At 41.0% G+C, this 505,356-nt stretch overlaps 2 protein-coding genes, 1 non-coding gene and 1 pseudogene across 13 annotated transcripts; 1 reads left to right on the forward strand and 3 right to left on the reverse strand.

Annotated features, from left to right (window-relative positions):
• Positions 1-55,974: 55,974 nt before the first annotated feature.
• On the reverse strand, positions 55,975-71,555 carry PRDM14 (PR/SET domain 14). Its single transcript, XM_030859820.1, has 7 exons — positions 70,856-71,555; positions 70,243-70,296; positions 69,993-70,150; positions 68,539-68,809; positions 63,753-63,955; positions 58,575-58,676; positions 55,975-56,202 (listed from the first exon to the last, which is right to left on the reverse strand). The coding sequence occupies exons 1-7, from the start codon at positions 71,553-71,555 to the stop codon at positions 55,975-55,977; spliced, it is 1,716 nt and encodes a 571-aa protein (XP_030715680.1).
• A 44,907-nt stretch (positions 71,556-116,462) lies between these two features.
• NCOA2 (nuclear receptor coactivator 2) lies at positions 116,463-388,784 on the reverse strand. Of its 11 annotated transcripts, none has more exons than XM_060287025.1 (24): positions 388,001-388,482; positions 288,351-288,407; positions 260,858-260,953; positions 211,567-211,671; positions 209,042-209,214; positions 177,565-177,668; positions 173,337-173,514; positions 170,565-170,753; positions 168,111-168,212; positions 167,677-167,820; positions 163,870-164,017; positions 160,765-162,034; positions 153,322-153,532; positions 150,798-151,004; positions 147,895-148,110; positions 144,800-144,929; positions 135,386-135,551; positions 131,273-131,551; positions 130,308-130,385; positions 128,720-128,954; positions 126,688-126,865; positions 125,906-126,104; positions 124,066-124,155; positions 116,463-120,331 (listed from the first exon to the last, which is right to left on the reverse strand). In XM_060287025.1, the coding sequence occupies exons 4-24, from the start codon at positions 211,650-211,652 to the stop codon at positions 120,320-120,322; spliced, it is 4,395 nt and encodes a 1,464-aa protein (XP_060143008.1). In that variant the 5' UTR covers positions 211,653-211,671; positions 260,858-260,953; positions 288,351-288,407; positions 388,001-388,482; the 3' UTR covers positions 116,463-120,319. The 11 variants fall into 11 exon arrangements, with proteins under 11 accessions (XP_060143008.1, XP_030715451.1, XP_060143009.1 ...); XM_030859591.2 differs by lacking the exon at positions 388,001-388,482 and adding an exon at positions 387,635-387,744; XM_060287026.1 differs by lacking the exons at positions 260,858-260,953; positions 388,001-388,482 and adding an exon at positions 388,766-388,784.
• On the forward strand, positions 136,468-141,312 carry LOC115855050 (vacuolar protein sorting-associated protein 29 pseudogene; annotated as a pseudogene).
• Positions 388,785-398,166: 9,382 nt separating the features above from the next.
• Positions 398,167-398,270, reverse strand: LOC115855082 (U6 spliceosomal RNA). Its single transcript, XR_004040274.1, has one exon. It is a non-coding gene; the product is annotated as a U6 spliceosomal RNA (small nuclear RNA).
• Between the last annotated feature and the right edge of the window lie 107,086 nt (positions 398,271-505,356).

The following is a 505,356-nucleotide window of genomic DNA, read 5'->3' on the forward strand; positions in this document are numbered from 1 at the left end:
AGAAACTGGTACCAAGCTTTACTTTTCCTCTGCTCGGTCTCCCCCAGGACCCTGCAGCTGGAAGAGCGTGGAAATGGAATGTTCTGGTTTTGAACTTTTGTATGACATGCAACACACACAGCAGAGGTAGACAAAGACTCATAACCGGAATCATCCCCTTCCCACAAGATAGACTATAGAGGTTCAATGTTAAGTAATAGAAGGTTCTTAGGAACAAACCAGATCTTCCGGGGGGAGGGGGTGGGCTGTATCTCAGATCACAAGTCTTGGGTCCCTGAAGCAGTATCGCCATCAGATGATGTCCTCGTGGCTAAGAATGTAGATTTTGCACACCTAGCGTAACCACATATTACAGAACTCTGTATCACAGAAGGTCAGAATACGTTAAGTAGGTGTTGAGTTGTTGCCCAGCCTCGCTTACCCATAGACAAGCAAACCAGATATTCTAGGAGACAGAATATGATTCACATAATTCCTTTTCCTCTCCCTGTCCTTTGGCCAGCCACCATATTACTGGGGACGTGATACTCTGCTAGACAATCTCTACTCTAATTGAAATTACCCAAAGACAACAGTGTGATGAAGTGGTTTGAGCATAGAAGCTGCAAAGAGAGATCCATTTTCCAATCCAACTAGGAGGTTAATGATTATATGTCACTTTGGAAAATCATCACCTCTTTGCTGAAATGAAAACTAAATCCAAACGCATGTTGCTTTGTGTTGGGTCAGACCCTCTAACCTTTAGGGGGAGAGGTCAAGGCCTCCTTCCCACCCTTATAAAGGAGCTCTGAGAAAGGACAAAATAGTGTCTCCAAGATGCATAATTTAGAAACATTACTAGATCTTTCTGTGGGAGGAAAAACAGAGCTCAAAAGCCCCTGCATCCAGCAACAAGCGTAGGCAAGAGGGACTCCGGGGCCCCTCTGGCTTGTGGGGCCTGGGAGGACGCCGCTGGGGTCCAGGTTAAAGGAAGCAAACCCAGAGTAGGTAGATTCCAGCTGGCTCTTTCCTGCGCCTTAGGACGAGAGGAAGAAAGAAATTCTGAGATTCTCGTAATATCCTCCTCAGCTTGTCAACAGGAGAGATGTGATAGGAATTTGGGGCAACCTTGTAGGAGGAATAAAAATACATATATATTTGCCTGCATGGCCCCTCTACCCCAGGAAACAAGCAACTCAGTAGGGGGTGGGAAGGGACTTATGGAAACATGTCTTCCAAAATGATGGGCATTCTGGAAGCAGGCGGCACTGTGAGAGAGTGAAGAGCAGAAGCCTGGAGTCAGGTGAGCTGGGTTTCCATCTTGGCTCAGCCTTGGATCACCTGTATGACCTTGAGCCTCAGCTCCCACCTCTGTTAAATGGGGCTAAGAATAGAACCCACCTCAGAGGGGTGAGACTGGAAAGGTCTGAAGCACATAAAGAGATTATCGGGGCTTCCCTGGTGGCGCAGTGGTTAAGAATCTGCCTGCCAATGCAGGGGACACGGGTTCGAGCCCTGGTCTGGGAAGATCCCACATGCTGCGGAGCAACTAAGCCCGTGCACCACAGCTACTGAGCCCGTGTGCCACAACTAGTGAAGCCAGCGTGCCACAACTACTGAAGCCTGCGCACCTATAGACCGTGTTACGCATCGAGAGAAGCCATCGCAATGAGAAGACCGCGTGCAGCCACGAAGACCCAACTCAGCCAAAAATAAATAAATAAAATAAATAAATGTGTTTTAAAAAAAGAGAGAGATTATCGGGAGTGAGTGCAAAATAAGCGCTCCATAAATATTAGCCATTGTGATGATAACAAAGCTTGTCAAGCTAAGGTTAGAACACACTGATTTGGCGGCAGCATAATCAGAGCCCTTAATTCATATTATAAACACCCACATGGAGCCTCAGAAAGGTGAGCGATAGAAGACCAACTCCCTCAGGCAGCCCCCAGAGAGAATATCTCATAATGGAGGCCGCTTCTGGGTAAGTTTCATTATTAATCACATCAATTTCTACCCCTACCCCCAGCAGCAGGAGCAGCTCAGAACCTGGAAACAACTAAATACTGAGTGGTGACAATAGAAAAGTGGAAAATTTGTACAAAATCCCTGACCTCGTGGTGCTTCTGTTCTGGTGCAGGGAGAGAGACAACAAATAAATAAACCAATACAAGTCAGATATAATGGTGTAAAGTATCATGAAGAAAAACAGAGCGAGGGAAGGGAATAGAGGGTGCTGGGGGTGGGACTTTGGATGTAGAGGGCGAGAAGGTCTTCTCAGAGGAGATGGCATCTGAGCAGAGAACTGACTGAAGGGAGGAGCAAACTGGGCATATGCAAAAGGAGCATGACACAGAAGAGCATGTGCAAAGGTCCTGAGGCAGAGCCTTGGTAGTCAGTGCTTGGGCAGGCCTGATGGCAGGAGACAGGCAGTTGGGGGCTTGATTAAAAAGGCAACTCACCACCACACATCTCCACTGGGTGCTCCTTTTTCTTTTTTCATAGTGTTCATCCCCTTCTAACAAGCTACAGGTTAGTGATGTAGTGTGTTTATTTTGTACTACCTCCCCTTGCCAGAATGCAAGCTCCCACAGCACAGGGATCTCGTCTGTTCATTTCATTGTTCCATCCCAAGCATCTAAAACTGGCCCTGCACAGAGCATAGAACACACAATTACTTGGTGAATGAAGGAATGACATGCTGGCCAAGATGAAGATGGAGTTTGTTCTAAGGACAATGGGACTTTGGGTAGATTTTGAGCAGGAAAACGACATGATCAAATTTACGTTTTGATTGCTTTAGCTACTGTGAGAAAAAAGACTAATATTGAATAGATGGTTGAATGGTTGGATAGATAATTGAATGAATCCCAGGATCCGTAGCTCCTGCTTTTGCAGGGGAGGATTTTTCAGATGCAGTTCAAGCGGGACGCTGCTCTGCTAACGTTGGAGTTGAGCATTATCCTCGCTACATCCTGCCCCTTCCCTGTGGTTCTGAGGGACGCGGGGAGAGAACAGAGCAGAGAACTGCAGTGCAGTGCAGCGGGGAGACCCTCCCAGGAAGGCGCAGGGGGCTTCCAAAAGCTAGCAAGCCTCAACCCTTCAGAGCTCTGAGCAAGCACAGAGAGACTATATCTATGGCTGGTGTTGGCGCAAATCTCGGGAAGCTGCAGAGGGGGAGCGGGAAAAGCGCCAGGGCAGCCAAAGGGAGCCGGGCTCAACCGACAGAGACATTTGCTTCCTGAGACACGCCCCACTGAGGGTACCGCCAGCTTCCTCGTGAGGAATTGGAGGTTAAAGCCAGAGCCATGCTGTAAGGTATCTGTAGTAAAGAAACTCATGTTTAAGCCAATGGTTTCAGAAATCACAGGTCTCAACTATGTGGCCCAGTCATTCTCAATTAACCTCTTTGATGTGACGGTGTAAGGTCCTGAACTAAAGAATTTCTTCAGGTGTTGATAAAGTTAACAATACCATGGGGTGAAGAGTACTGAAAATTTCTGTCGTCTGATGTCCAGAGTAGAGCGCCCCCTACAGGATGGCCCCTCAAGACCATCTGGGGGTGCCACCTTGTCCCACACACGTTCCTTTCTATGTCAGATTATTTTTACTGAACAACTTTACTGACTTACAGTGTGTGTGATAGAGCAAAGCCTCTGTGTATATCCCATATGAGGCCAGATTCACTGTTTTCCACATTTAATTTTCAAGTGCACAGAATGACTGTTCACCTCGTCCCATATCAACATTTGCTCTAATCAGATGAGCAATTCATCTGCAGGAAGACGAGGCATCCATGCTCACTTATACAGGGAAGAGCTGGTAAAGTTTTCCCTCTTAGAACTCCACCCAGAGTCTTTCTTTTCCTCCTCGCTTTTGGTTTCCTCTTGTGGCTTCTATAATCCTATACAAGTGATATTTTACATTTCCTAAAACCTTTCAAAAGCTTGAAGTTTGGAAGATTAGACAGTATCGTCTTTCTCCTTTGGAAGAAGAAATTGCCGTCTTGTCCGTTTACCTAAATCATTTTATGGGCCATTAACTGAATAGATAATGTTTCTCAGCAAAGGCTGAAGGGTAATTTACCACTTTCAACTTGACAACCACCCGTGATCACAAGAGAGCAATACAGAGAGAGGTGACGCGGAGCTTTTATGAAGAGCACAGACCTGGTTGGAATTGGAAAGCTGCACGTGTTAGTCTCTTTTTCTGCACTTACACAGGAGATGAATGAGATGACTACCAATTTCTTCACTGTAATGAATCTCTGTTTTAATTGGAAATTCTGAATATCAAAAAGTCTGCCAATATGATGCTTTGGTTTCAGAAAACCAGAGGATATGTTTTGTTCTTTGTGATTCAAGAAATGGCTGGATGCAAGGCCAAAGATCTCATCCCAAATACCCACCCCTTGTGCCCTTGACTGTCGCCATCTTTCTGTTAGAGGCACGGGGGGGGGGGGGGGGGGGGCGGGGGGGGGCATTGAACTGCTTTGCTAGCCAGGGTCAGAACAGAGCTTAAGTCTCTCGGAAAACAGCTCTGCAGTGATTAGATAACTAGAATCAGAGAAGTGATAGTGCCTTTCCTTTTTTTTCTTTTTAATTGAAGTATAGTTAATTTACAATGTTGTGTTAGTCTCAGGTATACAGCAAAGTGATTCAGTTAGGTAGGTAGGTAGATAGATATACTTTTTCAGATTCTTTTTCATTATGGTTATTACAAGGTACTGAATATAGTTCCCTGTGCTATACAGTAGGTCCTTGTTTATCTATGACTTTCCTTTGAAAAGATGTCAAACAAACAGAAAAAAAGGAGTTTCTGTCAAAATGCTGAGTTCTTGGGACAAAGTACAGCTCCATATCAAGTCACCCTGCAGCACCGCTTCCCCCCAGCCCCCATAACCTCTGACAGTCTGACAAGACCATGCTTCACTGCACCAAACGAGTCACTAAGGGCAGAGGGCTTCAACCACCACTGGCAAGGTCAGTTTCTTCCATCACAGGAGAACCAGCATAGCCCTTTTTTGTTTAACTGCGGTAAAATATACGTAACTTAAAATTTATTAATTTAGCCTTTTTTTTTTTTTTGGCTGCACCACACAGCACGCGGGATCTTAGTTCCCTGATCAGGGATCAAACTCGTGTCCCCTGCAGTGGAAGCACAGAGTCCTAACCACTGGACCACCAGGGAAGTCCCATTTTAACCATTTTTAAGTGTACATTTCAGGGACACTAAGTACATTCCCGTTGCTGTGCAACTATCCCCACCATCCATTGCCAGAACTTTTCCATCTTCCCAAATTCAAACTCTGTACCCATTAAACACTGCCTCCCCATTCTCCCACCCCCCACCCCTGGCAGCCAACATTCCACTTGTGTCTCAAAGAATCTGTCTAATCTAGGGAACTCATATGAGAGGAATCATACACAATATTTTTCCTTTTGTGACTAGCTTATTTCACTTAGCATGATGTCTCCAAGGTTCATCCATGTTGTAGCACATGTCAGAATTGCCTTCCTTTTGAAGGTGACTAATACTCCATTGAATGCATAGACCACCTTTTGTTTATTCATTCATTCATCAGTGGACATTTGGGTTATTTCTGCCTTCAGCTACTGTGAATAAGGCTGCTATGAGCATGGGTGTACAAATATCTGAGTCCTATTTTCACTTCTTTTGGGTGTATACCCAGACGTGGAATTACTGCATCATATAGTAATTCTGTTTAATTTTTTGAGGAGCCCCCAGACTGTTTTCCAGAGCAGCTGCACAATTTTATGTTCCCATCAGCAATAACATCCCCTTGTTGCCGATTCATCAATCTATCACCAACGTCTTTGGCTCCAAATATCACCATTTTTCAATTCCACCTTGTTATCTGTCATGTTAGAGTTCAAGGACACAGAGATAAGAAATGGCCCTGTAAATGGACTTGTGAAATTTTCCCCACAGGAGGGTATGCTCAGCAATCAGCACATTGTTGGCTCAGGTGATGAGAAGATTTTAGTCTCGTGTTATACAAGCTCAGAAGGAAGAGGAATCCTTCAGGTTGCAGCATAAAGCCTGTGGGACACCCATTCTCTCCACCCAACTTCATCTCCTTCAAGATGTTGGCAAGGGTGCTGATACAAAGTCATGAACGGAGCTCCCCAGAATAAAGTAGGGGGTGGAGAGCTTTACTGGAAGAGGGAATGAGATGATGCAGGACCTGAACTAGCCTGAGACGCTTCCCTTCCCACCAGGGAAGTGAGCACTTCTCATCAGAGCCTGGGGCGGGGTCTTGGGGAAAGTTCCTATCAATGCTTAAAGAATGAGGATTAAAGATGGTTCTTTAAGGTTTGATATCCAGGGCAAAAGCCCCAGCCAGACTTTAAGAATTTACACTTGCTTCAACTGATCTGTGTTTTTTCTTAGGAATTTTAAACCCGGTGGTAGAGACTGAGGATAAAACCCATTAGATTCTGTATATATGCGTTAATATATGATATTTGTTTTTCTCCTTCTGACTTACTTCACTCTGTATGACAGTCTCTAGGTCCATCCATGTCTCTACAAATGACCCAATTTCGTTCCTTTTTATGGCTGAGTAATATTCCATTGTATACAATGGAATACATTATTTATACAATGGATAAAGGAGATGTACCACATCTTCTTTATCCATTCATCTGTTGATGGACACTTAGGTTACTTCCATGTCCAGGCTATTGTAAATACAGCTGCAATGAACATTGTGGTACCTGACTCTTTTTGAATTATGGTTTTCTCTGGGTATATGCCCAGTAGTGGGATTTCTGGGTCGTATGGTAGTTCTATTTTTAGTTTTTTAAGGAACCTCCATACTGTTCTCCATAGTGGCTGTATCAGTTTACATTCCCAACAACAGTGCAAGAGGGTTCCCTTTTCTCCACACCCTCTCCAGCATTTACTGTTTGTAGATTTTCTGATGGTGCCCATTCTAACTGCTGTGAGGTGATACCTCATTGTAATTTTGATTTGCATTTCTCTAATAATTAGTGATGTATATTAATATGTGTTGGTTACGTATATTAACGCATATATGTGGAATCTAGAAAAATGTCACAGATGAACCGGTTTGCAAGGCAGAAATAGAGACACAGATGTCAAGAACAAACATATGGACTCCAAACGTGGGAAAGTTGGGGGGTGTGGTGGGATGAACTGGGAGATTGGGATTGACATGTATACACTAATATGTATAAAACAGATAACTAATAAGAACCTGCTGTATATAAAATAAATTAAAAAAGGAGAACTTTTCAAAATTGAAAAAAAATACAATTTAAAGCCTTAACATAAAAAAAGAAATGTATATTACTATCATGTCTGTTGTATTACTATTAGTTTCTTGCACAGTCTTAGAAGTAAAAACAAAAAAATCTAAAATAAAAACCCATTAGAGAAGGGAGAGTCTTGAAGGCTGATAAGGGTTGAGTTGTGTCATCTAAAAAGATATCTCAAAGTACTAACCTTCCCTCACCTGTGAACCTTATTTGGAAATAGTCTTTGTAGATGTAATCAAGTTAAGATAAGGTCATTAGAGCAGTCCCTAATCCATTGGAGGGGAGCTGGTCATGTGAAGATAGGCGCAAAGAAGGAAATTACACTAAGGAAAGCCTTTCCCTAGAGGTTTCAGAGAGAGCATATCTCTGCCGACATCTCGATTTCAGACTCGTGGGCTCCACAACTCTGAGAGAATAAATTTCTGCTGTTTTAAGCCACTTAGATTGTGGGACTTCGTTCTAGCAGCCCTAGGAAACTAACACAGAGCCCAATACCTAGAAACCACACCCTACACACACGTTCACATCACTATTGTTTCCGTACTTATTATGAGAGCTGTTGGGTTACGGAGGCTTTTTGAGGAAATGATCTCCTGTCATAATTTCAGATTTCCCTAAGTGTTTATGGACTTTAAAATCATAACCTGAGTTGATGAATTTGTCTCCTGCTGGAAGGTTTTCTTGGTGGTACGTAGACATTCCTTTTCTTTTTACTGTTAACATTTTAGTTTATTTTTTTATTATTTTTAATTATATAAAAAATAATTTAGGGCTTCCCTGGCGGCGCAGTGGTTGAGAGTCCGCCTGCCGATGCAGGGGACACGGGTTCGTGCCCCGGTCTGGGAAGATCCCACATGCCGCGGAGCGGCTGGGCCCGTGAGCCATGGCCACTGAGCCTGCCCGTCCGGAGCCTGTGCTCCGCAACGGGAGAGGCCACAACAGTGAGAGGCCCGCGTACCGCAAAAAAAAAGTCAGGGAAAGAGTCAAACGCAGAAGCTTCTTGCCTGGCCAGGCATCATTAATCAGTAAAAAACATTCAGATTGGGATTTGCATGACAGAAATTTCTGCATCCTTCTTCAATTTACAGACCTACGAGTTGTTGGATGTCACTTCCTGTAACTTACATTTTTATTTTAATAATCTTAAAATTAAAATATTAGCAAGAAAAAATGTTAACGAGTGTTTTGACTGGGTCATGATCCTACCATATTAAAAAAAAAAAAAAACCCTTAGGAGTACAGGAAGAGGATATTAGTCAGTAGTCTTAAAAAAAAATAGTCTAAGAGGATAATTAAGGAGCTCATGAAAGGTAGGATACATAACATAGAATTGAAAGAAGGTTCTTAATTGTTAAGTGCTGTCCAGCTAATATATTTCCTTTTGGATGAATATTGGGGAAATATTTGAGAAGTGAGACAAGACAGACATTTTAGATGTTGGCTAATAACTTTTATGCATTCTTGATAAAAATGCTATAATATTGCACAGCACTTCTCATGCTGTCTGCCAAGTGACTCATTTTTTTTTTTTTAATGAGGGTGGGGTGAGCACCCTCTGTCCAAACTCTTTGTTTCAGGAATGGCTCCCTCCAAGTTGATGCAGGGACCTAACCTTGACCTGGTCATGGCTGGTTAGCCCCGTTGGGAACCTGGCTCAAATTGTGGCAGTTAATCCTCTTCTCCTTGGGAACCCCTGTGCACTGTTGGTGGGCCTGTAAATTGGTACGGCCACTATAAAAAACATATGAAGTTCCCCCCCCAAATTAAATATAGAACTACCACATGATTCAGCAGTAACCTAAAGGGCTACCAGCAGATGAATGGATAAAGAAAATGTGATGTACATATAATGGAATACTATTCAGCCATAAAAAAGAAGGAAATCCTATTATTTGTGACAACATGGATGGAACTTGAGAGCATTATGCTAAGTGAGATAAGTCAGACAGAGAAAGACAAATACTGCGTGATCTCCCTTATATTAGACTCTAAAAACAAAACAAAAATTTCATAGAAAAAGAGATCATATTTGTGGCTACCAGAGGCAGGGGATGGGGAGTGGGGAGTTGGATAAAGGAGGTCAAAAGGTACAAACTTCCAGTTATAAGATAAATACTGGGGATGCAATACACGGCATGGTGACTATAGTTAACACTGCTGCATTTAAAAGTTGTTAAGAGAATAGATCCTAAAAATTCTCTTCACAAGGAAAAAATCTTTGGTACGCAGGCCTCTCCCGTTGCGGAGCACAGGCTCCGGATGCGCAGGCTCAGCGGCCATGGCTCACGTGCCCAGCCGCTCCGCGGCATGTGGGATCTCCTCGGACCGGGGCACGAACCCGCGTCCGCTGCATCGGCAGGCGGACTCTCAACCACTGCGCCACCAGGGAAGCCCGTGTGTAGTCTTAAATACAGCCAATAGAGCCAAAAGCCATAGGACTGGCTCTCTCTTCTACTTCTTCCCTTCCTATGACTTATACCTTTTATTAATTCAAGAACATTATTTGAGAAACATTTATTGAATGGCTCCATGTACAAGACTTCCATAGTGTGATTAAAAACTAATGACATCATTGATATTTGGCGATAAAATGTGAGAATTTCAAGAAAACATTCTCATTCACTTGAAAGAAAACCATTTCAAAGGTTTAAAAAAATCATAAAATATAAAATATGCATTACATATTACTTACTATTATATATGCTATATGTTGTGTGTGTAGATAAATATTAGATAGATATAAAATCTTCTTCAATTACCTTTTTAAAAAAATAACACTGTTTGAAGTGAAAGGACTCATTTATCTTTGCTTTCAGCCCATGTAAATATTTAAATAATACAGTATTAACATTTTTGTGCTGCTTCCCATTAGCTTGTAGATTGAGCCGTACTCTGCCTGCCTCTCTACCTTCCTGGGGGCAGTTCTTTAACTTCAAGAACAGTGATTTAAAAAAAAAAAAAAAAAAAGGAAAAACAAGATAATCTATCCTTACTTACAAGCATAACAGAGTGTATTTAACTTTACCACATATGATAGAGGTATATATGCTGTAAAATTCGGGAAAGGAACTTTCTAGTAAACTGATGATTTGTGGGAAAAAAATAACATGAGTATGGAAAATCCAGTGTTCCAATCTGGAGCTGTTTCTGGTAACAGCTTCATGGTAGAAAGAATCTAATCAATGTCATTCATATGCACCAGACTTCCCCGGACTGTTTGGCAAGCACAGAGTAATAGTTATTACCTCCTCTCTGCCCCTGATGGGAAGTTAACTCCCAAAGCTCTCGTTCTCTATCCCATCACCTGGGGTAAAATAAAGCAGTATCAGACAGTGTTTATGAATTAAGTTAGTTCCATGTAATAACTTTTCTCCAAATCTTGGCCAGTTTTCTAATTCTCAATTCATGTTTCTCCAAGTTTTACAATAGTAGTTTTGAAAAACACAGTTTAGAATTGTTTTCTGTATGGTCTACTAAATAGATCAGTCTAAGTTCAATGTACTGTTTGTTCTAGAATCAACAAGTCATAAGGATGCCCATAGCCATGGTTAGACATCTTTGTCTTATGATTGCATCTTACTGGTCACCAGGAGAAAGGACAGAATATAAGTATTAATAAATTTATTAATTTATGACATTTGTTGAGGACTTTCTACATGCTAATATGTTGGTTAAGGATATATAACAATAATAACAATACCATCATTATCTCATTTTAATCTTCATAGCAATCTTATGAAGCAGATGTTATCTCCATTTTACAGAAGAGAAAATTGAGCCAACTTTTGCCTAAAGTCACAGAGTTAATAAACCCACTGTGTCTCTGCCCAAAACCATGTTTTCTCCACTTTGCTCCAATGCCTTCTTGGTTTTAAGAAGTTCAAACTAATAGAAAACTAAGGAAACTGTGGATAAAAATACAATGGGATAAGTACATAGCAAGGGAGTTGCACAGTGCTTTGGGTACCACACAGAAGGGTTAGATTTTTACACTGAACATGGAGAGTGGAGAGAAGCCAGCAGGACATACAAAATTCGTCTTCAGGGAAATGAATTCTCCAAGTCAGTGGGACCAGGAGATAAAGGAGTGTATAATATTACAACCTGTGGAAATGACATGAGCATATACACAGAAGCTTGCAGTAGCCCAGATCATTCCATAAACCTCAAATCAGTGAGTTCACCTGGGGTGACGGATACTCAGCATTGAAGGTGGGCAGTGGGTAGAGACCAGACCATAAAGAGTCCTGTAAGCCTCAGGAAAGAGGGTGCAATGTATTCTGAGAGCAGCGGGGGATCTGGAAGGAAAACTGAAAGCAAAGGAGACTTGATCAGAGTGTTTCTTGGAAAATCATTCATGAGACTCTGAATTAAGGGAATGACCATTAGATGGACGAGGGAAAGTTTGAGAGATAGTTTGTAGTTGGAGTGGAGTAGGACCTGGAGACCAATTGGATGTGGAGGACAAAGGAAAAAGGAGTCCAGGGTCCTGGGTGACTCCCAAGTTTCTGGTGATGCCATTAAGTGATAACAGAAAATCCAGGAAAGACAGTTAGTTAGGAAAGGAGTTCAATTTGAGATATAAAAAGTATGTATTTGGAAGTAACAGGTTTGGGTTTTAGGAAAAAGACCTGGCCAGAACTACAGAATCACCAGTGGTAGTAGAAGGCACAGAAGGAGAAATTCACTCAAAAATGGCATACAGGGACTTCCCTGGTGGTGCAGTGGTTAAGAATCCACCTGCCAATGCAGAGGACATGGGTTTGAGCCCCGGTCCGGGAAGATCCCACATGCTGCACAGCGGCTGGGCCCGTGAGTCATGGCCGCTGAGCCTGTGCGTCCGGAGCCTGTGCTCTGCAACGGGAGAGGCCACAGCAGTGAGAGGCCCGCGTACCGCAAAAAAAAAAAAAAAAAAGACATAAGTAGAGGGAATTCCCTGGTGGTCCAGTGGTTAGGACTTGGAGCTTTCACTACCATGGACCCCAGGTTCAATCCTTGGTTGGGGAACTAAGATCCTGCAAGCCACATGGCATGGTCAAAAAAAAAAAAATGATGTAAGTAGAAAGAAGACTTCTTGAAATTTTCTCTTGTAAATTTAGGATATTATTTGATGTTTATCTTGCCTCTTTATATAAAGTAACAAAAAAGGTAAATGTTGACTGACTAGACTATATCTGGCATACTGTAATTATACTCAGGAGACAAAAAATGGTGGATAGTATTAACATTATTAGAAGAATAAATTATCTAAATGTTTCACTTAACTCAGTTTATTTGCTCGCAGTCAAATCTACAAATGGTACAATTCTGTGTTTCACGGGGCTATTTTTTTAACTTAGATTTACCCTCACTTTTTTAAATTGAGGTTTTTTTTAGTTGATGTACAATACCATATATTTCAGGTGTCCCACGTTGTGATCCACAGTTTTTAAAGGTTATACTCCATTTATAGTTATTGTAAAATATTGGTTATATTGCCTGTGTTGTACAATGTAGCCTTATAGCTTTTTTTATTTTATACAAAGAAGTTTGTACCTTTTAATTCCCTAGCCCTGTCTTGCCCCTCTCCCTTCCCTTTCCCCGCTGGTAATCACTAGTTCTCTACGTCTGTGAATCTGTTTCTTCTTTTGTTATATCCACTAGCTTGTTTCACAGTGCTATTTTAACTAAAGAATATATTGCAAAAAATATATATATATATATAGCAACTCGTAATAAATAAACATTTACAAACCCACATAATTTCTATTTTTTTCCTCAGTTGCTTTACTACTTGAATGACTACTAATGTAGCTTAAAGATTTTTTAATTGCTTCTTTTTCTTGCATATTTATTTGCATTCCTAAATTTACTTAACAAAAGGTTTTCTTATTTGCATAGATCAATCTTGAATGCAAAGCCTATAGAATATACTTGCAAGCAGACAATAGCTCTGCAGGGTTAAGGTATTAGAGCGTGACTACCTTTGATTGTTTAAAAGATGGGCTAAGTGCTTCTTTTTAACCTAAATAGAGACCCCACGAGCACAAAGAACCAAAGTCAGTCATGGGTCCCTGCAACACCTTTACACAATTAAATGAAAAACTCTGAAAACTCCTAAAAGGCTTTTAAAACTTGCCAAAAAAAGGAAAAAAAAATCATCTGTGTCACTCATTGCTACTAACCTCATTGCAACCACTGCAATTATTTTAACACACACTAATTAGATTTATTAGGTCATGGTGTTTGGGCTGGGTCTTTGCTAAAAGGAGCACGCAGTCCAATCTGTAGATTATTAACGAAGAGGGTCTATATGCCATAAAGTCCATTCTGACCTTTTTATTTTTTCATGAGACATTCATCAATGAATGGATTAATAGGACCACAAAGGAAAAGTGAAGCGTTTGTGCACCATAATTCATCCTCTAAAAGAATGATTAACTGACAGATTCTATTGAATGCCAAAACCTAACATCAAATTTTATTCTTCAACTGATGCAGCTTAGGAAAGTAGTTATAAAATAAACATTTTTATAAGTCCACAGAGAGAAAGCCTGGGAAAGCATGCCAGGTACTCGAGTCAGTGGTTATGATTCCCAATAAATTCTCCAGGAAATTTAGTGAACTTAGTCTTTTATTCATAATCTACCCTAGTTTTCTGGTTAAAATGGAAATGCTAGGGACCTCCCTGGTGGTCCAGTTGTTGGGACTCCTCACTCCCAATGCAGGGGGCGTGGGTTCCGTCCCTGGTCAGGGAGCTAAGATCCCACATGCCACACGGTGCAACCAAAAGGAAAAAAAAATTAAAATAAATAAAGTTAAAATGGGAATGCTAGTGCTTAGTGGATTAAAAAAATATTGGGGGGGGAAATATTTCACACATACTTTTGTAATATTTGAGTTTTATATGATGAGCGCACAGTACTTTTGTAATTATACAAAACAAGAATTTTTAAAATTAAAAAAATTTTGGACAAAATGTTGACCTTCACCATTTTTTTCAAGAAAGAAAATGGAATGCATGCAGGATGCAGGCTCTATTTCAAAGCATCTAGTCTACGAAATTTGTAGTTACTATTTACCCCTTTCAAAATTTCTCTGAAGTACACCTTCCCAGGTATCTGATTATTCAACAGCTCCCCTCCATGTTACTCCAAATGTAGTGCCAGACAGAAGCATCCTTTCTGATTTTTTTTTCCTGCACAACATACAAAGCTGAATCTTACACTCTCTTCCCTCCTCAATGGATAAAAACCAAGTCTGTAAAACTTGAAAGAAGGCATAAAGGAGAAGCAGTTTTGAAAATAGAAGTTTGATTTGATTATATTCTTTTTTCTTTAATTCTGATTGCCTTTGTCTACTTACTTGTGAGTTTAATTTACATCTAATTTCCTGTTTGACTATTCACTATATTTGCACCATATTTACACAAAGGCTTTAGAAAGTATGGAAAACATCGTTCAATGTGTGCCGTAGATTAAGATGAAACTACAATACTTATTTTCCCGGTTCTGCAATGAATTTGAAAGTTTCTGCCTGAAGATAAGATCCTGAAAAGAACACTTGTCTTTTCCTTTCGGTTAAACTTTTCTCTTCATGTTACATCTGCACACTTTACACCGTGAAAAAATAACTAACATTTTCACGAACGCTCCTTCCTTTCTCAGACCCGCCAACCTGAGTTGTGCGGTCTAACCTTGCTCGTGAGTCTGTGGAAACAAATGGAAATGTTTATCTATAAACTCGTACTAGGTTCCCACCCATTCTCATGCTGACGGTTATATGCCAAGAAGCCAGACATAGAAAGTAGCGTCATCGTCATAATACACTGAAACTATAGGATTCCATAAATAAATTGCTGATAAATGTTAGTAACCAGTTTTTTTCACTCTGCATTTCTCTCTGATGTTTTTTTAGTTGCTCGCACGCACACACACGCACACACACACTACTATACTAGAGTAAATTAGCTTTTTGTCCCTTGCCAGAAGGAAGCTAAGACGCTAAGAGGTAATGAGTTTTATTAACTCTCAGAATGTCTGCAAAGTAGCCCAGCATCAAAGGATCGGATCCCTTTTTAGTCACTCCCCAAAGACCTACTTACAGGAGCAAGCGCATCGGTGCCTAATTGATCAGCAAAATGCCGGCTGAGGCATCTGCTTCCAGTCGCTCGCTGTTCCTGTACCATCTCCACCGCCTGTAACGAACTTACCGAGACACACACTGCGCTGTACAGGAATCAACGAGACCTGTTCCCCAAGTGTGCGGCAAGCTCATTTGTCTGGAACTGGGATAGTTTTTTTCCATGTTACAATCGTTGTGAGGTTCTTTGGCTGGGACACGAAAACTCCCTAAGTCATTCTGACACTTTGTGATGAAAAAAATAATTGAAAGCAAAAGTGAAATTAAACAAAGCTTTGCAAACCTAGACTAAGAAATTGGTTTATTTTTCGCTAACTCCGGGGCTTGAGAGAAGCAGAATTAGAGACTTCCCGTGGCCTCAGGTCTGCAAGGTGTGCGTGTGGGCTCTGTTTGCTTCCTAGTGAGTGACCTCCAGTTAGTACGTTTAAGGAGGAGCCTGGTTCCCCTCTTTGGCACAGGTGTGCCCTATCCTTAGCCTATCAATCGAGACAAGTAATCCCTTCACCTGTAGTGAACACACTTTCAAAAGGAGCCCCTAGACTAGAATCAGAGTTTGTCAGGGTGGGGTTCCTAGACCTGCAGCTTCTCGGATCTGGTTAGAAATGCAGATGATCAGGCCACACCGCAGATTTTCTGAAACTGGAACTCTGGCGGCGGGGGAGCCCGACCATCTGTGCTTTAGCAAACCCTCCGAGCGATTCTGAGGCAGGCTCAAGTTTGATAAGCACTGGATTCGCTTTGTGTTTCCCGAACTATCGTGGTAATTAAAAAAACAAATCATCCGGGACCTTCATTAAAACTAAGCATTTCTGGAACCCTTCCCTGCAGATTCATTCCGTGGAGCTGCTCTGGGGCCCGAGAATTTATTTTAACCAGCAGCCAGGGTGCCTCTTCTCCTCCTAGGGCTCAGTCCAAGGGAAGCCCTGGATTGAGCTCTGTCTCTAAGACTACCTTCCAGGCCTGGCTTTTTCTTTGTTGCTTTTTTTTTGCGGTACGCGGGCCTCTCACTGTTGTGGCCTCTCCCGTTGCGGAGCACAGGCTCCGGACGCGCAGGCTCAGCGGCCATGGCTCACGGGCCCAGCCGCTCCGCGGCATGTGGGATCTTCCTGGACCGGAGCATGAACCCGCGTCCCCTGCATCGGCAGGCGGACCCTCAACTACTGCGCCACCAGGGAAGCCCCCTTTGTTGCTTTTGAATAGAGCAGTATTTTGAAATAGGGACAGAGAACAAAAGAGAGGTGAAAGGGTGAGGATCAGAGTCTGAAATGGAGGATGAGGTCTGAGGGAGGTGAGGAGATTGTGTTTCCATCAGTGAGGAAACCCTTGCCAGGGGAAGAATGTCCAGCTGGGTGAAGGTCCCTGTGTGAGGGTCCCTGTGTGAGGAACTAAAGGAAACATGGAAATCAGACTTTGGTTAGACTTTAGCTATGCAGTTAAATGTCTTCCAGGCAAGAAGGAGACAAGGAAAGTAGTGTGTAATTGACCATTCGCCTCAGTAGGACATTCTTAAATCAGGGTCCATAATTTAGGGGATGGGGGGCACGCAGCGTTGACATTTCAGTTGTACTTTCGCTCTGCGTGTCTACATTAGACTGTTTGCCACATGGACACTGGGAACGGTGCCAATGAGCACAGGCGAAAAAGCCAGCCCTGGGAATTCCCTGGTTGTCCAATGGTTAGGACTCAGCGCTTCCACTCTGGGGGCACGGGTTCCATCCCTGGTCACAGAACTGAGATTTCACAAGCCTCGCGACCAAAAGAAATAAAAAAGAAATCTAGCCCTGAAGCACCCCACCAGCCCTCTGCTGACAGTTACACCTCTCAAATTTCTTTCAGTAGCTTTTTAGACTTGAATCCCTTAAATATGAAAGAATTAAGTCTTATTTATCTCAAGAATTCTGCTCCTTCATAAATCAGTTTAGGGCATGGACAGGACCTAGGGCTGATGCCCAAGTAGCAGAATGCCTATATTTCAGGTGGTTTAAGGGAGCCCTTAGGGCTGTCTTGTTTGTTTAAATTGGATAGGGAACCAGGTTAGAGGGTATGAAGATAAATAATAAATGAGTGACAGCTCAAGACCACACTTAGGCTAAGGTTAATAAGCCTCAATCCCAGTGGGTAAAGAATCTCCCTTTGGAAGGAGTCACTACGTAAATGTATATCACTGATGTACTTGTTGGTATTTCTTTCATTAAAAAAAATTTTTTTCTAGGGGGGAGGGACAAATTAGGGGTATTGGATTAACAGATAAAAAATACTGTATATAAAATAGATAAGCAACAATATAGCACAGGGAATTATACCCATTATCTTGTAATAACCTATAGTAGAGTATAATCTGCAAAAATACTGAATCACTGTGCTGTATACCTGAAACTAACACAATATTGTAAATCAAATATACTTCAACAATTCTACCTTTTTTTTTTTTTTTTTGGCCACACCACTGGCGTGTGGGATCTTAGTTCCCCAACCAGGGATCAGACCTGTACCCCCTGCAGTGGAAGCGTGGAGTCTTAACCACTGGACCGCCAGGGAAGTCCCCAAATATACTTCAATAAAAATAAAATAATCAATTTAAAATTTTCTAAATCAAAATAAAATCAGAAGAGTATACTCTTGGGAGCAGTAGGTGAGCTTTTTGTCTCTTCTGTGACAGATTATCGTGTTGGATTGGCAGTTCTTTTACAGTTAAATTTATTTCTAATTTTTATTCCACACAATAAGCCAGTGTAACATAAGATAGTATGCCAGAATGTGTGTGAAGTTTTTAACCTGACTTTGCCACAAAAGTATTATGTTGACACATTCACCCTGAGCGTCCCTCCTCTGTCCTTATCCATAAACCTCTATAGCTGAAAGGGAGTGAGGAAGACTATTTAAAAGCAAATGCTGGGCTTCCCTGGTGGCGCAGTGATTGAGAGTCCGCCTGCCGATGCACGGGACACGGGTTCGTGCCCCGGTCCGGGAAGATCCCACATGCCGCGGAGCAACTAAACCTGTGCGCCACAACTACTGAGCCTGCGAGCCACAGTTACTGAAGCCCACGCACTTAGAGCCCGTGCTCCGCAACAAGAGAGGCCACCGCAATGAGACGCCTGAGCCTCACAACGAAGAGCAGCCCTCGCTCTCCGCAACTAGAGAAAGCCAGCGCACAGCAACGAAGACCCAACACAGCCAAAAAAAAAAAAAAAACTAAAATATAAAGCTTTTTCCTTTAAAAATACCTATTACATATAAAATGTAATAAGAGTAATAGTGATACATGAGTAAAAGCAAATTTAAAATTGCAAAAAAAAGTATTTTTGGTTATAATTTATAGGCACGATAAATAATAATACCTTATTAATGTGATATTTTGATCGATCATAAGATTTTTCTGGCTCACTTTTCTGAGAGTAAGTAAAGGCTGATTTCAAAATTTGTACTCTTTCAACTTCATTTTCAGTTGGTATAATTGAAAGTCACACTTGGCATATGCAAGATCACAAATAATTTTTGATAATTTTTCTTTTTAGAAGGACTCTTCTACTGATGTAACTGTTACCGGCATTGTTAAAAGTATTTTTTTAGGCTGTGGCAACATTGGGATAAACTTCTGGTAAATTATTTCCGAATATAAATTTTAGCACATGGGTAACTGATGCTTCTCATGGAAAATGTTTTCTAAAAATATTTAGCTCTTCATACAAATCATTCGGTGTAAATCTAAATTTAATTTTAAATGCAAATGTATAAATGGCATTTTAATGCTTCCCCAGACATTTCCTGTAACTCATGGAGGTTTACAAGAAACTGAAAGTGGCTTCATGATTTGTACATAATTCCAGTCGCCTGTTTCTGCATTCTGTCGCTGAATCTTCAATTATAAGAGAAAAATCGAGTTTAAAATTGTCTTCTTCGTTAATAATTGGCTCAGCTGAAGCAGCACATAAAAAGAGTGTTCTTTTCCATCAAATGTGAGTCTTTCAATTTAATTTCTATTTCTAAGGCTGCGGATATGGGTTTTGCAACTTTGCAGCAGTTTTCAAAACCAGGGATCCTAAATTCACTGAAGAACTCTAGTTACGCTTTATTGCAATGTTCTTGCGTACGCTTTTGCTCTGTAATAATTTACCGACAAAGTCTGCAGGCCAGAGAGGTACTGCAGGGATGGGCTCCGGGGACAGTAGTGCCGAGTACCCGCTCTCTCCTGCTTCTGCTGCTGCCACCACGATCACCAACGCTAATCCGGGCGAATCTGGGAGTCCCCGCCCCGCGCCCGGGACTGGCCGCAGGTTGGCGCGTGCGCACTAGGCTCCAGGTGAATCCCGCAGGGGTCATACTCTGTTGCCCGCTGGCGGGAGTCCCCGCCTTGCTGCCCGGTTTATCGCCCCATTGTACCATCGGCCGTTACTTACAAAACACAAGTTCCAAGATAAAATTATTAAGAATTTCAAGACGGCAACAGCCTCAGGGCATTAAACGAAGCGCGAGGGCCCTTCCGGGGGCGGGGTGGGGGAGGGGGGAGGAGGTCTCGCGTGCCCATAAAGGACCTTGCATCCGTGGTGTCAGCAGGACAGTATGATGCTTGCACCCAGCCTTCACTCTAGAAACATGTTTTAATGTAAGGTGGATTTCAGATGAAACCAAAGGAACTGGGTACTTGTGTCCTTAAAGGTGATGGGGATTCTGCCACTGATGAGCTGTGTGCCCTTGGGCGAGTGGTTCGACCTCTCTCCGTCATTTGTAAAAGAATATAGCATTGTACCAATGTTAATTTCTTGGCTGTCCTCTTCGTGCCTTGGCTAGGTAGATTAACATTGGGGAAAGCTGCCTGAATAGTTGATGGAAATTATCTATACAGTACTATTTTTGCAGCTCTTCTGGAAGTATAAAAGTATTTTCAGAAGCAGATGGTTTGGAAGGGAAGGAGCGCCTCCCAGCCGGTATTAGAATCAGAATGCATAGGCACTGACAAGTCTTGGCTTCTACTCGAGGTTTTGTTGTGAATAGTTGTATGTCCTTGGACACACTGCTTAACTTCTAATCCCTTAACTTCCTGGGGAAAATGTGATATTGAATAGATTCTTAAAGTCCTTTCTAGTGTTAAGATGTAAGAACAATTGAAGGGCCTCTAGAGTCTTTTACCTCCTTAGCGCTTCCTTAATTTTTTTTTTTTAATTCATGCCTCCAACCCTCCCTAGCTGTGTTTTCCTCTTATTTTTTGATCCACTCAGTATATCGTGAGCACATTTAAAGTTAGTACTTACAAATATCCAGGAGTACATTTACAGAAGAAAAGCAGTTTTTACTGTGGGAAGGAGCCCATTTCTAGCATATCAAGTTGAAAGAAAGTGATTGTCACCCAGTCATTTTCAGCTCAGCTGGTGTCGCACAGCCTTGGCGGTCCACTGAAGTCACCTGGGAATCTTTTAAAACTATCGATGCTCCACTGCCCACCCCCAGAGATTCTGATATAATAGGTCTGGGTGTGACTAGGCCAGATTCCACTTTTTATATTTGGTGCATTTGTGATCTTCATCAAAACCATGGCTCCTCTGACATTATAATCGATCCTATTGAAGCATGATTGTCTTTTCATAAAACATAAAATGCCTGTATCACATAATCCCCTCAAGTACAACTCCCCTTTGGTGCAACGTGTACATTATTGCATGGTACAAGAAATGCAATACTGTATAATTGCACCAAATGAAATTGAGGTCCTTATAGATGCTTTTGTTCATTCAATATGTGCATAAATACATTTGAGATTGTAAACTACAATGGGTTAGGGAGCTAAATTTTTTTATTACAGCTTTAATGTGATATAATTCATATACAATGCAATTCATCCATGTAAGTTGTACAAGTCAATGGTTTTTAGTATATTCACAGAGTTTCAAGGACCTAAAATTTAACCTTTGTTACACAGGAGAGCAAATGTGAAAGACCCCAAAATTTCCACTTGATCATGGTAAGCTTTTTATCATTTTTTTTCCTCTCACCAGCCCTGTTGTTCTATTAAACTTGCTTAAAGAAGGTAATCACCAGTGGTAAATTCATCTTTAATGAAAAGAAGTGTCATTAGGAGAAAAAAATGTCGGTTTTCTTTTAATGCTCATTCATCTTTCCTGAAAGGACACAGAACACTTCCGAACAGTGATGATTAGATCCAAAATTTATATGCTCTGCTTTATATGCTCTTTGATTAATCCATAGCAACCAATTACCATTGCTTACCTTTATTATTAGATTTTCCTAGCACCATTACACCCCTGACTAATGAAAATGCTAGGAGTCTTTTAAGAGCATGCACGATGTCGTTCTAGCTAATGCCGAATAGTTAACTGTCTTCAAGATTTGAAAGCAAGGTCTTATGATTTAGGGGACCCAGACTGTATATAAACGGGTCCATATAAAGCACTTAGAAGAGCATTGAGCACAAAGTAAGTATTCAGTGAGTAGGGTGATCATATCATCTAGAAACCAGGACACTTTGAGAGTGAAAGGGGGCGTGCGGTTGTATTAGCTATTATCATTATATAGCATCTGTCTACTTTGCATAATTAAGATGATAATACAAACAAATGGCTGTTCTTAATATTAATTTATAATTAAATCTTGGAAAGAAACTGCACATAGACTTTTCAAGGTTTTCCATTAGAATTAAGGTACTTATAAATAAATAAATTGTCATCTCCACTTTCGAATCACACTATACCCCCAACCAAATCCACATCGGCCACAATACATAACTGTTAAACAGCCAGAGAACATATGTGTATGAGACTGGTCAGACCATCTTGAGCCAAACGTGCAAACTAGTTGGTCTGCAGATGCCAGGCTCTTACACATTTGGATTTCTGGGACAATTAATCTGTCACTTTTTGACATGTGATCAATTTTCTAATAATTGAACTTTAAGAGGAATGGGTAGACAATGGGTCTTTGTACTCCAGCTGTAAGGAAGCGATGAAAGCAAATGAATTTTCCAGGTCATGGGAGCTTCCATTCTCAGCACTTCCAGTCATTTTAGGTAGAAATCTTCCAAAATGTGTGAGCCTCATAACAGTGGTTTCCAAGGGAGCCTGTGTCCTTCTTTTAGGAAATCTCATTTCATGACCAGAAAATCCATGGCTACTAGTCAGCCCAGTGCTTTGCACTTTCAGGGAAAACAGAACGTGAATGCTCGACTTACTCTACATGCCAAAGATGAGAGGCTTGCGGAATCACCTCCTCATGCCTCCTTGACACGGCTGCCTCTGTTCATTTACAGCCAGGGAAGGAGCTTCTGGAATCCACATCTCCACAGCTTCCTTCATTATGATTTTCTAGCTTGGAACTTTTGTCCTTTTTTCTGCTGTGACTCCTAACAGGTGCTGTCCACCTTCGCAGCATGTGTCCAAGCATCTCCAGGGTGAGGCAGCAATCTTGGTTGGCCACTTATAATTTCACCCTTTTTCCTCGCACTCAAGAAAGCATATTGGGGGACTTCCCTGGTGATCCAGTGGTTAAGGCTCTGCGTTCCCAGTTCAGGGGGCCCAGGTTCGATCCCTGGTCAGGGAACTAGATCCCGCAGGCTGCAACTGAAGATCCCATGTGCTGCAACTAAGACCTGGTGCAGCCAAATAAATGTATAAGTAAATATTAAAAAAAGAAAGAAAGCATATTGGAAAGCAAGTAAGAGAGATATTATTGTATGGATAATCTCAGATCTGCTCTGATTTTCTTTTTAAGCAAACCAACTTGGGTATGTTTGCAAACTTGGATGTGAGAAAACAAATATTTGTGAATTACAACTTAACTAAGACACTGCAGTGTGCGTCCTCAGACTCCCCTTGGTTTGACGGATCTGCAGTGAGGCCACCTTTCCCTTTCTTGCCAGAAGAGTCATTCATTATTTGTTTATTCATTTGCTGTTCTTTTATTCTTTCCACAAACACTGAATGAATGTTTATTGTGCTACATGCTGAGGAAACATGATGATCAAGACCAAAAATCCTCTGCTGCCAATGAGCTCATATCTAATGAAGGAAGTTAGATATGTCAACAAAAGAAATGGAGATGAAAGTATGGACATGGTTATAGATATAGATACTGTATCTGATGGATGGATAGATGATTGACAGCTGAGGATAACTGCTACATACAGATACATATGAGAGATCCGAAGGGCCTCTAACTCTCCTGCGGGAGAAAGGTGGTCAAGGGAAGCTGAATCTGGATGAATTGGACCACTTGGCCAGCCAGGTGAAGGCAGGCAGGCCTTCCAGGCAGCGCCATAGACATGCTCTGTAACCAGCATGCAGGCCTGGAGCAGCAGTGTTGGTAAATTAACTTATGCCTCAGTGTAGTCTGAAGATGTCAGAAAGTTGATAAATCTGGCAGGATAAGGGCTATAAACTGGATTTTTTTTTTTTTTTTTAAGAGTGAAGCTAGAAGAAAATAGAGATCTGGGAGGATTATGAGGGAAAGTGGGAGGGAGATTAGAGGTCCCCCTCCTCTGAGCCCTCTCTGCCTCACCCCGTGTTCACTTATGTACTTTTTCTCCCAGACCCCTCAGCTCCCGGAAGCAACCAGTTTAAATCTTACTAGTTTTGATCCAAAAACATGGTGATTTTTTTTTTTTTTAATTTTTTGGCTGAACCACTCGGCATGCGGGATCTTAGTTCCCCAAACAGGATCGAACCTGGGCCCCTGCAGTGGAAGCGCGGAGTCTTAACCACTGGACCTCCAGGGAAGTCCCAACATGATGATCATTGAATTCCCTAAGATTTCAGGGTTGCAAAAGTACTTCCTTTGCACAAAGGCTTCTATGTGAATGTTCCTACCAGCATTGTTCATAATAACCAAAAACTTAACTGGTGGTATATCCACACACTAGAATATTCTCCAGCAGAAAAAGAAACAAACTACTGATACTTGCAACAACATAGATGAACCTCAAAAATGTTACACTTGGGGAAAGAAGCCAGATACATATTACATGATATATGTATCTACCTATTTTTATGAAATTTCTAAAAAAGGAAAATCTATAGAGAAAGAAAGTGGATCAGAGGTCATCTGTGTCTGAGGGTAAGAGTGGGGATTGATTGAAAATGAGTAAGTGGGAACTTTTGGGGTTATGGGAATATTCTAAAACTGAATTGTGGGATTGGTTGTACAAATGTAAATTTATTAGAAATCATTTAACTATGCACTTACCACAGGTAAATTTTATAGTATGTAAATTATACCTCATTTATTTATTTATTTATTTTTTTGCGGTACGCGGGCCTCTCACTGCTGCGGCCTCTCCCGTTGCGGTGCACAGGCTCCGGACGCGCAGACTCCTCGGCCATGGCTCACGAGCCCAGCCACTCCACGGCATGTGGGATCTTCCCGGACTGGGGCACGAACCCATGTCCCCTGCATCGGCAGGCAGACTCTCAACCACTGCGCCACCAGGGAAGTCCTATACCTCATTTTTAAAATGTACTACCCACTTCCCTATTCTTTTAAGAAAATATATTGAGCATTATCGAGCCCTTGTCTTTAGGGTGGTCCGCATAAATATATTGTTTTATCAGTATAGCAGATTGGTTAGGTGATAAGCTGTTTGATCCCTAGCAAGTTACAAAATCTTCAAAGCCCTCAGTTTCCACATGTGTAAAATGAGAATAAAAGTATCCACCACATAAGACTGTTAGAAGAATTAAGAGAAAACCTGTAAAGTGCTTAGAACAGAGTTAATAAAAACTCAGCACAGTAGCTGATATGATGCTAATGATTGTCATTCCATGATTAAAATAGCAGATGGGAGAAAAGAGAGGAGGTGGGAAAGGAAAAGTGTCCAAGGTGATAAAATCATGGCAGCTTATGTTCCCTCCAATCTTAGTTTCTTTTGTTTTTTCTAATTAATTAATTTACTTTTGGCTGCGTTGGGTCTTCGTTGCTGGGCAAGGGGCTTTCTCTAGTTGCAGCGAGCGGGGCTGCTCTTGGTTGTGGTGCACGGGCTTCTCATTGCGGTGGCTTCTCTTGTTGTGCAGCACGGTCTCTAGGCGCTCAGGCTCAGTAGTTGTGGCTCACGGGCTTAGTTGCTCCGCGGCATGTGGGATCTTCCCGGACCAGGGATTGAACCCGTGTCCCCTGCATTGGCAGGCAAATTTCTAACCATGCGCCACCAGGGAAGTCCCTCACTTATTTTTTAAACTAGTTTTTTTTTTAATTATTAAAACATTCAAGCCATAAAAGTGGGTTTGTGTAAAGAAAAGTAAATCTCTCTCCACCACTCTTAGAATATTTCCCTGCACACCTAGGCATATGTGTGTATGCCTATTCATATATTTACATAAGGTGTACCAGATACGGTTCTGCACCTTCCTTTTCAAATGTAGCAATATTTCTTGGAAATATTTGATATAGCATACTTTTCCCTTTCAGACAAGCCTAATATTCCTGAGATACCATAAATTATTTAACCCTACAACACATTTTCTGTTATTTCCCATCTTTTTCAATTACAAGTAAACTAGAAATGATTATCCTCTTATATATGCTTGTCTCCATCTGGAATTGAATTTGGGGGTGAGAATGCTAGTTACCTCAACATTATTTAATGACTAAATTGTATTCTACCTCAATGATTTGAAATGTCACCTTTTCTCCTATACTGTTCTAAATTCTCAAATGAATTTTTGCTCTATTTCTGTATGCCCTGTTCTGTTCCACTGATCTATATATTCTTTTTTTTGTTTTGTTTTGTTTTTTATATATTCTTGATTCACATATTCACGTGTCAATACTAAATAAACTGTTACACTTCCTGTAGTTTTACAAAACATTTTGATATCTGTTAAGGACAGGATTCCCTTGTTCCTTTTATTTATGTATATTCAGTATTTCCAGCATGAATCTGAGGAAATTCCATTACATTGAGTAGATGAATTATTTTAGAGATACAGCTCATTCACACTTTAATGAGACAGTAAGTACTAGAGGGACTCAAGGAATCAGAGATTTGGGGTGAGGGGGGGCAGGAAAAAGAGGGAACATTCAAATGTTAATTAGCTCAATGAGCCCACACAGACACTAGAGGTCCTGAAAGAAATAGGAGAGGGTTTCAAGAGAGAAAGGGGATGACAGGAAAGAGGAGGCTTTCACTCCTTGCCCCTGAGATCTGGCTTCTGTGCTCCCCACTCCCCGCCATGCTCTTGACAAAGACACTGGATTTCCGTTTCCTAAATACAATGGGCTCTTCTCTTAGGGTCCTGGGCTAGCCCCCAACATGTAGCAGTGCTTTGCTGATACCCTCATTAAGCTGTAAGATCAGACCCAGTTTGAATGGCTGCAAACCTCAGCTCCTTTTGAGTTTAGTCCATCTCCCCAGGCCAAAAGAGTCCATCCAATCCACATGCGATGATGTCTAGATCACACACGATAATCTCTGCCTTTGCCTTCAAGCATCCTCCTCTCAATCACATCCTCTCCCTCCTCTCAGCCTCCACCCCTCACTGTCCCTATTCCTTTCCCACTTGAGTTTCAGAATGGTACAGTGAAGTATTGGGGGGAGGGCGGTGTGTGGGGACAGACTGGGGGAGACCCAGGGATTAGAATTTCCCCCAATCGCCAACATTTGCCATACAGCATAATTTCCCTGAATAAATAGCTCTCAGCAGTTTGTAAGGTCCGTGGTACAGTGTTGAGTACAATGTACAATGTTTAGAAGTGTCTGTTGAATAATCAACTACTGACTGGTTTGTTTCTCCTAAATCAAAATACCTGCAGCCGTTAATGACAGCTGTAGGTTACCCTACGGAATTCACTTCTGCAGAACTTGGCAAAGACAAAGTTTGTTATAAATAAGTATAGTTTCATTGACATTTGGTCTAGGGCAAGTAAATTACCCAATGAGGTGATTTATAAATTCATTCAACTTAACTCTCTGATAGGAAACTGAGCAATGGCGCTCTGGTCATCGGGTCTGATTTATATCAGAAAAGTGTACAAAAGAAAATGGAGGTTCTCTATCTCACTCCTGCTCTCTCCTGGTCTTCCGTTACTATATAACACGCATCCTTTTCCTTGAATTACCTTCTTCATGGCTCGAGAGCTTTGATGACTTGATTAAGCCTTGCAGGGCAGTTGCAGACCCTACCCATCTGATTAATTAGCCCAAACCTTATTAACTTCCTAATTCTGATCAATAAGGCACTGATGCTAAACTATGCAAGGGCAAACTAAGGAGGCAATTTTATTGCAAGACACAAAGTCCCTACTGGTTTTTTTAATCTATTTTTTTTTGATCTTACTTTTTAATGCCAACCAGGTTGGAATATGGTAATTCAATAGTAGTCCTATGAAAACTACCCACTCTCCAATCATAACTACTTTATTTGCTACACCAGCACTGTTTGGGGACTTTGCATTAAAAACACAGGGTCTCGGGCTTCCCTGGTGGCGCAGTGGTTGAGAGTCCGCCTGCCGATGCAGGGGACATGGGTTCGTGCCCTGGTCCGGGAAGATCCCACGTGCCGCGGAGCGGCTGGGCCCGTGAGCCATGGCCGCTGGGCCTGCGCGTCCGGAGCCTGTGCGCCGCAACAGGAGAGGCCACAACAGTGAGAGGCCCACATACCGCAAAAATATAAAAAAAGAAAAACACAGGGTCTCCATTATTCAGGATACTGGGTAAGTGTTGCTCATGGCCAGAGAAAGAATATGATGATGATAACAATGATACAGTTATTCCTTCTCTGCAGGAAAATGACAAAATATGTAGCGATAAACTCCTCTTCCCCAAACCTAAACTCAGAATGGAGTTCTCTAACAGTGAGGAAGTCTTCCAATATCCTAGACCAGCACTATTCAATAGAAATATTTTTAATTTTCTAGTAGGCACATTGAAAAAATTAAAAATTAACTAGTGAAATTAACTTTGAGGGAGTTCCCTCACGGTCCAGTGGTTAGAATTCGGTGCTTTCACTGCCAGGGCCCGGGGTTCAATCCCTGGAAATAGGCTCCCACAAGCTGCGTGGTACAGTCAAAAAAAAATTAACTTTGATAGCATATTTTTGTAACCTAATCTATCAAAAATATTATCATTGCAACATGTGACTAATATAAAATTATTAATGAAATTTTGTGCTTTCTTCCCCCCCCAGCTTTTTAAATAATTAATTAATTAATTAATGGCTGCATTGGGTCTTCGTTGCTGCGCACGGGCTTTCTCTAGTTGCGGCGAGCGAGGGCTACACTTCCTTGCCGTGCGAGGGCTTCTCGTTGCGGTGGCTTCTCTTGTTGCGGAGCACGGGCTCTAGGTGCGCGGGCTTCAGTAGTTGTGGCACGCGGGCTCAGTATCTGTGGCTCACAGGCTCTAGAGCGCAGGCTCAGTAGTTGTGGCGCACGGGTTTAGTTGCTCCACGGTATGTGGGATCCTCCCGGACCAGGGCTCGAACCCATGTCCCCTGCACTGGCAGGCGGATTCTTAACCACTGCGCCACCAGGGAAGTCCTCCCCCCCCCCAGCTTTATCGAGATATAATTGACAGATGACATTGTGTAAGTTTAAGGTGTACTGCATGATGATTTGATACATGTATATACTGTGAAATGAAAACCACAATGTGAGTTAACACCATCGTCACTTCACATAATTACCTTTGTGTGTGTGTGTGTGTGTGTATGTGTGGTGAGAACAATATTGTGTTTTCTTTTTCCACACTAAACCTTTGAAACCAAATGTGTATTTTATATTTATAGCATATCTAAAATGCAGACTAGCCACATTTCAAGTGCTTAATAGCTACTTATATAACTAATGGCTTTGAGGACCACTGCTCTAGAACTAGGACTGGTTTCAACCCATCTCCTTCAGGTTACAGAAACCTGTGCAGAAGTGACAACCCCTGTCACGAAGACAGGCTCATGACTTGGTATCAACTCTATTTCCCTCTGTCACTTTCAGAGCCTGGTCTCGTTTCAACCTTCCAATTGTCCCCAAATCACATGAAATTCTGAAGTTTAAAGAATAGACTAGATTTTACTTTGAACTTTGAAATCATTTCAGCTCTTTGCATGTGCTAAGTTGAACTACTTAGCGCGTTCGTGGTCTGTCTCTCCAGGGGCTGTTTCCACTTCCAAGGGCATGGCGACAAGCTACAGAAGCCTCTGAGAAAGGCTTTACTTGCCCAAGGCCAGAGTTTCTGGCCTCACTCCCCTGCCCCTATCTCTCCTCTACCATCTCAGGCCATCTTTCCCTTTATTGTCAGCTTAACAAGCTACTCACAAATTAAGTACAGCTTCTTATTTTTGTCTCTCTCCAGTTCTTTTCTTTGTTAAACAAAGTCAATCGATAATGCATGCACAAAGGAAACAGCTCAGACATCACAAAAAGGTGGTCAGTGAAAAAGAAAGGCCTCCTTCCCACCTGACTCCTAGCTTTCCCCAACCAGTTGCTCTCCAGGAATTTAACCCACATTAAGAATATTTAGTGTGACTTTTCAGAGATAATCTATCCCTGCTTTTGTATATATGCTCTTATACACACACATATATGTGCATTTGTATTTTTTTCATTGAAAGACAAAAACAGGCAGCAATCTTCGGCCCTACTTCATATGTATGATGTAAAACAATCAGAAATGAGTCTTATTATTCCAGAACCAGTAAATACTGTACACGACTTCCACAAAATTGCAACAACAGACTGACCTTTTAACGTTGAAAGGTGGGAAAGATAGGAAGGTGACCTGCAGCCAAGGAAAGGTAACCTGAGAATTGAGCAATGCTCAACATTTTCATTCCAGAATTCTTCTTTTTTTTAAAACTCCTCTCTGATACCACCTCCCCCTCCAGAAACCTGTCATCGAGGGTTAAGAAGGCATATAACAACGAAAATAAAATCTGATTTTAAGAATGAGAGAGATGAGTCTTTTAAAAAAGAATATAAGATTAACAGCAAAGAAGCACTTAGCTATCTCTGAACTACCAGCAAAGAAACAGGCACAGAATCCTGCTCCATGTTTCTTTCTTAAGACAGACGAATGGATAAAGAAGATGTGGCACATATATACAGTGGAGTATTATTCAGCCATAAAAAGGAATGAAATTGGGTCATTTGTAGAGACGTGGATGGACCTAGAGTCTGTCATACAGAGTGAAGTAAGTGAGAAAGAAAAATAAATATCATATATTAACGCATATATGTGGTATCTAGAAAAATGGTACAGACGGACCTATTTGCAGGGCAGGAATAGAGATGCAGACATAGAGAATGGACGTGTGGACAAGGGGGGTGGGGAGGGATGAATTGGGATATAGGGGTTGACGTATGTGTACTGCCATGTGTAAAACAGATAGCTGGTGGGAACCTGCTGTATAGAGCAGGGAGCTCAGCTCAGTGCTCTGTGGTGACCTAGAGGGGTGGGATGGGAGGCGTGGGAGGGAGGTCCAAGAGGGAGGGGATGTATGTATACATAGAGCTGATTCACTTCGTTGTACAGCAGAAACTAACACAACATTGTAAAGCAACTATACCCCAATTAAAAAAAAACAAAACTGTGACTCCTTTAAGATTGTGACTTCTATAGATACCCAAGAAACCGTGTTTCCCGCTAAAGCTGAAAAGTGGGTTCTAAAGCACAGGCCCTTCCTGCATATTCTGAAGACTGCAGAAAGAATGATGTATGTCAAAACATAATCTTCCAACTTTGAAAAGGCAACAGAAAAGTTCTTCATAAAAGACCAGTGATGCTAAGATGGGTCATTAGATTTTAATCAACAGCTATGTGTTTCCCGTGAGCCATGGCCGCTGAGCCGGCGCGTCCGGAGCCTGTGCTCCGCAACGGGAGAGGCCACAACAGTGAGAGGCCCGCGTACCGCAAAAAAAAAAAAAAAAAAAAAAGTGGACAAAAAAGAAATATCAATAAATGAAAGCTGTGCCCTGCCTTCCCTTTTTTATGAAAATAAGAACAGTGCCTGTCACCAAAGCAGGGCATGAGGACCGTCTGAGCTCCTGCAGGGGCTGGCATCTCTTGGAACATGCTCAGTCCAGCCAGGAGTTCCAGCCTGAGGTATCTGCTCCCAGCGGAGGCACAGAGCAAGAAGATACTTGAGCTCTCACCCCACTCCTGCCTCTGGCTAGGATTCCATGGAATAGATAAACTATCAATCCAGAGAACTGACTGTTCATCCAAAATCAGAGAATCCCGACTCCTTCAAGAAAGACCCAAAGTCTGACATCCACTGGGCTCCAGGGACATGTCTATTTTTGCCAAAAGGCCAGCATTTGGGGAAACAAATGAAAAAGACTAAGATCCCATCAGAAGACAGGTCACCATTTCGCCCACGTCTCCATATAGAATATATTGGGCGCCAGGCAGGGCTGGGTGCCCACTCTGTAAACGCTGATATTTCCTGTGGCCCAGCCTCAATTCTCCCTGACAGACACCTCTCCACACCTCCTCGGCAACTTCAGGCTTTCTTATGATTTTAGTTATCACCCAAATGCTGAGAGCTCCCAGATCTACAGAGCCAGCTTCAAGGCAGACCTCGATCCCCGCAAAAGCCTGAGAGCACCCCCAACCTGTCCTAACCCCTGCAACCACTTTAAACCATTACCTCAGTTAAGTCTCACATTAAACCTATGATGTGTCTATTAACCCAGTAAAGATGAAAAGACGGGAATTCCTTGGCAGTCCAGTGGTTAGGACTCCGCACCTTCACTGCAGCAGACCGGATTCCATCCCCGGTAGGGGAACTAAGATACAACAACCAAAAAAAAAACTAAAGTTTACAGAAATTGAGTAACTTGCCTGAAATCACTTTTCTAATGAGAGTGGCTAAGTCTCCATTCTAACCACTTTTCACCTCTTCCCAAAGCCCACGCTCTTCCACCTTTTCAGGTCTCCCACCACAGCTGCTACAAGCCCTTCTGCCCCCTCTGCCACCTTCCACATTCCTGGCAAGTGCGGGCATCTTGGTTTACCCTGTGTAGGTCCCGCTGAATTATGCCTTCTCCATGCCTATGTAAAGGGAACAATATTAGGGGAGACCTAACCAGTGTGTGTGTGTGTGTGTGTGTGTGTGTGTGTGTGTGTGTGTGTGTGTGTGTGTGTGTGAGTGTGTGTGTGTGTGTGTGTGTGTGTGTGTTTAGGGGCAGGGGGAGTGGCAGGAAGCCTTCCTGGAGGAAGAGGCATTTAAACTGAAAACTAAAAATAGTTCACCTGGCAAAGCACGTGGAAGGGAGAGGGAGAAGGTGTTTGTTCAGGGCATGAATGGCGCATGAAATGACCAGTGCGCTTGGATCACAAGAAAGGAGAAGAGAGTTCCATCTGAAGTTGGAAAGGCTGTCGGAGCCGGATCAGGCAGGGCTTTGTATGCACTTTAAAGCATTTGGACTTTACCTAAGGGCAATGCAGCTGAAGGGGGGTGGTGGTGATACAATTAGGTTTGTGATTTTCAAATGTCAGGCTGCTCTACAGAGAAGGGAGAACGAGCAGATGGGAGGAGGTTACAGGTTCAGAAGCTACTCCAGCAGCAGGTGAATGCTGTTTCATTGTGTGTTGGCAGTACAGGTGGACAGAGTGGGCAAGTTTAAAGGATATTTAGAAGATAGAACTGAAGGGACTGGACTGTGTGTCCGAGGGAGAGGAAGGTAGGAATAGAGGATGAGTCCTATATTTCTGACTTGGCCTCTGGGTGTGTCGGTGCTGTGCCTCGAGGTAGGGGTGCCGATTTTTGTGGGTGCTTTTAGCTCGATGTGCCTATGGGACATGCAGATGGAAAGGGCCAGTAGGTAGTCTGGACTGGAAATGGAGGTTTGCGACCCAAAGGCATAAATGTGGTTCCAAGCTAAGGGAGTGAATGAGATCTCTAGAGAAAGTGCAGACATATAGAAAAGAGAGTCCAACCCAGAACCATGGGGACCGTTCAACACTGAAAACCCCGGAAATCATCTTGTCAAGAAGCCAAGGGCAGAGAATGTTTCAAGGGGCAGGATACGAAAGTAACCAACCCACAGATAAGGACTAAAAATAGCCATGGACACAACGGCCAAGGCAATTTACAGCACTTTTGAATAGCACAGTGTTTGCATACACTAGATTCAGATGATTTAACCATCACCAAGAAACTGTCAGCTCAAAGAATTCAAGCCCCGTCATTTGCAGGACTGGAAAGCTGCAGCTTTGGAATGAGAATTTTTCCCGCAAGCAAGCGCTTTGAGTGCCTAAGGGCAATTTTATCTTGTCCTTTGTTTATCTCCAGCATTACCTCCCTGGTTTAGAATTGGCATTCGTTAAAAATGTCAGGAGGAAGATGAAAAACTTTTGGAGCAGGATAGTGGTGATGGTTACACAGCAATGTGAATATACTTACTGCCACTGAGTCATATACTTAAAAATGGTTAAGAACTACTACAAGGCTTTAGTGTCCCTGGATTTGTGTGACTTGTCATTAGAATACCATGGAAAATCCTTTATATATAATATATCCACAATTATTTAGGGTTGACTTTTTATATTCTCTCTCTCATAAAAAAGAAAGACATATAAATAATATGGCTTTAAAATATTTCTTCTAACTAAACTGAATACATAAGACTTCAGGGCAAATGTAAAAATATTAATTATCATTAAAAACATTTTGTCTCTTGACTGGAAAGAAAATGACCCCAAAAACTTAAAAACAGGGTCTGAAAAAATATTTGTAAAACTAGGTCCATGGCAGGATTATTCACAATAGCCAGAGGTGGAATCAACCCAAGAGCCCATGGATGGATGAATAGATAAGCGAAATGTGGTACCCATGTACAGTGGAATATTATTAAGCCTTAAAAGAAAGGAATTTCTGACATGTGCGATGACATTGGTGGACCTTGAGGACATTACACAAAGAGAAATAAGCCGGTTTCAAAAAGATAAATACTGTTAGATTCCTTAGAGTACTTACGAGTTGTCAAATTCATAGAGACAGAAAGTAGAAGAGTGCTTGCTAGGGGCTAGGGGGATGGGAGAAACGCAAAATTACTGTTTAATGTGTACAGAGATTCAGTTTTGCAAGAAGAAAACAGTTCTGGAGATGGATGGTGGTCCTGGGGGTACCACAGTGTGACTGTGCTGAGTGCCACTGAACTTGTACACTGAACAGTGATTAGGATACTAGATTTTATGCATATTTTACCACAATTAAATGTAATAATAGAATGGTTTAAAGAGTAAATTTTATGTTGTGTGTACTTTACCACAATAAAAAAAAAAAAGAGAGCACGCTGCTGCAGAGACTGCAAACTATGTAGTTGCTGAATTACGGCCCAAGAGGAAACACTTCTTTGATTAAAAAACAAACAAACCAAAACGAAAAACAAAACTTAAGCGTGTGTCTAGATATTTTATTTCATAACGAAAGGAGTATAACTTTTAAACTTAAGTGTGTTTGACAAGTTTTTTAAAATGTGAGGAAAGAAAGATAGCAAGCATGAGGGAAAGAAGAAAAGGTACCACTTTCGTCAACTATTAAATCATCTTAGGATGGATACACACAGGATTTAAGCTCGAGGTATACAGTGCTCCTCCTGACTCCCTTCAAGAAGGGAGTTCTCTCAGGCATGTGATCCAGGAAGGGAAGGGAAGCAGAGTTCCCATGACAGGGGGAGGTTGGCTCCATCCTCTGCATCTTGTGCTAAGGATGGCTTTTTTTCTGGGTGGTGCACACTGAGCTCTCTGCAACATTTTTGCTCCTGCCACCATGATTAAGTTGTGTCAGCTCTGGTTCCTTAGGAAACTCAGTGATGTAGATGATGCTATTATTTTCTAATCAGATCTAGACTATATCAAACTTCTGGACTACCATTTATGCCTGTTCCCTTAGGACTCTGGGAACTTTTCCAATCTTTTCTATGCTTTGGAACCATTTAAATGTGGAAATCATTGGGCTTCTCTGGTGGGGCAGTGGTTAAGAATCCACCTGACGATGCAGGGGGCACGGGTTCAAGCCCTGCTCCGGGAAGATCCCACATGCCATGGAGCAACTAAGCCCGTGCACCATAACTACTGAGCCTGCACTCTAGAGCCCGCGAGCCACAACTACTGAAGCCCGTGTGCCTAGAGCCAGAGCTCTGCAACCAGAGAAGCCACAATGAGAAGCCTGCGCACTGCAACGAAGAGTAGCCCCCGCTCACCGCAGCTAGAGAAAGCCTCGTGCAGCAACAAAGACCCAATGCAGTCAAAAATAAATAATAAAATAAACGAATAAATTTATTTAAAAAATAAAATAAATAAATAAATGTGGGAATCATCTGCTCCTGAAAGGTTACACAGACTCACATCACCTAGAAAAGCCCTGGGTCCTGATACCCTTTTAGGAAATAGATTTTTGGCAACATGATAAATTCCTTCCAAGATTATTGACCTATTCAAGCTTTCAACCCTTCCTGAAAACAATTTTGGCAATTTAGATATTCATAGTATATACTCAAAGAATATTTTTACATTCGTTGGTACATATTTTCAGATTTATTAATATTATATTTTATATCATACTGTCATATTTTTCATCTTTTTAGGACTTCTGGTTATATTACCTTTCTTACTCCTAGTGTTTTTTGTTTTTTTCTTTTCGGTACGCGGGCCTCTCCCGTTGCGGAGCACAGGCTCAGCGGCCATGGCTCACGGGCCCAGCTGCTCCGTGGCCTTGTGGGATCTTCCCGGACCGGGGCACGAACCCGTGTCCCCTGCATCGGCAGGCGGACTCTCAACCACTGCGCCACCAGGGAAGCCCTCCTAGTGGTTTTTAATTGGTATTTTCTCTTTATTTTTATCTTGATCAGACTTGACTATTTGTTGGTTTTTTCCAATAACAAGAGCATGATTTTATTTGTGTCAGCGTTTCTTTCATTTTCTTCTTCACCAATTTCTGCTTCCCCTACTTCATAATTTATAATCTATAATGCACTCTAGTTATATTAATGTAAATTTTACTAGTCTTAAGGACACACCAAGAAGATGTATCAGTCGAAACTAGAAGTTTTAATACCCATTCAACAAAAACAGACTCACAGATATGGAGAACAGGCCTGTGGTTGCCAAGGCAGGTGGGTGGTGGAGGAAAAGCCTGGGAGTTTGGGATTAGCAGATGCAAACTATTAAACATAGGATGGATAAACAACAGGGTACTACTTATAGCACAGGGAATATATTCAATATCCTGTGATAAACCATAATGGAAAAGAATATGAAAAAGTATATATGTATAACTGAGTCACTTTGCTGTACAGCAGAAATTAACACAACATTGTAAATCAACTATACTTCAATAAATTTTTTTTAAAAACTTGAAGTTTGGGACTTCCCTGGCGGTCCAGTGGTTAAGACTCTGAGCTTCTACTTCAGGAGGCACAGGTTTGATCCCTGGCTGGGGAACTAGGATCACGCATGCTGCGCATCGTGGCCAAAACCAAAAATAAAACTTTGGAATTTTATACTTATTCATATAGGTCTTTTTTTTTTTTTTTTTTTTCGTGGTATGCGGGCCTCTCACTGCTGTGGCCTCTCCCGTTGCGGAGCACAGGCTCCGGACGTGCAGGCCCAGCGGCCATGGCTCACGGGCCCAGCCGCTCCGCGGCATGTGGGATCCTCCCGGACCGGGGCACGAACCCGTGTCCCCTGCATCGGCAGGCGGACTCTCAACCACTGCGCCACCAGGGAAGCCCTATATGTCATTATTTTTCAAATAGCTAAGATGGATGTTTGGTTACACCTGCTTTTATTTATTTATAAAATACATTAACAAATAAATTTATTTATTTTATTTATTTTTTGGCTACGTTGGGTCTTCGTTGCTGCGCGTGGGCTTTTCTCTGGTTGCAGCGAGCGGGGGCCACTCTTGTGACAATATCTGAAAAAAAATGCAGTGATTTTTCCCTCTGAAGGATATGCAGCCTTCATCTTATCCAGTGTTTGGGCTTTCATCTCATCTGGTCTGGCACAAAAATTAACTTCATTTTACAGCTCATCACACCCAGCATATGCTCCAACGAATGGATTCATGTGTCCGGAGACTAGTAAAATCCCTGTCTCCCTTGGGGATTCTGCTATAGCATTTGTTCAAGGACATTAATGGATGTCCTAACCAGTTCATGTTTTCTAAAGCAATGACAACTCAAGGTCATACTCTCAAAATAAGACATGTTCAATACAATGACTGCAAAAAATTGTATGTGTGTAGCACACAGACATTCCTGGTGATGTCAATCATACATACTGCTTTTTTTTCCAATACAAAATTTCATGGGGATTCTTATTCGAAGAGGCATTTTAAAAATCAACAAATCAATCTCTAGTAAGAAGCCTTTTGCATGAGTACCCAATGTTTGCTCAGAGGCACTGCAGGGAAACCTAACTAGAAATGTGTACCAGATGATTGATGAAAAAACTGGTCAAGGTGATAAACTCTCTTAGAACTTATGCTCCAAGCACCCCAAAAGGTTTCATTATAATCTCCACCAAGTTACTTCAAATGAAAGTTCAGCAACTCTCTGTCTTTTAGGCAAAATATTTTCAATAATCTGGAGTTTCTTGTCCCGTAAAACTAAATTGCTCAGTAAGACAGAAGAATGGATGTATTTCAGTATAGGGGTTGTGATTTTTAAAAGAAAAAAGGAAAATGTCGAGAATGAAGGGACATTTCCCAAAACCAATGGGAAAGAAAAATACAATTTGGAATTTGAGAGAACGCTGCTTGGCAAATCACAGAAAGTTTTTCAAGGACATATCATAAAACCAGAACACTAAACTCCTCTTATGGAAAGGCAGGCCAGTGGATTAAGGCGATGCTGAGTATGAAAGCTACACTAACAGAAATATTGATAGATCATTTATCAGCTCTTTTACTAATACAGTAAAAATAAATACCCATCCGACTGAATTGGAAGGATGTAGATTATTTTTCCCTATTTGTAGTCTGAGCTAATAGATACGAATAGAATTTTTTTACCCAGTTTATAGACAGGCTTCTAATCAACTTAATTATCATTGTCTAGATTTCATTCAATGTCCATATTGTATATCATAAAACCATACAAGGGGCACCTGAGTGTGGATTTTTCATGTACGATTTTCACTTGCAGCAAATCAAACCAGCATGGGATTCAAAACTAAAAATAGTAACAGCAAAAAAAAATAATTAATTAATAAACTCCTACCCCCAACATCTTCTAAAAAAAAAAAGAAATGGGGGACCTGATCAACTCTACTTCAATAAAATTAAAAAATAAAAATAGTAACAAACATGTAAAAGTGAGCTTATCAAAACCAGAATTGCTCAGTCCAGTTAAACTGTCCTAGAGTTCTGAGGGTCTAAGCTCTCCCCTCCTCCTGAACAACATCGGTACCAATGCTGCCCTGCCTCTCAGACCCCTCACTGCTCCTCCCTTGGAGATGGAAGTTCCTAGTAAAATCCAGAACAGAGCTATCTTTTTTTTGGCCGCACCCTGGGCTTGCAGGATCTTAGTGTCCCGAACAGGGATCAAACCCGGGCCCCCTTCAGTGGAAGTGCAGAGTCCTAATCACTGGACAGCCAGGGCATTCCCCTGGAACAGAGCTATCTGAACAGAAGTGGGGGGAAAAAATATATATATTTTATATATATATATATATACACACACACACACACAATTTGAAAAATACAGAAATGGCAGAAATCATTATCAGACTCATGTTTTCTGTCTCTCATTAAAAGTGTAATAAAAGACAAAAGCAAAGTAATAAAAGACAAAAAAAAGGAAAGGAAGAATGGAAAAAAATAGGGATTTCCCTGGTGGCGCAGTGGTTGGGAGTCCGCCTGCCAATGCAGGGGACACGGGTTCAAGCCCTGGTCTGGGAGGATCCCACATGCCGTGGAGCAACAAAGCCCGGGTGTCACAATTACTGAGCCCGCGCTCTGGAGCCCACGAGCCACACTACCGAAACCTGCTTGCCTAGAGCACATGCCCTGCAGCAAGAGAGGTCACCGCAATGGGAAGCACACGCACCGCAACGAAGAGTAGCCCCCGCTTGCTGCAGCTAGAGAGAGCCCGCACGCAGAAACGAAGACCCAATGTAGCCAAAATTAAATAAATAAAAATAAATTAATTAAAAAAAAAAGAATGGAAAAAAATAGATCTATCAGGTAGATGCTAATAAAAAGAAAGTAGACATAGTAATAATACTATTAGACGAATTTGGAATCAAGGCTAAAAGTATTAAAAGGGACAAGAGGAATATTTTATAGTTATAAAAGGTATGATCCACCAAGAATATGTAACAGTTAGGAAACTTTATGTCCCTAATAACACAGATTCAAAATATATAAAGTAAAACCTGATAACAAGACAAACAAGTTATTGACAAACCCACAATATAGTGGGAGATTTTAACCTATCACTCAAAAATCAACAGATCAAATATATACAAAAATATAGATGCAGATGATTAAATAACACAATTTAATTAACAAACTGGAATTCATAGACATAGATTTTCTTACCCAACAAAAAAATACACATCCTTGGGCTTCCCTGGTGGCGCAGTGGTTGAGAGTCTGCCTGCCGATGTAGGGGACACGGGTTCATGCCCTGGTCTGGGAGGATCCCACATGCCTCGGAGCAGCTGGGCCCGTGGGCCATGGCCACTGGGCCTGCGCATCCGGAGCCTGTGTTCCACAACGGGAGAGGCCACAACAGTGAGAGGTCCGCGTACTGCAAAAAAAAAAAACACATCCTTTTCAGACACTCATGGAATTTTTGCAAACATTAGCCATATATTAATTAGGTCAGTAAAAAAGTTCAATGAATTCCTCAAATTAGAAGTTTACACAGGCCACATTCATTGGTTATAATGTACTGAAATTAGAAGTTAGCCAAAAGGAGCACCTGTTCCAAAAATCTCTTCCAGTATGTCTCTGGAGGTCTGAGATTTTTTTCAGTTTTCTCCTGCTCCACACATTGTCTCTGTTTCCTCCCAGTTGTTTTTTTTTTCCCCTATTTTCTTATTTTGATCTCTGTTTGGCACATTTAAGGCTTTTGCCATGTCAATGATCCTTGTTCAGAATGTAGATGTTCAGTCTGGCATTTTCTGTCCACCTGAGGGTGGGCCTGGATAGGTTGAGGGGTGAGATCTGAGGATCTGTTTCTTATCAATCTGCAACCAATTCTCCTAACTTCATCCCCATCCCGTACTCCCATTTGCGGAAGAACTTGATGTCTCTCTGAGCCATCTTGGGGCCTGTGGTGGGAATCTTGATTCTTGCCAGTTTTTTCTCTGCCTCTAGGGAGTCAGCTCTCTCAGGTCGGCTAAAACAGTTAATACCTGACCATCTGCTTTCCAGCTTCCAAAATTTTGTCACAATATCTTGTCCGCCATGATTTCTTTTCCCTTTGTCCTTATAGTTTTCTGCCTTTTTTCCCCTTTTAGTATCATCTTTAAACCAAGCAATTAGACACTCTTTCTCAATGTACATTTTTGTGCTAGTAGCATATAGAGTACTTATCTTTTTTTTTTTTTCTTCCAGATATTTGACAATAAAAGCAAAAGAAGCTTTTAGATTTTGCACACTGCTTGGCTTTTTGTTTTTGTTTTGTTTTTTCTTTTATGGTTTCCTTCAGAGTGAGTCAGTCTTTCTAGAATGATGGCCCAATGAGACTTCTTCTCTTTTCTTAAATATAGTCCTTCCACTTCTCCAAAATTCTGTTCACGATATTTGCTTTCCACAAAGCTTTCCTTTATGGGACTGCATCTTATTTCAATGCTTCTGGTCACTCTAGCTCACTAGCTGTATATTGGATGCATATTTCATGTTCATGTCACTCAAGTATATATCAGCTCATCTGATACATACTTCCCATGCCTCCCACTCCTTCACTGCGGGTGGACTGCAGACCGACCATCAGAGAGAGGTTTTCCATTTTAATTAACCCATTCAACTGTCAGTTTCCTGAAGATTTATGTTTTCTAATTTGTGGGGAAAGGTGGGAACCGGTTTCCCAGAGGAGTTGAAATCTAGGCTGAAACTTATAAGATGTGGAATTTAGCTAGGTGAAAAACACAGTGATCCAGGTAGAGGAAATTATCTGCCCATACATCTCCTCACCCCTCACAGCACTCAGAGGACACTGTCATTAATGATGGCCCAAAGAGCAGTGAGCATGAGGCAGCTTATTGCCACGTACACAATTGTTGCTGTTTTATTCCTGGTTCTCTCTTGTCCAAACAGCAGTACCCAAGTAGGTAGTTTCTATATATATATATATATATTCAGTATATAAAAATATATATTATATGCATATTCATCTATTAAGGAACCAATATAGGAAGTATAAGAGGTAGTCCCTTGCATTCAAGAAGTTTAACAGTAGTGAAGGACATGTACAGGGCAATCAGATTTAGGGAGAATGAATAACCGAGAAACTTCATAAAGTGCCAGGTTACATCAATCTTGGACTTGAGGCTTCGCCTCTACACTCCCTAAGCAGCTTGCAAAACGGCACCACAAAGATTGCCGAGGGGGGTGCGAGGGAAGGTTGCCTGCTCGCTCTGATGCCTTCCTTCAGCCCTGCCCCACCAAGAACCTCTCTCTGAGGTCTGGACCCATTCCGGCAAAAAGAAAAACATCACCAATAGAAACCAGGATCATTCGCCCTTTTCCTAGCCCAGCTACATGTTCTGGCCTTTTCCGAAGGTTGAAGCAGTGGAACCCCACGCATCGACCTTGGCCCGAGACTCACATGCCACCAGGCCTGAACCGAGAGCAAACCTCGGCCTGGGCGCTGGATAACTTCCCTGCGTTGGGCGGCCACTCTTGCCAGTTCTGCAGGGACGGAACTACAGTGCAGGCGGGATGCTGCGTCTTGCTAGCAGCGGGCACAGAGACGGTTCCCGAGTTGAGAAGGGTCAGAAACGCTGTGGAGACCCACGTGTCCAGGAGCCAATGGCTGAAACTGAGACGGAGCGACAGTCACCCCAAGACGAGGCGGATGCTACAGACCGCACAGCCCGGAGATGCCAGCACCCGCGGAGGTAGACAGAGGCACGACCACATAGCCGCCGGGAGTCCACGCCAGCCCCCGAAGCTGCTGAAAACTCAGGCTTAAAACAGGGTGGAATCCGGGAAGGAACCCCAGCCTAACGCCCGGCCGACAGCGCCCCTTCGACGATGCCCTGGCCTGGAGCCCGAGACACCCCAGTGGTGCCCTCTTTCAGCCTGGGCGGACTTCTCCCCGGGCCGGCCCTGCACCGGGATGAGCCTGGGGTCACTGTGGTGCAGACAGTCCCTACTGTTCTTTCCTTTCCTGAACTACGTCATGCGATCAATCATAGCTTAAGGAACTTTTCTTTTAGATCTGCTTGGAATTGTCCTGTTTCTTATCTTATTCGAATCGTACACTATGATTAAAAAGAAAAACGAAAACCAGCGCCCCATCTCAGTGTGCAGGTAGAGAGCCCCAAGTTAGACCTTTCGTCAGAGGGCGGGTCTCTAGCTGCCTCCTAGGTGGCTCCCCAAAGTTAGGTGAGAGCCAACCCGGCCTCCAGGGTTAGGGCGGTGAGCCGGGAGGGCTGGGGTGCAGCCTGGAGCGGGTCTAGGAGCTCCGGGAGGCCCGGGGCCGCGTGGGGAGCATGGAGCGAATCCGTGCCTCAGTTCCTCTCTGCAGGAAGGATGCACGCCGACCGCGGCCACGCTCGCTCGCCCGCCCCCTCTCTGGCCCCAGACGGCGGCTGGGCTTCCCACTCACCCGGGTGTGGAGGCTCCGGCAGCCTCGGGTGGAGGGTTGGGGAAGGAGGTCCGGCGTGGGGTTAGGGAGGGAGAGGAGAAAGGAAGGGGGAGACTGCGACTCCCCATGGCCAGCGGCCCAGAAGAGGGCCACCTGTCGTCAGGGCCATAGTCACACCCACGCAGGGGATGGGGCAGGGCCGGGCCTTGGAGGTCCCCTGCGAGGGACATCCATCCATCAATTGGGTCTGGACCCCTCCTGTGCCTCCTCCCTTCCCATCCCACACTAGATGCCTGGTCTCTTGGCCGGATCCGTCCTCCCTACAGGGGAAATCGCTGGCAGTCAAGGTGAAATCAGCGCCCCGCTTTAGCCAGGAAAGCTCTGAATAATGTCGGTAATTATTGGAGGGGGAAGGGGGGCAGCTAAAGGAAAAATCAAGAAAGTAATAACAATAGCTGCTGTTGAAGTCTCCACCACTGCAGCACACCTGGGCCCACCGAAACCTTACCATTCCTTACCTATGTTTGGTCCCTCTGCGTCTAGAAATTGATTCGAATAAAAAACAATCCGGGATGCAGGCAAGTATTTATCTACGCGGACGTTTATTTAGCACAGCTATTATTATTTTTTTTTTGCGGTACGCGGGCCTCTCACTGTTGTGGCCTCTCCCATTGCGGAGCACAGGCTCCGGACGCGCAGGTTCAGCGGCCATGGCTCACGGGCCCAGCCGCTCCGCGACATGTGGGATCTTCCCAGACCGGGGCGCGAACCCGCGTCCCCTGCATCGGCAGGCGGACTCTCAACCGCTGCGCCACCAGGGAAGCCCTAGCACAGCTATTTTTAACATTGAGACATTGGAAGCTATTTAAATGATCAACATTGATTCTAAATCATGGCACATCCTTTTTTTTAAAACTTCTTTTATTTTATTATTTTTGGTTATGTTGGGTCTTCATTGCTGCACGCGGGCTTTCTCTAGTTGTGGCGAGTGGGGGCTGCTCTTCCGTGCGGTGCGCGGGTTGCTGAGCACGGACTCTAGGTACCCGGGCTTCGGTAGTTGTGGCACGCAGGCTCTAGAGCGCAAGCTCAGTCGTTGTGGCGCACGGGCTTAGTTCCTCTGCGGTATGTGGGATCTTCCCCGACCAGGGCTCGAACCCGTGTCCCCTGCATTGGCAGGCAATTCTTAACCACTGCGCCACAGGGAAGTCCCTATGGCACATCCGTTTACTGGGATTTAATGTGCACGTTTAAAGTCATTTTTACGGAAGGATACTTTTGATTAACAGAAAACGTTCATTGCATAGTAAGTGGGGGAGGGGAGGTTTACAAAACAGTTTCTGTTTAATGAATAAGAGGTATAGACATAATCTGGATGCACAGAGACTGGAAAATGGTTGCCTCCAGGTGGCTGGATGCAAAGCATGAATTTTCCCCAAGGATAAGAGAAAAAAAAAGTTATTTCAAAAGGCAGTTTGAGGACTTCCCTGGTGGCGTAGTGGTTAAGAATCCCCCTGCCAATGCAGGGGACATGGGTTCGAGCCCCGGTCCGGGAAGATCGTATATACCACGGAGCAACTAAGCCCTTGCGCCACAACTACTGAGCCTGTGCTCTAGGGCCCGCGAGCCACAACTACTGAAACCCGCGCGCCTAGAGCCCGTGCTCCGCAACAAGAAAAGCCCCGGCAATGTGGAGCCCCCGCTCGCGGCAACTAGAGAAAGCCCCTTGCAGAGCAAGGAAGACCCAATGCAGCCAAAAATAAATAAATAATTTTTTTTTTTTTTTAATAAAGCAATTTGATTCCGCCCTTCAAACCCTCTCTCCCTTCCCCCTCGCTCGAGGTCGTCAAGTTCGGAGCAGCGGAGGGGTCTGGGGCGGCCGCAGGAAGCGAACCTGTTCCGCGCCCCCTCTTGGCGGATGCATTCCAGCGCCGCCGCAGGCAACGAACGCTTCTGGCGGGACCCGGAAGGGTGTGGGCGGCTGGCCAGGGGTCCTGGCATTTCCACTCCCCTCTCGCCGCTGGCGCCTTTCTTCAAAATGTGTTGATTTCGGGAATTGACCGGAAATTACAAGGCCAATAAAACGTCCTCCGCTTTAGAACTCTGGTTAAGCGCGAGAGCAGATTGCCCCCCCGGTCCGTCAGAGATCTCCACCGCGGTAATCTTTGGCGTTCCCCCCGCCCAGAAATCTCCCGGAGGTGATCACTGCCGGCGGGAGGGGAGCTGTGTCACGGCCTCTGCCGGCCGGGAAGGAGGGTCTCAGTGACTCAGCAGAGACCAGATCGACTCCCACTCAAGACCAGAAAACCAGGGGCAGGTGGAACCCAGGGCGGCCACTGGCTCCCTGGAGACCCAGCCGGGAGACGGGGTCCTGGCCATCTGTTCTCAGGTCCCTGGGAGCAGGGATCTATTCCTCAGAATCTGCTGTGTACCCCCCACCAAACATTAGGCACTTCTGTCTTTCCACCTCCATTGCCCCATCGGAGGCTGCTAGCCGTTTCTAGAGTTTTCCAATTCAAATGCTTACTAGCTTTGCACCCCAATTTGGCGTCTCCATACAGGGCCAAAAAAGGAAGACCTGACCATAGCAAATGTTAGGGGAGAATGTGCCTTCATTGCATGTTTGTTCATGGAAGTCTTATAGAGGATAAATTAATTCAACCTCTTCATTTTACAGATAAGGAAGCTGAAGCCCAGTGGAGTGACAAGCCAGTCCTGGAGGGCATGATAGCTTCAGTACAGAAAGACGGCCCTTCACGAATTTACGTAAGGCCAGCTAGGAGGGTTTCCTATCTAATTTCCCCCTGCCTAGTTACTAATGCCTGGAAAATTGTAGTTTCTACCCATCATGAGGAAGTACACATAAGCTCTGTACAGATACATACCTGCTATACAGAGAGTTAGGATTCTTCTGGCTTCACAGTAGGTTTATAGAAAGAATGTCAAACATCCTTTGAAAAACTTCAATTTTAATTAGCCACTCAACACTCCATTGTATCCATGGGCCACCAGTCCCGTTGCTGGACATTTATGTTATCATGTTTTTCATTGTCAAAAACAATGCTGCTAAGGGACTTCCCTGGCAGTCCAGTGGTTAAGGCTCTGTGCTTCCACTGTAGGGCGCACAGGTTCGATCCCTGTTCCGTGTGCTGAGCTGTGCGGCCAGAAGCAAAAATAAAAACAAACAACCACAACAAAAAACATGGTGCTGCTTAGAATGGATTCCTAGATCTAGAATTAGTTAAGTTAAAGACTACAGACCTTTTAAAAAAAGGCTTTTGGTGCCCAGTGCCTAATTGCCTTCTACGAGTCATGCTGGTCTATACACTGTAGGTAGCAGAATGGGGCTGCCCATTGGCTTTGATTACCAAACCAAGGTTGAGAGGTTGGCAAGGTTGAGAATTTGTTGTGAGTGCATGAAAGTGACAAGGTGTAGCAGCCTGATGGTGGCCATATGGGATCTTGCAGAAGCATCCTAGGGTAGCGCACCTTCTTTAAGCGTACCTTGAACCCATTGTGCCTGTCTTCTCTAGTACCCGGGACCATGCGTGTTGTTGACTAAATGAATGCGTTCCATATTCCTCACCCCCAGCTCCATAGGTCCCAGCTGGCCGATCTGGGCTGTCACCTTCCTGCCTGCCAGCACAAGGTGTAAGCTTCTCATGACGCTGCCTTTTCCCTCCTGTCTTCAAAGTGCTGTGCTTTCTCACTTGCTCTTTTTTCTTTTTAATTAAAAAAAAATTAATATATTTATTTTTGGCTGTGTTGGGTCGTCGTCGTGCGCGGGCTGTCTCTAGTTGTGGTGAGCAGGGGCTACTCTTTTTTGCGGTGCATGGGCTTCTCATTGTGGTGGCTTCTCTTGTTTCTGAGCACGGGCTCTAGGCGCACAGGCTTCAGTAGTTGTGGCACGTGGGCTCAGTAGTTGCGGCGCACGGGCTTAGTTGCTCCGTGGCATGTGGGATCTTCCCGGACCAGAGCTCGAACCCGTGTCCCCTGCACTGGCAGGCAGATTCTTAACCACTGTGCCACCAGGGAAGTCCCCCCACTTGCTCTTTAGTTTTGTGTCTTTGTTCTCCCCTCTCCAGGCTGTCACATACCCTGGGTGGCTACTGTCACTATTACACTTTGGTTCCATAGTAATGACAATAAAGGGAAGGCCAGAGCTCACCTTTTCATAAGTTCATTCAGTCATTTATTCATTCAATAAATATTTATTGAGCCACCTGCTATAAATACAGGGTACTATGTTGACTGGAAACAGAGAAGGAAACAATATTGATATTAATATCTAACATTTATTGAACACATACTAAATGCCATACACTACATTAAGGATAAGGTTAGGTACATGATTTTACTTAATCTTTATATAGCCCAATCAGGTAAGTACTATTATTTCCCGCATTTTACAGATAAAGGAACAGATGTCAACAGCAGCTAAAGGTCACACAACTGGTTAAATGGTGGAGTTTAGATCCAAATCTAGGTGGCCAGCACTCAAAGCTAGATGCAGAAGAGTGGGGAGGGCTCCAGGCAGAAGACGTATAATCAGTGAAGGCCCTGAGGCAGAAAGTAATTTGACTTGTTAAAAGAGACTGTCAGAAAGCTAGGGTGGCCTGAGCAGAGTTCTAAGGGGGAGTATGTTTCAGGAAGAGGCTGGAGATCTTGTAGGTTAAAGATTTTGGACTATAAATGCAAAGCTATTAAAGGGCCTCGGGCAAAGGAGTGATTTGTGTTTTGAAAAGATGCCTCTGGCTGGGAAGGAAAAGACCCGGAGGGGCAGGAATAGATGCGTGTCATCGGGTGGAGATGGTGGGCCTGAGGCTTCCGAGATGAAGTGTATGAGCTGGAGGTGAGGTGTGACCACCAGGTTCCTAGGACGGGAGGTGGTGGGACCATTCCTAAGATAGGGATCTGGTGGGTGGTCAGGCTTGTAGGAAAGATCTTTAGTTTTAGACAGGGCAAAATCAGTTTTGCCTCCAAGACCCACACAGAGACTTCCAGTAGGAATTCAGGTCAAAATGTAGGAATTGGCAGGGTGGAGGGGGCCGTTGAAGCCAGCTCTGGAGGTGCAGGACACTGTGGGGACAGAGTGTGTCGTGGGGGGAGAATGCAGGGTCCCAGCATGGACAGATGAAGTATAGGAAGGGGGCCTGTGAAGGTTCCAGAGGAAACAGGAGTGTCGAGGAAGGATCAGGAGAGGAATCCGTGCTTCAGATGCAGACTCACACCCAGTGGAGGCTGGAATGTCCACGGGGGTCAGGCTTGTAAGCTGGGACCGGAAGTAGCCTCACCTCTCTCGACTCCCCAGAATTTGTGGGCTGAGCAGCTGTCCACCTCCTGCTCCTATTTAGTTTCAGCAGAACATAATTCTGAAGTGACTTTTAGGGCTTTCTTTGTATTTTCTATCAGATATTTACATTTATGTCTCACCTAACCCCCCAAAAAGGGGGGGTATAATTAAAGGGAAGAACGCTTACATGTCACTGTATCCACTTTCCTCATTCGTATTTCTGTCTGTGCACAGATTAGCCATTAATAAGTGAATGCAACTGAACATTTAAAAACATCCCTAGGGACTTCCCCAGCGGTCCAGTGGTTAAGACTCTGCACGAGGGCGGGTGTTCGATCCCTGGTCGGGGAACTAAGATCCCACACGCTGGGCAGCGTGGCCCAAAAAATCCCCCCAAAATCCCCAAACGAACAAAAATCTCTAGAACTGCACTAACAGAAACAGTGAATCAAGTTCTCTGAGTCCTAATCTTCCCAAAACGGCAACGTGCAAATCCCAATTCTTTTCCTAGGTGCCTCCAAGTCCAGTCTCATTTGGGCACTACTTTTTCCCCAACAAAACTGTCACCAACCATTGAGTCCCTGCTGGGCAAGAAACACAGGTGCTGAGACATCCAGATTAGGTGCTCAGTAATTATTTCATGAAAGAAGGACAGGAGAGAGGAAGGGAAGAGAGGAAAAGAAGGGGGAAATTGCCATACAAGAGCTCACAGTTTGGTGGTGAAGATCTTTAAATGACTGAAGGCTATTTGGGTAAATGGTGGCAATATGCTCATTTCCTAAGAACATGGTTGAAAATGAATCTTCAGAGCACTAGCTCACATAGGCGTGTGAACATGAAATGCTTTATGTGAGATGAATACCTTTAAATAGAGTATAAAAGCAATGGGTTTGGGTTTGAAATGAAAGAAACACTTCAACCGTCCTGCACACTAGCAAAACGCTGTGTGCGCTGCATGGCAGCACACAAGCCGATTTCAGCATTAGCTGCTTTTTAGCGGGTTTATCAACCAATCATTGAGTGAGTTAGCTCTACACCCAGGGAACGCTGATGGCAGCATTAGCCGTAAAATAAATAAGCTACTACGTACAATAGCTAAATGAATAGACTTCTCCTTGGTTGTTTTATGGCCTGAGAAGCATGCAGCTTTTCATTAAAGGAATCATTTGAAAATGTGGAAACTGATACGGCCGCAGCTCAGCGCTCTCTGCCCATTGGTAATGGCCTCTGGGTCAGTAGTGGGAGCGGAGACCGATGTCCATTTGCTTTTGCACAGATCGTTATTGAATGAAACCTTTAATGGGGGAGTTTCCGATCCCACTCAGCTGAGAGCTCAGGGCTGCCTTAGAATAGTCTTTCCCTCCACCTTGAGGGCTCTTAGAGAATCAATACAGGTAATATGTCAGTTGGTGGTCAGCCGTCCTGTAAACAGAAAGGTAGAGCTGAAATGGAAGCTGACAGGTAGCCACTTAGAGAGAGGGTGTGGGGTAAACACTCTGAAAGTGAAGCTCCTCTTGGGAGTGTGCAGCCCTCCCATTACAGTCAGTGCTGGGATCAGACAGGAAGAGATTAGGAAGGAAGGCTAGCTAGCAGGGGAAAAGCCCCTCGGAGCTTAGGAAAGGCCTTCCATCATGGTGCGATTTTAGAGCCCCAGAATTCATGTGGTTTGTCCATTTGTAGCAGCCATCATCGGTCTCATTTAAAAAAAAAAAAAAAAAGTGGTAAAATACACAACAGAATTTACCATCTTAACCATTTTTGTTTGTTTGTTTTTTTGGCTGTGCAACTTGCAGGATCTAAGTTCCCTGACCAGGGAATGAACCCGTGCCCCCTGCAGTGAAAGCGCGGACTCCTAACCCCTGGACCGCCAGTGAAGCCCCCCATCTTCACCATTTTTAAGTGTACAGTTCAGTGGCATTAAGTACATTCACGTTGCTGTGCAGCCATTACCACCACCCAGCTCTAAAACTCATCTTGCAAAACTGAAACTCTGTACCCATGAAACACTAATTCCCCATTCCTCCCTCCCCCGCCCCAGGCTACCATGACTCTACTTTCTATGAATCTGACTACTCTATGTGCTTCGTATAAATGGAATCATACAATATTTGTCCTTTTGTGATTGGCTTGTTTCACTCAGCATCATGTCCTCACAGCTCACCCGTGTTGTAGCCGGTTGGGATTTCTTCCTTTTTAAGGTGGAATCTTATTCCATTGCAGGTACAGACCACATTGTTTATCCATCCATCTGTTCATGGACACGGGTTGCTTCCACATTTTGGCTATTATTGTGTGGTCTCATTTTTGACCCTGAATTCACATACTCCCTTTGTATTTCCTCTCCCTCAAATCCTGCCACTCCTTGAGAAAAAACAATGGCATACACATCCCCAGGTAACTACTGGAGGCCTTTGAGATTTGTAAGTTGACCATTGGCAACGTTCCTGGCTGGCCCTGCTCAAGGCCCTTCTCCTCGAAAACGCCCCTGGGCATCTGTGAGTCTTCAGACGCAGGACCCCCAGGCACCCAGAGCTGTGGATAGCCTAAAGGGGCCTGTATTCCAGCACTAGCCTTTCCAGGCCCTTCAAGTCCTCCCCTCTGGCCATTGGAAAAGACTGGATCGTAAGTCATGTCTGATCTTGAAACTACCCAGCCCTCGGCTGCCCCGATTTCAGGCCCTCCAGTTATAGGAATAGACCTGCCCTGGGCTTGCCCCGGGGGGCTTTGGGGCTGAAGGGATTTAATGTTTAGGGGAAACAGAGATAGCAGCTGCCTTCTAAGGAAGAACCTGGAAGAACCACCTTGGAAGACACCCTGTCCATTTTTAGTGGAAGCCAGTTTCAAAATCCAATTTAAGAGAACTGGCACCTTTAAATCAGATAACCCCGAGGACTGAAATTCACCAAGACAATGACTCAGCTTCCTTCCCTGGTTCAGGCCTTCACAGTCCTGTGGCAATCAGAGGCTGAGAAAATGTTTCCAAAGGAAAAGAGAAGAAAAATCCTTCCGTCCTCGAAATCAAGCTGTCTTCCCTCTCAATCGTCTTGCTACATCTAATTGGTTAAGAATGGGGGGAAAAATCACATATTTGGCCCTAAAATCTTACCTAGTACTTTTACTAGCATTTAATAAATAATTGATAGATGTCAAATAAAACACACCATGGGAGCAAATGGAAAAACACTTAGCGTTTTTTTTTTGCAGTACACGGGTCTCTCACCACTGTGGCCTCTCCCGTTGTGGAGCACAGGCTCTGGACGCGCAGGCTCACCGGCCCAGCCGCTCCGCGGCATGTGGGATCTTCCCGGACCAGGGCACGAACCAGTGTACCCTGCACCAGCAGGCGGACTCTCAACCACTGCGCCACCAGGGCAGCCCACACTTAGCGTTTTAAAACAGTTTGTAAAATCAAGAATCGAATTCTAATCCCTGTGGTATATTTTGATAGCAGACAGCTTTCAACAAAGTACTATGCTGCAAATAAATCCAAAACAAATCACACAAATTTATAGATAGAACGTAATGCTAAAACAATCTATCCCACTTTTTAATATATGAGGTCACAAAAAATCCTGAGATAATGTAAGATGAAAAAGAATGACAGTGAAAGAATATTTTATCCTGAGATAATCTTCTCCCTAAACATTCTTTACCCTAGTTGTAATTAGGGCTAAATATCATTTCAAAATATTATAATTCATTTTTGTTAACGTTACTTTAATCTCACAAAGCAATAAAGTTCAAGTTCTCTGCAGCAATAAAAGGAAGCATCATGTACTTTATATTCCCTGGATATACAACTTCTTAAAATAATGGAGAAAACTATTGTTTTCTATGAGATTCCCATACTTTATGTAGAGATTGTCAATGAGAGAGAAGTTTATTTCTATTTTACAGTATTTTTAACACATTTTCTTTCAAAATAATTTTGGTTATTCTATTTTGATATATGTCAACCAACAAAAAAGTGCTGTGATATATTTGAGTTAAATGTTTCTACGGAAATAATTCAATATATGAATTTGTTCTCCTGAATTTTGGATAGGGTCCTTATAACAGCTCCGTGCAATTACCGTCCCTAAGAAGTCATAAAGCATTCTGAAAATGCATAAAACTACCGTGAATGAAACACTGTAAAGGACTTCCCTGGTGGCGCAGTGGTTAAGAATCTGCCTGCCAATGCAGAGGACACGGGTTCGAGCCCTGGTCCGGGAAGATTCCACATGCCGTGGAGAGAAAACCTGTGTGCACAGCAATGAAGACCCACTGCAGCCAAAAATTAAATTAATTAATTAAAAAAAAATACTGTATAAACTGTCATGTCAATAGATAGCGTAGGACAGTATTTGTGATTTTATCTCTATATACAGTGAATGGCAATTTCTCGAAACCCCAGTCTGCCTTGTATTCTGTGGGTACAAACCACGCTATGACTTAACTGCCATAACCCTGCGAGCCTACCTACTGCAGGCCCCATAGAGGTCCCAAACATCTGTCTACTTTGATAGCTTTGTTCATTGCAACCACCAACTTCCGGAGTCCTAGAAGGACACCCCAAGGGCCCATTAAGACCTCCATCAATATCACAGATGCCACTTTACTTTCAGCCTCGTATTTTTCCAGGGTTCAGATGTCCCTTTTTGTACATTTTTTTCTATAATAAATGAACTGCTATTTATCATCAAATATAGACTCAGGTAGGGAAAAGGAATATAAGCAGAGAGATTACCTCTTGAGAAGGTCTCTAAATTCCATCGATCAGGCTCGTAGCTGTAGAAAGAGTTCCACGTTTCCAACAGTAAAATGACAACGGTGCTCTGTGGGTATCCATTATTCCTGGGAAGAGCACAGTTCTGCCCGCCATCTGCATTCTAACGGTTCCTCCTAATGAACCCACTCTGTGATTCTGCCAAGTCACCGAGCAGTTTTACCCACTGCTATGTTGCAGGGACTGCGAGGGCTGAATCACGTAAAGCAATGGTTCTCAAGCCTTAATACCATAGCTGGGTCCCACCCCCAGAATTTCAGATTTAGTAGGTATTCGGTAGGGCTAGAGAGTTTGTCTTTCGAACAAATTCCCAGGTGATGCTAATGCTGTTAGTACACAAACCACTGAAAGAAAGCATATATATCAATAATAAAACTTGAATAATTCTGTCTCCTCTTTGCCTTCATTGGCAGGTTAGGAGAAAAGAAATAGATTTATGAAGTATCATCTAGGAGGCAAGTTGTCTCATTTTACTTAATTCTCACAACACCCTACGGCATAATCATTACATTGTTATATGGATGAGCGTGGTAAACCTTAGAAATTAAACAACTTGCCCAACGTTATACAATGAGGACATGGTGCACAAATGTCAGTTCGTCCAACTCCAAAATCTACAGTCTGTTTTCCAACCATGTTTGGCTAACACAATGATATGAGCTGAAAGTTTTAATTTAATTCTTTTAATGTGGTGGTCTGTCTTTAACTGTCTTATTCCTTTTTTTTTATTCTTATTGTTCTAAGCTGATCTAAATCATCTTTAGAAATCGGTGAGATGCACGTTTTAAATAAACAGAAGAGAGCTAAAGGTAACTACTAAAGGAAGATGTTAGGAATTGACTGTATTTTCCCAAACAAAAAGTGATATTATGTAACCCGGTCAATATGACCAAAACTTCGTAGAAACAGCTCAGATTAAATAAAAACGTCCAAAGTGTTCCAGCCAGTGTGGGCATGCGTGATCCACATACTAAGGTATTATTTGGCATGCAAGCATTTTGGAATTACTGCTAGAAAAGAGGAAAAGAAATTTTTTTTACCTTCCTCTATTACCATTCTGGTTCAAAGAACAAAGTAGTTAATTTGAATTATTCAACTAGTGAAAAAAATGGCATCACACCACTTCCTGAGGTCTCGCTTTACTATCTGGTTTTAAAGTAACTTTCAAATCCATACATAGTAAGAAATGTATTTTGAACTAGCAGGCAAATAAAGGCTGCCTAACCACAGGCTGAGCCCTGATCTTTTCAAAAGACCATTGTTCTGGCTTAATTAACACGAACTAAAACAGTCCTGAAACAACAGGGCACACTCCCATTAGGATACATTACTCAGACCTAGTCATCACAGTCAGGCATTCCCCAGAGAAAAATCTGTCACTGCTTTTTCCACCTGCACTACATCTCTTTCTCAAAGGACTCTGCCGCAGCTAGGAGCCTCCCTCTGAAGGGGCATCTGTTCCATATTGAAATCTCTCCATTTGGAGAGACATGGACCACGAATAAAGGGTGAAGAAAAATCCTAGGCAGTCAATAGAACCACGGCTAGGGATGTGACCTGGTAGCTACATAGCTACGCTTGCCTACGGCGCAGTTTTATTCTGGTCCCCGATTTTCCATGTGAATATTTAAAAGTTTGTTGTTGCTTGCCCCAAAGTAGGGAAGAATGGCACAGTCAACAGAATAATGCTCTGTCCTTAGCAGGATTCATAAGTTGAGCATAACTGATTCATTAAGAGGCTGGGCTTTGGAGTCAGGACGACCTGGCTTTGACCCTTAGAGGCAAATGCTGGAACACTTCTTTCTTTCCTTCAGTAAAGTGGTAACTCAGTGGCACTATCTCATAGGGTTCATGCTCTATATAGATGTTGGCTATTGTGACCCACGTGAGATGAGTCTGCTGTCTCCCTGCACATTAGAAGAGATTCTTCTTCACAAGCTTGCATCAGCCTTGTGACAATGTATGTGGCACGTTTTTCTTTTCACTCTATATATTAGTATGGACCAGCTAATTAGAAGACCTACAAAAAATATTCCACTTGTCTCTTCATCAGGTTTAAAACTAGAGCACTATAAATACATTTATTTATTTCTTAGCCTATTGCAATTTTTAGCCTTTCTTCATTTGGTAATAATTTTTCTTCGCCAACTGTTAAAGGTCACAGATGGTAGGGTGAGTAAGTAACTTCCGTGTCCTCCAAGAAATTCTGTTTGGTGCTAAACAAACTGTTAACATTAGGCGTTTGTCATGTGATGGGGAGGGGTAGAAACTAAGGGTTTTAAAATGAATCCAAATAAAATGGGAGCCTAATTCATGTCTGAACACTTAGTTATAATACGAATGAAGCTCTGGCTTGAATGGATCTTTAAAGAATTTATTCTGTTAAGAAACATAACAGGGGACGGCCACAGACATATTACAATTGCGGGCCCGAGGCAAACAGTAGAGAAAAAGCCTCCTTTTTTTAAATCGTGAAATCAAAGACTTTGTTCCTAGTCCCTGAAATGAAATATAGTCCCTTTCAGGGCTGATGTTGAGTTTCCAGACCTTTAAGCCCTATTAACAGCCAGCTTTCATTATTTCTAGGTGAATTCAACACAACTCCATTCTTGTCAGAAATTGTGAAAGACATTTCTGTGAAAGCTGTTAAAACCACAGTCAATAAATCTGGTAAATTCTGCTACTTGGTCAGTTCCATTATTCTGTTCCTCATCTCAATCTAACTATCATTTGTTTGTAAGATACACCCATAAACAAGAAATATCAAGACAGAAATACAGAGGCACTGTCCTCATACTCTCTGAGGGCTAGCAGTTTTCATGAAACTTCATGTGGGAGTAGAAGGCTTCTTGACCTGGGAAGGTTTTTCCACAGATGTTACAGGAACAGCCGTCATCCTCCTTGTGCGAGCGTCGGACATGGCTGTCGTGGGCAGCGTGGGATGCAAAAGATTTACCACAGTACTTGCATTTGAAGGGCTTCTCCCCGGAGTGCTGCCTGATATGTGTGCGGAGTATACTAGAGGCAGTGAACCTCTGCAGAGGACAGAAAGCAGGAGAAAAAGTAAACTTCCATCAGCTGGACAACCAGTGAGAGAAAGGGGTTAAGTTCACCGTTACCGATCCTTATGTCACCCCTTAGTTCTCCATTCAGCGAACCTTGGGCTTTAATGCTATAGGGCACGCTCGGTCAACAGGTGTAGCCTTAATAAAGAAGGACACGATGGACATGTCACTGGTTAGAACAGTGGCTTTTCAATGGTTAAGATCACCTGGGGGTCTAGTCAAAAATGCAGACTGACCCGATGAGTACACCCGTTGGGGTAATAAAGAAACTGCATTTAAGCAGGTGGTCCTGGGATCACACTCCAAGATGAACTGAATTACAGAAGGAGTAGCTAATACTGGCCAATGTCTTTGCATAAATGGGTACCTTATTGGTTTCTTCTTCTTCTTCTTTTTTTTAACTTAAACTTTTTGCGGTAATCGTGATTCACGTGCAGTTATAAGAAACAACAGAGACTCTGTGTACCCTTTACCCAGTTGTCCCCAATGGTTGCATCTTACAAGTCTATAGGACAGTATCACAACCAGGATACTGACATTGACAGAGTCAAGATACAGAACGTTTCCATCACAAGGACCCTCATGTTGCCCTATGACAGCCACACATAGTTCCCTCCCACTCCTACTTTTAAACCATGGCAACCACGAATCTGTTCTCCATTTCTATAATTTTGTTATTTCAAGAATGTCACTTACAGGGAAGCATACAGTATGTGACCTTTTGGGATTGGCTGTTCTCACTCAGCATAGTTCTCCGCAGATTCACGGAGGTTGTTTCGTGTACAACAGCTCATCCTTTCTGATTGCTGAGGAGTATTTCATGGTGTGGATGAACCACAGTCTGTTTAATCACCTGCCCATTGAAAGGCATCTGTGTTATTTCCAGTTTGGGGCTTCTATGAATAAAGCTGCTATTAACATTTGTGTACAGGTTTTCGTATAAACATATAGACCTTCATTTCTCCGGGATAAGTGCCCAGGAGAGCAACTGCTGGGTTGTATGGTGGTTACAAGTTTAGTTCTTAAAAAAATGGCCAAATAGTACCATTTCAGAGTCCCAAGCACTTTGCTGTTTTTACCTGTCTTTTCTTTCCCTTATTTATAACCTTTTCCCTAATTCAATACTCTGCTCTGACCTTTGTCACTTTCAAGTATTTATTAGCGATGTAATGACTCCATTTATTGGGGGTCCATCGACATAGATACAAAACACCGGCTTTAACCAGTGACCTTGGATTTGGGGGGCTGGGCATGCATGGGGTTGGCCCACTGCTCAGTAAGGAGCACAAGGTGTAGGTGTCTAGGACACCCAGACAAGGACAGTCTCCATCAGCTTAGGTGACAGTAAGTCAGAACGCCAAACAGCTCATTGATGCCCCAAGTGCACTGAGTTCCCTCTTCGGGCACCTCGCATTCCCAGGTTGGCCAGAAGACCAAGGTGAGGATCAGAATGAGAATGCCAGAAAGAGGAGGGGTGGTGGGATATTTTGAGCCTGCTCTGGAAATCCTGCAGGAGAGCATTCACCCCTCAGGATAGATTCCTCATCCATACAAACCCAGGGCCACCCTCCTTAGGTCTGTGCTGGCTCCGTATGGCCTACTTATGTCTTAGCCCCATTTTGCTACACTGTACACACTGGACAGCCCAAATGTATCTCATCAAAAAGGAACATGAGGTGTTTTAGTATAATATTTTTAAGGCGTGGTCAGACTTTTGTTTCTAGCCCAGCCACCCCAACCACGTCTTTATCTCTTCATTTTTATCACTTATTATTCTGTATAATGAAGATTAGATGCCACTTCAGCAAAACTGCTCTAGAAATTTAGATCAGCAGCATGTAAGAGTCTGTACTTTTTTGTTTTTGTTTTTTTTTTGCGGTACGCGGGCCTCTCTCTGTTGCGGAGCACAGGCTCCGGACGCGCAGGCTCAGCGGCCATGGCTCACGGGCCCAGCCGCTCCGCGGCATGTGGGATCTTCGCGGACCGGGGCACAAACCCGTGTCCCCTGCATCGGCAGGCGGACTCTCAACCACTGCGCCACCAGGGAAGCCCAGAGTCTGCACTTTGAAAGACTGCATAATCATGTCTGCTACCATCGGGCTCCTGTAAACTTAGGGTCTATTCCATGACAAATGCCCTAGATGCCAATTTGGCAGTAGTAGGTGGCATCTGATCATTGTAAGCAAACAGGAGTATAATCTGGGGGGTGGAAATTGGGGATGGGCTGACAATGAACTAATTTACCAGGAACTCTTATAAGCTAGGGTTTATGCTGCAAGTTCTTATCCATGGACACCCAATCAGGGCTCAAGGCAGATCCCTTAAAAGAAGGTTCCATTTACCTTTGTACAATACACACAGTGGTAGGGTCTGTCTCCAGAGTGGACTCTCATGTGTTTGTTTAGGCTGGAAGATTGAGAGAAACATTTCCCACACGTAGAACACTAAAACGAAAAAGAAAAATATAGTTGAAACCACGTCTTCCCTTTAACAAGTTTATTTCACCATTATATTTATCTGGGGGGGAAGAACTAACTATTGTACTTATTCTGTGCACATCTGTAGGCAGAGGATCAAGCAGACCCAGGCTGAGGGTCTAGTTGAGACGGGAGAAAGGCATCCCGGGACTACAGGGAAGAACCTGGCAGCATGGGTTCTGGCCCAGAGCCTGCTAATGCTGTGGCTAAGGCAGTTCGTCTGAAGTCTTCGGGTTAAGTGAGCTGCTTCAGATGTGAAACGGCAGTGTATACGGAGGCCTGAATTTGTCCTGCTCTGTCAACAAGTAGCTGTGTGACCAGAACAAATCAGTTAAAACTCGGAATCTTTGTCTCCCCAATTTTCCTCATGGGCAAAAAATACCTGTCTTGCCTTCCTCACAAGGCTGTGAGTAAATTGCAAGCCCCCAGCAATTAATTCAACAAGTATTTATGGAGAACCTCTCAGCACTTTGCTAGAGACAAGGAGGAACAATCTAGTGGGGGTAGGGACGAATATGTAGACCAAAGTGGCAATACAGGTGACAGATGACTCAACACATGCACCTACAAAAAAAGGGTAATATTTTGGGGGGCCAGTGAGAGCATGTGGTACAGTCACTTGCTGTGAACAGTTCCTGTCATTTCTCTGTGTTCTTGACCCTGACGACTTCTGTCCAATCTTCTCAGGAATTCTGAACCAAGTAAAAGAAACTATTGTGTTTCTGGACCCTGTTCCCCAGGTGTCCTTATGGGCACAAACGAGAGCCTGGGTATTTTTAGATGGTGAGATTCTGGGGTGGATTTTTTTTTTTTTTTGCGGTACGCGGGCCTCTCACTGTCACGGCCTCTCCCGTTGCGGAGCACAGGCTCCGGACGCGCAGGCTCAGCGGCCGTGGCTCACGGGCCCAGCCGCTCCGCGGCATGTGGGATCTTCCCGGACCTGGGCACGAACCCGCGTCCCCCGCATCGGCAGGCGGAGCCTCAATCACTGCGCCACCAGGGAAGCCCTCTGGGGTGGATTTTAAGTCTTTTTAAATTTTTCTTTACTACCTGACGTTTTAATAACGAGCATGTATTGTCGTTACTAAAGCAAAAACAGTCAGATGTTGAAGTTCATATTGCAAAAAGAACAGATCAATTATAAAAGGGGAGCAATTAGAACATGAAACTGTTCTTGGAAATTAAAAATAAACAACAGAAAAGTATAGAATAGAAATGCTGTATGTAATAGATTCAGCTGACTGCTAAAGACTGAATACATGACATAAAAATTAAGGTTCGGGAACTCTCAGAGAATGCAGATGAAGAAAAATTAAAAGTCAAGTACAGGGAAGTAGATTCAACCTAACATTTGGCTAAAAGGAATCTCAGGAGAGAGCAAAAATCGAAGACAGATAATAGTCAAGGAAAGAACAAGAGAATTCCTTTGAGCTTATGACTTGTGCCTTCAGGTGGAAAGAATACTTTGTCTTCTACTGATTACAAAGCAGGAAGAAAAAAAAAAAAGGAAAGAAAGAAAAAAACATTCTGTTAAAATTTCAGAACTCAAAAGTTAAAGAACAATTTTCACAAAGCAGAAAACTGGTTATTTACAAAGAAACAAGAACCAGATTGGCATCAAATGGTAGAAGAAATGATTCTTTAAAAATTCTACAGAAAAGTTATTCCTATCTAAAATTCCATATCCAGCCAAACTATCAAAGACGTATGTGAGTAAAATATCCTCGAAGGACTCAGAAAATGTTTCACTGTGCACTGTTAAAAACGATTACTTGAAGACATGCCCCAGTAATATAAAAAGAGAAATCAAGAAAGAGAAAGAGTGGCATAGAAGAATCAGTGGAACTAAGGAAGGTAATGAAAGATATCCAAATATGACAGTTTACAGGCCTAAGGAGCAACTGGTTCAAATCAGAACAAATTCAAATCAGAATCTGATTTAAAAAAGCAATGAGTATAATTTCAAGAATGTAAATATTATACAAGTTATATAAGTAAGAAACTAAACTTATCACTTACAATTAAAAATCCTAGCAAAAACAAAAGCTTGCAAGGAAGTCAAAGGCAAAATACAAAGAAAGTTAAAGTCTGGCATCAATTTGAACAAGTCATGGAGAAAAGAAACAACACCTTCTGAAAAAAACAAAGCCCTCTCTCCATTGGTCAGGTGTTTCAAAAAGTTGGAGAGAACTGACATTCTGAATCTATGTATGAGCTCTTTATAGTCATTGTGATGGACTACAAGGGCTTCCTCCGATATTTTTATTTTGTTATTCATTAATTTTGCCTGACAAATCATGTGAAAAGGAGGTTGTTTAGGCTTTAAACGCTGGAAGGAGGGTAATACAAGGTTTTTCACTGTTGGTTATACACCCAACATCTTCTGATATTTTAAATCAGTAATTTTTTTCTCTTTCAGCAGCTGATCTTGTTAAAAAATCATTTATCTGAAGTTCTGTCTGTCTGTTTCACTTGAGCTTTTTTTTTTTTTTTTCTGTTCAAATTAAATCAAACGTTTTATTTGGGGCTCCTGCAGAAATTAAATATACTTTATCATCTTGAAAGTTAAGTACTCAAATTAAAGTATATGAAATAAAGAAAACTAAAAGAGAATAAAAAATGTTTAGCAGTAAAGATAAAAGAAGAAAATCTCAGTCTTCTGAACATGACGAAGGAAGGGGAAGTGCCGGGGAAACTCAGGTTGAGACGTCAGAAGAGCAGCTGGGACAGGACTCTGTCCTCAGGCTCAGGACAGAATTCTGGCTAGAGAGTTGAAACCATTTAAATGGTACTTATGGTCATGATAAAGGATCACACCATTCAGGGAGAGTTTGCAAAGAGAAATATTGTACTAAGAACTCTCAGGAACACTCAGTGTAAGAGGATGCACCCCCTTCTATAGCCTTTTAAAATCACTATCCTGGACTTCTCTGGCGGTCCAGTGGTTAAGACTCCAAGTTTCCACTGCAGGGGGCACAGGCTCTATTCCTGCTCAGGGAACTAAGATCCCGCATGCCTCGTGGACAAAATAAATTAATAAATAGTTTAAAAAATAAAATAAAATTACTATCCCTCCACTCTACCATCAGACCTCTCCTCTTTGGAAGCCCAAGACATTCACTTTACTACTACCAGCTTACACCTCTTCTCATCATTCCCGTCATCTCTGGACCTCCTGGTCTATGGTCCCCCGATTTCAAAGCCAGCAGTACTTCCTACGGCTCCTCTCCTTGAACCCCAGTCCAAGACCCACCATTGTCCTCAGTGTTTAAAATGACCCACGTAACATTCTAGTGTGTATTTCTTGACCTGACTCAGATAACCTTTTCCTGAATTCTACTTTGGTCAAAAAACCAAACAAAACCAAACAAAACAAACAAACACTAATCCTGCAGCTTCTGCTTTTAAGCAGACATCTTTTGATCTGGCTGCAGCAGTCCCAACAAATATCTTAAATGCTCCATCTCACCAACTGTAAGACCCACCACTCCTTTATCATTTATTTTTGGCTGTGTTGAGTCTTTGTCACTGCACGTGGGCTTTCTCTAGTTGCATACCGTGGAGCAACTAAGCCCGTGCGCCACAACTACTGAGCCTGCACTCTGGAGCCCGCGAGCCACGACCGCGGAGCCCGAGTGCCTAGAGACTGTGCTCTGCAACAAGAGAAGCCACCGCAGTGAGAAGACCGCGCACCGCAACGAAGAGTAGCCCCTGCTCACCACGACTACAGAAAAACCCACGTGCAGCAACAAAGACCCAACACAGCCAAAAATAAAAATAAATTAAAATATTTTTTTAAAATATTCTTACAAAAATAATACATGATAATTGTAAAAATACTCAGATTTTACAGGAGTATATGGTCCAGTGATTGTGATTTTTCCAGAAGCTTCACTGTGAACAGGAGGGGAGAGACAAGAGCAGTTTTATGATGACTACTCTGTTTTTAAATGGAGAAAATTGGGGGCTTGGAGGAGTCCTGACAGGGCAGGAGTCCAACCCGAAGCTGTCTGTACCCAAGCCTCAGACTCTTTCTCCTAATTAAGACCAGTGGTAGTCAGCACTTTCTTACACCAAGCCTGGCAGAGCCACCAGGTATCCAGAATGGTGGAAAACGACTCCCTAAATCCACCATTGCTTTTCTGCCTTACAAAATCCTTGGCATGGCATAGAGGGCATCCAACCTTTGGACTGTGCCCATGTTTCATCCTCGCCTGTAACTATCAATATGCCTGCACATTGAACCTAGAGATTATCATACTATGCGAAGTAAGTCAGAAAGAGAAAGACAAATACCATATGATATCACTTGTATATGGCATCTAAAATATGACACAAATGAACCTATCTAGGAAATAGAAACAGACTCACAGACACAGAGAACAGACTTGTGGTTGCCAAGGGGGAGGAAATGATTGGGAGTTTGGGAGGAGCAGATGCAAACTAGTATATACAGGATGGATAAATAACAAGGTCCTACTCTACAGCATGGGGAACTGTATTCAATATCCTGTGATAAACCACAATGGAAAAGAATATGAAAAAGAATGTATATAACTGAGTCACTTTGCTGTACAGCAGAAATTAACACAACATTGCACACATCATGGAAGAAGGTGTAGCTACCTAAAACCACAGGCCAGGGTCTTTCCCACCTGGAATATCTCGAACGCCCCCCACCCCAGCCAATCAACCCCATCTAAGATATAAACCAGACACTCCACTGTCCTAGATTCTTCTCACGGCCACCTGTCTACGAGGCCTTTCATAACCCACGTGTCCAGGTAGAAGGACACCCTTCCTCTGTCCCTGTCTACCATGTACCTCCATCCTCACACCCGGGTGTCATGGCATTAGTTCATGTCTGCTCTTCCACAGCACTGTCACCTCCTTCAGACACCCTGTCCCATCTTCCCACCTGGTGTCGTGTCCCAGCAACATGCACGCAGGAGGCCCTCGGTGTTCACCCAGGGGTTTGGGGAAGCAGCATGAAAGCAGAGTGCTGGAGCGAAGGGCAGGGTCACTCGCCACCCCGACTCTTACCTTGTGAGGCCGATGTTTCTCATGAACGTGAAGGACGTGGATCCGGAGCCGGTCTCTCTTCTCAAAGGACCGTTTGCATAAAGAACAGGGGAATTTCCTGTCACCCTTGTCCACACAGGGGGTGTACTTGAGATGCTTGTCTCTGTAATATTTGTAGGTAAATACTTTTCCACATCTTTCACACCTGTACCCTTCTGCAGACTCTGTCAAACACAGGGAGATAAGTCGCTCGGTCAGCTACCTTCCTTCATTCTTATTTTCTTCAAGATGATTTTTTACAACTTTTTATTACAAAAAATTTAAAACATATACCAAAATCAAAATAATGGAATAAGCCCTCATGTGCCCAGACACCAAGCTTTGACAACGACCAACTCACTTATGTGACTTCCCTCCATAAGGGATTATTTGTTTTTCATAATGGATTCTTTTTACTAATTTCTCACTTGGTTCATAAACATCTCAAACCATAATCTTTAATAGATAACGACTTTTTAAAATGCATAACCATAATGCCATTGTCATACCTAAACAGTCAACCCTTATTCCTTAATAGAAACATATATATTTATGTGCGTACACACATGCATACATGTTTTATTATTTTACAGTCAGTTGATTCAATGCAGGATTCAAAGCCTATGTGTTGTCCACAGAGGCTATGTCTCTCCAATCTCTTAATCTATAGGTTCTCTTACCTTTTGTTCCCGAAATATATGTGTTGAAGAAGCCCTTCCTCTGGCGCTGTTTACGAGCAGGTCAGTCCTACAGTTCCTGACTGGCATTCTTTACAAGGTTCACATACCAAATACCTACCGTATTTGTCCCTTTCAGATCGGCCTGAGAGCTACAAGTTCAAAGCCGTTCACCCAGGACCCTGATGGACACCCATAGCTTCTCCCCAGGCTTCACGAGTTCTGTTCCATTTGACCCCATTTACGAAGACATAGGTGCCCTTTTAGCTTATAGTCTACTTCTCTGAACTTTTAAGGAAGATTCTGGAACTAATACATAGGGTTATTGTGATGATTAATTTAACCTTAACACTTACTGACTTCTTATCAACAAGTGATACCATCACTGAGAGACAGACTGAGAAAGGTAAACCCATTTTTATAAGAGAGGTGGGGGAGAGGTTAGAGAGGGTTCAGCCGACTCTAGCAAAGGAGGTGCCAGGCTCAGGGGTGTCTATGTATTGGGGGAAGGGGAGAGGACCAGGGCCACCTACAAAAGCATCCCTGCCGAGGACACTCTGGATTCCAGAGCATAAAGTGGTTTTGACTGTGAATGCATCCCTGAAACCTCATTGTCTGGCCCCAGGGAGGCAGAGAACAGCCAGGAGTGAGTATATGCAAGAGTGTGAAGGTGGAAATCTTTTTAGTTAGCATCGGAACAGCAGGGAAGCTATCCATCGGGGGTTCTGTTAGTTGATAACTGCGTCCCAGGCATGTTTAACAGGTGGCTGAGGAAATAAATCATTTTATTAAGTAAATAACCAGGAAGGCAACCACCAACATCAGGAAGATCCATTGCCCAGTCTTGTCTATCGCTTTCATTGAGGTGCTAATACTCTCAGAATCTCCCTGCTGGGATGGTTTTTGCTCGGAGCTAGAATTTTCATTGGTTAGAAATACCTGGCCTTCCTGCTTCCTGGGGTAGGAAGAGGGGGTCTACAAGACAGGGTCAGCGATCTTTACAAATCAAAGCATGAAGGCACACCAGAATTCAGAATGAGGGCTCGGCAGTAAATCTGCATAAGAACCGCCACGTAGGCAGAAATGACGGAGCACCCTCACCCTGACTAATTAGGCTTCGGCTGCCTCCGTTTTCTGCTCAGGTCCTTGGAAATTTATCTTAACCTAATTTCGTCCTGTTTCTTTTGCTTCTTCCTGCCTCCCATCTCAGTCTTTTCAGCCAAGGGGTTTCTCGATACCAAAAATTATGCTTTCTGCCCCACTACAGACACACCGTTCAGACAGAGTTTGGTAACGACTGAGAGCTGTCTACACATTCCACACCCTCAGCCCCCAAAACACACACTTGGCAGGTTTGCAAACTCAAATAACCCGCCCACATAGGGCCCAGGCCCTTCCCTCCCACTCAAGACCTTCAAGGGGAAGGTTCCCATCAAGCCTCACCAAAAGCCTTTGAAAACAAGACCTTTCTTTTGAGAGGACAGAGGAATTTTGATTTTTCTTTCCTTTTCATCCTATCCCCAAACATTCCTATTAACAGAAAACAAATGAATTTATCCATTAGTCTTCCCAACCAATTGAGTTGTTTACAAGTTCTCTGCCACAAGTTATCCTAAATATTTACACATCATCGTTAACAGTGCCAATAAGCCTCGGATATAATTTGGTTCAGAAGTGGAGCACGGATAACTGCAGGCCCTGTTGCTTATATGATCGGGATCTCTGATGCCTGTATATTATTCCATGTTAATATATCATCATTTACTTAATTATTCTAATATTGGGCATTTAGGTTGTTCGTGACTTTTCACAAACAGGGGTGACGCTGTATTAAAAATCCTTGTGGACAAAGCTTTTCCTTTTGGACTATTTCCTGAAGATAAATTTCCAGAAAAGTATTACTGATACGTTACTGATATATCCAGGGTTATGAACATTTTAACGACTCTGATGCAGAGTGCTGAATAATTTTTCAAAAGGATAACGATTCTATTTTGCGTTATCAAGCATGTATCGTTCTCAAATCCACTTTTCACTTTTATTTCAAAAAAGCACTTGGAACATTTCTGGAAGTGACCAAAAAGTCTTGGCTTGGCGCCAAGTATGGGGCAACTGTGAGGTCCAGACTCAAGAGAATCCTGCCATCTTACCCTCAGGCGCACCCCACGCCGTCCGTCCATTTATTGGGGTAGTGAGAAGACAGTTACCGAAACAGTTCAACAGCCCCTCATTATTTGGCTTCTAGAAAGAGACTGCTCATTAGTCACCTCCGAATCCCTGGTGAACACATCCTTGCCCTTGGCTTCACTATTCCCCAAGCCTGAATTGCCTTGCCTCTCCCTGCCTAACTCATCTTTTATTTCTCCACATCCCTAAGCAGCTTTCCCCAGTTTAGCCCAGTCTTCCTCCTTCCTTCAATGCACATGGGGATCCACAGCAGCCTGGGCTTCCCTGGTGGCGCAGTGGTTGAGAATCTGCCTGCCGATGCAGGGGACATGGGTTCGAGCCCTGGGAAGATCCCACGTGCCGCGGAGCAGCTGGGCCCGTGAGCCACAACTACTGAGCCTGCCTGTGCTCCGCAGCAGGAGAGGCCACGATAGATAGTGAGAGGCCCGCGCACCGCGATGGAGAGTGGCCCCCGCTCGCCGCAACTAGAGAAAGCCCTCGCACAGAAATGAAGACCCAACACAGCCAAATAAATAAATAAATAAATTTATTAGAATTGTCTCCTGCCCTGAAGGGTCTCAGTCTAGCAGGGAGACTTGCATGCAGACCATCACTGCAGTGTGATGAATGCAATTCACATTCTCTTTTACCTGCTACTTACGACATTTGCTCTAACATAGTAAGATGGTCTTCTATCTGATTACACATATTACAGTAACTTGCATTTGTCTGGTCCCACCTATAAGATCAGTGGTTCCCAGGCCTTTGCAGATGTAAAAATCAACCGCTCAAAGAGCTTTTTCTTTTTTTTAAAGGGATTTTGCTCTTTTTTTTAATTAAAAAAATTTTATTTATTTATTTATGGCTATGTTGGCTCTTCGTTTCTGTGCAAGGGCTCTCTCTAGTTGTGACGAGCGGGGGCCACTCTTCATCGCGGTGCAAGGGCCCCTCACTATCGCGGCCTCTCTTGTTGCGGAGCACAGGCTCCAGACACGCAGGCTCAGTAATTGTGGCTCACGGGGCAGGCTGCTCCGCGGCATGTGGGATCTTCCCAGACCAGGGCTCGAACCCATGTCCCCTGCATTGGCAGGCAGATTCTCAACCACTGTGCCACCAGGGAAGCCCTCAAAGAGCTTTTTTAAAATGCAAATTCCAGAGGCTCGTTCCCAGAGAGTGGGTTGGTAGTCCTCTAGCTGCCTTCTACTAAAATGTGATAGAAATGCAGAATCTCAGGTCCCAGCCCTGAATGAGAATCTGCATCTTTCCAAGGTCCCCAGATATTCACAACCGCATTAAAATTGGAGAGCGAGAGTCTAGCTCCATGCTTCCCAAAGTTGACTGAGACCCACAATAAGAAACACATTTTATACTTGAGACCCAGTTCGCACACATCCATTTGAAACAAAAACCTTAACTTAAATGAGATTCACGTCAATATTTTCTATTCTATTTTATTCTTATTCTCTTTTTTTTTCTTCTTTAATACTGGTCTCTACCACCAAATCCCCCACCCTGCTAAGATACTGCAACCCACTACTTGAAAAACAGTGCTCTAAAGCTTAGACTTCCTGAGTTGTGTGAGCCTCAGCAGAGATGAATCAGAAGCTGGCTCACCTAAGGCAGAGGTTGCATCCATTTATTTCACTTGTATTTTATTCTCTGGGAGCGGGTGAAGGAGTAGAAGAAAAGGTATACTGGTGAAGAGGAGTAGCTGCAGCAGCTTTGGAAAGATGAGGGCATCTTCCTCCAGCTGGGTAATGCCCAGCGGGTGAGAGACGCCCTCAGTTTTGTGTTCTGAGTGTTATGTTGGGAGGGAGAAGTTCCACAAGCAAGTGGAAAGGCTGCAGGAAGGTGTTGAGTTGGAGAAAGAGCCCAGTCCTTCCACTAAGACGGCCTCACTGGGTGAGGCGAAAGCGTGCACTCACCTTCCAAGGGCCCAGACGTCTGCTTCCCGTGCTTTATGACCTGCAGGCTCATGGGAATGTCCAAAAACTTCTCATAGCAATCTCCGTACCACACAAGGAGCTCTTGGTTCTGGTAGATCTCCTTGCAGCTTTCATAAAAGATCTGCCCTTGACACTGGACTGCAACCAGGTTCTGCTCCATGGGGAAACGAGCACAGTTGACATAGGACATCCAGTTCCCTGCACCTCCTTTTCCATCAATAAAGTGGCTCAAATGACCATCTTCAAAGATCTAAATGGAATCAAACAAAGTTTGGAAATGCACATTTTTTTGGTCTGACCTAGAAAATAAATTTACTTATTAAAAATTTATAATTCAAGGGCTTCCCTGGTGGCGCAGTGGTTGAGAGTCCGCCTGCTGATGCAGGGGACGCGGGTTCGTGCCCCGGTCTGGGAGGATCCCACATGCTGCGGAGTGGCTGGGCCCGTGAGCCATGGCCGCTGAGCCTGCGCTCCGCAATGGGAGAGGCCACAGCAGTGAGAGGCCCACGTACCGCAAAAAAAAATAAAAAAATAAAAATTATAATTCAAAACTCACACTTGACCTACTGAATATATTTATTATCAATATGATTGAGTCTAAATGGATTTATTAGCTTAAAGAGACCTCTATAGGTAGTGTGACATTTTAAAAAGATTCTTACTTTTATCACTTCCTCGATTTCCAGATTTCTAGAGTGAGCATATATTAGTTTCATAAACAGAGGTAAGGGAAACAGGACGTTCCATTTAATTCCACCACTTCAAGACAACCAATTAGTGTAGTATTTTATCTCAATTTAGTTTTCATGTGTATTGATGGAGCCATAATTTAATTCTTTCTCTGCTGTGGGCAATTCTACAGTCTTCAATGTTTTGTTATTACAAACAGCCCCGTGAAGTCTGGATTTCAGATTACTTTCCTCAACTATATTCCTTGATGTAGAAATCCACGGCGAGGGGCGCTAATCTGACACGTTCTGACGCACTGCAGTCCTACCATCCTGCCTCCGACAGAGTTAAGAGCATCAGTTTTCTAAAAATCCTCTTTAGATGAACGACGTCGAAAATTTTAAATCTGGTCTTAGTCCTTTCTGGCATATTCTTAGCATCACTCTGTAATATTTAAAGTGTTTGGTTTTGTCTATACATATAACCCAATGTATTAACTCTTTAAATGTATACTCCATGGCTCATCTTCAGAGGAAAATACCTTAAGCCACCCAAAATTACACAGAATCCATGTAGAGGTGTTATCCTCAGGGACTGAACAGCTTGCCTTTCTTTCTCTTTATGTTGCAAAACAGGCAGCACAAGTCAGCAGATTACTGCCCGGAGGGGGCCCCCCCTCCCAGTCCAGGGGTCTCCCAGAGGGGCAGAGGCCAAGGTTTCCTCCCACCCACCTCCCTCCGCCAACCCGCCACAAACACATTTACCTCCCACATCAGGGAATTGTCTCCGTGTGTCCTGACTTCGCTGGTGTTGACCACTTTACCCTGAAAGGGCCCAAACCTGACTCCTTTGGCGACAGGGCTACTGCAGAACACACCAAAATGTGCCACTTCACCGAATTTCGTGTGCCCAAGGCAGAGACCTAGGAGAGACCCAGGGCAGGAAAGAAAGCCAGTGAGGAAACCGACTGCGTTTGTGCTGGAAAAGAAATCCAAGCCGAGAAGCCCTGCCTACCTTCTGGTAGCTGAAGGGAGTTGTTATCCAGAGTCCGAGGAAGAGAACCAGACCCTAGAAAAAGACAGGGTTAAATTTTTATTTTTTCGATAAAAATGTATTATGAAATGCTTTCATACGGCGCTGTCCTCCCCACTCCCTGGAGCTCACCATTATCACGAATTGGATGTTTACTTGTCCTTTCTAGGTTTCCTGCTCCTTTTACATACGCCATTTCTCACATGAGACTCAAAACGACTCTAGTCGGTTATGTTGTAATTAACCCCGTTTGCAAATTTAAGGAACTTGAGGATCAGAGATAATGCTGATTTTGAGACTCCCAGATACCTTGCACATCCCGGCAGAATCTGAGCCGGCCTGATCAGCCCGCCCCGCATGAACCGTTTCTCTTCTTACTAAAACAATCTTGGGTGTCATGCGGTTAAGCAAATAGGGTCTCGGAGGTGAGCCTGCCATTCTCAGCTCCGTCTTCTGATGGAAGCACATACGCTCCGCTGCAGGACTCGCACAGCCTCGGACCCACTTGGAAGCGCCCCTGCCCCCTCCCGTCCTCACCTGTCTTCCCGCCTCCCACCCGCACCCCCAAGTCCCGGATCATGGGGACTGCCTTTACCTGAGCTGTCTGTGGGGACCAGGAGGCCCGAAATCGCGTGGTGCAGGCGGGCTGAGTTCTGAGGGCTGGGGATGACCCCGTAGAGAACTAAGTGCAGGTCTTCCTGGGTGAAGTGGTAACGGTGAGATGCCTTCCCGACTTGGTTCGCGAGTTTGGGGCCATCCTCAGAGCCCTCTCTGGGGGAGCACGGTAACAGCTGGGAGGGCTTCGGCCTCTCAGGGAACAGCGAAGCATCCACAGGGGGCGGCGGCACGAAAATTTCAGGTCCCCAGCACTGGCCACCGTCGCTACGGCCGCCAGCGGGGCCCGCGTCTTCACTGGAGGCGCCTGTAAACTCGCGACTGCCGTTCGGGAAGTGCGGCACTTCCCTGGGGCGGTGGGGAATTGGGTACCACGACGGCAGCTTATTGTACCAGGGCAGGTCGTAGAGCGGCTCCCTCTGCAGGGCCAGGCCGGGGCTCAGCAAGGGAGGCGCCATCCGGAAGGCGAAGGGGGACAGAGACGGGGACGTGGACAGGGCCTCCAGCTGCCGGAAAGTTTGCAAACCCTCCTCCGCGGCGCTTAGGGTGTTCCCGTAGTGGCTGTAGGGCTGGAAAGGCGGGTAGTAGGCGGCCAGGCGTTGGGGGCTGCTCTGGAGCCTGTCGGGCGGGTAGCACCCCTTGTCCTGGGGTCCGGCCTCACTTGGCAGCCGCAGAGCCATCCCGGGCCACAGGGCGCGGCGGGTCTGCGGAAGAGCAAGCGCGGCCGAGTGAGGGGCGCGGGGCGCTGCGCCCGGCTCCTGCCTGCCCAGCCTCCACCGCCCGAGGCAGCCCCGGGTCGGAGGGAATCGGATAAACTTCCCACTTCGATCCCTCAAGACCTACCCGCAAACGAAACAAAAACGGCAACAAACAACCCGCCCCCAAAAAGACAAAACAAACTAAAACGAAAATCTGTCGGCATTCTGCCCGACTCCAAATTCCAGGTACGTGTCGCCTTTGCCTTCCCTCTCCAAGCACGCCTTGACCTAGCAGGTCTCGTTTCCAACACTCACTCTGTACATCCGTCCCCAACCCCGCTCCTGCCAAATCCGTTTCAAGCTCCCTCTTCCGCCCTCTCCCCGGTCCCCGACATCCTCTTTTCCGGGGGGGGGGGTCGGAGCCGCAGGGCCTTCCCACTCCCGGAGCCAGGAGCCGAGCGCAAGACCGAGCTTGGGGGCGGGCAGCAGCTTCAGGCAGTCCTGGGTCCCTAGCAGGGAGGGCAGAGACCAGGGCCCGGGTTGGGTCGCATAGGAGACGCGCTCCCCCAGCCCAGGGGCAGGTCGGGGGAGGCTGCCCCGCTGCGAAGCCCGGGTCTGACCCCGAGGACCCGGGCGGTCCGGGCTGCCAGGAGGAGTAGGCCACCGCCTTCGGCTTCCCTCCCAGCGCCGCAGCCAGCGCGGGTTCCCCACGTGGGCCGAGTCCCGCTACCTCCCGCAAGTCCCTCGGGAAACTCGTCATCCCACCTGGGGGCTTAGGGAAGCTGGGGTCGCCTCTCGGGAGCGGGCGAGGACGAGCCCCAGGCCAGGTGGGAAAGAGCAGGCTCCCGCCCCTGCGCCGCCGCCGCCCGTACCCCAAAAGGACGGCGTTTTGATGGACATAAGTTCACCAAGGCTGGGGGATGGAGCCCCTTCAGAGCCGGCGGGTCCTGAGGGCAAGATCAATGAGCCCAATAAGAAAAGCAAGCAGGGTCGTGACTCAGAAATTAAAGAACACGGGGTCAGGAGAAGAGGTCAGCCACGACGAAGGCATCTGCCCGTCTCCTCCTGAGCCCCCAAAGGCGCTCCGCTCCTGGCCTTCCCTCACCCCGAGGATCTGCGACTTGGGGTTGAAAGCCGCTTAAGGAGTAAAAGCTCCAAGAGGGCAAAACAACCTCCCAAAACGAACTGCGCCAGAGACCGCTGCCGGCGCTTCCCGACCACCCCGGCGAACGACAGGCCCGGGCCACAGCGGCGCGCCGGGCTCTGCACCCACCTTCGAGAGCGCAGCGGCGGAGCGCTCGCCACCGGGCCGCAGACGGGCGGCGCGGGCTCGGGACCGGTAGGCTTCGGGCGGGCCCGCAGGGCTGAGCCGGTTTTAAGAGGGCGGGCGGCGGGCGGCGGGCGACGAGCGGGCGGGGCGGTGGGCGACGGGCGGGCGGGGCGGTGGGCGACGGGCGGGCGGGGCCGCGGGACCAAGAGAGCGCGAGGGTGGGGAAGCGACGCGCGGCCCACGCACGTCCCCAGGCCAGTCTCCTCCCCGCCCACCGCGGCCATTGGCCGACGCGCGACTCGCCCCGCTCCCCAGGGGGTCGTGCACCGAACTCCTCACTTCTGCAAACCCTGCCCGGAACCGCGGCCGCGAGCGCGCGCCCCCCGCTTTCTGGGTCCGGCACAGTTGAGGCTCCAGGCTGGCGGTGGGGCAGCAGTTAAGCCCGGGCAAGGGTGGCCGGGGTCCCCAGACAGGCCCCTCCGCGCTCGTGAGGCCGGGACTCGCGTGCCGGGGTCGCGCTCCTGCCTCTCGGCTTCCAGTTCCCAAGAGCCGAGCCTGGTGAAGGCCGCGTCCAACCCCGAGGACCAGATAGACGTTTGTCCCTGACACCTCGTGGGAAGCCGGGCGTCGCCCCTCAGGTCCCAGGTGGGGACGCCTAGATGCGGCGGTGCCGCTCCCAAGGTTTCGGGTGGGTATTGAGACCTCTCGGGGGCTTCTACTTTTCAAGCAGCTGTCGCTGTCGGAGGACCGGCCCTTGCGCCGCCACCGAGGTCCCTTTCCCCCGGGAAGGCTCGCCACCTCGGACGCGCGGGGCTTTTCAGGCCCATACCTGGCGCTCCAAGACCGCATTTTCATTCTCTCCGGCCATTGAGGGAAAGAAAGGAGCACTTAGGCCCATTCACATTCACACAGGGAAGCATCTAGGGTGGGGGAAACCTTGGTCTTGCCCGGTGACCTTGGCCAGTTTCCTCGCTTCCTCTTTGCAAAATGGGGCGAGCACTCCCTGCGTCTGGGCGCCGCCGTGCGGGTTGAAAGGAGAGACGGAAACCCTCACGCCCGGCCTGGCCTTGGCTGGGTCGTTTCAAACGTGGAAGGAAGGAAAGGAGGCAGCATCCATCCGGCCGAGGGACGCCGCCGAAGGTCCTAAAGTCTGCGGTGGAACGGGACCTCCTCCGTGACCCACCTCGCTTTCCAGAGCAGCCGCGGCGCGGCGGGCGCCTCCTCCCTGGGCCCCGGGGACCTGACCTTGTAGCCTTCAGTGCCCGCGCGGCCGCGGGAAGGACGGAAGGCGGGCACGGGGCCTCGCGGTTTCTTCGAGGGCGCGGGGTGGGGGCGCCCGGCTGCTTCTCCCTGCCGCCGGCCGCGCCCACGTGCGGGGTCAAGTCAACGCGCCCGCCCGACGCCGTCGGGGCCGCCCGCGCCGCCCGCGTGCAGACCCGTTTCCCAGTCGCCATGAGGGTCTGAGAGGAGGGGCGGCGCGTGGTTTTCCCCACTGGGAGGGGGTGACAAGGAGCCCAGGGTTTCCTTCACCCCTTGTTCTAGATTCTCTGCCTCTACCCGAGTTCTTAGAATCTTCGCTAATAGGTGAAAAGTATCCGACGACTCTTGTCCCGAGAGCCTCTGCGGAGGATCAGGTACTTGGAAAAGCAGACTAAATTATGCTGCCGTCTTCCTTCCGGAGTCATACCCACCCCAGGACCCCTACGACCCACCTCCATTTACTGTATCTTCCTTCCTTCCTCCCAGACCTCACCCGTAGGATTTAAAGACTGATGCGCCGGCGCTTGGGTGGTCCGTGGGTGTCAGGTCCTCAGGAGGCCATCTTTTAGTGAAGTCGCTCACTGGTTGTAGATTTAATTTTGAACAGGCAACGTGAGCTTTACCGTCGAGCCTTGTTCTGCAAAGATTCTAGAGTTTAAAATTTTTTTATTTTTATTTTTTTTGCGGTACGCAGGCCTCTCACTGCTGTGGCCTCTCCCGTTGTGGAGCACAGGCTCCGGACGCGCAGGCTCAGCGGCCATGGCTCACGGGCCCAGCCGCTCCGCGGCATGTGGGATCTTCCCGGACTGGGGCACGAACCCGTGTCCCCTGCATCGGCAGGCGGACTCTCAACCACTGCGCCACCAGGGAAGCCCTAGAGTTTAAAATATTTTAAAAAATATATTTTAAATTATAGGCTTGCTTGTTTAAACTTTAGAGAAATCGATAAAGAGTGGAAATCCCTGCCCACCCCTCATCCCTAACCCTCCGGAAGTAAAGCTAACAGTTTAGCTTATTCCCTAGTTCCATTACTTTTTTGAAAAATACCTTTTTTTTTTTTTTTATCTGGCTGCGCCGGGTCTGCGACATGCAGGATCTTTTTACTTGTGGCATGTGGGCTCTAGTTCCCTCACCAGGGATCGAACGTGGGGTCCCTGCACTAGAAGCGTGGAGTCTTAACCACTGGACCACCAGGCAAGTAAGTCCCTACCAGCCTTTTAAACTGTGTTTATATATGTGTGATTTTTTAAAAAACAAAATGTGATTTTACTTTAGACTTTTATGCAACTTTTCTCACTATCCACTAGTTATTGTTACTAACAGTATATTCGTATTAACTTCATTCCCTGCAATGGCTGCATGGTGCAGAAATTAATTTTATGAGTATACCTTAGTTTTTCAGCCTCCTCTTAGAAAGGTATTTAAGTTGTTGTCAGTTTTTCAACACTTCAAGCTACTTCTGGGAACATTGTTATACAACTACTTATTTGTGCTGTGCAGAATAAATACCGAGGTGTGAAATCTCTGGATCAACGGTATCAACCTTGAACATTTTGATAGGTACTTCAAACTGCTCCTGGTTTATACCTCCATCAACAGTGAGTGCGAGTGCCCTGTGTCTCCACAGCATCACCTCATATGGAATATTGCCAACCCTTTAAAGCTGCCACCTCTCACGTGAAAAGTGGTTACCTTTTTCTAATTTCCTTTCTAGTTATTTACCCAACAAAATTCCTGAACACCTTGCTCTTGATGTGCTGGTCACTGGGAATACAGTTGTGAGCGAAGCAGCTCTGTCCAGCCCTGGTCCCCAAAGCAGTCTTATGAGGAAGATAAATATTTGTGTAAATATTTGACGGAAGTGTACCTACGTGATGGGAGCAAAGAAGAAACCATAAAGAAGCAATGAAAGGGAAGAAGAGCATGTCCTGACCTAGGCTGAGAGGACAGAAGGTGTGAAAGATCTCTAGAGATTAACTAGGTGATGAGAGCAAGTGGTGTTCCAGGTTTAGAGGAACCCTTGGTGCCAAGGCTCTGAGGCCTAGAAGGAGTGTGTCTGATTCACAGAAATGAAGGATGCTTCCTGTGGAAAAGACAGCTAGGAAAGCTGGAGAATCAGCAGAGGCCAGGTCTTGCAAAAACACCTGTGAAGATGGAAGTTTCCTTACATCATTACCTGCAAGACTTTATTGAAGGAGTACTAGGAAGTCTTTGAAGGGAATAGGAAGCTACTGCGGCCATCAGTATACTTCATCCCTAAATTATTTCAACATGCATATCACTAACTAAAGTGCAATATTTGTTTATGGTTTTTTTTAAGGTAAAATTTATATATGATGACATGCACACATCTCATGCACCATGAGTTTTGACAGTTGCATAAATCAGTGTATCTCCACCTCCTATCAAAACATAGAGAGTGTCATTCCAGAAAGTCCTCAATCCCCTTCCCAGGTGAACCCTGTATCCACCAACCTCAGAGGCAGCTGTTCTGTTTTCTTTCCCCACAGATGAGTTTTGCTTGTTCTAAACTGTCATAATCATACAGGATGTACCTTTCTTTTCTTTTTTTTTTTTTTTTGCCACACTGCGTGGCATGTGGGGATCTTAGTTCCCCAACCAGGGGTGGAACCCACACCCCCTGCAATGGAAGCACGGAGTCCTAACCACTGGACCACCAGGGAAGCCCCCAGAATGTACTATTTAGTGTACTGTTAGAGCCTTAGCTCTTTGACAGTGAAAAGGTTTTTTGTGTATTTTTTGTTTGTTTGTTTTTGGGCAAGTTAATTTATTTGATCCTCAGCTGAAGAGTTTGTATGTTTGTGGGTTTTTTTTAAACAGTTTTTAAATTTAATTTTTATTTTATATTGGAGTATAGTCGGTTTACAATGTTGTGTTAGTTTCAGCTGTACAGCAAAGTGATTCATGTATACATATATCCTTTTTCAGATTCTTTTCGCATATAGGTTATTACAGAGTATTGAGTAGAGTTCCCTGTGCTATACAGTAGGTCTGTGTTGATTATCTATTTTCTATATAGTAGTGTGTATGTTAATCACAACCTCCTAATTTATCCACCCCACTCCCACCTTTCGCCTTTGGTAACCATAGTTTGTTTTCTAAGTCTGTCTGTGTCTGATTTGTAAATAAGGTCATTTATATCATTTTTTTATATTCCACATATAAGTGACAGCATATGATACTTGTCTTTCTCTGTCTGATTTACTTCACTTAGTATGATAATCTCTAGATCCATCCATGTTGCTGCAAATGGCATTATTTCATTCTTTTTTATGGCCGAGTAATATTCCATTGTACATATTTTAACACATCTTCTTTATCCATTCATCTGTCAATGGACATTTAGGTTGCTTCCATGTCTTGGCTGTTATAAATAGTGCTGCTGTGAATATTGGGGTGACAGTGAAAAGTTTTGATGCACCCTGAAAAAAACATCTGGCCAGCAGTCATACCCCACTGTGAGGGGGTAGTGGGTAGAGGGTAATTATCTGAAGCCTATTTGGAAGACTTCAAATGGACCTTGAGGTTTTGGCTCCTGTCCACGCCCCACCTTTAATGGTTTGCTTTTGCCAGGAGTACGTCGATGGCAGGTAAGACACCTTCGGCAACAGCATCAAAATGGCAGCAGTGTATCCTTGCAGTGGTGGGGTTCTCACCTGGTATCTCAGCGAGATTCTCTCTATGGAAGGCTCTGGTGCTTCCAGAACTTCAGGGAGTATCTTTACATAATTTATATCTAGATCTCTCTCAGTACTTCTTTGATATTGGAGTATACTTTTAGCATTCTATAATGGTTTCTTTGAATCCCTCCATGGTCATGGGGTTTTGGGTTATCTTGATTGGCCAGCACTCTTCTAAGGGGCCCCTGCTTGGGGTAAATGATCGGATAGAGCATTTGTCTTGGCCACTGGATCACCCTGGACGTTACTTATTTCTTTGGTAACATTAGGGTATTTCAGAGTTCCTTGACCTTGATGGGGATCCTCACTGAAATTAGCCTCACTGTTTCTAAAGCACCCAGACATCGTAGATGACCTCAAGGCATATTTACTGCCCGTGTATACTGACTCTCTTTTCTCTCTCTGGTTAGCAGGCTCTAGTAAGGGAAATCAGTTCTGGCACCTGGGCTGTAAGGAATCATTCTAAGAGTGATTTGAGATCTGCTGTGACACAGTCAGCCTGATCATTTCCTGTTTCCGTCTGTAGATCTGATCCACCAGGAGTCACGGTGGACTGTCCAAAGGCATTTCTGGTAAGTCTTCATGGGGCGTGGATGATTCTTGCACGAATGCCAGGGAAAATACGTTTTGCCTTCTTTGGGGACGGGAGGAGCATAGCAGGGTTCAAAGAAGAGAAATACGTGTAGGAGAAAGTAATGATATTTCATGCGATGTAAGCTGGCTTAGCCAGGAATGTTGTGCATTTCTTTCTTTCTTTTTTTTTAAAATTTATTTTTATTTATTTATTTTTTTACGGCTGTGTTGGGTCTTCATTGCTGCACGTGGGCTTTCTCTAGTTGCGGCGAGCGGGGGCTACTCTTCACTGCAATGCGCGGGCTTCTCACTGCGGTGGCTTCTCCTGTTGTGGAGCACGGGCTCTAGGCGTGCGGGCTTCAGTAGTTGTGGCACGTGCGCTCAGTAGTTGTGGCTCGCGGGCTCTAGAGCGCAGGCTCAGTAGCTGTGGCGCATGGGCTTAGTTGCTCCGCGGCATGTGGGATCTTCCCGGACCGGGGCTCAAACCCCTGTTCCCTGCATTGGCAGGCCGATTCTTAACCACTGCGCCACCAGGGAAGCCCCTGTGCATTTCATTAAATAAACAAAGGTTGTACAGCTTGGGGGACCGTTAGGTTCAAAGAAGATTCTAAAACTTTTGGTCAGTTCGACTGACCAAGGATAGAGGGTTGTTGAAGAGCTAGCTGGTCTGCAAAATTTGTGTTCATGACGTGTGTTGCCAGGAAAGGGGCCTTGTCACCTAAACGTCCTAAAGATGAAGTAATTTCAGAGAAGTTGAGAACGCTCTTTTTCCACAGTGGGTCTGGGGAAGTTCTGGGTGGCCTGTAGTCAGCCAATCAGAGGGAAGAGCTTGCCTGAGAGAAATCATGCTCTAGGATAATGAGCCTGTTGCTGAAAACTGTAATTTTTTGGGACAGTATCTTTTTGTGCTTAAAGTCAGAAGGTAGGTAGAATTCATTTTAGTGCTTTTCTAATCTTTAGGTTAGCAGAAGCTCATTATCAAGAGAAACTTTGAGGTCCTGATTAAGAACTTGTGAAAAGTAAGAAACCACAGTGAATCTCTGAGGCATGATGAGGCATGTATACTGTGGGTTCTCCCAGGGACAGGTGAATAGGTATTGATTGTTTGAATTTAAGAGAACAGGCTCTAAAGAAGGCAGAATGTAGATGCACAACTGTAAAACAGATGGCCTTGGGTGGAACTGGGGGAAAGAATAGTATTGGGAATTGACACCACTGGAATGTGGGGTATAATTATCTTAAGGATAGCTCTGAGATGGTGAGTAAAGCTGTACACTCATTTATTGGTTACTTAATAGTCAGGATACGAGTATTCTAAGTACTAGTGCAAAGTGAAATGAGTCTTTTGTCTATTAGTCCTCTTACTATGGGTTTTAATTCTTCCTTTCCTTCTGGCTTCAAGGGTACTATGCAAGCCTGGGTAAAAGTTGGGATGGGGCAGTGAACCTTGATGTGCTCAGCCCCAGTAATCCTGAAAATGGTGGTAAATTTTTGGTCCAGTAGAACTCCGGTACCTCATAGAGATCTTCAAGTGGCGTCTAATTTATGTATTTGTATCTGAATTAGCGATGGTATGGTTATGAATACGGACGTCTTCAGAATTTCAAGAAAGAGAACCTTTTTAGGAAATCTTCATCCGGCAATTCCATTGCCATAAATCCGTCTCCTCTTTAAGTTTAGGCTGGGCAAGAGCATGTTTTTAGTGAAAAGACCAAGAATAACAGCAGCTGGGACATAGAGGATGCTTGAGGGCTGTTAGAGGCATCCACCTCCTGGGTTTAAGTGACTTCAAGGGGGAGGGATGGGATTACTAGCAGGGTTATTGTTGAAAGTGTAACATCTGTAACTCTAAGAAAACAGTGAGTTTGGCTCACAATAGTTCATGGTAATCCTTCTTGTGTTTTTTTTTTAAATTTTTTATTGAAGTATAGTTGATTTACAATGTTGTGTTAATTTCTGCTGTACAGCAAAGTGACTCAGTTATGCATATATATTCTTTTCCATTATCACTTATCCCAGGACACTGAATACAATTCCCTGTGCTATACAGTAGGACCTTGTTGTTTATCCCTTCTTGTGAGTTTTAAGGGAAGAATTGCAAGTTGGGAGCTCCCTTCTCCTTTGGAACCCCTCTCATTATCTGTTAGACTTTTCCTTGCCGGAAGTGGGACAGTTGGTCTTCCAGCATCCCTTTTGTTCACAGTAGCAGCAAATATCCTTTCTGGGGGGAGCCTTTTGAGGGGGAGGCACAAGGAGTATCTGCAGTCATCCAGGTGTTTAACTTGAAAAAACATTAACATGATTAGAGTCTAACTCTGTTTTCATTCTCTAGCCTTCTCCAGATATTTGGACAAATGCTATACATCTATCCCATTCTAGCCATGAAGTACCAATTCCCTAATTTCTGGCTTAAAGCTGTTATCTAAAAAATGAGGATAGGGACTTCCCTGGTGGCCCAGTAGTTAAGAATCTGACTGCCGATGCAGGGGACACGGGTTTGAGCCCTGGTCCAGGAAGATCCCACATGCCGCAGAGCAACTAAGCCCAAGTGCCACAACTACCGAAGCCCGTGTGCCTAGAGCCCACGAGCCACAACTACTGAGCCCACGAGCCACAACTACTGAGCCCGCGTGCCACAACTACTGAAGCCTGTGCGCCTAGAGCCCGTGCTCCGCAACAAGAGAAGCCACCGCAATGAGAAGCCCGCGCACCGCAACACTGATACACTGACTGATACATTGACGGAGCTCAGGAATACACAGATTGTTTCCAAGGTCCTTTCAATCAACTCTTTCAAGCCAGGGTTGAGCATCTGAAGGACCTATAAATATCAGTACATATGCTAGTTAGTGTAGGTCAGGGGGGCTGGGATTATGGCTTCCCTGTATACCAGCTTAAATTCTAAGGTTCTTCATATTAGTCATAAAAGGCTGACCATTGAATATTACATAATTAAATTTGCTGCCTCCTCCCACTTTGTCCCTTTGTTTTAAGGTGCCCCTATGATGGACAGTTTTGGTGATACTGAAAACTTCTCAAAGTGGTCACTTGGTAAATTGTATCATTTTGTAAGATATGCACAAGAATTTGAATTGTAATGAGAATATACAGAAGAAACAGGTGTTTAGCCTGCTGGAGGCGTGGGCTTGGACCGACAACCCCAGGAGAATTGATAATGATCTCTCAGATGTTTCCTTTGTGCATCTCTGACCTCAGCCCCCATCCAGAGGTTGGCTGTCTCTGACCACAGACCTAACAACTGCAGCCCCTGATGATCAAAGTTTGGGAGATTTTTTTTCTCCTAAACCAATTCTTAGGGAATAAAGATAGGTTGGAAGAATAACAGACTTCATAAGGCTTTTAGAATGATTATCCATGGCAAATTTCATCTACTGAGGGGCATCAGCTGGGCAAGACCATAAGCTGGCCAGTCCTCTGGACCTGGTGGGCTTCTGCTCATTGACTATTCTTTGCTCTTTCCCCCCTTTGGTCAATGACACATTGTAAGACAGGAAAAGCTAAGATAAGTTTAGATGAAGAATATAGTTTCACCAAGAATTTCTAGAAATATAGGTCTAGGGACTCCCCTGGTGGTCCAGTGGTTAAGACTCTGTGCTTCCAACGCAGGGGGCTCGGGTTTGATCCCTGGTCATGGAACTAAGATCCCACATGCTGCGTGGCACTGGCAGAAAAGAAAGAAAAAGAAAGAAAGAAGAAAGAAAGATAGATCGATCTAATCAGAAAACAGATTTCAGTGGGTGACATCTAATTTTCCTGAGAAAATTACGAACATCCATGAAACTGGAGCTCAGACCTAGTGTGTGACTTCTCTCTCTCTCTTGGACCAGGAACGTCAAGTGGAGAGATGCAAGATGACTCATGAGGTGCCCATATTAAGGGTCCCGGTGCATGGCAGGGGGTCACAGCTGAGTTTTCATGGACCTTCCAGATTGTGGAAAGCTCCCTCCTCAAATAAAGCATCTTGTGAGAAAACCCCACATACAATCCTGAAATAGCTTCTCATTAGGGGAAATAAGTATACAATTTTTATTTCTTGTATTTTGGGTTTGGAAGTCCCTAGGATGGGATATTAGAAGTGGAATGACTCTTTGATTGATTGATTTCTCAAGGCCACGGTTGATATAAGTGAGGTGAGGTTCTGACTGAAGAAGGAAGTGATACTCAAAGCACAAAACTTTGCACCGTTGTAATCGAGTAACTGATAGGGTTGTTGCCCTGGTTCTTATGCACCTGACGAGAGCTGGGGCTCACAATGACGGCAGTCAAAGCCATAAGTCAAAAAATTCATAGTCATACATACTTTTAATGTTTAAATAGGATAGAAAATAAACAAAATAAGAATTCTAGATAAGAATCTTGAAAAAGAACAACTACATACGCTTAACGAAGTCAGGAGGAAAGAATTCATAAAAAATAAAAACCAAACTTGATAGACTGAAAAACTAAAAATAATGCAATTGATATATAAAACGAAAAGCTTCTTCTCTGGAAAGATCATTAGCATAGACAAACCTCTGGCAAGAATGACCAAGTGGGGAGAGGAGAAAAATATACAGCAAGGGGAATGAGAAAGAAAACATAACCATAGATAAAGATAAGATTAAAATAATTATTAGAGAAGTCGATGTAGATTTTTATGTCCAGGAAAGACAGATAAAGATAGAGCACTTTCAAGCCTGATCTTACTTACATTAGTAGGGGCAAAAAATTGCAAATAAATTACACGCAGGAGTCTAGCAATTTATTAAAAATCTATCATACAGGGCTGTCCTTCTGCCCTTGAAGGAGTGACTGCCATAAAAGTTGCTTTTCTACTGTAAACAATAGAAAATAGGACAAAGCATGTAAATCAACTGTTTTGAGATGTTGGGCAACAGGCAGCATTCCTAAGAGATTCCTAAGAGAAGGGAAATTAAGGGAGCTGAGTGTTCCGATGCCTGAGTTAACTACCTTCCTGAGGGAGCTTCCATGATGCAGATCGGGTAGGGGAACCCCACATCAGGATGGGGAACCCCAAACCACGCCCGACAGTCCTGCTGAGCTGAAGATACAGAGATCGGCAAGATGGTTAGAATTTGTGAGGCCAGATACCAACAAAGAGGGAACTGCACAGAAGGAAAGTTCTGGAGACCTGCAGAGAGATCTCCTTGCCTCTGTGACTGAGTAGTGGCCTGTGCAGGTATGAGAGGAAACTATGAGGCCCGGGAAAGAACCCTAGAAAATGATAGAACAGATGATTCCAGGATTACACAGAGCTGAGAATACATCACATTCCAAGCAGCCAGAGTGGAGAGACCAGACACAGGGCATTAGCTGAGTACACAGGGCATTAGTTGAGTCCTCAGAAGACTGTCACCTGAATAGTAGGGAAAAATTAACCCTAAATTAAAGGCTGCTCTGGACCTACCCTAACAAAGCATGAAAGCAAGCCTCAAAAGCAAGTATCAGGTTTATCCTACATGACCTGACTACTTTCCAGAGCAAAGTTCAACAATCTTTAATAGAAATACAATAAAGTCTAGCGCTCGAGAACACAACATTTACAATGTTGGCACGCAGCAAAAGGTTAATAGACAGGTACATCATAATTAAACTGTTTAAACTAGTGCTAAAAAATGCAAATCTACCATAGGAAAAAAGGGGTTACTTTCAGGTGAACAAAGTTAAGAATGACAGCAGACTTTCCATCAGAATCTATGCAAACTTGAAAAACAACATAGGGATGTCTTTAAAATACTGAAAGAAAAAACTGTCAACATGAATGCCCCCAGCAAAAATATCTTTCAAAAATAAAAGTGAAATACCTTTTCAGACCAACAGAAACAGAAATAGTTTTTAATCGAAAAGACCTGCACTCCAAGAAATGTTAAAGGAAGCTTTTGAGGCAAAAGGAAAATCATGGTAGATTTAAATCCAAGTATGTCAATAATTACATCAAATGTACGTAGTTAAGACTCCAATTAAGAAGCAGAGGTTGTCAGGTTGGATTAAAAGTAACGACGACAAAATAAGATCCAACCATAAGTTTTCTATAAGAAACCCACTGTTAAGTTCTGTGAGAGGTCTGAGAATTCACCTCACTTGCAGGTTACCAAGGTAGGCTGCCGCAGTTTCTTGGTTGCTGGTTGAAGACATCAGAATCCTGGGTCAGTTTATTACTCAGAACAATAGAAACAGCCCGACTGTCAGCAATTTTGCACCAGTTCCCCAAGTCCCAATTCCACAGGGCAAAGCAAAGGGGGTCAAATGACTCCAGTGCACATGGTGGGCTGCATTACAAGCATATAGTGGATGGCACTCTTTTATTTATTTATTTTTAAATAAATTTATTTTATTTTTGGCTGCGTTGGGTCTTTGTTGCTGCGCGTGGGCTGCTTCTGGTTGCGGCGAGTGGGGGCTACTCTTCATCGCGGTGCGCAGGCTTCTCATCGTGGTGGCTTCTCCTGTTGTAGAGTGCGGGCTCTAGGTGCGTGGGCTTCAGTAGTTGTGGCATGTGGGCTCAGTAGTTGTGGCTTGCAGGCTCTAGAGCATGGGCTCAGTAGTTGTGGCGCCCGGGCTTAGTGGCTCCGCGGCATGTGGGATCTTCCTGGACCAGGGCTCGAACCCGGATTCTTAACCACTGCACCACCAGGGAAGTCCCTGAATGGCACTCTTTTCAAATGGGCAGTGATCATCCCTGCCCATTGCTCTGTGTTACAAGATGGTAAGCAAGCCTGTTCTTTGTTCGATAGAGATATTATCTCTGTCTTCCAAGATTGTTTGCCATCCAAACATACTTGAAAACATAAGCTAGAGAAGAGGGCAGTCTGGCTCATAAGATGTTCACAGGGAACAATGACACCCACTTTTCAGGAGTCTGCAGCTTCAAGTGTACGTGTGAGGTATGTCCTGGTTTCCAGAGAGGGAATAAACTGATTGAAAGAAAGAGGACGTCCAAATACTTAGGTACCTTCTTCCCAGAATTTTCTTTGCTGATTAAAGAAGTCATTAAAATTTTTTTTAGCCTTTTCTATAAAATAGAGTAAATGTGTGTTTTCATAATTTATGAATTTCATCAATTTTCTTCTTTCCTATTATTCACCTGTTCTCTTTCCTCAGTTCTTGCATCTTCTTCTCTTTTTTTTTTAATATCTTTTTGTTTTTAATGAGAACGTGTACACAATGTCTGCCACTCTGAATATGGTTAGTTCCCTTCTGCCTTCTTTTAGTCTCTAACACTGCATTTCTGGATATACTCTCCTACTGGATACAGTCTCTTAATTTGCCCTTAGTTTCTCCTTTGTCTGGAGAACTCAAGATATGTTAATTTGGGGATTTCCCTGGCGGTCCAGTGGTTAAGACTCCATGCTTCCATTGCAGGGGGGCACGGGTTTGATCCCTGGTCAGGGAACTAAAATCCCAAAGCCTCATGGTGTGGTCAAAAAAAAAAAAAATATATATATATATATATATATATGTGTGTGTGTGTTAATTTTTCTTAGAGAAAGTATATAAGAAACTAGAAATTGTAAACCATTTCTCTAGTTTTCATTAGTTTTTGGAGTTTGTTTTGTCATAATATGTAACAATTCATTACATATGCAATAGATTTCTCTTATGTACAAAATATTTACCTTCAAAGAGCAGGACTTCACCTGCTCCGTTACAGCCACAGTAGGAAGCCAGCTTTGTTTAAAACTCTGTATCAGTCTGGGACCAATCAGAAGAGAAAAACTGTACAGTAATTTGAACAGGGAAAGCTTAATATAAGGAATCATTATCTACAGGGAGTGGAGTGACTAGGGATTTGCTAGTAAGAAGTAAAGAGAAGTCTAAAGAAGGTAGGAATAGCAGATACATAATAGCAGATACAGTATTACATGATAGCATATCTAATAGGCACCCCTCACCCCATGAACTGAGAAGCAGACCCTGTTGGAAAAGGCTTAGCCATAGCTACTGAAAGGCAGACAGGTTGCTGTGCTGCCACCTGAGGAACTTGCTGGACACCCGCCCTCTGGAGCTTATTGGAAATCAGCCCTCTGGCATGCTGGGGAAACTTGTTCACAGGAGGTGTCTCACTGCAGGCACTCTGCTACAAAACCACCTGAGGGAGCTGCTGGGAGCAGCTGCTGGCCACTGAGTGTTGCCGGCTGCTGTGCACGGCAGCAGGAGGGCACTGGGGAAGCCAGGCATCTGGCGGGACCCAGGAGAGGTGGCCTCAGAACCGGAAGAGACTTTCCTCCTGCAGTGCCTCTCCAGCGCCCTCTGCTGGCAAAGCTTCAGAGCTCGCTGGCAACTTACTTAAAGGGCTCAGATTCATTTTCATTAAAGCACTCAAATAGGGTGAATTTGGGGCTGAGAGAAAATAAGTCAATGACCGGCATAAAGTCCAACAGGTAAATAAATCCAGGCCTTTTATTCTTGCAAATCTAACCTTAGTTTCCTTCTTTTTAAACTGGTCGTGGTTGTGTTATTGTAAATTTGAAATTCCTTTTTCCTTTAATAAATTTATTTATTTATTTTATTTTTGGCTGCGTTGGGTCTTCATTGCTGCGCACAGGCTTTCTCTAGTTGCGCAAGCGGGGGTTACTCTTCGTTGTGGCGCGTGGGCTCTAGAGCACAGGCTCAGTAGTTGTGGTGCACAGGCTTAGCTGCTCCGCAGCATGTGGGATCTTCCCAGACCAGGGCTCAAACCCGTGTCCCCTGCATTGACAGGCGGATTCTTAACCACTGCACCACCAGGGAATCCCCTGTGTTTTGTTTTTAAATTCCTCTTGGGTTGTTCAGACCAAACAGAAACCGAGAGAGCTTCCCTCTACCAGAGAAACCGGTGGCACGAGGGTGTCAGCCCAAGGGTGGTGGCAGGCGTGTCTCTTTGGAAAAAGCAAGTAGATAGTTGAAACCAGGAGAGGAAGAAATGGTCAGCTTCCGGGAACAAAAATAAGGGATTGAGGGGAATTCCCTGGCAGTCTAGTGGTTAGGACTCTGCGCTTTCACCGCTGAGGGGGGATTGAATACTGAAGAGCGAACGTTCACAAAGACCTGTGATCTATGATCTGGAAAGATGCTCCTGGCAGGCTACAAACAACTGCAGTAGTTCCTCTTCTGGTTGGCCGAGTCAGACAGTCGGCTTAGGGTTTGGGGCCCCCCAGTGGGAGAAGCTTTATGCTTTTCTGCACAAGGCTCATTTGTGTGCATTTCTGATTATAAAAGTAGTTCATCACCATTATAAAGTTTTACAAAGCATAGAAAAGACTTGAAGAAAAACAAGTTACTTGTAATCTTATCTGCTCTTTTTAATTGTCTATCACATTAGAAAAAATTAAGAAAAATAATACTACCCTATACTGATAAAATTATCCTTATTCTGTTCATAGTAGAATAAATTATAGTATATGCTTTCCAAAAAGAAATTTGGCAATATGTATCAGGAGCCTTTTTACTCCATTTGGAAAACCTTTGTTAAGGCAAATAATCTCAAATACAGAAATCTGTAAGCACAAAATTATTTTAGTACTACTTTTGCTACTGAAAATTTGCAAATGACTAAAGTCAATGGGATATTAAGTAGGATATTAACATTGGTAAACTCATTTTTCACTAATAGGAGAACATGCTTAATTAAAATAAGAAAAGCAGAATTCAGAGGTTTAATGAACCCACGGTGAGCCACAGCCAACGCCCTCCTCTGCAGGAGACCCTCCAGCACTAGCAGAATCATGATACCGTGTCACACCTGAAAAAAGTTAAAAAGATCAAGTGGCTTGAGCAGCCTTTTGGGGAAAATAGGAGCCAAGAAGCAGAAGGTGAACACCCTAGAGAAGTCCAAGCTGGACTCGGAGAGCTTCAAGGAGGAAGAGGGCGTTGGCGAAGAACTAGCCATCCACAGTCGAGGGAAGGAGGGGTACGTTGAAGGGAAAGCTTTTCTAGACCAAGTGGATCACAGGCAGTTTGAAATCGAGTGAGATCTCAGGCTGAGCAAAATGCAACCCTGATGTGATGAGGAACCTACAGCAGCTTAATCCTGTTTACAACGTGAGCTTTCTGTGTGTCTGTGAAATGTTTCCCGTGTTAACCATTGACCGTTTCCAGCAAGGTCTTTTTTTCTACATTGAATTTCTGTCTTTGTAAAAAAAAAAAGAAAAAAAAAAGACGTTTAATGAACTATAAACTCAGTTTTGTTTTTAAATTGCATGTGAGGGCTAGAGGAAAATATATCCAAAAAAGTAGTGACTCAAAAGTCTATCAGAAGTAACACCCACTGCTTTTCATTTCTCTTCTTTTATGAACACCGTTTTCTGTAGACATCTGGAGAGAACAGTATACCTATAAGGAAGAAAAAAAAAATCATTCCTTATCTCTCTCCATGGAGAAACTACTGTTCATATTCTGGGCTATTTCCAGAGTTTGTGTCCAATATTTATGTATTTACAGTAAAGTTCATTGGTTTCTAGCGATTTGAAAGCTTTTTTTTTCTTTTCTTTTCTTTTTGCGTCTGTTTCTTCTTGTAGATAAAATTTAGAAAATTTTAGCAAATTAAAAAATCCCATTGAAATATGAGTTGAAACTAAGCCTATAAGTTAGCTGTGAAAATCCAACATCCTCAGGTTCATCTACTTAAATCTTCTTTTTTGTTCCTCTCTTAAACATTTTTAATAAGATTACCCTTAGGAACTTTATAATTTAACAAAACTGGTATTGTGAATGGGAATGTTGTATCCAATATGTTCATCTTACTTATCAGAGGTACTGATGATTGTGATGGTCATTCTGAGCTGTCTTATGAATTCTCATCTGTTTCTGTTGATTCTGTGGGATTTTCTAGATACACAATTAAATGAACTGTGTGATGGTAACATCGTCCTCTCCTTTTCACTAGTTATGCAGCTCCCATGGTCCTCACCCGTGATCTCTCACTTTGTAAAACTGCATCAGAGATTTTGGGGTGACTCCTCATGCCCTGATGATTCTAGCAATACCCCCAAGTTTGTGCTAAGTGGCCCTGTTCCTTAACCATAGCTCTTTAGAGACCTGATCTAAGGTAGTTCAATTGTATTTTTCTCTCCGGGACATGGAATTCAAAACCTGGGACACAGCAGCTGAAGCACTGTAGTTGCAGCTCTAGAGAGAAAGTCACTGGCTCTTGCTGAGGTAGCCCCAGTGGCACTGGTTTCTTCTCCTCAACTTCTTTTTGTTTGTTTTGTTTTGTTGGTAGAAAGGAAAGTTGCTTTTTTCAAAAAAAATTTTTCATTGGAGTAGAGTTGATTTACAATGTTGTGTTAGTTTCTGCTGTACAGCAACGTGAATCAGTTATACATGTACATAGATCCACTCTTTTTTAGATTCTTTTCTCCTATAGGTCATTACGGAGGATTGAGTAGAATTCCCTGTGCTGTACAGCAGGTCCTTATTAGTTATCTGTTTTCTCCTCAACTTCCATATCCTTCTGTGAAAGCTCTTTGCTCTTTCTTTTCTTTGTGTGTGTGTCTGTGTGTTAAGCAGGAATCAGTTCCAACTGGTTGTCACCAAAAGGAGCTCTAATGCTAACGTCACCTGAAACGTGGTGGGTTTTCATGCAACATAACACGTCTCAGTTTAAATATTCCTTTTCCTCTGAGCCAAGCAGTCCGAGGCAGTTCCAGCTCCATCACCCAAACCTTGCACAGTCACAGGCTCCGCGTCCTGTTCTCTTCTCAGTGTAGCCCCGACCCTACATTCAATCCAAGCCCCACCCACCCAGATGGTTCTGCCTTCCCCAAGCTCCGGTCTGTCCCAGGGCCCCAGGCCAGGGCAGTGTAGATTTCCTCCAGTGGCCCTTGCCCTTTTAAATGTCCATTTGACTCAGGCAAGGAATCTACAAGCTTTATCCACAGGTGACACATGTAGGGCTGCCACCATTCAACATACCCACACTTCTGTGAATTCTCTTACCCTTCACGCTATGCTTTTTTTTTAAAAAATTTTTATTGAACTATAGCTGATTTACAATATTGTGTAGTTCCAAGTGTACAGCAAAGTGATTCGTGTTCACATCTTTTTCAGATTCTTTTCCATTATAGGTTATTACAGGATAGAGTTCCCTGTCCTTGTTGGTTCACGCTTGGCTCCTTGAAAGCATGTTTTTGTGAATTCCAAACTCAACAAGCGTCTGAGTTTCTTTTCAAAGTTCTCTCTGTTCTCTCTGTCCTGCCACACCCCCATTCTCCTCTAAATTCTAGCAGATCCCTGTACACCTGTGCACAATTGTCATCAACGGTCAAACTCAGTTCACATGAAGAGTTCAGGGCGAAGTTCCACTTCCATGCAACGTAAAGAAAACTGGAAAGAGTATTGCTCTCAGCCTAACAACAAGAAAAGCCTGGGTTAACTACAAACTCATCACTTGCCTTGAACCCCTCAGAGAGTTGAGTTTGCAGGGTAACCAAGTAGCCTGAAATCTAAGGAATATAGGTTCCCTTCTGGAGGAGCCCAGGAGGAAGAAATACCAAGACTTGAGCTAACCTTTTGAACTAATTGCTATAGGCTGGTGTAGGCTCGCATAAAAGAATAAGGCCCTCGGGGGCCACGGCAAGAGGCGGGGTTCAGGTTCACCGCACCTGCAGGCTCTTCTCCGTGGATCTCCACTGGGCTCTCTGAGAACGCCTTTCTCAGGGTGCAGACCTGGAGGAGGGAAGCGGCTGGCGTTGTAGAAAAGACGTGACACCCGGCCCGCATCTTCTCCCAGGCAGACAAACACAGAAAGGGAGAGGCCAGCGAACACTTTAGCCCCCATGGCTCAGGCGAAGACCCACCGGGGCTGGTGGAAGGGTCAGAGAAAACCATTTTGTCCTGTGAGAGAGTCAGGAAACAGTCCCAGACCCGGGCCATTAGCAGTTTCCAGCTGCTGGGGAAAGGGCAGGAATCTTTCCCCCAGGAGACCTGCCAAAGAAATAAGGCAAAGTTCAACTGCGACGGGGAGGCAGGGAAGGATCACTGAGAAGGGCCCATCTCCAAGGCCCAGGGACACAGGGCTTTGCCTAAGACTGAGCCTGGACCAAGGCGACGGCCCCCATCCTCCTTTCCAGCAAGCTAGCAAGCGCCACGTATCAAGAACAATCCGCCCACCACTGCAGGAGGGTAAGAGCGTGGGCAACAAGGTCTGTTGAAGCCTGAGGGGGCCAGCCCTGCTCTGAGCGCTGGCTCACCACGGGAGTCATTTGAAGTCTGTGGTCCACTGCTAGTAACCATAGACACACCACCACCCAAACCCAACTACACTCCTCGCTAGGCTGATTCAACCCCCTACACGAATGGCCTGACAGAAGAAGAGTTATAGCCACTTCCGGTATCAATACAGGTTTCCCCACTTTTTGCTTTATGCCACCTTGCTTTTACAAATATCAGCTCCATGAGTACCTGTTTTTGCTAACCGAAAGAAATCTGAAGAGTATTTTCGCTTTTATGAAAAAACCTGAAACGGGAAAATAGCGTCCAGCATTTGTTTTGCTGTTGTAGAGGCAGCACACACCCCGAGCAACGACAGTGGCGCCGCCAAGCTCCTTCCCCGGGAGCTGCGCTCAGCAGCGTCTCGGCATGCAGCCGCCGTGGCTTTGAACTGTGTCTGTAAGCATCTGGGCTTTTCTGGATTTATTCGTGCGTCCCTTAGCAAGATGTGTCCTGTATGGTCAGGCCACTCAGGATGGCTGTTCTCTTGCCTTCTGTCCATCCCCCGCCCGACCAATGCCTGCTTCACCTGCACCTGCTCACAGGACTGACCTTCCTACGACTTGCCCCAGGCCCAGCTGGTGATCGTTCTCATCAAAGGGGTGGTGAGGGGCGTGCCCCTCTACTGGTTTCCCTGGTAACTAATGACCTGACTCAGTTCGCCTATAACTGGTAACCTCCCCTTCCCTGCCAGGAGCGGGAGACTGAAGACTGCCGCCATGTTCTGCTCAGTCAGCCTCACGCGGTGGGGTGTCTCTCAGCGACCTTGCTTCAGACAGGTAAGCTCCCCCATTGATGTCTCTGTTGCTGACTCCGGGCTCTTTCTTTGGTCTCGAAGCTGGGCAAGCACAGGCCTTGTAGGCCTGCGGGGTGCAGCCCAACAATTGGCAAGGAGACCGAGGAAACTCCCGTGAGTGCCGAGATGTCGGGAAATGCAGGACGGGAATGGAAACTTGTGGGGGCTGTCCACTAACACGTAGGGACCCAAAGTTGCAGGGGTAATCCCGAAACTTAAGGGGAAATCCCAGGGTGGCTGTCCTTGCTGAATGGGGGCTGCCCAGAGATCTGGAGAACAATGGCCTCTATTGGCTGCACTGTTGTATCAAAGTGAGCCTTTTGTCATTGGTTAAGCTAGCTCTCTAGAAGGAATTGGTATTTCTCTTGTGCCTTTGAGATGTAAATGATCTACCTGACCTCTCTGGAACTTTTAATTTTATGTGATCTTTAAGAGTAAAGGAGAAAAAAGAGCTTTTAGGTAAACTCTATAGAAATAATTGTTTTGGGAATGTCTATATAAAATAGTCTCTCCTTGGGCTTCCCTGGTGGCGCAGTGGTTGAAAGTCTGCTTGCCGATGCAGGGAGCACGGGTTCGTGCCCGTGTTCCCACATGCCGCGGAGCGGCTGGGCCCGTGAGCCACGGCCGCTGGGCCTGCACGTCGGGAGCCTGTGCTCCCCAACGGGAGAGGCCACAACAGTGAGAGGCCCGCCTACCGCCAAAAAAAAAAAAAAAAAAAAAAAAGTCTCACCAGGGACTTACCTGGTGGCCCAGTGGTTAAAAATCCACCTGCCAATGCAGGGGACATGGGTTCAAGCTCCGGTCCGGGAAGATCCCACATGCCGCGGAGCAGCTAAACCTGTGCGCCACAACTACTGAGCCTGCGCTCTAGAGCCCGCGAGCCACAACTACTGAAGCCCGTGTGCCACAACTACTGAGCCCACATGCTGCAACTACTGAAGCCCTGCCTAGCGCCCGTGCTCTGCAACAAGAGAAGCCACCGCAATGAGAAGGTCGCACACCGCAACGAAGAGTAGCCCCCGCTCTCCTCAAATAGAGAAAACCCGCGCGCAGCAGTGAAGACCCAATGCAGCCAAATATAAATAAAAATAAGTAAACAAAATTTATTAAAAAAAGGGGGGGTGAGGGGTGTGCCCCTCTGCTGGTTTCGCTGGTAACTAATTAGCCCACCTGACGTCGATTCCCCTGTAACTGGTAATCTCCCCCCTCCGCCACAACCCCAGAGCCAAGACTGCCGCCATGTCCTATCCGCTGGCAGCTGCACACGGCGGGTGTTGCTCCAGGACCTTGCTTAAGACGTGTAAAGCTCCCCCACCCATTATACTACTGATGTCTCTGCTGCTGACTCCAGGCTCTTTCTTTGGTCTTGAAACTGGGCAAGCGCAGGCCTTGGAGGCCTGCGGGTGTAGCCCAACGTGACCTAAGGTCATTGCTTCTTCCCTGTGCCATTTCAGATTACCAAAGTTGCATAGGAATGCTCTTTCGTTTTTTTTTTTTTTTTCCGGTATGCGCGCCTCTCACTGTTGTGGTCTCTCCCGTTGCGGAGCACAGGCTCCGGACGCGCTCCGCGGCATGTGGGATCTTCCCGGACCGGGGCACGAACCCACGTCCCCTGCATCGGCAGGCGGACTCTCAACCACTGCACCACCAGGGAAGCCCCAGGAATGCTCTTTCTGATAGCTGGGGAAACCTGTGCTGTTTACCCAGACTTACACATATTGTCTGCCATTCAATCAAACCTTCTGAGGGAGCTCCCCGGTGGTCCAGTGGTTAGGACTCGGTGCTTTCACTGCCGTGGCCCGGGTTCGATCCCTGGTCAGGGAACTGAGATCCCACAAACCACGTGGTGCAGCCACAATATAAGAAAAACAAAAAATTCTGAGACACACAAAAAAGCCTTACAAAATTAAAAAGAGAATGCGCTTGCCACGTTCATTGGCTGTGCACCTGGTGCCCTATTCCTCTGCTGCAGCAACAGTAGCACATCCAGCACAGGAGCTGTGAGCGAGAAGTTAAGTCGGTTAAATCTAGGATAGGCTATGGTTGCTCTCCAGGCTGCATCACCAGGGGCCACGCTGGCGAATTACAGGGACTATGTCCTGCATCCTTTAGGTCTTTGATGGTGGTGCTCACCTGTACCATCCCTCCTCACCCCAAATCAATATTGTTTTAGATTTACTGCCTTGACTGGAAGTCGGTTTTGAAGTTTCCTCTGTGCTTTCCCTATAGTCTAGAAGCCCAACACGGGGGCTGTTCTCACCGCCAAGAATGTACATTGCTCTTGTACACTTGGGGAACTGGGGGGGGGATGCCCCCTGGGAGGTCCATGGAACCGATGGGCCCACTGTGAGTGAGACTTCAGCCAGGACTCCATTGACTACCTGGTCTCTTGGACCCTCACTTGGACAGAGGTTCAGGATGATGCTTGTTTTTGCATGTCAATGTCAGCTCAGATCCTGTGCCCATGATCCTCCAAGTGTCTGCTTCTTCCCCTTCCCCCAGCGTAGAGTCACCCAAGTTAATGACTGTAGCTCCCTTGGGGGAAGCCTGGGGAATCATCATGATAAAGATCCTGGCCATGGTGTGGCAGGGTTCTTATTCCTAACAACCTGGCCCTCTGTTCAGTCAGTGGGTTTTAGATTTGCATATTGGCTCAGGTCTGAGAACTGAGCGAGCGACCATGACTTCTTATGGAGGAGACTGCATTCAGGCTATTGCTCTCCATTCTGTCCTGTTTTGATTATAGACGTTAAGTCGATAGCTCTTAGGAGGGAAGAGTGGGTCCCCTCAGCAAGCCCAGAGATGTGGGGGCTTCAGAATCAGCAGCAACCACTAGATGTGTCTACCCACATTTCAGGGTCCCAGGTTTCCCTACCAGGGCCCTGCCTTTTGCATAACAAACCTGCCTTAATCGACCATTTGAAAACTCTAATAATAAGCTCTTTAGCCTGCCACTCAGCTGAGTCTGCTCTTCCACTGCAGGAGAGGTTCTCTGGTGCTGCCACAGCGGCTCTGTAGTCTTATTTAGTGTTAATTGCTCTTAAACGGCCCTCATCAGCCTCATTGTCCCTCTGCAGGGCAGCAATCCAACTTGGCAGTGGCCAGCCTTCTCCACGGTCTTTGTAGGCATCCTCTCACCCCCAAATCTTTTGAATGCCTTGCATCATCCCACCTGCTGTAGCCTTCCCCTTCACTGGCACGCCTTCCGAGGTCTCCACCAGTGAAATCTTCAGCAACGGAGCCACCACCTTGTGCCAAGGACTGTCTGTGTCATACTTGCTGACCAAGATGACGTCCTCTTGTACTGGCCTTGAGTGAGCCTCTCCCATGTCCTCATCTCACTGCCCACTTTCTTTTTTTTTTTTTTTTGCGGTACGCGGGCCTCTCACCATTTGTGGCCTCTCCCGTTTGCGGAGCACAGGCTCCGGACGCGCAGGCTCAGCGGCCATGGCTCACGGGCCCAGCTGCTCCGCGGTATGTGGGATCTTCCCGGACCGGGGCACGAACCCGCGTCCCCTGCATCGGCAGGCGGACTCTCAACCACTGCGCCGCCAGGGAAGCCCTCACTGCCCGCTTTCTTAGATCACTTATGTTAGTCTGCACCCTCCAAGAAGCAGTCGCCGAGATGCCATTGGATGTGCAAGCGATTTGTTAGGTGAGATGCTTGTGAGGGAAAGGAGGGAGGAATCTAGAGCAGGCCAGAGGAAGGAAGATTCCACAGAGTGCAGCAGAATTCTAAGGAAGCTTGGCAAGGCCATGTAGAGTCCTTGAGGCAAAACTGCTCATCAGACCAGTGCCATCTCCTGAGTGGGTCTGCCTTGTTACTCCTGCTGCACCCGGTCATTGGCTGGGAGCTGCCTGGGGGGAAGGGTAGCGTGGCGGCTGGGCCCTGGGCTGATCACACTCCCCCCCTGCACAGCAGATCTGAGGGGTGTGTGTTCATGGCTGCCGCAGTGTGTTTCCCATCACGGCTGGATGGAGCGTGGTGATCCTTGGCTCTGTGCTCATGTTTTAGAGAGAGGCACTAAAAGATGTTTGGAAGCTTGGTGCATGTGGGCAGGAATCCCAGTCGTGGGCTTCGCCGTAAGGTGACCTGGGAGTTTTCATGGGCAACCGGAGATGTTAGTCTCTGCGGGTCTTGCCTTTGCAGCTGCTCAGATTCCCTTGTGAAGACACTTAGGCAACCAGGCAGGAGAGTGTGTTCAGGAAGCTACTTTGGTGAACATTCTAACAATGTTAGAACATTCTGACATTCACCTAATAATATCCTGTTTTCAGTATGGTACCACCCCCTGATCCCCATTAACTTTTCTGGGGAATACACCTTAATTCTGCTGCCCAGGTTGGGAAGGTTGTTTGCTTGGAGCGGATCTGCCAGCTTCTTCACTAGGCTTCTCATGCCCACATCCAAAGCCACCTGCTCATTTCTGAGTCGCTGAGAAATTCCGCAGTGGAACTCTGTTTCCTTCTTGCCATTACTCACTTCGGCTCAGCACTCGGCTTTGTCAGGTCTACAGAACGGGTTAGCACTCTTCCATTTGCTTTCAACGGCCAAACCTTTGGTGGAGTAGTTTCTATTCCTATTATCCTTGTCCTTGTGGGTTTGTGCTTCTGTAGAAAGGCCTTTACGGTTTTAGTGGGATTCGGGAGGGACCTGAAGTGAAGTCATGGGTCCAATCCTCCATGTTTAATTGGTGTCTTCAATAGCCTATTAGCCGGCTTCCATACGGACCTTTCTCCACGCAGTAGCCAGTCTTTTAAAAACACAGATTAGATCACATTACTCCTTTGCTGAAAACTCTCCAATGTTTCTCAATACACAGAAGAAAATCTAAATTCCTTGCCTTGGCCTATAAGATCGTATATAATCCAGCCCCTGGCTTCTTCTTGGTACTCATCTCCTACCTCTCACCCCATCAGTTATCTTCTCCAGCCACACTGACTTTCTTGCTGTCCTTCAGACATCAAAGCTGGTTTCTATCTCATAACCTTTGTATTTGCTGTTTGATCTACCTGAAACATTTTTTCCCCCCAGATTCTTACAAGTCATGCTTCCTCACTTTCTGATCTCTGACCGAATGATTAAAGGGTCAATTTATCAAAAGGACATATAACTGTTAATGTATATATGTTCCTAATAACAATGTTTCAGAATACAAAAGCAAAGATGATATAATTAAATGGAGAGACAAATGTACAATCATAGTTGGAGACCTTAACACTGTTCTCTTACTGATAGAAAACTAGATAAAAAATTAGTAAGGGACTACTTACATGCTGTTCACAGGGTTTAAAGTAAAAGGATGAATAAAGATACAGCCTGCAAAACTAATCCAGCATCAACATGCTTATGTATCAGATAAAGAAAATAAGATTCCTGGCAGTAAAACAGGGCGTTATATAACCATAGCAGGGCCAGTTCATCTTGGAGAAGTGTTTATGTGCCTCATAACACTTCTGACCACCAGAAGACAAAATTGACAGAACTAAGAGGAAAAAGAAAAACTCAAAGCCATTATTGGAGACTTTGACAGGATAAGTAGATGAAACGTGTGGGATGTTGCTAACAGCAGTAAACAGAAGAACATTTATAATCTCGAAATACATGTATTAGAGAAAAAAAGGTTGAAAATTGATAAGCTGTTCATACATCCTTAAGAAGTTAGAAAAGAAAAACTTGCCAAAGTAAATGAAAAATAAACACAAGCACAAAAAAGGTTCAAATATGCAGTAAGTGGAAAAAGAGGACATCTCAAAGAATGCTGTGGATTTAAAGAGGAGGACGTTTGAAACAATTTGCCAGAGAACTCAAGGCACACGGCTTCAGTGATGAGTACTACTCAAAATTCAAAAAATACCAATCTCTCCAAATTTCTACAGACCTTCGCTTTGGAGGTCAGAGAATTTACACTCACACTAAAGTCCACGGAAGGGTTCATGGCTATAGTAAGCTTAGCGTGTTGCCAAATGGATGAATGAAAAAGTTCCGTATTGTTTTAGTTTGCATTTTATTGACCACTAGTGATGCTGAGCGTCTTTTAATATCTAGCAGCCATTTTTCACTCTCATGTGTTCATAATCTTTACTTACTGCCTATTATTTTTCTCATTTATTTTTGTAAACTTTATGTTCTTAACATTAGTTTCCCATTACACTTGCTGTGTCTTCAGTTTCTTTTTTGACAGAATATGAAATTATTATAAATTAATTCTTTTTTTTTACATCTTTATTGGAGTATAAATGCTTTACAATGGTGTGTTAGTTTCTGCTTTATAACAGAGTGAATCAGTTATACCTATGTTCCCATATCTCTTCCCTCTTGTGTCCCCCTCCTTCCCACCCTCCCTATCCCACCCCTCCAGGAGGTCACAAAGCAGTGAGCTGATCTCCCTGTGCTATGCGGCTGCTTCCCACTAGCTATCTATTTTACGTTTGGTAGTGTATATATGTCCATGCCTCTCTCTTGCTTTGTCACAGCTTACCCTTCCCCCTCCCCATATCCTCAAGTCCACTCTCCAGTAGGTCTGTGTCTTTATTCCTGTTTTACCCCTAGGTTCTTCATGACATTTTTTTTCTTAAATTCCATATATATGTGTTAGCATACGGTATTTGTCTTTCTCTTCCTTCCTTCCTTCCTTCCTTCCTTCCTTCCTCCCTCCCTCCCTCCCTCCCTCCCTTCCTCCCTCCCTCCCTCCCTCCCTCCCTCCCCCCTCCCCCCTCCCTCCCCCCTCCCTCCCCCCCCTTCCTTCCTTCCTTTCTTTCTTTCTTTCTTTTTTGCGGTACGCAGGCCTCTCACTGTTGTGGCCTCTCCCATTGCGGAGCATAGGCTCCGGACGCGCAGGGCCAGTGGCTGTGGCTCATGGGCCCAGCTGCTCCGCAGCCTGTGGGATCTTCCCGGACCGGGGCACGAACCCGTGTCCCCTGCATCGGCAGGCGGACTCTCCACCTTTGCGCCACAAGGGAAGCCCTGTCTTTCTCTTTCTCACTTACTTCACTCTGTATGACAGACTCTAGGTCTATCCACCTCATTACAAATAGCTCAATTTCGTCTCTTTTTATGGCTGAGTAATATTCCATTGTATATATGTGCCACATCTTCTTTATCCATTCATCCAACGATGGACACTTAGGTTGTTTCCACTTCCGGGCTATTGCAAATACAGCTGCAATGAACATTGCGGTACATGACTCTTTTTGAATTATGTTCTTCTCAGGGTATATGCCCAGTAGTGGGATTGCTGGGTCATATGGTAGTTCTATTTGTAGTTTCTTAAGGAACCTCCATACTGTTCTCCATAGTGGCTGTACCAATTCACATTGCCACCAGCAGTGCAAGAGTGTTCCCTTTTCTCCACACCCTCTCCAGCATTTATTGTTTCTAGATTTTTTGCTGATGGCCATTCTGACTGGTGTGAGATGATATCTCATTGTAGTTTTGATTTGTATTTCCCTAATGATTAATGATGTTGAGCATTCTTTCATGTGTTTGTTGGCAGTCTGTATATCTTCTTTGGAGAAATGTCTGTTTAGGTCTTCTGCCCATTTTTGGATTGGGTTGTTTGTTTTTTTTGTTATTGAGCTGCATGAGCTGCTTATAAATCTTGGAGATTAATCCTTTGTCGGTTGCTTCATTTGCAAATATTTTCTCCCATTCTGAGGGTTGTCTCTTGGTCTTGTTTATGGTTTCCTTTGCTGTGCAAAAGCTTTGAAGTTTCATTAGGTCCCATTTGTCTATTTTTGTTTTTATTTCCATTACTCTAGGAGGTGGGTCAGAAAGGATCTTGCTGTGATTTATGTCATAGAGTGTTCTGCCTATGTTTTCCTCTAAGAGTTTGATAGTTTCTGGCCTTACATTTAGGTCTTTAATCCATTTTGAGCTTATTTTTGTGTCTGGTGTTAGGGAGTGATCTAATCTCATACTTTTACATGTACCTGTCCAGTTTTCCCAGCACCACTTATTGAAGAGGCTGTCCTTTCTCCACTGTACTTTCCTGCCTCCTTTATCAAAGATAAAGTGACCATATGTGCGTGGGTTTATCTCTGGGCTTTCTATCCTGTTCCATTGATCTATCTTTCTGTTTTTGTGCCAGTACCATACTGTGTTGATTACTGTAGCTTTGTAGTATAGTCTGAAGCCAGGGAGCCTGATTCCTCCAGCTCCATTTTTCGTTTTCAAGATTGCTTTGGCTATTCGGGGTCTTTTGTGTTTCCATACAAATTGTAAGTTTTTGGTTCTAGTTCTGTGAAAAATGCCAGTGGTAGTTTGATAGGGATTGCATTGAACCTGTAGATTGCTTTGGGTAGTAGAGTCATTTTCACAATGTTGATTCTTCCAATCCAAGAACATGGTATATCTCTCCATCTATTTGTATCATCTTTGATTTTTTTCATCAGTGTCATATAATTTTCTGCATACAGGTCTTTTGTCTCCTTAGGTAGGTTTATTCCTAGATATTTTATTCTTTTTGTTGCAATGGTAAATGGGAGTGTTTTCTTGATTTGACTTACAGAGTTTTCATCATTAGTGGATAGGAATGCAAGAGATTTCTGTGCATTAATTTTGTATCCTGCAACTTTACCAAATTCATTGATTAGCTCTAGTAGTTTCCTGGTAGCATCTTTAGGATTCTCTATGTATAGTATCATGTCATCTGCAAACAGTGACAGCTTTACTTCTTCTTTTCCAATTTAGATTCCTTTTATTTCCTTTTCTTTTCTGATTGCTGTCGCTAAAACTTCCAAAGCTATATTGAATAAGAGTGGTGAGAGTGGGCAACCTTGTCTTGTTTCTGATCTTAGTGGAAATGCTTTCAGTTTCTCACCATTGAGGACGATGTTGGCTGTGGGTTTGTCATATATGGCCTCTATTATGTTGAGGAAAGTTCCCTCTATGCCTACTTTCTGCAGGATTTTTATCATAAATGGGTGTTGAATTTTGTCAAAAGCTTTCTCTGCATCTATTGAGATGATCATATGGTTTTTCTCCTTCAGTTTTTTAATATGGTTTATCACATTGATAGATTTGCATATATTGAAGAATCCTTGCATTCCTGGAATAAACCCCACTTGATCATGGTGTATGATCCTTTTAATGTGCTGTTGGATTCTGTTTGCTAGTATTTTGTTGAGGATTTTTGCATCTATGTTCATCAGTGATATTGGCCTGTAGTTTTCTTTCTTTATGACATCCTTGTCTAGTTTTGGTATCAAGGTGATGGTGGCCTCGTAGAAGGAGTTTGGGAGTGTTCCTCCCTCTGCTATATTTTGGAAGAGTTTGAGAAGGATAGGTGTTAGCTCTTCTCTAAATGTTTGATAGAATTCGCCTGTGAAGCCATCTGTTCCTGGGCTTTTGTTTGTTGGAAGATTTTTAATCACAGTTTCAATTTCAGTGCTTGTGATTGGTCTGTTCATATTTTCTATTTCTTCCTGATTCAGTCTTGGCAGGTTGTGCATTTCTAAGAATTTGTCCATTTCTTCCAGATTGTCCATTTTATTGGCATAGAGTTGCTTGTAGTAATCTCTCATGATCTTTTGTATTTCTGCAGTGTCAGTTGTTACCTCTCCTTTTTCATTTCTAATTCTATTGATTTGAGTCTTCTCCCTTTTTTTCTTGATGAGTCTGGCTAGTGGTTTATCTATTTTGTTTATCTTCTCAAAGAACCAGCTTTTAGTTTTATTGATCTTTGCTATTGTTTCCTTCATTTCTTTTTCATTTATTTCTGATCTGATTTTTATGATTCCTTTCCTTCTGCTAGCTTTGGGTTTTTTTTGTTCTTCTTTCTCTAATTGCTTGAGGTGCAAGGTTAGGTTGTTTATTCGAGATGTTTCCTGCTTCTTAAGGTGGGCTTGTATTGCTATAAACTTCCCCCTTAGAACTGCTTTTGCTGCATCCCATACGTTTTGGGTCGTCGTGTCTCCATTGTCATTAGTTTCTAGGTATTTTTTTATTTCCTCTTTGATTTCTTCAGTGATCAATTCGTTATTAAGTAGTGTATTGTTTAGCCTCCATGTGTTTGTATTTTTTACAGATCTTTTCCTGTAATTGATATTTAGTTTCATGGCGTTGTGGTCAGAAAAGATACTTGATACAATTTCAGTATTCCTAAATTTACCAAGGCTTGATTTGTGACCCAAGATATGATCTATCCTGGAGAATGTTCCATGAGCACTTGAGAAAAATGTGTATTCTGTTGTTTTTGGATGGAGTGTCCTATAAATATCAATTAAGTCCATCTTGTTTAATGTATCATTTAAGCTTGTGTTTCCTTATTTATTTTCATTTTGGATGATCTGTCCATGGGTGAAAGTGGGGTGTTAAAGTCCCCTACTATGAATGTGTTACTGTTGATTTCCCCTTTTCTGGCTGTTAGTATTTGCCTTATGTATTGAGGTGCTCCTATGTTGGGTGCATAAATATTTACAATTGTTATATCTTCTTCTTGGATCGATCCCTTGATCATTATGTAGTGTCCTTCTTTGTCTCTTTTAATAGTCCTTATTTTAAAGTCTATTTTGTCTGATATGAGAATTGCTACTCCAGCTTTCTTTTGGTTTCCATTTGCATGGAATATCTTTTTCCATCCCCTTACTTTCAGTCTGTATGTGTCTCTAGGTCTGAAGTGGGTTTCTTGTAGACAGCATATATAAGGGTCTTGTTTTTGTATCCATTCAGCCAATCTGTGACTTTTGGTGGGGGCATTTAGTCCATTTACATTTAAGGTTATTATCGATATGTATGTTCCTATTCCCTTTTTCAAATTGTTTTGGGTTCGTTATTATAGGTCTTTTCCTTCTCTTGTGTTTCTTGCCTAGAGAAGATCCTTTAGCATTTGTTGTAAAGCTGGTTTGGTGGTGCTGAACTCTCTCAGCTTTTGCTTGTCTGTAAAGGTTTTAATTTCTCCATCAAATCTGAATGAGATCCTTGCTGGGTAGAGTAGTCTTGGCTGCAGGTTTTTCTCCTTCATCACTTTCAGTATGTCCTTCCAGTCCCTTCTGGCTTGTAGGGTTTCTGCTGAGAGATCAGCTGTTAACCTTATGGGGATTCCCTTATGTGTTATTTGTTGTTTTTCCCTTGCTGCTTTTAATATGTTTTCTTTGTATTTAATTTTTGACAGTTTGATTAATATGTGTCTTGGCGTATTTCTCCTTGGATTTATCCTGTATGGGACTCTCTGTGCTTCCTGGACTTGATTAACTATTTCCTTTCCCATATTAGGGAAGTTTTCAACTATAATCTCTTCAAATATTTTCTCAGTCCCTTTCTTTTTCTCTTCTTCTTCTGGAACCCCTATAATTCGAATGTTGGTGCGTTTAATGTTGTCCCAGAGGTCACTGAGACTGTACTCAGTTCTTTTCATTCTTTTTTCTTTATTCTCCTCTGCAGTAGTTATTTCCACTATTTTATCTTGCAGGTCACTTATCCGTTCTTCTGCCTCAGTTATTCTGCTATTCATCTCATCTAGAGTACTTTTAATTTCATTTATTGTGTTGTTCATCATTGCTTGTTTCATCTTTATTTCTTCTAGGTCCTTGTTAACTGTTTCTTGCATTTTGTCCATTCTATTTCCAAGATTTTGGATCATCCTTACTATCATTATTCTGAACTCTTTTTCAGGTAGACTGGCTATTTCTTCTTCATTTGTTAGGTCTTGTGCATTTTTATCTTGCTCCTTTATCTGCTGTGTGTTTTTTTTGTCTTCTCATTTTGCTTATCTTCCTGTGTTTGGGGTCTCCTTTTTGCAGACTGCAGGTTTGTAGTTCCCACTGTTTCTGATGTCTGTCTCCAGTGGCTAAGGTTGGTTCAGTGGGTTGTGTAGTCTTCCTGGTGTAGGGGACTAGTGCCTGTGTTGTGGTGGATGAGGCTGGATCTTATCTCTCTAGTGGGCAGGTTCACGTCTGATGGTGTGTTTTGGGGTGTCTGTGGCCTTATTATGATTTTAGGCAGTCTCTCTGCTAATGGGTGGGGTTGTGTTCCTGTTTTGCTAGTTGTTTGGCATAGGTTGTCCAGCACTGTGGCTTGCTGGTCGTTGAGTGAAGCTGGGTGCTGGTGTTAAGATGGAGGTCTCTGGGAGATTTTCGCTGTTTGATATTATGTGGAGCTGGGAGGTCTCTTGTTCACCAGTGTCCTGAAGTTGGCTCTCCTACCTCAGAGGCAGAGCCCTGACTCCTGGCTGGAGCACCAAGAGCCTTTAATCCACATGGCTCAGAATAAAAGGGAGAAAAAGTAGAGGGAATTAGTAGAAGTATGAGGAAAGAAGGAAAGGAGGGAAGGAAGGAAGGAAGGAAGAAAGAAAGAAGCAAAGAAGGAAAGAAGGCAAGAAGGAAAGAAAGGAGGGAGGGAGGGAGGGAGGAAGGAAGGAAGGAGGGAAAGAAGGAAAAAAGACAGAAAGAAAGAAGATACAGTAAAAATAAAATAAAGTATAATAAAGTTATTGAATTAAAAAATTCTTATTTAGAGGAAAAAAAAAAAAAAAGGACGGATAGAACCTTAGGACAAATGTTGGAAGCAAAGCTATACAGACAAAATCTTCCACAGAAGCATACACATACACCCTCCCTAAAAGAGGTAAAGGAGGAAAAATCATAAATCTTGCTGTCAGAGACCACCTCTTCAATTTCGGATGATTTGTTGCCTTTTGGGAGGTCTGAGGTCTTCTGCCAGCCTTCAGTAGGTGTTCTGTAGGAGTTGTTCCACGTGTAGATGTATTTCTGGTGTATCTGTGGGAAGGAAGGTGATCTCCGTGTCTTACTCTTCCGCCATCTTCAAGGTCCCCCTGTAAAGGTTTTAATTTCTCCATCAAATCTGAATGAGATCCTTGCTGGGTAGAGTAATCTTGGTTGCAGATTTTTCTCCTTCATCACTTTAAATGTGTCCTTCCAGTCCCTTCTGGCTTTCAGAGTTTCTTCTGAAAGATCAGCTGTTAACCTTATGGGGATCCCCTTGTGTGTTATTTGTTGTTTTTCCCTTGCTGCTTTTAATATGCTTTCTTTGTATTTAATTTTTGACAGTTTGATTAATATGTGTCTTGGCATATTTCTCCTTGGATTTAACCTGTATGGGACTCTCTGTGCTTCCTGGACTTGATTAACTATTTCCTTTCCCATATTAGGGAAGTTTTCAGCTATAATCTCTTCAAATATTTTCTCAGTCCCTTTCTTTTTCTCTTCTTCTTCTGGAACCCCTATAGTTCGAATGTTGGTGTGTTTAATGTTGTCCCAGAGGTCTCCGAGACTGTCCTCAGTTCTTTTCATTCTTTTTTCTTTATTCTGCTCTGCAGTAGTTATTTCCACTATTTTGTCTTCCAGGTCACATATCCGTTCTTCTGCCGCAGTTATTCTGCTGTTGATCCCATCTAGAGTGTTTTTAATTTCATTTATTGTGTTGTTCATCGTTGTTTGTTTCATCTTTTGTTCTTCTGGGTCCTTGTTAAATGTTTCTTGCATTTTGTCTGTTCTATATCCAAGATTTTGGATCATATTTACTATCATTATTCTGAATTCTTTTTCAGGTAGACTGCCTATTTCCTCTTCATTTGTTAGGTCTGGTGGTTTTTTCTTTTTTTCACATCTTTATTGGGGTATAATTGCTTTACAGTGGTGTGTTAGTTTCTGCTTTATAACAAAGTGAATCAGTTATACATATATATATGTCTCCATATCTCTTCCCTCTTCTATCTCCCTCCCTCCAATCCTCCCTATCCCACCCCTCTAGGTGGTCACAGACCACCTAGAGCTGATCTCCCTGTGCTATGTGGCTGCTTCCCAGTAGGTATCTACCTTACGTTTGGTAGTGTGTATATGTCCATGCCTCTCTCTGGCTTTGTCACAGCTCACCCTTCCCCCTCCCCATATCCTCAAGTCCGTTCTCCAGTAGGTCTGTGTCTTTATTCCTGTCTTACCCCTAGGTTCTTCATGACATTTTTGTCCTTAAATTCCATATATATGTGTTAGCATACGGTATTTGTCTTTCTCTTTCTGACTTACTTCACTCTGTAGGACAGTCTCTAGGTCTATCCACCTCATTTCAAATAGCTCAATTTCGTTTCTTTTTATGGCTGAGTAATATTCCATTGTATATATGTGCCGCAACTTCTTTATCCATTCATCCGATGATGGCACTTAGGTTGTTTCCATCTCCAGGCTATTGTAAATAGAGCTGCAATAAACATTTTGTTACATGACTCCTTATGAATTATGGTTTTCTCAGGGTATATGCCCAGTAGTGGGATTGCTGGGTCATATGGTAGTTCTATTTGTAGTTTTTTAAGGAACCTCCATACTGTTCTCCATAGTGGCTGTACCAATTTACATTCCCACCAACAGTGCAAGAGGGTTCCCTATTCTCCACACCCTCTCTAGCATTTACTGGTTGTAGATTTTTTGATTACGGCCATTCTGATCAGTGTGAGATGATATCTCATTGTAGTTTTGATTTGCATTTGCCTAATGATTAATGATGTTGAGCATTCTTTCATGTGTTTGTTGGCAGTCTGTATATCTTCTTTGGAGAAATGTCTGTTTAGGTCTTCTGCCCATTTTTGGATTGGGTTGTTTGCTTTTTTGTTATTGAGTTGCATGAGCTGCTTGTAAATTTTGGAGAGTAATCCTTTGTCAGTTGCTTCATTTGCAAATATTTTCTCCCATTCTGAGGGTTGTCTCTTGGTCTTGTTTATGGTTTCCTTCGCTGTGCAAAAGCTTTGAAGTTTCATTAGGTCCCATTTGTCTATTTTTGTTTTTATTTCCATTACTCTAGGAGGTGGGTCAGAAAGGATCTTGCTGTGATTTATGTCATAGAGTGTTCTGCCTATGTTTTCCTCTAAGAGTTTGATAGTTTCTGGCCTTACATTTAGGTCTTTAATCCATTTTGAGCTTATTTTTGTGTCTGGTGTTAGGGAGTGATCTAATCGCATACTTTTACATGTACCTGTCCAGTTTTCCCAGCACCACTTATTGAAGAGGCTGTCCTTTCTCCACTGTACACTCCTGCCACCTTTATCAAAGATAAGGTGACCATATGTGCGTGGGTTTATCTCTGGGCTTTCTATCCTGTTCCATTGATCTATCTTTCTGTTTTTGTGCCAGTACCATACTGTCTTGATTACTGTAGCTTTGTAGTATAGTCTGAAGTCAGGGAGCCTGATGCCTCCGGCTCCGTTTTTCAGTCTCAAGATTGCTTTGGCTATTCGGTGTCTTTTGTGTTTCCATACAAATTGTGAAATTTTTTGTTCTAGTTCTGTGAAAAATGCCAGTGGTAGTTTGATAGGGATTGCATTGAACCTGTAGATTGCTTTGGGTAGTAGAGTCATTTTCACAATGTTGATTCTTCCAATCCAAGAACATGGTATATCTCTCCATCTATTTGTATCATCTTTGATTTCTTTCATCAGTGTCTTATAATTTTTTGCATATAGGTCTTTGTCTCCTTAGGTAGGTTTATTCCTAGATATTTTATTCTTTTTGTTGCAATGGTAAATGGGAGTGTTTTCTTGATTTGACTTTCAGATTTTTCATCATTAGTGTATAGGAATGCAAGAGATTTCTGTGCATTAATTTTGTGCAACTTTACCACATTCATTGATTAGTTCTAGTAGTTTTCTGGTAGGATCTTTAGGATTTTCTATATATAATATCATGTCATCTGCAAACAGTGACAGCTTTACTTCTTCTTTCCCGATTTGGATTCCTTTTATTTCTTTTTCTTCTCTGATTGCTGTGGCTAAAACTTCCAAAACTATGTTGAATAAGAGTGGTGAGAATGGGCAACCTTGTCTTGTTCCTGATCTTAGTGGAAATGCTTTCAGTTTCTCACCATTGAGGACGATGTTGGCTGTGGGTTTGTCATATATGGCCTTTATTATGTTGAGGAAAGTTCCCTCTATGCCTACTTTCTGCAGGGTTTTTTTTTTTTTTTTTTAACATCTTTATTGGGGTATAATTGCTTTACAATGGTGCGTTAGTTTCTGCTTTATAACAAAGTGAATCAGTCATACATAAACATATGTTCCCATATGTCTTCCCTCTTGCGTCTCAGTCCCTCCCACCCTCTCTATCTCACCCTTCCAGGCTGTCACAAAGCACTGAGCCAATATCCCTGTGCCATGCGGCTGCTTCCCACTAGCTATCTACCTTACTACGTTTGTTAGTGTGTATATGTCCATGACTCTCTCTCGCCCTGTCACAGCTCACCCTTCCCCCTCCCCATAACCTCAAGTCCGTTCTCTAGGAGGTCTGCGTCTGTATTCCTGCCTTACCCCTAGGTTCTTCATGACATTTTTTTTTCTTAAATTCCATATATATGTGTTAGCATACAGTATTTGTCTTTTTCTTTCTGACTTACTTCACTCTGTATGACAGACTCTAGGTCTATCCACCTCATTACAAATAGCTCAATTTCGTTTCTTTTTATGGTTGAGTAATATTCCATTGTATATATGTGCCACATCTTCTTTATCCATTCATCCGATGATGGGCACTTAGGTTGTTTCCATCTACGGGCTATTGTAAATAGAGCTGCAATGAACATTTTGGTACGTGACTCTTTTTGAATTTTGGTTTTCTCAGGGTATATGCCCAGTAGTGGGATTGCTGGGTCATATGGTAGTTCTATTTGTAGTTTTTTAAGGAACCTCCATACTGTTCTCCATAGTGGCTGAACCAATTCGCATTCCCACCAGCAGTGCAAGAGTGTTCCCTTTTCTCCACACCCTCTCCAGCATTTATTGTTTCTAGATTTTTTGATGATGGCCATTCTGACTGGTGTGAGATGATATCTCATTGTAGTTTTGATTTGCATTTCTCTAATGATTAATGATGTTGAGCATTCTTTCATGTGTTTGTTGGCAGTCTGTATATCTTCTTTGGAGAAATGTCTGTTTAGGTCTTCTGCCCATTTTTGGATTGGGTTGTTTGTTTTTTTGTTATTGAGCTGCATGAGCTGCTTGTAAATTTTGGAGAGTAATCCTTTGTCGGTTGCTTCATTTGCAAATGTTTTCTCCCATTCTGAGGGTTGTATTTTAGTCTTGTTTATGGTTTCCTTTGCTGTGCAAAAGCTTTGAAGTTTCATTAGGTCCCATTTGTTTATTTTTGTTTTTATTTCCATTACTCTAGGAGGTGGGTCAGAAAGGATCTTGCTGTGATTTATGTCATAGAGTGTTCTGCCTATGTTTTCCTCTAAGAGTTTGATAGTTTCTGGCCTTACATTTAGGTCTTTAATCCATTTTGAGCTTATTTTTGTGTCTGGTGTTAGGGAGTGATCTAATTGCATACTTTTACATGTACCTGTCCAGTTTTCCCAGCACCACTTATTGAAGAGGCTGTCCTTTCTCCACTGTACACTCCTGCCACCTTTATCAAAGATAAGGTGTCCTTATGTGTGTGGGTTTATCTCTGGGCTTTCTATCCTGTTCCATTGATCTATCTTTCTGTTTTTGTGCCAGTACCATACTGTCTTGATTACTGTAGCTTTGTAGTATAGTCTGAAGTCAGGGAGCCTGATTCCTGCAGTTCCTTTTTTCGTTCTCAAGATTGCTTTGGCTATTCGGGGTCTTTTGTGTTTCCATACAAATTGCAAAAATTTTTGTTCTAGTTCTGTGAAAAATGCCAGTGGTAGTTTGATAGGGATTGCATTGAATCTGTAGATTCCTTTGGGTAGTAGATTCATTTTCACAATGTTGATTCTTCCAATCCAAGAACATGGTGTATCTCTCCATCTATTTGTATCATCTTTAATTTCTTTCATGAGTGTCTTATAATTTTCTGCATATAGGTCTTTTGTCTCCTTAGGTAGGTTTATTCCTAGATATTTAATTCTTTTTGTTGCAATGGTAAATGGGAGTGTTTTCTTGATTTCACTTTCAGATTTTCATCATTAGTATATAGGAATGCCAGAGATTTCTGTGCATTAATTTTGTATCCTGCCACTTTACCAAATTCATTGATTAGCTCTAGTAGTTTTCTGGTAGCGTCTTTAGGATTCTCTATGTATAGGATCATGTCATCTGCAAACAGTGACAGCTTTACTTCTTCTTTTCCGATTTGGATTCCTTTTATTTCCTTTTCTTCTCTGATTGCTGTGGCTAAAACTTCCAAAACTATGTTGAATAAGAGTGGTGAGAGTGGGCAACCTTGTCTTGTTCCTGATCTTAGTGGAAATGCTTTCAGTTTCTCACCATTGAGGACGATGTTGGCTGTGGGTTTGTCATATATGGCCTTTATTATGTTGAGGAAAGTTCCCTCTATGCCTACTTTCTGTAGGGTTTTTATCATAAATGGGTGTTGAATTTTGTCAAAAGCTTTCTCTGCATCTGTTGATTTGCTTCTTCTCCCTTTTTTCTTGATGAGTCTGGCGAATGGTTTATCAATTTTGTTTATCTTCTCAAAGAACCAACTTTTAGTTTTACTGATCTTTGCTATCGTTTCCTTCATTTCTTTTTCATTTATTTCTGATCTGATGTTTATGATTTCTTTCCTTCTGCTAACTTTGGGGTTTTTTTGTTCTTCTCTCTCTAATCGCTTTAGGTGCAAGGTTAGGTTGTTTATTCGAGATGTTTTCTGTTTCTTAAGGCAGGATTGTATTGCTATAAACTTCCCTCTTAGAACTGCTTTTGTTGCATCCCATAGGTTTTGGGTCGTCGTGTCTCCATTGTCATTTGTTTCTAGGTATTTTTTTATTTCCTCTTTGATTTCTTCAGTGATCACTTCGTTATTAAGTAGTGTATTGTGTAGCCTCCACGTGTTTGTACTTTTTACAGATCTTTTCCTGTAATTGATATCTAGTCTCATAGCATTGTGGTCGGAAAAGATACTTGATACAATTTCAGTTTTCTTAAATTTACCAAGGCTTGATTTGTGACCCAAGATGTGATCTATCCTGGAGAATGTTCCATGAGCACTTGAGAAAAATGTGTATTCTGTTGTTTTTGGGTGGAATGTCCTATAAATATCAATTAAGTCCATCTTGTTTAATGTATCATTTAAAGCTTGTGTTTCCTTATTTATTTTCATTTGGGATGATCTGTCCATGGGTGAAAGTGGGCTGTTAAAGTCCCCTACTATGAATGTGTTACTGTCAATTTCCCCTTTTCTGGCTGTTTGTATTTGCCTTATGTATTGAGGTGCTCCTATGTTGGGTGCATAAATATTTACAATTGTTATATCTTCTTCTTGGATCGATCCCTTGATCATTATGTAGTGTCCTTCTTTGTCTCTTCTAATAGTCTTTATTTTAAAGTCCATTTTGTCTGATATGAGAATTGCTACTCCACCTTTCTTTTGGTTTGCACTTGCATGGAATATCTTTTTCCATCCCCTTACTTTCAGTCTGTATGTGTCTCTAGGTCTGAAGTGGGTCTCCTGTAGACCGCATATATATGGGTCTTGTTTTTGTATCCATTCAGCCAATCTGTGTCTTTTGGTGGGAGCATTTAGTCCATTTACATTGAAGGTAATTATCGATATGTATGTTCCTATTCCCATTTTCTTAATTGTTTTGGGTTCGTTATTGTAGGTCTTTTCCTTCTTTTGTGTTTCTTGCCTAGAGAAGTTCCTTCAGCATTTGTTGTAAAGCTGGTTTTGTGGTGCTGAAGTCTCTCAGCTTTTGCTTGTCTGTAAAGGTTTTAATTTCTCCATCAAATCTGACTGAGATCCTTGCTGGGTAGAGCAATCTTGGTTGCAGGTTTTTCTCCTTCATCACTTTAAATATGTCCTGCCAGTCCCTTCTGGCTTGCAGAGTTTCTGCTGAAAGATCAGCTGTTAACCTTATGGGGATTCCCTTGTGTGTTATTTTTTGTTGTTTCCTTGCTGCTTTTAATATGCTTTCTTTGTATTTAATTTTTGACAGTTTGATTAATACGCCTGGCAGTGGCGGGCGTATTTCTCCTTGGATTTATCCTGTATGGGACTCTCTGTGCTTCCTGGACTTGATTAACTATTTCCTTTCCCATATTAGGGACGTTTTCAACTATAATCTCTTCAGATATTTTCTCAGTTCCTTTCTTTTTCTCTTCTTCTTGAACCCCTATAATTCGAATGTTTGTGCGTTTAATGTTGTCCCAGAGGTCTCTGAGACTGTCCTCAGTTCTTTTCATTCTTTTTTCTTTATTCTGCTCTGCAGTAGTTATTTCCACTATTTTATCTTCCAGGTCACTTATCCATTCTTCTGCCTCAGTTATTCTTCTATTGATCCCATCTAGGGTATTTTTAATTTCATTTATTGTGTTGTTCATCATTGTTTGTTTCATCTTTAGTTCTTCTAGGTCCTTGTTAAATGTTTCTTGCATTTTGTTTATTCTATATCCAAGATTTTGGATCATATTTACTATCATTATTCTGAATTCTTTTTCAGGTACAGTGCTTATTTCCTCTTCATTTGTTAGGTCTGGTGGGTCTTTATCTTGCTCCTTCATCTGCTGTGTGTTTCTCTGTCTTCTCATTTTGCTTATCTTACTGTGTATGTGGTCTTCTTTTTGCAGGTCACAGGTTCGTAGTTCCCGTTGTTTTTGGTGTCTGTCCCCAGTGGCTAAGGGTGGTTCAGTGGGTTGTGTAGGGTTCGTGGTGGAAGGGACTAGTGCCTGTGTTCTGGTGGATGAGGCTGGGTCTTGTCTTTCTGGTGGGCAGGTCCACGTCTGGTGGTGTGTTTTGGGGTGTCTTTGGCCTTATTATGATTTTAGACAGCCTCTCTGCCAATCGGTGGGGTTGTGTTCCTGTGTTACTAGTTGTTTGGCATAGGGTGTCCAGCACTGTAGCTTGCTGGTCGTTGAGTGAAGCTGGTTGCTGGTGTTAAGATGGAGATCTCTGGGAGATTTTCACCGTTTGATATTATGTGGAGCTGGGAGGTCTCTTGTGGACCAGTGTCCTGAAGTTGGCTGTCCCACCTCAGAGACACAGCAGTGACTCCTGGCTGCAGCACCAAGATCCTTTTATCCACACGGCTCAGAATAAAAGGCAGAAAAAGTAGAAAGAATTAGTAGAAGTAGAAAGAAAGAAGGAAGGAAGGAAGGAAAGAAAGAAGGAAAGAAAAGAAAGAAAAGTGGGAGGGAGAGAGGGAGGGAGGGAGGAAGGAGGGAAGGAAGGAAAAAAGAAAGAAGATAAAGGAAAATAAAATAAAGTAAGATAAAATTTAATGAAGTTATTAACATGAAAAATAATTATTAAGAAAATATAAAACGGATGGATAGAACCATTTGCTTCCACAAATGGTGGAAGCAAAGCTATACAGACAAAATCTCACACAGAAGCATACACATACACACTCACAAAAAGAGGAAAAGGGGAAAAAATCATAAATCTTCCTCTCAGAGTCCACCTCCTTAATTTGGGATGATTCGTTGTCTATTCAGGTATTCCACAGATGCAGGTGCATCAAGTTGATTGTGGAGCTTTAATCCGCGGCTTCTGAGGCTGCTGGGACAGGTTTCCCTTTCTCTTCTTTGTTCTCACAGCTCCCAGGGGCTCAGCTTTGGATTTGGCCCCGCCTCTGCGTGTAGGTCGCCGGAGGGCGTCTCTTCGTCGCACAGACAGGACGGGGTTAAAGGGGCCACTGATTCTCGGGCTCTGGCTCACTCAAGCCAGCGGGAGGGAGGGGCACGGAGTGCGGGGCGGGCCTGCACGGCAGAGGCCGGCGTGACGTTGCACCAGCCTGAGGCGCGCCGTGCGTTCTCCCGTAGGAGTTGACCCTGGATCCTGGGACCCTGGCAGTGGCGGGCTGCACAGGCTCCCAGGAGGGGACGTGTGGAGAGTGACCTGTGCTCGCACACAGGCTTCTTGGTGGCGGCAGCAGCAGCCTTAGCGTCTCATGCCCGTCTCTGGGGTCCGCGCTTTTAGCTGCGGCTCGCGCCCGTCTCTGGAGCTCCTTTAAGCAGGGCTGTTAATCCCCTCTCCTCGCGCACCAGGAAGCAAAGAGGGAAGAAAAAGTCTCTTGCTTCTTCGGCAGGTGCAGACTTTTCCCCGGACTCCCTCCTGGCTAGCCGTGGCGCACTAACCCCTGCAGGCTGTGTTCACGCCGCCAAACCCAGTCCTCTCCCAGCGCTCCGACCAAAGCCCGAGCCTCAGCTCCCAGCCCCGCCCGCCCCGGCGGGTGAGCAGACAAGCGTCTCGGCCTGGTGAGTACCGGTCGGCCCTGATCCTCTGTGCGGGAATCTCTGTGCGGGAATCTCTCCGCTTTGCCCCCCGCACCCCTGTAGCTGTGCTCTCCTCCGCGGCTCCAAAGCTCCTCCCTCCGCCACCCGCAGTCTCCGCCCGCAAAGGGGCTTCCTAGTGTGTGGAAACCTTTCCTCTTTCACAGCTCCCTCCCACTGGTGCAAGTACCGTCCCTATTCTTTTGTCTTTGTTCTTTCTTTTTTCTTTTGCCCTACCCAGGTACGTGGGGGGTTTCTTGCCTTTTGGGAGGTCTGAGGTCTTCTGCCAGCGTTCAGTAGGTGTTCTATAGGAGTTGTCCCACGTTTAGATGTATTTCTGGTGTATCTGTGGGGAGGAAGTTGATCTCTGCGTCTTACTCTTCCGCCATCTTCCCCTCGTCTTCTAAATTTATTATTAATAATTTTTTTGTTTTGTCTTTTAAAGAATGACTTCACTTTTCCAACAATGTAACATGTATTCTTCTAATTTTATATTTCATTATGTTTATACCCTTGATCCATGTGAAGTTTGTTAATATTGTGAGGGAGTTAACTTGTTTTCTCCAAATGTGGCCAACTGTCTCAACACCGTTTTTTTTTTTAGAACAGAGACTCCTACTGATAAGAAACGGCATCTCTATCGTATATTTACCTACATACAGCGACCAGTCTCTGGGCTCTATACTGTTCTTCTGATGTATTTAGCCATTGCTATGTAAGTACTCTATAGTACTCACCAGTATGTTATAAAATGTTTTTAGAAGTCTTTTTTTTCTATAACATTTCCATTATTGTACATCTTATCTTCCAAATGCATCCTACTTTTTGGATTTGCACTGGAATTGTAATAATGCTGGGGCAGGAATTGATGTATAGTACTGGGCTTTCCTTTTCTAGGTTCATGTCATGCCTCCCCTTTTCCAGGTCTTTTGTATCTTTTCGTAAAACTTTGCAGTTTCTTCACAAACGTCTTTCACACTTCATGTTAGGTGTAATCCTACTTTATAATCATTATTGGTTATTGTAAATGGGGATTGAAAAAAATTGGTTATTAGTGTGAATGGAAGTTATTGATTTTTGTATGTCGCAGCCATCTGACTGAGCTTTTTTACTCATTACAAGAGCTGGTTGGTAGATTCATCTGGGCTTTCCCTATAGATGGTCAAATTGGCTGAAAATGTTTTACCCCTTCTATTCCACTAGTGATGCCTAAATTCTTAGAATGGGTAGTGGGCCTACTTAGTTTGTTCTGATTTTAATTCTTTTAATATCTCACCATGAAGTAAGATGTATCACAGTGGGATTGTATGCAATAACTTCAAATAACTTTGGGACATTTACTTTGCCTAGAGGTTTTACTTTTCCTTCAGGTTTTCTCATGAATGTGGGCTGAAACTTATCCTATGCAAATTTATCAAACAGCATCTACTAAGTTAATCATGTTTTTTTTACTTTGCTAATATAATTAGTAGCATAGGTTTTTCTAATCACTCATTTTGTTTCTGGTATACTTTAAAAATTGTATAGTATTGTATTTACTATAATATTTCATGTAGTTTATTACCTGGGTTTTAAGTATCATACTTGCATTGCTTATCAACTATTAACAATCTATTAAAACCATGATTATTCTAATGCAAAAAGTATAACCTTGTTAAGCCAGGCAGAAGTCCACATTATTCTCATGCATGTTTTTGGAGAAGTGGGGATGAGCAGTGGTAGCATAATTTAGGACTCACTTAGATTTGGCCTGTATTTGCCATGGAGCTGTCAGAAAACCTTAAGCAGGACAAACCCCTCTTGGCTTCAAACTGAAAATCTAGAAAATGGGTCATTGAGAGGATAAATGTTAACAGGCTGGGAACAGTGTCAACTACTGTATAAACGTTAGAAATTATTAAATTGCACGTCAGGTAATTTTATATTTAACAGCAATTATGAATGAAGATACAATATAAACACATGAAAATCTCCAAAGCCATGTAAAACCCGAAGGCATTAAAATTTATTAAATGATGCAATAACAACAGAATTCTTTATTTACAATAGCATTATTTAACATCAAATAAGCAAATAGCATCAGCAAAGCAATATTAACTTGCATAAATGTATTTAAAATTTCTCTGAATATATCTACCTTTTGCATAAACTGCTCACACTAGAAATACAAACATCAATGCAGGTGAACAAAGTGATGTTTGGAGTCAACTCCATTTTGAAAATAAATCACAACCTGAAACACTGTAAGCTTTCTCCTGAAGAACCATAGTTAATATATTGCTTAATTTTACCCTTGTATAATCTTTTCATATACACACATCTCAGATGCAACTTCATGAGGAACTGTACAAATAAAACCCACAAATGGCATAAGAAAAAAAAAAGACAGTTAAATGTTTGAAGAAATGTATCATCATCACCATTCGACAACATAAAGGTTAAGTGATGATGCACTTATTCAAAAAATTGTACACAGTTCACTATACAAATATAATACATCGGACAGCTATGTAGGAATATACAAGACTTAAAAACAGATCTAAGGCATTATGCTAGATTTTAGCATTTTGAGGTTCTTGCACATAGCTTTTACCTGTAGTAAGAAACTTAAAAGATTTCGTTTTAGTCTATAAAGAAACACCAGGGAGAAAATTCTAATTAAAATCGAAGCCACTACAGTAATTTTCTTTTGTGCAGAGAATGCTTTGCTCTTAGGCAGCATACTACCATACAAATACTAGAAAATTTTAAATTCACACCAACAATTAATGGCTTAAGTTGCATTTCAAAATTGATTGTGTATCTTTGGGTTCTGCAAGGGGATCTGTGCCACCCATTTCAGGTGTTAAGCCCATAGGAACTCCGTTTTTAAACACATTAAAAACTGCATTATATAAACTGCAAAAACATTGCTTTCAATTGTTACAGGCCGTAAGAGATACATGTGGGAGGGGGCATTTTCTTCTTCGAGTTCAACGAATTCATTGCAGGAAAACAGCTCACTTCACTTTTTCAACTTACCACATCACATGAACACGTAGATGAGTTTCACAACCAAGTTAATGTATGTATGTATGTATGTATACTTTTCACATTATGTGTTTTTCACATTTAGTAATATAAGTAAAACACTGATTATTTGTTCTATTAAACGAAAACCAAGTACTCAGTCTAACAAGTTTATTGTATACAGCATGAGAAATACTGATCATGGAGGGATTGATTTGGCTTTTGCTTCTATCATGATCAATGTGATAAGAGGATTCCTTCACTGACTTTTCTTCTCTTAATTAGGTGTAAATCCACGACCTGATCTGAGCCGTAGGAGAACTGATCATCTCTTTTCCTTCAAAACGGTAACGATCATGAATTATTCCAAATTACCAGTATCACAGGTTTGCAGATTTGTCTGAATGGGGACCGACAGTAGAACACAGTGGGCGGAGGAATAAACAAGAAAAGGTACACCGGTATTTTTGGACAGTGTTCTAGTGAAAAGGGACTTAAAACAAACAAATCCAGCTTAAACTCCATTTCTCTTCTGTGCTGTGTGAAGTTAAAGTCATTCTAATTCACGCGTTTCTAAAGATCGACTTGGAACTGGTCACGTTACACTGTGTATGACATAAGCCTTGTGGTGCCGGTGAGGACACGGAGTTCAGGGCCAACATCTGCCCGTGTTTTTCTGTCACAGTTGGGCGACCCAATGGTTCGGTTGAGAAAAGCAGAGCCTTTCAAGAGGGACGTGTGAACTGGTGGCCCCAAGAAGTGCTGTCCCTCGGCCACCTCCCTGTAGTGAGACCCCCTCAAGTGGAAAAAAGTAGCGAAATGCAAATTTTCCGAAAGTTTCTTTAGTATGGGGCCACACTTTCAGACTGCTTACCATTCATCCTTGGGCTATATCTCTTTCTATACTCCCACAATCTGTACATATAGAGAGAGACATCCGTATAAATAGGGGTAGTCTGTATATTTTTCACCCTGCCACAAATAAGGACTCAAATTTCAAGGAAAAACCTCTCTGTTCCTAAAAAGCCTGGCTAATGAGATATAAAATGGTTTGCTTTTTAGACATCAAAAAGACATCATTCTGAAATTTAGGTAAGAAAGTATGTGTATTAGGGGTTGGGGAGAAATTGCTCAAAAAAGGTCACCAGTTTCTTGGTATTACAGTTGTCTGGAACTGATGCCAATTAAGAGAAGATTGTCCCCCACCTGCTTAGTAACGCGCAGTCTTCCTAAGGTTCATTACGAAAGAATATAAACGTACAAAAATCAAGAATCGGTTTCTATAGCGGCTGCATATCACATAGATTAGATAAGTGACTTGTGAGCAGAATCACAAGGTTTAGAAAATAAAAAGTCTTAAGTCTACAAATTAGGTCTAATCGAGGCCGTGACAGCCTTTACAAAACACCTTTAGGAGACATTGCTATGAAGATATCTAATTTTAATACTGAAGTACCTCATTTTGGAGTCAATTCCACAATATGTATACCTCACAAAAATTATACAATTAAAACACTTAAGTTCTCAACTTAAATTATTGCTTGTTTACATATAAATTGGATTTTATGTACCTTACAAAACTCCGGCTTAGTCAGCACTGCTAAAAAACAAAATAAAAAACACATGGTGGAGGTGAAATCTGTCGTGATGTCTGCTGTCAATTTTAAGCACACTATTATTTTCTCCTGTTTGGTGGACCAGTGTTGCTGGGGAAGAGAATGAATATGCTTTCAAAGCAGGTGTCCAAAGTCTGATGGGTATCAAGTCCTAACTTTGCTCCTCTCCTTGCCAGTAAATGCCTTTTTCTGAAATTTAAGAGTTAGCAATTGGTAAGTGGCTGGCAAAACACGTAAGGAAACAATATAGGGCTTACCTGGTTTCTGTTGCTTTTATTTAAAAAAAAAAAAAAAAAGACATGAGAGTGGGGAGAACAGGGGAAGGCAGAGGGGAAGGGAAGAGGTGGGGCCAGATTCAAGAGGAGGTGCTGATTCAGGCTGTCTGATCGATCTAAGCGAATCTGGAAATGAAAACTATTTCTTCTTGAGTCATGATTTGGGTGAACTAGTTTGGTTTGAATCAGAAAAAAAAAAAAAAGAGGAAAAAGTACTTGTTACTGTTAACAGCCCTCCCACAGGCTCCTTTTCATCTGTTCAGTAACTGGAAACGCTTTCCAACATGGTCTTGAGAGCTTTCTACAAAGATACAACTACGATTTCTTGGTCTTCACTTCTTGGGTGTCTCTCTGTACACAGGGCGCGGTCCATGGTGTCTCCCCTGCTTTTATCCCAAATGAAGGCTTAGCTTAAAACATCTGTTGTTTGATATATATATATTTTTAAATTCTTTTCTTCCCCCCAGAAGAAATCTTACTCTTTTGGGCTGGACTGGTTAGCCAGGGAAAACAAAGCAAGAAACCAGTGTCTGGAACCAGACAGGAACAGAACGAGAGCATGGGTGTTTTCCTTAAATACATACATTTAGATACATTCAATCTGACACGGGTATGAAGTCTGCCTGTCAACATTTACTTTGCAGGAGAGATCTAAGTTGCACTAAGGTGAATGCAGTGAACAGACTGACAGTTGTCCGGACGCGAGCTGCAGCCCGTCTATCAACACAAGAGGCAGCTCCTCCTGCAGCAGCCGAGGGGACTCCACCGGGGGAGCGGGGCCCAGGCCCGTCTGCCCATCTTGCTCTGGCGGGACTGGATGGCAGGTCGGTTGGGTCAAAACAAATAGACGCAGCTCTCCAGACTGGTGAGCATCTTGAGCAAGTGAGCCCAGTCAGCTGAAGAAAGAAGCAGCCAGCTACCTTCAGCGTCAGCAGTATTTCTGCAGGAAAACAGAGAGGGCGTGGTGTCATGGCGTGGAATTTCTGTAAGATCATCATGAGGCCCATCACAAAGACATCAGACCACGTGGCCGGTTTAAATAATACCAATCACAAGGGCTGCATCCGGATGAGTTACGCTTGATTTTTTTTTAAATTAATTAATTAATTTTATTTTTTACGCTTGATTTTGATGCAGATGAGCAGATGGCATTGATCCTAACTGAACGCAGAGTGGTTCCCACAGCCGGCAGATCCTGCACGCGACTCCGAAGGCACAGGCTGCAACGGATTTCCCATCCCTCCTTCTCAGTGACTGCTGCTCTCTTACCAGTGACACCTGCCTCCGCAACAGAGATCACTGAGGTACCTGTGAGATACCCAGCTGCTGGACTGCCTGCTCTTTGACAGCGTCCAATCCAGAAGGGGTCACTGTTTTCTTCATCTCTCCTCACACCATCCAGTACAAACCCACTTCCTAAAAACGTCCCCTCTTGACTCTCCCTTACTGCCACACTCCCATGGAGAACCACAGGCTTCTCCCCAGCTTCTGCAGGCTAAATCAACTGGGGTTTTTGTCATCATCACCGTCATCGTCATTATCATCAACTCAAAGCTGATTTGAGTTAGTGTTCAATTTCCAAAACACTAGATAATAGAATTACAACTGTACTTTCTTTATACGTGTCACGTGGCTGAGCAGTAAACTTTAATATACTGAAATACATGTGTAGTAACAGTACGATTAAGTCCTTATGAAAGGAAGAATCTTTCGGTTAGATAAAATAACTGCCCTTCTCTAGGTTTTGGTAAATCCGTGGTTGTATATTCTAGCTCTGCTTAAAGCAAGATCCAATTTTAATCTCCATTCCAGGATAAATGGAACACGATTCAATGTATAATGGATCACAGTGGTTTCTAGTTCAAATAGAACCTGATCACCAATAAAAGTTCTGAGAACAGCTCTTCGCTTCACAGCAGCAGCAGGGTATGTTACAGAGGCAGGACGAACACGACGGAAGCCTCCCTGTGCGCACACCGGGAGCACGGTGACAAATGCAGAGTGATTTCCAGGTATTGTTCGTGAATTAGGAGGGATACACTGCACGTATTATTCTCTAAACTTTAGAGTCTAAAGGAAACCACCAGCGTGTCTGTGACAGACTGTTCGCTGGCTTTAACATTCAGCATAACCAATAGATGGAGAAGCCAGATTCAAGAGGGGGACTGGAAAAAAGCAGGAAGTGAGAGGTGTGTAAATGGCCCGGGCTAGACGGTGACAGAGAGACGCCTCACCACGGATCCGAAAGGCACTTGGATGGAGAGAACACCCTATGTTTACCTAAAGTTGCCTTTTGTGACCTTAGTGCTCATCTTTCCAATTCAGGTTTCTTCAGCCCCCCCCGCCGGCACCCCGACGTGTGTGAACATCTGGTTCCGCTGGCCGCCTGCCTGCATCTCTCCACCCTGTGCTGCGCCAGTCGAGCCCACCTGGCAGGGCTGGGCCCCTCCTGTGCTGCTGCTCGGGGTGGTCCCCCTCTTGGCCTCCGATATATTCCACCACTGCTAGCTGTGTGACCTGGGGTAAAGTGCCCAGTCTTCAGAGATTCAGTCTCCCTGTCTAAACATGCGGGGGAGGCCTAAATATCTACCACGGGCCCGCACGGTCCGTGGTGCATCAGAGGCCAAAAGGTGCGTTCCCTCCCCTCACTCAGGGGGCTTCCTCCATGCTGAGATGAGGCCCCCCGCCCCTGCCCGAGGGAGGACTCTACTAAGTATGCAGCTGAGTCTTCACTGCCTGTCCCAGAGTATGTTTAAGTATCTTTTCCTTCCCTTTAGGACCTACAGAGAGAGAAAGGAATGGCCCCAAAGAATGAAGTAGTATGTTCCTTTTTGGCCTGCATTTCCAGCGCTACCTGCATGAACCCTTGAAGAAGTCTCACAAGAGCCCCGGGCTGCCTTGGGAGAGGTGGGTGGTATATGGTGCAGGGCCGACAGCAGCCAGGATCGGCCCGCCGGGGTTCACCTTCTGTGCTGCAGGACCTCGGGCGAGTCAGTAAACTCTCCGAACAGTGGATCTGCCGTGCGCGCTGGGCTGCGGTTTCAGTGAGCTGCTCCAAATAAAGCTCTAAGCAGAGAATCAGGCCTGCGCTAAACGCTCAATACAGGTGGGTGGTTTCTGCACCAGACCGTGGGCCACCCACGTGCTCCGCTTTACAGAAGGCGAGTCTTTCCTTCCTGGAGGTAACGTGGTGGCAGAAGAAAGGACCTAATACAAAGGCCGCTCACTTTCTGGGGCTCTCGGAAGACAGCAGCGCAAGGCTGGGCTGCCGGCTCTGCCCGGGGAAGTGCTTCCCAGGGCCTCATCCCGCCCCCGGCTGCGCTAGGTTACCCGGCAGTGGGGGGAGGGAGGCCCGGTCTCCTCGCGCGCGGGATCCGTGGAGCGAAATGCGAGCCTGGCCGCCTACACGCACTTCTTCCCCCCAGAGAGACACCACACGCTCAGAGGGTAAGCTCCCGGCACTTCTGGGTTAGAACGGGCTGTCCCCTGTGGGAGCCTAGTGGGCGCCGATGCCATCGTTCCTCTGGGAGGTGCCGTCCGGGTTTGAAGGCCCTGCTTCTGCGCACAGGCCGCCCCTGTGTGCAGGGCCGCAGCGGAGGGCAGGGCAGGCCCCGCGGCCTTCCAGCCTCCATCGATGGCGCATTTAGAGTCTAGACCCTTGGTCAGTAATGCAATATACTCCATCTTCTGTTAGACCGACTACATCCGTACGTTAACCGTTCAGATGACGTGCACATCTGGGTTCGTACGCAAAACATCCAAGGGACTCCCCCCACCCTGCCCCCCAAAGCCTCGGCGCCACACCATGACCGTGACCGTGGTTCTTCAAACGAGACAAGCCACACACTGCGTCGTTAAAATCTGGATCAAATTTATGCTATTGGTTTTTGAACTTGAATGCTAATAATACTAACAAAATGATCCACGATCCACTGTTGTGTAGGAAATTCCACATCATCCCTACCTTTTTCTCCACTGAGAGAGGACTTCCGCTTTAGAAGAGAATTACCTGCTGCTCAGGACTGTAACTGCCCCACCTTCAGAGGGCCCGGTTCACCTGTGCCAGGTCGCTCAGGGCCCTCCTGGTCCCTCTGGCACACCTGCCGCCAGGCTCCCAACTCAGGTGGCTTCTAAGCACTGATTGTTCTACTGTTTCAAGATCTGGCTGAACACGGTAATATCACTCTTCTTCGAACAAGTGTTTAAGGTAATAAGCAAATGGTGGCCTAACTAAAATGAAATATAGAAAAACACTTAGAGTAAACTTAGACTTAATTAAGGGAGAGAGAGCAACTATAAGTTAGTTCCTCTCCATCCTTCTGAAAAGGCAGGCAGCATGATTCAGAAAAAGCAAAACTGATCAGCTTGCCCTCACACGACTAATTCCTTGCTACTTGATTTTCTGCTTGGCTATAACAGTTTCACTCCAGGGCAGAATTAGTGTTCTTAATTCACACACCACTATCAGCTCAGCTGAAATGAGCTTAGAGAAAAAATTATTCACACAAAAACCACTGTATGTCCGATAAAATGAGAAGACATTTAAAAAATATCAAAAGTATTACACAACTCTCTTCAATCTGCAGGCGGACACATCTATGCCCATTTTAGTCTACAGAACGTCACACTCACTTTACTACCGCATTCATGGCTTGCTTCTCTGCTGTCTCTTACCCGTGGTGCGTCTCCCTCCTGCTTAATCATATCCATTCCAGGCAGCTGGCTTGGGAAAAGGCTGCCTCCTCTGAGAGCAGGATCGTTAACCTGAGGGCGGCAGGACAGCACAGGGGCTTTATTCAGTGAGACATCCAGAAGCGTACGGGAAATAACCACCCATTAACCTGCTTCTTTGGTTCTAGGAGTAGAATTATGGGGAGAAAGGACTACATAAAAACGGCCACTTCCCTTATCTATTCTTCCATGCATACGTTCTGGGGGGAGTGTGAAGGAACATGAAAATAAATCCTTATAATACACTCGCTGCCTTCACAATTAAATTTTTTTTTTTTGTATACTGTAGAGAAATTCAACAGAGATGGTAATATTAGAAACATTCTTATGCCTTAACGTGTTCACTTTTTTCAGTGCAAATGAGATCAATGATTCCTGATGTCTGTTACTTTAGGCAAGTTATTGATTAGCAAGAGCAGGTGTGAATACCCCAAACGAGGCAGGATCTTGTGAATCTTTTCTAAGTGATCTATTCTTGGCATCTCTACATTTCTTTTACAAATTCCACTTCCCCTAGAAAGCAAGGCAGGAGCTGCTGGCGGTCCACTCTGGTAGAAAGTTCAGCATCTACACTACATTTTCTCCACTGAAAAGATGAAAGTCTATTTTTCTTTATGTTTAATTTATACAAATAAGCATTTGGCCACCAGAGAAGTACAATCAGTTCAACCAGAGAAGTGCAAATTACTATTTCACCCACGCATAAAGCCTTCTTATGTTGCAAAGTGCTTTTATTTTCTCATGCATCACTTTGCATTTTTATTAATAATCTTTTTACAGAATAATACACTGAGGCCTGGTAAAATTTAGTAAGTTTTCACACAGATTGTCCTTTACCAACAGCAGGACTCAGCAGACCTTTCCCCATTCTCACAGTCACGGGCTAATGGAACTTTATGCTGCTGTCAGTGACACTCGGTTGATTTGTTTAGACTTTCCATGCCTCAGTTTCTCCAAATTTGAAGTAAGATTCAGGGTCCTTGCCCCATTAACACTTTGCCTGAACTAGTGAGGTGGCAGAGTGCCCAGCATTTTGTGCCCTTTAAAAATAAGGTCTTTAATACAGTTTAAAAATTATTAACCAATATCTTTACCCATCATAGATTTCTGAATCCCAGGCTGGCTACCTACGCATCAAGTGCTTTGAGTCTCTTTGCCACCAAGTGAAGCTGGCATGTACTTAGGGATGGCAGAATCATTTCAGTATTATTCAACACAAAACAGAATTATTAAAAAAAATATACAGACCAAAAAAAAAAAAAAAAAAAAGTCATGGTATCCATATCCCAGAGATGACGAAGAGTAGTTTTTGGATACCCTGTGTCAGTCTCCTTGCACACGTGAACGATCATTTAAAGCTAACTGGATGGCAGGTAGTCTGGCCTTTGCTTTTCATCTGGTTTTATGTTTAGAAAAAAATCAGTTCTTAAAAATCCAAAAATAAAACTATTTAAAAAAATACCTTTCACCACTCCGTTTTAAGAGATTCATTTTATGTATCGCCAAATCCCTCAAATAAGAGAAAAATTCAGAAGACAAGAAAATTAAGAAATATTTTAAAAGATCTTTGAGCAGTCAGGGATCCTTTCATGTTTACTTCGTCATTATCAAGTATTTCTGTTAATCACACCAACACAAGTGATGGTAAGGTGAAAAAAACTCTTCAAAATAAATGTGGGAGTTGATGGCATACGTTAAGCACATGGAAAGACACATTTAATGCAAAAATAGACAAGAAGTTACAATCAGAAGCCCGCAGGGGGCTTCTCCTTGGGGTGCTTACCTGCTCGGGACCCATGGAGGACAGCCCTGACGTAGGCACGGAGGTCACTGAGGTCATGCTGATCTGTCCAGTCATCTGGTTCATGTTGCTCATCCCACCTGTGTTGGTCGCCATGGATACATTGATGTTCATATTGTTATTGTACATGCTGGTGTTTGCTTGCTGTCCGAAGTGTGGAGGGGACTGCTGCGAAAACATGCTAGAAACACAGTGAAAGATGAAAATGTCAGAGCCCTCGGGCAAACAGGCAGGCAGTTTTGAGCACTGGTTTCTCAAGCATTTCCTTCAGAATGAATAAATCTAGGCTGAGAGAATCCGGGTGGGACACCAGGAGGTGGTGAGGTCAGAAACAGTGGGGGAGGAAGCCCTTGGCGAAGCTGCGGGGGCCACCGCGCTCTGTCCTTTTCCCCACATTCCCGTGAAGGTCTGGAAGGACACGTCCCACTGTCATGTCTGTACCAGACAAGGCTTCTGTTTGCTTTCAAACAAACTGATAGAGGGTGGCTTCTAGGCCACTGCCTCCCACGGCGGTTTCTATCATCCACTGGTGGCGGTGCTACCTTCTCAGGGGAGCTCCTTTTACTCACAAGGAACAAACATTAAGCTAAGGTTTGGTAAATTCTGGTAACTTCTGCCCTAGGAAAAGTAGACTGGCTTACTTAGCAGTTTACTTGGTATTGCTTGCTTGAGCAAAGAAGAAAAATCCAGAAGAGAGACAGGTGGGCTATGGAAAGATTCCCTGGTGATCATTTCTATCAAAAAGACAGAGACACGCGGCATACCTGTTTGCGCCCATGCTCCCCTGTGCCCACCCGTTCATGTCCGAGGAGGCCTGGTAGGCTGGGTTCGCCTGGGACTGCTGCAGCATGGGGCTCTGCGTGTGCGCCAGCCGGGGCGACATCAGAGGGCTTTGGGGTGCGGTGGCCCCAGCAAAGCCTGGATCGGGCTGCTGACTTAATCCTTAAAAAACAGAACAGAAATCCAAAGGAGACTGTTAGTTTTATCGTTGAGACGGGGGACAGAAGAGAACATTCAAATCAAATACACAAAGAAAATTACTATCAAATACCTGATCACGTGCTGGTAAATTATATACATTTAAAAAAGATTCCAAGATGGAATAAAATGCATGAAGAAAATCTCTCCATACCTTGGTTCTCTATAGTAATTAGAGGCGTGCCTAAGAACGATATTAACCATCACGACTAGAGGTAGAGAGAGATACTATTCTCTCCCCATATCCCTTGCAAATCAAGAATGAGTCAAATGTGTATATTTCTCTTTGACCGGAAACAGTCTTTCAATGTTTATATATCACTACAACTGGATTAAGTTGGATTAAGGTTTAGCTATATATAAAAAGCCAACACACTTGAATAATTTTTTATTAAATTAACCCAAGTTATTCTATGATGAGATAGATGCGTTTTTAAAAATAAGTGACTGTGAGAATTCCATGGCGGTCCAGTGGTTGGGACTCCGCACTTTCACTGCTGAGGGCCTGGGTTCGATCCCTGGTTGGGGAACTGGGATCTCACAAGCTGTGCGACATGGCCAAAAAATAAAAAAATTTTAGAAAGTAACTACATTCATGATTAGCTTGTTGTGTATTTATGAAGGGCTCTACCAAGAAATTCTACCAAGAGATTCTTGGTAGAATCTCTACCAAGATTCTACAAGAATCTTGTATATTCTTGCGCTATACAAGATTAGCAAGAATAAGAAAAACAAATTCCATGTAAGCTTCTTGCTCAGTGCAGAGGCAAATGGTGTTTACGCTAAAAGGAGAGAAAGAACTTTTAGCAGTCTTTCCTAAATGATCAAAAAGTAAAGAGAGGAAGAGTTGGGAAACAAAGGAGCGGCTCCTTAGAAAATTTCAGGGATGACATTGAGGTAAGCCCATTTTTGCCTAGAAGATGTGTTAAACATGCATATTTTATTAATGCTTTAATGAGCTATAGAAGAAAAGCTTAAGATCACACAGGAAAAAGCTGCACATTATCTTTCTGTTTCTTTAAAGAAATAGGAGACATGAGGCTAAGCACCACAAAGACTTGGTAGTTGTTTCTAGAGAACTCTGGCGGAAGATGGGGAAAGTCATTTTGAATATTAACCTTGATGTAAGCCCTTACTTTTATCAATAATTCAACTATTAATCGAATATGACATGCACACAAATATTAATGTTTATGACATTGCACGCTTGTCTCTTAAGACTGACATTAAACAACAAATCAATACGAAGAAAATTAAGAGGTCGTCTGCTGTGGTTTCTGTGCAGCAGCCCTTAAGAATGATCAATTCGTTAAAGATCTGGTATAATATTGAGAGCCTTTATTTTTCAAAAGCTGTAAAAAGTCTGTAACATACTTACAATGATACATGTCTTTCAACATTTTCTATCTTTCAACATTTCCTATCTATCGTTTGTAGACTCAGAGGTGTTCAAGTATAAGCATATGCACAGGCACCTGTGTTTACAGACACCGACTTAAGTGCAGACATTCACACGCACTCACACGCATGATTGGCAGAGGCACTCTACGCATGCACACCTACTCCGGTCATTCTTAAAGAAAGACCTGCACTCAGAGCAAAGGTGGCACCTGAGCTGAGAGACTGGAAGGTACCCTGCTGGACCTGGGGACTCCTGACGGGCCCCAGTGGTCCTCCCAGGTTTCCTAGCACCCCCCCGGTTAGCCAGGTTCCTCTGGGAGCCATGCAAAGAGCTGCGAGAGAGGAGCTGTGACCCGGGACTGGGGGACACGGGTGAGAAAGGACTGGTGAAAGGCGGCGGCGGCGTAAGTCCCGTACCGTAGCTCGGAGGGAAGGGAAACTGCTGTGCATTTGCCTGGGGGACCCGGGGGCTGCTCATAGTTGCCGGCACACCACTAGGAGCCACCACGCTGGGCGTCATGTTCAGCCCCTGTCCTCTCATCATCAGAGCTCGCTGCTGAACTTGCTGCTGCTGATGCATTTGTCTCTGTCGAAGATGCTGGTTCAGGATTTCCCTCTGTCTCTGGGCCAGCATCTGTGCGTTAATAGGTGCCTGGAACGGGGGGCAAAACGCGGAGGAAGACATTGGGGGTGGAGACAGATCGAAAAACAACCCGTATGTTAGAAAGAGGATCACAAAGGGTACTGTCTCGTGCGAAATTATTTGGCAAACAGAAGAGAACAGTTTAGAGCTGACCAACTGGTGGCTGAGAATGTGAGCTTCTGAATTCTGTAGATGATGATTCTCAAACATTGCAATGACATGCGTTAAGTTTGATGTCAGTATCAAGAAACTTGAGACTCGCTGTGAGAGGACACAGGTAACGAGGGGAGCCCACGGTAACCCCAGTCCTGTCTGTAAGAGGACTCTGTACAAAAACCCTGAGGACGGCAGTTTAGAGTCTCATTAAGGGACATTCAAGTCTAAAGGGAAACCAAGTCACTGTGCCAAAAGGTGGCTTTGAAGCACTTCAGAAAAGGCTGAACGGAGGCAGGCGCGTAGGGAGGCCAGGAGAGGACGGGAGGGGCGCTGTCAGTAAGTGGTACCAGGCTGGTTACGGGTCCTGGCAGTATACAGTCGACCTCATTATTTGTGGATTCTGCACTGGTGAGCTTGCCTACCTGCTAACATTTATTTGTCACCCCAGAACCAATACTCACGGCACTGTCGTGATTTATGGACACGTGCAGAGCAGCAAAAAATGTGAGAAGCCCAACGTGCCCATTCCCACCTGAGGCTGAAACCAGGTGGCACTGCTTCTCGTTTCAGCTCTCGTACTGCGCACAACTGTCCTTTTTGTGGACTATTTAGCTCCACGTTTTTCACACTGTCGTGCTTTTTGTTGGTGACTCTGCTGTTTAAAATGGCTCCTGAGAAGTGCTGAAGCGCTGCCTAGGGTCCTAGATAAGCACAGGGGGCTGCGATGTGCCTTATGGGGAAAATCTGGGAGTTCGAGGAGCTTCATGCAGGCATGAGTTACAGTGCTGCTGGCTGTGAGTTCAATGTTAGTGAATCAACAGCATGTATTAAACAAGGCGTCTTCAAACAGAAACACACATTGATTCATGAAAATCTGACCGAGAGGCTCAAAGGAAACGGACCCTTTATTTCTCCTAGGAGCAACAGTTCAATATTCGCTAATTCAGTGTTTGCAGTAACTTTTCTGAACACAACCAGTGTGAATAACGATAATTGACTGTACCTGGCAATAAACATGGCAGTGATGAGGAGAGAACCACAAAAGCAACAGACCAGACAAGAAAAGCGAATGACACGACATCCACTGTGTGGATCTGGATCTATGTATGGCCTTCTGAGTTACGTTACGTGGGATATCAAGGGGGAAGAAATGACAAGAGAAGTTACGCGGATGCAGTAAAAGCTGACGGCTGGTCTGCCCCTTACCTGTGTGGGTACTCCAGGCCTCAGAGTCAGGTTCACGTTTGAAACATTGCTGATTTGATTCATGAGTGGCTGGCGATTCTAAACGCATACACATGGCAATCAATATATTTTTAATCAGAACATATTCTATTTCAAATCACCTTCCTCAAGAAATTTCCCCTCTCCCCGCCAACCCAACATCTGCTTGCTGCTGGACACTGAAACCACATGGCTTGTACCTGGATCCCCTTGTAAAGCTAGTCATCGCTGAGGTTTCCCATTGCTGATAGCTGAGAAGTTATTCTGGACAGTTTGGAAAACACACTGTTTGCAAGGGGGCAAGGGAGTGGAATGATCAGAAAAGGAGGCCAAGAGGAAGATTAGGAAAAAAGCAGAGGGAAAAAAGGGAGAGGCGATTTAAAGCCCACAACACGATTATTTACCATATGAGAGAAATCTGTCCAGGCTTGTTTCAGTGAGAACACACTTTCTTGAGCTAAACAGGTATTCCATAACGCAGCACCCTATGCCACCACTCCACTAAGAGCGATGATTCTGGCCACAAGATAGGATGAATGGCAGGAGCTATGGTTGTCCTGGGAGCTCCCTTTGGGCCAGAAACTGTGCCGGGCCCCACAGACACACACATACTGCCCGAGACTGTACAGCGACCCCATTGTACAGATGTAAACACTGAGGCTCACAGAGCTCAAGGTTAGCCCCTCAGTAAATAATAGAGCCAGGAAACCAAAGAGCTGCTCTACGCTGGAGTGGAGTTATTGCAGAAGAGAGAAAGAAGGGAAGGAGGTGAAGCAGAAAGGAGTATGGAAGTTGTAAGGTAACGTGGCAACGCTTTCACCCTCTTCGAAAGGACAGAAGGAGCTTTTAAGGCCTCCATAAGGACCCCCGGGCTCACGTCCACCTTCCCTGTGCCCCGCCCCTGCACCCCCCCCCCCCCGATCTTCCAGGCGCAGCCAGGAACGCACCTGCTGTGCTTGGAGGCGATGCTGCAGCTGAAGCCTCAGCTGGTTGGGCTGGGTCTGCGCCAGGCCCGTGGGCCTGAGGCCGGGTCTGGGCTGCACACGGAGCGTGGCGTAGCTCGGCCGCTGCCCCATGGTGTGGAAGCTTGGATCCTGCATGGCAGTGTAGCTGCCTTGGGCCATTTGTGCCTGAGATGCATACTGCTGTGGGAACACAGGGGCCTTCTGCTCCAGCAGGATGTTGGAATCCTGACTTGGGAACTGCTCTGGATCCACCGCTTGGCTCTGAGGAGAAAGCCCCCGATAACAAACAAATCAGTGAAACCACTGAAAACTGCAAAGCGAACAGAAGGCTGTTTCCTCTCACTGCCCTGTATTTGAGGCTTCTGCTATTGCACTTACTACACAAAGGGACTTCTACCTTGACTCCACTTGTCTTCCCAGAAAATGCCTCTGTTCCAGAGATCCAGTTACTTGAGGTAAGAAGCAGGGGTCAGGCTTGACTCCCCGCAGCACTTCTTCCGAGGGAAGGGAGAGATGGGCTGTGACTACGGAATGCCTCCTACTCATGCCGCCAGTTGGAAGAATGCGAACGTCCCCTAGACGCCTCAAGGGGCTTGTTTTTTTTTGCCAGCTTGCGGGATCTTAGTTCCCCAAGCAGGGGTTAAACCCGGGCCCCGGCAGGAAAGTGCAGAGTCCTAACCACTGGACCGCCAGGGAATTCCCACGTGTTAAGTGTTCTGATTTGATTAGTCACACCTGTATTAATCACTTTATAACTAGACAGCTGCCTTGGTACCTGGCTGGGCTCGGCAGTGTTGGGGTGCCACCACTATTCCCATTTTGCAGATAACAAAACTGAGACTTGTAGATGTGCAGCAAATTGCAGGAAGCCTGTCTGGCTAGTGAGGAGTGGCTTCCAGTAGAGTCTGTGATGTGGGACCTGAGCCACTCACCAGTGTGAAACACCACCTGTGTCTGACTGTTTTCTGTGGTCGTCAGAATTCCCTACACGCCCCACATTCTGCCACCATCTTATTTCCTCCTAGCCGTATCTAACATGTTCATCATCCTTGGCTTCTTAGGGCTACCCTATCTGGGTCAGAAGGAGGCGGCTGCAGAAAATCCAGAACTCCTCCAAGGGGCACACCCTCGATGCAGGTGGCCCTAAATGACTCTGCGCAGAGCAGGAAGGCGCACCTGCTTCATTCTCCTCTTCTTTCTGCCACAAACCTCCCAGCAGACAGGAGGCAAGGACGCAACAGCAAAATCATCTCTCAGGTTTGCTTTAGCCTAGTAACGGCCTAAGCTTTCCTCAAGCCAGTCTACCCATGTGAGAGCAGGGCTTGGGGCCACCCAGAATCCTGGGCTTAGGTCACGTGGACCCGTGAGAACTGGGTCCACTCCCCTGTCCGTAGTAGTTTTAAAAATGTGGATGGAGCCCGCTTGGGGGAAACCACTCACTGTTGAATTACTGCTCTAACTACATCCACAAAACTATCTCAGATCTTTAAATATTTGCCCATCTTTAACAGAGAGAAAGTTTAATATCCATTTTTAAAGAAAACACACAACTCTGATGAGTACAAATAAAGTCCACGTGTATTCTACAGTTCCCGACTCCACCTAATCACTATTTCTATAATTCAGTTTAACATGATATAAGGATGAGGGATTTGATGAGACAAAACAGAAACAACACAAATAAATGAGAAAAAAAGAGACTGAAGATATTAATGAAATGATACCACTTTTGATGAAAACAACGCTCCGAGTCACTCAGCAACCCCAAGAATCACATCTTTAAATGTCACTTAGACAAAACTCAGGGATAACAATACTGAATGCTAAATTCTCACCAGCACTAAAGGCAAAGCAAGCCAGCCACACAGGAAATACTTCAACTCCATTTTCCTTTCTTATTTCAGGTTATATCATGTAACCTCAAGTCATTTCTTTCCATTCTGCTGTTCTCAGTATGAACTATCAAGTCTTAACTCCCACTTATGTCTGCTGAACGTGGGGATTATGACAGGGCTGTTTTGAATGCTTCAGAGAGGTTTCCAATGGGTCTGTATCTCCCTTCCCACAGACCCTCACGATACATCCTATGACCATGAAGCAGAGCGAACCCTGGAAGGTATTTCTTAGCAATAAGAAATAAAGACGATTCATGCTGAGAAAAGAGGAAGACAGCAGTGAGACTCATTGTTTTTTCCAGGTGACTCTATAGGAAACCAGGATGCCTGCTTCACACAAACTGGGCTGCGTAGCCAGATTCAGAAAAGTCCTAAGTTATTTCATGAGACTGTTAGGTTATTTATTATATTGTTGCTATAAAGTACTCTTGATGTAGTTAATGACTTTATGTCACCAACTAATCACCAGGAGGGAGAAGCCCACTAAGATTGGCTAACGTCTTTACATTCCCATCGATATTAAATAGTCCCCATATGACTGTGGCTAAATCCACACAGAGGGCAAAATGATGAATGAACTGCAGCTACCTTTAAAATGACTTCTGCTGGGACTTCCCTGGTGGCGCAGTGGTTAAGAGTCCGCCAGCCAATGCAGGGAACACGGGTTCAAGCCCTGGTCCGGGAAGATCCCATATGCCACAGAGCAACTAAGCCCGTGTGCCACAGCTACTGAGCCTGCACTCTAGAGCCCACGAGCCACAACTACTGAGCCTGTGAGCCACAACTACTGAAGCCCATGCACCTAGAGCCCATGCTCCGCAACGAGAAGCCACTGCAATGAGAAGCCCGCATGCCACAACGAAGAGTAGCCCCCGCTCGCCGCAACTAGAGAAAGCCCGTGTGCAGCAACAAAGACCCAACAGCCAAAAAAAGAGATTACTGCTAACTTACGTGCAACATATTCTTTTAGCACAAGTAGCTTCCTATCACTAGCCCACAAATGTTAAGATGAAGAGTGACTGAGGATACTAGTTTTTTTGTTTTTTTTTTTTTTTGCGGTACGCAGGCCTCTCACTGCTGTGGTCTCTCCCGTTGCGGAGCACAGGCTCCGGACGCGCAGGCTCAGTGGCCATGGCTCATGGGCCCAGCCGCTCCACGGCACGCGGGATCCTCCCGGACCGGGGCACGAACCCACGTCCCCTGCATTGGCAGGCGGACCCTCAACCACTGCGCCACCAGGGAAGCCCAGGATACTAGTTTTTATTTTTTTTAATTATTATTATTATTTTTGCGGTACGCGGGCCTCTCACTGCTGCGGCCTCTCCCGTTGCGGAGCACAGGCTCCGGACGCGCAGGCTCAGCAGCCATGGCTCACGGGCCCAGCCGCCCCGCGGCACGTGGGATCTTCCCGGACCAGGGCACGAACCTGTGTCCCCTGCATTGGCAGGCGGACTCTCAACCACTGCGCCACCAGGGAAGCCCTATTTTTTTAAAAATTATTTTTTATTTTTCATCTTTATTGGAGTATTATTGCTTTACGATGTTGTTAGTTTCTGCTGTATAACAAAGTGAATCAGCTATATGCATACATATATCCCCATATCCCCTCCCTCTTGCATCTCCCTCCCTCCCTCCCTATCCCACCCCTCTAGGTGGTCACAAACCACCGAGCTGATCTCCCTGTGCTATGTGGCTGCTTCCCACTAGCTATCTATTTTACATTTGGTAGTGTATATATGTCCGTGCCACTCTCTTTGTCCCAGCTTCCCCTTCCCCCCACTGTGTCCTCGAGTCCATTCTCTACGTCTGCATCTTTATTCCTGTCCTGCCCCTAGGTTTGTCAGAACCATTTTAAGGATACTACTTTTTAGATGGAAGGTTCTGGATTGCTGGGGCAGCAATGTTCTGTTCTTGGCTTCTCTGCCCCTTGCATGTTCCTCCCTGTCAGTAGATGAGCTGGACTTGAGTTTCTGCCTTTCAGCTCAATTGACCCAAAGTACAGGTCAAACTCATTCTCAGTATTTTCCATTCTTGATGTGGGAGTAACAAGGAGTGGGGGAGACAGCACACAGAGCTGGCTTGTTAACAGGTAAGAAAGCATTCTAAAAAGCAGGCTGCAGATTACCTGCCGACCAAAGAGAACAGGTACCTCCGTGCCCACGCAAGTGCTCGGTCCCCACCAGCTTCGCCCTGTGCCCACCTGGCTGACCAGCTCGGGTATCCCCAGAGCTCTGTCGATCTCCTCCAGGCCATCGAAGTTCCGCAAGGCCAAGTACAGCTGGTCCAGGAGAGCGCCTTCGTCACTTGGAGACTCCGCTGCAGGGTGTGGACACAGCAAGTCATCTGGAGAGTTGCCAAACGGCTGCCTGTAGAGACAAACTTCATCTCAGGCCCGTGGAAAAGTTAGTTGATTAGAGAACATTTTTTTTTTCCCTTAAAGACAAAAGTAGTAAAATACTATACCAGCCAGACACAACCATCCACCCTAAATAATAGACAGACTTTATCCAGTGCCTAACGGAGATAAGCCAGACACACACCTAGGCGTCGGATGTTGTGAGCTTTGTTTTTACTGCCCCCGCTCTAAAGCTGGCAACGCTGAGGCCTGGAGAGCTTGTCAGACCCTGTGGTGGAGATCACACAGGCAGACGCTGCAAAGCCGGGATTCAACACCGACCTAGGTGACCACTACGTTCCCACAAATCCACGCTGACTCTTCAAGAGTATATGTGTTTACTTTGCACTGAAGTAGTCAAAGGAGTTTCCTGAATTTTAGCAAAAAAGGCCAGTTGATTGCAGTCTCATTTCGCATGAGGTTCTGAAGACCCATCTGAGGGACACTATGAGCATAAAAGCTCCATTAAGTTTGTTGAATCAGCTGCCGTTAGACTGCACGTGGCTGGACTGATAGGACGTTTCTCTGTCACGCATAAGTGGGACTTGTAAACATTTATTAAAATCCTCAAGGAGCGTGGTCGTTAGACTTCCTGAGTTACTCAATAAAAGTAGACCAGGAACATGCAAATTATGTTTGTTATTATATAAGGTGACTGGTGATAAAACCGTAACACTGCACTCCAAATTCTATGGTATATAAAACTCCTATAATTTAAATTAACTGACAAACTTGGGGAGTTTTAAAAAAGAGCTTCTGAGTTACTGTAATAGCAAAAGGGGAAATGATACTCTAATTTGTACTCTTAAAGTTACTATATGTTTTGGAGAAGATAAAGTTTATAGGTAAGTTCCCTCATTCTTAAGCAATGATAGATTCACCTAGGGATGAATGACCTATCTAACCGGTTTCATACGCTTTGTGCCAGTTTGGCCCAGAATCCTGAAATGCTGAGGATTAAAGCCAAAAGTCAGTTTCAAACAGTTCTAACCCAGTGCACTGGAAACACTCTATCCTCTCCATTTAGCCCATGTCACTTGTGAAGAAAATCACCCACTTAAGTGTGCCCTCGACGACCCTGCTCGCCGGCGGTCCGCGGCTCCAAGCCCACGTCCCACAGCCTGCGAGGCACTGTGAGGGGTACCATCTTGAGCCCAGCGTGTGTGCTACGCTGCCCACCCCGCTCCACCCAAGCGTTCCCGTCGCTAGGGCGCTCGCCAGCGCTGGCAGAGGCCCGTGCTCCTGGCCGGGGCTCTCTCTGTACCTGCCTCTTCTCCCACCATGGCCTCGGTTCCCGGGAAGACATCAGCCACTGGAATGGTTCCCCCATTGCCCTTCGTGCTTCCACACTCTCCCAGAGTCAACTTTTTAAACACAGTTGTGACCAGAACACTGCACACTCAGGGAGTGGGAGGAAAGAGCAGACACAGAAAAGCGGCAACAAGGAGGAGGACAGCCACAGATCTGCGTGTCAGGGAAGCAGAGAGAGGAGGGGATTCCCCCAAGAGCAATGACCCACTTTAGATGCGGTCAATTTCATGAACAAAGGAGCTCAAGTCAGCCAAGAGTGGATGCTGTCTATTTACCAAATTCTCTTAGGCCTGAGACCTCATTCCCCAAAGATGCTAGTTAATATTCTCTTCCTCTAGCTTTATTTCACAATTTTCGACTTCTGCTTCTTCAGAAGCTTTTATTCCCACACGACCACAACCCCCATCCCAGATCTCTCTGCTGATGACCGGCTAATGTGAAATCGACTCCCTTTTAACCCAAGCAAGGCTGCACGGGCTCCACGGCAAGGCAGACTGCCCAGTTTGCACCTGCCTGAAACCCAGCGTCAGAAGGAAGAGGACACTCCGTCTGGTACTCTGGAAGACAGCTCCACCCCCGGGAAGACACATCCAAAGGCTTAAAGAAAAAGAACTACTGATGCTCATTTGCATCTAAACGATTTCCCACATAATAAAATAGCCCATTTGCTTTTTCTTTTTTTAATTAAAAACGTTAAACCAATGCTTGACCCAGATTCCCACTTTGGTCAAGGCCCTCTTCAACTGGAGCTGGGACCTTCAAGACACTTTCCGGCTTACAGCCTCTCTCTGATTCTCCCGATACGATGCTGTCAGGTTCCTTCTCCTGTTACTGAGCTGACTCGCAATGTCTAAGGCCCTGGGACAGGGTGCTGGTGGTGGTGGAATTCAAGGACACACACACTTTGGTAAAGCCTAACCTTTCCCAACGTAATGCCCATGACTTCCCTGTGGGTCCCAGCCACGCTGGGCAACTGGCCTTTTTCCAGAGGATGCCGCATACCCACCATGATGCCAAGACTTCCCGTTCCACATTTCCCACCCTCTTCTCCAACTGCAATTCTGCCTTCCCATCCGGGCTCGGCATTTCTCCTTCACAGACACTCTGGACCACTCCCACTCTCCTCTCAACTCTAGTACCACTCACTGCACTATGCTGGCTTGATGTTGGCATTTATTTAGAAACCTCAACCCTAGACTGTGCCCAGTGAGGCCATCTTCAATCTCTTTGTTGGACCAGTACTTGAACTGCATAGGTTCAGCAAGCAAGTGAAAATAAAAGCTTCTTGCTCTAGCCAGGTTATCATACCTTATACTCAGAAAAATACATGTTTATACTCAGAAAAATACACTGCGCTGTGGCTTAGTATTACAAATTTGGGCATACCATGAGTTACACCACTTCCCTTAGAAACATCATAATACACTTGGCTTATAGAAAAAAATATTGACCCAGACTTCCAATCCCAACTTTATAATGGCTGCCAACATAATGAAGAAATTAGTTTCCTACATTTTGGGCAATTACAAATATAGTTACAATCTAGACGGTGGCTGACAAAAATAATAATATTAAGTCAAGGATAAAATTCAGAGGCATAAAGGGAAGAACACACAGAGGCCCCAAGTTGGCAAAATGGTAAGTAATGAACTAGCAGAAGGTAGTTAATCCATCATCAATAAAAACCTTATTTCTTGAAATCTACACTTTCATTTATTTATAGACTAGCAGGACATTAAAGATGGTAATAAGAAGGGGAATAAGATCTATTCTGAGCTCTTATTTGAGAAATCATACCATACTATCACTTTTCATGTGTGTTTTCAAAATTCTGCAAAAAAGTAGCAGCTACTACATGATGAGAAAGAATCAACCAAAGAACCTTTACCCTTAGACACACTACAAACAAGAGAAAACCAAATTACTCAGAGATTTTGAACTTAATGTGAAAGGAAGTCTTTCATGAAAGGCAGCTACTGTTCACTTTTATAAATCGAATAGAAATCATCAAAAAATCATCCATAAATTTGGGGCTATATTTTAAACAACTCTTTTACATACCAAATGAATAAAGGAAGAAAAACCACAATGAAACTACAGAAAATGGAAATTCAGCTATAAATAAATATGTGAATACATTAGAGATTAAAGGGCTAAACTACTGTCTTTCTGAAATGTGTATATAAACTAATGCTGGGTTCATAAAACAGTTAAAAACCTATTCCTAAATAGGTAGGCAGTAAAAATATAAAATATTAATGGTGATACTTATAAAGGGGATTTAAAAAAGGCACTGCTTTGCTTTTATTTCAAAAGAGAGACGTGGTTAGAACCTTTGTTATCCATCATTTCTGGATTTCTATGACAATAAGACTACCATAAAGTTGGTTATAAATTTCTTCCAAACTGAATTATTTAAAATAAAAGAAGAGGGGTAAGTGGCTGGAAAAACGGAAATAAATAACTTTAAAAGTGGTGGAAATGTTTTGCTTTGTCCACAGCGCTCTTCTACAAAGAAAACTGACAGCAACAAGAGAACAGGGCAGGGCAAGTCACAGAAACGCCCCCAGCAAACTGAACCAGCCGACTCTGTAGCTGGCCTCAGTGTGTACTCGGAATTCTTCCATTTTATTATTATTTGGTTTTTGGCTGTGCTGTGTGGCTTGCGGGATCCCAGTCCCCAACCAGGGATGGAGCCCGCAGCCCCTGCAGTGGAAGCGCGGAGCCCCAGCTGCTGGACAGCCGGGAAGGTCCTCATTTTTGCTTTAACAGAACCCTTCCTCTGCTTGGGCAACAGTGAAAATCCTAACGTTGGGCCCAGTTTTCCCTAGAAACTAATCTTTTTTTTTTTTTTTTTGCGGTGTGTGGGCTTCTCACCGTTGTGGCCTCTCCCATTGCGGAGCACAGGCTCCAGACGCGCAGGCTCAGCGGCCATGGCTCATGGGCCCAGCCGCTCCACGGCATGTGGGATCCTCCCAGACCAGGGCACGAACCTGTGTCCCCTGCATCGGCAGGCGGACTGTCAACCACTGCGCCACCAGGGAAGCCCTGAGAAACTAATCTTAGACATTTCATCCAAAACCAGCTCTCAGGTACTGGATTTAATTATTCGACTTTTTACTATGTGCAGGTTTCCATGGAAATGGGTGTGTTTTTTAACATATCCAACAAAGATATTTAGAAAACGCGCAATACTCACTGACACCACGAAATCAGACTCAAAGAGCTGGAAGGACCCCGAGAAAGCACCACCTCCAAGAACGATCACGGAGGTTATTTACGCGATGCTCTATCCCCAAGAAGAGTGCTCGGTGGTGGAGGCCACACCCCGCCCTCGGCAGCTAGGCCAGCTAAGAGCCACACTGACTGACTGCGGTTCTGGTCTGTTCTTCCACACAGAGCGCGTCGGAGGAGCAGCGGTGCTGGCATCACCTGGGGCTTGTTAGGAACGCAGAATCCTGGGCTCCACCCAGACCTGCCTTTCAATGAGATCCCAAAGGTGGTTCACAGGCACAGGGGGGTTGGAAGACACTAGTTTCCCCCGCTAGGTGAATGGAATACAGCTGGCGAGCACCCTCTCTTCCTTATCTCCCTAAAACAGTTATTAAGCAATTGCCCTAATCATCTTTTCCTTCAGTGAAATAACTAGTTCCCAACTTTTTCGCACACGTCCAATACTGCTAGACTCATATTCATCTTCTGCTATTTTTTTAAAACTTCATTGAATCCTCTGAATCCTTTACCACTCTCTTAAGATAATACAAAGGGGTGACTGAGCAGAGCCCAGTGACAGGATGCTTCCCACATTAACTATGTACTTCAATCCATCTCTGAAGGGATCCCCCTCTAAAGATGAAGACTGTTCTATCTCCAGTTGGCGTTGCTATTAGGAGACCTGCACATCCCACACCAGTGCAACAGTCTGCCAGCTAAATTTTAAAAGACTGCTGGTACCAGGAAAGATTCAGCACATTCTCTGCACTGGAAACCTTTGTACCAAAGAGAGTTATGACTATCTCAAGACTCTGGCTGGTGATGTTCATACCGTGAGAGGAGACTTCGATGCGAATCTGAATTATCCAGAACGGAAAGTTGTAACTGTTGGGCAGTTCAACATTGGTCTGATCCATGAACATGAAGTTATTCCACGGGGAGATGTGGCCAGGTTAGCCCTGCTGCAGAGGCAGTTTGATATGGATATCCTTATTTCAGGACACACACATAAATTTGAAGCACGTGAGCATGAAAATAAATTCTACATTAATCCAGGTTCTGCCACTGGAGCATATAATGCCTTGGAAACGAACATTATTCCTTCATTTGTGTTGATGGATATCCAGGCTTCTACAGTTGTCGCTTACGTGTATCAGCTAATTGGAGACGACGTGAAAGTAGAACAAATCGAATACAAAAAATCTTAAAGTGAGGCGTGTCCTGATGATTTTTCTGTTGGGCTTTTTTTCTTCTTCATTCCCCTGTTCAACTCAAGTAATTAAACATTTAAGAGCCACAAAATTGTATCACTTTTATAATATTTTGCAGTAAAATATAATCTCGTCTTCTGTTAATACAATGTTCTAAGCTTCTTGTAAACTATAAGATTATATTTAGTTTAAGTATATGATTTCTATGAAATAATGTCCACCACACAGTAAATGGGCACATGTTAAGAAAGATTTATCCTTGTAAGTGTCTTCATAGTTGATATTTGGAACTTTATTACCAAAGTAGTGCATGAGGAGAAAGAATCTAGATTTTCTTGTAGACATTCTTCGCTTCCGCAGTAATAAAGTTACTTTTCATTTATAAAAAAAAAAAAAAAGATATAGAAAGGAAAATGGGCACCACACCACAGTTCTGAGCTATGCAAAAGCATTTTATCCCAGGGTAAAAAGAGTCACTATGAAATCAGTATTTTTTTTTTTTTAAACAAGAAGCTCTGGAAATATTCTACCCTTATAAAATTTGAGAAACCCTGCTTTCATCATTTGTGAATTTGATAAAAGTATTTCATAATTTTAGACTAGAATAATCCCCAAAGGACAAAACGATCAGTCTGGAAGGTCTTCACTGAGGCTCCAACCCGAACTTTCTACATGTGAGCCTCAAGGCAGAATTCCTCCAGTTTGTTTTCTAACATGGTTACTGACCAGAAACACTGCCTCCATCATTTAAGTGCCCACACTGACTCCTGCTTAGGCTCCTAACTATTTCTCTGCCTCGGGGCTCTTTGCCCACCCAAGTGGCCAAGCAGCACCATCACATAGGCCTCAAGGTCGCCTGTGCAACGTCTGCTTCCAGTGCTTTGCTTAAAAACCATGGGATTATGCATATAACATGACTGTGATACTGTCTTTGCAGGGAATAATGGAACAAGAACCATCTTTGAGTGAAAACTTGAGCAACACCTAAGTTTTATCCTTGAGAGCTGGGGCACTGGGCCACAGCCAAGTGAAAGAGCTGAGTGGAGAGTGCTGGACTGCACTGAGGAGAGTGGTGAGCGGAGAGCCTCACCTCCAGCAGAGACCAATGCAAATTCCCTTGCATGAAAAGTGTCTTCAACTTTAACCCCCGCTGGATCATTGACAAAGATCAACTAGGAACTCCCAATGAAAGATTACCAAATTACTCAGGGAAACAGGCCACCACGAGCAAGAGTCAATCACTGGATTTAGAACCACAAGAAATCCAGATATTGGAATTATCGAATCAAGAAATTTAGAAAGTAATGATGAATGTGATGTTTAATGATACAAAGATGGAATCACAAAAATAAGCAAACAGTAAGAGACTATGAAAAATAACCAGGCAAACAGAACTTTTAGAAATGAAAAATATAATTGGTTTAAACATAGCTAAAGAGATAATTAATGAAATGAAATATAGATATGGATAAATTATCCCAAATGTAGTACAGAGAGACAGGGAGATGGAAAATACATGGGTTAAGAAATAAGGAGGGTAGAAGTTTTAAAAAATCTGATGTAGAAAGAGACGGTTAACGTATGTCTTGCCAGAATCCCAGAAAGAAAGAATAGAGAAAATGGCGGAGGGGCAGTACATAAAGAGATAATGGCTACAGTTCCAGAGCTGATGAATCCACAGATAAAATAAGCACAATATACACCAAATACCAAGCAGTATAAATAAATAAATCCACACCTAGACACACTATAGTAAGACTACTGTATAGCAATTCTAAAAATATTTCAAAAGCAATTAGAAAAGATTACCTACAAAGAAACAAAAATGATTAGACTAATAATCAGAATCAAAAAAATTCAATCAAACTTGATCATATACCACTTCCTTTTTCTAAAAACTTCTTCAACGGCTTAATGAAAAAAGGCTGAGGGACTTCCCTGGTGGTCCAGTGGTTAAGACTCTGTGCTCCCCATGCAGGGGGCCCGGGTTCCATCCCTGGTCAGGGAACTAGATCCCGCATGCTGCAACTAAGAGTTCACACACTGCAGCTAAAAAGATCCTGCGTGCCTCAGTGAAGATCTTGCACGAGGCAACAAAGATCCTGCGTGCTTCAGCTAAGACCCTGCACAGCCAAGTAAATAAATAAATATTTAAAAAAAAGAAAGAAAGAAAGAAAGAAAGAAAAAGGGCTGAAGAAGAGTTTGGTATTTAAGACTCTCTATAAATCTATTCCATTACTAATCTACTTTTCCAGCCAAATCTTTTTTGGCTGTGCCCCGTGGCATGTGGGATCTTAGTTCCCTGACCAGGGATCGAACCCATGCCCCTTGCATTGGAAGCACGGAGTCTTTCTTTTTGTGTGAATATATCAGTATAGTTTATTTCTTTTATAAGAGGGAGGAAAAAAGTCAATAGCTGTGAATTGAATTCTTGAAGAAGAATCTGTGCAAAAATGACTGTCATCATCTCAACTGCGAGCTATGGGAACACTCTGAAAAAAAATCTTTGGTTTAGTTTTCTTTCCTATTAAGCATTAAAAATTAGTAAGATTAAATATTTATTAAATCATGAAAATTTAAGGTAAATACAATATATTTTCTTAAGCTGGAAAAGGAGGATTTGTGACTTTACTTGATACAAAATGAATGTATGCAACAGTGTTTTTAAAATACAGCAAATTTAAGACCCCAATAATTTTTTTAATGATTTTGGACAGTATACACAGGTCAAAACATTTTCTTATCTGAATATATTTTAAAGGCTACTTTTTATGAAAATTTAAACATTCAGGCATTTGTTTCACTGACACATTTTTGAATTATAGCACTTTGAATGCAACAGATGAAATGTGCATTTTTGCTCCATCATTTGCTAGTTTTCCTCCGGAAGCAGGGAGTCTTAACCACTGGACCACCAGGGAAGTCCCTGGCCAAATCTTCTGATACTTTTATTTTTCTTTTAAAGTGGTAAAATATATGTAACATAAAACTAGACTATTCTCTGTTACCCTAAACATACTGTGTTGCTTCTGTGACCTCCAGGACTCTGATTATTCTGCTTTTGCCAGATGGACTGGCTTCCTGCCATCTCTGCCTCCTGACATGATACCTTTACTCAAGACTCTGAAGCTTTTTTCCCCAATCACCCCAATTGGATGATCCCTTGAAATATGTTTTGTTTCTCTTAGGGCATTTATAGTACATACTAGCTCATATTACAGTTATTAATTAGTCTACATATTTTATTTTCCAACTAAATTATAACTTCTTTAAAGGCATGTGCTAGGTCAAACTGATTTTTGGATCCCCCACCCCCCCGAATCCCTGTACTCCCAGTCCAGTAAATGATATAGTTTGAATACATGAAAACTGGTCAGGCACCAACTGTTCAAAAGGACCAGACTAACTTCTGGCCTGGGTCTGAGATAACTCACGGCGCTCATGAACTCTACTCTCCGGGACCTCCTGAGCGCTCAAGACTCACCTGTTCTGGCTGGCAAACGGTGCCTGTTCTATCGGCAGGATGCTCTCAGGCCAGGGGGCGGTCTGATTTGGAGGCGCTTGTTGTTGGCTATACTGAGGTCCCCCTATGTTCATCTCTAATTCAGATGGCCCTGAAATGGGAGAAGGAAACAATTCCAAAATCTTACAACTTGTAATAAGGGAAGTTATCCGTTTTGGTTATAGAATAGAAAGAGAAATATACAGTTTACAGAGAAAGACAGAAGCAATAATAATTAGGTGAAAATAATAAGAGAATTTTTGTTCTGAAATAGAAAAAAAGGCAAGAAATACCAAGGCTAACCACCCACTTTTTTTTTTTTTGCGCTACGTGAGCCTCTCACTGTTGTGGCCTCTCCCGTTGTGGAGCACAGGCCCCGGACGCACAGGCTCAGCGGCCATGGCTCACGGGCCCAGCCGCTCTGCGGCATGTGGGATCCTCCCCGACCGGGGCACGAACCCGTGTCCCCTGCATTGGCAGGCGGACTCTCACCCACTGCGCCACCAGGGGAGCCCTAATCACCCACTTTAAAGACTCTAGATCAGCATTTCCAAGCCCCTTGGACTCAGGAGTCTTTATATTCTTAAAGTACAGCTTTTGTGTATGTGGGTTATATCTCACTGATATTTACTATATTGGAAATTAAAACTGGAAAAAGAAAAAATGATTATTAATTCATTTAAAAGTCATCATAATAAATCCACTATGTTAACGTAAACAAGATTTTTTTCTTCCAGTCGTATTGAGATATAATTGACATACAGCACTACAGAAGTTTAAGGTGTACAGCATGATGATTTGACTTACATACATCATGAAATAATTATCACAGCAAGTTTAGTGAACATCCATTATTTCAAATAGATACAAAATTTTTTTTCCTTGTGATGAGAACTCTCAAGATCTGCTCTCTTAACAGCTTTCATATATAACACACAGCAGTGTTAGTTACATTGACCTTGTTGTAACGTTATGTACCTGGAACTTATAACTGGGAGTCAGTGCCTTTGGACCGCCTGCATCCAATTTCCCCTCTGCCCACCTCCCCTCTGGTAACCACAAATCTGATTTCTTTTTCTATGACGTTGTTTGTTTGCAACATAAACAAGATTTTTTTAGCCAACTCTACTGTACGTCCATGACAGAATCAGAGTGAAGAAGGTACGTAATATCTTAGTATTATTATGAAAATAGTTTTGGCCTGGCAGACGCCCTAAAAGGGCATCGAGGTCCTGGACATACTTTTGAGAAGTGCTGGTCTGAGTGAAGGAGGAGCAGAAAGGTGGCCCAGACAACTCAGATGTGCTCTTTCTTAGAAGTTCTCTGTAGAGGATTAAAGCTAATGCATGATATGAGCTCTTTAATGATTTTATTATCACTATCTGTAGACCTGATTTCCATTACAACAGATACTTTTCTGTTGAGTTCACGGCTTTTTCGAGCTTATTAAAAATCAGAGAAATTCAGCTACACAGTGAAGCTCACAGAGCCATATTTCAAGTTCAAAAGCCAGGTGCCATTCAGAGAAGAAACACTGAGGATAAATGAAATTTCTGGATATAAGGTATTTATAATGATTTTTAAATGAACGAATTAGCATTTTAAAAATTTCCCAGTTTATTTTTGAATGGAAATCTGGCCATTCTTAGTATTTTCATGTAAGCCTCAAATTATGTGAATTTATGTTTGGGAATCACACATTATTAATTTGAAGTACATTCTCTGTAGAAAGGCAACGTGAACGTCATCTCAGAAACAATAAGCCAAAATGCGCTGAGCAATTAACTAGAAAAGAAAACCGATGCTGGGGTAGGATGAGCGCTCTGCGTTATCGTGTCAAAACAATCCTGGTGGGCTTCCCTGGTGGCGCAGTGGTTGAGAGTCTGCCTGCCGATGCAGGGGACACAGGTTCGTGCCCCGGTCTGGGAAGATCCCACATGCCGCGGAGCGGCTGGGCCCGTGAGCCATGGCCGCTGAGCCTGCGCGTCCGGAGCCTGTGCTCCGCAACGGGAGAGGCCACAACAGTGAGAGGCCTGCGTACCGCAAAAAAAAAAAAAAAAAAAAATTTAATTAAAAAAAAAAACCAAAAACCAAAAAAAAAACAATCTTGGCATTTTTCCATTAACGATTTAGCGCTTACTCATCGTGCACCATATCCAAGTATATGAAAAAGTACGTGAACGTCAACGTATCTGAATTATGCTAATGTACGAGGTAAGAGGAAGGTTAGTATGTCAATGATTAAGAAAATCTTGAGTTGCATTACTTTTTAAAAAAAATAATGGTTTTACTGAGATATAATTCACATACCATACAATTAGCCCGTGTAAAGTGTACAATTCCGTGGGTGTTAGTGTATCTGCAGAGTTGTAGAACCAGCACAATGATCAATTTTAGGATGTTGTCATTCCCCCCAAAAGAAACCCCATGACCCTTAGGAGTCACTCCCCATTCTCCCCATAGAGGCCCAGCCCTAGGAAACCACGAATCTACTTTCCTTCTCTACAGATTTGCCTCTTCTGGACATTTCATATAAATGGTATCACACAGTGTATCAGATCATTAATTTTAATAACATGTGAACTGTATCCAAATAGAATTCTAGTGATCCCTACATTTTGTGAGATGCTCTCTAAGAGCCTGCACTTTCAGTGAGGAACTGGGAGAGTCTGGTTTAATAGTCTAGGGTAGTGGCCCAGGGATCTGCATTTTAAGGTCCTGATGACCATGCAGAGTTAGGAACCACTGGTGCACCACTGAAATACTTCTTCAGAATATCATCTGTGTAACATTTACAGTGTTACAGTGCAATTCACTCCCTGCAAAAGTTGAAGTTAGATAATTTAACGAAAATAAAACATCATAAAGGTAGTGGGTTCTCTTAGGTAACCGGAAAACCTGCAATTCTATGATCCTATACAGAGTTCCAGCAAAATCCCACTTATGACAGCTTGACGTGGGGGGATGACCTAAACCGCAAGTTAGCAGCATGTCTCGACAGGACTTATGGAGCTTGCTCCTCTCTTCTTCTAAGAAAGGATAAAAATGAAAAGCAAAGAGCACAGGAACTCCCTTACCGATATTCATGACCTGAGGCTGAAGCATCTGTCTTTGGCCAGGCTGGCTGTTGGGTCTCATGGGGATGCTGGCTGTTGGGTTCCGAATCATACCTCCTTGGATCGGCCGGTTCATGGCACTGGTGGTAGCAGCACAGGTGACTCTCACAGCAGAACTCTGAGGTGCCCATTCCCCAGATGGCAGGGTGGGCCGGGCAGCATTACTACCAATCATGCCTGCAGGCAAGCCAGAGAAAACGGAGATACAGTGACTGGAAACACAGTCAGCATGTATGAACACCAGACGACCTGACTCTGGTACGAGACGTCCATTCTCAATACACGGTTAGCCCAACAGCTCAGGCCCTCACCGGCACAGACACGGGCCCCTGGCTAAGAAATACGAGATGGCAATTACTACGAAGTTTTTCACAACACGGACTTGCCACTCTTTACAGTTCGGAAAAGCTGTTAAAATTGTTCCCATATGTACTTAGAAACAGGTGCTGTGGCATGTGGATAACCCCAACTTCCTTCCTCAGGAAGTGAATCACATTAGCTGATATACACGTCAATGCTTTACTTTCCAAAAGAGAGGTGAGGCTAAGAGGAACAAGGTAAAAACTGATAATCAATATTCGAATTAAAAACCCAAATCACAGAGAATATCCCATGAAGCCCCGGCCAGACTTTCAATCCCCAAATCCCTTTCTGAGCATTATTAATTTGTTAAGCTTCCAAGCTGACCAAAGCAGCCTCGGAAGCCGGGGGAATGACAGCATCTTTCCACTCCAGTTCTTTTTGGCCAAGGCAAGAGAGTGCCAACCACTTCAGTGGACCTGGACCACCACACTCCTGGCGATATAGGTCTAGGCTGCGTTGGGACAGATTTGTAAAAACCCTTGTATACATGAGATAGTAACAGCTATGTGACCACAGACACCAGTGAGAAGAGCACAACACTGCTGGGCAGATCACGTGTTTGCTCTCTCTGGCCTGCCCCCCGAGATGCTGGCAATGGCCAGACACGGTATCCTAATATTGATATCCTAAAGGGGAACAACCCCAAGTGAGGACCCTTCTTCTGAAGCGTTTAATAATGGATGTGTAACATGGCTTGCTTTCATTTACTTTTGTTACGATAAACACCTAAAAAATAGGGTATTATTTCAGAAATGGAGAGAACATGTATTGCGGATGGTTTTTCACTGGTGAAATGAGAATGTGCTACATTAGGATGATTTAGAGTTAAGGGTAAATAGACTGAACAAGTTAGAACAATATTATGTTAATACATATTTTAAAAATCGTTTTAAGGCTAGGTTTCAATTATACAAAGATGTGGGAGAAAAGGCATTTTCTCTTTCAAAAAATCTATTATCTAATTAACATAACAAGATTATAGAAAGCATAGAAAGCAGGAGGGAAAATAATCCATAATTCGAAATATTAATGCAGTTGTAACCAGGGTAGTCTCCTTCAGGTTTTTTTCATTTTTCTTTTTGAAACAAAGCACAGGCATTGTATGATCTTCATAGCCTGGATGTCAGTCATCTCCAGGCTGCCCAGATTTGAATATAGGTATATCCCCCAATTCCTAAAGGTTCCTCCAAGAACCCAGATCTTCTCGTATTCCAATAAGAAGCAGCCACCTTTCATAAATCATTGGCTCCTTTTCCCTTACAGAATTTTACATAAGTCAATATTTTACTTATATAAATCAATACTTTATTGTAAAAATAATGTAAAACTAATATGGCATTGTTTCTGCGAATAAATAAATTAGTGATGTAGTCAGTGCCTGGCACATATAGTAGGCACCTAATAAATACTTGCTGAATGAATAAACTATTTTAATACAACATTCTTCACATTTCCCATGAATTGCTTACCAACAACAGAAAGTTAAAAAAGAAATCCATCTTTTCAACACTTAGATTGAACTCTTATTTTCTGTTAACTATCTAAATGGCAATGTGTATACAGGGGTTACAGACTAAGCTAAAAAAACACCAAGAATTAAAAGCCAGGAATATAAGTTCTTTTTATAATATCTGTTTCTTTCAATGCCTTTGTCTCCAGCAGTAAACTGTGAGCAGTTCTCCATCAGAAAACTTAGCATCCTAAGGGTACAGGATACCACAGGGTACAGATACCATAGGGTACAGGACGTGGTGGTAATAGCAATCAATGCTGCAGCAGCGGTTCCTAGCCTGAACTGGGTGGAGGTTTGGGAGTACGGTTGCTGCTATGACGGTGACTACCACTTAGGAATATGCATGGGCAACTTGGCAGACACCTTAAGTTACAGCAGGTCAAGGGCCAAACCAGATCACAGGCAACTTCACAGATCTTTAAAAATGGAGCCCCTGGATCAGCTACTCTTAGGCCAGGCATACTACTATGTAAAGTTCGTTCTTTTTTTTTTTTTTAAGTTAGTTATTTTTAATTAATGTTTTTTTTTGGAATGAGAATTGCTATCGTTACGAGTATAAAAGGTTGGTTGAATTTTAAAACTTCATTCTGAAATTCGTCCAACACAAGTCATCAACTAACAGGAAATTCTGGGGTTATCAGCAGATTATCGCGACAAGCTAGCAACCACCAAATTATTTTACACATATCACTACAATGTCTGGAATAGTAACTGGAGTAGAAGTGAAATAAGCCTATGCCGTAGGATTAATGATTAGAACCCTTGTAAAAACAATGATCACAGAACAAAACGGTCCGCTTACTTGAATGCTTTCCGATGTTTCATGTACCATGCTCGCAGTGAAAATTTGCAGAATTTAGTTACATTCAAATGTTAGTTTCTAGCATAAAAAACTTCACTTGAAAAATTTTACTAGTTTGATGTGGATGAATACATCATTAAGTTAAATAACCCACCGATAAAGTTAACAGCACATTTGAGCCCTTACCTGTGCTACTGTTCCCTAAATTTCCTTGGTTTCCTATCATCCCTTGATTACCCATCATTCCTGGCTGAGGTATCACTGAGTAGGGACTATTGTTTCTGATTGGTGGGAAAGGTCCAGCACCAGTTGGGCTTTGCAATGTGATGTCAAGTGGTAAATTCTGGTTTGGCAATAACCTGCCCAGTTGCCCTGGTCGTGGGTTATTAAAAGCTAAGGAGAAAACAAATGAAAATTTAAGGTTAATATAGGATAATGGAATATAGCAACAGAAGTAGTGTTCAGGGAAAATGTCGTTTGTAAAATAACAAAGATATGCATGTCAGGGACCAACTGCCTACATAAAAGACAAATTCACAGACAAAAAAACATGTGGCGCGAAAACACAGACTTGCAATCTAATCAACAAGTCTCTAATTTAATTCCTGACAACCTTTCAAAACAAAAAAAAAGTAAAAGGAAAAAAAAGAACATGTCTATTATTTACCATATATTTTTCTCCCCAATATTAACTTCTAATATGCAACTGTATTTGTTAAGGAAACTACTAATATTTTTTTTCATGTATTATTTGAATTTAGCAATATTGCTTTGTCACAGCTGTGAAGCCATAAACATCTCCTGCATATAGCACCAAACCCAGATACGTGTGGTTTGGATATGAGACTATCATTTTTTAATTGGACTTTCCTAGGAATAGAATTAGGTTAAAAATGTCTACTCTCATTGGAAGTTAAAATCTTTAAATGTGTGAACTCTGGTACCTGAAGTTAGTATTGAAGCTTTAGGGCCCTGTTAAGTCTTCTAAATATAGCTTCTTTAAATTCCAGATACATTTATATTTGAAAGGATTCTTATGGTTAGTTCACAAGAGTTTATTGTGCAGTAAGTACTACACCAGTGTGCTATACTATCACACAGACAACCAGTGATTTGATAACAATGTTTCTACAAGAACAAAGATATTATAAATTACAATTCATAGAGCTAATATATTAAATAATATCAAGGACTTTATTTTCTCTGAATTATATAAACACAGTATGAAAAAGAACATTTAAAACACGTTAACGTTCTTAACAATCAATAACAGAAATAAAATATTTAGAAGAATTAGGATTTAAATGAAAATGATGTACATGCTTAAGCTGACTTCCTCAGGTTTAGGTATCTGGTTACCATTCAGTAGTCTGAATACCATCAGGAGGTACAGATAGAGGAGAAACCACGAGTTTTCATGCAGTCCTCTATTAACTCCGCTGGGTCATGAGCGTAAACCCGCTACTGTGTTTCTTACTCACTTCTCAACTCTCTGACTTTGTGATCTCTCATAGGCCATAAGCAACCCTCCATTCCCTAAGAAGTAGGCACGTTTGACAGATAACAAGCAAAAACTCTGTGTTGTTTTACCCTTTTCAGAATGATCACGAATCACTTTGAGAAAAGATCTATTAATCAAGGATATTTTGTGATTTGGTTGATGGTTGCCATTTCTGATTTGAGAACAGACGCTAAGCTTTGGGTCAAACTGTATCTGAAGAGGGACAAATCATTCTGTTCACCAATTTAACACTGAAGAGGTTCTCTGTCTTTCTACAGATCATGTCCCTAGCGCAGGAAAGATATTTTCTTCTGCTCAAAACTATCGGACAACTTTGGCTAACTATCAAGTTTGTAACCTTAAGTGTTCAAGGTGGAGAAAGACCTCATCTTAAACTTACAAAAATATAAAATAGGGAACTCCCTGGTGGTCCAGTGGTTAAGACTCTGAACTTCCACTGCAGGGGACACAGGTTCGATCCCTGGCCGGGGAACTAAGATCCCGCATGCTGCACGGTGCGGCCAAAAAAAACCAAGAACAGGGAACTGAGATCCTGCAAGCCGCACAGTGCGGCCAAATAAATTTAAAAAATTAAAAAACTAAAAGTAAGCGATAAAAAATGTCACTTATAAAAGTCTAAGGTCTTCCAGCTGTATATCATACTAATTAAACTTAAGATGCACTTAGAAAACATTTATATGATAAATTTCCATGTAAAATGGATATTTATATGAGGATTCCTAAGAGATAGGACAAGATATTTTTAATGTGTGTAGCCCTTTCATGTATGAGTATTTTGATAAAAAATTTTTAGTAGGATATTATTCCTGAAAAGTCAGCATAACTTTCTAAGTTTCTGTCTTTTAAGTATTCAGCCACATATTAAGACACAGAAAATCTATTTTAAGCTCCATTTATGAAGGCAGTAACTGAAATGAAGGGAAGTATGACAATCACCCGAAGAACTTTATCAATGCAGGTCAGTCTCGCTCCGTGTTGATTACATTAACCACAAGCGCCTGCAAAAAGGCCATGTTTACTAGAATCCACCCTGAATACTGTTTTGAAGGGCTGGGACAGTAGGTGGTGCTATCTGACCATAAAAACCTTGAAGTGACTAAGCTGTTTGCGTCAGATTTTAATAACCCCTGTTTCTGATGGTGATAACATGGGAATTTCTTGGCATAACCATCAATATCTCATACTCACTGCTCTGTGAAATTCGCAATGCTGTTTTCTGGGCTCCAACAGGTGTAACAGGGCTGCTCTCGGCTGTGAGTTGCATGAGGTCATTGATGATGGCTTGCTTGTCAACTGATCCAGCAGGGGCGCCTGGCCTCGTGTCTGGGAAAAGCTGTGGTAATTGACTATTCTGCAAATCATCCAAAATCTCCTCCAAGTTGTCCAGCTCACTGCCAGGCTGCGGTTAACAAACAGAAGGGTTTATCCAGTCCCACGCGAAGAGTGGGCGCCACAGGCCCGGTTTGCAATTACAGACCTAACCGGTATAAGGCACCAGAGCCAAACAAGAGACGCAGACACATGCGAACCTCAGGCCTAACAGTTAACTGATCATCTTTAAAAGAAATTAAATCAACAAAGGACAAATAATTTAATCTCTTGCTCCTCAGTTTCCTCATCTGTGAAAAGAGAGATGCCTCAACTAGAAAGACAGCTCTCTTCTAGCACTGTGATTCACTGGCAATTTATAAATTCCCCTTTATTTTATGCGAATAATTCAATTAATTATGAGTATGTGTATTTCTAATTAACCATGGGTGTACTATGACTTACAGTCCAGGCCTAGGTTTTGTGGTTAACTCTCCTGACGAAATAACAACAACAAAAAACTGGTGGAAAATATGATCCAAATTTACATGAAATCAGTATTTAGTCAATGGTCATTTCCTTTTAGAACTTTGTTTTTCTTTCTTTCTTTCTTTCTTTTTTTTTAAGAGCAAGGAGTGAAACGCACGAGGAGCTTGAAGTAACCATGAACAGCTCAGCCCTGTCTTTTCCATTTGAGTGGTGTTTTTTTCCTGCTTACACTTTCAGTTTCCAATGACACTGGCTTTCTCAGGCACTCACCAGCTTTGGTGACAAATGCAGGGAAGCAGAATGAAAACACAGCAGCTATTAATTTGACTTTACAGAAGCCATAAAAATATTTCTTACAGCTTTCCCCTTTATTAAAATAATTTCCTTTCAACTACCAACATTAAAATAATAAGGTACATATCACCACTATTTCACACCTAGTGCTTTTCTTCCAAGAGAGCTCAACTGAATTTATATTCGTTTAAGTAGAACCTATCTGTGTGCCAAGTATTTAAAATCAGACAGTGCCAACCACATAAGAAAATGGCTAAGTTAACTCCCAGGATTACTTTCTAGTGAAGAGAGTGGTAAGAATGATTCTTCTGATGTGCAGGTGGAAAAACACAAGTTAGCCAACTTCCCCAAAGTCACTGGATGGATTTTGAATCCATGACCATGTCACTGACCCTTTTGTCTACACTGGCAATTCAAATGAAAGCATTTACATCTGACAGGAGGTATACTTAAAGCAGAATGGCTTACAGTTTTATTCTATACACTAGAAGCTGCATTTACTAAGGTTTTTGCAATTTATGGCAAATGTAAATCTATACAGGAAGTCTTTTTACTGGACATAATTTCTCAAGTTAGGAAGGACACAATGAAGTGATATTTTATTGGATTCTTTGTTCAGAGTCAACTAGCTTAGTGAGAACTTGGAGATCCATTTTCCAGGGAATTCCTAATGCACTGTTTGAGTAATTACAAGACCATTTTCTAGTTAGTTTAGCCACCCGTTTCTAACAAAAGAGGGAGGGATCAAACTTGGGAGAGCTACATCTTAGGTAAGGGTTAGGTTCCAAAGTTAGCATCCTAAAGTATAGACAGACACAGACAAAATGATCCTTAGGACGGCTCGGGAAGGAACCTTATTGTATGTCCCCTCCACCAAGGGCAACACAGCCAGTTTTCCCTCCAGAGTGAAAGCACATTACTGCTTCTCTGGCTGAGTCCGAAATGACGAAGTTTACGCGGGGGCCATTCCGCACTGAAAAAGCCTGTAGCTACGTTTCCACATTACTGGAGCTTCAAGGGAACCAAAACCCAGTTAAGTCTCTTGAACGGTGGGCAAAACTGCTCACGTGACCTAACCATTTAATAGCTATCTCTCCTTTTCTTTTTTCTTCTTCTAAATGTGTATGGACAATTTTGGGTAGGTTAAACATGAGTAAAGTGACTCCGTTGGAAAGCTATCGTTATCATGTTTTGCTGAATACGTAAGATACAAACATCAGTGTAATAAGCACTTATCACCCTCTGAGGACAGTGCCTGGAACATAGCAATGGACACTCAGTCAACCCGATGAGTTCCCTCAACTACTTTAACCGGTAATTTAAAACATTTCCCAGAATCAACTCAATTTCTCATAGAAATTCCTATCATTTCTATAATTTCTCAGAAAAAAGCTTCATAAAGATGGATAGGGACACTTCCCTGGTGGTGCAGTGGTTAAGAATCCGCCTGCCAATGCAGGGGACACGGGTTCGAGCCCTGGTCCAGGAAGATCCCACATGCCGCGGAGCAACTAAGCCCGTGTGCCACAACTACTGAGCCTGTGCTCTAGAGCCCGCGAGCCACAACTACTGAAGCCCGTGCGCCTAGAGCTGGTGCTCCGCAACAAGAGAAGCCACTGCAATGAGAAGCCCGCGCACCGCAACAAAGAGTAGCCCCCGCTCGCCGCAACTAGAGAAAGCCCGCGCACAGCAACAAACACCCAGCGTGGCCAAAAATAAATAAATTTATTAAAAAAAAAAAGATGGATAAATATCCTTATGGTTGTATCATGAAAATAGCTACAGAGGTATTAAGAGGTTCTAATAAACTGTGAAGTTTATTGCTATCCTAGGAAACCAGGTTTCCCTACTACAGTAATGCTGCCTTGCGTAGAGTATTTTAAAATTCATTGTTTGTGAACGGGTGAGAGGGTGGGCCGTAATAAGTAATAAGCTACTTCTTTTTTTTTTTTTTTGCGCTACGTGGGCCTCTCACTGTTGTGGCCTCTCCCGCTGCAGAGCACAGGCTCTGGACGCGCAGGCTCAGCGGCCATGGCTCACGGGCCCAGCCGCTCCGCGGCATGTGGGATCCTCCCAGACCGGGGCACGAACCCGTGTCCCCTGCATCGGCAGGTGGACTCTCAACCACTGCGCCACCAGGGAAGCCCAATAAGCTACTTCTTGAGAAAGCTTTGCAGATGCCTTGAATGAGAGACGGCCCAAATAAATAGGTTCATATAAACGATAATAAAAATAAAGTATATTGTTTTCCTCAATGGATGCTCTTGTATTTGCTCCCAATCACAGACATGTGTAAAAGAAAGCTTTTACAATATAGATTAATAGTCTGGGTCCAGACTCTCACCTTTCCTTTTTACCTTTATTCTTTTCACACAAATAAAATGATACTTTAAACCATCTTGAATAGAAAAATAACCATCATAGTTTCAAAGAGTTCTAATGATAGGATTCATGATTCTTCCTTTGTGATCTACTCTTGTGTCGAATATGATGAGTTTAAAATAAGTCTAAGGTTAATCTCTCTCTATATATACATAGCTATATCAAACAATATATTTGGACGGTTTAAACCTATTTATTGATTCTTTATTTCAAATAATTACATAATTTAAAATCCATGATTTTCCTTGATTTTTATTTTTAAAAAGCATATATTAAAACTGATTTTCTAATTTTAATCTTTGCCATTTCTAAGAGCTGATCAAATTCAACTGTGTTTCAGTCTAGCTTTGACAAGTAACTAAAACACTTATTTGTCTTAAGAAAGTCATGCAGGGACTTCTTGGCGCTATATTCAGAAGGAACTGGTTCTTTGGAGACCCTTAACTATGGACACTATAGTATATGAATTCATTCAGCTTACCATCAGAAAAACGCATTATGAAAATTTCCCCACTAGAGGTAATATTGCTTTGCTTGTGTTTATTTCTTGTCAGTATTTGGAGTATGCATTTAAATTAATCTAACTGTCTCAACTTTACTTGAAATGTTCTTTTTCAAGGAGAATATCTCTACACCTTTGGCTGCCTAGGAATAAAATTTGACGACTACGGGCATTTTCTTCTGTAGTCATGTAAGTCCTGGAAGGGGTGCACTTGATCACATGAAGTTTCTGATCAAACATTTCTGCCCCCTAAGTAAGTTTTCATTCTCATCAAAAGTTCTTCTAGTTCCTATCTAGTTCCTTTCTCAGGCATGATTTCTTCACAAAACAAAAAGATTAATGCCTTCCTTGAAAACGCTTTGCCAAGATACTTTGAAGTTTTGCTTAGGCATCTCTTCGAATGCTCAAATTAGCCACATCAATTTGAAGAGTTGGTTTAAACTATTTCAGGCAGAAAATGAGTCAGAAAGATTTTTGTAAAAGTTCTACAAAATGAAAATTGGACTTGATTTCTGCATTTTTTTCTGGTTTTATGAATTTTTCATGTGTCAAATCAATTTGTTTTCTGAAGGAAATATAAAGAACACATGTATTTTAATACATGTGTTCTAATAAACTACAAAACAGTGTTTCAAAAATTTTTTTACAAACTGTTATTTCACCACATTTGCCTAACATAAAATTGCTTTAAAAAATGGCAACACAATTCTACCACAGTTGGAGGGAAATTTTCAGGACACTAAGAGTTTAAAATATGGTTTGCTTTTCTAATGGAGCCAAATAACAAGAAGAAATTCTTTATAGACTATTTCTAAACCCTCATCATAAGTGGCCCAGCAGCATTAAGAAAGAGCAAAAGAGTACCATTTAGTTAGTATCATTTACACATGCTCCATTGTGTAAACAAGTATATAACTTAAAAGTCAGTGAACATATCGGAAATTTTTCTGTCATTGTTTCCTGTTGGTTATGAAACACTGTAGAAACAAATGTTGTTTAAATACTCTACCAAGTGAAGAATGCTATTTTAGGTATAATGGCACCATCGAAGTACTTCCTGCCCTTAATAAGTTAGTGATAGGTTAAACACACACTCGGATAATGGCTCTTTTCTGAGTCAAAATAACAAGACAGTCAACTGTGCAATTCAGGCTCGCTAACAGTTTAACTTACTGAATAAAAATGTGTTGTGTTCCCCTGAAGTGAAAGAAAAACCTTTGATAAATTTGTACAGAAGTCAGTAGGAGATACAATCAACCTGTATTTGGGAAAAGTGAAGGAGTGTGGGAAGTGAAAGAATCCCTGTTTTTTTTTTCTTCTTAAAGTCAGTCATTCTAACTTTGATCTAAATTTAGGTAATGCATACTTCCTGTGGTAACCTTTCTTTTCAAGCTGCAATGTTTTTGATGTTAAAATTGCTCTGAAGCACTATTTTTTTGGTGGAGTTTTAAAATGGGAATAGATGGAGGGTAAAACCAGGAACTGGGTTTCATTAAGAAAAAAATACTGTGTGTATGGGTGAGGGTGAGTGTGAGTGTGAGTGTGTGTGTGTGTGTGTGTGTGTGTGTGTGTCCACCCAAAATGACAGGTTTGTGCTGATAACACTCTGTGCTTTAAGTTCCCAAAGTAAGATAATGTTGATCAGAAAAAACATTCTTTTAAATACCAATTAGAAACCTGCAAGTGACTCAAGGACTTTAAAAAAACAAACAGAACTTCTTCTTTGTCAGTTTCTTGTATGAAGTTAGTGTAATCACATAGGTAAATACAGAAATGCCAAACAGCGCCCTCCTTCCCTGACCCTCTAAGTCCCTAGGGCCTCAGGCCTGGGATAGAAATAAATTCTGTTTATGGAGCAGGGGACCGGCCACTTAGCCACTAAGCCAAGGGGGACCTCATGAGTCACCATCTTGCCCTCTAGCATGTGTCAAGAGACCTGAGTGACAGTATCTCTGCCTGCCACTCTGAGCTGCCACTAGCCCTGCGTATTCTAATCTAGTAAACCTCAAAAGATTAAAACATCTACAGCTGTCAATATGCTTTTACACTACACTTTATCCAAGATATTGTTATTAACTTTCCCCTGAGCCCCCGGGTCCCCCCATGCAATGATCTTACAGCATCACAGAGTGGCTGGTGTAGAGAACTCAGGACTAACACCTAAGTTTAAGGATTCATCCTCACCAAAGGTGTTTACACAATTACGCTGTTTCCCTCACGAAGGGCACAGGGAATGGTACCAGCTGTCCAGACATCAAAGTGAAAGACAGACAGGAAGCTGCGTGCTCAGGACCTGGAAGGAGGCCGGCTGTGCTTGGCCTCGGCACCCGCCCCCAGCCTGTGCTCTCCACCCCAGAGCTGCTGCTGGGTCAGCCTCCACCCGGGAGGTTCAAGGTGACGGCCAGGGGTGCTCCTCTCTCGTCTCCCCATGCACACCTTGTCCCTGAAGACAGCGACACCTAAAATGTCCACTTGTAAAACAAGTTTCAAGGCCATATCAGTGAACCATTTTCAGTAGAGAGGTCTGCGCAGCTTCTGCACTTCTTAACCCATCACGACTTACGGCGGCGCTCAGGGATGGCATGGTTCATGAAGTCCTGGATCTTTACCCCACCGGTCGTTGATTCCCCAGAAAACCCTTTATGCCAAGTCATTATTGTCAGCAATAAATCATTTTTTTTTTAAATAGGAAAATTTTAAACAGTTTGCATTTTCCCTCTGTGATGTCACTACCTCAGAGAGTCATCAAGAATGACTCTGAATATCACTTTAGCTATCCTTGATTTTCTCAGGAAATTAATTTTTCACGTAAGAACAACAGATAACGCAACCTATTATTTCAGTTTTGCACTTATATTTGATGGTTCCGCTCTACCAACATCAAGGCCAACTTTACCTCCCCTCTACTCTCCATTTCCCCTTAAATACTTTCTATGCCGATGGTCTAAGAAATTCTTTAGCGTTAAGCAGAAGTCATGATTGAGAATAAAGAGAGGTAGAATGATCTTCACTGAGTCTGAAAACCAGTCAGACTCTGCTCTTAAAAAGGGAAAGGTGAGTAAAAAATAATTAAGTCTGTCCTGACAAAGCCCACTTTTGAGGAAATGATTATCTCCAATTTAGGTATGTTCTAATAACAGGGGTCAGCAAACCCCAGCTGGCCTGCGGGCTAAATCCTGCCCACCACCTGTTTTTGTATGGCCCATGCACTAAGAATGGACTTACATTTTCTAATAATTGAAAAAAAAAATCAAAAGAAGAAGAGGATCTTGTGACACGCAAAAATTGTATAAAATTCAAATATCAGTTTGACTGAAACACAGCACGCTCGTTTGTTCCTGTGTAGTGTCTAGGGCTGTGTTTGCAAGCCAGGGGTGGAACTAAATAGCTGTGGCAGACAGTGTGTGGCCTGCAAAGCCTGAAATATCACCACTCGACCCTTTACAAGATAAAAGTCAGCTCTATAGCGACGTCACTCTTTGCTAGACAGAGTGTTTGGAACACGCGGCCTCAGTGAGAATTAACTCTGTTTCAAGGCAAGAACAAAGGAGAAGACTTATTTTTATCCAGTCACCCGAGGCCTCAGAAGGCCCCTGTGGAGAAATCCCTGATGGCTGTGGATCAGCACACTTGGGGGGACACATGACAAACCTTACCTGGTCACTGGGCTCAAAGCTCATCTCCTCCTTCTCAGTTTTCATAGTGATTAATTTCGTGTTACTGGCAGGGTCTGTCTTACTGTCCAGTCGCTCCAGTTTGGGGGTGATTTCTGGTAAACCGATATCTTTAGTATCATCCTTATCGAGCAGGTAGCGAAGCAGTGCATTCTCTTTCTTCTTGGGGCTCACTGGCTCCTGCTTAATAGTCACCTCGGACCCAGGAGCTGTGCTGCTGGCCTCCTGGTTCAGCTCTTTGCCTGTGGCTTCCGCTGTCAGCTTCGCCAAGTCCACGGGGGAACTGCTGTCCTGCAGGAGTCTGTGCAAAATCTTATGCTTCTCCTTGAGCGAGGTTCCGTGCGTCGACCCAGAGCCAGGCAAGCTGCCTGTGGAGTCCTTGTTGGTGTCCGACAGAGCGCCAGGCAAGGGCGAAGGCTCCATCTGGTCGGATTTGGTGGTTAGCAGCTGCAGGAGTTTGGTCTGCCCCTTGCCGTCATGCAGTCTGCCCTGCCCGTCAGGCCTCTCGCCGCTCCCGGCCTGGGGCAGGCCGGCCTCGCTGGCATCTTTCTGCTCCCCCGGGTGGCAGCTGCTCTCTGCTGGCCCGGCTGGACCTTCCGAGGGCTCCCCGTAAAGTCCGAAACAGTCTTTGGAGTCTAAGCTTCCCATCTTGCTGAGCGGGGGAGGATTCATATTCACCGGGGAGTTTTGCAAGTTGCCCATTTTGAGGTCCGGTGAAGCCAGCGACGACCCCAGTGAGACTCCGTGCCCCTCGCTGAGGGCCTGCAGCGCGTTGAGGGAACTGTTGGTGTAGCTATGGCTATTTCCTGTGCTGCTGCAAACTCCCACGGGGGAATGCAAGTTTCCTGCGGGGGAAAACTGACTGGGGGGGATTCGAGGGCTTCCGGCCACCCCAGGGCTCATGCGATGCCTCGGTGAGAGCATGGAGCTGGGCTGTCCTGGATTCAGGCCCGGGCTGCTTTGTGAGGGGCTGTTCATTTTGAGTGCATAGTTACTACCCTGAGGAGTGGTTGCCTGCATGCTCGACACGTGGTTCATTCCCCCGGAACCACCAAACCTGCCCATGGGCATGCCCATTTGTTCCTTCGGGCCGTTCATGGGGAAATTTATATTGCTACTTAGGGTCATGTCCTGACCTGGGTTCCCACTGCACATGGCCTGATGGGCAGGGCTGCTAGAGCTAATTGGATTCAATGGCTTCCCCATCGCTTGTCCAGTCAGATCCGGATTCATTACACACACATTCTGCTCTCTGTAGGGTGAGGAAAGAAATATAAGATAAAGGGGAAGATACTGAGCAAGTTGTTATTAATTTTCGAAAATGAGATCGCCTCATTTCTTTAAAAGAACGAACGACATGGAAGGAAAGGATAATACTTTGATGAAACAATCTGCAATTACGGGCAAGAATGAACACGCAGTGCTTTGGACCAAGAGGGGTGTTTTTCAGTCCACTCATTAAGACGTCTGTGGTTCTACAGAGGAAGTTGTGTTTAAATTTGACTACTACCATACTGAAAGCATAGTTGCTAGACAGGACATTAGCGGGCTTCCAATTACATAACATACCTTTCTCATTAAACGGTACGTTATCACGAATAACTGAGAGCTTGTACTGTCTGAAAGAAACGACCCAAACAAGTATAGCTGCCTTCAATTATCTGCCAGATTACGATTCCTAACAACAGACCCATCTGTGAGCCTGGAGCATGATGTGTGCTACTTGGCTCAAGATGAAGAGTAAACTAAGAGGGAAAAAAACTTGCCCCTAACTCTTCGAAACTTTGCAAGTTTTAGAGCCAATAAAGTTACCAAAACTGTTTAGAATTAGATTACCTGTCTAACAGATCCCCCGCCTGGGTCCCCCTGGAAGGCAAAGCAACAGCCTCTCAGCCACACGGAAGGAACTGCAGATCGTCCCGAGTCTGTGATCTCATTCCCCAACTCGCAGGCAACCCTACTCCGCTCCTGGTCTCAAAGCAGGTTTGCTGAGCTGGATGATTTTCCAAGCCCTATGAGCTTTAATTTACAGCTTGGCAGTCACTCGTGAGTTACCAAGCGTGTTCACAAATCCAAACAAAACAGGTTTCACAAATTGTCAAACACCAGCTTTCAGTCAGGGGGGTGAAATGTGGCACATCTGTAATCACTTTCAAATTGTTTCAGTTTGAGGTCGGATTTATTAACAGTTGGCAAACAGGGCTGCTTGATTTTTTTAATTCGCAATAAGAAAATAATTGAGAAATGTAACAAAAGAGAACTCCAGAGCAACTTTAGATATCTGCTGATAGCACCTCATGAAGTTTTACATAGCACACACGTAAATATTTACATAACTTGAAATACAATCATTTTCCTAAATTTGTGCTCTGAAATTATATGGTTATGACGCTTACTTTAAAATCAACATTCAAGTTTCCTTACTTTTATTTTTTATGGAAATGTTCACTACCCTTCAATTTAAAGTCTAATGTCAAAAAGTTAATTTAAACCTGAGAATAATAATCTAAAGTATTCCTTCTAAGTATATGTATATTTGAAAGTTTTAGATTTAAACACACAGGAGCAGAAGTCATTCTATATTCCTGCCCTGCATGTATCACTGCTGGGAAATGATCAATTTTCTTCTCTGATGTAACAGGCAGTCAGTCATGTCAGAGCAAAGTGAGTGCTAGTCTATGTCCTTCCAGCTGGGTGTCAAGATTCACTAGTACTGGGAATTCCCTGGCAGTCCAGTGGTTAGGACTCTACGGTCTCACTGCCGAGGGCCCAGGTTCGATCCCTGGTTGGGGAACTAAGATCCCACAAGCCACGTGGCACGGCCTAAATAAAATAAAATAAAATAAAATTCACTAATATTAAGGCTAAAATTCAAAGTGTAGCCTTACTTTGAATTTCACTATTGGGAGTTGTCTTTTAGCCAACAGTTAATGACAATTTAATTTTAACTTAATTTATATTTTACACGCCTGGGGTTGGTCAACAGAAATGTCTACCAAACCTGACAAGCTCTGGGATGACTTCCTGCTTTTGGAACCTTTCCTCCTGACTTGGGAAGGGCAGGTGGTGTCTCAGGACAAGGCTTACCTGTGCAGCATATGTAAAGATATCACAAGCTGAGGTTCGTTAGTAGTCTGAGAACGGATGAGCTTGCTCTTCGTTTGTGCAGCCACGAGAGTGCCGTCGGACAAGGAAAAACGATAGATCTGACTGAATGCCAATCCCTGTCTCAGCACTGCAGGCAAGCAAGGAAGCAGAACGCACGTTTAGAAACAAAATCAGAAGGTGAGGGCCGGACAAGACATAATGACAGTAATAAACTTCGTTAAGTGTATTATTTTCCTACCAGCAGGTTAAACAGAGTTGTAAGTAATATTTCATGACATTATACATTTTTAAAAGCACGTTTATCTTTCATTCAAAGTACCGATAAATTCAATATACTGTTTCTTCCCCCCCCCCCCGCAAATGAAGCTTGGACCCTTAAACTACGTTCTTTTAAAAATCTTCAGTATCGTGGCAAAACAGAGTGTAAACAATTTATTAGCTCAAAACAAGCTTTACAGTGATTTGTCTAAAATGTCAGGAAACAATGCAATGCATAAACATGATACCTCTACAGGGTACAATTTGCCTTTAATTTCTCTTCAAACTAATACAGTAGTAAACGTTACAGTAAAACTTATGCCATTGAATATATTCTCCGAATAGTCATCTTGAAGTTACGTACTGTTTACTCCATTATCTCACACTACTACTCCCCAATTCTGTTTCTCGGTGTGTAAGAAGTATTATTTCTGCGGTCAGGATAACAGGAAGTAAAAGATAAACAATCACAGGAATCCTTTCAGAGAAAAAAAGGCTAAATAGAAAACTGAAATAATAAAAGTACAAATCTTAGTGACATGGAATTGGTTTAATGTCTGGATGAAGAGTCAGGCGTTTCCATTTTCAAGACTAGAGCAGAAAATGTAACACTAGGTTAAAATAATTTTCCTTAGAGTTTCAGATTTATCTTTAAAACAACTGTATTTTAAAACTGTCAAATACTGCATATTAAAAAAGAACACTTCAATTCAGAAGACAAGGAGCCGTACAGTTTAGTTACCTTCGAAACCACTTTATCTAAACCACTGTAAGAAGACTACCATTTTCTACCACATAATCCTCAGCACAAACTTTGCGGGCTGACTAGTTAGTCCCAAAGCGGCCAAGCACATTCATCATTCCACAAAACTACCACGAGAGACAGAGAGAGAAAGAGAGAGAGAGAGACAGACAGACAGACAGACAGTCAGACAGAGGTAGGTGCTGACACACAATGTGGATTCAGATTTTTTGGTAAAATTTCACTTTGAGCAATTTCCCTGACGAACACCCCTGCAGTTCCAGGTATTTAGGGACATGCAGTATTTAGGTATTACTTTCTGCCACCAACTGCTGCATGATTACTCTGAAGTGGCAGTACTGGAAAGGAATTACTGTACATACACGTACCTTGCTTTGTACACTAAGTATGCCACTAAAAGGTGGCATAAATACCATTTTTATAATAGGACCCATATTTCCGATGGCTTATAATTTCAGAATTTTATCTGACCTTGGCCGTGATCCCTCAGGATTTTCCATCTCCATTTGGTCTATAGCAAACACCTCTGCTGAGTAGATTCGTGTCAGCAAGCCCCTGAACGCATGCAGGAAGCTCCTCCACGTAAACAAAGCCTTCCAGCAAATTTTTATTCAATGCAAATGATTACCGTCAATCTGACCTATTTCACACATTTGGATGAAATGTATTTTATACACTGCGGAGTTTCCTTGCAGTGGGTCCCATCTGTTTAAACCTAGCATAGTGCCTAGTATATCTGGGTAAACCCTTTTCTAAGGAATCATGAAGCCACAGGATTAAATGTGGGACATTGCTACTCAGGGCCCAAGGACACTGAACACGGCTGCTGATGGAGATTTCATATTCTTTGTTACTATTCTTTTTATTTTAAACCAGATCTAGTGAAATGGCAGGTTACTTATTGATTTCTGTCAAATGTAGCATCTTTATTTCCTCTTACTCTTTCCCACTTACAGAAAAATGCTGGAAGACACAAACTGTTGAATTATGTGCCTATTTATTTCTAAGAAATAAGGATGAAGAAGATAAACAGGATGAATAAGATGAGGGAAAAATAAGGGAATGGAGAGAGAGGTCATTTACCATGACTTGTACTTTTTCATAATCAATCTTAAAAGCATAAAGTTTAAACATACAAACACTCTTGGTAAATGCCAAGGTCATGGATGCACGTTAAACGGAAGATGACCAACTAAAACTTGATTTTCAGTAATGAGTTACAAATTTCTTCTGCAAAAATGCAGACGATTTGCCAAACTGAGTTATAAGGCACAGGGCCCCTGTCCCTCACAGGCAGCGTGGCCCCCACAGAATCCAGGCCCATAACCAAGTGCCCCTGCCAGGACATGCAGGGTCCACGAGAGGAGAGTCAGAAGACCAGAAGGATAAAGTGTCTCCCTGGGCTTCCCTGGTGGCGCAGTGGTTGAGAGTCCGCCTGCCGATGCAGGGGACACGGGTTCGTGCCCTGGTCCAGGAAGATCCCACATGCCGCGGAGCAGCTGGGCCCGTGAGCCGTGGCCGCTGAGCCTGCGCGTCCGGAGCCTGTGCTCCGCAATGGGAGAGGCCACAACAGTGAGAGGCCCGCGTACCAGGAAAAAAAAAAAAGTGTCTCCCTCCCCCATGGAGTCCTGCTAAAGAAAAGAATTTTTTCTTTGTTCTCACCAACTTAACAAAAACCCAGAATGTACTTGAGAAAAAGTGATGCTGCAGAAAGAACCATGGGAGCAGCGCGGTGGTGAAGTGATGGCCAGGACGGGCCTCAGATCCAGCTCTGGAGCTGATACTTTAAAAAAAAAAAAAAAAAAAAAATTTATTTACTTATTTGGTTGCACTGGGTCTTAGTTGTGGCAGGTGGGCTGCTTAGTTGCGGCCCATGGGCTCCTTAGTTGCAGCACACGGGCTCCTTAGTTGTGGCATGCAAACTCTTAGTTGCGGCATGCATGTGGGATCTAGTTCCCTGACCAGGGATCGAACCTGGGCCCACTGCATTGGGAGCGTAGAGTCTTAACCACTGTGCCACCAGGGAAGTCCCAGGAGCTGACACTTTCTAACCGAAGGCTTCTGAGGCCATGTCACCTGTGTCAGCTCCCCACTGACAGCACAAGAGTCAAACGCCCACTTCCTAGGTGGGCTGTGGCGATCAAGGGGCTCACAGAAAGAGGGGCAACACCAGGCAAAGGGCAGGTGCTCAAGGAGGGCTGAGTCTTGGGTTCAGTTCCAGGTGTCCTATTGACTAACTGTGCGACCTCAGACAAGTCACTTCATCTCTTTCGAGAAACATCTGGGCGGTCTTCAGTGGTCGTCATCTGGAAGGAGGGCTTGGCATCCCACTGGCGCCTCTAACAGGAATTCACCTGCTCCTGCAAATTTCCTTTCATTCTTATTTCCACAGTGTCCTTACGATTCAGATGGTATTTCTTTTGCTATTACAGGGGACCTCAGTACGTTGTTTTACACATCTAGAAGCCATAGCATCAGAGACAATGATCTCTTTCCCTTTCCTTTCATCTGTCTTTGTGAGATTATCATGCCCAGTTCGATTTCCTTCATCACACTCTTAGCCTTACAGGTTCTCCTATTCAATTTCCCTTCAGATGGCGACAATTCTGGGCAAGACGATGCCAAGTACGTATGAACCCAAAGAGTCACCAGATCCAGGTCCCCGGAGGTGGATTCAGGAATCACTGTTTCCAAGAGAGCTCTCATAAAAAAGCAGTAATTTAGCAAGATGAACTTCAAGAAAAGTACCGCGTAGAGACGGTTACCTTCATGGTGATGCCTCTTGGCATAAGACACAGACTCCCCTTCGTGCTGCGCGTGGAACTTCTGGATGCACCTCCTCACCAGGTCCTCCCAGCCCGGCTTCATGGCTGCCCGCATGGTGCTGGTGTCCAGGGACGTGATCTTGCCTAGTAAATAACAGCAAGCATTATACCTACGCACTGATCTATTCTTTACAGAAATAAGTACATCTTAAAAAGGTAAAAATTTGTTTATTTGGAATAGGTAGCACAAGTGCACGGACCAAAAGGGTAGACAGTGAAAAGAAGTGTCCCCCACCCCGCCCCCGTCTCCAGCTCCTCCACGCTTCTGCCCCAGCAGCAGCCACTACTACCAGCTTCTTCATCATTTTCTAGACCCATTCCTTGCATTTACGAACATGGAGGTATTCTAGGATTTCTCTGGCAAGAGAATTTACCTTGGAGATCTTGGCGAGTAGTGAAACTTTCTGATGAGGGAAGAACTGGTCTCTCCTTCATGGGGACTCTTCTGGCCACACAAATCAGGCAGGACTGCAAATCTTCAATCACATACATTGATGGTTATCGTATCAGGCTTTTTTAGTGTTTCAGACAAGATCAAATGCATTTCTGACAGCACAACCTCGTAGATCAATAAGGGAGAGAGCGACGAAACACTATGTACCTCCGCTCCTCCCCTGAAGTGGGAAGCAGCCGGGGGCGGATGAGCTCGGGGAGCTGAGGATAAACTGCTGAAACCACACGACACACGTGATAAAAGCACATCCACCACACTAGAGTCCACCACCTGCAACCATGTCCCCAGCGGTGGAAAAGAGTGGAAGCCTTTCTTATTAACTGGCTGATGGTAGCAGCCAGCTGAATGCATAAGGCAAGCACACAAATGATGAAAACTAAATGCTGATACTCTGTCAAGGGCCTGCTCCTCGAGCTCTAGGTTCACCAAGACACAGGAAAACTAGATATATCTGCTACCCAACCATGTCAACGCTCCTACAGTGGCAATATGCAATTTAAAATGAAGTATACAAACAGTGTCTAGACTCAGATTCGGAGAACAAATCCTAGAAAATGCAGTGTGTGCCAAGTTCAGAGTCTGGGCCATGGCTAGGTTCTCACACAGCTCTAAGCATTTGTTCCTTACCCCACTTCAACTGTTTTATGTATCTGTGTTCACTTCTGGAGAACGGGGAGGATGTGTTTTATCTTGTAGCATGCAGAGCACACTGCACGCCCTTTCAACTGCAAACATGCTGGGGAAAAGGCCGATTTAAAAAGTCTCTTCATATCTTATGCCGCTGATTTATGATTGTTCACCTTTAAATTCGGGAAAGAAGTTCTTTAAATATATCCAGTAACAGTGAGTATCACAAAAATAAATGTAATCCTTGTCCTCAACATTAATAAAAGCTGAATTTTTGAGCACTTACTATGAGACAGACACCCTTCCAGCTGCTTTACAGGCTCCTGATTCAGTTAATCCTCTTAACAACTCTATGAGGCAGGTACTAGCATTATCTCCATTTAACAGAGGAGAATCCAAAGCACGGAGTTTCAGTAACTTGCCCAACATCACACAAAACTTTGGGGAAGCCAGGATTTGAATGTGAGCGCACCATGCCTCAGAAACCCTACTCTTACGCTACACTGTGGAAACATTTGGAATCAGATTTTAAATGTACGAAGCTGTTTAAATAAATATATAGCACAAAATCATAAGTCAGCTCAGCTGCAGAATACGGCTTTAGAATATTATCACAGATGGATGTGTTAGCAACACGTACTCTGTTGCATACAGGAGAATAAAATCGCTTGACATTCCGTATCTATGTAAAAATTTCATTTTGAAAACTATGTATCATCTGTGACAGTTCTATTAACTTCCTTTCCAATAACATTTAAATTAAAAATTACTTACATATTTTTTTAAAAGAGGATTAAATATCTAGTATTGAATGCCAACCATGGTTCAGGCATGTTCACTTAAGCCTTATTACGCTGTGATACTGGAATTGTTGACTTCACTGGTTAAGGGAGTACACGGATGTTCAGAGGTCGAGAAGGCTGCCCAGAGTCAGAGCTGGCAAGCGGCTGATTTAGGGCCTGGCCTGCCTGATTACAAAGCCCACAGTGTTTCCACTGACTGATGGTTCTCGGCTCTTCCCCTTCTGCTACACACGCAGAACGCGCTCTTCAGCATTGTCCCATGTCACAGACAGTGACACTCGGCGGTGTGGAGTGGCTTGCTCGGAGGGCGTAGCGGGTGGACACTACACCAGCATCTCTTGAAAGGGAAGAGCCTATGAGCTTACAGTTTGGAACCCTTCTCCCAATCCCCACTCCCGTCTCCATCCTCTCCTATCCTGGACGCAGCGTCCGTAGACAAACCATATGAAATCCATTCATCCCTTGGAAGTATACGAAAGATGTTATTTGTACCATGTGTGTTTTTCTAGGGCGTGGCTCGGAGCTTGCTGTAGACATTCAGAGGGGCCTAGGATCCCCGAGAGGTTCAACACTAGTGGACGTGCGCCAGCAGGGTAGCTACTGGCCACATGGGGCTACTTAAATGAAAACTTAATAAAATAGACAATTTGGTCCCCAACTGCATTATTGATATTTCAAATGCTCAGTAGCCACATGTAACTAGTGGCGGCTGTGTTGGCTGTGAAGACACGTAACACTGCCATCATCACAGCAAATTCTACTGGATCGTGCTGTTTTAAAGAGTTCACAATTTTTGTGATAAATTCAATTATTAAGTAGGTGAAAAGAACCAAGAAACTGCCTCTACATTTTTCTTTGTGTGGCCTCTAATTTCAGATTATTAAGTGTGAAAGAAGTAGCACAGGAATACATGATGTAACATATCCCAGAGATGTGGCCCCTACCTTCTCCTTCTTCTTTGATGGACTTTGGTTGAGAGACAGCAAAGCACTGCATAGTTTCATATTTCTGATGTGCTTCCTGGTTTTCATGACCTTCCTCTTCTGAATCAGGTAAAGGTTTTACCAGCATCCGACAATTGAAAGTATGGCTGTTCCGCCTGGGAGGTTCGCCAGACCAAGCTCCCCCGTTCACTGAGCAAAAGGCAAAAGCAACCCGACAGTGTAAAGAAACTAGCGTCAGACTGGCTTCTGCCTAATTATCAGAACGATGTAGGAAACATATGGTTATCTTACTTTCATATAGTGCTTATACTTTTCTAAGTAATTTCAAAATCTAAAGGGGAAAAATTATTGGGTTAATTCTTGGGAATTTCAAATGTCTTTTACACACTTCTTACTCTTCACCATGACTCTTCCCCTTCAAGTGCAGGCCCTGATTACTGACCAGCCCCCTCTTACCCATCTAACCAGATCTTTCATGTTGCCCAGCACAAGCCTCCCTGCCATCACCTTCCATACCCAGTCCCACGTGGATATCTTTGCACCTGCTACCCTGTCTAAAAGGTCAGGCTGCCTCTATGTCTCCCATCCACATGTACTCCTGCTCTAAGGCTGAGATCCTTTAGGTACTTAACCAACTGCTCTAGGCATCCCACACTGCCTCTTCTTACTGACCTTTCTTTCCTAAAACTTCGCTGAAATTTTACTGTATATTCTGTACCTTGGCTGTAGTTTTTTTTTTTTTTGCTTCATGCATATTTCTTCATAAGACAGAGATGATCTTGAGGATACACTGCTAATGTCATTTATTTCTCTTCAATGAAATACTACTTCACATGTCTTCTATTTTAGTATCAATACTTAGAAACATATATATTAATTCAAGAAAAAGATGAAAGAGAAGAAAGCCCTCTTTTTTGGGGGGGGAGATGCATTAGAGAAATCAAAGAGAGAAATAAAATAATGACTGATTTTGAGAATTTAAGGGTGTTTACAGATCACCAGATCAGCTTCCTCATCTACAGGCGAGAAAACTGATGTGCAAAGAAATATTCAGCTTCTAGAAGAGCTGGAGTCAGAACCGACCCTACTTCTCACTTTGGTGCCCTTTTCTTTACTGTCGCTTGTGTTTTACCTAAAAGATATTAGAAAAAAAATAAAAATAAAAATAAAAGATATTAGGACCAGCAGGACGATGAAAGAGGGGGATCAGAAAAAAGGGCCAGTCATAAGACAAGCAAATGCACTCTCAAAAAGTCACTAGTTAGAAAACGCTTAAAAGGACACCTAGGTGAACACAATGCTAACCCCACAAGCACTGGGCTGTAGAGGCAGAAAGAAGGAAAACAAACCCTAGAGAGAAAAAGGAAATATCAGGTGAACTACAGGAGACTGTTTTACAAGGAGGAACCATAGCTAGCTTTATACAGACATTTGAGAAGTGTATTTTACCATCAGCATTCTTAAAAGCTTATTTACATAATGAAGACCACATAGAGTAATCAAAGAAAAAAGTTCTTATTAACTCAGGTTAATACGTAATTTGAAAGTATAAAAAAGTACAATATAAAGTAAGGCAAAGAGCTCTTTAGACAAGTGAATTAATAATACTGAACTAATAAGTATAGGTCTTCTGAGGAAGTCATAAAATTACTGAAGAGATTTGAAAATACTAGTTACTTGAAATAAGACATCCCATTTTCTTGTTCGTTTACTAGAGAATATAATGGAAGGACCTCACACGAGTAGTCACAGACTTCGTATTACTGTTGCAGTCACTTTGAACAAAGGGTTGTGCTATTAAAGAAAAGCTAGCCACAATGAAATGTGAAAGGACCTTTTCCTATTTACCGTGGTAACCGTGAGACCAGCTAGCATAAACAGTTTTAAGAAAAGGAACAGAAATACTTGCTAACTCAGGACTTGACCTTATTCTCTACTAAAATATGCACTTCTTTTTACCCATGGAGACGTTCTCAGCATCATCAGCTTAAGTGAGAATACAGAAAAAGAGCCACCTAGTAAGTGGGAACAGCGATGCCCCAGAGCAGCCACGGAGGGGGGCCTGTGCTGTGAATCACCTGCTTTAAAGTACGGCCCTTCGGAACCACGGACACTCTCGGATAGCATCTCCAGGTCGAGATGAGGAAGACAGGAAGGGGAAGCAGGGAGCGGTGTGGAGGGGCGGTGTGAGGGGGTGCCTTGCCACCCGCAGAGCCACTGGGGAGTCTGTGAAGCCCCAGAGCCCATTTCGGGCTCCCAGGCTGGGAGCATTCGAACCTCCACACGCCACTTGTTCCTCAGCATTTTATTTTTAGAACGTCGTATACACCCACATCATACCCTTCACCAGCAGGACTCAAAATAAACTGAATCTCAAGCTCCTCGTGACCTTCTGCGTCTTAGGTTGTCACGGAAGAAAAGGACAAAGCAGAGCCTACGGGCACTGGATTGGGCGGGAGGCGATCGGCAGCTTCTTAAAAAACAACCAAATAAATCCCATGAAAACAGTTGCCATGTGCCTACTCTCCATCCGCATGATTTTTACTTACTTGAAATATAGGGTCAAAACGATCATTCATTCAAGACCAGTATCTACAGATGTCCTTTTCTGCCTGACCTCGAAGCTTACACAGTTAACACAAGCATCTCTAAAAAATTACCCAGTTACTCTCATCCCCAGCGGACAGAATACAGTTCTGTTTTCTGCCCTCTAGCCAAGACACTGTGCATGTGGGCAGGGGCTGAGGAGAGACCCAGAAGACACTCATTTACCTATGGACTTTGGCAGCAGGTTTTTGACGAATTCAGTGTGGTCCCCAACATGCAGGATGCTATATACGCTTTTGTTCATCAGCTCTTCCTGGTTATACCTTAGGTACTGTGTCACATTCTCTGAAACAAACACAACGTTGCCTTCCAGGTTCACTACAAAGAAGAACCCATCAAGGGCCTAAGGGAAGAGGCACAAATTGTGTTAGAAAGGAGGCAGCATAAAATCACATCCGACTGCTAGGAAGGGAGTGGCCCCTTTAAGGGAGACATAATTCACGTGTGGGCAGAAGAGTGATCTCTCTTGCTCCACTCCTATCATTCAGAAACAACTAACACATTTTCTCTTGCTGAAATGAGTCCATCTTAGTAAGTGGGAGAGAGCCTACATCAGGGTTTCTTGTCACAAATTAAATGACAAACACTCACTTTGTTAATTAATCAGGAAATAACTACTGCCACGTAAAAGTATACAGGCATTTATCTGCATTTTCCAAATGAGACTGATGTACTCCGTAGGGCCGAGAACTACTTTTCTGCTAGTGATCCAATAAGGACTCATTTTTTTGTACAGTTCCTCATGGAATACAATGGGAAGGAGAGGTCATTGATAATTTTCCCTCAGTTTAAGGATAAACGCCAAGGAAAAAAATCAAAATTTTACTACCTTTAAAGCTTCCAAGGCTTAAGCGAAACGAATCGAAGGTGATCTGAGACCTTTTAAGGAACGCCAATCCTTTATTGTTTGGTGTAAATGGGGAAAGGGTCTGGGAGGTGTGTGTCTGATGTGACAAACTAGTCTTCCCGGGGACCTCAGGCTGAGATACAGCCGGCACTGCCCTGAGACTACACAGGGCCTTGAGGTTTAGGTTTCTAACAGTGAGGACTGGAAAGTTAACTAATCACGCCTGGCTCTATTACTTGTTCTCCAAGTTGTCAAGATGCAGGCTCCTAAATCACCCAGATAGCAGTAGCACTTTTCCTGTGATGGGTGCATAGCTCACTTTGCTGTCATTCCAAAACAGATTAGGGAAGGAGGTGAAGGACCTAGGATCATTTCAGGAAATAAAGAGGATAATAATAGATACAGACGCGTTTACTGAGCCTTAAACACACAGTGTCGCTTTAATATTTACAATTCTGGAAGGAATGTTTTCCCTTTTCCAATTCACAGAGGAGGAAAAAAACTGAGACTCAAAGAGGTTAAGGGATTCGCCCAAGCTCTTGCAACTAGTCAGCTGGGTTGCAAATCCAGGTGGATGTGACTCCAAAGCCCATGCTTTCAACTACCACTCAGCACAGTGTTCTCCAGTATTTACCCAGCCCATCTTCCTATCATGGTCGCCTGGGTGATGCAAAGGCCAGGAGCTCAGTGAGTTTCTCTTGGTTCCTCCTCCTTTTTCTTTTTGATCCTCACTTGTCAGAGCTGTTTCATGGATCAGGGGAGTGATCAGGACCAGAAGAGGCTTGTTGCTGATCAGGCAGTGCTTGGACCAGGACCACGTGGACCACACAGTGCATGCCAGTTTCTTCATGCTGTGTATTTACTACTATTTTCATACGAATGTTACATGGGCACACCAGTATAATGAAGTGTATGAATGGGACATAAAGCGTTTACTTTTCCTCTAGTTTGTTTTTTCCTTAAGTTATTATTTAGCAGGCTCCTATTTTGTGAGCTTTCTTTGAATATATTCCATCTTTAATTCTATTTTCATGACAAAACTAAGCGCTCTCTCAAATTAGAACTGACCATAAGGCACCAATGAAAAGCTCTTAAAAATATATATTTAAAAAAAACACCATTTGGTTTTAAGTTTTTCTTAAATGTTCAGTCAGGTTTTCCCAATGGTATAAACAATATGCAGGGCAAAGCAAGACTATGTGTGAATAGCCTTCCACGATAGGTTGGCATCAACTGTTGGAAACCTTGTGTGTGTGTGTGCGTGTGTGAGTGTGTGTATGAACCGGTGTGTGTGTGTGTGTGTGTGCGCGTGTGTGTGTGTGTAGGACAGGAAGTCAGTTGATTAGTTATATACCAAATGGACTTTTAAACTCACTGTTTAAAGACACATTCAACAGGGATTGTCATAATTATATTACCTACTGTTCACTTTTGGAAGTGCATGTAGTTTCCTGCTGCTTTGTACCATGCTAAAAAGACTGACTGTGGCATAATATAACCGAAAGATGAAATTCTTTCATCTTATAAAACTGTTTGTTTTTTTAAAGCTCACTATGATATGCTCTGATGAAAAAAGCTGACATTTGGTTTTGTTGCCTAGCAACCACTATGCCATGATGTAAGCATGAGTGTGCATCTATGCCTAGAACGGCTCAACGAGAACAAGTTTTCTCCGTTTAGATTATTACATGCAAACAGGGATAAAGATGCAAATTCAAACCTCAAGTCTCTAGATTCAAAGTGTTACCTCTCACACACTTAGCACTGAAGTCCTGCTGAACAGGTGCTTGCTCAATGCACTGAATTCTCAGAAGACTATTTTGAAACAGTGAAAATGTGGATTTATTTGATCTTACGAGATAAGGTCCACTGATATCTAGCAATCTGATTTCTGCAATTAGTGAACTTACTCTCAAAAGGCTTGAGTCATAGCCTTGTAGTTACTGCAAGCATTTCTTTTTAGAAGCCTCAAAAATCTTCCCAAGAGTTTCCACCCTACTTAATTTTCCCCCATATAAGGAATAAGCACAGATATATGGGCATTTCCTAATGGTAGAAATTTAGATTACCATCATTTCCAAATGAATTTTGTTTCTAGTTCCTTCATCTAATTCTAAATAAACAGTCCACCTAGTTAAGAGTTTTCTCATCTGCTTCTAAGAACCAAGTGGGAAGTAGCACTCTCTGGCCTTCCACTGCCTTGTGAATTCTGGAAAATCAGGTTAAGTGTGTTTTTGCTTTTTCTCTAAAAATTGTTGTTAAATGTTTTCAAGCCAGTGATAGAAGAGATATACGCAGGGCCAATGTGGGGTCATTTAAAGTCTTTTGGCCGGCAAGGTCCGACCCAAGGAATGAATTCTGTCATTTCTAAATATAAAGACCGGGTCAGACAAGCTTTACATTTCTTCTGTGTCCCCCCACCCTCCTCCGATTATATGGTAGATTTTCACAGAATTAGATTTTCTAAAAATAAAAATCATCTTATGCACCAACCGAAAAAAAAGGGGCAATTATTGGTTATCTCTGCTTTAAAAATCCTAATTTCTTATATACGTGCAGCTGCTGCAAGTTAAGTGCTTCTACAGTGGCAATGCTGCAGAGCTTCTGGCCATGTGGTAATTTTCAATCTCATCATATCATCAGCACAGTAAATTATCCTGAGAACTGACATAATTTATGTCTCAGGGCTCCTCTGCTTCTTGTTATATATTCACTGACATTTTTTCCCTGATCTTACCGTAGCCTACATCTTAAATTTTAATTCTGGAAGAGGTACAGCAAAGGACTTGGTGTTTAATACTGTACCGGTTAGTAAAATAAGAAAGCGGGACTTTACAAATTCTAGATAGTAGTCCGGTCATAAAACTTCCTAAAGTTGATAAAGAAAAGGCAGTTACGACAAACCATTACACTTACGAGTTCTGCCTATTCCTTCAATTTTCGTCTTTATGAAATCAATAAACTAGTTGAAGTAACATAAATAAAAAGCGTAAACTTCCTTTTTAAAAAAATCTTTGGCTGCACCATGGGGCATGCGGGGCCTTAGTTCCCTGACCAGGGATGGAACCTGTGCCCCCTGCAGTGGAAGCACAGAGTCTTAACCAGTGGACTGCCGGGGAAGTCCCGAGTAAACCTCCTTTTGGTCCTCAAACTTTAACCTGTATATATAGGCATATGTACATGCATATATGAAAATCTAAGAATTCTGGGAACGTTTCAAACCACAACAATATCACAGAATTTAACAGGACTTGTGAACGCGGTTTTCCAAAATGAATGCTCAACTGACAGTTAAAGTTGGTCAAATTTGTATTCTAATCCACTTGATTTAATTCTGTTTTATCAATTTGAAACATATATAAGCTGGAATTTGGAGTAAAATCTAGATACATAGTATTAATAGTAAGCTCAAGAGGTCAGCAGTACTTCAACTTTAAGAGTGAAAATTAAGTGTGGATTCTCCTTAAATTACATTCACTTGAAAATTAAATGGGATAATGGATAAACAACATTGAAAAATACAGAACCAAAATGAGGGTGCACTACCTCAAGCATCATAGGCCCTAGTGCATCCTTGTCGATGACACCCTGCCCGGTAGATGACACGTCTGACTTCTGCACTTCATCTATGTTGGCGGCTGCTGCTTTCTCTGCAACAAACACAAGTGTGAATTCAACGGCAGTGCTATTTCAAGGACAGAGTGACACAGAAACATTTTTATTGTAATGATTTCAAAAATCTCCAGTGGGATCAGAGCCAGCTATAAAAAAGTTAGAGTACATCCCCACCACCACTGCACAGGAGAAACTGCTGGAAGCCGGAGCCGGAACATTAACTTTTCCCCTCCAGAACCTGTGGCTCAGCCCCTTTCATGCTGCCGATAAAATGAGTTTAGGGGTTTCATGCCAGTCCCTGACAAGCATTTTTTTTTCTAGATTGCAAAACTGCGCTATACTGCAGCACAATTAGTGCCGCCTGCAGAGATTCCCCGAGCTGGGATGACCCGGGGCCTGTTGTTCAGGCTTCGGGAAAGAAATCAAAGATGCATTTGAAGAAGGAATAAAAACGCGTCCTGACCACTGTGGTTCTTCCCATGTGACACTCCCCTGGCTCTTGTACTGTCCCACCTCTTGTCGCCTTCACATTTAAAGTAAGCAGAAAGACTGGCCCCTGTCTGGTGGAAGGTGCTTGACGAGGTAAGGCAGAGAGAGCGGCACCCTATCAAGCACTCGGGAGAATTTCAACGGATGCCCTTCTACCTAGTCCAGAGGTGTGGACTAAAATGTCTCCCCACGAGGCCTGGGAAGACACTCCATCATGGAAAAGTCTCACGGAGGAAACAGATGCACAGTCATCAATATATATATGCAAACGGGTTATTTCAAGAACACCAAGGAAAGTTTAAGGCACAACAGATACATCCCAACAACTTGCTAGGAAATGACACAAAACAATGTGTCAGTTATTTGTCCTGAATAAATTATATCCTTGTTTACACTGCATGTTATCATTGTAATTAAATGCAAGTAAAGAAAACTGTAAATCAATTTAGTACTCAGAGTCAACTTGCTTTCATGAACTTGGTAGACTTGGCTTCCTTTTTTTTCATAACAGAAGATTTTACACAGTATTTTGAAAACCTGTAACGTTTAATTTGTACCTGGGAACCTAGAAAGTAGTTAGGAATTACATAGGCCCTCCAAATCTTGCCGCTCTCTGACGGGAAACGTCCACATGCATATTTATCAGTGGAAAAGGGAAGAAGGCCTGTGTAGTTCAAGTCTAAGCTCAGCCACTTAGTACAAGTCAGAGCACGTCATTTCAACTTTTTAAGGCCTTAGTACCTGCCTTCTCGCATCACGGCCTGTGACAGGAGTAAATGGGATGATGTGTAAAACATACTTTAAAAACCAGAAAGGAGTTTACAGATGTAACTTACTACTAGCATAGCTGTCTTTTTAAAAAAATCTTTTTTTAATTTTTAAAATTCATTTTTATTTAAAAAAAATTTTTATTTATTTATTTAGCTGCTCTAGGTCTTAGCTGCGGCATGCGGGTTCTTCGTTGTGGCATGCGGGATCTAGTTCCCTGACCAGGGATCGAACCTGGGCCCCCTGCATTGGGAGCACGAAGTCTTAACTGCTGGACCACCGGGAAGTCCCCCTATCTGTCTGTTTTTTTTTTAAATTGGAGTATAGTTGCTTTACAATGTTGTGTTAGTTTCTGCTGTACAGCAAAGTGAATCCGCTGTAAGTATACATATATCCCCTCTTTTTTGGATTTCCTTCCCTTTTAGGTCACCACAGAGCACTGAGTAGAGTTCCCTGCGCTATGCAGTACATTCTCATTAGCTATCTATTTTATGCATAGTAGTGTATATATGTCATTTATTAGCTCTCCCTTACTTAGTTCCAAATGCAGAATTTAGAAGCAGAGAGTATCTGTTTTCTCAATGACTCTGCGACGTTCCTGATTCACCTGCTTAGATCTGAAGAATTGTGACCAGCTATAAATAGAGATATAACTCGTCTGATAGCCTTTATAACTCGGCACGCGAGGATCTGTTAGGCCTCACTTCATTTCTTTCCTTGCTGCCCTCCCTAGCTCTTGACTGTAGGTCCCTTACCTTATCTGCTGGCTTGGTCTCAGCCCAGTTCCTCAGCCAGTCTTAACTGAGGCAGGCAGCACCTCAGGTTCTTCAGACAATTACTGCACATGTTCTCCCCATCCTCTCCCCCCGCCCCATCTTCCCAGAATCTTTCTCACCATCAAGTAAACGCACGTGGGGCAGACTCCCACGGCCCGACCCCCGCTGCTGCTAGTCACTCTGTAAGGCTGTAGATTTCAGTGTCTGCTCACTTTCCCACACGAGTCCGGGGACAGGACTGTCACCATCAGCTGCTGCTTCATCTACTCTTCCTCTAGTTTAACAGCCCTGCACTGTCGGGGGTCTGGGCAGGCTTCAGGCCTAAGGATCCCTGAGTTTCCTTAATACTGAATCTTAATACCCATGTAACAGATATTATAAATGTACACGGTCCTACTGCATTCTCATTTATTTACTCTTTGCGGTGTTGTGGCATTTGGGGTGTAGGAACCGTGTGCTAACACCCTGCAGTCTGAGTAATTCTCAGCCTTTCGTTGGCCTCCCAACCATTCACAGGGGCATCGCGCTCCCATCAGCATCTTCGGTGGCAGCAGTGACCCTCAAAGCGGGGTGGTGTGCCTGAGAAGACCTCCCCAGGGAAGGTCTATCAGATCTGCAGATTGAAAGGCCTTCTTCGCACAAGATTCTGCTACATCTTCTTGGAAGGTATCATTTCTCCTCCCCTCCTGCAGTGAGAACCCCAGCCCAGGAAATAGTACACTATCCCCACCAGGAGTAGCCTTGGTGTATCCTCAGTGGCCAGCACCATCCCTACGTCACGGTAGGTTTTCACTGAATATCTGGTTGCTGACTGATGAGACCAGACCCACTGCTGGCACTGACCCCCGGGAATGCAGGGGCAACTAGAATCGATGGTGGTGGGGAAAGGAACTGATTTTCCCCTTCAGGCCCACTGGCCTTCCAGGTGCAGGGGTCAGCAATATGGGGAAAGGGTCTCCTGAGGAGAACTGGGCTTAAATGATGAATCATCTAGTCTTGCCTCAGTCATTAACTTTCAAGGCATCTCATATTCTTGCAGGCTCCCAGGTCCTTCCAATCCTTCCACTGTTACAACAGGTGGTGTTATTCTTCTTAAAGAAAGGACTGGGACTTCCCTGGTGGCACAGTGTTTAAGGATCCGCCTGCCAATGCAGGGGACACGGGTTCGAGCCCTGGTCCGGGAAGATCCCACATGCCGCGGAGCAACTAAGCCCGTGCGCCACAACTACTGAGCCTGCACTCTAGAGCCCGTGAGCCACAACTACTGAAGCCTGCGTGCCTAGAGCCCATGCTCCGCAACAAAGACAAGCCACTGCAATGAGAAGCCCGCGCACCGCAACGAAGAGTAGCCTCCACTCGCTGCAACTACAGAAAGTCCGCACGCAGCAACAAAGACCCAATGCGGCCAAAAATAAATAAAATTTTTAAAAAAGAACGGACTTAATTTAGATTAAGGTGAGGCAGAGTGAGATAGGAGGCAAAAGCTAATCACAAAGGCAGCCCCATACCTATCACTGATCACCGGAAAACATTAGGCTATTTGTCATATGAGATTCTGATATCACAATAGTAATAAATTATGGTTTTCTGTGGCATCTATATTAATGCCTCATTTTATGGCAAAATAAATACAAAATAACAATGTTTGTATAACCCATTTCTGAGTCCTTTCTTAAAAAAAATTAAAGTATAGTTGATTTACAGTATTACATCACTTTCAGGTGTACAACAGTGATTCAATATTTTTATAGATTACACTCCACTTAAAGTTATTATAAAATATTGGCCATACTCCTTGAGCTATACATTACATTCTTGTGTCGTATTTATATTTCCCAAGTCTTTAAAAGACAATCAATATACTTTGTGAGATGTTGGCAGTTTGAGGATCTGATCATCATTCTGAAGACCCCAAAGTTTCCTGAATTCATTAATTAATATTTTGTGGAATTAAAAAGATTCAAACTTGGAAAACTCCATCATGCAGGTTCCTAAACACTGATAAACTTTCAGGTCAGGGTATTCTAAATATTCTAGCGATGTGTTCAGGCACTGAATTTTTGACTTTTATCGGAAAGTAAGAATGAGGGACTTCCCTGGTGGCCCAGTGGTTAGGACTCCGCGCTCCCAATGCAGGGGGTGTGGGTTTGATCCCTGGGCGGGGAAGTTCCGCATGCTGCGTGGCGCGGCCAAAAGAAAGAAAAAGAAAAAGAAAATATGAAGAATGAGATTGTATCTGCATAGCATTTTCTTTCATCTTTAGGAATCTACAGATCAGGTATAATTCAGGGCAAGGGCCTAAAATTTAATGTAAGAGATGACTTAGAGGGGATAAAACATGTGTTTGGGCTCTACTGTAAAGCCTGGACAAAAATAATTATCATCCTGAAAAACTGTAATAATAAAACATGTCCTTTTTTCCTCTTTATAACATTCAACTGAAAAATCTTCCAAAGGAGAAAAGCGGCAGCTAACGAGCAGTCACAGAGAATGCGGGGCTGGCATGGGGAAATCGCCCAGGTACACTGTCCACGTGTCTGGATGTCCTGCTGTGTGTCTCACTCATGTCTGTGGTGCAGAGGGAGTGACGGATCCTCGTGGGCTGAGAGCTTACATCCAGCTGCAGGGGCAAAGCACTGACAGCTGAGCCAAATGAGAAGTGAGGGCTGAACTGTGAGGAACTAAGTTCACAGAAGGGATAAAAAAGGCCGGACATAGCTGAAAATACTTCACATCCATGGTAGTCGAACTGGATTCTGCAGGATTTGTGAGCACATGGCAAGAGCCATGGACGTGTGGCATCCCTCCCCGAGCAAATCTCAGCCTGGCCTTTGAAACCAGTGTTATGGAATAATGGCAAAAAGACTGTCTAAACTGGAATTCTAGGAATCTGACTCAAAATGAAAACAAGAAAAATGTTTCCCAAGGTCAATCTGAAATTGTGGAACGTGCGCTGGAAAGAAAACTCCAGATGAGACCATTGATTATATTTGCAAGAGAACTTTTAAAATGTTCAATATTTATACAACACTATTCATATATTTATTAAGAGACTGGGAAATCTTCACTACTCACAGAGTAAAGAAAACAGGGTGAAGAATTTAGGGCCCTTCACGCCTATCCTCACTAAGTGTTTGTATATATGCATTTTCCTGCTAATTTGTCATCTATTATTCGATTCTGTATTAGATTTGTGCTTTGGCTATTTCTCAGTATTAGAATATCAATAATATGAAGTGATAGAAAATACCCAGAAATATGGCTTTACCAATGTAATTGGAATCTAAATTAAACTGGCCATGAATTTATATTACTTGGGTACTTTTCATGAAGTACTACCTCTGTACAATGTTCATTTGGGCTTTGAAATTAAATAGGAGGAAGAAAAGAACTCCTTTGAGATATACTGTTATGTTAACCGGACATATATTGGTATTTTGATGGAGCATTTCAAGAATGAGTATGCTATTTTTATGTCCCAGATATAAATAAGCTTAAATCCTTAGATATATTTATACTTCTGTAAGGAAGAACAGCATTACTATACTAAAACATACTATTTAATATTTTTAAATTAGGCAGTTTTCTCAGCGGTCACAAATTATATTTACTTTTCTATATTTTGCAACCATTAACCATAAAAATATATTCTGTTACAAAAATATCCTTCAGTAAACTCAACAGTTTACTGAAAGATCATCCCGGAATTTCAAATGATCAAAACCTTATGAAATCTCATTATTACAGATGGAACTCTTAAATCGAAAAAAGAGACGATAAAATTTAATTTTCAGAGCCTACAAAAAGATTTCGCCCCCATGCCCTGACTTCCATTTCTTCCTCCTGCACTTTGACCATTAAAGTTATTCTTTTTAGATAAAGAATATGACCTAAGAGAATAACAATGCAAACAGTAATTCTGTCCTTTTCTTCCTCACTTCCCAAAAGACAAAAATACCATGAAATAGCTCTGATCTTTTAAACAGCCCAGCTTTACAAATGCAAAGCTTTGACTGGAGAGACTGTCCAAGGATGCCCTGTCATCTCTCTCCTAAGGTCCCCTCCCTCCTGCTCGAGCAGTCCCATCTGGTCCCTCCCCCCATTTGCCTGCGCTCCAGAAATCCAATACCAATTAATTACATTTCCAGTTTCAAAGCAAAGAACAAACCCCAAACCCCATCTCTTCAGGGACCATGTTAAGATGAATCATACCACAAACTGGGGGAAAATCATTAATATTATATGCCATATGCTTTTCTTTATAAGTGGTTATTATTTGTGTTTTCTCTCAGAACACAGAGAAAGGCAACTAGGGAAGTGTTTAATCTCTAGATATTTAAGTGATTTAAAAATACACAGAAAAGTAAAATTTAAGTTTCCTGGTGAGAATAGAAAAACAAATCAGAAATGGCGATTCTAGCCAAAAATTTATTTATTCTTTAAAAAAGTACACTTAGGGAATTCCCTGGTGGTCCAGTGGTTAGGACTTGGCGCTCTCACTGCCGAGGGCCCCGGGTCTATCGCTGGTCAGGGAAGTAAGATCCCACAGGCTGCGAAGTATGGCCGAAAAAAAAAGTATACTTAGCTACTTTTAAAGTATAAAGTGTTTTGGGTTTTTTTTTAAAGACCTTTACATGTTCTAGAAGAACATCATTTATTGAGTTTTGGTAACTTAGTGAATCTTATAATATTAGAAGGGCTTGTCTACTTATTCGGCAGGTGACCTGAGAACATACACCCACAGGGCCTTTCTGCCCTGTGACCAGAAACAAGAGTCCTGCCTCCTCGCAGGGATGCCAGGCAGGGCTCAGGGGACAGCCATGTAATTGTTCTAATTCCAGCAGCAGCGGTGGCGACCACCAATGACTTAGAAACCTAAATGCTGTTTAATGCCTGCCCATTGGAGGGACAGGGTGATATGGCCATGATTAAAGAGGTTTATCCTCTTTCTTTTCCTTCTCTTTAAAAAAATCATCTGAAGAGGCCATGGAAAACTTGTGCAAATTAGCTTATCTTTAAAAAGTCAGAATTTGAACAAATATCAATCATTTACTCTGAAAAATACATCAACTGAAAGATAAAAAAAAAAAAGGAAGACAAGCCACAGGGTATTTACATCTATACATGGAAAAAATTTTAACACGGCCCATGTTTAGACCTCCCTGATGTGTAACAAGTAAGAGCTTAAAAGTTGTTTTGATGTTTGGTCAAGCATGAGGAGAGTTGCTTTTATGGACTAAAATGGAACCTGAGACTTTATGCGGGTTTTATAATTAATTCCACTGCTCCAAAATGAGTAAAATCACTCACCCAGATACCTATCAATTTTTCAGTAGACTGACGTCAAACACAAGTCTAATCACCTCCACAACAAATTTTAAGACTCTAGTGGGAATACATCCACAATTTCCACTTTTTCCTGCATTTAGGAGCTGGATGATTTCAGGTGAAGTGACTGTCAAACCCAGCAGCACTGGGACCCACGCAGAGCAAAGAAGTCATTGAGACGACGACAGGCAGTTTCTGGCCAAGCACTACAGATAAAATATTACAGGGAAAGTGATGCAGCATCTCAAAGGTTCTGGAAGGTAAAACCAGAGAATTATGCATCTGCACCCAACTAAAATTAGAAAAGCTGCCATCTGGCTCTGTGAAGCCAGCAGCACATTCTTATTCATTAGGAAGCATTCTGCTAACATAAAAACACAAGGCCCTTCCTGTGCTCTCCAAATGTGTTTATCTTTTCAACATTAATGCACTATATATCATCGGGCTGCTGAAATCTCCTGCCGTGCATATTAAAGACGCACAGCTGCACTTTCTTTGGGAGTGGGAGGAACCTCAGCTCCAAGGCACCTCCCTCTCTTTCTGACACTGAGCTTGGCATTACCACATCATGGTTTCCCTTCAGCACCAAGAAATGGCAAAATGAACCAATCTCAAGGCTACCTCCACCCAGCAAAATCCCCACACTCTCTGCTTCGGAGAAAGCAGTGTGCCTGGTTTCGTTTTCATCAATGGTGAGGCATGACTGCTTACACAGAACCAACCACCATGCCACAAGTTTGAAATATGCAGGCCCTACTTTGAAAATTAATGTACTGCACGGATCAAGAGAGAAAACAGCAACCAGAAAAGATTCTGGGTATAACTGGCTAGAAGATGCTTTTGTCTGTAAGAACTATCATCGACTCTGCTATTACCAATGTACCATTTTATTTAGTACCCCACTTCAATACTACCTATCAATACCCAGTGTATTGATAGGTAAAACAGACAGTGGATAATGTTTTGTAGTAAGCCATGCACGTATGTAACAATTTGTCCAGAATCTCCTTCTTGTACACAATCTAAATATGTCTATGAGGTAGGAGTTTAAATTTAAAGACAGACCATGGAAGGAAAAAAAAAAATCAGATACACAGTAAACCACATCAACAGTGAAAAGAATCTTGTTTAAATCCACGGAAATACGGCTTTGGAAGTACTGCAAGTGAATCAACCGAAAGGCGACAAGCACATGTCATTAAACCTCGGCTGTCAGGATTCATTCATTCTCCAATGTGAGCACAGTGGTCTCTGCTTGCATCTTCTCTAGCAATGGCTATTAAGAGATGAGGGCAAAATAAAATATGAGAACTGCTTATTTCAAGTTAAATCTAATTCACTGGGCGCTGCTAAGGTTTTAGGAGTTATCTGAATGAGGAAATGGAGGAATCATAATTTGCTTAGAAGGCTGAAAGTTAAGACTGAGACCACATGAAGGTAGAAAAAAAAACAATAGGTGAGAAAAATGAGAAGTGAGGTGAAGTTCGAATTCAGCACTCATTCAGAAAATTTAAGGGCAGCCTCTCAAAGGACCAAACTAAAAATGTTTCATTTCTCTCAACTACGTATGTTAACTCAAGCAATGCCAACAAAATTATACCACAGAAGCATGTAAAGTTTCCAATAAACAGGTTAAAATATGGAAATTATATGAAAAGTTGTTTCTAAAATCCTTAAGAAGACTTTGGTCTAAGTCATATAAATATTCTATCTTGCAAATCATTATTCTGTTTATCAGCACAGCAGAACTCATCTCCCAACAGTCTTCCCTTACGCCCTGGCAGTATTTATTCTCTCTCTCCCCAGATTTCAAGTATTAATAATTTCAAGTATTTTCTGACTGTTGCATCTGCACAAGACACCCTTCCACCCATTCTCTTTGAAGACCCCATCACTGTTCCAGAAGCTCCCAACAATCAAGCTAAGCCCCTTCCGCTGTTTCTGCGATGCCTGGTGCCTATCTCCCCCGACCCTGGCGCTGTGAGATGACTGATCTGTTTCCACATCTGTCCCGTTCACAGCGTTGCTGCCTTTGGCTACAGGAGAAGTCTTTTTACGCACTGTCTGGCACACACTGGGTGCTCAATCATGTCTGTGTTAACACTGAACAGTTTTATAGCTGGAGCTGAAATTCAAGATATGCACAATCTATAAAACCCACCAATGCCTCTTTAGAGGGATCTATCTGGAAGAGCTTCAGTGCACACTTAACTTAATGGAGGTCTAGTCTGATTTTTTTTTTTTTTAATTATCTTTTATTTTAGGCTGTGTTGGGTCTTTGTTGTATGCGGGCTTTCTCTAGTTGTGGCGAGCGGGGGCCACTCCTTGTTGCAGTGCATGGGCTTCTCGTTGCAGTGGCTTCTCTTGTTGCGGAGCACGGGCTGTAGAGAGCGCCAGCTTCAGTAGTTGTGGCGTAAGGGTATAGTTGCTCCGCGGCATGTGGGAATCTTCCTGGACCAGGGCTTGAACCCGTGTCCCCTGCATTGGCAGGCGGATTCTTAACGACTGCGCCACCAGGGAAGTTCCGTAGTCTGATTTTTGTAGTCAAAGTATGAAGTAGAAAAGGGATGAGAAAGAAGGTCAGACTGTAAGTGCTAAGGCCATCAGGACAATTCTCATGATGGTCAGGCCAATGGGGGCTGCATTAGGTGGGGAGAAAAGTCACTGACGCTCCTTCTACACCTGAGAGATGATGAAAAACAAAAGGGAGCAACTTTATTCATCCAGGTTATCATCTAGGAAGTTTCAACCTGCTCCATGAAGAAAGGGTAGATTGGGCATCATAGAAGTTTTTAATCAGACTCTGGGATTTTCCCAGCCATTCTTAGCTCTTAAGAAACCATAAACCAATCCAGGTAGATGTCTAAGAATCACCTATTTGCCCGGGGATCCAGGATAGAAGGGTGCTTTCATCAGATTTCTTCTTTTTTTTAAAAATTTATTATTTTTTTGGTTGCGTTGGGTCTTCATTGCTGTGCACGGGCTTTCTCTAGTTGCGGTGAGCAGGGGCTACTCTTCGTTGCGGTGCGCGGGCTTCTTATTGCGGTGGCTTCTCTTGTTGCAGAGCACAGGCTCTAGGTGCGCGGGCTTCGGTAGTTGTGGCACACGGTCTCAGTAGCTGTGGCTCACAGGATCTAGAGCGGAGGCTCAGTAGTTGTGGCGCAGGGGCTTAGTTGCTCCGCGGCATGTGGGATCTCCCCGGACCAGGGCTCGAACCCATGTCCCCTCCATTGGCAGGAGGATTCTTAACCACTGTGCCACCAGGGAAGTCCCTAAATACATCTTTAAAGTGAACCTTTAAATACTGTATGGCATGAAATCGCTCCAATTTAAGCAGGAGTGGCACTGAGTCATCAATCAGCTTTCCACAACTATTTACGGCAGCAGGCAATTAAAAAGAAGACAAGGCTCAGCTTCACGCGGAAACTGACATGCTTCACCAGGCAGCAGGCGTGCAGTAAGGGTCTTAGGAACTTCAGAACCTGCATGTTTGAAAGCCCAGCAAAAGTGTGGACAAGAGGTGACCGCAATTTGCATGATGAGGTCAAGGTGAAATGAACAAAGGCCGATATTTACAAAGACCCCTAAATTTGATATCCTGACTACCCTTTCTACAACGGAATCCTTTTCTTTCTTTCTGTATGGTCCTGTAATTCTCCAGTAAAATTTGTAAGCCAAGGGAAAAAAATTTCATGATACCTCTGGTAATTTAGTGATCCTCTTGGATTTTGTATGTTATGTACTCTCAAATACAAAGATTATTTAAAGCAGTCAAATCCACTTGCAAGAAATTTTTAAAAGCCATCTTATTTAAAGTCTTACCGGGATGGCAGTCCAGTGGTTAGGACTCAGCGCTTTTGCTGCTGTGGGCCTGGGTTCAATCCCTGGTCGGGGAGCTAAGATCCCAAAAGCCGCATGCAGCGTGCCCCGCCCCCCCAAAGAAGGAAAGTCTGATGATTTTGTTCTCTAATAAAAGTTATGGAAAAGTCTGAGCCACAACTGAAAGATATACACACAGTGAGTGCCATGGCTATCTCACGGATTAAGATATACACACAGTGAGCGCCATGGCTATCTCACGGATTAAGAAAAAAAAATATCCTCAGGAGGTTAATTATGGTCATGCATACAGGCCACAGCATATCTCAAAATTAACTATCTAATTATAAATATGAAGAAGACATAATAGTAATTAAGTTACTCCCTATCAAATTAACTGGCTTAAATTAGCTTAAAATTACAGTTTTGTTTTACATATATTAGCCGTAAGAGATAAGTTTCCCCACCATTCTACAACCCCTCAAATGACGAATTAAAATCGAGATGTATTCTTCCTATTTTCAGTTTTAATTATCCTGCTTAAGCTTTCACATGCGAGATGATTTCGTATTATGCTGTCACCAAGCCTTCAGTAGAGTTCTACCCAATGGCATTTTGTAACAGGTTTAGCGTGAACACAGATGAACAGTTTGAATTCCAGCAATCTGTGTTTGGAAATCCTGCCTGCCGGGTGATGGCGTATAGTGAGGCAGACACATGACAACTGGGCAGGTCCAGGACTGAGAGCAGAGAGCAGAGGTAGCCTTTCTTCTGTAGACTGAAAGCCTGGACTGGAAGAGGATGCTGTACTCATACCATATGTAATTCACCTGCCTCCGAATTGGCAGGGGCAAGATACTGTCTTGGATTCGCATTTTCAAAAAGTTTTTAAATTGCATCAACGGACAGCGGGTTTCCCAGAGACTAGAATGGCGGCAGTTGTTAGGTCTGTATTGCTAAGGAAAATATTTGGCTGCATGTGGGCTTTCCTGAGAGCAAGTTAGTACATGACCTCAATCTTTTCCAAGCTTATCATAATGCTGTGAGGCTGTGCTGACTCAGCAAAGCAATCCATAATCGCTTGCAAAATGCCCCTGCCTCCCAGGGATGTTATGAGGCTTAATAAGATAACGTATGTGAAGAACTCTGAGCGCCACAGAAGAAAGGCGCTAAGTAATATTATTACTCTGCATTTATAATTACAAGCAGTCTTACAAAGACAAGAATCCAATAAACCTGTTTACAAATTACAAATAAAAAATACATTGAATAATGTAATATAAATAACTGTATAACAAAGAAAAATGTGAAATCATGCATGTGTAAAAAACGGAAAGGACAGACTTCATCAGGCTAAGTCAAGTGAAAAGAAATAGAAATAGACAAGTTTCCACTAAAGGAAAATTACACCCCTTTGTGATAAAACAGAATTGAATCAGAAACTTACAAGAGGGTATTTTATTGACGTTATCTTGGGACATTGCTCGTTAATGAATTAAATTCAGTATCATTTCTATGGTTTTTCTACCAATAAATTTAAATTTTAAAAAAATCAATGTCCGTATTAACAGTAATAAAATTTCTTCAGTTATCTATGGTAACACTGAAAACATAAATTTTCACTCTCATTGGGATAAAATATGAGTACTTTACCAAATGTAAATTTCTTTCCTTTTCAAATATTACAATAATGCTGCCTTTTTTTTTGGCCAATAGCGTTTGTCTCTTAGAAGGGAAACACCAGTTTTCTATCTCTCTGGACCAGCCCAAGCAGGGCAACATGACACACGAAAATCTACTTCAACTGGGGTATTTTCAAAAGAGCAGGCCAGGCATTGCTGGGTTCTTGGGTGCCACGACTTTTACTGGACAGGATTGAGGCCTTCTTGGTCCTTGGTCCCAGGTGTCATTTCCTCCAGGAAATCTTCCTGGAATCTCAGGGGAGCCCAATTTTTACCCTCTGTTCCTCCAAAACACAAGCATAATATATATCACTTACTACACCATATGGAAATCATCTGATTTGATCTGGATCTCCTCAGAATTCCCTCGAGACTGTGGAGTCCCTGAGCCAGGGGCTGTGTTTTTCATTTCTGCATCCCCATCATCTTTGCTTGGCCCATACTGACCCATGCAGACACTCAAAAGAGTTTAGCTGATCCATACTCTGGAGAAAACAGTGGAAAGAGCCCTCAAGTGTTCTGGGCAGGTTATACGGGATCAATTCCAAGCACACAGATGGTATAAGGGATTTTACTTCCTAATTTTTATTTGTAATTTTGTTTTCAAGAAGGTAGTATTTCATGTGTTTAAGGGAAACATAAACACGATATCAGATGGTGAGGATGCAAAGATAAAAAAGATAAGCCTTGCCCTCCTGTGTGTGTGTGAGGCTCACGGCCATGGGGAAGCCGAGTGCTGAAATGGGCTGAGCACATTGTTTCTTTAAAATGTTGTGGATTTATGCAATAAAAGAAAAATGAAATTTATAAATTTGTAAGTATTAGGAGGTTTTTAATTTACTTAGCTGGAAGACTCAGCTTATTCGGAGAGTAACGTTTAGGATACAGCATTGATCCAGATGCTGAATGAAGAGAGACTCTAATTATCTAAGATTTCACTAAGAATGCTTTCATCACAGACTGAACGTGGTAAGAGCTGATTACTTAACTCAAAATAAACTTCCATCAACACACCAGGAACAATGCATACACCTCAGGATGCTAGCAGGGCCAAATTAGTTCTCCGAAGTGTAGCAGCTCAAAAGAATTTTGGGAAATAAAAATGGGGAGGTTAACGATCTGCTATATTATCCTCTCAGGATAAACCCAACTGCCAAGGAAATTAGGACTTATAGGTCTCAAAAATTCAGGCTGAGAGCATACTCCACAGGAATAAAAATAAGTTGTCCAAGTTTCCAAGTAAACCTGCTGGGTGAACTTAAAAGGGAAAACCCTACAATCACTTAACCACAAAAGTATCTCTCTGTAAGATGGGTTATGTATCTGTCCTTTCTAAGAAAAGCACGAGTCACTGAGTTAAGGAGTGAAGCTAAAATACATGAGTGTCTAGACCTCTCCTCTTCCTTATCCTAATATGCAAACCAGGAACTCAATTTTAAAACCTCAATTCCCAAAGGGGAGGATTAAGTCTAGTACATGGAAAGAACCTACGGGGCTCCTCAGATTAGTATACAGAAGAGAAGCACTACTAAGGGAGTTATCATAATCAACTACACCTATATAAATATTATAGTACTGTGACTCTGAACAAGAATACCTGGTATCAGGTCTTTACAGATCCTGACATTGGATCCATAATCTTTCAGGTTCATGATGGCCACCTCCCCCTATCCCTACACGCTGAGGGTCAATTTGGAAAAAATAAACTGTTCATAATTTGTATTTTTTTAAATATGAAAATAGTGTCATTGTGTCCTGTAGGCAACGGATGGGCGGTGAGTGTATTCTTACAATTCTGAGTAACTACTGTATTGAGAAGGTGGTTATTGAAGGTAAATCTGCTATTGCTTTGAAGCCACTAAGTAGGGACCAAAATCTCAGCTGTCCACCTGGTCAGCTAGGTAATGTCAATCGACTTCAGTACTCACCTCTCCAACAGCACAGGTGGCCTGACCCCCATTTCTCAGCACCCCACTTAGAATATTTCCTCTGAAATACTGATGAGCCATACTTCAACTCTTCATGTAACCTAAGATCCACTGTTTATCTATGTGGTCTTTGTCTCTTCCAATAGAAATTAAGAAAAGGGAAAGAAGAGAGAGAGAGGAGAGAAAGACAAACAGATACAAGCGGGATGGTATGGAGGTTCGGGGGACCTACAAGTACCTCCCATGGGATCAAAAGAGATAAATTTAGGGTTTTCTAAAGACTGAAGAGGAAATTGGGAAGAAAGACAAAGCCTGAAATAGAGCTTCATTTATATTTCAAAGAACATCTGGCGCACAATTTATTATGAGTTTTAAAGACCTCCTTGAAAGTCTGTGACTTTCCCTTTGTTACCTTCATTTTATCTGTTTCACTAGCTAAATAATTCCAGAATTGAACATTTGCTTCAAAGACAAGACATAAAAACCTGAATTTTGTGCTGCAGTAGATCAGGGGAAGAGAAAAAAAAAATCCCAGTAGAAATAAAGAGAGTGGTTAATTTAAAGAAAGACAGTGGAATGGGAGGCAGGTGAAGAGAAGGAAAGATAACCCTGGCCCAGCGTTTCTGCTTTACTCTGCCAGCTCGAGTGCCTAGCTTTCAGACTCTCACACACCCAGGCCTGACCCTCCCCATCACCACAGGCCTGCCCTTCTGGAACTCTGCTCCTCTCATAAGCTTCTTGGCCAGTGGAGGCCTGGAGGGGGAAGGGTCCAGGAGAGCCTCCCAGGGCAGAAAGGAAGGAAGAGGCAACCATGCTCCAGGCCTCTGGAAATCCAGGATCCTCCCAGGAAATACACGCATGTGTTGACTGATTAGCCTCTACAGTACCCTTCACCCTGTAATAAATATCGGGTCAGTGGTTCCCACCTTTTGGGGTAAGAGAGCTCTTTTTTAATATCAATAATGTCCATGGAGCCTTACAGGACAGTTATCTATGCTTGAAATGACATATAACAGAAAGGAAAGGTTACAATAAATTTAGTAATGCTTCTAAAAAAACCTGTACCCTATTTATCACTACACCATCACTATAAATTTAAAACACAGCTGTATATACCTCATATATTAAGAACTATTCTAGTTAGAAGCATTATTGGTTACGATAGGCTTTATGGAACTAGTCCAGGAATCTCATCACCAAAACTGTATTGTTTTGATGGAAAACATCCTCCATTCCAAACAATTAACTTACAAATAAATCTTAGGGGAAAAAATGGTTTTTAAAGTTCAAAGTTCTGTGATAATATTTATGATATTTATTAATGAGTCCCTGGATTTAGGGACTGTGTTTTGCTTCTCTTTATATCTCTGGTAACTCTCACAGTATGTGGCATATAGAGGGCATCCAGATATAATCGTGAGTTAATAAGAAATCATCATGTTTAAGTATAGTCGTGGCATGGTCCCTGGTCATTTCCAGACTACACCATTGGAATATATTTCATGTGGTGCTACTTCAAACAGACACAATAGTTAATGATGGTCCTTAATTGCCTTCTTTCTTTCTTCCCTCCACTATTCTATTCATACCTTCTTGACGCATCCGAAGAAAATCTGAATTTCATGTTGCTTTCACATTTTCTCTAAACCCTAGTTTTTGGCAATTATTTTATATAAACACTTATTAAGCATCTCATATGTGCAAGGCTTAGGGGAAGGATATAAAAATGAACAAGCTGGGAATTCCCTGGTGGTACAGTGGTTAGGACTGGGTGCTTTCACTGCTGAAGGTCTGGGCTCAGTCCCTGTTCAGGGAACTAAGATCTCTCAAGCTCTGCTGCAAGGCAAGAAAAGAGAAGAGAAGAGAAGAGAAGAAAAGGGAAGAAAAGGTAAGGGGAGGGGAGGGAAGGGAAGGGGAGGGGAGGGAAGGGGAGGGGAGGGGAGGGGAGGGAAGGAAAGAAGGAAGGAAGGAAGGAAGGAGAGAGAGAAAGAAAGAAAGAAAGAAAGAAAGAAAGAAAGAAAGAAAGAAAGAAAGAAAGAAAGAAAGAAAGAAAGAAAAAGAAAAAGAACGAACGAACAAGTTATGGTTCTTCCATCAAAGTGTTTACATGGTCACAGGGAGTTGTTTTTTTTTAAGTTTAAACTATTGTATTACATGCCAAAATGAAATATGTATTTTACCTAACAATGAAAACACCAGGGCTTCCCTGGTGGCGCAGTGGTTGAGAGTCCGCCTGCCGATGCAGGGGACACGGGTTCATGCCCTGGTCTGGGAAGATCCTACATGCCGCGGAGCAGCTGGGCCCGTGAGCCATGGCCGCTGAGCCTGCACGTTTGGAGCCTGTGCTCCGCAACGGGAGAGGCCACAGCAGTGAGAGGCCCACGTACTGCAAAAAAAAAACAAAACACCAGCTGTGCAGCTTTGAGTTAAAGAGTAATTAAGGCTTCAGGTCTGCCTAGAAGAATGGCTAGACAGGTAATAGCAGGTGACAAACCCAGAATGGTGAGACCAGATGGTGGAGGGTCTCGAACACCATGTGAAGACATTTTACTTTATTTTGTAGGCAGAAGAGGTTCACCGAAAGTTTTCGTAACAAGAGTTACACATCTAACACATTTTTAGGAAATCAATGTTGGTAGCAGTGGGGATGAACTATAGAAGGTAGAGAAGCAGAGACGAGTTAAGGTAACAAAAGATGACTTAAAATAGGGTGCTGAGAATAAAAATGGGAAATATAAGGGGTGGAGATATCACAGGACATGGTGAGGACCTGACAGAGCTGACTGGCTGGCTGCATATGGTGAAGAGGGAGAGGACGTCGATGTGACCAGGACCCAGGTTTCTAGCCTAGATGAGCACAAAACAGGTGGTGCTGCCATGGCCTGAGACTGAGCACAGGGAACCGGACACGCCATTCTGTTCAGGAGGCAGAGGAGAGACTGAGCTGTCTGGGATATGGGGCGCCCAGGGGCGATGCCTGACAGGTGGCTGGAAATCTGGATGCGGGATGAAATGGCAAGGTCTGGGGAGCGGGGACTGGGGAAGGCCCTCACTGGGCATCTGTGCAATGAGAGGCACGGAAAGGCCTGGGATCTAAAGCTGACAGGATGGAGCACAGATGTGAAAGCTGAAGGCTGGAAACCGGTAAAACTGAAGAAGGAAGGGATTTAGTTGGGGACAGAAAGAAGGTCAAGAGATAGATGAGGAAGGGAAGCCAGTGAAGGAACGCGGAGAGAGTACAGACCAGAAGTAGAAGCGTTTTGAGGACAGCTGGTCAACAGTGACACAGCGACTTAAGTGTACACTTGAAAGTGGTAAAAATTTTATGTTATGTATATTTTACCACAATAAACAATGGTTAAATTAAAATCAATTCTCAGGTTAAAGTTAATTGGTATCCAGAGTCTTTAATCAATAAGTTATTATAAGCACACTGTGAATTAGCGTTCACTGTCGCATTCTTAGTAAACAAAATAGGATTCAAGATCTGATGTGCTGATAAGATTAACTCTGGACTAAAAGCTAACTAACAACTGTAATAAGCCTCAAAACTGCAGAAGGCCAGTTTTCACTCAACTCTGCACTTGCGGGAAAGCATAAGCTGTAAGGGTCTCCGTTTCTTACCAGCAAAGTTAAGAGGAAGAACACGATCATTCTTTTCCTGGAATTATTACTTTGAAAACATTGGGCAGGGGTGACAGAAAAGATGAGAGGATTAAAAATGGACTCCTACACTTATTAGGAGAGATAAATGACTCAGTAATTAGGAAAAGGTGAACATTTTCTAAGTAGAAATGAACTAAAATATTTCAGAGTGAACAACAGTCATAAGAGGAGGAAAGAATTGGGAATTGCCTCGATCTGCCCACCCCACAACTACAGACAAACAGGTAACAAGCCGGATCTATGAAGGCCATACTTCTTCCTTGCCTGGAACCTATATAAAGAGGTTTAATGTAAAAGGCTTCAGGGAAAGAAACATTCTTTAGGGCAATGTGAGAACTGGCTAAAACGAGGGAAAATGTCTAAAAGGGAAATCTCAATGCCATTGTGTTTTTTCTCATTTTCTTACTGATTTCAGATTTGCCTCAAGAGATCTTCCTTCTTGTACCTCAGAAGCTCCTCCCCATATGCTCAGCTTTTATGGTTATGCTTGGTGCCCTAAACTATTCAGCAATATATGATACTAAGATACTTGACTATAAAGGCATTCAGCGATGTCATATGGAATTAGATACTTATTCTTTTCAAAGTGTCTCCTTGCAAAAGATACTCAACGTCGTTAATCATCAGGGAAATGTAAATCAAAACCACAATATCACCTCACACCCATTAGGGTGGCCACTAGCAAAAAACCAGAAAATAACAAGTGCTGGTAAGGATGTGGAGAAATTAGAACACTTCTGCACCGTTGGGAGGATTATAAAATGGTGCAGATACTATGGAAAACAGTATGGAGGTTCCTCAAAAAATTAAAAATAGAACCACTATATGACACAGCGACCACCCTGCTGGGTATATATATTCAAAGGTATCGAAAACAAGATCTCGAAGAGATATTTGTGTATCCACATTCACTACGGCATTATTCACAATGGCCAAGATGTGGCAGGAACCTTAATGTCCAGTGACGGATGAATGGGTAAAGAAAATGTGGTATATACATAAAATGGAATATTATTCAGCCTTTGGAAAGAAGAAAACCCTATCATATGGTATAGCATGGCTGAACCTTGAGGATACTATGCTAAGTTAAATAAGCCAACCACAAAGACATAAATACTACATGATTCCACTTATTCATGAGGTATCTAAAGTAATCAGAGTTACAGAAACAGAAAGCAGAAGGTGGCTGCCAGCAGTTGTGGGGAGGGGAAATGGCAGCTGGTCAATGGGAATAGAGTTTCCATCACACAAGACGAAAGATTTCTAAGTCTGTTGTACAACAGTGTGCACACAATTAACAATGCAACAATGTACACTTAAAAATTGTTAACAGGGTAAGATTATGTTATATACTTTTTGCCACAATTAAAACCTCATCAAACCAGAAAAAAAAAAGTCTCCTTGGAAGGACCTATTAAAATAGTTGCCTGTATAACAATTTATTACTGTATAATCCATCTCAGTCTGAAAAGTAACTGAAAGACAGTCAGTAACTGAAAGACTGAAAGTAACACAAAGACAGTCACATTTCCCTCTTCCTCATTCTACCAGTGCAACAGGTTGGAGAAACAAACAAAACCCATAAAACAAAAAAACTAAGAAAAATCTACTTTAAAGCCTAAATCAACCAGAGAATGACAATAAAAAGAAGAGTCAAATAGTGGTATTTATGCTCTATATTTTTAATCTATTCCTATATTAAAATCACTACACATAAACTTGATTGTATTCAGCCACTTTTAATCTTAAATAGTGAATTATACACAGACACACACACACACACACACACACAGAGTAAATTATAATTGGAAACTCTTGTTATCTTCTCCTTACAACACTCCAAATATTTAATTCATTTCTCAAAAATTACATCATTCTTGCACCCCAATGTTCACAGCAGCACTATTTATAATAGCCAAGACATGGAAGCAACCTAAATGTCCATTGACAGATGAATGGAAAAAGAAGATACGATACATATATACAATGGAATATTACTCAGCCATAAAAAAGAACGAAATAATGCCATATGCAGTAACATGGATGGGCCCAGAGATTATCATACTAAGTGAAGTAAGTCAGAAAGAGAAAGCCAAATATCATATGATATCACTTATATGTGGAATCTAAAAAAGTGATACAAATGAACTTATTTACAAAACAGAAATAGACTCACAGACATAGAAAACAAATTTATGGTTACCAAAGGGGAAGGGGTGGGTAAATTAGGAGTTCGGGATTAACAAATACACACTACTATATATAAAATAGATAAACAGCAAAGACCTACTGTATAGCACAGGGAGCTATATTCAATATCTTGTAATGACCTATAATGGAAAAGAATGTGAAAAAGAATGGATATATGTATCTGTATAACTGAATCACTTTGCTGTACACCTGAAACTAACACAACACTGTAAGCTATCACAACACTGTAATTTACACCTGAAACTAACACAACACTGTAATATACTTCAATTTTAAAAATTACATCATTCTTCAAACTAAGAATGAATAGATGTAAACTTTAGCTCATGGAAATTTAAACGCATATGACAAAATCTTTAGATATAAGTTGTTTCAAAACCAATATATCCAGTATCTGCACAGCACTAGTATCAAGTGTGACTATGCTTTCTATTTGTTATATATTTTAGTCGGATACAATATGTCTATTTAAAATCGTTAGGGAAAATATTCCATGTTAATTAAAGATCATAATAAAAATAATTATTAAAAAGTATAAAAAAACCTCAGCACTCCCTCCGGATTTCAAAATATACTCTAGTTGACAAGCTATGTAGATCTGTCATCCTTATCTTCTCTTAAGATAAGGAGCTAAACTTAACCAGAGTCTATGAAAGTTAAAAGTTCACCACCCAAATGTTCCTTAAGACACAAGTGCACTTTAAGGAGACAAACTAAAATACTGTAAATACTATTCGTGGGCTTCCCTGGTGGCACAGTGGTTAAGAATCCACCTGCTAATGCAAGGCATACGGGTTTGAGCCCTGGTCCGGGAAGATTCCACATGCCGCGGAGCAACTAAGCCTGTGCACCACAACTACTGAGCCCACGAGCCACAACTACTGAAGCCCGCACGCCTAGAGCCCATGCTCCTCAACAAGAGAAGCCACCGCAATAAGAAGCCCACGCACCACAATGAAGAGTAGCTCCCGCTCGCCGCAACTAGAGAAAGCCCGTGCACAGCAACAAAGACCCAACGCAGCCAAAAATAAAAAAAATAAATTTGTTTAAAAAAAAGTATAAAAAATACTATTTGTCACAAGAGAAGTTGTAGTTTATCAACCCTATATAAGAAAGAGAATGTACTCACCCAATTGTTAGAATAAAACCTTCAAGTTCTTTAATTTAGGGTGCTCTTTCCCCCCAATATAAAGCCATTATACAAGGCTAGATGAAGGCTGGCATCAGAAAAATGTGAGATATTTATTTTATATAAGACAAACACTGTGCTCAGAACTGCGGCAGGTGTGAGTGACGCGTTAGATACAATCTGCCATCAAGGAGTCTGTCATTCAACTGGGGAAGAAAAAGAAAAGCCCACAAAAAACCTCATCAGAATAAGATTAGATAGTACAAGAAATGATAGGAGATTCAAAGGACATGAGTCTATATTGTTTGGGAATTAAGAAGTTCTTCGTTTAAAAAAGCAGCATTTGAGATGGGCCTTGAATAAGGAACAGTAGGACTCTAATGGGAACAGACAGAAACAGGGAAAGGGAGGCATTCCAGAAAGGGAGGAAAGAGTACCAATGACACAAAAGAAAAAACACACAAGTCTGGGTTAGCAACAATTCGCAACAGGGTAGCAGTCTTAGGGTAGACACACTGATGAGATGGGATACAGGAACACAGCACTGGGCCAGACGGGTCAGACATGGGGTGTTGGTGAAGGGCCCTGGCCACTGGATGTTCCATCCTCATCCAGCCTGGTTGCCTTCTCACAGTACTCTATAAACCTACCCCACCCCAGTGGCCTATTAAAGGTGGGTAGTGGTCAATCAGCTGAGGGGGAAGGAGAGAGAAGCATTCCAGGCAGCAGGCACGGAGGCCAGGAAATGCATGCAGTGGACTTGCCAGCATACCCTGTAGGCGAGGGGATGTAAGTTCAGGGGGTTTGTGGGGTAGAGCAAGGGGGAGTATGGCACGACCGGGGACAGACCACAGAGGGACTTGGATGCTGCGGTGAGGTTCTTCTTTTGGACTTTATCACAGTCTCCTGGCAGTCAGTGAAGCTGGGGCAGAAGGATCAACCTGGCGTCCTTTCGGGGGGGTTCCTCGAGTATCTTCAGCCGATTCTCGCGGAGGAAAGGCCTGGTATTGCTCCCTTGTGCACAGTGGAAGACGCAGACACTCCCAAGCCCCGAGCGCACAGTGGAAGACGCAGACACTCCCAAGCCCTGAGCGCACAGTGGAAGATGCAGACACTCCCAAGCCCCGAGCGGTAGCAGAGGCAGCGGGGGCGGTGGCAGCGTACTGACTGCACCTCCCATGGACCACTCAGGGGAGGGCCGACATGGGGGGCGGGCGGGTCGCGCTCAGCCCAAGGGCCCTTATCTACGTGCCCACAGCTGCCAAATGACTGTGCTTTTAAGTCATTAGTGAAAACGCCATAAGAAACTATAAAATTTTATATTTAAAAATGTCTGTACCTTTGTGTTTGAACTTGCACACGCATGCTTCTGAGTATGTTTACCAGCCTTCTCTATCTGCCAGGCTCTCTATTGGTCTTTGCGGGTGTTACTGCCTTTTTTTTTTTTTTCCCTGTACGCTGTTGTGGCCTCTCCCGTTGTGGAGCACAGGCTCCGGACGCGCAGGCTCAGCAGCCACGGCTCACGGGCCCAGCCGCTATGCGGCATGTGGGATCCTCCCAGACCGGGGCACGAACCCGTGTCCCCTGCATCGGCAGGCGGACTCTCAACCACTGCGCCACCAGGGAAGCCCCCTTACTGCCTTTTTATCTGTCGTTTTCCCCCTTCACTTCCTCCTGCTCCTTTTAAGTCCCCTCAACAAGTTATAAAAATAAATGAAAGGCTTTTTATTTTTTTTAAACATTTTTTGATGTGGACCAATTTTAAAGTCTTTACTGAATTTGTCACAACATTGCTTCTGTTTTATGTTTTGGTTTTTTGGCTCCAAGGCACGTGGGATCTAAGCTCCCCGACCGCGGATGGAACCTGCAGCCCCTGCATTGGAAGGCGAAGTCTTAACCACTGGACCGCCAGGGAAGTCCTATGAAAGTCTTTTGAAATAAAGTATTGTTTCTTGTTACAGATGAATGAGACATTTTAGTGTTCTCATGTTTTCACTTAGTTTTTTTTTTCTTCTTCGTCTTGTTTCTTTAGTTATGTGCCTTCCACTCCCCGCCCCCAGGAATCAGCCGCATTTTAAAAAAAAAAAAAGTCTCCCCTTCCTAGTACAGGGTATCTCTAGAGTCTGGAGACCATAGTAGGCGACGTCAAGTGAACTCTGCTGGAGATAGTTAAGAGTTTCTCATTTTATATCACCTTCTCCAAATTTCAAAATTGCTTATGGTCCTGTGCTGACTGTCCCATTTGGTTCTGACCTGCCCTTTTCAGCCTCAAATCCAACCAAATGCTTCAATCCATCTTACCACATCTTATTGTAGCTGAACAGTTCGACGTTGCACACACCGGTGCCACGGAGGGCTCCTGTGCCTTTGCTCGGGTTCCTCTATTCCCTGTTGGAATGTCTCTCTCCTTCCCCCGGCCCCTACTCTCTCACCTATTAAATCTTACACTTATAGCAAGGCCCACATCAACTTTACTGTCCTCCTTGAAGCCTGTACTAACATCGGTAATTACACTTATTCCCACTGTCCCTGTGTTCCACAGCTGCCTGTGTACCAGCGGACTTCCCTCCAAATGAGTGAACGCTTCAAGGAAAAGAACCAAGTACTTACTGACTGCTGGATTCCTTCCCCCTTAGTGAAGTATGCCCTGCATATAGTATTTACTCAGTAAAAATTTTATGGAATGAATGTTTGCTCTTGAATGAAATCAATACACACAGCAGGGTGTCAGAATTTCTTTTCCTAACAGTACAAGGTGAACAAGAAAGCAAGCGATGCCTAACTTCTATTAGAGTGTGGAAGCCAGTTTAAGTCTTGAAATGAGAGCTCATGTCATAAATTGTTAAAATCCTAAAGCATTAGAGCACATTAAATTATTTAAATCCTCTTCATCTGAAAGCTGTTAAATACAAAAAAACTTCCATATACTTAGGGAAAAAAATCAAAAACCAAAAAACCCCATACCAAGGGGCTCCTAGGAGGAACGAAAGCAAAAATTCCACCCTGCTCACTTTAAGGATTTCATTAATAGTATGAGCCATTAATCCACATGAAAATATGAAAGTGAACTATATGCATACCAGTGGGAAAGTATTTTATTTTCATTAAAAACGGCAGTGTCAAGGACATATTGCTGATCACAGGTGATATTCTCAAACAAGGAAATAAAATTTGCTTTATCTCTAGATGCATGGAACCCTGTAACAGTTTCAAATCTTCAAGAATAAGCTAGGGCCGGATTCGTTCCTGTGTTGATGTAAGTAAGGATGAAATGAAAACTGCCGTGACTCTAGCCCTCTTTAGTTCTCCTTAAAGCAAGGTTCTTGAAAAATGTCACTCAGGTAACAGGGATGAGAAGGAGCCTACAGGGTGCAGCAGGGGCAACAGAGCCGGGGGAAGGGTGCAGACAGGGTCACACCAAGCACATTTTTTTTGGCCATGCCATACAGCTTGCGGGATGATCTTAGTTACCCGACTGGGGACTGAACCTGGGCCCTGGCAGTGAAAGCACCAAGTTCTAACCACTGGACCACAAGGGAACTCCCCAAGCACTACATTTCTGAGTTCTGTCTCTGAATGGATAGTTTTTTTTTTTTTTTTTTGCGGTACGCGGGCCTCTCACTGTTGTGGTCTCTCCCGCTGTGGAGCACAGGCTCCAGACGCTGCAGACTCAGCAGCCATGGCTCACGGGCCCAGCCGCTCCGCAGCATGGGGGATCTTCCCGGACCGGGGCACGATCCCATGTCCCCTGCATCGGCAGGCAGACTCTGAACCACTGCGCCACCAGAGAAGCCCTGAATGGATAGTTTTGATAGCTCTGTTTACTTATTTCTGTATTGTAATAAAAAGAATCAACATTGTCAGAATATTAACGTTTACAACCGTAACAGAGAAAACATCCGAAAACGACTTGTTTCCTTATCAATATTGAATCCTTAGCAAGAAAACCTAGATTCATTTGGATGAGGACTCCAAGTCCAGATGTCAGAAACCATGGCGAGAAGAGTAATAACTACTGTTGAGTAAGTCTTCTTACCTGCCAAGCACTAGACTAAACCCTTTATAAACACGTTGAACATAGTCTTCACACGAGCAATGTGTAGTGGACGTTATCATCCCCTTTTTACAGATTAGGAAGTAAAGGCCCAGAGATGTTGGGCAATTTAGACACTGTCCTACAGTGGTGAAGAGAGAGACTGGGTTCATCTGACTTTAAATAAACCTCATGCTCTTAATAAGCTCATTAGATTGATTAACATATTCTGCCAATTGAGTTTGGTGCTCGCACTGGTCCATTACACGGTCTACACTGCCGGCCCACTTTTACATCCGGCTGCCTGACTGTCCATTTAATTATCGTCAGCACCTTTAGAAGAATAGGATAAAAAAGAAGTTGACAGTTGAAATTTAAACTATATGGAGTGTATAAAGGGCCACCGATTTTTCTTTCTGTTTTTTTTTAAACAAACTTAGAATTCATATGTCATCCGTCTCCTCCTATTCATTCTCCAACCGATCAAGAGTTAGTACTGTCATAAATACTTGACTAGCAATCCATGACACTGACTTCAGTATGGCTGTATCTACGAGGGCACGCCTACCCTTTCCAGGGCAATGGATGACTCTGCCATCACCCTAAGATTTCATCACATGGAACATAAACAATGCCTGGAAGCATCACCCCAAAGCCTGATTTACAGATATCCTACCCCTGGAAGGGATCTGATATCGCAGCCCTTCTGCTTACTCTGCTTGGTGACAGCTATTAGTTCACACCTAGGCGTCAGCTTTGAATAATTGAATTTCCATCCCAAGAACTTCATGTATTTAACATGGGGGGAAAAAAACTGGAAGGAAAAATATAATCTTAATGGGCTCTACATTTTACTCTTATGTGCTAGAATTAGGTTGTTTCCATTGCTATTCCCTTGAATTTTAAAATAATGAGTTCATGAATTTGACGCACCTACATTTACAAGACAATCTCCTATGCCCACCAGTGGAAATGCTTAAAAACCAGCTCCTTGGGGGAAAAAATAGTAAGCACCATAATGCTGATTACAAATTTTACTAGTACAAAGTATGTGGAGTATATAATTTACAAATGATAATAAAACATACAACACTCTTTACTGTAAATTCCAGACAGCCAATTGATTCTAATAGAATGTTTGTTGATTTCTGCCAAACTCTTGTCTTGTAGCTAACTTACAATTATAGCTGATGAAAGAATATAGTTCTGACATGAATGTTGTTTGAAATTTTCATTTAAGTTAATAAGACAAAAGTGAAATAATGAAAATACATGATGAAGATATGGAACGTAGAAATTCAATTGTCAGTTTGTAAGTGACTTTTTTGCTGAAGTGGACAATATTTTTTATGTGTGCACGTAATGTCTATCGAATGTTAAAATATTAGATGTTAATTAGAGATTCGCAGTAACCACCACTACCTAGTATTTCTATCATGTAGACACAAGACACAAAAGGCCGCTAGAGCAAAGATAATAGTAAAATGCAGTACAATAATTAGGAAATGATGAGTTTTAGTCTTCCTTACCTTTGTGTTTTTAAATATAATTTAATTGTACATCTAAACAATTTTTAATAATGGCTGTGCTTATCAAGTGGCTTATAAAATTCTTGAAATTTAACAATTGGCTCTCGTTGCTTGATAACCAGTTGACTCCAGCACACCACTGCCCCACACCCTCTCTTAAAATACTTATTTTTTGATGCTATGCACAATTGTAGGGGAAATTTACATGTATGAACCAATCTGTAATCCCAATGTTCTCATACTGGCACTACAATCAAAATTAAATCATTAGAATAATCACAATGAGAAACCAGAACGATCTTTTAGGTTGCCTGATTCAACAAGAAATCCCCCCCACAAATCTAGCCTTAACAATGCGAATTTTTGAAATATACCTTTTCATTCTTATTGCTATTCACGTTCAGAAAAATAATAACGAAAGGGTGAAACCAGTTCTCCACTGACTGATAAGTACAGCCTATACTCAAATATGCTGCACTGGGCTTCCCTGGTGGTGCAGCGGTTGGGAACCCCCCTGCCATTGCAGGGGACACGGGTTCAGGCCCTGGTCCGAGAGGATCCCACATGCCGCGGAACTACTAAGCCCGTGCGTCACAGCTGCGAGCCTGTGCTCTGGAGCCCGCGAGCCACCGCAGCGAGAAGCCCGCGCACCACAACGAAGAGTAGCCCCCGTTTGCTCCAACTAGAGAAAGCCTGCGTGCAGCAACAAAGACCCAGTGCAGCCAAAAATAAATGATAATAATAATATAAAGAAAAAAAATCTTATGAAAAAATATGCTGCACTAAAGAGGCTTTAAATGAAGTGACAAATGTTTTCCAAACAATACAATTCATTTTAGATTATTATTTTAGAAAAAAGAACAAAAAGTGTTGGGGTAATAGAGGAGAGATACTACCTTAAAGAGGGCAGTAGAAATGTATTAATCATTAGAACTCCCCTCACGTTTCAGTCACTTTATGCTTCAATTTCATTTTTTAAGAGCACAGGAATCGCCATGTATTTTCCATAGGAATTTTTAAATTTAAGTTTCTAGCTAAGGAGTGTGAAACTGGACTCACTAATCCATAATTAAATCATTTGTATTTTTCATATTACTTATTATTCTTCTGTGAAATAGAAACAATATTAGTCTTCCCAGTTAGGAAAAAAGTTTATTCACTACTTATGACTATTCTTTGTAAGTTACAGACACCAGATGTTTTCCACATTTACCAGCATCACACCACATAGGAAGAAACACCCCACTTCAATATCAAAAAGCTGGTGTTATGGTCGAATTGCAGACTCTGTGTGCACTTGGTCTGCTACTACAAGGTGCACGGCCGTGTGATGCTCTTGGAGAGCCAGTGTCTACCAAACACAGGTCTCAGAAAGTGCTACAGACAAGGGAGGTTTAACCATTTAGATAGCTGGTACCCCCCCTCCAAAACCCCATCCTTTAGGCCATTTAAAAATATCCATCATTCCCTGCCTTAGTTCCCAAGCCTACGGAAACGCGAGGAGCAGCTGATGACCGAGCGGACTCGAGTGAAAGAGCCCATCCTGCCTGGCTGAGCTGCCTGAGCTTTGGACGCTGGCGGGTTCCTTTCACAGGAGCCTGCTTTCCTGACTGTGTAGCCTTTAGTTGCACCTCACGCAATCCAGCTTAACTCTTCAGGACAGTTAGGATTTTATTCCGCCTGATACCTGCGACTGCAATACAAATTAAGTTTGGATGACGCTGTTAAGATGATGGTTGGATTCTATTTACACCGACTGACAGTTGGGTGGGTGGACACACACAAAGGGAGAAGGAAGGGTTCCGATCCGACCTATGTGTTGCTCTTGAACCTTAGCTGGCTGCCAGCTGCTGAGAGAAATCAAGGTGGCCGCACAGAGCTGTTGGTGGATGTGGAGTCCTCTGGCCCCAGAAAAAAATGTGACTTTCTTCAAATGACCCTGTAGGGGAGCATATTATTCATAACCATTTCCCCACCTTTTGGAATTTCCCCTGCTTTCCATCTGCAGGAAGAGCTCACTGTATGAAGATCTGAGCATAGGTGAAGAAAAAAGGTGCCTTCCTACTGAATGTGGGAAAGATATTTACTGAATACGTACTAAACGCTTACTGTGATGAGTACTTGCTGGGAGCATTTATGTAGCTCCTAATTTCTTCAACAACCGTGCAACCTAGGTGTTGTGAATGCTAAATTCTATGTGAGGAAACTGAGTCGCAGAGAGAGAAAATAATTTGTCCAGGTTCAAAAAGTCTGTAAGAGACAGAACCAGGATTCATACCTAGCCTCCACCCGATTTGATTCTAAGGTCCCTGTTCTCTCTTTTTAAAAAACAATTTATTAAACAAGCAATACTCTTAAAATATTAGATTGGTCGAGAAGTTAAAAGTATACTTGTACTTTCATTTGGGTTTTAACTTCTGCTTCCCTTTTCAAAACACGTTACTTTTCAACTTAATGGAAACAATATTGTAAGAGGGAGATGTGACAGGGTTTTTATTGTCGCTGCTTCTTGGGTGGTCGTGGTATGGCGGCCTTGATTACACCCACAGAGAAAGTACGGCAGAGTCCCAGCGTGACACATCTTAACGTGTTTTATGGTTTGAAGGGCGGAATAACCAAGGTTTTGCAAAACTGTAAAACCCTGTGCAAGATCTTGATAGTAAAATACATACACATATAACTGTTTTCAAGTGTGAAAGTTCTACCTAACGTGGGATGTTCACAAAATCGAATCATTCAAAATCTGTAGAAAGGGGCAACAAGAAGCTTAATGATTTCTCCACTGCAACGATACCAGCACCTAGAAATGCAGCAACTTCAAAGCACTGTAACCTTGAATCAGTTATTTCTCCTAAAAATTTTAGGAATATGATTTTATCCATTTGCTGATACCAAATTGAGATTAAACTGAATTGTTGATAACTAGTGAATCTCAAAAGGAACAGGAAAGAGATGAAGGCGACTGAGGCATGCAACTGAGTAGAAAGTCCATGAAAGCTGAATGTTACGATGATATAATTTTGATGGAGAAACCAGGAAATACTAACTTTCAGAGCGGGCTGGTGTTACAAACTGCATGGTAGATGCTATGTGTATACGTTTCAGTTCTTAGAAGACAGAACTACACTTGCAAAGTTTTGGGTGCACATAGCTATAGAGACAAAGACATTATTTTTCTAAAATCTGCCTCTTTTAAATGTTATATAAAAGGCAGAGAAAAAAACGATATGAACTCTAAGAGGATGCATTCAAAAACAGATTACAGGAGATTATTATCTCCTGAAGGAAAGCAGTGTATAAAGACTTCAGGAGCATATACTGGCCCTGGGCACCAAGACGCTGTTCGTACCTGCCTAATACAGATTTTTTTTGGCACTACAAAGTCCAATGTGATTTTTAGAACATTATTTTAAAAAATTTTTTTTCTGTAGGCAAAAATATCAAAGAAGAGAGGCAGAAAATGATCTCAGGAAAAAAAAAAAAGAAAGAAAGAAAAGAAAACCCCAGGAAGAAAGCTGTCATGTTCTGTGTTTCAACTTCACAAAAGAATTCTATCTAGAGGTTGAGCCTTTCCAATCTATCTCTTGTCACTCAGGATATGAAACTCTAATTTAGTGGCGTGGCCAGTTGAGGCTCACACTTCAATATACTGACGAGCTGAAGCAGGAGGTGCTTCACTCCCTTACTTCTGGTTTCCATCCTCGGTTGGCTCCTTACCTGCAAACTACGACAGTCACTTGCTGTGTAAGCTGTTAACAATTCTAAGGCAGGGGAGGAGAATCAGTGGACACCTGAGTTTCACTAGATGAAAAGTTACATCACCCTGCCTCACCTCGGCCCCCTCCGTCTCCAGGGAATTGTTGAATTTTATATAAAGCCTATTTATAAACCACTGCAAGTGATACCTGCATTCATCTTGCCCTGTGACATCACCTTCTCATCAATAATTTAAACCTAAGAAATGGATTAAAGGGACTCTGAAGGGACTTCTCACACATGGAAAAAGAGAAACCAACTAAACTCTCCAAAATATTCATTCACTCCTCTTACCTTGTTCTTTGATCTGACGAATTTGCTTCACAGTTTCTTTTAAGATTGCACATTTGTCAGGTTTGAAGTTAAAGTTGTCTATATCGTTAAAATTAGCAAAAATCAGCTCTGCAAGTTCTTCAATATATTTATTTTCCTGTTCACGATTACGTTTCTCAGTGCTCCTCTTGGGGCTATTACGAAAAAGATAAGCATGTTAACCAAGTTCTAAAATAAAGAGAGCAAACAAAAGTTACTTATAGAAACATGGAATACTTTGGTGGAAAAAAACCCTCAAATCTGCCCTAAATGTTGCATGTTTTTTTTTCTGAAATCAAACCTACCCCAGTTGGTGATTACATATTTACCTGTGTGATCATTTGTTCAATGTGTTTCATGTCTCCCACTGGACTTGTAAGCTTCACAAGGACAAGGACAGGATGATTTGCTCACCACTGTGCTTAACGCAACGCTTGGTAACAAAGAGGTATCAAATTCATTGTTCAATAAGTAAAGAAGAGTTTTAGAAACATAAGGGAGCTCACGCTTATAAAAATTTATTTAAGATTAATAAAAGAAGGGAAGTTAATCTAGTTAAAATAGGAATAAATAAACTTCAATGATTTTTGATAAAGCACAGCAAAATGATGAAAATAAATTTTTATGATTTCATAGACTTCTTTAGGATGTTCATAATCAAACCCAACGGCCTTTTAAGATAACGTTAAAAACCACAGTACAGCTAGAAACAAAAGCGAAACTGGCCCAGGGTCTTTGTTAACTGTCCAAGCTGAATGACATGCAAAACGTAAACAAATGGTCCAAGTTCGACTTGAGTTTGAGAACGTTAATGGAAGGGAGGGAAAAAATAAAAACTGGCAAGATCTCCTCATCTGAATTTGAGGAAATAGCAAACTCAAAAGTTCCCTTTGGTAATTACAGCATACAATTTTTTTCTCAAGTACGGTAGAGTCCACTGGATGACATTCAAACAATACAATAAATAAGAAAAGCAAGTTGTTTAATGCAGCAGCTCTCTGTATTCTTAATATATAATTATTTGTATGTAATGCCAATTTATAAAATCTTGTAATGTGTAGTAGACATTCATATGTTTGCCTCTAAATATTAGCTTTATTCTCATGTACTAATAAACCTAAGATAGAACACAATCTCTCCACTTTATAGTGGTTGCACGAGTTGTCCAAGATCACCTAGTGAGTGACTGGTAGAGCAGCGACCAGAATTGGTTTTGCTAAGCCTCATCTTCACTCCTGGCTTCCACCCTATTAATTCCAGGGAAAGGGAGACAATGGCTGCCATGCGCAGAAGAGCTAAGTTCCCATTCTGAACCTCTCTACCCCCTTCACCTCCCTCCATCACCCCTGCCCCCCCAAAGATGCCAACGAAATGACACATGGGTGGGAAGGAGGGGCTGTGCTCCAAGGCCCGGGGGAGGCAGGCGCTGTGCTCACCCCAAGAACCAGCAGAGCACTGGTGAGAGAACAGCCTCCATGAACCAGCTGGCCTCCTCAGCCAGGAATGCCGGGCCCTGAAGGCGGTTTGACAGACAGAAGGCTGAGGCTGGCCAGGAAGGCCCAGAGAACTACAGGCCACACACAGGAGATGGGGGCTGCGGTGTAGACGGTGGACTTTTTTTTTTTTTTTTTTTTTTTGCAGTACGGAAAATTCCTAGGAATGGAACTGATAGTTCAAAAGAAGATATGTATTTATAATTTTAACAGATACTGCTAAATTACCCTGCATGGAGGTTGTAACAACTCATACTTCCACCCATAATATATGATATGCAACTTGTTTTAAAATTATTTGTTTTATTCACTGAAGACCCACAGTCTTTATCACCAATTCAAAAGCAAGGGGATTCAACATTTCATTTCTTGCTCTTAAATATAAAAAAAAAGAAAGAGAGGGCTTCCCTGGTGGCGCAGTGGTTGAGAGTCCGCCTGCCGATGCAGGGGACACGGGTTCGTGCCCCGGTCCGGGAAGATCCCACATGCCGCGGAGCGGCTGGACCTGTGAGCCATGGCTGCTGAGCCTGCACGCCCGGAGCCTGTGCTCCGCACCGGGAGAGGCCACAACAGTGAGAGGCCCGTGTACCGCAAAAAAAAAAGAAAAAAAAAGAAAGAAAGAAAGAATAAAAGCCAGTATAAATATAACAGCAAACTTTTTTACTATGGGTTATCTTGTCATTATGACATTCTGAAAGCAAACAGGAGTAAAAATGTGAAAAGTTCAAGATTATATAGAATAAACTGGTTTTAAGAGTTAAAGTACACAGGGGACCCAGAAGTATGTAGCTTTCCTCTTCTTGTAAAGAATAATAAAATCTGTAACCGATTAGCATATCTAAAATGTAAATAATACATAACTAAATAATACATAACTGTCCAAAGGCTTGACAGTTAGGGAGAAAAACTAAAGAGCATCTGAATCAGGTGTGAAATCAGTGTGATAAAATATCAAAGGCTCATGCATGTGGCTTTCATGGGCAATACTGGTTGTGTTCTCAGTGAGAATCTAACCTGGGTCCAAGTTGGTCAGGACATTCCTTACGCTTTCTTGTCTCTGCCCTGGATGGGTCAGAGGTATTTTCTCCCATCCCACTCATCTTGAACACATATCAGCAACTGAAACAGAAAACAAGGAGAAAACAAGTGAAGAAAGCTGATGATCAATTTACCAACAATAAAAAAAAGCTATGGCTTTAATCAGAAATTTGACAGCAGCAATTAACACACTGTTTTGACTTATGTGCATGTATAATTCCCAATGAAAAGGCATGTATAGTTTTTTTTTGTAACTGTGCTTAAGTTAAGCAAATGTAAAGGTAAACAATTAAAAAACAAACAAGCCTACCTCAATGGGCCCACTCTTTGAACAGGAGTTGTATTTCAGCAGCACCCTGAACTATACGCAATCTGCTAGTCTTGCGTCTCTGCTGCCAGCCTCCAGTTTCAGGAGTGCTCTTGCACTGTGTGGGAACTACAGGTGCCATAAGGGGCTCCTCCCAGACTCTGTTTGGGGTTGGCCAATGTCAAGTCTGTGCTGCAATCACTCACCCATGAAGAACAGCCCCGGGAAGAGGCAGTGCCTCGCCACAAAGCTGAATGTTTCCAAATCCGACCAGGGCGCTCTGACACCCCTGTCCTGGCGAGCAATGTCCCTCAAACAGAGGATCTTCCTGCCTCCCTGGCATCTCCCTGGGGTCTCCTCCTGCATCAGCTGCTCACTGCTCCCTCCTCAGGGCCCTCTCTCCTGGCAGCTCCCTCCCTGAGCAGTGGCTTTCTCTCACATCCTGCCACCCCTGACCCTCCCTCCCTCCCTCAGCTGATTCTAGCTGCAGTCTCCCAAGGTCTTAAGATGTACTCAAAAGATCAGAAACATTACTGACCCTAATGGAAGAGGCCAATTACTGGCCCCTGCTCTCTGAGCTCCTTTCCCTAAGAAAATAAAAGGACATATAATAAGAGAATCAGTGTGTTCACATTGGTCACGATGAGCGCCATCAAAATAACATTTAAATATGCAAATAACAAGAGTGACAGAGGTTTAAGTTCCAAAAGAACTAAGCAAAGGGACTAGAAAAGATTTTGAGGAAGTGGAAGACGGTGTTACTTAAGGTGCTTAATAACTGCTCAGCAAAAGAAAAGCAACAGCCCCAAAGGTTTAAGTCAGCATTTACAAGTCTCTCCTAGAGTTCTAATTCTATGCCATTTCCCCGTCTTCTGTCCCCCAGGCTTCAAAAACTACCTTCGCCCTCCTTCTTTTCCTGCAGTGGCTTTTCATCCTTTCCAGACTGGAAAAATCAGAGGGACGTGCCTTATCAGTAGAAGGTCAAGAACTTATAGAAGATGCCATAGAGTAACAGGTTCATCGAGAGCAAGGACAAAGAGGAAGGTGGGCTAAGAGAGCACCGCCCAGTTCCAATGGTGGCAGCACAGCCCGGCCGCTCCCCAGGCTGGGATCTGGGCGCTCAGGTTCACTACACTCATTTTTTCTGGCCTCAACTCTGATCCAGGTGGGGAAGAGGAGTTAAACGTTTTTTTGAGGAATCCTGTGTAAGGAGGATGAAGAGACACTGTATCAGTTGAGGGAGGTGGCGCCAATTACATTCTATTCAAGAGGTCACATCAGGAGGGGACAACTCTGCAAGGTAGTGCCAGAGCTTCCTGCTGCTGGGAGCAATGTAACTCGTCCCAAGGTCCTGTGCTGTACTCACAAGTCTGGGCTGATAGGTATAAACTGTATCTCGTTACTGTGCATTTAGCATTTACGCTGCACCAAGCGATTTACAGATATAATTTAATCAGCAAAGACAGACCATGAGAAGCAAGAGAGCAAAGAAGCCAGGACACATCCAAGCTCCACCAGTTGGTTCGCTGTGGGACCTTAAGAAGAAGTTAGCTCTCGTGCCTCGATTACCTCTTCTGTAAAATGGGGATAATCATTAGCATCTATAGCACAAGGCTGTTGAGTGGATCAGCAAAGGGCAGAAGTGGGATTGACACACAGGCTTACACACTCTTAACCACTGAGTTATGGCAAGGGATCGCCTCATCAAAACAGCCATTCTTCCTCTAATCATGGAATCACAGGTCAGATGGGAGAAGCAAGATCCGGACTGCCTGGCCCCCATGCTCGGCTCCTTCCCCCCCACCTAAATATCATTTGTTCATTCAAAGACTGCCTGCCCGCCACTGTGCGTCAGGCTCAGCGTGTAAGGACCGTGAGAAGGGATGTCTCTCTCTGGAAGAAAACAAGGTGAGAGAGAGAAATTTATGTAGGAAAAACTCCAACAAGGAAAAACAGGTGAGATCCAAGAAGGAACGCGAGTGAGCTCTCAACAAACAACCTAGGGGATTTTCACCCTGGAAGCAGCTTTCTATAAATCAAAAAAATTTAAGTAGATTTTTATCATCAAAATATAGCCCCTGAAATGTAACAAAATACCCTATGTAGTAGGTATATGTGATAAGTCTGTAGATAAAAATGGCCACCCCCCCACACCAAAAGTATTAAAAAGTATAGTATTGAATACTATCAGAAAGCTCAGAAAGCTTCTCAACAGACAAGTAAAATAAGTGACTGTTTTCCTTGAAGTCGTATATACTCAGTTTGGGGTTTAACATTAGCATCAGCATCACCTACTTTTATTTTTCCCAAAACATATATCTAATAATTGTAACTCTGCATGAAGGGACAGCGCTGATGCATTTCAACAAGGGACTGGATGGAAGTGAGGCGTGAAGGCAGGAGCGCCCGGGTTCTGGTCCAAGCACACTAAAACCATTTGAGCAGACTCTTTATGTTTTACTTGTATCTACCCAAGTCTGGTTCACAAACCACTCCATTTGTAGCTTTAAAACTCATTATTGGGCTTCCCTGGTGGCGCAGTGGTTAAGAATCCCCCTGCCAATGCAGGGGACTCGGGTTTGAGCCCTGGTCCAGGAAGATCCCACATGCCGCAGAGCAACTAAGCCCGTGTGCCACAACTACTGAGCCTGCGCTGTAGAGCCCGCGTGCCACAACTACTGAAGCCCGTGCGCCTAGAGCCTGTGCTCCGCAACAAGAGAGGCCACCGCAATGAGAAGCCCGCACACCGCAACAAAGAGTAGCCCCCGCTCGCCACAACTAGAGAAAGCCCGCGCAGCAACGAAGACCCAACGCGGCCAAAAATAAAATAAATAAATATTTTAAAAAAATCATTATTTTCTGCTTGAACTAAGTTATTTAAACGCCAACTTTCCCCTTTTATTTTTATGTGATGGTACCTTAAACACACTTCCTCAAAACCTAAAAATTTCAGCTTTTCAAAAATTCCTGCTTGTTCGTCTGTGCCTGCCCCATACGTCCTCTTTTCTGAGCAACTTGCCTAGGCTATGGATGCCAGGACACACTGCCAACCAAACTTTAAACCACCAAAGGGAAGAAAAAGGACTGGGCGTGGGGGGGGGGGGTCTGCAGTCACTGGCCAAGTTGGGGACAGGCGGATGCCCTCTGCCAGCCGCAGCCATCAGGCTGGGGATGCCCTGTCTGAATCACTGCTCATCTCCCAGGGAAAAAAAGGACAGACTCTCAGACGGAGAAAAAAAGGAAAAAGTGAATTTAGTGCTGGAGCAGGGAGAGGAGGAGGCTGGGGAAGGTGGTGACAGGCAGTGGACGGCTCCTGGCGCCTCCCTCCTGCCTGCCACGGGGCCAGAAGTAGATGTGATGTTACAGCAGACGTGTGGATTTAAGCCCTGCTCCTCAGTGGATGAACCAAACAAATGACAGGAACCTCATCAGTGAGGTTCTCAAAGAGAAGAACGGAGGGGCTCTAACCTAGACTGCTCTAACTGATGTTCTTAACGCCCTGTGGGGGCTCGGCTGGCAGCAAGTGTTAGTATTTCACGCCCGAGCATGCGTGCGCGCGCGCTAGGGGAGTCAATTTTTTTCCCACCCAAGTAACACATAAAAACCAGTGACAGATAGATCTATGGCTTCCAGGGTGCATGTACACATAGAAAAATCATCGAAAATAAAATAAACTGGGGGGAGGGATAGACTAGGAGATTGGGATGGACATATACACACTACTATATATAAAATAGATAACTAATAAGGACCTGCTGTATAGCACAAGGAACTCTACTCAATCCTCTGTAATGACCTATATGGGAAAAGAATCTAAAAAAGAGTGAATATAGGTATATGTATAACTGATTCACTCTGCTGTATACCTGAAACTAACACAACATTGTAAATCAACTATACTCCAATAAAAATTAATTAAAAAAAAACTGTATAGATAGATGAGTTTTAATGGATTTTTGTAGATCAAAGTTACATATTAATTTGCAGTGAAAAGGAAGGAGATGGAGAATACAGAAGGGCAGCATTGAAGGTTTAGACATTTTATTTTGTGAGCAGGGCTAAACTAATAGTTTCTTAAAAGGTCTGCATGTTTTCAACATTCACATGAAATTAACGTTCTGGAGCATTTCACTCTGAATTCTGAAGAGTTCAATGTAAATCACAAAAACTGAAAATGACACAAGTAAACTCCTGGGTCATATGTGATGGGAAATGACAGTCATAGAGAACAAGCCAGTTTCTATCAGATGCTGGGTGGAGCGCGGAGTGTGTGTGAAAGGACAAGACTGGAAAAGAAGTTCCAATTTGTCCATTCTTGTTATCTAGAACCAAACAATAGCTCTGCTTTCACTGTGACAGCACATCTTCCCTCACATCCTCTGATATCAACTTGTACGAACTAGACAGTTAGAGGAAAGATTTACAGCCACAAGAACTGATGTTTGATTTTCTTAAATTAGCAATATTCTGGGCGGGTACATGTGTGTATAATGCCAGTTAAATCCTTAGCATAATGACAGAAAGCAAAACAAAATGTTAACCCTGAATACAGCTAAAAAATGCACTCTTCTTGCATGAAATTCACCGATGTAGCCTACAAGGTAACAAAGCTGTTGCTCACAATACAGCCTCATGCCATTAAAATTAGTTAATCATCCAGAATTTATGTAAATGATAATGTACATTTTATCGTTTATCAGTATTGGCCATCTTCCAAACAAGGCCTGTAAGGCTGTCAGATTTTTTATATGCTGAACAAATTCAGTTAAAGAAGAAATAAGGATAATGCTGTTGCTGAACTCCAAACATAATAAGTGATCAAACATCAGATCTCTATTGCCAGTTTCAAGAAATATTTTTAAAAAGTCAGGCCTGCTCTGAAATTCCTCACCTCACTTTGAGATGAAATTTATAATGAAATGACATACAAAGCTGTTGGAACAACTTTTCTTATCAACACCTATGTGAGGAGGAGCTGCCTGATAAATCATCCAGCTCTTGATATGAGACCAGAAATGCCTCTATACTTTCTAAGGCCTTCCAGGCTCTTCCAGAACTCTCTTTACAAGAGACAGATGACACTGTTGTGTACTCTGTGGTCTGATTCTTCACAAACTTTGCAAGACTAAGAAATACTCAAGTAATATTAAAAGTGTACATACATCTTCACTTAAGCACTTTTCCATTTCTATTCTATTAAATTGATTATGAAAGGATAATCTTTTAGGGTCCTCCATCGCTCAGAAGTCCACCTCAAAAGTTAGATGCATGCATTATTTCTTTATCACAAGTAAAAACATCTGTTCATTCTAAACTGTAAACAATTTCTCCCTCAGAATATACTGTGTTCCAGGAGGATCCCTTTATGTTACAGAGGCAAAATTTCTGGGTCAGACTCTGATAAGCCTAAAAACACACAGTATCTACTTTTAAAATATACACAACGTGCTTTTAGGATGTAGATGCCCGAGAAAGGTAGAAAATAGGGAGTGGGCCAATCCTTGGACGTCAGTTAGAGGATACAGCAGTGAAGACAAGGGAGGGGAAAAACCACTTTCTAAACAGTGTCAACTAAACAAAACTACCCAAAGCAAACAATATTTTGGCAAGACCCCAACTCTTGGCAAGAGTTAAAAAAACTTTCCATGTAGTAAGTATACAGATTGTATGCAAGGACGTATCGTTGATTCATCCAAACAAGCAAACAAAGAGCATCACACATACAAACACAACGTAAGCAGAACTTTGAAGATTTACTGAATGCAGGGATGAGAGCACACAGAAAAAAAAAACTCTTTCTTCCCACTGGCAAGACAAGTAATGCATTAATACAGTGATAGAAGAGGCTATTCAATATTTCAAAAGTAAATTTTTGTTAGTAAAACCATATATCATTTTCCCCGAAGTGTTACTTTTTACTGGATCATAGGAACACTTTTAACTTCATCTTTACATGATATTATTTTGTTCCTTGCTTTTCATACGATAAAATTTTAGTTTACCCCACACATTACAGTGTGTATTTTCATAAAACTGCACATTAATTCATAGAGTGACAAGAGTTAAGTTGCAAAGTTTTAGGAGATTCCCTTCATACAAATCCAGAATAAAGGGCATCTTATCGGAAACAAATTCTCAGTTAAACTTCACTACTTTTGAGCAACTTACTGTACACGTGGTTTTTTAAATTAACTTCAGTAAGTCAAACACATACTATTATTAGGAGATGATTTTTCCAAAATAAAACACTAACAGTTTCCAGTTGGATACAGGATTTCAGAAAATACCACAGACTACAACTGCATCTCTTCTTCTCCAAGTAAAATGGCTTCAACACCTACCTTCTCTTATGCTGTTTCTCACTCCACGGGAACATAATAACTGCGTAGAGACAAATGTTTAAGCTAAAAATTCCTTCCTTTTCAATATGCCCCACTCTCAGATTTACTTTTGTATAATAGCCTTAAAGTGGTATATTAGACAGTAACTAGAAGACATATTCCATTTTCTGACTGAAAGCCAATAATCCTCATGAATTTTTTAGCTAAAAGACACTTCAAGATGCCATTGGGAAGACTGTAATAAACACATTAGGCTGCAAATGGGCGGCAGCCACTCTTTAACACATGCTGCAATAATCAAATAAATGGCTAAATTCATTTTCGCTGGTTACACAAATATTTTGCTGTAACATTTCCATAATCTCCATCTCTCGTAAAGAAGGAAAAATCCTCTCTGAAAGTCTTATCTTAGCAAAATTCGGTGCAGGATATGTCAGTAGCAGAGAGCTGTTCTAAACTATCATTACCAACGGGCGGGGGGTGGGGGAGGAAACGTCTAGTCTGACATCAGTGGCATAAGATGGTTTCCACTTTCTGAATTCTCACAGGCTAAGTTCCTTAATATAGCCAGTCACTGGGCTGCTTCTACACCCAACGACGTCAGCCGGTGCTAATCCAGCCAGGAATAGCAAGACTAGGTTTTAACAAGGCCTCAGATGAGGAAACACCAGGGGAAGAACTGCATTCCTTGCATAATGTAAGCACTTCTCGCCCCTTCAAGCAGGGTGTACTTAGTCCCTATTAAATATCTGGAAAACCATTTTTCACCAAAGGCTTGGCATTCTGGAAAGAAGTCATCCAACTAAGAACCACAATGTAGTGCTTGTGTTAGAGTTTCATAAACTTCTCCAGATTAAAACTCAATTCTCTGTCTTAATTCTGAAACCCATTTTAAACTTGAGATTTCAAAAAAGCCTTCCTAATTTATGAGAAAAACTTACAGAAATGTCCAGGGCAAGACAGTCTATACCTATGTAAAAAGTATTTTTGATTATTCCAGTTGTAAAAAGTTTTTAAGTAAATAAATGAGAATCTTCTCCCACAGTATAATATGTTGTTTGCTGTTTTTTTGCTAACACTTATTACTTATTAAGCGTTAAGCACTTTTCTTGTTTAAAAACCTACATTTTAATGTTTTTTATATATGTGCATGTACACATACACACCCTCTCTCTCTCTCTCTCTCTCACACACACACACACACACACACACACACGCACGCACACCCTCACCCTTTACAGATTATCTAACCTCTCTGACCTGTTTCCATAAGTAATTTGCTCAAATTGCTCAGATAATAACTGACAGGTCAGGAGTCACGCTCGAGTGTAATCATAACGGCTATCATTTACTGAGTGCTTACCATCTTGGCAGGTATTCTCTAGGTACTTTACCCATAGGTAGACCTTTAGTTCCCATAACCATCTATGATCATCACCAATTTACAGATGAGGAAGCTGAGGTACAGAAGAGCTACAGTAACCTGACTGAGGCCACATCGTTAGGAAGTTTTAGAGCTCATAAGTGAATCCAAACACCTCCTCAATTCTTAACCACTGCAACGTGAGCACTGAGGCTCCTATTCTTTAATTACTTTCACTGAAGTGAGAAATGTAAACTTATGTAAATTATAGAAAGCAGCATATTTTAACTTAATTTGATAAACACTGAATATGTAATTTAAAAGTACTTTTTGCCAAAAATACAGTAGTTTCATTGTAAAATTCAAAATACTATAAAAAATGCCTAGCATCATTCATCTATCCATTCAATAAATAATTAATGCACCAGGCACTGTTGTAGACATGGATAGAGCCAGGAACAAAACAGACAAAGCCCCTGTCCTGCTGAAGCTCATGTTCTATTGCAGAAAGGAAATCCTGCCTCAGCTCATAAGCAATTATTCCCCGAAGAAAAATGAAACATTACCATTATTACTGAATTTATTATGAAGTTACTGAAGTAATAAAACCAGCTAGGAATTTTCTCTGGCACACCAAGAATGCTGAGTTTCATTCAAAATAGTAAAAGCCTTCTTTTTCCTACAGAATCAGAAGTAGTAACTGGTTAATTTTAAAAGGCAGTCATCAAGAGCAATTACAGAAAATGATACCTACTAGTTAAATCATTTCGTTTTAACTTTAAACATCACATATTTGAGTATCGGTCTCCATTGGGGTTTCATATTGTCTTTCTCACATAAATCAAACCTATCATTAAGGCACTGTCTACTATTTCCAAGTTTTGTTTATTTAAAATAGAGCTAGGGGCTTCCCTGGTGGCGCAGTGGTTAAGAATCCGCCTGCCAATGCAGGCGACACAGGTTCAAGCCCTGGTCTGGGAAGATCCCACATGCCGCGAACCAACTAAGCCTGCGAGCCACAACTACTGAAGCCCGTGTGCCTAGAGCCCATGCTCCACAACAAAGAGAAGCCACCACAATGCAGAGTAGCCCCCGTCTGCTGCAACTAGAGAAAGCCCGCGCGCAGCAACGAAGACCCAACACAGCCAAAAATAATAAATAAATAAATAAAAATAATAATAAAATAAAATAGAGCTAGAACTCACAGACACTTAGAGTTCTTATAAGTGCTTATGAGGTATAGATTTTCATTATTTTTTCCCAGTCTTTTACAGATGTGTTGCGTATACCTATTTCGAAGCAATTTTGGTCCATCTGACTGAGTTTTTCAAACCATTCATCTTAGTTTTTATAGAAACGTATGTACCTTTTCACACTCACAATCAGTTACATAATATTTAATAAAATTATGTGATTACAACAACAAGCACAACTAGCATAAACCAGTCTGGACAAGAAGCCGGCTCTTGGTAGGCATGCAACGTTCCTGCTGTGCAGAAGTGTGGGGTGTTCTGCATTGCCCACCAGCCTGGGGCACTTGGAGCCTAGCATTCTTGTGATTTACAGAGGGAAATGCAGATCATGTGGTCAGTTCCCACCTTTCAGCCCCAATGAAAGTTGATTATGAAAATGAGAATTTATGCAAAGCTAACCTGAAAGCATAGATCATGAAATCCTTCAATAAGTTTAACTGAATATGTATTACATGCCATGCATGGTTCTAGGAATTGGGGGATACGGCAATGAACGAAACAGACCAAGTCTTTTGTCCATAAGAGAAACAGTGAAACAAATAAAATTTACCATATCAGGTAGTGATCAGAGCTATATAAAAAAATATATATGTAGGGCTAGGATAGTACAACGTGTCAACAGATGGGGGTGAGGAGTGCCATTTTACCTGGGTGGTCAGGAAAGTTCTCTCTTGATAGAGTGACACCTTTCTAACAGAACTCTAAGATCCATAATAGAATTTCTTTATTATGCAACCATTAAAACAAAATTCAGGAAAAGTCGTACAATGCAATGGCTAAGAGCACATCCTCTGGTGTCAACTCAGGTTTGGAATGCCCAGAATACCACATATTAGTTGTGCTAATTATGCTAATTAACCCCATTGGACCTAAGTTTCCTCATTTCTAAAACTGTAGAAATACTAATACATACTTTTATAAGTTTGTTGAGAGCATGAAATGTAAGCGCATAGAACAATGATTGGCATCTAGTAAGGGCTTATTTAATAAATGTAAGATATTATAGGTTGAATTTAATACCATGTAAATGCTTATGAAACAATCTAAGCTGATGGTGAATTACAGTTAAAGAGAAAAATTAATTTATAGAAAAAAATTAGAATTCACCAATGTATTAGCAGTTAAATTGTTTCAACAAGCACTGTGGGTATAATTTAATGTTTGCATTTTCCAAGTTTCCTTTCATTAACACATCAGATTTTACTAAGTTTACCAAAAGGCAGAAAGGAGGAAAGGGAGAGGGAGGCAGGGAGGGAGGGAAGGAGACCCGGCCGTGCCACTGGAAGAAAACAAAAACAACAAGCAAACCAGAGATTCTTTTAAATAACCAGGCTCTCCAGGATGCAAATTAAAACATACAAATTGTTAACATGCTTATTTTCAGGAAGCATATTACATTAAATGAGGTAAAGCTACTCTATGCTAAGTGGCACGAAAAATGCCTAAAGTGAATGAAATAAGAAATTGGACCGCCTTTTACAGGTAAGTATTTGCAATGAAATTTAAAGTATAAATTATTTCCTCTTACCAATCAAAGGATATTCTGTAACAGTATTCTATAACTACTGAAACTCTATTACAACCAAATTATATTTTCTCCAAATCTACCCCAAGTTCTTCTAAATAAGAAAGATGGAGGCTCTTGGTCATTCTGGACTCATTACTGTATCCTAATCTTAACTTTTGTAACTTTCTCATATTTTTCTCTCCCACAGATGCGACTCTTCTAAAGCAAGAACAATGTCCAAATCACAAGAACCTTCCAGCAAAGGTTACTCAAATCGCACTTCCTCAGGAAAATCTTCTCTTTCAAGTTCAGCTGAAAAGCCATCTTCTTTATGCAGGCCTCATGGATTCCACTAGGAAGAATTAGAGGTTCCCTTCTACTTGTTCCCTGGCCCATAGGACATGCGATTAAGATAACGCTTCTTTCTTCTGCATCCTCAGTTGCCTCCTTCCCAGTGAGGGTCCAGGGCATTCTCCTGATGGGCCAGGCAGGCCCACACTGCTGTCCCCCATGCCAGGTTCTGGGCGCCAGAGATGCCACGGAAGACACTCTCTTTCCTTTTCTCATTCACACTCATTTCACTCCAAGCTTTCCTAGCGTTCTCCAAGCATTCTTTGTCTCCAGTCAAACAGAACACAAAGCAGGGGCAAAACTTTTAAGCATGTCCCAGGGACAACGTTTAGGACCCAAATGAAATGTCTGTGGTTAGAGAAGAAAAAAGGATCACAGTTATACAGCTCCTTGGGGCAGTTTAAATTATGTCTCGCATATAAGAAGTCTTTTTCTGGAATACTTTTTTATGCTCTTTCCCTGTTCTCTTCCACAGAAGTGGAAAGTGAGCAAGGAGGAAAACCCTGGTTTGGTGGGAGGACCTCCGATTCATTTTTTCACCATACAAATTCTGGCAAACTTTCTTTTCGTCAGATCGTTACAATAACTCCAAACAGTATTTGCTATGAGGCAATGGTTGCCATCAAAAATAGAAAAAAGGCAGCTCTGGATCAACAGGTCCCCCTTCCCCCAATCCAATTTGTTTTTATAAAAATAAGCCACATTAGGCATTTTTATTTGCAAATAACACACACCTACAGAATGATTTACTGAGAATTACTAGAATTTAGAAAGTTATTTACAAGAATTCATTATTTGAAAAAAATTTAAAAATTATCTTGGCACCTGAACTTATAAGCCGAAACACTTACTTTAACCATTTTCTTCACTCTCAAACACTGGATTTTAGTAATTATCGAAACTAACCATACTTGAGTTTAGGAGAGATTTGTACTTCAGCTTAAGTTTCAAACTTGGAACACATAAACAGCTCTCAGTAGAAGTGCAATCATATTGTTAGTTGCGATTGTACAACGGAGCCCAATTCTCTGACCTCAGGATCGGGGCGTGGAAAATTAGGGAGCCCTCTCGATTTGCCAGACTTTGTAAGAGCAGAGCTGTCCTGGAGAGCTGTCAATGGAGGGCTTTCTCCTTCCCGCTCCAGATGCAGAGTTATTGCATTTTGGGAAACTAAAGTTATAACTGGACTCAAGAACTGAGCTTCTTCTAATCACCCTTTGGGTAGTTAATACAAATTTAAACCCAAATGAGCTTAAAGGGCGTTAAAAATAATAATTTAATGGACTAGATCAGGGTGGTCTCAAACAGGCATTGAAAAGATTAAAACAACTTCCTCCTATTGGAGAATGTGTCCTTCTGTACCTTTTTTTTTTCAATTAGTCCTAAAAATGTGTTTGCACTGAGAGAGTGAAGAATCATTGTTTTTGTAAAACCTACAGCTATGGATAAAGATCTATAAGGCTGCTGCACCTTATTTAACCATAACTGGCAAGTTAATAAGCATGAAATGAAAACTTTAAAGAAATTAAGGTAATTGCTTGACACCTCAGATACAGGTAACTATTATATTCCTTTTGCTTGGTATCGGGGGAAAAAAGAGAACTCATTAAGCTGAAACTCAAACCCTGGCTCCAGTTAGGATAAATGATGTAGAAAAAACTAAGCTCTCAGAGAAATCACAACACATTATATATGTATGTTCATAACACAGGCATATGACTTCTTTAGTTTGGTGTTTTAAGGCAATGTTGTGAAATCCAGAGTAATGACTATTACTCAGGGCAAAAACATATTTGGGCCCCGGACAATTAAATTTTATATAAGGTTAAGTTTCTAATTAATAAAGATCTCTTCTTGGTATTAAAAATATAACCTAAATTATAGGATTTTAATTTAAAAATCTATTTGCATTTCTTTCCTTCTGATGTTCAACTGCGCTGATAACTGAGTAGCTGCCGAGAGCAAACTACTGGGCTCTCTGGACACTGTGATACAATCACGGAGTAAGAAACAGAACTTAATCTCAAGAAATCAAAGATTTAGGAAGAAGAAACAAGCATGTAGTAAACTAACGCGGGATCCGGCACACATGAAAAACACGAAGTGCTCGCGAAGAGAAATCACTTCTTGTCGTGGGGAGCCTCGGCGAAGGTCTGACGAATGGGCCGAGTTGGGTTTTGAGGAAGGAGTACTACATTTCAAAGGGAAGCTGGGGTGGTGGTGAGGGTGTCCCAGGACCCTAGGGTGCCAAAGCGGTGCGCTTAATAGAGAGCACGGTCGGGCCAGAGATGCTGGGTGACCACACGGCCATGTGACTCGACAGCTGGGGGGCTCTGGGTCTTTCCATCCTCACCCAATCTCTTCTCCCCCCAGGATGCTGTCAGGCCCTGGTTATGGTGCTGGCTGCACCCTACCTCCCCCAGTGCCACCCGGGAGCTGTGGGAAACGCACCCTCCGGCTCCACCCAGCCGGCCTGAAGGACGCACCCTGGCGGCGGGCGGGGTCTAACAAGCCCGGACGCTGAGGCCTGCTGAGCTTCGCCAACCACTGCCATCAGCTGCAGGGAGAAAGTTTCTTGTCCCATCGGTGACCTGAAATCTGACTAACTCATAGTATTAATAATCTGCTCTGACAAAAAAGGAAAGGGAGAGGTAAGGCAGAGTACATTTTATTCACTGAATTCACGTTTTCACCACGTATTTACTAAGCATCTACTTTGGAGCGTCAGAATATAGAAAACCCTAAATGCTAGAATAAGTAGCAGTCCCTGTTGACTTACTAAACCACAGGCACAGTGGAAAGGTCTCAGCCAGAGGTGGTCAGACCACAGTTAGGGCAGCGGTACCCACCACATGTTTGGAAGCGTAGGGAGGAGGGGCTGAAGGCTTGCTAACAGGATACTGCAAATGGCCACATATGGTACAAGTGCATTTATAGGAAACATCCAGAATAAGCAAATCCACAGAAACAGAAAGCAGATTAGTGGTTGCCAGGGGCTAAGGGGAAAGGCAGAGGGGGAGTGACTGCTAACGAGCACAGGGTTTCTTTTCGGGTTGATGAAAATGTTCTGAAACTAGATAGTGGTGATGGCTGCACAACTGGTGAATAAACTAAAAACCACCGAACCGGACACTTTCAAAGGGTGAATTTTACGTTACATGAATTGTATCTCAATAAAGCGGCTTTTATTAAAAACAAAAAACCAGAAAACGACAACAACAAGCCCCACGAGCTATCAGGCCTGATACTGATGACCTGCAGAGTTGTGGAACAGGTAAATGGATGGTTTACAGATATTTAGGAAACAAACTGGCGACTATTACGAGCAAGAATGACTTCTCTAATGATTCACCCCACGTGAATTGTCCTCCTTTCTGCTAAAGAGATAAGAACTTTGTTTTCAAAGTTTTATTATTTTTTCTTAATAAAAGTAATGCATGCTCGTAGTAGAAAATTTAGAATATAAAATGCTAAAGAATATATTGCGTGTATTCCTACCACACAGAGAATAACCATTAAATTAAAAAAATTTCTGCTCAGCATTGGGAGTTTTGGACTGACATGTACACACTGCTCTATTTAAAAAGGATAACCAACAAGGAACTACTGTATAGCACAGGGAACTCTGCTCAATATTCTGTAATAACCTATATAGGAGAAGAATTTGAAAAAGAATAGATACATGTATATGTATAACTAAATCACTTTGCTGTACACCTGAAACACAACACTGTTAAGCAACTATGCTCCAATATAAAATAAAAATTTTTAAAAAATGTACTGTGTCTGTGTGTGTGTGCCACAAACTGCATGTACAATTTTATAGATGCCCTTACTACTTCTAAGATTTTTCCATGGTATTAAATATGTCTTTATAAACATAATTTTTAATGGCTCTATGATATTCCGTCATATGAAAGTACCATAATATATTTAAACATTTTCTATAATCATTTAGTTTGCTTCCATTTTTTACCACCATAAATAACACTGTGATGAATATCTTTTATATAAGTACTGATCCACATATCTGATTAATTAATAATCAATAGTCAATACAATAGAGTCTCAGAAATGTAATTACCAGATCAAACGGTGTGACCATATTTACAGCTATTATATTTACTGTCAAATTATTTTCCAAAAAGGCTGTACTAATTTCTAATCACCTCAGCAGGGTATGTGAGGTCCCATCGTACCAGAATTCACAATAACAATGAATATTATGATTTTTAAAAATGCTTTGCAAATTTGAAGACTATGGCACGACATTATTTTCTAATTTAAACTGATTACTAATAATTGAGTATTTTTCAAATGTTTTATAAGCATTTCATGTTTACTTTAATGAAAGAATGTGGAGTCAGGGGTCTGGCACAGACACAGCATGTTCAGGTTGGTGAGACATCTGGGTTACTGCTAGTGTAGAGATGAAAGCAGATGTGGCTCATAGTGAATCACCTGAGAAACTTTTTAAAAACATGGCTTTCCAGGCTCCACCCCAGACCAACGAAATTAGAACCCCCCTGCAGAACGACCCCAGGTGACCAGCTGAAGCCTGTCCAGCGCCCACTGGAAGGGAAGAGCAGCACTTAGAACTACTGGGCTGGGAGACAATGGTGAGTTAGTCTAGGCCGGTGAAATAACATTCCGGGTGTTAGTTAACTGGTTATTACAAACAAAGAGAGGTTCTCCAGTCTAGTTGATTCTTTTAATCAATGACTCGAAAAAAAAATAATAACCTGTTTATCAGATAGGCAGGTGACACAAAGCATACCTATCATGTTTGATAATACGAGTACTTTTCTGAAAATCTTAACATTAGCAGACTAGAATAGAAAGTCCGAACCAGCGCAATGACATTATTTACTCAATATCTTTGTATTATTAAAACAATGTGAACACCTACAAAAACACAATTTAAAAAAAGGAAAGGAAAATCCCTCACAATCTTCCTATTTTAATGTGTTCAGTATTTGAATTGGGGCAGAGATGAAACTTCTCTCACATTTGGTCACCATCTAAATAGTTTTCTTTTTCTGTCTTGTGTTTCTTCCCAAATACAACCCATAGCAGTTCTACTCCATCCTACCGGTCCTTCCTGTGCCTCTCAAGTCTTACTCTGTAGTAAGAAATTCGCCCACATCCTTAACCCAGTAACAGTATAAGGAGGCTTTCTGGTACCTCCTGACAGGCCCTCCCCACAGTCCATTCCCATAGACGCTGCCTGTCCTCTCATCACGCTCGTCCCAGGAACAGGAGGGTGCGGCATCCCCTCTGCCTTCCTCAGAGCTGCCACTAGGCCGCTGCTCAATTACAAGGGTGGCCTTGAATCAAAATCTCCGCTCCTTGGAAACCCATGTCTTAAAGCACCCTCTATCCATGATCCGGCTTGAGATGTACCCGTGTGCCACTTAATCTTCCACCTTTACTGAAGATGTCGGTATTTGATTAGTTCTTCGTCTCTAGGCCACATCTGGTCGCCACCCGGAGTGATCTCACAATCTCTGTGAAATCCTCACAGGCCCTCCTGTCTCACCTCCAACAGAGGTCACCTCCACTGCACTTCGGCCACTGCCCCTACGATCACTCCTGAACCTTGCTGTCACCCAGAACTGGGGGCCCCCCCACAGCTTCCTAGCATGCTAGCTTTCTTACTGTCTTCCTCCTTGGTAACCGGTCTTCATGCATCAAGCACTCTAGTCCCTTGCCCTTCTGCTCATCGCATGTCCCTCCCTACCTCGCTGGATTCACCACCGTCAGGTGGGTCTCACGCATCTCTTCTCACAGAGTTCCCTCCGCAAAACTTAATCCCAAGATTCCTCCACTCCTATAAGTAGGAACCCGAGCCCCGACAGAGAAAATCCCACAGCTAAGGGCGGAACGGCCCCTCAGACGTTTCAAGGTTTCTCAACTTGCCTTAGACTCATAGGCCTGCCCGCCCATCCTTTTATTTGTTCTCCAGTCAGCTCCTATTTACCCCAACAATTATTTCCAGCTTTTACCACTTGGGCAAATGGCCGATCAACCTGATTTTATGCGACTTCCCTTCTTTTCACTTGCACAGAAATCCACTGCTCTCTTTAACATCACTCCTGGCTTCTCAGAGGATGTGTGATCCCTCCTCTTGTAAACACTAACTGCTCCAACCCCACTTCCTATTTCCCTCCCCATCTTCTCTGAGACTTTGCTACAAAGCTTCTCTTTAGCAACCGTTCACCCTTTTTCTTTCTACTTTAACCTATAAGCACACTCGGTCATTTCCATCCCTTGAGTGTGAATCTTTCTCCAGCAGCCATCCAGTCTCACATCTTTCCTTCACATCCGGACCTGCCCAAAGACTACAGGCCTGTGCTCCCTTACCCCAAACACTAGGGAGCCACAGAATTTAGAATCCAGAGAGATAGACATATTTTAATTTTAGAAAGAGAAAACGTGGCATACGCCATATTTCATAATAACCCCACAGGGCCCTGTGAGTGCATTCTGTAATCAAATTCAATATTATTTCTGCAGTGAAATGTATGAATATTCACACTAGGTGGGACAAATGAAGATTATAAGCCATTCCATATCCATTCAGGTCAGGTTTTACCGCTAAATGAGTTATAAAAACCTTTCCAGTTCCAGAGTTTGTTGAATTCTGAGATTCAGATAAGGGAATATAGGCCTGTGGTTTATGCCTATTCCCTTCCACTCACTTCATGATCCCAAACAATTACATTTCCTCCCCCCTCGTTCCACTGACTCTGCCTCCCCCGTCTTCCATGACATTTGCATACCAAGCCTACATAAATTCTGGCATCCCGTGCTATGTGACTTAGCCTTTCCACTGTGTCTGTCACTGTCACGTCCCCCCAGGGATTCCTTCCGGTATATCTCTGTTCTGAGCCTTCCATGACACCACCCTGTATAGGGCCTCCCCTTAAACTGCATAATTCTTCTTCCATCTCTTTCATGGTACCTTCCTCTTTGGAGTTCTCCAGGCCTCCTCCTCAGCCCAGCCCTCTCCTCGGTTCTCTTCCTTTTTTTAAAATTATTTTTAACAGCTTTAGTGAGGTATAAGTCAGAAGCCATACAATTCACTCTTTTAACACATCCATTTCAGCGGTTTTAATCTAATCACAGGATTGTGCAACCATCACCATATCTAATTCCACAACATTTCATCACCCCAACAGGAAACCCCATGCTCATTATGCAATGCTTCCTCATTCCCTCCTCTCTCCCACCCTGAACTACTAACACCCTCTGACTTTATGTATGTGCCTAATCTGGACATGTCATATAAATGGAAACATATAACATGTGGCCTTTTGTTTCTCACTTATTTCAATTAGCATAATGTTTTCAAGGTTCCGCAATATTGTAGCATGTATGAGTACTTTATTCCTTTCTATAGCCAAATATTGCAATGTACATAGGATATACCACATTTTATTTATCTACTCATCAGCGGATGGACATCTGGGCTGTTTCTACTTTTTGGCTCTTAGGAATGAATAATGCTGCTATGGACATCTGTGTACAAGTGTACAGATATGCTTTAGTTTTTTTGGATATAAATCTAGAAATGGAATTGGTGAGTCTATAGTACCTTTACATTTAATTTTTTGATGAACTGCCAGACTGCTTTCCAAAGTGAATATACCATTTTATTTTCCCACCAGCAATGTCCGAGGGTTCCGATTTCTCCATATCTTCATCAACACTTATTTTTTTAAAAAAATTACAGCCATCCTACCGGGCATGAAATGGTGTCTCGTTGGCTTGATCTGCATTTCCCTAGTAACTATGTTGAGCATCTTTTCAAGTGCTTTTTTGGCCGCTGCATATCTTCTCTGGAGAAATGTCTATTCAAATCTCTGTCTATATTAAATTAGACTCTGCAGTGATTCTTAGCACCACTTTGGAGTTATGAATGGCTTTGAGAATCTGACCAAAGCCAAAAAGTAAAGCTACATAGATAACAAAATAAGGCATACAATTCTCCTAAGATGTCACTAACCCACAGTGAGACCACTTATGGACCTTCCAGATTAAGCAGCCTTGCTGTATATCATAGGTTCTCAACCCTGGTGCATATCTGAAAACCACCTGGGGAGCTTTTAAAAAACACCACATAACCACATGATTCAGCACGTCCACATCTAGGTATATACTGAAAAGAACTGAAAGCAGGGACTTCAGCAGATATACGGACACAGCAGCATTATTCACAATAGCCAAAAGGTGGAGACAACCCATATGTCCATCAATACATGAATGAACCAAATGTGTATATACATACAACAGAATATTATTCAGCCTTAAACAGCCTTAAACAGCCTTAAACAGGAATGAAATACTGATACATGCTACAACACGGATAAACCTTGAAAACGTGAGGCTAAGTGAAAGAAGTCAGACCCAAAAGGCCATATATTATGATTCTACTCATGTGAGGAACCCAGAATAGCCAATTTCATAGAAACAGAAAGTAGAATTGTGGTTACCAGGGCCTTGTGGGAAGAGGGGTGAGTACTTATTGTTTAATAGGTTGAGAGTTTCTGTTTAGGATGATGAAAAAGTTCTGGAGATGCACAGCAGTGACAGATGCACAACAATGTGAAGGGGTACTTAATGCCACTTAACTGTACATTTAAAACGGTAAATTTTATGTTAGGTATATTTTACCACAATTATAAAAAAACACGTTTGTGTACACACACACAAACACACACACATGACCAGGACACCATCGGTATTTTGCTTAAAAGCTCTCCAAGTAATGCAAATGTTCAAAAAGGCTTAAGAACTGCGGCTTCATGCTCTCCTTGGTGGTATCACCTATTCCCAAGGTTTCCCAAATCTTTCTTTCCAGGCTTCACCTCTCAAAGCTTCTACCTCAAAAATCCAGCTAGGTTTCAATGCACAGAGTTGAGCGCATCCATTCCTCCTTCTCATCCCCTAACTGCCCCACCTGAAAGAGCGCCACCCACTGAACATCATCCTTAAACTCCTATATTCTCGCCATAAAATCATCAATGTGACTCTGCCTCTTAAGTATTCTCAAGCCTCCCTCCTTGTCTTTAAGATAACCATTACTGCTTCTAGCTCGGGCCTTCACCTTACTTGGAAAATCTAACGTAAGCTTCCTTACCTCCAGATAATTAATTTCCTGGCTCAAAATCTTTAGTAGACTCCACTCCCTCTGAGATGAAGTCTCTGCTGCCTCAAATGTTACAGATGATGCCTTATGATCTAGCCCTTGCCTATTTCTCCAGGGCCATCTCCTGCTGATTCTGCTTGCCCTGGTGATGTATAAACTGCATGGGGTTCCTTACCTGCCACACACTAGTTCTCACCTCTTTTCTTGTGCTTGCTACACATGGAACAAAAAACAGATTTCCCCCCTTTTGGCTAATTCCCACTCATCTTTCAAAACCTAGCTCAGATGACCTTCTCCCCAAGATTAAATTCCCTTCCTCTATCTTTTAATAGCCTATATAACTACCATTAACCACATATATCTTAATTATGTCTTTTTCCTTAGCAAATTTTAAGCTCTGTGAGGGGTAGAAACTAAGTAGGTTTCATCTTTTTATATTAGGCCCTTACCAGAATGCCTGCCACACAGTACTTAATTCATGTTCATGGAATAAATTGCTTTACAAACTACTATAGAGTTTGAAGCTATTTCATCAAAATAGGAAACATCATTTACTATGCTATATCTGTATTTTATTTGATCTTCACAAAAACCCTATGAAGTCATTATTATTATGATTCCCTGAAGTACAGAAACATCAAATAACATGTCCAAGGTCAAACACCACCAGCAGGTGGTAGAAGTGAGACTCCAGAGCCTGAGCCCTGCCTCTTCCCCTCCCCTGGCAGAGATACGGCTCTTCTTACCTGTGTAGGTCTCATCTTCTCAAGGAGATATTTCCTGCCTTCCAGGATTTTTCTCTATAATTTTTAAAGTTATAATCTTAACATACAGTTTTATATCTTTTAAAAATTAAAAAAGTTTTAGCATGTTACTATGTGGTCTTCATAACCAGCATGACTACTCATGAAGACAAAGGTAGATTCTTACAATGAGGTTGAAACAAACAAAAAAACTGTATGAAGTTCTAAACAGGGGAAGCTAAGATGATGGCCACTTAGGTGATAATAGCCACAGGGGATTTTAGCTGATTGCCAGCTTAATATGAATCAAGCAAACGACAGGATGCTAAAAAATAAAGAGATGTACTCTTAGAAATGCAAAAACAAAAGAAAAATTAGAAATCTGCAATTTGAATAGACACATGAAATTCCATGTTGCTCCGGAAGATAAGAGATAATAGGTGCCTGGGGAATTTAGTCAATGAACAGACACTAACCAAGAACTTGTTTAAATAAGCAGGGATATGTATGTATGGGTGTGTGTGTGTGTGTGTGTGTGTGTGTGTGTGTGTGTGTGTTTACATGTGTGTGTACATGGATAAACTACTTGGGGAGATGAAACATACACAGGTACGAAAACACACTACGTGTGTTGAAGGGATATTTCACAGAGAAGAAGTATCTTAGGCATTTGGTAATTATTAAGTGTTGGACACTACATTATTTTATTTAATTCTTAGAGCTCTACAAAGCAGATACTGTCCCCTGTTTTACAGAGGAAAAAACAGATTCAAAGAAGTTAACTGACTTGTCCAAAGTCTCAAAGCTTACACGTTATACCACTAGGTTTCAAACCAAGCTCTGATTGCTCTTTCTACAATCCTTAACTTTCTAATAAAAACCATTAAATAAGGACCTCAAAATACATAACAGGAGAGTTGTTGATGATAGTACAAGGAAACGGTCTAGTTAAAACGTTAGAAAAAAATGAACATATCATCCTTGAAGTCTGTGGAATGTCCATCCCTGGAGACCTTCAAGCTGTAACATCAAGGGAGGGATAGACAGTTGACACCAGAATTGCCAGGTAAGATCGACATCCCCACATGCAGTTAACCTCCCAATATGAACAGAGGAACCAAAAGCCATGACCTTACAATGCTATGATATGAAAGCACCTGATTTTTCGTTCTCTCCTCTCAGCGTCATCAAGGAAGGATAAGCTTTCCCTTTCCCTGAATTTCCTTTCAAGTCCTTATGTCACTGTCACATGCTTATTTGTGCATCATTTCCAGCCCTCAGACTGGTCCCACAACCTCCAGGTTCTGACTGTGACCAACAGTGAATACACTGCATCACTCACCTGAAGCACAAAATTATACTGAACTCAGGTGGCTTAGACGTTTAGGACTGTACCAGGACCCCAGAAGCTCAATGGCGTCCCCGCTTACCTCCATACCCGCAGCCCAGACCCTCTACACCAGTGAAACAACTGTTTTTAGTGTCTGGCGATAACTGGATTGATTTCTCTGCCTTTGGAACATTCGGCTCACAGTAACCCTTTGTACAAGAAACAACTTCCCACTTACATCTGTTACCTTGTCTTTCCCCCTTCTTAATCCTAGGTGTCCTGATAACATTTCCAAGCAACTACATTAGAAAATTATGCTCCAGAATCTAATTCCAACTGTCTTGAGGTTACCTGGCACTTGAAATAATCTGGAGGTGACAGGAGATCAAACCAGGGAGGACAGAAGAGGCCTCTGGAATGGGCCATTATAGAAACTCTATTTCAACCCTGGCAGAGGTAGCTGTACATAACTCCACAATGGTTAGCTCTGCTAAACATGTATCCTGGCTTATTATCTAAATGAAAGACTAAACTCGACAAACCACCAAGTGGAAAAGTCAGGGAACTTAAACTGGTCTTCTGCTTTTAAAGGTGAAAAACACAAAAACACAAGAAGTCCCACAGATCTTCTTGGTAAATGCCACGTAGTTCCAGACTCCACTGCAATCCGTTCTGAACCCGACCATCCATGCCCACAGCCCTTCCTAAGGACCCTCAATGGGCTGTTACGAGGAAGCTTTCACCCAGCTCCTGACACTGAAGACTCCATAGCAATGCTCCCCTGACACCTGATCTAGGCACCCAATGGACAGGCTGCCCAGCGGTCTACTGGGGCGGCTCGGCACAGAAGTTCTATCCAGACACAGACAGAGGTGATGGCCTGAGTCCAGTAGATTCTCAGAGTCTGTGGAATATGTGAGAGAGAGCTGTTCTGTGCGCAGAGAGCGAAGGCGAAAAGACACAGAGGAAGAAACCACAAGAGGATAAAGGACAAGGAGCAATGAACGAGCCAATGAGGAAGCAGAGAAAAGGTGTGCCCTGAGCGTGAGGGGTCTGCTGAGCTCGGGAGACAGAAGCAGCTGGTGCAGACAGAGCGCACCTTGGCCACCGCAGTCCACACGCACAGTGGCACTGCACCTTTCCTCCCAGTAAGTCAGAGCACATGCTCCCCTAGCCTAGATTTCAATGCTTAGGCTATCAAACAGACACGGAAGCTTTCAATGTGGGTAAATTTGTGGCCCACGAGCTATAACTCCACCCCTTCCCAACAAAGGCAGACGTCCCAAGGACAACACCAGACCTATTGAACTCTATCCCCTCACTCGGCCCTGAAGTCATGGAAAGCCTGGCTCAGCTCTTGCTCTCATCATTTCCTAGCTGTGCAACATTGGGAAAGGTACTTAACCTTTCTGAGCTTCAGTTTCCATGTCTGTAAAATTCAGAAATAATATTCACTTCACAGGTTTGTATGAAAATTAAATGAGATCGAGGATAAAAGTACATAGCTTGATATATATAGGCTTAATTCAGGCATGAGTAATAGAGCTGTTGGCCAAAAGTTCAGCGTTAATGAATCAACAATACATATATTAAATACGGTGTCTTTAAGCAGAAACCTACTCAAAATAAGGCTATGTACTGATCCAAGAGCTAAAATGTCATGACCAGAGACTCGCAGGAATCTAACTCTGTATCTCCCCTAGAAGCAGTGGCTCGGTATTTGCTAACTCAGTGTCTGCCGTGACTTTATGGAACATAACGCCTGCAAATAACAAGGATCAGCTGTAGTTCATCAAAGGTAGACCATGGGAGTAGGGGAGAATCTGGGGGGCAGGCAGCTAGAAGGGTAGAGCCAGGTCATGAAAGGGCCTTTTATGTCCTACCAAGGGGTGTGGACTTTATACCGCTTCTAATCTGATTACTGATTAGAAGACTGTGGGCCTGGGAAAGGTCTACAGCTCCCTGCTCCTGAGTGGACCCCTGGTGTCTGGCACAGATGTCTCATCTACAAGAAAGACTGCTACCCAATGCCTTACACATGTTGTCCTCTTGGCTCAGAGCCGTAGACAACAGAAGATACTGGGAACCACCAACCGTCTAGTGGCCACGGTGAATGTCAAAAGAAACAGGTGAAATCAAATTCAGTAATGTATTTTAACACATCATACTCAATATAGTTATCTTTTCAACGTGTAATCAATATTCTAAAAATTATTAATGAGCTATTTTATTTTTTCTTTGGGGAGGGGGGCACTCCGTCTTCAAAGTCGGAGTGTATTTTGCACTCAATTCAGATAGGCCACATTTCCAATAGTCAAAAGCAACTCGTGACTTGTGGCTCCTATGCTGGACAGTGAAGGCCTAGGATACCCTATACATCCTCCAGCGCCTGCTAGTCATCTTCTGTTCTCTTTACTTTCTCTGCCAAGTGTCCCCTGATCAATCCTCTCCACACCCCAGGGACAGTCAGTTACTCTTCTCCTGTACTAGTGAAGCACCTGACAAAATTTTACAATAAACAGTTGTTAAATAAACAGGAGGATTTAAGTGCAGGAATGAAATTGGCTATCTTTCCATTTTAAAAATAAACCAACCCGTAGGAGGATCCATCAAGGGAGACCAAAGATAGATGATAACGCTACAACCATACTTAACCTTCCCACTCATTAGCAAAAATCCAGTTATCAAAATTTCGTGAGGTGACTTTTTCCCACCGTGAATACTGACGAGAAAGAGTGACATCACCTAGGAAAAAATACGCTTGTTCACTACTAAAGCCTGAAGAAGTAGAAGGGATCCCTATGTGAAATATCATGTAGACGGGAACTCCTCTCTAGGGAATTTGCGTGGGTGTAAAATGACTTACAACAAATCTGAAAGCAGTGGCTGATGTTCCAGGGGTGTTCCCAGTGTCTGAAAACAAGAACCTTAATTTGGATTCTCTGTGGTTTGTATACCTGAATGCTCCATCATAGCAATGCCGTGAGTAAAGGACCTTGAAAACAGCAAGGTTTCCATTGGCCAAGAAAAAGGAGAAGTAGCTAAGTAAGAAAATATGCAACATGCATCCTTCAGATCCCACGACTTCAGAACTTCTCCCCACCCCGTGAATCTCCCGCTAACTCAGAGTCCACTCCTTGTACCAATCTCCGCTACCGCATAATAATGCGCTCGCCCCGCTCACCTTTCCCTAAAGCAGATTTCTGAATCAGTTGTGAGTTACTTTTCATGAATATGTTTCTTTTCAGTGCAGACCAAACCTCATTTAAACGAAGCTTTAAGAAGGACCCTGGAAAATTTGCTATCTGTTGCACAATTTTTTTTTTAACATCTGTATTGGAGTATAATTGCTTTACAATGGTGTGTTAGTTTCTGCTTTATAACAAAGTGAATCAGTTATACATATACATATGTCCCCATATCCCCTCCCTCTTGCGTCTCCCTCCCACCCTCCCTATCCCACCCCTCTAGGTGGTCACAGAGCACCGAGCTGATCTCCCTGTGCTATGCGGCCACTTCCCACTATCTATTTTACATTTGGTAGTGTATATATGTCAGTGCTACTCTCTCACTTCATCCCAGCTTACCCTTCCCCCTCCCCGTGTCCTCAAGTCCATTCTCCATGTCTGCATCTTTATTCCTGTCCTGCCCCTAGGTTTATCAGAACCATTGTTTTGTTTTAGATTCCATATATATTGCACAAGTTTTTTCACTTCATGAATTTTATATCCCTTTGGTTTCCAAAGAATTAAACTGCATCTATTAAAATATAGCCTAGTACCTTAATCCTGCCTAAATCTTCCCAAACTGTGACTTTCTCAAAAAACCAAAAACCTCCTAAGAACACATTTCACTGAGGTTTACAACACTTGAGTACTAAGATCACTTTTAATTCCGTCTTTTCTTACCCTATCTTTCCTACACATTAAAAATCTCTCCAAGAAGCAAACCCCCTCAGCCTGACAAGATCAGACCTGATTATAATATCTGTGGTTAATTATTGTGGTTGGAATTCTGAAGTGTAGCAGGATTTGCAAGCTAGTCACCTGGCTTGTTTAGACACTACCCTGATGTCAAAATGTATGTCTTTTAACTCTCATAGAAAGACTGGGGCTCTTCCTCACTCCCCAATCTCTGAAAGTTAAGATATTTTTAGATAACATAACAGATTAATCCTTTTATGAATGTACTTTAAAACTGTACAGGACTGACATTTGATGTCCTAGGAGAAAAACAGCACGATCTGGAACCAAACCTATCCTAGTTTTAAGAGAATGTAAATAAAACGACTTTTTTTTTGGTTACAATACAAAGGAAATATGAACAGGCACAGATGGAGACTAGTGAAAACTACCATTCAAACATGCTCAGGGAGAAGTCATTAACCAAGTTCTCAGGAATACTCTCTGATTGGCCAAACAAGTTTTACAAAAGTGCCAGCTGTAAGTTATCTTGTAGGTTTAAATATCTTATTTGCCTTTGTTTTCCCGAAGTGTTTCACAGAGTGCCGTGTAATAATAGTAAGTGCTCAATAAAAACACCTTGAACTACCCCAAAATCCTTGGATCACTTCAAAAGCTTTAGATAAGGCGGCAAAATAAAATTTAAAAGCAAAAACAAAGAAAAACAAAGAAAGCCCAAACCATCTGGCTATAAGAGTTTCATTATTCAATATGATGCTAGTGACTTTTGGGCTGAAACCAGTATGTAATTGTCTTATATCCTACTTACAAGAATGTAGGGAGAGTCCTACAATTAAAAAATAAATAAATAAATAGATCCCAGAATGATTAAAATCACAGGTAATTAACTGTTTATTTGAACCAAGTTGTCTTTTTATGTAGGTAGACTAAACTAAGGTGCCAGTTTTTTTTAAAGAAAATCCCATTTAATAAAATTAATGATTTTATTAAACTATATTGTGCTAAAATATAGTTTGTAGATATTATAAGGAAGAGAATCTCTTGCACTTAGTATGATTAAAAATTATGTTTGAGCTGCTCTCTCCATATTTTCTTGGAGAAGATAATAAAAAGAATCAATTCTTTGTAAATTGTCGATACAGTACATAATGGCCAGATAGAGTTCTTACCTCCATCAGTGTCAATTTCAAAAGGGAAATATACACAATATAATAATATATGTGGTTTGAAACATACACACACCCCAAGGTGGGCACATCTGGTCTAGAAGTTAACTGAAAAACATATTAGTGAATTCATACCTCTAGTAAACACTGTATAATAGTTAACCCTTTTCAGATAAAGCTTATGATTATCTTTCCCCAATCTCAGATTTTTAAGTACTACACCTTCCAAGGTTGAGAGAAAGGTACAGACTGCTAAGAGAATTAATAGCATTAGCATGAGCGAAAGTGGACAAGCACAGTCTAAAGATTAACTGCATGTTTTCAGCTTTCTGCACACAGTAGCATAAGGATGTAATAAATCAGAAAAAGTTAGGTACTCTATACAACAGAAAATCATTCATTCAAGGCCTCAGCCAAAATAAGATTTATTACCTAAATAAAATTTAGATAATTTCAAATTCACTGCAAAGCCCTTCCTTTTTTAAGGCTTGAATTACAAAAGGATATTTAAAAAAATTAACAGATACAAATATAAAGCTTATATTTATTCCTTAATGAGTAAGATTTGCATTGGATTCTTCTTTGGAAATTTAGAAAATGCTTACCAATTCATTTCCTAAAACAAGCATGAGACTGTATTTGGCCACATAAAGAAACTGCAAGAAACCTTTAATCGCTAAATAAACACATAAGAAATAGGGACCACGAAGGAATCAATTTGGATAGCACTGTATGTATCTGTCCTCGAGAACACTATCACTGCCTGGTTGTCATGCTCAGTTCTCCCTCGGCAACACGCACATCCAATCCAGAAGCACACAGAATTCCAAGAACACTGCCAAACATTAAGTCAGAGCACTTGTGAAACACACCTTGCAATTGTCCACAGCCTTTGCAGTTCAAACCAGAGCTCAGCAGCTTGTCCTTATCTTCACCAGTGATGTAAATAAAAATACCATACATCATTCTTCCAAAAGAAAAACCAAAAAACCCCCACAATTAGCAATAAATTTAATGCCTCAGAGATAAATCTCCTGTGTTAACCCAAACCAGCATTCTGCCTTGATGTAAACCTGAGCACATGCTGAGTGCCCTGCTGCTTACCTCCTCTATCACTTGCTTCTAACGATAGCTGACAAACTAGCCTCACAAATCCTTTTTTAGCTGCTGATCAGACAGATCCCCCTTTGACAATCCAGCATGGTGGAACACTCGAAAATTCTTCCTGCTTCTATTCTATTGCTTGCTCTAAAAACCAGTTTCCTTTTCATTGAGATAATAGCCTTTTCTGCAGTCACATGACTCAGAAGCTACATTAGCAGAGCTTTATGATAATAGACTAAGCCTCTACCCCCTCCTGTTATTAAGGGAATGTCTTTCTCTTTCTCTTTCCCTTTCCTTCTCTCTCTCTCTCTCTCTCACACACACACACACACACACACGTGCCCATCATGCACATGCACTCACATACACGGGTCTAAAATTATTTATTCTTCTTGGAATTATCATAATAAAGAAGTATACTCTAACATGAAAACACTAAAAATTTCTAGATCTGCCTGCTAAAAATAACTGCTAAAAACAAACATTCTGATGCATGGTCTTCCTTTCAGCAGGATGCAGCACGCTGGCCATGAACACTCCCCAGTGAACAGTGTATGAAGTGGGACAGTCAGAGGGAAATGTGTATTCTCCTGTTCTCTAGAGCTTTGCCCCCAGAGATATAAAGCTGACAAATCTGGCATAACGAACACTGTGGAGACATGATAGCTACTCACACATTGGGAATTAATTAGTTTCACGTATTAGTAAAACACCATGTAAGCATACTTTTTTAACACCAAAATGTATTCTTATTAGGAATACACCCTGTGTAATTTATAAGTTATTCCAAGAAGAAGAAATATTACCATGGCCAAAACAATCTTAAAATATAAAATTCAAAAGTTCTTTTGAGCCTGGCCAATTTGATTGATTTCTGATAAACCATCAACTTTCAAAACACACATGTGGAAACACTAGGTCAGTGCCTGACACACAGTGGTTGCTCCACACTTTTTTTTTTTAATGTCCTTGGTAACAGGTTGAAGTACTAGGCAAAGAGACAGCAGTGGATTACATTATCGTCTTACTTTGTTTTCATATCAAAGAATCTTTTAAATCTACCAGACAAGCAATTTGGGGAAGGAGTTTAAGTGTAAGAATGTGCTGAGAAGTGGAAAATGGAGAAAAAGATGGGCTAAGGCGTTGCCCCAGAAGCAAAATCACACTGAGGCATAACACACAACTGGGAGAGCGCTGCCACCAGCAGACTGAAAGCAAGACAGACTGTTCAACTAAGTCAACAGATGAAGCTACATTTTACATGTTTGGGTTTTATTTATTGCCTTGGTTTTCTCATCTCAAAAAGGGAAAACATACTAGATATTTTCATTTTTTAACTTTTCACTGTGCTAAAATACACATAACATTAAAAGTTACCACTTTAAGTGTACAGTTCGGTAGAGATAAGTCTATTCACGCTGTTTTGCAACAGCTCTCCCGACCTTTTTCATCTTGCAAAACTGAAACTCTGCACCCATTAAACAACAACTCCCATTTCCCGTTCCCTCCAGGCCCTGGCAAGCACCATCTACTTTCTGTTTCTATGAATTTAACTACTTTAGATCCCTTGTATAAGTGGCATCAGACAGTACTTGGTGTGTGTGTGTGTGTGTGTAGATATTTTAAAGAATAATTATTTCAATACCTGGAGATCAAGATGAAGAGTTTTCACCTCACAAAATTATTTTACACAAACTGCATTATTCCTAAGTAAACCAAGCCAAAATTATATTCTTTAATACAGAAAACCCAAGAATTGTTATAGATACAACTAGACAGAAGGGATTATTATCATATAAAAGTTATCTACACAAAAACTCTGTAATTTCTCAGGATCCAAAAAATTTGATAATTCTAATTCTGAAACTCCTAGTTTACTCTAATTAACCACTCAACACATAAATAACTCGGGTAGGGTGGAGTGGGTGTTGAATAATCCTCTTCCAGTCACTGGAAGGGACTGTGGCCACTCTGCTGGAACATGGTACCAACACCTCACCAAGTCTCCAGTGACCACACAGGGGTCAATGAGCACAGCTTCCATGAGGACCTGAGCAGAGAAATTCAGATACCAAGAAAATATACTTAAAACATTTAAATGCTAGCACATGGTGATACCTCATCACAAAAAGCCAAAGCACAAAGAACCTTTAAAAGTTATAATGATCTTAACAGCCACCTAACTATTTTCATTACAGTGTACTTAAAATCTAAAGTCAATAATCAGCCAGGGCATTATAGGAAATCAATGTATCATAGGAAACCAATCCCATAGTAGATATGAAAGAACACCAAAGAAATAGCATAAAAACTGTAGGGGGCAGTTTTGTGAAATCCATCCACCTAAGTTTGTCCTTTTTCTGCTCACAACATCATCCAACCATTTCTACAGCGGTAAGGTGAGGTCACAGACACTCTAAAATGACCACCATGTTGTCCTTTATTAACTTCAAGGGAGTTTGTTTTTGTTTTGTGGTATGCGGGCCTCTCACCGCTGTGGTCTCTTCCGCCGCGGGGCACAGGCTCCGGACGCGCAGGCCCAGCGGCCATGGCCCACGGGCGCAGCCGCTCCGCGGCATGTGGGATCTTCCAGGACCGGGGCACGAACCCGTGTCCCCTGCATTGGCAGGCAGACTCTCAACCACTGCACCACCAGGGAAGCCCTCAATGGAGTTTTTACAAATTATTTCTCAGCCAATCATGGGCAGCAGCAAAATTTGCTGTGAATTCGCTGATCAAATCCATCACAGTAAGAAAATGTCTCCTGCCAAACACTTCCAAGTAAAATGTCTTACTCCAGATTCCGTGCTTACACTTCAAGATGGATTGCTGTTAGCAAAGCTGCCCCTCTGTCATGTTTTCTGCTGGCAAGCACAAATAGGTGAAACTGTCTAACCCCATCCTGAGGGCAGACTGGTGGCTGCAGCAGACTCTATCATTATCAATTTTAACCCTTTTTCTTCACTAGGGCAGTAGTGTTTACAATGGAATTAGGTTAGATGATTTGTAAAGATGTTTCTACCTATAAGGTTTCCCGAGAATGGTGCTTATATATGTATAATTGTGATACATTTCTTAAACCAAAAGTCTGGTGAGAGGTAAAACAAGGATTCAATAGGGTGATGTTTCACTTTTTATAAATCAAGGTGAAATTTACATTCAGTGCAATAAACAGACCTTAAGAGTAAAGTTTAAGAGTTCTGACCAATGAAAGCACCTACGTAATCCACGCTCCTGTCTAGATATACAGCACTGTCATAGCCCAGCAGAGCTCTCCTGTGCCTACCCGCCCCCCACCAACCACAACTCTTACTTTCTGTTATCACAGATTAGTTCTGCTTTTTCTAGAACTTCAAACAACAGGAATCATACAGTAAGTATTCTTTATGCTTCTTTCAGCATAATGTTTTTGAGATTCATCTGTGTTATTGCATATATTAACAATTTGTCCCTTTTCAGTGCTAAGGGTAATTCCATTGTGTGAATATACTGCAGCTCATCTATTCTCCTTTGATGGGCATTTGGGTTTTTTCCAATGGGGACTTGTGGTAAACAAAATTCTAAAATGGCTCTGCAAGATCTCCCCACCCCCCACCCCCCCACCATGTACACATCCTTCATAATCCCCAGCACTATAAATATGGTGGATTTTCACTCTAATGATTAGGTTATGTTACATGGCACTATTGACCTTAAGGTAGGGAGATTATGGAGGTGGGCCTGGCCTAATCGTAACGGATTTTCTCCATCTGGCAGCAGCAGAAGTCTGAAGCCTGAGAAGGATTCTATATGCCTTTGGTGATGTGAAGATGGGGGAAACCACATGTCAAGGAACGCAGGTGACCTCTAGGAGCTGAGAGTGGCACCCAGCTAACATCCAGCAAGGAGAGAGGATGTCAGTTCCACCGCTGCAAGATCCTGAATTCTGCCAACAACGAGAATGAGCTGAAAGTGGACTTCCCCCCCCCCCCCCGCAGAGCCTCCAGATGAGAACTCATTCTTGTTGACACCTGCATTTCAGCCTGGTGATGCCCTGAGCAGAGAATCACACCAACATCATGCTCAATATCTGATCTACAGGACGGTGGGCTAGTAACTGGGGGTTATTTGTGGTAATTTGTTACTCAGCAAAAGAAAACTAATGGGAGGGGGGTTACGATATACAAGTTGCTACCGATACACACGTACAGGTCTTTTCACAGACATGAATTTTCATTTCATGCAGTTAAATACCTAGGAGTGGAATTGGGGGCTCATGGATAAGTGTACGAAACTGTCGCGGTGTTTTCCAAAGCAGCTTTACACTCCCACCAGCCATGCGTGAGAGCTCTGGGTGACGCACAGTCTCACCAACGTTTGGCGTTGTCAGTCTTTTAAAGTTTAGCTGAAATTCTACGCGTGTTAGCAGCCTTCTGCACATATGGGGTGTGATCCTCGTCCACTTCCTTCTCCGTAGAGTTTTTATAACATTTACAGATAACACCACATAAAGCCCTATTCCGTATTCTTTGTCAGCGTCTCTTATCATTATTATTATTTTTGGGTGGGGGGCAGGGTACGCGGGCCTCTCACTGTTGTGGCCTCTCCCGTTGCCGAGCACAGGCTCCGGACGCGCAAGCTCAGCGGCCATGGCTCACGGGCCCAGCCACTCCGCGGCATGTGGGATCTTCCCGGACCGGGGCACGAACCCGCGTCCCCCGCATCGGCAGGCGGTCTCTCAACCACTGCGCCACCAGGGAAGCCCTGTCAGCGTCTCTTAGGAGTTAGGTTCCTCCGCACTGGAGCATAAACACTGAAGGGCAGGGATCGTGCCTTTATTACTCTAAATCCTTGCCGTCACCTATCCTAGTGCTGCTTCTATAGGTTATGTGGTCAAATCTATGTATTGACATTTCTTTTTCCTTAAAAAGGTAATTATGTAGCAACACGAAAAACTGCTAATGAAGAGGCCACTTTGTAGGGAGGAAAGAGTGTGACCTTGGAATTACAGTTTTAGTTTGAATCCACTGCTAGATATACAACCTTGAGCAAGTTACTTAACCTCTCTGAGTCTCAGGTTCCTCATCTATAAATGGGCGGGGGAAATGCATTGTTCTTGTGAAGATTCTATGAATTCTATGGAAAGCAAGTAGCCCAGAGCCTGGCACAGGAGGACATCAATTGATGGCAGCTATTATTAGCTCTTAGTGTCTTATGATGTTCAGCAAAAAGAAGAGAAACAGTATCTTTCTGTTACAACTCTACAGAAAGCACGGAAGAGAATACATAAAATGATATGAGTTGGATAAGGTGGATGAGACCATAGTTGATTTTAATTCTAATTTTTAAACCTTTAGTAATGTTTCCATAATTTTAAAATATAGCAAACTGCTGATAACTTCTAAAACTGGGTGAAGGGTACATGGCAGGGGGGTTATAAACAGTATTCTAAATTTCCATTATATACAAACCTCAAGAACTAGAGTTCACTGTACCAAAAAAAGGGCAAGTATTTACTCTACAAAGTTTTCTTGATACACTAAGACCATACAATTTATTAATTCAAATGATTAGCAATGAGATAAACCCTGAAGGTGCCACATTTAACAAGTTGCAGTGGGAACAAACTTTAGGTCATTTATGAAATTAATTTTGTTAACCCATTAGCATTGTAATTCTATATTAAACCAAAATACCAAGTTTTGAAAACCTGATAAAATATCATGGAATAGTTAATCTGTTAAATACATTTTTAATGCAATAAGGGATAAGCTGCATAAATGGTAAGTTAATAAAGTGAAAAGTAATAATACCCACTGAAGTGGCTGTTTTCATTAGGCACCCGTGTCCACAGAATTATGTCACTGGGACCTCTGGCCTCCTTCCTCAAGAGGTGAGCCAGGGATAGAAAGAAGGCCTATCTGGGAATATCCTGCCTGTGGACGTCAGCATGCTAACATTAAAGATTTCATTCTTCTGACATGTAGGAAAATGTGCCTTCGAGAAGGCCCAACTGTGCTAAGCTAGCAGTGAGTGCTATTTTGTTGGGTTATTTCCAGTAAAAGGCTTATGCAAACAGCAGTGCATACGTGTCTATGATACGACTGCAGGAGATTATACCCACACAAAAGACAGCTGAGGAGAAGGACTAGAGAGCACAATCACTTCTAAACAGGATTTGGCCAAGCTGCCACTTCATGAAATGAAATAATATACAAACAGCTCACTACGTTTCCAACTCAGCATCTGTGCTTCATCCAAGGACTTGAGAAGCATCACCTACCGAATGTGATTCTCCTCCCAATCAGTCCACATGTGAACTACTCAAAAGAGTCGCACTGATTCTTTGAAGTCACTGAGTACCCCTGGGTTACAACTAAAATTCCTAGGTGATCTGCTAACCGGAATGAATGAGAACCCTGGCGGTCTATCAGGGTTTATACCTTATATTCCTCAGTATTCTAAAAATGGCGAAGGCTCAGGGAGCAGATTAAATACCACAGGAATTTGACTCATTGATTAATCCAGCCCTCTGAAACTGGCATTATTCCCTAAAAGACTCTGACAGGATCAACGACCACTTCGAATTATAAAATCACGAGGCTAAAAAGAACGTGAGAGCCATCTCACGCTGGGACTCCAGAAGTCTTCCATCTCAAATTCCCAACGTTGGATATCTCCACAGTCTCCAGTTAGACTTTTTCAATTCGTAACTTTAGTCATTTACATATTAATTAAGTACAAATCTTCCCCAACTGTTCTTAAGAGTTCAAAAAGTAACCAAAGGCTGAGACTAGACCATACTGCTTCTTTTTGTGAAATAAATTTATTTATTTTTGGCTGCGTTGGGTCTTCGTTGCTGCGCGCGGGCTTTCTCTAGTTGTGGCGAGCAGGGGCTCCTCTTCGTTGCGGTGCACTGGCTTCTTCTCATTGCAGTGGCTTCTCCTGTTGCGGAGCACGGGCTCTAGGCGCGTGGGCTTCAGTAGTTGTGGCACGCGGGCTCAGCAGTTGTGGCTCGCGGGCTTAGTTGCTCTGCGGCATGTGGGATCTTCCCAGACCAGGGCTCGAACCCAGGTCCCCTGCATTGGCAGGTGGGTTCCTAACCACTGCGCCACCAGGGAAGCCCTGCTTCTTTAAAATGCTGGGAAGGACTGAGGTTCTAGGGACAAAACAGAAGAGCTATACCCTTTGGCCATGATGGCTAACGGCCTCAAACACACCTCCTCGTCCTCCTTAAACTCTGGTGGCATAACCAGATTTGCTCTTCTGACTCTGCTATTCTCTGGATCCTCTGTGTATTAAGTGCTCCCAACTAAAGCCAAAAGAGAGTGACAGTCACACACACCAAGGACTGGAAGAGCCTGGCCCGCTGTGCTCACTGGATTGTAAAGGAACGCTGGGCAGGTACTGATATGATAGTAAGACTTGTTGTTTTTTCTTTTTTAAAGATTTGTTTATTCTTTCTTTATTTATTTTACTTATTTTTGGCTGTGTCGAGTCTTGGTTTAGCGGCACGCGGTATCTTCGTTGAGACATGCGGGATCTTTCGTTGTGGCGCATGGGCTTCTCTTTAGTTGTGGTGTGCAGGTTTTCTCTTCTCTAGCTGTGGCACGCAGCTCCAGGGCACGTGGGCTCTGTAGTTATGGCGCGTGGGTTTCAGAGCACGTGGGCTCTGTAGCTAGCGGCCCACGGGCTCTAGTTGAGGCCAGAGAGCTCAGTAGTTGTGGCACACTGGCTTAGTTGCCCTGACCAGGGACTGAACCTGCGTCCCTTTCATTGTAAGGTGGATTCCTTACCACTGGACCACCAGGGAAGTCCCACTTTTTGTTTTTTTCTTGACAACCTTTTTAAACTAAGATCTGACTGAAAGTCTTCATTTATTCACAAATCTGGCCATATAAACAGAAGAGACAAAAAAAGCTTCTCTTTGTGAAGATGCTATATTCTGAGGCAAATAATTAATTATTCATCTATTCTAAATTTCCAAAGGCATAAGAGGCACTTGTGACACAAGGTGCTGAGGAACGAGCGTTGTGTGTTTGTCTAGAGGACTGCATCTCGCACAGCACAGCACAGCACTGTATCTTAGCACCAGAGCCGATTCTGGCTCCGCTTCAAGGGTCACTTGTTAAATGCTTCTGAATGAGGTGGATGATTTCTTCCTCCTTCCCCTCACCCTTGCTCTTTCTTTTTCTGCTTTCCCCTTAGTCGTTCCTTCCTTTCATAATATTAAGTTTACTTACCCTTGCTTGGAAGAGGGTATATCATAGTACTGATAGCAAGTACAAGAAAAGAGGGGAAATATCATTAGAGGCAAAAGAGTAATCTTTCCTTAAAGCCCCACAGGCCACAGCGATAGTTTTTAACAAAGGAAAAACACGTGTGATTCCTGACCTGATGTCTTTCACTTCTTTCTCGCTCTTGTTTCTTTTGTAGCTTCCGATTTATTTGTTTCATTCAACAAATACTTATTCAGTACCACTGTCATGTAAGGCACTAAGTCAGGCACTGGGAATACAAAAATGGACAGGACAAAAAAAGCCGTGCCCTCTAGAGACCCATCATCAAGGAAGGCAAACAGAGAAGTAGGCAAAACTTATATGATCAGAAATGCCATCTCAAGACGGGCTGTTACAAGACGAAGAGAGACAATGCTTAACTTTGAAAGGGAAGGGCCAGGAAAGGCTTCAGAGAACAGTAGGACCAGCAGGACTCTATCAAGTGTGTGAGGGAGGGGAGAAAGACGTGCAAAAGCAGGGGAGCATGAGAGCACGTTTCTCACTCGGGCTCCAGTGACATTCCCAGGATCACAGCCAAAAGGTACCTAAAAGAAGGTGGTGGGAGAAGAGGCTGCAGAGGTGGGCATGGGCCAGGCTAGGATGAGCTTTGTCTGCAGAGCTAAGGAGGATGAAATTCATCTTGTAGGAAGGAGGAGCCCATAAAAGGTTCTGAGCAGATGAATACCTAACTGTTTTTCTAAAAGAGAAAGATTTCCACAGGTAGGAAGTTTACGAAATGATTACCACTTGGGAGACGCATTAGCAAGTTGTGACAATAAATCTATGAGAAATGATGAGATTGTATGTAAAACAAGATACCTACCCTTAAGTCTAGTACAGCCCACAAATAAACCCTCACATATATGGTCAAATGATCTTTGACACAGGTGCCAAGATCATTCAATGGGGCTTTTCATACTTGTCATTTAAACAAATGGTTCTGTGAAAACTGGATAACCACATGCAAAAATAATGATGCTGGATTCTTACCTTACATATATAAAAACTAACTCAAAGTAGATCAAAGACCTAAACGTAACGGCTAAAACTATAAAATTCTTACAAGAAAACATAGGGGGAAAGTTTCACGACACTGGCTTTGGTAATGATTTCTTGGACATGACACCAAAAGCACACGTAACAAAAGAAAAAATAGATAAGTTGGCCTTCATCAAAATTAAAAACTTTTGTGCATCAAAGGATACCATCAACAGAATGAAAAGGCAACCTATGGATTGGGAGAAAGCATTCGCAAATCATGTTTAGTTGATAAGGGGTTGATACCCACTTAAATAAAGAACTCCTACAACAACCAAAACCCAAACAATTTGATATTAAAAATGGGCAAAGACCTTGAAAAGACATTTTTGCAAAGATATACAAATGGCCAAAAAGCACATGAAAAGATGCTCCAACATCACTAGCCATTATGGAGATGCAAATCAAAACTACAATAAGATACCACTTCACACCCACTAGGATGGTTATTATCAAAAAACTAGAAAGTAAATATTGGCAAGGAGAAATACTGGAGAAAATGGAACCCTTGTACATTGCTGGTGGCATGTAAAATGGCACAGCTACTGTGGAAAACTGTGTAATGATTCCTCAAAAAAAATAAACATAGAATTACCATGTAACTCAGCAATTCCACTTCTGGGTAAGTACCCAAAAGAACTGAAAGCAGAGACTTGAACAAATGTTTGTACATCTATGTTTATAGCAACATTATTCACTTGGTAGAAGCAACCCAAGTGTCCATTGACAGATGAATGGATAAATAAAATGTGGTATATATACACACACACACACACACACACAATGGAGTATTAGTCAGTTATAAAAAGGAAGGAAAATTTGACCTATGCTACAAGATGGATGGATGGATGGTGAAGACATGTTAAGTGTATGTAATAAGCAAGGCTCAAAAAGATTAGAACCTCTTACATGAGCTTCCCAGAGCAGTCCAATTCATAGAGGCAGAAAGTACAACGGTGGCTGCCAGGGAATGGCAGGGAGGAGGAATGTGCAGTTAGTGTTTAGTAGGTACAGACTTTCAACTGTGGAAGATGAAAAAGTTCTGGAGCTGGATACTGGTGATGGGTGTACAGCAGTGTGAATGTACTTAATGGCACAGACCTGGACACTTAAACATGGTTAAAATGATAATTTTATTATGCATATTTTACCACAGTTTTCTTAAAACTCGATACAGTCATACTTTAGTTAGGCTATGTCAAAAATGTCCTCACATTCAGAGCTTTGCTTATGTTTTCTACACTGTCATTACTGCCTCAATGAAAGAGTGTTCTTTGTCAGCTGCCAGGATAGTTAAAATTTACTTCAATTCATATGAAGTAATACATTTAGAACTCAGTGGTTAGACTGAAAATTATCTCTAGCCTCTAAGAAGGGAAGCCAAAGCACAACAAACACATGACCGTTCCTTTGGGAAGGAGACATCTGGTCTCTTCTATACTGATCATAACCTCCACGCTAATGGAGCCACCTGCTGTGTGCCCACGGTTTGGAGAGATTCGTGTTAGTTTATTAGTAGTCCATTAAGTAAAATTACCCCCAAATTTAGGAGTATTTTCTGCCAAACTTACAAAACAGAAGATAAAACCACGTGTCAACTAAGCAAGAGAAGCTCAACAAAAAGGTTCGAGAACAATTTACTTATTAGCTCAGAAGTGAGAGAAGTAAGAATAGCTTAGATATCTAAAATCTTCCGTAAGCAAGCCATGAAAAGCACACATAGGTAACTCTATATAATCCAAGCTAATAGCTGATTTCTAATTTATTTCTATTTTACTGTGGAACAGAGTAACTGATGTACACTAATTCAAAGGCAAAAATACTGAGACACGAAATGAGACTAGGTCTCTCAAGGCTGGACCCTGTCATGGAATCCGTGAGGCCTGGCAAATGCACAACACACGTGCTGTGGTTGCCCCTTCTCCCCCGGCACAGCAGACGCTGCTCATGAATCGCTTGTGAGCCTGAGTGTGGCCTCTCCCTTCTTCCGACCCAGCACCCCAGGCAGTTGCTATAATCAATGGGATCGGCACCAGAGGTGAAGGCTTGCTTGCCTCCCCAGCACCGGGGCGAGAGCAGAAGAGAGATTTGGGGTGGCCGTGAATCACACACAGAGACGATCCAGAAGAACCTCTGCTAATGCACGGAGGATGCCACCACCACAGGACAGATTTTGCAACACCAGTTGCTACGTGAGTGGAAACTGAATCTGTTGCTTTGAAGTAGCCACCTCTCCTTCCGGAAGCTTGTTTTAGACATGAATAAAGATCCAGGCAAGCCCTCGGTGATATCCTAAACGGTAGTTCTTTGAAGACAGAGCTTTTATCCTTGATAGGATCGAAGAATCAAGGGGCACGACTAGGGTTTTGCAGTTTTGTTAGAAAAGTGATTTGCTGGTAAAGAAAACCATCTCCAGCAGCAGAGGAAGGTTTCTGGATTGGCCAGCTACTCACCCCGTCTCTCTGATCCTGTTGCTCCCTCCTGGGTTTTACTCAGACCACATCCCCACCCGTTCCTAGAAAGCAGCTGGCAGAAGGCAGGGTGCAAAGAAATGGAGGCAAACTGACAAAAAAGGTTTTCAGAGATAGACCTAAACCAGCCTGTCATGGCTACTGAGTGGATCTGGACAAGCGATGGGAACCGAAGTGCAGCTGTTTCATGGTTGTACACGGAGATGTCAAGACCACGGCTACGTTATCCAGTCAGGCCATTCCATGAGAGGGTAGTTTTATTATTTTTGATGTTTTATTATACTTCCCCCTTAAACATGGCCAATTTCATAAAGAAGCCCCATTCTTTATAAGCGAGGCATCTTAGATTACATCAGGTCAAAACTATTTAACAGACTAAAGGGGGAAAAAAGGCAATAAAGACACATTAAAAAAAAAGAAACAGGTTTAGCGCTTACCATGTGTCAGATATTGGTAAAGCTGTTTATTGATATTCTTATCTCTTTTCCTCCCAGCAATATTATCCGGCTGGTACTATCATGTCTCCCAGTTTACTAAGGCACAGAGAGGTCAAGTAAAGCTGGTAAGTAAAAGGAGCAGGGTTTGAATTCATGCAGTCCGGTTCCAGAGCCTGTGCCTGTACCCGTTACACTCTACACAAAAAGAGGGTACTTATGCTTAATGATCCCCAAGTGTGCAGGCATTATGCCAGCCAGGTGTTCTGCACGTGGTGTCCCACTGGTTCCTCCAAATACCATATGACACTGGCTTAATCTTCCCCATTTAGAGAAAAAACTGAGGCTCAGTGAAGTTAAACAACTTATTCAAGGTTACACAATAGAAGAACTGTAAACACCAGTTATTTATTAGGTGCAAACTACACGCCAGCCAATCTGCCATGTATTCTCTCTTTAATCCTCTCTACAGCCCTGTAACGTAGGTATTAATTCATCCCTATTTTACAGCTAAGGAAAATGAGGCTTAGAGAGAGGTTCGGTAACCTCATCAGAGTCAGATCAGTAAGAACAAAATTTTAACCTCAGACCAGTCGAGTCCCACATCCCCAGTTTTTCCCCTCTGATGCTGCTGTAAATAAAACTTTATGCATCAGCTATGATATGCAAGGCATTATGAGGGGTACAAAGATGATTCAGCTCCGTTCAATAAGTTTGCAGTATAAAAAAGGAGAAAGGGCTGCTACGCAAATCACTATAACTTCCATTCATCTATTCCTCAACTATTCATCGAGGTCCTTACTATGTGTAGGCACTGTGGATATAGCAACCAACCAGATAAAAATCTTTGCCCTCCTGGCCTTAACAATCTAGAGAGGGACAATAAACAGATAAATGAGTAAAAGATACAATATGCAAGCTAGTGATGTGCTAAGGAGTAAAAAAAGAAATGGGGGGGGGAGCAAAGAAGGGAAACTGGGGACATTTCAGCTAGGGCAGCCGAGGACTCTGCTGCTCTCTGCTAGACCTTTAGACAAGTAGCCGGCCTCCATCACTGGGACAGCCAACACTGGCCTCCTCACCTTCCCAAACAGGCCACAGGGTCCCTGGCCCTCCTGAGAGCCACGGATAAATCTATTTTCTCACCATTTCCTTCAAGGCTGGTACAATTCGGCTTCTGTCAGAACACCTTTATCAATACTTGGCTTCAATGACACTGCACGATCATGCTTCTCTTCCTACCTCACCTCCCTGACCCGTGTTGAGTCTACTTCTCCCTGCCACCAAGCTAAACAAACAAACACACCCCAAAACCCTATGGCTATCACTTGAACAACACCCTTGGTTTTGCTTCTGACTATAAAGCCACTCCTTGCAGATCGCATCTGCTGATGCAGGTCCTGTGATCACATCTGTAAAACGGGGACGTGATGCACACTGCAGCCTCACGACATCACCTCAGCTCCAGTGCCCAACTTCCAGCCCCTTACAGACCTCTTTCCTGGATGTGTCCAAAACTGAACCCCTCACCTCTCTGAGGACACGCCTCCTCCTCTATCTGCTGCTTCTCATTTTCTGTCACCCAGTGAGTTTTCTGTAACTCCTCCCTCTCTCAATCGTCAAACCCAATCAATTTCCACGATCTTTAGATAATACTTTTACAGTTTCTCTTGATCACATCTCCTTCTTTCTATTCCTCTGCAATGGCCAGAATTTCCTCATCTCTAAAGTAGGCTTCCCCAGGAACGTCTCCAACATGTCAAGGTTCCCCCTTTCCCTACTTATCCTAGGATCAGTATCAAATTTCAGTGCCATGGTCCCTTCACGCTGAACTTGGGCATAGAAATCACCATACAGTAAAATCCTCAAATCACTGAGGATTAAGCATGATGAGTATTAACAACCACCTATCACAGTTCTTAACATGCAGTAGGGACTTAAAAAATGTCAGTTCTCTTAATTCTTATTCCCTGTGAAATCAAATAGGGATCTGGCATTCAGAGGCCTGTGCAATCTACGTAGTTTTCTAGGTTTTCCAAGCAAATATTCCTCTAGCTCTGTGGTCTCAGTTCTGGCCAAACTAGAGTGCCCAGTGTTCTTAGACTTGACACATCACTCGTGTAGTCCGTCCCTTTCTGTTGAGAGTGAGGTGTCCCCCCTGCCATTCTCTGCCTCTCTAAACCTTACTATCCTCCAAGGTTCATCACCTCAATAGCCACGTCCTTCTGAAGTCTCCCCTCAGCCGTTCATACAAGAAACCTTTCCCTATCCCAATCCCCCCAAACCACCAACTGAACTCTAATAGCACCTTACAGTCAATTTATAAATACGTATCGATCATTTGATATGTGCCAGGCAATGTATCAGAAACTGGGGACACAAATGTAAAAAACTACTATGTTCTTTGTATATCACGGTTATTGTTAGCTATGTACTTATTTTACCCTAAGTATACCCTAAGAAGGTGGCCCAGCACTCTGATGTTAAGCTCTTTGATGTCACAGTCTGTGTGTTGCTCATCTTTGTGTTCTCTATGGCAGTTATTATGATGCCTCGGTAAATAATATAAGCTTAAATTGTTACATTTGATGGCACCCATAACAATTCTGCAGTATTTCAAAAACGTTTTACTCCAGAGACAATTAAGGGGTTTAAAGCAAAAAATTAACTATTACTAAAACACATATGAGAAAAATTACTATTATTTGTAAAAATTTTAGACAAAGAAATAAGTATTACATAGTAATTGGGTGCATAACAGTTTACTGTGATTTAAATACAAAGCCAGGGGCTTCCCTGGTGGCGCAGTGGTTGAAAGTCCGCCTGCCAATGCAGGGGACACGGGTTCGAGCCCTGGTCTGGGAAGATCCCACATGCCGCGGAGCAACTAGGCCCATGAGCCACAACTACTGAGCTGAGCCTGCACGTCTGGAGCTTGTGCTCCACAACGAGAGAGGCCGCGACAGTGAGAGGCCCGCGCACCGCGATGAAGAGCAGCCCCCGCTTGCCACAACTAGAGAAAGCCCACGCACAGAAACGAAGACCCAACAAGCCAAAAATAAATAAATTAATTAATTAATTAAAAATACAAAGCTAGGATTAGAATGAAGAGTTTCAGACTATGCCCAGTCTTCAAAGTCTAAAGAATATGTCAAAGCAACGAATAAATAAGAATAAGGGCTTCCCTGGTGGTACAGTGGTTGAGAATCTGCCTGCCAATGCAGGGGACACGGGTTCGAGCCCTGGTCTGGGAAGATCCCACATGCCGCGGAGCAACTAGGCCCGTGAGCCACAACTACTGAGCCTGCGTGTCTGGAGCCTGTGCTCCGCAACAAGAAAGGCCGTGACAGTGAGAGGCCCGCGCACAGCGATGAAGAGCCGCCCACGCTTGCCACAACTAGAGTAAGCCCTCGCACAGGAATGAAGACCCAACACAGCAAAAATAAATTAATTAATTAATAAAGTCCTACCCCCAACATCTTCATTAAAAAAACAAACAAACAAAAAAAAAACTTAAAAAAAAATAAGAATAAGACAAACTCAGTAAAACCCTCAATCCTTGTACTAACTTTTATTACGTACTTCGGTATTTTGTTATTGAGTGGAGATCCGCCATGTAAAAGTCTTATGACTGGTACAAACTATGCCATATGTAAATGAGAAATTAAAACGCCTGAATAAAGGACAAATTCACTGCACTGGGTCCCTGATTCGGGAGTTAAACACAAGACCTATTAGTCAGAGAGATAAGCCAAATATGAAGTATGAAGAAAATCTGACAGAAGACATCTACTCTAAGTCATTCCTTTGTATTCAACACCTCTACTGAGAAACAGAGTTAGAACCATAGCCCTCCTTTAAAAAGCTATCTAAAACAAAAGCAAATAAAGTCAATTCTCCAGTAGCTTAGATATTATAAACGTGTGAATACATGCTCAGAGAGTGGAAATAAATCTTAATATTTCAAAAATATTTATTGACCCTAACACCTCCAAAGGGGTAAGAGTTCAATGAGGATTAAGGGCCTATCTATCCTTGGTGCTGAGCTAGGCACCATACCTAATCATTTTCCTTAAACAAAATAATGAAGAAAAAAATCAATAGCTTAAATGTTCAACTTCTAGTGTTAAGTATCCCAAGCACTATCATACAGTCAACCAAGAAAATGAATGAAAAGTACACTAACATGCACCTCCCACTTTCAAGATACCAAAGGCTGTCAATTTGTTTTCCATAAAAACATAGCCAATATCACTTATTTTGATAGAAAAAACTATTCCTTAGAAGTTCCTGGCTAAAAAATGATTAACAACTAAAAATATTTACAAAGAGCTTAACAAAAATGAAAAGAATCACTGTTACTATTGAAACATGAACTAGTGAATGGACATTTGTCTGGGAAAAGCCACATTATCTGGGTTCACATGATAGGTCATCATAAAGATAAAACAGCATATTACATTTTGCTAACATGACAATATGCTTTAACAGAAAAGATGAAGGGATGACAAAATCATGTGAAATGTTCTCATTTGGAGCGAAAAGCTTAGGATATGGCACATAGTGAATATGATGGCAAAACACTGCAGTGAAATTTGAGTCTTAGTTTAGTAAAACATGTAAAGTTCAATTAAGAAATACTTCAGTACATACAGCAGGTATTATGAAATAATTACAGCAAAAGAAATTAGCAAGCACCTAAATATCAAAGCTTCAAATTAAAGTGATTTTAAGCACAGTTAATGTTTACTGAGTGCTTAGTAAGCGCTAAGCCCTTTACACCCATTATCTCATTTAATAACAACCCTAAGAAGCAGACATTTATCTTATCCCCACTTTACATTAAGTGTCAAAGCTTGGATTCACACCCAGAATCTGACTTGGTTCTTTACCTACTACAATAATATACATTGTATTCACATATATGTATTAACATATGGTTCTTAAACCGTATAGTAGTGTACACTGTATTAACTTTCATGTAAATTTAATGATCAATCACATACACAGGATAATTAACACGCCCAATCCTCTTGTAATATGGGAGTACTCCTATGAATTGCTCAAATCTATACATGTTTAAGTACTTCTACATAAAGAAGAGGAGAGAGGCAAAGTAGTGACACTTGGTTCCTGACGTGGAACAAAGAAACGAGGGCCACTCTTTTTGCAGCTCCTTGAATCACAGCCCAGATAGGGGCATGGCTGGGATGCTGTGGGAGGGATACATCCTGCCTAACAAACCATGGTCTCTCAACGCACTGAATACGCAACTTTAATAGGCTTATACCAGCTTGGGGAGAGAAGGAGGACAAGAAGCCAGTGGGTAAAAGCACAATCTAGCTAAGGCAGTTGGCAGCCAATGTGGGAAGAGAACGCCTAAGAAGGCTGCCTTAATTTCTGCTTTAATCCAAAAGAGACGGTATTTCTTTTTTATCTTTAAGGAAGTGGAGTAGTGAGCAAGGAGGGCATGCATTCTGCGCTACCATCATTTTTAGAACCATCGTTTTTATATATACAGTACCACCATTTTTAGAAAAAAGAAAAAGCCATATTTATGCCTCTTATTTTATTTATTTATTTTTTTTGTGGTACGCGGGCCTCTCACTGTTGTGGCCTCTCCCATTGCAGAGCACAGGCTCCAGACTCGCAGGCTCAGCAGCCATGGCTCACGGGCCCAGCCGCTCGGCGGCATGTGGGATCTTCCCGGACCAGGGCATGAACCCGTGTCCCCTGCATCGGCAGGCCGACTCTCAACCACTGCGCCTCCAGGGAAGCCCTACGCCTCTTATTTTTTAAATCACTAGTTAAGGTAAGCCTATAGTTTCTACCACTAATTTTAGCACTTTCCTTTTGTTCTAAAAATCAAGGGTCAGTCAAATTCTTATTTCTAAATTAGGGCAGTCGACCACACAGGAGTCTACCAAGGATTAGCTAGAGGTCTGAAAAATTTTAATAGTTTATTAAAAATAATACAAATATACATACACGTATCTACCCAGAAGTCAAACTGAACAACTCTACCAACTGAACCAAAATATATTTGTTTACATTTTTAAATGGAATAAGGCAAAGTATACAGCCCTCTGGCTCAAGATAAATATGTTCCTAAAATACATATAAAATGTTTCTCACCTACCAAATACTATTTCCTATTAAATCACATGATTTAATACGTTTCCTTCAAAAAGAAAAACCACACTGATGGGCTGAGCTAAAAATCTGGAGAGGGCTTCCCTGGTGGCGCAGCGGTTGAGAGTCCGCCTGCCGATGCAGGGGACATGGGTTCGTGCCCCGGTCTGGGAAGATCCCACATGCCGCGGAGCGGCTGGGCCCGTGAGCCATGGCCGCTGAGCCTGCGCGTCCAGAGCCTGTGCTCCACAACGGGAGAGGCCACAACAGTGAGAGGACCACGTACCACAAAAAACAAAACAAAACAAAACAAACGAACAAAAAAATAAATAAAAATCTGGAGAAATCTAAGCACATGCCTAAGAAGTATGTATTCCAACAGGGGCCTGCAAGCCATCAGCTGAGTCCCAATGGTTTAGGTCGATTACTAGTGAAAATCAAAAAACAACTGAAAATGATCAGAACCTGGCAGGAAAACGACTGATGCTGACCCCTCTCCATTTTGACCAACTTAAACTCACGCAGCAGAACCACACAGACACAAATGATGATACCTCTCTCTTCCCTTAACAGAGCCCATTACTTAGGGTCAGGATTGCATAATCAAGATGCACAAATTATATTTTAAAATTCATTATGAGAAAATTAAAAATATTTCATGGAGGTATATTTATCAGAAGCTAATTCTTTAACTTTCTTTCAGATAATTTTAAGTGCCAATATAGCTGCGACACTCACTAAAGAGTATTCTTAGGTTCAACTAAATATTCACACTCAAAACGACCATAGGCAACACCTGGCATCAGTCTCCTGCGAAGGATACAGGCCAGAACAGGGCTTGCCAGCCAGGGAGCATTAGGCTCTACTCCGCCATGGAAGTACTTCCACCAGACCAAGGATCAGTTCCACCCTGGATGGGTGCAGAAGCTGCCCCTTTAGATGTTTCCTGCTCCAGAGAAGCCAGTATCTCTTTTAACAAGTTCATAGGCAAAGCTTCCAAAGTCCCTGGTGGGGGAAATGCTTGTTTATAAGACTCACTGCACCCAGGGAATCTCAAAGCTAGGGCTCCCGCATCAGGTATTTGTATTTCATTTATCCTCCTATTCAAGATGCAGTTAACCAATCAGGGGTCGTTTTTACTGAATATAACGTTGCCTAGAATCATAGTTGATATACAGTCTTATCAGACTACCAAAGGAACAGAGTTAACCAAAAGTTAGAAATGCCCACCTGAAGTATCTCGATTATATCAATAACTCTAAATCAATATAAAAGGGAATCCCCTGGCGGTCCAGTGGTTAAGACTGCACTTCCACTGTAGGGGTCCCGGTTCGCTCCCTGGTCGGGGAACTAAGATCCCACAAGCCACACAGCACGGCAACAACAACAACAAAAAAAAGTGTGTATATATATATATATATATATATATATATATATATATATATATATATATATATATATATATATAAAACATAGCCCAATAGAAAAATGGGCAAAATGTATTAACAGGCAGTTCAGAAGAAACAAAATGGCCAATGTGTAGTCTCAATAGTAATCAGAGAATGTCTATTAAAAGTAAAATGAAATATCATTCCACACCCTTAACACTGTCAAAAATTAAATCTTAAATCGCATATTTTACAACCCAGCAATTACTCTCCGAGGTAATACCCCAGAGAAATTCTCACATGTACACAAGTTGGCATTCACAAAAACGTTTGCTGCTGGAATGCTTACAAGTGCAAAAAATTGGAAACAACGTAACTGTTCGTCAAGAGGAAAATGGACAAATTGTGACATGTTCATATAATGGAATGCTGTACACTGGACTGACTTGCAAATACATGGACATTATCTCAAAACAAAGTTACAGGAAGAAAGCAAGTTGCAAAACAAAATGGGCAGTGTGAGATATTTAATCAAGTTTTACAACGTACAAAATGATACCAAATATTATAAACAAAAACACAGAGTAAAAGTAAAAAGCAAAAATAAAAAGCATGGGTACGATAAACAACAAACTGTAGAAAGCAGTTATCTTTGAGAAAAGAAAGAGAATGCTATAAATAATCCAAAGAAAAGGGGTCAAAAAAGTGTTTTTTTAATTGGTAAAGAAGAATAAGCATTTAAAATCCAAATAAGATTTTATCTTGGTAGTTCTCGATCAGGAAACACTACAAGACACTGGTTCTCTTTAACTTTAAGACGATCATTCTATTTGTAACTCTATTTTTTTTGCATTGAACTTCTCTCTTTCAATCTACTGACTGCCTTTTTGATGCCAGGACCCTCGGTCCAGTTGGGACGCAGCGCCCACTGCTCTAGACCAAGCCTTCGTCTCCCACTCTTCTCCTGGCCTCTGGCCTCCTCCTCTCCATTTCACCCCCAAACTCACCCTGTGCACCAAGAGCAAATCAATCACCATAAAATGTCACTTTGGTAATCTCACTCATCATATCCCGAGATGTAAATCTCTGATGGCAGCCACCGCCTGGAGAATGAAAGGAAAAGGCTTTTAACCCAGCGTGTAAAGGCCTCCGAGTTGGCTCATCGTGTGTCCTCTATTCCTCCTCTACACAAAGGCTTCTCTGGCTTTGCTCACTCCCCTCTCCTGCTCTCTGTTCAAGCTGTATCTCTTGCCGAGAATGCTACACCTTCACCACCTCTCTTCAGGTATCCAAATCTTCGTTGTCTTTCAAGGCTTTGCAGCGTGTTTTATCTCCCCCATAAACCCCTCCCTAACCAATGTGCCCTAATTTGGACTCATTTGTTCATTCAAATACTTACTGGATGTAGGCACGTGGCAGGAGACTTAGCTCTGGGGGCACTCGTGGAATGCCTATGTATACTACACGTGAATTAAAAACTGGTGGTCCAAGGGCTAACACTCCGCACTCCCAATGCCAGGGGCCGAGGTTCGATCCCTGGTCAGGGAACTGGTTCCCACATGCCACAACCAGGGGTTCGCATGCTGCAACTAAAAGATCCTGCATGCTGCAACGAAGACTCAGCATAGCTAGCTAAATAAATAAATAAGTATTAAAAAAAAAAAAATCTTGGTCTTTTTGTTAATGTTTATATGTCAACCTCAACTATGCTACAAGCTTCTTAAAGGTAAGGGATTCATTTTTCTCCCACTGAGCAACTAACTTTGTAGTGGTCAGAGTTCAATAAATTATCTCTGGTTAAATGAATTTTGAAATGATAAGGTTATATCACCTAATTTTTTGACCCAAAATAATTAACACTTATCCTTGGAGCTTTGAATAATGGCAACATTTTCTCGTGAAGTACATATCTAGACAACAAGAGCAATGGACTTGGAGTCAGAAGGTCTTGTTTGAACTTAGGCTCCACTACTTACTACCTCTGGCCATAACACTCTCTCTCTCATTAATCTCCATAAAATGAAAGTATTCACACCTATCTGAGAAGACTTTCACAACTGTTATGAGGAATAAGTAAATTAGGAAAAGAACTATGTTGTTTATTATGTAAGAAGAGAGTCTACCTGGTTCCTCAGAAGAATTATTAAGCTCTGTTATAAATCCTTGCTCTCCTGCTTGCTAGAGCTGCCCATATGAGAAGCAGCTGGTCTTGAAATCAATTTCTACAGTTTGGAGTCTGCCCTTGTGATCTTCATTTGGAGCCCATTCTTGGAACCACCATTTGCCCTCTGTCCTGTCTTAATATTTAAGGCCCATCTTCCCCTTTGGCAGTGCCACAGACCCACTGCCCCGCTATTTCAGTTACCAGTCTCAGCTCAATGAGACCCACACTTGCAAGCTAATTTCCAGTAGACCATCTAGTCTATGATATATCCTCTAAATTTACTGATACTCAATGTAGCAATTTTTATATGATATGGCAGCAAACAGAAATCTGTGCATTCAGTTTGTAGGCAAAAATCTTACATTAGGCATAGTTTGACTACTTCTTTCTAAATCTTTTCTTCCTGGGTCACGTTTCTATACCACAATGCAACACCTAAGTAACCACCACATAATATCTAAGATTATGGGCTCCAGCGCCAGACTAGTTTAAACACTGGCTGTGCTAGACGTGTTGCTTCAGAAAAATTATTTCACACCTCCGTGCCTCAGGTTCCTCTCCCCTGGAAGAGTACCACCAGCACCAACGCCACTAGCACCACTACCTACCTCCTAAGGGCTGTAGTGTGAAATGAGTCAGCACAAGTACAGAACAGCACCTGATATGAATGCTGTACAAGTTCTGTACTTTTCAATAGGTGGTAACACCAGTTACTGGAGGAATAAGTATCGTTTTAATGCTTTAACAGTAAGGTTGAGCAAGTATCTTTCTGGCGAGGAGGTCCTTTTAAGCTTAAAAAATTATAGGTATGATATTATCAGCTATCTACTCAGTTTATCTATAAGGATACATTTATAAATAAATTTATTTATAATTTCATTCCCAACAGGTTCATTGTTTTTATAAGAAAAAATGTTCCCTAGGGAAAAAATGTGAAAAGGAGGGAAAAGTAAAGAAAGAAGGGAAACACTCATATTTCTACTATCTGAAGATACTATTTAACAAAGATTAACAATTTTTAACAAAACATAGTTTTAAAAACGTTGTATAAAAATGAATCCTACCATTGTCACCTAACAGCATCGCAAAAGTATTTTTCTTTATTATTTCAGCCTTTGAAAATATTATTTAATAGTACCATAATATTCCAAGTTGAGTTCATATATTTGAAAGCAAACATAGGCAGGCTTTTCTTGTAATAACTGCAACCAATATACAAAATACATGTATTTACATTCTGTCAACCTAAATTCATCCTCGATAAAAAAAATTCATAGGGCTTCCCTGGTGGCGCAGTGGTTGAGAGTCCGCCTGCCGATGCAGGGGACACGGGTTCGTGCCCCGGTCCGGGAGGATACCACATGCCGCGGAGCGGCTGGGCCCGTGAGCCATGGCCGCTGAGCCTGCGCGTCTGGAGCCTGTGCTCCGCAACGGGAGAGGCCACAGCGGTGAGAGGCCCGCGTACCACAAAAAAAAAAAAAAAATTCATAGATATGCCTAGGCTGAAACTTAAATTTTCAATCAAATAGCTTAGGGTGCCTCAGGTTATACATAAGGCATGTGTTACATACAACGCATATTCACTGAAACCCCAATTACTAATTCCACCACATTCAACATATACCACCTCTGACTGACTAATGGCAGCCAGTGAAAATGTTTCATTTACAGAAACAATCAGGGAAGCATCATGGTTTGATAACATGAGCCACTGAGCTGTGAAGGTGAGAACCGGGATTCAGGTCCCAGCACAGCCCATAAGTAACCATGCAACAGCCAGAAAATTGTTTACTAACTACAGGCCTTAACTTTGAAGGAATTACATGATTCCTAGGGCCTCTTCCAGCTCTAAAACAAAGATGCTCAGAAATAAAGATGATCACAGTTCCATCACCTACATGCAAATCGTCTGTCCTAGTTGACAGATGATTCTTACTGATGGAAATCATATCCTAATACCTGGAATTATGTTCAGTGCTGCCCCAGACAGGCTGCGCTTCCTTGCTATGTAAATTTTCTTTAAAACTAAAAACTTACAATAAAAATTCTACTTTAGTCTTTCCTGCCAGCTTGGCACCCCTACCTCTTTTTACAACAACAACTAAAAATAAAAATAAAATATTTGTAGTTGCTCTCTCTGAAGAAACTTTCGCTTCTGTGGTGCACAAGAAAACTTACTTTGAAATCTGCCTAACCAACAGACGACAATACTGTCAGTTCAAATAAATATGCTTGCATGGTTAACAAAAAAGAACGCTGTACGAAATCATGCTTGAATTCATTTATTTTGAACACATACCTAAGAGCAATTAGTTTAAAGATAAAGACAACAATGATGGATTACCTACCCCATATTTATTTAAAATAGAGTACCTGCTTTGCAGGAGTTTTCAAAGCAGATTAAATTAGCAACTAAAAATCCATGAATGCACTCCAGAATGCTAATTTTGTTAGTATTCTGTTTATTCGTAATATGCAGCAAAAGGGAAGAAATATGTTGAAAAATATATCCTGGCCCATTACAAAAAGCAACACAGGCATATGCTTGTTTAATTTTTTAGACATTTCCTTAAAGCAAGGAGGAACCCTCTCTTCGCCAGCTTTCAAATAAACATTCACTCCTGGTCTTAATTATACACAAGATGCAGTACAGTAAATGACAGGTGTGCGGTGTCTTTCTCTTTAGTTAATAGAAAATAACACACTCAAAGAAATGGGGCAAAGTAAGCACCACAGTACTGCCAAGGAGACTAAGCTTATTAACACTAATTTTTTACGTTTCAACTGACTAAACGTACCTGTAATTGGTACCCTGGTTGTAAACGTAAACTGCTATGCTTATGCAATAAGCAGTCATTATGCGCTTTCTTTTGTGTTCTCTAATGGGAAAACTGGGAAGGTCTTTCCCGTTTTTAAATTAAATGCTTTAATAAAGTAAGATTTTTAGGAGAACAAATACTCAACTTCTTACGTTGTAAATTAGTAAAAGCTGCTCTCACTGGACTTGTCTGTGTAGAAACTACAGTGATTAAATGCTTTCCAGAGCTTACATGCTAGTGCTTTCAACATCAAGAACTAAAACCAGGATCATGTCAGCGCTCTGTTCTGCTAAGCTTTAGACAAAGGGTGAGCCACGGCGCAGTGGGCAGGCTCTGGCCACGCTGAGATGCGCAGAAACGCCACAGCGACCCGGAACGACCAAAGACGGTCTGCTTCTGACCCCATGTGCTTGCACACTAGCCCAGAACCCATGTGTTTGCCAACACGGCTTCTACACATTCAGCTAGCAGAACTTATCCTCTCTCCTGAATCACTGCCTAGTCAAGAAAGTTGCTAGCTGAAAGCCCTCCACTCTCCACAGGAGAAAGTTCAGACAGATTCTAGGAAACTGGAACAGGAGATTGGGAAAATGTAGCGATTCTGCACACAGGCGTGTAACTACTGAAAGAAATGTTTTGAAGTACGTGTATTTTGAGTCAACTGATTTCCAATTTATAGAAATTTAGTTGTAAATAGTTGAAAAATAGAGTTGTGAAAACATTTTTTTTTTTTGGTATTTCAAAATGTGTTCAAACTTGGTAGAATATGCAGTATCTCTGAAACTTGAAGCTTTTTCACGTCTCTTCTCCCATCTTTAAATTGCCTCTAAAATTTCATCGCCAGTATTCTGCTACAGGTACAGACATGGCTAAAACACATTCATCCCAGAAGGAGGTCTGTTTACAGAAATTAAGCCACATTCAGTCAAAGCAAAGCACATGCTTCAACACGAAAAGCCTACCCACTCCTCCAAAACATCCTTAGTAGTGTCTGTCTGACTTATCTTCATGTCTCTTCTATTCCTCCCTTAAGTTTTCTTTGTCATTTTTGTTTATATTACCCTGTGCTTTTCCTTTGATAACAGTAATTTTAAAAGGCTCATGAAACTTTCTTCTGACCGTAGATTTAAGAGAGCGGTCTTGTAACCTGTGGGTCTAAAAGCAGAGAACCCCTTGCTCCACCTCTTAACATCTGTCACAAGAGTCAGATTACAAATCAACCCAAAGAGGGGGTCAGGAGGTGGAAGTGAAGAGGGAACACAAGAAAAGGAACAACCTGGTTACTGGTTAGGTCATCGGCAGAAACTATAATATACTTTCGATTCCTTATCTGATACAATCATACCAACGGATCTCATGTTAGAAAACAGCATTAAATTGAATGTTTAATGGTTGAGAAAAAGAGACCATTCTACTTTCCTAAATAGGAATCCTCTTTGAAGATGTAAAATAATAATCCTTTTATTGGTCAATCTATGGAGATTTGTTAAAACACGTAAGAAAAAATAAATATTTTCAGTGAAGAAAACTACTCTTTCATTCCCAGTTTTTAAAAGAGACTTCTAATGTCATCAGAAATATTAACAGAGAAATACATTAATTACAAACCAACGGATAACAATATATGTAAGCTACTTATGCATTTTACTAGAAAAACAACTTTATCTCTGATGCTTTCTATTTTAAAAACTGACCTGTGCATTGCTTTTAATAAATGTGTTTCTAAATCTTCTGAGATTACTGAAGTGGACAAAGAGATTAATCAGTACCTATTTACGGGCTGCCAAAATATACTTTTAATTTTTTAAATGATAAGAGAAGCCTAAGGCAGTTGGCAAACATCTCAGTAATCTGCGTCTAAACAGTTTTAACTTATAACTTTATGCCAAACAAACTTATTTCAAGGAAACATTTGACTAAAGCAACAATAAAAACTTGTAAAATGCTGAACTTTTTTAAGGTGCTAGATGGTTCTCTAATATACACAAACACCCAAAGAGCAATTTAGATCCAACTTTTACCCCATTAAAACACTGAAGTTTCCAGAGCACAGAGTGTAACCTGATCATAAGTGCTATGAAGGGTGAGAGTTGACTCTATGCTAAATCTTGCCATCTGTAGGTGTTTTACACAACTCCAGTTTTTTTGGGTTTTTTTCTGTTTTTTCAAATGGGTCGAAAGTTTACAGTACATTTTTTGCTCATTACCAATCACAAAATTCTTTTATGTTATGTCATCCTTGAACAATTCTCTGAGCAATTTGGGTATACCCAATCATAAATTTGCACAAAAGCTCTATCCCCAAATCCATTCACATTCCTATTATGGATAGTCTTTAATGATAAAGCAAATAATATTTATTTATATATTTAGGAAAAGGATTAAACTTCCCACAAAATAATTCTCCCAAAGACACCACTTTTAGAATACAACAATTATTCTTACTCTAAGACTCCTATACAAAAACACGGACGGCTTGCAACCCAACAGTTCACAAAGAATGTAAAGTGAAAAAGTGTTCATACTCAGGACCTCAATTCCGTTGTTACTAAATGAACTCTCCTTATACTCAAGATGCTCACTAACCCCACTCATTTCACCTCTAATGTTCACAAGAGAAACACTGATGTACTGTGTCCCACGACTGGGATTCAGGACTGGAGAACTGTCACAGTGAGTTAGACCAAACAGATCTACACTACAATTAAACATATTAAAACGCCTGCATATAAAGAGCCCATACATGGCTAATAAAAAGGCCCTTTCACCCAACCAGTAGGTTGATCTGTAGTTCTGACAATTTTCAATTACCAACCACTTCAAAATTCCAAAAAGTACAAATAACGCCACTTTCTAAAATTCTCTCATTTTCGGTTTATTTCTCTCATTTACAGTTATCAAACTTTACTTGCCAAACTCTACCCTTAATTAATCACAGGAAATTTCCAGTAAATTGAAATCATCACCATAAATTCAGTAGGCGTAATGTGAAAGCATCAAAGGGTAGAACATAGTCTTTAAAAAGAAATAAGAAAGCAATAACATACAGCTACAGTTTACCTTCTAAAAGAATTGTAAGACCTAAAAATACTATATAAAATCAAGTAAATTTGAATTCTATTTTCAATATATAAGGAGAACTTAATTTTTTAAAAAACGCTTCTGAGTCCTATTTTTAAACTGAATAATTTGGCAGTACATACAATCAACTATTTAAACTATTTTATATGTAGGAGTCTGATATATTAAAATGAGTTAAATCAATGTAGTATTACTCTAATTTTAAAAACAAACAAAAATCAGAGCCAACTGAAGAGGAACACATTAAGCAAAGAAAATATGAAAGAAATTTTGAATTAATGTTTCTAATTAGCAAGGGCTTTCACATAGACTTAAAAGCAAATTTCCCTTTCCCAATTAATTAGAACACCAACACAAAGAACTAGACTCTAATTGACAATTCTTTCAGAGAACTAGGATGGGACAGATGTGACCAAACAGCAGAATACATGTTCTCTAATTTAAAAAAAATTGTGACAAAAATCCTGAGTTAGATAGATAGGTAGACAGACAGATGGATGGATAGATGGATGGATGAATGGTGGTTCCTATGCTTAAATAAGAACACCTCTGAGAAATCATAAAGGCTGTGTAGCTGGTAGTATGGCAGAAATATTTTGGCTAAAAAATAAGCTCACTCTGCTCAAAGTAACACTAGACTTTGCAAAGAGCTTTTTGTCAGCTTACATATAATGTAAAATACTGACTGGAAAGACTTCTGAAAAAATCTAGAATTGTTCCTCTTCCTATTAATGATCCCATAATTATCACAGACATATTTCAGTGTTTGCCATTAACTTAAATAGGAGAATTTTACAATACACTCAGAGAATTCCAGTTGCTTCCTCCAAGATAAAAAGAGGCACAATACTAATGTGAAATGGATATGCCTAAATTAAATGAAAAGAGAGAAAAATTAAGAAAGAAATCTGGGACAGGACCCATAACAGCACTGCAATTAAAAAGATAAGGGAAGGAAATTCTCAGGAAAGACAAATAAATCCTCCAGCCTCTAAGATGAGGGACTTGCTCTTGGGGGGAAAAAGATTAACATTAAAGAATAGCAAATTGAGGGGATTTAAGAAGCAAATTAAAAAATACTGCAGCAAAGCTTTCTGGGTGCCAAATTTTAAATGTACGTACGCCTACAAGTTTTGAAACAATTCTCTAAACTTCTGATACACAGACCTTTTAAAAACATAGACATCATCTACATATACATGGTAGTTTTAAATTTCTGATAATTTTTCATTCTTTATTAGCTACTAAATTTTACCTACTATCTTCTGTCTCATTTTACAAGTAAAATAATTTTAGAATCAATAACAAAATGATAAAGTATAAATATACTAAAGCCAAAATATCTTGTCTTAAACAATTTCTAAGATTCTTTCTAGGCAAAGCTCAGGGAGTTTCTCCGTTTACGCCTATTCCTCAATCCCAATCATGGGCAATTCCTATAGGTTCTCATTTCCTTGGTTTCCTTATTAAAACAGTAAAGTTTTTGTTTTTTCCTGATTAGTCCAGTGATCATATAAAAACAAAATAAGACAAAAGGGCCAAAATGGTTTGCAAAGTTATTTCTGCAATAAACTATAACTGACAGAAGTCACCTAAGAGTTGAGCGGCTCAACTACCCAATTTCCTTCTGAAACCCTACACATGGATCTGTGTTGTTATTTTATCTTCCTAATTAGAGCATGCTTTCCACCATTCTACACTTTTATTCTACATCATCATCATCATCATTATTATCCCTTGCCTTTTCTGTTGTTCCAAGTAATAATCTTCTCTTTCCTTTTTAAAAAACTGAAAGTTAGGTAAGAAATTGTTTAATGATTCTTCTTTGAAGTTGTCCAATACGCTAAACTTTTCAGTTAAATGAAACTGACCCTGAAAGTGTTTTAAAAGACCCCAAATCTCTGCATGTTAAAATAAAATCGTTCTAAACTATATTATATTGTTTCATTGCCTTGTTAAATAGTGTTCTTCGGTAATATATTAATAGTAGTATTAAGGGTTGGAGAGTTAAGTAAAGATATTTTACTCCTATACTAAATGTTGTACAAATGCTAATTTTAGGTCACATCTATAAGTTATTAACAATTTTATGTGGATTTGTTAATTATCAGGATTCTTACTGTCATTTCTTTTTTGATGAATATATCATAATTTATCCATTCTCCTGCTGTTACACATTTAAGGTTTTTTTTTTTCCCCCAGTTTTATGCTATGTCCTCACTGTCATTTCTTGATGTATTTTAAATGCCTGTTTCTACCAGCTCGTCTTCTGTTTTCCAGATAAATTAAGGGTGATTTACTCCCATATTCATATTTTTCATAATAGCTTTATTGAGATATTCACATCCAATACAACTCAAATGGTTTAAATTTGCACAACTCAATGGTTTTCAATATATTCATAGAGTTGTACAACCAACACCACAGTCAGTTTTAGTACCTTTTTATCACTCTACAAAGAAGCCCCATTAGCAGTCTCTCCCATTTCCCCCACTCCTAGTCCAGTCCCTGGCAACCACTAACCTTCTTTCTATCTCTAACGATTTGCTTATTCTATACAATATGTGGCCTATTATTACTGGCTTCTTTCACTAAACATAGTATTTTCAAGGCTAATCCATTTTGTAACACATATCAGTACTTCATTTCTTTTTCTTGCTAAACAATACTCTACAGTGTGTACATACCACATTTTATTTTTCTTGCTGATAGACATTTGGATTGTTTTCACTTTATGGCAGTTATGAATAAAGATGCTATGAACCTTCTCATATTCATATTTTTATAAATATAGAAAATCTACTAAACAGTCTGTGCTAATAGCACGATGTAGATCACAGGGACCCTCGGTAACCAGAGAAGACAAAGCCAGGTCGTCTGTCGGACCTGGAATGAGGGCTCCATCCCTGAGCCTTCAATTACTACCTTCCTACCAAACTGCTCCAATACTGCTCGGATCTGCTTAAGTAACCCCATCACCTCTGCCACTACCCCTGTGTTCGACTCATCATCCCACCATCGAAGGATTTACTTCGATGGCCTAAATGTGGCTCAGTCTCCAGTCCTGCCCAGTGCAGGGTATTCATTCCAAAATACAAATTTCATCATTTCATTTCCCTGCATCAAACCCTTCAATAGATCCCTGACGCACTTAAGGTTAACGTAAAAATGGCTTCGGAAGTAAGACGCTTAGATGATCTGGCCCCACTAACCTCTGCAATCTTGACCTCTGACTATGTCTGTGGCATCTATAAGGAATTATTTCAGTTTATTACTCTCTCTCACCACTGAACCTTTGTACATGCTGCCCCTCTGCCGGGAACGCCCCCCTGCCCCCCAATGGGTGCTTCCCTCAGCCACAGAACTGTTTACACTCTACCTTTTCATAACCAACATCTCCATGATAATATAAGCGCAAAATGAGAAAAATTTGTGCTTTTCTCAGTTAGTGGTTCTAGTACAATGAATGGCATAGAGTGGATTCTCAACACGTATTTGTGGTTTTGATGAGAGAATGCTACTTACTGGCATACCTGAATAATTCCGGTGAGGAGGTAAGACTTTTCAAGGCTCCGGGCTTGAAAAAATATTGGTGAAAAAAACACAAAACACAAACCTGCATCCTGGCTTAATCGCTCTGCAGTAGAGGCAAGTAACCCTCCACTGGCAGGCCATATGGTTCCCAATAGGACTGCCATCACTTCCACACAGCCTCTAGTGTGACCAGGGACTCGGGAAGATGCTTGCTCTACCTCCAGTCCCCTGGCAGGACTGATCCATAAATAGGCGGGTAGTACGTTCTACGCCAGTGAGAGTCATTCCTGTGGTTTTTGCTGGCACTATCAGGAAAGAAATGCTCTCTTTAAAGGGGAACACTGGCTGTTAAAGTGATGTAAGCCAGAGCTGCTGACGGCCTTCTCTGCCATCACATAAGGTCCTAATTGAAAAAAGAAGCCAACACAGAAGAAAGTGGAGACAAAGGAAAGAGAGAAGTTTCTGATGGCATCATTTAAACCGTCCATCCACATGCACCCAGGGCTGGTTGTGGCCTTGGATTTCCCAGACATGTGAGGAAATAAATTCCAGTATGGCTCACACTGGTTTGAGGTTTTTTTTCTGGCAGCCAGAAGAGTCCAGGGCTGCACATCAGGAACATCTACCTGTGTTAGCCTATAATTAGGCATCAAAATAAATGACTATTTTTCGTTGTCGGTGCCATTTTACACTATATACACTAAACATTTATAAGCTCAGGCAAAGAATATGCCCTATTCTTAGGGATACGCTAGTGGAAGGCATGACTTCTGATAACAGAGCTGCACTCCAACTGCTTCCTTTGGTGGGTGAAACAATGCAAGAAGGTTGCCAGAGCCAGGGCAGAATCCTAAGCCCCCTGGAAACTGGGAGACCTGAAGCTTTCAGAATGATAAAAGCCAGCACCAGAACTAGACCAACTGAGAGCAGACCATGATTCTGTAGGAATCCAAGTCTCAGATACTTTTTTTTTTTTTACCTACACAACCACGGGTAAATCAAAATTCATTTGTTTTCCAGGGAATCAATCTGGTGAAATTAAAGATCAGGTTTGGTTATGTAGAATTCTTCCCAACTTCATGTAAGATGTAGGAATATTGAATTTTAAACACAGTCCACCAATTACTTCCCTGTGGATGAATTAAGAAGGGCAGAGCCAGTTCACAAGGTGTTCATGAAACAAAACTGGGTGTTCATCTAAGCTAGATTTCTTTTCTTGAGGACAGGGCGAGGTATGGAAATTAAGACATTATCTGTGTCCTCAGTGACTGATAGAGTACAGCAGAAAGAACAATATGACGGAGGAAAACCGGAAAACTGGATGTGAGCACAGGCATCCCCACTGTGCAGGCTCGGAGCTTTTCCTGACCAGTTTTAGTTTTTCCTCACAGGAATCCATCCTATCCCTTACTACGGGGCCCTTTCTCCTAAAGAGTGGCTTTGCATTACATTGTTGGTGAATTCCCACTGCATGTGAAATATCAAAAATGGGAGGCCAGTGTGGGCTGTGTGGAAAGGACGTCGCACCAGATACAGCCATCTGCAGCGGGAGTGAGGGTGACGACGAGGGGCACATGCATCAGCCAGCCTGGCTACAGAAGCTTCTGAGGAAGATGCTCACTAAGCATCATGAGGTCAGTCATTAAATTTTAGGAAAAAATATATTAGAAATGCCAGGTATGAAAGATGCTTCTGTAGTGGTAGTGACTTAAATCTCTCTCCCATTCACGGAGCATAGCCTGTAATAGAGAAAACATGCGTGTGGCTTCCAGGAGATCAGGGGAAGAGGTAAGGGAACTGCAATTGGCTAGGGAGTATTCCCAGAAAAGCCCCTAAACTAGGAAATTCATCATCGCACTGAATTTTCTTGGATGGTAGCGGCCAAAGGAACAACACTGAACAGAAATCAGCGGCCTCCCAGCAAAGGGAGCTGCAGCCCCAGAGTCCTGCTGAATACCACACGGCAGGTGTGTTCATAGCTACTTACAGTATCTGTTTAGAAAAAGCATTAAGCTTCAGAATTTCAGGCTTTCACGTCTGCAAGATGGAGAGTATACAATAAAACCACTATTAGGATGCTCGTGAGATGACAAATGCTACCCCCCTACCACCACCAAACTTGGTTCATTATTTGAAGCCCTTCTAAAAATGTATGACGATAATCTCCTATTTTAATAAATATAACAATCAAAAGATAATTTTACCTTTCTCTATGATTTAAGATCTTACAGTCCTTAGGACCATCATTCTGAATATTTGATACCAATACAAAATAATGAAGCTTTATAAGGGGTGGGAGGTATGAATGGACAAACACCCCTTTATAAGGGGTGTTTGTCCATGGACCCAAACAAATTACTAAGTGTGTACGTGCACATGTTATTTTCTAATTTCCTTTTAGGAGAGTCTATTTAACAGGAATGTAAAGGAATAATATTATTATTTAATTCAGCATCTCAGCATGGGGTTCATGTTAATGTAAGTTCATGATATCCAACTAGGTGCATATGGATTGATTATAAAGATTAATAAAGGGCTTCCCTGGTGGCGCAGTGGTTGAGAGTCCGCCTGCCGATGCAGGGGACAAGGGTTCGTGCCCCGGTCTGGAAGGATCCCACATGCCGCGCAGCGGCTGCGCCTGTGGGCGATGGCCGCTGGGCCTGCGCGTCCGGAGCCTGTGCTCCGCAACGGGAGAGGCCACAACAGTGAGAGGCCCGCGTACAGGAAAAAAAAAAAAGATTAATAAAGATACCAGGCACATATCAACTAATACAAAACACTTATCAAAAAGGGGCTAGAGGGGGCTTCCCTGGTGGGCGCCGTGATTCATAGTCCGCCTGCCGATGCAGGGGACACGGGTTCGTGCCCCGGTCCGGGAAGATCCCACATGCCGCGGAGTGGCTGGGCCCGTGAGCCATGGCCGCCGAGCCTGCGCGTCCGGAGCCTGTGCTCCGCAACGGGAGAGGCCACAACAATGAGAGGCCCGCATACCGCAAAACAAACAAACAAACAAAAAAAGGGGGGCTAGATAGGCAACAGGATAACTCTCCAAAGGACCCCATCTTTACTACTAAGTAATTAATATGAAATTAGGCAGGTCACTGGATTTCTTTTTTCCCAATTGTAAAACCTCCCTCGCATAAATCCCATGATTCTTTCAAAATCAGTAATGACAGCGTCAGCTGGCTAGTGCTGAGTCTGGTATAATATTGAACCTAAGTGATAGGATCCACTTCTGATGTGCAGTGCTATCCAGAGTGATCCCAGGGTCCCAGTTTTCTAAAATACTCATGTACTCACTTTGTGTGTGTACACTGTGTTTGTTCACTTGAAACTGGATTTTCATTTTCACTCCAGAAGGCCCCACTAGCAGGGCTGGGCACTGAGAATAAGAGTGGCGACAGGCAGAGCCTACCCTCCAGCACGCAGGTTCACGCAGACTCAACTCCAGATCAACTAGTTCCTCCTCTAGTGAACACGTTCTGTGTCTCAATGCCAACTGTTAACTTACTAACCTAGATCATCCATGAAATTGAGAAAAGGCTTCCAGAGATGTTCTAGGCAAAAGTCAGAGAACTACCGGGGAATTTATGCCAAATATCAGAGTCGTTGTTTCAGGGATACGTCACTCAAACTACTGCATCTCTTTTCCTCTACCCCTAAAGCATCTGTAACACCCAAATGACGTGCATTTTAAATGGTCATCATGGTTTTTGTTTTTGTTTTTTTTTGATTAACTGCAGGGTCACAATGGATTTCTCTTTGTAATCTTCCAGATTCTGACATACTGAGTCCAGGAAAAAGAAACAACATGCCCAAGGTCTCACAGCCACCAGGCTGGGACCACCCCTGGGAGCTGCCCGCAGGCTCCTGGGCATGTTGGTTTTACTTGTGCCTTTTCTAATGTAAGCCACACAGATCTGAGGACTGAGGCTTAACTTTTTATCTGCTATAGCAACTGCTAGAGCAATCAGTAAAAAAAAAAAAAAAAAAAAAAAAAAAAAAAAGCATTATAAGTCTTTATGTGGGGACTTCCCTGATGGCACAGTGGTTAAGAATCCACCTGCCAATGCAGTGGACACAGGTTCGAGCCCTGGTCCGGGAAGATACCACATGCCGCGGAGCAACTAAGCCCGTGCGCCACAACTACTGAGCCTGAGCTCTAGAGCCCGCGAGCCACAACTACTGAGCCCACGTGCCTAGAGCCCCCGTACTCCACAACAAAAGAAGTCACTGCAGTGAGAAGCCCACGCACTGCAACGAAGAGTAGCCCGTGTTTGCAGCAACTAGAGAAAGCTTGTGTGCAGCAATGAAGACCCAATGCAGCCCAAAAAGTCTTTATGTGGTCTACCTGGCAAACATTTAAAATTAAAGACAACACTGCTAAAATGACATTTCCTGATATTATGTCAAAGCATAATATTCGTTTAATTTGGTGATATTTTGAGTGATTTTTCTTTCTCTTTCTCCCAAGCCTGCTCTAACAAATTTAGAAACATGAATGTTCAAAAAGTACTCCCCTGGAATAAATGAGTGACCGACAGCCCCCGCTTTTAAAAAAAAAATCACTCTCTCCATCTCCTTAGTAGATGACTGCCAACAATGGCAACACCTCTTGACAACGGTAATGTACGCCAGAAATGTGATGAGAGGCTGAAAAACGTGATGAGAGGCTGAGCAAATGATTATTTGCTAGAGTCTAAAGGTGACATGCTTATTCACTGTTCCAACCTCTTTTTGTGCTTTCATCCTCAGAATCTCTAGACTGTGCTCCCAACTGACAATGTGTGCAAAGCCCTAGTTGCGAGCAAATTTTAAGAATAACTGTCCTCCTCTTTCTCTTTCTTTTCTTTCTTCTCCCCCTAGAGGAGGCTTGATAGGATGTAAGCAGAGTAGGTGAAAAAGTAATCACAAAGGAAACATATATGAAAAGTAAATTTAGTAGAAATACTCAAATGATTTTCAAGAGGGAGAAATCCTAGGAAACAGATTTTTCAGGTGTTGACGCATGATTTTTTAAAGGTTTCTGGCCCTCATTATATTTATTTCTTCTTAGAAGGCTAAAAAGGAAAGAACATAATGGGAAGGGACCTCTACTCCCTGGGCCACCCTATCCCATCTCCATTTTGTCTGTTACCAAATGCCTGATCAGATCATTTGTGGTTAACTTGTGAGTATCGTTTCCTAAGTGATTGTATGTATGTATGAATGTGTGTGTGTATGTGTGTGTGCTATTAAAGATGATTTCAACTGATTATTGGGCTGTTACTCAGGCAAGAAGCCTTGCCTCTACCCTATGGCAGTATGAGTTAAGACTTTTAAGGCTTAAAATAGACAAGAAACACCAGCAGGGAAAAAAAGATAGAGAGGGTAGAGTCTATGGCCTGGACAATAGGTAGAGCTCAGCTGGGAACTGCTATTGAGATGCTGATCTGAAATTTTCAGAAATGTAACTCAACCTAGACTAGGAACAGGAATCAGAGAGATGAGGAATAGAAGCAGACGATGAGGGGAGGGAGGAAAAGGAGGAGGATCAAAGCTAACTTTTAAAAACAATGTTCTAAATGCTAGGCATTGTTCTAAGCGCTTTATGTGAATAATCTCAATACAACAAAACCGCACAGCAGCAAAAGAACAGATGTCTTAGGGAGGTAAGCAGGTGGAATTTGAACAGAAGAACACATAAGACTCAAGTTGGTATTAAGAATAAAGGGCGGGCTTCCCTGGTGGTGCAGTGGTTGAGAGTCCGCCCGCCGATGCAGGGGACGCGGGTTCGTGCTCCGGTCCGGGAAGATCCCACGTGCCGTGGAGCGGCTGGGCCCATGAGCCATGGCCGCTGAGCCTGCGCGTCTGGATCCTGTGCTCTGCAGCAGGAGAGGCCACAACAGTGAGAGGCCCGTGTAACGCAAAAAAAAAAAAAAAAAAAAAAAAAAGAATAAAGGGCCCTCAAGGTAGACTTTACTTCTGTAACTCTGGACCTTCTCTGTTCTCTCTGGCCAAGGTATCTGCAACTGACTACTTGTAAAAAGGACATGATATCCTTATATTAAAGCATTAACCATTAAGCATTTTTTACACCTCTTCAACAAGAGGTATTCTTCAGTTAGACAATATATCAGATATAATTTATTAAACTCTAATAGAGAAATTAAAATCTAAGAATTTACTCAGTACTTTGTATAAACCCAAGTGTTATGACTTCCTCCCAATCATCTAGAGCAGGGAAATTTACAATCTAGTTGGGTTAGGCCTGGAACGTGGTAGCCACTGCATTCTCAGGACACTTTCAGCTAAGATTGTAACTAGCAGTTATTTTTCTGTCTTTGCGGCAATTGAGTCCCATCAACAAAAGATATCCTGTATCTGTTTCATTTCTAGCTACTCCTGTTGTAATGATCTAGAATACACAGGAGGGTTGTAAATGTCACAGCAAGATAACCACAAGGTCAAGAGCACCAAGAGAGGGACAGCGATGGGCCCAGTGTCCCTTACCTTCCCACACTGTGCACCTGCTACAATACCTTATTTTACATTTGTTGTTACATTGCTTTGTAATCCCATTTATGTAACTTAATGTTTGTTTTCCACTTCTCTTCCTACATAAAAGATGTGGGTGGAACAAAGACCAAATATATCGCTTCTGTACACCTGAAACATTCCTACTTTACTCTGTGCACAATAACTCTGTGCTCCAAAATGATTACAGACCGAACTGGAAAAGACCGTTGGTCAGCCGGGGAGTAAAAAACAAACCAGAGCTTCACTTAATCAGGAATTTCCATTTGCATCACTAGAGGTGGCTACGCTATATGTGAAAGAGGACAGAGTGGGGAATATAAAGTCCCAGCTTCAAGGTCTGGAGCTACTTGCCTCCCTATATGGCACTGAGTAATCTCCAAGAGCCTCAGTGATTTCACGGATAAAATGCAGACAATTTCTCTCACCAAGTCGACGGTAGTAAGAATTTGATGAAATAATATATATATTAAGGTATAAGATATATTAATATATATATTAATGTAGATATGCAAGAAAAGATTCCTTCTTAAAACTCCTTTATATTCTGATTTATAAAAATATTTCTACATTTTATTTTTAAAAGATGTGGTCAAGTCGTTACTAGAGGGCATATGAAAGAAAAAATTTTAAGAGACTACTAACAACCATGAGTTACGAATACAAATGAAGACTCAGAATAAAAATTTTAAGGGTAGATTTAATCAGTGCTTTAAGAAACAGCATGAATTATTAAAACACTGAAACCATATGTTACAGTATTAATTAAATTATTTTGTATTTGCTTAAAAAACAGCTTGAAAAGAGAAAAAGGAAACTGGCAGCTGCGAATAAAGTAAATTTGAGGTGGTAAGTAATTAAAACTTCTTTCTGTGTTCATCGTGAATACTGTTAATTATATCACAAAAACTCATAAGCACCTAAAAACACTAAGCACGGATCCTACTGGGAACCTGTGTAAAAAAAACTGGGAGAAATCTGAGAGGGAGGGTAGCCTAATTTTTAGACATTTTATAAAATGTAAATGCCACATCTGTTCATTTAGATTATGATTATCTAAAATATAATACAGTCAACATGAAATAGAAACTGTTCTTCAATATAAATTAAGCTTTTTGTAAAGTAATTGAAAGAATTCTCTAGTCACTCTTAGAAATATAATTTTTTCTAAATAACTGAAATTTGGTTTTGAATGGAACATCTTCTCTTTGTGTGAAAAGGTCATAGGATTTCTTAATATGGGAAGTCCAGGAAATTCCTTTTTTTTTTTTTTTTTTTTGCGGTACACGGGCCTCTCACTGTTGTGGCCTCTCCCGCTGCGGAGGCACAGGCTCCGGACGCGCAGGCTCAGCGGCCATGGCTCACGGGCCCAGCCGCTCCGCGGCATGTGGGATCCTCCCGGACCGGGGCACGAACCCGCGTCCCCTGCATCGGCAGGCGGACCCTCAACCACTGCGCCACCAGGGAAGCCCTAAGGTTATTTTTAAAGAGAAGAACATGAAAAAGTAAGTGAGGTAGCCCTTTCCCCATCCATTGAAACAGAATAACCCATGTTAATAAAACATCTAAATCCAAATCCCACTGAATGAATTATCTGTGTAACCTCATTTGAAGCCAGCTTAACGTAATTTCTGTGACCTGCATTTCCCTTTATTAATTAATGTCAGATAATCATTTCTGATATAGTATACAATTCAGCAACTTTGTGGGCCGCAGACCCCCAGTGGGAGCAAGGGGACAGCACGTACAACGCTAAGCCTTGTCATATTCTTTCCCATACTCAGAAGGTTGGTTCGAAACTTTATTTTGAAATTACTATCTCTTTGTTTTGTTTGGATGGTCCGTTTATTTGTTCTTTATTTTTTAAAAGAACAAACATTCACAGGCAAAAGACTACCAATGACACACTGGGTTTGATTTCCAATTCTGCCTCTAACTAGCTAGTTAAACTAGGTGCACATCACTGGGTAAGTCACTGGACTTCTCAGTGGCTTCTTTCCCCATCTCTAAAGCGAGATCATAACAGCAGCTACTAACTAGACTTCATCTGAGGGTTATGTGGATCATTATGGGAAGAGCTTAGAACACTACCTGGCTCATGATAAGAACAATATGTACACTAGCAATTATAAATGATCTTTCAGTTCCAAGAACTTTCTATTACATTAGTACTAGGATTAAAACAGGATCTGTGTTGATAATACTTGGTTCCACATTTATGTCTCTGTACTGAAACCCACATTGCTGACTGGCCTATAACTATGACATTTAATCAAATATAAGTAAACTGTACATTCAATTAAATAGATGACTAAAACATTTAAGCCTTAATTTGTGTTCATGTCCTACTTTCTACCTGTTTGGGGTCCCCTCATAATTATCAGTCTTTGGTAATATAGTAATGTTCTTTTAAATAAAACAAATTTATATATCTAATGACACACTGACACAGAAAAGCTACATGCCCATACATGGGCAGCAGTAACATTAAAAATATTCTATGAACAAAAAATGAAAAAAAAAAATGAAACAATGACATGTTGCTCTATATAATGAAAAAAATATTAATGACGTAGGATGAGTCTAACTCAATTTCCTTCATATTCCTGATTCTCATCTTTTGAGCACTTCTGACAAAATTCATTTTGTAGTATCTGATGGGACCAGTTAATCAAGTTTCCTTTTCTGAGATAAGAATCATTTTTCTCAACTAATATAGAAGGTGGCACAAAATGTCTTTGCAATTGTTACAAGATTCAATTAAAAGCAGATGAGTTGAAAGACACAAAGTTCTGTTTCACTACAGACATTATGGCTCAGGATATAAAATTTAAATGCTTTGAAAATAAAAAGTGGTTTAGTCTTGACTTCAATCAAAGAGAATTTAGACATGATCAAAACATACTTCAATTCCTGACACAAAGCATTTATCCAGAGTTCAAATGGATACAAAACATGTAAAGGCCAAGAACCATGTCTTGCCAAAAGTAATAGTAAATGTTTGTTTTTCCTTTTCTCTCTACCCCTCAAGGTAACCTACATTTATCACTACTTCAAAACACTGTGAAAACTTTACCTCATGAAACCTCATCGTAGTATATAAACAAATGATCAGGTATGTTATTTTCATAATCAGCCATTGAAATTTAGTAGGAAACGGGACCCTTAATCAACAGAGACCTCAGGAAAAGTAATGATGACAATAAAAAAGCACTGAAGTAGAAATACCATAAGCCAAAGATATCAAATTTATGGGAATAAACAGATAATACGTAAATGCCTCCTATTTTCTATCCCTAGGGTCAGGAACGGTCAAGAAGTAAGTAAGCTCCTTGGTGTGGCATTCCTGGGTCCTCAGGACTCGAGGACGGCCACCTCGAATATCCGTGGGGACTGCTGCTAGCACTGCAGGCAGCATTTGGCTCTGGGGCTGAACGGCTTTGATGACAGCCACTGTGCTGTGAAAGGTTTCGGAGAAAAAAAAATTAAAAGATGGGAAGCAGATAAATATAGTGAGCACACATTATGGTTTAAAGCAATAGGCACTGGCATTTAGTATATGCTAAAATCAAAATACATTTAAAAGATAACAGCACTGGGCTTCCCTGGTGGCACAGTGGTTGAGAGTCCGCCTGCCGATGCAGGGGACACGGGTTCGTGCCCTGGTCCGGGAAGATCCCACATGCTGCGGAGCGGCTGGGCCCGTGAGCCATGGCCGCTGAGCCTGCGCTCCGCAACGGGAGAAGCCACACAGTGAGAGGCCCGCGTACCGCAAAAAAAAAAAAAAAAAAAAAAAAAAACTAACAGCACTATGTTACAAAGGCTAAGATTTTATGTTTTCAAAAGACACTTTAAAGAGAAAGTTTGAACCAGATCTTGACATATAATATAAATATGTCAGTGAACGAGTTCAAAGAAGTAATAACTTACCTGTTAGACCATAAAGATTTTATGAAACGTTGGGAATATTTTGAAGCAGCATCAACAATAAACATCTAACTTCTACATTAGAGAAAAATGTTAATGTTCCAAAGCATCTAGCTTCAAAGAAAATCGAAAACCAAGATTCCACTGGGCTAATAAAACAAAGTCTACTATTGTATATAAATAAAACCCATAAAACCAACCTAGTTTGTCTAGCAGATGTTTTAAGTCAAGGGAATTTTCCATTTCCATTCCATTCAAATATAAGAGCATGAGTAACCACCAAATAGTTTTCAAAATACATTAGTTCAAAACTATCTTCTGTTTTCACACTCTATCTTATAACCTAGGAAACAGCTCATTTTCTGGACTGTAATAAAACCGCCACATCAAAGGCAGAATTAGAAATCTAGATCAAATCGTCTTCTCAGTGACAAAGAACTGAAAGAAACTGCGAAATAAACTGTTTCCTCCGGCCCCGGCTTTCTCTATTCTAACTTAAGCTACCAATTCAATAATTATGACACAGTTGTTTCTTCAAAGGTATTCTCTTATAGTTTAGGTAAAGACTTCAAAGTCTCAGTATTCATATAAGGCACTGGCAGGTCTTTTATAAGCTCTCGCACTCATCTGTCTGCTGAAGTTTACCCCAGCTCATCACACTCCTGCTTTTTCAGTCCTTTTCTCTTCTCAAGGAGGTACAGTAAAAACTGGGCTCCAATTCTGTGATGCTGACAGCGAACAGACTTCCGGTCCTCTAGCTGGAGACCACAAAATTTTAAATGTATGATTTCTGCTTATGAAATTCATGTAGCTGGCACCAGAAAGGTCAAAACTGTGGTTTAAAGAAAGCAAAGTCTTCAACTTAATCAATTCTAAATTAATTCAATATTTTTGAATACTTCCAAAAGTGGTGAAGGCAAACAAGTCTACAGACTGTGGCCCCACAATCTCAACCTTGCATGGAGACATGCACTTAAGAGATCCTCCAAAACTGGAATACATGCATCTCTAGTATATGGTTAAATTCCTACTTAGCCATTATTGAATGCTACATAGTTCTTCCTCTCCCTTGGATCTTTTTGGATGGGAAGGCAGAAGTGTAGCTGTGACTAGAACAAAAAATATATTTCCACTGATTGTAGACACCCATGAATCATTCATGAAGTAACAAAACAAGGCTTAGACAACCTAATGCATGAATTAGGTTAAAATCACAAGTTGCAACATTTACTGTTAAATTCTCTGGTTATGTCTTGTTTTTCTGAGTCTCAAGCTAGCAAGAGAAGTCTTCAGTGGAAATCTCTATATCTTAATGGCAAAGAATCACAGAAAAGAAGAAAAAAAAGGGAGGGAGGGAGGGAGGGAGGAAGGAAGGAAGGAAGGAAGGAAGGGAGGGAGGGAAGGAGGAAATGTAATTCATTTTATAGATATGGATAATTTATAAATAAATGTTTAATTTATCCCTTACATCTAGATGTTATGAACAGTGGAGAATGACATAAATGATCTGTGCTTCAAACATAAACTATGAGGTGTTTAATGAAAGCAGCCTGATTTTATTCGCTCTTTTCTCTTTAAAGGAAATTCTGGCAAGGTCAGCTGACTCAAATTCAACACCTGTCTAGAAAATAACATGTATCTGTCACTTTCTTCCAAAATGAAAGTGAAGGGCACAGCTAGAACACCTAATAACTGACCCCAAATCAAATGCCATGTATTTGTTACTACGGTGGCACAGATACGAAATTCTGCTTATCACAGACCTCCTCCCTAAAGCTAACAACGCTACTATCCAGGTAAGTAGAATATACAAGTTTGAAATGAAATCTAAAAGCAATAACAACAACAAAAAACAAGGCAGGAGAATGTACGTTTTATTAACAATCTGCAGCCCCTTCTCCCCACTCCCGGGCACGCACACACCTGTACTACAGCACAGAAGAGCACAGCTGAGAAGCCAGAGTCCACTTGTTTCTCAGAAGATTCTGGCTCCAGTGCCACTTCCTCTAAGACACGCTAACTCGAAAGATCTGCACAAGGTACAGACTGGCAATACTCTTAATTATAATTATTTCCAAAGAATACCAGCGATGCTGATAGGAGTCACACTTAGAATTTTTCAATTAAAAAAACACAGTGCTCTCACAGTGAAATCTCTCTACACTGAATCCCAATTTACGATCCAAGAAACATCCTTATGAATTATCTAAAAAAATGATGCTTGAGAACTGCTGTAATTCTAAATCTTGCAATTCTAGCATTTGGATGAGCCAAAGAAACCAGGTTCTGCCGTATTTCTGGTAAATCTTTTAGCAATGCACTACGCTTACATCACTTGGCCTGGCTGTGCCTATGGAAATCGCAATGCCGCTGTTCTACGTGGAGACTGCCTGGATTCTGGGACTGTCTCAACCTCACCTGGCACAACACACCTATCTCACGAGTTGTGTACCTGCCCAGGAGCACACTTTGGAAGCGCAGGTAACGCCATGCAAACAAAACATCTGCTTAGGAGGGACGGCTTTTGTTGCTGTTGCCTTGACCTCTACTCCCATGGATAGATTAAGGCTTTTAGTAGAAACAGACATGTAATTCAGAAAACAAGGCTCAGTTTTTTCTTTAAGAGAAAAATCAGAAAGCCAAAATTCAGCGTAAAAAGAACAAGCAAGGAAATATGGCGTTAAATTGGCACAGATACTCCTTTTCCAGTTTAACAATCTTTGGTAGTTATTCTTTATATTTCCCATAGCACTCAGAACAGACTAATACGAGATAAATAATTAATCTTCTGAAAGAACAGAGAGTCAAAAGGAAGGAGGATGGGTAAAGGGAAAGAGGGAAGAGAGAAAGGAGAGTTAATGGTGCTAAATGAATGTAGTTTTATGGGGAAAACTAAGCCAATGTGTTTACATGAATGTGTGCATAAAAAGAGGAAAATGGAAGAGTAAAAATGCTTTAAAAACTGTCCTGTCATACAGTTTCCAACTGTGGCTTTGTATTAATAACACCCACTGGAAGATAATTTCAACCCACCAGTAAGCCTATTTTGTCCTGAGTTCAGCAGTCCATTCTACATACAAGGAGCAGAGGGTTCCATCCAGGGGGGCTAGGATTAGGATCCTCGTCTGAATAGCTAAATGACTGAGGGCATTTTGTCAACTGTCAAAATATTTATTTTCCAAATCACAGTGCCTACCATGCTGACATCTGAAGGAAACAGCACAAAAATAGCAACACAACTAAATGCTGGCAGATTTCTGCCTAAAGCAAAAGAGATATAGTTAAATCTACTAAATTTTGTTTAGAAGAATACTGATTTTCAGGGGACACTGCTCACAATCTCAGATTTGTAGCTCAAATCAAGCTGCCCGTCTTCATGGGAATTTATACACTCTCAGTTAAATCAGACACCTAATCACAAATCTTCTCACATCTATGAACAAAGAGGGAATTCAAAATCCAACAACTATTCATTTGAAATGTACTTTCAATCATGCCATATCCAATATGGACATAATTTCTTTTATGTCTTGATATGTTTAATATAATGTTTAGTATTTAACAACAAAATGTATTAGTATCACAAGAAGTATATGATGCTTTATTGTACTTTGGAGAACTCTCTCTACATGTTAGTATTGAAGAGTTGAGCTCTACCCAGTATGTGTGAACAATTCTTCACTCACCCATGTCACCCTGTCCTCTCACCCCAGATATCTCTAACATAGAGAAAATGTACTTATAAATAAATCCAAAATATATATGAGTCCACAGTGAGTTCAGGTTTCCATGGCAAAGGGAAAATTACATTTCAAGGCTATACTGTCAAATAGATTTATCTAACACTTGCTCCTGTTTTGACTATCAATTCTGACAAAATTTTATTGGCCAACTTTAAAAATGCTTAAAATGTGAGACTGCAATGGAAACACTGATATAGCTGTAGATTAGGAAGCACAGTTCAGCCTGTTAAATAAATTTTGTCTTTTTAAATTCAAACTACAGAATTTCATTTCCCTATACTCAAACCTGGAATTTGCATTTACACTCACAGATAGAATCCCTAGGAAAGTGTGACGAAGCATACTTAATCATGTTTTCAAATCAAAATTTTAAGCTATATTCAACAACACTGCCTTCAAGAACATTTTGTCCACAATATTGTACATTTAAGATTCAAAATATTTCTATATAACATCTCCTACTCAGCCTTGAAAATAAACTAAACAAGGAAAGCTGAAATTATATTTGAACCAACCCTGCTCTACCTCAAAGCTATGTCACTTCGTTTCTTAAATAATTAAAATATTTCCCACAGAGACATAAATTATTACACCTTCCAAGATAAGGGTTCTAAGTAATTCTATAGTCACAATATTTCACACAACCTGTTCTCTGCAGGAAAAGTGATTCATCCAACAAACCACAGATGCCACTCACAACCTGAAGTTTCTAATATTGCAAGGGAGAAGGAATGCTGATTCATAGCATACCATGTTTATAACAAAAAAAGGAATCCAAATGGCTGTCTGCCATGTACCTGCCCCCCAAAAGTGAGTATGAAATTAAAGTGCCAAGGTAGAACTTTAAATTGTTTAGGTCATCATTAAATTTCAAATGAGTCATCATGTTTCAGTTTGAAATAAAGGTTAGCAGTTAAGACCTACTAATGAAATATAAGCAAAATAATATTTGATTTTAAAATTAATTTTTAAGTCCTCAAATATGAACATGATTTTCCTATACTACGTTTATTGCCACAAATATGCTCGTATGCAGGGCTATTTAGGCAGAAAATGGAGCTCAGGGGTTAAGATCAAAGTCTTCAGCGTGGCAAACTGCCACTTACTTGATATGACCTTGGGAAAGTCACTTAACCTCTCTCAGCTTCAATTTCCTTATCTGTTATTCTGAAGATAATGAAAAGCACTTATATAATGCCTGGCTCACAGTGAGGGAGCAATAAGTAGTAGCTGCTGTTATTAGTGTTATCGAAGGAGTCTCTGCAAATTGCATTTGTAAATTAGATGTGAATAAGAAATGGCTGTGTAATTCCTAAAATTTTACTTAAAAAAAAAGCCTAAAGTTCAGACTTAGTTCTTTTTATAAATGAAAAACCATGATGGTGGAAGGAGAAACCAATGCCTGAAGAAGGTGAAACAGATCAAAAAACAACACATACGAAAAACAAAAGACACGAACCCAACAGTAGCGACTAACATCCTGGAACACTTAAAGAAAACTGCCAAAGACAAAAGGAAATGGGTGGTTCCTTCGATAATGAATTCAAACATCAATACAGAGGGCAGAAAAATGACCCAAAATTCCCCCCAATCTACAAAAATAAAATAACCTAAGTAAATTACATTTTGTATGAAGTGACAGGTAGTGGGAAATTTTTAGTTTATTTGGCTTTCAGAGATTAAAACTGGACAACTAATGTCAAATATGTTGATACTTTGCTCTCCATAAGATAACACAAAACATTTCCAAATCGTAGCATGATGGAGTAAGGAGGTCAGAAGCTCCCACACTTGCTTCAGGTTTACCCGTCACTTGATCCTAAGAACCTACTACGGTGGTGAGAAAATAAATACAGAATTGGAAGCATTATCCTCTGAATTCTACCCTGATTAATCATACTTGAGTACATAAAATATGTAACACAGGTAATTTCTCTGAACATTTATGAGCGATATACTCGAAGTATCTGATATAAATTCATATTCAGAAATAAGTATAAGGAGCTATTTCTATTTTGTATTTACAGATGCAGAGTTCAATTACTCTGTATATAACTAAATTCTTACTATGTATTACCCAATAATTACGGTAACAAACGCTTATTCAGTCTTTCCCATACAATAAACACTATCCTAAGGGCTATGGATACTGTTTTCAATAAGAGAAAAATGGCCCCAATGTTCATGGAGCTTATATTCTAGTAGGGGAAACTAAAAATAAGAATACATCACATGATCATAAACATTATGATAAAAATAAATCAGGGTTGTGTGATAAGGAGTGATTGAGAAGCTATTTCAGACTGGTTGGACCAGAAAGGCCTGCTCATTAAATCTACCCACATAAGACTGAAATTTGATGCCAAAATCTATAGCAAGCAATTTTTAATTTACATATAAAAATAAATGCAAACATTTTGCTAGGCTATGAAATGATAATTCACCTCATCCAATGGGTAAATGTAAACTCTTCCCAAATACACACAGTAAACACTGATAAACAGATATGGTCATTTTACCTCCAAATACCATTTCCAATACATTCATAGTGAGTTTTCATAATAAAACAAATGTAGACAAATATACAACACTTTTAAAATTTATATTCATTTTACTTACGTATTATTTTGCTAAACTATAAATAGTATAATTTTAAATGTTTGATTTTACTTAAAAATCAAAATATACCAACAGAAAAGCTTACTTTTAAACTCACCTGTGCCTGTACACAGTGCAGAAGATCTATAAAGTTGTAGCCAAATCCAAGAGAAATCTGCAATATAAAGAAACAAACAAATATGAATAAAAAATGCAGAATCCTGTTAGACTCATTAGAGTGGATGTGATTTTTTACAACCAATATACAAATAATACTCATTAATAACATCTCTCCATTAAATTGCATGGTAAATCGAGAAGACGACCTGCTACCTTACTTCTATTTGTAGAAACTAATGTAAGACACATAAGGCTACATTTCAGTGTGAATTATGAGGTGTCTACCCAACAAATTTTGAGTGCCTGCCGTAACACTTATTACACTTCCTGGTAGCTGCCTGTCTAATCACTAGCACTGAAAGCTGAATAAAAGCAGAGGACGCCTGAGCTACCCATTTCCACACTGCACTCCTAGCCCAATGCCCAGCCCATAGTAACACAGTACACAGGAAATGTTTGCTGAATGAATGAATGAATGAATGAACAAGTTAATTAATTAATTAAGTTCACATACTGATCTTAATTTGCTGTGATTTATAGTTTGCCTATATGGAATAGAAAGGCTTGAAATTATTGAAATAAAAACCTATGTCACGATTGCTTAAACAAAGACGTTTAAAAGTGAATAATTCATCTCAAAAAAAAAATCTTGTGTAAAATGATGTAAAAATGATGCTATAGGGAATTCCCTGGCAGTCCAGTGGTTAGGGCTTGCTGCTCTCACTGCCAGGGGCCCGGGTTTGACCACGGGTCAGGGAACTAGGATCCTGCAAGTCACGTGGTACGGCCAAAAAAAAAAAATGATGCTATATATGACAATTTGCATGAGTAAGAGTGGATAAGAAAAGGAAGAACTGAACATTTTCAATAATGAGGGCAACCAAGATTCATCTGGGTGTGTATCTTTGAGAACAAAGAACTTAGCCATGAAGGACTGTGCAGCACTTTCTCTGATCCACACAAGGATCACTTCCACTGTACCAAAGAAGTTTATTTATTTCCAAGATGCACAGTCAGTAATACGAACACAACCAATATGTGCCTATCATATTTTATGTGGATTAATGTTTACCACTCTTGTGTATATTATGGACCTAAGAAAAACTGCCTGACTGCTACTAGTAGTAGTATGTCTTTATTTTAACTAATATGTACTACTAGATTTAATCAGCTTCAAGGAATGTTTTTACAACTGCATTTTTTTCCTTCAGGTGACACCAATCAGTAATAATTCATACTTTGATTCATTATCAGACTTAAGAGTATTAACTTTCTGATGCGCCCTTTACTCTTTAGAATAATAAATAGAACCTAATAGTAGAAAAAAGCTAATGTTAATTTAATAACCCAAACTGCCATTTTTTCTAGGGCACCAGCAACATCTGATTTCATAAAGGGGAAAGAAATGGGAAAAAAATGCATTTTGGTTTTTGCCAGGACCTGATCAATCTGGAGACCATCACAGGTAAAGAAATGCAGCTAGGGTATTAGGCAGAGATGATTCATGAAAAACAAAAGGAAATCTGTATGCAGATAAGAGGTTATCGCAGTAAATAAAACAAATGGGTTCTCCTCAAGTGGCAGCCTGTGAGTGGTGAGCAGTAAACTGTTACGTAACAGGGGTCATCCATTCTTTCCAGCACTGCCGGCCTACTTAAGCCCATTCTAATTCTATACCAACAACTAATGTGCTCGAGGACATCACACTATGCAACAGTCAACAGTTAAAACTTGTGATGTGAGTGTGAATGATGATATTAAACAATTATTGCTTGATCTATACCACTCAGAAGGTTTTTATGAATGTGCTAATATAATGAGGAAAAAGTGCTAATGAATCCAAACTAAAGTAAGATACATATGGACATGAAGATAGAAGATGTGAATCATTTCCACAGTATAGTATGATACCTCGGTGTAACATTTTAAACCAGAAGAATTAACAAAATACTTATAAACATAGAATTATAAAATGTTTTCTAAGTCACTAAAGGAAAAAAATAGCTATTTAAAGCAGAAGTACGGGCACTGACCACCTATAATAAATCGGCATCCCCCTTCTCATCTACGAGTCCAGATAGCTTTCAGGAAGCTACTTTAGGAGTTTCAAGAGATGGAGAGGGGAAGACCGCCCTGGGCCTTCTGTCACCGGCAGACTGACAGAAGGAAAGACAGGAACACTGCAAGAAAAGGCAGGGATACACGCATGTCGTCCTTTTCTCTCTTACTACCACTACTATTTCCAATGTATAAACTAAAGAGATACACCTCCTCTCCATGAAGAGGGCCACCTGGAGCAGTTGAGAGAATCTAGGGTTAAGACCATTGAACAGGTGAGGTTTCAAAACCTGGCTTTCTCATGTGAATACTGCTGCTGTTAATATTGTTCCATCACTAGCAGCTGCTTAGGTGTGTGACCTAGGAAATGTTATTGTGGACTCAACTATAAAATGAGGATGATGATGTCCTCTTCGCAGCACCTTGGAAGTATCAAATGAGATAATTACATAAAGCACTTGGTACATGGTAGGCATTACACATAATTATGATTATGGCAAGTGTGATCCTGCTAAATGCTGCTAGCTGAGACAGGTAACTCAATAAAGTGACAGGTAATGTCAGGCCTACCCTACCCGAAGTAAAACTGATTTTCCCTGAGATGTCTTAATAGTGTCATCTGCCCATAACCACCCAGACGATGTATAAACAATGAGCCTGCTGGGAAAGTTTTGAATGGGGACCACTTTAAGACTACACCAAAAGCTGAAAGATACTACCCGACTTCAAATCTTACAATAAAGTTATAATAATCAAAGCAGTAGGGTACTGGCATAAGGATAAACGGAAGAGAACAGAGTCCAAAAACAGGCCCACACATCTATATCAATTCATATTCAACAAAGGTGGTAAAGTAATTCAATGAGGAAAGGGCAGTCTTTTCAATAAATGGTACCAAAAACTGATTATACATATGGGGGAGGGGGAAAGAACCTCAACCTTTACCTCGCACCTTGTATAAAAATTAACACAAAACAGATAGGATGATAGATCTAAAAGTAAGAACTAAAACTACAAAGCTCGTGGAAGAAAGCACTTGGAGAAAATTATTGTGGATTAGGCAAAAAAATTTTAGGTATGACACCTAAAGGCATAGAGGAAAAAAAAAATTTTAAAGACCATAAAAGAAAAAAACAAAATTGAATTCCTTTAAAATTAAAACTTTTGCTCTTCAAAAGAAATCATTTAACAAATGAAAACACAAGCTTAACACAACACTGTAAAGCAATTATACTCCAATAAAGACGTATTAAAAAAAAACAACAGAATAGAAAGCAAAAAGCCACAGACTGAAAGAAAATATTGGCAAAATAATTATCTGATAACATAGATGTATTTAGAAAATATAAAGAGCTAAATATCTAATAAAGGATGTATATAGAATATATAAAGGACTCTTACAATAACAAAACAGATAATTCAACTTTTTTTTTTTTTTTCTTCTTTGCAGTACGCGGGCTTCTCACTGTTGTGGCCTCTCCCGTTGCGGAGCGCAGGCTCAGCAGCCATGGCTCACGGGCCCAGCCGCTCTGCGGCATGTGGGATCTTCCCAGACCGGGGCACGAACCCATGTCCCCTGCATCCATCCGTAGGCGGACTCTCAACCACTGCGCCACCAGGGAAGCCCCGATAATTCAACTTTTTTAAATGAGCAAAATATGTGAAGACATCCAATGTACACAAAAAAGTACTGAACATTAGTCATTAGGAAAATGGAAATTAAAACCAAAACAAAATACCATAGCCTATCCAACAAAATATCTAAAGTGCTGCCAAGGATATGGAGAAACTAGAACCCTCACAACTCATCCTTTGCTGGTGGGAAAGTGCAATGGTACAGCCATTTTCCAGTTTGGAAGTTTTTCATTATATAACCCAACAATTTCACACCAAGGTGTGTTTTCATTCCTCTTGGGGACAGATGACCATACAAAGAGTTGTACTTGAATGTTCCTATCAGTTAGATCCAGAATAGCCAAAAACTGAAAACGATTCAAAAGTTTATCAATTGGAGAATGAATTTTTCAGAATGTGGTACATTCATACAATGAAATACCACTCAACAATAAAAAGGAATGGATTCCTGATGTATGCTACAACATGAAAGGGTCTCAAAAAACATCTTGCTAAAGAAAGAAGCCAGACACAAAGACAACATACTGCATGATTCCATTTATTTGAAATTTCCAGAAAAAGCAAAACTACAGAGACAGAAAACAGATCCAAAGTATCCTGGGTCAGGGAACACAAGGGGGGACTTGACCGAAAACGGACACATCTGGGGCGGATAGAATTATTCTAAAACTGGACTGTGGTGATGCTAAAGAAAGACGTATAAGAAACATGAGACACACAAAACTGTAAGAATTTACTAAAACTCTTCTTTTAATACACTTAAAATGGTATGCAAATTATACCTCAATTATTTTAATGGTTAAAATTTTTAAATCATTTTTTAAAATGTACTACCTCTGTGTCCCTGCTCTTTCTTCCTATGTGATAGCTAACTGTGTGAGTAAAGGGATCTAAGGACTAAAAGTAGTTCTAGTAGCAAATGGTGGTATGAGCATTTGTCAAGTAGAGCATCCACTAGCACAAGTTACACATCATTACTTTGAGGCAGAAAAAAAAGAGAAAGAAATCGGGATTGAGCCTACATCACTCATTAAAAAGATTGCTGGCAGCATTAAAGCTACAGGTTGTGATTTCTTTAAAAGCAGGAGAGGGACTTCCCTGGTGGCGCAGTGGCTGAGAATCTGCCTGCTAATGCAGGGGACACGGGTTCGAGCCCTGGTCTGGGAGGATCCCACATGCCACGGAGCAACTAGGCCCGTGAGCCACAACTACTGAGCCTGCGCATCTGGAGCCTGTGCTCCGCAACAAGAGAGGCCGCGATAGTGAGAGGCCTGCGCACCGCGATGAAGAGTGGCCCCCGCTTGCCGCAACTAGAGAAAGCCCTCACACAGAAACAAAGACCCAACACAGCAAAAATAAATAAATAAATTTTTTTTTAAAAAAGAATCCGCCTGCCAATGCAGGGGACACGGGTTCGAGCCCTGGTCCGGAAAGATGCCACATGCCGCAGAGCAACTAAGCCTGTGCACCACAACTACAGAGCCTGTGCACCACAACTACAGAGCCTGCACTCTAGAGCCCGCGAGCCACAACTACTGAGCCCATGTGCCACAACTACTGAAGCCCGCGCGCCTACAGCCTGTGCTCCACAACAAGAGAAGCCACCACAATGAGAAGCCCACGCACCTCAGTGAAGAGCAGCCCCCGCTCGCTGCAACTAGAGAAAGATTGCACCCAGCAACGAAGACCCAACACAGCCAAAAATAAAATAAATAAAATAAAAGCAGGAGAGAGTTAGGAAGAGATGTGCTCAATGTTTTATTTTATTTTATTATTATTTTTAATGAATAGTTATGAACAGAGCCAGAGGAAGGAAAGTAAGCCGGGAAGAAAATGAAGTGACATCTGTAATACTAGCTAAGAGAGTACTTTCTGACTAGTAGGATGAGGAGGGACCATATCTTGCTGTTTTGGTTTAACACAACCACGAATAACAACAATAACTATCATTCAATGAATGCTTATTTCATGAGAGCTCTGGGCAGAGGGCTTGAAACGTGTTACCTAATTTAATTTTCCTAACAACCTTATGAGGCAGGTACTGCCATTATCATCACTATTTTGTAGATTTAGAAACTTAACTGAAACGTGAAATACTTTGTCCAAGGTCACAGAGCTGATGTGGCAGCAAAGCCTGGATTTGAACACAGAGTCTGCCTGCTGAGTTCACGTATGCTCTTACCCACTAGGCTATTACGGAAAGTTTGATAATGTTATCACTGTCGCCAACTTGATTTGAAAAAGATGGCCCAAAATGTGATCAGCCTAAAAACCGCCTCCTTGAGTTTTTGGTGTAGTGCCAATAAGAGCAGCATATTCCCCAAATCACTCACCCCTGGCTGACACTTGTTAATAAATCATGACCTTATTTCTTCCTGACTCAAATGTAGCCTCACTATTTTCTCAAAGTTGTCACTCCAGTTAAAGGAAGTCATCAACAACAGTGTTGGTATGCAAATGAAAATATATTTGCAGACCGTAACAACTAACTTGATTTTTGATGGACAACAGAGTACATGGCACGTGCTACTGGAAACAGATGACTAGCCAAAGGGGAGCCATACGGCCACCATACACCATGTTCCAACAGAGGTCCTATTATTGGTCTTCTCTGTTATTTAGCCAGCGTCACCCCAGTCATCAAGCCAGTCAGACAGGTTGATAGAAATGAAGAGGACACATGGGAAAAGGAAGAAAAAAGCTAGAGGTACTGATCAAATTACTTGAGATTTTTCAACAGTCCCAGCCAAGCATATCTGAACATATACCCACTACAAGCGTAAACCCAAAATGTATGATTAATACAATAATTTATTTTTCCACTTTTTGCTTAAAAGCACAAAAACTCCCAAACAACTGAACATAAAACATACCCTTAACTCAGCATGTTTCAAATCATATAACATCAAGAGGAGAGCTATACCTTCAAAACTTAACTATAAGAACTACTTCAGATTACTGAACAGGACATGGTATTTAATATATATATAACATATATTTTATATAATATAAAATGTCCTAAAAAGTTTTAATGTAAAGAATGTGTACCACACATGCAAGGTAAAATTCTTTCCCTATTATTAAGTTAATGGTGCTAAAAATAACATCTAATCTACAGAAGAATAATTTATAAGTTAACTGATTAACTTCTATATATACTTCACACAAGCTTATGTTTTCTTTGTTTAAAGAGTTCAGACAATGACTCCTAACCAATGAAATTCTTTATACAAGGAATCTAAAACAATAAAACATATAACAAAAAAGACACTCACAGATATAGAGAACAAACTGGTGGTTACTGAGGGGGAGGAGGGAAGGGGAGAAGGGGCAAGATAGGGGTAAGGGACTCGGGCATATATCCAGAGAAAAACATGGTTTAAAAGGATACATGCACCCCAATGTTCATTGCCGCACTGTTTACAATAGCCAAGACATGGGAGCAACCTAAATGCCCATCGACAGATGAATGGATAAAGAAGGTGTGGTACATATATACAACGGAATACTACTCAGCCATAAAAAAGAACGAAATAATGCCATTTGCAGCAACATGGATGGACCTGGAGATTATTATACAAAGTGAAGTAAATCAGACAAAGACAAACATGACATCGCTTATATGCAGAATCTTAAAAAAAATGATACAAATGAACTTATTTACAAAACAGAAACAGACTCACAAACTTAGAGAACAAACTTATGGTTACCAGGAGGAAGGAGGGGGAGGAGGGATAGATTGGGAGTTTGTGATAGACATGCTACACTGCTACATTTAAAATAAAATGCCTGGGACTTCCCTGGTGGCGCAGTGGTTAAGAATCTGCCTGCCCATGCAAGGGACACAGGTTCGATCCCTGGTCCGGGAAGATCCCACATGCTGCAGAGCAACTAAAACTGTGAGCCACAACTACTGAGCCCGTGTGCTGCAACTACTGAAGCCCGCTCACCGAGAGCCCATGCTCCGCAACAAGAGAAGCCACCACAATGAGAAGCCCACGCACCACAACGAAGAGTAGCCCCCGCTCGCTGCAACCAGAGAAAGCCCGCGCGCAGCAATGAAGACCCAACGCAGCCAAAAATTTAAAAATAAATAAATAAAATTAAAAATAATACTTTAAAAAAATAAATTAAAAAAATAAAATGCCTTTCTATGAAAATAACAAGGGGGGGGGTAAGGGATTCAGAAGTATGAACTACTTACATATAAAATAAATAAGGATATACTGTACAGCACAGGGAATATAGCCAATATTTTAGAATAACTCCAAGTGGAGTGTAATCTTTAAATATTGTGAATCACTGTTATACACATGAAACTTAATATTGTAAATCAACTATACCTCAATTTTAAGCGTAGAGATTTAATTTATGACTTCATAACTTTTCATCCATACTAAATATAAAAAATTCATAAGCCATAATTAAAATAGATATATAGAAAAGGATATATCCTCTATTTAAAAACTAAGCTACAGGTAGGTCGACATACACAGTTGATATGTATGATATAATGACAACATCAATTTCACACATTCCATACAACCATTCCTTTCAATTCTGTCTCTCACCGACTATGATCAGAGCCAACACAGGAATGCAGCATCAAACAGTTACTCTCCAAAGTAATAAAAACAGTGACTCTCCAAAGAGTAATATTCTTGCACAGAGAAAGACCTAGAAGAAAAATTCACCTCACATGTAGTTGAATATACATGACTCCAATTTGGGAGAGGACTAAAGATACTAAATTTGAAGTCACTAACCTGAAGACGGCATTTAAATCCACAGATATGGTTTAAAGGACAAAGAGCTGGGAATCTGGAATTCAGACACCCTAAGGAACTCCTCCTTTGAAAAATTATGTAGGAAAGGAATTAGCAGAGGAGAATGAGAAGAAATTACCTAACAGACAGGAGGGAGAGCAGCACAGAATCTGAGAGAGCGAGTTCCCAGAAGGAGACAGTGGACAACACTGTTCAATACTCAGTAGTGAGAACTGCACAGTTTCCACTCGGGTTCGCAAGCAGAAATTGCCCATGACCTTCCTAAGGAGAGTTTCATCAGAATGATAAAGACGTAAAGCAGACTGGAGAAAGTTAGAGCGTTGACAAGTGAATAGGAAATAAGGATTTGGACACAGTGTGTGCAAACGATCACTATCATGATTACCTTATGCTAAAATTTCTCTTCCCCTCTAGGCTGTGAGCATCTTGAGGGCAAGGGGTAAGGTTTCCTCCACCTCTGAGTAAGAAGATAACCAGAGGCTGGACTAGTGACTTTTTTTTTTTTTTTTTGCGGTATGTGAGCCTCTCACTGTTGTGGCCTCTCCCGTTTGCAGAGCACAGGCTCCGGACATGCAGGCTCAGCGGCCATGGCTCACGGGCCCAGCTGCTCCGTGGCATGTGGGATCTTCCCGGACTGGGGCATGAACCCGTGTCCCCTGAATCAGCAGGCGGACTCTCAACAACTGCGCCACCAGGGAAGCCCTGGACTAGTGACTTTTAAACAACTCTCCTGCAGAAGCCCTGGGTCTTTAATCAGGGCGCTCAGCCCCAAAATTCACACAATAATAACCTCGAATAGAATTAGAAGGGAGAAAAGACACAATAATGTATTGGGCAGAAATTAATCTTCCTTAAACAAAAATAAAAGGCTCAGGGATGACTCCCACCATGACTAGAACATGCCAACCAGACAACCAACCAGTCCTCCCAAAATAAAAGGCTCCCAAAAACTATGAGTAGAATTTTAACTGTTTTCCTCCCAATAGCGTAGATCATTTTGCCTTGAATGTTCCCTATCATTCTCAGTGAAACAAGAACAGGTACTGAAGCCTACTGTATACACCAGAATAGTAGAAGATGCCCACTGATTATCAATTTATTTTTTACAATAAATCAGCTTGAGAGGAAACGTCTACCTTCCTTAATAAAATAAAATATATACCCTGCAAATATTAACAACAGAGAAAAAAAATCTACTCCGGGGGAGGGAATAAGACTGTGAACTCCTCTCAGAAACTCACCTTCTCCTTGGATTTTCCCCCTAATTGATGATGCAAGGACTACTCTGACTGCTACAAAATGAGCCGAGAAGCTTCCCCTCATATCCCCAAGTGCAACACAGACAAGGTGGTATACTACCTCAGGATTGCAGGGTAACAAAAAGAAGTGAATCAGAAGTAACATTAAAACTATATGATCTGTCTATAGTTTAACCCCCAATACCCAGCAGTACCCTCAAAAACCACGTCACAGGGACCAGCACAAACCTTCTGTCCACCAAAGCCCGTCTTCTGAGTTTGTTCCCTGAGAACCAGCCTCTCCCCAAAACGACTGTCACTGTCAATTCCCACCACGTCCAGGGAGGCCATGGCTTTCAACACTGTAGGACCACATTAAGATAATTATCATTTCAACATAATGAAGGGAATATTCTTTAAAACAAAACAAAAAAACCATATTCAGTATGAAGGAGGGTAGGAGAATGTCTTCTTTAAAAGGAAGGTGTTATATAATACCCATTTTATAGACAAGAAAAGGTAAGACAATTTGTCTAAAATCAAAGAATGTGCGACAGAGCTGGACATCAAACCAGTGGCTCCTGACTCCAGGTCATATGTTCCTATCACTCTGACTAGGCAGCTCTAATCCACTAGAGACAAAAAAAAGTAGCAAGCACCAAAACAATGGTATTTTTTTTTCAAACTGAAAACAGCTTATGTGTGTATAATATGTGTTTACAGCTATAATTTTATATCACACATATGTTTTTCCCCTTTCCTTTGAGTAAAATTCCAATTTTATGTGATATAATTAAGTGTAGCGATATTTTACAGAGTTCTGGAAAGAATATGGTATCCAAAAATGAGCGCCAGACTACTAGGAGAAAAGCACTGCAACTTAGAGCAAAATGGACAGCTTATCCTTGGAGTACCGTTAGTATTTGTCTCTCTGTCTGTATGACTTCAGAGTCAATCCATGGTTCCAACAGTCACTCAGGAGAAATATTATCAAAAAAGATACTTCATCAGAAATTTGATTCATTGTGTGGGCTGATAAAGAGTTTCCCATTTTGTTAAAAAACTTAAAATGCAATTTTTCATTTTGCTATGTGCCTGGGTTTTGACAAAAACATTGAGGAACAAATGAAGAAAACTGAATCCTGTGGCAATAGCACAATTTTGCCTCAAAATTTAGGTCTGGAAGAAGCTTGGAAATAATCTATTGTAATTACTCAGTTTTACAGATGGAAAACTGAGGCTCAAAGAGATTAGTGCCTCTCCTGACAATGGCAGTACTCCCTTCGACTAATGGAATTTCTATGAACCCAGAAACAAATATTATCCTAAAAATGCTGGCCTTGCCACCATGTCTGAACTGTGTGCTATGGAAATCATCATCAAATATGTGTCTGGGGCTTCCCTGGTGGCGCAGTGGTTGAGAGCTGCCTGCCGATGCAGGGGACACGGGTTCGTGCCCCGGTCCGGGAGGATCCCACATGCCGCGGCGCGGCTGGGCCCGTGAGCCATGGCCGCTGAGCCTGCGCGTCCGGAGCCTGTGCTCCGCAACAGGAGAGGCCACAACAGTGAGAGGTCCGCACACCGCAAAAAAAAAAAAAAAAAAAAAAAATGTGTCCGCCTTCCCACCAAAGAAGGGCATTATGTACCCAAAAAGGTATGTGAGAAGCCTGTTAATTAGTTGTGAATCTACAATTTTCAGATAAAATATCTAACAATACAGAATACACATAAAACTTGAAAGATCTGGAGAGGAGAGGTCTAACGTGCTAAACACAGAACAGCAAGGAGGGCCACCTTGTGTTAAATATCAGGTGTCAGCGACTCTGATACAAATTTTACAAGCATTATTTTTAATATTTTCCATAAACAGGCATCTATCAATTTCACTCTGCAGAGGAGGAAGGTGAAAGTCAGGGAAGTTAAGTGATTTCCTCAGTTCAAAGCAAGAGGAAGACCTGCTAGTGGCATCTAGGTCTCTCTGAGCTCAAGACGGCCATTCTCCCTCCACACACCACACCCCTGCCGCCCCCGCTGTTTCCATCCTGGTTCCTTCAGCCAGGTTCCACTCCTCTGCATTTCTTGGTTCACCCACTTCCTTATTCTCCCCAGAAGAACAGATCTGATATCAAGAAGGTGCTTTCTAACAGCCAGCTACTACAAAAACAGCCCCAAGCATCAATTCACCCAGTGAATTCACCCAATGAATTGCCCTGAAATGTTTCACTAACAAGATTATTCAATTATTGGCTTGTTGTGCTTATATAAGCAAAGAAAGTGGAAGAAATACTATGATGTTGTAGCATAAAAGAGAGTGAAGGAAAAAACTTAAAGGCTATGACAAATTGAGGACTTTATCTGACACGAGGAATCACATTTAAAAAAGAAAATACGATTCTAAAAGCTAAGGTGGGAGACAGCTAGGAAAACAGCTATTGTAGCTGAATTTTTCCTCAAACTAGGAGCTCCAAAGACTACGAATGCATATAAATGTCCATGAAGTTTTCTCATGTCGTATTTTCTTTCCGATGACAATCTAAATTATTCAACATAGGGGTCTGCTAATTCATATGGATGACCATTATACAGCTGACAGCTTACTGCCACTTAATTTCAGTACTTGGATTTGTGCTTACAATTGGATTAGAGACTAGTATTATTTTAATGTCTTTGATATCGAGTGTTGAGGGACAAAGTTTTCTATAAGTTCAAGGAAAAATAAGGGGGGGGGGATGTGACATACTGTCACACAGCCAATAGTAGTATATGCTGAACTCAAAGGTACCTGACCTCAGCAGGTTGTAAACAGCAGGCTTGTCACAGCCAGACAACACTGCATGGTACTAATAATTTAAATCTTACTGATTGGGTAGTTTTATTTATATTTAGTTAGTAAATCTGATTTTGTGTTATAGGTCCTAATGAAACTAAAATCTTTCTGCATTGAAAAGGAATCTAAGTAACATATACTGAAACGGGTGCTTTTCATAAGGGCCATTACACCAGTTAATTTTCCCCATTACTTACGTAATAAATATAGCCATAAAATGTGATTTAAAAAATCATTTGTGTACAGCTTTTGTTTTTTAAAAATTGACAAATCAAAATAAGGCTCTACCAGTGGTTCCCAAATTGTGTCTCTGCGTGTAGCTTAAAAACAAAGCTTTTCCAGGTTTAAACCTAAGTGGAAAAAAAAAATGTAGTGCTTTAATTTTCTATTAAAATTATTTTCCATAAAACTAAGTTTTTATTAAATTTGAGGATTCTCCTTTATTAGATTATGAGCTTATTATTTTGTGGCATTAAATTTTCCTTTTATTTTCTTAAAAGGTGGTAGTAGATTTTTTTTTTTTTTTCCATGTAATGACTTGACAAAATTCAAAATTTGGCAATCCTATGTGAATTCTCTAGATTTGGGGAAAATTTTTTAATAGTATATGAAACCAAAATCTCTAGGTACCACACTGGCCTACCTATTATGAAATTTTAACACACACACACACACACACACACACACACACACACACACACACACACACACACACACACACACACACACACACACACACACACACACACACACAGGAATTCCCCTCTGGCACCATGGGGAAAACTCATTTTGAGCATGAACTCCCATTCAAGAAGTTCTTGTTTCTACCCAAAGAAACGTTAACACTTTTCTCTCTGTCTGCCTGCCTGTCTGTCTGTCCATCTGTCTGTCTGTCTCTCTGGTCTGGGACTAAGGGTACTCAGGCGGTCAAGTCACAACTACAGCATGGAGACAGGAAGAGAGGAGCTATCATCAGGCCCCCAAGCACTTAGAAGTAGACATTCTGCTGAACATCCTAGAATAAACCACAGCCTAATAAGGTTAATAATAATGATGACAAATAGTACATCAAAAACAGAACTATGGAAGACTAATGATAGCAATAAACTCTTTGATACTCCTCTCATTGAGAAATGAAGTTTAACTGCCTTTCCCTTGAAACTAGAGCTGCCTTAGTGATTGGCTGGACCAACAGACTGCGGCAGAAGAAGTGATATTCTGGGAGTGCAGAGCCTTGAAGCTCCAGCCTGGAACACTGGAACCCCCCTATCTCACAGTCCTGAGCTGCTAAACATGCCTGACTACCTCGAAGCCACCGTACTGTAAGGAAGCCAAACCTCGCCAAGTGGAGAAGTCGTCCAAAAAAGAGAATGAGATGCCCAGCCAGCTGCCCGCTGTTCTCTAGCCCCTAACAGTTTTTCGTCATCCCAGCTGAGACTCCAGACACCATGGAGCAGAGACAAGCCATCCGGGCTATGCCCTGTCCAAATTCCTAATCCACACGATGATGAGATGATAATAATAAGTTGTTATTTTAAGCAACAGATAACCAGAATAAAAGTTAATTCCTTTTTATAAATACTAATAAAGACTTTAAAACAAAAATGAAATGTCTCAGGCAGACTAGCTGGAAACTAGAATGGCATCTGACACAAAAGAGGATTATGATGCATAAAGATAAATATAAATCCATTCATTCATTTATCCAGCAAATATGTATACTACCAAGACCTATAAACAGGGAAATACACAGGCTCTGGAGATGGTTTAAAAGGAGAAAAAAAAAAAAAAAAAAGACCTGACTTCAAGGAACTTATAAAGTATTACGTATCTCAGTGTCTTCTTGCATACTTTTTAATGTTTTTCACAAAGATAACATAGTCAACAATTCAGATCAAATCAAAATGCAGACCAATCTCATAAAGTGACCCCGGGTTTGAGTTCTTCTGTGAGAAGGAAGTGAAGATTGAATCAAAATCCCACAAAAGGGCATTTGTAGTCTGTAGTAACAAAACATGCTTCAGTTAACTGTAGTATAATCAAATGTTTAGATTCTCATTTTAGACTATAAATTCAAGGCATGCGTAACTAATCCTTTTTATTTTTTCTTCATAAAGTATCAGGTTAAAGAACCTTTTAAAGATATTATTACAAACAGGCCGAATAGAACTTTGCTACTTTACTGCAGTCAAGGTTTGGGGAACCCAGAATGAGCAAAGCAAGTAAGGTTCGAAGTGAGCTGCTGTTTTAACAAGATTTATTTCTGTCTAGGTGTGTGGCTAGAGTTTAAACAGAAACACTTACTATTCCAGTGACTAAAGTAATTTTAACTGCTTCTTTTATTAAAGCATAGACAATTTAACCTTTCATAATATTATTCTCAGGGTTCTAAAATTATTCACTCTTTTTCTATTTGCAGTATTTCTCTATTCAAATTTCACATGAAGCCGAAAAGAACACAAATAGAGAGAATTCGTCTCTCAGGTATTTTTAAATACAGGAAAATGTTTGATCTCACATTGTAAAAGAATCAAGTGGTAAATAAGTGTGTGCGTGGCCTCTTGGGCAAAAGACCGTACATAGCATGTCTTAAAAATCATCAGCACCGAGCACAATGCCCCTGCACAAAGTACTCCGCAAATGTGTGCTGACTGATAAGACATTTATTTCTCACTTATTTTTTAAGTGTGGCCAATAAAAATAAGCAATGCTACTTTCTGTCTTAGTAAGCACTTGAGGCAAAGAAAAAAGGATAACGTTTTCAAGAGCGGTCACGGAGAAACGTATCTTCCCATTTTTTTCTTCCTAACATTAGAGGAGGTATGGTAGTGGGTATGTTAACAAATTCTACATGCTCTAAACGTCAAAATAGTAAAGGTAAGTAATAGTAAAACAGTAACCTAACTTATAAACTGCCTTGTGTTTATCTTTTCTCTCATAATTTCGGTTTTAGCACATTACGTGGTAATGTGTCAGAATTTCTTTTCTAAAACATGACACAGAAGAATAAAAATTCTCACGGCTAAAAAGTAATTCATTAATATTTTATCCAGTATACTATAAAATTCAAAACAGAGTACTGAACAAGAACATAATTAGGAACTTAAAAATAATACTAACATTCCATTATAAAAAGTAAAACAATATCTGGGAGGAAGATACACAGCAGGAATATCTGATTTAACAGGTCACTGTTCCCTCTCCTAGACGGGTCTGAAGGCCAGGATTGCCGTGTGGGTGCGTCAGGAGACCTGGTCGTCTTCCTGGGTCCCCCAATGAGATTCAAGGCCAATCATTTACCATCCCGAGCCCTCAGTTTCCTCAATGACAAGAAGAGAGAGGGGCACAATTGTCTCCAAAGTCTACTTCAACTCTAACAAAGTCTACCAACCTCAAATAAAGAGCCGTTCCTCTAAACAAATAGCATCTTTTTTAACATCTTTATTGGAGTATAATTGCTTTACAATGGTGTGTTAGTTTTTGCTTTATAATAAAGTGAATCAGTTATACATATATCCCCATATCTCTTAACAAACAGGGTTTTAAGACACTCCCAACTTCCACTTCCTTAATTAAAGCACAATTATTTCCCTAATCTTACAGATAATCTACAGATAGATTCCTTTTCCCTTACTTTATCTTTACAACAATTCCCGGAGGTAGCCCGAGTCTGTAAATATTACGTGCATTAAGCAAATGTCAAAAGGGAGTCTAGGTGAGGTTATGTGATTTGATTAAAGTCTCAGCCAAAAAAGGACTAGAAATCAGATCTACTAACTTCTGGCTCAGTGCTCATATTTCCAGAAAAGCTGCTTTTAAATCCATGAGAACTACAAAATAAATTACATACTAGTAAAAAAGGAAGAAAATACGGTGCTACTTTTAAATGGCTAGATTGCTTCTTTAAATCGCAATGTCATGTGTCTTAAATATCCTCAATATAACACAATTTTAGGCCTTTATGTTTCAGAATTATTTTCAAGATTCCTGGAATTGAAAAACCCAGTAGCTTAAACACATAATAAAAATATTACCATATGTCAAAGTTTCCTAAACTGATGTATATTCCTTGACAAAAAGGGGCCCATAGTAAAACAAGTGTTGGAATATTTGTGAACTTAACACACATAAGCTTTTGAAGTTTAATGTGGCATTTCACAAAGTTGTTGATCGACACACATTTCAGACTTTTTAAAAAATAACAATGGAGATTCTAATGCACTTTTGTTCCAATGAGCCCCTCTTGGAAAATCCTTCCGTACATTTAAAAAATACAATCATTTGCTAAATAAAACACAAAATTACTATAGTTTGTCCTTACTTCCCAAGTAAGGAAACATATATATTTCCCATACACATTTTCATATTTTCTGAAAAAATGAAGTATCTTACAACTTGTTACTTGCAATGTGACAGTGCTTCTTTTTATTTTTTCCTGAAAAGTTGCTAATCTGATATTGTATTTAGAATCAATAGCAACTCAGAATAGAGAACTATGGCAAAAAATCTTCTCATAATCTTAAAATATACTCTCGGTGACACAAATGACCTCATATTAACAGGTTTCCTCCAGTTATCACACTAAATCAAATACCCAGAACTGATGCTTAAAGAATCTGAGGGAAGCTCTCAATTCAGATGCAAGTGTATTAGCAAAGACAGGTAATGGGGGGAAATGTTCATTAGAGAAATAACAGTGGAACCAATCTTAAACCCTTACAGGGATTTGTGTCCAAAATGGGGGGCAAACGTTTATAGTAAAGGTAAGACTAATCACCTTATCACTGATGCCCAGTTCACCTAACAGCAGTATGAAAGTTAACTCTAAGTGTGGGTTTTACCCTATTTATAAAATAGTAAACTCTGAGGCAAAGGCTAATTAGCTAATCTGAATTTATCTTGTGCTCATGATTTTATGACACTAGATGAGTTTATTTAAGTCCCAAAGGAATTAGACATTTCTAACCCTTCCTCCAGACAACTCTGGGTTCCCTAATACAAATTAACCAAACACACTTCCTTTGTACTTCCAACTAATAATGTTTAGCACATCCAAAAATACTTTCAAATGCTTTTGAAAATGTAAGGCAGCTTAGAAACTTGAGCTAAGTTTTTAGTAATGGTATTTTAAAAGTGGTATAACTTACCACTCCAAGCAAAGAGGCATGACTTGTCACTGGTAATGGTAACATGGGACACTGAAAAGAGCTATTTTGAAAAAATAAGAGATTGTGGGTTCTAGTCTCAAACCTCACCCTTCCCCTCACATATATGAAACTTAACGCTTATGTAACACACAAATCAAATTTTGGTTTAAAAATGAAAGAAATTATAGCAGAATAAGTCATGTATTTGCTTTTAAAGGTAGATCAAAGTAATTTTTTTTTTTTAGAAATAGAAGCAGTCTGCAGTGTTGCCTAGAAGATTTTAGATATTTCAGTTCTTTCTAATCCTTAAATATTTACACAAGTCTCCCCACCCCCTCTCTCTTATATCTATTTTAGAATTTAGAAGGTCATTCTGTTAACCAGGCCATAAACAGCTCTCAGATACAGAGTAAATTTCAAAAGCTACTTGCTTGTCCATAAATACATGAATAAGTCATGTTTTAAGCACAGAATACCACAAAAAGACTCACAAAAAGGTATCAAAGTATGGTATGTTCACCAACCTACAGTTATCCTATTTTCTGCTACAGAGTGAACAAGAGTCACCTTTGCACAAGTGAGTTGAGACTTCAAGTACTCGATTAAGGAGTACTACACATCTAAAACCACTTAAGAAATAATAACAAACAGCATTTTTCTGGAAAGTCACATTAAAAAGATGAAAGTACCCAAACTCCATGGCATAAAAAGCCTCTCCGAGAGAAACAACTGAAGAAACCTGCACTCTGCAGACTGCTAAACTGGAACCCAAACCCGGAAACATGTTCATCCCAAGTAAAACACTGGGAAGTGAGGGTCTTGAAATGCTCTTCAAATATGGAACCCAGCGGCATTTATTTCCTAAATGTAAAATATAATTTTTAAAAAGTAAGTCTAGTGGAAAAGATTGACATTTAAGCACTCTGAAACTATTTTTCATCACTTGTTAAGCTTCTTTTTTTAGAATATTATAACTGTACCGTTATAAGGTGGGAAGAAGACCACTGTCCCTCTGGGCAGCCTTCTAACTTTGGGAACGCAGCCATCTCCCATGGATACGCTCTCCCTGGGCAGACGACAGAAATTGCAGCTCTGGCCTGTAATCAGTGTTCTCCAGAGGACACTTCCTTCAAGTCATCTTTCCTTTTATCTGGAGGCAGCACAGAAATGATAAACCCTGTGGACTGACGCTACTCATTCCTAGCCACTAGAGCCCTTCCATTCATTTCAATGCCCTAAATTGCCAACAAGGGCAATAAAAAACTGGTAGGTGAAGAAGCTGTGGAGAGCTAATGAAGACAGCGCACTGCGCCTCACCCATCACTTCTTGATTATGTATCCTTTAGAAATCGGGTAAGATATTTAATACTGGTTATAAAGGATGGATCACCTAGCTTGTTGATAATACAAAAGTCCATCCATCTGGGATTTTTTCCTCTTTAATTTCGGCTATTTCTTTGGGCATTCAACACCTCTAAGGAAAAGAAAGGGTTGAGAAAATGAGGTAAAATTCCAATCTATGAATTTCATTCCCAGTAAAAGCACTTAAAATACAAAACAAATAGAATAACCTCTTAGAGACGTAAAAGAAAATACACTAAAACTCTAAAAGTGGTTATGTAAGGATGGCGCCATTTGTGGGTAAATTCTTTAACGTCCACACCTTCTCAATTATAACCATATTTAAAGCAAAACAGTGAAAGAACTGTTGAGAAGGCAAGTTAAAACTAATGATTTCAAATATTTTCACTATCTTGAGTTTATTTTCTATAAGACAAAGGGGAAGTTGCCTATACAGCTTGACAGTGTAAACAAATATAAAAATATCTCATAATTATTCCCTTCCTCACTGTCTATGTGAAGGTGGGGAAAGGAATAAAGGAAATGAAAGCCATGAGTTCACACTCACAAACCAAAACCACAAGAAAAATAATCTAAAACCAGACGATAGGAGGCAGGAGAAAAGCAAGATTCTCCACAGAAGAAGTGATTTTGCAACACTAATAGAGTAAAGCCACATTCCTGCCACAAGCTTCATGCTTTCAAACAGGCCACACAGCCGGCGGTCTTAAAAGCTCTCCAGACAGGAACCAAGATTGTAGGAAAAATCAGTAGGTCTCAGACCTAAACTGAGTCCGAATCTGATTCTGATGACACACTGCCCTGCTGGGGCATAATACGATGGCAGCCAAATACTCAGTTCAGTAGATGATTATAACTTCCACAGAAAAGTCCTGAAGAACCACTGCTTTGAATGTGGGCCCCTTTAGTTAATAATGATCTGTCCAAAGTATTGAAAAAACTGCTTTCTAGAGAGAGTCATCCACATGCTGCATAGCACAGGGAGAATGCTGCAGAAAGCATCCAGAGGTAAACTCTGTTTGTGTGAATATTAAGAGACAAGTTTCCTCTGGAAGTCAAAGCCCCGTGCGGCTGAAAAGAAAGACTTACTAGATTTGGAGACTGAACTTGGTTTACAAGGGCTCAGGGGTTGTTTAATGAGAGGTTTTAAAGGGACCACGTTTTCACCAAGCGCTGGGAGAGTCCCCTATGAAACTACTGTGACCAACTCCAAGAAGCTAGACCCCTTCCTACACGAATCCCAAACACTTCACCTCAACTGCCAGAGGACACTGTAAAGCAGCACTCTGGTTCTGTTTTTAGAACATTCAAGAAATTACTCATCCAAAAGAGATTTGAGGAGATACCTGAAGAGCTGGCTGTGCTACATACATTTTCTTCCTCACAGAGGAAGTAGTCTCACTAAGACATTCTTCACCAAACAGGAAGAAAAAACAGCATTCTTTCCTATGAGACTTGACATTTTCTATTGCTGTATCAGGAATTTTTTTCTTTAAGCTAGAATGTATTTTATAAATTCGATTCTTAGATAATGCTTTCCTCTTAAGTTAAAAAATATAAGCTTTGAAAAGTGCACAAAATGAGCAAGTGAATAAGCTATCCACAAACTGTTAATAAGTTATTTATTTCATCACATCACCTAAATATAATCCTAAGAAAATTATCACATTGTCCATTAAATCTAGGTACACTGATAACCAGTTCTTACTGAAATCTCCTTCTTTCAACAAAGCCATTATGACTCTAGGTCTTAGTCAAGACTATTAATATGAGTTGATTCCTATTATAAAGATTTACTGGGCTTCCCTGGTGGCGCAGTGGTTAAGAATCCGCCTGCCAATGCAGGGAACACGGGTTCAAGCCCTGGTCCAGGAAGATCCCACATGCCACGGAGCAACTAAGCGCGTGCGCCACAACTACTGTGCCCGAGCGCCTAGAGCCCGCGAGCCACAACTACTGAAACCCGAGCGCCTAGAGCCCGTGCTCTGCAACAAGAGAAGCCACCGCAATGAGAAGCCCGCACCCTACAACGAAGAGTAGCCCCGGCCCGCCACAACTAGAGAAAGCCCGTGCACAGCAACGAAGACCCAACGCAGCCAAAAATAAATAAATAAAATAAATAAATTTATTAAAAAAAAAAAGATTTACTGATATTTAAGATAAACAGTAGTAATTATTATAACACACATGGCATTGATAAATGTTATGAGCTTGCTTCCTTTTCACTTATAAAGTAGTATTCATTCCAAGTACAAAAAACTGTAGATTTCAATAAGCATGACATCAATTATTGTATGATAATAAGCAATACTGTAAGAGCAATATGAGCATTTACTAGTATTCAAAATGTTTACAGTTACAACCAATATTTGAATTTAAGTAGCTTTTTCTCTAGTATCTTCCTCCCTGAGATGTATTAAAAAATAGAAAATGTGTGCAAGGTTTGGAAATAGGCCGTAATTCAAATACTGACTTCTGTCACTTACCATATGTATGATTCTGAATAACTTAACCTCTCTTAGTTTCTTCATCTGTAAAATGGGAATAATATAGACCATGTTGAGTTGTTAGGAGTGTAAATAAGAAAACATCTGTAAAGCACATACGGACGGGTCTGGCCCACAGTAGGCACCTAATACAGTAATTACTATAATCATTATTGAAGTTGCAGAGATCAACCAACTAATTCCTAATAATAGCCACAAAAGTGAAGTGTTCAGGACCTTCAGAAATATTTCAAAGAATTTGTTTTAAAGATGTTTTTAGACTTGAACTTCTAGGTGCCACAAAGTCCAGATAGTATCTCTCATTAGGCTGCATGGTAAGATTTTTCTATTAGGTACTTTCTTGATGTTAGTGAGAGACAAGCAGGTATTCCATCTCTACTTGAAACACTAGGACTGCCAACTACTGAGTCAGATTTAACTAACACATAAACTACTCAGACTATGCTAAACACTTGGGGAGGCTGCATCGAATTTTTCAACAGCTCGTCAGTGAATATTGTGTGTACAACTGTGCACTGGAAACTTGGCACACACAACAAGGATCAACATAACCCTGCCCTCAAAGAGTTTACCATCTAAAGGAAACAAACAAAAAGAAATCAAAGAAAAATGCAGGAAAGTATATTAATTCTTAGTATTCTTAGTAGTAGGCTAAAGATGGTTATGGAGAATGGTGGACAACTGATGTTAACTAGAAAAGCTTCTTTGAGTCAGTCAGCTTTGCTATGCTTTAAAAACAGGAGAGAAAACAATGGATGACTAATAGATGAAAGGCAGTTATAAATATAAATTACAATTTGGACACTGAATGTAGCCAACAGTAGGAATGCACATCAAAGCAGGATAAAACATTAAGTAATTATCACAGTGAAAACAAAATCATCTGGAGAATAAAATCAGCAAACTCTGAAAAAGTTATTGTTGGGGAGAATAATAGCCTAACCTGGAAATTTAATAAAATTTTTAAAGTATTTGATACATTAATTCCTTTGCTAGTTATTCAATTTAGCGTAAGAAAAATCATTGCCTAGGGATACTCCATTTATTACCAGGACCAAGTTTCTATAAAAACAATGGGCAAATCAAATTGCTGATTATATGGTTTATAATGTCTAACTCAACAGTGCCTACCAAACTATCTTTAAACTTTCTGTTATGTGCTGTGAGCCTACGAGTTTAACTGTCAAATTTTCCAGGAAAAGATAAAATCAATAAATAAAACTAACCCCAAAAAGGGTCAAATTTTAAAAAATAATACGTATATGTACACACAACTCTTCAGATATTATACAGCAAGTTAACAGCTATTCCCAGAGCAATCCTGATCTTCAGTGGGGATGAACAAGCTTCCATTAGCAACGCAGGGTCCCATTCCCCAGGCCTAGACCCTCACTACCCCTATGACTGGTCCTATACACCACCGTAATTAGCTCTGCAACTTTTTTCTCTCTCTCTCCAAATGTCTTAATATAGCATTCCATTTTCCAAGACTGGCATACATATACCTAAGATACACACTCTTAGGACAAAATATACCAAGTAAGCTAGTGATTATTCCACTTCAAAATTCTCTATCTTCTCTATCGTATATTGATAAGATATATGCTATCTAACTCCAAAAGGATATGCTGAGGTTTATTGGGTCGATTTGTTTCCAAAATCTAGTGCAAACTTTCATTTCCTTATTCCCTATGAACTGATCAAGCACCAGGTGCCAGAGGTAGGAGAAGTCGTGTTAATATTATCCTTACCCTTACAGGATGTATTTGATAGATAAACAATCTCTGAAACAAAATTAGTACCCTTTCTCACTCATTCCAAGAAGAGTCTGCTATCCCTAGAACTTGCTCCATAGAGATGTTAGAACAGGTCTTCTGTTTCCAAACTTGGCCTCATAACTGGAGCAGCTCTTTCAAATGATATCTGTTCTTTCTCCCTTTAATGAAACTATTATTCACTCTGTTCTTTTTAGATTTTCCTTTATAAGATTGTAAGATAAACAAATGTTCATTTTGGAAAACAGAAAAGTAGAAAAGAGAGGGAAATAATGTTCACTACCACCCCATACCCCTGTAGTACCTTTTGTTAATAGTTTAGCTAATATTTTCACTTAGTTTATTTCTTTCAGGTGTTTTTCTATCCATATCTTTAAATATGATTAAATATAATTCTCTACAACAATTCACTACTCTGTTTTCCCTTACCATAAATGCTGTTGCTATCATAAGAATATCATTTACTTAACCATTTCTTCCCTGTTTAACAGCACTGTTTCACTGCTTAGAAACTGTATGATGGGAATCTTTGCACATAAATCTTCATCTGGATGTACAACTACTTCCTTGAAACAGAATATCAGGAGTAGCATTCTTATGTCAAAAAATATGATCAATTGTAAGGTTCCTGATATATGAAGCCAAAGTGATTTTCAGAAAATACCAATTTATACCACAAACCAGTAGTTCATGAAAATACTCTTTAATCACAACCTAATTAACAAAGGTCAGACTCTCATTCATTTTGCTAATTTGATACACAGAAAATTGCATCTTATTGCAGTTTTCACTTGTATTTTTTATTTAAGAATACAATCCAGGGGACTTCCCTGGTGGTCCAGTGGCTAAGACTCCGTGCTTCCGATGCAGGGGGTGACCGTTTGATCCCTGGTTGGGGAACTAAGATCCTACGTGCCACGTGGTGTGGCCAATTTAAAAAAAAAGAAGAAGAATATAATCTATTCTTTATAGAGGCTAAAATGAGACTTAGCTTTCCCCCAGGATCTCTGACATGGGTGGCCCCATGAACTTGGTCTGGTCTTTCTGGCCAAAGCTTAGTCACCTCTACTTCATCACCTCATAAATGGAGGCCATTACCACCTAAGCAGTAGACTGCTCTCCCTGGGACACACCTACCATCCCGGTGGCAGACAGCTCAAAGGGAGCCACCAGAAAGCCAGGCTGGACTAGTCTTTCCCTCCCCATAACTAGCAAGAGAAGCCAAAAACACTGGGCTAAGGTTTCACAGATTTCTGCAGAAACTTCAACTGTTCTTAATACTTTTCTCAATCCTCCTGGCACCCATGATACAGTTCAACGCAGTACGATTTCTGAGTTGCCTAGTACTTATAACACAAACTCTAAGTCTGTGTATATTATGCATATAAAGTACTAATGTTCTTACCCTTAATAATTAAGTTACTACCAGGTACATATCAGTCTGTGTATGTGTGTGTATGAAGGACACATTCTCTTGACCTTATTATCTAAGTTTTCCCACATACACGTGAAAGGATAAAGGCATTTCATTGCTATTAGTTCAAACTAGTGACAGCAATAAAACTAATAAAAATAAAATCACGGAAAACTGACCCTTCCACTCTTCACATACAGAGAAAGGGGGAGGGACAGTTCAAGTGTTTTGATTCTAGAATCATACAGAGAACTTAAAGTAACTTGAAGGGCATGTCTTTTATAAAATTATGTTACATGGAAGGTTCAGATGAGGAAAACTGATAGCAGGTTTTTCTTTTCTTATGTTACTTACATATGATGAATGATAAAGATTGTTGGTCATAGCCTCAGTGATCTAATATTGAAGATATTAAGCCCAAAAGCTAGTGCCCTTGTCCCTTATGCAGAGTAAACGCTCTGGTAACTCTAAGCTATCTTCCCAACAGCCAGGATCTTCCAGGTACATAAAAGTGGAAGAGGAGAGGTGATGAAGTATTTAGTCTTCGACGGTTTTAAACTTTAAAATAAATTTATTGGTGGTAGTCCATAAACTCAACACTGACTTACATAAGGCAGAAATGGCCTTAAAAAATTAAAAGGCCTCAGCTACCTTACTGTGGTTCTAATAAATAACTCATTTACTGGGTTTCTCTAGAGACGGCACTCTTGAGTAGGACAATCAGTAACTCAGTCCTGTCCTGACAGCTCTTTACTAGCAACTACCCACTTCATTGCCTTTGCTTAAGCTTTCCTTGCCTAACTTCAAACTTTTCCATTTCTATTACAAGATTACAGATTTTCTTGAAGTTTGCTCAAGGAGATTAATTCATTCTGCTTTGTGCCATCTCTTTCCATACAACACAAGCACACATGAACAGTCTTCAAATGAACAACAATCTTGCCATCTATTCATTTACATTTTGAATACTATGCTCGAAATAAATTGAGTAAAGTATGCCTGTTAAAAGAAGACTCAACAGAAAGCAAGACTCCTGTATGTCTCCTCTCCTCATAAATATACACCTACCTTCCCCTGAAATTCTTAAAAGATCCATTCAAATATTGTCCAAAAGATACTTCAAAGCTTGTTAAGCACCAAACTGCCTTAACTGATTGTATTTCAAAGATATTTACTTTAAAAATTCTTAAACCCATTCTCTATAGTTAAAAAAAAAAAAGTGGCATCAATCACAACACTGACTGACAAAGTTAATTCAGTTAAAAGCCAACCAGTTAAATACAGCAGCAGTATGATCTGACAATATGACGGTGTTCACGACTAACCAAAACCCTCCAGCTAAAACAAACATACTAAACAATAGAAAGAAATTTACCTGACTTTCCAAAGTCATTTTTAATCTTACTAGAGAAAGCAATCATACAGTAGATAATGATTAAACATGATGTATTAAAAGACTCTAAAGAACAGAACAAAGATAGATAGATAGATAAATAGACAGATAGGTTTTAAAAGCTGTATTACCTACCAAGTGCTTCCAACAATCCTCAGTGCTTTGGGAGACAGCATTTTAATGAACCAGCCTATGTATCCCATAGGCTCAACCCACATTTCCTGACTTCTATGACAAAGATTGTCATTAACCTACCAAGATCACCAGGAATGCAGTACCAGTGTGGCCATACTTAAACCTTTCATCTATTTGAGCAAAACAAAAACACTGTGAAACTGGAATGGCAGGTCATACAACTTAGCACTATTATACATTGGTTTCAGATGAGACCGCCTGACTAATCAGCGTACCTGAGACTCATACAGGAATGGCAAACACATGTAACTTGCACAAACTTGGAAAAACAACTAATCAATTCAAGTAATTTTTAGCAGAATAACTTACTGTAAGACTATGTAAACCATACTCTGAATAAATGTCTAAAGTCCCATAGATCATATGTTATTGCTATATTTTGATGGAAAAAAAGACCTAGATTTTCTATTCATAAAGGTCTTTACTGAGCTCTTCTATAAGACAATTAGTAAGTTTGTGACATTCCTGGATACAAGTTTTCTCGTTCTCACCAATTCTCCTTTGTAGACATCACTTGTAAATTTGATTTCTTCAATAAAGATATTTATCATTTTAAATTCCTTTAAAATTTCCCTTAAATAAAATTTTAAATGAAACAAGTGGTTTCTAGAATATTTCATTGTCCTTATTATAAGAAAAACTTTATTAATAAAAAAGCAATAAAAGCTTGCTTACAAAGATAGGAATTAGGGGGAAAAAAAAACCCTCAGTAATATTCAAGTATTCAAGACCATGCACATGACCATTAATCTTTAAATATGAATAGGAATATACATTTCACGTTAAATATCTTTTCATTCTAAAACATAACTTTTAATTTTCATTTCCCTGATATCAAACTCGATACCCTACCAGAATAAATAAAATTTAAAAGGGGAAAAGATTAATAAGACCAACAATGTTGGATGTGAAGCAACTAGAACCCCATACGTTGCTGATGGGAATGAAAACGTGTACAAACACTTGAAAAACCAACTGGCAGTACCTACTGAAGCTCAACTTAACATTATTCTCGAGACCCAGGATTTCAATCTTGGGTGTATACCCAAGAGAAGTGAGCATAAAACATGTATAAGGGGCTTCCCTGGTGGCGCAGTGGTTGAGAGTCTGCCTGCCGATGCAGGGGACACAGGTTTGTGCCCCGGTCCGGGAAGATCCCACATGCTGTGGAGCGGCTGGGCCCGTGAGCCATGGCCGCTGAGCCTGCATGTCCGGAGCCTGTGCTCCACAACGGGAGAGGCCACAACAGTGAGAGACCCGCGTACCGCAAAAAAAAAAAAAAAAAAAAAGTATAAAACTAAAAACATGTAAAAGAATGTTCATAGCAGCTATATTCTTAAAAGCCAAAAATGGAAATGACCCAGATGTCCATCAATAAGATGAATACAAAAATGTTAATACAGTCACATAATGGAAAGCCATACAGCAATGAAGAAGAAGAAATAAACACTGTGCTACAACACGGATGAATCTCACAGATGTAATGCTGGGGAAAAGAAGCCTGGTATCAGAGAGTACTTTCTATATGACTCTATTTTTATAAAGTTCAAGACTAGGTAAAACTACTCAAGGAGGAATCAATATCTATGGGGACAGACAGCAGAATAGTGGTTATCTTTGGGAGGATACTGATGAGAGGGGGCACACAGAGAGTCTCCTGGGGTGCTGGAAATGTTTTCTGTAGGGATCTGGGTAGTATTCACAAAGGTGTATACATATTTACACATATATACAAACTCATCTGAGTCATAGTCCGTCTTACCCCTTACTGGCTTCCTGACCTTTATAAGTTACTTAACCCCTCTACTCCTAACCTTTTCCTGTATAGGATGGGGATAATACCTTTGATACAGGGTTGATATTTAGATTACAAAACATTCAAAAAATGGCAATTACTATTATTACCTGTTTTTTTTATTTGCATCATCAGAGGAACATGGTGAAAGGATTTACAAAAGTCAATAGTAAAAAGAAAGAACCTGCAGTCATGGGAAAAAATCAGACACAAGTTTTCAAAATCTGGACAGGTCTGATGCCATATAGTATAAAAGCAAAACACAACTCAAAAAAATTCATGTGCAGTCACAAGAAAAGGAGAAATTTATGTAATCTTAAAAGGCGTGAATGTGTACAATACACTTACGAAAGATTTCAGTTGAAGTGGTAAGCCTAACACCTAAGGCTTACCTGGAAAAGGTAGTTATACAAAGCAAATAGATAAGAAATTAATAATTTCTTATTAATTTTAGTACTTTTCTCTCCTAAATAAAAACTTTTAATTAGCTAATTTGTTTTAAAGCCTCTCATACTCCCATTTACTTAAGAATGGTCAGCACAGAAAATAGTTCTAACACTGAGGAGGGGTTTATTTAATCCCAAATTGCTCATAACAGCATAGCTTTTAATTATAAAAAGCAAATTCCATGTTTAAATTACAACTTTAGCAAAAGTGTTATATTTTTTACTGGATTTTTTTCTTATAATAATGGTCAAAAGTAAAATTGTTACTTATGAATTGTTTCTGCATATAGAAACAACAGCATAAAGCTTTCTTACTAAAACCAAACAAAATAGAATTCTAACTTGACCAACGCAATGCCAGAATGCTAAATTTAAAAGCTTAAAATAACCTAACACAATACAGTACAGCACATAAGTAACTGCAAAGGGTCATTTCAATATTCAAACTTTAACTACAGCTTGCACGAGTCTTTGAATTTATTCTGATTCAAAATTCTAGTTTGCTCAAATATAAAATGCTACTAAAAATGTTAAACTAATTTGAAAAACTACTACAACTGTATAAATTATACACAGAGATGTTTTCCTTTTTACAGTTCTCTTCAGTTCACTAAGAAAATTTATAGCTAAAAGTAAATGAGATAATCCTGCTTTAAGCTAGTATGTCTAAAATTACTGCTATGTATTAATTTGTGTCAACTTTTTAAAAGCCTAACACTTTGATGTTATTTTCATAGCTACATTTTTTTCTGGCATTAAACTGCATACTAGCTACATTTTTTTCTGGCATTAAACTGCATACTAGCAGAAAAACCAAAGTAAAAATCAGACTTTATCCAAGTTCATTTTAAGCTAAGCTTTAATTTCCATTTAAGCTTTATCTTTCAAGGCTCACATTTAAATTTTCAAAACAAACCTCATATTCCATAAGGTAGCAATCAAATTATATTGTTAACAAAATCATTAAGATGTTACAGTCCCGGCAAAGGCAGTATGAAGAAATGCATTTTCACACGCAGAAACAAGTTACAGTTTTAAACAATAAACCATGACTTACATCATGAAATGAATAGAGATGCTGAAAAGGTTAGAATGAAAGTCCCCTTCAGGTCAACAGGATTTACTTTTATATTCATGTTTCATGAATTCCTTTACTAAGGTTTGAAAAAAACACCACTTATGAAAAGCAGTCACTATGTGATGATGGAGGCCATTTTAAGACTTGTAAATCAACTCTTTTACTAAAAGCACGAGTATATAGTAAACGGTAACTGGAATTCAAAGAGGTCGGGGATGAAGCCAACACAATTGCTTGTAGCTACAACTGGACAAAGTAAATACTCCAAAATTTTCAGATCTCTAGCAGTTTTTTAAAAAAGCTAGTCGATTTTTTTTTTTTTTCAGTTAAAAACACAACTACTCTTGTATCTGAGCAGAGAATATCTGTGCCGAGTTTAAGCCTACTATGAACTCAAATGGCTAGATTTGTAAGCAGGTTTAAAACTATGCTCAATAATTAAAAGAAAACCACCTACACGTAAATATGTTCCACAATACCACGATACACTACAATATGACTGAGTCTATTTCAAGAATGCTGGTCTGACTAAAACTTTTTCCCAATTTATTCCTAATTCTAGATATAAAGATGAGTCTTTTTCTGTGGAAATTGATAGAAAATTCTACCAAAATCCCCTCTGACTGCTTTAGTCATAAGTTTTGCTGCTGATACTACCGTTTTCTGGGGAGGGTGGCAAGTACTTCAAAAAAAAAAACACAAAACTTATAATGTGTATTAAGGTATATGACATAAGATATATTGCTATTTAAATATATTTTAACAGCAAATGTCATGCTTCAATCAAACTAATATTTTTTCCACTTCAAATAAATCACAAGTGACCAATGCTTGCTTTGGTGCTCTGAATACTCTAAGTCTATTTAATCTTTAAAGATCAAGCTCCAGGAGTCCATAGTTCAGAGAAACACATGCTTTACAAAACCTGGGAAGTGGTTGCTTAATACAAAGAGGAGTAAAAAGCACTGAAATCATCACATATTGGAGGTGAGAAATACATTACTCTTCTTCACAGAGGACAGTGCCTATATTTTAGTCATTACCTTGAATCATCAAAGCAGGCTTGAAAGGAAAATGTTATTACCTTCATTTTACAAAAAGAAACGGAGAAAACTGAGTTTAAATAACTTGCCTAAGGTCTCACTGCTGGTGGCAAAGCAAGGATTCAAACCTAAGATTTCACATTCCAAATTCTACCTTCTTTCCACTCTACCTTTACCCACTGCAATATTTGGTTGTTGTGTTTATCAAAGAGCTTGGCAGGACCAGTCTTTGCCAGCTGCTTGCAAGGCATGTTCAAAGACTGGACTCATTTATTAACCGACGCCGACGAATGAATGAAAAGACTCAAAAGCAAATTGAACAAACTCAAGGACCGTCGCAAGCGTGCACTATTACATCGATGTGTGTCCCGCCGTATACAGCGCCGGTGCTGTAAAATCCCCGCGGGGCTGCATCCTTCCCAGATCCCCCAGCTCTCCACTGCTACTGGATAGAAGGGTCTCCGGAACCCTCGGGGGCAAGTGTGAGGCAGTGAACTCTGCTCTGTCCTCAGCACTGGCCTGAGAGGTCAAGGCTCTCGCTTAGTCAAAGCAATGATTTCCCTTATAACCTGCTCAGCTGGGTTCTCTTTTGCAGACTGCCAGACGATGTGAATGTCCACTCGAAGCAAATATGTCACAGCGCATTTCTGAAGCATCCGCAGTTCGCCAGTGTGCCGAGGCATGGAGGTTTGAGAACCACTGGCCTGGGCGCCTCTGAGGACACAGCCAACCAAGCCGGGACACTGACAGTGAGCTCGGCAGTCCTGAAAGCCACCAGGCCCTCCATCAGCTTGTTCAGCCAAGCCATTTCACAACTACGTGCCCCTTGCCTGACCAACATGGCATACCTATTTTCTAAGAGTGGGTATTACTGGTCAGTTATCCTGTCATGCAATAAATTCTTTTTCACACATATGCTTATTAATTGTGAATTCCACTTCTTCCTTCCTTCTTTTCACCATTTCCTCTACTTCTTATCAATCCTCTCCTTTTTCTTTCTGCTACTACCCTCCTCCAGCTCTTCCTAATTCCACCATTCAATAACCTCTTCACTAACTAGTCTCTCTCTATAAACAGTGCCTTCTATATACTGCTGCCTAACCGATCTTTAAAAGGAGCTTTCACACGGGGAGGGGTAGTGTTTGGGGTTAGCAGATGCAAACTACTACTTATAGAATGGGTAAACAACAAGGTCCTACTGTATAGCACAAGGAACCATATTCAATAGCCAGTAATAAACCATAATGGAAAAGAATATGAAAAAGTATATATAAAAAAATAAAATAGCTTTCATCATGCCCAACTCTTTCAATAGCTCTACACTGTGAACTAAATCCATCCTTAACACCTCTGCCTAACTTTTAATGCCTAATTTGTATCCTCCCTGAATTATTTATCCAACCTAATTTCCTACTTCAGATGGACACCAAAGAACCAAATCGGCCTCTATAATTAAAAAATCACAAATCGGACCAAGCCAGCCCTCCTGCTTCCTAACCCTACATTTGCCAACTTGACCTCTGAGGGTATCAAAACATGTCATTCCCACATTGGAAACTTTCAACAACTCCCCACAGCTTATGTAAATTCAAACTCTTCAATTAGACATTGAAAACTCTCCATGATCTGGCCTCAAAGTATCTTTCCCATCTTCTTCTTCCTACAACCAAGGGACATCCTGTTCTCTAACGACACGGGGTTCTCAGCCTTTCCTGGCAGAGGTCCATCACCCTGGCCTTCCCTGTATCCGTGTGTCACGATGCTCAGCTTGCATCCAGATCCCGGCTGGCTCTACCTGGTAACATCCTTCCCGTCTTTCGAGGCTCTGCTCCTACTCGTGACCCGTGATCTCACTTCTGAATATTAGATCTCTCTAGTCTGTTTCAAACAAAACCTTTCTTTATACAGCTTATGAAGCCCTGTCTCGTATTTCAGTTATACTGGTCCACATGTTTCATCTCCTCTTTTAGAGCATGAAGCTTTTAAGGGCAGGGGGCTCCGGCTTGATCTTTACATCAATCCTAATAACTCGTCGTACGTAGCTCAGGACCTTTCTTGAAATACCTGTTAGACATAATAAATGCCTATAAATGGAGTGTATCTGGATCCCTGGCAAAGCCATCACATACTCTAGCTGGTAGACATGGTAGGAAATAAAATATAAGCAAAATGACCAAAAATTATCAAAAAGTCTCAAAATTATCAAAAAGTCAAAACTTTTAAACATGGAGACTTGTGACGGCACTTAATATTTTCACCCTGCTCTGGTGGCATCAGTTACCTCTGCCCACATAAACCATGGTCATTGCCTCACTTGCCCTGAACATGGTCCCCTCATTCCTGCCTCCGTGAGCTCTGCGCACACGGCCCCCCGTACTTGCTTACCCCTTCCTTCAACGTCCACAATAAGCTTTCTCGAGAACCATGGAACACATTCACATTTGTGCCGCAACGTCTGCTCCCTAGAGAGTAGTGCTGAGGCCGTTGCTCTCAACCACGGCAGAGCCAGCTGCTACCAGAAAGTGTCTGTCTGCCAGTGAAACCACTGCACTAAAACAGCTGAACAGATTTTACACGGAATCTGTTGTCATCGTTGTTTTAATTGTGGTAAAATACACTAACATAGAATTTACCATCTTAACCATTTTTAATAAAAAGTGTACAGTTCAGTAGTGACAAGGGCATTCACACTATTGTGCAACCAATCTCCAGAATTCTTTGCGCCTTACAAAACTGAAACTCCGTAGTCATTAAACAGTGACTCCCAGTTTCCACTCCTCCCTACCCGCTGTCCCTGGCGGTCACCATTCCACTTTCTGTCTAGATGCATTGACCCTATAGGTACCTCGGTGGAGGAGAATCATGCAATAGCTCTCTTGTTGTGACTGGCTCATTTCACTCAACACGCTGTCCTCAAGGTTCATCCATGTTGTCAGAATTTCCTTCCTTTTTAAGGCTGAATCATATTCCACTGTAGGTAGAGACCACAATTTATTTATCCATTCATCTCTCCGTCAACACTGACCTGCTTTCACCTTTTGGCTATTATGAATAATGTTGCTATGAGCGCAGGTGCACAACATAGGGTTTATTTTGTGAAAACCCAAGAGTCACCCCTGAGGGGCTGTGTGAAAAGAGGACAAAGGTACCTCCAAAGGGGGGAAAAAAGTCACCTTACAAAGCAGCCAAAACTTAGAGACAAGTGCCCCTTACCTATACTGATGGAGACAGGCCCATATGCATGAAGATGCCAGGGACCAGGGGCTGCTCACAAATTAGGCCTCAGCGCTAACATAAACTCATTACTATTTTTTAATACGTAGTATGGACCGAATATTGACAACTTTTAGAGTAATCCTATGTACACACACACACACACATATACACACCATGGCCCCCCCAGCCTTGCTGAGGAGAATCACTAATCAGAAACAAGCAAGTCCCCGCTACTGCTCATCTGGAGCATGCTAGGAAAGTTGTCCTTGAGAAAAGGAGCTCCTCTAACACTGGCACTTGTGATACTCAGTGTGGGGCTCACATTTCCCATCAGGCAACAGTACTGTCTCTCTCCTCTTCTTCCACATTCCCAGCTTCAACCGTGAACTTGGACGCAGCTCTCACTCTTAGCCCCAGATCTCCAGGATGAGAGGGTAGAATTCATTCTTGATCCAGAAAAGTTTCTTCTGCAGGACTGCTCACAAAGCCGGAGGAGGGCCACTCACAGCCAGACGCTGTCACACTGCACGCCTCCCAAACAGCAAGAAGAGCAAGACGGTGAGAATTCCTGCCAGCACACCCCTCCCAGGGCTCCTTGTCTGGTCAGCAAGAGCGTGGGAGGAAGGGGTCTGACAAAGAAAAGAATTCTGACTCAACTTTCCACGAAAGATCTTTCTGGATAGGAGCAGAGGATACTGATTAAGAGCACAAGTGGTGGGACTTCCCTGGTGGCACAGTGGTTAAGAATCCGCCTGCCAATGCAGGGGACGCGGGTTCGAGCCCTGGTATGGGAAGATCCCACGTACCACGGAGCAGCTAAGCCCGTGTGCCACAACTACTGAGCCTGTGCTCTAGCGCCTGTGAGCCACAACTACTGAGCTGGCGTGCCACAACTACTGAAGCCTGCACAGCTGGAGCCCGTGCTCCACAATGGGAGGGGCCGCTACAGTGAGGGGTCCGCGCTCCTCGCAGCTGGAGGGGGCCCGCATGCAGCAGTGGAGACCCAATGCAGCCAAAAATAAATAAATAAATTTTTTAAAAAAAGAGCACAAGTGGTGGAGGCAGACCGCTGAGATCTGCACACCAGCTGAGGGACCTGACTCCTTTGTGCCATCTGCAAAACAGGGGTAATGATCATACCCACTTCAAACCGGGGCCGCTATCAGGTTTTAAGTAAACGAGTTAGTTGTGTTTTTTTTGTTTTGTTTTTGTTTTGGCCACGTGGCGCTGGCACTGTGGGATGTGGGATCTTATTGCCCCAACCAGGGATCGAACAGTCGCACCCTGCAGTGAAAGGGCGGAGTCTTACCCACTGGACCGCTGGGTAAGTCCCAATGAGTTGGTATTATTGAAGCACTTAGAAGAATCAACACTCGTCCCGTGGTAAGCACTATACAGGCGTTTGTAAAATAAACAGGTAGCTGAAGTTCTATGAAAATGACCAATACTACAAAGGTACAATGAAGTCCAGGTACCTCAACCAATTTTTCAATGTGTACATTTCTCAGCATACACATGCAGAACCACGAATCAAAGTATCCATCACTAAAAAGTCAGTAAAACAGATTGTGATGATGCATGCATGGGGAAAAAAAGTGTCTTCATTGATTTGTTGATTACTAATAAATATTATTTAGATAAAGATAAGAAAATAGATATTACTCATGAATATTTCTATTTAGTATTTATAATATTACTTGTTAGCTTCATACTTGTTTATATTCTTTTAATTAGTGAATTCTAACCTCTGGTAAAATAGAGCCTGGGGATTAAGCTACAAGATTTTTCACAACCCTGGCAGATACACAGAGAAAGGACAAAAGAAAGACCTTAGGCCAAATTTTCCAATACTCAGATGCATTCCATTTAATAATACAGTCAATACCATGTTGTCTCCTCTATGTATTTTGTGCAAATGTTACATTTCAAGTATACACCAACTTTCAATTCCGTACAGATCTCTTTTTCTTCTATGACAGTGTCTTCCAAGGTACAGTTGATAAAACCTCCTAGGATTCTTTTCTCTCAAAAAGAAAGTAAGGACTTTTTGGAATCATGCTAAGATTTGAAGTTGCTTTTTAAGTCTGTTGTTAACTACTACAGAACTCAGTAATACACCTGATACTTCACATGAAACAGTATCACATACAGAAGTAGTTATTCAATCAGCCAACCTTTTCTAAATGATTTGTCTGTTTTGACAAACCAATGACAGTTAAATTAAGTTACTTGTAATTTTAAAATTCAAAGTATCTGAATTTTTTTTAATTAACCACAGTAATGCAGTCATTTTCAGGATTGTGAAAATTAAATAGAGAGCAAAACAAAACAAAAAACCATCAAACAGTCCCTTAGGGCTTGTAGAAAATCAGAGCTTCCCTTATCATCTTTATAAGTCAGTTTTGAAGATCTAAGTTTTCAGAAAATTCAAAATAATTCTATAAATTATTTCCCTTAAAGTTTAAAACTTGCAAATACTGCTTTATGTTCTTCACAATGTTTATATCAATTCAAATAAAACTACTTTTGTGTTAAGACATTTTTAGTTTAATACTGCATTTTCCTTACTTTGAAGGAAACCTAAATAAGTTAGCTTCTTTCACTGATTCTACATCTACAAATACATTTTTATTTAATCGTCCTAACACTAACATGATTGCTAGATTTTCATATGCTGAATTACTGCCAACCTGACAACATGCTGGAATACATTAGATACTGCAGGTGTGCCAGAACACACACACAGTAATATTAATCCATTACTATTTCATGCTATTTGTTCTTTTTCAATGATAGATTTCTCCCTATCCCACAAATTAACATACTTTTCTCCCTTTGCAATTACTTACACATACACACACACACACACACACACACACACACACCCTACAGAGTTAAAAATCTCTTCTGGAATATTGTTTGGCTAAGCAGCAAAATTTACAGGTAAGGTAGATTTCAAATATGCTTTTTAACACATATAATATATAAGTAATGTCACTGGATAAAGTACATGAAGATAGTATTTCAGAAATAACAGCCTATAAGCCACTAACCATTAAATTATATTCTATTTCACTACAGGCACTAAGCAGAAAAGATAAATATTTAATATCCTCCTATGGTCAATAAATTTGAATTATTTCAGCAGTCACTGCAAATACATTAGCAAATGCCTCTAGTTATGACCCACAGGTTAGTAAACAATTTTCAAGGGACAAAGTCACTAGTAGAACTGAAGTTTATTCAATGTCTCAGATCAAATGTTCCTTTAAAATTTATGTTTTTAACAATGAAATCGGTGCAAAGTTTCTACTTCTGCCCTTTCTGGTCCTTATCATTTTGCCACACATAACACACTTCTAGAATGTCACAACTAAAATAATGGATGAATCTTCCCATACCATTACCATATTAAAGATAATCCAAAAACTCAGAGAATCAGTGATGATTTACACTGGCACATTAACATGGGTGACCAGTGTAAAACGCTGAGAACAAACAAGCCCTAACTTCTCTTTCATTAAGAATCTGAGTTTTGGGAATTCCTTGGCGGTCTAGTGGTTAGCACTCGGCGCTCTCACTGCCGGGGCCTGCACTAAGATACCGCAAGCCTCACGGTGCAGTCAAAAAAAAAAAAAAAAAAAAAAAAGAATCTGAGTCTTATTTGAAGCTTTCACTCTAATTCAGGGTTAAAAAAAAAAAGTGAAAGAAGATATTCAACATGAGTTTCACAAAGAAAATAATCTTCCTAGAAAAAAGTGTTTCCAAAATCCATTTTAGGGTTGACTGTTTGGAACTCGGGGCACTCTCTCCCATGAACAGTGTTATAAATGGTTATGAGGTGGCCTCAGACTAGCAACAAAGGCCTTTTTAATCCACATATTCTATTTGTACAGTACTAGCATACATTTACAGTTCTGTAAAAGCTAACCGCCATGAGTAAAAACATTCCAATAAGAAAACTCAGAATGCCCATCAGGGGTGTCAGGAAGCTCCTACGCCCCAACCTGGCTGCAGTGGGACAGAGGCCATGACCAGCCTGCTCGCCCCTGGACCCTGAAAGGAGAATGCCGTGTCTCCTCCCCCCGCCACCCCGGCAGTGGGCAGGGGTTCCCGCAGGGCCAGAGGGGAGTCATGCTGGGGACAGGAGATGGTCTAGGAAAGATGATGGCGCGGGAAGTGGTGGTGAACGTGTGAGAGTGGCTGACGACCGGGTCGAGGACAGGAAGTTTTGAGCTTGAAGGGAGACAGCCACGGGTAAGAACAGTGGGTCCAGTGGGGGCTAACCAGTGGACGACCAGTGGCCTGGGCCAGCCTGCTGCCTCTTTCAACTCTCTTCACTGGTCACCTCTGCCCAGAATGCCACTCCTCTGGCCGGCTACAAAACAGACACAGCCTTCTCTCTGTCTTCCTTAACTACAAACCCTCCAGATTGCTAAGGATTTCTGCTGCTAATAACAACAACAGCTAGAGTGTTAAATGGGCCCTCTTATGCCTTGACCAGTGCTGAGTCTTTTTTGGAGGCAAATGAGACAGACTTCATTCCAGGAACTGGGACCAGGCGGGAGTGGAGGAAAGAGGATGGCTGCTCTCTGGACCAGGGCAGGGATAAAAATGAGACTGAGGGGAGAAAAGGTTCCAACACTGGGCCACAGAACAGGGTAGAGGGCTCCCAAACTGTTGGAAGGCTCACAGAACAAACCCAGATTACGTAAATCAAGGCCTGCTTTCATTAACAAAACTTCAGCTATTCAAAAGACAAAACGGAGTTCTAAATAGTATTATAAAAAATAAACACTTAACTGTCTCAAAAAGGCAGTTAGTTTACTTCTTGTAAAATGTGTCTCAAGTGGAGTTAATGTTAACATGCTCTTTTCAACTGCTGATGTCAAAGCGGCAGTTTTGTAGTAAATTACAGTGGCCGAGATCATCTACAAGTAATTTACCGTCCAAGTTCTCCAATCACACCTGGAAACAGTTATGGCTGTCATGCCATGTATGTTAATAGTTAGGAAGCTGGGCCTGTGGATTAACCACATCTGAAAAGTTAAATTATCATTTCATATAACTCCAAAGGATCACAAATAACGCAATATGGTTACTCCCCAGGGGTAAAAAGGCAATGTGTGACATATGGGGATATAGGGATAAATAATCACTCCAAATCACAGACAGTTTTTTCAAAGAATTTATAAATGTGTCATGCACGCTTTATAAACTTTTCTCTGCTCAGAAGTTGTCTTCAAATTCAGAAATATGATTTTTTAGCCAGATAAAATTTCAAAGCATTTTTTAAGAAGGATACTTGGATTAATAGTACGTGCACCCAAACACTACCCTAATGTGTACTTTCTTCTCTCTACGAGGGCAGGCAGGGGCTACAGAAACCAGTCGGCACAAAAACAATGAAGAGCAGCCGTCTGATAGCAACTAAACCTTAACTTATAGAAATATATATAATGCTTGGACCCATTCCAAGTACCTTGTAAAATCCTATTAAAATGATGAATTGCTCATAATTTAGATTTGTTTTAGCTGTAAACTTCTAAATGTAGCACAAGCATTAAATCCCTCTCTCAAAGAATCTATGATAAATGTCAACTTACTTTGCATAGTATTTTCTGCTACTGCTCTCCAAATCACAGATTTTTTTTTAAAATTAATATTCACCCACAGGAGCTCCCTGGTGGTCTAGTGGTTAGGATTTGGTGCTTTCACTGCCGTGGCCCAGGTTCAATCCTTGATCAGGGAACTGAGATCCCACAAGCCACGAGGCGTGACCAAACTTTACAAAAATAAATAAATTAATTAATATTCACCCAGACTCAAAAGAGATCTTCTCCAATACCCTCAAAATGTTTTGAGTGAGTGAGGCCAAAAAAAAAAAATCCAGGTGATTTGCCTAAGGTCAAACAGTGCCAAAGGTTGGAGCAAAAAGTGACTTCAGGTTCACACAGCCAGCTAGCAGCAGCAGGGCCAGGGCTGGCAGCAGGGGGTTAGAACCAAGGCTCCTGAGTCCAGGCACCCTCCCCCGACACCAAACTGCAAATCCCACCCCAGCCCTGCTACTCCTGTCCAAATACAAAGAACTGCGGTGCCTGCTGTCTTTTCATGAAATGACACTTCCTTCTAAGAGAGTTACCTTGGGCTTCCCTGGTGGCGCAGTGGTTGAGAGTCTGCCTGCCGATGCAGGGGACAAGGGTTCGTGCCCCGACCCGGGAAGATCCCACATGCCGCGGAGTGGCTGGGCCCGTGAGCCACGGCCGCTGAGCCTGCATGTCCAGAGCCTGTGCTCCACAACGGGAGAGGCCACAACAGCGAGAGGCCCGCGTACCGCAAAAAAAAAAAAAGCCTCTTAAGAGAGTTCCCTTTACTATGGGAAATGAGAATCCATGCTATTGTATATTCAAGAAATAATCAACTTATGTGTGTTCATCAACAGAACACACGTGGTTTCTTGTGACATTTTGAAATGCACAGATATCTACCGATGGATTCCTGACTGTAGGTGGAATCTTTACTGTAAACGTTTAATAATAAAATGTTTAATCAGGAGTAGAACATTTTCACATGCATCTCCTTCTCCAAAGCTGCAAAGATTCTGCTTTTCTGGCCCTCACTCTGGCCACGCCACTGCACCTGCCATTCTGACCTGTTCAATGACTTTTTAATAACTGTTCACAGCCACTGGGCATAAATATCAAAGTGTTTGCTAAACAGTAATTACTTCTCCTTCTCCTAACATCCCTATTTACAGAGATAAAGAAACTGAGATTCAGATCAAGGCCTGTGTCTGCACTGAGGGCAGTATTTTTATGTTGCCAGAGCTTAAAATGCTGATTATTGTTGAAATGATTATCAATCTGAACATGAGCTGCCTGCCTTTCTCCTTTAAAAAGATAAACACTGTCATAAGGAATTGTTTTCTTTTGCAAAATAAGGAACTTTGCTTATCATATATATCTACACCCAAAAACCTCACTAGACGAGACACGCCAAGCAGGCAGCTGGCCCAGTGCCTAGATCATACTAAGAACTCAAAACATACCTAGAAAAGGACTGGCCTGGCGAGTCCATCTCTACACTCAAGCTGTTAGGTTGAATAGAAACGTAACTTTTATAAATGGTAGCAGGTTAATACTTAATATAATTCCTATGTACATCTGTTCACTGTATTACTGAATCTTTTATCATGATGGAATGTCATAAATTTAATTTGCTGACAGGCTGGTGGACAGTTTAATTATGATTTTTCAACTACAAAAGCATGATTTTAATCTTTACCAATACCACCCATGTAAAATATACTGGCAGATTCACATTAAATTTTATTCACATTAAAGAAAACCATTTAGACCAATTTAATCTCCCCTTTTTAATCATCTTCATTCTGCAGACTAAGGGACAAAGATAGTGGGATTTACTTCTTACATTTATAAATCCATACTGAATTCACATGCATTAACTTCTACCTTAAAATTTAAAGTATCATCATGAGTTGTTGAAATCTTTTATTTAAAAGAAATAACCAAAAGAGGGGGTGAGGGCCAACCTAGCCCTGCTACCACATCAGAAATCAATCAACATTGTTATTGTGACACCTCAGGACTCACTGGCAGCAGAGCTTCATTATGCTATAAAGACAGCACCTGTTAGAAAGACAGCGCCGGGAATTCCCTGGTGGCCTAGTAGTTAGGATTCAGCACTTTCACTGCGGAGACCTGGGTTCGATCCCTGGTCAGGGAACCATCCTGCATGCTGTGCAGGGTGGCCAAAATACAAAATATAAATAATTTAAAAAGAAAAGAAAAACAAAGAAAGCCAGCGCCAATCACCCCAGGAGCCTGACTTGTACACCTGCAGGTACATCTCTAGAAAGGCTAATTTTATGGCGCTTCTATACTGTTAACTCATTCTGGAGTAAACTTCTTAGGAAGAGAGTGTAAGAAGTTTCACTGAAGGAAACTATAAACAACGGCAGGACTTCCCTGGAGGCGCAGTGGTTAAGAATCCGCCTGCCAATGCAGGGGACATGGGTTCGAGCCCTGGCCCGGGAAGATTCCACATGCCGCGGAGCAACTAAGCCAGTACGCCACAACTACTGAGCCTGCGCTCTGGAGACCGCGAGCCACAATGACTGAAGCCCGTGCGCCTAGAGCCCGAGTGCCTAGAGCCTGTGCTCTGCAACAAGAGAAGCCACCACAATGAGAAGCCTGCGCACCGCAACGAAGATTAGCCCCCGCTCGCCACAACCAGAGAAAGCCTGTGCACAGCAACAAAGACCCAACACAGCCAACAAATAAATAAATAAATAAAATTTAAACAAAAAACAATGGTAATCATTTAATTATTTTCAATTAGTATTTGCTGAGTGTCTGTGCTGATTGCTGAGGCAGTGAAAAAGAAAAAGCAGCGTCAGAAACAGTTCCTACCTACTGGGAGCTTATAATCTAGTAGGCGGTATTAAGCAAGTACCCAAATGGCTAAAATACAAAGTGAGGTAAGTACCCTAGAAAGAACAAAGAAAAGCATTCTGCAGGTCACCAAACCCAGTCAAGAATGTCAAGATTATCCTTGACAAGCTTCCTTTCAGCTGGCAGAGATGAGGGAAAGGGTATCCACTGAAGGGCAAACAGCTGGACAAAAACTCAAGTACGCAGAACAGAGATAAAACTCTCAGGCTGGATACAAGCGTGGTAATGGGGAGTGAGGGGGAGACAAACCAAGGAAAGAACGTTTTGGCGGACTATTCTGGAAGACCTAGAAAGCTAAGGAGTTTGGACCTATTTGAGGAGGCTGGGGACCACCAAGTAACCTGAAGCTAAAGAGTGGTCTGACCGCAGTGCGTTAGCAAGTTAAACCTATTTCAACGTGGAAGATGAACTGGACTCGGCCAAAAAGCCCAGGAGGTATTACAGTCGTCTGGTACGAAGCAAGGAGGGTCTGGGTGCAGGTGGTGACAGCAGGAATGACGGGGTCGTCATGTTATACACGTGGGGCGGGCAACACTGTGAAGGCAGGCTGCACAGAGCTTGGAAGTAAGAGTCAAAACGACTGGGGTTTTGAGCCTGGATGAGTAGCAGTGCCAATTAATAGAAACCAGGAAATCTGGAGGAAGAACTGGTTTGGGTGGAGGGAAGTCAGGAGTTTCCCGTTGGTTGTGCTGCACTGAAGGTGTAAGCAAGACACCCGGGGAGAAATGCCAAGCGAGCAGTTAGAGCTTAGAAGAAAGGTCAGGTTCGGGTTATAAATTTGGGAGCCATAGAAAATAAAGGCAATGGCAAAAGGCTGGACTGGACGAGATCACTAATAAAAAGAGCATTCTGGCTTGGAAGAAAGGAAAGAATGTTTGAAAATTCCTACCTGTGGGGGATGGACAGAAAAGGGGAAGAAAAGCTAGCAATGGACACCCAAGTATTGGCCAGAGAGCAAAGGAATGAAGCCAAGCTCAGCTCAGTTCAACAGGAGTCAATGGGGCCTGTCACATGTGAGCACTAGCTGAGAGGTAAAGTGATGAACAGCGAAGTCCCTACTTTAAAAATGTGATGTCAAGAAAATCAAGCCAAAAAACAGTTGCAAAAAGAACTCAGGAGGACATAATTATAGCTACAGATACAGCAGAGACTTTTAATAATCACAGAAGAAAACTATGAGCAACTTTATGCCAACAGTTGAAAACAATGTAGAATGGATAATATTCTAGAAAAATATGCATTATCAAAATTGCCTCAAGAATAAACTAAGAGGGACTTCCCTGTTAGTCCAGTGCTTAAGACTCCACGCTCCCAATGCAGGGGGCCCGGGTTCAATCCCTGGTCAGGGAACTATTAGGTCCCGCACGCTGCAACAAAGATCCCACAAGTGGCAACTAAGACACGGTGCAGCCAAATAAATAAATAAATACTTTTTAAAAAGAATAAATTAAGAAATAAATTACTTACAAAACAGAAATAGATTCACAGACCTAGAAAATGAACTTATAGTTACCAAAGGGGGAAGTCAGGGGGAAGGTATAAATTAGGACTTTGGGATTAACAGACACACACTACTATGTATAAAATAGATAAGCAACATGGACCTACTGTACAGCACAGGGAACTGTACGCAATATCTTGTAATAACCAATAAGGGAAAACAATCTGAAAAAGGATACACACACACACACGTGTGTGTGTGTATAACTGAATCACTTTGCTGTACACCTGAAACTAACACAACATTGTAAATCAACTATACTTCAATTTAAGAAAAGGATAAATTAAAAGCCTGTAATAACCATTAAAAATGAATTTTATGATCATATCACTAAATGCAAACTAGAAAAAAAAACTATTTGGCAGACGAGGGGCTGAGGGGGACTTCCGTAACCTGATAAAGGCCATTCAGAGGCCCACCATCACTCTGGGTGGTCTCGTCAGGCCAACTCTACTTCCCAAGTTTTAACAGGAAAAGTGACTGCATGTGCAGTCAGGTCAGCATTCCATCAAATCCTGAGTTCCATCTGACACGAAGGAAGAGCTTCATGTCATTTTTCAAATGGAAAAAACAGATTCTAACTATCTCAAATTTTCTTTAATATTATTCTATTTTGCATACATCTCCTGTGAATCTCATTTTCAAGAATTTTTCAATCTATACTCCATCTCGTAGTACTAATTTCCACAAGTTTACTCTCTACTGTATAAGAGAGCTCGTTGTTATCCTAAAACTGACTCACAAAATTTCTAGAAGCACTCTTACCCCACCCTCAATTGTAGCATGATGGAATTTGAGGAATTTATCCAAGACCATATTTTAATAACCTCAATTACATCCTCCTCCTCAGTATTATGCTCTAAGGAACAAGTATTTGTAGTACACTGCTTTAAGTCCAGACACTTCATATTTTTAATTAACAGAACATAGAGCACTTATCTCAGGTATGTACAAAGCATGGTTTTGCACAATGGCCAGATAACACGCTGTTCCCACACTCTTCCAAAGAATGCCTAGCATATCACGGATGTATTATTGATATTCTTAGCACAATATTTAAAGAGAATCATCTACAACAGCTTATAGATAGTTATCCGGGTTAGAACTAAATTCAGGACTCCTCAGTTAATAAATGTAATTCATCTGATTTTCCCCTAAACAGACCACTGAAAACTATCACACACTCAGTTTACTCCATTTCTGGTCACTCATTATCTGCAATTAGGTTTTTTCCTGGAGTATTTCATCACCCTAAAAAGCTAAAATTTGACTGTACACACACCCCTTTACACCATTTATACAAATATGAAATGAGATTAGTCCTGGAACCATTAATTCCTTGGAAACCCATACAAAATTTGAAAAAAAAATTTCTTCCAGTGAAGTGACAGTTCACCACCAACACTTCCTGTTTCTAAGCCAAGGTGATTTCATGAATAAGCATTTATTCACCGTCTTACAGGAACCCAAAAAGTTTTATTCCTTTTGGATTAGAACCTTGAAAGGTTTTATAAAGCTTACATAAATTAGCTTCACTGTTTCTCTCTCACCAACGTACTCCAATAATCCCCTAAAATAACACCAGTTTGCCAATCAGGCAGGCTTTTCTTTCACAAAACCAGACTCAGTTAAGTTTTTGTTCCAAATGCCAGAATATTAAAATATAGCAAGACTAGCTGACAGGTGCTTTTCTGTGACTCTTCTGCAAGCTTTCTTATAATGGGACATATATTGACAACCTATCTTTACATTAACATAATTGGTATAAAGGGTGACAGGTTGTACATTCAAGCCAACAACTCCAGAACTCTACCCATTCGTTTTCTCCAAACTACTGAGTGAACCACTTTAGCAAGTGATTGACTGTATTTGTTTGCTAATTAAGCCAAGGATAGTCTATCCTTTCAACAGTTCTGTCTGCTTCTGATTTTAAACAAAATTTTAGATAAAGATTCCATTTAAACATATCCCTATTTTTTCATCCCTGAGTATATAATTTACACATGAACATCAACCAGTTCCAAGAATTACTAATGCATCTTTACCTGGGCTTTTTGACTTGAGAGGGTTTATCTGCATTCAGTTTTAATCATTACAAGTAACTCTTTGATCTGATTTTGGCCCACTACATTTCTTTTTTTTTTTTTAACATCTTTATTGGAGTATAACTGCTTTACGATGGGGTGTTAGTTTCTGCTTTATAACAAAGTGAATCAGTTATACATATGTTCCCATATCTCTTCCCCCTTGCATCTCCCTCCCTCCCACCCTCCCTATCCCACCCCTCTAGGTGGTCACAAAGCACTGAGCTGATCTCCCTGTGCTATGCGGCTGCTTCCCACTAGCTATTTTACATTTGGTAGTGTATATATGTCCATGCCACTCTCTCACTTCGTCCCAGCTTACCCTTCCCCCTCCCCGTGTTCTCAAGTCCATTCTCTACGTCTGCGTCTTTATTCCTGTCCTGCCCCCTAGGTTCTTCAGAACCATTTTTTTTTTTTTTTTAGATTCCATATATATGTGTTAGCATACAGTATTTGTCTCTCTCTTTCTGACTTACTTCACTCTGTATGACAGACTCTAGGTCCATCCACCTCACTACAAATAACTCAATTTCGTCTCTTTTTATGTTGGCCCACTACATTTCTAATTTACATCTCGCACATTACACTTTCTTAATTGGGCAGTGCTTGCTTTTTCTAAAAAAAAAGAAAGCTATCTTCTATAATCAGGGCTCCTTCCAATTTTTCAGGTCATGAGAAGTTTCTACCCTTGCACGTGATCCAATTAATATTTCATTCTTTTTCAACATACTCAAAACAGATTTTTAAAATAAGCTCTAGTATGTTTTTATATCCTTTTAATTAACTTAATAAATATTTATTAAGCATCTACTATAATCCAGGCAAAGTACTTGGAGTACCTGGTGTTTACAGTACAGTGATAACTCTCTTAATCATGAGGTTAGTACTATTCTTCTTTTTAAATGAGGAAGGTGAAGCTCAGAGTGCAGGAAAAAATTACCCAATATCCTGAAGTTTATATGTGGCAAGAGTCAAAATTGGAACTCAGGTCTTTCTGACTCTAAGAATTAGGTTCTTCCCATCCTACACACTGATATAAATAAAGCTAAATGACACACAGTCCCTATATCCAAGAAGGTCACAGGCAAGTAACAAAACAATCCCAACACAACACATAAGTCTTATAAGTTTTCCTAACATCATTTTGTATTAGAAGTTTTTCTGAATTTATTTTGAGGTTTTTCCTATCTAGATTTATTAAACTATGTGCAGTTAGACAGTTATTGACTGCCTATTACACTGAATGCAATATATACCATGTTAAGTACTCAGGATGGAGGGCAGTTAAGAAATACATTTTATATCATGAACCAATACAAAGAATAACAGAAACCAAAGTTTCAGTATTTACCATTACTACACATGATATACTCTCATCTATCACACTTTTCTTAATGCTGGTCACGGCCCACTAAATCCATTTACAGGTCACACTCCCCAATTTGCAAAACACTGTCCTATAAAATAGGCTGACCAGACCAAATCTCCACGTTTGCTTCCTACTCAATCTGGTCATCCCTCATAGAGCACTTACAGCAGATAACACCCATTAAGGCTTATTTTGCTACTATGCCTAGTAGTGTTATAATAGATCATTCAAACCACCCTACACTTTAATATGTTCTCGTATTTAATGATCCACTATTTTTAAGAGCTTCAAACTTCCCTAATTTGAAAATATGAGGTTGTTAGATCAAACTATTAATGCAAATTAAATTTTACTTTACAAATACTTTTTAACAAATTAACTACAGAAATCTAGCTTAAAGTTATCACAGTGACAGTCTATTACCATCAAAGAAAACATATTTAGAAAACCCAACCAACTTGGGTGTTGAACACACAGTCAGCTAAAGCAGTCCTTCCTGATTTAATGCCACGCTACTTACTGGCCACCCCCAACAGACTCCTATCTCTTTCTACTGCCTAATTTTTTGAAAAATTTTAGAAAACTCATTAAAATTTTATGAGTCTCTTACTATAGGTAGAGTGTATAATAAACGAATTTGGAAAAAATCAATGCTCTGTCCTTAAGAGTGTCTAAACATTGGCAATAGCAGTTTGTTTGTGTTTTTCAACACTGATACTTAAATGCAAACTTAGCACTTAGGTTTTGGTGGCTAACACCGTTTTCTGCTAGAAGAAAGCAAAGTTCTTTGGAAAGTAGTGAATTCTATGCCTTGGGGCAAGGAAAACTCAGGTCTGAAATGTCTTACTGCCAGACAACGAGGATACCTTCAAGGATGGTAGGGATAGTGCTGAAAGGAAAGAGAAGCCAGTTTAAAGCAGGTCCTACTAGACAAGTTGTGATATCAATTGTGATGTCAGAACTTCAATAGCAATAAAAGTTACGACAATGAAGAGGATAATAATTATAATAATTTTATATAACTTTGTGGAAGCCGTAACTTTTTAATGCTGAGTTAATATAAAATGTACAAAAATGGGGCTTCCCTGGTGGCGCAGTGGTTAAGAGTCCGCCTGCCGATGCAAGGGACACGGGTTCGTGCCCCGGTCCGGGAAGATCCCACGTGCCGCGGAGCGGCTGGGCCTGTGAGCCATGGTCGCTGAGCCTGCGCGTCCGGAGGCTGTGCTCCGCAACGGGAGAGGCCACAACAGTGAGAGGCCCGCGTACCACAAAAAAAACAAAAAAAACAAAAACAAAAACAAAAATGTACAAAAATGAAGTTGAGATCCAAAATAAGAATAACTATCATTGGATGCTTAATTTATTTTACTGACTTTAATAAGTAAGGATTATTAAAATACTTGGATATTTGATTTCGTCTATGTATTTATCTCTCTATAAAAATATTATTTGTGTCTATCTGTACCAATAGCAATGGGTAAATACAGGAAACTATGAGTAAGCCAAAAGCATAGAAACTGTTCCAGAAAGGACTGATGGGTGTCAGTGGTCAATGCATTCTTCTCTTTAGAAATCTGGCTCTCTGTTCAGATCACATCTGCTAGGAGAAGAAACCGCTGGATAACTTGACAAATTACGATAAGATAATAATGAGGCATCTGTATGTTTCCTAATATACCAGATCAGTGTATAATAATGACATGGTGGAGGACTATGTAATGCCGGCCAAGCAAAGCAGAGGGTACCCTGATCTGGAGGAAAACGCATCATCAACCAGATGGACTCATGTAAAAACCGTGGGCTTAACAGTGCTGCTGATGTGAAACATCAAGTCCAATAACAAAAAGGGACCCAATGAGATATCCAGGGACTCAGGTTTGAATCACTTTGTGAGAAGAAGTCAGGCTGTCCAAAACCCAACTGTTTGCCAACCAATTCCTTTAGACTCAGGAAACATGAAAATAAGCATTTCAATTACATTTAGAAGATCGATGAAGAAGTAAAGAAATAATGAAGACATATATTAAAATCATGGTGTTGCTAGTTCATAACAGGCTTAAATATAATATTCTTTTAAGCACTGTAATTGTTATTTTTGCATATGTCTTACTGTTTAAAGTATCTAAAATATTCAAAATAATCAGTCCCATTAAATTGCAATAAACAATGTTTAAAAGGGTAAAAAAAAAGAAAAAAAGGACCTAAACCATCCTTAAAACAGAGCTTAGATAAGCCAACTTTTTCTTTAAATTTTGTTTTTTAGTCTGGTAAATCTTTTTTTAGCGTAATGAATGGGAGAGAACTTAGAAATAAAAATGATGTTACACATTTCAAAAACTGTCTAGGTTTAGAGATGTAAGTGATTTGACCAAAGTCATAAATGTCCTTAATCTCAGAACTTGCACTAGCACTCAACTGCTGGTCTGTCAGTGGGATCTCTTTCCACTATGCTACACGTTGTCCACATCTTACAAAAAATCACTACCAACAATAACAGCAGCTAACCTTGATATCTGCCTTGTCTAAAATTCTAAAGTAATTATGCTTTGACCTACACAATTGAAGTATATTTGATTATGCAACCTTGCACACTGTCCTCTAATTAATTCCTCTGTATATGTCTTAACTCGTCAGTAAGACCTTTAGATATGTCTTATAAACTAACCCTTATAAACTATTAAAATGGTAAATGTAATTTAACCATTGGACTACTTTAAAGTCAGTTTCATTTTTAATCTCCTTAATTGCACACAATGACTGCCAAGACCTTAGCTCTGGATTCCATCATGTTGCTGCAAACACTGAAAGAAAACCATTTCTCCTCTAAAAAAAGGAAACCATTTCTCCTCTTTATTTGCACAATCTACCCTCTCCCAAGGGCATGACAAAGGTTTTGATTGTAATTTCAAACCCATTACAAAGCATCACAAATAATATGGAAACATATGTCATTTCCATCTTTTCTCAGACTGTAAGAGCATTGTTTTTATAAAAATGATTTAAATAGTTATTTTAAAATATCATCACCATATAATCATACGATATTTTCAAACACCAAATCATAAATCTAATTGAATTTTATAACTTTATTTTCATGTTTTGTCAATATGGCTTTAGTTTAAGTTATTCTCAAAGGATAGAAAGAACAAAATTCACTTTCAATCATAAATCAATTAGAAAGAAGCCTGTGCCTTCTCACATGGATTCTCCCAAAGGCAGTTCTTGTAGAAAATTCAGAGGTGACCTGTGTGCAATCTTCTCTTTCATAGGCAGTAACAAACATACTCCTCAAAAGACATATGCTTTGTAAATATGCTGTTTTAGCACAGGACAGCTGTATTCTACTATACAGTCATCTGAAATGCATTCAAAAATGCGACATAAAAAAAAAAAAAAAAGAAAGAAAAAAAAAAGTGACATAACCCTAGTACACCAGTTCAAGGACTTGGGACACTTTGCCTCCAACTTTGATGAAATGTAAAACAATATGTTTCTAAATTACAGTTATAAAATCACTTGACAATGGATCCACAAAAAAATACTGCAATCTCTTAGATGAATAATATTAAGACTTTAAAATTAATCATAATTAAAACAAGCACCTACTTAATGCTAAAGGTCTCTAAGAAAAATACGTTTGCCTAACAGCAATCTTAGAAAATAACAGAATTAGCCAAAGCAATCTTGGGGGAACAAAACGGAGCTGGAGGAATCAGACTCCCTGACTTCAGACTATACTACAAAGCTACAGTAATCAAGACAATATGGTACTGTCACAAAAAACAGAAATATAGATCAATGGAACAGGATAAAAAACCCAGAGATAAACCCACAGACCTATGGTCAACTAATCTATGACAAAGGAGGCAAGGATACACAATGGAGAAAAGACAGTCTCTTCAATAGGTGGTGCTGGGAAAACTGGACAGCTATATGTAAAAGAATGAAATTAAAACACTCCCTAACACCATACACAAAAATAAACTCAAAATGGATTAAAGACCTAAATGTAAGACCAGACACTATAAAACTCTTAGAGGAAGACACAGGAAGAACACTCTTTGACATAAATCACAGCAAGATCTTTTTTGACCCACCTCCTAGAGTAATGGAAATAAAAGCAAAAATAAACAAATAGGACCTAATGAAACTTAAAAGCTTTTGCACAGCAAAGGAAACTACAAACAAGATGAAAAGACAACCCTCAGAATGGGAGAAAATATTTGCAACTGAAAAAACCGACAGGGGATTAATCTCCAAAATACATAAACAGCTCATGCAGCTCAATATTAAAAAACGAACAACCCAATCAAAAAATGGGCAGAAAACCTAAATAGACATTTCTCCAAAGAAGACATACAGATGGCCAAGAGGCACATGAAAAGCTGCTCAACAACACTAATTATTAGAGAAATGCAGATCAAAACTACAATGAGGTATCACCTCACACCAGTTAGAATGGGCACATAAGAAAATCTACAAACAACAAATGCTGGAGAGGGTGTGGAGAAAAGGGAACACTCTTGCACTGTTGCTGGGAATGTAAATTGATACAGCCATTTTGGAGAACAGTATGGAGGTTCCTTAAAAAACTAAAAACAGAACTACCATATGACCCAGCAATCCCACTACTGGGCATATACCCAGAGAAAACCATAATTCAAAAAGACACATGCACCCCAATGTTCCTTGCAACACTATTTACAATAGCCAGGTCATGGAAGCAACCTAAATGCCCATCAACAGACGAATGGATAAAGAAGATGTGGTAAATATATACAATGGAATATTACTCAGCCATAAAAAGGAATGGAACTGGGTCATCTGTAGAGACGTGGATGGACCTAGAGACTGTCATACAGAGTGAAGTAAGTCAGAGAAACACAAATATCGTATATTAACGCATATATGTGGAACCTAGAAAAATGGTACAGATGAACCGGTTTGCAAGGTAGAAACAGAGACACATGTAGAGAACAAACGCATGGACACCAAGGGGGGAAGTGGGTGGTGGTGGTGGTGGGATGAATTGGGAGAGCGGGATTGACATGTATACACTAACAGGTATAAAACATAACTAATGAGAACCTGCTGTATTAAAAAAAATAATAAATTCAAAAAAAATAACAGAACTTTTCTTACACAAGAGTAAAAAAAGACGTTTGTCCTTCATGTAGCACAGATTTTGAAAAAGAACTTGATGGCTTATTATACTCAGAGATTTGAACAGTTCCAATATAATGAATTTATTTATGGGAAAAATTAGGCCGATCAAAGCCTACTGTAATTAAAGGTGTTTTGGCACAGATGTTGGTCCTCAAATGTTTGCTTTGTCAGCTGTCTAAATCCACACTGACATAACAGTAATTAGCACACTGTCTATAATGTTTTAAATGCAAATTCAACAAAATTAAGCTATTATATATTGGGAAATGAATACTGATCAAGCTATCAAATGTACTTCTCTATTACTATAAAATGTCAACCATATGTGTGGCACGTGTCCAGATCAGCCACGCTCAGTATGAAGAACATGCAAGAATATTCAAAACCAGAAGAGAGACTGTGCTGATCTAAGCTAATAAAAACACACCAACATCCACCTAAAGGGGAACAGATTGTGATGCTTAAACAAAGGAATCAAAGATAGAGTCTTCAAGCCTGCCTGTCTCACAAACACTTTCTAAGACAGATACTTGTCCTTTTCTTTTTTTTGAAAAATTTTATTCGAGTCTAATTGATTTACAATGTTGTGTTAGTTTCAGGTGCACAGCAAAGTGAATCAGTTATACATATACATATATCCACTCTTTTTTAGATTCTTTTCCCATATAGGTCATTACAGAGTACTGAGTAGAGTTCCCTCAGATATCTGTCCTTTGTTTATTTGTTTTGACATTTATTGAGCCTCTGCTTTGTGTCAGACACTATTTTAGGCACTGGGGACAGATGAATGGATAAAATGAAGAAGGAGCCAACTACCCTCTTGAAACTTTCATTCGATGAAAGGTGCAAACAGGTTTTCTGTCACATACTAACTCTGAAATCCTGCCTGAAGCAGCAAGCTGAGAAGGCTTCTAAGGCCATGTCCAAAATTCAACAGAAAAGTTAGGAGCCAAGTCAGCAACAATACGTGGTATGGACACAAGGAACAGTGAAAGACGGTGGGAACTTAAAGTTGCTGTCCCCATCCTAAAGAATTTTTTTTCATCCTTCTGTCCTACATATACAGCACAAAAACATTAATCTAATAGTATGAAGTTTCTCAAACTGAGTTGACCTCTTTTGTGATTCTGATTGCGACTGAGTGGTTATCTCCACTTCAGTAGAAGCAGAGGAGTACCGTATTTAAAGGAAACTATTTCTACACAGGAGCTGAATGTTTTCAAGCTTCTCTGACTAAACATATAATTACAAGAATAATTTTTACCTGCCTTCTTAGAATTTAGAGAGACAAAGGGAGAGAATGATTTCATGGCCTTTGTCTCTCTTTAAAAGTTGATCTCTTATTTCCTCTCAATAAATGTTCCCGTAGCGAGCACAAACAAAAACTTTAACCATTCCTAACAGCAGCAAGGAGCAGTAACACAGCCCTAACAGCTGTCCTCCTAAGAAACTGTGAATTACAAAAAATTCTGTTATAGAAACTATTGTTCCAATGGTTTAAAATGTGAAAAGGGGAAGAACAAAGGCTAGAAAGTTTCATACACTACATATTTCAATACTAAAAGCATGTTTAATAATTATAAGTAAATAACTTTGTTCCCAAAAGCAAGTAAGTCACACATTCCTGCTGATTAACCCTTTAAAGCCAAAGTCCCTGAAAACAAACTGATTTCCCTGTTAGTCAACTATTACACAAATTGATGTAAAACCAACAGCACAGGAGTAATAATTTCTCCTTACATTTCTATAATGCTTTGCCAGTTTTTGAGGTATTTTCACATTCATTACTTTAAATGAAGTAATGATGGCATGACTAAAATGGCTAGTTGTTTTCACAAAACAGGGAACATCATTAAATCTGGATCAGAGTCTTCTTTTCTTTGCCCTCTCCCTGCATTTTGCTGTCTCATATGTTTTCTTTTAGAGTTATTATATATGGTTTTTCCCCTAATACAGTTCTTTTTTTCCCCTACCACCCAAAAGTGAAAGTAGTTTAATAAATCCTTGCTCAATGAGTTCCTTGTGCTTGGACTACACTTCTTCCGCATTATTTTGGCTATCAAATTCTATCATTCAAAATTTATTTTAAATATCCCTTCTGCCACGGTCCAAGATCAACGTACAAAAAACAACTCTGTTTCTATATACCAGCAATGAACAGTCTGAAAAGAAAATTACGAAAACAATTCCATTGCATCTAAAATAATAAGCATCTAAATAATAATAATCATCTAAAATAATAAGCATCTAAAATAATCTAAAATAAATAAGCATCTAAAGTAAAACACCTAGGGATAAATTTAACCAACCAGGTGAAATATTTGTACAATGAAAACTACAAAACACTCCTTAAAGAAATTATAGAATTAAATAAATGGAAAGACATCCTATGTTCATGGATTGGAAGCTTAATATTATTAAAATGGCAATATTAACCCAAAGTGGTCCAATGATTTCATGCAATTCCTATCAAAATTCCAATAGGTTTTTCTGACACTAGAGAACCAATCCTCAACTTACATGAAGTCCCAAGGGTCTCCAAACAGCCAAAACAATATTGAAAAAGAAGAACAAAAGTTGAAAAGCTCACACTTCCCAACTTCAAAAGAACCGTCTATTCAACAAATAGTGCTGGGACAATAGGCAATAGGATATCCACATACAAAACAATGAAGCTGAACACCTACTTCACACCATATACAAAGATTAACTAAAACGAATCAACAACCTAAATATAAGAACTAAAACCATAAAACTCTAGAAGAAAGCACAGTAGTAAATCTTTCTGGCCTCAGATTTGGCACCAAAAATAAAAGCAAAAATAGATAAACTGGACTATCAAAATTTTAAATGTTTGTTCATCAAAGGATATTATCAAGAAAATGAAAAGACAACCTACAGAATTGGAGAAAAATATCTGCAAATCGTATATTTGATAAGGACTTAGTATCTAGAATATATAAAGAACCATTACAATTCAACAACAAAAAGACAAACAATCCAATTAAAAAATGAGCAAAGGACCTGAACAGACATTTCTTCCAAGAAGCTATACAAAAGGCCAACAAGCACATGAAAAGATGCTCACTACCACTGGTCATTAGGGAAATTCAAATCAAAACCACTATGAGGTATCACTTCACACCCACTAATATGGCTATAATCATGAAAACAGATACACATATTGGTAAGGTTGTAGAGAAATAGGAAACCCCATACATTGCTAGTGGGAATGTAAAACGGTGCAGCCACTGTGAAAAACAGTGGGCAGTTCCTCAAAAAGTTAAACACAGAATTACCACAGGACCTATCAATCGCACTCCTAGGTATTTATCCCAAAGAAGTGAAAACAGGTACTCAAACAAATACATGCACACACATATGTTCACAGGAGCACTATTCAAAATAGACAAAAGGTGAAAATAGCCCAATTGTCTATAGATGGAAGAATGGGTAAGCAAACTGTGGTGTATTCATACGATTGAATATTATTAAGCTATGAAAAGTAAACTACTGATACATGCTACAACATGGAAGAAGCTTGAAAATACTGTGCTAAGTAAAAGAAACCAGACATAAAAGGTCACATGTTGTCTGATTCCTTTTACATTGAAATGTCCAGACTAGGTAAATTCACAGAGACAGAACACCGACCAGTGTTTGCAGGGGCTATAGGGACAGGGAAATGGGGAGCAGCTGTTTAATGGACAAAGGGTTTCCTTTTGGGCTAATGAAATGTTTTGGAACTAGACAGAGGTAATCTAGTTCCTCTATCAACACTGTGCTTGAGGCTTCCCTGGTGGTCCAGTGGTTAAGAATCCACCTTCCAATGCAGGGGACGTGGGTTCGATACCTGCTCAGGGAAAGATCCCACATGCCACGGGGCAACTAAACCCGAGCACCGCATCTACTGAGCCCACGTGCTCTGGAGCCCACGCACCACAATTAGAGAGAAGCCCACGCACCACAACTAGAGAGAAGCCCACGCAATGCAATGAGCCCACACGCCACAACGAAAGATCCCATGTGCAGCAACTAAGACCTGACGCAGCCATAAATAAATAAATATTTAAAAAAAAGAAAAAACCCAAAACATTGTGCTTATCATTCTGAGTTTTATTTGCATTTCAAATACATGCACCCGCCCTAAAACTTTATTTTGTGTGTGGATCATTTTATCTTGCCTAATTCTATAGTCCTCTTCTCTCCCCATTCCATCATTGTTATGCCTCTTTCTCTTCCTAGACTAACCTTTATTTTGCTTGAATAAACTTTCCTATAATCTTTTAGGAAACAGAAGTGGACACAAAAACTTTAAGACACACAGGTTGAAGTTATCCCTACTCTTAATTAACTATAACAAACACAGTTAAATTATTTTTTATTTGGAGTGTATCAGCATTCTACACTACATAAACAAATCTACTTGATGTAATTAAGCAAATTTTAGTACATTTTAAATGTCTCTAAAGTCAAATCAGTGTCAATGGGTAAATTACAGAGCCTAAAGTAAAACAGTAATGATAGACAGGGAAATAAGGAGCTTTCAGTTGTCACTTTTACCCATGTGTTTAGCTTTTAGACAAGTTATTAGCTGAGAATCTAGCAACGCATGTTTCTTCTAGCACATTTTAATGAAAATTCACTATTTATGCCTTCAAGTTATTAAAGTCAAGACAAAAAACAACACATAAATTAAATGCTGCCCTACAAGTCTTAACTGAATTTAATTAGCAATACAAACAGAACCCTTATATTTAAAACGTAGTTAATTACAGTACATGAGACTTTAAGAGAGGTCATTGGAAGATTTTATGTTCATGGTTATTTCATCCCACCAAAAGGTTTTCTCGTAACACACCTGTTTAAAAGCCACAGTTAATACAAAACCATTTACTTCCACATAATCAGAGGACTGAAATATCTCTATTATTAAAAATGTTGTTTTAAAAATACTGATTCTAGTATGGCCTTTGGCCAAACACATCGCTTAAATAACAAAAACTTTTCAAAGGCCAAATTTAAAAAAAACTTTAAAAGATGAAATTCAAATTCTATGCCCAAAGTCAAAGGCCAAAGCCACCCTTGCTGATAACTCTGCATTGTTAAATAAAAGTATGCTGATCCCCATCTCTTATCAGTTTTTAACAATAGCTTCTTCATAACAAAACTATGTCTCTACAGAGCATGCATTTGCAATGAAAACTTTAACTCTAGGAAAAATGAATGGGGAAAATTAAATTATGTTTGTGAAATTCTAATTCATTTTAGATGTGTGTATATAAATTCTAGCTCTTTAATGAGGAAAAATGAGGACCTTTTGACATATATTATCACCTATCATTGATGCAAAAAGAACAGAAAATGCTGTTATCTTTAGCTTTCCCTAAAAATCTATTTTTACAGAAATTAGAACTAACCTATTCCATTAATAGAGAAATCCAGAATAATCCAATTATATGTAAATACATTTCTAAATGTCTACCATTTGCGAATGGAAGGCCAATACTTACAAGAAGTTCAATCATTTAGATAAATGGACTACATATTTTAACTCTATTGAACGGCAGTGTAACAGTGAAGTAGGGGTTAACTGTAATCAGAAACCAAGTCCTCCTTAGGAAGGATCAAGAGGAAATGGTAACTTTTGGAAAATCCCAAACATTTTAAACACAGGAACATATCCAGTTTTGACAAGCTATATGACCATGGCATAAATGCTTCCATCTTCAGTAGCTGTTAAAACAAGCAGTCCTTTCCAGCTTTGACAGAGAACAGAATTCATTTCCCCTATACAGCTGCATTGTTTCAAAATCTGTTAAACATAAGTGTGACAGGATTGACTTTTTGGAGCATAGATATTTACTGTGTTGTCCTAAAGGACCTAGTTTAAAAATAAATAAGGAAAGTGTGTGTGTGTGTGTGTGTGTGTGTGTGTGTGTGTGTGTGTGTTGGGAGAGATGAAGGGAGGAAGGGCAAAGTTAAAGAAAAGAAGGAAAACAACAGGATAATCAAAACCACACGTGGACATTAATGCACACAGGCATATTTAGGTGCTCTTCTTAAAAAGCTTTTTTTTTTTTGGTATAGTATTAAAATCAATGCTCAGAACAATATATCAAAGAAAAATTGATAAATGAAAAGATAAATCACATCCTGGGAGAAAATATTTACAAATCAACACATCTGATAAAAGACTTCTGACCAGAATATGTAAAGAACTCTTGAAACTCAAAAAAAAAAAGAAAAAGAAAAGGAAAGAAAACCAACCAATTTTTTTTAATAAGCAAAAGATTTCAACAGGCTCTTCACCAAAGAATATATACACGGTAAATAAGCTCACCAAAGCACGCTCACCACCATTAGTCATCAGGAAAATGCAAACTCAAACCACAACTTAACAGACTACTACAGACCTGTTAGAAGGGTTGGAAGAAGAAAAAAACTGACAATAATACCAAGTGCTGCTGAGGGTACAGAGCAACCAGACCTCTCATTCGGTGCACTGCTGGTGGGAATGCAAAACGGTGCAGCCACTTCGGAAAATCACTTGGCAGTTTCTTATAAAGTTTAACAAGCTAAGTTTACAAATAAACAAGTTAAGTTTAAATTTACCTCACAACCTGGCAAGTTCACTCCTGGATATTTATCAGTGTGAAATGAAAATTTATGTTCATATAGTCTGTAGGCAAAAGTTTACAGCAGCTTTATTCATAACTGCCAGAACCTGGAAACAACCCATATGTCCTTTAACTGGTAAGTGGATAAATAAATTGTGGTACAACCATACTATGGAATATTATCGGCAATAAAAAGGCATAAACTGATATGCACAACAGCCAGACCCACAAGGCTGTGTGACTGCATTTATATGACATTCTAGAAAAGGCGAAAACTACAGAAATAGATCAGTGCTTGTGAGGGGCTAAGGGTGATGGCTGAAGTTGACTAAAAAGCACAGTAAAATTGGGGAGTAGTAGAATTGTTCTATATATAGTAGTTATGTGACTATATATTTGTCTGTATATATTTGTCAACACACACACAATTGTACTTTTTTTTTTTTTTTTTTTTTTGCGGTACGTGGGCCTCTCACTGTTGTGGCCTTTCCCGTTGCGGAGCACAGGCTCCGGGCGCGCAGGCTCAGCGGCCATGGCTCACGGGCCCAGCCGCTCTGCAGCATGTGGGATCTTCCCGGACCGGGGCACGAACCTGTGTCCCCTGCATCGGCAGGCGGACTCTCAACCACTGCGCCACCAGGGAAACCCTACAATTGTACATTTTTAAAATGGACTGTAGTGCATGTTAATTTATAAATTTTAAAAATGCTCAATATAGGGTCAAGAAGATGTTGGCCATCATCAGGAGTGTACTGGAAAAAAAAATACACTCTTTACCTTATTATAAAACTTTTTTCCATCACTTGAATACTATATGCAGTGTACTGTTGGGTCCAGCAATGGAAAAACATAACTAGAGAAGACTCAAAGATTGGTACAAAAATCATAAAGGGAAAGGGCGTTGATATATGGGACTCATTACAGATGGAAAGACAGGGACTGAAAGCAGATGTAACTCAAGTCTCTATTACCAGGAAAAATATGGATGGAGAGAACATTATTTCAGTTGCCAATCCCAGAACACTGGGGGAAAGACATCATTTAAAGCTTTTGAGTTTTACATTTAAGACTGAGAGCAAACTTAAAAACTCATTCATCAAATACAGTATACGGAGTGGGGAGGGGAGGGGAGAGAAGAAAGAGTATAAGGAAAAAACATAAAATACTTGGGGAAAACGTCTATCAACCTTTAATTTGAAGGTAACAGCAATTCTGACTTTTTAAGGAAAATTACAATTTTTTGGAGCAAAAATGTGGCGAACTAGAAACACCAAAAAATAGAGTCAAGGGACCTTGGAGAACTAAAGCAGATGATATATACTTAAGTCCATAAATGCTGAAGTGTAAAAATGCTAATAATAGTTGTTATCATACTCTGAGATATAAACAATGAGCATGTGAATTTTCAAGCCCGTATGCTAATCCCTCAGATGATTACTGTCACGGGACCATAAATCAAAGAGCTAAGCCTTGAAACCCAATTTGTCCAACACCACAGTCTAAGCTCTTTTGACCACTCTATTATTCCATTTCCCCACAATACTTAAAGAACAATTTTACACCAATAGACATAAGGAGCAAAGCAATATTCAGCAACTACCAGAAGGTTCTACAAAGTGAATGGAGTTTTGTTTTGGAGTCTGTGCACATCAGCATAGGAATTCTGTGGTAGGGATGACGCTTTCTGTTTGTATGCTCTGATGTAGTCACAAGTGTTGGATGCACATCTAGGAGGGTTTCAGTACAATGGCTGAAGGACGTGGTTCTTAACCAATACCTTGTGCTGGTCTAATACTTTCTAGTTTTTTCCCATTTTAACATATCTCATTTGAGGCAAACAATTATCCAATAGGGATAGATAAAATTGACACAGAAAAACATGTTCACTTCCATCAAATGAATGCTTATGGAACATCAACTTATATCATAGATGACTTCATTAAAACAGATACAACACTGAAGGAATAAGCCCAAGGAATGAAGTCCTGTTCTGGTTGAAAACAAGGAATCTCTACATAGAGTCGATCCTATTTTTTCCTTTCTCTGAACATCTGTATAGTTTCTAAATCATCTAATTCAGGACCAGATTATATAGCATACTATTCTTTTTCAGCACAGAGAGTATTCTTTCACAGGAAACCACCTCGTCTTATGGACTTCTGGAATGTTAACAATTGAATCCCATATCTTCCCATGCTGCCCATTTTCAGTTCCAGACAAAAATTTGTTTTAAATTTTATTGACATACAGCTGATTTACAATGTTGTGTTAGTTTCTGCTGTACAGCAAAGTTATTCAGTTATACGTGTATATTCTTTGTCATATTATTTTCCATTACGGTCAGACATAAATGTTTTAAAAACGCCTTTCAAGCGTTTCACACTACAGATACCAATGTTATTTCTGCCTACAGAAACCACTGTTGGTGGCAGAAGAACAGGACAGTTCTCTAAATTTTCTTTCGAAACAGAAAGGAAGAAAAGCAAAGAGGATAATTAGTAAGTAAAGATGACAATAAAAGAAGATAAATAAAGACACAGAAAGATATTAATTACCCAACAAAATCATTAGGTGAAAGGCCCCTTAACCATCACCATTTGTTTCAGTGAAAGATGGAGGCGAGGCACAGCTGGGGGGAGGAATGAAATGAGCAAATACTGAACTGAACTATGCAAGTCTGCACCTGGGGGGGTATGGGGTGGGGGAGATCTTCAAACAGCAGCTACCCAAGCCGGAGCCAAGGGCCTCCCTACCAGCGCCAGAACTCTCCACGCTGCCTCCCCTCAAAAGCCGCAAGATCCATTCCGGGTCTCCACACTGAATCTGTGCAGATTCCAAAGACCCCATGAAAGCCTTCGTACCACCACAGTGCTCTTGTGACCACATTCGAAGGAAAGAAGTAGTATTTGAAAAGTGAGGTACGTGGATCAGAGAGGACAGAGGTTGGTGAACGTAAGCTGTTGTAAAGCAGTGAAAAGGGGGGGGAAAGGTTTAGGGTGCAGGTTCACAGAGCTTCTACAACAGGAGCCGCATAACATCTAACACAAACTGTGAATCTAAGAAATAACAGTATTAAGCATATTAAATGTTTCCATGTGAACTGCCTCTAATATGGCCTTAGTCACAACTGACTATTCAGAAAGGGCTCAAGACTAAAATGTTTAGTCCAATACTCAAGGGCTTTGGTAAGGAAAAAAAACTATTTTAATTCTCTATTACGAGGCTTTTTTCCTAATCAGTCGATTCAGACTTATATTCCACTTACCTGCACGAGTACATGTACGTAAATAAGATTCAGAAAACAAGAAAAAACACTGTACAAAATTAAGCATCCATCGTTTTTTGGGTTTTTTTAATGATTAATTAATTTGTTTGTTTGGCTGTGTTGGGTCTTCGTTGCTCTGCTTGGGCTTTCTCTAGTTGTGACGAGCGGGGGCTACTCTGCATTGGGGTGCGCGGGCTTCTCGTTGCGGTGGCTTCTGTTGTTGCGGAGCCCGGGCTCTAGGCACGCAGGCTTCAGTAGTTGCGGCTCGTGGGCTCTAGAGTGCAGGCTCAGTAGCTGTGGCACACGGGCTTAGCTGCTCCTCGGCATTTGGGATCTTCGTGTCCCCTGAGTTGGCAGGCGGATTCTTAACCACTGCACCACCAGGGAAGTCCCAGCCATTGGTTTTTTCAAAAAGTTACTTGGAAGCTTGAGGTACTTGCTGAATGCTTGCTGTTCTTTCCTAGAATTCTGATTTTAGCAAAGATGAGATCCCGGGAGAACTCCAGCGGCTACAATCCACACACTTGAGCAGAATACAAGTTAAAACTCTGACCTTGAACTCTTAGAAGAGAGACACCCTTTACCCCTAAATGTGATAAAGGTTCATAAAGGCAAAACAGAGGTGCAGAATATTCGTGGTCAGTATACTTCAAATGTGTACACAACCACCTGTAACTGATATGGCAAAGCAGAAACCTATAGTTCTCCTACAGAAAAAGAAAAGCAACCCAATCATGGCTGATTGTGTATACGACCTTCAAAACACCATACCAACCACGGGTGACGAGGGAAGACTTTTTCTTAGAAATAAATGCAAGTTACTAGTAGCCCAGATTTTTCCCTTCAACCATTGCTATTCCTTTAATACAATCTCCTAAACCCATTCTTGTTTCCCTCTTCTATAACGTTGACCTTGTTTCAGCTTCTGTGTTTCATTATAAGACACTGAATACTGTTTTGAAATGAAATAAATTCAAAATAACAGCATTTGTGAAATTAACATGAAAACTTTTGTACCGATTTCTGAAGCTCTGTGGGAATAACGGTATTAAGTGCTACTATTTTTTCCTTTTTTTCCTCAGGAGGTGGACTGCATTTTCAGATACAGCGAAAAGACTACCAACAGAGTAATAGTTACACCAATAACATATATACATAGGACTGCTAGGAGTATAACATAGATTTTAGAGTTACTGCACAGAGGGACCAATAATCACAGGACTCCAGCTTTTAGTAAAAACCGGTTCACAGGTACAAACAGTTTCAATTTAAATGTCTGATAATCAGTTTCCATGTATTAAGTAGTACCATTCAAAGTGTTTGAAAATCCTCTGTAAAATAATCACATATCTAACATGTTAAGGATTTTTTAAAAGCTATTTTTAAAAAGGAACTAAAGTGAAAACCATCATACAGACCCTATTGAAATAAAAATAACAGAGGTGACAGTAAAACATACCCAAGCCATACCATGATTTCAAGAAGATACTATTCCCCCAAAATTAGCATGTATAAGACTGTATTCTCAACTATAAATGACACTTGATCAATATTTCTAGCTCTAAAAATCTGACTTTATGAATTCTTTGTTTTTTGTAGTTTCATTACGTGCAAAATACTGTTAAACAGAAGCAGATGCTATAGAAATGAACTCACTATAGATTCAGAAGTAGAAGACACAGGCCTCTGCTCCCAGGAAGTAATAAGACAAATAATAAAAGAGTTTACTAATGTTCTAAGACAATGCAAGGTACACAGCTTATATACCAAGTGGGAGGTGTAGAGAACAACAGCAACGATTTTATCAAAATATAAAATAAAAGCGTGCTGGCCTGTTCTAGAAAGCTAAATGAGGCTTAATCTCCTAAGCTGTAAAGCACAAATAGGATTTGGACAGGCAGAAAGACTGCCAGAAGCAAGGATCAGTCAATACTGACTAAAGAAGTTTGGCTGAAGTACAAGGCTTGCGTGCATGGCAACGGGGCTATAAAATACGCTGGACCAGGACTTCAACCTGGCCCAGTGGCAATTATAAGACGTTGAAAACTTAAGGGAGGAATGAGAGGTAGAGTTTTAGAAAGCATCATCACCAAGGGATTTGAGGAGTAGATCAAAACCAAAAAAGTTAAATGGCACATCATCAAATAAGGTAGAGAAATACAGCCATTATTTAGGTTTTTAAGTCAAACAAAATCAACTACTGAGGCTAAAGGAACTGATTATCTGTATCAATGAAATTTATCAACTCTCCACTTTATTTTTCATATAAAACAGCTTAAGTATAGTTTAGATGGTTTATTTTATGAAAACCTTCTGCTATATTTCTGATGTGTCACATAACTATATTTATGTAAAAATCTACTTTAATTTAGAAAAATTAGGACAGTTGTTATTATCGGTCCTAAGCCTTTCTCAAAAGGACATAAAAGCTGCTTTACAGTTTCGTTGATTCTGACAGGCCGTAAGGGTGACATTTGAGCACCAGAAGAAATTATGTATTGGTTGGTCAATATAACCAACCCCTCCTAAGACTGAGCAATTCACTTTGTCATTCCCCGTGGGAAAGTCTAGTTTGTAATGTACCTAGTTTGTTTATATTAGGTATATATACTGTATAAAAACAAAATTAACATCTTTGACATAATGGCTACTAAACTGAAATAGTAAATGTCATTAAACATTTTCCAAAAATAACCATAAAGTCTAAAAAAGAAAAAAAGAGGGGTTTAAGATGTTCTTCATACTTTCCATTTCTGTTCCATTAACTACATTATAATTTGCTAATTTCTTTATATTTATCAGTGTACCTAATAAATTTCAGTAACATTTTAAATTCTTTGTAATTTTTTACCTATTCTCAAAATGAATAAATTTCACTTGAAATTCATAGTTCATCTGACACATTCATTTATTCTGAAATATTCCACACAAGTTCTATTTTTGAAAATCATATAGTTTAAGCATACTTTGGAAGATGTCCATTGAAGGAAGCCCGTAGTACAAGTGGTTCTTTTTTTTTTTTTTTTTTTGGTGCGGTACTCGGGCCTCTCACTGTTGTGGCCTCTCCCGTTGCGGAGCACAGGCTCCGGACGCGCAGGCTCAGCGGCCATGGCTCACGGGCCCAGCCGCTCCGCGGCATGTAGGATCTTCCTGGACCGGGGCACGAACCCATGTCCCCTGCATCGGCGGGCGGACTCTCAACCACTGCGCCACGAGGGAAGCCCTCGTTCACCTTTTTTTCCCCCTCAGAATTATAAGAATTATTTCAGAATATTTCAGAATTGAATATTTTAAAACACACACAAGGAAAAGGTGACAGCTAAGAAAACAGACTAGTGAATTTTTCATCGGAAAATTTTAGACTTTCTTTCACGAAATTCTCTAGAAATTATTTCCTACTTACGTGTGGAAATTATACTTTAAACAGTAGCAACTATGAAATAAAAACGTACTGTATTTCCATAAATACATATCCTACTTCAAAAGACCCTTGTATATGACACTCACACATATGTGTGTGTGCTTGTTTACATCCTTTCCACAACAGATTTCTGGCAGTTAAAAAAATGACTGGGGCAGTAGGAGAATCGGCACCCTGGGTCTTACTTAACCCCTCCTCTTCCAAATGCCTTCATTTAATTATGACTGTGGTTCTCAGTCACAACTGCTACACTTGGACACATTCTAAGAGAATGTTTCATATGCAAAAAGATCAACTCTTCTGGGAAAAAAAAATCCAAACTTGTGTCAGAAAATAATGGATTTAAGGTGAACACATCTGCTTCCTCCACTTGTGTTGCTTATTCTTTGTTTCTAAGAAATAATATTGTAAAGAGGCAAGAAAAAGAAAAAATGAGAATGACAAAGTGGGGGGAATACCCTAAAGGAACAGAGGCTACAATTAGAAGCTCATGATAGAAAGAAAATGCAAGACAATAGTAAAAAAACAAAAAACAAAAAACTGTAGTTTACCAAGAATAGTGTTGGGATCAACATTTTAAAATTCTAGACTAGTGATTTAAAATTAAACAAAAATCTCACATGATCTTTATTAATGTGCAGGGTAATAATGATACACGTGCATTTAAATTGTTACCTTAAAAATAAAAGGGAAGAACAATGTAATATATTTGACAATACTAAACTGTACACTTAAAAATGGTTAAGATAGTAAATTTTATGTTTTTTACCACAATAATAAAAAAAATATAAACTAAAGGTAAGGATTGCATAGACCAATATAGGATTCTTGTACACTTAAAACAGAGGCATCCCATTTGCAGCAACACGGATGGACCTAGAGATTACCTTACTAAGTGAAATCAGACAGAGAAAGACAAATATCATATGATATCGCTTGTACGTGGAATCTAAAATATGATAAAAAGGAACTTATTTACAAAACAGAAACAGACTCACGGACATAGAAAACAAACTTATGGTTACCAGGAGGAAAGGAGGGGGAGGGATAAATTAGGAGTTTGGGATCAGCAGATACAAACTACTACATAGAAAACATAAACAACAAGGTCCTACCGCATGGCATAGGGAACTATATTCAATATCTTGTAATAATATATAATGAAAAAGAATATATATGTATAACTGAATCACTTTGCTATACACCAGAAACTAACACAACATTGTAAATCAACTATACTTCAATTTAAAAAAAAAAATTAGAGGCATCAAATGGTTAGGAGTTCTTGTTCAAAATATACAGCTTGATTTTGTGGAAAAATACAAAAAAGAAATTTCACTTATAAAGATACTAAAAAGGTGGTAAGTGATTTATAGAAATTCCTGATATTCTAATAAAAAGATATTTTATTATCATGGCTATCAACAGAAACCTTGATTCTATGAGTACTAATCTGTAGAGTTGGGTTTTTTGATGTGTTTTTTTAAAGCACATAAACACAAACCTACTATACTTGGGGAAATACATCAGTCCCAAGAGGACATAAGGACTACTGCAGCTTCTAAAATACATTCACTTCAATGGTTTCCTCAAAACCCTGAAAAGGAAATTCCCTATCACTTTGGGCCAACATCAGAGGACGTCATGAGTGAGCTATTCTAAAAACAGTTAAGTTTTAAAAAGTTCATTATTAGAGAATAAAATAGATTCCTTTAATGTTAAATTATCAAGCAAAACCCATTAGATTAAAAAAATAATAAATTTTCACAAATGTAGATTGTATATGCATGTAATATTTTTTATGGCATTGGGAAGAAAATTGTACTGGGCTAAAAATTATCCTAACTATTCTATGTCATGTAATCCATTAAGCCAAAGAAAAGTGGAAAAATTAGTGAGCTAGATTACTGAGTTAATGGAAGGAAAATAAAACAAGGAGAGGAAAAAAAAAGACAGACATAAGGGTACATTCATTTTGAAACCCTACAGACAAAAAAAAAAAAAAAATTCCAAGCAGAATTTTAAACAGCTTTTCTGGAAACCAAATTCTAACACTCTAAAAGAGCTCAAAGGTCATCTGCCCATATAAAAACCACTACTAAAGTTTTCTCAGTTACTGGAAAAGAAGGAAAAGGAACACTATATTTAATACAGAAATCAGAATTTAGTATTTTAATGTGTGTTATGAAGTGTTAAGAATTAATTAGGGGCTCTGAAGAACTAAGCAACTGAGGAGCAATTCACAAGTAGAACCAACCCCCCACCCCCCAAATCCTACTCTTTTTCACAAGTACCACATATGCTCGTTTTAAAGCATTTTATGATTTAGCCTATGCCGCGTCTGTGTCCTGGGAAGCGGGGAGAACAGTAGAATTCACACTCTTCTCATTGGCACTACCTCCATCATTTAAAGAAAGCATCCAAAACCATGGCTGTCCCAAAGCTTGTATTGTATGAACTGTACTAATATGCACAAATGCCTACACAACAAGTGTGAACAGTTTGCTGAGCTTTAACACGTAAACGTGCATTGCTACCAAAATTAACGTATACGTTTTCATCATTCCAGAAAGTTCCTTCATGACCCTGTATAGTCAATTCCTCACCCCCACCCCAGTCAAACTGTTGTCTGATTTCCATCACTATACCTTAGTTTTTCCTTTTCTAAATATATAATGGAAACATACAGTACTCAACTGTCTTCTTTTAATCAGCATTAACCTTTGTGAGATCCACCCATGTGGTGGTTATGTCTTCTTTTAATCAGCATTAACCTTTGTGAGATCCACCCATGTGGTGGTTATGTTTATCACTACTTTGTACTTTTTTATTGCTGAATAGTATCCCATTGTATGAATATTAACGATTTATTCAACCATTTACCCTGCTGATAGACATTTGGGTTTTTCCCAGTTTGGGGCTGTTATGAATAAAGCCCCTAAGAACACTCACATCTAAATCGTTTTGTGGACATGTGTTTACATTCCTCCTAGGTAAATGGTAATACAGTAAGTACACATTAAATAAACGTCACAAGAAACTTTCTAAGAAACTGCCAATCTGTTTTCCAAAGTGGTAGTGCAGCTGACACGCCCACCAGCAAAGAATGAGAGCTCAGATTTGCTTCACACTCTCCGCTATGCGTATTGCCCGGTTGTTTTTAATTGAGCTAGTCTATCTCATTGTGGTTTTAATTTGCATTTCCCTGATGATTTATATTGAGCAGCTTTCCATGTGCTTATTGGCCATATGCATATCTATTTTTTGTGAAGTATCTGTCTAAATCTTTCGAACATTTTTAAAATTTGGTTTCTTATTGTTAAGTTATAACTGGAGTTCTTCACATATTCTAGACACAAGTCTTCTGTATTATGAATATTTTCTTCCAATATGTGGCTTGCCTTTTCATTTTCTTAACAGTTTCTTTAGAAGAGCAGATGGCTTTGATTTTGATGAAGTCCAATTTATCAATTTTTTTCTTTTGTAGTTAGTGCTTTTTGTGTTCTAAGAAATACTTGCCTATCCCAAAGTTGTTATGATTTTGTCCTGTTTTCTTCTAAAGCTTTTATAGTTTCAGCTTTTATATTTAGGCCTGTGAGCCATTTCAAATGAAATTTTATGCAGATTATGAGGAAAAGGTCCAGAGGACAAAGTTCATTCTTTCTCATACAAATATTTATTGTTTTAACATCATCTGTTGATCAAAAAGCAACTGATCATATATGTATGGGAATATCTGCAAGTTCTATTCTGTTCTATTGATCTAAATGTCTGCCATTATGCCAACACCATGCTGTCTTTATAATAAAACCTGGAATCAGGTAGTGTAAGACCTCCTAGGTTGTTCTTCATTTTCAAAATAAATTCTAGCTATCCTAGGTCTTCTCATTTCCACAGCTTGTCAATTTATATATTTTTTTACTCACTGCTGAGTGGGAAAAAAGTAGCTTGGCAAACAATATTAAAAACAGAATCTCATTTTAGTTCAACCAAATCTATAAATAAAGGTACATAAAAGAAACAACGCATATATAAAAACATGTAGGGGCTTCCCTGGTGGCGCAGTGGTTGAGAGTCCGCCCGCCGATGCAGGGGACACGGGTTCGTGCCCCAGTCCGGGAAGATCCCACATGTCACGGAGCAGCTGGGCCCGTGAGCCATGGCCGCTGAGCCTGCACGTCCGGAGCCTGTGCTCCGCAACGGGAGAGGCCACAACAGTGAGAGGCCACATACCGCAAAAACAAACAAACAAACAAACATACATGGAAAAGAATTCTCTCTAAAGGGTGAGTACAAGAGTTTTTTTTCTTTTTAGTGATCTGTACTTTCCAAAATTGGCAATTTTAAGGGAAAAGTTATAGGTAACTAAACTAATGGACATAAGCCCATCAACAACTTAAAAAGGGGAAAAAAGAACTGATGCTCAGTCATCCTATTTCTTCGCCCTTTATCTCACATATGATCTGTAAATGCAAAAAAAGGTACGAAATGATAAACTACAAACTATAGCTCTCCTTAGGAGAGAGGATTGTTATGATAAGAATGAAGGAAAGACTTTTGCTTTTCACTTCATATACTTCTCTAATGTTTGTATTGTTACAATGACCATATTTTATATATCTAAGAAAAATTAAAATATTCATCAATAAAGATAAAATGTATTTATTAGCTGAACTGAAGCACTGATGAAAATATTATCCTAGAGAATGACTACCCAACTCTATGTCATTTAAATTATCAATTAAAGAAAAGCCTTTTCTTTATGTATAACTGAATCACTTTGCTGTACACCTGAAACTAACACAACATGCTCCACTATAAAATAAAAATTTTAAAAAAAAGAAGAAGAAGAAGAAAAGAAAAGAAAAGAAAAGAAAAGAAAAGAAAAGAAAAGCCTTTGTTTGGCTAGGAATTGGCCTCTGGCATCAGGTGAGATAGCTGCTTCGGCAAATCCAAAATGAATTCATCATATGTCCTTTGGAATCAGAAGCACCAGTAAATACTATTTCAGTAACCCCCCCAGGATAGCTAGAAATTAATGCTGAAGGCAAAAATAATGAGATTTAGAAGATAAAGGGCAGTGATTCGATGTTGGAGATCGTATTGTTAAACATAAACATCATCACAGGTGATTGCACCATCGCTATTGGTACTCAGCCCACACTTTGTAATACTGATTCAGACTTAGGGACTGATCAGCAAATCAAGGTGAATCACTAACAGTAGTGATTCTTACACACCCAGGACAGTTCACAAACCTGCTCAAGTGTCAAACTACTTGAAGGTCACAGTACTCTCTGAGGAACTCTGCCCTTACAGAACAGCATTAAATGTCAATCCAGTTGACCCTTGAATGACACGGGGATTATGGGAGCAGATCCTCCGCAGTAGAAATTCCACGTATAACTTACAGTCAGCCCTCCCTGCACACCGCTGGGTTCCTCGAGATCCGCGGTTCCGCATCCACAGATTCAACCAACCACAGACTCCGCAGTACTGAAATCCGCATAAAAATGGCCACGTGCAGTTCAAACTCGAGTTGTTCAGGGCAATTGTATATCTAATTCCATCCTATAAACAAACCTTTGACTAAGAGAAGATAAAACCATATTACATACATGAAACACAGACTCTCCTGTGTTCATGAAGGAGCACTAGTGAATTAAGCATGAATTCGCCTACTAATACCCATTGGCTCTTTTCACTTTCACTTTATCACCTGCCGAGTATTCAGAGTCACCAAAAGCTTAAGGAAAAATCATGGGAGAAGAAATTCAAGGTGAGAACGTTCTACACATTCACCTATTTGGGAAAAAAACCAAAACCCTTCCACTCAATTATAGCAATGAAATATCTCAGGCCACAAGTACGCTGTCTGAACACCATCGTTCCTTAACATAACAATAGTGAAGAGGGTGTATGAACAGGAACAGGGCAGGAGCAGAATAAGTATTTCCAAACACAGAATGCAGTGACAGTTTTCCAATACTCATCAGAAGGCACACTACCACTTCCTATTTTAGGAATAAACACCCTCAAAATTTAAATAGGCCATTAGTTGGTCTCCTTCAGGGAGAGTAACTAATATTATCTAACATTTCTAACCTTTCTGAGCAGAACCCACAGTAAAAATATATTTTACACAGTGACTCAGTACATTCACACACACACACACACGCACACGAGCATGTGTGCACAAGCGCCTACCTTTGTACTCACCTGTACTTTGTGCAAATGCACTCTGAAATTTTTCTATTATAGTCTCTAGTTTTGTTTTTACTCTGGTTATAACCCACTAAAGTGATAACCCACTAATGGGTCATTAACCTACAGTTTGAAAAATCCTAATATAGAAGCAAGAAGGAAGGACATGAATAGATTTAACACCTTTGAATTGTTAGATTATGAAATAAATACAAATGCAACGTTATTTTAAAGTTCTATGGATGGATGGTACTTTATACTAAACTTCCGTAAAAAACAAACCAATGAAATTCAATTTTCATAGACACAGGTAAAATCTACTTGCCTTAGCCCAAGGTAGCAGTGCTACAGATAAACACAGCACTTATTTAACACTATTTCCCATCAAAATGTTATTCAGGTATATCTTTCATCTTCAGTTAATGAACTCGAGGCCCAGGCTGGGAAAGAGCTGCCAGAAAAAGTCAATCTCAGAGTCACTGATGATGCAAGAGCTCAGCTGGCCTGCTCTTGACCCCCGAGCATCCCCCAAGCCTCAGCTAACATGGATGGCATGTCACCATCAATCTAAATTTTGAAAAATATATATTGATTTTCCACAAATGATGATAATGGGTTTTTCTGCAATAAATGTGCTTATATAATGTTTTCTTCTATACACCAAGACTGTGATCAACACAAAGAACAAAAAACTGTTTTATGTATTTTTTTAAGACCTATTAGTTAATCCAGCTCCCTAATGAATCAAAATCCATACCAAGACATAACAAAAATATTAAGGAAGCACCTCTAATAATTCTTACATTGTGAATAACATGTACTCTTAAAGTCCTGATTACATGAAAATTTTTAAAAATATCTATCTTTTTAAAAGAAAACCTTATTTCCCACATATTAGAAATCTCCTACAATTTTAACACATTTCTTTGACATAACTTAATTTAAAAAGGAATAGTCTCATATAGTTAATTTAATTAGGCATAAATAAGTAAAAATTAAATACCTAGTGTGTTACATTTATTAGTAGTATCCACTAAAAAGGATTAAAATCTCTTAACATTTGGGGCTTCCCTGGTGGTACAGTGGTTGAGAATCTGCCTGCTAATGCAGGGGACACGGGTTCGAGCCCTGGTCTGGGAGGATCCCACATGACGTGGAGCAACTTGGCCCATGAGCCACAACTACTGAGCCTGCATGTCTGGAGCCTGTGCTCCGCAACAAGAGAGGCCGCAATAGGGAGGGGCCCGCGCATCGCGATAAAGAGTGGGCCCCGCTTGCCACAACTAGAGAAAGTCCTCACACAGAAACTAAGACCCAACACAGCAAAAATTAATTAATTAATTAATAAACTCCTACCCCTAACATCTTCAAAAAAACAAATCTCTTAACATTTTGCTTATCTTTGATCTGTTTGGCAATTTGAGCCATCTTTCTAATCGAAGTAGGTTGAACAGCTTTAAAAAAACAAAAACCCTTTACCACATTATTTTCAAATAAAACTATCTTTCATGCTATTGCCTGATGAACTAAAATTTTTAGTCTAAAATTCCAGGCACTGAATTGCAAAGAATGTTTCCCATTTCCACAGTACTGCAAATAGAAATATGTAAATTAGTTCATGGGCAGAATCATTAATTTAGATAGATAAAAAGTAAAAACACATTAACGGAACACCAAAAATGTGACAGTTCTTGCACAAAATCTAAGATGAGACAGCTGCTACCACTGGAGCTTATAAATCCAAATTAAATGGGCAAAAGGCAGAGAATTTTAATTCTTCTGTTTTCCAAGGAAATCACAAGTCTGATAGTGCTCCAATCTCTAAACTAACAATGATAAGTCTGACTCTCATTTCGCTGATATTGGCCTAATTATCAGAGCCAAAATCATAGCTGGGGTTTGGGTAGGAAGCAAAAATTCTGACCCAACTGAGAACCACAAGAGATCAAGTGAAATGGATTACCGCTGGTTATCTATTTCCTGGAAGATCTGGGTCAGTACCAACAGCCTTAACAGATACTGCTTACACCCTTTATCAACAGCCTTGAATAAAATAACCACAAACTAATTCTAAATAAGATCTAAATAATTACTTAGCAATGAGTAAATATGCAGACCGTCAGACATTCTTAAATATTATTTTAAATATTTTATATATCAGTTGTTGAAAATTTGACAGGAAAATTTGGCTCTAAGTTGAGAGAAACAGAATCATGTGTAAAAATGAGAAGGGACACCAGCATTTTTGAACATCTACCCAACGCCATTATAATGTAGCAGATCAATGCACGTCTCTGCATAGTTGGCTGAAGTATCAACTGCATGCAAAATGAAATGGGGAGGGGGCTGGAAGAAGTCCATCTTTTCAAGGGAGAGAGTTCAAAGCTTTCAGCAGACTCTCAAAGGGATCTGGTAACACAAAAAATAATTTCACTGATTTCTTACATAATCCTAAGGAGTTTATTATTACTTCAAAAATGAGGAAATGGAGACTCAACTAATTTAAAAAGCTTTCCCAAGGTCAACTTTTATTTTCCCAGTAAAATAAAAGCATGTGAGAATGCAAGTTACTCTGGTTCCAAAGTCCCAGCTTTTCCTCCTATGCTAAAAAATGACAACATAAGATGAAGAAACTGTTATTCAATCAACATGGCAAAGAGCAACCTGATGACGATGACTTATAATAATAACAACAACAATAATAGTGAACATCTATTAACCCTAACTCTGTACTAGGCACAGTTGTTAGTGCCCCATTTAGTCTTCTCAATAAGAGAAGCAGATGGCAGACACATTACTATGACCCCACATAGCTCCCAGGTGGCAGAGCTGGGTCCTCAGACTCTGCCCCTAACCTCTATGTGAGTGACCTTCGTCTCATGAGGACCCGAGATTGAAGAATAAGGGTAGGAAATGGAAGAAGGCTTTCCTAAATAAATTTCTTTCTAAGTAGTGTTTTAGAAGATAGATATTATGTGGTAATTCCTCCTTATTTTAGCTAAAATGCAATAGCATGTAAGACTTAGGTAAATCAAAAATAGTTTTAGGGGGCTTCCCTGGTGGCGCAGTGGTTGAGAGTCCACCTGCTGATGCAGGGGACACAGGTTCGTGCCCCGGTCCGGGAAGGTCCCACATGCTGCGGAGCGGCTGGGCCCGTGAGCCATGGCCGCTGAGCCTGTGTGTCCGGAGCCTGTGCTCCGCAATGGGAGAGGCCACAGCAGTGGGAGGCCTGCATACCGCAAAAAAAAAAAAGAAAAGAAAAAGAAAAGAAAATAGTTTTAGGAACAATTTTCTGGTTCCTAAGATTTGCATAAACTCAAAGCATTATCCCCATCTCCTATCTAGGAAATCTATCGTCTTTCACTATAATACTTAACTTGATGAGTACAGGAGAAATCCTATGTTTAGAAATGTTTATTCAACAGGTACAGCCTACGACAGGAGAATCAAAGTTCTCAAAATCCCTAAAAAAGACTTGTCAAGTGCTTTCACTCAACCTTTCTAAAGCCCTAGCAGAAGAAGTATCCCTTTTCTATGAATGGGTCTGGACAAAAGCATTATTGCTTGATGGAGTCATCAGACCGCCTATCCTCTACATAGCTGTACTTCATGTTATCACTGGTATTTTATGTTTCCGCCACAATTTTACTTTATTGGGGACAGTCACTGGGAAAAATGAACCCCAAGGAAAAACGTCTTCTTCATGCCAACTAAAAATCTTTAAAAGTTACGTATTAAAATCAGCAACAAAACAGAGTAATTTGTCTTTATCCTCTACATAATACTCTGAGCAACTTAACTTTTCATTCTATCAATTATTTCCCTGTGATGCTTTAGTTATTAGCTTGCACATCAACTAAAACTTGAATAAAGATGACCAACTGCTGGTTACAGATTGAAATGCTGTCTTCTCACATTAAATTCCCCATCGAAGGATATAAAAGTGTCAATAATTATGAAGTTTGCATATAACTCACCAAGGTTCAAAAAAAGGCAGTTGGATTAGTTCTGTTTTGAATATGCAAACATGAGTACTCACCATACAGTTTGTGCCTTCTATACATAAGATAGGAAACAAATGTCAAGCAGGTTCTTAACATGAGGGAAAAAAATGAAAAGTATCAGTAATGCCGTGAGTCAAGTGCAGCCTAAACTGAGCCATAATTCATTACATATGTAAAGCTTTAAAATTACCTTCCGGTCTCAGTTTCTTTAGTAAAGTCACATGAATTACTTACCATTTACCTATACACTTCACGTTAACTTATTAAAATGAGATCCTACTAGGTTCCACTAGGAATCAGTTTTAGAACAAGTTTAATTCTCTCTGTCCCTCAAGACAAATTCTAATTCATTCTCTGCTCTCCTCCTCTTCAACTCCTCCCCCAAGTGCCCCCCCCAATACACACACACTTTAAGTTCCAAACGACACAACGCAAATGAGACTTATTTTCACAAGAATTCCACTTTCAAACTAATTTTTTTCATTCACTCAACAAATTCGTTACCATCTACAATGTGCCAGGCACTGTGCTGGGCGAAAAAGACAAGGTCCCTGCCATCTAGAGCTTAGACTGCAGCATGATTATTAATCTAATGTCCACCTTCCCTGGACTACACGTCTGCTATTGGCACTCCTTTAGTAGCAAGGGGTTCACTCTGTGAGCCTAACAGCAATGTTCTCCGATTATTCCACCACGAAGCAAAATATTTAGAAAACTGAAGAGCCCAACATTTTGTTCCTTCAGTCAGCATTGGTTAATTCATATATTAACACATGAAATTCTGTTCTTTATAAAACTGCTTTATAGGATGGACTGATAAGATCTGGGATTTGCTTCAAGATGGGGGAGGGGAGAGGTAAAGGTAATAGAGGAGTTGGTTCATAGGAGATCACTATATATTATTATTCTGTCCACTTTTACATAGGTTTAAACTTTTCCATAGTAAATTTTTTAACTGTAAAAGACCTACCAAAAAGAATTAATTTCAGGAATTTCAGGAAGCTGCACAGAAAGACAGCACATGAACAATGGGGGTATTTCAATGTACTTTATTTAATCCACCATGGGATTCTGAATCATAATCCTAATTATAAATAACAAGTTTCCACTGTTTCAAACTGTTCATTTGTTAAACTGAAGGCAGTACTGCTAATCTCTCTCACTGAAAATATCCTAGGAGCCTGTGATAATGGAGAACCCTACAAAGGTACCAAGCTGGTGCTATAAAGACACTAATACTAATCATGGAAAAGTATTTTCATATTTTCTTTTCCCTCAGCCTCATAGATGATGAAATGGGGTTGTTATTGCAACATCACACAATTACCAAATGTAAAATAGTATTGTTTAAGTTATTCAAGCTTATAGAGGTAATAGCAGAAATGAAAAACTGAAGCTGAGTAATGAAGTATGTAGTACAGGGATCAAAGCTAGATGATTTTTTAAATATAACACAGTTTACTTGACATTTCTCAACCTCTGAAGCTCTCGTTTAGAGTCAACAGCTGGTCCAAATACCATACCGTTTAAGATCTCATGGCTATATTTAAATGTGACCATAACCACAACAAATAATATACGTAATGGCATTTTACAGGCTGTAAAGCATTTAATCTATATTTTCTCATTTGGTCTTCACAAAATCCTGTGAATTAGGTGAGTTAGATGGGAATGTTTCTGAAAACTAAGAATCTGCCTATGGCTCCAACTATGGGAAGAGGAGCCAGAAGTGGTCCCAAAACATCTATATCCAAATTCGTTTCACCTTCCATTATCCCAAGCTGCTAAAGATGAAGGAGTTTATTATTTCATTAAAGACACAAGACCTAAATACATACCAAAACATTAGAACATGAGATAAGCTATCAGTAGCCAAATGTGTGGTCTGGCTAGTAAGTACTGATGAAGACCAGGAAGGGAGAAAATCATCAATGGGCCAAGATACTGGTAAAGGGGTCTTAGAGTCAATGTCACGTAAGCCATAAAGAAGCCCACCTGACATGAGTAGCTCTATCTGCGTAGAGCACTTTCACAAACAAGAAACTTTCAAGTTTGTAACTGGGTTGAAATAATAAGTTAACTGGCTAGAATAAAGGGCTGTAAAAGCATACGGTGAGGCTTACATTTAAAATACATTTTTTTGCACGGCAAAGGAAACCACTAACAAAATGAAAAGGCAACCTACAGAATGGGAGAAAATATTTACAAATCATACATCTGATAAAGGATTAATATCCAAATATATAATGAACTCATAACTCAACAGAAAAACAATCTGACTAAAAACTGGGCAGAGGAACTGAATAGACATTTTTCCAAAGAAAACATACAAATGGCCAAAAGGTACATGAAAAGGTGCTCAACATCACTAATCATCAGGGAAATGCAAATTAAAACCACAATGAGATGTTACTTCACACCTGTTAGAATGGCTGTCATCAAAAATACAAGAGATAACAAGTGTTGGTATGAACGTGGAGAAAAGAGAACCAACCCTTGTGCACTACTGGTGGGAATGTAAACTGGTGTAGCCACTACGGAAAACAGCATGAAGTTTCCCCCAAAAATTAAAAACGGAACTACCATATGATCTAGCAATTCCACTTCTGGGTATATATCTGAAGGAAATGAAATCACTATCTCAAAGAGATTATCTGCACCCTCACGTTCATTGCAGCATTATTTACAAAAGCCAAAATGTGCAAATAACCTAAGGGCCGATGGACAGGGTAAATGAATTTTTAAAATGTGAGACAGACTGATAGGTAGGTAGATAGACAGACCCAATGGAATATTATATATTCCATTATCACATATATATATCATATATATATATATCATATATATATATAATTAAGCCATAAAAAAGAAGGAATTCCTGCCATTTACAACAACATGATGGACCCTGAGGGCATTATGCTAAGTGCAATAAGTCAGACAAAGACAAATACTGTATGATCTCACTTACATGTAGAATCTAAAAAAAATGAGCTCATAGAAACAGAGAACAGACTGGTGGTTCTTGGTGGAGGGGCAGGGAGGGGTGCCGCCACAGGGGGAAATGGGTGAAAGTGGTCAAAAGATACAAACTTCCAGTTATAAGATAAATTCTGGGGATGTTATGTCTAGCATACTGACTATAGTTAACATTACTATAGGGCCAGTGAGCCACAGCCGCTGAGCCTGCGTGTCCGGAGCCTGTGCTCTGCAACGGGAGAGGCCACAACAGTGAGAGGCCCACGTACCGCAAAAAAAAAACAAAAAACAAAAAAGCACATTACTATATAGTTGAAAGTTGCTGAGAATAAATCTTAAAAGTTCTCACCACAAGAAAAAAAAATTGCAAGTATGTGTGGTGATGGACGTTAACGAGACTAATTATAGTGATCATTTTGCAATATAGGCATATATCAAATCATTATGTTGTACACCTTAAATTAATACCACAGTATGTGTCAATTATATCTCAATAAAACTGGAAAAAAATTTTAAATACACATTTTTTTAAAATTTCAACAAGTAAGGAAAGGAACAAAGAAAGAGGTCTTGGTCCCGATGTGACAAAAGTCAAGGAAGACCAGGGAACACAAATATTCCATGTTGGGAAGGCTTGAGTATTTGTCGCTCCAAGCCCACCAACAATATCTAGAACACACGTGCAGCTCCTTAGATATTGTTGCTCATGAATCTGAGAATATGAAACAGGGAAGGAAGTTAACACATATCTATTCTGAATGAAAATTACAGTGTATCTGTAAAAGTGGGTCTGAGCCAAGTCAAAGCATGGACGAGTTTCTTTCTCAACACACCAAGTTAGCAAATTGGTGCGCACCAACTGCACCAATTTAGTAAATTACTAAATGAGATCACATGCTCCAGAAGGGTTAATACAACTGATTCAAAAAAGCAGTGTGTCCCCCAGAGACTCATTTTCTCACCTTGATTCCCTGTAGAATCAGCTGTGTTAATAATAATGCTTTGCAATTTTATATCACTTTTCCTGCTAAAAGCTCAAGTATGAGTTGATATGGCACATCACAAACTACACAGATGGTACTCCACAGTTTCCACAGCTCTGACTGAATAGCTCATTTGACTTACTAATAAATGTTCCTATTTCAAGATTAAAGACAAATATGAAAAATTAAGGAAAATGGGAGAAAGAGAGTAAATTTTCATATCCAATTCAGTGGCATCTAGCTGAAAAGGTAAACACTAAACAGAGTACCCAGAGCATAAGGCAGTTCCTTCAGATGATAGTGTACACAGGTGTCTGCTTCCAGAAAAGTCCTGCCAAGCCACCAAGCTACTGGGAAATGAAGCGAGGACTAGGCAGTAAAGAGGTTGTGCTATTTCCTATGTGAGTGTGCAACAATCACACCTAAAAGGAAAAATCCTCTCCAAGGAGGAGATAGACCTGCAATTATCTTGTCCTTCTGTTTTAGTCCGTTAACCTGTAACTACTCACTGAACGTAGACACATGGTCAGAAGCTTGACAAGTGAAATGACATATCAGCCTAAAGCATAACAGGGTTACTGAGACTTATAAGGCATATTTAATTGGACTCCTTCAAACCACACATTTGTAAATGGCTATACTCTACATGGAGAGGTAGACTACAGTCATCCGAGAACTTTCCTTTATGCTGTTCACAAATGCTCTGCTCATACTCTACTAATAAGAGAAGGCGTTTATTCCTTTGAACTTCATGAACAGAGCTTCTAAATGTTCTTCACTGGCAACTATATCTAACTACTTCATCTCTCCCTGTGGATCTGGAAATTCCCCATTAGGGAATTTAGCTATATAAAGTTTTACATCATCTCTGGGTAAATCACTGTACTCCACTTGTGTAGTAAATGTGGGCAAACACAACTAAATACAGGCATCCTCTGTTATGATTTGCAAAATGTGAATTGATCCATGAACACACCGGATCTTGAAAATTTCTGAGGCAGCTTATCCCTATGAAAAACAAAACTATTACCAATGATCAGATTTAATGAAACTGTAAAAGGGAGACCACCGGGGTAGAGAGAGGCTACAGAGACTTGCTTTCCTTGGTGACTGAAGTGGTTTTGCAGCATCTACTTACAGAATTATATTCAAGCTCCAAGAGAAACACCTGATTTTGGTGAATTATGTCCAACCATTCTTAGCAAGAGCTTCTTTTTTTTCTGATAAAACTACTGTATTTGAAGCCACAGGATGAACTGGTCAAAAGTGACATTCAAGTCTTACGTAGCAATTTTCTCAAAAGAAAAGGGGTTTTAAATTGTAATCAAAACCAGTCAAGTGATTCCAATATTGAGCTCCCATTAGATATTCCTGAGAAATCTAAGTTACCCCTTTGCAGAGAATACCATTGTCCACTTACTTCTAAGACCAGCACTTAGATGTGTCAAGCAAACATTCAATCTCCCATGTCAATGAAATGTGAATTTTATGTATTTTATATTTCTGATATTTTCAATATGATAATTAAAATGTTCTACCACCTCTGAGTAGTTTTAGAAATACTGCCCCAAATTTCTCCAAAACATAAGGAGCTTTAACTCTCTTGATTTAAATCACCCTCCTCTCAATCTCCTACATAAAATAGCACTACCAGCTTGGAACCACATGGATTTAACAAGGACAAGAAAGTTGGCAGACCAACATTCAACTAGTCTTTGTTCTCTCTCCCCACCCCCGCCTGTTGAGAACCACTGAATTAGAACTACTAGGGGCTAAAATGCTTTGTGATCATATCAATAATAATAATCATTCTGTAATCAGAGTAGTAGCCCATTTACTCTAAACAGTTGATAATTAAAAGACAGTTTATAACGTATCCTTACAGACTCTATAATACAGAGTGCTGTGTGATCCTTTGCATTTCTGGAACATGCATTAATTAATAAACAAAAATGGTTAAAAAAACTTGACCACAAATAATCTTGAATACCTAGGTGGTTCTAGTCTTCAGGATTAACTTCCTAAATAGTTCCTTGAATCATCCTCAATTTGCATTTAAAATAATCTACTCTGGGGGCTTCCCCGGTGGTGCAGTGGTTGAGAATCTGCCTGCCAATGCAGGGGACACGGGTTTGAGCCCAGTGCAGCCAAAAATAAATAAGTAAATAAAATAATCTACTCTGAACCACAATCCCAAATAACTAATCAAGATCTAACAAACACCGATTACGGTCAAATACCGATCACTGAAGGAGACTCAGAGTGATCATAACAACAACAGTGGACATTTAAGGAAACTGGGGCACAAGGTCGCGCTTGTTCAAGCGATGACGGTAGACCACAATCGTGGCTCTTAAGTGCTAGTCCCAACTGACCTCACAGAATGAAATAAATAAGTAAACCTCCTGCATTCAAGGAACTCCTGAGTTTGCCGGCACATAATATTAACAACCTCCAACAGAACATTCCACACATTTTTAGTGGATTCTCTAAGAAAGATCTTACAACCTTTCTTTCAAGACCATGGAAGATTTTATTTTATCCTTAAAACTGAAATGCCTTTTTCAAAAGACAAGTCTGTGGCTGGTGCTACATAAAATGTCATTAGTTACTTCAGCATGTGGTTTTCTTATCTTTCTTACTGAGAAACTTCTTAATGTGTAAGAGTGCGCTCAAATAGTACACACAGACTGACAAGGGATAGTCTTGCCTGGCCATCTCCACACTGACTGTCACTAACACCCCACTTCTTCTCAGGTTACTGAGACTCCTACTGGGAAGGAGGGTTCCCCACCTGTCTCCGGACCTAGAACTGGACCTTCAGGTCTGGCTCCCCACCTTATCTATCAGGGTCATCTGAAGAGTCTCTTTAAAAAAGCAGACACCCACCCACCCATACTTTTGAACATCACAATAAGACCTTGGAATGTCCATTTTGATAAGCGAGGTAGACTGTGCACTCTGAAATTTGGACTAGAGACTTAAGACTAAAAACTCTATCATCAGTGTTTCCAGCATATGAAAGGCAACACCTTTTAACAAAAAGCTGCCTTAATCTATAAAATGATCTGCTGAAGCAGCACCATTCTGGTGCTTTCAGAGAGAACCGTGTTAATTATTACCCATATCATGAGCAGCTTTCAGGGCTAACTCCCTAGAAATGTTTCTGGTAAAACAAACAGTCCAAAAATGTATGTCATTATCATTTAATCAAGAGTTCTACACAGTAAATACATGAATAGCAAAGAAAATAACAGAAAGAGGCCAAATTTTTTTTCTCTATTTGGTAAAAAAATAATTCTAGAATTTAAAGAAAAATTTTAGAAAGATTAATTAATGCCCTGCAATCCTCCTTAGTGATAAACAGAGAATCCTTTACCAGAAGATTTCTTTAAAACCACCTAATTCGTTTTGGCTTTATTAATAATTAAACCTTCTATTTGATCCTCACCACTCTTTGAGGCAAACAAGTATAATCCCCATTCAACAAAAACGGAAATTGGCACTCACACACATTAAATCACTTGCTCAAGGTGACAGGTCCAGCCACAGGCAGTATGTACTTAATCATTATTAAACTTATTTTTAAATCATACAAGATTTCCTCTGCTTTTAAAAAAGTCTATAAATTTTTATCAGAAAGTTCTTCTAAACATCTAACTAAAATCCCATCAGATATAATTTAGGAACCATATCTTTTGTGGATCTAAAGAACTGCTGCTCATCATATCTCATATTGAATCACTTCATGTATCTCGGAAACAATAAATCCTCCTTCCCCTCTTCTTTTAAAGGAAAGGACAGCAACACTTCAACTTAGCCTGTGACAGACGATGGTTGCCGAAGATGACCACATTTCTCATCCCACATGCTCTTCTTCTAATTCAACTTTTAACATACCTCCCGGGCTTCCCTGGTGGCGCAGTGGTTGAGAATCCTCCTGCCAATGCAGGGGACACGGGTTCGGGCCCTGGTCTGGGAAGATCCCACATGCCGTAGAACAACTAAGCCCGTGCGCCACAACTACTGAGCCTGCACTCTAGAGCCCACGAGCCACATCTACTGAAGCCTGCGTGCCTAGAGCCCGTGCTCCGCAACGAAAGAAGCCACCGCAGTGAGAAGCCCGCACACCGCAACAAAGAGTAGCTCCAGCTCACCACAACTAGAGAAAGCCTGCACGCAGCAACGAAGATCCAACACAGTCAAAAATAAATTAAAAAAAAAAAAAATCCTCCCAAGGAGAGCTGGGATCTGGGGAGGCTTGTGACTAAAGCCTAAGTAACTCTACGTGAATTCTGAGGTTAAGTCATCAGAGGAGATACAGCTTCCTTGGAACTCACTCTTTGAACCCCAGCCGCCATGCTGTTAGGAAGCCCAAGCAGATGCAAAGAGGCCATAAGTAGGCGTTCTAGCCTATAACTTAGCTGAGGTCCCAGCTAACAGCCTACATCAAACACCAGGCATGTAAGCGAGCAAGCCTTCAACTGATTCCAGTGCTGAGCCATTGACTCAGTCCTGGATCTGAGTCTTCCAAGCTGAGACACAGGACACCACGCAGTAGATAAACTCTGTCCATCATGCCTTTCCCCAACTTGATCACAACATTTGTGAGCAGAATGCCACCAAGTTTCGGCTGGTATACTATGCAGCAACAGTAAACAAAACTCTCTAATTCAGAACACAAGCAAGAAATGAAAAGGAGACAAAGAATAAGAAAGTTTTTTTCTGAAGGCTCAAAATAAATATCCCCAGTTCTGTGCTCTGAAGATTACTCACTTTACTGATAAGAGTCTGTCAGATTCTCACACAGATCTTACTAAAAGTGCATGTACAATAAGAGGAATTAGAAACATACTATGTAATATTTTCTATCTTCAACCTAAGCACGTCTCTCTTTAGAATGCCTTTTCTCCTCTCTGATGAAATCTCCATGAGCCCTTGAGGCTCAAATCAAACAGTACAGCAGCTTTCCTCATCTCACAAAATGAACTGTTTGCTTCTATAAAATGTCTGTCCAGCCCTTCTAATACAATTTTCTATTCTAAAGCATATATTGTACTGTAATTACTTGTCCACATGTCTCTTTCCTTCCCTAAACTGTGAGACCTTAGAGGATAGGGCCTATTTCTTTTTTAACCTTTGTGTTCCCAACTCCAAACCCACGGCAGGTAAAGTGCAGAAAATCAGTAAGGAGAAAATGGACTGTTATTTAAATTTAAAAAAAAAATTTTAAACATACACACAGATACACAAAAAGTAACATCCAGTGAACAGACAGAAAAAGGCAAGTCTAGTAGTTAAGCTAGAGCTTGGTAGTGAGGGGTCTATGGTTTACAGTGATTTAGTGGCGAGACAAACAGATCATTATCTTAAATGATCTCATGGACACTGAGTGAATTTTAGCCCAAGTCAGTTTAGTAAATAAGGAAATACTATGCATTTTTAAAGTATCTTCTCCTAAATGACTAATGTTAAATTTTGAGGTGCTCAAAGGAATAAAAACCAGAACCAGAAAAATTAGATACACGAGACCTCATGTGCTGAATGTTTTGTACAGCCACTCTTTTACAGTAATACGACTTTCCTTATATTATTTTTGCCCACTCCCACCCCTTACCCCGGCCACCTATCCTTAATGTCCGTTTGGTTACATTTCAGAACTCCGAAGTACTTTCCTCCCAGTTGACCCAAACTGCTACCGTATCTGTTTGAGACGTAGCACAGAGCCACTGAGAAACAACCACAATACTGTCTGTCCAACCCTCTCCAACAGGCCAATGTTTTTTTTCCTTTTGTTTGTAATTTAGTTTGGTTTATTTTAATAAGCTCTTCAAGCACCTTCTGCAAGCTTGAGCAAAGACATTCATGAATTTATTTCTTTTAAACCACACTAATGTATTATTTACCTTTTTTATTACTTTAAGTACAGTTGACTTACGTTTCCACCACCAACACTGGTTTAAAAAAAAAAGCAGTACAATACTCATAAAATGACAAGAACAAGGAGGATATCCCTTAGTACATCTGTAAGACATTTCAGAAAAGTTTTGCAAACAACCAAAAATCAGAAAACGGGATTTCTGAGTCATTTAAATTCCAGTCCCCTCAAAACTGCCCTGATTTGTTAATTAAAAAGGCCTACGTACAGTCCCACTTTTCTTCCCATTGTTGACATCTCTCATGTGTCTCCTAAGCTGCCACACTCCAAAAAACCCCTGGAAACTATTGCCTCCATAATGTTACTCCAAAGAAGTATTTGATATAAAAGCTTTCTATTTAGCCAAGGGTGCTATGAAATGAATGTCTCGATCTCAGCCCCCCTCCTGTTCCTAAAACAGAAATCTACTACTTCCTAGGAGGAAAAAAGTCCTCAAACTCTCTGACTGTAAGCGTTCTCATAGGCGGGCATTACCTCTGTGCTTGCACCTCTCACGGCGTTACTTTTATGAATCTCCTTGTGATGCGTTTGTAGAAAGCATGTCTAGGCCCCAACTTACAGAGACTTCGGAAGGGGCAATGCCAAGGAAACAGCCTAAGATGCTACTATCTCAAGCAGTAGGTTCTCAACGGTTATGCTCTTCTTTAGCCCCAAATCCATTAACATATTTAACAATTTAATTTCTTAGCACTTCTGGAGAAACTGAAGTCTAAAAACTGAAAAGGCTGGTTGCACAACAATGTGAATGCACTTAACATTACTGAACTGTATACTTAAAAATGGGTAAGATGGTAAATTTTATATGAATTTTATCACAATTAAAATTTTTAATTAAAAAAAAAACACTTTTTAAAAAGCCAACATCTAAAGAACCACAAAACCAACCAACAAGAACTAGGGGAATTACTGAGTATTAACAGAGACTACAGAACCAAAGGCAACGGAGGAGCTTGATCAGATCCTGGTTTGAAACCCACAGCTGTTAACAGTTTGGAGGTAACAGGGAAAATTGAAAGGAGACAGTTGATACTTGATGATATGTTTTCTTAGGTTTAAAACAAAGTTTTATTAGGTTTAATAGTTGTATTGTATGCTATTACCTAAGTAATGCCTTTATTTTACAGCCACGTGCTTTATGAATAAAGGGTCATCTGTACCTTACTTCCAAATAGTTCACGCCACACACACACATACATACACACACAAACACACACACACAGAGCGGGGAAAGAGGGAGAAAGAAAAAGCACACACAACACTGAAATAGCTGTTATTTAACCACTTGTTCTACCACGTTATGGAAGTATCACAGGAGCTAAGAAAAAGAGAGACATATGACACTGCCCATCCCAAAGCCCCGCCCTGCCTTTCCACTGGGGTTGTATACCGTTTCTACTACTTACTATATAATTGGTTGATGAAAGAATGTGAACAGATGACAGACAGATCACGTTCTGACTTATTCTGCAAATAAAATGACCCCACAAAGTAAAAAAATTACTGTTTAAATAGAGATTTGGGAAGAAAGTTGAGAATACTTTTCCAGGTCTTGTCACAAGTATATATTAATGTGTGGCCTGTAGGGGCTTCGTTCTTTTGATAGTTGTAGAATTTCATTACTTACCTATTGAGACATCAACCCGTCAAGTGATGCTTTCATTCTCTTTTTGATCACTTCTTCAATGGAAGTATTTAAGTGCCGACCCTACACTTTGCATTTGGTTTTGTTTTATTACCTTTCCAGAACTACTGAATTTCCCCAAAGTTTTCTTTACCTTTTTTCTCCTCTTTCCACTATAAACTGAGATTATTAATCCCTCTTCCCATTACAGTGTCAAAATATTCTGCAGGGGAAAAGTTAATAAGTCTAGGTGCAGAAAATGTTCAGTTTTACTGAGGCAACAACACCAAAAATGTAAGTCTTTATTGTTTCTGATTCAAAGGTAAGTGGACTTCCTTCTTGTTCTACAGAAAATTTTTTTGTAAAATCTGTAATCAATGTAATAAGCAACTGACTAATAATCTCTGGATATTGTTGGATTCCATCTCTCTTTTTGTTTTGATTGTACACTTTGCTGTTAACTGAGATCAATAATATAAACCCCCAGCAAACTGAGTTTTATATCAAAGAACTGCTTCTTAAATTTTAGACTAACTCATTAGTTTTCTCTAGGCAAATCAAAGAGCATGAGCTTGCGTGGTCAACACATGTTCACAGCAGGCCAGGAAGAACAGACTGACAGGTACAAAGGCTCATGCAAAGAGTAGAAATGGGGGAAACGGCTTTGTGGCAGACCCATCTAGTAAGCGTCTGGGAATGTCATTCTGTAGTGAGTGGGGGGACTTTTATTATTATAAAAGGGATATTTTGGAAAGATCAGTCTATTGACTTACAGTACAGAAGGAGAATTGAAGTCAGCCCAAACTACGGTTTAAAAAGGAAAGACTTTAAGCTGCTCTGTATACTATTTGGGAGGAGAGGGAAAATGAATGAAAAAATACATATATGTGGCCTTCCCTGGTGGCACAGTGGTTAAGAATCCGCCTGCCAATGCAGGAGACACGGGTTCGAGCCCTGGTCCAGGAAGATCCCACACGCCGCGGAGCAACTAACCCCATGCGCCACAACTACTGAGCCTGTGCTCTAGAGCCCGCGAGCCACAACTACTGAGCCCACGTGCCACAGCTACTGAATCCCGAGTGCCTACAGCCCGTGCTCCGCAACAAGAGAAGCCACCACAGTGAGAAGCCCGCGCACCTCAATGAAGACCCAATGCAGCCAAAGATAAATAAATAAAACAAATTTATTTTAAAAAATACATATATGTGTATACATATACACATACAGAGACATATAGACTCCATCCTTACTATTTCCCCCAATTTTAGCAAACCCATAAGAAAACAGGTACCATTCCCTGTTGTACCTGTATCATTCAGACAATAAGCCAGTGCATGTAATCATTTTAAGCACATTTATAGAACACAACAGAAATTTTAATGCCAGATTTGTCAGAGCATTTTACTTGATGGTTTTTCTCCTTGATGTTAAACTCTAAACAATGTGTATCAAAACTTGTAATGTGTTTTACTAACATGTTATGGCCCTCCGTTTATTCATTTAAACCTTCCCCAAAAAGTCTGTGTAAGTTGCCTATTCCACTTAAAGTAACAAGTACTGTAAGTTGACTACTTGGTTTGGTCAAGCTGATAAACTAATATAATAGTCCATCCTTAAAAATCTTTCAAGCTGCAAGGGCATGTATTTGCTACTCTGGATTTACTCTATATATACCTTCATTAATTTACAGATTTCAAGCAAGGCTACTCTTCTGCATTGATATTTTCCATCTGCGTGGTCCTAACCTCTTTAGCCTGGACTCAATGCAGCAACTCCTCTATGGGCCGCCCCCAGATTCTTTCTGAATGCCTTTCCTTTTCTTTTTCCTCATTATACACTCAATCCCTTTCTCCAAGAGAGTAAACATCTATGAACCGTTGAGGCAAGCCCAGAAAACCTGGGATGAGGCTGCTAGAGACACCTGAACCTCACTGGGAAATTTCTTGAGTAGGGAATGAAGAGGGCCTCCATAACGAGGAAACCCCTCTCTATCCCTTGGTGCAAAGGCACTGGCTTCCCTCACTCATCTGAGGGCCAGGCCAGGTGAAGGCAAGGAGCTCAGCCTCTGAAAATCACAAGCCCCAGAAGGCCTTCCCTTGTCCTACCTGCCACTGGGTGGAGTAGTCCCCTCACTTCTCACCTGAAAAGGGGAAGAGAATCCCCCATTTGCTCAGTCTGGTAATACAGAGCACTGGGGTGGAAGGGCTGCGGGGCTCCGTGGTGCCTGAAGGGAGCGGGCCATCAGCACCACCGACCTGGTCCAGAATTAAGGATGCAGCTCATCAGGAGACTCTACACGTGGGAGCCGGCCAGCTCCTGGTGCGAGAGCAGGATGCAGACAACTACCATGAAGGAGAGCTTCTGGGGCCTCAAGGTCCTGGGACCAGCTCCACCTACCACAGGCTCTCCCTTCTCTCCCCACCACAGGGTCCGGGCCTGCCTCCAGTAAGCACGAGAAGAGGCAGGGAGCAGCCGAGGCCCACTCCTCCAGGGGTCCCAGCTGGCCCCACGGCCTGCACTGCACACAGGGCCAGGCCATATGTGCCCAGTGCAGCTCCATCCTGCCCCAGCCTTCACTCACCTCGAGCCGGCAAATCTGGGCTTCCCTCAGTCTCCTGACTCTCTTTTCTCCTGAATGCTTTTTCTCAAAGTGAGATATTTACTATCACGATGAGGTCATCAATGATTAAGAGAATGCTGTTGTTACGATGTGAGTGCCCTTTACCCAGAGAAGGCAAACGCTCCAGTTTTGTTTTCTAACGTCCTTCAATGTCCAGGCATTCTGTTGACTTTTGTCGCTGTCAGTTGTCACTGTCAATATGTTCAGGACACAGTGAATATCATGTCATTTTCTTGTGTTATACTTAACAGCTTAAAGCCTTTAATTTATTAAAATTCTTAACTGTACACACCTCTTGTTTAAAATACAAGGTAGTACAGCATAAATAGATCTTTATATAACTTCCAGTCCCGTCACTAGATTTTACTTATACTTACTATCTGTTTATTTAGAAAAGACTCTGGTGGTACTAGAATACAATAAAATGACATTTATTAATGCAATAAATATTTCTATACCACACTTTTACAGAAAAATCTTAAGGAATCAAGATATTCATACATCTTACTTAAAACAGCAATAAGAACACTACACAAGTCTCAAAACAGAAATACAGAAATTGAAAACACAATACACTACCAGAAACTCCAAAGAGGTGGGCATTCCTAAGGCTTTAGGAATTGGTTAAAATTTCACCCATCTTAAATCACCTTAATATTTCCAACTTATAACCATTTTGACCACTTAAATCTAAGGAACACTTTCAAGACATCTAACATGATAGAGTCTGTAACAATATCCTTAAACAGGGAAGAAAGAGAATACAGCAAAGCTAGGGAACGTAATCCTCAATACTATTAGACAACAGAGGCTCAGTACCCCCGGTCGGCTGGACCACAACCTTGTGCAGCAACTAACTTCGAACAACAAATCAGCCAGTTACTGCGCCAGCCTGTTACGTGATCTGTCCTCAACCTAACGGCTTCCTTAACAAACAGCCAGCTTCTTCACCAAGTGCTGTGAGCAGAGCAAATCTGTTAGATAAAGAGGGAAACTGCAGATCATGATCAGACTCGAAATACTTAACGAAAAACTAATGATAGCAACACACTCCCCGTAATCTTGATTGTGTTCCTTCCCTGCCACCCATCTTCCAGCTTCAACTTTGGGGGGCGGGAAACAACCCAGCAACAACAACCGAGAAAGCCAGGGAAGAAGGATAAATGGAGGCAGAGAAAAGTCTACAAAGATTTATACCCAACTGAGGCAGTCCAAAGTTGTGCTATTATTTATCACTCCATCCTCACTTCGAAGGCCCGGTCTCCGAGCACAGCACACCAGACCCGATGTCCACAACAGGCCGCAGGCACAAGGTGGCAGGTACAGGACACAGAATCGCCTCCAGGACCCGCAGGCCCCCACTGCCCAGCTCCCTAACTACCACAACCAGCTTCTGTAATGTCAAGAAATGCTGTTATGTTAAATTGGTAGAAATTCATACACTTCTGACATTGAGATTTTTTTAGTCAGGAACTTCCATATCCCCTATTTAGGAATCAAAAATACCTGTGAAAGAATTCACCACCTATGTTCCAACAATAACCAGAGGTGATTACCTAACAAACATATTTATGAAAAAAAATCTATTTTTAAATATATGTATACAAGCACATTAAAAATGTATGTTTAAAAATATGTTTTCCAAGTAACTAAATTTTCCATTTAGTTTGACTCTAGAAATGACTCAAGTAAAGCTATAGGTTCCTCTAAAATATGCAATTCAATGTTCAATTTACATTTTGACAATAACTGAAAAGCTTTTCATTATTAAGCATATTAACAAGAGAATTAGAAATGTTAAGCTAAATTAATATTAAATATTCCTACAAATGCTACTGTACCACCGAAGGTAAGGAAAGTCACTTCATCTTTGATTCCTGAGCTGATTTTATAAGTGGGAGCCATCTGCCAGAAAAGACCATCCTCATTAGATGGGTGCTTCCAGGGACAGAAATCAGGCAGCAACAACAGCAGCTCCCAGAACCCCCTCACACCCCACAAGCCTTGGAAGATGTGGGGTCACATTTCCTGTGGACCCACTAAATGAATAATAGAAAATACCATGCCTTATATTTTCATCTCTGACAACAGGGCTTCAGACCCGGCAGCTGGAACACTAAAAGCAGTGCATTGCTGATCCCCACACGTGCACAGGTGAAAGAGTTCCCTGAAAGCTCTCCCCGCTCCCTGCAAACAATTGAGCAGACAGAAGAATTCCACAAATAGCAGAGCAGAAGTCAGATGACTGAATATATTACCAGCCTCCTTTGGGGACTACAATATCTCAACACTGAGTCACCCATGCTACACGGGTTGCAAAAAACCCTGCAAAACATACATCACACAATTACCACCTAACGGTTAAACGTGCTAGAATTAAATATACATTAAAGGAACAAGAAGCCGAATGTCTATACCAGTGCTTCATTGGTCCTAAACCTCTATCTAGAGGGCTGTCTCCATCTCTTTTCTACCTCTCACCCACAATGGAGTTTTCTCAAGCTTATTTTCTGAGCTTCTGATTGTGAGAAACAATAGGCAACTTGAATGTGCTTTTTCAAAATACACTCCTACCCCTTTTTCCTTTCCCTTTCCCTTTCCCTAGTGGAGAATGATGGATCTGTGTTATCTCCGCAAAGCACTGGATGGGACACATCCACATGAGGCTGCGAGGAAGTGCGGCCGACCGACCATCTAACAAGAACACAAGTTAAGAGGGCAGGGCTAAGGGGCAACGTTGGCCTGGATGCAAATTACTCTCCAGCACTCGGGCTGTGTGACCTTTGGCAAGTTATGTGACAGCTCTGCGTCCCCACTTCCTGAACTGTGAAAGAGGAATGACAACAAGAGCGCCTCCCTCACTGTCTTACAGTGAGAACCAGACAGGAGTATATAGCAAGGGCACCTTATTAGCAGGGCCCCAGGTTTTGAGTGGGCACTCAGTAAAGGTTACCTGTTTTGACTTCATCCATTACCATTCTTACTTTTTGAAAATTAAAAGACAAGAAAGAATCCTGCAATTTAGGAACTGTTAAATTCTGGGCCGATGACTAAAAAATCTGGAGACTGCTTATAGATCTTAAGATAAGTATCGACTGTCCAGGTACAGGCTTGCCCTGAGGCAAGGGTCTGGGAGACACAGGCGTACAGAATTTGCAGGACTGGATCTATTCAAACCTATTCATCCTTTTTACAAACCAAACAACCAGACTGAGAGCCTTCTAACGACCTGCAAACATATGTTTTATCAGATTCCAACCAGGAAGACGTTCTCAGACTCACCATTCCCTCTGATATTTATGATTTGTTTCCCCACCCATTGGTCAAGGTTAATTTTTTCCCTGAAGTTTTGCTCAGAGGCACAACTTAATCCCCTTTGGTCTTCATCTCCTCCTGGAAAATGAAGGTAACCTCTACTTCACAGGATTGTGGCAAGAAGGAAGGAATGGAGCACACCTCAAAAAGCCCCTAATAGGCTGTTGGCACTCAGTGACAGCTGCTCTTATCATTTCAGTGGTTCTATTGCTGCTCTCCCAATACAGACATTTTAGTCAAGAGCCAGAATGAGTTACGTCTAGAAAAACTGACAACCACAGCAGAATACCTGTGAAAGGCTGTGCAAGGGAGTTTTCCATCCTTTAGAAACCTACAGTGGTAAGGCCCAGGGTACGTTAGCCTTAAAGGCAGCAACAAGGCACAGACAATCCACAGAAATCAGAGGTCACTGACTGCCTGTCACCTTCATCCAACTATACGTTGCCACCTGGACCACACATAACATGATTTCAGGGGAAATAAAAACAAAACTAATGATAAATATTCATACCTTCATTAAACGAAATCTATTTAATAATAAGCTAATCAGTCAAGGGAACATTTAACAACCTTTTTGTTATAAACATTACAATCCTATTTTCAGGGGGGAAAAAAACCCAAACCCAAATCAAAGCAGAATTATCTAGCTTATGTAATTAAAATTAACACATTAAAAGAAAAGATCTTTAGTATGAAAGCAAACTGAAAATTAAGGTGAACACATCCCTTTCCACCCTTCCCCCACCAAAACAAATCATCACCCACTGTGTGTTCCCCCTTTAATCACAGGTTTGCAATGGATGGTTTATACTATAAAAGGAAACTGCCAAAGCTGAGACACTCAAAACTCAACAAATAACTGAACAAACAAATGAAACAATGGTTAAATGAGGCAAGGATGCAAAAACAGGATCTAAAAAGCCCAAAATGAGAGTTAACCTGGCCATGAGGAACTCCATCAGGAACTCTTAACAGTTCACAATTGGCTGCCTAAAAAAACATAAATTCTGACAGGATTAACATGCTAACTTCAATTCTCCATGCACCTACCAACTGACACCCAAAGTAAAAACTGTTCTTTCTTTCAGATCCTTTAAGTATTAATAACTATTTAATTACTGCTAATAATGTCCACCTATAAGTAGCTCTCATCTCTTACTTTCTTAAAATTAAGATTCTATGTCCAAAAGCCTCAAAAGCAGGTAAGTCAAACACTGCCATAGGTTCCCTGCTTATTTAATTCTTCTCTAGAAATTTCCAACTAGAGAAACAACTGAAAAGTGTCCCAGAGTCAATGTTTCCACAATTGCATTATATCATCATAGCCACTGGAAGCCAGAAATGTGGTCACTGATGAACATTTCATAGGATAAACACATAAAATCTTTACCCTAACAGCCAAGAGTATTATGATTTAACTGCAGACCATGTAGTCGTTTAATTTCAGATACCTTCATAGCACAACCTTTAAGATTTCCACTTTTTCATAATCACCCTCGCCTCAGTTTTGTAACAGCTAGGAAAACTACATACGTTTCTAAAATATCCACAAAAGTCACATTCTCACCTCTGTTTCAAAATTAGTATCTAGAATCCATAAAGTATGTGTTTTCTTTATACTGTCTGAATTGAGGGCCTGTGACACTAAAACCATATTGTACGGCTTTTCCAGACATTACTTTCAACAGACTTTAAAGAGTAATATGACATAATATTCTTTCTACAGTTAACAATTCATAAACCCTTCTACAAGCCTGTAAAAAACAAAAAAGGAAATAAACACAAATGCCAAAAGCTTTTTTGTTTAGAAAACAAGGCATAGAGGTAAAATTAGCCTGCAATACGAAAGTGTATTAAAAAACTGAGTAAGGGGGGGGTTGTTCTGTTTCCCTTAGTTTTCGTTATTAGTAAGTAAACATAGTCTGATTATTTCATAGGGGGAGAGATCCTGATTCGCTGCTCATTTTATGATTTACTGCAATAAAAGACCAACACCTTAAAGCAACTGACTTATTTTCTCCCTCCTATTCTCTTAATTTAAAATTGATAGAGCATGTAATAACATAAATTGCCAAACAAAACTATAAACACAAAACATTGAAAAGCTAACAATTTCTTAAATAGCAGTTTTGCTATAAAAATAGTGAAGCATTAATTATGCATTTAAATAATTTCAATCATGACATAATAATGGTCAAAATATCAAATAAGGACACACTGTGCATTTCAGAAAACTAATCTTCTAGAAAAATTGTTTAAAGAGCCCCCCTTTGTTTTGGTAACCAACATCCTAATGACTGCTTAAAAGCATCCCTTTTAAACTCAATTCAATACAAACAATTTTTCCTAAGAAATCCAAGCTGTCAACTTATGGGTCACATTTCAACCTGATGTGATTTGAAACAGCTAAGGTACTGAATCCTTAAATATAGGGTGTGTAACGAAAGCACTGTTCATAGGTCCTTGCTTCTGAGGCTTCCAAAGCTTTAATAAGATACAACTAAAGATAAAGCCAACCAAGGAGCACTGCCCCTTTACGCGCTCACACAGCAGCCCAAGTTCCCCTCTGATCTTCACATTTTAGGTTTCTAGTAAAACGCACCTCTAACACTGAGCAAAGGTCATGTAAATTATATTTAACCAATGAAGGGTTAAAATCAGAGCTAAACTATCTAAAAAATATTAAATTCATAATTGGTAAGCTCTTTTCTAACCTCTGCTTCAGTATCCTGACATCTAAAACTCCTCTGTTAAGACTGAAATTCCCTGGACGAAGAAGGCTCAGATCCAGTCTGAGAGCACACAATGGAATCACAGCTGACGATGCACATCTTTTTCTAGATGTCTCCATATGCTTGAGAGGTTTTTTTTCCCCCTAGCAGGCATTAGGGGACTTGCTACTCACTGCCACCAAGAATCTGAGAACATTCTCAAGGATTATTGTAGAGAAGGAGTAAAATAATGTGTTGCTCTTGAGCATACAAAAGACACATGTTAGAGTGGCCTTCAGTAGCTAAATTAACTAATGACGGGGCGGTTTTGAATGTTGTCAAATTTTGAACGTTGTTTAATTTATAGTACTCCCTACTTCTAGCAGCTAAATGTTTATCTTCACAGTTTTTACTATTTTATCACTAAAATAACACCTCAAGGGCTAGAGCAAAATGCAATTAATTTTTGTCTATATGGACACTTACAATTATACTGGATGGGAATTCATGGTAAATACTGTTCCCTAAAACTATAGACCCCTCAATTCTTTCTTAGTAACCCAGTATTATTAAAAGCTCAAGAAACCAGTATAGTATCATGCACATAAAATGCCTCAAAAAAACAAAACAAATCCCTCCCAAGATTAAATTCAGGGGATACTCATCACAAAATGAACAGATGTATTCTCACGCTAATATTATTCATTCTTTGAACTCCCAAAGATTCTACAAATTCCAGTTGGAAAAAGGAGCCTTGCTGCTGTCAATGTGCACTAACCTCCCCAACAAAGAACAGGAGCACGCACAAGCACACGCACACACGCACACGCGCGCGCACACACACACACACACACACACACACACACAGCATCGCAGCAGCAGCTGCTGTCTTTTTAAAACACTGCTATTCCTGCAGAGCAACCTGTGATCTTTACAGAGAACCGAAGACCTATCCTCCCTATTCTGAAAAGTCAAGAGTTGAGGAAGTCACTAGACTGTAGCCAACAAACAGTGTAAAATAACCAAAGATGTCTCCTAACCTTGCAAAAACCAAAAAAGTACCCACACACTGTACCATTCAGTTGTGTTTAAGCAAACTAATTTATTTTGAAGAATCTTTTGTGTGGGAGTAATCTGACAAACTACATTTTACTCTCTTTCTGTAGACAAATATTCTTTGACCAGCTTGTTCCTTAAATACCAACGCTTTAGGTTTCAAACAGTGATGCTTTGGTTCCTAACTTCATTTTGTTTACTTAAGAAAGAGCAAAAAAACAGAAAACATAAAATGCATACCATAAACCACAACTTTTTTTTTAAATGTCATCCCAAACACCGAACTTCCAAGTGTACTTTGGAAACTGGCGCTCTAGTTAATCAGGGAACCAGTAAAGCCATTACAAACAATGATGCTTTACACTCCCAATAATCAACTGACGTGAGTTTTTCCCGATGCCTTCGTTTTCAGAGAACCCTTTCAAATTTCATTGTCCCCACGCTGGAATAGCTGAGTGAAACTGAGATAGAGATAAACAGATAACTCCTATGATCCTCAGCACGTAAACCGAGCGCTGAGGTCCAGAACGCGATCACTACAATATATGCCATTTTAGAAACGGGCCTCGGACAGTTACTGCCACATCTTAAGTGCCTTTTAGACTTCGTCGTGTCTAAGACAACGTCTCTGGTGGTACCAGAGATACACAATATCTCGTGCAAACTACGTTGCCTCCCCCGGTCAGAGCCCCCGTAAGTGACGCTACCCCACAGATCTAGGAGCGGGTGACCAGGGATGTGCAAGAGTGGAGAGCTCTTGGCGTCTCCATGACTCCCCCGCCCCGCGCGCAACTCCTCTCTAACTGGTCCGGAAGAAGCCCCGCCCCCTCCCTTCCTCCAGCCCCCGCGATTGGCTTATCGACACCCGGCAGGTCAGTTCCCTGCCTTCGATTGGCTCACTGTCCCATCACTCACACGCAGCGAGATTCGGGTCGGTGGGAGGGGAAGGCGTTGGAGGAGGTGGAGTGGGAGTGGGATTAGAGGACGAGGTGGCGGAGGAGGGCGTTCAGGCTCGGTCCCCGGTTTAGGAAAGTTTCCCCTACCAGTGACAGACCCGGACGGCGCTAGGCCCGGTCCACCTCCGGGCCGGTGCAGGGCGCTCGGATCCCCGATTCCCGCCCCTCGGTCCCGCAGGCCCCGGAAACCACTAGGAGGAGGGGGAAGAGGGAGGGACCAGTTAACCAGGGACCGACCCACCCCCGATCTCGGAAGAGGCGCCTCCGGGACTCCCCGGAGGGGCGGGGGGCGGGGAGCTCCTGCGCGCAGCGAAGACCCTGACCCCCTCCCCCAGCAGCCCCCGGAGGCCCGAGAAAGAAGTGTCCCCGGGCCCGGGGCGTGACCGTCGCGAGCCGGCCGGGAGGGCCCCTCCCGCTTCCCGCCTGGGGGCCCTGAGGGCCTGTCCCTTCAGGGGCGGGGAGATGGGGGAGAGAAAAGGGGGCGCTGGCGAGCCAACCCGGAACCTCCCGGACCGCCTCCCGCCCCCAGCCCCGGCCCCTGCGCGCCTCCTGCACACACGCCCGCACCCAGAAAGTTAAGTCAGGGGCGAGCCGGGCTCGGCGCCGCCGCGGTCCGGCCCCCGGCTCCCCGCCCCCACCGCGGCCCGGCCTGCTCGGCCCGAGCGCGTCGCCCGCCCCGCCCGCCCCAGCTCCTTCCCGTCCGCCCGCGGCGCCCGGCGCCCCTCGCCCCCAACCCCCGGCGCTGACACGGGCCCGGCCCGGCTGCCGGGCCGCGGATCCCCTCCTCCCGGCGTCTCACCCAGCTGGCCGCCCCTGACACGGCGCTTCACCTTCACACACCCCCGAGCACTTCCCAAGTCCTGCCTCCCCTCGCCCGGCTCCCACCCTGCGCAGCAGTCGCTCCGCGTTTCCATGAAAGAATGCACCTTCGGCTTCACCTTTCCGTCCCTGCCTCGCGTCCCCCGAGGGCGCAGGAGACGCGCTCCTCGCCGACCCGCACCGGGCAGGGCGGCGGGCGTCTCGCTCCTCGGGCGGGGGCCGCGCCCGCGCCCCCGGCCTCCCCGCCGCGCCTCGGCTCTCACCTCTCGCCGGCGCCGCGGGCTGCAGCCTCCGCCCGCCTCGCGCTCCGGGACTCGTCTCCCGAGCTCTGGCAAAGCGCTGGAGCGCCTCCTTTCTCTCCCAGGGACTCCGCGTCTCCCTGCCGCTTCCCGCCCTCCCCACCCCCCAAGCCCCAACTCCCCAGCCTCGCGGCGCCTCCGGGATGCAACTCGCGTTTTCCGCGCACCGGGGCAGCGGTCGCCGCACACAAAACAGCCCTCTCGGCGGCGCGCGGCTCTGCCCGGCTCGGCGCAGGAAGGGCAGACGCGGCCGGGGGTGGGGACGCGGCGCCCCCCGCCCGCCGCCCGCCTCCCGCCCGCCCTCGCGGCCCCCAGGGAAGGCGCGGTTACCGGCTCGGGTCGGTCACGCCGTCAGGTGCCGGCTGCCGTCGGCGCTGACCTTCGCCGCCGAAGCTGTGGCTGAGGCTGCGGCCGCCATGTTCCCGTGTTAATAACTGCTGCCTGGTTGTTTATTTCAATGGAGATCCTCCCCCAACTCCCTCCTCCTCCTCCTCCTCCTCCGCGTCTCCGCACTTGCCGAGAGAGACACAGACCGCGCAGAGCTCGCGATTAGGGGAGGGGGCTCGGGAGCCAGGCAGTCCCTCCCCCCTCCTCCCTGGCCGTGGCCACAGCCAAGTCCTGTCACTGGGGAAAGGACGGAGCGGAAACTTGCGTCCCGCGCCCCCGGGGAGGGGGCAAAGGTGGACGGAGGGTTCTCCGGGGAGCAGACCCTGGCCGCGGGGTCCGCAGCATCTCCGTCGGCGGAGTCCTCTAAGAAGGCGACCTGGGGAGAGGTGAAGAGTGAGGAGAGAAAGGAGAGGGGACAAAATGGGTGACTGTGGTAGAGGGAGGGTGACCTATGGGTGACTGGAAGTGAAGGGAGAGTAAACAGATGACTCCATGGGAGGGCAAAGGGCAGTGCCAAAAAGAACGAGTGGATGGGACAGGCCGGGGCTGCAGAGTGGAGGCAGTGGGATCTTGGGGCTGCAGACGGCGGGGCAGATGCCCCCGCACGAAGATCGGAGAGAGCCCAGTGCCAGGTTCGCCCCGGGAGGAACCTCCTGCCCGCACTCCGCCCGGGCCCCTCGGCCAGCAGCCTGCACCCCTAGGGCGCACCTCGCACGCCCGCGTCTGCTGCTGCGCCCTGGAGGCGCCCGTCGTCCATCAATTCAACCTCGGCCCCTAAGACGATAGGCTTCTCCAGTTGCAGCCGCATCTGAAGAGGGGATGGAGTGGCGCGACCGTGCGAGGCGAGCTTAAAAGGGTGCCACCCAGCAATTGCATGATAAAGCAAAAGGACACACAGTGTAATAAAGCCTGACCTGGTTGAGCATTCTTGTCACGACATGAGTCACAAAAGTTTTTTAGTGGAAAGTCCACTTTCTAGACAGAAAGTGATGTTGGGGGATGCAGGAGAGTTGCACTGAAAATTAGAAGAGAAGCCTCATAAAGGTTACTTGGATCAGTTTTATGCTTTGGAAAAGCAAGTTCTTCACAACCCAGATACATTTCGTCCGAAGAAATCAGCAACATTTGTCCAACAAATTTCCCTATTTTTGGTCTTAAAATGAGAAAGGTCACTTGCCATAGACAATAAAAGTGTTTACTGAACACTTACTATGTGTCTGGCACTGTGCTAAGTGATTTATACATTTTGATTATTAAGCCTTACAAAGTAATTACCATTTTTAGCCTTCACAAAAAAATGAAGCTTAAAGAAGTAAAGTAATTTGCCTAGGGTCATACAGCTGGGAAGCTGGAGAAGATTTGAGCCCAGTTCTGGCAGACTCCAGAGCCCACACTTTTAATGGTGTCTTCAACATCAAGTTTGTGGGAGTAACACCAATTTTCTTTCGGGAAAGAAAAAAAAAACGTGTGTATGCGTGACTATGGATAGAAAATGTCTGGAAGGCTATAACAAATTGTTAGCACTGGGGAGTATGAGTGGGTGTGTAATGGAGTAGTACTTCCACTTTTATTTTGTACACTATAGTGTTTAAAATGTTTGCATTCACCATGTATTAATTTAATAAATTTTTGTAGATTATTTTAATTACATGGCATAACAGAATAAGGTTTCCTGAAAACCCGAAGCTCTCCAAAAAACTGGGGAAGAAATGGGAAATGGAGGGTTTTTTAATGACCTGTTTTCTTCCCCAAATCCTCATCCATAGTATTCCTACAATGAGGTAGTAGTCGCCTGAGGTCTGTCACATTGCTGGAATCCAATTTCCTTTCCTGTCATCACCCCCAACTCTGAGTTGTGATAAAGAAAAGACTCTCCTTCTGGCTTTCTACTCCTCTTTTGGCAGAAGTCCAGAGTTCATCAATACTCTGCAACAGCAGATTTCACACCTTCAAAAACCACCCATGATATCTGTGCAAATTAATGACTCCCATTGCATTTCCATGTTACTCAATAAAACTTACTCAAGATACATGACTGTGTCTATAAAAATAAAACAAACAAAAAAATCTGACAGCTTAGCATAATGAGTTGCCTCCAGCTGCTAATCGGTTGCCTCAGGCCTTGAGGAATCCTATAACTTCTGCTCTCTTCTACAGCCTCTGGTCTCCCTCAACACTTCATGTTGTAGTTATAACAATATTCTGTCTTGCACTGGAGTTGTTTATATATTGTCTTTCTCTTTCACTAGATCGTAAGCTATTCAGGGCCCGGAACCATGTCTTGTTCTTGTTTTTACATGCTATAGCTCCTAACAAGATCTCATATAATGTTTGCTGTTTATGTGAATCTGTAAAATGTAAACAACAGTATCCAATCGGTCTTCATGTCCGTTTCCCCAACTCACCCTCCAATACCTTGCTCTTAAAACGTATTTATAAAAAATGTTTTCAGTATTTTGAAGGAATTTAGATTTCTGTAAGACCTCAGAATAATTGTTTAGGAAAACCAGCCGTAAGTATTGGTGAATTATCATGTGACAATGTAACATGAAAAGGAAGAAAAGTAAATAAGTTGGCTTAATTATTCAGTCGAAGAAAAAATAAACAAAAGCAAAGATATAGGAACTGGATATATTACCAACAGAGAACAACCCAATAAGGAAAAAATGTGGGTGCAAATCGTAAAGGGGAAGGAAATTATTGAAATTTAGTAGAAGCAGAAACAACACACCATGGATGGATGAGGCAAGTAGACAAAAACCAAAAAGAAATGTCAGCCAAATCACAAATGCAACTTAAAGTAGTATTTATATAGTTAATAACACACCTAAGAAAATCAGGACAATGTGAATACTATAGGACAAGAAATTCTATTTTGTCTGCCTTCTCTTCCTCATTCAACTTCAAGTTACTTTCTTCATATATAAACTATATAAAAATGGAAGATTCAAGATGTTTTTTTATTATTACTACTAGCATGCTTCATGATATAATGAGAGGTAACACAGTGTGGTAAGAAGAGCTAGAAAAGATAGGCAAACATATGAACTGCGCTTTGCTACTTAATATGTGACTAAATATCTCAGTTTGCTCATCTGTATAATTGTTGCAAGACTCAAACAAAATGGTATAAATAAATGTGCTTTGTTAACTCTTAAGTTCTTTATACTAATGGAATATTATGTTGATTAGATCCACGCATAGCACAGTTATCTCTATTTCGGTGTTCAAGTTATAAAAACAAAAAAAATTATCGTTCATTCTATTAAAAATGTAATCACTGGATGGGGGGAATCAGTTAAGACATTTGTTTGACAATTTGATTATTGAAAAAAACAACTGTTTGACCAAATGTTTCATTCTTATTGTCTGCTCTCTCCAAATCCCTTAAATATTATAGCTACCATAAATGTGTCTGATACAGGTCAAGCGTACTACATATATTTTTATTTCTAATCAAAGTAGGCATTATATGTATTATTATTCTCATTTTACATATGAAAAAAATGAGGTTCAGAGAAGTTAATTTATGCAAGATCATAGAGCTGCCTTTGCAGCATGGCTAACAGATTGTGCTAAAATTCTTTTCTTCATCACTGAAAATCTCTACTACTCTAAGCAACACATTGTCTTCATCCTTATTTCCTTAGGACCTATAACAACTCCTAGAACACAATGCAAGCTCAATAAATGATTGTGAAATGAATAAATCAATGAATGAGGGGTTCCATTCAAACCACACTACACACTGTCACAAGATTAATATTCCCACTTGTATTTCTTTCCCACTTGAAAACTCTTAATAATCCTTAACTGCCTACAGAATGCAATTCAAATCCTTTACCTCATATTCAAGACCATCTTCAGTAGGACCCTAACTGCTTTTTCTAGCAGTAGCAGCAACAAAATACTTAATACACCCTCACTCATTCCAGGGTGTCCTGGAAACAGACTGACATGAGTTTCAATCTTGGCTCTTACTAACTGTGTGAACTTCAGCAAGTTATTTAGCCTCTCTGCAAATTCTATCCTGTGCAACAAGGTAAGAAAATGAAAAGGAAAGAAGTAAAACCATCTTTATTCATTGATGATGTGAGTGTATACATAAAAAATTCAAAAGAGCCTATAAACTATTAAAATGAATGTAAGATACAAGGTCAACAGTCAGAAATTGTATTTCTATATACTAGGAAGAAACAACTGGAAAATGACATTTTTTAAAATAAAAACATCAAATACTTAGGAATATATTTAACCAAATTACTATTGGCCTTTTTTTTTTAATGGAATAAAAGAGAAGTTCCTGGGCTTCCCTCGTGGCACAGTGGTTAAGAATCTGCCTGCCAATGCAGGGGACACAGGTTCGAGTCCTGGTCGGGCAAGATACCACATGCCGTGGAGCAACTAAGCCCGCGCACCACAACTACTGAGCCTGCGCTCTAGAGCCCGCAAGCCACAACTACTGAGTCCGTGTGCCACAACTACTGAGCCTGCGCGCCTAGAGCCCGTGCTCCACAACAAGAGAAGCCATGGCAATGAGAAGCCCACACACTGCAACGAAGAGTAGCCCCCACTCGCCGCAACTAGAGAAAGCCTGCGCGCAGCAACGAAGACCCAATGCAGCCAAAAAAAATAAAATAAATAATAAATAAATTTTAAAAACAAAGTTTATTTAAAAAAAAAGAGAAGTTCCTCAATAAAATGAACTGTACGCACAAAAAGCCTATAACAAATGTCATACTCAATGGTGAAACATTTACACCTGCTCCTAGAGATTGGGAAAGAGAATTGGAAATAGAATGTCCACTGTTACCATCTGCATTCAATATTGTACAGTAGATTCTAGTCAATGCAATGAAGAAAAAAATGATATAACTATCACTAAGGAAGAAATAAAACTGTCATTATTTGCAGATGGCATGAACGTTTATGTAGAAAATCCAAAAGAAGCAACAAATGATTAGAATTAAATTTTAGAAGATCTCTGGAATGGAAGGTTAATATACAAAATACAGTTGTATTTTTATATATTAGAAACAGAAAATGAAAACTTGAAATGTAAATTGAAAAGCTTTTTGGCAAAATCCATTAAAGCTGAGCATTTCTGCTTTATGACCCAATAATTCCACTCCTAAGTATATACCCAATAGAATTCATTGACTGAAGAACGAATAAATTACAGTGTTTTTGCTCAATGGAATACTATATTGAAATTTAAATGAACACACTATAGCTCCATGCAATAAAGTGGATAAATCATATAAAAATAATCTTGAGTAAAAGAAGCTGGATGTAAAAGAATACTACTGTATAATGTCATTACATAAGATGGAAGATGGATAAGACTAATCTATAGTGATAGATACCTGGACGGTCGTTACCTTTTTTGGAGTAGGTGGTGCCTGGGAGAGCACATGAGGGAGATTTGGAGATGTTGAGAATATCCTATTCCTAATCTGAGTGGAGGTTACTTGGACGTGTTCATTTCATGAAACATTGTGTGCACAGCTCATTCAAGGTATAAACATGACCTGTGTACCTACCTATATATATTAGACTTCAATTAAAAAGGTGTTATTGTTGTATGCATTTACTGATGTTTCCCTAACTCAACTGCTAGTGCCTTAAAGACAGGGATCATATTTTAGATTTCTTAATATCCCACACAGATTTTAGCACTTCAACTTCCTAAAATGTTACTTTGCTTAGCATAAGTAGGTACAGGCGCCAATAAAGTTTATTTAGTTTTAGTAAAAGTATAAATAATAGTAAAACAACATGCATATATACACATATATATACAAATATAATCAATTTAAAAAGTGTTGACAGGGGACTTGGTGGTCCAGCAGTTAAGAATCCGCCTTCCAATGCAGGGGACGCGGGTTTGATCCCTGGTCAGGGAACTCAGGTCGCATATGCTGCGGGGCAACTAAGCCCACTTGCTGCCACCACTGAGCCTGCGTGCTCTGGAGCCCAAGGGCCACAACTAGAGAGAAGCCCGCATGCCACAACGAATGGCTCGCGCGCTGCAACTAAAACCCGACACAGCCAAATAAATAAATAATTTCTTTTAATTAATGTGTTTATAAAAAAAAAGGTATTGACATTTTTCTACAATTCTCCTTTCTCTTATGTTTACCTTGACTAACTCGAAAATAAAGATGTCTATTAAAAATAGAAACTAATAAAAATTAAATGTACTCTAATAAGAGTTGGTTAGCTGTTGATCTCATCTCACTTAACATAAAGGTTCATGCAGGTAGGCTGAGAGGAGTCTTAGAATAAGAAGTAGGTTCTAGATCAGAATCTAAGCCCATAAACAGCGTGACTTAAGCACTTGGTTAGTTGGTTTGGTTGGTGGCATCTTTGTATTGTGGCGAAATATATATAACCTAAAAGTTGCCATTTTAACTTTTTTTTTTTTGCTGTACGCGGGCCTCTCACTGTTGTGGCCTCTCCCGTTGTGGAGCACAGGCTCCGGACGCGCAGGCCCAGCGGCCATGGCTCACGGGCCCAGCCGCTCCGCTGATCTTCCCGGACCAGGGCACGAACCCGTGTCCCCTGCATCGGCAGGCGGACTTTCAACCACTGTGCCACCAGGGAAACCCATTTTAACCATTTTTAAGTGTACAATTCGGTGGCATTAAGTACATGCACATTGCTGTGCAACCACTATCCATCTCCAGAATGTTCTCATGAAAATGTTCTGGACGTGTTATCAAGGACTCAGTTTCCTACTTGAGGACTTTTTAAGATCCCATGCAGTTTGGAAATACTGTATCAGGGAGCTAAAGCTCACTCAGAGGAAAAAAGATGCCTTTGGTTAAAATGCAAGATTTTTATAAAATCCTGGGTATGAAGGGGAATGACTGTGTTCAATTTTAGCTAGGACAGAAAAAATATCTTCGTGAAAAAGAGTGCATCTGAATAACAGCTCTTCTTCCTTAGGAGAACCATCTTCTTGCTTCTTTTGAAATAGGCTTCTATAAATGTGGACCACTTGACAAATAGTCCTACTCACCACAGAGCCCTCATTATAACAATATTTCTTGGGCTTTAAAATATAAAACTCTGTTTTTATTCAAAACATTTACAGGGTCAGTGTTATATTTTAATTAGTCTATTATTTATGAATGTCAGTTTTTGACATCCTTGATGAAATGCCTAGGCTCCTGGCTTGTTTTATTTTGTTTTTAGGTTTTCCCCAAGATGATTATGATGTTTCAGACACACAACTACCTGAAAGATTGCAGTTGTTCTCTTGCCCCATCCTCTTAACCCTTTTAGATGATTAATGTCCTAGTTCTTACACTGAGTGGCAGGCATGTGGATATTTATTGTTCTTTATATCTATCATACATGTTAGAAATATTATTTTGTGTATATTCAGTATTTAATAAAAACAAAAAAACTCCTTCTATGATATAAATTTTACTTAAGCACACTCTTCTGTTACAAAATAAGAAAAGCTAGTACTTAGATCCTGTATTTCTTTTAGACTAAGTTTTAAAATAAACTACTAATATTGGATACTTTCTAATACACTCAATCCCTGATTTATACATGGCCAACGAACCACCTAAGACTGGCACGGTTTTTACTCGACTGGAACTCTCTTCTCTTTTTGCCTCTGCCTAGAGGTTTTCCAACTCATGTTTCTTCCTCCCTCTCTCTACTATGAGCTGCATAGACAGCTTTTTCTTTCCCCTGCGTACTAGTGGTTTCATTTACAACATCACCATTTCCTCGTATCGGAGCCCTCTGCCTCTCAAGAGTTTTGCTGTTTGTTTGAACCCCTGCTGCCATCCCTAAGATAAAACACCAAACACAGTTGAGTTTGAAGACTCTTCTGCACTGTAACCACATAACCCCAAGGTTCACCATTTGAATCTAGACACGCTTAACAGAGTCCTTTTCCAAATGCAGCAGATTAAGTTCTAGTTTTCCACAGAAACACACACATGATGGTTATGTTCTGTTACTACTATGGTGCTATTCTGGATTTCACAGGTTTTATCAGGGCAGCTCTGAGAACCTAAACCCCTTGCAAAACCTTGTTTCCATAGAAAAATATGTTCTGCCTCACAACCAATCAGTGAACAACTAAACTTTTGAAATAAATCCATGAGGACTGCCTGTACTTTTCATCTAAGACTTCAAAGCCTTTCACAAAAACATCATTTAAAAAAAAAAAAGCCATTTTGCCATAGCTAATAGTTATTAAAGGACTTATGTTCACAACTAAGAAGTGTGTGCTAGCAACCCTTGGACACAAAATGCTGGAGATAATGTACAAATTATTACCGGGGGTACTGGATATGCTTCTTTCCATTTATTAATTCAACACAAAGTTACTGAGTTCCTATTCTGTGCAAAGCATTATTCTCAGTACTGGAGACCAAGTACTGAACAAGACAGGGAACAGCCTTATCTTAATGGAATTTACAAGTGATGTGCCTCATACTGGCACTTAATAAATACCTGTTGAATGAATTATTGAAGGTGGCTAAGAAAATCATTCGAATATGATAAATATTTGTTTATAAAAATTAAGTGGAATCAGTGAATGGAGGGGTTGCAGAATGCAGAATGTAAATTAGACAGGAATTTGTTCCAGCAGTCAAGGTTAAAATATTTCCTTATTATAACAAAGCAATACTGGGTAGGAGTGTTGGGTGATCACAACCAGAAGGCTAGTACCTCTACCATCCACATGGCCTGCATTTCGCAGAGCACTGGTTAGAAGACAAGTGCCACCCCACCACTACCTCTATACCTTTCTGCAAATTATAACTCTGAGACCAAAGTATATTTTATCTACAAGTAAAAACTGAGACTCAGTCTCAGTTTATGGTGGCATGTTAACAATGAACCCAATTTTACCAAATGGAACAGAGGGTTTAGTCTAGAATAATGGGGTTGCATTTTAAATCCCATCTTCATAGATATTTGTAATATACTTCTTCTTTATGATATCACATATGATTGCAATCCCCCAACAGGAAATATTGAGACAGAGAGAGAGAGATTTCAAGGAACTGGCTCATGCAATTATGGGTGCTGGCAAATCCAAAATTTGCAGGGCAGGCCAGCAGGCTGGAAACTCCAGCAGGAGTTGACGTCTCAGACTTGGGTCTGAAGGCAGCCTGGAGACAGCTCCTTCCTTCGTGGGAAGCTCAGTCTTTTCTCTTAATGCCTTCAACTGATTAGATGTGGACCACCTACATTATGGACAGTAATCTGCTTTACTCAAAGTCTACTGATTTAAATGTTAATCACATCTAAAAAAATACTTTCACAGCAACATCTAGACTGGTGTTTGGCCAGACAGTTGGGCATAATAGCCTAGACAACTTGACACATAAAATTAAGCATCATAGTTCCCTGCTTATCAACTTGATATTCATACACATCTCCATAAACCATAATTTCCAAATAAAGACTATAACAGTCATACTTCTGCCTAATATGATACAATTATCCTGTGTACAGCTGAAAGCACACTAACCCTTTCCCTAAGAAGAAGATCCAAAATCCTTGGGTGATATTCACTCTTCTTGATATCCTGTAACTTTATGATGTAAAGTTAACAATACTTAAATACTATGATATACAGTTAATATATTTATGTTATATGATAAGGGGATAAGGGAGGGAAGAAAACAAAGGTAGACAGATAGATACACACATACAGACAGACACACATGCATACTTATACACATATACATACAAGCATATTCATAATAAAAAAAGCAGAAACACATAACAATTACAGTCCTCATTTCTGTAACTGGTCACATGGTCATAGCTGGTATTGATAACTACATCCAGCCAAGCAACTTGGCTGGTTGTGGTTCTTTTTTTCTTTCTTTTTTTTTAATTGAGGTATAGTTGATATACAATATTATATGTTTCAGGTATACCACACAGTGATACACAATTTTCAAAGGTTATACTCCATCTCTAGTTATCATAAAATATTGGCTATATTCCCTGTGCTGTACAATATATCCTTGTAGCTTATTTATTTTATACATAGTAGTCTGTACGTCTTCATCCTCTTCCCCCATCTTGCCTCTCCCCACTGGTAACCACTAGTTTTTTCTAAAAATAGGGGACGCTTCAAGAATTTGAGCATCATCCTTGTGCAGGGGCCATGCTAATCTCTGTACTATTCCAATTTTAGTATATGTGCTGCTGAAGCGAGTACTGGTTGCAGTTCTTTACCCAGTAGAGTGACCCCAACCTTCATTCATGAAGCATCTGGGCCATTAATAGACCTGCCTGAATTAGATTGTTGTAGTTTTCCATTGACTTTAATCCAGGGCATGTCACTAAGACAAGCCCTAAGGGATCTCGTGAATTCTAGCCGTACCCTTCCTTACCGCCATTGTTTGTAGCAATCTAATTTCCTCTTGGTAATCAGAATCAATCACCCCAGCCAGTACAGTAATCTCCTTCTTTGCCTGTTAACTCAGAGGCATGGGAAGCCCAATGTGGCCAGGTGGCAGTCTTAACTTCCAGTTCATGGAATCACTGCTGTGTCCCTGGTGGATGCACACCTCCCTTTGAAACTAAGACCTCTAGACCAGCAGAACATAAGGTCACAGGGACAGGAAGCAAAATTTTTGCCAGTGGATCACTGGAGGTAGTAGTGAGTGGTGCCCCTCCCATTTCTACTCCTCGATTCTTGGACCTGGACCCATGAGTCCTGGCTATGAGAGAAACAGCACCACATATTGGATGCCAATTTAGAGCATACACCACCTCCTGGAAAACTTTGCCACAGCACAGCAAGGTATTGCCACCTAGCTGTTTCTATAACTTTGTCTTCAAAAGGCTACTGACTTAAATGGTAATCACATCTAAAACAATACTTTCACAGCAACATCTAGACTGGTGTTTGGCCAGACAGTTGGGCATAATAGCCTAGACCACTTGACACATAAAATAACTTTCTACTATTCTATCAAACTAACTGCTTTGGGATGGTTGGAGAACACAAAAATCTAAGAGGGTGGACCACTGCCCCAATTCATTTGCCATGAAGTGAGTTCCTTGATCAGAAGCAATGCTGTGTGTAATACCATGATGGTGGATAGGACAGCCTGTTCTGTGGCTACCAGTCCACCTCTTTCCCCAGAGACTCTTGTCATCAACCAATGGTCTCATGAACAATGTAGTCATGGTGGCAACATAGACTTCCATTCACCAAGGCTGACCTGGTTGTGGCCACCACTGAGTGTCCAATCAGCCAGCAGCAGAGACTAACACTGAGTCCCCCAAATGGCACCATTCCCAGGGGATCAGTCAGCTCTCTGGTGGCAGGCTGATTACATTGGATTACTTCCATCATGGGAGGGCAGCGTTTTGTTTTTAATGGAATTGACACTCTGGATAGGGATGTGCTTTCCCTGCATGCAGAACTTCTGTCAAAACTACCATCATCCGTGCTTTGTGACCACCTAGAAGGGTGGGACAGGGAGGGAGGGAGGGAGACGCAAGAGGGAGGGGATATGGGGATATATGTATACGTATAGCTAATTCCCTTTGTTATACAGCAGAAACTAACACAACATTGTAAAGCAATTATACTCCAATAAAGATGTTAAGAAAAAAAATTCACCAAAACAAAACAAAAAAAACTACCATCATGGACTACTTTGCTAAGGAACACTATCTCTTTGCAATATTTTGTAAAAGAATATGCATAGCACTGAAACAGCAGTTACGACAGTCTCATTCAACTTTCTTTTGTGACCAAAAATCTACGACTCTTAACAATGTAGTAGTTTTAATAACCTAAAATGAAAAAACGTCTTACTCATAAATGACTACTGATTATAAACATACTATCAGCAATGAGGTACATCTGTAGTACTAAATTGAGTGCTATATGCAGTATGCTTTCCATCAGTGTATATAATGGGTTGTCAGTGCCAAGCTGAGAAGTTTTGGATCCCCACAGGAATAATTTCAAGATTTCTTTATAGCATGGTGGAATTCTGTAGGATTTTATAAAGAAAAAGATACCCAGATTTTTTACTGAGCAAATTCTCCCAGTGCCTTTGGCTTGATTTCACTGTTGGCTTTCCCTTGATTTTTACTAGGTTTTTCATATGCTAAATTTTAAGTAGGGACATTTTTGCAATTCTTTAAGAAGTTTTATTTTCAGTCTGCTCCCTCCTAAAATAATGTTTTTTAAATGAACCAAAATGATATATTTTATATAGCATATTTTAAACAAATAGTAAACAATTTTTTTGTAATAGCATGTATTTTCCAGTACTGTGCTATTATACATACTACTCTGTTTTCTTTAAATTTGTTGGGGTATTTTTTCTTCCCTTTAATATACCATTAACTTGTGATATTCTTAAATACACTTGAACTCTATTTTGGAATGCTTATGCCGTCTTCATGAGACATTCTTTTGCTTTATTTTTCCTGCTCTTTTCCCTTCCCTACAAATTGTTCCTATTCTACTCTGTCTGTCCCATTGGCCCTTTCTCGTATATTTTTATTGCTTATTTACTTTTAATCTAACTCTGTAACTATCTTTTCCTCCAATTCTGAATGATTTAAGCAAAATCTATCAAGTTGAGTTTTTCTCTTTTACACCAATGTTTAACCAGTCTTTGTCATTTCAAGGTACCCTCAAATCTGACCTCAATTTCAAACCACTTTCCACTTGCTATTGATACAACTGTGGTGTTCATCTACATTTCACTTATACTTCTAATTAAACAAGAATTATTATATTTTTTAACTTGGTTTAGATATAATGCAATAAAATACATTCTATTAACATGCGTGAGATTCGATTTCAACATATTCCTTGTTCAGAGGAAGCCTGTGCACGTCTCTATCACAGCACAGATGGCACTTCATATTTACTGGAGTACTTTTCTTCCTACTACTAGATTGTAAGCCCCTTGAAAACAAGGAGAGTATGTAAATCTCTAGTGTCTGGCACACTGTAGGTTTTTAATGAATGAAGAACAAATGAATAAACAAATGAATGAGAACTGTTAGCTGTTTAATTTCAGTGGTCTTTTCCAAAACAATACTTCCCCTGCCAGCACCAAATGACACCAAATAAAATTTCTTTCGCGAAGGTCAAATCTTTTCATTTCCCAACTGGACTTATTTTACAACAAAAATATCCTTAGAAAAACACACTCGTTTTAACCTATTCATCCAAGGCAGAAGTTGTCAACCCTGGCTGAAGAAGAAAATCACATACCCATCCCAGTAAAAATAAATTAGGAGCCCCCAGGTGATTCTCAAGTGCAGGCAAGGTTGAGAACGGCTAGGCTAAGATAGAAGTAACTGGTGGCAGGTTCTAAGGTGCAAGGAAAGCAGAAAAATAAGGTCCTAGTGAGTTGTGGCAGAGTTCTTTGTTGGAGGCGGGGTTTGGGGGGGCAGGGAGTTTGAGATGAGCCCAGCTCTTCCTTCAAGAGGCTGGGGGTGGCCGGAGAGAGAAGTATTTTTAAAACTATCTATTGTTTTGAAAAATTAAGAGAAAAGTTTATGTGTCGTTTCTAAAGAGGCAAACTTTGAAGAGGAAAGAATTTAAAATTTAAATTTAAAAATGAGGTCAGAGATTCCAACAATTGCTAATAAAAGGGCCCTTTGAGTTTCTTGGGCTTTTTACAAAAATACTGCCCAGGCTCGCAAATACCGCAAGCAGATTGGGTATACAGACGAAGAGAAAAGCATAAAGAAGAATAAATGTTGACATAACAGAACCTGAGAGAAGAAAAACTGTTTTAAAGAATTAGTCATCCCCCAATTTGTGTCTATACTATAATTGCAACAACATATAAACTATATGTGAATATGTTTTATTTTATTTATTTATCTATTTATTTATTTTGGCCACAGCGGCTTGCAGGATCTTAGTTCCCTGACCAGGGACTGAACCTGGGCCCACGGCAGTGAAAGCACCAAGTCGTAACCACTGGACTGCCAGGGAACTCCCAACTATATGTGAATATGGATTGAACAAGAAGAGTGAAGATGTTAGACAACTGGCATGTTTAGGTGTATTGAACTTGAAGCCTGAGGTTCTAGTTCCCACTTTGCTACTAATATGCTGTGTTTCCTTAGGCAGGTATGTTCACTTCTCTGGGGCTCAATTTCCTTACCTGCAAAATGAGGGAGTTGAAAGCTTGAACTAAATCAGTGCTTCTTGCAAGGTTTCTCTAAAAGATTAGCCTGAAGCACCCAGTGTAAGTCCAAATCTTTTCGAAGTCTCCTGTTTTGCCTTAAAAGTTCACATACTGGGATGTGAATTATATCTCAGTAAAACAGTTTTTTTCAAAAAGTTCATGTACTTTTTACTCCTTACTCTTCTTTTTTTTTTCTTTTAAATACAGTTTAGCTTATATTGCATATAAAATTTTATATTCTGCTTTTTTTCACTAAGTATTATATGGTTCACATTTTATATATGTCATTTAAAATGTTGTTACTTTCCTTCTTATAGCTTTCCAATATTCCATCCTATGGCCGTACTATAATGTATTAGCCATCTCCTAATTTGGGATGTTCATATTACAGCACAGTGTGTTTTTGCCAACACACTGCCTTAATCCCGTCTGCTTGGATCCGTGCAAAGGCTGAGATTTCTTCAGTTTCTAATTGAATCCTTTGAAGTGCAGAGATTGTAAAATGAAAAAAAATTTTTCTCGTATTGCTGCCATGTGTTAAGTGGTCTCTTGGTGACGTAAGTTGTAATTCATTCTTTCTTGAGACCTCACTGCCAAGAGGGGGGGAAGAAACTAACATTTACTGAATTCGGAGTCCTTTATAAAGGTTATTACAGGTCATCCACTCAGTGAGGTAATGACTATCCCACTTCATGTAATAATAAGCTGAGACTCAGAGGAACTGGGTGGCTGACTAACAATGTGCAGTACCTGGGTTTAAATGGCATCTGATCTCCCCCAGATCTGTTCCAGGCCATCCTGTTCAGCATACTTTGACCCCACTGCAGCAAGAGAGGGAGCGCATGGCCACCCCTGCCCTTCCCTCAGCTTGCTTTTTATTTTTTTTAATTGAAGTATAGTTGATGTTCAATGTTATATTTGTTTCAGGTGCACAACATAGTGATTTAATACGTTCATAGGTTATATTCCATTTAAAGTTATTATAAAATAATGGCTATATTCCTTGTGTTGCACAATATGTCCTTATTGCTTATTTATTTTATACATAGGAGTTTGTGCCTCTTAATCCCCTCCCCCATCCCGCCCCTCCCCCTTCCTCTCCCCTCCTTGTAACCACTAGTTTGTTCTCTACATCTGTGAGTCTATTTCTGTTTTATCATATACATTCGTTTGTTTTATTTTTTAGATTCCATATATAAGTGATAGCATAGAGCATTTGTCATTCTCCGCCTGACTTATTTCACTGAGCACAGTACCCTCCAGGTCCATCTGCCTTGTCACATCCTTCAGCTTGCCCATTTGCCAATCTCTTTTCTTGCCAGTGCCATGGTTTCTCCTGCAACTAACATTTCATTGTTTGATGAGAGTTCTTTGACGTACAGTAGACAGTTTGTTTTTCAAAGGATAAATAAATGAAGGATTATTTTAATGCTTAGAGCAAGGGTCAGTAAACTTTTTCTGTAAAAGGCCAGATAGTGACTATTCTAGACTTTGTGGAACATACGATCCCATACATATGAGATCATATATGGCAGTCCCAACTACTCAACCCTGCCTTTGTAGTGGAAGAGTAGTCACCCACCTTGCACAACAATGGATGTGGCTGTGTTCCAAATGAAACGCTATTTAGGGGACTTCCCTGGTGGCGCAGTGGTTAAGAATCCGCCTGCCAATGCAGGGGACACGGGTTTGAGCCCTGGTCCGGGAAGATCCCACATGCCGCGGAGCAACTAAGCCCGTGTGCCACAACTACTGAGTCTGTGCTCTAGAGCCCGCGAGCCACAGCTACTGAGCCCGTGTGTCACAACTACTGAAGCCCACGTGCCTAGAGCCCGTGCTCCGCAACAAGAGAAGCCACCGCAATGAGGAGCCCGCGGACCGCAGCAAAGAGTAGTCCCTGCTTGCCCCAACTACAGAAAGCCCACGCACAGTAACAAAGACCCAACACAGACAAAAATAAATGAATAAATTTATTTTTAAAAAAACACGTTATTTAGGGACACTGAAATTTGAATTTCACATAATGTTCATTTCTCTCAAAATTATTCTTTTTGGGTTTTTTTCATCCAATTAAAAATGTACAAATCATTCCTAGCTCATGGGCAGTTTAAAAAAAAAAAAAAGGCTTGTGGGCCAGTTTGCCAACCTCCCTCCCCCAATATGGGCCTGTTATTCATACATAAGGCTTGCTGTGGTCGCAGCGCTAGGAGGGAGAGTGATGGGTAGATGTGGGGTCACGTCCACTTGCTCCATTAAGACAATTCTTTTTCTAGCCGCTCACGCAGCATGCGAGATCTTAGTTCCCGGACCAGGGATCAAACCTGGGCCCCCGCAGTGAAAGCACCAAATTCTAACAACTGGACTGCCAGGAATTCCTAACTGGGTGGTGTCTTTTTTGGTTTGTTTGTTTTATAATAAACAATGGTTGGTAAGTGGTCTACGTGCTAATTTTATTTGTTATTTGATCGATTGTAAATATCTGGGAGAATTAGAATCAGGCCATAAATATATATATATATTATTTATTTATTTATTTATTTTTGGCTGCATAGGGTTTTCGTTGCTGCCTGTGGGCTTTCTCTAGGTGCGGTGAGCGGGGTCTACTCTTCGTTGCAGTGCACAGGCTTCTCATTGTGGTGGCTTCTCTTGTGTGGAGCACAGGCTCTAGGCATGTGGGCTCAGTAGTTGTGGCTCGCGGGCTCTAGAGCGCAGGCTCAGTAGCTGTGGCCCACAGGCTTAGTTGCTCCGCAGCATGTGGGATCTTCCAGGACCAGGGCTCGAACCCATGTCCCCTGCATTGGCAGGCGGATTCTTAACCACTGTGCCTCCAGGGAAGTCCTGGGTGATATCTTTAACTCAGGAAACAATGGAGAGGTTGCACAGGGAGAGGTGGGGGAAGGGTGGAAAAATATGAGGAGTTAAACCCAATACCCTCCCCCAGGGCTGTGCCAGCCCTGAGCGCAGTCGCTCCACCATAGCCAAGCTCTGGCCTGGTGATGCCTTCAGTCTAGGGGATTTGTGTGTCACTCCGACCTACAGCATTTCTCCAAGGACTGCCTGCTCCCTAGCCTAAATCTGGATCCACAACTCATCTGCTCTTCCAAGCAACAGGCCCAAGGCACAGTCAGAGGAAGGAATAAGAATGGAGCTGAATTTTCCAGAATTATCTGGGCCACTGTCTCCATTTCCCTGAGCTCTTCAGGTATATTTTTCATGGAATAAATCCAGGCAGAGAAAAAAATTAGATACCAAGTACACAGCAAAACCTCTTCTCTGTCTGTAATTGGATAATTTGGGCTTTCTGAGCTGAAAAAAGAGATGACCTAATACTTCCTACTGGGAAATAACAGGTTTGGGAAATAGACAGGTACTTCTCATCTTATTGCAACTGATAAGCTGACCTAAGATGCTCTTAAAAGTACCGAACATATGGCAGAGCAAGCCCAAGGTATAAATCATATAACACAATTGCGATGACCAATAAAAGCATTCATACTAAAAGAAAACTAATCTCAGAAAAAAATCAATGGCTTTTAAACAGAACTGTAAGATTAACAGAGAAAGAGAAGATATTATGTTTTATTATGTATGATTTTTATAACGTATTCATATAGTTACATGAAATCATACTTGATAAACCAATTCAAATCGACTTAGTTATGGGCACTAGTAAATAAACTTAGAACTGGCTAATGTAAAGCTACAATACTCTGGGACTTCCCTGAGGGTCCAGTGGTTAAGACTCCGAGCTTTCACTGCAGGGGATCCCTGGTTGGGGAACTAAGATCCCGCATGCTGTGTGGCAAAAAATATATATATATAAAATAAAAACAATTAAAAAAATTTTTTAAAAAGCAACTATACGCCAATAAAAATAATTTTAAAAAAAACTGGCTAAAAGGCCAGCAGATAATATGGTCTTGCTTCAAGTTGATGATATGCAGTGTGTGAACTCTCCAAAACCCAGCGTGCTGGAAACTGGAAAGCTTCAGTGTGCAGCTCTTTTATCTACCCAGTTATTATTATTTGATACAAATTCCTGAAGGGCAGGTCCATGACTGTGCATGTGTTTGTCTTTTCATTTCTTGTGCCTAGTCATGTGCCTGGCATGTCATAAGCTCCCTAAATACAACTGGAATGAACGATGAATGAATATGGTCATGAGGATGAGACACTGCAAAATTCTGAATTGGTTTTTAAACCATTAAAGAAAGCCTAAATTACTTTCAGTGTGTCTTGTATTCTAATTATTTGACTATTGCTAATCTGATATCATGTCAAATGGAAAATTCTCAGTTAAATGTGATACTCTTATTTTCCCACCAAACTGAAAATAGAGCTTATTGGCATGTTATTAGATAGCAGATCCAGTGTTAATATTTTTATAGGTGGCTTTGAAAGTAATAAATACATTCAGTTTTCAGAGTTTAAGGCTCTAGAGCGCAGGCTCAGTAGTTGTGGCTCACGGGCTCAGTAGTTGTGGCTCGCGGGCTCTAGAGCACAGGCTCGGTAGCTGTGGCGCACGGGCTTAGTTGCTCCGCGGCATGTGGCATCTTCCCGGACCAAGGCTCAAACCCGTGTCCCCTGCATTGGCAGGTGGATTCTTAACCACTGTGCCACCAGGTAAGTCTTTTTTTATAGCTTTATTAGCGATATTGACATACAAGAAAACACATGTGATTAAAGTGTACAATTCAATAAGCTGTGACGTGTATAACCTTGAAACCACCTCCTCGATGAAGACTGAACAGATCTTTCACCTCCAAAAGTTTCCTTGTGCCCCTTGGTAATTCCTCCCTCAGCTTCCTCCCCAGCCACCGTCTTTCCTCCAGACAACCACTGATTTGCTTGCTGTCATGGTAGGTTAGTCCGTTTCCACCAGCAATTTTTCCCAGGACCCCAGTAGATTTTCCCTCGTATAAAATGGTATAGCATGGTCAGCCGCCCTTATCCGCAGGTCCTGCATCCATGCATACCTAGGGCTGACTGCACTTTTAATAATCTATAACTGAAAATCCTTTTCACTCAATTTAAAAAAAAGAAAAAAGATTTGTTTCCCAACTGGAAGAAACAAGTAATAATGCCAGAGGGAGGTGGATGATACACAGGTCATTAGAAAGCACTCTTAACTGAGTAATGATTTTGCAAATTATTTTTCATATTCCAAAGCCTAATGCTAATTGGATTAAAGAGTCAAGAATCCAGGAAATTAAGTAAAAGAGGAGGTATGTTGATTTTAATAAACAGTTTTTTTTTCTCCTGTCTCATCTGTCTGCTTATTTCTAATTAATAAATGGATTTTCAAAACCTGGCCAAAAATGGAGATCTCCAATGACAAATGTTCAAATAAATTGTATGTTTCTTTTAAAAAAAAACAAAAAAACAGCTATATATTGGAGTTCTGTGTCAATAATAAAACAAAGTGAATTGTGGAAATGACATTAAAACACCACCTAAACTCTCTCTTATTAAAATACAAGTTTATTCTAACCTATTATGACCACATGTCAAAATTATGTTTGCATACAAGTAAAGACTGGGTGAGGATGCTAAATACTATAGCAGTTCAATTTTGGTGGTTTGTAGACTTTTGTGTATATTTTGCATTTTGTTTTTAATTAAATAAATATTTTTGTAACGAATGTGTAATAAATAATTTATTTCTATCCCTTTCCAATTTACACTATTCAGTTGAACTTGAAGGTATGCTTCCGTATTTTGCATGTTTTTGAAAGATGTGATATCTCAAATAAACTCAACACTTAATTTTATAAACAACACATTTTTCATTCTCTTGACATCACCAAATGAAAATGCTGTACATTGGAACATAAAACAAAAAGAGACCCAACTTAGTTGGAATTATAATACATGTAAGCACTAATGCTACTTATTGATTACCACAAAAGTGCTGCTTTTTGCTTACTGCAGCTCTTCCAGCTCTTTCTGCAAGAAGCAAAATACAGTATTTGTGAAAAGTGGTTGGGCTAAAATGTTTTCATGTGGTGAATGCCTATTCCACATTCTCATAAAGCAAATCAATTCTTTTTCATCCAAATGAAGTATTAGTTATTTCGGCTACGTGTATTTCCATTCTTGAAAATGTTTAGATAATTTTAATACCCATAAATCTATGTAGACTACATGGCCTAATGTACATTTTATTCATTGACTTGCATGTGAATTTTAATTAAAATACATTCCAAGTAGACTACTAGTTCCAACCACTGTTTATGTAGGTTTGAAAGATATAGCAGTGACCAACCTCATTTACTAAAATATTTTTATTCATATAGTTCTGATTTAAAAGATATAGATGTCTTCCCAAATTTATTCACAAATTTCAGCACATTTTTGAGCACTCTGAACATAGCACCAGACTAGAAATGAAGGTGTATTCAAAGGAAACAGTAAATGGCCAATGGGAGTGTGCCCTGAAGGTGAACACACACAGTTAGGGAGGAAGTAAACAGCAACCAGGGGTTGATAAACATGAGTGTAGATGGGCAGATGTATAAGTCCTGTATCAGTACTGTATTTACACCACTTGCTAATACTGATAACTGAAAGAATGCAGCAAGTCCAATTTTATCACTAGTTTCAAATTTGCTAACAATCTTCCTGACAGATGAGACCAAGGTAGATAGTTTTGATTTACAAATGAAATATTTCTGAGGATCTGGTACAATGGGAAGTACAGGATTTTGATTAAAGAAATAAAGAAGAGCAAATGTGATGTATTTCTCTACAGGATTTTAGAAGACAGGGCCTTCATTCCAGACTGGCACCAGGCCAAGCAAAGTTCACACCTCTGAACTCAGAAAATCCTGGGACTCACTCATAAAAACAAAAGAAATGCTGGACTCTCAAGAGTTAAAATCATAATGTAAATTCTTTTGAACAATAATTTCAGATTTATATGTATTTGTATCTCCTGTAATGAGTTTAGATTTGGCAAATGTGCTTCAAACTAATAGGTACCTACAATTCAGTGTACTTTTTTTTCTTCTGAAATTAAATCCTGTGTTTTGGGTAAAGCTCCAAATTTTTAACAAAAACGGTTTCTTTTCAACAATTTCTTTGAGAGATTTATGTATTGCTTGGGAATTCTGCTGTTTATCTATTGATTACAAGCTATAATTCCATTAAGTAAACTGAGAAAGCATGTCACAAACTGATTTTAGCAACAGCTATATTTTTACATATCTGTCTTTTGTAAAAGCTGGCCTGGGTACCTATATTTTACTTAGTAATATCTCAATTTCCTCAATAAGTCAGTAAATTGAATTTATAGTTTATTTTGTCTTTCCTCCCATCAAATTATATGAATAAGAAATACTGTGGTCTCATAACATAATTCTATTTCCAAGAGAAAGAACATACAAGTCTGTAAAATAATAATCAATAGTATTTTGTCAAAATATATTTATTGAGCACCTACAGTATGCTGGACACTGTGGAGGCGATAGAAACATATTTTGTCTCATGTCCTTGCTTCAAGAAGAGCATACTTTATTTTTTTTAACATCTTTATTGGAGTATAATTGCTTTACAATGGTGTGTTAGTTTCTGCTTTATAACAAAGTGAATCAGTTATACATATACATATGTCCCCATATGTCTTCCCTCAGAGCATACTTTAAAGAGAAAGAGACACGTAGTCTTTAGGTATGGGTCCATGTTTGGTTAAAACAAATAAAGACTGTGTTTTCTGATCTATATATCAAAAGTAGCTTTGGTGGAGCCATATATGTCAACAGAGGGCCTCTGGATTTAGACATTTTCAAAATCGCAATGTTAAAAATGTTACGAGCCTCAAAAGCTTAGGATGTGAGTTGTGATGGGATGGCGTGTCCAATGTGGACAGGTAGGTGGAGGCCAGATCACAGAATGTCTACATTCTTTAAGCAATGGACAGCTATTTCAGGATTTCAAAGCAGGGAGCAATTTTCCAGGCACATTGATAAGAATCTGAATTTAGGGACAGTGATTTGACTAGAGAGAGAGAGTCTCAGATGGGAAGGGAGCATAATTGTCAAAAGTCTGGATCAGTGACTGAATGTGACTGGTGATAAAAGGTTTCCAGGTTTCTGGCTTGGGTGATGAGATGGATGGAGTTTCCGGCCCCTAAAGAAAGAGGCTAGGAGGCTAGGAAGAGAAGCACATACTGAAGAGAATATTATTCCCTTTGGGCTTTTTCTGTCTTTTTTTTTTTGCCGCAAGGCTTATGGGATCTTAGTTCCCCGACCCAGGCTCTCAGCAGTGAAAGTGCAGAGTCCTAACCACTGGATGGCCAGGAAATTCATGGATATGTCGAATCCATAAAGGGATATGTTGAGTTTGAAGCAATTTGGGGGACTTTTAAGACAAAAGGTCCGTTAGGCAGTCTTGTCCTTTGGAACTTCAGGGGAGAAATCTTTGCCAGGATTAAAGATTTCAGATTCATTATATAAATGAGACTCATTAGCATGTATGTTGTCATTAAAATCATAGGAGTGGATGAAATGGCACAGGGTACTCAGTAAATGTTTATGGGCCTAATGAATAAATGAATAAGAGGGGGGAGATGAAAAGAGAGAACTAAGAGGGAGAGTGAAGAGTTCCAAGATAACAGGGGGAGTGCCAGGATCAACTGTACCTACTCCATAAACTTCCCTAGAATTATCTTTGGCCATAGAAACACATAGCTATGTAGCTAAAAGAAGAATACCAAGAGAAGTAAAATGTGTATACAGTACATTAAGTTTTCTTTGATAAATGCATAATTGATTAATTGGGGATACCTAAACTAGCTATTTCAGAACTGGTACATTTTAGCAGATTATGAATCTACATTGTTGTGCAGCTCATGAATCCACATTACTGATGATGTGTTACCCCTTCAATTTGTTCTCAGAGGAAAAAAACATAACATGGGAATTGAGAGGTATCGTTAACTGGTGGCTAAGAGCACAAGCTCTAGAGTGGCAACCTTTTTACCATCATTGGCCCTACTAAGGACTTTTAAGACATATTTTTTGGAGTTTCCTGGCAATCCAGTGGTTAGGACTCGGCACTCTCACTCCCCTGGCCAGGGTTCAATCCCTGGTCAGGGAACTAAGATCCGCTAAGTGGCGTGGCCAAAAAGACATATTTTTCCTAACCGATCCCCTTCCTCTGTGAAATTTTAATACTATGGATTTACTATATGTCTATGTGCTGTGGCACTTTGGAGGGCCACATACTATGGTGATGTCTATTTTTTCACCCCGTGGGAACCAATTTTCACCCCCTTGAGAAGGCAGGCTACGGAGAGCCATACTACCTGGCTTCAAATCCTAGCCATACTGCTCATTAGCTGTGTGATCTTGTGCAAACCATTTAACCTCTGTGCCTCAGTTTTCTCTCTGTAAGATGGAAATAACAATAGTACTGTCCTCATAGAAATGCTGTGAAGATTAAAAAATTTATACATATAAAGTGCACAGCGAGCCTAGCATAGAAATACAAGTCCTTTCCTACTTTGCATACATCTTTCTTTCTTCTATCTCTTTGGTCTATTTTCATTTTACCTTGTTACACTGATCTTTGTGAACGGTCTCTTGGTGTTTAAATTTTTTTCTGCTTATGATTCAGAGAATATTTTATTATTAATATTATCCCTGATAGTTTTCCACTCTTTGGTATATAAAAATGACTTGACTTCATAGCAATGTCACTGAATGGTGTTTAATAAAGCCCTATTCTAAAAGGGGGGAAAAAAGAACAGTAATTCTTTTTTCAAAAACAAAGTACCAGTCTTCAGAGACTCTGATTTTATTTCTGTGCCTCATATTATTTTTCTGTTTTAGCGCAATGCCTAGACATTGATTATTTAAAACTCTTATCAAAATTCTGAACGAGGACTTCACTGGTGGCACAGTGGTTAAGAATCCGCCTGCCAATGCAGGGGACACAAAGATACCACATGCTGAAGAGCAACTAAGCCCGTGAGCCACAACTACTGAGCCTGCACTCTAGAGCCCGTGAACCACAGCTACTAAGCCTGCGAGCCACAACTACTGAGCCCACGTGCCGCAACTACTGAAGCCCATGTGCCGCAACAAGTGAAGTCACTGCAATGAGAAGCCCGTGCACCGCAAGGAAGAGTAGTCCCCGCTCTCTGCAACTAGAAAAAGCCCATGGGCAGCAATGAAGACCCAACACAGACAAAAATAAATAAATAAAATAAATACATTAAAAAAAAATTCTACACAAAACCAGAATTATTTGGTAGACTCTTTGTTTCACTAAAATTTAAAAATTTTGTCCAGATGTTTAATGTTATGTAGCTGTTGTTGATTACAGGTGTGGAAGTTGGTTGGGGATAAAGTGAGCACCTGCCTTTGGAGGCCACCTGCATTTCAGGCCCACATAGTGTTCCAGGAAGTTTCACACACTGGTAAAAGCTAGGAGGCCCCATACAATGGAGAAGGTGGACACTGAGCTGTGGGCTGTTGCGCGTTCCCCACATCTCTGAGCCGTATCTCTAGGTACATCACCTTCCCAGTCTGCTTTAGAGGTGTAACAATATTTCCTGCCACGCATCTCAGTTTATCTGAGATTGTCAAACCCTTTATGCACACTCTACAACGACTGTCGACTGTCGCCTTTAACTATCAGTTTTGATAATGAAGAAGCAGGAGCACGAACTGCTGAACCTAATCAGAACCAGAAGCACTGGCTGAATTCAATTCCCTCAAAACATTTATTGAGCCTTTATTGTGTATGTGTGGACTACAAAGGTGAATAAATTCAAATCCCTAAAAATGCATAGCACACGAGGGAGAGAGACATGTACAAAAATAACCCAAATACAAGGCGGAGAGGGGTAGATGAGACAACACAGACATGATCAGAGTGCCTCAGGGCATGGAGGAGGGGACAACATATTTGACTGAAAGAATCCGGAAGGGCATTTTGGAGGAGGTGGCATTTGAAAAAGGTCATCTAGGAGTTTGAAGACATCTGTTGGAGGGTTGGAAGGAACATGTTAGGATATGATGAAACTCTTTAACTTGGTTCACAAGGCCCTCTCAAGGGGGTGGACTGGCCCCCTACTTTCTCTCTGGAGTCCCGTCTGAACACTTCCTGTCTTCTCTCCGGTCCAGCCATGCTGGCCCGTCTCAGTTCCCGCTACCCTCTCTCCAGCCCTATGATTTCTACGTAGGCTGTTCTCTATGCCTGGAATACAATTTCCACCACGTATTCACCTAGTAACTCCTAATTATCCTTCAGACCCCAGCTCAAGCACCACTTCCTCAGGGAAGCCTTCTCTGATCTCCCTGATGAGATCAAACCCTTCAACACAGGCTCCATCCCATTCATTCACATGACCAGTTGACCAGTGTCTGTCTGTTCCAGTGGATCAAAAGCTCCATGAGGGCACCGTCTGTGTGTGTTTCTTCACCTTTGCATTACCTGCATGTAGCATGGGTGTCCAATACCTATGAGGTGCTTAATAACTAGTCATTGAATGAGTAAATGAATTATTATGAGCCAAGGGAAAAAAGAGAGAAGTGAAAAAACACGCAGCGTTCGAAAATTGGTAAAAAAATCTGGTTTGACTGAAGAATCTATCCTCAAATTTGTGCTCTGAGACCATAATGATGAACAAGGTGTACATAGGGGTATTTGGTGGGGGCTATTAAATAATGTCTTTCTTTCCTCAACAGATAAAAAATCATATATTAGTGGATATAGGTTTCTCTATTTAAAAATTTTCTCTGATACATGTTTCTTAAACTGTTAGAGTGTTTTTCCCCCTGCTAATAAGAAGTAGTGAACAGCAAAATAAATAAATGTGCAGCAAATAATATTAGAAGAAAAAAGTTAATCATGGTTAAATGGACAGCATGGTCATTATGGACATGCGCTCAGAGATACTGCATTGTGCATACATATAACAGTTATATTTTTCATTACTTAAGTTGTTCCTAATTGCTACGACTGCCGTTCTACTACAAAGATGTAGAAAGGGTTGGCCAGAATCAAACACTCATAGGAAAAAATATAAGTTCATTAAAGCACCCAGATAGCTTGAAATAGTATAACTTTGCAACTGTGTAGATAAAACATCTGGGTGATTAGATGAATTTTTCATTTTCCACCTAACTGTGTTAGAGTTACATACTCTTTCAATAGTCTGATATCACCATGGTAACTTTATATTTCATACACACACACACACACACACACACACACACACACACACACTTTGTTTTTGCTACATCTGAATTATCTGAAAGTCATTTAGGACTTAAAAATCACAATTACAGGAATTCCCTGGTGATCCAGTGGTTAGGACTCCGTGCTTTCACTGCCGAGGGCCTGAGTTCGATCCCTGGTCGGGGAACTAAGATCCCACAAGCTGTGTGGCACAGCCAAAATAAATTTTTTTTTGATAAAAATCATAATTACAACACTACTTTCTATTTGTTCAGAGAATTTCACTCTGTTTTCATATTGTTACCAGAGTTTCTGAGTTTTCCTATTTTCTAATTCAGGATTTTTTGTTAAGAGTAATTTGTAATTCAAAACTCTCATTTGTACTAGGATTTTTTTATCCATTGTATTTTCCTAAAGTATTCATTTTATTCTTTTTTCTTCCTCTCTTTTATTTAATCATTAAATTATCTTCTTTTATTTAGCTTTATACTAAAATAACCCAATACATTACACTGACCTCACCAAAGCTAGCCATATGTACAGCATTTACTTAATTGAACCTTTCTGGCTTGTCTTGTTCTATATTTAAGCCTCCATTATGCAATGCTATTTACTTGATTTATTGGATTTGGCTTGCATGTTTTATAAATTGTGACTGTTGGGAAAATTTTAAAGAGATTGACTTGGCCTGATTGGGGAGTTTCATAGTGAGGACTCATTGCCATTGAAGTTACATTCGTTTGAAAAAAATATCCATTTTAATAAGGACCTTGATCTAGGAGTAAATAACACAGGCTTCTAGAAGCTAGGACAAAGGGTTTGTTCCAGTTTTTTATTTTTTCCAATATTAGAATTTGTTTAAAATCTCCACTTAAGACTAAGCATATGAGATACCAAAAACCAGGGTAAGGGGTTAGAAATTCTGTCACTGAGATGTTTCAGAATATCTGAATAGAGGGCATTGTGCACGTCCTAAATTTAAATAGTTTTTTACATTGCCCTCTTTCCATCCAGCAATTTGGGCTTCTACCTAAGTCCTTTTCTAAGGGCTTATACTCCTTTTCTAAGGCTACCTTTATGTAAAATAGGTAGCATAATCATTACCATGTTAACAAAGTTTAACGAGCATTACTCCTTAAATAATTTAATATCCTTTAATATCCACTGATGAAAGGGACTAATTCAATATATAAAAAATACTGCTTTTGCCTTTACCTGTGGTTTGAATTCCTAATTTTGTATGGCTTTTGCTCTACTTAGTAGTACACGGGACGCTACAATACTATGTGCCAGGCAATGTGCTAAGTGCTAAGGAGTCAAAACTAAGGTAAACACAGTCCCTGCCCTTACGGAGCTCACAGACACATGATGAAGTAATGGTGACACGTACAAGATGTAGTGGTGATATTCAGGAAGGCCGATGGAAAGGAGGATGAGGGAAAACTGCAGAGAAGTGGTCACTCGAACTGACGGTTATAAGAAATTCGGATCTATTCCATCAGACTGATGGGGAAGGCATTCTGGGAGAGGAAACAACACAAATGGAGATGTGATGCCTCATCATTCATTCAATCATTTAACAAATGATTTGAGCAAATTTACTTGCTGAGCAAGTTCTACGGGCTGTGAATGGAAGACAGGGCTCTGTATCCAGAAGTGTAATGAATGTTTAGTGGGGTGGAAGACCCAATCAGCAAATGATGGCAATACAGCACTGTAAGTATAATAATAGAGGGACTCACAAGGTCAAATGGAGCTCAGAGGAAGGGCTGCCAATCCAGATTCATCCCACAGCTTAACTGAAGCCATTGCTCCATGTGGAGACTCCTGCTGCCCTTCTCCAAGGTATAGCCTCCTCCATCCAGTCTGAGTTGATTCCATTCATTCTGACATATTTGGTTGTCAGCATTACCTTTCGGAGTGCCTGCCCTATGCTATGTTAATCCCCAGCCCTGACTCTGTCTATTCCAGCTGCCCCTGGGGTCACATGTGTTGTGCTAAGGACCTCAGAATTAAGACAACATGTAAAGAGAGAAATCTTGCCAAAGACTCAATGACACAAGAGTGACTAAGAGACCGACTGGTTGTGGAGATACTTGTCTCCAAACCAGCAGCATTGTCTCATCTGGAAGCTTGTTAGAAATGCAACATCTCAGACCCTTTCTCAGACCCAACAATTTTAATGGAATCTCCAGTTGATTAATATTCCCATTAAAGTTGAGACCCACTGGTGTCGCTCACACCTTCAGGTACAGTTCCATTTAAGCCATTCTAAATGGATGGAGGTCTATTCCTAGGGCTGAACACAACATTTATCAACTTTCTTAGGTATCTTATTCCTCACTTGGATGTATACAGACATAAATCCCTCAAGCAACATATCTGAAACCTTATTTATTTTTTATTTTTTTTTATTTTTTGCCTTTTGGCAGGACAGCGTGTGGGATGTGGGATCTTAGTTCTCTGACGAGGGACCAAACCTGGGCCCTGGGCAGTGAGAGCACACAGTCCTAACCACTGGACCACCAGGGAATTCCCTCATCATTCTTGTATATTAACCTTTCATATATTTTTTAAGTGCTTAGTTTCCTTAGCTCATAATTAATTTGAAAAAGCCTTCATTTGCACAAAAAGGGAAATTTCCTGGGTTAGGAAATTTTGCTAACTTAGACAGCACATGCCTCATTGTGAAATGCAGGGTCAAATTTTTCCTCTAAGTAGTATTTATTTTCTTGTAATACTGCTTTGTCAACAGCTATTGACTTCTGTTTTGCATAAAGTGTCCTGGAATGTTGCAGGCCTGACATACTAAGGCTTTTTCCTTTCCCTTGAAGTCTTTGATAACCACTATGACCAGTCACTTCTGTGGAATGATTCCATCTTGCCCTGTGGTAGGGAATGACTTGCCTTATACCTGTCCGAGCCACCACTATGTCTAGCATAGTGATACCAAGATAATCAGAGATAGGATTCCAATGACCCACATTTTATTATCTTGGAGTCCCCCCAGTAAAAGCAGTGGTATTGACTCAAGATGGGGCATTTATGGATGAGGATCTATATGTGGTACATTTTTACTAGTAAAATATTTTTACTAGTAAAAACATAGTAAATGTAAAATTTTTAGGCTTTCCTCAAAGACTACTATTATAATAGTAGGCATAATACATTCTTCTCTTTATTCTGTACCTTAAAGGGATCACTATCTTTAGACAGCAATGATTTTCTGCATACTTGTATATATTTTTGTAACTTCTTCAAGGACATAAATACTCTGCCTCAGGCAAACTGCTCTGTTCATAGTTCCTTGGATCTGTCCTACTCATGCCCACTCTGTACCTTTGGTTTACAGTTCCTCCTCCCTGGAGGGCTTTGCCCCATCCTCCCCATTTGTGTATGTGTTTGTGCTTCTTTCAAGGTTCAGTTCAAGTCTGAACACCTCCAAGAAATCCCTGTTCAGTTACCTGAACTCTTGGTAATTCATCCCTTTCCTGGTTTCCATACCTTCTTACTAGTTTAGCCCTTAGTCTGTGCTATTATTGTTTAGTGAAACTGTTACTTCTTCAGGGCATCCCCTGTGTGGTGGAAAGGATGATGAGATAAGTCTACCTTAAGAGTCCCAGAAGCTCTTTATTTCCCACCAAAAAGTTTTTCTTTCATGGACAAGATTAAATTTCTTAATTTTGAATTCTTTATCTTTAACATAAACTTCACAGTGCCAAGTTAATTACTCTAAAGCAAAGTTTTCATCATATTAGCTTCATATTCAAAAGGCTTCCTCAGCTTTTCATTACCAAAACTCCAAAGGCCAAAGGCAGGCCTGGCATTGAAGGCCATCACATCTGATCAAAGCTACTTTCTGGTGTCACCATTCACTAATTCCCCACACAAACTCCTGTTCCAGTTGATAAAATCTTTTTCCTGCTTACTAAATTAAAAATGGAGATATACTGCCTTTGCTTTTCCCTTTGCCAATGATGCTTTCCCTCTAACCCTCTGCTATGCAAATCCTCATCACTTCAAGATTCAGCTCGAGCCTAGGTCCCTTGGAAGTCTACCTCCTACAAGACCTTCTTGTGCTACTTATTCAGTGTCCAGTATGTAACAAAACTGTAAATTCCTGAAGGCAGAATCAATCTTATATTCCTTTACTGGACTTTGAGCCCCTTGAGGACAGGACTGGTATTCTAGTCATCTGTGAGTTTCCAATACCTAGTGCCATTCCTGGTAAACAGTAGGTGCTTAAAATAAATGTTTTAAATGAATGAATGAATGAACTCTTCTACAGGGATACAAGGCTCAATATGTAAGGCTATTTCTTTGAGTAGCCTTACATTGAAAGCAGGAGGAAATGCTACAAAAGTGCATCCTACAGCCTGAGACTTGGGGAAAGGGGTCATTGTTGTCAGGCAGCCAACCCTGGCTCCAGGGGGTCTTTATACTCTGGGTCATTTTTAGCAACACCATAGGATGTTAAGCAGCAATTGCTCCAGTTTACCATCCTTGGGGGGGCAGCTCTGCTCTGCCCTTTGCACCTGGGATAGTGCCTGGCATAGTATTAACACTGTAGTGGACACTTCATAAATATGAGAATTAAGGGCAAATATTGAATTATTAGCAAATGGTCAACCAAGTTGCTCTTGAGATGCGTAGTACTATGTATATTTTTACTGCTAAAAAATAATATACATCTTGACCTTGTGGTGGACATACTAATCTTAATGGGATAAAACTGCATAGAACTAAGTACACACAAAAACACACACACACAGCAATTTTTCTTTCTTGGACATTTATCCCAGAGAAATGAGAACTTACATTCACACAAAAATCTGTCTATAAACAGATTTATAGTAGTTTTATTTTTAATATCCCTTGAGAGGAAGCAACCTAAATGTCTTTCAGCGGGTGAATAGTTAAACAAATTATGGTGTCTCCATACCATAGAATATCACTCAGCAAGACAAAGAAGCAAACTGTTGACACACAACAACTTGGATGGATCTCAATGGAACTATGCTTAGTGAAAACGCCCGTCTCAAAAGTTCACTTACTATATGATTCCATCTATACAACATTCTTGAAATGACAAAGTTATAGAGATAGAGAACAGATTAGCAGTTGCCAGGGTTTAGAAAGTGGGGTAGGAGGGGGATGGCCAGGGCTGTGAAATGGTAGCACGAAGGACGTGTGTTATGGAACTATGCTAACTATGCTGTATCTCAACTGGTGGTGCTCACAAAAATCTACACATGTGATAAAATTGTGTGGAACTAAGTATACACATACACACACACACACACACACACACACACACACACACACAGGAGTGCACGTAAAACTGAATAAGTTTGCCGGATTGCATCAATGTTAATCTCCTGGCTGTGACATTGTACTATAATTATGTAAGAAGTTACCATGGAATGAAACTGGGCAACGGGTATGTGGACTTTCTTACAATTATATGAGAATTTACAATTCTCTCGAAATAAAAAGTCTTAAAAAAACAGTAATTTCTCTGAATCTGGGGCTGTTTTCAGAATTAATAAGACAAAATATACAATGCAGATCTTTAAAAAGCCTTCTTTATGTGTGTAAATCTTTAATATTATTTTTAGTTCTGAAGGGGAACCTCAGCATCGGGTTTTATAATTCAAAATTACACCAACTGATGTACCTAACCTCGATTCTACCTTTTCCATTTGGAGTTTAGGGCTTTATTCATTTCTGTCACTTATTAGTGTTCACTAGTTTTGCTAGCAACTTCAGTAAATGTTTCTACTACTTAAGAGATTTTGTGTGAGACAGTGAATGCTGTATTATGTATGGGTGCTCTCTATAAATACTGTTTAAAATTAGATGGCAAAGACTTTTAATTCACATCCTGCCAACTGTTTTACCACATTTTTTTTCCCCTTGCCTGTTGGCCTGCTATGTTATCCTCTATAATGAGTGAGTTACAGTAATTGTAGCTGGAAACATCATCATGCAAGGGGGGAAAAAAAAGCTCAAAACCTGCCTTATTTTTAAATCAGTAAAGCTTCTGTCATTTTTTGGCCAAGTTACAGCTTCACAGCAAAGTCAAAGAACCAGTAGAGCAAATGCCACGTGGGGAAAGGCTCCGTTGAAGCATAAATTAACTGTATTTCATTTTCCCTTAATAAAGAATTTCAGTTTTTCCACAGTTAACTGTATAATCAATTTGCTCCCCTGCTGGTTTGCTAACTTGCTGTTGGCTTTACTTCAATAATATTGAGCCCAGGCTGGAATGAGTGAAGGAGGAGGAGCTGATTTCGCTGAGAATATGCCTTGGTGATAGAATATAGATTTGCCTTCTGGAATTCTGCTGGGCCTTTTATCCTTAAAGAGCCTAAACGTATTGCCCTGAGACCCCACACTCCTCTGGTCACCCAGCTCTCTGTTATAATGCCTGGTATATTCATAGAGCTTCTTTAATCATGCTCTGGTGACTGGATGATATTACAGTTTTAAACCCTTCTTAGTCTTCTGCAGCCTTGGGCTTCCTAAGCCCCTTAGTAACTCTGGAAGACGTTTTGTTTTATTATTTAAAAAAAAAATCTATTAAGGGGACTTCCCTGGTGGTCCAGTGGTTAAGAATCTGCCTTCCAATGCAGGGGACGTGGGTTCGATCCCTGATCCAGGAACTAAGATCCCACATGCCTCTGGGCAACTAAGCTCATGCGCTGCAACTACTGAGCCCGCATGAGCGAGCCACAACTACAGAGCCCACGCGCTCTGAAGCCTACACGCCACAGCTAACAAGAAGCCCGCATGCTGCAACGAATGATCCACCACGCCGCACCAAAGATCCCGCGTGCTGCAACTAAGACCCGACGCAGCCAAAAATAAATAAATAAATAAATATTTTAAAAAATCATCTACACAAGAACTGAGAGTTCTAAGTAAGAAAGTATTTCAAATCAAGCTGCTTCCATGAGTAATGCAAGGTAACTTTATATCAACTGCTGCTGTGCAACCAGGACTTTAATTGTAAAATGATCCTACTGGAAGGGCTGGAGAAAGCACAGAAAAAATACATTCTATCCTAACTGCTGATTTTGTTCTTCCTGCCCTTCCCATGCCTAGAAATTATACCCTATACTATGGGTTTGTTCACTAACACACTTGTAATTCCACATTTTTTTTCCAGCTCTCTGGATTACAAGACACAAGTTAAACATACAAGATAAACAAATATTATCTTTAGTCACAGAATCACCAGACAAAAAGCTCTTCAGAGCAAGCCATCTCCACCCTCTGCAGGGCTGTCTGCTCTTCATTCCTAAAGCAGCTCTTAAATTTGAGGACAGTACACTTGGTAGAATTGGGGGAAGCTGTTAGGCACCAAAGTCAAACCATTGACCCCTCCTCTATCAGCCTAAAATTTCATTTGTCCCCCGAATAGCTTCATAGTTACATAAACTCCTAAGGTGCCTTCCAGAAGGCTGTGGAAGAGTGTAGGGTTACAAGGACTTCTTGGTATTCTTGGCTGAGAAACACACAAAGAGCCTCCCGTTCTCAACTTTGGTTATTTCCTTTGTTATCCTTATGGTTTTAGCTTTTACTGTATAGCGTTGAAGTATATTTCTCATGGTTCTCATTCCTGGCTCATCATTACATAATGGGTTGGGATGAGGTTTTGCTTTTGTTCTCTTCCCCAAATCTACTGTAAATCTCAGTTTTTTTTCTTCTCCTGCTTTTCCCCAGAGAGTACCCAGGAAGTATTCTAATTAACTGAACTAGTTTTCTCTATTTCACTCAGTTTTTCCATCTGAAGGGAGGGTCCATTTAAATTGACTTTTTTCCTGAAAGAAATAGTTCTTTTTCTGCATTATGTGAGAACGGTAAAAAGAAGTTAAAGGATAAGGAAATATGCCATTTAACATGAACTTTGCCCCTCGGGAATCTCTAAGGTTTGATGTACACCCTAAAACTATGCCTAAAAGGCAAGAAAGCGTTCATTATGGTCCTGTCATCGGAACATAAACCTGAGGCTGATAAGCAATGCTGGGCTTCCTGAAACTTTCTCAGTGAACTGACCAAATCAAAAATTGAGCTTAATTGGCTTGACATCAGGGCAACAGTGGAAATTCAAACATACTAGAGTGACAATTCATCTCTGTTTGACAGAATCCACAGGAAAATTAATATAAAGATAATTATGATTGATTGAATCTCCCTTTGGCAATCTTTGAGATTTTTTGAGAAAAATTGTAATTGAGAATGGCATATTTATGTAAGGAAAGCAACCTAACACAGTGTCACTGAAGCAGGATATTCTGGTCAAAGCCTCTCCTGCCATTTCTCCTCAAGATCTAGACCAGATTAGGGGTATGGTCAGTCTCATCAAGGCTCAGAACAGCTGGACTGGGCCAAAAAGCACTTTGAAGACAGTCGTTTGACTGCTTTGGGACAAGCCATGACAAGTCTAGGCAATAATTTGAAAGAAACTTCCAAAAAGATCATGTTCCAAGCTCCCAATTTAGAAAGCAGTAGGAATCGTGACCAAATAATGGTGGCCACACCCACTGTGCCCATTCAGAGAACCGTCCAAGAGCTCTATGGTGTGACTCACTGCACATCCACAGAGAAGATGTTCTGCAAATGTTTTCTTCGAGACTGAAGTTTTCTATCTTCTACTCCCCGCTTGAGAGTGAATCTAAATTCCCACTTTCCCTTTTCTTTTCAGCATTTGCTGAGACGGTCACTGTTTCTTTGGTCTTTGGTCTATGAATTCACCATTACTGATCTTTAATCAACTTTCATATTCTCATTCTCAACTAATTTCTTGGTAAAGAGAATCTGCACGGGCATATCTGTTATTTCTAATAGATATTTTTCTTCGAGTTTATAGAGGCTGTGATAAAAAGGGATAAAATGGAGACTAATGCTCTTTTTCTCTCCTCTGGCCCTTAAGGAAATGAGAGGACTGAGGGATCATTTATGGAAGCAAAGGAAGTTTTATTGGTCTTTGTAGGGCAGGTAGCTATGAATACCTTGCTTCCATGAGAAAGCTGATAGTCTCTGGATAAGTATGCTTGAAGGCAAGAAATTCCTCTCTTTAGCATGGCCACGCAGAAAACACACACACACACACACACACACACCCCATAAACAAATCAAAACAGAAGATCAGAGTGAAGAAAGTGAAGGCAAAATTGAAAGAGGTAAGAAGACTAAAGTTAAAATTCAGTGTATGGCAAAAAAAAAAAAAAAAAAAAATTCAGTGTATGACACCCCAGGTTGTTGTTTTTCTTTTCTGCCCTGTGATTAGAAGCATTCAGTGTAACAACTGGCCAAGATGGGGATCATAATAACAGCTAAGAAAGAAATTGCAAGAAAAAGTATAAAAAGTTTTTGAAGTAAGAGAAAAACTACTTTTTTCTCTTCTTCCTTTGATATTAAACTCACACAGTGTCTCTCTCTCTCTCTCACACACATACACACACACACACACACACACACATCACTTATATAACTTAGAAAAAAAAAAGGTTCCTTGTTTCCACCTATACATGCTTTTGAGGGATGTATAGAATACAATATACTTAACTACTGTTGGATACAATAAAGGAAATTTATCAGACAAGGTTACCTGGCATTTTTAAGTTAAAAATTAGAGAAATTTGGATTTCCCAAATGAGTCAACTTATACATGAAGTGGAAACTGAAAATTTACTAGTGCCGTGGCATTTATCAAAAATCTCACCTCTACCCAAATAATTGTCAGAGGAAACAAGATGAAACTGAAGCATCTGCTTCCCATTTATTCATTTATTAATTATTTAACAAATATTTGTTATACACCTGCTAAAGCACTGGGTACCATGAGGGACTGTATCAGTTAGGGTCCCACGAGTAAACAGATGGCACATTCAAATTAGGATAATCCAAAGGGAGTTTATTTACAAAAGGGATTTGTTGCAAAGGTTTGGATAAGGAGGAACTGTGCAGGAACCCAAGGCCAGCACCAACACAGCTGTCACCACCCCTGGGTTCTGAAGGGACCAGAAGAGGAGAGAGCAAAGGAAGCAGCCGGAGATAGACTTGCGAGGAGCAGAGGACCTCATAGGGAAGGAGCCAGGGGACCCAATATCCTGCTCTCACTCTCCCATCGGCCTCTGATCTCCACCTGGGGCTCCCCACCCCCTGAACCTGGAGGGCTCAGCGCCTGTGGACAGAGCCCTTACCCACGGGCCTCTGGGAGCCAGAGCAGAGGGGAGCAAAGGAGATCAGGAGGGGCAGATTCAGAGAAGCAGGTAAGAAAGCTTCTATCCTCACAGAGTTTACTTTCCTTTTAGAAAGTGGATATGTTCACATGTAACAATAAGAGCCTTGAGTGCTATTAGGCAAGGACAAACCAAGGGCAACTTTCCAGTTGGGGCAGTAGGAAATGCAGGGCAGTAGCAATGACAGTGAGCTAATGTGTTCTGAATGGCTGCAGTGCTTCTTCAAAAGTAGCATTTTAATAGCATTCCAGGCAGGATTGTAGAATAATACACACCTTTCTCATTTTTAGAGAACTTTCTCCTTATAGGATGCTAATATAAGAAGTTGGAATGGGGAGAACAGAACCATTATGTGAAACACATACCCTATTTTCAATTTTTTTTCTCACCACAGAAGCATATGAGGTTGCCTATGCTTCTGGACTCTCCAGCACAGGTCTTGTACATAAACTACATCTCACATACTTCTTAAAATAAAATTTCTCTTGTTTACAGTGCTACCTGTCCTTCAAGGCTGCATCTTCTCTTAGTTCTCCAACACTAATGTCTTCTTCTTCTAAGTCACCAGAGCACCTATATCCTTACTTTATTAGTTATTTGTTTATGTGTGTTTCTTCTGTCCTTTCATCTTGACGTTAAGTTGCTTAAAGGCTTATGGATTTTTAAATATTTCTTTAGATTTCTTTTCACAGTATCTATCACTCTGGGTAGTACAGAAAGGTTATTGAGTTTGATTATTTATATCTGATTGTCTGGATAGATAAATTGTCCCATTGAAATTAACACAACATTTATTCTTCAACCTGCTGGATCAAGATCCTCCGTATATGGGTCAATCATATGCCTTGTTGTGCCTGGTATAGTCTCAGTTTATGCCTGTATTATCTGACTAAGTATTAATAGCTCTCTCCCCTCACTTATCAATATACTCTGAAGAAAATATTTGTAATGCACATACCAGGTAAGGGCCTAGTATTTGTAATACACAAAGAACTCTTTTTCTTTAAAATTTAAGTATACTTAATTTACAATGTTGTGTTAGTTTCAGGTGTACAGAAAAGTGATTCAGTTATACATATATATGTATCTATTCTTTTTCAGATTCTTTTCTATTACAGGTTATTACAAGATACTGAATATAGTTCCCTGTGCTATATAGTAGGACCTTGTTGTTTATCTACTTTATATAGAGTAGTGTGTATCTGTTAACCCCAAACTCCTAATTTATCCCTTCCCCCACCTTACAAAGAACTCCTACAACTCAAAAATAAAAACACAAATAACTCTATTTAAAAATGGGCAGGGCTTCCCTGGTGGTGCAGTGGTTGGGAGTCGGCCTGCCAATGCAGGGGTCACGGGTTCATGCCCCGGTCCGGGAAGATCCCACATGCCGCGGAGCGGCTGGGTCCATGAGCCATGGCCACGGAGCCTGTGCTCCGCAACAGGAGAGGCCACAACAGTGAGAGGCCCGCGTACTGCAAAAAAAAAAAAAAAAATGGGCAAAGGACTTGAGCAGATTTTTCTCCAGAGAAGATATATAAATAGCCAATAAGCACATGAAGAGATGCTCAACATCACTAATCATTAGGGAAATGCAAACAAAACCACAGTGAGATATCATGCCACACTCATGAGGATGGCTAATAACAAGTGTTATTAAAATAACAAGTGTTGGTGAGGATGTAGAGAAATCGGTACCCTCATAAATGGTTGGTGGAAATGTAAAATTGTGCAGCCGCTGTGGAAAACAGTATGCTGGTTCCTCAAAAAATTAAACATGAATTCACTTATAACCCAGTCATTTCATTTCTAGGTGTATACTCAAGAGAAATAAAAAAGAGATATCCATACAAAAACTTGTACATGGATGTTCATAGCTGCATTATTCATAATAACTGAAAGGTGGAAACAACCCAAATGTCCATCAACTGATGAATGGATAAACAGATTTGGTACAACCCTAATATGGAAATCATTCAGCCATGAAAAGGAATGAAGTACCGATTCATGTACAACAGGGATGAACCTTGAAAATATTATACTCAGTAAAAGAAGCCAGATACAAAAGGCCAAATATTATGTGATTCCATCTATATGAACTGTCCAGAATAGGCAAATCCATAGAGACCAAAAATAAGTTAGTGGTTGCTAAGGCCTGGGGGAAAGATGGCCAAGGAGCCACTGCTTAGTTTGTATGGGGTCTCCTTTAGGGGAGATGAAAATGGTTTGGAACCATATAGAGGTGACGGTTGTACAATACTGAATATACTAAAAACCACTGAATTGTACACTTTAAAATAGTGAATTTTATGTTATGTGAATTAAATCTCAATTTCACAAATTGCAAAAAAATCTGTAACAGAACAAAATCCCAACGTGTCCTGGTTTGGATAGTTAATTATACGATCATTCTATCTATAGGGCAATTATTAGGGCATAAATGGAAAAAAGGAAAGATTACAGAGATTGCAAGGAGCTGGGAGCTGAAGGACTGAACAAAGATCTTTTTTCAAGACCCAGTTCTCAAAGAGATAGACAATTAACATTACAGGAAGCAAGCTCTGGATTTGTGTTTTCAATCTGATATTATTCAGGATCACGGCCAGACTGAAATTCCAAAGACTTTCTTGAAGAGTAAAGGTTAATATTCCTTAGTACAGAAGTTCCCCTAGCTGACAAATTTTAACTTAGAACTTTCAGATGGACGAGCAAAACTGGATACCTACAGACGTAGTGTTAATTCAGCAGAGGTAGGAGCTTAAGAACTTCAGTGCACAGCCAAAGTGCTGCTGCTGAAACTTTTGTGTCAGGATCCCACCAGCACCCTAGTTTTCATGGCACATTTCAATGAGCCCAAAGCCAGAGTCAGTGGCAGTTGACAGCAAGGAAGATCCTATAGCTGCTAAAGGGGTTCCCTGTGCTCTTGGCAAACTCATCAAGGAGAAGAGTTGCCTCCTTCCCACATGTGCGGTGGAGATGAAACTAACCCATTTTACACAAAGATGACTGATAGAATGTGTATTAGCCTGACTCTAAAGCTTAAAAGATGAACTCACAGTCCTGTTTAGGAGAAATGCATTCGAGACGTATGAGTTTATAAACCTAGCCTGTTTGGAAGTAGAAAGCTATACTGAATCTATTCCCTGCCTTTGTTTGATTTTATTTTTTAAATTAATTAATTAATTTATATTTGGCTGCATTGGGTCTTCGTTGCTGCGTGCTTTCTCTAGTTGCGGCAAGCAGGGGCTACTCTTCGTTGCGGTGCACAGGATTCTCATTGCGGTGGCTTCTCTTGTTGTGGAGTACAGGCTCTAGGAGTGCGAGCTTCAGTAGTTGTGGCACGAGGGCTCAGTAGTTGTGGCGCACGGGCTTAGTTGCTATGCGGCATGTGGGATCTTCCTGGACCAGGGCTCGAACCCTTGTCCCCTGCATTGGCATGCGGATTCTTAACCACTGCTCCACCAGGGAATTTCCCCTACCTTTATTTTAAATCAGGTGTTAAGAGGTCTCCTTATGAAATAAAATCCCCTGAACTCTCAACAAGGCCCTCTCAGGGGGGCGTTGACTCTGCCTCAGTTTGTCACACCATCTTCTTGTCCTTCCTTTTATTCCTTTCTCCCTCCCTTTTACTGAAGACTTTCTCTAGACTTAGCAATAGAAAGTACACACAAAAGTAGACCCTGGAGATTTGCCCTCAGAGACCTCATCATCAAGTTGAAGAGACAAACAGAAATACATAGAAAATGGTAGATATTCTTATGCTTTAAACAATGTATGAGCATGTCACACAGTGATAAATGAACAAATTCGAAATGAGCAGAACAGGAGTACATACTGTGGGTTTTGGAGGAAGATCATCATGGGATGAAAAAGACTGGGAAGAGTTATTTTGTTTAAGGGAACTCTCATTATGAAGAACTGAAAGATTTTCTACTGACAGTTGAAAATATGTTGCCTATTGACTAGGGCTTGAAAATAGTTTTGTTTTACATAGTTGTAATCAGATTTGAGGTGTATCATAAAATTCTAATACAGTCTCCTTTCCTAACGCCAAATTGGAGAGCCTCTTAGCATTTGTGCTAACAGGATTTGACCTATAATACATTGTGTTTATATAATACCCTATATTTAGCATCAAATGGAAAAGTTTTCCAATAATGAGGTTTTGGAACACAGTCAATTCATGGCATCAAGTCATGCTCATGACAGCTCAGCAGCTCTGAACTGTTCTTGAGAAGAAAGTGAGTGACAGAATGCAAAACTAGCAATTGTGCAGAGAACTGAGCTGTGCCCTTCATCAAAACTTGACTGTAAACTTTCTTTATAACGGACCACTTGGCTGTTTGACCTTTCTCTGGGGGAACTGTCCTTCATCCTCCCATCCCTCACTCCTAAAAACCTTTCATTCTATCTCAGTGGTAGTACTAGACCATCAGCTAAATTAGAACATTGGCAGGGTCCAATTTTTAGTTTGACAATTACTTCACTTAACCATATATATATATTTTTCCTTTCTGAAAAACCTGCCCAATCCACAACACAACAAAACAAAATAGATGGACCAAAACACCACCATCACCGCCAACAGCAAACAAAAATCCCCCAAATAACAATAACAACAAAAACTATGCCATGAGACAAAATTCCCCCACTGATTTCACTCAGCAAAGATTTTAGGGACCTATTTTGTGAGCCCGCCATACTGAGAACGTTCTGGCACAAAGAAATGAGAAATTTGCCTGTTTCAGGTATGGTTTTTAGGAATAGAATTTTCCATACTGGATTAGATCATTTTTCCATCAAGTCCAATATCCTGCTTAGCTGACATGAAGTTAATGATGGTGAAATGCTTTGAAAACATACATACCACATATATATATAAGCAATAATGAGCCTGCATGCTAGTAACTTTATGGTCCCAATCCCTGGTTCATGAAAGAATTTTTGAAAAGAAACTTAAATGAATAGAAGAGACAAAAGTATTAAAAAGATTAGCTTCTTGCTTCTTTTCACATTTTTGTTTTGAGCAAATAAATAATTTAAAAAAAAACCAAACAAACCTAGAAGTGTTAACAATTAAGGGTGTTTCCAGAACCAGCTAAGCGTGTGTTTGGTGATATTCTTTACAATGTGGACGTGTTTCTTGGGTCTGGCTGTGAAAAACTGAGTTCAGGAGGTTGCATGTAACCATGGGGCTCAGAGCCTAGAAGTGATTCTTCTTGTTCTTTCTTCTCTCCTATTGGGCAGGGAACAGGAGGGACAGAAGCTTTACCAACCAGTATTTCTTCAATTGTTTAGCTTTAAATTTGCTCACAGAGTGGGAGCCATTTTCTTTCAGATCTGTTTACTTGGTATTTTTTTCAGGTTAGTTTAATTTGTACTTAAACTATGGGAAGAACATTAAAATAAACTATAGTGCTTGCTTTTTTACTTTAAGTATTGTTTACTGAACAGCTTTTTAAAATTAACGACGACTGAAGACTGTATGGGATTCATCAGTGAATTATGGTTCCTTTGCTCTCTACAAAGGCTGAAAAAGAAAAGAAATCACACTGCAGAGTCCTTCATTCTTTGTGTTACTTTTTAAAAGGCATCTCAAATTTTCCGTTTAGAAAGTTTCCAGATAACTTTACCATTTGGTCTTTATTTAATTTGGAGCTGTTTAGATCATTTCCCAAGAACACTTGGCTTCTTAAAAATTTCAGAATGATTAAGATATTGATGCTTTAGGAGCTTATATTTTTATTGGGATGTTATTTGAAATTCTATCTAGATTTTATCTAAGTTTTCTAAACATTACTGAATAACAGAGTTTATAAAATACAGAAGAAAAGGTGCCAAAATAACACAATATTTGTATGTAGTTTCTATCTCAAATAGCCCGAAGCATTTTGCGTGCAAATACTTATTCTATTTTATAGATGAGAAAATTTAGGGACTAGAATAACCATCATAGCGTTGCATAGTGAAAAATGCCCTGAGCTGGAAACAGACTGTTTATAGGTTTGAATCATCAGAGGCCTGGCATTTAACCTCCCTGGGCCTCAGTCTCTCCACTTATAAAATGAGGGATTTGGACTAAATCTACTGAGAATCCTAACATTCTGCATGTCTAACCCTGGAGGAACTTTTCAACAGTAAGAAAAGGAATGAGAACTAAATTTAATTTGCCAACCCTAGTGAGGAAAGGGGACTGGGGTTGAGAAGGTATAAAGACACTGGAACAGGGAATTCCCTGGTGGTCCAGTGGTTAGAATTCCGCCCTTTCACAGCTGAGGGCTGGGGTTTGAACCCTGGTCAGGGAACTAAGATCCCACACACACACACACACAAAAAAGGCACTGGGACGTGGTGGCCTTGAGAGGAGGTATTGCTGGGATCAACCTCAGTGCTTTCACTGTCATGGACCCGGGTTCGATCTCCTGTCGGGGAACTAAGTCACACAAGCCTTGTGGTCAAAAAAAAAAAAAAAGGTTCCAGTCAATTCAGTGAGGAAAAACCAGTCAGGCCCATTGTTTCCAGCCAGGCATGCCTAGTAACCCTTAGATTCCCAGACCTTTTGTATCTTTGCTAACTTACTTTTAACTTGCTTTTCCAAAATCAGCCTATCTTACCAGTAGGTTCACAGCTGCAATTGTATGTACACAATGCCAGGCACTAAATTAAATTCTTTAGTTTCCAAATTAACTGACACCACCTAACCACACAACTAAAATGCTTTTCTGGTTATAAAAGCAATACATGTTTTACTGAAGAACATTAGGAAAAATTTTAAAAACTACAAGTAAGATGAAGATCGGCAATAAGCCCACTACCCAGAGAGTAAATGAAACATTTTAGTATGTTTCCGCCTGAGTTCTCTTCTGTGCGCATATCTACAGTTTCTGTTTTGAAAACTGGGATCACACTGTATACATGACTTTAAACCCCTTTTTAATATTAAGGGTATATTGTGAGCACTTTCACATCACAAATGCTCTTACATAGTAAGATGGTATTTCATTCTGATGCCAAACATCTGGATGAAAAGTTAAAAAATCAGTCAATTATCTGGATATCTTCAAATATCCAGATGTTTGGCACCAGGTCGACAAAACATTAAAATCCTCGACCAAAATTTGCAGCTTTTGCACAGATGTCTGGCATTATGTAGGCAAACTCTCTCTGAACTGACTGGCCCCTTTGGCAGCAGAGGGACAGAGCATTTACTACATGCTTTAGGTCCAAAGTGTTTCAAAGTGTAGCTCATGTGTGCGTGGGTAACTTTTTCATTTTTTCATAATGAGTCAGCAGCACAAAGAATATGTATATATTTTAGGAACCTTCAATCCACTATGAAAAAAGTCCGCTATCTATATCTTTAGTCATTTCTCAGCCAATTTGACTGTTTGTTGACCTTGAGAGCTTAGGATAAAGGTGTCATTTCACCCAAGTCTTGGTGTTGAGGATTTGTATCCTAGTCAGGGATTTGTACTGTCTTCTTTGCTATAATGAAGACAGTTCTTTCTGGCTGATAATTTTATTAACAGATTGCTCTGAATATTTAAAAGTCATGTTAATACGCCAACATCCCGGACAACAGTCTCACTTAAAATACATTAAGATTGCTCTAAAAGGTAATTTTATGATTTTCTAATTACCTTGTTCCTTGGGTCATCGTCCTCCTTTTAGTTCTGTATTAGTGCCTGTATTTTCACTCGTACGCTTTTTTTTGATTCCTGAAGGCATCGTTTATGTAAGTTCAGTGAAGTTCAATGTCATCCACAATTGTGTCACGCCAAATTTTATGTACTTTAATACATATTTATAGTTATCTTTGAAATTTCCATCCTTAGTATATTTTTCTACTTCTTGACATGCTCAAGAATGCCTTTCATAGCTTTCATTTTCCATCCTATCTGGTTTTCTTTTCATTAGTGTTACTTTGATTATGTCTATTACATGTCTATTAGCATAAAAATATTTCTACTTCTGTTGCTGAAATAGGAAAGAAAAAAAAAAGAAAGAATCTATCCAAGTTATGCCAAAGAGAGCAATGTAGCTGAATAATGCAATGCACAAGTCAGTGAGTAACGTGAACTAAGTCCACGGCTTGCCTTTCACCCACGCAGCACTGCTCCTCTTGTCCCCTATGTTCTCTTCCTGGCTCCATCGCCTCGTTGCTCAGCTGCCACAGGCAGGACATTAGCTGGGCCTTTGCCTCGGGTTCTCCATCCTTCAGCCATAAAAAATTAAATATTCTCACAGTGGTATGTCTTGTGAAATAATCTGTAAAGGTTCCTTGACATCATAAACGTCAATATTAAATGTTACTGTTGAGTAGCTTGATTTATCTGAATAAGTTGCATTGAAAAACCAGGTGGATATAAATTTTTGATTTTTCAAAAAAATATATAAATCACCCCACATCTGAGGACTACGGCTTCGTTTCTTACAAGGCATTGTAATCTCATTTTCAGTTTTACCATTTGGGTCTATGTGTATTATTTGCTCTTGTGAATATTTTCTTCAGATTTATTGAGTGGTGTTCTTGCGCAATGGCAAATTACTTACGATTTTATATTCTGGGCACTTTTCTGGGGTCTGAACGGGTCTAAGTAGAGCAATCATTAATGAGGTGTCTGCCACCGCTATTCTGGGATGATATCGTTCCACAATTGCTATGTTTTATATGACAGCAAATCTTTGGATAAAAATGAGAAATTATAGCTACTTAGCTAGATACTTGGAAATCTCTATAGACAGTTGTATTCTTTCATGCGAAGTACTAGACTGCTGGGCTATAAAAACAGTAACCTTAGACTTTTGACCTAGTGTCCTTCAGATGTAGATTTCTGCGTGGCCATATAGGTTGTACATATAAATAATAAGTAGAAACATAGACGTGCACATACATGCAAAAACTGTTGAAAGAAATGGCAGAATCATTTCAATCGTTTATTTGGCAACTGACAGTTGTATTCAGTTACTAACTGGTTGCTTTAAAGTTAAGCAGTTGGTTGACAAACTTAACTCTTTCACCTTAGTATTGGCATAGTCATATCGTGGTGCACATATTCCTCTGCGGCTGAATTTCAGTGACTATTTCCTGATATCTATCAATGATCAGAGAGGTTAAGATTCCTGTTTCTTTCACTTCCCTCATCCAATCCATTAGCAAGTCCTACAGCACTACCTTCAAAATATATTCTGAATCTAACTGATTCTCGCCACCTCTACGACTTCCCCCTTGGCCCAGACTACTGTCACCACTTGCCTGGACTATATAATCGCCTCTGGACTGGTCTCTGTCCTTCCAATCTTGTCTCTCCTAGGATCTCTTTGCTCCCCTCCAGGTGCCAGAATACTCTTTTAAGAATATAACCTGGATCATGTTACTTTTCTGCTAAGCCTCCAAAAGCTTCCCAAAATATTCAGAATATAAGCTGATCTCTAAGATCCAACATGATCTGCATCCTGTTCATCGCTCTTCCTTTCACCAGCCACACAAGGCTTCTTACGGTTCCTCCCATATATGAAGCCAGCTTGCGTCTCAGGGCTATTGTTAACCACTACATCCATGCCTGGAAGCTTCTTGCCTTGTAGACTCATACATCTCAGGTTCCTTCAACATTACCGCCTCAGAGAGACCTTCCCAGTCTTTGTTTTCTAAATGAGGTTGTCTACCCCTTGTCATTCTCAATACCCTTGACCTGCTTTATTTTGCTTCATGATACTTTTCACTATCGAAATTTGTTGAAAGACATTAAAGACAATATAAATAATTGGAGAGATCTCTATTCCTGGATATTCCTGGATAGTAATGTTCAATATCATAAAGATATAAATTCTACCCCAAATGAATGAATCTATAAATTTAAAGCAATTTCAACCAAAATTCCAACTACCCTTTGAATTTGACAAAACAATATAAAATTAACCTATAAGAACAAGTGCAATGTGTACTTATTTCAGGATAAAGTAATGGAACAGAACAGAATCAGAAATTGACCTTTGTATACATAGGGTTTTAGCAATATGACAAAGATGATTTTTTATACAATTTTTAAAGGTTGCTCCCCATTTAGTTATTACAAAATACTGGCTATATTCCCTGTGTTGTACAATACATCTTGTAGCTTATTTTATACCCAATAGTTTGTACCTCCCACTCCCTCACCCCTGCCACTCCCTGCCCAGATATACTTCTGTTTATGGATTGTTATTTCTCTCAGCTACCAGCATATAATTTTCTTGAAAGAAGGAATGTTGTTCATTTTTTGCATTGATGTATCCCAGCACCTAAATTTGCGTGGCGCATAGTATGTGCTCAGTAAATATCTTTTCACTGAAAAAATGACTCACGGTTGACTAATAAAGAACCTTTGTTCTCTAGATTTATATCGTTCTATCATACAGCTCTGGGCTTGCAAAATTATCATGGAAACATTTCTTGGAGGCACAATTATCAGCAAATAATGTCTCCTAGACAACCTACTTAAAGAAATCTAGATAATATTAGGAGACAGTTGGATTCGAGCACCACTAGTTGATCAATTACATGATTTATTTGCTCAGCTGTGCTGATCATTTCTGCCAGGTGACCCAGACATGGGTCCTGTGGGCTTACAGCCTGAGTGGGGTGAGATGTGCCATCCCCACATGCCTCATGAGTGGAATGGGACTTACACCCTCACTCTCTGTGTTATTAGGGTCGGTTTTCTTTTCCATCTTGGTTCACCTCAGAAATCACTGAATATTCTGATGTTGTGGTAGTTTCCCATGCTCTTAAAACTATTTTCTTTCACATTATTGAAGGATAAAAATGACAAAAGTTGACCCCAAAGGCCTAGCCACCTAAGCAGAAACTTCTCTTCTGTGAATACTTGGGTTAGTCCATAACAAGTATAGGCTGAATTCTTTCCACGTGTCAAACTGTGTGGTAAGCATTAAGAAAAAGCAAAAAACACAACTGCCCTTTCATTTGATCATGCTTTTTTAGAGCTTTCACAGATATTCTCATTTATCTCATTCATAGTCCCTGCTCTCAAGAACTTTGTAATCTATATGTGGGCTTTTTAAAAAATGTAAAATTTGAGACTAACGTGAAAGTATACAAAGCCTAAATTGCTTCGTTGGAATAAATATCACAGGAATTGAGGGCGTGGTAGGCTTGGACTGGAATGGACTTTTTTTTTGTTTTAATTTATTTATTTTTATTTATTTTTGGCTGCGTTGGGTCTTTGTTGCTGCGCGCAGGCTTTCTCTAGTTGCGGCGAGCGGGGGCTACTCTTCGTTGCGATGCTCAGGCTTCTCATTGCGGTGGCTTCTCTTGTTGCGGAGCATGGGCTCTAGGAGTGCAGGCTTCAGTAGTTGTGGCACACCGGCTCAGTAGTTGTGGCTCGTGGGCTCTAGAGCGCAGGTTCAGTAGTTGTGGCGCAGGGGCTTAGTTGCCCCGCGGCATGTGGGATCCTCCCGGACCAGGGCTCAAACCCGTGTTCCCTGCATTGGCAGGCGGATTCCTAACCACTGCGCCAGCAGGGAAGCCCCTGGATTGGACTTTTCAGAGAAGGTTTCAGAGAGGTCAGGGTCGATCCAAACCTTTGGCCAATTTCTCCACTGGACCATTGCTTACATTAATTTAAAACATATTTCACGTTCTCTAAGATCTTATATTCTAGCGGGAAAGTTATAAAGCTAACATTAAAACAAAGCTGAACTGGGTACTATAAGCAAAACAGAACAGGACACCAGAGGAAAGAGAGAGCTTTGGATCAGGCTATCAAGGAAAGCTTCATAGAGAAGGGCCCACAGGACCTGGTTTTCAAGGATGAGGAACACTACTGCAGTCACAATAAATTTATTCAACTGGCCATGACTCCGCATCGATTTGGTCAGCGTTACCAAAGCATTTTTAATATGTAACTACAACATAAATAACTTCCCAGAGGTAAATGCATCTTTTAGGTTTACAGTGAGCAGTATTATGAATGCAGTCAATCTCAGGAAGCTATTCCAGAATGGGATTCAAACCTACACACAATTAAGCAGAAAGGATGAATCACCCTCAAAATGGAGGAAATAACTATGCAAAACTTAACTGATTACTGATCGTTAGCCAAGAAACTTTTCTCTACTCCCCAAATCCAATAAAACAATACCACTTGCTCCTATAAGTACAAAACTTAGTGCCAAAGAAAATAATCAGTACATTATATTGCTATGTAAATTAATGCAGAATTGATAAAAGGAGATGTATCAGATAATGTGCTCTTTAGAGTAATCTTCGTTTTCAAAAAGGTGTCATCAATCCCATTTTGAGATGGCAAAACTGAGGCTCAGGAAGGTCAAGTACCCAAACTTCCACAGCTCCTAAATGGCATCACTACCAGGATCTGGAGTCTGGTCTGTCTGGCTCCATTACTACACTGTACGTTGCCATAAAGAAAACAAGTGGGTGGGGTAGGGAGGAAGAGATAAATTAGGAGTTTGAGATCAACATATACACACTACTATATACAAAACAGATAAACAACAAGGACTCACTGTATAGCACAGGGAACTATATTCATTATCTTACAATAACCTATAATGGGAAGGAATCTGAAAACGAATATGTGTATATATATATATATATATACACATATACATATAACTGAATCTCTTCACTGTACACCTGAAACTGAAACTAACACAATATTGTAAATTAACTATACTTCAATTTTTAAAAATGATTATTAAAAAAAGTCTATTTTGTCTGTGAAAAAAAAAAGTGGGAAAGCAGGCTAGGTAGGATCCAGAAGCCAGGCTGTGTAACCCACAAAGTGAAGTGAGGCCCTTGCATAATCATCTGCTGGGGGCACAAACAGATGCCATCCACTGTCAATCCAGGGCGCATCATCTGCACCAAACCTTGCTTTTAACAGCACTTTCATGGTTCTCAATAAGAACTTACTTTGACTTTTCAGTTTTCTATATTTACAGTGATTTTTACATGAAATTTACCCACGAGCCAAGGAAGCTGTTTGAAGCAATCCCAAACAAAGCACAAAACAAAGGTCTCTGAGTCAAGAGAGATTCAGAAGGCAGAAGTTCGGGCTGGTGTGTTAACATCCATCGGGAAAGTTAGCAGACTTTGCCCGGCAGCACTGGTAGGCAGAGGCCGGGAGCAGACCTCAGGGTAAGGAGGCAAGACAGCGTCCCAACTCTCTTGAGTTATGCCTCCATTTAATTTTGTTTGAATTTTAAGATCAAATCTGCCCATATGTAAATATGTCTTAACAAAAGCACATTTTAGGGGCTTCCCTGGTGGCGCAGTGGTTGAGAGTCCGCCTGCCGATGCAGGGGACACGGGTTCGTGCCCCGGTCCGGGAAGATCCCACATGCCGCGTAGCGGCTGGGCCCGTGAGCCATGGCCGCTGAGCCTGCGCGTCCGGAGCCTGTGCTCCACAACGGGAGAGGCCACAACAGTGAGAGGCCCGCGTAACGCAAAAAAAAAAAAAAAGCACATTTTAAAGCCAAATCTAAATACTGTGTACATCAGCCACCATTTTACAGGACTCAAGCGGTGTTCTCATCCATGAATGCTATTAACTGAATGTTGGTTAGTGCTTAGAATGCAAACAAAAAGATAACATTTCATGCTTATTACCCTTGACATATTTCAAAAGAGAAGCGGCACTGGATGTGACAATTCAAAGAAATTCTAACAGAGAACACTACTTCTGCCCCCAATGTTTCCTGTATCTTCAAACAGAAGGGCTGAGTTTTATTTCTCCTGTCACTTATTTGTTGGTTCTTGCTCACAGGACTGGGATGAGTTCAGCAGATGGCCCTGGTGGTATTAGGGGAACAGGAGAAACAAGACTTGTGAACTTGTTCTGGAGGGAAAATTGGGGAGACAGAATTGGCAGACAGGATGGGATGAGGCCCTGGAATAGGCTGGGGCAACGGGTTCAGCACTAATGGTACCCCTTTTATGTGGCGCCTTGGTGACATAAGACCAGGTTCTAGTTCTTGATGTTGGTACCCATCTAGCCTACCTGCTCAGCAGGAGTCATTGTATTAAGACTTACTTACAGCAGCATCATGGATGGACCTAGAGATCGTCATACTGAGTGAAGTCACACAGAGAAAGACAAATATATGATACCACTTACATGTGGAACCCAAAAAAAGGGTACAAATGAACTTATTTACAAAACGGAAGTAGAGTCACCAAAGTAGAAAACAAACTTATGGTTATCAGGGGGTAAGGGGGAGAGGGATAAATTGGGAGATTGGGATTGACATACACACGCTACTATATATATTGATAAAACAGATAACTAATAAGGACCTACTGTATAGCATAAGGAACTCTACTCAATACTCTGTAATGGCCTATATGGGAAAGGAACCTAAAAAAAGAGTGGATATATGTGTATGTATAACTGATTCACCTTGCTGTACACCTGAAACTAACAAAACATTGTAAATCAACTATACTCCAATGAAAATTTTTTTAAAAAAGACACTTATATAAACCTAGACAGACTCATCACAAGAGAGTTTTCAAAATCTTAGTAGTACTGTAATATTCTTTCTATCTGGTCTCGGACCTCTCCTGTCAGTTTTAAAACCAGAATACAAACCTTAGGTCCTAAGATATACTCTATTTTTTACTATTTTCTCTCATTTATTATTTTAACTCAAAATCACAAAAGAAGACAGAAAAACCTCATTCGAATGCCATGGGAATATGACAGTGGGTTGCACTTGGGAAACACAAGCACCGTTACCTGTGGATTATATTACTAGGAAGTTTACTATAAGTGGAAATAAAGTGTATCAAATATGATTTTCTCATAGAAACAGTGCTATAACCGAAGGGTAAGTTCCTGACCTAGGGTCTTATGCCAATTTTTACCAAATGCAGGACTTAATAAACTATAAATGATATATTTTATGTTTCATAGCATAAACCTTTCTAAAGCAGACATAAATCAATTAAGTAGCGCTACAAGTAGTCAATAAACATAAAATCCATTTAATATGATGCAGTCTGACTGCGTTTTCCTGCCAAATATTTTACCGAAGCAAAACAGCTCTAAGGAGAGCGCTTATTAGTTTTACGGATTTCAGGATGATTTTCTTGAGGACAGTTTGAAGAGCACGTTGAAGGAGAGTTTGGGGCAGTGAGCTGATGCCATTTTGGAAAAGAGAAAACTAACTCAGTTTTCTATGGTTCCCTCGTTTTCTTATAGTCAATTTTCCCATCATAAAACCTAGGGATTAGAACTAATCACGGCCTGCTAGTGTTTTTGAGGTTGGGATTCATTTCCTCAAAAGGGGAGCATAACATATGTTCATGTGAGAAACTGTTTAAGTGTCGGGAGTTGCAATGCGGGTGTAGTTGGCAGAGGGCTGCAAGTGTGAATTGCTATGAGTACAAATCACCACAATGATTGCTTGCGTGACTTTTCCCCCTTCCAATTTATCACTGAGCAGAAGAAACATTAACTGGAAAACTTCGGTGCTTACAATCCTAGTTAATAAATTCAGGGCAAAAAAAATGAGCAGATCCTGAGAATTCTGGACTAGACCTGAAAACCATCCCAAATGTTATCATTTTGACTACAATTTCACAATAAGAAATCACCAGTTATCCTTGAAGAAGCCAATCAATGTCAAGGGAAAATGGATCTGATAATAATTCTCCAAATCTTACAATAAAATCCTGAATTTTCTATCAGGTCAGTCTGTGTAACAGGACACAGAGAACAGTGCAATTTTGTCTGATTTGTGTTAGAGGGAAAAAAGAGGGAAACTATTCATTTAATTGTATTATATCAAAATTAATTTGGGAAAAAGTCACAAATGAGTTCCGCCATTTCTGACAACATGATTTTTATCAGCTTGGCTAAATCGTGCAGGGAGGGGTGGGTGGGAGCGGAGATTTTATTACAAATCTCGGGAAAAAGACCTTTCCATCAACATGATTCAACTTTCATTTGCAGATATCAGCGTTCAGAATAACTCTCCTATAGCTGTGTTTACTTTCTGCAGAACTTGCCCTTTGTCAGGTCCATTTATCTTAAAAGGCCCAGTTATTCCTCTCCTTAGTGCACAACCAACTCCACTAAAGCTGTGTTTATCTCTGCTTGTTTTCTAATCTAGTGGAACTGAGGCGGCTAGATGGTCAAGTATGATTTCTCCTTGAAATACAAACTGCTGTTTACCTAGCATGTTGCAAAGCAGTAGTCTTGTTTTCTAAAATCACCTGAAACATACTAGAAAGCAAGAAGGTCACAAACCAACCTTTCTGGGATAAGGGCACTGGTGTTGTCCAGATCTTGTCCTTCAGGGACAGGAAAAGTGATGTCCTCAGGTTCTGAAAGTGGAGGAGGGCCACCAGGCTGTTAGGCTCTTCTAAGTACAGGGAAAAAAAAAAAAAAGGAAGCAAAGTAGGGACCGGCGATTGGTTTTGCCTCTTTAGCAAGTCCAGTTTTCTCCGGACTATTTCTGTTTTGCCTTCATAACAGTGAGTGAATTCCTTTGAAACAAAAAGGCATTTCTTTTAAGAATACCTTTCTCCTCAGCTCCTGTTTTCTGATCCTCTAAACCAACCCTCTGTTTGACTTGACAACTAAGGGAATAAACACAGGAAAATTGTGTTGAAGCTGCAGACTGGGGGGAAAAAAACAGCATTAAAAGAAGGAAAACCAGGCTTCCCCAGTGGCACAGTGATTAAGAATCCGCCTGCCAATGCAGTGGACACAGGTTCAAGCCCTGGTCCAGGAAGATCCCACATGCCGCGGAGCAGCTAAGCCCGTGTGCCACAACTACTGAGCCGGCGTGCCTGGAGCCCGTGCTCTGCCACAAGAGAAGCCACCGCAATGAGAAGCCTGCACACCACGATGAAGAGTAGCCCCCACTCGCCACAACTAGAGAAAGCCCGTGCATAGCAACGATGACCCAACTCAGCCAAAAATAAATAAATAAGACAAATAAATTTATTTTAAAAAAAAAAGTAAAATCAGTATGTGTAGAGCTTGAAACCCTGGAGGGGAAGGACCACTGTAGCCGCCAAGAGCAAAGGCGTGAGCTAACGCCAGCCTTTAAATGGAACAGGCCTCAGCTCAATTCAAAACCTGTTTAAAAGTCAACACATCTTGAACAGGAGATAAGTCCTTTAGGCAAAATGGGGAAACTCATTAAGAGGTACTTGTAAGACTTAAACTGAGAGGTCTCTCAGGTGACTCCGTGGCCGGGGGTGGGGGGCAATCATCATCCTTACAGGAAGAGCTTAGCAATGATTGTAAAATAATACTATCCGCTGAGCGCTGTCTTATGCCAGGTGCTTTATATCTTATTTGACTTGCAAAGCAGCCCTATTCATTACTGTCATTGCCTCCTCCTGTGGCTACCTCTTTAGTGACAAGACTGGGCTTTGAACCTAGAACTTTATGCTTTTTCTGCTACACAAAGTGGCTTCCCTCAAAAGAAGTAATCAGCGTAACTGCTTTGTAAGCAGTCAAGTTCTGTAATATTTTATAGTTAAAGCTTTCCCACTCTGCAAAGTCCAGCCAAAATTCAAAACAGAGCTCTCCTCTGTAAAGTGGCACGAGCCTGGGTTTAGCTGTCACTCGCTGCCTGCCTTCTTTACCCCAGCTGGAACCCCAATGGTTTTAGTTTGGAAAACAGTGATGATAATAGCTCCTTAAAAACTTTTTTGAGGGAATTCCCTGGCGGTCCAGTGGTTAGGACCCGGCGCTTTCACTGCCGAGAGCGTGGGTCCAATCCCTGGTCTGGGAACTAAGATCCCACAAGCCATGCGATTACGCCAGAAAAAACAAAACTGTTTTGAGGTACAAATGAAGTAACATATGTAAAATAGTGCCCGACACATAGTAGGCAAAGCTGGCACTCAATAAACATCCCTTTATCCTCTTTCCTCATAACTGCTCAAAAACGATAAAATGTGTTCTGTCTTGACGAATACCGTTCCTCATCTATTCAGTCACCTAAGCTGTCAACTTTGAAAGAATCACTCATGGATCCATTCAAAAACTACTTTCTGAGGGCTTCCCTTCCCTGGTGGCGCAGTGGTTGAGAGTCCGCCTGCCGATGCAGGGGAGACGGGTTCGTGCCCCGGTCCGGGAAGATCCCACGTGCCGCGGAGCGGCTGGGCCCGTGAGCCATAGCCGCTGAGCCTGCGCGTCCGGAGCCTGTGCTCCGTGAGAGGCCCGCGAACCGCAAAAAAAAAAAAAAAAAAATTTTCTGAGCACTTACCAGTAGTGTTCTAGGTGAGACAGGAGGAAAGGTAGCAGGGCACCATCTGTAAACGAATGACATACTCATTGAGGATACACACGAACTGGTTAGAAGTGATTAGTCCCAAGATGGCGGAAGATTCAACTTCCGGTAGAATTTGAGCCTCATTATGTGCTTCTTGTAATATATTAGCATATGCGAAATGACACACCCACAAGCGCCATGACAGTTCCGAGGCTGACCATAAAAGGCCAAAAAGTGGGCAGTGGCCCAAGTCCTGGAAATCCCCGCTCCTTCCCCCAAATAGTTGCAATAATCCTCCCACTCATTAGCATATGAAATTACCCAGTCCATAAAAACTAACCACCCCATGTTTTGGGGTCCCTCTCAATTTCCAAGATGATCCCCATGCCCTGGGGCCACGCTGAGATGGATCACATTCTGCCTATGGAATGTATATCTCTCTAAACAAACCTGCTTTCACTTTACTATGTCTCCTGCATTCTTTCCGGCACAAAGCCAAGGATCCTCACTTAGCAGCTCATCCCAGGGACTCACCTGAGACCTGAGACAGGACCATCCTCTCGCACCCCATGTTCCTGCAACATAAGCACTAGGGATCAGGAAGTGAACAAAACAGATGAAGATAATTTAACTACACTTGTCTACCTCCCCAGCTTCCCACCCAAATAACCACCAAAGTCCTATCCATTGTGTATACATCACTATGTTAGAAAGTGAGATCCTGTCTATCTCGAACATCTTAAATCTATCCCATCCTCTTCTTTCCTACTGCCCCTCCAAAATGTGGAAATGCATTCTCTTCCATCTGTCTTAGACCAGTGGGTCTCAAACTTGAGCAGAATCACCCAGAGAACCAAGCAAAAGAGGCTGCCCAGAAAGCAGTTAACAGCGCCACTGGGGTTCCAACTGTTTCAAATGATCAGGGACCACGGAAAGAAACTCGTGCTTCACCAAAGAAAAATACCTAAACATCAAAACACTTAAATATTATGGAAAATAACATTGTAAAATATAAAATAAATTAAAATAAAGGAAAGGAAACTTTGAAACTTAGGTACCGAGCAAATGCCAGGTCTAGCAAACATAATGCTAGTCCTAGATTACTTATTGATTTAAAAACAACAAAAAAATAGTAAAGTATAGAAACAAATTAATGTTTTATAGACCCTGGGAAAAAGAATTTTCAGCAAAGTACAAAAATTTAAAGCATTCCTCTCCCTAATTTTGTAATTCTTTACTATGGCTCAGAATGTCACTTCTGTTTTAAATAACAGAATTGATAACTGAGCAAGGAAACGTAATTTGGATTATAAAATTCTTGCCTTAATAAAAATTCCTTAAACAGTGAGAAAAAAAAAAGAATCACCTGGAGATCTTGTTCACACCCAAAGTGCTGGGACCCACCCCCAGGTGATAGTGATACTGCTGCTCTAGGGACAACACTTTGAAAACCACTGACATAGGTGGTTTTCACCTAGATTACCTAGATTACTATTGCTTGCTCCAACCGTCACCTCACCATCTTCTAATCCAGTGGTCAGCAAACTCTGGCTCCACAGCTTGTTTTTGTAAATAAAGTTTTACTGGCACACAACCATGCCCATTTGGTTACACATTGTCTATGGCTGCTTTTGTGCTACAAGGCAGATATAAGTGCTTGGGACAAAGACATATGCCTTATGACATATGACCCACAGAGCCTAAAATATTGATGATCTGGCCTTTTACAGGAAAAAATGTGCTGACCTCATCCTCACCTGCTACAAAAATGGTCCTTCCAAAAATAAGGCCCATCCTGTCACCTCCTGTTTTAAAAGTACCAGTGGAATCCAAAGTCTCCTATGATACAACTAGCTGTCCAACCCTAGTTGGCCAATCTCTTTGTACCCTATCCTGTAATTTTGCCATCCTGGACTTCTTAATTTTCTCTGATCATGCCAAGATCGTCTCCCATTTCCCTGTCATCCCACATCTTGTCCATCTATCTACACTACGATTCTCCGTTCCTTCACAGGATGAGCAACTGTATCATGTGTGAGTTTAATGTTTGAGGATTCAACTATACGCTCTGCAGAGAGACAGGGAGAAAGAGGACAGTCTGCCCGCCCATTCTGCTTCATGGGTTTGTGTTTCTGAATGAATGTGAGATGGGAGGCTTGAATCTACTGCTTCCTCAGTCTGCTCAGACCCAGTGTGACTCTCATATGTTCGTGCGAGTATCTCACCACAGAGGGTGTAATCCCAGTGTTTAAAGATAAGTGTTTTTCATACAACAGAGCCAATAAACACAAGCCAACTCTTCATCTGGTGCTCAAAGGAGAAGAAACAATCTGTTCCTAAACTGGAGGAAAATCTGGCTGTGTTGGGATTACTAGACACTGGATCTCTAGATACTGTATATGTAGATATTGTACCTTATGGGTAATTTAAGGGTTCATTTTAAACATCATCATTTAGAACCCAATCCCTAAATAAGACCTGACTCATTCTTTAAGCCTTAGCACAAATGTCCTTTCTTCTCATTTTCTCTGTCCTGGAGTCAGCCTTCCTCTGTGCTCCCATAAATACCTCCTGTTCCCTAAGTAATTTGTTTTACTTATTTATTTTTATTTTATTTTATTTTTGTTTTTGGCCACGCTGCACGGCATGTGGGATCTTAGTTCCCTGACCAGTGATGGAACCTGGGCCCTCAGCAGTGGAAGCTTGGAGTCCTAATTCCCTGGACCTCCAGGGAATTCCCTCCCTAAGTAATTTGTATGTATCTGTATTATAACACTGAACTGTAATTATTTATTTAATTTTCAGGCTCTCTCCATTAGGCAATGAGCCATTCAAGGATAAAGGCATAATTTACTGATCCAGCATCTGTGTCTTTCCCACGACCGAGCCTAAGTATAAACATTTAACAAGAGTTTACTGATGGAATGGATAAAGTCCCACCTCTCACTTTAGACCACTCTCTTTTCTTTGAAATGATCAGTGAACTGCCACTGAAACTTTCAGTTAATGCCTATGGTTTAACATTTCAATGAATTTTAATTCTTCCGGTACTCATTTTCTTTTTTCAACTCGATTTAAGCTGGTTCAGGGCAGGATCTATATGCTTGCCCCATTCTGAAAACAAAATAATATTTGCTAGTGGATTGATTGCAAATTTGAGTGTGATGTGTTAAGAACAGAGAGAAATTAATCAAATTAGTTTTTTCTTAGTCAGCGATTTTTTATGCCTGCTTGTCCAAAGTTATAAAGGCACTGCTATAGAGTGAATGTTTCTATCCCTCTCAAATTCATATGTTGAAACCTAATCTCCAATGTAATGGTATTTGGAGGTGTGGCCTCTGGGAGGCGATTAGGTCATAAGGGTGGAGTGCTCATGAATGGAATTAGTGCCCTTATAAAAGAGACCCGAGAGTGTTCCCTCAACCCTTCCATCATATGAAGACACAGTGAGAAGATGGCCATCTATGAACCAGGGAATGACCCATACAAGACACCAGATCTGCCAGTGCCTTGATCTTGGATTTCCCAGTTTCCAGAACTTGAGATATAAATTTCTGTTGTTTATAAGCCACCTGGTCTATGGTATTATGCTATAGCCGTCTGAAAAGTTTAAGACAAGCTCCAAATATGGCTCCACTTTGAATAGGGATCATCTCTCCTTATTTCAACAGAGTTCGTATTCAAAACTGAGTTACATCAATCTTGATATTATTGTCTGGAGTTGCCTAATCTGTGTCCTTTGCCTAGAATGTTCTTTCTTGCAGGTTGGTTGCTCTCTCACCAGCTGTGCCCTGTGCTGCTCCCTACCCCTTCATCATTTGCTCTTTCTTCCATGATCCAGTTTATTTTTTTCTTGCTAAGACTTTTTTCATTTGTTAAGAATGTAAGTTAAAAGTTCCAAATACATATTTGTCCAATGAATGAATGTCAAGGTACCACAGGTATCACTCAAAAAGCAGAAAATAGCTAAGCTAATCTGACCCTGTATTCAATTGCTCTATCTGTGGTGAAAAACATTAAGGAGGAAGTAATAGATACTTGGTTACTTAAAAGTTAACCAAACTTAAGTAAGTCTAGTATTCAAGATATTGATTATTCTGGAGCCTATGAAAGGCATTTGGGTCTTATTTACCAGGAATTTTCTGAAGACCTCAATTTCTTAGAATTCTAAGCAATAGTTCTTTTAAAAACAATTGTAGTTTATCACACACCTTTGAAACTTTACTCCGCATAACTGTAAGAAACTTTAGAAAATATTTTATTTCCCTTCTCCTACATTTTTGAAAGTGAAATAGAAAGTTTAACCAATAAAATTGTGCTAAGAAGTTTGAGACTAAGCAAAAGGAAGGTCTCTATCCTGGTGAGTGTCACAGTGAGATGGATGGGAATGTTGGTAGGTGGATGTTTACTTGTTCCTTAGTTTTGGGCCTGAACACTCAAGGCTGAGTCCATTTAGAGATACCAGAGAACCCAGATGTTTGCCTAAAAGCCAAGGAAGAATTGGGAGGGGATTGAAGGACTGAAGTAGGAGGTATGGGTTTCTCCTTCTGTGTCCCTCTTTCTGTTTCCCTTGTTTTGTTTTGATAGATTTTTTTTTTTTTGTCCATCTCTTAATCCCTCCACATTTCCTTTCTCTCTTTCACCCACAAACCACCAAGATTTGGAACCTAAAATGAGAGTTTAAAAAATTACTAGCTATAATAATTTTTTAAAACACTTTATATTTTCTGATACACTTTTTCATTTATTCCTCTAATATAATATTTTGTTGCTCAGCTTGATTTTAAAGAAAAATTATTCTGACCTTCTTTGCTTACTATTTTTAAATGGTCTAAATGAATCAATAGCCTGAAAATGTGCTTTTCTTTGACCTAGAAACCTTGCTTCCTGGAACTTGTATTAAGGAAATAATTAAACAGGTGTGTAAGAACAGTTGTATAAGGCTGTTTATTCTAGAACTGTTCACCATATTGAAAAATTTGTACACAACCTATATGTCAATAATAATGCTCATTATATAAATTTAGGTATATTCATGCAATTAAAGGTTATGCAGCCATTGAAATTCATTATGTAGATAAATATTTATTTCCATAGAATATATTTATGCTATATAGTTAAATGATCAAAGCAGTTTATCAAATGGTGTGTATCATGGTCTCTGTTTTACATAAATATACGTACACACACATACATGAAGAAAACATGATAGAAATTTAATACATTGTATGGTGGTTATCTCTGGTGATGGGATTGTGAGTGATTTTTCTTTTTTGCTCACATGTAATTTCTAATCTTTCTAGAACTAGAAAAACTGTTACTTCTATAATGAAAATACTATAACCAACAAAATTAGGTGCTTATTATAGGTGATAGTTGACTAAGCTGTACCGAAAATGGCATCCATTTTTGTTCTCATTACTTTTATAAGCCTGTTCTCTTACTCCCTTTCTTTTTCCCTTCTTTGTCCCTTCTCAATTAAAGAAGGTCTCATGTACTGGGGAAACCACTGGAGAGTCACTTGTTGAGGCCTCTGGAGCCCAAACGTGCCTTAAAGTAAAAAGCAGATAAAATGAAAAATTCACTGCTCCAGGGATCTGTTCTCTGATGGAAATGTTCCTTAGACTGCCAGGATTTTCTTTCACTCTGTTTGATTTTAATGGTTTTCAGCTTCAAGATGGCTGGCGAGGATAGACTTCCAAAGGATTTAATGCAATGTAGCCTCCCACCTGGACACTCAGTGACTAGGAGAGTGGGCATTTTTGAGGCGGTATGCACAGAAGCAAAGTCAACCGGAATTTGAGACAGTTTCCCAGTGCCTCTAATGATCTTCCCCTGACCTCTTTGTTTTTTCCAGACAGACAACACCTTGCCCTGGATGATCCTGATAATTCTGTATTTGGCACTTTACATATTTCCAGAATGCATGCCCAGAATTCCTGCATCCTGTTCTTTGTCAGGGGCAATGCCAGGGTCTGGCTTGGACGGTGGTAGCTATAGGCGTCACCGCAGGAGAGAAGCCATCACTCCACGAGACAAGTGAACTTCTCATATCTTCTAATATCGGGAGCCTGAATGTGAGGTTAAAGGAGCCCCGGAGAGGATCAGGGCCTGGTAATTGCACGTGCTATTTTTAGCTCCTGTGTTTGGTCCCGGTGATCTGGGGGAACACTCATCCTCTCTGTGCATTCGTTTGCGATGGACAAAATGAACGGTGTGGTATTGTAGGCAGGGGAGCTACTTAAAGGCCAAGGAAAGAATGCCACAAACATAGTATTCTCAGCACAGCTAACAATGATGGGGGTGGGATGCCAGAATTCTTTCCTAGATCTTATCTCTGACTTGGTGCACGTCCCTGAGCACTTAAGCTGTTTCTGTGGCCTTAGCTTTCTCATGCAGAGACAGGTAATAATACTCTGTTCTCTCTCCTTTCATTAGATGGGCACTGTGAGGATAAAATAGCAAGTTAATGAGATTTAAAATAGGAAGAAAATGTTTTTGAAGCCTTTAATGTACTCTGAGATTTTCAGATCCTGATTAAATAGAAGTTATTGTTTCGAGAAAAATGTGTACAGTTCACACTGTGTCCATACTCTTTCCTCGAATGCTGTAGTTATTTGACAATTTCTTTTCCCCTTCTGCACAAATTTGGAGGAAAAATGGAGGCAAAGTAAGAAAAATAAGTACAAGAAAGCCTGAAATGAAAGTTTGGGCAGTCGCGTTAAGCCTCGGACCCATATTCTGATTGGAACTAGCATGAAAACCCCCCTCTGACAGATTTGGAACAGTGCATTTAATAGGGTGACTAAAACGTCTGCCCTGGCAAGGACGTTTCTCACATGGAGACATAGTGTAATTTTATCTTGGGAAAGCACTGAGAACATACTTCTTGAACAGTTACGATACTGAAGACATTTCCTGGAAAACCACTGGCCTTTGCCTGGGACAGTTGCATCACACAGAAATGTTTGTGGTTCAGGTTTATAAGCAACACAGGATCTGAAGCCAATGGACAACTTCTGCTCAGTACAACCAGGTGCCAGATCTAAAATATGAGGCATTTTCCTATTTGTACTTTAGAAAAAAGTTGTCCAAGTTGTGCAGGATTCCTACCTCCCTAATAAGCCAACCAATCAAAACAATAAACTACCTTCTGAAGAAAACAAATTTATTTCGCTGATTTAGACTTTTGACGACATACTCTCTTGTGTGCCTTCTTTTTTTTTTTTTTTTTTGGCCATGCCTCACGGCTTGAGGGATCTTAGTCCCCTGACCAGGGATTGAACCAGCGCCACGCTCGGCACTGGAAGCAGGGAGCCTTAACCACTGGACCGCCAGGGAATACACTCTTGTGTACATTTCTTTTCTTTTGCCCTAAAACTGCATCTAGAAAGGAGGGAAATGGCCAAGAAATGTTCACGTATGTTCACATATTTGGCTTAGAGCATGGACTCTGAGGAAAAGTGTTCTTTTCTAAATATTATAAAACTATGTTCATTCTGGAAGAGCAAACAAGACTAATAATGATTACCTGCTGCAGAGGAAGGGGAAGTGGGAGGGAGACTTCACCTTTTCATAGTTTGTGATGTTTGCACAAATGTTAATCACCCACCCCCAAATTAAAATACTACTTAAAAAAATGTTTACCTATGGGGAAAGAAATTGGCAGTGAAGAAGGAGTAGCTGGAGATTCTTTTGTTTAACGGAACCATTCTGATGTTTCTGCATTTTTGCCATGCATATAAATATATAAGTAAATAAAAACGAATGTATATTCATAATTAAAAAGAACAAACAACAGGAAAAAACAAAAACCTCTGTATTTCTTACTCCCGGAAAAAGAATGGATGTTACTTCTTGTTACTTCCTTACACACTTGAGAGTTTTTTTGCCTGTGCCACAGAGCTACTCCAGGATTGTGGGATGAAGAGAGAGGCCAAAGTTTGTTTAAAGTCCAAGCCAAATGGTGATTTCCCTGGACAGCTTTCTCTGTACAGACATAACAGGGTTACACATTCCCTGTGAAAAAGCTACAGACAGATTACACCAGTCAACAGATCACCCTGCACGGAAACTGTAAAACCATTTTAACACTTACTTCAGATATTATTACATGTGACAAAGTATTTGAAAGATCAACCAAATAAACTGTTCCTAGGAAATGTTTCCAATAGAATACTTCTTGAATAATGTTCCTTTTCTTAGGTCACAGGGAACTGAATTAAGATACTGAAACATAAAGTAAGGAGTGAAAACCTACATTCTTAGCTGAATATGTTTGTAGAAACCTCTAGCTACGATAATATTTCTCAATCTTTTTTTGGCATATAGAAAAACTGAAATAGATTGTCTACTTTACATGGCAGAGAATACATATGTGGGTTTTATAAATGTGACAAGATTCCAAATTTGACAGTATGTATCTGTGTAACATGAATCCATTCGTTCAGTCATCAGTCATTTCTTTTACTATGCGTGAGCTCTGTATGAGATGCTCTGATGATCTAGAAATAATAAGACCCCATTGGACATGGGGAGGCTGATGGGAAAATCAGAGACCACGGGCTGGTGTGACAAGGAAGGTGTAAGTACTGTAAGAACAGGTGTCCTCTAGAGCAGCGGTCCCCAACCTTTTTGGCACCAGGGACCGGTTTGGTGGAAGACAATTTTTCCACGAACTGGGTTGGGGTGGGAGTGGGGGTTGGTCCAGGCAGTAATGCCAGCAATGGGGAGCAATGGGGGGCGGCAGATGAAGTTTCACTCGCTCCCCCGCCGCTCACTTCCTGCTGTGCTTCCCAGTTCCATACTGGGCTGTGGCCCAGGGGTTGGGGACCCCTGCTCTAGAGTCAGGAAGGAAAATAACACGTCTCCTGGAGCAATGCATACAAAGCCCTTAACCCAAACCTGACACATCATGAAGGATTACTAGGTATTACCTATTGTAAAGAAGGTAGCAGAGTTATAGAGTATTTGGGGAGTATCTCAGAAGAGTATGTAACTCAGTCTGAAACTGGGGGAGAGAGAAAGAGAGAGAGGGGGAGAGAGGAAATACTAAAAAGATGTACTTTAAAAGCTAGTTGAGGGCTTCCCTGGTGGCGCAGTGGTTGGGAGTCCGCCTGCTGATGCAGGGGACGCGGGTTCGGGCCCTGGTCTGGGAGGGTCCCACATGCCGCAGGCCCGTGCGCCAGGACTGCTGAGCCTGTGCTCTAGAGCTCGCGCGTCACAGCTGCTGAACCCGCGTGCCACAACTACTGAAGCCCGCACGCTTGGAGCCCATGCTCCGCAACAAGAGAGGCCACCGCAATGAGAAGCACGCACACCACAACTAAGAGTAGCCCCCGCTTGCCGCAACTAGAGAAAGTCCGCAAGCAGCAACAAAGACCCAACACAGCCAAAAATAAATAAATAAATTTATTAAAAAAAAAAAAAAAAAAGCTAGTTGATAGTTTCTAGAACTGTATTAAGTTCGTAAACAATAAGTTGATGATCTTCAATCAAAGGAAGGCTGGATTTTGTCACGAGCTTGAGTTAAAGTAGGGACGCACCACCTACTATACCAGAACGAAAGGAACCAAGGCTTCCCGCTTTTGTCCCCTATCGACATTTTAGACGGGATAGTTCTTTGTTGTGAGGGCCGTGCTGTGTATTGTAGAGCGTTTAGCAGCCTCCCTTGCCTCTACCCACTAGATGCCAGAGTCAGCCTCCTGGTTGTGACGACCAAAACCACGTCCAGCCATTGCCAAATGTTCCCTGGGGGTCAAAATAGCCCCCGATTAAGAACCGCGGACTGGGATAGGGAGGGTGGGAGGGAGGGAGACGCAAGAGGGAAGACATGTGGGAACATATGTATAACTGATTCACTTTGTCATAAAGCAGAAACTAACACACCATTGTAAAGCAATTATACCCCAATAAAGATGTTAAAAAAAAGAACCACGGCCTTAGACCAAGATAATTCCATTAAGTGTTTTAAAAGTTTCTTAAGCTATGAAGCTGCAGATGGAAAATTAAGATTGATAGAGAACCAACTTAAATATTTTGCTCTTATTTCGATTGCTGCTAAATGTATTGTGACGAAAACTATCAAATTAACTTGTCTAGAGACTGGTTTATTCTCATTTCCATTTGCCAGTCATAACAGGGTCTGAGACATAATCCAGGAAAGTGGCTCAAATTTGACATGGGCACCACTTACTCAGAAAAGTGAGAGCCATACTAGTTTCTCAATACCTCTATTAACTTAAGCTTTCTTGGCAGAAACTATAAAATAGGGGTTTTCAGCCATCAAGGCCATTAACAAATTATATACCATGGAGGCTATGCCAATTTATTTTCTCACACAGTATGAGAGTGATTCCTTCCCTATTTCTCTGATGGGTTAAAAATAACTCAGTGTTTTTAAAATTTGCTTTTCTTTACTACAAGTGAAGATGAGTACATTTTCCTATGTTTAAACCAACGACTTTTTGGCCAACCCAATATGTCTTTCTCTGTGAACAACTTTTCACATCTTGAGGGATCTGTTTCTTCTTCCTCCCTCCCCTCTTTTCTTCCTTCCTCACTTATTTTTCTGTCTCTGTCTCTCCTTTCTAAAGACTCTTTAAAATTAGCCTTTTTTTTCTATCATATCTGCTGCAAATAGTTTTTTCTAAGTTTGTTTTTGCTTTTCAACTTTGCTTATGGTAACTTTCCACATAGAAATGTTTAATATATGTAGTCAAATGTATTCCCTTTTTTCTCTATGGATTTTGTCTTATGTTTAGAAAGCCCACCCTTACTTTGAGATGAAAAAGAAAAAAATTCTTCCATGTTTTCTTCTAGTACTGTCTTATTTTCATCTTTAAATCTTTGAGCTAGCTGGATTTTGTTTTTGAATAAGGAGCGAGGTAGGAATCCAAGTTTTATTTTTTTCCATATGGTTAGCCAAGTGTTCCAACACCATTTATTTTCCCTCCAAATAAAACTATTACCTTTACTTACACTAAATATTCATATTTAGGATTATCTCGGAAGTCTTAATTCTTTTCCATTTATCTCTCTCTGTTCACATATTGGTAACAAACTATTCATAACAGGTTTTAATATATGCTTTTTTATTTATTAATATTTTATTTCTATGTATTTATCAATATGTCCTTCTAAGTAGACGTGTTTTTTTTTTTTTTTGGCTGCACTGGGTCTTCATTGCTGCATGCAGGATTTCTCTAGTTGCGGAGAGCAGGGGCTACTTTTCTTTGCAGGGGGTGGGCTTCTCACTGCAGTGGCTTCTCTTGTTGCAAAACACAGGCTCTAGGCACGCGGGCTTCAGTAGTTGCAGCTCACGGGCTCTAGAGCGCAGGCTCAGTAGTTGTGGCACACGTGCTTAGTTGCTCCGCGGCATGTGGGATCTTCCCGGACCAGGGATCGAACCCGTGTCCCCTGCGTTGGCAGGTGGATTCTTAACCACTGCACCACCAGGGGAGCCTTATATATGATTTTATGTATATGCACATTCCTTCAGATATAGTAATAATGGTACAGAGTGTTAGGATACAACCATTTTTGTAGTGGGAAAATTTTGACCCATTATTTTGAGAATCCCAACTTAAGCCATTGAATGTTCAGCTAGTTTCTTATTTATTTATTTATTTTTAAATATTTATTGATTAATTTGGTTGCGCTGGGTGTTAGTTGCGGCAGGCGGGCTCCTTAGTTGCGGCACACGGGCTCCTTAGTTGTGGCATGCGTGTGGGATCTAGTTCCTTGACCAGGGATCAAACCCGGGCCCCCTGCATTGGGAGCACGGAGTCCTATCCACTGCGCCACCAGGGAAGTCCCCAGCTAGTTTCTTATTGTCTTTCAAACTCTGAACACGATTTAACCCTTAACACTCAATGTATCTTCATTTATCATTTCACGTGTCACCTCAAGAGCTTGACACAAATGGCAGTTTACTGACTACAGTGGGGATGAGTCCAGCTGTGACGGGGTCCAGATAGTGACTGTAAGGAGACGGAAGTCAAGTGGGGTGTGTCGCCCAGGGAGCTGCAGTGGCGAAGCTTTTGTAGCAAGTGGTCTTGGGAGAGGCCCAATCCCCCAAGCCTGTCGATTATGGGGACCACAGGAACAAAATTGTCAGGTAACGCAAAGGTTGTTTGATTGCATCAGAAGAAAAACTCCAGACCTGACAAACAGGATCCTAGACCCAATTCAAACTCAACAGAGCAAGGAGTACTGGGCCCTCAGGCAAGTGCCAGACTTGAGTTCATTGAATAGTCCAAGGCACTCTTAACAAAAGGAGAGGCTGGTTGCCTTTAAGGAAGGCTGCTAGAAAACCACAGATGTATGCCATGAATCTCCCTCGTCTTCCCAAAAGAGACCTATTCAGAAACACTTGCTACTGGTCTCATGAGTTTAGACGCCTCTGTAGATCAGGATACTGTGTGGAACCTGTAGGAAATCTATGTGGATGATCCTGGAAATTTAGGAGCAAGTCCATGCCTCCTGAAACCATTCCCTTTTTCATATGAGAGAGCTCCGGACTTGCTACGAGGCTCACAGTTGCTTGTAGTGAGGGCGTGACCTGCCAGGGTCCATTTTTGCGTGTGCTAACATCAAATGGATTCCAGATCTGCCACTTACTAGCCATGTTATGATGAACAGTCCCTTAATTTCTCTAAACCCCAGTTTCCTTGTTTCGTAAATGGGTTTTACAAAATCCATAGGTATATCTCCTAGGGTTGCTGTGAGGATTAAATGAACAAGGACATATCATGTAACTAAACCTGAACAGGCACATGGTAACTCCTCAATAAATGTTAAGGGTTGTTATTGCTATTATCATTATTACTGCAACCATTTTGTTTAAAGATCAGGATTCTACAGGGTACAAGCAGAACACAACTATTTATTTCCCCTACTGCCCATTCAAACGCACTCTGTAGGGCTAGCCTTCCTTTGTCCCTTGGGTGAAATCTACAGTAAGTCTGAGGAGGCCCCTCAACACTCTCAGACACTATAATCTGTCACGCGTAGTTGCAGAATAGCCATACTTCAGTTTCATGAACAAGCTGTTTGAATGTAAAGTTTGACTTCATCTAACTGAATTGCTATCCCTTTCTAGATCAGAGCCAGTGGCTAGTTTGGTTTCTCCCAGTGAAGTATTGACAGATAATGAATACATATGGATCTGGTTAATAGGTAGCTGTGTTCAGTATTACAGCACATCCCAGAAACTGATTTCAGCATTATGGATCCTGAAAAACTGTGGATTTTCCTGAATGACAAACAGCAAGGATAGGATTTCTCCTTTACATTTCTCTCATACTAAAAGGAGGGCTGGCCTGGATCAGGATTTACAAACACTCTGGTTTGTCCCGATGAGCAGGAACTTGGAAAGAGCAAGTTTGTTTACAAAGAAGAGACATATAGATTCTGTCAGTGAGTTAATTATAGCAGAAATAGGAGATCAATCGATCAATCACCTTCATGGTGCAGCACAGGGGTAAAGAACAAGGGACACCTATCATCAGATGATTATATTTGTTTGTCCCGAGCAACATCCCACTCAGTGTGGCTGACTCCTATCCTCTAGGCTTCCTGTGTATCTTCATAATCAATTGGTGTAACTAATACAACTTGAGCATGCTTCTATGTCTTGCAATCAAAAGAAATTAATACAATCATATTGTCCTCAAATAACAATGATTTAATCTTTCTCATTCCTAATAGTTATGCCTCTTGGTTCTGTTTCTTGTCTTCAGGCATTAGCCAGAAATCCCAGAATTTTATTAAATAATATAGGTAATAGCAAGAATCCTTTTCTTGTTCCTGATATTAATGGAAATGCCTCTGGAGCATTTTTGGCATGCTTTATCCCTTTGAGACTCTGATAAAAGTTAACTATAAAAATGCACATACCTATAATTTTTTTCTTTCTTACAGTTTTTGGAGGCGAAAGCACTATAGACTACAAGGAAATTTTTGTGAATTTCATTATTAAGCATGAGGTTGGCTCTGGGTTTAAAATAATTTCTTTTTAATGTATTAATAAAGATTCTTTTTTTTTTTTTAACGTTTTACTTCTCTGTTTTTCTTTTTCTTTTGGCCATGCTGTGCGACTTGCGGGATCTTAGTTCCCCGACGAGGGATTGAACCCAGGCCCTCAGCAGTGAAAGCTCAGAGTCCTAACCACTGGACCACCTAACCAGTCCTAACCACTGGAATTCCCAGTAAAGATTCTTTATAGTGTTAATTTAGAAATAAGAAAAAATATGAATTTCATCAAATATCTTTCATCATCAATCAATATATTTATATATTCTTTCTCTTTAGTGTTGCTGGTGCTGAATTATATTAATATGCTTATTAGTATCAAACCATCCTTGCACTCTTGGAATAAATTTTAGTTGGATTTGATATACGATATTTTTAATATTCTGTCAGATTTAATTTACTAGTGTTATACTAATGATCTAGCATTTGAATTTACTAAAAGGTTATAGTGCATGTTAGAAATATTTTCAAATAAAAAGAATTTTAAGAAAATTATTTGTTGGGTAAATCTCAGTTGGCAAGAAAATAATATCAATCAAATCATCTGTTTTGTGAGCATTCTGGTAGGCATTAAAGAATACAGAAGTTCAGAAAATTACAGATCTGAAAGGAGCAGCTGATCAAACCCACTCATTTTACAGATTAGGAAGCCGGTTGCTCAGAGAGGTTAAGGGACTTGTGCAAGATCACAGTGCTTAATAGTGGCAACATTGGTTGTATAAACAAGTTGTTGAGGCTCAAAGAGAAAATCAGGGGAAAGACTTGTCTCATTTCCAATGGAACATTAATTCCATGGGAGAGTGAAAAGAGTGACTAGATCTGTTTCTGAAACAATGAAGGTTTTACAAAGAAATGATGTAAGCGTTTTAATAAATTAAAGATGACTGTCATCTTTAAGGGATTAAAAATATTATTGGGCTTGATATTCCCATAGCTTTCAGTTCCAACTCTCTCACTTTCTCTGTATGTATACTTGGACAGTTCTCCCCAGCACACACCAGGGAAGACTTCCTGCCAAGAATGGGCTAAATGCATTACCAATAGGGATGAAAGAAACACAGAACAAATGAAAGAGGCTTTGAGGACAGATATTTCAGAAAGTCTCTAACTTTTAAAACTATCTGGAAATATACCAACACATATGAAGGGCCCAGGCAAAGGAGAGGCTTCACTTGCTTGCTGTTTGTGCATGTTCAGGCTGCATGTCTTTTAACGTCTCAAACAGGGTCCTATGTATCTCCATCAACTTTGTGCTGAACCTATCCTCCTAACTGTTCCCTCCCTTTAACCTCGTTAACAGAGAGTCAGCTGGAGCTTGCAGAGCTGCTCAACACGTGGTGCCCAGCCAGTGCCTGACTTCACGTGTGGCCAAGGGCTGACTTTTGAGGACTGTGACAATAGGACTGAAACATCTTTGTTTGGATAAGCCAGTGAGAAACTCAGCCAAACTGGTTGTTTGGTGTCACATAGCAGAACAATCAGTTAGATGACTGAATTTTTTTCTCTCAACTGCTGTGTTGACACGACCTCAGATTCTAATCTAAAGGTACATTTTATTGAAGGCTTGCTACAAAGAGCACCGTTTAAAAAACTTTTTTTAACGATTAAGGGGCTGTTATATTTACTATTTATTTGAATCTCCAAACACTCTGCAGCAGATAGAGCAGTTAATATTATCCTAATTTAATGAAAGATGGACTTGATTGATTTGCTCCATCTCATAACTTTTGTTTGTTTTCCTTTTTCTTTCTTTCTTTTTTGTTTGTGCGTTTGTTTATTCATAGCTTTTTAGTGGTGGAGCTAGACCTCACCTGCCTGTCTCTCCCACAGTGCAGCACTGTCCCTCCTTTATTAGCATTTCTTTTCTAAAAATGTATACTTTCTGGAGAGAAAGTTGTATTTGTTAGGGTTTTACAGTCTTAAATACTTCCAAGTATTTGTGGACTACTGAAGCTTTCAATAAATAAATACTATATAAATTGTAAATACATTTTGGTGAGGAAATTTACTTACATGTATATTTGGAGGAACAGTGAAGAGAATTGAAATCTGTTTTTAAAATAATTTAATGGATATATGGAGTAGTCTGTAGAAATATTAATATGTAAATAGAAACCTAATCACTCAGAATTTAGGACATTTAAAAACTTTTTTCACTGTGGGAATTTTAAAACATATACAGAAGTAGAGAGAAGAATATAATGAACCCATTACCCCACTTCAGCAATTATCAACATATGACCAATCTTTTATCACCACCCTCTATGCCCCCCATCCCTTCCTTGGATTATTTTAAACTAAATCCCAGACATTATATCATTTCATTCATAATATTTCACTATGTGCCTCTAAAAGATAAGGACCCTTTTTCTTTTTTTTTTTTCTTGGGTGCGCTGCACGGCATGCAGGATCTTAGTTCCCCAACCAGGGATCAAACCCATACCCCCTGTGGTGGAAGCATAGAGTCCGAACTACTGGACCGCCAGGGAATTCCCAAGGAGCCTTTTCCTTAAATCATAGTATTAGCACACTTTCACAATTCACCTAATACCCAGTTAGTTCTCAAAATTATCTGATTGCCCCCAAAATGTCCCTTATGGTCGGTTTGTTCAAATCAGGATTCAAACAAGATTCACACGTCAAATTTGCCTAGTATATCTTTAAATCTCTTTTAATCTAATTTCTGTCAAGAAAAATATTTAAATAACTGCCCCTGTCAGAATTCTCTGGCATTCGAGGGACTAGTTTCACTTATATATACCATACTTGATTTATTCTAAGGCAGGGTTAATTGTAAGATGCATTATTATTTTACGTAGCACCAAGAAATTTTAAATGCTGACAATTGTAATTGTTGGATGTCATCAACTGTAAAATATATTCCAATTTCAGAGATATAAAAATGGGGAAAATATGTCTTAAAATCAATGAAACATGGCAGTTGGAACACAGAGAGTTCACATGCCGTTTTTAATTTCAAATGGGGTGTGGAATAAGGCATATGAGATGCGCAAAAAGTTCCTTAGATAGGAATGGTTCACTTCTTATCCCAGAGCAGACGCAGAATGAAGAGTGAGTTCTGTCCCCTGTTTTCCTGGCTAGTCATCTTGAACTCTTTTCTCTGTGTGCTTTGACTTCAAGTTTGACAGAGAACCTGAATTTCTTAGAGTGTTTATACCACATTTACTGTACATCAGGACTTTAACTTGTTACACAAATCATGGTCTCTGAGGAGGCAACAAAATGCTTATTCTTTTGATTACACTGACTTTAGGATGTTAGGTGAGCCCAATTTGAAAAGTACATATTCATAATGCCACTCTGGCCTTCAAAATGCTGGGCAGAATGCAGCTGCAGAAATCCTTTCTTCTTGGTTTGTGTCATCCTAGCTGAGTGCTTAATGGACAGTAAGATTCTTTACATCAGCTGGATGACACAAGGAGGAAAATTGGCCAAATTGGCCTCAAACATGGTAGTTTTGGTTTTTATGTCTTAACAATGTTGATGTCACAGATTAGTTCCTGATAAGATGAGCGTCCACTTCAAAGACTTTGGGCTTCAACCTGTTCTCTTTTGGTTAACAGAAGCCTCTTGATAAGGAAAGGCTAGGAGGGTAGGAAGGTATATAATCGTAGCACAGGTCCTACTATCGATGAAAATTTGTTTCTAAACTTTTTTGCCTCAGGTCACTGACAATTTTTGAAAGGCAAAAGACTTTGATTTCTCCCCGGAGAGATTTTAACCCATGCTGAAGAATTTTGCTTCTAGCTATCTGTGCTTATAAGAAGAATCTGAATTGTTTATGTACCAGATCTGAAGTTGCCCAAAGGCAACTTACTCCTAAGGCTCTCAGAAACCTGGGATATAGAAATTTTTTAAAAAGTAGAAATGTACTGCCCAATTCTTTGTTGTACAGGTGCCCTCTGAGGTACAGAAATAGGCTTGTTCTAGAATTAACTTTCTAAGTATCCAGGAAGTTCTAACGTGGAGAATGTAAAACCAGGGTTCCAGGTAAAACTGCAATTTACTGTTGCTCTTGTGTTCCTGCCTTGATTATTGAAAGGAATAAAATCTTTGAATTTCATCATAAGAACTTTGATTTAGCAGATTATTAATCAGATTTTCCTTTCCACCATTTAAATTTCAATGCTAATGTGTTTGAAATGTATTTGGAATGCTGCCCTAAACTTATCAATTTTTCATAAGTGACAAGAGAGACAGACTTACCTGTAGTTTGCAGTAGCCTGCTATCCTGGGAATTTACATCAGCTACTTTGAGTTTGAACCTTGCTACTTACCAGTGAGAGTTGTTAGTTAAGGGGAAAGAAAAAAATAATAATGTAAATAAAGTTCAATGAATACATGAGACGGGAGCATTAGAAATTTGAAAACAGACATTCTGGAAATGAATAAATGTGAAAAGGGAGAATTACATATAATATTCAGAAGCAGAAAGAATATAGTAGTGGATATACCTGAAACTAACACGACATTGTAAATCAACTATACTCCAATATAAAATAAAAATTAAATAAAGAGTATAGGAGTGGGTATATTTTCTTAGTAAAGTCAACAATAAACACTATTCTTTGTCACAGTAGTAAAATAAAGTTCTGATCTTACATTGTCAATTAAAAAGAAAAAATTCAAACCCCATGTATCTTTATTCTCTTCCAGTGCTTGTAATGTCATAGTCATCATTTCAACAGGGTCCTCAAGAATTTCCTGAAGAACAATTATGTTTATATCCTCTGTTTGTTCCGGCCCATAAATTTCCATAGTTCTATGAACCTAGAAGTGAACTTCTTTTTCAGTAAATGTTTTATTGAAGTATATCTACAGAAAGGTTCAGCCAACTAATTTTTGTCAAGTGAACATACCCATAGAACCACCACTCAGATCAAGAAATAGATTATGACCAATACCATAGAAAGCCCCCTGGCACCACCACTTAGCCATGCCTCACTCCAAAGCTAACTACTATTCTGACTTCTTTCATCATAGCTTTGCCTGTTTCTGATCCTTATAAAAATGGTATCAAAAGTATGTATTATTATGAATCTCATTTTCATTCAACATTAGTGTTTGTGAAAATCAGTCCTATTGTTGTAGGCTGTACATCCTCATTGCTTTATTCTACTGTATGAAAATACTATAATATATGTATCCATTCATAATATAGCTATCCATCAAATATTAATGAACATTTGAATTGTTTTGAGTTTTGAGCTATTATGAAGGGTCCTGCGATGAACATTTGTGTACGTGACTTTTAGTGCACGTGTGTAAGTGTTCCTTGGCTATACAGTGAAAAATAGAGGATTTGAGAAGTTCAACTTCAGTAGATATCGTCAAACAGTTTTTCAAAGTTGTTATACACATTTACACTTGCACCAGCGGTGTATGAAAATTGAAATTACTTCACATCTTGCCAACATTTGGTATTGTCAGTCTTACTAATTTTAGCTATTTTGGTCGGTGTGCAGTGGTTTTAATTTGCATTTTCCTGGTGATTAATAAAATTGAGCATCTTGTCGTATGTTTATTGACTGGGTATCCTTTTTATAATGCCAATGTAAGTCTTTTGCCCATTGTCCTATTGAGCAGTCTGCTTTCTCCTACTGACTAGTTGGAATGCTTCATATATACAGATATGATTCTTTGGTTGAATATTTGTATTACTAATAGCTTTTTCACTTGGTAGTTTTCCTTTTCACTCTTTTAATGAACATAAATTCTTATTTTAATATAGTCCAACTTATAGACTCTTTATGGTTAGTGCTTTTTATGTCCTGTTTAGGAAATTGTTGCCTGCCTTAAACTCATGAAAATATTCTCATCTATCTTCTTTCTAGGAGTGTTATTGTTTCATGTTTGGAATTAAAATTCATCTGCTATTAATTTTGGGTATGGTGAGAGATAAGATTCAATTTTCGTTTTTTTCCCATATGGATATCAATTAACTTGGCATTATTTGAAAAGACCACTTCTTTTCCCATGACACTGCAGTGGTTCTGTTTCTAACCTCTGTTCTGTTCCACTGGTCTATTTGTCTATTTTTGTACCAAAGACACACTAATCAATTATTGCAGTTTTATAAGTCCATTATCCATTAACTTTGTTCTTCTGCATAATTATCTTTGCTATTCTTGGTCCTTTGACTTTCCAAATAAATTTTAGAATCAAGTAATAAATTTCCATTAAAAAAAAACCTGCTGCAATTGGTATTGGATTTACATTGAATATCTTAGATCAATTTGGGAAGAACTACATCTTTACAATATTGTCTTCCAATCCACAAATATGGCATATTTCTCTGTGTACTTAGATTTTATTTATTTTTCTTTCAATACAGTTCTGTGGTTTTGTATGAAGGTGTTTTGTATTTTATTAGATTTATTCCTAGGTAGCATGAATTTTTAAATGCTAAGTGATATTTTTGTATTGAAACATAACTGACATATTATATTAGTTTCAGGTGTACAATGCGATGATTCAATATTTGTATACACTGCAAAATGATCACCACACTGAATAGTTAACATCCATCACCACATATAGTTACAAAATTTTTTTCCATGATGAGAACTTTCTAGATTCACTCTGCTAGTTATTTTAAAATATGCAATACAGATTATCAACTATAGTCACCCATGTCGTGTATTATATCCCTATGACTTGTTCATTTTATAACTGGAAATTTGTGCATTTTGACTCCCTTTACCCATTTTTCTCACCTTCCCCTCACATCTCAGGCAACCACCAATCTGTTCTCTATATCCATGAGCTCATTTTTTCTTCTTAAAATTCCACATATAAGTGAGATCACATGGTATTTATCTTTTTCTGTGTGACTTATTTCACTTAGCATAATGCCCTCAAGGTCCAACCATATTGTCACAAATGGCAAGATTTCATTCTTTTTTATGGCTGAATAATATTCCCTTGTATATATGTATCACATTTTCTTTATTCATTCATCAATTGATGGACATTTAGGTTGTTGCCATGTCTTGGCTATTGTAAATAATGCTGTAATAAATATGGGGATGTATATATCTTTTTTAAAAATTAAGATTATGTTTTATTTGTACATGTTACTTGATCAACATGATTCTTTGTGCCTCATTTCAAGTGAACAACAGTTTCCAATCATAATTGTCATTTGAACCTTTTTTTTTTAACATCTTTATGGAGTATAATTGCTTTACAATGTTGTATTAGTTTCTGCTGTATAACAAAGTGAATCAGCTATACGTATACATATATCCCCATAGCCCCTCCCTCTTGCGTCTCCCTCCCTCCCACCCCCCATCCCACCCCTCTAGGTGGTCGCAAAGCATGAGCTGATCTCCCTGTGCTATGCGGCTGCTTCCCACTAGCTATCTAGTTTACATTTGGTAGTGTATATATGTCAATGCTACTCTCTCACTTGGTCCCAGCTTACCCCTTCCCCTCCCCAAGTCCTCAAGGTCATTCTCTACGTCTGTGTCTTTATTCCTGTCCTGACCGTAGATTCATCAGAACCATTTTTTTTTTAGATTCCACATATATGTGTTAGCATATGGTATTTGTTTTTCCTGACTTACTTCACTCTGTATGACAGATTCTAGGTCCATCCACCTCCCTGCAAATAACTCAGTTTCATTTCTTTTTATGGCTGAGTAATATTCCATTGTATATATGTGCCACATCTTCTTTATCCATTCATTTGTCGATGGACATGTAGGTTGCTTCCATGTCTTGGCTATTGTAAATAGCACTGCAATGAACATTGTGGTACATGTCTCTTTTTTTTTAATATAAATTTATTTATTTATTTATTTGGCTGCGTTGGGTCTTCATTGCTACTCACGGGGGTGAACAGGGGCTACTCTTTGTTGTGGTGCGCGAGTTTCTCATTGTGGTGGCTTCTCTCATTGTGGAGCACAGGTTCTAGGCACGCAGGCTTTAGTAGTTGTGGCATGCGGGCTCAGTAGTTGTGGCTTGCGGGCTCTAGAGCGCTGGCTCAGTAGTTGTGGCACATGGGCTTAGTTGCTCCACGGCATGTGGGATATTCCCAGACCAGGGCTTGAACCTGTGTCCCCTGCAATGGCAGGTGGATTCTTAACCACTGCGCTACCAGGGAAGTCCCTACATGTCTCTTTTTGAATTATGGTTTTCTCAGGGTGTATGCCCAGTAGTGAGATTGCTGGGTCATATGGTAGTTCTCTTTTTAGTCTTTTAAGGATCCTCCATAGTGGCTGTATCAACTTACATTCCCACCAGCAGTGCAAGAGGGTTCCCTTTTCTCCACACCCTCTCCAGCATTTATTGTTTGTAGATTTTTTGATGATGGCCATTCTGACCGGTGTGAGGTGATACCTCATTGTAGTTTTGATTTGCATTTCTCTAATGATTAGTGATGTTCAGCATCCTTTCATGTGTTTGTTGGCAATCTGTATATTTTCTTTGGAGAAATGTCGATTTAAGTCTTCTGCCCACTTTTGGATTAGGTTGTTTTATTGATATTGAGCTGCATGAGCTGCTTGTATATTTTGGAGGTTAATCCTTTGTCAGTTGCTTTGTTTGAAAATATTTTCTCCCATTCTAAGGGTTGTCTTTTTGTCTTGTTTATGGTTTCCTTTGCTGTGCAAAAGCTTTTAAGTTTCATCAGGTCCCATTTGTTTATTTTTGTTTTTATTTCCGTTTCTCTAGGAAGTGGGTCAGAAAGGATCTTGCTGTGATTTATGTCATAGAGTGTTCTGCCTATGTTTTCCTCTAAGAGTTGTATAGTGTCTGGCCTTACATGTAGGTCTTCAATCCATTTTGAGTTTATTTTTGTGTATGGTGTTAGGGAGTGTTCTAATTTCATTCTTTTACATGTAGCTGTCCAGTTTTCCCAGCACCACTTATTGAAGAGGCTGTCTTTTGTCCATTGTACATTCTTGCCTCCTTTATCAAAGATAAGGTGACCATATGTGCATGGGTTTATCTCTGGGCTTTCTATCCCTTTCCATTGATCTATATTTCTGTTTTTGTGTCAGTACCATACTGTCTTGATTACTGTAGCTTTGAAGTAACTCTGAAGTCTGGGACCCTGATTCCCCAGCTCCGTTCTTCTGTCTCAGGATTGCTTTGGCTGAGCAAATCCTGGGGTCTTTTGTGTTTCCATACAAATTGTGAAATTTTCCGTTCTAGTTCTGTGAAAAACATCACTGGTAGTTTGATAGGGATTGCATTGAATCTGTAGATTGCTTTGCATAGTAGAGTCATTTTTACAATGTTGATTCTTCCAATCCAAGAACATGGTATATCTCTCCATCTGTTTGTATCATCTTTAATTTCTTTCATCAGTGTCTTATAGTTTTCTGCATACAGGTCTTTTGTCTCCTTAGGTAGGTTTATTCCTAGGTATTTTATTTTTTGTTGCAATGGTAAATGGGAGTGTTTCCTTAATTTCTCTTTCAGATTTTTCATCATTAGTGTATAGGAATGCAAGAGATTTCTGTGCATTAATTTTGTATCCTGATACTTTACCAAATTCATTGATTAGCTCTAGTAGTTTTCTGGTAGCATGTTTAGGATTCTCTATGTATACTATCATGTCATCTGCAAACAGTGACAGCTTTACTTCTTTGCTGATTTGGATTCTTTTTATTTCTTTTTCTTCTCTGATTGCTGTGGCTAAAACTTCCAAAACTATGGTGAATAATAGTGGTGAGAGTGGTTAACCTTGTCTTATTCCTGGTCTTAGAGGAAATGGTTTCAGTTTTTCACCATTGAGAACGATGTTGGCTGTGGGTTTGTCATATATGGCCTTTACTATGTTGAGGTAGGTTCCCTCTATGCCTACTTTCTGGAGAGTTTTCATCATAAATGGGTGTTGAATTTTGTTGAAAGCTTTTTCTGCATCTATTGAGATGATCATATGGTTTTTATCCTTCAATTTGTTAATATGGTGTATCACATTGATTGATTTGCGTATATTGAAGAATCCTTGCATTCCTGGGATAAATTCTACTTGATCATGGTGTGTGATGATCCTTTTAATGTGCTGTTAGATTCTGTTTGCTAGAATTTGTTGAGGATTTTTGCATCTATGTTCATCAGAGATATTGGCCTGTAGTTTTGTTTTTTGTGACATCTTTGTCTGGTTTTGGCATCAGGGTGATGGTGGCCTTGTAGAATGAGTTTGGGAGTGTTCCTCCCTCTGCTATATTTTGGAAGAGTTTGAGAAGGATAGGTATTAGCTCTTCTCTAAATGTTTGATAGAATTCACCTGTGAAGCCATCCATATATCTTTTTGAGTTAGTGTTTTCATTTTCCTTGGATAAATACTCAAGTAGAATTGATGGATCATATGGTAGCTCTATTTTTACTTTTTTGAGGAATCTCCATACTGTTTTCCATAGTGGCTGCACCAATTTACATTCCCACCAACAGTTCACAAGTTTTTCCTTTTCTCCACATCCTTGCCAACACCTGTTATTTCTAAATGATGTTATTTTAAAATTTTCATTTTCAATTGTTGTCATTATATAGAAATAACATTGATTTTTAAAATATTGACCTTGTATCCAGTGACCTTGCTACATTCACAGCACATTCTTTTATATTTTCTACATACACAGTCACATCATCAGTGAATAATGACAGTTTTATTTCTTCCTTTGCCATTCTTCTAACTTTTATTTCTTTTTTGTTTTGACTTATTGCATTGGCTAAGTACTGTAGTTCAGTGTTTTTAAAAATAGTGATAATGAGTATACATGTTCTGTTCTTGATTTCAGGGAGGAATACTTTTAGTATTTCACCATCAAGTATAATATTTGTTGCGTGCTTTTTATAGATTCTTTTTATCAAATTAAGGACATATCCATCAGGGACTTCCCTGGTGGCGCGGTGGTTAAGAATCTGCTTGCCAGTGCAGGGGACATGGGTTCAATCCCTGGTCTGGGAAGATCCCATGTGCTGCGGAGCAACTAAGCCCATGTGCCACAACTACTGAGCCTGCGCTCTAGAGTCCGTGCTCCTCTACAAGAGAAGCCACCGCAATGTGAAGCCCGCGCACCGCAACGAAGAGTAGCCCCGGCTCGCCACAACTAGAGAAAGCCGGCGCACAGCAACGAAGACCCAATGCAGCCAAAAAAAGAAAAGTAAATTAATTAATTAATTAATTTTTAAAAAAGAACATATCCATCTATTTCTAGTTTGCTAAGCTTTTTTTTTAATCATGAATGGGCATACAAGGAAATTTTTAATCTAACTCCTCTATTCTTAGTTTGGAGTATACCCAAACTACTCTGTAGTTTAGATTTCATATTATTAAGACTAAAAAGAATCCCTTACATTTTAATAATATATTCTTATGGGAGGTCTGTTATGTTTTATTATCTCCATTCAATTCACTATAAAATGGGGACAATAATAGTATCTACTACAGGTTGTTTTGGGGAGATGAAATAATTATATGTAAACTGTTTTAACAGTGCCTGAGAGGTAGCAAGAATTTTATAAACATTAGTTACTGTTACTTTATACTTCTTTTCACACGTGAAGGAAGCAAGGTTGAAAAAGAGTGAGTGACAACCAGTGGTGGACTTGGTCCTGAAAACTAGATATCTTTTTTTTTTTGGACTGTGCAGCTTGTGGGATCTTAGTTCCCTGACCAGGTATTGAACTGCAGTGATAGCACCAAGTCCTAACCCCTGGACTTCTGGGGAACTCCCAGAAAACTAGATATCTGGACTCTCATCTCCTGGCTCTTTCCCTTACATCATTTTCCTTCAAGAGAGGATTCAGCGGCCTTTGACTAGTTTTACATTAGTAAGTCTCTTCATCATATTAAATGTTTTCAAAAGATGATAAAATTTTTTTCCCTGAAAGGGATGGAAGGAACTCATGACATATTTTATAGGCTTCATGTCTTTTTTTTTTTGAGTTTTGTTTTATTTATTTTTTATACAGCAGGTTCTCATTAGTTATCTATTTTATACGTATTAGTGTATATATATCAAACTGTACTGACTGAATTATACAGATATTATATAGATAATTCTAGGTAGTCAGTGTACTTAGTGTACATGCTTCCTAAGTATGTCTCAGAATAGCAGAAGTATTTGAGAAAGAATTTTTTTGTCAAGTTCTTTCATATATAGACTCTTCTTACAAGTTAAGACAACCACATCACTCATGGCTGCCATGCAAAGAATCTTGTCTTCAATCAGCTCATTAAGGTATCTTTGTAAAGATAGTGTTTTTTTAAAGGCACTTTGCCAGCTCCCTCAAACATAACTTTGTAAATGGACAGCAAGAAAAACATGGCAAATCACTTCCATATGGCTCAAGGCAATGAGAAATTTTTTTGATTAATAACACATTCAGTACAACAAAATAACTTCCAAATCTGCCAGAGAGACACTAACTTATCTGCTACATTTATTTTCTGTTTGATTTTTTCAATGTTTTGACTCTTTAAAAACCCTCCTAAACTCCCAATTGGTTCATTTTTAAACAATAGCCTCTTCCAAGATGATCACCTGTTCATATTTGTCAGCCCTATCAAGCAAATAGCTGGTCTTAAAACTTATTTTAGAACCAGCTGCTTTAAACATATGCTTCAGTATTCAAGGGATGCTTTTTACAGACTCATCGGTTGATAAAATCATTAACATGTCATCTGCATATGCAAGTACTAGTTTGAACATCTAAACTACTCTGCTTCCTTCCACACCTGTCTAAATTGTAAACCAAGCAAGTTAGTTCACATCATAAATTCTCATCAAAGGGTTTTTAATTAATACAAAAAGGACCAAATGGGCACCTACCCTTAATGTTTTCATTATCTGGATCTCACCATTCCTCCCAGACAGAAACTAATCACATCATTTTCACACTCTTGACAGATTGGAAAGGTATGATGTAAGACTGTGCAACTTTAAACATGTCACCTCCCATAAAGAGCTATTTTTTTCTTTTTCAAATAAAATAGGGTAAAAACTCAACTGTCTTTTATTCTGTATGTTTTACAGTTTCTCTTGGTATAATGAAACCATCTGCCACCTCTGTCCCTAACGCCTGGAATGAATCAAATCATCTTCCTTGCAAACATTGTTAATCTCACAGTAATCCCTCCTAATCACTTTGTAATCAGCACTCAGAGGGGCTAAAGTTCCTTGATTCTTAATCACGATATTTTAATCATCATTCTTGTGAGACAGCAGTTAGTAATCCCTGAATCTTGGGCTTATTTCTTCCCAACTTCCTAATTATTCCCTAGAACAAAGAACAGAAGCTCTCTAGATATGAGAAACCAGATCTCTCTGGCTAGAACTGGTTGGGAGAACATGACAGTCTCAGGGTGGTGTTTCTGATGACTGTTTGACAATTATTTTCAATTTTGGATACTGAAGACAGCTCCTTATCTTTTTTTACTTCCCAATTTTCCGTTGTTTTCTTTTATTTCCTTATTCTTTTCCCTTAATCTCTTTTTCCTTTATTGCACTTTTTACCTTAGCAAAATTCTGCATGAGTAACAGCTTATTTTTCTGCTTTGCATCCTTAAAAGGCTTCGGTTTCTGGATGTATAATTCCCTTTTTTATTCTTTCTCAAACTGAGAAAATTTCCCTCTATTCCTAGTTTGCTGAGAGCTTTTATCATGAATCAGTATTGGATTTGATCAAATGCTTTTTATGCATCTACCAATATGATCATATAATTTTTCTCCTTGGGACTGTTGGTATGATGGATTACATTAATTGATTTTTGTCTCTATATTTTTAAGGTGCAATATTCTTACTCTTTTATATCACTTTATAATTTATTATTTCTTTTTCTTTACAATTTTTTTTCCCTGAAAGGGATGGAAGGAACTCATGACATATTTTATAGGCTTCATGTCTTTTTTTTTGAGTTTTGTTTTATTTATTTTTTTATACAGCAGGTTCTCATTAGTTATCTATTTTATACATATTAGTGTATATATGTCAATCCCAATCTCCCAGTTCATCCCACCACCACCACCACCCCCTGCCACTTCCCCCGCTTAGTGTCCCTGTGTTTGTTTAGAGGCTTCATGTCTTGTTAAGTAATTGAATATTCCTTTCTCTTCATTCTTAATTTTTCTCCATCACCAAGTTTAAGATTATGTGTTATTTCCTCATCTCACAATGTCTTTCATGGCCGTGTTTATATAACACTTATCATAAAATCTATTTTTATTCTTTAAATTTATTCGTTTATTTAAAAAATATTATGGGGAACTACTACGTTCCAGGCACAAAGCAGAAACTCATTCACCATTTAGTATGAGGCTCTACATCAGCGAAATATCTCTTACCTAGAATCTGAGTTGGAACTCTTGACCTTTAAGTAAACAATTGAGAAATGGGCCTTTTCCCTTGGTTACTTAAATAATAAAAATGGTCACTAAAGAGTTGGGTGCTCCTTTTATGATCTCTTCTTCCAAACCCAATCCTGTAGCGTATTTATCAATTTATCAAGCATAGATTTGATAACTAAGAGTGTTCTAATTGCATTGGAAGGGAATGAGTCTGGAGAGTGAAGAAGAAAGGACCTGAGAAATCTTCTCTTCTAAGAGTTTAGATTAGAAAAGTAATCACCTCATAACTTGTCTCAGTGCTTTTTGTTTCTCTCCACTCCCATCAGAGTAATCTCCCTCAAACATAGCACTGATTTTGTTTTAAAACAATTCAGTGGTTTTTAGTATGTCTACAGAGTTGTGCAATCTTCACCACAATCAATTTTAGAACATATTTATCATCTCCCAGAGGAACCCGTACCCCTTAAGTATCATGTCCCAACCCTCCCTTCTCTCCATCCAGCACTAGGCAACCACAAATGTGCTTTCTGTCTCTATAGATTTCCCTATCCTTGACATTTCACATAAATGGGATTGTATACTATGTGGTCTTTTGTGACTGGCTTCTTTCCCTTAGCATATTGTTCTCAAGGACCATCCGTGTTGTAGGGTGTAGAGATACCACATTTTGTTTGTCCATTCACCAGTTGATGGACACCTGGATTGTGTCTACCTTTTGACTGTTATGAATATTGCTGTAAGGACATTCATTTACAAGTTTTTGTGTGAGCATATATTTTCATTTCTCTTGGGTATAAACTTAGGGATGGAATTTGTGGGTCATAATATAACCCTAGGTTTAACTCTTTAAGGAACTGCCACACTGTTTTCCAAAATGGCTGCACTATTTTACATTTCCACCAGCAGTCTGTGGTGGTTCCAATTTCTGCACATACTCGCCAACACTCATTACTGTCTGTCTTTTCTATTATAGCTAAACTAGTGGGTGTACAGAGGTATCCCTTGTGGTTTTGATTTGCATTTCCCTTATGACTAATGGTGTTGAGCATCTTTTCATATGCTTATTGGCAATCTGTATATATTCTTTGGAGATATATCTATTCAGATCCTTTTCCCATTTTTAAATTATTTGTTTGCTATTGACTAATTTTCTTTTCTTGTGATGTCTTTGCCTGGTTTTAGTATCAGGGTAATACTGGTCTCATAGAACAAGTTGGGAAGTGCTCTCTCACCTTCAAATTTTTGGAAGAATTCATAAAGAATTGGTATTAACTCTTCTGTAAATGTTTAGTAGAATTCACCCAGTGAAGTCAGCACTGATTTTTTTAACCTTTCTGTTAAAAACCCTTTAATGGTTACCAATTACTAATGAATTAGATACAACATCCCATATTGCACCCCTTATAAAGTCTCAATCTGCATTCCCAGCCGTATGTTCTACTATTCCCAACTAGTATCCCACTGACCACTAGTGATAGGCAACTTGACCACAGGCTGTCCCACTTGTTGCCTTGACTTAGGCTTCTCATGTACTTGTGTATCTCACTAGTCAGACTGCCATCCATCCTTAAGATATTTCAAATCTACTTCCACCTTGAAACCTTTTCTTGACTCTCCTGTTATATTAGTTTGGGTTTTCTTGGAATATTCCAACTAACTTCCTCTAATACCCTTTTTTTTTAAATTTTTATTATTTTTTAAATTTTTGGCCACACCACGCTGCTTGTGGGATCTCAGTCCTCCAACCAGAGATTGAACACGGGCCATGGCAGTGAAAGCCCCAAATCCTAACAACTAGGCCACCAGGGGACTCCCTCAAATAGCCATTAAAAAAAAAATCTCGATCTCCACAGCATAGGACTTATTAAAGTCTTCATAATAGGTTTCCATAACTAATTAGTTTTAAAAGCCACCTTAATGGGGGAAGGCCCATTCCAGTTAAACTGGGACCTGTTAGTTACTCTGGTAATAACACTTAACTACCAAATACTGTATGGAATCCACTGCGAACAGTATTTCTCTGTGAGTTCTTTTTCCAGTGTTCGAATAATTAACAAGAATTTTTGCTTGAGGAACTCATGATGAATGACTTCTCTGTGTTTCACCATATTTCTGAGGAAAATTCGTATTAAAAAATAGATTCAGTACTGGGGGAGGTTCTGCATGCCTTTTTGCTGACTTTCCAAGACTCAAAATAATGGTCTTCACAGTAGGGAACACCAAAGAAGCTAATGGCAGAGTTACAATGGTAAACGTTTTCTAAAAACGATTTCTTCTTCCAATAGCTAAAAAAAAAAAAAAAAGTTTTTCAGTATTTTAAAGCTGTGGTATAATTTTCTGTTAAGAAACTGTGTGGCCTTAGTAAATGTAGTATTTTATATATATATAACATTGCTTTTCAAGTACATATGAAGATTGCATTGTCTTAATATAGTTTTGAACTGTTTATGAGGGAATCAAATGCTAAAAACCTTCTCCTGTTTTGCCATATTTTGAGGGGATTTCTACATGAGTTAAGATTTATGACAAAGTGAATGCTGTACTAACATTGCTCGTGTATATCTGTTTCCTAAATTTCATTAGGATAAAACTTTTTTTTAGTGAGGAATGAGTTAAGAAGGAAACTCTTTAAGATAACATTATCAACAAACATGTCATAGATCTATGCTATTATGTAAATGTTGTGACTACAGCCATATCTTTAGCTGACTTCAACAATATTGCCAGTTTTATCTCAACATTAGCTGTGGAGGTATGTTGGTACTGCCTCTATTATTACTATCAATCAAAAAATAATAAGAGCTATATTCATTTATCATCACTTACTGTATACTAGGCAGGATGTCAGGCATTTATATTACCTCTTAGCTCACAACAAACCAGCAAGGGAGGTATTTAGATTAGCTAGGATTAGGTTCAGTTGTGAGTAACAGAAACCTAAAATAACAATGTCTTAAACAAGGGAGAATTTTATTTCTCTCACGTAAAAGTCCAGAGCTAGGCAGTCTAGGGCTGGTTTCACAGTTCTGCGCTTGTTGTAGTCTGTAGGGGCCCAAACTCTTTCTCCCTGTTAAGTGACCACTAGCTGCAATGCCAACAGAGAGGAAAGGGATGAAGAAAAAGGGGGCAAAGGAAATGTACCAGCTTCCTTAGGAAGGTTTCTACAACATGGTATTTCACTTAGAGCTCACTGGCCAGAACTTAGTCACATCAACACACCTACGTGGGTGGCCATGTGCCCAACTAAAAGTTGGGGGATCTAAAACATTGAGAAAAGAAGATAAGATATCGGGGGACAACTAGATTCCTTCTGTGAGACAATATTATTAGCTCTATTTTATAGATAAGAAATCTAACCCTTAGAACTATCAGTTAACTTGTCCAAATTCATCGGTTTAATACATGTTTCAGAGAAGATTTATAACTAGATTTGTCTACCTGAAAGTTCTATGCTATTGGAGCAGGAAAAAGGGGATGGTGTAATAGTAATTTCTTTTAGAAGCCTAGTAATATTGCCTTAAATGACGTCTCAGTTAGTTATTGCTATGTCACAAATCATTCCAAACTTAAACAATATGCATTTATTTTGCTTAGGAATCTACAGGGTGGCTGAGCAGTTCTGCTGATCTGAGGCCATCTCGGCTGTATCTCTGCCTGGAGGTTGGCAGCGGGCTAATCTGGAACTGCCTTTGCTCTGATAACTCGACATTGCTCCACACGGCCTCTCACCCTCCAGCAGGCTAGCCTGGGCTTGGTCTTGTAGTATGGCAGCAGTCCAAGAACAGAAGCATGCAAGACTTCTTGAGACACTGGTTCATAATCGGCTCAATGTCATTTCCACTACATTCTATTAGCAAAGTAAATAACAAGACTAGCCCAGATTCAAGGGTTGGGGAAATAGTCTAAATCTCTTGATGAACCGCAAGTCACATTGGAAAGAGCATGGATCCAGGAGACCACTTACAAATACAACATTTTCATCTGCTGCACTGAACCTGGATTAAGTCTAGGAAGGGATACAGAGGAAAAGAATCTGTGGCTAAAGATTTCATCATTGTCCTGTGAGACTGTAATTAATCCTGAAGTGCATTTTTCTCTAAAATAAAATGTCCACGTTAAATCTTAATTAAAAGTGTGTGGATATCTTCAGGTTCTTGAGAAAGAGAATGAAAAGAGTTAGCTTTGTTTTCTTGATTGTTTGGACTAGTTTGTTTATTCATTCACTTAACAAGAAAGCACTGAGTCCCTACCATGGACTGAGCACCTTGCTAGGCACTGAGATATAATGATTAGCAAATCTAAAAAGGGTGCCAACTTTCATGGAGTTTACCCCTGGGGTTGGGGAGATGAGACATTAATTAATTTTACAAATAAATGCATTACGACAAAATGCAAAGAGTGACATGAAGTAAAGGTATATGATAACATGAGACTTTCTAAAACAAAGTTGATCTGGCCTAGGGCATCCAGGAAGGCTTTCTCTTTTACGGTACGTGGGCCTCTCACTGTTGTGGCCTCTCCCATTGCGGAGCACAGGCTCCGGACGTGCAGGCTCAGCGGCCATGGCTCACGGGCCCAGGCGCTCCGCAGCACGTGGGATCTTCCGGGACCGGGGCACGAACCCGTGTCCCCTGCATCAGCAGGCGGACTCTCAACCACTGCACCGCCAGGGAAGCCCAGGAAGGCTTTCTTGAAGAAGAGATGTTCAAGTTGAGATACGAAGGATAAGTTAGAATCAAGAGTGTAGGGATAGAAGACAGGGTTCAGGTAAAGAAGCAGCATGCTATAGGTCCTAAAGTGGCAGCGAGCCTGGCACTTATGAGGACTGAAATGAAGCCACTACGGCTGAAAAACAGAGTGAGAGGAAGCAGGTTGTAAGATGACATGGAAGGGCTAATGGCTGTCAGATTATGTTGGGCCTTAGGTGATTATGAGAAACCCTGTCTTAAGTCAGACACAGAAAGACAAATGTCATATGATACTGCTTATATGTAGAATCTAAAAAAAGGGTACAAATGAACTTATTTACAAAACAGAAGTAGAGTCACAGATGTAGAAAACAAACTTATGGTTACCAGGGATGGGGGGTGGATAAATTGGGAGACTGGAATTGACATATGCACACTACTATATATAAAATAGATCACTAATATGGACCTATTGTAGACCACAGGGAACTCTACTCAGTACTCTGTGGTGACCTAAATGGGAAGGAAATCCAAAAAAGAGGGGATATATGTATATGTATAACTGATTCTCTTTGCTGTACACCTGAAACCAATACAACATTGTAAATCAACTATACTCCAATAAAAATTTAAAAAAAACAAAGATACTTTGTCTTTATCTTCAGAACAGAAAAGAGTCATAGTAAATAACATTGTTCTTTGCTGTCAAAGAATTTCATACCAATAACTATTGGGAAGCTTAAGTGTCAAGCCAAAAGACGGGCTTTGCCCTGACATGGTTCTGATTGAGTGCGTTCCATTTGTGGAGTGTGTGTGTGTGTGTGTGTGTGTGTGTGTGTGAGAGAGAGAGAGAGAGAGAGAGAGAGAGAGAGAAAAAGAGAGAGAGAGACGGAGGCAGAAACAGAGAGAGACTGAGACACAGAAGGAGAGACACAGAGGACGGGGTGTGGTGGCCCATTCCTATGGCTGAGCTGTTGGCTGGTCTGGTTTTCGTTCAACAGTTCTGTGACTGACATTTGATTCTGCTGTCTCTTTAGAATAAGGTCTTTTATAATTTCCTCCCATTTCTCTGCATGATTTCTGCCCATCACTGGGTAAAGCAGAATTATTCCTAATGGGTTTTTGATTGGTTCTTTGGAGCCCCCGTTTTTAGTAAGCACACAAAAAAACTATTCATCCACGTTGCTACCTTATACGAAACGTTCTTTCTTAAGTTAAATTCTACAGGCTGGGCAGCATAAACAGTCAAGAAAAAAAAATTCACTGTACGCCATTTCTAAGAATCTGGCACCAAACAGTCCTCTAAGGTTTGTTTAAACAAGAAATGTAGTAAAAGAGAGAGAATTTTCACAGTGATGATGGTCTGGACCACAGAAATCACATATTTGAGTCCTGGTCACTGCAGGAGCATTAAGGAGGCTGTCAGTGAAGCTTCCCTCTAGGGGAGAGCCAATGGGAAGATTTCTTCACTTTGGAAATTCTGCATCTTTTCGTTTTTCTAAGGATAGTTTCAGCTTTTTTAGGCTTAGCACATGTCAATACTTGAGAAGACGGTCGGAGAAAAGCAGCTGGAAGTGAAAATAATTTGCTTTAAGCACTTAAACGGTTCTTTTGTGACATTATGCTATTCAGTGGCTTTCAATCAAGTTGATCTTAATTTTCTAGCCACTTCGCTTCTAATTCGATCTCGTAAAACAGCCTAGCAACTTCGGCATTAAGGACAGCACTGGGCAGGGCTGCAGTCAGGACGTTGTTTTTCTGTGCCGCCTGCCCAGGACTTTATTTTTTCTGCCTGCCCAGGACTTTATTTTTTTTGGCGGGGTGGGGCAGTGAGACTTCTGGGATCTTAGTTCCCAGACCAGGGATCGAACCCATGCCCGCAGTAGTGGAAGTGGGGAGTCCTAACCACTGGACCGCCAGGGAAGTCTCCTGCCTGCCCACAGTTGTGTCAGTCTTCTTTCCCCCGTCTTAGCTGCCCACTCCCTGCTCAGAGCTCTCTGTAAATTCCCACCTGGCTGCAAATTATTGCTCAGGTGTTAATTTAATCACAGAATTTAATATTATACCTCATATTTTGTTCTGAAGCATTCCTAGACTCATAGGATGTTTAGAGCTGAGAGAGTCATTCATTCATTCATTCATTCATAGTCATCACGTATTCATGCTTTGTGCCAGGTGTTGCTCCAGGCCCTCCAAAGCTGCCATTCCAATAGAGGGGGTGGATATGCAGAAAAGGCATTTTAACCCAATCAAATAAATGCTATTATGGAAGTGTGAGTGTGTAATAGTCAAGAACAAATCTGACTCCATATTGGATCTGTTTCTTTTACTTTAACCTTTGTATTCTATTGCTTTGGCTACAAGTTAAGAATGTTGCCTGTAGCCTGAAATATACAGGATAGCCCATTCTCAAGGCTCTGACCATTAAAGGTATAAACACTTTTCCATTCATATAGAGATAAAAAGTTGCAGAATAGAGAATAACATTTGTCTCGTTGGAGGTTTACAGGAGCATCAGCATCTGACCTACACGGACAGCTGCAAGAACAAAGGATTCCAGCACCAAGAAGTCTGCAGCCACCAGCCACACCCCCTCCCCTTTTAGAATAAAAGAAGCCTGCATTCTAACTCGCGTATGATGGTTCTTTGGGACACGAGTCCACCATCTTCTTGGTCTGCTGATTTTCTGAATAAAGCCACTATTCCTTGCCCCAAGAACTCGTCTCTCAATTTATTGGCCCGTCGTGTGGTGAGCAGTATGAGCTTAGACTCGGTAACAAGCAGAGTACAAGGGACGCAAAGGAGAAGTAGTTTGTCGGTCTGTCGGGAGAAGAACTGTGAAGGCTCCCCAGAGCTGGCAGTGGGCAGATAATACTCAGAAAACAGGTGTAGGAATAATGTTTCCATTGGAGAGCAACATGTACAAAGACATGGAGAAGCTGAGGGATCACTAGTGGCTGAAGAGTGCTTTGAGTAGACTGCAAGCAGGAAAGCCACTGCCAATGGCCTTGAAATGCTGGGGTAACATCTTATTTATTTATTTACTACTTACTTTTGGCTGCGTTGGGTCTTCGTTGCTGCCCGCGGGCTTTCTCTAGTTGCGGCGAGGAGGGGCTACTCTTCGTTGCGGTACGAGGGCTTCTCATTGCCATGGTTCTCTTGTTGCAGAGCACGGACTCTAGGCACGTGGGCTTCAGTAGTTGTGGCACGTGGGCTCAGTAGTTGTGGCTCATGGGCTCTAGAGAGCAGGCTCAGTAGCTGTGGTGCACGGGCAGGGAAGTCCCTGGGGTAACATCTTGAAGGACCTTGAATGTCTGGGTCTAAATGGAAGAGAATTTAGATTTTAAACTAGTAGCAATGGGAAAATCATTGAAGATTTTTTAGCAGATATTTTATGTTAGAATGTTCACTCTGGAACTGAGGGATATGGATGGGGTAGAAGGTGGAATCAGTGAGATTCAAGTCAGAGAAAGCAAGAAAGAGGCTATTGCAATAGTCCAGGCAACAGATGAAGGCCTGAGCTAGGGCAGTGACTCTGGGAATAAGGGGGAAAGATGTTTAGGACAGAAAGATTAACTGGGTGGAAGAGTGGGGAATATAAAATGAATCCAGGCTTTTCTGGCTTCACTGATTGGAGGGAAGTTTGTACCATTCATCTATACAAAATCTAGATATTTTCAGAACAGTTTAGGGCTGAAAAAAACGATGAATTCAGTTTTGTGCTTTTAGCTTCGGACTGAAGACATGGGAACCTGGAAATATGACGTGAGAAAAGTCTGAGAAAGGGTCAAGGACAGAATTGTGGGGTACTCCACACTTAAAGATTAGAGATGACTTCAACTCTAATAGATTCCAGGTCCCACCCTAGATGATTTAGAAGGTCTAGGTGAGCTTTAAGAATCTGTTTATAATAAGTTCCTCAGGGAATTCTGATTGACAGCTAGAGCTGAGGACCACAGATCAAGTCCCACCCTCCTCCAAGAAAGAGCCAGAGCCTGAGGTCAAGAGGGTGGAATGACTTTCCCAAGGTCACAGAACTCCCTAGAGGCAGAGTGCAGCTCAGATTCCCAATATACAATCCTTCCTCTGCAGCACTCACTTCTCCATTTAGATTTTATTGTCTTTGTCTTATTTAGATTTTAAAACCACAGTGGGGCTTCCCTGATGGTTCAGTTGTTAAGAATCCGCCTGCCAATGCAGGGGACACAGGTTTGAGCCCTGGTCGGGGAAGATCCCACATGCCACAGAGCAACTAAGCCCGTGCGCCACAACTACTGAGCCTGTGCTCTAGAGCCCGCAAGCCACAACTACTGAAGCCCGCGTGCCTAGAGCCCGTGCTCTGCAACAAGAGAAGCCACCGCAATGAGAAGCCCGTGCACCTCAACAAAGAGTAGCCCCGCTTGCCGCAACTAGAGTAAGCCTGTGCGCAGCAACGAAGATCCAACACAGCCAAAATTAATAAATTAAAAAAAAACCCACAGCGGATGGTCTGCACCTCCATCCTCTGTTTTTAAAATGCAATCAGTTATAATAGCAAGTCTGGCTGAGTGGTAGATTTGGTGGACTGAGGGAGAAATGTCCCTCACGAGTTCATGCCACGGGTTTCCTAACGATTCTATCTTGTACAGCACTCCTATTTGCAGAGAGAAAACATATTATCAGTGGCTCAGTCTTAACATCCTGCTAGCAGCTTTTTGTTGAATCTGGACTGGGACCTAACATCTTTGTATATAATCTAGACCATGGAAGAGAAAAATTGCCCGTCTTTTTGTGGGAGATGCTCAGGGGGAGAAAAATAGACCCAGAATCTACAAGATTTTAAGTATTTATGGTTGATGCAGAAATAAAAGACAAGATAGTGGTGTTTAGAAAAGTTGGGATCTCATTGGTGGTGGGAAACCTTATGTGAATACCAGGATTTCTCTCCAGTTCTTCTCTCCTTTGGGGCATGTATGGCCCTTGGAATGAGTCACAATAACGTGACTTGCTTTAGCCAAAGAAATGTTAGCATAAGCAATGTGCATCACTTCTAGATGGAATAAACATTTGAAACTTCTCCATTCTCCATGATTTGTGCCTCTGAGAATTGGGGATGATTCGTTTACAGCAGCATAGTTTAGTGTAATCTGACTAATGCACCGATCAACAGAAAATATGCACAGGAAGCAGGCAACTAATAACCCAGACCTTGAAGTGTCACAAAAGGGAAAGATCTCTGCAGGCTACAGTAGTCATAGAAGGCAATGCTGGTCAACTGGAATAATGGGACATAGACCGGATGCAGTTCAGCAGAGAAAAATTCAGGATTATGCACTTGGAGTTGAAAAGAGAACATGTTCAAAGGCAAGGTGCCAGCCACTCAAAGGCAGTTGGCTGGAAAATTAAAAGTATAGCTTTAGTGGGTAGCCAGTTGACCAGGAGGAATTGTCACAGCCCTGCAGTTCTGCTGATTGAAAAAAGTGCAAGCAGAGAACTGTGGCGAATGAAAAGCATGTCTGTATCATGAGGTAATTGCTACACTGCTCTGCACAGACCAGAACTGTAACAGAGCTGGGCTGGCTCTGGTCTCCATCGTTCAATGGGATTGAGAGAATGTGGAGAGAGTTCAGAGCAAAAGCAAAATAGTCATTCAGTGACCAGCAAAGAAGGGCTAAAGACCTGGGATTACTTAGCCTAGAGAGAAAAAGCTTCAGGGTCACTTGAGAAGCGTCAGCACTGAACATAAACTTCGGAAGAGCCACGGCATAGAGGATGATGGCTGTTTTTTCTCTGTTGCCAAGAACACAAAAAGAATGGGCTTATTAAAGTTAAACAAAAGGAAGAATTTCCTGACCCCAAGGGTTGTTTGACACCGGATAGGATGGGAGATTTCTCTCTGGAGGACTTTACAAAGATCAATGTGCTTTTGAACGTAATGGATTCACTGGGTCCTTCCTGAAGCGAAGGGATGGAAGGTTCTCAGTCTCTTTTCTGCCATGACCCAGGTGATGGATGATGTCTGCTGTGGGACACACTCCCATGGGCATGCTGTTTTACACAACCCCCAGTATGCTACTGGCAGTTGCATTCTTTTCCTTCCTCTCAAGAAAACATATCAGAAAATAAGGGAGAACCGTGTTGTGAGCAGGATCACAACAAATCCTCTTTTTTAAAAAAGGTAAATGTGTGTAAGTGTCAATATTTTAAATTCTTGTTTGTAGAAATAACCTGTGATATGATGACTCAACGCTGATTTAACAAATGGTAATTGAGTGAGGTGTGTGTGTGTGCGCACTGTGTGTGGGATATCTAAGGCTACATCAGCCTGCAGCAACGATTCAGTATGATAAATGCAGTTATGTGGGAAATGTGATCTGCTGTGAGACCATGCGGAAGGGATGATTAGCTGGTCCTTGAGGTCCAGGAAGGCCTCCAAAGGAAGATGTGTATGAGCTGAGGTCCACAGGGTGAGGAGAAGAAAGTTGGTCAATAGAGAAGGAAAGGCAAGAAAGTAGGGAGCGCTGGTATGAAGCCTTGGAGGCTGGAAGCATCTGGAGGAATAGAGAAATGGGAAAGTATCTGAACACAGACCTGGGTCTGAGGGGAGTGGGTGATGACAGGAGACAAGGTAGCTCTGCAGGACGCAGGGCTCTCAGGGTCTTGCCAGCCATATTGAGAAGCTTGCGTTCCATCCTAGGAGCATCGTGGGGTCAGAGGGCTGTGTTATGCAGGGACGGACATGATCAGGTTGATATTTCAGAAAGTTTGTGCAGTATTCTGGCTGCCATGTGGGAAACTGGTTATTAGAGAGGCTTTGAAATTAATCTGGCCTGGGTTTGAATCTATGTTCTGTATGACTAGCTGTAAGATATTTGACAAATGAATCTCACTGAATCTCAGTTTCCTCATCTGTAAAATAGACAGCATACCGCCTGTCTGATAGGGTGTCTCTGAGGATAAACTTAAGTATTGTACGGAAAAGGCCTGTCTGATCCCCTGATGTGGGTGCTCAGCAAACACTGGCTCCCTTCTCTACGAGTTCATAATCAATTAGCAAATGATAAAGACACTTGACACGGTACAGAATCAAACAATTCTTTTTCATTTGAGAGTGATTATCGCATGGGTAGTTTCTACGGTCCTCTGAAAACTATCAAGACCAAAGCAGATTTTCCTGCAGCTCTTTAATCATCTTTGTGGTTCTTTGCTGAGCCCTCTCCAATTTTTCAAAACTCCTTTTCAATTGTGGAGACCACAGCTAGATTAGTCACCAGAGAGAATTCGTGATAATGAGATCCGCATAGTGCAGTCACTCGCGCTGCTGCCTTAGCCACGAAAACCCAGTCAGCTGGTCCCTGTCGCCGAATGGGTTGTGTTCCAGAAGTTCATTAGTAAGTCCGTTGTTTGGAACACAGAAAGCCTTTCCCCATAGAAACAGAATTATAGATGGTGGCTTGTTTCCCAGGCCAGTGCATAAAAATCTATTTAATGCACATGCAGCTGAGCCAGGGCCTGGCAATAATAGTCACTCAAGCCCTTGACTTGCCTAAGCCCCAGTGGGATTCCCAGTCCCATGGAGCCCTGAGAACCTCTGAACCTTGGGCTTGCAAACTTGAGCCCTCTGAGGGAGATGCGAAGTGGGCTGACAGCCTTTGGGGAGACCATTATTTGCAGCATAATTGCAAAGAACACTTCCTTGAACTAGACCTTTACCTGAAATTGGACCTATTAGCACATAAGCAAGTAATCAAGAGCTATCCGATGGTAAACACACCTACAATATGCCGGATACTTTTCCTAAGTCTACCTAAATTATCTTTAATCCTCATGAGCATCTTGTAAGAAAAATATTCTTCTTATTTTTCCCGTTTTGCTGGTGTCTTGAGAAGACTTTGTGTGGCCCAGAAACAGGCAGGTAGAAGGTGTGGGGAGTGATGCAGGGAGCCCGGGCATTGGTCTTGCAAAACTGAGAGCTTTTCCACTGCACAACACTGCCTCCCAGTGGACTGTGCTAGACACATACCTTAGCGTCACTAAATCAACTATGTATGATTTCCCAGTGAAGTAACAAGTTCTTCATTCATACATCCAACAAAGAATCTTTGAGTGCTTCCAATGAGCGAGGCCTTGGGAACACAAAATCATATTAGACTTGGTGTTCTCACAGAGTAGTTGAGAAAAGGAACAAGTAAATCAAGGGTTGGAAAAAAAAAGAGAGAGATTACACAGAAACCCAGAAGAGAGAGAGATTAATCAGGCTAGGGCGGTGGTGATGGTAAGCCAGGAAGGCTTCCTGGAGAAGGTGAGATGAGATGAGTTTTGAAGGATGAGTTGGAGTTAGATGTAAATCTATATGACAAAGGGTCAAAGGATATTCTTTCTTTCCAGAAGGAATAGCATGTTTAAATGCATTGGGACAAAACACACGTTAAAAATAGGTTAAGCATTTCTTTGACCCATCTGCTTTTGTGATATGTCAGCAACATGTCAAGATGGAGTAGACAAGATGGAGTAGACAAGTGAAAATAGTATTTATTGTAGCTTTAATGTACCTTTCTTTCATAGTGATGTTTTTAGATTCTTTATATATTTAAATATATATATTTGTATTTTTTCTGTGAACTGTCTATATTTTATTGATTTCTCTATTGGGTGTTTTGGTCATTCAAAGATTGATTTGTAAAGAAATGAAAACACTAATTCGAAAAGATATCTGTACCCATGTTCATTGCAGCATTATTGACAATAGCCAAGATATGGAAACAACCTAAGAGTCCATCAATGGATGAATGCATAAAGAAGCTGTCACACACACACACACACACACACAGGAAAATTACTCAACCATAAAAAGAGAAGGAAATCTTGCCATTTGTGACAACATGAATGGAACTTGAGGGCATAATATTAAGTGAAGTAAGTGAGACAGAGAAAGACATAGACTATATGATCTCACTTATATGTGGAATCTAAAACAAAAATAAAAACACCTTGAACTCATAGACACAGAAACAGATTGGTGGTCGCCAGAGGCAGGGGCTGGGGAGTGGGCAAAATGGTGAAGGGGGTCAAGAGCTACAGACTTCCAGTTACAAAATTAATGTCACGGGGATGTAATGTACAGCATAGTGACTATGGTTAATAACACTGTGTTGGGGGCTTCCCTGGTGGCGCAGTGGTTGGGAGTCCGCCTGAAAATGCAGGGTACACGGGTTCGTGCCCTGGTCCGGGGGGATCCCACATGCTGCGGAGCAGCTGGGCCCGTGAGCCATGGCCGCTGAGCCTGCGCGTCCGGAGCCTGTGCTCCGCAATGGGAGAGGCCACAACAGTGAGAGGCCCGCGTACCGCAAAAAAAAATAATAATAATAATACTGTGTTGTATATTTGAAAGTTGTTGAAAGAATAGATCTTAAAAGTTCTCATCACAAGAAAAAAGTTTGTATTTATGTGTGGCGATGGACACCAATTAGGCTTACTGTGGTGATCATTTTGCAATATGTACAAATACTGCCACTAATATAATGTTACATGTCAATCATACCTCAATTAAAAAAATTGATTTGTAAGAGCTCCTAATTCATTGTGTGTGTGTTTTCTTTTTTTTTTTTCCTGGTACGCGGGCCTCTCACTGTTGCGGCCTCTCCCGTTGCGGAGCACAGGCTCCGGACGCGAAGGCTCAGCGGCCATGGCTCACGGGCCCAGCCGCTGCGCGGCATGTGGGATCTTCCCGGACCGGGGCACGAACCCGTGTCCCCTGCATCGGCAGGCAGACTCTCAACCACTGCACCACCAAGGAAGCCCTGTGTGCTCTTTTTATCTTTTGATTTTTTAAGAAAACTTTTTCTAAAAACCTTCCCCAACTTGGATTATTATTTAAAAATTAGGTTCTCTTTTTACCTTCAAATCTTTGATCTGGCAGAAATTTGGTCCAGTTGGTGTAAGGAGTCTTGTAGCAATGCCAGTACATTTCCCAGCCTGCCTTGTAGCTTTTCACCCTCAAGGCTGGGAGCCGGGAGCTAGGCTCCACAGGTGAAACTGGGGCAGAGACAGGCTTCCCCTCATGTGAAAGGAGTCTAAGAAAGCTGGGGCCGCCACACAGGCTGCAGCTGGGAGGAAGGTACCCGTTCACACTGGCAGGATGGAGCAAAGAGCAGCTCGGACAGAACCAAGTCTAAGCTGCCTGGTGTCCCTTCACCACGTGGCCCTCCCCCCAATTTCTGTTGAATGAGAAAACGTGGTCCCTGATGCAGGCAGCAACAAACCTGCCACGGGAGAATGAGCTCACACAAAGCCAACCACACACACACACACACACACACACACGGGCACAGGCACATGCCCTACAGCAAAAGAAAATAAACAAAACAAAAATCCTGAAGCACAGGAAGAAAACTAGCACTAAGGAAACCAACACATGGAAGGGGAGAGGGATGAATTGGGAGAACGGGATGGACATATACACACTACTATATAAAAAATAGATAACTAATAAGAACCTACTGTAGAGCACAGGGAACTCTACTCAGTACTCTGTAATGGCCTATATGGGAAAAGATATAACTGATTCACTTTGCTGTACATCTGAAACTAACACAAGATTGTAAATCAACTATACTCCAATAAAAATTAATTAAAAAATAATGATTCAGGGCTTCCCTGGTGGCGCAGTGGTTGGGAGTCCGCCTGCCGATCTAGGGGACACGGGTTCGTGCCCCGGTCTGGGAAGATCCCACATGCCGCGGAGCGGCTGGGCCCGTGAGCCATGGCCACTGGGCCTGTGTGCCCGAAGCCTGTACTCTGCAACGGGAGAGGCCATGGCAGTGAGAGGCCCACGTACCACAAAAAAGAAATAAACAAAAAATAATGATTCAATAGGGGTTTAGATAGGAAAATCAAAACATGTTTTGAAATTCAGTAATTCTATATTTCCAAAGCAAGTGACATTTAAAATTAAAAAAGAAAAAGAAAACCAACACACTAAACAGAAGATAATTTAACTACTAATAAAAAACCACTGGCAGCCTCCCCACCAAAATCTCTTTTCAGTCTATGAGGACTAATCTCATTACACCTTCAGCTGTGCTCAGTCACTCCCTGGACATCCAGGTCACTCCTCCACTCCTACCCTCCTCATCTCCATACGGCTTCACCCTTTCCTTATCCTGGCCACGTCTCCCATCCCTCCTCAACCCCCAAAACACTTACCCCCAGCCCCTGGCCATTAGAACACCCCCTACATCCTCTATCTCGTTTCTGAGTGATCCCCTCAGCTCCTTGCTCTAAAGTAAACGTGGACCTCCCCTGAGGTCACTGCTTCCCCTGTTGTCCTCTTCCCAACCGCCCCCCCCCCACCCCGCACCCTGGTACCGCTGGGCCTGAAGCTGTCCTTCCTTCTCCTCATGGGTGCTTCCAGGCTGTTCCCTTCATCCTCCCTTGGTTCACGCAGCTTTAACCTCATGTCATCACACTATGTCACCCACTATCCATAACACCTTATTGCTGCATCATCATCTGACCCAGGGTCACTCCTGCCATGGTTCAGTAACTGCAGCTCCTACTTCACTGTCAGTCTCTCCAAGTTCACTCCTGTCTTAATTCTTGGTGACTTTTTTTCTTTTTTGGTCTCGCAGCTTGCCAGATCTTAGTTCCCTGACCAGGGATTGAACCCGTGCCCCCTGCAGTGGAAGCACGAAGTTTTAACCACTGGACCGCCAGAGAGGTCCCTTGGTGACGTTTAATATACACATTGATGGTCGTTTCCATACCCAGGCTTCTCAGTACCTTGAATCCCCCTTGTCATCTCCTCTTCCACATCTCCACTTACCTCAGAGGTCATTCTCTAGACTTTGTCACTACCAATCACTGCATCCCCTCTGTCAATTCCAAGTACCTCACTCTCTGAGCGAGACCTCCTGTCTCTCCAGCTCACTTTTTAAAACACTGAGGTATAACTGACATATATTATATTAGTGACAGATGTACAACATAAAGATTTGATATTTGTATATATTGCAAAATGTTTGCCACAATAAATCTATTTAACATCCATCATCACACAGTTACAAGTTTTTTTCTTGTGATGAGAACTTTTAAGATCCATCCTTGGGACTTCCCTGGTGGCATAGTGGTTAAGAATCTGACTGCCAATGCATGGGACACGGGTTCGAGCCCTGGTCCGGGAAGATCCCACATGCCGCGGAACAACTAAGCCCGTGCACCACAACTACTGAGCCTGTGCTCTAGAGCCCACAAGCCACAATTACTGAGTCCACGTGCTGCAACTACTGAAGCCCAGGCAACTAGAGCCCATGCTCTGCAACAAGAGAAGCCACCGTGATGAGAAGCTCACGCACCGCAACGAAGAGTAGCCCCTGCTCGCCGCAACTCGAGAAAGCCCGTGCACAAGGAAGGAAGACCCGACGCAGCCAAAAATAAATAAATTTATTTTTTAAAAAAAGATCTATTTTTTTAGCAACTTTCAAATGTAAAACACAGTATTGTTAACCATAGTCACAGTGCTGTACATGACATCATGAGGACTTTTGTTTTATAACCAGAAGTTTGTACCTTTTGACCCCTTTCACCCATTTCACCCACACCGCACCCCTCACCTCTGGCAACCACCCATCTGCTCTCTGCATCTCTGAGCTTGTTTTTTTCCCCTCAAGATTCCACATGTAAGTGAGATCATACTGTCTTTGTCTTCCTCTGAATTATTTCACTCAGCATAATACCCTCAAGTTCTATCCATGTTATCCCCAAATGGCAAGATTTCCTTTTGTTATGACTGAATAATATTCCATTTTATATATATATATATATATATATATATACACACACATATCTCACATTTTCTTTATTCACTCACTAATGGACACTTAGGCTGTTTCTGTATCTTGGCTACTGTAAATACTGCTGCAATGTGCATGGAGGTTCCAGCTCACTTCTTCTAGAAGCACAACCCTAATCTTTTCACCACCCCTCTCTCCCCCATGCCCTCTCTCTCTCTCCTTCCCAAGTTAAATTCCATGGTCAAATAGCATAATTATTCCTTTGCATGTACCCTCAATTACCAAGGCCCTTTCTCACCTTATACTAGAAATTTAATCATACATTAAATATTCTTTTGTGTCTGGCTTCTTTGCTCAACATTGTGTTTATGAAATTTCTCTTTTTTGTTGAGTGTAGCTGCCGTTTACTTATTCTCATTTTTGTATAGCGCCCTATGATATGAATACCCCACAACTTATTTCTTCATTATGCTGTCGATGGACATTTGCTTCCAGCTTTTTTCTAGTGCTGCTGTGAACATCTTCATACCTCTCTTCTGTGCATGCATTTCTGCATTGGAGTGGAATTGCTGAGTCACAGGGAATGTACTTCTTCAGCTTTAATAGGTGATGCTAAACCGCTTCACGATGGTTGTACCAACCTATAATCCCAGCTGCAGTGTATGAAAGTTTCAGTGGCTGGCATCCTTTCTCACATTTGTATTGTCAGTCCTTTTAAAGTTAGCCATCCTGGTGAGATTGTAATTGTATAACACTGGGATTTTAAATTTGTATTTCTCTGATTAAGGAAGTAAAGCACTTCCGTGTATATTTCTTGGCCATTTGGATAACACTTTTGCACAGTGTCTTGCGCATTTCACTACTGGGTTGTCTGTAATTTCGTGTTGATTTCTACAAATTCTTTATAGGACTGTGAGTTAAATGTGTTGCACGTAACCTCTCCCATTCTGTTGCTTGCCTTTTATTCTCTTGCTTTTTTGATGAAAAGAAGTCTTAATTTTAGGGAAATCTCATTTATCAATCTTTTCCTCTATGGTTAAGAGTCTATGGTTTTGAGTCCTATTTAAGAAATCTTTTTCTACCCTGAGGTTATGAAGTTAATTTAGATTCTCTCCTAGATTTATTTTGTTGCCTTTCACATTTAAATCTACAAATATTCTGGAATTTTGGTGTGAGGTAGTATTCAAGTTTATTTGATTTTTTCCTTATTTGGAAATTGTCCAGAACTATTTAATGAAAAGACTATTCTTTCCCTATTACTCTGTGTGATGTATTACATCTCTGTCATGAATTGCAAGTCCATACATGTGAGGGTCTGTCTATTTAATAAAATTTATTGTTATAAGAATGTATTCATCTCATCCAAATTTTCAAATGTACTGCCATAAAATTGTTCATAATATCCTTCTACTGTCTTTTCAATGTCTGAAAGATCTGTAGTGATGTTTCCTTTTTCAATTTTGATATTGGTAATTTGTGCCTTTTTTCTTTTTAAAATCAGTCTTACTAGAGATTTATCAATTTTATAAGTATTTTCAAGGACCAATTTTTGGCTTTTCCATTCTTTTACTTTAACCTTTCTGTATCCTTATGTTGTAAACATATAACTGAGCATATGTGTATCTATGTGTGTGTCTATGTATCCATACCTAATAGCATAAGATCAAATTATATGAAGAAGAAAATATGCTCATATATTCAGTTCTAATATATACATGCAAATTAAATGCCTCAGTGGGGAAAAAAAAACGTTCAGTACTACACAATCCATGGTTGGTTGAAACTTGTGTTGTTCAAGGGTCAACTGTAAAATAATATAGGGAAAGCACTTAAAATAGGACACTGGCACATAACAAGTGCTAAATAAATGATAGCTGATCTTTTAAAAATTCTCTTATTTTGGTGTTTTTTTTTTTTTGCTAATTGTGTTGTCTTGTAAATAGCAAGTCACTGAATGTTGTTTTAAACATGTGTTTTGGGGGCTTCCCTGGTGGCACAGTGGTTAAGAATCCGCCTGCCAATGCAGGGGACATGGGTTTGAGCCCTGGTCCGGGAAGATCCCACATGCTGCGGAGCAACTAAGCCCGTGAGCCACAACTACTGAGCCCATGTGCCACAACTACTGAAGCCTGTGCACCTAGAGCCCGTGCTCCACAACAAGAGAAGCCACGGCAATGAGAAGCCCGTGCACTGCAATGAAGAGTAGCCCCCGCTCACCGCAATTAGAGAAAGCCCGTGCACAGCAACGAAGATCCAACACAGCCAAAAATAAGTAAATTAATTAATTAAAAAAAAATGTGTTTTGGGGGCTTCCCTGGTGGCGCAGTGGTTGAGAGTCTGCCTGCCGATGCAGGGGAGATGGGTTCGTGCCCCAGTCCGGGAAGATTCCACACGCCACTGAGCGGCTGGGCCTGTAAGCCATGGCCGCTGGGCCTGCGCGTCCGGAGCCTGTGCTCCACAACAGGAGAGGCCACAACAGTGACAGGCCCGCGTACCGCAAAAAAACCCAACAAAAACAAACAAACAAACCAAAAAAATGTGTTTTGGGAACTGCCTGGTGGTCCAGTGGTTAGGACTCAGTGTTTTCACTGCCCTGGTTCAATCCCTGTTCGGTGTTTTTATTGAAAATAAACGTTCAGAAAGTCCACAGACTGTAAATGAATGAATATTTATAAAGTGAACAAAACTGTGAAATCAGCCTTCAGATCAAAAACACCCAGAAACTCTCCTTTTGCCTCCTTCCAGGAACTGGCCTCACCAATGAAACACTTCTAACAGCACAGATAGTTTCACATCATTTTGAATTTTATTTGAACAGATTCATACAGTGTGCGGTGCACCTTCATGTCTGGGCCTTTTTCCTCAACATTATGTTTGTGAGATTCATCCATATGGTGGGTGCAGCTGTAGTTGTTCATTCTTATTGCTGAATAATATTCCACTGGGTGACATATCACAGCTTATCTTTGTATTTATTGTCGATGGGCTTTTGGGCATTGTCCTGTTTAGGACTATCTCAAACGGTGCTGCTGTGAACACTCTTATGCCTGTATTTCGGTGAACATCATATGCATTTTGGTTGGGAATATGCCTTGGGGTGGAATTGCTGGGTCACAGGATATGCATTTTTCAGTTTTATAAGATGTTGTTAAACAGTTCTACAAAGGGGTTGTTCCAATTTACACTCCCACAAACCTTGCCTTTTAATAAGAGTTTTTAATTGTAACTGTTATGACCAATGTCATGTTATTTTGTGGTTTTGTTTTTGGTACCCTTGCTGTTCTTTTATATTCAGTTTTCTTTTCAGTATAAACAGAACTTTGTTTTGCTTGCCTTTTGAAATAATTTGGAGGATAAAGAACCTGTTACTAATTGTACTAATGGTTACTATACAGCAGTTCACAATCATTGTCAAGTTGAATTATCAAAATTAAAATAAAAACAATTCTGTTGACTCACTTTTCATGAAAGGCAAAGATTGCAGTGCTTTTACTTTTGCTCCCTTCCCTGATTCCTGTCTTCAAGAAATTAATGTTGTGTCATAAATTCTATCATCCAAAATTTAGCCTATCAGAGAGGTGCTAATCTGTAGGCTTGATATTGTCCTATATTAAATTGATCCAATGGCATGATGCCATTGACCTTGAACACTGTTGTAAGCTATAAACTCCTGATTGTGATTATGAGGATCTTGTTCATTGCATTACCGTGTTTCCCAGCAAGACACTGTTCTCAGATCTCAGAATGAGAAATTGTGCTTTTCATGAGCATGTGGTTTATTTTTACCTTATGAACCCGGATATTTTCCTTTTTATAACACTGACTCGTAGGAAATTTACAATATATTTTAGTTCTCTATGTTTATATCTTTGAAAATAATATTAAACCCTTTTGGAAATGAGATAAAATATGAATCAGTGTGGCAGGGCAAACATGGCTTCCAGTCGACGGTGGTTATCTCCAAGGAGAGAAGTGAGATTGAGAAGAATAAAAAGTGAAAATAACTTTTACTGCTTACTCATTTGCATTATTTAAGTATGACTTTGTGTGTTATTGGTATAATTTAAAAAACAAAAATGTATACGTTGAAAAGAAAGAAAATAAAGGCAAATACATTTAGGATCTGGGACAGAACTTCCTAAGACATGTGACCCAGAAACCATATAAAAATGATGGACAGATCTTACTCAAAAATTGAAAATCTTCTCTCCAGCAAAAACACTAAAAACAAAGTACAAAAATCAGTAAACTACTGAGAGACAACATTTATAACAAATGTTTTAGACAAAGATGAATAACACCCAAATATAATGAGCTCCTACTAATCAATAAGCAAAAGAGAAAAAGACAACAAAAATGAGCAAGGGATGGGACTTCCCTGGTGCTCCAGTGGGTAAGACTCCACACTCCCAGTGCAGGGGGCCCATGTTCAATCCCTGGTCAGGGAACTAGATCCCGCATACGTGCCGCAACTGAGAGCCCGTGTGCCGCAACTGAAGAGCCTGAATGCCGTGGCTGAGACCCAGCGCAGCCAAATTAAATAAATAAATATTTTTTAAAAAATGAGCAAGGTTTCTCTGCATCTATTGAGATGATCATATGGTTTTTCTCCTTCAATTTGTTAATATGGTTTATCACATTGATTGATTTGCGTGTATTGAAGAATCCTTGCATTCCTGGAATAAACTCCACTTGATCATGGTGTATGATCCTTTTAATGTGCTGTTGGATTCTGTTTGCTAGTATTTTGTTGAGGATTTTTGCATCTATGTTCATCAGTGATATTGGCCTGTAGTTTTCTTCCTTTGTGACATCCTTGTGTGGTTTTGGTATCAAGGTGATGGTGGCCTCGTAGAATGAATTTGGGAGTGTTCCTCCCTCTGCTATATTTTGGAAGAGTTTGAGAAGGATAGGTGTTAGCTCTTCTCTAAATTGTTTGATAGAATTCACCTGTGAAGCCATCTGGTCCTGGGCTTTTGTTTGTTGGAAGATTTTCAATCACAGTTTCAATTTCAGTGCTTGTGATTGGTCTGTTCATATTTTCTATTTCTTCCTGATTCAGTCTTGGCAGGTTGTGCATTTCTAAGAATTTGTCCATTTCTTCCAGGTTGTCCATTTTATTGGCATAGAGTTGCTTGTAGTAATCTCTCATGATCTTTTGTATTTCTGCAGTGTCAGTTGTTACTTCTCCTTTTTCATTTCTAATTCTATTGATTTGAGTCTTCTCCCTTTTTTTCTTGATGAGTCTGGCTAATGGTTTATCTATTTTGTTTATCTTTTCAAAGAACCAGCTTTTAGTTTTATTGATCTTTGCTATTGTTTCCTTCATTTCTTTTTCATTTATTTCTGATCTGATTTTTATGATTTCTATCCTTCTGCTAACTTTGGGGTTTTTTTGTTCTTCTTTCTCTAATTGCTTTAGGTGCAAGGTTAGGTTGTTTATTCGAGATGTTTCCTGTTTCTTAAGGTGGGCTTGTATTGTTATAAACTTCCCTCTTAGAACTGCTTTTGCTGAATCCCATAGGTTTTGGGTCGTCGTGTCTCCATTGTCATTTGTTTCTAGGTATTTTTTGATTTCCTCTTTGATTTCTTCAGTGATCACTTCATTATTAGTGTATTGTTTAGCCTCCATGTGTTTGTATTTTTTACAGATCTTTTCCTGTAATTGATATCTAGTCTTATGGCGTTGTGGTCAGAAAAGATACTTGATACAATTTCAATTTTCTTAAATTTACCAAGGCTTGATTTGTGACCCAAGATGTGATCTATCCTGGAGAATGTTCCATGAGCACTTGAGAAAAATGTGTATTCTGTTGTTTTTGGGTGGAATGTCCTATAAATATCAATTAAGTCCATCTTGTTTAATGTATCATTTAAAGCTTGTGTTTCCTTATTTATTTTCATTTGGGACGATCTGTCCATGGGTGAAAGTGGGGTGTTAAAGTTCCCTACTATGAATGTGTTACTGTCGATTTCCCCCCTTTTTTTTTTTTGGTGGTACGCAGGCCTCTCACTCTTGTGGCCTGTCCCGTTGTGGAGCACAGGTTCCAGACGTGCAGGTTCAGCGGCCACGACTCACGGGTCCAGCCGCTCCGCGGCACGTGGGATCTTCCTGAACCAGGGCACGAACCCGTGTCCCCTGCATCGGCAGGCGGACTCTCAACCACTGTGCCACCAGGGAAGCCCGATTTCCCCTTTTATGGCTGTTAGTATTTGCCTTATGTATTGAGGTGCTCCATGTTTGGTGCATAAATATTTACAATTGTTATATCTTCTTCTTGGATCGATCCCTTGACCATTATGTAGTGTCTTTCTTTGTCTCTTCTAATAGTCTTTATTTTAAAGTCTATTTTGTCTGATATGAGAATTGCTACTCCAGCTCTCTTTTGGTTTCCATTTACATGAAATATCTTTTTCCATCCCCTTCCTTTCAGTCTGTATGTGTCTCTAGGTCTGAAGTGGGTCTCTTGTAGACAGCAAATATATGGGTCTTGTTTTTGTATCCATTCAGCCAATCTGTGTCTTTTGGTGGGAGCATTTAGTCCATTTACATTGAAGGTAATCATCGATATGTATGTTCCTATTCCCATTTTCTTAATTGTTTTGGGTTCGTTATTGTAGGTCTTTTCCTTCTCTTGTGTTTCTTGCCTAGAGAAGTTCCTTTAGCAGTTGTAGAGCTGGTTTGGTGGTGCTGAACTCTCTCAGCTTTTGCTTCTCTGTAAAGGTTTTAATTTCTCCATCAAATCTGAATGAGATCCTTGCTGGGTAGAGTAATCTCGGTTGCAGGTTTTTCTCCTTCATCACTTTAAATATGTCCTGCCAGTCCATTCTGGCTTGCAGAGTTTCTGCTGAAAGATCAGCTGTTAACCTTATGGGGATTCCCTTGTGTGTTATTTGTTGTTTTTCCCTTGCTGCTTTTAATATTTGTTCTTTGTATTTAATTTTTGACAGTTTGATTAATATATGTCTTGGCGTATTTCTCCTTGGATTTATCCTGTATGGACTCTCTGTGCTTCCTGGACTTGATTAACTATTTCCTTTTCCATATTAGGGAAGTTTTCAACTATAATCTCTTCAAATATTTTCTCAGTCCCTTTCTTTTTCTCTTCTCCTTCTGGAACCCCTATAATTTGAATGTTGGTGCGTTTAATGTTGTCCCAGAGGTCTCTGAGACTGTCTTCAGTTCTTTCCATTCTTTTTCCTTTATTCTGCTGTGCAGTAGTTATTTCCACTATTTTATCTTCCAGGTCACTTATCCGTTCTTCTGCCTCAATTATTCTGCTATTGATCCCATCTAGAGTATTTTTCACTTCATTTATTGTGTTGTTCATCATTGTTTTTTCCATCTTTAGTTCTTCTAGGTCCTTGTTAAATGTTTCTTGCATTTTGTCTATTCTATTTCCAAGATTTTGGATCATCTTTACTATCATTACTCTGAATTCTTTTTCAGGTAGACTGCCTATTTCCTCTTCATTTGTTAGGTCTGGTGGGTTTTTATCTTGCTCATCTGCTGTGTGTTTTTCTGTCTTCTCATTTTGCTTATTTTACTGTGTTTGGGGTCTCCTTTTTGCAGGCTGCAGGTTCGTAGTTCCCGTTGTTTTTGGTGTCTGTCCCCAGTGGCTAAGGTTGGTTCAGTGGGTTGTGTAGGCTTCCTGGTGGAGGGAACTAGTACCTGTGTTCTGGTGGATGAGGCTGGATCTTGTCTTTCTGGTGGGCAGGTCCATGTCTGGTGGTGTGTTTTGGGGTGTCTGTGGACTTATTCTGATTTAGGGCAGCCTCTCTGCTAATGGGTGGGGTTGTGTTTCTGTCTTGCTAGTTGTTTGGCATAGGACGTCCAGCACTGTAGCTTGCTGGTCATTTAGTGAAGCTGAGTGCTGGTGTTGAGATGGAGATCTCTGGGAGATTTTCACCGTTTGATACTATGTGGAGCTGGGAGGTCTCTTGTGGACCAGTGTCCTAAAGTTGGCTCTCCCACCTCAGAGGCACAGCACTAACTCCTGGCTGCAGCACCAAGAGCCTTTCATCCACACAGCTCAGAAGAAAAGGGAGAAGAAGTAGAAAGAAAGAATTAGTAGAAGTAGAAAGAGCGAAAGAAAGAAAGGAGGGAGGGAGGGAGGAAGGAAGGAAGGAAGGAAGGAGGGAAGGAAGGAAAAAAAAGAAAGAAGATAAAGTAAAATAAAATAAAGATAAAATATAATAAAGTTATTAAAATAAAAAAAAAATTAAGAGAAAAAAAAAACGGACGGATAGAACCCTGGGGCAAATGGTGGAAGCAAAGCTATACAGACAAAATCTCACACAGAAGCATACACATACACACTCACAAAAAAAGGAAAAGGGGAAAAAATCATAAATCTTGCTCTCAAAGTCCACCTCCTCAATTTGAGATGATTCGTTGTCTAAAGGAGGGAAGGAAGGAAAGAAAGAACGAAGATAAAGTAAAATAAAATTAAGTTATTAAAATAAAAAGTAATTATTAAGAAAAATTTAAAAAAAACAAAAACGGACGGATTGAACCCTCAGACAAATGGTGGAAGCAAAGCTATACAGACAAAATCTCACACAGAAGCACACACATACACACTCACAAAAAGAGGAAAAGGGGAAAAAATCATAAATCTTCCTCTCAGAGTCCACCTCCTCAATTTGGGATGATTCGTTGTCTATTCATGTATTCCACAGATGCAGGTACATCAAGTTGATTGTGGAGATTTAATCCGCTGCTTCTGAGGCTGCTGGGAGATTTCCCTTTCTCTTCTTTGTTCTCACAGCTCCCAGGGGCTCAGCTTTGGATTTGGCCCCGCCTCTGCGTGTAGGTCGCTGGAGGGCGTCTGTTCTTCGCTCAAACAGGACGGGGTAAAAGGAGCCGCTGATATGAGGGCTCTGGCTCACTCAGGCCTGGGGGGAGGGAGGGGCACGGAGTGCGGGGCGGGCCTGCGGGCGGCAGAGGCCGGCGTGACGTTGCACCAGCCTGAGGTGCGACGTGTGTTCTCCCGGGGGAGTTCTCCCTGGATCACGGGACCCTGACAGTGGCGGGCTGTACAGGCTCCCCGGAAGGGGGGTGTGGATAGTGACCTGTGCTCGCACACAGGCTTCTTGGTGGCGGCAGCAGCAGCCTTAGCGTCTCATGCCCGTCTCTGGGGTTCGCGCTTTTAGCCGCGGCTCGCGCCCGTCTCTGGAGCTCCTTTAAGCAGCGTTCTTTTTTTTTTTAACATCTTTATTGGGGTATAATTGCTTTACAATGGTGTGTTAGTTTCTGCTTTATAACAAAGTGAATCAGTTATACATATACATATGTTCCCATATCTCTTCCCTCTTGCGTCTCCCTCCCTCCCACCCTCCCTATCCCACCCCTCCAGGCTGTCACAAAGCACCAAGCCGATATCCCTGTGCCATGCGGCTGCTTCCCACTAGCTATCTACCTTACGTTTGTTAGTGTATGTATGTCCATGCCTCTCTCTCGCCCAAGCAGCGCTCTTAATCCTCTCTCCTCGCGCACCAGGAAACAAAGAGGTAAGAAAAAGTCTCTTGCCTCTTCGGCAGCTCCAGACTTTTCCCCGGACTCCCTCCCGGCTAACCGTGGCGCCCTAACCCCCTGCAGGCTGTGTTCACGCCGCCAACCCCAGTCCTCTCCCTGCGCTCCGACCGAAGCCCGAGCCTCAGCTCCCAGCCCCGCCTGTCCCGGCGGGTGAGCTGACAAGCCTCTCGGGCTGGTGAGTGCCGGTCGGTACCGATCCTCTGTGCGGGAATCTCCCCGCTTTGCCCTCCGCACCCCTGTGGCTCCGCTCTCCTCCGCGGCTTCAAAGCTCCCCCCTCCGCCACCCGCAGTCTCCGCCCGCGAAGGGGCTTCCTAGTGTCTGGAAACTTTTCCTCCTTCACAGCTCCCTCCCACTGGTGCAGGCCCCGTCCCTATTCTTTTGTCTCGGTTTATTCTTTTTTCTTTTTCCCTACCCAGGTACGTGGGGGGTTTCTTGCCTTCTGGGAGGTCTGAGGTCTTCTGCCAGCGTTCAGTAGGTGTTCTGAAGGAGTTGTTCCACGTGTAGATGTATTTCTGGTGTATCTGTGGGGAGGAAGGTGATCTCCGCGTCTTGCTCTTCCGCCATCTTCCCGGAAGTCCAATCAGGATTGTTGTCTTAAAGGGCACTGGCCCTTCAAGATTAGCTTGGGGCTAGTTTGCCTGAGGGAATTATAGTGCCCCAGGGTGTGTGTGTGTGTGTGTGTGTGTGTGTGTGTGTGTGTGTGTGTGTGTGTGTGTGTGTGTGTGTGTGTGTGTGTGTGTGTGTGTGTGTGTGTGTGTGTGTGTGTGTGTGTAAGAACTTGGTTGCCTGAATCTTTGTTTGGGGTCGGGGAGTGGTGCACAGCAGACTTTGAATTGGGTTCCGTTTTACTCGTTACCCCATCCCTTCTGTGAGCACCCCTACAGACCTAGCGAGTGGAGCCCAACCCAGGGTCTTTGAAGACGAGCAAAAACTCTCCCAAAACAGTAAGCCTTCATCTCCTCACAAAGACTGCATCCACACTTCTATTACCATTTAGTGGTAAGTAGTACAAAATGGGTTTTAGGATCTTGTTACAACCTGTTCCATTTTGGATCTGCTTCCACATCCCCAGCTGTGATGACATAGGAGCACAAGTCCTTGGCGGGGAGGGTGTGAGGGAGCTGCAGCCTTTTCTACGAAAGGAAACAGGTGTCTGCTTCTGCGCTTCGGCACAATCTAAACCTCTCATGGTCTGTGTGGTTGCATTGCTTTTTCTCCACTTCTCGTTGCAAATGCTCCCCTAGCTAGTGTGTAGGGTGGTTCTAAGAGGTGAATGGAGGAAGTTTACGAAAGACGTCGGGAAGCATCATCTATCTCTTCTTGCCCCTCTGCACCCTCCAAACACCTATTAATAAGACACACGTCACCGCACAAGTAACTGGGCCTCACTTTAGCAGGAATTAGTTTGTTCCCCTTCAGATTTGGCAATTTTTTTCTAGCTCTTTTTTTCTCTGTTCTTCCTTCCCTTTCTGTTTCTTTTTTAAAAAATAATCTTTTTTTTTCTATATCCTAGAAAATAACCAATATAACCTATGTGATTGCACCACAGGTATCGAAATTCTGACTTCAAAAGGAATTGTTGAATCAAGTTCTGCACACGAATGAAGGAGTTAGTGTGCAAGCTTCTGCTTAGAGCACACGCCAAAATCAGGCTACAAAATGCATTTCTCAGAAAACCAAACAAAGGAAACAGGAAGAAACAGGCAAAGTCCATCCCCCCTTACCAACCCCAATTCTCAGTTTTCATAAAAACTTTGAAAAAGGGCAGGATTCTGGAGACTTGGCTCTCTACTTATTTGATCCTATTTTTCATGGTTCCCTTTTCCCTCTTTAGCTTTTCTCTCATGGCCGGTGCTCATTTATTACATGAACAACGTTGTTACCAACGTTACAGTGGCATCACCAAATATGCCTTTTCTGGAACAAGTTGTTTCAAGAGTCTAAAAAGTGACGTGTTGGACAATACCTGACAAGGCAACTTGTAAAACCCAGGCCTGTGATTCTGGACCCAGGTGACCTTACAGGAAATGGTGGTGGTGGAGACCCATATGGCTGGCAGTGGCTGGCACAAGAGACTAGAGCCTGGCTGAGTTACCCGTGCTTTAAGAAATGGGACGGGGGCTTCCCTGGTGGCGCAGTGGTTGAGAGTCCGCCTGCTGATGCAGGGGACACAGGTTCGTGCCCTGGTCCGGGAGGATCCCACATGCCGCGGAGCAACCACGCCCCTGCGCCACAACTACTGAGCCTGCGCTCTAGAGCCCGCTAGCCACAACTACTGAGCCCACGCGCCACAACTACTGAAGCCCACGCACCTAGAGCCCGTGCTCCACAACAAGAGAAGCCACCGCAGTGAGGGGCCTGCACACCGCAACAAAGGGTAGCCCCCGCTCGCCGCAACTAGAGAAAGCCCGTGCACAGCAATGAAGACCCAGCACAGCCACACACACAAAAAAAGATAAGATAAAAATTTATAAAAAAAAAAGAAATAACTTTATCTTCACAAAACTCCCTGGAAGTAAAAACAGTGAACATCAGATCTAATGATCCTCTTGTAAGGACAGGCTTGGGTGGAGGAGGGGTGGGTGGAGGAACAGGTCAAACACACCTGTGTCCAAAGCCTGGCTTTGCCACTTATGTCACTTCATACTCAGAGATTCAGTTTCTGTAAAACAGGGCTAAGAATGGTCCCTACCTATTCATATGCTTCTTAGGAAGAGTAAAAATGAGTGGAGGAGCACTTAAAATAATAATCACAACTTAGTAAGCCTTTAACAAATGCCAGCAGTTTTTACTGAATTTTATGCAATCAAAGAATTCACCATTAAAAAAATCCTTATTTTATGTACACTAAGAAAAAATGCTGCTGGTTATTGCATGCCATTGATTGAAAGACCCATTCTTATTTGAGAGGCTGAAGTATGGGGGTGGGAGAGTACATTTAGAATCAGTAAAGTACAGTATTATTGTGTCTTAAGGAAAAAAAGATTGTGGAGGGTAAAGAATGGGATGCGGGAGGGTATTTTGGGGACTGAGGTGGGAGAGGCTGGTCCTTTGCTCTGCCAGGATGTAAAAATGCACATATCCCTTCCCCATTTCTTTCATTTCAGTTGCAAGATGCTAGACATTGGGACCCTGCTGCATGCAGGGAAAGATAAAGATGCCGTGGAAGGAATGGAAACTATCGAGAGCAGACATTTGCAGAGCGCAAGGGGAGGCAAAGCAGGGTAGGAACCCATTAAAACTAAGCATCTCTGAAATGAGAATCACTAAATATAAAATACCCTACAAAACTGGTAACTTCAGTTCTTTTAGGCAATGAGAAATATCAGAAAGAAACTTTTAAAGCCACACTTTCAGATCAGTGAGTGAAGTTCTGGACCTGCGTTCAGCTTAGTCCCTCCCATTGGCCATTCTGTTACATCAAATCATAGTAATACGTAGGGCTTCTATTTGGAATTTTGAAGCCCAGTGTGTGAAATGGAAGAGGACTCTTTTGGTTGGAAGGGTAGCTCCTGCATAAAGAGACAGCTGAAATAATCAATGCAAAAAAATAAATAAATAAAATCACAGGCCGAAAGTGTTTCCTTTTGTAGAGAATTTGAGACATTAGTTAAAAAAAAAAAAAAAAAGGTACAAACGTCAAGGGCAGCTGGGTTAATGAGTACAGCAAGTACAGCTGCTCTTCCCAGTGGAGACTAGAGCGCTGACGTGGATGGAACGTGATCGGGAAATGAGGATGGTGATTGCAGCAGCCCCTAACGGGTACTTACTCCATGTCAATGCATAATGGGGATGATTGGCACTGCCGGCTGAACAAGAGATGCTGGGCTGTAATTAGAATGTTGGCGCTCATCAAAATACAGTAAAACAAGGAGAGCTGTGATTACTTAAACCTGAAGCTACATTCTGCAAGATGGCTTTGCTTTTCAAATTCTTTATTGTTTTAGTGTTCATTGAAAAAAAACAAAACAAAAACCCACAGGCCATGCAAAATTAGGATGCTGTATCATAGAAGAATAAATGAGATGAGCCTGCTTTCTGTATAATGGCCAATATTTAGAGATGTGCTCCATAAATGTCAATGACAATCAGTGCAGAATATTTCTCTCTCTTCAGAAAGAGATTTCTTTTTGCTAAATGGCTATTTCCCCATCCCCCTCTCATTCCTCTGTACCACTGTTTCTGCACTGAGACAGAGTTGACCCACTATGCCATGATATCAACAGAGAAATAACTTCTGGGTTTGAACTGGGCTTTCTATTCACTGAGAATGACTGATGTTGTGTAGTTATGCAAGTTCTTTTTTTTTTTTTTTTTTTGCGGTACGCGGGCCTCTCACTATTGTGGCCTCTCCCATTGCAGAGCACAGGCTCCGGACGCGCAGGCTCAGCGGCCATGGCTCACGGGCCCAGCCGCTCCGCAGCATGTGGGATCTTCCCGGACCAGGGCACGAACCCATGTCCCCTGCATCGGCAGGTGGACTCTCAACCACTGCACCACCAGGGAAGCCCTGCAAGTTCTTTTTGAAGATAAAGTTGAACCAAGCCTCGAGGATTTTCTTTTGAACTTTTCCAAGCTCCCTATGTGTATTAGGATTTAGGTAAATCACCAGTCTTCTAATGTATTCCTGGTAGTCTTCTAGATCTTAATCCTACAGAATTGAATTCACTTTTTAAAAGCCTCATTTAATCTTTCATTTTTCATTTATTAGCGTAAATACAGTATAGACATTTCTCCCTTCTGCCCTGAGTTACAAATAACCTGTGTCTTACTCTTTTGTTGTGAAGGAAATCAGCAAGAAATAGAAAAGGACCACTCTAACTGGTCAGATCACTAATAACCTAAATTAGTTTGGTAAAGTTGTACTTTTGAAACATTAATCTTCTCATAAGGAGTTTTATTATAGTTCCTCATATTCGAGGGAGGAAAAAGCTATTAGTCCAGAAGTCAATCAACCAATATACAACAGAGTAACAACCTCAGTCTTAAGATTTGGGTCTGTTTCATATATTATCCACACTTAGGTGTATATTCCCACCCCCTGCCCCGCCTGCCCACTGCCATACCCAGGCCTTCCAGTCCACTTGTAATTTCTAGGACATTTTACGAGATCTGTTCAAATTTCTTGATAAACTATCTTGTAATACACACTTTTTCTGTCCCAGGTAAATATGCTCATTTACCTGATGGTGTTTGATTCTTTCCATTAGAAGGTAAGGCAACTCTAAGCAGCTAGTAGTTCTCTAGAAGTTGTACAAGCCATCTGAATGAAAGTATGGTTTCATAAACCATAGGTATCTAATAAAAATAAAAATTCTTTAGGGACTTCCCTGGTGGTCCAGTGGGTAAGACTCCGCGTTCCCAATGCAGGGGGCCTGGGTTCGATCCCTGGTCAGGGAACTAGATCCCGTATGCATGCCACCACTAAGAGTTCGCATGCCACAATGTAACGTGCCACGATGAAGATCCCGCATGCCACAACTAAGACCCAGAGCAGCCAAAATAAATTACTTAATTAAAAAAAAAAAGATGCAAATGTTTGCTGTGCAAAGGGCCGGAATACCTTTAAAGAAAAAAATCATTCTTTGGAAACTATACACACTATTTGCTTTTATGATTATTGTGTCACACAAGTGTAAATGATTCAGTACAGACTTGGAAGTTTGCTTTATGAAATTTCATGCTGGGTAAGCATGGCTGCAGTCTTCCAGTGATTAAATGGCCGTGATGGTGGCTTGAATAGCTCTTGCAGCATCTTTGGCCCCCCTGCTCAGCGACCATGGAGCACTGTCCTTGTACTGTGGCCATGAGTGCTCATCAACCTTGTGCAATGGGGTCTTACAGGGAAAAGTAGTAACAACTAAAACTACTTAATACTTACTGTGAACCATTCAGTCCCTGTGCTGTTTGTCATAAACTTATGGGCTAACAACTAACATTTAATAAGCATCAGGTGTGGAGCTATGCACAATCCGTTCTTAGAACTACCTTGTGGGGTAAGTGCTGACATTATCTCAGGAAACTGAGGTACAGACATTAATTAGATCACACAGAGCTTATTGGTGGAGGAGTCAAGATTTGAACTCTGGTCTGCTAGTCTTACTACTATGTACCTATTAATATCTGCAGAAATCAACAAGGTATCACTTGAAGTTTGGATCTTCAAAATAAGAAGAGATTTCTTTCTTTGGCTGACATAAAGTCAAAGTTAGGTTACTAGTAGTTATGTGACAGAACCTAAGCCTCTTAAATTTCTTTTCTGATTTGCTTGTTTTCAGAACACAAAATGTTTGATTTTACCTTTAAGCAAATACAGTAATAATTTTTTCACTAAAAATAGTTAAGCTAGACAAAGTGGCTTAGCCTTTCTTTGAATGGTATTGGATAAAACTGGTTGACGTGTGACACACAGATACCTAGTGCAGCTTTTTGTAAAGCAAGTCATGCTTAAACTAGTTGTCTTTGTAAATACTGAGCTCTGTGCTGTCTTCACAGGATAGAGCTGAGCCATAGCGGATGCTGCCTTCCATAGATGGCTAACGGCTTTACACAGTGCTCAGTAACCAGATGGACCTATTATTGGAGTAGAGTTGATTTACAATGTCGTGTTAGTTTCTGGTGTACAGCAGAGTGATTCAGTTATACATACATATATATATATATATATATATATATTTTTAATTTTAATCAAAAAAATTTTTTGGCCATGCCACCCGGCATGTGGGATCTTAGTTCCCAGACTACAGGATCGAACCCACACCCCATTCAGTGGAAGTGCAGACTCTTAACCACTGGACCGCCAGGGAAATCCCTATATTCTTTTTCATATACTTTCCATTATGGTTTATTGCAGGATATTGAATATAGTTCCCTATGCTATACAGTAGACTTGCCTTTTGCCTTTCCTTTCATCCTAGTGTGTTGGTCTGTATACCCAGGGCTTCTAAAACACACACTCAGTCCAACCCCCTTGACTCTCTTCAGGCCCTAGGTTACTAGTCTTTAATTCTTCCAACACTTGCTAATGTCTACTCTGCAACTCCCAAACCTGTGAAGTTTTAAAGCAGATGATG

This window comes from Globicephala melas, chromosome 17, assembly GCF_963455315.2.
Source record: "Globicephala melas chromosome 17, mGloMel1.2, whole genome shotgun sequence".
NCBI classification, from domain to species: domain Eukaryota; kingdom Metazoa; phylum Chordata; class Mammalia; order Artiodactyla; family Delphinidae; genus Globicephala; species Globicephala melas.

Bases quoted from the DNA above. Each gene is read 5' to 3' on its own strand.
- PRDM14 (XM_030859820.1), bottom strand. From the start codon at position 71,555: ATGGCTCTGCGGCTGCCAAGTGAGGCCGGACCCCAGGACAAGGGGTGC. The intron at 63,956-68,538 runs GTGAGTGCACGC...TGTGTTTGACAG, and splicing joins GACGTCTGGGCCCTTGGAAG to AGTCTGCAGAAGGGTACAGG. The intron at 58,677-63,752 runs GTAAGAGTCGGG...TTTTCGTTTTAG, and splicing joins AGAAACATCGGCCTCACAAG to TGTTCTACGTGTGGGAAATG.
- NCOA2 (XM_060287026.1), bottom strand. From the start codon at position 211,652: ATGAGTGGGATGGGAGAAAATACCTCTGACCCATCCAGGGCAGAGACA. The intron at 144,930-147,894 runs GTAAGGGAGTTC...CTCCCATTTCAG, and splicing joins GCCTCAGGTCATGAATATCG to GGCCATCTGAATTAGAGATG. The intron at 130,386-131,272 runs GTGCGTTCCTGG...GTATGCGTTTAG, and splicing joins ATCGCCTCCAAGCACAGCAG to AATCGCCAGCCACTCATGAA.